Here is a 576,716-nt window from a genome sequence, read left to right as displayed (position 1 = left end):
TGATCACATTAAAAAAATCCATCTTCCTTCTATCTTTCATTTCTCTTTCAAATGGTCCACTTTCTGTTACACGGCATCATCTTACTTTGTTCAATTGAGAAGTGCAGGAGGGAGCTAAACCCTTCTACCATTCAAGGCCATGAACCATATAAAATTGTGAGGAAAGAAAGCTTAGACTGACCTGCATCAAGAGCAGGTTTGAGAGTTAGAGCTCAGTTATGTGTTACAGCCTGGAAGAGGAGGCCAACCTACGGTCTCCACGTGTCAGCTGTCATTGGTCCAGTTCTCCCTGGAGGCTGAGAGCGGACACAGTAATCTTGCACTGGGAAACTACATTACCTGCTACTGTCTATCTAAATGGAACCGCGGAAGAGCAGAAGTATGCCCAGGAAGACTAGCCAACAGTACTGTTGGCTCCATCCAATCATTATTATGCAGTTCAGAGATATGTGTATAATAAGTGTGTTTAATGTGCCACTCCAAAAGTAGCCAAATAGGCTGGGTATCTTTCACTGGAGTGCAGGAGGCTGAGGGGTGATCTTCTCAAAGTTCATAAAGTACCAGGGACATAGATAAGGTGGATGATCACAGGCTTTTAATCAGTGTAGGGGAGTCTTAAACTAAAAGAACATAGGTTTAGCAAGAAGGTAAAGATTTAAAAGGGGCCTGAAGGGAAACTTATGCACACAGAGGGTGGAGAGTATATGGAACGAGCTGCCAGAGCAAGTTGTAGAGGTTAAGTACAATTACAATGATTAAAAGACATTTAAACAAGTACAAAGATAGGAAAGGTTTAGATGGTTATGGGCCAAGCATGTGAAAATGGGACTAGACATCTTGGTCAGCAGACACATTGGACTGGACGGTCTGTTTCCCTGCAGTATGACTCAATATTCTGGAATGGGAGAATGGGAAATTCATCTCTGTCAGATACCAGACTCTGGGGAAAGTTGGAGTTTCACCAAATCATTTACTTTCAGTTTCAATTTAATTTCAGTGAATAACCTGGAAATTAAAAATACCAGGTCATTCATTTGTGAGGAAGTTAAAAAAAACTACTGTACCATTTTGTTGTAAAATCTTAATAAGTGGCTCATTGATGCAGTTCAAGAGAAGAAATCTGCCATCCTTCCCTTGTCTAGCTTATGTGTGACTCTTGCTCACCAATATAGTTGAAACGACGGAGCAAACCTCTTAGTTCAAATATGGTTAGAGATGAGTAAAACATGCTGGCCTTGCAGGGAGGTACAGATCCTTAATAAGTCAGTTAATTAAAAGGGATCAAGCTGTAAGGATACAGTTATATATTTCAATAAAATCCTTTAAACCCTGCCTGGTACAAACTTCAGCTGCCTGCTGTCATCCAAACTCAATAAAGAACAGGCAATATATTAGGTGACAGTAAAGGTGCAGAAAAAATGCATATGCCAAATATCAAGGAATCAAAGTACATTTATTATCAAAGAGTGTATCAATTATACACCTTGAGATTTGTTTGCTTACAGGCAGCCACAAAACAAGAAACCAGAAGAACCCATCTAAAAGATCATAACCACTGTGCTGAGAAAGAGGAACAGAACACACACACACACACACACACACACACACACACACACACACACACACACACACACACACACACACACACACACACACACACACACACACACACACACACACACACACACACACACACACACACACAAAATAGTAACAGCAAACAACAGCATTCCAAACCAGATTGAGTACTTAGAACCACTTCCTGGAGCAGCCGGAGTAGGCCCAAGCCTCAATCTCAGTTCATCATTTTAGTGGAGCAAAAATGCTGTGAAACTTGCGGAGACAACAGCTGCCAGAGAGAGGAATGAACCCTGCGGGAGAGCAAACAAAATTAGCCCAACCCTCTCCTCCAGTAATGCCACTCGGGCTTTTCAATCTATCTGGACCACCGTTTAAGTTGTCCAAATGCCTCACTCTTGGACCCGGATCCAGACACAATGACACATCTGGGCTGCACAGCCCAAAGCCGTTCTCGATCTCACCAAATCGGCTCGGCACTTGGAACCATCCAACCTTGCACCCGGGTTAGTTGGAAGGGAGTCGGAACTCCTCTCTAAATCGCTCCCTCCATTGTCACAATAAGTTTATAACACTGCAAAATTTCTGGACTAGGTAACTTGAAGATGCAATTTCTACTGAGGAACTTGCCTTACATTTACTGCTGGTTCATAATAGGCATCCCTGTGGTCTTATAGTTCATTTGCCGCCAGAAAGAGCCACCGCTGTTCAGTGAAAGTAATTGCATCACAACAAGTCTGGATATTGCAGTGTACGTGTAGTACATTCACTTTGCTTTCTAGTTCTAGCCAGTTCTATGAGTCATGTGAGCACGCCTGCCTCATCACCGTTTTACAATAACTCCATGAAAACAGTGTCAACACATATAATTATTTAGAGTTGTATCGCATCTTTTGGTCAATAACCTCGCGCAGAAATTTTCATACATAAGGGATCAAGACATCATGAGTGTTGAGGATCATGATGTTTCAGTGTGAATCATGCTGTTCGGTTCACAATGGTAAAGGAGGTTCCACTTAGCGAGCTGCCTGCCACACTGCTTCTCAAAAGCACAAACGTTGGTTGGGGGGGAGTTATGGGAAAATAAATCAAATGGAATGGCCCTTTGGAAGTTTATTTTGCTTGCTTCCTTCATTTTCTTTATTTGCAGCTACATTAAACTACAAAGGCTGTTCTGCATTCTGCACACAGCTCAGCACCTAGTCTAACTTGCACTGTCTTGTTTCAAACAGGGGAAGCTAACAAAGTGAGCCCAGGACTAGAGTGACATAGCAACATGCAGGAAGACCCAAGAAATCATGAGTCAAAACTAATATCAAATAAGGCTGGAAATATTCAGCAGATCATTCTGCATCCATAAGGAAATGTTTCCGATCCATACTTTTCATATTTCTTAATGAAAATTCAGCACTTTGTATGTACATTGACTCTCAGATCATTCCCATCAATCTCTTTCCTCTACTGATTTCCCTGTAAAGGGTTCTCTTTCACTTGCCTATTAACTCCCCACTGATTCCCCCATCGCTCACCAACACACAGGGTAACTGGGTAATTTACAGCAGCCAATAAACCATGCTGTTGGGATGTGAGGAAAAAACCAGAACATCCAGGGATAATGGAGACAGTCACAGGGAGAACACAGAGATCAGGACAAGGCTCCAGCACTGGAGCCGTGAGATTTTTACACTACCTACAGCAGAGGTGTATGCCATGGACCCATTTAGCAGTCAGGTGAAGCCTATGGACCCCTTCTCAGAGTGACCTATTGTAACAACTGTAATGTGATATGAAAATATCTGTGATTTTTATTGGCAAGGAAGTCACAGGAACTGCTAATACTACTACTGTGGTGTGGTACCTACATTCATACTTGAAGGCAGTACTCAATTTCAGTTCAAGGATGGTGAAAATAAAGATGTATATTTTTTTTCCTGTCCAAGTTCACAGACCCCCTGGGATCTATTCATTGACCCCTGAGGGGCCCCGGACTCCAGGTTACGAACTGCGAGCTACAGCATCACCTCTAACTATTCTGATGAAAGGTTATTAACCCAAAGCATTAACTCTGTTTCTGTTGCTACTGTTGCTGCCTATCCTAAAGCATATTTACAGCATTTTCTGTTTTATTTCAGACTTACACAGAACATAAAAGAGTACAGCACAGGAACCTGTCCTTTGGCTCACAAGGTTAAACCAAACTAATTACTGGATTTATTTGTTGAATGAACCTGCCCACACACTCTCTCAAAGCAGGCCGGAATGAACAGAATCAGCCTCATAATGCTACATATATTTCCCAAACAGGATCGTGAGTTGCTGAACACTTCTAGTTACCCTCAGTAATATCCCCAGAAGAGGACAATACACAGCTTTAGTCCCTAATCCATTTTTCTAAAGTTGGCTCTTATAAACGCCATGTGTATTTTGTTAAGGAGAAGTTCTATAGATCTGGAAGGGCTTGCTAGATGGGTGATACAATGCTTTTTGATCATTGTTGTCCACTATAAGCCTCAGGTGTATCCAAGGAACAATCAGGATGAGTTTGGATCAGTTAGTGATCACGGGTGCTGGAGACAGGGTGAGGTATGAGTGGGTGGGATGAATAGTATGGGGGGACACACTGGCAGGTGTTCTGAGTGACGTGGAACCATGACACCAGGACACCCAGTGGATCATCACGGGCTGAGTACCAGCACGCTGACACACTAATGGATGATCACAGGGAATCTGGATGTGACCAGACATAAATGGGTGGAACGGAAAGGGCCAAGGAGACAAGGTCATGACTCGGAGGGTGGGGATCCATGAGGTTGAGGGATGGGCAGATGATGGAGTGACATGTGGACTCTGGAACTAAGTGGATTGCAGAGTCAAGGAGGCAGCAATGAAGGTCATAAGGGCTGATGGAAGGGTAAGGATAAAGGAGTGAAAGGTCACTAATCTGTCCACTGTCCAAGATCAAGTCCATCTTGTCCTAAAATTGCCCAACGTTGACTGATCTCAGGACAACATGGTCCAAGTTCCCTCTCGACACTTGAAAAGTAGCATCACTGTATGTGCCCCAAGGTTTAAATTCCTAGAGTACTCTGAAGCACTCCTTGAAATAGACAATATTGCGTTTCACTATGGAAAATAAAAGTCAAATGTCAACTTTATAATGCAAGGGTATTATTATATTACTGAAATTTGAGGCACTTTATTTATTTAATCTTGAATTACAGCAGCTGGGTGAAGGGATGTGTAATCAGCTTATCAACAGAAAGGCAAAAGGATTAATTAATGGAAAATCTGTATGTTGATCCAATTACTACTATCCCCTCCCCAATCCGTCTCAGACTCTGCATCCTGGAGGTTAGACATCTTCACATTGGATGAGATTGACAAGTGAGTACATTCATTTCCTTTCATAAGACATAGGAGCTGAAGTAGGCCATTCAGCCCATCGAGTTTGCTCCGCCATTCAGACATAGGCTGATCCAATTCTTCCAGTCATCTCCACTCCCCTGCTTTCACCCCATACCCTTTGATGCCCTAGCTAATCAAGATCCTATCTATCTCTGCCTTAAATACACCCAATGACTTGGCCTCCACAGCCGCTCGTGGCAACAAATTCCGTAGATTTACCACCCTCTGCCTGAAGTAATTTCTCCCCACCTCAGTTCTAAAAGGACATCCTTCAATCCTGAAGTCATGCCGTCTTGTCCTAGACTCTCTACTTTGGGAAATAACTTTGCCATATCTAATCTGTTCAGGCCCTTTAACATTCGGAATGTTTCAATGAGATCCCCCCTCATTCTCCTGAACTCCAGGAAATACAACCCAACAGCTGCCAAACATTCCTCATACAGTAACCCTTTCATTCCTGGAATCATTCTCGTGAATCTTCTCTGAACCCTCTCCAATGTCAGTATAACCTTTCTAAAATAAGGAGCCCCAAACTGCACACAATACTCCAAGTGTGGTCTCACGAGTGCCTTATAGAGACTCAACATCACATCCCTGCTCTTACATTCTATACCTCTAGAAATGAATGCCAACATTGCTTTCGCCTTCTTCACAACCGACTCAACCTGGAGGTTAACCTTGAGGGCATTTTGCAGAAGGAGTCCCAAGTCCTTTTACATCGCTGCATTTTGAATTCTCTCCCCATCTAAATAATAGTCTGCCTGTTTATTTTTTCTACCAAAGTGCATGCCCATACACTTTCCAACATTGTTTCATTTGCCACTTCTTTGCCCATTCCCCTAAACTATCTCAGTCTCTCTGCAGGCTCTCTGTTTCCTCAACACTACCCGCTCCTCCACCTATCTTTGTATCATCGGCAAATTTAGCCACAAATCCATTAATACCGTAGACCAAATCATTGACATACATCATAAAAAGCAGCGGTCCCAACACCGACCCCTGTGGAACTCCACTGGTAACCAGTAGCCAGCCAGAATAGGATCTCTTTATTCCTACCCTGTTTTCTGCCAACCAGCCAATGCTCCACCCATGCTAGTAACTACCCTGTAATTCCATGGGCTCTGTATCTTGCTAAGCAGCCTCATGTGCGGCACCTTGTCAAAGGCCTTTTGAAAATCCAAGTTCACCACATCTACTATATCTCCTTTGTCTACCCTACTTGTAATTTCCTCAAAGAATTGCAGTAGGTTTGTCAGGATTTGTCAGGCAGGATTTTCCTTTCAGGAAACCATGCTGGCTTTGGCCTATCTTGTCATGTGCCTCCAGGTATTCTGTAATTTCATCCCTAACAATCGATTCCAATAACTTCCCAACCACTGATGTCAGGCTAACAAGTCTATAGTTTCCTTTCTGCTGCCTCCCACCCTTCTTAAATAGCAGAGTATCATTTGCAATTTTCCATTCATCCGGTACAATGCCAGAATCTATCCATTCTTCAAAGATCATCATTAATGCCTCCACAATCTCTTCAGCTACTTCCTTCAGAAGCCAAGGGTGCATTCCATCAGGTCCAGGAGATTTATCCACCCTCAGATAATTAAGCTTCCTGAGCACCTTCTCAGTTGTAATTTTCACTGCACAAACCTCACTTCCCTGACACTCTTGAATATCTGGTATACTGCAAATGTCTTCCATGTGAAGACTGATGCAAAATACACACCCAGTTCCTCTGCCACCTCTGCGTCTCTCATTACAATATCTCCAGCGGCATGTTCTATTGGTCCTATATCTACCCTCAACTCTCTTTTACCCTTTATATACTTAAAAAAGCTTTTAGTATCTTCTTTGATATTAGTCGCCAGCTTCCTCTCATAATTCATCTTTTCCTTCTGAATGACCTTCTGCAAGTTTTTAAAAGCTTCCCAATCCTCTATCTTCCCACTAGGTCTGGCTTCCTTGTATGCCCTCTCTTTTGCTTTTACTTTGGCTCTGACTTCACTTGTCAGCCACAGTAGTATCCTTCCATTCGAAAATTTCTTCTTATTTGGAATATATCTGTCTTGCACTTCTCTCATTTTTCGTAGAAACTCCAGCCAGTGGTGCTCTGCTGTCTTTCCTGCAAATGTCCCTTTCCAGTGAACTACAGCCAGTTCCCCTCTCATGCCATTGTAATTTACTTTATTCCACAGAAATAACAACACATTAGATTTTATTTTTTTCCCTCTCAAATTTCAAAGTGAACTCGATCATATTGTGATCACTGTTCCCTAAGGGTTCCTTAACCTTAAGCTCTCTTATCGCCTCCAGATCATTGCACAACACCCAATCCAGCACACCCCATCCCCTAGTGGGCTCAACAACAAGCTGTTCTAAAAAGCCATCCTTTAGACATTCTACAAATTCTTTCCTTTGAGGTCCAGTATTGACCTGGTTTTCCCAATCCACTTTTGTGATAAAATTCCTAACGATCATCATGACATTGCCTTTCTGACACGCCTTTTTCATCTCCTGCTGTAATTTGTAATCCACATCTTGGCTGCTGTTTGGAGGCCTGTATACAACTGCCATTAGGGTCCTTTTACGCTTGCCATTTCTTAACTCAACCCATACAGACTCTATACCTTTCAATCCTATGTCATCTCTTTCCAATGATTTAATATCATTTCTTATACACAGGGCCACACCACCCCCTCTGTCTACTAACCTATCCTTCTGATACACAGTATATCCTCGGACATTCAGTTCCCAATGACAGCCATCCTTTAGCCAAGTTTCAGAGACGGCCATAATGTCATTTTTGCCAATCTGTAGCTGAATTTCAAGATTGTCCATTTTATTCCTTATGCTGTGTACATTCAAACATAATACTTTCAGTGCAGTATTTGTTGCTTTCTGTTTTAACTGCACCATGCCTCTATTGCCCTGTAACTCATGCCATTGGCTTTGATTAAGCCTTAGCTCCTGCCTGTTCTTTCTATAATCTCTGTTGCACGCTATCTTTGATTTATTTCTGTTCCCCCCCCCCCCCCCCCCAGCCCTATCACTCTGGCTCCCATCCCCCTGCCAAATTAGTTTAAACTGTTACGAATGTGCCACAGCTCTGAGGGGCCGAAGGGTGCGGGGTAGCCCCCTCCTTTGTGAGAATCGCAAGATCACTATTAAGTCAGTTCAGGAGACCCAGGAAATGAGAGAAAGACATGCAGAATCCACAAAGCGTTGGAATGTGTCCTGGCCTCCGAAAGGCGGACCGATTGACACCGGCTATTGTCTCTTGGAGACGGACTTGTGTATTGCATCCTGGACAATGCAATCAGAGCCCCAGGCAATGAACCAAGGAGGAGGTTGGTGGAGGGATTGCATCATCCCAACCTGATTGACATCTGAGACCCTGTGAGTCAGGATAAAAAGAGGGTCTGTGGGAACAGCCCCTCAGACGCACCAGAAGAAATGCTAACGATCCCGTAATAGCAAAAACCAGTGGAAGGCCACGTGCGTCCTTTTCCATTTGCCCCGGAATCGGTGGCCCCTTTACCACGGCAGAACGGTTTTTAGCTAACAACGGGGAAATCAACTCCCAACGACTCTCGAAGGATTGACATCATAAAAGGAATGGGCAAGTTTTAACCCGTCTTTCTCTCCAACCCAAAAGCTGCAGCCTGAATGAACTTGAGTGACTTTTATATTTCCATCGGACAATACATTATCCCCTAGACAACGATAGAGCTATTTCTTATTGATTATTATTAGACCCGCGCTTTTAGATTTACTATTGACGACGTATATTATCTGTATGTTTGCATTGATATTATTTTGTGTATTTTTATCAATAAATACTGTTAAAAATAGTACCATCAGACTTCAACGGACCTCTCTATCTTTGCTGGTAAGTGACCCAGTTACGGGGTACGTAACAAAACCCTCCCTAACAGCTTTATTAAACCTGCCTGCTAGGATATTGGACCCCCTTGGGTTCAGGTGTAACCCGTCCTTTTTGCACAGGTCGTACCTCTGCCAGAAGAGGCGCCAATGATCCAGGAATTTGAATCCCTGCCCCCTACACCAGTCTCTCAGCCACACATTAATACGGCTGATCATGCTATTCTTGCACTCGCTAGCATGTGGCACAGGCAGCAATCCTGAGAATACTATCCTAGAGGTCCTGCCTTTCAGCTTCCTACCCAACTTCCTGAATTCTCTCTTCAGGACCTCCTCCCTTTTCTACCTATATCATTGGTACCAACGTGTACCAAGACTTCTGGCTGTTCACCCTCTCCCTTCAGAATACTCTGCACCCGATCCAAGACATCCCGTACCCTGGCACCTGGGAGGTAACACACCATGTGGGTATCTCTATGAGGCTGACAGAACCTCCTGTCTGTTCCCCTCACTATGGAATCCCCTATGACTAATGCATTCCTCATCTTCCTCTTTCCCTTCTGCACCACGGAACCAGGCTCAGTGCCAGAGACCCGATCCCCGTGGTTGTTCTCTGTCAGGTCATTCCCCTCAACCCCATCCAAAACAAGATAACGATTACTGAAGGGGATGGCCACAGGGTGCTCTCTACTATCTGAGCTCTTCCCATCCCTTCCCTGACTTACCTAACCCCTGCAGTCTCGGTGTGACTCTCTATCTCCTGTTCACTCTGCCTAATAATCTGTAGGTCATCGAGCCGCAGCTCCAGATCCCTAACATGGTCTCTGAGGAACTGCATCCCGGTGCACCTGGCGCAGATGTGGCCATCTGGGAGACTGGAAGATTCCCAGGATTCCCACATCTGACACCCAGAGCAAAATACTAACCCTACCAACATGCTCTCTATTCCTTAAAAAAATGCAAAGAAAAACCAAAAACGAAGTCCACTTTCCCACTTACCTCGCCAAAGCCCACTTTTGCCGAAGCCTGAATGAGCCGAAGCCCACTTTTGCCGAAGCCTGTCGCTTCTACTCTCGCCACTGGCCCACTCCCAACAATGGCCGCTCCGCTTATCCCTCCGGCACTTTCATTTGGTTCATCACGCTGTTGCGGCAGCTAATAGGCCCCGCACAATGGACTAATGCCCGCGAAGCTCTCGTTTTAAATCACCCACTCTGACCTGCGAGAAGCACTCCTTCGTCAAGCTCAGTTGCCCCGCACAATGGCCACTTATGTGAAATATTTCCATCCGTATACACTTTCTGAATCATGTCACTTCATACAGACCTGCTACTGAAGCATGTAAAACAGCAACCATCAACTCTGTTCCTTCGCCAACCCCCTAAAACCTATTTTAATTATACCAGTGCAGACACTATTGTCTCCTACCTGTCACTTCCCTTCATTAGTTCACTACTGTTGAAGTCCATCTCCCTTCTCCTAAGATTGCACTGCAGTATTAACCTGTGCTCTGAGAGCAAATTGATATGAAGTTAATTAATCTCTCAGTACCTACACATTCTACAGCAAGACAAGCAAGCTTTGTGACATCCTTACTGCTTAACAATTCTTTAGTTGATTGACTAATGACAGGGTACCCAGCAAAAAATCAGATTCAATAAAAGACTGCAACCTGTAATAATTGCAGGAAACCTACAGCAGGAGAAGGGCAGATTCTTCACAAGAAACAGCAAAATAACATTTGTGTCACCAGGGTTATTGCTTTTGTCATTATTTCAATGGGGAATAAGGCAAAAAAAAAGCCTTGTATAATATAACAATGGTTACATTACTGGGCAAGAAATCCAGAGAAATGAGCTTGTAATCAAGTGTTTAAGTCCCACAATAATAAACCACAAAATATCCAAATTATTGTTTAATTAGTAGAAAAATCAACACACATAAAATGCTGGAGGGACTCAGCAGGCCAGGCAGCATCTGTGGAAAAGAGTAAACAGTCAACCTTTCAGGCCGAGACCCTTCCTCTGGAACCGGAATGGGGAAGATTCCAGAATAAAAAGGTGGGAGGAGGAGGAGAAGGTTAACTGGAAGGTGAAGGTGATGGGTAAAGCCAGGTGGGTGGGAAAGGTAAAGGGCTGGAGAGGAAGGACTCTGATGGGAGGGGAGAGTGGACTATAGGAGAAAGAGAAGGAGGAGGGACTCCAGAGGAAGGGATAAACTGGTGAGAAGTGGTAAGAGGCCAGACTGGGGATTCAAAAAAAGTGGAGGGGGAACGGAATATTTTTTAATTGGAAGGAGGAATCGATATTCATGATATCATGGGCGGGGGGAGGTAAAGAATTGTTCAGTGATAGGATCCCTCACAGATGTCAGAATTTGAGGAGAATGTGTTGGATGCAGAGGCTCATGGGATGGTAGGTAAGGAAAAGAGGAACTCTATCGCTGTTAAGGTGGGGGGGGAATGGGGTGAACACAGATGTTTGGACAATGGAGGGGATGCAGGTGGGAACAGCATGAATGGTGGAGGAAGGAGGATGTCGTTAATGTCCTGGAAAGCAAAGCCTCATCCTGGGAACAGATGACGTGGAGGCAAAGGAACTGAGAAAAGGGAATAACATTTTTACAGGAGACAGGGAGGGAAGAGGCAAAGACAAGATAGCCATGGAAATTTGTAGGTTTATGAAAGATGCTGATCCACAGTTTGTCTCCAGAGATGGAGAGCGAGATTGAGAAAGAAGGGGGGAGTGTCAGAAATGGACCCAGTGAAATTTAGGGCAGGGTGGAAAATAACTTTAACCACCTCAATAATATCCATTAGGGAAGAAAACTGTGCCATCCTTACCTTGTTTCACCTGAATGTGATGGCAGTTCAGCACCAAGTAGTTGACCATCAACAGAGCTGGACTGGTCCAGCCAGCCACTCAGACGTATTACCACTGAGGCAAAGTAAATGACGTTAGGCAAAAACTTGATCAGCCCAGATTTCAAGAATGGAATTACAAAAATAATTAGGGCCAACATTATTAATATTTATATTACATATAGATATTGATTAAAAACAGTAGCACACTTTATAGTAAGGAATGGAAAGGTAAAGAGAGTTAGCTCCAATCTGACACCTAGTGGCAAACTGCAAGTTGCAAATAAAAATCTCATCTTTTAAGGGGGTTGAAGGAAGAAAATTCAATGTCACATCCAAAAAGGTCCTTTAAGTACAGAGGCATCACTACTCAGTTTTTCATACTCATAACAGTCCTCTTAATTCTGCACCAGGAGAGAAGATTGCAACATGGTGATAATCTGCGCTGTAGATCGACAAGGCTGTGACACAGAGCTCACAGCTGTGTTTCAGGGGCTGCAGCTGCAGCAGATGTGAATGATACTCGATTAGAACCAACACATGGCCAGTAGCAGCAGCACCGGGCTAGCACAGGGTCATCATTTGGAATGCACAGCTAACATCTGCAGAACGGGGTTAATATCTGCGTAATGGAGCTAATAGATCCTCTTCACTGCTTGCTGAACAGGGCTGGTTCTACTATTTAAATAAGGCTGGAGTTGTGATCCTGTTCTTCCTCTGTTCCCACCAATGAGACACTCACAGCTGTCAGAATCAGAGTCCATGTCAACCAAGATGCCCATCTGTCTGCATTTAGCCCATATTCCTCTACATTTCCCATCTATGAACCTGTCCAAGAGTATTTTAAATGTTGTTAATGTGCAGTACAACCACTTCCTCTGGCAACTCACTTCTGTATACACACCACCATTTGGGTGAAAAAGTTGCCCCTCATTTTCCTATAAAACCTATCCCCTGTCACCTGATACCTACGTCCTCTAATTTTTGATTCCCCAATCCTGGAGAAAAGACTGTGTGCCTTTATGTTATTCATATCCCTCATGAATTTATACACTATTGTAAGCTCACCCTTCATTCTCCTGTGCTCCTCATATAATCAACCTCTCTCCGTAGCTCAGTTCCTTAAGTCCTGGCATGCCCATTTTTTCTGCCCTCTTTCCAGTTTAATGGCACCTTTCCTTCAGCAGAGTGAGCAAAACTGGACACTATGCTCCAAATGCAGCCTCACCAATGTCTTGTAGAATTACAATATCCCAACTTATATGCTCAACACCATGGTTAAGACCAGTGTGCCAGAAGTTTTTTTTCACCAACCTGTCTACCTGTGACACAGTATGCCAAGGTCCCTCCATTCTACAACACTCACCAGGGCCCTGCCATTCACTGTGAAACTACCACCCCGCTCGTCTTCCCATGACTTGAATGAAGGGACCAGGTTTATCCAGTCAAATTTGTTGACAGTACTCTGCGAAGGAAACTGAGGAACTATGAGGAGTGGGCAAAAGTGGAACATGATGTGGGAAACTGTTAGATTGTCCTCTTTGGTGAGATGAATCTGGATATCATTGTACATGAGGCAGAGAAAATTGTCTCACAGGTTCAGCAAGTAATCATGACAACAAATGGAATGTTGATCTTCATTGGAAAAGGCAACAGAGCAAAGAAACAGGGAAATGTTTGCCTCAGAGAGGTTGGGATAAGTACATGGATGAGAAGAATATGGGGCCATGGTCCAGGTGCAGGTTGATGGGATTAAGCAAATAGTTATTCAGCATGGTCTAGATGGGCCAAAGAGCCTGCTTCTGCCCTGTAGTGCTACAGACTCTATGACTTCATTAGTCTATGGTGCAATAGTGAGAACCTTGCAGTTTTAGTCACCTTTTATGTTGAGATACATTTTGAGAAGGTTCACTAAGTTGATTCTTGAGATGAAGTGGCAGTCATGACGAAAATCTGGGTACCTTGTGTCTGTGCAGAATGCAGAATTTGAGCCGATCTTATTGAAATATTTAACATTCTGAGAGGCATGATAGGTGAGGCTCAGAGGAAATATTCCCATTGAAGTAGGGAGTGTGGTTTCAAAGTAAGAGATTATCCATTTAACATTGGAGATGAGGAAGTGCTTCTTGTCTCAGAGGATCATGGATCCAGAGGGTTGTGGAGGCTCTTGGATAGTAAGGGAAACAAGTTACTAAATGGGGTTAATACAGGAAGAATAGCACGGAGGTACAGTAAAAGAACAGCCATGCTATTACTGAAAGGTATAGCAGGTGTGAGGGGCTGAATGGCCTACTGTGTTTCTATTTCTTATGCTGAATCATTGGTAGATGCAAGGCTGAAATAAACAGCTGCTTCAGGGATTTAAAAGTTATCAGGAACAGGAGAAAAAGGAGAGCTGAGACCAAGGAACAGATAGTTGGAGCAGACTGAAGGCATCCTGTTACTCCTTCTAATGGCTGATGAGTAGTGGAAAATGAATCACAAAGATCACCCTTAATATGGTGCTTTATTGCAGGTTTCCTTGTCTTGCACGACAACCTTAAAGACCTTGGGGCTCCTCCTTATGATACAGAGAATGAGATGCATGGTCCAACATTTCACCAGTGGCTAAGATATGCCGGCCCCAGTCAACCCCACTGACACCTGTGATTGGTCACATGAAGCAACACTGATATATTTACACTCGCAACGTATTTCCTCCAGCAAATTCGCTCATCACAATTCCTGCAAACATCCTATCCCACTGACATGACAACCAACCACCCAGTAAGATAAGAAGGCTAGTGGAAGTAGTTCTGGGTCTACGGAACATTGACTCTGGACCCCATTTGACCTCCTATCATTGGTTTAAATACAGGCAAGGAAACCTTAAGTGCTCAACATAAAAAGTAGACCCAACATTGACTGAGGTAGCCAACTTTTGATTTTAATATTTACAGCATTGTGCAGAAGTCTTAGGCACAAATACGTATATAGATAGGGTGCCTGACACTTTTGTACAGTACTGCATTTGTCAACATGGAGAGGAGAGCGAGTTTATAAATCTGGCAAGAGCAAAGATTGTTGGGAATGGTGAGGGTGGAGTGCTGCGGGAGGGGTGCAGGACAGGTGGCAGTGAAAGAGTGCCAGGCGTGGGGGTGGCACTGCAGACACCAGTCAAGGTCATTTGATTCCAAACAATTGGTTTATTGATCATTTCAGAATGTCTCTCTGGTGCTTCCTGCTCCCTCTCCCTCTTAATTCCCCTTTTCCTAACCATGATTCCCCTCTCCCTGCTCTCAGTCCACAATAGAGATCCAGATCAGAATCAGGTTTATCATCACTCACCTATGTCATGAAATTTGATTTTTTTGCAGCAGCATTACAGAGCGATACATAAAATTACTACAGTACTGTGCAAAAGTCTCAGCACCCTAGCCTTATATATGTGTATAGTGTGTGTGTATGTGTGTGTACGTGTGTGCGCACCTAAGACTGTTGCTCAGTACAATATTATACCACAATGGGTTATATGTTTTTAGAACTCTTCCTCAAAGGGCAGCTGAAATAGAGTCTTTGAATATCTTAAGGTAGGTATACACAGACTTAATAAACAAAGGGTTAATGGTTCAGTGACTGACCTGCTCCATGCTGAGAACCAAAAGATTTTGATGCAGCATTCACTATGTTCTTCTGAAAACCTTGCAGATGAAGTCTTCCATCTTCATGAGTTTCCACTAATATCGTCGCAACTCACAATGCTGCTTTAAAATGAAAAATGAGCTTGTGGAGAAAATTCAAGGTTATATTGTCCAAAACTGGAAGTACAATAGCTCAGAATCCAAATTAGCCTCTGTACAGCTAATGCATAACTGTCTCAGTTTTGAATTCCAAAATCCCTGTGCTGTTGGATTACATTCCACTCAGATTTTTAATTACTTTTTTTAACTGTACACGGGATTTCAGTGGTACGTGTAAATACACAACCAAATCCTTTTTCCCTTTTGCAGTCCTCAGTTCCTCTTCTCATCAAAATATTCCAGCTTGTCTTTCTTAGATTCAGTGTGTGGGTGACCCCACATCACCTCTCATGCAAGGAACTTTGACTTAGAAATATACCTTCAACCACTTGCATATAACATACAGTACCTGTTATCTCAACTATCTATTATCCTCCACTTTTGAAACTCAGTTTCATTTTGGGAAAAGATGACTAAAACATGCATTAATACTGGGATTAGTATTCCATAGAGAGGATCAAAGGTGGAGAGGGTCAGCAACTTTAAATTCCTCGACCCAGCATAGAAGTGCAATTATGAAGAAAGCACGGCAACGCTCCTACTTTCTCGGGAGTTTGCAAAGGTTCCGCATGACATATGAAGCTTTGACGAACTTTGAGAGATGAGTAGAATTCAAATCTCATGGCTCATCATCACCTCAAGAGCAACCAGGAAAGGAAGATACGCATCCCGTCAACTAGGAAACTGAAAATGGTATTCCTATTTCTGTTACCTCTCCACATTCTGCTATTGTTTCCCTACTGTACCTAATAATGGCAGTATTATTGTGTTCTGCACCTATTGATACTCTTAGTGTTATTTCTACTGTTGATGTTAATGTAAATATTAGCATTAGTCCAATTGCTTTCTATATATATATATATATATATATATATATATATATATATAATTCTATTGTTCTTATTTATTCCAGCATTGTGCATTAACATTTCTATTTATGCTTACTGTCAAGTGCTTCAGTTACTATTTATGCTGGGATCATTATTAATCTTCTTGATCTTCTTAATACAAGTATCATAATTAGCCCAACTGTGCCTATTGATGTTATTGGTACATACATTTGCTGGCTTATTATTAATCTTACTTGCCCTTTCCTGCTGCTTGTGTTTTTGATCCTGTTGTTTTTATTGATGCTGGCATTATTTTAATTAATTGTACTAATAATGATGCTCTCAACTCTTATAACTCTTTTGCTATTATTCCTGTTTCTCCCATTAGTTACCATTATTAGTCAAACTACTCTAATGCTAGTGCTACCACTATTATGAAGGTTCTCCTCTATCAATACTAATGTTACTATTAACCCTAGAATGACTATGTATTACCATAGCTGCCTTGTACTGCTATTACAATGAGTACAAGTTTTTTTTAATCTAAGGTAAGCCAAATATAAATAAAATTAAAATGAATAAAAATTAAGAAGCTTACAAGTCTTGATGATTAACACAATACTATCATTGATATCACTTATTAATGCTCCTACTCTGATTAATTTTGCTTTCTTGGATAATGCTGCTCTTGCTATTAACCTTGTTCTGTCTGTTAGTGTGAACACCACCACCTCTTCTATTAGATTTGTTTTGTCAGGAGTAACAAACCTGGTTATGGAGGTGATTTGAGGCATTTTAGGTTGTCCATCTACCCCACCCTACAGAAAGGTGTATAGTCACCTAGCTGTCCCCATTCAAACTGGATTCAGGTTGTGGCAGGTGGTCACAAACGCTCACACTCTCTGGTGTTACGAGAAGCTCCTGTTCAGCTGCTGTGATGTGATAAAGCTAGTGCCTGCTTTCCTCTGCATGTCTCATCTTCACAGAACAGCTGGCACGGTTCTTCGTTTGTCTAGTGGCACTGTTCCAGTAGGGAGTGTCAAGGTGTCAATGTTATTTGGTTTGAGACAGCCTATAATACCTCAGTACATGCTGTTTAGTACCAAGTATCATCTTCAATATGACTGGGACACCATGGAGGGATTGTCTACAGAGTCTTTGTGGGTGGAGGTTAGGAACAGGAAGGGGTCAATAACTTTACTGGGTGTTTTTTATAGGCCACCAAATAGTAACAGGGATATCGAGCAGCAGAGAGGGAAACAGATCCTGGAAAGGTGTAATAATAACAGAGTTGTTGTGATGGGAGATTTTAATTTCCCAAGTATAAATTGGCATCTCCCTAGAGCAAGGGATTTAGATGGGGTGGAGTTTGTTAGGTGTGTTCAGGAAGGTTTCTTGACACAATATGTAGATAATCCTACAAGACAAGAGGCTGTACTTGAGCAACACACACAAAATGCTGGTGGAACACAGCAGGCCAGGCAGCATCGACAGGAAGAAGCACTGTCTACGTTTCGGGCCGAGACCCTTCAGCTGTACTTGATTTGGTATTGGGAAATGAACCTGGTCAGGTGTCAGATCTCTCAGTGGGAGAGCATTTTGGAGATAATGATCACAATTCTATCTCCTTTACCATAGCATTGGAGAGAGATAGGAACAGACAAGTTAGAAAAGCGTTTAATTGGAGTGAGGGGAATTATGAGGCCATCAGGCAGGAAACTGGAAGCATAAATTGGAAACAGATGTTCTCAGGGAAAAGTACAGAAGAAATGTGGCAAATGTTCAGGGGGTATTTGTGTGGATTTCTGCATAGGTACGTTCCAATGAGACAGGGAAGCTATGGTAGGGTACAGGAACTGTGGTTTACAAAGGCTGTAATAAATCTAGTCAAGAAGAAAAGATAAACTTACAAAAGGTTCAGAGAGCTAGGCAATGTTATAAATCTAGAAGATTATAAGGCTAATAGGAAGGAGCTTAAGAAGGAAATTAGGAGAGCCAGAAGGGGCCATGACAAAGCCTTGGTGGACAGGATTAAGGAAAACCCCAAGGCATTCTACAAGTATGTGAAGAGCAAGAGGATAAGACATAAAAGAATAGGACCAATCAAATGTATCAGTGGGAAAGTATGTATGGAACCAGAGGAAATAGCAGAGGTACTTAATGAATACTTTACTTCAGTATTCACTATGAAAAGGATCTTGGTGATTGTAGTGATGACTTGCAGCAGACTGAAAAACTTGAGCATGTAGATATTAAGAAAGAGGATGTGCTGGAGCTTTTGGAAAGCATCAAGTTCGATAAGTTGCCGGGACTGGATGAGATGTACCTCAGGCTACTGTGGAAGGTGAGGGAGGAGATTGCTGAGCCTATGACAATGATCTTTGAATCATCAATGGGGATGGGAGAGGTTCTGGAGGATTGGAGGGTTGCAGATGTTGTTCCTTTATTCAAGAAAGGGAGTAGAGATAGCCCAGGAAATTATAGACCAATGAGTCTTACCTCAGTGGTTGGTAAGTTGATGGAGAAGATCTTGAGAGGCAGGATTTATGAACATTTTGAGAGGTATAACATGATTAGGAATAGTCAGCAAGGCTTTGTCAAGGGCAGGTCATACCCTATGAGCCTGACTGAATTTTTTGAGGATGTGACTCTACACATTGATGAAGGAAGAGCAGTAGATGTAGTGTATATGGACTTCAGCAAGGCATTTGATAAGGTACCCCATGCAAGGCTTACTGAGAAAGTAAGGAGGCATGGGATCCAAGGGAACAATGCTTTGTGGATCCAGAACTGGCTTGCCCACAGAAGGCAAAGAGTGGTTGTAGATGGGTCATATTCTGCATGGAGGTCGGTGACCAGTGGTGTGCCTCAGTGATCTGTTCTGGGACTCCAGCTCTTCGTGATTTTTATAAATGACCTGAGTGAGGAACTGCAGGAATGGGTCAGTAAATTTGCTGATTGCACAAAGGTTGGGGGTGTTGTGGATAGTGTGGAGGGCTGTCAGAGGTTACAGCGGGACATTGATAGAATGCAAAACTGGGCTGAGAAGTGGCAGAAGGAGTTCAACCCAGATAAGTGTGAAGTGGTTCATTTTGGTAGGTCAAATATGATGGCAGGATATAATATTAATGGTAAGACTCTTGACAGTGTGGAGGATCAGAGGGATCTTGGGGTCCGAGTCCATAGGACGCTCAAAGCAGCTGTGCAAGTTGACTCTGGGGTTAAGGCATCGTACGGCGTATTGGCCTTCATCAATTGTGGAACTGAATTTAAGAGCCAAGAGGTAACATTGCAGCTATATAAGACCCTGGTCAGACCCCACTTGGAGTACTGTGCTCAGTTCTGGTTGCCTCACTACAGGAAGAATGTGGAAGCCATAGAAAGGGTGCAGAAGAGATTTACAAGGATGTTGCCTGGATTGGAGAGCATGGCTTATGAGGATAGATTGAATGAACTAGGCCTTTTCTCCTTGGAGCAATGGAGGATGAGAGGTGACCTGATAGAGGTGTATAAGAAGATGAGAGGCATTGATCGTGCAGATAGTCAGAGGCTTTTTCCCAGGGCTGAAATAGTTGCCACAAGTGGACACAGGTTTAAGGTGCTGGGGAGTAGGTACAGAGGAGATGTCAGGGGTAAGTTTTTTACTCAGAGAGTGGTGAGTGCGAAGAATGGGCTGCCGGCAATGGTGGAGGAGGCAGATACGACAGGGTTTTTTAAGAGACTTTTGGATAGGTACATGGAGCTTAGAAAAATAGAGAGCTATGGGTAAACATAGATACATAGAAAATAGGTGCAGGAGTAGGCCATTCGGCCCTTTGAGCCTGCACCGCCATTCAGTATGATCATGGCTGATCATCCAACTCAGAACCCTGTACCTGCTTTCTCTCCATACCCCCGATCCCTTTAGCCACAAGGGCCATATCTAACTTCCTCTTAAATATAGCCAATGAACCGGCCTCAACTGTTTCCTGTGGCAGAGAATTCCACTGATTCACCATTCTCTGTGCGAAGAAGTTTTTCCTCATCTCGGTCCTAAAAGGCTTCCCCTTTATCTTTAAACTGTGACCCCTCGTTCCAACATCGGAAACAATCTTCCTGCATCTAGCTTGTCCAATCCCTTTAGAATTTGATTTGTTTCAATAAGATCCCCCCTCAATCTTCTAAATTCCAGTGAGTATAAGCCTAGTCGATCCAGTCTTTCTTCATATGAAAGTCCTGCCATCCCAGGAATCAATCTGGTGAACCTTCTCTGTACTCCCTCTATGGCAAGAATGTCTTTCCTCAGATTAGGGGACCAAAACTACACACAATATTCTAGGTGCAGTCTCACCAAGGCCTTGTACAACTGCAGTAGAACCTCCCTGCTCCTGTACTCAAATCCTTTTGCTATGAATGCCAACATACCATTTGCCTTTTTCACCGCCTACTGTACCTGCATGCCCACCTTCAATGACTGGTGTACAATGACACCCAGGTCTCGTTGCACCTCCCCTTTTCGTAATCGACCACCGTTCAGATAATAATCTGTTTTCCTGTTCTTGCCACCAAAGTGGATAACCTCACATTTATCCATATTAAATTGCATCTGCCATGAATTTGCCCACTCACCTAACCTATCCAAGTCACCCTGCATCCTCTTAGCATCCTCCTCACAGCTAACACTGCCGTCCAGCTTCATGTCATCCGCAAACTTGGAGATGCTGCATTTAATTCCCTCGTCTAAATCATTAATATATATTGTAAACAACTGGGGTCCCAGCACTGAGCCTTGTGGTACCCCACTAGTCACTGCCTGCCATTCTGAAAAGGTCCCGTTTACTCCCACTCTTTGCTTCCTGTCTGCCAACCAATTCTCTATCCACATCAATAACATACCCCCATACCATGTGCTTTAAGTTTGCACACTAATCTCCTGTGTGGGACCTTGTCAAAAGCCTTTTGAAAATCTAAATATACCACATCCACTGGCTCTCCCCTATCCACTATACTAGTTACATCTTCAAAAAATTCTATAAGATTTGTCAGACATGATTTTCCTTTCACAAATCCATGCTGACTTTGTCTGATGATTTCACCTCTTTCCAAATGTGCTGTTATCACATCTTTGATAACCAACTCTAGCATTTTCCCCACCACCGATGTCAGACTAACCGGTCTATAATTCACCGGTTTCTCTCTCCTTCCTTTTTTAAAAAGTGGGGTTACATTAGCCACCCTCCAATCCTCAGGAACTAATCCAGAATCTAAGGAGTTTTGAAAAATTATCACTAATGCATCCACTATTTCTTGGGCTACTTCCTTAAGCACTCTGGGATGCAGACCATCTGGCCCTGGGGATTTATCTGTCTTTAATCCCTTCAATTTACCTAACACCACTTCCCTACTAACATGTATTTCCCTCAGTTCCTCCATCTCACTAGACCCTCGGTCCCTTACTATTTCCGGAAGATTATTTATGTTCTCCTTAGTGAAGACAGAACCAAAGTAGTTATTCAATTGGTTTGCCATGTCTTTGTTCCCTATGATCAATTCACCCGTTTCTGACTGTAAAGGATCTACATTTGTCTTGACCAATCTTTTTCTTTTCACGTATCTATAAAAGCTTTTACAGTCAGTTTTTATGTTCCCTGCCAGCTTTCTCTCATGGGTAAGCCTAGTAATTTCTAAGGTAGGGACATGTTTGGCACAACTTTGTGGGCCAATGGGCCTGTATTGTGCTGTAGGTTTTCTATGGTTCTATATGCAAGGCCAAGTATCAAAGAGTTCTGATGTGCAGGGGAATCAAGTGAAGTAGCAGCCAAATGGAGCTGGGGCCAAGTTCAGATTTGCCATGTTATTCTAAGGCAAAACCTGTTTGGCCTACTCCTGCACATATTTCTTATATTGTTGTGAAATCACATTCAGTTCTGGAGAGGCAAAGGAGCATTTCTGAGGTCCTGAAGTTCAGTGATTGCATCCTCCATTTTGAACTAGTAAAATGATGCTGTTTCATGTGTTGGATCTCCCTCTGGTCACACTGGATTTTCACAGTAGATGCCATTCTAGTCCATTTTTAGCTTAATGCTTGCTTTTCAGTTGCACAAATGCCAGAAAATGACTTGAATTTGGATTGGATTTTGCCAGAGCTGACAGATGGCCTGGTGGGTACAGATGCCAGTGTGTGCTTGAGCTGGGCTAGTATTATATTGTCAGGGCATAGGCACAAATAAAGCTGCATGTATTCAGGTGGACTGGTTGGTCTTTTGTGAGGGCATTAAAAAGGATAGGTGTCAATTCACTTCCCCCTAATATACCACCCACAGCATTTGTTCCATCGTTCCCATTTTTATTGGCATCCCTATCCATCCGGCTGATCCCAAAAAATATGCTGGTAACACTGTTAGTATTGTTGTTCTAATTAGACCATAAAACATAGGGACAGAATTAGGCCATCTGCCCCACTGTTTCATCATACCTGATCCACTTCCCTCTTAACCCCATTCTTTTGCCTTCTCCCCATAACCCTTCAAGCCCTGACTAATCAAGAATCTATCAACCTCCGCCTTAAATACACCCAACGACCTGGCTCCACACATGCCTGTGGCAATGAATTACACAGATTCACCACCCTCTGGCTAGAAGAAATTCCTCCTCATCTGCATTCTAAAGTGATGCCTCTGTATTCCGAGGCTGTATCCTCTGGGTCCTAGACTCCCTCAACATAGGAAACATCCACTCTATTGAGGCCTTTCAACCATTTATAGAATTCATTGAGGTACCCCTAGTTCTTCTGAATTCCAGCAAGTAAAGGCCCAGGGCAATCATTCGCTCCTCACACCTGGAATCATTCTCATGAACTTCCTCCGAATCCTTTCCAGTGTCAGCACATCCTTTCTTAAATAAGGAGCCGAGAACTGCTCACAATACCCCAAGACAGGCCTCTCCAATGCCTTCTAAAACCTCAGCATTACATCCTTGCTTTTATATTCTAGTCCTCTCCAAATGAATGCTAGTATTGCATTTGCCTTTCTCACCGACTCAACCTGCAAGTTAACCTTTAGGAAATCCTGCAGGAGGATTCCCAAGTCCCTTTCCATCTCGAATTTTTGAATTTTCTCCCCATTTAGAAAATAGTCTATGCTTTTATTCTTTCTACCAAAGTGCATGACCACACACTTCCCAACACAGCATTCCATTTGCCACTTCTTTGCATATTCTCCCAATCTGTTCAAATCCTTCTACAGCTTTCCAGCTTCCTCATCACTACCTGTGCCTCTCCCTATCTTCATATCACCCACAAACTTGGCCACAAATCCATTATACCATCATCCAAATCATAAAAAGAAGTAGTCCCAACACCATTAGTCACAGGCAGCCAATCAGAAAAGACTCCCTTTCTTCTCTCTCTTTGCTTCCTTCCCTCAGCCAATGCTCTGTCCACACTAGTATCTTTCCACAATTATCTTGTTAAGCAGCTTCATGAGTGGCACCTTGTCAAAGGCCTTCTGAGAATCCAAGTACACAACATCAATCGATTGTCCTTTGCCTATCCTGCTTGTTATTTCCCCAATGAATTACAATATATTTGTCAGTCAAGATTTTCCCTTAAGGAAACCATGCTAACTTTGGCTTATTTTACCATGAGCCTCCAAGTACCCTGAAGACTCATCCTTAACAATTGACTCCAACATCTTCCCAACCACTGAATTCAGGCTAACTGGCCTATAGTTTCCTTTCTTCTGCCTTTCTCCCTTCCTGAACAGTAGAATGACATTTGCAATTTTCTAGTCTTCCGGAACCATTCCCGAATCAAGTGATTCTTGAGAGATTATTATTAAAGCCTTCACAGTCTCTTCAGTTACCTCTTTCAGAACCCTAGGGTGCAGTCCATATCATCCAGGTGACTTATCTACCTTCAGACCTTTCAGCTTCCCAAGCACTTTCATTCTAATAGCAACTGCAGTCATTCCTACCCCCTGACCCTCTCAAACTTCTGGCATACTGCTAGTGTCTTCCACAGTAAAGAATGATGCAATGTATATACTCAGTTCATCCGCCATTTCCTTGTCCCCCATTACTATCTCTCCAGCATCATTTTCCAATGGTCCAATATTTACTCTTGCCTCACTTTTACTCTTTATTTATCTGAAAAAACTTTGATATTGTTGGCTAGTTTTCCTTCATATTTTATCTTTCCTCCCATTATGGCTTTTTAGCTGCCTTCTGTTGGTTTTTAAAAGTTTCCCGATCCTCTCACTTCCCACTAATTTTTGATCTGTTATATGCTATCTCTTTTGCTATTATATTGGCTTTCATTTCTTTTGTCAGGCATGGTTGCATCATCCTGCCTTTTGAATATTACTTCTTTGGGATGTATCTCTCCTGCACCTTCCGAATTGCTCCCAGAAACTCCAGCCATTGCTGCTCTGCTGTCAACCATGGTCTCCCCTTCCAGTCAACTTTGACCAGCTCCTCTCTCCTGCCTCTATAATTCCCTTTACTCCACTCGGGGACTGATACATCTGACTTCTTCTTCTCAAATTGCAGGGTGAATTCTATCAGATTCTGATCACTGCCTCCAAGTGGTTCTGTCACCGTAGCTCTCTAATCAAATCGGTTCATTACACAACACAAAAAGCAATCCTGTAGGCATTCTACAAATTCTCTCTCTTGGGATCCAACACCAACCTGATTATCCCAATCTACCTGCATATTCAAATCCACCATGACTATCATAACATTGCTCAGTTGATGAGCCTTTTCTATCTCCCGTTGTAATTTGTAGCCTACATCCTGGCTACTGTTCGGAGGCCCATCAGGATCTTTTTACATTTGCAGTTTCTTAAAACTACGTCATCTCTTTCTAAGGATTTGATTTCATTTTTTCCCCCACCACCTCTGCCTACCTGCCTGTCCTTTCAATACCATATGTATCCTTGGATGTTAAGCTCCCGACTACGATCTTATTTCATCTGTGACTCAGTGATGCTCACAATGCCACACCGGCCAGGCTCTAACTTCACTACAAAATCATCTAATGTAGACTGTATACTGCATACATTCAAATATAAAACCTTTAATCTTGTATCCTACAGCCTTTTCGAGTCGTCCCCCCCATACCACTGCAGTCCATCTCACTGACTGCAATTTTGCCCTATCATCTGCCTATCCTTCCTGAAAGTTTCACTACACACTGCCTCTGCTTGTAAATCAACAGCCCTTACTTCAGCCATATCACTCCGGTTCCCGTCCCTCTGCCAAACTAGTTTAAATACTCCCCAACAGCTCTAGCGAACCTGCCCTCAAGGATTCCATTCCCCCTCAGGTGCAGGTGTAATCCATCCCTTTCATACAGGTCACACTTTCCTCAGAAGAGGACTGAATGATCCAGCAGTTTAAAACTCCACCCCCTGCACCAGTTTCTCAGCCAAACATTAACCTGCCAAACCATCCTGTTCTTACCCGCTCTGGTGCGTGGCATAGAGTGCTACCCTGGAAGTCCTGCTTTTCAGCTTTCTTCCAAGCTCTGTAAAATCTCTCTTCAGGACCTCCTCAGTTTTCCTACCTACGTCATTGGTGCCAATATGTACCAAGACTTCTGGCTGCTCACCCTCCACTTTAGAATGTTACGGACCCGATCCGAGACATCCCTGACCCTGGCACCTGGGAGGAGGCAACATACCATCTGGGTGATTCTATTGCGTCCACAGAATCTCATGTCTATTCTTCGAACTATAGAACCTCCTATCATTATTACAGTCCTCTCCTGCCCACCCCGAGCCGCAGTGCCAGACTCAGTGCCAGAGATGCAGTTACTGGAGCACCTCTCCCCACCCCGGTAGATCGGCCCCCTCAACAGTGTCCAAAGTGGTATACATATCATGGAGGGAAATGTCCACAAGGGTCCTCTGCACTGGCCACCCATTTCCCTTCCCTCTCCTGTTTACCTGCCTCCTGCAACCTAGGGGTGACTAACTCCCTGTAGCTCTTACCTATCATATCCTCAGTTTTCTGAATAAGCCGAAGGTCATCGAGCTGCAGCTCCAGTTCCTTAACGCATTCTGTGAGGAGCAGCAGGCTCAGTGAACCCAGATGTGGATATCAGAGAGGTTAGCGGTCTCCCAGAATTCCAATATCTCACACAAAGAACAGAGCACAGCCCCTGGAGCCATTCTTGCTGCTCTAGTTATGCATTAACAGACAAAGACCGAAGAATGCAGAAGAAGAAACTTATCAGATACGTACCTTGCCCAAGTCTTCACTTGCCTAAGCCTGATGAGGCAAAACCTCCCCACTCTATTATTAGCCCATTCACACAATGGCCGCTCCCCTTGTCCCTGCCTTATTTTTATTTGCCTTTGCTAATGTGCGAGGCCTCTAGTGCTGATTCAACTGTATCACCGAATTATAATTGATAATTATAGAATGATAAGTGATATAGTAATTTTTCCTAAAAATGTTAATGTTAAGAGACACGTGCACTGTTTCTCATCATTGCTGCTGCTATTATTCCACCAGTTGCTGTTACTATGAGACAATCAATACCAATCAATTTCAGTAATAGTATTAATCCAATTGGTTCTATTTGTGTTGATAGCACAAACACAGCAGTACCTTTAAAATCTAATGTTGCTGTTAATGCTGCCTTGACTATGACTCATGTCAATGCCATAAACACCAATTTTAGTCCAACTAATCCATCTAATGCTGTTCAAAGAACCTTTTCCATTCCTGTTAATGGGGATTGCGAGGGATGCTTATTCCCTTAATATTGGTTATCTCAATATATTGAAGATGTTACAAAGAAGACACAGCAGTGGCTAAATTTCATTAGGAATTTGAGAAGATTTGGTATGCCACCAAAGACACATGCAAACCTCTAGATATACGCCTTGGAGAGCATTCTAACTGCATCAGGGAATTGAGTTCAAAAGTCAGGAAGTTATGTTGCAGCTTTATGAAACTCCAGTTTTAAGCTGCATCTGGAATATTGTATACAGTTCTGGTTGCCCCATTATAGGAAGGATGTCGAGGCTTTGGAGAGAGTGCAGAAGAGGTTTACCAGGTTTGCCTGAATGAGAGAGTGTGTGAGAGATTGGGCAAACCAGTGTTGTTTTCGCTAGAGTGGTAGAGGCTGAGGGAAGCTCTTAGAGAAGTTTATAAGATAATGAGGGGTATAGATAGAGTAGACAGACAGTAATTTTTCCCCAGAGTTCAAATATCTAATACCAGAGGGCATGCATTTAAGTTGCGAGTACATAGTTTCAAAGGTTATGAAAGGAGCTCATTTTTTTTTACAGAGAATACTGGGTGCCTGGAATGTACTGCCTGGGGCAGAAACATTTTAAGAGACAACTAGATAGCACATGAACGTGATGAAAATGGAAGGATATGGACACAAAAGACGTCAGTTTAGTTAGCCATCCGATTATTAATTTAATTGGTTGGCACAATGTTTTGGGACAAAAGGCCTGTTCCTATGTTGTACTGTTCTATGTTCTAAAATACGATATTAATCCTCCCATAACAATTTGTAGAGTTATTATAGATAATATTGAAATTGATAGCAGTATGCTGGAAGTACCAATTGTTGTGTTCCATTCAAAACTGCCATGACTCTTCTGCAACACCTACTACTGCTAGTAGTGAGATGCTGAAGATGTTCTATAGGTCAGTTGTGGAGAGCGCCCTCTTCTTTGTGGTGGCGTGTTGGGGAGGAAGCATTAAGAAGAGGGACGCCTCACGTCTTAATAAGCTGGTAAGGAAGGCGGGCTCTGTCGTGGGCAAAGTACTCGAGAGTTTAACATCGGTAGCTGAGCGAAGGGCGCTGAGTAGGCTACGGTCAATTATGGAAAACTCTGAACATCCTCTACATAGCACCATCCAGAGACAGAGAAGCAGTTTCAGCGGCAGGTTACTATCGATGCAATGCTCCTCAGACAGGATGAAGAGGTCAATACTCCCCAATGCCATTAGGCTTTACAATTCTACCACCAGGACTTAAGAACTTTTTAAAAGCTATTATTAATGCTTTTTGAGATAGTGATTTAGATGCATATCATATTTTTTACTGAGTTAAGTATTGTATGTAATTAGTTTTGCTACAACAAGTGTATGGGACATTGGAAAAAAGTTGAATTTCCCCACGGGGATGAATAAAGTATCTATCTATCTATCTATCTATCTAAAACTACATTTGCCCAACAGTTCCTAGTAATGTCCTACAACTGTTAGTTCTGTTCCTTTGAATGATACTACAATATTGGTCCTATTAATGTTGTAACTACCATGAGTAATGGTTTTCTTGTTAATGACATTTTCGCTAATCATTGATTGGGAGACCACTTCTCCGAGCACCTACGCTCTGTCACCAGAAAAAGCAGTATCTCCCAGTGGCCACCCATTTTAATTTCACTTCCCATTCCCAATCCAATATGTCTATCCATGGCCTCCTCCACTGTCATGATGAGGCCACACTTAGGTTGGAACAGCACCTTATATTCCATCTGGGTAGCCTCCAACCTGATGGCATGAACATTGATTTCCGGTAATACCGCCCTCCCCACCACTCCCCATCTCCTTTTCCCTCTCTCACCTTAACTCTTGGCTACCCATTGCCTCCCTCTGTGCTCTTCCCCACTTTTCTTTCTTCCCTGCCCTTCTGTCCTCCTCTACCAGACTCTCCCTTCTCCAGCCCTGTATCTCTTTCACCAATCTACTGCCCAGCTCTTTACTTCATCCCTCCCCCTTCAGGTTTCACCTATCACCTTGTGTTTCTCTCTTCCCTTCTCCCCCACTTTTTCATCAACTCCTCAGCTCTATTTTCCTCCAGTCCTGCTGAAGAGTCTTGGCCCGAAACATCGATAGTACTCTTTTCCTTCGATGCTGCCTGGCCTGCTGAGTTCCTCCAGCATTTTGTGTGCATGTGTGTTGCTAATCATCCTGTTCCTTTAATTTCCCCACTACTACCAAAAGGGCTGTTTCCATTAATATTGTAAATTATTATTATTTGTATTAATTCCATTATTGCTGACATTAGAACTGATGGTATCATTAATATTACTAGTGTTACTATTAGCCAAGCCAATTTTGTGAAAGCTGTCTTTACATTCTGCTTGACTACTATTAGCCCACAGTGCTTTTAGTATTACAATTGCTGTTGATTCTGTTTCTAATCATGTTGATATTGCTTCTAGCCCTCTGTTCTTCCAAAGGCAATTTATAATAGTTCTTTTGCACGTTATTTTGTTATTGATATTTGTTTTATAATTCATACAATACTGATATTACTGTTTTGCCACTTCTATTAATTCTCGTGTTACTATTAGACATATAACTCCTTTATTGCCACTTTTCTATCCAGCTGACTCTATTTGTTAATAACATTTTATTTCTGCTGATATTCTTATTGGTTTTGTTGTTAACCCTGCCATTGTTATCAATTGTGCTGTCCTTCTTAATGCTTCTGTTACAAATACACGTGTTGTTCCTGTTAAAGCTGATAATACTTGATCTAACTGAAACTGATAGCATTTTTTCCTGCAGCTAATTATGCTACAACTATTAGATATGCTGAATTTGTTCATGTCGGTTTTATCATTAGTCATTTTTTCCTGTTCTTGGTGTTAATTATCCTATTAATACTATTATTATTCTTTATTCCTCTCTTTGTATTAACAATGTTTTACAATTAATCTTGCTGACCAACACATTTATATAAGGTACCATCATAAGGTGAGCAAGAGTGTTGAATGAACATAGTCTTCCAATTCCAGGACTCCTACTCTCAAATGTCTTCTTCTATCTTTTCCCAGTTCCAATTACAAATCATCCACCTGAAATGTCTTTCTCTTTTCCACAGACGTTGCTTAACTAGCCAAGTATTCCAGGCTTGTTCTGTTTTTCTCCCCCCAGATTCCCAGTCTCTGCAGAATTTTATTTTAATTTTACTTATAATCCTCTTATTTGTATTAATGCTATTTAACTCTAAATCCAGTTAACCTCATTAATGATGACATTAGTATCAGTGGTTTAATTAATTATTGCCGATACTATTATAAGATCATAAACAGGATTAGTCCATTCAGCCCATCGAGTCTGCTCCTCCACTCTATCATGACTGATTTATTATTCCTCTCAACCGCATTCTCTTGTCTTCTCCCAGAATCCTTTGGCACACTTACTAATGAACCCATCAACTTCTGCTTTAAAAATACCCAATGACTTGGCCGCCACAGCCACCTGTGACTATCAATTCCACTGATTCATCAGCCTCTGGCTAAAGAAATTCCACCTCACTTCTGTTCTAAAGTAATGTCCCTCTATTCTGAGGCTCTACCCTCTGGTCCTAGACTCCCCGCTATAGGAAAAATCATCTCTAAATCCACTCCATCTACACCTTTCAATATTTAATAGGTTTCAATGAGGTCAGACACAGAGCCATCAAACACTCCTCTTACAGAAACCCTTTCATTCCTGGAGTAATTCTCATGAACTTCCTTTCAACCCTCTTCAATGGCAGCACATCTTTTCTTAGGTAAGGGGCCAAAACTGCTCAGTATATTCCAAGTGTACTCTGACCAATGTCTCATAAAGCCTCAGCATTGTATCCTTGCTTTTATATTCTAGTCCTCTTCAAATGAATGCTAATGATTATGACTAATCATTAGTAATGATCATGATTAGTCCAGCAGCTTCATTAGTACCGACTTCAGCACCAATGGAAAAAGGTAGGATCATGGAGGAACAGTAATTTCAGAGAAACAAAGGTAGCCTCGGTAGTAGCCAAACTGGTCAAGGTTTTACTTTGATTCGTTCATCTACAGAAGAATTGCCGGGTTTACTTATATATTTGTTCCTATAAGCATTGCAACTAAAGTTAGTCCTGTAAGTCTGATATGATTAACTCTGCTACTTCTATTAATGTTAACAGTCTGTTCATACTACTTTATGGTAGTGAACTCGGCATTTTTGTCATTAATTATGCTCTGTTTTCATCTTACTACTCTAATTAATGTTTTTTTTATTACCGCTTGGTGATAACCTTTGCATTCAAGGATGTTCCTGGGGGTTCAGTCATCTGAACCTGTACACCAAACATCAAAAAATACTCCTATTAATTCTACTGTTATTTACTTATCCTATATTAACCACAGTATTGCTTTATAGATTGCTTCAATGCTCCTACAAACAACATCATTAATTTTACTCCAGCTGCTCCCAGTAATGGTTATATTGTATTACCAATTCTACAGTTACTGTTACTACTGGTCATGGTCTAGCAGCTACTATTCATGCTGCTACAGTCATTAATAATGCTATTCCAGTGTTATTATTGTGCTATTAATGTTTCTATTTCTAGTACCATGGTATTATTATTTTACTACTAACATTGCTATGGAGCAGAAACTTGGGACCACCTGCAGATTCTCCTCCAAATCACACATCATCTTGACTTGGGAATAAATCACAGTCCTTTCATCACCACTGGGTCCAATTGCTGGAACTCCTTGCCCAATTGCTTTTCCTACAAGGACTGTAATTCATGAAGGAGGTCTGCACCAGCTTGTCAGGATTGATTGGGGATGAACGATGAATGTGGATCTGGCTGGTCATGTTCAGATCCTACAAAATTTTTTAAAAATTATTATTCCCATGTTTGATGTTATAATTTTACTACTGCACAATTAATACTATTTACTACGATTCCCATCAATATTACTTCTTTAAATGATACGAGTGCACAATTAATGCTATTTACTATTCCCATATCACTTCTTTAATGACACTTTGAACAATTAATATTGCTATTTAATGTTGCACTATTAAAGCTGAAATTCCAGTCCTGACAGTACAGTATTATTGCTGCTATTCCTGTGCTTCCATTTCACTATTAACACTGTCAATAATAACAAAATCCATGACTAAGGCTGCTTTTCTATTGTTACAACTGCACTATTGACCTTAGTAGTAAATGGTGTTTCTAGTCTCATGCCGTTATGTTATTACACTTCTATTTATCCTGCCATACTTTCAATATTGCTACTCTGTTGCTACTATTGTACAACTAACACTGATGTTTAGTACTAGACAGTAATTGCAATCGTAACTAGAAATGCTGCTATTGTATTAATGTTGCTATTTGTTACTAGTGTTACCATTAACACAGCTATTTTACTGTTGCTATTTATCCATTATACTGCTTTTCACTATTATTATATTACTATTTTTAGTGGACTTTTAATTTTGTTCTTTAAATGCTGTTGCCCTATTAATGTTGCTACTTGTGCTGCAATTGCACGATCTCTGCAGATACTTGCAATTATTGCCTCCACTCACTAATGCTCCCTTTTGGTGTCGCTACTAAAGTTGGTTTGCTAGTGCTATTGCACTGTTACCGCGGCTACTCACTACTATTGCCACTATGACACTTCAGTGCTATATTGCACTATTAACACTGCTATTCACTATTACTGATCCTGCTATCGCTCTTGATATTGCTATTTACCCCTATTACTACAGTACTAGCTCGGTTTTAACTACTATTTCCACTATTAGCATCCTATCCCCGTGCTATTATTGCAATGCTAACGTTATTTACCACTACTGTCTCCATTGTGCTAGTGATGCTATTGCACTATTACCTGCTATTTACTATTACTGTCACCATTAATACTGACGCTATTACACTATCACGCTGCTGTTTACTATCAAAGCTGTTATTCCAGTGCTACTATTGCAAGATCAGCACTGGCATCGAATTAATCGTGCTGCTCCACGCCCTGGTTGTGTCAGCATTAGTGCTGCGCTGCGCTCGACCGCCTCAGGTGCACCGGCTTCTTGACATCCGGGTGTGTGCGCGCGCACGGCGGCGGCGGCGGCGGCGCGGACTGTGCGCAAGTGCGGAGCTGCGGTCCGGTTTGTGGCTGCGTTTCCGCGTCCAGCGGCAGGGCGAGCGGGCGAGCGAGGCGGGTGGACAGACAGGACAGGACAGGCCAGGCCAGGTCAGGTCAGGTCGAAGAACCAGCGGGCCAGGGGCCTCGGCAGAAGGCGAGCAGCCGGAGCCCGGGGGGGGCTAAGACCCAGAGCAGCGCGCCGCAGCGCCCCGCCCCGCCCCTCAGCCCCGCGGCCTGAGCGCTGCTGCCGGCCGCCCTGACATGTGACGCGGGGCAGCGGCATCATGAAGAAGTTCAACATCAGGAAGGTGCTGGATGGCCTGACGGCGGCGGCGGTCGCCTCGTCCTCCTCGTCATCGCAACCCGGCCAGCGGGCCGCGGACAGTGACATCGTCGAGAGCCTCTGCTCGGAGCACTTCCAGCTCTGCAAAGTGAGTGCGGCTCTGCCTCTCCCATCGTAACCCGCCTTCCCCTCCCTCCCTCCTCCGCTCCCGGTCTCAGGGTCAACACAGCAGGGACGATGAGGGGGGTGGGTTAGGAAGGCATAGTCAGGTCCCTGGTAATGCGGCATTCAGTGTGGCCCGAGGCAGGACAGTGATAATCTGCCTCCCCGTTTCCGATTGTCACACCGTATCTCTTGGCCGTCATCTCCTCCACGGTTAATCCCCATCTGTCAGTCCGTATTTTACTCGAGGTAGATCCGCCCCTTCAACCTTTTCAATCCTAGTCTCTTCATTCCCTCCCATCCACAAAACCTCTTTCTTGATCTTGGTAATTTCCAGTCTTGTCTCTTTGCCTCGCATTGTAAGTCGCCCCCTCCCCAAACTTCTGCCATTTCCAATCACCATTCCCTCCCCCAACTTCTGCTATTCCCAGCTTCTTTCCTCTGCTCCAATCTTCACTCGCCCCTCCCACATCACATCTTTTGCTTTCACCCAGCTGTCATCTGTGCTTGGCTGGGTCCTCGATCCTACTTCCCATTTCCTGTCAATGCCTAAACTTACCTCCTTTCATTCCCTCTCTCCGTCTCATCAATCTTTGTATTTTAGCCCTTACCTGTATATCTGTGACTCACGACAGTCATATCCATTGCCAAATTATCACTTGCATTATCCCATTCCTTCCCTTCCCACTTTACATCCTAAATTGTAATGTTTCTGTAGCTGGTCCATCCTTTTACACCTGGTCTTTCTGTTGCTACTTGTGTTAGACTGTTCGTCATGGATTTCCATATCAGCCTTCAGCCATGGCTTTCGATCCGGTGCAAAAAATCCTGGCAATTGGAACCCAATCCGGATCATTAAGACTGTATCCTTTGACTGTGATTGGCAAGAAAGTAATAAATTCCATTCTCTTGTGGAGCCTTTGGCACTTTGTTCTATGCAATTGGAGAGGCTTGTCAGTCATTACCTTTTCAAAACTGTAGTGCATGGACTGATAGTATACTGCATTTCTCCTGCTACAGCAATGAAGATGTGCAGGAGAAATCCTCTTTTATGATCATCAGTCAGTGAAGGTAATACTTTAGTGTTTGGCCTATTCTTGTATCTGTCAATACCATGCTAAGATTGAATGTAAATTGTGCAGTAATTAGTCTGCAGTCTATTGATGTTGCATGTATTATGAATTCTAATTATCAGACTTTAATCAGTGGGTTCCTGTGTCTTTTGCTTGTTACTTATTGTGTATGTACAAGCCATGGTAGTTCATTTCTGGCTTGTCACATGTTTTGTGGTTCATTATCTATCTATCCATCTGACTCAGTACAGCTGCTCCCCTCTGTGAACATGTGAACTGTAGTTTTTTAGATTTTATAACTGTTTTCATTGCAGCATACTTTGCCCTGTTTTTTTACAGAAAAAATAATATTGTACTTTTTCCTTTGTTATTTATTATTTTCCTCCTTTGATATTAGTTTTGGAGACTAATTTGAATGCTTTCCCTCTCAATGTATTTGTGTTTCAGCATGGAGATGGCCTCTTGGTGGCTTGTAATGATGCATACAGTAGATGCTTTTATGAATGTGTTAGGTGATTTGCAATATTGGAGCTATATTATGGCCAGGCCCTTTGTAGTTTGACAACCTAACTGATGTCTGAGTATACTGACTGTGCATTTCCTTTTATTAAAATAAGAGCTTATCAGTTCCTAGTGTTGCTCGAGAAGTTAAATGGGAGTTAGGGGTCTAACAGTACATGAGGTGAAAAGCATAATGAGCACCAAACAGATTTGGAAGCACTTTTACTAAGGCCTCTAATTTGACTTGGTAAACAATGCTTTCAATTTTTAACATTTCCATCATATTCAAATTCCTCCCTTAACTCTCAACCATACAAACCTTAAATCCTCCGTGGTATTCAAATTCTGTCTTCTTGTAACTCCTGCACTGCTCAGTTATCAGGCCTCAATTTTTTGATGTTCGTCTTCTTTTAAAATGTTCTTTAAAACTACTTTTAGTCTAAGCTTTTAGCCTTCCTTATTTCTCCTGTTTAAATCTGTCAGCCTTTGAAGTTCCTGTGATGTGCATTGACATGTTTTTATTAAATTAATACTTATTGGCTTATAATTATATCACAGTGTTGGTCTCCACCTTTAAAACTGATGACACCATCTGTTTCGTTCCTAACACAAGCTGCTAAATTAATAGCAGTTGTTATTCAAGGGGCTATGTGAATTCAAGATGTTTTTTTGCCCATTATTGAATTATTCAGGTATCCTGATGGGAGAAAGTTACACTTCTAAACAGTTTAAGCCTGTCTTAAATCCAGTATGTGACCTGTTAAGGTTTATCTGAAATTCATCCCTAATTTGGAAACTCCATATCGCCATCTCCCAATTCATGCTATTTGACTCCTAACAAGAAATAGTCGCAAGTAATTTTGTTCTGATGTCCTCCTCCCCAGAGCCATCATCCTTAAAATGTCATTTTGTGCTTAGGAAATTATCACTGTTAGTATATTAACCATCCTTACTTGTCTAAAACAACAGTTCTTCAGTTTCTTTTGTTTGCCTTGTATTCCAATGCTTAGCTCCAACGTAATTAGTACATCTGTAATATTTAATACAGCCTTTCTCTATTTAATTTTGGGGTGCGAAGTTACACATTCAGTGTATGTCTGAAGTTTTGTCCATGCTCCTACACAACTGTTTGACTCCAAATATTTGCTTCTGCAGTTCTAGTTCCTTACCATGAAATGTTCACCAAAAGTGAACCACTTCATATTAGCTCTGATCTAGGTTGCCAGTCTTTGAGTTGAATTCTTACATTGACCTAATTCAGGTTAAATTCATTGACCTGAATTACTCGGCTAGTCCATTTTTAAAAAAACTGCTCCCTGTCTATCCTTCCCTTCTCTCCGGCAGGTGTGCCATTTCTCACTTAGGTTTAGCAACATCTGGCATTCTGTACTCAATCAGTGCTTGCACTTACCTCTGGTCTAATGTGGGGACAGCCTTTGTGAGCATGAATTACGGATGTCAACAAGACAATATCTAGAAGCATTTGGATTTGGGATGTTTTTAGAATGCAGACCAATTGAAATCTCTTTTTTCCAACAAATCCCAAATTCATTCTAAATTTGATTCAAGGAGTCACTTGTCCAGCTTATGTCCATTGTTCACATTTTGTCTATTTCAATCTTCTGGCTTGAATCTAACTTTAAATTAAACTATTCTAATATTGATTCAAAATGGGAAAATTCTCTTTAATATTGAGATAGGCTATTAATTTCTGATAGATCTGAAAGATGATGACTTTTTGGGACAAATGAATGCAAAGTTATACCACTGCAGATTTGGTCTGTGTAGAGTTAGATATTTCAGGTGCTAATTCAAAGGTTGTAGTTGAAGAAATAATAATAATTCTAAATATTAAGAGCTGTCTAACTTTGTATATAAATGTAGCCAGAATGCATATTTTACATTTATAAATTTACTACTTTTTATTCTAATTTTCATTATCTCCTTCCTCCAGTCTGCTTCCACTGTTTCCTCACACCTACCCCTTCTAGTTGCAGATGGCAGAGTGTGTTTCTGTTTTTGATGGTTTAATGCTGGCCCAAGAGTTACATGAGCATCATAGTGATGACTTTGAATCTCATGATCCACTGTCGTTTATCTTTCTTTTCCTCTCCTGCTCTTTCTCCCTGTCTTACACATACTGTCTCCCTCTCGTCTGCCTCCATAAATTGAGACACAGCAAACTTTGAAATAGTGGATGACATAAAACTGAGAGTGGAGGAGGAGCTGAAAGAATGTAGAATTAATTTAGAGAGAAATATTGGAGGAAGTAATTGGATTGAAAGCCAATAAATGCTCAGGACCTGATGAGTTGCTGTGGAGATGTTTGATGCACTAGTTGCCATCTTTTAAGATTCTGTAAATTTCAGAATGGTTGCCACTGATTAGAAGTTAGAACACAGAACCCTATTATTTATATTAAAAAAAAAGAGCGACAGAGAAATCAAGGCACTATAGACCAGTTAGCCTGATAGCAGTAGTAGGAAAAATGTTGGAGTCTATTAAAGTGCTAACAGGGTAATTATATATAAAAAAAATCTCAGCAGAATCCCTTTGCGTTTATGAAAGGGAAATCTGTTGGAAATTGTTTTAGGTTGTAACTGAGGCAAAAGAATTAAAATTGTACTCAAACAGCACTGAAGCAAGCCATTCAGCCCACCAGGTCTGTGTTGACCATCAAGCACCTGATTACATTTATCCCAAATTTTTTTTCTCCACATTCCCATCATCTCCTTCCAGATTTTACAACTGACACTATTACACGAGGCAATTTACAGTGACCTGCTAACTTAGCAACCTGCCCGCCTTTGGGATATGAGAAAAAACTTGTGCCTCCTGGAGTGTGCAAGAGGAAAAAAGTACAATCTTGTCAGTGGCCAGAACACAAGCTGTGAGGTAGCTTTACGGCCCAGTTGATGCAGTGTATTTAGATTTTCTGAAGACCTTCAAAATAATTTGATAAAATTAGAGTGCATGCTAATATTGTAAAGTGCAGTTGAGCACTGATATCTGAATTATGTAAATAAAACAATGTTTTTCATTGCGAGGTCATGACTATTGAACTGCTACAGTGATTGGTGGTGGATTTCTAGCTCTTCATTATCTAGATCAGTCATCTGGCTAAAAGTACTGAGCATAAAATCAAATCTTCTATTGGTATAAAACTTGCTGGCTCTGTGGGCTGAAGGACATTGCCGAGGGAGGCTTTGGGGAATATAGACAGATGTATTGAACGGGCAAGACATGGCAGATGGAAAAATACAAGTTCATCTGTATTTGTTGCAAGAGAATATGAATCAGGAATCTTTCTGCATTTATATTGGGCATGATGAGACACAACTGCATTACAGTGGACTTGTCTCCAAATCTAATGAAGATTGGACGTTTGACAAAGGAGAGTAGTGATGGTTCATCAGATTAATTCCTCAGATGAGTGTTTGTTCTTTGAGGAAAGTTTAAGCAGAGCAAGCCTATACTTCAAAGTTTTGAAGAATAAGAAATAATTTCTTGTGGGGTTTGAGAGGCTTCATATTTTCCTCGGCCATGATGTCTAGAACCAGGAGTCAGGCACAAAATGTGGTGCACAATTTGAAACTAAGGTTTGAGAAAACCTCTTTGCTCAGAGGGTAGTGAATCTTTGCAATTCTCTACATAAGAGACCTGTTGAGGGTTATTCACAGTATTGTCAAGCCAAGCATTTATAGATATTTTAGATATTCAGGGAATCAATGCATAAATGCAAGAAAGTAGTGCTGAGGTAAAAGAGCAACCATGTTAATGCCAATGAGCAAGAAGGGCTGAATGGTCTACTTATTTCTGTTTGTTTTCTTGTATTCTCATGCAGTCTTTTCTTCTCAGTAATCTCTGTAGTGAGGATTGTATTTAATTCTACTGTTTTGCAAAAAATAAGATAATGTGTCAGTGAGAGGGATATAAGTAGGCATCTAGAAAACTACGTGAACCAGATGAATTTAGACTTCAAAAACAAGTCTGCATGAAGGATATTTTGAAATTCTCAGAATTAATAAATGCTTGTATTACATGGGAAATTATGACATTAAGTACATTGTCTGCATACCTATATAAAATAACTACATGCACTTGCAATCTTTGCCACTCTTCAGAAATTATCCTTTGATCGCAGTCTCGCTCACTGTGGAAATTATTCTTTGTTCTTATGGAAATAAATTTCTTTTAATTTCTCTTTGTGACAAATTAGTGGTTACCCACCAAATCAAATGGTGCTTGTAAGTATATTTTTATTTGAAGTGAGTCAAACAATTGAAAATGACTTGAATAGCATAGATTAGAAAGAACATGTGGAAAATAGAAATTAAAGATTGTATAAATCAGAAGAAGACTTCTGTAATTTCTGATGCAGCAAATATTTCTGGATGGGTGATTTATAATGGGTCAGTGGCTCTTCTCATCAGTAATTTGTCCTGTAGAAGCTGATACATTGAGAGTTAGAAATGATCTGGGGTTGAAGATGAGGAGGAATATAACCATTTTTATGCCTGTCCCCAAATTTATTCCTGCTTTATTTAAAACAAAACCTTCAAGTTCCAACAGCAGTTAATGCCGTGCTGGGTCATTTTGGCACAAAAAATTTGCATGCAACTATATAGCAGCACTCTTAACCTTAGCATATTCATAAAACTTTGCAACTGAGTGCTTTTTGGGGTGCGAGTTGGGGCATCAAAGGGTATGGAGTGAAAGCAGGGAAGTGAATCAGCCCATGATATGATGGCAGAGCAGACTGGATGGGCCAAATGGCCTACTTCTGCTCCTAAATCTAATGGTCTTATGGTTTTAAGTTACTTTCATCATGCCAGACACTGGAAAATGCCTGACATAAAAAGCAACAATTAGATTAGATTCTCTTGTTTTTTTTAATTGCTTGCATTATAATTGGCATTAAAGAGAATGCTTCAAAATTGAGAAATTGGATCTTTTGAAACTGCCTGTTTGCCATTGCAGCAGGTAGTATTTCCAACAGTGCAGCATTGAATGTAATATATTGCACAACATGAGGTGCAGAATATATCAGCAGTTGTCAATGCTGCCCAAATTGCAAATTTTTTGGAAAATGTTAATACCAGATATATTTGGAACTGTTTGCTTGATTTAGAACTATTATGATGTAGTATTGCAGAAAAATGTAGTAAATTCACTTCCCAGAGTCAGAATCAAAATTATTATCACCGGCATGTGATGTGAAATTTGTAACTTAGCAGCAGCAGTTCAATGTAATACATAATATAGAGAAAAAATAAATATAATTTAAAAAATAATAATAAGTAAATCAATTACAGTACACATATATTGAATAGATTAAAAACTGCGCAAAAATCAGAAATACTGTATATTAAAAAAGTGATGTAGTGTCCAAGGATTCAATGTCCATTTAGGAATTCGGATGGAAGAGCGGAAGAAGTTGTTCCTGAATCACTGAGTGTGTGTCTTCAGGCTTCTGTACCTCCTACCTGATGGTAACAGTGAGAAAAGGGTTTCCTGGGTGCTGGAGGTCCTTAATGATGGACGCTACCTTTCTTAGACACCATTCCCTGAAGATGTCCTGGGTACTTTGTAGGAGATGGAGCTGACTAGATTTACAATCTTCTGCAGCTTCTTTTGGTCCTGTGCAGTAGCATCCCCCTCCCCCCCATACCAGACAGTGATGCAGCCTGTCAGAATGCTCTCCACGGTATATCTATAGAAGTTTTTGAGCGTATTTGTTGACATGCCAAATCTCTTCAAACTCCTCATGAAGTATTGCCGCTGTCTTGCCTTCTTTATAACTACATCGATATGTTGGGACCAGGTTAGATCCTCAGAGATCTTGACAGTAGAATTTGATATACAAGTGGGAAGACCTTCAAAAAGAATTCAAGAAAGAGAAGACCAGGTTTGTGTGTGATACTTTGAAAATTAATGAACCCAAATTAATATTGGAAGGGAATCTATGAAGTAAGGTCTAGCTTGCATCAAAAAATTGCAGGCAGAATTAATTCTTTGAGATTATGTATAAGCATCAGATTAATCATGCAAGTGTAGTTGTGTTGTCAGCATGACTAAATCTGAAAGTGCTTTCAACTCTTAAAACTTCTCCAGCTGAAGAGCTGTATTTTTATGTGATTGCTCTAGTAACCATAATACACAGTGGTGAGTGTTCTGGGAGCTAGTGATCAAATTAAGCTATGTTTGTAAATCTGACCATTGAGAACAGTGTTTAATATATTTAAGAAAAAAAACTGAGATGGATTTTAAGGTCTAATCTTGCAATGACAGAATTGCACTAGGCTCAAGTTAATTGCTTTGGGTGGGAAAAATGGTAGAGCAAACAACAGGCAATATTGAAGTATACTTGTAGAATAATATTGTGGAAAATGGGAATTATAGAAGGGAAAAGAAATGAGGTGGATGAGATGAAGGATGAAAGATAGTCAACAGAAAGTGAATGGGATTTTAGCTGAATAGGATGATCTCTGGTGTGAAAGTTTGTGTACATATAAACAAATGGAAATCTGTGTTCACTGCACGACATACACTCAGTAGCCACTATATTAGGTACAGGAGTGGAACCCAGTGCGGTCTTCTGCTGCAGTAGTCCATCCACTTCAAGATTAGTTGGGTTATACATTCACAGATGCTCTTTTGCACACCATTGTTGTAATTGCGTGATTATTTGAATTCCTGTCACCTTTCTGCCAGCTCGAATCAGTTTGGCCAATCTCCTTTGACCTCTCATTAACAGGGCATTTTTGCCTGTAGAACTGCTCACAATGGTTCTTTGAATTTTGTTGCACCATTCTCTGTAAACTCTAGAGACCGTTGTGTATGAAAATGCTAGAAGATCAATTTCTGAGATGCTCAAACTACTCCATCTGACACCAACGATCATTTCACGGTCAAAGTTACTGACATTGTGTTTCTTCTCCATTCTAATGTTTGGTATGAATAACAACTGAACCTCATGACAGTTTATTGACAAGGTTAAGGAATAAGTAGTCATATGATTTCAAAATAATTGAAGTTACTGAGAAGATAAGTAGTGAAAGACTGTTTCCATGAGAAACTGGTAGCACTAAGTCATACATCAATGATTATTATAAGGACGACAGGGGAAGCAAGAATATTTTAGTTATTGGCACATGAAGTATATTTATTGAAAGTTGTCTTGAGATTGTGATTGACAATCTCAAACACAACTTAATTTATGAGGATTGGTTGAAAATTTAAAAAGTTTCTATTAATAATGTTCTGCTATAATCTCTGATTTCTGTCTAGTGGCTAGCTCTCCTCCAGATGAAAGGTCTCAACCCAAAATATCAACTGTTTCCTTCTATAGATGCTCCCTGACCTGCTGTTCTCCCAGTACCTTGCATGTTGCTCCAGGTTGCAACATCTGCAGTCTCTTGTGTCTCCTGTCTGCACTCTGCATCTGCTGTGTCATTCCTTATCAATAATGCAGCTCCAGCTTTTGATCATTCACCATCCTATGATATCATTCAAGTTGCTGGATTCCAGGGATGTCTGTATTCTTCAATGATTCTTTTACTTCCAAATAGAAATGTATTTAGGTTTATTCAAACCACCAAAATACTTTTAGATTTGATTATTTAATTCTGAACATGTGTGGTTACTTCCTATTTCTGGTGTAATTTGGGAGTGCGATTACATGGATTCGTATAATTAAACTATTAATCCAAAGAATAAAGCTCAAATTCCCACATTATCTTGTGGAAATTACTATTGACAAAATTTTTTGAACTTTTAAAATTAATTAAGTAAAAGTGAATCCATCTATTAAGCAGTGTTCCTGAGTGAAGGAAACTTGCTGAGCTGCTTGATCTAGGTTTACAGTATATCATTTTTAATATAGTATCCAGTGAATCTGAACACATTATATGATTGGGTTGTTTTGCACTCAATTTTCCTGAACTCCAGTGAGCACCACCCCAATCTCTTCAACTTTTCCTTATAAAGCAATCCCTTTGTATCTATCAGTGAACATTCTCAGAATTATCTCAAATGTTAATTTATTTTCTTACATTACTGTACTGATCACTCTACATGGGCTCCCCTTAATGCATTTGTACAGTTGTAGTAAGACATGCCTGCTCTTAACCATTAAACCTCTTGAAATGAACACCACTATCTATTTGTCATTGTGCACCTGTAGGCCAGTATCTGTAGGTCACGTACAAGAATCCCCAAATCCCTTTTTGCTGCAGTTTTCTGCTCTTTTTCCTTTAAAACAATCTGTTTATTGTTTTTCATCCAAAAGCGAACAACTTTGCAATTTCCCACATCGCACTTTATCTGCCAGCTTTTAGTCCACTCTCTCAACTATCAGTAGCTTTCTGTAAACTACTTTCATCTTCCTCATAGGTAGTCTTCCTTTCACATACCATTGTTCCCATTCCTGCTTTCTCTTCAATGCCCCTGCAATTTTGCTTTTCTAGAGCCACCAGATCTTCCACCCAGCATTAAGGCTATTCAGTCCTTCCTATTTCAGACATGCCTTAGCCATCCTCCCAAATCCCCTCTGTATTTCTTGGTTTTAAGTTTTTTTTAAGGAAAATTAGAAAAGTAAAGGCCCACTGGGGAAAATGTTAAAATGTTTGTGTCCATAAATCACAATTAATGGTAATCATAGAGAATTCACATTTTGCTTTCATGTTATTGTATATAATTCCCAAATGTGAGTGGAATATTGTCAGTGGGATAGTGTATCAATACAGGGAAAAATGAAAGAGTAAAACTGTGGGCATTAATGGGACTGAAACCAGGAGGTGTACATGGCTATGTGTAGGATTCAGTTTAAAGATTTTCATTCCAAAGCTTGCGTAGCCCAGTAAACTTTTGTGAGTGGTTTTCAATATTCAGACAGGCATTGTGTGGTTTTGGTAAAATAAAACTCCTTAAGCATCTGGATTGATGGAATCATTTTGGATGCACTGTTTACTTTTTTGGCAAATTGCTAAGTAGCTTCACATCAAGTCTGTAAACATACAAATTAAGCATTCATATGGTGAGATTCTCTGTCCCTTTAAACAAGGCAGAGCTGAGGCTTAGTTGATGCATCTTATTCAACAAATGTTTACTATCTGAAATAGATTTAGTCAACATTAGTAATAAGATTGAAAGCAACCTCAAATGTAAAAGGAATTAAAAGTTCAAGCCTGACACACAGGGCTTTGCTTTTTAATTTTTTTCTTGAAGTGATGCTCAGTAAACCATCACTGAGCACCTATGTAATGTGTTGGCTTTTTATTCTTTTCAGACTTCTGTGACAACGTATTTCGATAAAATCAGCCATGCATTATTGTTTCAAGAATGATACCCATATTACTGGCACATGTGTTTATAGCCTGGATGTGAATGGGCAGTAGTGGAGATTAGAGGTGGGGACATGGGTGACATGAATGATTTTTGAAAAGGACAAAAAAAATTACAGAAAATGAACCAAAATAAACAAAGAAAAAATTTAAACTTCAATTGCTCAATGTACAGTTTCCATATGGATTGTTGGTATGCTGTAAGTTACATGATATAAGACCTCAAACAGTGGTACTAAACTATTTTGCAGAGAAGTAGATGAACAATCTGGGACACTTCTGTGGGTAACTGACATGAATGTTGAAGTCCCAGACTTGTGTCCTCCCTTCTGTAGTTAAGATTAAGCTTCAATATTGAACACTCTGCAGAGTCCAGTGGCAGAATGACAACTTCCTACAGATAATGTAGCAAATATATTGGAAATTTTCTCTGGATATCAATTCCATTTTGACTTGGCAAAAGTTCAGTAATTCCTTTCAATGGAGAGGAATGGCTTGGAAAGGACATGCGTAAATTTATTTTCCTTTATTTTAAAAATGCAGTTGCAATTTTTAATGTTAGATGTATGTGAATATGTTGGTTTTAAAGTGCTTTCTATGTTTAAAATTAAATAGTAAATGTTTAATTTTTCTTTTTAATGTTTTTTAAGAAATTTATGCCAAATATTCACAATCACTCAGTCACAAAATATTCAAAGTCTTAACAGCCAGTAATCCTGAAGCATGCCTCAGCCAACTGTCAAATTGTTACTGAGAGTAGGGGTGCTTTTTCCATTTCGGAGGTCCATGTGTGGCATGGAGCTTTGGTGATCGACCCAGCTTCGGGGACAAAGTTATTACTTCAGTTAAGTGTGGCTATGAAATTGAATTTGGACTTGCTTCCTCTCTGCATTGGGCCATGCAATCCCACTGGGCCAGATGATTCCAGGAGGCATTGTATTGTTCACCGTGAGTCATTTATGTGCAGTAGTTCATCTAAGTACATTATAGCATTGTAGATATATACATTTATTTTGTACATCTATAATGCTTCTGGATTAAATTTTTAATACATGGTTACTTGTACATCACAAAAGTAACTCCTGTGAAGTGCTTTAATGTATTTCCTGTTAAATGTGCTATGTAATTGGAAGATGTCATTACTGATGTTAATAAGGATATCCTTTTATGTTAGAGTTCAGATAAGAAGCATTCTCCTCTTAAATTAGAATAGGCTTCCAGAGAAAATTATTTATTTGGTATCTCCAGATAGTTGTGAAGGCAAGTTTAATCACTGTCAGACGTCCTAATAGTTTAAAGTTGTAGCAATGATAACAGAAAATTCCTTGTCATGGAAAGAATATATATCTTGAAAAATGAGTGATGATGTTGGCATGAATTAATGTGTGTTTGGTTTGTTGTATAAATTTAAATTCCCAACTGGGCAGTACAAAGAGGTGCCAGGTTTTGGATGACAGCACATACTGGATTGTCCAAAACATTTCCCAACAGTTTCCACTTTGCCAGTGAAACCAGTCACTTGTTGCACAGCTTGGCCAATATATCAGTGTGTGACATCACCCCCCCCCCCCCCCCCCAACCTTTCAACAATCCAGCTCAAAAGTATTTTTCAGTGTCTTTGGCCTATGGTTGTGTGAGAAATATGAAAGGCTGTCTCTGGTTCAACCTGCAATTTGAGAGTTGTGTGTATATAATTATTTACTTAAAAAACTTAGAAGATACTTTTTAAACATATTTTGAGAAAGCTGGGAGTATGTGTGAAGCCACTCGCCACTTTAAAAATGTATGCAGAAGGTTGCATACTTTGGTTGGTAATTACCTGTGGGGGGAAAGAAAGGAAGTTGCATGATGCCATCACTCCCCTCCCCCAACACACACACCTACAGGATCAGCCTGGAAGATCTTGACTAGGCTATGCACATTGAGGCTGCTTCCAAGAGGTGAATGGTGGGTGGGCAGATGGTTGGAGGAAAATGAAGCCCCTTTTTTTTCCTGTGAAATCTCTGTTATTTTACAGTGCAGTGGAGGTTATCCCTGGTATTCTTCCCAGAATTTATCCCTCAACTATAAAAAAAAATCTGATTATCTGTTCATTATCACACTGATATTTATAGAAGTTTTGCCAATTGGCTGCCATGTTTTCATCTTGTGATGGCTGCTGCACTTTAAAAGAAAGTAGTTAATTGACTCCAAAACACTTAATAGGAGGGAGAGCTTGTGAAAGGACTGCTACATCCACTGAAACAGGCAGACAATGCCTCTGTTTATTTCTCATCCAAAAGCTGTCATCTCTAACAATGCAGTGCACCCTCAATGCAACATTGAAATGCTAGCATGAGGCTGTTTGCTCAAGGACTGCAGTGAAGCTTAAATTTATGACTAGTGCATGTACACTACCTATTGAGCTAAGCTAACCTTATGTAAGAGATCACTTGTAGAATTTTTGGGGATAAACAATTACTAGCAGCTTAGGCAGACTTTTTATTTTAGCTTTGGCAATTTTACCAATTAATTCTGCCAGATACCCTTAAAGATAAAACCTTGTATCAAGTACGGGATTCTGAATACTCATTAAAAATGTACACCCAAAGGTAAACCATTCAATGCACAGTGGTAAGTCTGTGACAAATGTCAAAAATTGAACTCTAGATTCAAGGCTCACTATCAAAAACATGTTTTTTAACAAAAAAGAAATCTATTAACTTAAGCTGCTTCCAGCTGCGGTATTCTGGACCACTTCATTAGAGTGTGAAATCTTGAGATATTTTTCAAAAGAAGAAAATACTTAGTGCTCAACAGGATATAAAAGAAAGAAAATAAAAGTCCAAATTTGAATGAAACAACAGAACTTCAGGGTATATGGACATTTAAAAGATTTTTAAAAAGCTCAAATAAAATTTTGGTAATGCTCACTTTCATCCAATTCACATCAGAATTAATACTTATGAAGTTGGTTCTTGAATGTAGAACATTAAAGCACAGTACAAACCCTTCGGCCAATGATGTGCCAACCTTTTAACCTTAAATCAATCTATCCCTTTCCCCCTACATAGCCCTCCATTTTTCTATCATCCATGTGCTTATCTAAGAGTTTCTTAAATGTGCCTTATGGAGCCATGCAATGCTTGTAAGCTTAATTGTATGTACTTATGTAGCTGTTCCTAAATTTGGATGATTAGTGAGAAAAGTGCTTCTGTTTTATCCAGTGACTTGATAAATATATCTGGTGTTAGCATTATTACAAAGCACAAATTTGTCTTAACAATATGAATCTACAGCTTTGGAAGACCAGGGGTAGAGTGTTACTGCCAGCATGACAGTTCTGCAGGAGTGATCCAACTGCAGTTCTTGATTAATGAGGTTAGTTTTTTTTTCTTACCTTCATTGTAGTTGAACTGGCATGCAAAATGCGTGTTTCACTTAAATGTGCATATTTTTTGAGATGCATTGCACAGGATTAAATTTTAATTTGAATTTATTTTGCAACCTTGAAAAAGGATATTGAATTTGAATATCTCAGATAAAAGAACAGTAAACCTAACCAAAAAGAACCAAATTGTTTTTTGCCAATTAATGTTAATATATCAAACAGTAATTGAAGGTATGAATGAAAGTAATTATTTTTACAATGTGCTAGCTGTTTTTCTGATGGTTTGAGGGTTGTATGTTCGTAGATCCACATTGTATACACTACAACAGTGTATTTTAGATGTTACGTTTTTGATCCCCAATTTCTCTACCAATTTCTTTTCTCTCTTCTATCCCTAGTCTGTCCTTAATTTATATTCCTCCTGTCTGTGACTTGTCTCTTGGATGATTACTGTCCTCCTTGTTAATCGCTCTGAGTACAAACGTTATCTCCTTAAAAATTGCAATAATCACTCCTCAAAGAGCTCACAGGCTCCTTGGCATGATCATCCCATTATGTAACCAGCCTTTATTGCAGTGAAATTGCAATGATTAACTGAGCAAGGCTCAAAGAACATTTGTAGATGCCATCTGAAATATTTTGCTTTAGGAAGATTTCTGGTCATCTCACAATTCCTAGTGTTTAAAATCCAGAGACAGTGTCCTGCTATGGGTATTTTAGGAATAAAAAGCCAGGCTTGCTATGGTATATTGTTCATTGAATTTCCTACATAACTACAGTGACTAAATTTCAAATTACTGTGGGCTGTAACTTGTATTCTGTCACCTTCGAAAGTTTGGACCCAGGTGCATAAATGACTTGAATCTGTTGGGTGACAACCTCCTCACTACAGGATTTTGGAACAAATTAACTGTTTGTTGGTTGAGGAATAAAAATATTGAAGAGTCTGTCTCTTCTAAGTAATTTTGTGAGCATTTTTGCATTCATCTGCAAGGGTAGATTATTCCTCAATTTAATCTTCTGAGGGTAGTGCTTCCACTCAATTCAACACGATAGTGTTCCAGTATATTTTATGCTGTGCCCAGAATAAGTCTTAAACCTGCGTTCCTTTGACTCAGAGCCAAGAATGGCAGCATCGAGTCTAAGATGATACCTTAAATATGCCAGAGCAGTAAAGCAACGCAGTTTTCCTATATTTTTAGTTGACATCCTAAGAATTTTGCTGGGACAGTTGCAAAGGTGTTTCTGCAGACACATGATAAGCTCTTGATCAATATTAATTGATACTTATTCTCGGTTGACCTGAACTAAAGAGACAGATCAACCTTTTCAAGTAAGGAAATGTATGTATTTAACAAGCTGATTATTCAAATATAAGATACCAAGCTGAAAGTATAAGGGTCCTAATGTCAAATGCATCTCATTGAATTGTCTCAAAATAATTTTTGAGAGTGCATAGAGCAGAGTTAACAGCTTCAATATTGGATACTTCCTGAGTGCTTGCCAAAAACCAAATCAGCTTAATCATTACACAGTCTGCCTTCTTGGGAGCTGAAGTTCACTTTCCATATTTTATCAGCTCATTTTCTGCAAAATGTTGGTAGAGAATTCACTGAAATTAGTGGCCTTATTTTAGCATCAACGGAAGAGGAACTGAATTTACCTTAAAGCTTCAATCCAATTCACAGTTAATAACATTTTTGAAAGAAGTATAATACTACTTGTGATGTCAGATATATGGCAGCAATATAGCATGATCCCCAAAACACCTCTTGATGCAGGAACAAATATTAGACTAACTCTATGGAGAATTCCCCTGCTTTGTCTCAGAATAATGCCAAGGGATCTTTTGCATCCAGCTGACAGAGGAGATGATGCCTTGATTTTATGTAGATGTGAAAGATGGCATCTCTGATAGTGCAGCATTCTCTTGTTATGACAGAATATGTGCATGGATTTACAAAGTGGGTTATCAATACAAAGTATCCTGATTCTACAATTGGAGCCACAGCTGATACCTAAAATTGTTTTGTTCATTTAGATGGTCAGATATGTATCCTGCAAACTGAATCACAAAAAAATGCAAGTTCCTAACATTTTGCTCCTGTGAGGTACTCTCATTCAACATGTCAGAATGGTGACAAGAAAACATCAAATTTGCCTGGTTATTTTCCTTTTCAAGCTGATTCCACTGTCTGCTTCAGATATCAGTTGTGAATGTTAAAAATTTTTTCCTTAGGTAGAATGCCAGCAGCCTTCTGGGACATACAATCAAGGCTTGTAAAAGTAGTGTTACTACAACTGTTTTTTTAAAATTAAGATTATTATCTTCACTCAAACATGGACATTCCCAGTTCTAGGACCAAATTTCTGATTTGTGAACAAGGAAGTCTAGGTAATTGGACTTTGATTCAAATACTTTGCAAGTGGATTTTCCTCTGGCATTCTTTAAATAGGCCAACATTTTTCATGGGTTATTATGCTTTTTCCTGAAAGGTTTATGTCAATCAAGAAAGACCAATGTTGATAGGCTTGAAGCTTTTTTTTTATATTGCATTTGTTGGAAGATGTAATGTGTTTTTACTGTCCTGCAGGGAGCCCTTGTGAGTGCCTTGGCAGATGATACTTTACATCTCTGGAATCTGCGTCAGAAAAGGCCTGCTATACTCCATTCTCTTAAATTTAACAAAGAAAGGTAGAGTAATAAAATCTTCAGTGGTCTCACTGAGTATATTGTATAGATATTGAAAGACAATGTAAGCGTTTACTACAATGTTTAGAAATTGGCATTTTGTAATGTATTCCATGATGAACCTGTTTCTACTGGTCAAAGGGCCAGTGATAGAGGACAAAGTTCAGAAAAATAATAAAGGTAACATTAGAACAGTAACAATACTATTACAGTACTATAAAGCTATGTATTAGTTCCTAATGGTTATCAGTGGAGGAATTCATCCAGTGTATGCTGCTGAGTTCTTTTGATTGACTGTAAATGAATGAAATTGGCACAGACCGCTGGTGTAGATAATGAACTGCATTCATACAATGCTGTTGTTGCATCCTCCAAATCTTCATATTCATTATAACACTCAAGATGATTACCGATGCCTGCAAATTATTCATAGTTCCTAACTTATTGAAGTAGTGAAATCATTTCATTTTTACTTCCAGTCATTTCTCCAAGCCTGAATATGAATTTTCTTTTTGATTATTTCTCACTATCAGCAACAAATAATTGCTTTTTGAACACAAACACACCTACAACTGACACTATCTTAAAAACTATTTGCTATAAGCGTGGTGGAGTGTCTAATGTCCACATGTGTACATGATTGATGGTTTGGTAACAGTTTCCTGCCCCAATTAAGTGGCATAGTGTCCCAAAAAAAACGAAGGGATTCATGATAATTTTCTCAATTAGTTTTTGTTTAAGAGCTGTTGTTTGAGACAACATGCCATGTTGTGGCATGTAAGTGGCTGTCTCAATTAACCAATGGTCCAATTAACCAGGATCCACTGTTACATGCATGTTTGTGTTTCTTGCTTGATGTAACAGGAGCCATGCAGATTTATCTCAAAGGGAGCAGAGGCACAAATGGGATGGAAAGACAAACCAGACTGCATTTGCGTGCTGTGGGGGTTGCAGTAAGTGGCTCCCTTGGCTGCAGGTGATGTCTATTCTCAATGGGGCTGAGGGGCAAAGAATAACAATGCAAAGCTCTCCATCTCTCCTGGGGGACGACAGCAGGCGTATTCTGAAAGATTGGTTATCTGTAACTCAATTACATTGAATTATTAAGCATGTGGACTTGAGGTTGTGGTTGAATCAGATGGGTTTCAGTACTTTTAAATGACTATATTCAACAAAAAGTGTACACTCAGATAAGCAATTGGCTGCACATTATTTTGATTCTCTGTATCTGGAACAGAAATGCCTCCTACATTCAGTCCATGACTCCAAGGCTCTTTCATCTATGTATGTTTCCAAATGCCCCTTTGCAATTGTACATGGCTTGACTACTTCCTCTGGCAGCTCTTTCCAAGCACTCAGTACCCTGTGTAAAGTAGTTACTTCTTGGGTGTCTTTTACATCTCTCCTGTCTTGTGTCTGTGACCTCTCTCTTATTTAGGCTTCTAAACCTGGTGGAAAGATTATGACTCTCCACTTTATCCTTACACCTCATGACTCTATAAACTGCTGTGAGGCTGCACTCTAGGGCTTAAAGATCCAGTTATGACCAACCTTTCCCAATAACTCGGCTCTCAGGTCCAGGCAGTATTCTTGTGAATCTCTTCTGCACCCTCTCAGCTCCCTTTTGAACGAGTTTGGAGGCGACATTGGATGTACGACAACTCTGGCAGAGTTTGCAAGACATTACTTCCTACAAAGTGAAACCCAGTAACATGAATGGCAGCGATGCTTCACTACCAGATGAACTCAGTGCCTTCTATGCTTCCTTTGAAAGGGGGAATATAACTACAGCTGTGAAGACCCTTGCAGCACCAGGTGATCCTGTGGTCTCTGTCTCATTGGTGGATGTTAGGCTGTCTTTTAATAGGGTGAACCCTCGCAAGGCAGGAGGTCCCGATGGAGTACCTGGTAAGGCTCTGAAAACTTGTGCCAACCAACTGGTGGGAGTGTTCAAGGACTTTTTCAACCCCTCACTGCTACGGGCAGAAGTTCCCACTTGCTTCAAAAAGGCAACAATTACACCAGTGCCTAAGAAGAATGATGTGAGCTGTCTTAATGACTTTATAGCCCAGTAGCACTCATGTCTACAGTGATGAAATGCTTTGAGAGGTTGATCATGACTAGATTGAACTCCTGCCTCAGCAAGGACCTGGACCCATTGCAATTTGCTTATGGCCACAATATATCAACAGCAGATGCACTTTCAATGGCACTTCACATGGCTTTAGACCACCTGGACAATACAAGCACCTATGTCAGGATGCTGTTCATCGACTAAGGCTCAGCATTTAACACCATCATTCCCACAATCCTGATTGAGAAGTTACAGAACCTGGGCCTCTGTACTTCCTTCTGCAATTGGATCCTCAACTTCCTAACTGGAAGATCACAATCTGTGCAGATTGGTGATAATATCTCCCCCTCACTGATGATCAGCACTGATGCACCTCGGTGGTGTGTGCTTAGCCCACTGGTCTACTCTCTCTACACCTATGACTGTGTGGCTATGCATAGCTCAAATACCATCTATAAACTTGCTGATGATAGAACCATTGTTGGTAGAATCTCAGATGGAGACAAGATGGTGTACAGAAGCAATATATGCCAACTAGTGGAGTGCTGACGCAGCAACAACCTTGCACTCAACTTCAGTAAGATGAAAGAGCTGTTTGTGGACATCAGGAAGGGTAAGACAAGGGAGCACATGCCAATCCTCATAGAGGGATCAGAAGTGGAGAGAGTGAGTAGTATCAAGTTCCTGGGTGTCAAGATTTCTGAGGACTAACCTGGTCCCAACATGTCGATGCAGTTATAGAGAAGGCAAGACAGCGTCTGTATTTCATTAAGAGTTTGAGGAGATTTGGTATGTCAACAAATACACTCAAAAGCTTCTATAGATGTACTGTGGAGAGCATTCTGACAGTCTGCATCACTGTCTCGTATGAGGGAGTACTGCACAGGACCGAAGTAGGCTGCAGAGGGTCGTAAATTTAGTCGGCTCCATCTTGGGTACTAGCTTACAAATTACCCTGGACATCTTCAAGGAACGGTGTCACAGAAAGGCAGAGTTCATTATTAAGGACCCTCCAGCACCCAAGGCATGCCCGTTTCTCACTGTTACCATCAGTAGGAGGTACAGAAGCCTGAAAGCACCCATTCAGCAATTCAGGAACAACTTCTTCCCCTCTGCCATCCGATTCCTAAATGGACATCGAACCTGTGAACACTACCTCTTCTGCTTTTTGCACGCTTTTTAATCCATTCAATATTTGTATGCTCTAATTGATTTACTTGTTTATTATTTTTTTTTCTTTTATATTATGTATTGCATTTGTTATGTACCCCTAGGGTTCATATTTTCTGTGGACTGTCACTTTAAAATGCCGAGAGAATGAGACTGACTTTTGGACACTTGGAATTCTACTGATTACAAAGTTGCTTGGTTACTATGGTGAGAGAGGTGGAGTTATTTGATGGACAATCGGTGTTATGGTTTCTCTGCAGCTTGTTTACTTTTTACAAGGACAGTCACAGACATACAGCTCTGAGTCTAGATGGATTCGGTCAATGGAAGACACCAGTGAGTCGGTTGCTGGTTTAAACTTCCAGTAGCCCAAAAGGGGTGAATTGAGATTGATCCTGAGTATTGATAAATGACTCTCACAAGTTTCTGCAACTAGAAAAAGTTTGCAGAGAAGAGAGGAGAGGAAGGTTTGAAACAGAAGAAACCTAGTGACAAAGAGATCACTATTTGGACTCTCTCCCTAAGTAGCCCGTGAGGGTGAGTTTGTTTCCATTCGGCTACGAAAGTGTGATTGTCACTTAGTTAATCCACAGGAGTGGATTCTCTGGTGAGGGGAAACCTTTGTTAGTACCATGTGTTTGTTTACCCTTGTCTGGGTGTGATAATTCACTGAGAAAGGCACCCCTGTGGCAAATCCCTGTTGGAGTTATTTTGTATGTCGTGGAACTGGATAAGTGGCTATCACGTTGTGTGATTGGGGTAATGTTGTAGAATCTACCAGTGTGTCGACCCTTGCCTGGGTGGTGGTCCCCTTTGTGATGAGCTACTGTTGGTGATAATCCATACGTGGATTCTGTTTGAGTATCTTGTGGCCACCACTTTGAGTTGTCCCGTAGCTGAATTCAGGTGTGGTACCACTTGTGTTGAAAGAATATTTGTTGAAGATCACTGTCAGTGATACTTCGGGTGTGTGGAGTGGAACAACTTCAGAAATAAAACCTACTGCTATTGTTATTCTGTATTGCTGTCGAGTAATCTGTGGAATATTGACGTAGTTGCCTTATCACAACATTCGCCTTTGGATTACAAACATCTCACGTTAATTAACCTGTGCATTTGAACTGAACTTAGATGCCATTGTAAGACTATCACTTACCACCTGAGCTTGAATAAGTTTGGGAACTTTATTTACACCTATATATGCATAACACCGTTAACTCTTGATTTACCTGGTTTAGGTTACTTTATGACATAGTTACTAATAACGTAGTGTTTTGTTAACAGCAAAACCAGACTCCAGGTGTGTTCTATTGTTGCTGATACTTTTACAGGGTTGCGTGTATGTAACACATTGAACTGCTGCTGCTAAGTTAACAAATTTCACAACATATGCCGGTGATAATGAACCTGATTCTGATTGTGAGCTTGGCAGTGACTTTTATAACAGCTGCCAAATTTCTCCACTTGTGTGGCTGCTTTTAGTGAATTGTGCACTTGTCCTGCAGGTCTCTCTGTTCCACAAAGCTCATCAGTTATTCAATTTTGCTATTTCTTTGGTTTTACATAAGAGGAATTTGCCATTTTAGCACCCAAAATTAATCTCTTCTGTTTCAAAGAATGGTGTTCATATGTAAAAGTAGTATCTGGAATTAGTTCAAATTACTGTATATATCTCCCACCCATCATTTTCGTACTCACCACTCATGAAGTTGTGGTTAAAGTGGTTGAACTCATGGATGTGTCAAGAAGCCCTAAGGCATATTTTTCCTTAACAAGAATAATTTTAAAAATTATCGGTAGTGGCGGAGGAAAGCAGAATATGGCATCTAACAAGACTGCAGTTACGTTAGATAAGACCATCCTATAATTGAATGTTTTGACTTAAGGAGTTAGACGAGGACTTTCCCTTGTCTAACTACATCTTTGCTGTTACTTGACCCTGCTTTCGAGGTCTATTATTGACATTGACCAACCAGGATAGTTTTCCCCAAAGCACATTAAAGGTTATTCAGTCCCAATGTAAGCTCCTGTTACACTTAGCTACTTGTTCTGCAAGTGTCAAGTCTTCCTTCAAAAAAAACATTTTGGCCATGGTTTTGCAGTTGTGAAGTTACAGCGTATGCACACAAGGCTGTAACTTCAAAATTCAAATTTATTTATCACATGTACATCAAAACAACATAGTTTGAAATGCATTGTTTGTGTTAACAATGAGCACACCTAATGATGTGCTAGGAGCAGCCTGCAAGTGTCACCACACATCCGGCACCAACATAGTATGCCCACCATGTTCAGCAAAACAGCACAGAACACAGTTCTGTGTACACATGAAGTTTGAGGATTTGGGGCGTAGAGCAAATTCCTTTCGTCACTAGGTGCCTTGAGTACCATTTGTTGCCTGATACAGGTTGACCACCACAAATCCAGAATGATTAGGACATGTGCAGTGCTGGATTAGTGATTTTTGCTAAATCACAAGTGGTTAACCATATAACCATATAACAATCACAGCACGGAAACAGGCCATTCCGGCCCTCCTAGTCCGTGCCGAACTCTTAATCTCACCTAGTCCCACCTACCCGCACTCAGCCCATAACCCTCCACTCCTTTCCTATCCATATACCTATCCAATTTTACCTTAAATGACACAACTGAACTGGCCTCTACTACTTCTACAGGAAGCTCATTCCACACAGCTATCACTCTCTGAGTAAAGAAATACCCCCTCGTGTTTCCCTTAAACTTTTGCCCCCTAACTCTCAAATCATGTCCTCTCGTTTGAATCTCCCCTACTCTCAATGGAAACAGCCTATTCACGTTAACTCTATCTATCCCTCTCAACATTTTAAATACCTCGATCAAATCCCCCCTCAACCTTCTATGCTCCAATGAATAGAGACCTAACTTGTTCAACCTTTCTCTGTAACTTAAGTGCTGAAACCCAGGTAACATCCTAGTAAATCGTCTCTGCACTCTCTCTAATTTATTGATATCTTTCCTATAATTCGGTGACCAGAACTGTACACAATATTCCAAATTTGGCCTTACCAATGCCTTGTACAATTTTAACATTACATCCCAACTTCTGTACTCAATGCTCTGATTTATAAAGGCCAGTGTTCCAAAAGCCTTCTTCACCACCCTATCTACATGAGACTCCACCTTCAGGGAACTATGCACTGTTATTCCTAGATCTCTCTGTTCCACTGCATTCCTCAATGCCCTACCATTTACCCTGTATGTTCTATTTGGATTATTCCTGCCAAAATGTAGAACCTCACACTTCTCAGCATTAAACTCCATCTGCCAATGTTCAGCCCATTCTTCTAACCGGCATAAATCTCCCTGCAAGCTTTGAAAACCCACCTCATTATCCACAACACCTCCTACCTTAGTATCATCAGCATACTTACTAATCCAATTTACCACCCCATCATCCAGATCATTTATGTATATTACAAACAACATTGGGCCCAAAACAGATCCCTGAGGCACCCCGCTAGTCACCGGCCTCCATCCCGATAAACAATTATCCACCACTACTCTCTGGCATCTCCCATCTAGCCACTGTTGAATCCATTTTATTACTCCAGCATTAATACCTAATGACTGAACCTTCTTAACTAACCTTCCATGTGGAACTTTGTCAAAGGCCTTGCTGAAGTCCATATAGACTACATCCACTGCCTTACCCTCGTCAACATTCCTCGTAACTACTTCAAAAAATTCAATAAGGTTTGTCAAACATGACCTTCCACGCACAAATCCATGCTGGCTACTCCTAATCAGATCCTGTCTATCCAGATAATTATAAATACTATCTCTAAGAATACTTTCCATTAATTTACCCACCACTGATGTCAAACTGACAGGTCTATAATTGCCAGGCTTACTTCTAGAACCCTTTTTAAACAATGGAACCACATGAGCAATACGCCAATCCTCCGGCACAATCCCTGTTTCTAATGACATCTGAAAGATCTCCGTCAGAGCTCCTGCTATCTCTACACAAACTTCCCTCAAGGTCCTGGGGAATATCCAGTCAGGACCCGGAGATTTATCCACTTTTAAATTTCTTAAAAGCGCCAGTACTTCCACCTCTTTAATTGTCATAGGTTCCATAACTTCCTTACTTGTTTCCCACACCTTACACCATTCAATATCCTTCTCCTTAGTGAATACCGAAGAGAAGAAATCGTTCAAAATCTCTCCCATCTCCCTCGGCTCCACACATAGCTGACCACCCTGATTCTCTAAGGGACCAATTTTATCCCTCACTATCCTCTTGCTTTTAATATAACTGTAGAAGCCTTTCGGATTTACTTCCACCTTATTTGCCAAACCAAACTCGTAACTTCTTTTAGCTTTTCTAATCTCTTTCTTAAGTTTCCTTTTACATTCTTTATATTCCTCGAGCAATTCCTTTACTCCATGCTGCCTATATCTATTGTAGACATCCCTCTTTTTTCGAACCAAGTTTCTAATATCCCTTGAAAACCATGGCGCTTTCAAACCTTTAACCTTTCCTTTCAACCGAACAGGAACATAAAGATTCTGTACCCTCATAATTTCACCCTTAAATGACCTCCATTTCTCTATTACATCCTTCCCATAAAACAACTTGACCCATTCCACTCTCTCTAAATCCCTGCGCATCTCCTCAAAGTTAGCCTTTCTCCAATCAAAAATCTCAACTCTAGGTCCAGTCCTGTCCTTCTCCATAATTATATTGAAGCTAATGCTATTGTGATCACTGGACCCGAAGTGCTCCCCAACACATACATCTGTCAGCTGACCTATCGCATTCCCTAACAGGAGATCCAACACTGCCCCATCTCTAGTCGGTACTTCTATGTATTGTTGCAAAAAGCTATCCTGCACACATTTCACAAACTCTAAACCATCCAGCCCTTTTACAGAATGAGCTTCCCAATCTATGTGTGGAAAATTAAAATCTCCCACAATCACCACCTTGTGTTTACTACAAATATCTGCTATCTCCTTACACATTTGCTCTTCCAACTCACGCTCCCCATTAGGTGGCCTATAATACACTCCTATCAGTGTTACTACACCTTTCCCATTCCTCAATTCCACCCAAATAGCCTCCCTAGAGGAGCTCTGTAATCTATCCTTCCAAAGCACCGCCATAAGATTTTCTCGGACAAGCAATGCAACACCTCCTCCTCTGGCCCCTCCTACTCTATCACACCTGAAGCAACTAAATCCAGGAATATTTAGTTGCCAATCACACCCTTCCTGCAACCATGTTTCACTAATAGCTACAACATCATAATTCCAGGTATCAATCCACACTTTAAGCTCATCCACCTTTCTTACAATGCTCCTAGCATTAAAATAGATACATTTAAGATACTCTCCACCTCCTCCTCTCTTTTCATCCCTAGCAATGCATTCAAATTTATTATCCTTTTCTTTCTTCTCCCCTACAACTTCGGGCTGAGCGCATCCCTCCTCCATCACCTGCCTGTCCTCCCTCACACACGGTCTACTTACTTGCTCTACTGGTGAACTAACCTCCTCTCCCATAGTTTCCTCAAATTGATTTCCGCCCCCCCATCTTACTAGTTTAAAGTCTGCCCCGTAGCCCTAGCAAACCTCCCCGCTTGGATATTGGTCCCCCCAGGATTCAAGTGTAACCCGTCCTTCTTGAACAGGTCACGCCTGCCCCAGAAGAGGTCCCAATGATCCAGAAACTTGAATCCCTGCCCCCTGCTCCAATCCCTCAACCACGCATTCATCCTCCACCTAATTCCATTCCTACTCTCACTGTCGCGTGGCACAGGCAGTAATCCCGAGATTACTACCTTTGCGGTCCTTCTTCTAACTGCCTTCCTAACTCCCTATACTCTCGTTTCAGGACCTCTTCCCCTTTCCTACCTATGTCATTGGTACCTACATGTACCACGACCTCTGGCTCCTCACCCTCCCACTTCAGGATATCTTGGACGCGATCAGAAACGTCCCGGACCCTGGCACCAGGGAGGCAAACTACCATCCGGGACTCCCGATCACCTCCACAGAACCGCCTGTCTGAACCCCTGACTATCGAGTCCCCTATTACTATGGTCCTCTTTCTTCTATCCCTACCCTTCTGAGCTACAGGGCCGTCCTCTGTGCCGGAGGCCCGGCCACTGTCACTTCCTCCAGGTAGGCTGTCCCCCCCAACAGTACTCAAACATGAGTACTTATTGTCAAGGGGTACAGCCACTGGGGTACTCTCTAGTACCTGCCCCTTCCCCTTCCTGACCGTGACCCACCTATCTGCCTCCCGTGGCCCCGGAGTGACCACCTGCCTGTAACTCCTCTCTATCACCTCCTCACTCTCCCTGACCAGGCGAAAGGTCATCGAGCTGCAGCTCCAGTTCCCTAATTCGGTCCCTCAGGAGCTGCAGTTCGGCGCACCTGGCGCAGATGTGGACGTCCGGGAGGCTCGGAGACTCCAGAATCTCCCACATCCGACACCGAGAACAACAAGCTGCCCTCACACTCATACTTCCCGAATAACTGAAAATAACAAGAACTAAAAGATAAGCCTACTGTGCCCTCTTCCGCCTAAGCCCTCTGAGCCCAAGCCCTACACTCTGCTCCCGACTCACTCCGCTGCCCGCTGCTTAAGGCTGCGTTCTTTTTATATCTTCCCTCCTTCCCAGGCCTCCTTCACGCGCCTGCGCAGTCCCGCCTCTCAGAACTCCGATCTGAGAAGCAATTTGAAAATGGCCGCCGCCGCACTTCTTCTCAAAGCCTCGCTGTCCTCTTCCAAAAGAGGAAGAGGTTAGGTTAAGATGAAATAAGTAAACACCTCTTAACCCACTTAATGATAACCCTTGGATAATAAAGAAAAAAGAAATGACAAATAAAACGCAAGTAAAATATATTGAAGCACAGTACAGCCACTTCATAAACAGTGAGTGATATTTAGCCTTCAAAGAGCAGAATATGCCATTGTCCAGGGGTTGAATTAATGATGTACAATTAGGTCTCAAGTGGATACCATAAACATTCTTTAATAACAGTTCTGCTTTTGGATGCATGGTGCAGTTATAATACATCCTTTTTCGTTGACAGGGTAAATTGCTAGAGACTGCTTCATACCTTTTGAAAGCTCTGGGATGTAAACTTTTGCCAATGACTAACAACTTACACCTATGGGTTCCTGCTGTGTTGGAGTAGGCCAACACAGTGACACAATCTTATGATGCTCTATGAACTGTTGGTGATTCTGCACCCTCCATAGTTAGTGTTTACCTTGGAGTACAATGCCAAAATAAGGCAGTTTCGTGAACTTTGTGTCTCTGCTCAGGACTTAAATTTTCATCAGAAACTAACTTTGTGAACTCGTCTACAAACTCAGCAGTTGCTTTCTTGTCTGCGGATGATTTTTCACCACACACTGCACAAATTGTTATGCCCTGTGGCTGCTTGAAATGTTGAAACCACCCTTTACTGTAATCACACTCATAATCCAGTCCTAATTCTTCATGAAATAATTTCACTTGTTCCTTCACCATCTCTCCTGACAGTTCTACACCTTCTCTGATGTGGCGTTTAAACCACTTTATGAGAACTTTATCTTAGCATCTTCCATCTTTCATTGTTTTCCTTATGCACACTTGTTTTTTTTGATTCACTGTCAGCAAAGAACTGGAGCAACTTTTCTTTTTGTTTCTTTATATCATAAACTGTGGAAGTGCCAATATTATACAAGTTGTATATGCTTTTCACAGACACACGACTTTCAGAGCTTCCACCTTATCTTGTATAGATCACATATGGTGTTTGCGCTTCACGCCACAAGAAGCACTTCCTGTATTCAATGAGGATATGACTTCATTGATAAGCACAGGTTATAAAAATAAATGCAGAATAACCCAGAGGAATGACTTCTTTTAAAAACCGTTCTAACTACTAATTCTGCTAATGATGGTGGCAATGGGTTGGCATGGCGACATGGGACATTTGAAATTAGGCAGGCAAATATTATGTCCAAACCAGCAAAGGAACTGGATTACTAATTGCTGGATCCGAGGTGGTCCACCTGTACTGTTCCTTGTGAATTTCCCTGTACTTCGCCAATATTCTGCTGCCATTTCCTTTGCCACTGGTTTTCTTCCATTGAAGGAATTTTAAGAGCTCTTGGGAAAAGTGGATTAAACTTGAACTAAAATAGGAAACTGATGGAAGGAATAAGGAAGATTTAAATTTGCTTCTGAAAAGTGATTAATGTTTTACTGTTGTAGTTCTGTTTGAGAAAGCTAGCCACTCTAAAAAGGGGAATCTGTCAAGTCTTATTATTTATTTATTCGGGACAATTCTTAAAGAACAAAAATTAATTGAAAAAATTTCAATTAATAAGATACACTTAGTTTATTTGGGACACTATGCCATTTAATTGGGGCAGGAGATTGTTACTGAACAGGTTCTAACTAGCATCAGTCACGTGCACTTGTGTGGCTGTTAGATGCTACACTGTGCTTGAATTGAACAGTTTTTAAATAGCTTCAGTTGCGTGTATTTATGTTCAAAAAGCTTTGCTTCTGGATGAGCTCAATGCTCTCTTTGACTGTGAAAGCAAGGAGGAACCTTCACAAACTTCCATAGTCCCCGATGACCCTGTGATTTCAGTCTCAAGAGCATCTTTCAGGAGGGTTAACCCACAGAAAGCATCGGCCTCTGCGGGGTACTTGGCCGAGTAATAAAAACCTGTGCTGATCAACTGGCTGGAGTGTTCACTCAGATCTTTAACCACCGGCTTCAGCAGTCTGTGGTGCCCACATGCTTCAAATAGGCTTCAATTATACTGATGCCCAAGAAGAATGTGGCAAGCTGCCTCAATGACTATCGTCCAATAGCACTTATATCCACTGTGAGGAAGTGCTTTGAGAGGTTGGTGATGAAACATACCAACTCCTGCCTGAGAATTGACTTAGATCCACTCCATTTTGTCTACTGGAAAAACAGGTCCACAGCATACGTCATTTTATTGGCTTTTCATTCAATGCTGGAACATCTGGACAGCCAAGATGCATAAAACAGGATGTGTTTTTTTTTTATATCGGCATTCAATGCTATTATCCCCTCAAAACTAATCAATAAGCTTCAAGACTGTGGCCTTAATACCCCCTTGTGCAATTGGATCCTGGATTTCCTCACTTGCAAACCTCAGTCAGTTCAGACTGGCAACCACATCTCCTCCACAATCTCTATCAGCACTGGTGCACCATAAGGCTGTGTGCTTAGCCCCCTACTCTACACTTATGACTGTGTGGCTAAGTACAGCTCCAATGGCATTTTCAAGTTTGCTGATGACAGCACTGTTGTTGGCCACATCAAATGTGATGAATCAGCATTGAAAATTGAAAATCTGGCACATGTTCAGGGAGGCTGCAACCGATGGAGACTCTACCAGCTTAGAGGAGTACACAGCATCAGTGACCAGCTACATCAGAAAGTGCATTGATGATGTTACTCTGTCCAAGACCATCACTATACGTGCCAACCAGAAGCCATGGATGACCGCAGAGGTGTGTGCACTGCTGAGGTCCCGCGACTCCGCCTTCAGAGCAGACGACAAGGCAGTTCTAACAACAGCAAGAGCCAACCTGTCTGGAGCCATCAGGGGGCAAAGCATGCACATGCCCAGCTAATCCACAGTCACTTCCAGGACAGCGGCGACACGCGGCGCATGTGGAAGGGCATCCAGGACTTCACCAGTTACAAGACAACATCACCTGACTGTGCAAGTAATGCCTCCCTCCCAAGTGCACTGAATAGCTTCTACATCCGGTTTGAGGCGGAAAATGATGTGGCGGAGAGGAAGTCCACCCCTCCTACAAATGACAAGGTGCTGTGTCTCTCCGTGGCCGATGTGAGAAAAACCCTGTGCAGGGTCAACCCACGGAAGGCTGCTGGACCAGACAACAACCCTGGTAGAGTGCTCAGAGGATGTGCAGACCAGCTAGCAAATGTTCTCACTGACATCTTCAACACCTCCCTGAGCAGCGCCACCAATCCAACGTGCTTCAAGGCCGCCACCATCATCCCTGTGCCGAAGACGTCTTCAGTGTCCTGCCAAAATGACTACCGTCCCGTTGCACTTACATCCATCATCATGAAGTGTTTCAAGAGGCTCGGAATGAGGCATATCAAGACCCTGCTGTCCCCCTCACTGGACCCCCTGCAGTTTACGTACTGTCCCAACCGCTCAACAGATGACACCATTGCCACCACCCTCCACCTGGCCCTAACGCACCTGGACAAAAAAGACATGTGTTTGGATGCTGTTCATAGACTTCAGTTCAGCATTCAACACAATCATCCCTCAGAAACTGATTGGAAAGCTGAGCCTACTGGGCCTGAACACCTCCCTCTGCAACTGGATCCTAGACTTCCTGACTGAGAGACCTCAGTCAGTCTGGATCGGGAGCAGCATCTCCAACACCATCACACTGAGCACAGGGGCTCCCCAGGGTTGCGTGCTCAGTCCACTGCTGTTCACTCTGCTGACCCACAACTGTGATGCAACACACAGCTCGAACCATATCATCAAGTTCGCCGATGACACGACTGTGGTGGGCCTCATCAGCAAGAACGACGAGTCAGCTTACAGAGAGGAGGTGCAGCGGCTAACAGACTGGTGCAGAGCCAACAACCTGTCTCTTAATGTGAACAAAACAAAAGAGATGGTTGTTGACTTCAGGAGGGCACAGAGCGACCACTCCCCGCTAAACATTGATGGCTCCTCGGTAGAGATCGTAAACAGCACCAGATTTCTTGGTGTTCACCTGATGGAGAATCTCACCAGGACCCTCAACACCAGCTCCATAGCAAAGGAAGCCCAGCAGCGTCTCTACTTTTTGCGAAGGCTGAGGAAAGTCCACCTCCCACCCCCCATCCTCATCACATTCTACAGGGGTTGTATTGAGAGCATCCTGAGCAACTGCATCACTGCCTGGTTCGGAAATTGCACCATCTCGGATCGCAAGACCCTGCAGCGGATAATGAGGTCAGCTGAGAAGATAATTGGGGTCTCTCTTCCTGCCATCACGGACATTTACACTACATGCATCCGCAAAGGAAACAGCATTATGAAGGACCCCATGCACCCCTCATACAATCTCTTCTCCCTCCTGCCGTCTGGGAAAAGGCTCCAAAGCATTAGGGCTCTCACAACCAGACTATGTAACAGTTTCTTCCTCCAAGCTATCAGACTCCTCAATACCCGAAGCCTGGACTGATACCATGCCCTACTGTCCTGTTTATTATTTATTGTAATGCCTGCACTGTTTTTGTGCACTTTATGCAGTCCAGTGTAGGTTTGTAGTTTAGTGTAGCTTTCTCTGTTTTTATTACGTAGTTCAGTCTAGTTTTTTGTACTGTGTCATGTAACACCATGGTCCTGAAAAAGTCTCATTTTTACTATGCACTGTACCAGCAGTTATGGTCGAAATGACAATAAAAGTTGACTTGACTTGACTAGACTAAATGGTGCCACAACAACCACCTCTCATTTGATGTCAGCAAAATCAAAGCTGATTGTTGACTTCAGGAGGAAGAAACTGGAGATGAATGAGCCAGTTCTCTTTGGGGGATCAGATGTGGAGAAGATTCAGCAACTTTAAATTCTTCAGGTTATCATTTCAGAGAATCTGTCCTGGGCCCAGCACATAAATGCAATTATGAAGAAAGCACGGCAGTGTCTCTTCTTCCTTAGAAGTTGGCAAAGACTTAGCATGACATCTAAAACTTTGACTAACTTCTATAGGTGTGTTGTGGAGAGTATATTGACTGGTTGCATAATTGCCTCGTATGGAAACACCAATGCCCTTGAATAGAAAATCCTCCTAAAAGTAGTGGATACTCTCCAGTCCATCATGGGTAAGTAAAGCCCTCCGTCTGATTGAGCACATCAACAAGGAGTTTTGACACAGGAAAGCAGCATCCATCATCAAGGACTCCAAACCCCATCCCAAGCCATGCTCTCTTCTCACTGCTGCCATTAGGAAGGATGTATAGGAGCCAGAGGATTCACACCACCAGCTTCAAGAACTGTTACTGCCTCTCAGCCATTAGGCTCTTGAGCCAGAGGGAATATTTTCAAGTTAGGAATCACGAAGAATTTGAAGGAATCAACAATCATATTGAATATTACAATTAAAATGAAGATTTGGAGGATGCAATCCTTGTTATCATTGTATGTAGGCAGTCTATTTTCTACATCAGGTGTTTGTGCTGATTTTGTTCATGCATACACTGGATGAAATTTTCTATCGATAACTGTTAGAAACTAAAACACGATTGTATAATACTGTAGCACCATTGTTAATATTCTAACTTGTTTTGTATTTCATTTGAATCCATAACTTGTCCACCAATGCTTCTGTCTGTACCCCTAACTTACTTTGTCACTGCTCTGTTCTTTTTGCCCTTCCCTCTGAGCCACAGTGCCATAATCAGTGCCAGAGACCTGGTAGGTTGTCTTCCTCAAAAATATTCAAAGCAGTGTGCTTGTTATTGAGGGGAATAACCACAGGGTACTCCGCACTGTCTGTCTATTACCTTTCACTCTCCTGATGGTCATCTCAGTACCTGCCTCCTTGGATGCAACTGCCTCCCTAGCTATAATTTCATCATTCTCCCAAATGATTTTTAGATCATCCAGCTCCATAATGCTGTCTCTAAGGGGCTACACCTAGATACACACAGATGTAGCAATCAGGGAGGCGGGAGGTCTCCCAAAATCTCCCACATCTTTCAAGAGGAGCACACGATGTCCCTAGGATCCATTCTCACTGCAGCTAGTTACTAATAAAGAAAGAAACTGAAACTTAATAGAAATCTCAACTTAGCCTACCTCTCACACTGAAACCTCAGTTCCCCACTCTATGTTCCACTCCCAAAATGACCACTCTGTTAAAACCTAACATCTTTTTATTTGCTCATTGCCAAACACCTAATAGCCCAAGCAATCTCAAGCTCTGTAGAAAGTAATGATGGGCCCTACTCATATTTTAAATCTGGTACTTCCTCACCACGATAAACTTTGAGTATGCAACACTCCTGCTCCTGCTAGGATAATTGCAAAGGTGTGGTGGTTTCTTCCCTTCCCTCAGTCCCAGGGGCATGTGGTGGGGTGGTTGCTGCAGCTCTCTCTCAATGGGTGCATGGTGAAGTCAATACAACCCCAATACCTCCCCATTCCCCCCCCCCAGAGTATTGAGACTACTTCCTCCTGCTTTTCTCAGAAAAAGGGTTGCTCCTACTTATGTTTATTTGATAATCAGTTACTCACCCTGAAATTTCTTTATTACCTGAACTACTGAAACTGCATAACCTGCTTTTCCACTTGAATCATTTAGTTTTCTTGGGTAAATTAAGTTTAGAGGAATAGATACAAAAGCATTTCACAACATCCCATGTCCCAGAGCCTTTGCTGTGCCAGCTTTGAAGTGTATTATGTATCTATTAGGGAAGCATGGTAGAACGATTGGATCCTGTAATAACAAATGACTACTTAATTTGTCCAGGTGTTTTAAATTGAAAGACTTGTTATGGAGTGAGCACAATGCCTGTCTTTTTTAAATAAAAACTGGCTCATGGCTCTTAGGTTCACCAAAACACAGGTTTAAATTGATATTTTACCAGAAGATTAAATCTCCACTAGTGTTGTATTCCTTCTGTATTACACCGATTGCCCAGCCAGGTTCCAAAAGCCACAATTTTTTAAACGTGCTTTCTAGCCTGATAAATAACAAAATTAAGTGGCAAAATTTGGTTGTATTGCTTCCAATCATTGCTGATCTCATGTTAGAAGTTGAAGTGAATTGTTGAATGTTTGCAAGACTCTTTATTGTTTTAGAATTTGATGATTCCTTATTAATGGCGATACTAAGCGACAGAACTATCAATAATTTATCTTTTAATGGTACAATTCTGAGCTCTGGAGGGCTGCAGTGCTTGTATCACCTTTGATGTTAAATTGAGCCACTGTGAAGTGACTTCAAACAAAAAACTGATGACATTTCAAAGAACAGTACTGATACACAGTATTTATTCTGACCAGTATGTACTTAAGATATCATTACTAAAACTTATTCTAGATCTTACCAGTTTACTAGCTTTGGGAATTCACACCATGCAGATTGCTTCCTCGTTTGCAATAGTATCAGTGTACCAAAATGTATTACAGGCTGTAAAGTACTTAGAGATCTCATGAAAGGGCTAAAATATGGCAACTGTAGAGTGATGTTTGAAGATTTGAAATCATCCACTTCGGCAGGATAAGTGGGGAAAAAAAAGCATATTTTCTAAATAGTAAGAGAATGCAGAAATGTGAGAAATGGAGATATCTAGGTCTGAGTGCTTGATTTAGAAAAAGCTAATGTATGAATTTTGCCGCTTGGGGGAGAATCTGGAACTAGAGATCACTTTAAAAATAAGTGGCCACCCATTTAACACAGATGAGACATTTCAGTCCCTCTGAAGATTGTGCCTTTGGAACTTTTTTCCTCAAAGAGTAGTTGAAGCAGAGTCTTTAAACACTCTTGAGAAATGTATTGATAAATATTCGTGAAGGAGAGACCTTGTACAGTCCACGTTGGCAACGAGTCCCCAGGGTTACATGCTCAGCCCACTGCTAACACCTCATTAAGTTTTCTGATTACACAAGTGATTGGTCTCATCAGCCACAATAGGTCAGCATACAGAGAGGAGGTAGAATGGCTTGTGGACTAGTGCAAACACAGTAACTTGTCTCAATATAGATGAGATTAAAGAGATGATTGTGGACTTAAGGAAGCTGGAGGCTGACCACTCCGTACTGCACATCCATGCTTTCTCCATGGAGGGACAATAGACAATAGGTGCAGGAGTAGGCCATTCAGCCCTTCAAGCCAGCACCGCCATTCACTGTGATCATGGCTGATCATCCACATTAAGTAACCCGTTCCTGCCTTCTCCCCATATCCCTTGACTCCACTATCTTTAACAGCTCTATCTCTTTCTTGAAAGCATCCAGAGAGTTGGCCTCCACTGCCTTCTGAGTCAGAGCATTCCATAGATCCACAACTCTAGGTGAAAAAGTTTTTCCTGAACTCCATTCTAAATGGCCTACCCCTTATTCTTAAACTGTGGCCTCTGGATCTGGACTCCCCCAACATTGGGAACATGTTTCCTGCCTCTACTGTGTCCAATCCCATAATAATCTTATATGTTTCAATCAGATCCCCTCTCATCCTTCTAAATTTCAGTGTATACAAGCCCAATCGTTCCAATATTTCAATGTATGACAGTCCCGCCATCCCGGGAATTAACCTCGTGAACCTATGCTGCACTCCCTCAATAGCAAGAATGTCCTTCCTCAAATTTGGAGACCAAAACTGAACACAATACTCCAAGTGTGGTCTCACCAGGGCCCTGTTCAATTGCAGAAGGACCTCTTTGCTCCTATACTGTACTCAACTCCCCTTGTTATGAAGGCCAACATGCCATTAGCTTTCTTCACTGCTTGCTGTACCTGCATGCTTACTTTCAGTGACTGATGAACAAGGACACCTAGATCTCGTTGTACTTCCCCTTTTCCTAACTTGACACCATTCAGATAGTAATCTGTTTTCCTGTTCTTGCCACCAAAGTGGATAACCTCACATTTATCCACAATAAACTGCATCTGCCCACTCACCCAACCTGTCCAAGTCACCCTTCTTTCTCCTAACATCCTCCTCATACTTCACACTACCACCCAGCTTTGTGTCATCTGTAAATTTGCTGAGGTTCATCTAAATCATTAATGTATATTGTAAATAGCTGCTGTCCCAGCACCGAGCCTTGTGGTACCCCACTAGTCACTGCCTGCCATTCTGAAAAGGACCCATTAATCCCTACTCTTTGTTTCCTGACTGCCAACCAATTTTCTATCGCATGTCAGTCCCCAACCCCCCCAACCCCCAATACCATGTGTTCTAATTTTGCCCACTAATCTCCTATGTGGGACCTTATCAAAGGCTTTCTGAAAGTCCAGGTACACTGGCTCTCCCTTGTCCATTTTCATAGTTACATCCTCAAAAAATTCTAGAAGATTAGCCAAGCATGATTTCCCCTTCATAAATCCATGCTGATTTGGACCGATCCTGTTACTGCTATCCAAATGTGCTGCTATTTCATCTTTTATAATTGAGTCCAGCATCTTCCCCACCACTGATGTCAGGCTAACTGATCTATAATTCCCTGTTTTCTCTCTCCCTCCTTTCTTAAAAAGTGGGATAAGAGAGGATCAGAAGCACCAAGCTTCTTGGAGTGCACATCACAGACAATCTCACCTGGTCCCTCAACACAACCTCTTTAGTCAAGAAAGCGCAGCAGTACTTCTACTTCCTGAGTAGATTAAGATGAGCAAGGCTCCATGCCTCTATTCTAACCACATTCTACCAGAGCACGAGGAAGGGTCTTACTATTCATGAAAAGAAAACCATGTTGAAGATCCTACTTTCCATCTGCTGGTGAAGTATCATGTGCAACTCATGCAACCATTTATTAGGAATAAGTGAGGTAAACAATGATGATAAACCATAGTTGCTCTCTCAGCAATTTGTCCATAGAAATGAACGTACATTTCTCTTGGAAAGCTAAGAAAGCAGGCTTCTCAGATTGCCTGGCAGAACTGAATTTCACTAAGTCCCAAACCAAACATTGTAAGTTTCCAATCCGTTACAGCTAAATATTGAGTTTTGCATTTTGATTTTTATGTGTGCATGTTTTTCAACTGAATTTAATAAAAGCACAAATAAACAAGTTAAACAAGAATCCAATTTGTTTATACAGCAGTCAAACATTGCAGTTGAATCTTATTTTGGAACAAGTAAAACTTTTGGGAAGCATACATCAGATGAATCACATGTTGAGTAATATGAAGAAAATGATGAAAGAAAAAGTTGGCAAAGACAAAAGAAAGATTGGTCTTGAATCTGCAATGTTTATCCTAAGTAGGGAAGAGGAATGACTCAAGCTTGAGTGTGTGATTCTCAGATGCAATGCTATCTTGAAACCAATCACCAAAAGTTAAAATCATTTCACTATATGTTTTCAATGGAAGTGATGTGAGATAACATCTCACCAGCAAATGAGTGCCTGTTGTATTGTCACATGCAAATCAACATTTTCAATCAGCAAAAGTAATGCCTTCAATAATAGATGCCTGTCATTCAGTCAAAGGTGTAATAGCTGCCAAGAAAATTAGTGTCATTCCTTTGTAAAATGATGTGGCATAGAATTACTAGTGTTGTACAAGGCACTGAATACAAATGGAAAGAGTGAAGCATGCTGGTTTGCAATAAACACTGTTTGACATTTGTGAATCTAAAGACATTAAACAGCGAGGGTTGGAATTCCTATGCTTTTTGTACCAACCTGTGGAACATCCTGCTCAAATTTAACTGTCCATAGAAATTCATCTCTAACTGTTTCATAATGTGCACCTGCATTCCAGAAACAAGATTATCCCAACCTTTGTTATTGGCTGCAGCAATAGACCCACACATTGAGGCCAAGCTCCAAGTGAAAGTACTATATGATCCATGTTCATTGAAATACCTTAGCTTAACATCTGCAAAACAGAGATCCTTTATCAATTAGCTGCTGCTGTACACTACCCTCTGACACAGAAGGTTTACAACAATTCTGGAAAACCCAGATACTATCTTGTGTCTGGGAAATGACTTACTACTAAAAGGCAGATATTGATGAAGAAATTCACCATCAATATCATGTCTGGCCACTGGAGAAAGAACATTTCAAGATCAGGATGTTACAACTGGCATGGTCTGTTGAGGTGCAGTGATCTCTGCCCAAATGTATATCTAAACAAGGGACTACCAACACCTAGGTAGTTCAAAAGTTTGGAGAGAAACCCCTAATTCTACAGAATTAAATAAATTAATCGTCAAAATCAACAAACGTTGTCAGCTTCCTCCCTGGACTCATCTCCCCAGCATTAACACCCTAAATACATTAAGTTTGCTTGAATGCAGAGGCCATTTTGTTTGTATGCTAAATACCAGACTTCTCAAATAGGCACTCATTTCACAGCAAGAGATTGCTAAGTGCACAGAGGGAAAGATTCAAGGATATTCTCAATGTGTGCTTGGGAAAAGTGTACTACCTCAATTGACTTTTGAGGGAATCCTTGGCCATTACTTTTCAGAATGGAGAAGGATCAATAAGGGATCTGCCCATTTTCTGGGAGCAGAGTATAATTGATAGGAGTGCACGATTTCTCAAACTACCCATGTACCCGGCATTCCTGTGAAATCCCGGTGATAGAACCTACAGTTCCACATTGACCTTATCAGCCACTTCTTAACGATCAGAGTTGAACTACCGATGAACTGCCCAAAGAGAAATAAAGCAGTTCTTTCTCTCCTCTTCACCAAGTGTGTTTTATATGGGACACTTTAGTATTTGGAAGAATGTGATAGTCCAGAAAGGATTTGGAGGAAATTTTAAATTGTTATTCAAGGAAGGACATTTTTAATTCTATGGAAAGACTGGGTTTTTTGAGGTTTGTAAAATTAAGAAACCAGGATAGAATGAATAAGAAATTCCTATTTTTTAAAGTTCAAATTTTGAAGTAAATTTATTATCAAATTACATATTTCTCACCATTTTCAAATCTGAGATTCGTTTTCTTGTGGGCATAAAGACTGCACCCAAAGGGCAGACAAACAACCAGTGTCCAAAAGACAATAAGTAGTGCAAATTTAAATAGAAATAAATAATAATCATAAGTAAGCAATAAATATCGAGAACATGAGACGAAGAGTCCTTGAAAGAAAGTCCATAAGTTGTGGGAACAGTTTAGTGATGGGGTAAGTGAAGTTGAGTGAAGTTCAAGAGCCTGATGGTTGAGGAGTAATAATTGTTCCTGAACCTAGTGATGATTCAATGGCTCTGAGACATAGGACTGAAGAATTCAGGTCTGAGGAATTTTAAGTAGTGGTAGCCTGTTGTTTATTGCTTAATAGTTGAAGCAGAAATCCTGCACATTTTTAAGATACTGTGAGCAGTTAATATACTAGGCCCGGACTGAGAGCCAGGAACTGGATTTATCTAAATTAGAACTTTCCTGCTGGGCTTGAGCCAGACAGGACCCAATTATGGATTTGATTCAGTCTTAAAAACAATAGTCTGAAGACTCATTATAGGTCTAGATTGATTATGATTGGTGGGCTGTTTTCAGGTCAGTTTTAATTTTAGACCTTAATAGACCTCCAATCAAAGTGTCTCCAAATCAGTTGCCAGTGGGTGGTGAATGCCCAGAATGAGCTGCGATCGGATTTGTGGGAGACAGGTACAATTGCAACATTTAAGTGGCTTTTTGGGAGGTAGTTGGCTAAGAGGGCTATAGAAGGATATGGGCCTTGTGTAGGGAAATGAGATCAGTGTTGGTAGACGTCGTAGGTGACTTGGATGAGGTAGGTTGAAAGGGCCTGGTACTATGCTTCTGTACTCTGTAGCTTTCAGATTATATTCAAGCTGCTTCCTATTTGAAGGCCTCGTTATCAAGGCTAATCACTATTACCTACTTTCTGAAATTGAGCTCTGTATTCTATTAGTGGACAGAGTTTTGATGTGGTTTGCAGTGGTGTGTTCCTGAGCATTAATGAGCAGGATATTGGGAAATAAGTTCTGCCTGATAGCACTACCTTCCATCAATTTGCTAATTAATGGATAATGTTTTGCCAACACCAATCTGTCCTTTTTTTGGTATCAGGATCTAGCTGGGCAATTTTACACATTGGAAGTTTTAACTTTACACATGCTTGATTAAGGCACAACTAGTTGTGGAATGTCAGCCTTTGGCACAAGAGTCAGAATTTTTTTTGGTCCTCCAGCTGGGTGGGCTCTCTGCCAAATAAATTTTAATCATTAACTCTACCACTTCAGTTTCATTATTCCTCTGTGCTCTAGTAGGTTATTTGGTTAAGTTTAGAAACCATCCATTTTCTTTCCTGTAAGCAGGAATATTGTTACCAGAGCTTGCCTCATTTCAGACAAGTCTTTTCCTTCACCACTTTATCAAAAGTTCTATGTTTGACTTCTGTCTGTGGCTCTCAAGCTTAAAATAATACACATGTTTATACACATACAGTCCAAGCCCATTTTTAGACCGCTTTGTTTTTATCCCTTGTTTCCAAGCATTTTGGTTCCCACAAAATGAAACCAGCATTGTGCTTATTATGTTCACTGTGTAGATTTTAGCCGCAGCTCTGTTAAAAGACCAAAGGAGTTACATTTATTTGCAGAAATATAAGATATAGATTTTATGTTTTTAGGAATGTATGGCCTCAAGTGCTCTACACTTTCTCTGTGTATGGCGGTAAACAATGTCTCTTTAATCTGCTACCTTAAGTGATTTTTACTCCTACACAAAAATTTTTACACATTTTTCTGTTGCCTGAGCAATGAGAACAATGTTAATCCCACTCCCACTTTTCTCTTAACACCACAATTTTTTTTCTTGTTTCCTTCTGTCTTTCTTTTTGTTCCTTTTTTGAAAATTAATAAACTTATCAACCCTTTCAGGCAGCCACTTACAATCAAAACTTGTATTTGAAACAAAATCTCACTGCATATTCTGCCATTTGTTTTAAATCTACATTCACTAGCCATTGATCACCACTCTCCCCTCTGCCTACACCCCAAAACACTGGAGTACCATTTACATCTTGTCCAATATCTTGTGTATTTTAAATACATTTTGTCACATGAAGAGCAATACCAACTACTGGAGTCTATTCAAATAAAAAAATCCTTTATACACGATTGTCATGTCCTGTCTGAATTGCTACGTAGAATTCAATCTGATACTCATTAGTATCACTGCCACTTTTCTCTCTTAAAATTTTAATCTACACTCCTTTCCTATTATTAGTATTCACAAAGCATTCTTTTATTGAAAACACCAGCAAAATACCTGTGAACTTAGAAGTTAATTGCAAAGTAATCTTAAGGAAAAAATGTTGAAAGTAAATCCAGTTCATTGCAATACCCAACAGCATTGCATTTTCTCAGCATGGAGGTAATATTGTTCTTTTAAAATTTTATTTTTTTCCACGAGATTGTGTAATTGTTGTATGGTGTCACTAGATACAGTTATGTCCTACCTACTTTTTGTTCCTGTATTTGCTGAACAGTTGTGAAAGGAGTCACTGAAAACTATGTGTGAAGTAACAACAATTGGGGAGTAAAATTCTAAGACTGGCTTGCCTAAAATCTAATAACCTCGAAAGTTTTATGCTGTTCAAAAAAATGAAGGAAATAGCTTTTAAATAAATTATTTATATAACTTAGAAACTGCTTCAATCTTTCACTTACTTTGAAATTAACTTTCAGTGAATATGTACTTGGTAGCTTTGCATGCTTACTTTTCCTTGGCACCTACCATGCCAGCATTGATCTTTGTATCCCAGGGCTATATTGGAGGCTCACGAATCTTTTCACATTTTGCACCTCATCCTTCCAGTGATAGTATCCAGAGGTGAGGGTCAGCATTTCCACTGTTGGTTTCAAGTTTATTGCTCTCAGCTGTCTGAACAACTGTAGCTTCCAATGCAGCTTTTCTAAGCCTGTCAGTGACTCCGTTCATTGTGGCTTACTGCTTGCCTTTCTTGTCCATCTCAAGTCAAGTCAAGTCACTTTTTATTGTCATTTCGACCATAACTGCTGGTACATTACACAGTAAAAACGAGAACAGTTTTCAGGACCATGGTGCTACATGAAACAGTACAAAAACTACACTGAACTATGTAAAAACAACACTGAAAAAAACTGTACTAGACTACAGACCTACCCAGGACTGCATAAAGTGCACAGAACAGCACAGGCATTACAATAAATAATAAACAAGACAATAGGCACAGGAGAGGGCAGTAAGTTGGTGTCAGTCCAGGCTCTGGGTATTGAGGAGTCTGATAGCTTGGAGGAAAAGCTGTTACATAGTCTGGTTGTGAGAACCTGAATGCTTCGGTGCCTTTTCCCAGATGGCAGAAGGGAGAAGAGTTTATATGAGGGGTGCGTGGGGTCCTTCATAGTGTTTGCTTTGCGGATGTAGTGTGTAGTGTAAATGTCTGTAATGGCAGGAAGAGAGACCCCGTTGATCTTCTCAGCTGACCTCACTATCCGCTACAAGGTCTTGCAATCCAAGATGGTGCAATTTCCAAACCAGACAGTGATGCAGCTGCTCAGGATACTCTCAATACAACCCCTGTAGAATGTGATGAGGCTGGGGGGGTGGGAGATGGACTTTCCTCAGCCTTTGCAGAAAGTAGAGATGCTGCTGGGCTTTCTTTGCTATGGAGCTGGTGTTGAGGGAAAGGTGAGATTCTCCGCCAGGTGAACACCAAGAAATTTGGTGCCCTTAACGATCTCTACTGAGGAGCCGTCGATGTTCAGCGGGGAGTGGTCGCTCCATGACCTGAAGTCAACAACCATCTCTTTTGTTTTGTTCACATTCAGAGACAGGTTGTTGGCTCTGCAACAGTCCGTTAGCTGCTGTACCTCCTCTCTGTAAACTGACTCGTTCTTGCTGATGAGACCCACCACGGTCGTGTCGTCGGCGAACTTGATGATGTGGTTCGAGCTGTGTGTTGCAGTACAGTCATGGGTCAGCAGAGTGAACTTGAGCACGCAACCCTGGGGGGCCCCCGTGTTCAGTGTGATGGTGTTGGAGATGCTGCCTCCGACCTGGACTGACTGAGGTCTCCCAGTCAGGAAGCCTAGGATCCAGTTACAGAGGGAGGTGTTCAGGCCCAGTAGGCTCAGCTTTCCAATCAGTTTCTGAGGGATGAACTGAAGTCTATGAACAGCATTCAAACGTACATGTCTTTTTTGGCCAGATGGGTTAGGGCCAGGTGGAGGGTGATGGCAATGGCATCGTCTGTTGAACAGTTGGGACGGTATGCAAACTGCAGGGGTCCAGTGAGGGGGGCAGCAGGGTCTTGATGTGCCTCATGACGATCCTCTCAAAACACTTAATGATGATGGATGTGAGTGCAACAAGACGGTAATCATTGAGGCAGGACGTTGAAGACTTCTTTGGCACGGGGATGATGATGGCAGCCTTGAAGCACGTTGGAATGGTGGCACTGCTCAGGGCGATGTTGAAGATGTCAGTGAGGATATAGCTGGATAGCTGGTCTGCACATCCTCGAAGCACTCTACCAGGAATATTGTCTGGTCCAGCAGCCTTCCATGGGTTGACCCTGAACAGGGTCCTTCTCACATCAGCCACGGTGAGACAGCACCTGGTCATTTGGAGGAGGGGTGGACTTCCTCGCCGCCACATAATTTTCCACCTCAAAACAAGTGTAGAAGTTATTCAGCGCATCTGGGAGGCAGGCATCACCTGTGCAGTCAGGTGATGTTGTCCTGTAGTTGGTGATGTCCTGAATGTCCTTCCACATGCACCGCATCATGCATCTCTCGCCTGCAGAAATGTTAAAGGCATAAATAAAAGAGTGCAGATTAAAGAAAGTAGTTAAGAAAGATAAACAGAATATAACCTTTTTGCTGGAAGAATTGAATGTGAAAGTGGGGACATCAGGCTTCATTATGTTACATTATGGACATACAGTCAATCTCCATATACTATCTTATGTTTTTTTTTAATTATTATTATGTTCCTTAGCTTTTGTTTTCTTTGTGATGCATCAGATCCAGAGAAACAACTACAGTGGCATGCAGAAGTTTCGGTACCCCGGTCAAAATTTCTGTTACTGTGAATAGCTAAGCAAATAAAAAATGACCTGATTTCCAAAAAGTTAAAGATGACACATTTCTTTAATATTTTAAGCAAGATTACTTTTTTATTTCCATCTTCTACAGTTTCAAAATAACAAAAAAGGAAAAGGGCCCGAAGCAAAAGTTTGGGCACCCTGCATGGTCAGTACTTAGTAACACACCCTTTGGCAAGTATCACAGCTTGTAAACACTTTCTGTAGTCTTTCAATTCTTGTTTGGGGGATTTTCGCCCATTCTTCCTTGCAGAAGGTTTCTAGTTCTGTGAGATTCTTGGGCCTTCTTGCATGCACTGCTCTTTTGAGGTCTATCCACAGATTTTCGATTATGTTTAGGTCGGGGGACTGTGAGGGCCATGGCAAAACCTTCAGCTTGCACCTCTTGAGGAAGTCCATTGTAGATTTTGAGGTGTGTTTAGGATCATTATCCTATTGTAGAAGCCATCCTCTTTTCATCTTCAGCTTTTTTACAGATGGTGTGATGTTTGCTTCCACAATTTGCTGGTATTTAATTGAATTCATTCTTCCCTCTACCAGTGAAATGTTCCCTGTGCCATTGGCTGCAACACAAGCCTAAAGCATGATCGATCCACCCCCGTGCTTAACAGTTGGAGAGGTGGTCTTTTCATTAAATTCTGCACCCTTCTTTCTCCAAACATACCTTTGCTTATTGCAGCCGAAAAGTTCTATTTTAACTTCCATCAGTCCACAGGACTTGTTTCCAAAATGCATCAGGCTTGTTTAAATGTTCCTTTGCAAACTTCTGACACTGAATTTTGTGGTGAGGACACAGGAAAGGTTTTCTTCTGATGACTCTTCCATGAAGGTCATATTTGTGCAGGTGTCGCTGCACAGTAGAACAGTGCAGCACCACTCCAGCGTCTGCTAAACCTTCTTGAAGGTCTTTTGCAGTCAAACGGGAGTTTTGATTTGCCTTTCTAACAATCCTATGAGCAGTTCACTCAGAAAGTTTTCTTGATCTTTTAGACCTCAACTTGATCTCCACTGTTCCTGTTAACTGCCATTTCTTAATTACATTACGAACTGAGGAAACAGCTACCTGAAAACGTTTTGCTATCTTCTTTTAGCCTTCTCCTGCTTTGTGGGCATCATTTATTTTAATTTTCAGAGTGCTAGACAGCTGTTTACAGGAGCCCATGGCTGCTGATTGTTGGGACAAGGTTTAAGAAGTCAGGGTATTTATAAAGCTTTGAAATTTGCATCACCTAGCCTTTCCTAACGATGACTGTGAACAAGCCATAGCCCTAACAAGCTAATTAAGGTCTGAAATCTTGGTAAAAGTTATCTGAGAGCTCAAATCTCTTGGGGTGCCCAAACTTTTGCGTGGTGCTCCTTTCCTTTTTTTCACTCTAAAATTGTACAAAGCAAAAATAATACACTGCCAGTTGAAGTGGTGAATGCAGGCTCACTTTTAACATTTAAGAAAAACTTGGACAGGTACATGAATGAGAGGGGTATGGAGGGATATGGCCCAGGTGCATGTCAGTGGGACTAGGCAGAAAAATTGGTTCAGCACAGCCAAGAAGGGCTAAAAGGCCTGTTTCTGTGCTGTAATGTTCTGTGGTTCTATGGTTCTAATCTTGCTTAAAATGTTGAAAAGAATGTTTCATCTTTAACTTTATGACTTTTGGAGATCAGTTCATCTTCTACTCACTTAACTATCCACAGTAACAACTTTTGACCAGGGGTGCCCAAACTTTTGCATGCCACTGTATTTTGTTCTCCTTTACATTTGTGTACTTTTCATGAAATTAAACAATCTTGAATATAGGGCAATGGTGACACATCATCAAGAGTAATGGTGTTTGTTATTGGTTTTATTTTGGGAAGGAAGTTAATGAATTGCAAGCAGTTCAGAGATCATTTACTCCTGGAATAGGTGGATTATCTTATGAGAAAAAGTTAGCCTTTCTAGGCTTGTTCTAGGTGATGTTTAGGTGATTGAAATATGATTGTGAGGGTTCTTAACAGGGTGGATGTTTTCTTCTGTGGAAGAATTTAAAATTGACAATGTACTATAGACAATAGGTGCAGGAGTAGGCCATTCAGCCCTTTGAGCCAGCACCGCCATTCAATGTGATCATGGCTGATCATCCACAATCAGTACCCTGTTCCTGCCTTCTCCCCATATCCCTTGACTCTGCCATCTTTAACAGCTCTAGCTAACTCTTTCTTGAAAGCATCCAGAGAATTGGCCTCCACTGCCTTCTGAGGCAGAGCATTCCATAGATCCACAACTCTCTGGGTGAAAAAGTTTTTCCTGAACTCTGTTCCAAATGGCCTACCCCTTATTCTTAAACTGCGACCTCTGGTTCTGGACACCCCCAACATCGGGAACATGTTTCCTGCCTCTAGTGTGTCGAATCCCTTAACAATCTTATATGTTTCAATCAGATCCCCTCTCACCCTTCTAAATTCCAGTGTATACAAGTCCAGTCACTCCAATCTTTCAACATTTGACAGTTCTGCCATCCCAGAATTAACCTTGTGAACCTAATTGGAGCCACTGTTCAAAAATAAGTAGTCATCTATTTAAGAGAAAGATAGGACAATATTTTTTGTAGGTTATATGACATTGAGGCTCTTGTTTCTACCATTCTATGAGAAGAATATAAATTTTAAATATCTTCTAAAAAGTGGGAAAAAAGTTTTGATAAACAATGGCATGAAGGCTTACTGAAGATGGATGGGAGTGTGAAGTTGACCTCATTAAATGGCAGAGCATGCTCAAGAAGCCAAGTGGCCTACTCCTTATCTGTATATTTGTATGAATGAATTATCATTCACTGGTTAACACTCTTGAAAGTTTCATTTCAGTTTCTTTATATTGCACTGCAGCTAGAGTATTCCAGCAAAACAGATAAAAAGGATATGAAGATTATGAGAGCCAGAGGTATCATTTGTCATGTTTGAAATAATTGGAGTTCAGTGCTTCACCATTAATATAAACGGAGGCATCAGTCCTTTCTGACCAGTGCAAATGACTTTTTTTGTAGCAGCTTAAAATTGCCCCAAAACCTGTGTCCCCCTTAATGCACTCAACATTCTTATGAAAGTTTCTATGATATGGCCCACAGCTTGAAACAGGTGCAATCACTCAGTAATACTGTGTCTGATATTTCTGCTGTGTGATTTTATGTTTATTTGAATAGCAGATTTCTTCAAAAAGAACTCAACTTTCACTGCATTTCACTAACTAGAGGATAGAAAAGTTTTTTTTTTAAACGAGCCAAGATTATTACTATGAATCCACCCATTCACCTCATGGGAAATGCAACTCAAATATATCAAATGAGTGTCAAGTTGTATAGCCTTCTGAGTATTAGACTTCCCTCATGCTGAATTAGACTGTACTAAAAAGGCAGGATTAATGTTTGTGTTATTAATATATATATATGTGTGTACTTGGATATCTCAATGTGAAACATTACCAATGAATTTCCTATGTAGAATTATAGCGAGGAGACTTGATTTAATGCAAGCATTATTTTTCCATTGAGGTTGGGCGAGACAAAATCTAGAGGGTTAAGGGTGAAAGGTGAAATATTTAAGAGGAATCTGAAGGCAAACTTTATTCAAAGAGTGGTGCGAGTGTGGAATGAGCTGCTAGCAGAAGTGGTGGATATGGGTTCGATTAAGAGAAGTTTAGGGAAGTACATGGACAGGAGTAGTGTGGAAGCCTGTGGTCCAGGTCTAGGTCGCTAGGACTAGGCAGACCAGCAGTTCGGCACAGAGTAGATGAGCTGAAAGATCTGTTTCTCTGCTGAAGTGTTCTATGACTGACTGCAGAAGGCCTGAAATATAGGGAGAGGTTGGCCAGGGTTGGTCAACCTCTTGGAACGTAGGAGATTGAGGGGCAACCTAACAGAAGTTTTAAAGAGGACTAGAGGCATGGATGTGAACAAGGCAAAACTAGAGGAGGGAAGGGCATAGATGGAGGGTGAGAGGTGAAAGATTTAGAAGGGACTCAAGCAACTTTTTTCATGCACAGCGTGATTATGTGAAATGAGCTACTAGAGGAAGTGGTTAAGTTGGTTACAGTAGTATCATTTAAGAAGCACTTGGGTAGTCATATGGAGAGATGGGTCTTGGAGAAATACAGGCCAGACAGAAATTGGGACAAGCTAGGTGAGCACCATTGTCAGCATGGACAATTTGGGTTGAAAGACCTGTATCTGTGCTGTACAAGTAGTCCCTGAGTTACGAACGTCCGACTTACGGACAACTCATACTTATGAACCGAGGAAGGAGAACGGCGTCCACCATTTAAAGTTAGATCGTGACGCCGTCCGCCATTTTAAGTCTTTGCCTTGACTTTGTGTTGAGTGTTTAACTTTGTATTTGGCTTAAGTTTTTCTTAGTAAGATTTGCCTTGACCCCCTTCCCCCCGTTCCAGTCAGCTGGTGGCGCAGTGAGATCAGTGCCAAGCTCAAGAACGGAGGTTCGATCCAGTGACAGACTGCTCCTGTGCTGGGTTGATGTCGATCCAGTATCTCCCGTACCATCTGTGCCAGGTTGATGTCGAGCTCGCAACTCGACCTTGTTAAAAAAAAAACACTGCCACCTCCAGTTTAAATTCCCACGCGGAATATTGTGGAGGATCAAATACCCAAACCCAGCACAGCCCCCACTTGTCCCATTTAGCCTGTCTCAGTGCGGTGGTCCTTAGGACCCAGCGGACCTTGGGAGCCGGCGGAGCTCGGGACCCACCGCCTGCAGAGTTTCTGTTCCATTGACGGGAAGCGATTGCGATTGAAAATAAAGTGGAAATAATAAAGCGTGTGGAAAGAGATGAAACACCATCAGTCATTGGAAAAGCGTTAGGCTACAGTCGGTCAATGATCAGAACAATGTTGAAGGATAACAGATAAAATGAGAATAATGGAGCATGTGAAACGCCCTGCCCCGATAAAAGCTACAATTATTACTAAGCAATGCAGTGGTTTAATTGTTGGAATACATACGTTTCTTAAGTGTTTTATATGCATAGAGAGGTAAAATATATACTATGTACTAAGACAAATGTTTGACTAACGCTAAATAATTACTGGATGTATTTGTTCCGACTTCCGTACAAATACGACTTAAAGACGGACTCAGGAACGGAACTGGTATGTAACCCGGGGACTGCCTGTATTGTTCTGTGATTCCATGACCTTTATGCTGTTCTAACATGGCAAATATGCCTGCCATTTTTTTAGATGTTTTAGGAAGAATAATTGGCTTATGTATAACAGCTGATTGGCTAGCCAAGTATCAAAGATGCCTCAATAAACTGTTGCTCTGGATTCAGTTTGCTTCTGACTACTGAAATCTATGATGATTTCTCTATCTGAAGACTATTTTCTTAATATTATTCTCCAAAATTATTATGATGGTGTTGTATTTTGAGACATGTACACTGAATGCTTGCAGTGACACAAGGTCATGGTTGTGATAAAGACCATAAAGAAACTGAAATTTGCTGATGGTTATGCCCTATGCCGCAAAGACTCTTCTTATGGTACTGAGTAAAATGATCAGAAAATATACTGTACACTCTTAATGGCTGGGATTTTGGCCCTACATAATTTTACTCTACAGAGGATTTAATCAAAGTGTAATACACCACTAACTATATAAAATATGCAGTTTATGGCTATTGACTTTACTCTTAATGTCTTATGGAAATAATCTCTATAGTTATTTTGAGTTATTAATACCAGCTGTTTGGCTTGCAGGTTAGCTTCTTAAAGCAGTACTTTTAAAGATCACTCAACATGTTATTTAAATGTTCATGATTATTCATGTAATTTACACTTTCAAATTGTGGAGCATTATTCCTCCACTGCAACTACCAGAATAACAACCCTAAAAAAAGTTGTGTTTCTATTTAGAATGTTTTCAGGCATTGGTGTATATCTATTGCTATGTGTATAAATATTACACAATATTTCAATGAGATTTTCATTCAATGTTCCTCTTCTCTACAGGATAACATTTTGCCATCTGCCCTTCCAGAGTAAATGGTTATACGTCGGCACAGAAAGAGGGAATGTACATATCGTTAATGTGGAGTCCTTCACACTCTCAGGCTATGTCATTATGTGGAATAAAGCCATTGAATTGTAAGTGCTTCATTCTTAACATATTTCCAAGCAGGAAATGTTATATATCTTGAGCAAGGCATGTGTGTCTTTATCTTTGTCTACAACTTGAAGTTCCATTTATGCTCACAGCCCCAGTTCAGATAATTTAGCTTGCTGTATCAATCATGAAATATTTTGTCAGTTAGTTTTCCTTATCATATTTGAAATTTTAAAGCCTATTTTAGTTCAAGCAATAGTGGATTTCTTTCATATGCAAGCCTCTGAGTATAAGAGAAAAGATGCCTCATCCAAAATATTTGAAGCAAGGCAGTCTACTGTAGGGGGGGGATGGGTAGAGCCCCCTGTCATGTGAAATTATTGTTTCATTTAGCTGTCATGTTTCGATTTCTTTCTTCTAGTTAGCTGCACTTCAAAAAATCTTCAGGAGGTTATTTCAGGAAGGCCAAGGCAGTCTTTACACACCCTAATTAAGCTATGGAGGGAGGCAAAAGTGTGTAGTGAATTAGCACGTACATGAATAGTCAGGGACTGTATTTCCAGCTATGTTTTATTTTACCACTACAAGTGGATTTGTTAATTTAATATCTTCAAGAAGAAGTAGTGATACTTATCACAGGAAAGTGTTCTGTTTGTGAGGCTGTTCACATAACTGCTTAAGTCATAGGATCAAAAATGGACAATTCCAACCCTTCCATTCCTGTTCAGTTGTTTAATTCATCTGATCAGCATTTCAACTATCTTTAACTTTTCATCTCTATTTCCCTTCCCTCAAAGCAACTTTGAGAAGTTAGGGTTCTGGCTGCAAGATGGAAATAAATTTAAAACCAGCTTCGCTGGATATTATACAGCTTGTTTAGTCATGTTAACTGTGAATTGATTCAATAAATGTATATTACAGGTAATTCAGACTTTCCTGTGTTCACTTTTGAGCACACTTAGGCTGCTTCTTTGTCATTGACTTAAATTTTTCTTTATCCTCATTAATTTTCTAACTTTCATGTCCTTATTTTCCTCTTTTTCTTAATCTATTGCTTTTGTTGCCCATTCCTCTATAGACAGGAGTCTCTTCTACTCTTAAGTCCAGGCTCTCACTATGCCTGTATATAGTTTCCCAATCAATAGGCCAAAACATTGTGAGCTTTCACAATTAAATTGCTGTCTCATCGTTGGATATTTTTTGCTTTTCCTGCCAAAAAAGAATAATTTTAGATTTCCCACATAACTTTTTCTGCATTCCTGTGCAAATAAATTTCATCAGAGGTCTTTTCCTAATTACAGAAGTCTGTGTTACCTTGTTACAGTGTCTTTTATTTACTCCATTGCCCTCAGCATAAAATGTAACGCCTCTTGTTGAATCTGCCATTAACCTTCCTTCAGATGAGAGTTGCCTCACCTTTTCTAATCATTACATTTTACCATGATTCCATTCTAATAACTCTGAACCCTCCGCAGCTGTAACATTTGCACTGATATGGTGCACAGACATTGATTCAATACATCCGGTGAGATTTAATTGATATCTTAGTAAGGTTTAGTATATCTTGTTATATTTTACTTTGTGCAGTTGGTATCATTGGTTGTTTACTGCAACATATGGAAATAAGAGGCTCAAGTTTGAACCTTGCACAGATGATGCACTTCCGTATCTATCGATTTAGATTTATTTTGATAAAGGTTATGGTAACTGACACAGGGCTAGAGGTCTGAATGGCCAGCTCCTATATGCAGGTAATGTGAAAAATTGGTGTTGTAGATAGCAAGAAACATAAGTTATCAATTAGATGGAAAGTTTAACAGAGCAGTGGCAAATGGGATTTAGTCCCAATGCTTTTTGGGAAGGCAAACACATAGTCCTTTCCTGAGGAGGGTACTATAAACAAGAGGGTATAAGTTTAAAATTGCAGGCAAGAGATTTAAAAGAGACATTCGGAGCAGCTTCACATTTTTTTTAAAAAGGTGGTGCATATTTGGAATGAGCTTCCAGAAGTAGTGGTTGAAACAAGCGCATCAGCATTTTTAAAGATCATCTAGATAGGTACATGGATAGGAGAGGTATAAGAGAGTTCTGGCCAGATCAGGCAGATGTGACTTGTTCACTGGACATCACAGGCATGAATGAATTGGGCCGAGAGGCCTGTTTCAATGTTAGATGACTATAACTCCATGACTCTAAAAATTCTTCAGAATGGCCACTTACTATTGCCCTAACCCCCCACCCTGTTTTCTCCTCAGTCTGCCACACATACTAACTGCCAACTTCTATTTGCTTTCAGTTCTGGCTCTTGAATTCTAACAATAGGCTGGCTGTCATTTCTGGTGCCCTCCTTTGCTCTGTGACATATATTTCCTCTTCATACACTGAAATATTGGATTTTTATAAGATTGGCTTTTTTGGAACAAGATTGAGAGTGGAGTAATCTGGGGTAATATGCTAATAGATAAAACTACAATAAGAGGTGTTCTGATACCTAAAAGAAATGGCATATAGATGAAAAATATTGCCATCAGGAAGAGATGACAAAGCACGAGAAGGAAACAAAACGTGAAAGGAATTTCAGGATAAACATTGTTTGCATTTGTATTAGGAAAACTTTGATGGACAATGACAACCTGCCCAAAAAGAGGATAGTGATAACAGTATAAATGAAAATAACAAATCATGCAAATATTGACCAGTTTTATTTCAATGAAATGAATTGATATCCTGAACATCATGAGAAATTACTTATGTAGGGATTGGGACTTGCCGGAATTAATCTCAGGAATATATCAAGGGTAATTGAATTGGTATGAATCCTCATTATTTCCATTATAGTATTCTGAGGGAAGTTGGTGAAAATATGTACTGAACTATTTTTTTCTAAATTCTCTTGCATAGCATCACAGGCGTATAAATTCCAAGTTTTTTCCATTGAACCTGTATCACACCATATTTGTAAATAGGACAGTATCTCAACTTGAATTGGAAACTACTCTTTCAGTTGGAAACTTGTATGCCATTCTGTTGTCTAGGGATGATGGAGGAAAACCAGTATAATCCATTTAGCATAAAATCTTTAGGAAAATAGTTCATAATTAAGGGTAAAGTGCTTGAACACTTTGACAAGCATTTGTTTGTAAAAGATGGGTTATGTCTAACAAAACTGATTTAATTTTTTTGGTAGACTGATGTAGCAGACAGAACTATCCATAGGTGGTATTTTCGTGGACCAAGAAAGCACTTGATAAAGGCCCTGAATGCTGTCAAGTAAAATTAAACTTTTGGAATTTGAAAGCAAATTATTGACTTGTCTACAGAATTAACTAGGCAGTGGAGACAAATAATAGGGTAAATGGGAAGTAATCAAATTGGCAAGCCATAACCAAGGTCCTGCGAGAATCTGTGTTGAGTCATCCAATATTCACTGCTTATTAATGATAGTATAGAAACACAGATGGCCAAGGTTGCTGATGGTGCTAAGATGAACAGTGTTTTAAGCAATGTAGATAGAAGTACTAAATTATGAAGAAATGGTTCAAGCTATGGCAATTAAATGTCTGTTGACCTAAAGGATAGAAGCATGTATTCCCAATTGTGGGAATTGCTAAAAGCAGTGGGAGATCTGAAGAGCATAAAATGTCATTGGCGGGCTCAGAAAATAATCAGAAAAACCAATATAATCCCTGCCATAATATCTAGAGGACTGGATTATACAAGATTGGAGCATTATTGTGAGGATGGGTAACAATTCCCCTCAACAATATAATTTTAAAATATAGCAGGCTCTGCACCAGCTGATGACACGCTGTTTCACTTCATCATTTCTCTGACTTCAGATTTGTCACACTTTTCCTTTACACTTGTGTACTGATAATGCCATTAAACAATTTTGGATGAAAAAAAATTGTAAGTATGGGAAGCATTTACTTTACAAGAAATTGTTTGAAGCCAAGTGGAACCTCAATTTTGTCTTTGACCACATCTGCTTCACCAATTTCAAGTTTACTTGTCATTCAACAATACATGAGTACTCATTAATACAAAACAGCATTACTCCGGAGCTGTGTAAAGCACAGTACCTACAGTCATATACAGCACAAGGCACATAACACATATAAAATAGCAAGCATATGCAACATAGCAGTAATATACACACAAAAAAAAAGTCTAAGTTCCTGAGTCATGAATGTTGCAGCAGTCTGCAGTTGAACACAATGAAGCTAGCCTCCTGCCAAGTAAACACTGGGGTTCAGCACAGACTCCAGTATGACGCCGTTCCATGGTGCCTCCTGCACTACAGTGGAGCACCCAACTCTGACACCACCCCTGGGACACTGCAAACAGGTGATACAGTGGTTTGAGGCCTAGGTCTAGTCCTATTCCTTGCTGCAACCAAAGCCACGCTGCTCCCCTATCGCCAGTTAACTAATTAATTGGACTTGCAATATTCCACGCCACCAACATCCAATGTGGTCTTGCAATCACAAGAAAAGTGATTAAGACAATTATTTGTTGTTAGGTTGACTATTCCCATCTCTATAACATTATAAAAATTTGCCTTGGCTCAGTCCTGATGAATGCATCTCCATCTTGTTTTTTCCATTGCAGAAATATGCTCCATTCTTACCTTATTCCAGCTGTGGGTAAACCTCTCAGTTCTGCTGTTAGCACTACAAGCTTGCTTGGACTTCTAACTGGCAGCTCATTTGCTACTTTCCATTAACTCCAATTTGTCCAAAAACATTTGGTTTTCATGCATTCATTCAAGTCTTGCAGATTTGTTACCACTACCTTTCTGTATTACCTTAACTCCAGTCCTTCTGATATCACACATTTATAAAATTCTCATTCTTCCTGAAATTTCTTCAAAGACCTGTTCCACCTTAGTTCCAGAATGACCTCCAGTTCTAAAACTCTTGTATGGTTTTATACTCTGGCTTGATTCTTGAATGTTCCAACAATCCAGACTTAATGCTTTGGAATTGGAATTCTCTCTTTAAATATGTGTCTCCCATCCCTTTAATAGCATCTTTAAAGCCTAGAGAAATGAGACAACAGATGCTGGAGTGGGGGGGCGGGGGGAGGGAGACAATATGCGGAAGAACTCAGCAATAGGGCAGGGTCTGTGGAGGGAAATGGACAGTTAGTTGCTTGGGTTTAGACATCTTAGTTCAGATGAGGAGTCTTGATCCAAAATGACGATGGCCCATTTCCCTCTATTGATGCTGCCTGACTTGCTGAGTTTCTCCAGCAGTTAGTTTCTTTGATCTTTTTGTAGCCCAATTTTTCATCTGAATTATGTCTATATTGCCATACTACCTTGCAATGGTTTGCCATATTAAAGATGTTGTATTAATCCAGTTCTCTGAAATTAGAAGTTTTTTGTTTGATGAAGATCTTTACAGGCAGTTGATATAAAATCTGTATGGGTAGCCTACTGCTATCTTGTGTTGATCAGCTGATTGATTCCTGAAATAATTGTTCAGCTGGTTTCTTGGTCTCATGTCCAGCAACTGCTTTTTGACCTGTATTCAGGTTTTATAATTTATTTAGAGATTATGGCATGGAGTAGGCCCTTTGACCAGCGTCACCCGGCAACCCCCGACAACCCCGATTTAACCTTAACCTCATCACGTTACAATTTACAATGACCAATAACTACCTACTATATCTTTGGACTGTGCGAAGCAAATGAAGCACCCAGAGAAAACCCACACATTCCGCAGGAAGGACATAGAGAGACTCCTTACAGAGGATGCTGGGACTGAACTCTGAACTGCAAACCACACCCAAGTTGTAATAACGTCACACTAGCCTTTGGCCCAGACTCCAGCATTGCTTTGAATATTTTTGAATAACTTAACAAAATATTTAACTGTAAATGTAATTGTGAAATATAAGTTTGCATATTGGGCCAAATATATGGTCCATAGCTATGGTGATATTCATATCAAAAATACTATGGGATGAGTAGGGCAGGGATGATTAATAAGTGCACCAAAGTCATTTTGTTCAGGAGGACAGTACTGGAAGCTGAATAATTTAATAGCTTTGTTCCTTTTAACCTTCAGAAGCTGTGTGCAGTTGTTGCTGTAAATAGTGTTTAACTATGTTATTATCTAATAATCATTTTCCTGTACTGTTTGAAAGCATTATGCAACTATATTTTACCCTTTTCACAAAAAGCGTTTTAATTGCAGATCATCAAAAACCCACCCGGGACTCATTGTTCACATCAGTGACAACCCAATGGATGAAGGCAAGGTATATGATTTGCTCAAAGGGTAACTGGTTAATTATTGCCTCAGTGGCAAAGAAATGTGCAATACTTTTGTTGGGGTTGGATTTTGAATCTGTTATACCATTCATGTGTTTACCTAGTTTCCTACATTCATTCCTGCCAGCTTTCTCCTGTTCTTGGCTATGTTCCATCTAAAACTGTATCTTTTTATGCGTGTTAATTACTTTAGTTCCAAACAATTTCATTAACTTTTTTTGTCATTGTCAAAGTCAAAAGATCCAGTCACCTTTGTTCACTGCAAGGTTTAGTTTTGGATATTTATAGCTTTTAGTGAAATATTAAAAGTTTACTTTCAGAAAAATGTATAAAATGAGAAAAAATATATATAAGCATGCTATTGCCACACAAGCTTACTGCAACATTTAGTATGATAATTGCTGATCTGGTGATTAGCCTCACCACTTCCTTGCCTGGTGCTCATTGTTGATTCCCTTATGTTTAAATATCACAACTAGTGCTCTCTGGGGATCGATAAACACTTCTCCCACACCCCAAGAAAAATTAGATGTGCAACGTCAAGACCTCTAAAATTTAAATATTTCATTAAAATTACCTCTCTTCTAAATTCTAAATCTACTCAGTTTTTAAAACATCTCCTTCATTCAGCACTAAAACTAGTGAAACCTCTCTGTAATGTTATACTTTCATTTGTTTTATATCTCTGTCTGTGCTTATTTTTACTTTTATATGGATTCTGTTGCTGTATAAAATTGCATTGACGAATAGAATTCTCTGGCCCAGTTTTGTTTCTATCTGATTCAGTATTAAGAGTTTGCTATGCACGATTTTAGCGATAGTATTGCGAAAGCATCAGTTTATGTTAACGAACTGGTTATCAGCTTTAAGTATTTTCTGGAATATCAGCTTTTCAGAATCTCTTCAATCGTCCTGAAACAAGAAAACAGTAAAAGAACAGTTAAACTAGAGGCAATAAAGCCTTCTGTGCTTTTTCCTAATTCTAAATATATAAGAGTATAAAAGACCTAAGGATACCTTCGTCTGAAACAGGCACGTATTAGGTTTTCGAAATAGTTTTTTAAACATTTTTCAAGGTGTTTCATAGGAATATTAATCACATTTCATATTGTGCTGTGTATATCAAAGGCAAAAATAATTTAAGGAAAGATTTCCAGAAATTAGACCTGTTCAGCTGAAATCATGGATGCTGGTGGTGAGCTGTATAAAATTGTGATGTACAAAAGACAATTAGTGAAATGTAGAGCACAATGCTAGGGAAAAAAATAGTAAGTACCAATTAAGAAGAGATTCCTATGGAGCATCAATTTCAGGTCCTTTCCAGCAATGAAAAGTATTAATACAATGCCTAAACTGAACTAAACCTTTAGATCAAGAAATTTGATGTGCCAGTGTGCTTGTGGCATATGGGAGACAGGTGCCTTTTATTTGCAATGTTAGATATCGATATCACTTGCCTCTTCACTGCGTGTTTTTCCAGCTGTGTTTCCATACCTGTGCTGCTTTCAGAAATGCTAAGGCTACCAGGTTCTCAGATCGTGCAGATGTTTATGTAACTGGTAAGTCTAGACCTTGAACTACAGTGAAACATTTGCAAAATTTTGGGCAGTTTCTCAGAGATGCTTTTAAGCATCTAAAGCCATCTGTAGCCAGTAGACTTGTGAGGAAGCTGTGTTGGAAGCATCTAATGCACCAGTTCTTGTCTTTGAAGTTAGTGATGCAGGAGCCATAGTTCCTGCAAGTGTTTTTGTGCCACCTGTAAAATGGGCTGAATATAACTCTCCAATTGAATGTATAAATGATTGATTGTGAGCTTATAAATCTTATGGACGTGTGGAAGGAGTAAATTCGTATCGAAATTAGTTGGCAAAAGCTTCAAATGGCATATTAAAATGAATAAAACCCACCTCAGCACTCGATTGTGGAGGCCCCACTGTTTGAATGTAATTGTCCAATCTATTTTTTCACATGGCCCTACTGGAAGAAAAGCAAGGAACTATCCTGATTTTTCTGGCCACATTTTGTACTTGCATCAGCATCGAAAATTGATTTCTTGGTCCTTAGTATCAATGCTACATGTTGGGACTATGCTGCATGCATATTGGCTGTTGTTTGCCTTTGTTATTGCAGGGACTACTCAACATAGTTAATTTGTGGTGAAGCATTGTGAAATATCCATAGGATGTAACTACACAATATGACAGAAGTTCTGTTGTTATTTCCCTTAGATTAATCTTGCACAATGTTGATCCTCTCCATTTGTAGGATGTGAATGCTTGCCATCTTCCTGTCTGTAGAATAAATGTCAGCAATTTTATATGACTCATTCTATGACTATTTAACCTCCCAAGCTATTTCATTGTGGAGTTTGCAATGAAATAATCGAATACCACCTTGTCCTTTAATACAACAGATTCATATTGCCATGTGATTTCAAAAATTATAAAGTCATCATATTCCCTGGAAGTAACCTACTTGAGCTGACAAAAATCTAATCTTATTCTGACTTTTCTGTGGTTGAAATTGTCTTGAATCAAATTATTGTTGTCAAACTAAAACTATCTTAATGTGATCTTGATCCTTCTGAAAACATCTTCATGGAACTTACTTTGTTTCATTGATCGCATTGTTAACCCTTGCATGCAGTGAGTTGTTCTCGGTCATTCATCATTCAGTGTGTACTTGAGATTTGCTCCTCATTCCGTAAAAATTGTGTGATGCCATTTGGTAACTGACATAAATCATAGATCCAGTCAATCAAAGTTTATCAGTCAAGGCTCTGTATCCTTTTACCACATTGTCTGGCAAAATGAAAGTTAGTTGAAGTAATAGACACCATTTTTGTGGAGAGGGTATACTGGGGTTCTTCAACCATATACAAGGGAAAAAGTGTTACCTATTTTCAAAGTTGCACAATTCCAATAGGAAAACATATTCATGGTTTAAAATCAGTTGATGGTAGTTTTTTACCCCACTGTCACAATATGTAATTCTGCCACTGAAAAACAGAAGACTCTTTGTGACATCTTCAAATCAATTGAGTACTGATTGACTAATAAACAACTTATTGTTGCAGCATCAAACAGCTATTTTCTTTTACTCTGGAGACCTCAGATTGAAAATAGGCTTCTTTTATTTGCACAGAGAGGAGTGGGATAGATGCAAGCTTTCTGTGTTTGTGATTTTTAACTTGTAGGTGGACAGCATGTTTCACGTCCTTGGCATAAGTGGGGAGAAATAGATTGGGGGTTTTAAAATATTAGAAGATAAAGTTGCAGGGCAAGTATGTGTTTTTTTTTATAAAAAACACCTCGATTTTGCTGCACGAAGGACATCCTAGCGTTTGGCTTTGGACTGCTCCAGATATCCAGCTTTTGATTTATTTTCTTTTGCTCACCCAATAGATGAGTGATATTCTTTTAAAATTCTAAAATATATCAATTGGGCACACCAAGTTATTATCCTTTTACCTGTAGAATATTTAACAGAAAAATTTTGAGTCACATTAAATTTTCCTTTTTTGGATGAGAAAGCATAGTATCATCTTGAAGTAAAATTAAATATTTTTTTAAGTAATATGTTCTGTTTAATGGCCATTTTCAGATTCCATCTATGTGAAATAGCTTTTATTCTGATACTCAGACTTCACCTGGTTTTTTTTTCCCAGTAGGTTGTTTTAAGAAATAAAAAAAAATCAAAAGATCAGAAATCCTGTTGCACTATGGATTAACATTTGACTAGCAGTCAGAATTCTGCTGTGGGTTGTGTGGATTCCCTTCATCTGCCTATTTCAATTAATAGAGCTATTACCAATAGTGCTAGCAAATAAAACTTACCATTGACATGCTGACTGAAATACAGTTTGATTTCTACCTAAGTCACTGTACTGTTTTCCTCTTTTCGGTCGTGGTCCTTTCACAGAAATAGGAGCAGGTCAGCATGTTTTGCAATCAGTGATTCACCAAGCTCTCTTGAAGTCTTTTGATTATATCTGCTAGGCACAAATCAGAAATATAACAGAATATCAAGCAAATTGCTAGAGGAGCTCAGTGGGTCATGCAGCATTGGTGAAGGGAAATGCACAGTTAACTGATGCCCATACGAAGAGTTTCAACCTGAAACAATGTCCATTTCCCTTGAGAGATGCTGCCTGACCTGCTGAGTTCCTCCTGCATTTTGTTTGTTGCTCCAGATTCTTCATCTGCAGACATTTGTGTCTCCATGTAATAGAGTATCCACCATTTGCCCAGTCAAGTACAGCTCTGATTATCTGAAAAACACCATCATGGACAAGGTAACTTGCTTGATTATTATCCCAACCACCACCACCACATTAAATATTTACTACGTACATAATAGTTATGTTTTCCCTACATAGCATCCATTGGATGCATGTAGCAATTCACCAGTACCAATTTAAAAACAATGCACTGACTTGAGACTTTGACCAAGGCAGCTGACATATGGGGCCACCATAGGTCCAGGTTTTCCTCCAAGTTCACAAATCCTGATATGGAACAGTGCTGCAGTTCTTCAAATATTGCTAGTCTAAATTGTAATATTCCCTCCAAACAGCACATCTTCCATGAAGGCAACTCATAACCTCAAGGTCAATTGCTAATGAGCAATACTAGTTAAAGCATTTCCTCTTCACCAGTAGTTTCCATTTTCATGAACATCCTCTGGACTCTCTCTAATGCCAGAATATCTGTTAGATAATGGGCCCAAAACTGCACACAATATTTCAAGTGTGGTTAGACGAAAACCTCAGCCATCACATATACTGTAGTCCTCTCAAAATGAATACTACAGTGCCTACAAAAATTACTCACACCCCTTGGAAATTTTCATGTTTTATTGTTTTACAATATTGAATCACATCGGATTTAATTCAGTTTCTTTGACATTCATCAACAGAAAAGAATTTTTTTGTGTCAAAGTGAAAACAGATCTCTACAATGTGATCTAAGTTCATTACATACATAAAACATAAAATAATTGATTACTTAAATATTCACTTCTTCAAGTCAGTATTTAGTAGATGCATCTCTGGCAGCAGTTACAGCCTTGAGTCTGTGGATAGGTCTCTATCAGCTTTGCAAGTTTTCCCCATTCTTTGCAAAACTGCTCAAGCTTTGTCAGATTGCTTGGGGATCATGAGTGAACAGTTCTTTTCAAGTCCAGCCACAAATTCTCTGTTGGATTGAGGTCTGGACTCTGACTTGGCCACTCCAGAGTTGTTAAAAACAAACTTGGTTGTTTTTAAGCCATTCCTGTATAGCTTTGGCTTTATGCTTGGGGTCATTATCTTGCTGGGAAAACAAATCTGCCAAATCGTAGTTTTCTTGCAGGCTGCATCAGGTTTTCCTCCAGGATTTCCCTGTATTTGGCTGCATTCATTTTACCCTCCACCTTCACAGGCCTTCCAGGGCCTGCTGCACTGAAACATCACCACAGCATGATGCAGCTTGCACCAAACATAGCATTTAGTCTGATGGCCAAAAGCTCAATTTTGGCTTCATCAGACCATAGAACCTTCTTCCAGCTGACTTCAGACTCTCCCATGTGCCTTCTGGCAAACTCTAGCTGAGATTTCATGTGAGTTTTTTTTTACAACAGTAGCAGTGACTTTCACTTTGCCACTTTTCCATAAAACTGCGACTGGTGAAGCACCCGGGCAACAGTTGTATGCACAGCCTCTCCCATCTCGGCCATTGAAGCTTGTAGCTCCTCCAGAGTTGTCATAGTCTCTTGGTGGCCTCCCTCACTGGTCCCCTCACAAGATCACTCAGTTTTTGAGATGGCCTGCTCTTGGCAGATTTATAGCTGTGCCATATTCTTTCCATTTCTTGATGATAGACTTAACTGTACTCCAAGGCATACTCAGTGTCTTGGAAATTTTCTCATATCCATTTCCTGACTTGTGCTTTTAAATAACCTTTTTGCAAAGTTGCTTGAAGTGTTCGTTTGTCTTCATGGTGTAGTTTTTGCCAGAATACTGACTCACTAGCACTTTGACCTTCCAGATACAGGTGTAGATTTTACTACAATCAATTGAAACACCTTGACTGGACACAGGTCTCTAAAATCAGATTGCCATTTAACTAATTTTGTACTTCTAAAACCTATTGGCTGAACAAGAGATTATTTGGTATGTTACATTAAAGGGGGGTCAATACTTATGCAATCAAGTATTTTTTGTTTTGGGACAATATGAGTGAGGTTGATGTTCCGGAGCATGTTGATATTAAGGGGGAGGAGGTGTTGGAGTTGTTACGAAACATTAGGACAGATAAGTCCCCGGAGCCTGACGGAATATTCCCCAGGCTGCTTCACAAGGCGAAGGAAGAGATTGCTGAGACTCTGGCTAGGATCTTTATGCCCTCGTTGTCCATGGGAATGGTACCAGAGGACTAGAGGGAGGCGAATGTTGTCCCCTTATTCTAAAAAGGTAGTAGAGATAGTCCGGGTAATTATAGACCAGTGAGCCTTGCGTCTGTGGTGGGAAAGCTGTTGGAAAAGATTCTTAGAGATAGGATCTAGGGGCATTTAGAGAATCATGGTCTAATCAGGGACAGTCAGCATGGCTTTGTGAAGGGCAGATAGTGTCTAACAAGCCTGATAGAGTTCTTTGAGGAGGTGACCAGGCATATAGATGAGGGTAGTGCAGTGGATGTGATCTACATGGATTTTAGTAAGGCATGTGACAGGTTCCACATGGTAGGCTTATTCAGAAGGTCAGAAGGCATGGGATCCAGGGAAGTTTGGCCAGGTGGATTCAGAATTGGCTTGCTTGCAGAAGGCAGAGGGTCATGGTGGAGGGAGTACATTCAGATTGGAGGGTTGTGACTAGTGGTGTCCCACAAGGATCTGTTCTGGGACCTCTACTTTTCGTGATCTTTATTAACGACCTGGATGTGGGGGTAGAAGGGTGGGTTGGCAAGTTTGCAGACGACACAAAGGTTGGTGGTGTTGTAGATAGTGTAGAGGATTGTGAAAGATTGCAGAGAGACATTGTTAGAATGCAGGAATGAGCTGAGAAATTGCAGATGGAGTTCAACCTGGAGAAGTATGAAGTGGTACACTTTGGAAGGACAAATTCCAAGGCAGAGTACAAAGTAAATGGCAGGATACTTGGTAGTGTGGCGGAGCAGAGGGATCTGGGGGTACATGTCCACAGATCCCTGAAAGTTGCCTCACAGGTAGATAGGGTAGTTAAGAAAGTTTATGGGGTGTTCACTTTCATAAGTCGAGGGATTGAGTTTAAGAGTCACGAGGTAATGATGCAGCTCTATAAAACTCTGGTTAGGCCACACTTGGAATACTGTGTCCAGTTCTGGTTGCCTCACTATAGGAAGGATGTGGAAGCATTGGAAAGGGTACAGAGGAGATTTACCAGGATGCTGCCTGGTTTAGAGAGTATGCATTATGATCAGAGATTAAGGGAGCTAGGGCTTTACTCTTTGGAGAGAAGGAGGATGAGAGGAGACATGATAGAGGTGTACAAGATATTAAGAGGCATAGATAGAGTGGACAGCCAGCGCCTCTTCCCCAGGGCACCACTGCTCAATACAAGAGGACATGGCTTTAAGGTAAGAGGTGGGAAGTTCAAGGGGGATATTAGAAGAAGGTTTTTTACTCTTGAGAGTGCTGCACTGCCTGAGTCAGTGGTGGAGGCAGATACACTAGTGAAATTTAAGAGACTACTAGACAGGTATATGCAGGAATTTAAGGTGGGGGGGGGTTATATGAAAGTCAGGGTTTAAGGTTCAGCACAACATTGTGGGCCAAGGGCCTGTACTGTGCTGTACTATTCTGTTCTACATTTGTAAATTAACATCACTTTGTATGCACAGCCTCTCGCATCTCTTTTCTCTTTGACACGAAAGAATCTTCTTCTATTGATCAGTATCAAAAAAAAAAGTCAAATTAAATCCACTGTTGATTCAATGTTGTAAAACAATAAAACATGAAGACTTCGGGGGGGGGGGGGGGTGTGAATACTTTTTATAGGCACTGTAACATTGCATTTGACTTCCTTACCACTGACTCAACCTACAAGTGAACCTCCAAGTAAATTCCTTTGTATCGCTGATATTTGAATCTTCTCCCCATTTAGGCTATGTCTTTATTCCTTCTACTAAAGTGCATGAACGCACACTTCCCTACACTATATTCCATTTGCCACTTCTTTGGCCATTCTCCCAATCTGTCTAAATCCTTCTGCAGACTCCATGCTTCCTCAATACTATCTGCCCCTCCATCTATTGTTGTATCATCTGCAAACTTGGTTTCAAAGCCATCAATTCCGTCATCCAAGTTGTTGACATATAAATTGAAAAGAAGAGATTCCAATACTGACCCCAGTGAAACGCCAGTAAATGACAGCCAACTAGAATAGGCTTTATTCCAACTCTTTGCCTCCTGTTCGTAAGCCAATCTTCTATTCATGCTAATATCTTTCCTGTAATACCATGGGCTCTTGTTAAGCAACCTCATGTATAGCACATTGTCAAAGGTCTTCTGAAAGTCCAAGTAAACAACATCCACTGACTCCTTTGTCCATTCTGTCTGTTATATCCTCACTGTGGTAAGCAAAATGTGCCAACAGCCCCGTTCACTTCTTTATAAACTCTCTCCTTCTACGCAATCCACTGTTTCCTTGGAAGTTGTAACACACAAAATGTATTCAATTGTGAAGATGTTGTTAAGTCTACATTTAAAAAGTCAGGAGTCAAAAGGTTGAGCATAGTGGAACTAATGATCTGAGTATTGACATTGTAGCCATTAGTAAGATTTGGTTGCAGTAGGGGTAGGACTGTCAGCTCAATGTAGCAGGGCTTTATTGTTTTAGATGTGATAGAGCAGGAGAGATTAAAGGCGGGGGGGGGTAGCACTACTAATTCAGGGAAAATGTCACAGCAGTGCTCAGACATGACAGACTGGAAAACTCATCTACTGAGGTTTTATGGGTAGAGCTGAGGAATAAGAAGGGTATGACCATGTAATCAGGTTATATTACAGAGTACCCAAAAATCCATGGGAGCAAATTTGTAGAGAGATCGCAAACTGTTGCACAAAACGCAAGGTTGTTATAGTAGGTGACTTTAACTGTCCACATATTGACTGAGACTCCCATACTGTAAAAGAGCTGGATGGGAAAGAGTTTGTCAAGTGTGTTCAGTAAGTCCCAACTAGACAGAGTGCAATACGAGATCTCCTATTAGGGAATGAGGCAGGGCACGTGACAGAAGTTTGAATAGGGGGGACACAGTGCATCTGGTGATCATAATGCCACTAGTTTCAAGATAATTATGGAAAAAGATAGATACGGTCCTCGGGTGGAGATTTAAAATTAGAGAAAAGCCAATTTTGATGTTAACAGAAAGGATCTGGCAAGTGTGGATTGGAACAGGTTGTTTTCTGGTAAAGATATACTTGGTAAGTGGGAAGCCTTCAAAAGTGAAATTTTGAAAGTATGGAGTTTGTATGTTCCTATCAGAGTAAAAGGCAATAACAACAGGTTTAGGGAACATCGATTTTCAAGAGTTGTTGAGGCCCTGGTTAAGAAAAAGTTGCATAGCAGGTATAAGCAGTTAGGAACAAATGAAGTACTTGAGTATAAGAAATGCAAGTGAACACTTAAATAAATCAAGAGGGTTAAAAGAAGGCCTGAGCAGACAAAGTTAAGTAGAATCGTAAGAGTGTCTACAGATATATTAAGAGCCAACAGAGAGCAAGGGGCAAAATTCCTCCTCTGGAAGATCAGTGTGGTAATCTATGCATGGAGCCAAAAGAGATGGGGGAGATTTTAAATAGATTTTTTGCATCTGTATTTACTCAGAAGACAAATACAGAGTCTATAGAAGTGAGGCAATGCAGCAATGAGGTTATGGACCCTATACAGATGAAGGAGGAAGAGGTGTTTGCCGTCTTGAGGCAAATTAGGGTGGATAAATCTCAATGCCTGACAATGTGTGTCCTCAGACCCTCTGGGAGGCTAGTGCAGAAAAAGCAGGAGCACTAGTGGAGATATTTAAAACATCCTTGGCCATGGGTGAGGAGCAGGAGAATTGGAAGATAGCTGATGCTGTTCTGTTTTTTAAGAAAGGTTAAGGGGGGAGGGTTAAGGGGAGGGGGGAGGGTTAATATCACTTTTCTTACTATTTTATTATTACATTTATTCTTGTAATTTCTAAAATTCAATAAATAAATAATATTTATAAAAAAAAGAAAGGCTCGGTAAGAATAAGCCAGGGATTTATAGGCCGGTGAGCCTAACATCCGTATTGGAAGTTATTAGAAGGTATTCTAAAGAACGGAATATATAAGTATTTGGATAAACAGGGACTAACTTGGAATAGTCAACATGGCTTTTTGTGTGATACATTGTGTCTTAACAATCTTAGAGTTTTTCAAGGAAGTTACCAGGAAAGTTGATGATGACAAAGCAGTGGATTTTGTCTACGTGGACTTAGCAAGGCCTTTGACAAAGGACATGGGAGGTTGTAAATTGGATTTGACATTAGCTTCACTGGAGAAGCCACAGTGGTAGCGATGTTTGGAGGGCTATGGCTAGTGGTGTGTGCAGAGTTCGGAGCTGTTGATATTTATCATCTGTATCAATGGTCTAGATGCTAATGTGGTAAACTGGATCAGCAAATTTTCAAATGACACCAAGATTGGGGGTGTAGGGATCGGGACTAGCTGGAAATATGGTCTGGAAAATGGCAAATAGAATTTAATGCAGGCAAGTGTGAGGTATTACATTTTGGAGGACCAACCAGGGTAGGTATTATTTGGAAGAGCAACACACACAAATGCTGGAAGAACTCAGCAGACCAGGCAGCATCTATGGAAAAAGTACAGTTGTCGTTTCGAGTCAAAACCCATGGTGAATGATAAAACAATGAAGGTAGAACAGAGGGATCTGAGAATACAGATCCATAATTCCTTGAAAGTGGTGTCACGGGTAGGATAGTCGTAAAGTTGAGTACAGCAGTTGGGATGTTTTGTTGAAATTGTGTAAGACATTGGTGAGGCCTAATTTTGGAGTATTGTGTGCAGTTTTAGACACCTACCTACAGGAAAAATGTAAATAAACTTGAAAAAGCACAGCAAGATTTTACAAGGATGTTGCAGGGACTTGGGGACCAGAATTATAGGGAAAGGTTGAATAAGTTAGGATTTTATTCCCCGAGAACATAGAAGATTGAAGGAGGATTTGATAGAGCTATACAAAATTGTGAAGGGTGTAGATGGAGTAAATGCAAGCAGTGTTTTTCCACTAAGATTGGGTGAGCCTGCAACTAAAGGTCATGAATTAAGGGTGACAAGTGAAATGTTTTAAGGGGAACGTGAGGGGGATCTTCACTTAGTTGGGTGGTGAGTGTGGAACAAGCTGCTATCGCTGGTGGTGGATACAGGCTAGATTTCAACATTTAAGAGAAATTTGGATTGGTATTTGGATGGGAGGGGTATGGGTGGCTATGGTCCAGATACAGATAAATGGGACTAGACAGATTAATGGTTCAGCAGACTAGGTAGGCCAGTGGGTCTGTTTCTGTGCTACAGTGTGACTCTGAAGTTTAGTTTTTCTTCCAGCTGGGTAGACTTCTGAGAAAAGTACTGTACATGACCTTAACAATTGCTGTGCTAGTTATTCTTTGTTTATATATTGAATTCCAAACTATATTTTTGTTTCAGGGCAACTTGATGCATGAAATGTATTGCCTTGCTATTTTACAGAGAGGAAGGCAAAATCATTTTGATACACGAGGTAGAGTTTGAAGTAAAGCTATTCTTTCATAAAATGACTCAAGTGATAGATTACTCAAATATAAATATTGGGCAACTGTGCTGTTAATATTTGCATATTGCATTATATTTCTCTGTTGACTCTTTGATAAAACATTTTCTTTCAAAGTAAATGTGTAGATACTGAATACAAGAGAATCTATGGATACTGGAAATTCAGAGCAACACCTTCAGAATGCTGGAGGAACTCGGCAGGTCAGGCAGCATCTATGGAAAGAAATAAAAAGTTGACGTTTCAAGCTAAGACCCTTCATCAGGACTGAAAAGGAAGGGAGAAAAATAAGGTGGTGGAGGAGGGGAAGGAGTACAATCTGGAATGTGATAGATGAAGCCAGATGGATGGAAGAGGGGGTATAAAATGAGGAGCTGAGAGGTATAGGTGGAAAAAGTAAAGGGCTGAAGAAGAAGGAGTCTGATAGGAGAGGAGAGTGGAACATAGGAGAAAGGGAAAACAGGAGGGGCATCAGGGGACAGTGATAGGCAATTGAGAAGATAAAGGGTAAGAGGGGAGCCAGAGTGGGGAATGAATGGAAGAGGGTGGGGGGGTAAATATTATCAGAAGTTAATGGAATCGATGTTCATGCCATCAGATTGGAGGCTACCCAGACAGAATGAGGTTTTGCTCCCCTATCCTGAGAGTGGCAGTAGAAGAGGTCATGAACCAGTATGTCAGAATTGGAGTGGGGATTGGAATTAAAAAGGTTGGCCATCAGGAATTGTTTCCTAGGGTTGGTCTTGGATAATTTTCTCCAGGCAGTAAGACTTGTGGACAGATTTTCTTTCTTTGATCTAACCTAACCCTAGTTGCATTGAATCCAGTATTAGTTCCTCAAATGCTGACCAATCTAAGCTACAGAAGATATAAAACATGTAGTATCTAATGAAGGAACAAAATGGCTGACTAATTAAAAATGATCCCATGTTACGGCCATTTGGTTAACAGAAATTTGCCTTTAAAAATTCACAATCACTATTCAAAATTTTGAGATATGGAATAAAGTTTGCTCCAATTAAACCAAGTGGAAGGAAGATGGTAAATAAATACATGAGTTTGATGAAGCTTCTTCGCATTGGGGAAATCACAATTTGGATCATTTTCTAGGAGTACAATTCCTCCTCATAATGAGGGGTTGATTGTACTAGCTGTACCTACACTGGAAAATCATTTTACTACCTCCACAAAAATTTGTGAATGTGCTTAGGTTGGCATTCCCAGTCATAAGTGAATCTGGGCTACAGAGAGCATTTTTATCATGTTATGTAACTTAATAGATTGTTCATCTCATGGAACCCATTTCCATTTCCTTCACAGTAAAATATAGCACACATTAATTACACATTGGCAGTAATCTGCATTACCACAGAAGAGCAGAAACAAATGTTGTTTGTTTCTGCTTTTCCAACATCCTTAACTATAGTCATTACAATGCAACAGCCCACTTGATCTGTCATGTTTGTAATAGCTGTGGAGTAATAGAATGTAAATTTCACTTTTTATGGCCTTTCTTTTTTCAACTGTTGCGTTCTCTTCTAGTATACAGTGCCAACTCATCCGTGTTCCAACAGCAATTTTTTTAAAAGCAGTCTTTATTGAATACCAGCCAATGATTTAGAGGTAGGGCGGCACATATGCAGTTTGTTAAAATGAAACAACAAACAGTACTTCACCCAAAAATAACAGGGTAACTTCTGCTGAAAACTGCAATAAATAGTGAATAACTTGCATGCAAATTATGTGCATAAAATCAAACTGTAATCTATAGAAGTCTTGTTGCTGACTTTGATTTACAGGGTAACTTCCCATCTGTACACTTTAGCCTAAGTATTGTTATGAAAAGCATTTTTGAAAAGTAATTTTTCCTAATTTCTCTTCAATCTTTGATCTAAACTTTTCTTTGTGTACATGTTCATAAGTATGTTTTGAATTTGGTTTTTCAGATTTATATTTAATACATGCCCTAATTTCTAGCCCCAAGTTGCATCATCTTACATACAGGTCAGGAAACCAATTTCTTCCTTTGATCTTTCCTATCTTTTGAAACTGGAAAAGTTACATTGAATAACATTAGCAAGATGCAATATACAGGAGAAGTCCAATTAAATCCCTTCATCATTCCCACTAATATTTGTTTTCTCTAATTATATATAATGGTCATTATTAAACAGCAGCTTGGCAAGTGCTTTGAAATTATTTTCAGTTGTTATTATCAACTATAACTGTCAATATGAAATACCTTGCACCTTTGGCAGTCATCACTGCTTGGCCTTAGCACTTGTCACTCTGCCAGCATTTTTTTTAGTAGGACTGCCCTAATAGATGGAGCAGTTAGTTATTGCACTACCTTCCCAGCATAACAATCCTGTAGGATTTTTCATTTAATAACAAAATTGCACACAACAGTTTCATCAGTTCTAGCCTTGAGAAGTATAATTCATGTCATGTTCAAATGAGATGTTAAACTGAGAGGGAAGATGGCAACTCAGATTAATAACAAAAATAAGTAAAATATAATGTACTGGAAGAAACAGTGACTGTGTAATGCAAATCTGAATAGGATGCAAAAGCAGTCAGATGCTCAGTTACAGATTGACATATGTTTGAACATAGCAGGTCAAGTTTTCAGGGCAGATAAGAAACTATCAGATCGTTGGTGAATAGGGGCATAATACCTCATTGTTATTAAAGGCATGGGGTATAGATGTATCTGTGGGGCAAAACCTAGCTGATGTTCAGACTAGGCAGATCTTGCTTGTCCTATAAATCTAATTTCTCTTGTATGGTATCTCTTATTCAGTGATGCATATATGGTTAATGAATGAGAAAATGCTATTGCTTGGATCCCTTTTTGGGCATCATAATTTGTAGGTTACATTAACAGTAGATAACTGGGTAAAAGAATCTGATATAGCAGAATGCTGGAGTAATCAGTGTCCAAGTCAGATTCTCTAATCTTATTTTCCTTTTGCAAAATTAATTTTCAAGATTAAATATTTCTGTAAAGTAATGGAAAACAATTTCAGATTATACAGCACGCTTAGAGTAAAGCTGATTCTTGCTTCTTGATTCTGTTCACATTTAAAAGAACACAGAGTTTCTAATTTTTGAACAGCAATTGTTTTTTTCAGAATGAAAAGGGCAAAATGTTTAACTGTGGTAAATAATAGATTGATGACGGTCAATGTCTGCACTACAGAGAGTACTCCCACATGTGATGGCAAAATTGAGAGGTTGGAAACAAAGTGGTTGTAAAAGCTAAGCTCTGATTGGTTCTTTGAAAACAAGTATTCCCTGGTGATCTGTACCAGTGCCTCAGCATTTCTTCAGATGACTTAGTTAAAGGATTGGTGATTCATACATCTACATTTGCAGATGGCACTAAATTAAGGAAGAGAGTAAATTATGTTGATTGTATTGATGAAACAACAAGCTGTATAGACAGGAGCAAATTAAACAAGTGATGGATTGCATTCAATGTAAGAAAAAGTCCTACTCTCCTGACTTTCATGACTCAGTGTTCCAAAGCACTTGACAACAAATGAAGTACTGTTTTTATTTATTTTGTTTTCAGGATTTGAGGGTCATCTTTTATTACCTATCTCTAATCTCTAATTAGTGAACTGAATTATAGTCAAGCAAAATGAGTAAAACACGTTCTCTCACACAAAAGACTAAATTCGTCACCATTAAGTACATTTATATGGAATGCTGCTCATGAAAGCAGTAGCCATCATCAAAGACTCCCCACATCAGCCCATGCCCACTTCTCATTACTACTATCAGGCAGGAAGTGCAGAAACCTAAGGTCCCATACCATCGGGTTCAGGAATAGTTAATACCCTTCAACCATCAGGCTTCTGAACCGGTATGGATGACTTGATCCACTACTCAACTGATTCTACAATCTACAAATTCACTTTCAAGGATTCTTTACAACTTGTTTTCAGTATTTTTATCTGCAGTTTGTTTTCTTCTGCACTTTTACAACCAGCTCTCACAAATTTGTGAAAGCTGGACAAATAGAACTTTCAGTCTGGAGCAAATAGCTTGTAAATAAGGAAGTGTCTTGAGACAAAGTAACTACTGATTGTGTTCAGAATAATAAAAATTAAGCTGGCCCACATTGGGCCAGCAGACCTTCCCACCAAAAGCGTCTCCATATGACACCTGCTCTACCTTGTTTTGTCGAATAAAGAAGCTGCTTTGTATCTACTAGTAACTCTCTCCAGCAGTTTCATTCACGCAACAACATTTGGTGTCAGGAGTGGGATGCCTTCGTGACCCATCGTGTGGCCAGCGATCTGAGCAGTCCAAGTGGGTGAGTTTTTTTTTTAAAAATAGCACTCACACTTGGATCTTTTCAGGTTGGTGGTACACGAGAACACAGGGTATCTCAAACACGGAGAGCTGAACTGGTAGATATAAAAGTGATGTGTGTGTGTTAATGTAAGACAGGAAACTTTGTGTGTTAATATGACGAGATGGAGCCACCAGTTGCAAAGGGTGGTTACTGACGGTTCGGGACGCCATAGTGAGAGCGTGTATACTCATTCGGAGAGCTGTATTTCAAGCGTATATGTTTTGCGAGTGTGATGCAAAGGAACACAGCAGGCATCATGAGTTCAGATGCTCAAAAGTGGCAGATTGCAGAGTACATACTCTGCAGTTTTAAGTATGTGCTGTGTGTGCTGTATATGTATGTGCTGTTTTGTGTAGTGTGGGAATTAGTGTGGAGATATTTCAGAGAGATGTTTTACCCAGATGTATCTGCCAGAATGGCACCTATTGAGATAAAGCAACGTCAGGTTGAGAACCCTGATGATCCAAGCCAGCTCTTGACCTTGATTATGACCATTCATATGCCCTTCAGCCCCGGGGAGAAACAGAGCATTTTGTCTGAGTTGCCCTCACTTAAAGTCGCATGTGGGAATTCGGAATTCTGGCATAATCTTGAGGAAATGGTTGAAATTCACCAGCTGCACCCTAAAGATATACACGTGTTGGTAAAAGCGAAGTGCCCAAAGAGTATGTAGGAAAGTATGGGCCAGGGGGTGCAGGATGGTACATGGGCAACTACCGGGAGTGCCAACAGTGAAGAAAGATATAACTCTTTAAAGGAAAAATGAGGCAACGACTGGGGGGGAGGCGAGAGTAACTGGGGAGTGATAATGGTAGTGGCTCAGAGAGCTGATGAGACAGCCACGGATTATGCAGAACGTAAATATCGAGCATATGAGGAGTATTGCCGGTTGGATAATCCAGGGAGGGACGACCAAGTCTTCCTGAAAGTGATGAAGGAAGGCCTGAGCTCAGTCCACCAGGAAGTTTTAGATTTAGGCATAACGGTGGGGTCGACCTACTTTGCGATAGTTTTATGTGGCCAGTGAGAGAAACTGAAGAAAGTGCAAGAGAAATCGTAAAATGGTGATAGTGGATGCAGCTGCTGTGATGTGCTAGAAAGTTTGTTTTGTTTGCCAGTGACCAGGGCATGAAGCAAGGAACTGCTCGAATAGACGTGGGAGGGTAAAGGAGTTGATATGCTACAGGTGCGGCCTATTGGGACATGGTTGGAAGCAGTGTCCAAAAACAGAGGAAAGAAAAACAGGTGAACATTACAGCAGACACACAATCTCTCACCCCACCGGTGCTCAGACTGACCAATCTGACTGCCAATCAAATCATAGAACAAGTAAAGACTGCTCCTACGTCAGAAGAAGATGTGGCGGCAGGCCCCACTACCAGTGCTGGTAGCCCGCAGATGTACATAACAGCATTGTAAGGGGGACGGCAATGCAATATGTTAGTGGACACAGTGGCATCAGTATCAATAACAGACTTACCGTTGCCAACAACCGGACAGGCTATTTATATTAGGGGTGTAGGAGGGAAAACAGTGAAGGCAGAAAGAAGCAAGTCGCAAATACAGGTCCACAATCCCTTACCCAAAATTCTGAAATCCAAAAAGCTCCTAAAACCGAAGTTTGGTTTGCCAACAGCTGACATCACTCAGGTGTGACGTGGCAGCGCTAGCAGAGGCCACCAGATGTCAGTTGTGGCTCAGTGCTCATAATGGTTACACGTGCATTTGCTGTTCACTGATATTTTGTGTTCACTGTTGACTTTGTGTTTAATTTCACTGTGAAAATGTCAAAAAGAGCTGCAGATACCCCTATGGGTAACAATGAGAACAAGCGAAGGAAGCATCTATCATTATCAACGCAGGAAGTGGAGTTATTGCAGAAGTGGTGTCTGTGCGGTGTCTTACTGAAGAATATGGTGTCGGAACTACCACTGTATATGATTTAGAGAAACAGAAAGACAAGTTACTGAAGTTTTATAGTGACAGTGATGCTCTACATTTATTCCAATAAGTCATTTACCATGTGTTTGATTCAGTTCGTTTGAAGCTATATATTTTTATGTTTTATTGAATGTTTTTGTTGGAAGGAAAATATTTTTCTTGTCATTGTTCCCTAAACAATACAGTATAACAACTATTTACATAGCATTTACATTGTATTAGGTATTATAAATAATCTGGAGATGATTTAAAGTATACAAGAGGATGTGCATAGGTCTGGAGTTCCGCCGGGTCCTAAAGTCCACCACGCACTGAGATAGGTTAAATAAGGGACTTAAGCATACGTGTTTTTTGGTATCCGCGGGGGTTCCCGGAGCCAATAAGGAGGGATTCTGAAATCCGAAAAATTCTGAATTCTGAAATGCAACTGGCCCCAAGGACTTCGGATAAGGGATTGTTTGCCTGTACTGGAAATTGGGGTGGGGGGTGGAGGTGGTTTCAGCTTCCAGTGTATTTCTGGAAAGGGTACATTCAGGAAAGGGAGAAATAATATGGATAACCACAACCAAAGGAGTTGAATGACTTCAGACCTGTTGCCTTGACGTCGCACGTTATGAAGACCATGGAGCGGCTGATAATACAGAGTCTGAGGCCACAAACCAGGCACGCCCAGGATCCTCTTCAGTTTGCGTATAAGGAGAAGGTGGGAGTGGAGGATGCTATTACGTATTTGCTGCACAAATCACTCTCTCACCTAGAGGGGGTCAGTTGTGCTGTGAGGATTACATTCCTTGACTTCTCTAGTGCCTTTAACACCATCCAGCCCAAGATCTTAAGGCACAAACTAACGGAGATGGGAGTAGACTCTCACATGGTGGATTGGATAGTGGACTACTTGACAGATAGACCTCAGTATGTGCGGTTGGGAGACTGTAGGTCTGACACGGTGGTCAGCAGCACAGGGGCGCCGCAGGGAACCGTACTCTCTCCGGTCCTGTTCACCCTGTACACATCAGACTTCCAATATAACTCGGAGTCCTGCCATGTGCAGAAGTTCGCTGATGACACGGCCATAGTGGGATGTGTCAGGAATGGACAGGAGGAGGAGTATAGGAAACTGATACAGGACTTTGTGATATGGTGCAACTCAAACTACCTGCGTCTCAATATCACCAAGACCAAGGAGATGGTGGTGGACTTTAGGAGATCTAGGCCTCATATGGAGCCAGTGATCATTAATGGAGAATGTGTGGAGCAGGTTAAGACCTACAAGTATCTGGGAGTACAGTTAGACGAGAAGCTAGACTGGACTGCCAACACAGATGCCTTGTGCAGGAAGGCACAGAGTCGACTGTACTTCCTAAGAAGGTTGGCGTCATTCAATGTCTGTAGTGAGATGCTGAAGATGTTCTATAGGTCAGTTGTGGAGAGCGCCCTCTTCTTTGTGGTGGCGTGTTGGGGAGGAAGCATTAAGAAGAGGGATGCCTCACGTCTTAATAAGCTGGTAAGGAAGGCGGGCTCTGTCGTGGGCAAAGTACTGGAGAGTTTAACATCGGTAGCTGAGCGAAGGGCGCTGAGTAGGCTACGGTCAATTATGGATAACTCTGAACATCCTCTACATAGCACCATCCAGAGACAGAGAAGCAGTTTCAGCGACAGGTTACTATCGATGCAATGCTCCTCAGACAGGATGAAGAGGTCAATACTCCCCAATGCCATTAGGCTTTACAATTCTACCGCCAGGACTTAAGAACTTTTTAAAAGCTATTATTAATGCTTTTTGAGATAGTGATTTAGATGCATATCATATTTTTTACTGAGTTAAGTATTGTATGTAATTAGTTTTGCTACAACAAGTGTATGGGACATTGGAAAAAAAGTTGAATTTCCCCATGGGGATGAATAAAGTATCTATCTATCTATCTATCTATCTAAGTCAGGGGCAACAAACATGCATAATATAACTTCATCAGTATCTGCCTAATACCTGGTGGTGCCACAACTCTTTCCTCCCGATGTGTCCAGCTCTCATCTGGTGCCTCCTTTCTTCACCATTTCTCCTTCTCTTCTGCCTCCACTTCTAAATATAATTTTACTGAACTGGCTTCCGTCGTTTCTTCCTGCACACTCGCAATTTCAATTGCCTTTTGTTCCTCTACTGCCTTATTCGCAGTAATGCCCTCAAAGGGACTGGTGGTGGCCAGGGATGTTGAGAAATTCTGCCGCTGTTGCATCATTTGTGCCCAGCATAATCCTGGTAAGGGCAGAAAGTTACAGCTGACAGATCAGCAACAGCCAAGGGGACTCTGAGAAAATATCCAGATGGACTTTACGGGGCCCCTACCCCAAAGCAGGGGGAAAGCTGCTGTCAAATAACTATGGATCACTTCACTGGGTGGGTAGAGGCTTTCCCAGCAAGGGACTGCACTCCCAGCACCGTTGGAACAGATTCTAGTTCAGGAAATCCTCCCAAGGTGGGGAATCACAGTTCAGGCGGATTCAGCTCAGGGAGCACATTTCACAGGGAAAGTGATGAAGGAAAAGTGCCAACTGTTAGGGATTTGGCAACAGTTCCACGTACCCTACCACCCCCAGAGTTCAGGAGTGGTAGAAAGGATCAACCGAACAATCAAGAACACCTTGGGCAAAACTATAGCTGAGACGGGAAAGACATGGGTTGATGTATTAACAGGAATCCTGATGAGATTTTGCGCAACCCTGAACTGCACGTTGGGTCTCAGCCCCTACAAATTATTGATGGGGCGTGCAATGCGATTCCCCTATTACGGTTTGTGGGGAGCCTGGGGCTTACAGGGATAGAATGACACAATATGTGAAAGATCTTTGTAACCAACTTAAAGTGTTAAAGGACTAAGTGAAACAACAGCAGTGAATCGCTGATCAGAGAGAGCTAGAGGGAAAGGAGATAGTCCTTCCACAGCCCGGCAACCAGGTCATGGTGAGGGTGCTGCCAGAAAGGCCAGGGTTTGCCCTTAGGTGGATAGGACCACAGATAGTACTCTTAATGAATAATACTTGTGTCTGTGTGCAGAGTAGGTGAGGCAGCCAGTGGAAACACTGGACTCAGGTTAAAGCTTACAACTCACCCTCTTGTTGCTCTCACAGACAGAGCAGGGGTTCAAGTGTACCCAGTAACCATGTAACTACAGAGAACCTAAGAGAGAGGAACACCAGCCAGCCATGCCATAGCTGATGAAAACATACCTGAAGGAAATGCAAAGGCAGAAGACCCCAAGAGCGTGGCAGAGGACACAGAGTGTGACAGAAAGCAGTGAATAGCAAGCTGAAGTGTGATGATGATGGTACTCTGTTATATAGGCTGGTTTCTGAAGGTAGATGATTAGTTTAATAGCATAGAATAGAAAAGATATTGGAAGATAGATGGGGAGAGATTTTTAAGTTAAAGCAGAGATAGCAAGTTCCACAACTTTGATGGCATTTCAGACTGCACACGGCATCTCAAGGTAGTCACCCCCAGTCTGAATGAGGAGCTGGGCCCTTTCAGCAGTCAGGCCAGTGATCAACTGGACAGTTCGGAAGGGGGTGCCACCAGGGAGAGGTCCTTGCAGACATTGACATAGATACCACCCCAACCCCTTCCTGTACATCGATAAGAGGGCCTTAGGTGCTCCTGTAAAGAAAGTTTCAGCGACCAGAGAATGAGGGAGTGAAGACAAGGAATGTGATTAAGCTGCAATCGGCCTGCAGGGAAAGAGCTGACAGGCACAGGAAATAAGCCGCATTTCTGAAGACTTGTTCAAATTTCTGGAGCAACCCCTCAGCTTAACATTTGGTAGGTAGTGATTAGAGAATACTAAGGTAGATATCGGCAAACAAAATGGGGGAGGGGGTGGATTTCGAGGCAGAGCTTTTTTTTGCTGTCCTATTTGAGTAGATCCTCCTAGGTTGACCTTTCCTGGTATAAATTTATTTTTTTGTCCAGGAGGGCTAAGAGGAGGGACTGTTAGAGTGATTTTGGGGTTTAGGTCATTCACATTTAGCAAATGGCTTTGGCTACCAGTCTTCAGTTCCTTGATAATGTATTGTGGATTCAGTTTGGAACAATACATTCCTAAAAGCTGTGGATCCCAGTCCAGATGCTGCTGGCATTTGTGGGATGAATGTGAATCAGAAGGTGTGAAGTTTGTATATAGCTTCAAAAGAAAGCATTGTCTGTACTTTGTAAATATGGAATTGTCCTGTGTTTAGCAAATAAATATTGAGCCCTATGTTCAGCCAGCAGACCTTTCCACCGAAAGCGTCTCCATATGATACCTGCTGTACCTTGTTTTGTTGAAAAAAGAAGCTGCTTTGTACCTACTAGGAACTCTCTCCGGTGATTTAATTCACACAACAACACCAGGCATGTTGAAAGGACTGCAATATGTTTAGTAGGATTATTTTGACTTGCTCGAGAACCTGTGGCTGGTGGAGTACTCTGTACCGCTGCTAGCCTTATTCCTTTTGCTGGTAGAGGTAATAGGTTTAGGAAGTTCTGTCAGAATAGGCATGTCGAGTAACTGCTGTTTTTTAATGATACATGTTGCAGGCATGATATGTTTTTTGTGCTGGAAGGAGTAAACATTTAAGATGTGGAATGAGATGCCAATAATGGTGATTGCATTAACTTGAGTGGTATGTGCCTTTAGAGTTGCTGTGGCTATAAGCATCCCAGGAAATGGAATGCATTCAATCCCTCTTGTGCTGATGGTGATATGGCTTGGGCAAGGTGTCAAGTCGCTACCAGCTGGGCTCCTGATTTGTCCTGCAGCAGCAGTGTTTATGTAGTTGATCCAGCTGTCTCTGTCTCGTCACTGGTAACACCCACAGTATTGATGTGGGAGACCACATAATCACAGTGCTATCAAATGTCAAGGGTAGGTGGGGTAGAGATGAAGATACTCAGTGGCTGTCATTTCTATGACTACTTGTCAGCTATGCCTTAATGCTATCAAGGTTTCATTACTTCCATTTATTCAGTAAACCTCCTCACTTCTGATCTTGTATGTACAAAATATCAACAATGAGAAAGCTGCAGATAGTTGGGGCTTGGGTGCTGACATAAAGAACTCCTTTGTGATACTTTGTGGTGGAGATTGACTCATAATAACCAAAACTATCTTCCTTTCTGTTAATTATGACTCAAATCATTGGAGACTTTTGACTTGAATTCCCATTAACTTGTTGATACCACGCTCAGTCAAGTCACTTGATGTCACTCTCACCTTACAGCTGAGATTCTTTTCTTTGGTACATTTATTAACTTCAATAAGTTTGGAACCAACGGTCCTTTTGGAATACAACTGACCATTAATGATAGTATTGTCAGGGGCATCTTCCATTTCTTTGATTGAAAAAAGACTAATTGAATGATAGTTAGCCCATTCGTATTTATCCTGCATTTTATAAAGAGGGGATACTTGAGCAATTTTCCTCATTCGGGTAATTGCCAGTGCTGTAACTGTCCTGGTACAGGTGCAGCAGTTTTGAGCACATCTTTGGCACTTCAGTCAGGATGTTATCTGTCAATTGGCCTTGTGTGTGAAGAAGACTCTCAGCTGTTTCTTGATGCCATGTAAGAATTGAAGTTCGCTGAAGACTAGTGTCTGTGAGAGTTGCAGAGAGGATCCTTTTATTCGGCATGAAGTCTTGAGATAACTTGTAAATGCCTCGGCCATAATTAATTAGACTGTGTTTGACCATTTTTGAGAGTAAGGATTTTCTTATATTTAGTTGTATATGCCTATCCACCCATTTTCTGGTTTTTCTCTCCAGGAATAGCATCATTGGAGGCTTTCTTGCTGTGCTTAGTTTCCTCAGCATTTCTGATTTACTAGTTCAAAAGCCCACCTGCCTACCCTCTGCCTTCCTTGCTCCCTCATAGCTAAATCTGGAGGTCTTTTCCTCAGTCCTGTTCACTAACTTCTGTTTCTATGTAAGTTGCACCACAGCCTAGTATAGAAGCTCTAATGAACTAAATTACAAGAGGCAGTGCCTCAAGAAGGTGGCATCATTCCTTAAGGACCGTCACCATCTGGGATATGCCTTCTCGTTACTGCCATTAGCAGGGAGGTACAGGAGCCTGAACAACCATACTCAATGATTCAAGAACAGCCTGTTCACCTTCATCATTAGATTACTGAATGGTGCATAAACACTACCTCATTAATCCTTTTTAGCATTGTTTATTTATTTTGTAATTTGTAATAATTTTCTCTCTGTACTGCCACAAAACAACAAATTTCATACCATTTAAAAAGTAATAATAACCATAATTCTGATTGCTTCTTGCAGTTATTTACAACTGAGTGAATTGTTTTCAGTATTATTTATATGTGGTCCCCATCTGATTTTATTTTTTCCCTCGAGGTATAATAATCCAACATACTGAATTTTAAGTCTTTTTTTTATTAGTTTTTCAAAACATTTTACAAATTAAAAACCCCAAATCCCAATGAGGAACATTAATACAGTGCAAAATTAAGCATACAATGACAATATGCTACAAAGGAAGAGAATTTAACAAAAAAGCACCTAAATTAAAGACAAGTAAGCTTAGTATCCTCCCCAAGCCCCACAACACAAGAAAAAACAACAACAACTCCAGACCAACCACAACACAATATAGAGAGTATAGATCAGGACAGTCAAACTCCCAGACTGTGAATACACTTAACAACAGAGGATAATAATGCCTACTACCAGAAAAAAAAGGGAGCTGAAAGCAAGGGACTGAAAAGAAAGAAAAAAAAACCCTAGTGAAGAGGAAGGTTATGAAAGTACTCGATAAAAGGCCCCCAGACCTTATGGAACTTTAAATCCGAATTGAGAACTGAATAATGAATTTTTTCGAGGTCCAAGCAGGCCATAATGTCATTAAGCCATTGCACATGAGTGGGCGGAGCAACATCTCTCCATCTAAGGAGGATCAGGCGTCTAGCCAGGAGAGAGGCAAAGGATAATATTCGGCATTTGGTCGGACCCAGACATAAATCTGTCTCGCCCCAAAAACCGAACAGAGCAATTAAGGGGTTAGGTTCTAGGTGCTGATTCAGAATACACGATAACGTAGTGAAGACATCTTTCCAGAATTTCTCCAAGCTAGGACAGAACCAGTACATATGGATGAGAGAGGCCACGCCCCTCTTGCATTTATCACAGAGCAGACTAATGCTAGGGTAGAATCGAGATAGCTTAGATTTAGACATATGGGCTCTATGAACAATCTTAAACTGTAAAAGGCAATGGCGAGCACAAAGAGAGGTTGAGTTAACCGATTTGAGAACTGAGTCCCAGCTCTCATCGGATAAGGAGATATTTAAATCCTGCTCCCAGGCCATTTTAATTTTATCCACAAGGGCCCGTCGTAAGGCTGCTAGTTTATCTCGGATAATTGATATTAAACCTTTACCTAGCGGATTAATGGAAAGAAATAGGTCCATAGCATTTTTCGCAGGCATTTCAGGGAAGTTAGGAATTAAAGGAGCAATAAAGTGTCTGATTTGGAGATATCTGAAAAAATGAACATTGGGCAGATTGAACTTAACAGAGAGCTGCTGAAAAGAAGCGAAGCGATTATCAATGAAAAGATCTTCAAAATGTCTAATGCCCTTCCTATACCAAACATGGAATGCTGAATCGTATGTAGTAGGTAAAAAAAGGTGATTATGTGTGACAGGGCTGGAAACGGAAAACCCCTGGAAACCATAGCATTTCCTGAACTGAGCCCATATACGCAAAGTGTGTCTAACAAGAGGATTAGCTATTGATCTGGGCAGACTACTAGGGAGTGCAGAGATAGATAATTCTTTAGTGGAGCTCAACTCCATTGCCACCCAATTAGGGCACATGGGTTGGCCGTGGAAGAAAGACCAAAAGGTAGCACAGCGTATATTAGCTGCCCAATAATATAAACGAAAGTTAGGTAAAGCCATGCCACCCTCTTTTTTAGATTTTTGGAGATGGATTTTATTAATTCTAGAGGGCTTATTCTTCCACAGATATGACAAAATAATAGAGTCTAAGGAATCAAAAAAAGATTTAGGAATAAAAATTGGGATAGATTGAAATAAGTATAAAAATTTGGGGAGAACATACGTTTTAACAACATTAATACAACCTACCAAAGACATAGATAGAGGTGACCATTGTACCAGACTCTGTTTTATAGTATATGAAAGATTGGCAAAGTTTTCACGAAAGAGTTCTTTAAACTTCCTTGTGACTGTAATTCCAAGTTAAGTAAATTGATTATGGACTACTTTAAAAGGGAGATCATGAAATGTTAGTTCTTGTGCTTCTTTATTAATTGGGAAAAGTTCACTCTTATGTAAATTAAGTTTATAGCCAGAGACCTGGCTAAACTGGTCAAGAAGTGAAAACATTAGAGGTAAGGATGTAGACGGATTTGAGAGAAAGAGTAATAAGTCATCAGCATAAAGAGAAACTTTATGCTCAACACCCCCTCTCCAAATCCCAGTCAATTCAGGACAGTTTCGAAATGCTATCGCCAGAGGTTCTATAGCCAAATCAAAGAGAAAGGGACTTAAGGGGCATCCCTGATGGGTGCCACGTTTGAGATTAAATACTTGGGATTTCTGAAAATTAGTTAAAACAGAAGCAGTAGGACACAGGTACAGTAATTGGATCCAAGAGATGAAACTTTGACCGAGGTCAAATTTTTCTAAGACTGCAAAAAGGTAGTTCCACTCTATACGATCAAATGCTTTCTCCGCATCGAGGGAAATAACACATTCAGGAATCCCAGTTGGAGGTGAGTATAAGATATTAAATAAACGTTGAATGTTAAAAAAAGGGAGACGGTTTTTAATAAAGCCTGTTTGGTCATCAGAGATAATGGAGGGAATAACGGTTTCTAATCTATGAGCCAACACTTTAGCTAAGATCTTGACATCAACATTGAGCAGAGAAATCGGCCTATACGAGGAACACTCTGTTGGGTCTTTGCCCTTTTTTAATAGAAGAATAATAGATGCCTCATTGAAAGAGGGTGGCAATTTGCCGTAATTAAATGAGTCAGATAACACTGAAAGTAACTGAGGAGAAAGAAGTGAAGAGAATGATTTATAAAATTCTACAGGGAACCCGTCAGGTCCAGGAGATTTCCCTGAGGACAGTGCAGAAATTGCAAAAGATATTTCTTCTGATGATATAGGCGCATTGAGTTTGGCTTTAAAATCAGATGAAAGTGAAGGGATATTCAGATTCTGTAAAAATTGATCAACAGAGATATTGTCATTCAGAGATTCAGAGGAATAAAGCCGAGAATAAAAATTTTTAAATGCATCATTAATTTCTAAATGATCCAATGTAAAGTCTCCGTTCTCCTTCCGGATCTGTGTAATATGTTGTTTGGCTTTGGAACGCCTCAGCTGATTGGCTAGGAATTTACCAGACTTATCCCCATGAATGTAAAAGCGACTCTTGCTTTCGAGAAGTTGGCGTTCGACAGGTTGAGTGGACAGAAGGTTAAATTTAGTTTGGAGTTCAACGCGCTTCTTGTATAATTCAGGGTTCTTAGTTTGAACATATATTTGATCCAATTCTTTATTCTGGTTAATGAGGTCTAATCGATCTGCACAGGATCTTCTGTTGAGATTTGCTGTGTAAGAGATTATTTGACCCCTCAGATATGCTTTCATGGCATCCCAGACAATCTGGGATGGCATTTCAGGTGATGTATTAGTGTTAAAATAAAAGGTTATCTGATCCTTAATAAATTTTTAAAAATCATCATCCGATAATAAAGTTGAATCAAACCGCCAGTGTTTATTCTTCTGAGGGAGACCAGGAAAGTTCAGAGAGAGAGTAATTGGGGCATGGTCAGAAATCAGTATACTCTGATAGTCACAAGAGTGGGCAAATGGAATAAGTTGGTTATCGAGTAAGAAATAGTCAATTCTAGTGAGGGTATGGTGAACATATGAGAAAAAAGAATAATCTCTCTCAGTAAGATGAAGGAAACGCCATATATCAGAGATACCAAAATTAGAGAGAAACGATTGGATAGCTAAGGCAGATTTAGTAGGTGATCTGGTAACAGAGGACGATCGATCCAGATTAGGATCCAACCAACAGTTGAAGTCACCACCCAGTATAAGACCGAGTATGAGTTTAAGTCTGGTAGTGAGGAAAAAAAACGTTCAAAAAAGTTAACATCATCAAAGTTGGGGGCATACAGGTTTGCTAGTGCAACTTTAGTGTTATATAGTTTACCAGAAACAATAATAAAATGGCCATTTGTGTCAGATATTTTATTATGGAGTTCAAAAGGAATATTTGAGTTAATAAGAATGGAGACTCCCCTAGCTTTAGCGGCAAAGGATGAATGAAAATGCTGACCCGCCCACTTTGACAGAAGCCGGGAGTTATCAAAACAACGAATATGAGTTTCTTGAAGGAAAGCAATGTCAGCTTTGAGTTGTTTGATATGTGAGAATACCTTCCTCCTTTTAACAGGGTGATTCAATCCCTTTACATTCCAGCTCACGAATTTAAGTGCACTAGCCATTATCAATTACTAATGCATAAAAGGCAGCAGGCATATAAAAAGTCAAGCAGTACAATAGCAGTCTGGGAGCAGAGATGTAAACATAGATTCATAAAATCAAAACATATACATGTCCTGAGCAATAAAGAAAAACAATAAATACAGTGAGTGATGTTGGAACTGGAAAACCCACCCCACCCACACAACCCAAAACTAGATGGCTACCAAAACAAGTAGCTAGCTCTACCAAAAAAATTAACCCAAATACAACTTCCAGATCTGTGTCATTAACAGCAGTTCCATATAAATACTATAGCAAATAGTAACTAGTTTATGCACTAGAAAACATAACTACAGATTAGAACATCTTCTGCAGAAATATAAACCTTAATACAGAGAAAATCGGAAGAAAACCAAAACTAACCTACCCACGAAAAATTATAGAATAAAGTAAGAGAAAGGGGAAAAAAAGGGGGAGGAAGGGGAAAATTATAAATTCAAGAAGAGTATTTATCAACCATTTACAGAGAGGAGAGAAAAAAATTCAGAGATTAGAAAAAAGGGTAAAGAAAAGAAAAATAAATAAATATTTAAAAAAGGAAAAATAAATCAGCAATTAAACTGTGAACCAACAAACAGGGAGGCCTTCACTAAAGACTTCAAACCTCCAAAACAAGTTAGAGTCAGTTGAAAACTCTGTAGATAAAGTTATACAAGAATAAAATAGATTACACAAGTACTATTTAAACGTCCATAGGGAAACATTAAGCACAGAATGTCTATTTAAAAAAGACACACCAAATCCAGGGAGAGATTGTCAACAGCCCTTAGAGTTTCAATGAATAATGTCTGAGTGATTCAAGTAAAGTCTGAGTCCAGAAAAAGTAATTTTACTACGAGAAGTACTTATCCACCATTTTAGGAGGTCCGATTGGGTTCCGAAGATGACTGGATAGCCGGAAGACTTGCCACAAATGCTTCAGCTTCCTTCACTGACTTAAACCACTTGTATTTTCCAGTATTAAGCTTGATTCGTAGATCGGCAGGAGTACGAAGAGAGGGTTTAAAACCACGATCAAAAAGCACTTTCATTGCGCCTTTAAACTCAGCGCGCATCTTTAAGGTCTGGGGTGCAAAATCTTCCACAAAGCGAATGATTGTATCCTGGAAAGTAAAAGAACCTCTGCGACGTGCCTCCATAATCAGACTGTGTTTTACCTGGTATTGATGGAAGCACAAGATTACTGGTCGCGGGCGGGAGCCCAGAATTCCGGGGGGAACGTAGACCCTGTGTGCCCGTTCGAGCTCAGGCGGGTTTGGAAGCAAATCTTTCCTGAATATCTCACAGAGAATCTCGGCAAAAAACTTCACAGTTGATCCCTGTTCGGTGGCCTCTGGTAATCCAAGAATTCGGAGATTGCAGCGTCTGCTGCGATTTTCGAGATCCACCATTTTGGAAAGGAGTTTGTTACATTTTTCCTCTAAGCTGGAACAGAGAGTCTCCAAGTATCAAACACAACTTTCTAAATCTTCAGAAGTCGAATCGATGCGAGATAAGTGTTCAGCATGTTTGTCCACTCTATCGTTGATCAGATCCAGTTTGGCTTCCAACTGTTTGAAAGCGGTTTTGAATTCCTTTAAAATTTTGTCCCGGAGTTGTTCGAGCGCAGCCAGGGTCTCAGCCGAGAGAGCCGTAGCTTCCTTTCTCCCGGATTTAGAACTCTTGCTAGACATTGTAAGTTAGATGTGTTCACAGGCAAGTAAGAGATACCGAAAAAGTTCCTAACTAAGGTTTAAAAAATGGAGACATTTAGTGCAAAGATAGCGACAATAACGGAACAAAAGTTCAGAGCAGCTAAGCAATCGCCATCTTACCGGAAGTCCTGAATTTTAAGTCCAATGTTGGCTGTTTTGTTTTGCTTATTATCACCATCCTTTTAAATTGCGGCTACTAGTCACCCAGGGTTTGTTTAACTGCTGAATTATGAACACTGTCCAAACTGACAAGTTACTCTTGGCTCATCTATAATCAGCTTAGTGCTTCTTGTTTTCACTTCTCTTTTGCATTAAGAGTTTATGTTAACTTGATCCCTTATCTGTTCCAGATCATGCTTGCTTTTTCTTGTCATACTGCTGAATGTAATTTTATAGATTTCTTTCGGTTTTATTAACTATGTTCAACATGCTTATCATTAAAGCCATGAGGTTACATTTATTTCATTGTTTAAGGTACAAGAGTTCAGTTTTCCTCATTTCCAAATTATTTATGCGCTTACAATCCACAATTTAAATGAAAAGGCTAGTATTCGCAAATTTAATACAACAATTTTGTCCCGACAGCTCCATTCCACCATCCAAGAGCTTATTCATTAATTTCAAGCCTGGCTAAAAAAGCTGAACCTGTCTTCACCTGATACATAGCCACCTGTAATTTTGCAATTTGCTGTTGCAGCAAAGTAAGAGATGACAATTTAGATACATGCACTTTAGCTTAACCTAGGAGAACCAAGAACAAATGTAACATTCTACCCACTTTTGTTTCTGGGGATCACTCTTCAAATTTTGTATCTGTGATTATGGATTTGCCGATGGTGGACTGGAGGTAAGCTTTAGTTGTTCTTGAGTTGTCTTATGACTATTTTTTTTTCCTGCAGCTTTTAATTGGTTTTGAATCTGGAACGTTGGTATTATGGGACCTCAAATCAAAAAAAGGAGAGTACAGATACAGCTATGATGAGGTAAACATATACTTGTAGCTGGATTTGAAGAACTGATGAACAGCATTGTAATGTTCCTTACAGTCTTGTTCAGTACTTTAACGAGTTTGTATTACCTTCACGAGTAAGTCAAGAAGTTATACTTGTCATTGAATATAGAACAGTACAGCACAATACAGGCCCTTTGGCCCAAGATGTTGTGCCGATCCTTTGACCAACTCAAAGATCAATCTAACCCTTCCCTCACACATAGCTGTCCATTTTTCTTTCATCCACATGACACTTAAAGAGTCTCCTAAATGTACATAATGTGTTTGCTTCTACCACCACACCCACAATGCATTGCATGCTCTTACCTCTCTTTGTTTTAAATAAAAGCTACCCTTAACATACCCCATATACCTTAAAAGTATATTGTCTCCTATTAGCCATTACTACCCTGGGGAAAGGCCCTAGCTATCTATTCTATTTATGCCTCTCATCATCTTGTACACCTCTATCAAGTTACCACTCATCCTTCTTCACTCCAAAGATAAAAACCTGAACTTACTCAACCTTTCGTTTCCTCCAAAGACATGCTCTCTAATCCAGGCAGCATCCTGGTAAATTCCACTGCATCCTCTGAAACTTCCATATCCTTTCAAAAATGAAGCGACCAGAACTGAACATAATACTCTAGTTGTGGTCCAGTCAGAGTTTTATAGAACTGCAACATTACCTAGCAGCTCCTGAACTCAATCCCTTGATGAATGAAGACACACTATATTAATTACTTAATTATCAGCCTCCAGGGCAACTTTGAGAGAACTATGGATGTGGTTTCCAAGATCCTTCTGTTCCTACATACTGCTATGAATTCGCCCATTAATTTATACCCTGTCTTGAAGTTTGACCTTCCAAAGTGTATTGCGTTTCCTGATTGAACTCCATCTGCCACTTCTCAGCCCAGTTCTATATACTATTAATGTCCCATTGTAACCAAGACACATTCTACACACTGTGCACAGTACCACCAAACTTTGAAAGTTATCTGCAAAGTTACTAATCTACCCTTCTACTTTTTTATCTTAAGTAAGTTATGAAAATCACTAAGAGCAGAATACGTTCCATCTGCTACAACCCTCTGCCTTCTGTGAACAAGCCAATTCCGAATTCATCCATCCAATTTCCCTGGTTCCCATGCCTCTCTGACTGAGGAACCTTGTCAAATGCCTTAATAAAATTCATATATGTTGCATCCACCACTCTACCTTCATCAGTTTGTTTTGTCACTTCCACAAAAAAAAGTTAATCAGGCTTAAGAAACAATCTTTCCTTATTTGATGACTTGTCCAACTGGTCTATCCAATTTACCATTTCTGCAATACTGACAGTAGATCACAAGCATTTTCCATTCAAGCAAGTGCACAGTTATCTTGTTGCTACACTTTCTTGGGCCTGAAAGCACAAGTCTTACTGTGACTGCAAGAAACTTTGAATCTGTGTTCTTAAAATTCAAACTGATTGAACACAAGACATCCATAATTGCAAGCTTATCTTCAGATTTCACATTGGCTTTGTTTTAGCATTGTTGAAAATTTCAAAGAAAGTTGAAAGAAGATGGAAAATGTCATAACCATGTAGGATTCCTAAAATCAAGTCCCTTAATGAGTTATGTTAATTAAAATATTTTAATCGGTAATGAAATAGATCTGATCCAAGTTTGGCACTTGCTGGAGTGTTCATGGACTTGCAGATAGTCATGTCCATATACAGTGATCAAATGGATTTTGGATATAAATTGCCAGAGCCCAGTGTTTACATTAAAAATCAGTGGGTCCTCATACCTAACTACTGCCTATAAGCTTTTTCAGTGTTATTTGTGCAACATCTTTTAAGTTTTCCTTTTGGCTATTGGTGCTGTAAAAGGGTTTTCCCATTGCAGCTCTTGGCAATTTTGTAACATTTCACCATGGCAAAAATCCCATATAATATCCCTATTAAAAAGTTGTTTGCTTTGAGTCACTCTTCCTCCCAAGTGCAGGCTGTTGGGTAAAATGACCCATTTGGATATAAAATTAAGGCAGAGAGATCCACTGTAAATGTTGCTGCAGTTCAAATGTAGATCAAATCCTGCACTCTGCTTTTAAGAAATTCCCTGAGTGAACACATGAAGGCCAGAGACAAAGAGCCAAAACAACATACCCCCATTTTGGCCAGTATGAATGTAGTGGGTGGATCTGAGGCATATATTTCTATGGTTCTATATTCTATCACTTTGTGCATAATATTTTGCCTTTTATATTACAGTTTAGCATATCAAAACATCAGAAGTTAACAGTGTAAACAGACAAAAATTGGCACTTTGCCATGGAAGACGATGTTGGGGCAGCAATCTAAGCATTCTGTTATTATCACAAACAAGAGAAAATCTGCAGATGTTGGAAATCCAAGCAGCGCATGCAAAGTGCTGGAGGAGCTCAGCAGGCCAGACAGCATCTATGAAAAAGAGTATAATCAATGTTTCAGGCGAGACTCATCAGCAGTCCTGCTCCTTACCATAGATGCTGCCAGGCCTGCTGAGTTCCTCCAGCATTTTATGTGTGTTGCTTACATTCTATTATTATTATTATTATTATTATTATTATGCATATAAATTATTTTATATGAATATAATTCAAGTTATATTATTGATATTCAGAATTATTTGTTACTTAACTACTGTTAAATTTTGAGTTACTTGTGGTTCTCAGATTTCTTCTTCGTTAATCCTATTGTAGTAAATAGTACTAATGCAAAATTTCTTTTGTGCAGGCTATCCATTCCGTGGCTTGGCATCATGAAGGAAAACAATTTGTTTGTAGCCATTCAGATGGCAGCCTTACTGTTTGGAATGTTAAATCCCCCATTAAACCTGCACAAATTATTACACCACACGGTAAGTGCACCCTTAATGCCATGTTGTGCATTAGTTTAATTCGTTTGGAGAATTCTTTCTTAAGTTTGGTTAAAGAAAATTTTCCTTATGGCCTCCAGTCCTCATTGCCAATGAATAGGTGTTACAACTTCAATAATCTTAGCTGGTACAATATTAATTGATTGTTACTTTTTCATGCTTAGTCTTCTAATAATTTCCAACTTATTGTTTCTGTAATTGCATTGCTTGCACATTTATTGTTATCTTCATTGGATGTACTCTGTTACATCGCCTCTGCACACTCTAAACTTTAGTTTCCATATCCTTCCTGTATGAGGTGATCTGAACTGAACAAATGTAATCAAAGCAGAGTTTTACAGATCTGCAAAATTACCTTGTAGTTCTTGTACTCAATCCCCCAACTATAAAAGGCAAAGATGCCGGACACCTTCTTAACCACCCTATCAACTTGGACAGCAACTTTGTGGAATCGATGAGTGTGGGCTCCAAGCTCCATGGCCCATCCAGTCCATGGCAAGCTATTATTCTTCCTCATCCCACCAACCCAAACAGGAACAGCTTCTTCCCTTCCTCATCAAATTTCGGAACAGACAATGAAGCAACCCTTGAACACTACCTCAATATTTTTGTTTCCTTTTTGTTCTACTGAATTTAAAATATATATGTAGATATATTTTAATATTTATATATTATTTGTAAATTATAATTTTTTATGTATTGCACAACTCAAGAATAAATTTCATGGCGTATGTCAGTAATATTAAATCTGATTTTGATTCTGGCCTGCACCCGGACCAAAATCCCCCAATACCCTTCCCATCCATGTAGAGTCAACATGGGGAAGAGAATACCTGTTCAACAAATATGATTTTAGCGTGGGGTGGAGAAGTGGCATCCACACCAGACTTCAAGGCAAGTGGTCCCGGGTTTGAATCTGGCCGGCACCTTGCAATTTTCCATCCATGCAGGGTTGAACATTGAGTAATAACTCAGCCTCAGAAAAAAACAGACAAATGCTAAAGAAGAGGCAAGGTTGTGCCTCAAGGCATGGAGAGGAACAACAAGAAATATTTACCAAGTAATTCTTTTGTATTAACTGTATTGTTATATGGCATTTTATTTTGCTTTTATTGTGTTTTCATTGTGCATATTAATTTTAGGGAGCAAACTGAACTAATCAACTCTCCATTATATCACAACTTTGCTTTCAGCAAAGCAGCCAAAAGATGGAAAGAAGCCAGAACCCTGCAAACCCATCCTGAAAGTGGAATATAAAACTTGTAAATCTGGGTATGTGATAATATTGCTCTGTGAGTGCTTTGTGTGCTGAGTTGTCCTTGATGACAAGAAAGTTTAATTATTTCTTTGCCCTGCCAATTTTTGAGCCTTGTCAGCCTCCTCTTTAATAATAGCAAAGTCTCCAAATCCTCCTCCTTCCAGTCCTTGGAAATACTCCATTGAAGAGTGATGAAAAAAATTAATAGAGTTCAACACAAAATATTATAAAAAGGATTTGTGCAAGTAAGTACACTAATGAATCATAACTGAAAATCAAAAAATCTGCAATGAAAATAAAGTGGTAAAAGCAAAATGGGCAGTAGGTTGAGCAGCATCTATGGAAGGAGGAGCAATTAAAGTTTCAGGTTCTCTCTTTTCATCAGAACTGGGTTAAAAGAACATTGACTACTTATTACCCATTTTCCTTGCCATCCTTTAATAACCACAAGAAACAAGTATGCATGTAAGGCCTGAATGTTTCCTTGCTATAAAGCCACATCAACCAGAGACTAATTAGAGGGTAGGGTAAGTGAACTTTTTGCTAGATTAGTGTACAATCAAATGCCACAGCTGCAACATTACCACTCAGCTCCTAAACTCAATCCCACAATTAATGAAGGCCAATGCACCATATGCTTTCTTAACTACAGAGTCAACTTGCGCAGCAGCTTTGAGTGTCCGATGGACTCGGACCCCAAGATCCCTCTGATCCTCCACACCGCCAAGAGTCTTACCATTAATACTATATTCTGTCATCATATTTGGCCTACCAAAATGAACCACCTCTCACTTATCTGGGTTGAACTCCATCTGCCACTTCTCAGCCCAGTTTTGCATCCTATTGATGTCCCGCTGTAACCTCTGACAGCCCTCCACATGATCCACAATACCCCCAACCTTTGTGTCATTGGCAAATTTACTAACCCATCCCTCCACTTCCTCATCCAAGTCATTTATAAAAATCACAAAGGGTAAGGGTCCCAGAACAGATCCCTGAGGCACGCCACTGCTCACCGGCCTCCATGCAGAATATGACCCGTCTACAACCACTCTTTACCTTCTGTGGGCAAGCCAGTTCAGGATCCACAAAGCAATGTCCCCTTGGATCCCATGTCTCCTTACTTTCTCAATAAGCCTTGCATGGGTACTTTTTCAAATACCTTGCTGAAATCCATATATACTCGTACTACATCTACTGCTCTACAACACATCCTCAAAAAATTCAGTCAGGCTCGTAAAGCACGACCTGCCTTTGACGAAGCCAAGCTGACTATTCCTAATCATGTTATGCCTCTCCAAATGTTCATAAATCCTGCCTGTCAGGATCTTCTCCATCAACGTACCAACCACTGAAGTAAGACTCACCGGCCTATCATTTCCTGGGCTATCTCTGCTCCCTTTCTTGAATAATAGAACCACATCCGCAACCCTCCAAGCCTCTAGAACCTCTCTAGTCCCCATTGATGATTCAAAGATCATCGTCAGAGGCTCAACAATCTCATGCCTCGCCTCCCACTGTAGCCTGGGGTACATCTTGTCCGGTCCCAGTGACTTATCCAACTTGATGCTTTCCAAAAGCTCCAGCACATCCTCTTTCTTAATATCTACATGCTCACGCTTTTCAATCCGGTGTAAGTCATCCCTACAATCGCCAAGATCCTTTTCCATAAGTACCTGTGCTATCTCGTCCAGTTCCATATACACTTTTCCACTGTCACACTTGATTGGTCCTATTTTCTCATGTCTTATCCTCTTGCTCTTCACATACTTATAGAATGCCTTGAGGTTTTCCTTAATCCTGTCCGCCAAGGCCTTCTCATGGCCCCTTCTGGCTCTCCTAATTTCTTTCTTAAGCTCCTTTCTGCTAGCCTTATAATCTTCTAGATTTCTATCATTACCTAGTTTTTGAACCTTTCATAAGCTCTTCTTTTCTTCTTGACTAGATTTACAACAGCCTTTGTACACCACGGTTCCTGTACCCTACCGTCCTTTCCCTGTCTCATTGGAATATACCTATGCAGAACTCCGCGCAAGTATCCCCTGAACATTTGTCACATCTCTTCCGTACATTTCCCTGAGAACATCTGTTCCCAATTTATGCTTCCAAGTTTCTGCCTGATAGCCTCATATTTTCTCTTACTCACTATCTCCAAAATGCTCTCCCACTGAGAGATCTGACACCTGACCAGGTTCATTTCCCAATACCAGATCAAGTACAGTCTCTCCTCTTGTAGGCTTTTTAGATATTGTGTGAAGAAACCTTGAACACACCTAACAAACTCCACCCCGTCTAAACCCCTCGCTCCAGGGACATGTCAATCAATATTTGGGAAATTAAAGTCTCCTGCCACGACAACCCTGTTATTATTACTCCTTTCCACAATCTGTCTCTCTATCTGCTCCCCTATGTCCCTGTTTCTATTGGGTGTTTTTTTTTAAAAAAAACACCTAGTAGAATTATTGACCCCTTCCTGTTCCTAACTTTCACCCACAAAGACTTCGATGTCAATCCCTCCATGTCTTCCTCCTTTTCTGCAGCTGTGACAGTACCTCTGATCAACAGTGCCATGCCCCCACCTCTTTTGCCTCCATCCCTGGCACTCAAGGTGACCATTCCTGCCCCTGAGCCATCCAAATCTCTATAATGGCCACAACATCATAGCTTCAAGTATTGATCCACACTCTAAGCTCATCCACTTTGTTCGTAATACTCCTTGCATTAAAATAGACGTATTTCAAACCGTTGGTCTGACTGCATCCCTTCTCTACTCCTACATATCCTCCCTCTTTCACTGTCTCCAAGCTTTCTTCATTTGTGAGCCAGCCTCCTCTTCCTCTATCTCTTTAGTTTGGTTCCCAACCCCCAGCAATCCTAGTTTAAACTCTCCCCAATAGCCTTAGCAAACCTCCCCACTAGCCTTAGCAAGCCACCCCACCAGGATATTGGTATCCCTGGGGTTCAAGTGCAACCCGTTCTTTTTGTACAAGTCACTCCTGCCCCAAAAGTCGTTCCAGTGATCCAGAAATCTGAATCCCTGCCCCCGCTCCAATCCATCAGCCACGCATTTATCCTCCACCTCACTCAATTCCTATACTCACTGTCATGTGGCACAGGCAGTAATCCCAAGATAACTACCTTTGTGGTTCTGCTTCTCAACTTCCTTCCTAACTCCCTGTAGTCTGCTTTCAGGACCTCCTCCCTATTCCTGCCTATGTCTTTGGTACCAGTATGTACCACAACCTCAGGCTGTTCTCCTTCCCACTTCAGGATATCGTGGACGCGATCAGAAACATCCCGGACCTTGGCACCTGGGAGGCAAACTACCATCCGTGCTTTTTTCCTGCATCCAAAAAATCTCCTGTCTTACCCCCTAACTATAGAGTCCCCTATCACTGCTGCCATCCTCTTCCTTTCCCTACCTTTCTGAGCCATATGGCCAGGCACTGTGCCAGAGGCACGGCCACTGTTGCTTCCCCAGGTAGGCCATCCCCCTTCAACAATACTCAAACAGAAGTGCTTATTGTTAAGGCGGACAGCCACAGGGGTGCTCTCTAGTATCTTACCCTTCCCTCTCCTGACTGTTACCCACTTAACTGTCTCTCGAGGCCCGGGTGTGACTGTCTGCCTGTAGCTCCTATTTATCACCTCCTCACCTCCTCACTCTCCCTTACCAGACGAAGGTCATCGAGCTGCATCTCCAGTTTCCTAACACGGTCCCAAAGGAGTTGCAGCTTGATGCACCTGGCGCAGATGTGGCCATCCGAGAGACTGGGAGTCTCCTGGACTTCCCACATCTGACACCGAACAAAGAACACTGGCCTCACACACATACTTCCTTTCTGTATTCTACACAGATAACCTATCTTGCCTCAACCCATTATCTCTGAAGCCCCATTGAGCCAAAGCCTTCCTATCTGTCTCCCTCTACTCCTTCGCCCACTCCTCTGGCGCCTGCTCTATAAAGCTGTCTCCATTTATCAGTAACCATTCATCAGCCAAAGATCGAGTTATAAATGGTGACAAATGGGGGTGGGGATGAGAACAAATGGTTGTGAGAAACTTAATGAAAGCTAGAAATATTCATCAGGCAGGCACAAACTGTAAGAGAGTGAAAGATTGGCAATTTTGCAAATTATCCTTTAATCAGAACAATGAAGATTATTGACCTGAAATATGTACCGGTAATCTGCATGAAGTTTTTAAAAGGTACTCCATTAACTTTGACTGTATCACCATGGTTTGGTTTTAGTTTTGGTTTCAGATTTCCAGGATCTGTTAACACTTTGATTTTATATTAGTGTACCATAAGTTATGTTGTTAATCTGTTACAAGTATTCATTTCATATTACTTAGTGATACATTTTCAGAATCAAGAGAATTCTCTTAAATTGGGGTCAGGTTCATTCCCAAAGAAACGGAACTGTAGTTTTACAAATCCATGTTGTTACACATTCTGTAGGAAAACATACTTAAATATTTTAAGGAACGTAGGCATGTTTTAAAAAAGATATGGTTTGACAGAAAACTGTCAAAACTGTGGTGTTGAAAATAGTGCCTTAGAATGCATCAAACATGGGATGGAAACTCTACCATCTGACATGGGGAAAACGATCAACTTCTCAGCCAGATGGATAATGGAAATTTATAAGATTTACAAGCAATAATGTACCAGAACTGATCATTTCAGGTTTACATATATTCGTTATCAAAATTGTGATATATGATCCAAGACCCTGCTAATTTCAATTGTGATTGTCGAGATTTCTGGAAAGAAACAAGGGTAGGTGTTTAGAATCAGAATCAGGTTTATTATCACTGATGTATGTCATGAAATTTGCTGCTTCATGGCAGCAGTATGGTGCAAGACAAAAAATTGCTGTAAGTTACAAAAATAAATATAAAAAAATAAGTAATAGTGCAAAAGGGAGAGCTAAAAGTGATGTATTGTTCGTGGTTCCATGGTCTATTCAGAAATCTGATGACAGAAGGGAAGAAGCTATTCCTAAAGCATTGAGATGTGTTTTCAAGCTCCTGTGTCACTTTTCTGATGGTAGTAATAAGAAGAGAGCATGTTCTGAATGATGAGGGTCAATAATGATTGATGCCACCTTCTTGAGGCATTACCTATTGAAGATGCCCTCGATGTTCGGAATGCTAGTGTCCTAATGGAGCTGGCTAAGTTTATCACCCTCTGTGGCTTTTGCAGATCCTGTGTATCGGCGCCACCATACCAAATGGAAATGCAACCTGTCAGATACGCTCCATGATACATCTGCAGAAATTTCCTAGAGTCTTTCATGACATTACCAAACCTTCTCAAACTCCCAATGAAATAAAGTAGCTGGCATGCTGCCTTCGTGATTTCATCAATATTTTGTGCCCAAGATAGATCTTCAGAGATGTTGACACCAGAAACTTGAAGCTGCTCACCCTTTCTACTGCTAATCCCTCAAATGAGGACTGGTGTATGTTCTCCCAATTTTCCCCTTTCTGAAGTCCACAATCAATTCCTTGGTCTTACTGACGTTGAATTGTTGCGATGCGACACCACTCAACCAACTCACTCCAGGACACACCTCTGAGATTCTGCCAATGAAGTTGTGTTATTGGCGAATTTATAAATTGTATTTGAGGCTGTGCCTAACTGCACAATCATGGGTATATTGAGAGTAGAGCAATGGTTCTTCAAAAGCATTTAAAACCTAAAACTCCTACATAACCTTTACATCTGAGATTAGGGTTTTACTAGCTCTTAAAGATTTCTGGGCTAGATTGAATCTATTTGGGTAAGGTAAGCATAGGCAGCCTGGTTTTATACTCTCCATCTACAGTCATCTGCCGCACAGCATGTATTCAGTCAGTTCCCCCTACAGTATATTGGTATGTCTCAATGGGAGCTTCCCTTTCTTCCAAATTCCAATAAGTACAGTCCAACCTAGTTGATCTCTTGTCATCCCAAGTATTAATTAGTCTGCTGAATTGTACTGAACTGACCCATAGCCAAGTACATCCACCTGCTGGAATGGTTCGTTGCCCAAGGTCAGAAGTTTGCTGTCTTGAGGCAAATCAGAGTAGATAAATCCCCAGGACCTGACGGTATTCCTTCGGACCTTGAAGGAGACTAGTGATGAAGTTGTAGGAGCCCTAGCAGAGATATTTAAAATGTCGATATCAACGGGTCAGGTGCCAGAGGATTGGAGGATAGCTCATGTAGTTCCGTTGTTTAAAAAAGGCTCAATAAGTAGCTGGGAAATTATAGGCCGGTAAGTTTGACATCGGTAGTAGGTAAATTATTGGAAGGAATACAAGAGATAGGAGCTACAAGTATTTGGATAGACAGGGACTTGTTAGAAAAAGTCAGCGTGGCTTTCTGCGTGGTAGGTCATGTTTAACCAATCTATTGGAGTTTTTTGAGGAAGTTACCAGGAAAGTGGATGAAGGGAAGGCAGTGGATGTTGTCTACGTGGACTTCAGTAAGGCCTTTGACAAGGTCCTAAATGGGAGGTTAGTTAGGAAGATTCAGTCGCTAGGTATACATGGAGAGGTAGTAAATTGGATTAGACATTGGCTCAATGGAAGAAGCCAGAGAGTGGTAGTACAGGATTGCTACTCTGAGTGGAGGCCTGTGACTAGTGGTGTGCCACAAGGATCATTGCTGGGTCCATTGTTATTTGTCATCTATATCAATGATCTGGATGATAATGTGGCAAATTAGATCAGCAAATTTGCTGATGATTATTGGAGGTGTAGTGGACAGTGAGGAAGGTTTTCAAAGCTTGCAGAGGGATTTGGACCAGTTGGAGAAATGGGCTGAAAAATGGCAGATGGAGTTTAATGTGGACAAGTGTGAGAGCACTTCGGAAGGTCAAACCAAGGTAGAACATACAAGGTAAATGGTAGGACACTGAGGAGTGCAGTAGAACAGAAGGATCTGGGAGTTACAGATACATAATTCCCTAAAAGTGGCATCACAGGTAGATAGGGTCGTAAAGAGAGCTTTTGGTACATTGGCCTTTATAAATCAAAGTATTGAGTATAAGAGTTGGAATGTAATGGTGAGGGGGTATAAGACATTGGTGAGACCGAATTTGCAGTATTGTGTGCAGTTTTGGTCACCTAATTACAGGAAGGATATTAATAAGGTTGAAAGAGTGCAGAGAAGGTTTACAAGGATGTTACCGAGACTTGAGAAACTGAGTTACAGAGAAAGGTTGAATAGGTTAGGACTTTATTCCCTGGAGCGTAGGAGAATGAGGGGAGATTTGATAGAGGTGTATAAAATTATGATGGGTACAGATAGAATGAATGCAAGCAGGCTTTTTCCACTGAGGCCAGGGGAGAAAAAAACCAGAGGTCATGGGTTAAGGGTGAAGGGGGAAAAGTTTAAAGGGAACATTGGGGGGGCTTCTTCACACAGAGAGTGGTGGGAGTGTGGAATGAGCTGCCAGATGAAGTGGTGAATGCAGGCTCACCTTTGACATTTAAGAAAAACTTGGACAGCTACATGGATGAGAGGGGTTTGGAGGGATATGCTCCAGGTGCAGGTCAGTGGGACTAGGCAGAAAATGGTTCGGCACAGCCAAGAAGGGCCAAAAGGCCTGTTTCTGTGCTGTAATGTTCTATGGTTCTAAGTCTTAATGAGTTTGGCTTTAAGCTATCCATGATCACTCTGACCCTGACAAAAATTCAGAATCAGCAGCAAATCAGAATGATTATTAGTGTGTGTCAAACCCATTGTCAGATGCTGAATTATAAGAAATTGTGTCATTACTTCAAGAGCATTTTGAGACAACTTTGCCCATCTTGAATAGACGTGTGAAATTCCAAATTCTGAGCTAAATTCCATAGACTGTAGATATGGAAGAGACAAACTTGTGACTATGAGCAGTGTAGGGGAAATTATTGTAGCGAATAGGAAACAAAAAATGGAGGAACTCAGTGTGTCAAGCAGCATTTGTTCATGGATAGTCGACACTTTGGGTTGAAACCCTTCACCTGGATTGAGAGTAGAGGGGAGATGGGCAGTGTAAAGTGGTGAGCAGGAGGAGTGGGGCAAGGACTGGTATGTGATAGGTGAGGAGAAATTGGTTCACCGATGGAGTTGGGTGGTGGGTTGGGACAGATGGGTGGAATTAGCATCAGAGGCTGGGAGGTAATAAGTGAAAGTGACAAAAGGCCTGATAGAAGGTGAAGAGCAATCAAATGAGGGCAGTACAATGGGAAGATGTCAGTGGGTTGAATAATTAGGTGATGGGCAGATGGAGGGAAAAGAAACAGATAGGGGTGGGGTGGGATTTTTGAATCCAAAGCCTAAGTGTGCTCACTTTCCAAAAAGCATAACTAAAGAATTTAGAAATAAAATTTTTTCCAGCTATAATTAGGAAAAAAGTATTGAAATGTGAATTTAGGTAACTTTCAGGGAAGTGAGTTAAGTGGATAAAATGAATAAAAGAATACTTCAGAGTAGATGAAAAAGACAAACCAATCTTAGTCTCTAATACTTTTTTTAAAAAAAGAGTATTCCTTGAAAGATGCCTTTTCAGCAAAGTTACAGGGGTTCTACAATATCTCAGGTTGTTAACCTACCTGAGCTAGTCCTATCTGCCTGCCTTTGGCCCAGACCTTTCCTATCTATGTGCCTGCCAGTCATATGTCGTAATTGTACCACTTCCTCTGGCAGCCCCTTCCATATCCATCCACATTTGTGTGAAAAAAAATTCCCCCTCAGGCTGTATTTAAGTACTTCCCCTCTCAGCTTAAACTGATGCATTCTAGTTTTAGACTCCCCTAACCTGGGGAAAAGATCATCACCATTCAGTTGATCTATGTCCCTCATGATTGTATAAGGTCACCTCTAAACTCCTACACTCCAGGAAGGGATAAAACTATATTTTCTCTCCATATAATTAATGCCCTGCAGACCAGTAACATCCTTTTCTTCACCCTTTCTAACTTAATGACATCCTATGGCTAGGTGGCCAAAAGACATTTTAAATTAAAGATGATATACAAATGTGTTTTTCTTTTGATTGGTTATAGTTATTTTTTAAACTGCCTGGGTAACTGCCTGAATGCAAACAATTACATGGCAATATTCTGTCCACCTTACCACAAATACTGCCTTGGGTAAACTCCCAATCAAGGGGTGTAGTCATGCTGACCAATACCAGCTAAGGGAAATCTAAGCTGTTTCAGCAGAACCTTTTCCAAAGCAGAGCTTGGAAGCTAAGCTGCATGGTTCCAATTAACAGACCAGACCAATTTTTAGTGTCATGTTAGGAACTTGGCATCTGCTGACAGCACTTCCAGTTATTTTTGTATTAGTTTTTGTATAGGCATGTGTTGACTAATCTCATGTTAACACTGAATGCACTGAGCTGCAACATGTTATCACTATGAGTTCTTTGAATTCTAGGGTGTTGGAGCTGTGTGTACTGCGCAATCATTAGTGCTGTTATTTACTATTTTATACGAGACATGGAAGAGTTAAAACAGTGTAAAAGCCTGGATATCTATTCCCTTTACTATAAAGCTAGCAATTCGGCCTTGGAAAAAACAGACAAATGCTAAAGAAACGGCAGGGTTGCTGCCCAATACGCCACAAAACATGGAGAGGAACCCAAAAAAACTAGTTAATAGAAACATAGAAAATAGGTGCAGGAGTAGGCCATTCGGCCCTTCGAGCCTGCACTGCCATTCAGTATGATCATGGCTGATCATCCAACTCAAAACCCTGTACCTGCTTTCTCTCCATACCCCCGATCCCTTTAGCCACAAGGGCCATATCTAACTCCCTCTTAAATATAGCCAATGAACCGGCCTCAACTGTTTCCTGTGGCAGGGAATTCCACAGATTCACCACTCTCTGTGTGAAGAAGTTTTTCCTCATCTCAGTCCTAAAAGGCTTCCCCTTTATCCTTAAACTGTGACCCCTCGTTCTGGACTTCCCCAACATCGGAAACAATCTTCCTGCATCTAGCCTGTCCAATCCCTTTAGAATTTTATACGTTTCAATAAGATCCCCCCTCAATCTTCTAAATTCCAGTGAGTATAAGCCTAGTCAATCCAGTCTTTCTTCATATGAAAGTCCTGCCATCCCAGGAATCAATCTGGTGAACCTTCTTTGTACTCCCTCTATGGCAAGAATGTCTTTCCTCAGATTAGGGGACCAAAACTGCACACAATACTCTAGGTGCGGTCTCACCAAGGCCTTGTACGATTGCAGTAGAACCTCCCTGCTCCTGTACTCAAATCCTTTTGTTATGAATGCCAACATACCATTTGCCTTTTTCACCGCCTGCTGTACCTGCATGCCCACCTTCAATGAGTGGTGTACAATGACACCCAGGTCTCATTGCACCTCCCCTTTTCCTAATCTGCCACCATTCAGATAATAATCTGTTTTCCTGTTCTTGCCACCAAAGTGGATAACCTCACATTTATCCTCATTAAATTGTATCTGCGCCATGAATTTGCCCACTCACCTAACCTATCCAAGTCACCCTGCATCCTCTTAGCATCCTCCTCACAGCTAACACTGCCGCCCAGCTTTGTGTCATCCGCAAACTTGGAGATGCTGCATTTAATTCCTTCATCTAAATCATTAATATATATTGTAAACAACTGGGGTCCCAGCACTGAGCCTTGCGGTACCCCACTAGTCACTGCCTGCCATTCTGAAAAGGTCCCGTTTACTCTCAGTCTTTGCTTCCTGTCTGCCAACCAATTCTCTATCCACATCAATACCATACCCCCTGTACCGTGTGCTTTAAGTTTGCACACTAACTCCTGTGTGGGACCTTGTCAAAAGCCTTTTGAAAATCTAAATATACCACATCCACTGGATCCCTCCTATCCACTCTACTAGTTACATCTTCAAAAAAATTCTATAAAATTCGTCAGACATGATTTTCCTTTCACAAATCCATGCTGACTTTGTCCGATGATTTCACCTCTTTCCAAATGTGCTGTTATCACATCTTTGATAACCGACTCTAGCATTTTCCCCACCACCGATGTCAGACTCACTGGTCTATAATTCCCCGGTTTTTCTCTCCCTCCTTTTTTAAAAAGTGGGGTTACATTAGCCACCCTCCAATCCTCAGGAACTAATCCAGAATCTAAGGAGTTTTGAAAAATTATCACTAATGCATCCACTATTTCTTGGGCTACTTCCTTAAGCACTCTGGGATGCAGACCATCTGGCCCTGGGGATTTATCTGCCTTTAATCCCTTCAATTTACCTAACACCACTTCCCTACTAACATGTATTTCCCTCAGTTCCTCCATCTCACTAGACCCTTGGTCCCTTACTATTTCCGGAAGATTATTTATGTCCTCCTTAGTGAAGACAGAACCAAAGTAGTTATTCAATTGGTCTGCTATGTCTTTGTTTCCTATGATCAATTCACCTGTTTCTGACTGTAAGGGACCTACATTTGTCTTGACCAATCTTTTTCTTTTCACATATCTATAAAAGCTTTTACAGACAGTTTTTATGTTCCCTGCCAGCTTTCTCTCATAATCTTTTTTCCCTTTCCTAATTAAGCCCTTTGTCCTCCTCTGCTGGTCTCTGAATTTCTCCCAGTCCTCAGGTGTGCCGCTTTTTTTTGCTAATTTATATGTTTCTTCTTTGGACTTGATAATATCCCTAATTTCCCTTGTCAGCCACGGGTGCACTACCTTCCCTGGTTTAATCTTTTGCCAAACTGGGATGAACAATTGTTGTAGTTCATCCATGCGATCTTTAAATGCTTGCCATTGCATATCCACCGTCAACCCTTTAAGTATCATTTGCCAGTCTATCTTAGCTAATTCACGTCTCATACCTTCAAAGTTACCCTTCTTTAAGTTCAGAACCTTTGTTTCTGAATTAACTATGTCACTCTCCATCTTAATGAAGAATTCCACCATATTATGGTCACTCTTACCCAAGGGGCCTCGCACAACAAGATTGCTAACTAACCCTTCCTCATTGCTCATAAGAAGTGAGCAATGAGGAATAAGAAGCATATCAATAGCATTAGAAGTGAGTATGCTCCCTTTAATTCAAAAAAGATATAGCACATTCCCACTTTTTCTTATCCACACTATTCTTGCCACTTCCTCTCGATTCCTCTTTCTTCCATTCTTGCACAATTTTTTCCCGCTGCCTTCTACTTCCTCAAGCTGACCACCTGCACCACTTCCATCCCCACCTCAGTTTCTTGAAATTTAGATATCCCTTGTCTCTGAAGAAAAAGTTGTAATGTATTCATTAGTGTACAAAACAGATCAATATTATTTCACAAAGTACACTGCAGATACTGTAGTCAAATCAACACGTACAAACAGCTGGATGAACTCAGCAGGTCGGGCTGAGTTCATCCAGCTCATTTGTACGTGTCAATATTATTTCAGTTGGCCCATGTATACTTGAGACTGGACCAAACTAATTAAGCAATTTGAGTTCAAAATAAGAGTATTAAACAGAATAAGTGCCTCTCTCAATTATATTTAAATATTCCCCTTTTCTGAGATATCTTGTAATTGAAAAAGTTGATTGCTGAAATATCTTCCATTATCAGTACTCTGTCATCCAGTTATCAGATCTTCTGGTGTTGGCAAGTGATGCTAGGTGGGTGCACTGGAGCAGTAAATTTGACTGACTTCTGATCTGTCTGAGCAGGCTCACAACAGTACATAATGTGTTGCACATTGAATGTTTATTTTAAGAATCCACTATTTGTTCTCTGAAGATAGATTATTTTGTGTACATATGAGTAATAGCTAAACTACACTACCTAAAAAATGGCAAGCATGCATTTTCTTCCAACCACTCATTAAAGGCAGTGAGTATATTCCAAAACATACTTTAGTGAAATAATTTTTCATTTTTGCCAATTAAAATTTAAAAAAATATCTCTTTAGGATAATACATTGTTGTATTCCAATAATGATTTAGGAGTTGCTTTGTATAAAAGATGGTCTTCCAGCATGGTGTTTGTAGAAATGAAATATTAATTTGGGATTTAATTGTGTATCCCTGCTTGGACATAATCATAATCAAACATTTACATGATTCCAACTAACATTTATGATTTTTTTTGTTTCCAGAGACCCTTTCATCATTTTTTCTGGAGGACTGTCCTATGACACTGTAGGTAGAAGACCATGTTTGACAGTAATGCACGGGAAAAGTACTGCTGTACTTGAAATGGACTACCCAATCGTTGACTTTCTCACCCTTTGTGAAACACCATATCCGAGTGGTACGTTTTGTCTTGTAACCTGATTTGCATCAAATATGACAGTTGTGTTCTGCACTCACTGAAGTTCACATAAATATTATTCACAAGTACATTTGCTCTTCATTGGAAAAATTGCATTAGATGTTTACAAGTGGCAACTGACTTTCATTTGAGGCAAATTCTGGATGTAAGCTGTTCATGAAGAAAAGTAAAAAATATGTAGTTCTCTTATTTCTTTCATAACATCAGGATAACCCAGAGTTCTCTACAGCAGCAAGTACTGTCAAAGTATAGTCACTACATCTTGGGTTAATGTCTTTGAAGTTTAGCCCATGGCAGCTGCAATGGCACAGAGAAACATAAATCGATGATTTTGATACATCATAGTTGAGAGATAAAATATTGGCCAGATCAGAATAGAGAATCTCTTAATAGTGCAGTTTTGCATTAATAGAGTCATGCAGCACAGCAGGAAGCCTAGTAGTCCATTATTTCCATATTGAACATCAAGTACTGATCTGTAATACTGTTTTACAGTACATGGTCTTCTATGCTTTGGCAATTTAATAGCTTATCTACATTCTTCTTAAATATTGTGAATACTTGTTCGTTGCCTTGTGATGAAGACAAGGCAATGTGTTCTAGTATCCAATTCTTTCTCAGACCTCTTTCTATAAAGTTCTTTTCCAAATCTGTTGTAAACATCCTACCCTTAGTCTACGCTTTCTGGTCTCTGTTTTGGGGGCAGTCTACTTACATCAAAAGTCCCTCTTAAATTTTATATAGCTCTGTAAGAATCCCACCCCCACTTGTCTCTGCTCAAAGGAAAATAATTGCTTCTCATAACTGAAGCAATGTGTCTTGGTGAATCAACTCTACAGTGCAATCATGCAGTGAGGTGAGCAGAGACAACAGACAAAGTCTGTGTTTTTACATTTTATCTGAAAAATGGCACCTTAATCATGATCATTTTCTTCAATCCTCTGGAATGTGATTTGAACCCCTGACTCTGACTCAGTCATAAGAGATCTACATTCAAGCCATGACTAATATCTCTATTAAACCAGGTAGGTTTGCCTGACATTACTCATCCCAAAAGTAAACTTGTTTACTTCAGCTGGGTATGCATTTCATTTCAATCTCCATTTATGTTTTAATCTAAGTAAAAGAGAACATGAAAAAGTATTATTAAATTACCTGTAGCCATATAGTCACTGAATTAAGTTGGAAATATTGACCAGTGATGAATTTGAGAAGCCATTTGGTGTAAATTGACACTGGTGAAATTAGTTGGCTATTTTTGCTCAAACCAGTTTTCCTTTTGATAGCTGGATAGATTTTGTACCATATTGTGGATGTTACCATGACCAATGAGGACCTTAAGAGAATGGTAATCTCGCCATGGCCTCTCACCTTGACAATATGGGCCATCACCCCATTATATTACATGCACTGTTTCAATTTTCATCTGATATGAAAATTGCATTTGCCAGCAGTACCCTTGTTCAGAACTGTTATATATTTTTAAAAAGCATGTAGAATTTTAAATTGTCTTCAGCTTCAGCAGTCAATTATGTAATGTTTGTGTTTTAATGAAGCCCTTAAATAGGACTACTGAGCGTGAATCATTCACAAAGTTTGATCAGAAGTTGCTCTGGGGTCAAATGCAACATTAAATTTGAGAACAGTCCAATTCAGCCTCACAGTTGCTTGCCAAGGGGTTTCATTGGCTACTGAATTTCAGGTGGGCAGTCATGATTTTTAGAGAGAAGAGTGGGTGGTGGTGAGATTGAGCTGCCAATCATCATTTCAAGTCCAGAGTCCAACTGTTTACAAATAGTGTCAACTAGGGGGAGCAAAAGTAAGAGAAATAGGAGTAATCTGAGGATGTATCTTTGTGGGGACAACAGAGGTAACTGCAAAAATAGAAAAAAAAAGCCATGGCAATTATTTGACTCAGTGGAGAAACATCCCAGGATCGCGGCACCATATCAGAGGCTGCAGGCAAGTCAACAAAGGCAGAGAGGGATTGGTTACCAGTGTCACAGACCCTTCCAGTATCGCTTGATTTTGATAAGATCCTTTTGTTGTTTAGTACTGTAGCAGGAAAAACAGATTCAAGGATATAGTCAGAGTTTTATGAAAAATGAGTTTGAAGTATGAATGTCAAGAAGTTAAAAGACAAGATTACAGATGGGCCTTCAGTTTGCAATGAATGGAAGGATGATCCAAGAAGTTCCTGCTTGAAGAGAAAAGCACCAAAGGCAGATTTGAAGCTGCAGTGTATAGAACTGATACACCTGATCTGTGCTTGTCTGCAGCTGACTCTGCATGAGATGAGGAACTGCTGGGTGCTTGTTCTTGCAGAAACGTGGCTCCAGGAGAACATCCCTTACACCATTAATCTTTAGGCCATGGCACTCAGGGACTCGTGCTAATATTATTTTGTGACTATGCACTGTGTGTGACTATATGTACTGTGTTTTGCACCTTTGTCCTAGAGGAACGATGCTTCGTTTAGCTGTGTACATGTGTATGGTTGAATGACAATTAAGCTTGGAATTTCAACCTGAACTGGCTGGGGATGCTATTAACATCACCAGCTGGCATGATTGCAGGGAAAGGAAGTTGGTCATTAAAAATGGACAGACTTGCATTTACATTATGTAATTTCATAACTGTTTGAGGTCCCAAAATGCATTTTGCCAGAGCAGTAATTTTGCAATGAAGTCAATATTGTAATATGGGAAAGCAGCTAATTTATGTACAGCTTGGTTACATGAGCCGTAGTTTAATAACACTCAGATAATTCTGTGGTGGTACTGACTCAAGGATAAAAATTGGCCAGGGTGCCACTTAATCTCCTGTGAAAGTGCTTTATGATCTTCTTGTTGACTTGAGAGAGCAGCTAGTCTATCAGTTTAACATCTTATTAGAAAAATTGCACTTCTGACTGCTGCACTCCTTCGGTATTGTGATGTAAGCACTGAAGGAATATAGGATGTGTCTCATGACTGCAGTGTGCTTAGTGAGGACTTACAGGATGATGGAAGAGAAACTAAAGAAAGATGTGATAGAAGAGATTTGTAAGACAAGGTGAAATGTTCAGAGGAAGGGATGATGTTCGATAAGCAAAAGGACGGCCTGTGGCATTGAGAGCCACCCTGCCACCATGGTGGTCTTGGTGCAACGAAGTGTCAAAAGATACAACCAGGTAGGGAAGTTTCATCTTGAACTTGCAAAAAGTTGCACTAATCAGTCATCATTTATATAGTATTTTACTTAATACGGCCGGAGTTGTGTAAGAATTGGAAATTCCTTTCTTTATGAAATGAGTAGTGATTTTACAGGTGTAAAGAAAGGAAGCTGTTAAATAACTGCAGCACCATATCAGCGAATCAGGATTGTAGTTATATGTTCATTTTGTTAGAGTAAAAGTCAAATGGCTGCTGTCCATGAAATCTAACCAAAAGCAGGATTGACAGTTATTAAAGGATTCTGCCACTGCTAAAATAAAACTACATGAATCACGTTGTTGCTTTGAGCCAAGGAAAACACATGGATGATCTTAGAATTAGAAATGGAAGAGGTACAATCCTTGCTGGGAACCTCATTCCTACCTCTGGGTTATGCCTTACTTCAGGGAGCTGCATTAATTCTTGGACCCCTTTACATGCTTACCTAATGGTAAACTTAATTCTGCAGAAGCTGGAATTCCAGAGGATTACACACAAAATGCTGGAAAAACTTGGCAAGTCGGGCAGCATCTGTAGAGAGGAATAAATGATGTTTCGATCTGAGAACCTTCATCAGGACTGGCTAATCTAATCATCTAATGTTACAAGGACATTTACCTGCTGCTAATGTCGGGATTCTATTTTGCCTGTTTAATAATAATTAAAGGGATTCACACATTGATTAAAGCCCAAATTCTGGAAACTGTTTCAATCAAATTGTAAGTTTCTGATTAATTTGATGTGTTTTTCAATTTTACTGCAGATTTTCAGGATCCATATGCAGTTGTTGTCCTTCTGGAAAAAGACTTGGTAGTTGTAGATTTAGGACAAAATGGGTAAGATTCAACTTGGTGATGCTTTTCATTGTAATATCTCTGGTCCAAAGTATTGCAATTCAACTGTTTATATGGCAGTTTAATTTAAATAACAATATTTTTATAACTTGGGGCTGCATAAATTGATGAAATACAGCTAGTGATGTCGCATGTACAGCTGTTTTTTGAGCTGTGATTATTCTCCTGACACAGATGATAGGATAGAAAGGCACTTTTAGAAAGAGATGGGAGTAAAATGGGTTACAAATTATGGATATCGTTAGACAATGGCCAGGTTTAATCATACTTTTCACAAATTATAGAGACTGTACTGAAGATATTGTAAGTTTTATTTCAATAGTAACAATGGTAAATTACAGAAAAATTGATATACAAACTAAGGTTTTAAGGAACTTATAGTTAATGCCAGGTGGTGGGGTAGAGATGTGTTCCTACCAAAGGAGGTGTAAGGTGCTCCTTCCCTCCATTAGGCTGCAGGTCACCCTTGGGCAAAGTGTAGCACCTGCTTAGCCCCCCCTCCACCGATCAGAGTCACGTGAAGCCATAGGAGCAGGTGGCGGGTGGTCATCTGATCAGCTGGTACATATCTCAAGTCCTAGTTGTGCGATCACTGACGCCAGGCAGACAAGCTCTGAAGAATATTGATAATGGCTGGGGTCACCTGCCTTGTAAAGACACTTTCCAGAAGAAGGCAATGCCAAACCACTTCCCTAGAAAAAATTGCCAAGGACAATCATGGTGAACGAACGGTTAATGGGAATTTGATTGAAATTTCAAGATAGCGCGCTGAAATGATAGAAGTTATTTTCTCTGGGGTGCCTAGAACCGGGGAAGGCTAAATTTAGAAAACACTTTTATGTGCAGATAATGAAAATAAAATTTTTGCCTTGGCATAATTTGTTTCATATCATATTTCATTCAACAGTATGGATTAACTTTTCTGCCTTTTCTTCAGTTTAGATCTGCATAGTTTGAACTGATGACCAGTCTATTTAATAAGTGTTGATGCTCCTTGTAGGCCTCATTAAAAGTGTTACACATTGTTGGAGAAAGTATGTTGTTAAACTATTAATTAGTGGAAGGAAATGGAAAAACTCAGTCTGTGGACAAATCTCACGCAGTAGCACCCTTCTATCATAACTAGGTGTCGGCAGTGATCACGTTTTGCACAGTTCATTATTTGAAATGAACTTATCTGAAAAGTTTTATTAAAATTGATGGAGCTACGTTATGGGAGCAAAGTAATTTTAGCATTTCTTTTTACTGAAACACTTGCCACTGTTTCTTTTAAAATTGGTTAAGTGCCTGTTGATATTTTTGTCTTCCAGTTATCCTATATTTGAGAACCCTTACCCTTTGGATATACATGAATCGCCTGTCACCTGCTGCGAATATTTTGCTGACTGCCCTGTTGACTTAATTCCTGCACTTTATTCTGTAGGGGCAAAGCAGAAGCGGCAAGGATATAGTAAAAAGGTTTTAATTTTTTTTACAATTCAAAAAGTTTGTTCAGCCAAGGACTTGTGTTTTCAATCACTTTCACAGAAGTTTACATAACGTAACATATCATATTCTTGCTATTTAGAGTATGCTATATGTCACACCATTGCAAGAGTAATGTCATTTATTCTGTGCTCCTGCCAGTTTTGTAAAGAAACAACCTCTGAATTTCTAGTATTGCTTCAGCCTAATTCAGAGTTTATTTTTATTCAGACCTCTTCATATTTCAGTATGAAAGTATGGATTTACTGGTCTTTATTTTAGTGCTTTTGCATAGTATTTAAATTGTTACCGATACACACCAAGAAACTTTAAAGAAGAATCAATATCTTATTTTAATGCATTAATATAGTGACAGGCTCTATCACAGGCATGTTTTCTTTCTGCTTTCAACACCATACATTTCTGAATAAATGTACCATGTACCACATTACCAAATAACTGAATGACTTAGAACTGCAGTTGTCCACTGTTCTGTTCTAGTCTAAGCTACATTCAATATGATTAAGAGCTTGAGGACTATGTTCTTCCTCCCATGCTTTCTGCAGTGCTCTGTGCTTCCTACTTCAAGATAAAAGTGAAGTAGAAATATGAACCTTGAAGATTCTGCTTAGAATTATAGCTTTCTTATCCAATAGATCAGGGCTAGATGACTGCATAAGTTTTTGGTTAGTATACTATGTGAGAAGAGACTTTTTCAACATGAAATTATTGTGCTGCCTATGTTTATTTTCATTATATCTTCTAGGAATGGCCGATCAATGGAGGTAATTGGGGTTTGGGCACTCAGAGCTACCCAGAGATAATTATTACAGGGTAAGTAAACAAAATTCGGTCTCTTATCAGTCTTTACTTGGTTTGAAGCTTAAGTTTTGTTTCATATGATGTTTATTTATGTTTTTCAAAAAAAAACTTGCACTTGTGGGTGGTCTTTATAGATTTAAGAAATAGAAGTTGATGCAAATCTATTCAAGGAATTGTTTATATGCCTCTTCTAGCACCAGTAATCTTGTAGAGACATATAGTACAAAGGTAGCCTTGTTACTAATGGGTGAAAGAAAGCATGCTAGCTCAATGGTAGTGAGTTTATTGTGTAGTCAAGAACATTTACTGTTAATAATACAGGTTGAAGTATTTTAGTACTTTTTTGGTACATCTTTGGGACCTGACAGAGTGCTGGACCACAAAGTTGCCTGAGCATCCTCAACATAAATGTCTGCCCACCCTCTAGACTTGCCAGTTCACTCTGCCTTTCCTTTAATCGGCCTCCCACCACAAGCCTCCAGTCTGTGGATGATTGTCCTTCACAAACTAGTTCTCTGCATATTTTGTGTTTGGTTATTACCCCCAGATAAATTCTCTAAAAACTTTTTTTTAATTCTGTAACTAATTTTGCTGACACATAATGCTAATAAGACTGTCCTGGTGTCTTCTTTGCAAACTAATGGTTTCCAGTTACAAAATGTGTCAGATCACTGGAGTTGCTGGTTCAGAGCGTTTCAACTTGTATTTCCCAGAAATTACAAAGAAGCAGACCATTGTTAGACTGTATAATGAAAAATGAGCAAGATAAATCTAACAGTCCATTGGTGCATGAATTTTTATCTGACAGCAAACTTTGTAAGTTCAAAATAAGGGTAGATCTTCCAGATTTTGTTCAGAACTGATGGCATTTATACTCCTAATCACAGGTAAAATGTCAGTCTCAGTGTTTGAATGCATGTCTCAAAATAACAACTAAAGTTTGAGAAGTGATAAGGCAAGCAGTATCATTAATAATCATGGACAAATTTATTGACCAGTAAATCAAGAAGTTTTAAAAGAACATAGTATGGTGCAGATCCATTTTATACACCTGAGCGGTAACAGTTGAGAAAAAGCTGCTCAGATTCAGAAAGACAAATGCCATAGATGCAGTGAGATTTAAGAGACGGGCCTTGTTTTGTCGCTGTTGTCTTGTCGTTCTGTAAACATTATAGGCATCTTATGTTGACGCCAGAATCCATGGCGATGCTTGCAGCCTTCCCCCAGCACATCCTCAGGTATTAGTTGATAAACGCAAGTGACACATTTCACTGTATGTTTTGATATTCGTGATAAATAAGTTAATCTGAATTCCAAGCCTCGTAAGAACTGAAAAACACATAGACAAACAAGCAGAAATAGTGAATATGTATTATGGGGTGCAGGCCAAAGTTCACATGATAATCATTGAATTACAGCAGAAAGAAGTTGGATTAAAACCTGAAATAATCAACAATACCTGTGTGGGGGGGGGGGGGTGAGTTAGCTATAAATGGTTGAATTTATTATTGAGACCCAAAGCTTGCATCGTGCCCTGAAAGAAGATGGCATCATTGGAATAATACAGGAGGCAGAGTCAGAAATTATGGTATTAGTGAGATAGAGAATTAAAATGAAGATGATTGAAAGCTCAAGGCCGCCATTATTGACTGAATAGACATATTCTGCAAAAAGGTCACCCAACCTACATTTGATTTCCTTAATGTAAACAAGACCACATCATAAACACCAAATGTAGTGCATTAAATTGGAAGTACAAGTGAATCACTGCTTCACCTGGAAGGACAGTTTGGATTCATGGATGGCAGGAAGGGGACAGGTTAAGGGACATCATTGATACAACTAATATCAACATCAACTTGTATAATGGCACTCAAGTATGCCATCTCCAGGCCCGGATTATTTAAATCACAGGACTTAAAGGAACTCAGTGAAAATATTCTCGATGGCATTACAATTTTCAAAGTTCTCTTCAATAATAACTTCCTTAGTTAAACAAAATGTACATATCACTCAAAGAACTTGAGAGAGTGAGAGAAACTGGGTGAACCAGTTTACCTAACACTATTTCAAGAAATGCTATATAATTAAAGATAATGACTGAACAGTTGGACATTTCAACTGATCAATAGGAGCCAGAATTTCAAGTTGGTGCTTGAGTATTACATTGTTGATGGTGACATTGCTTGATATCACACCTATCAATTTTTTAAACTGTTGACTTGGTTTGCTAACCAGCCTGTTTTGTTGTTTCATGAAAAAAAGAATTTTTGGTGATCTGTTTCCCCTAAGTTTGGGTTATTTAAACAAGGTCCTTGTATTAAGCTTAAAAATAAAGGAAGGAAATTGTTGGAGTGCTAAGAAATGAAAGTGGTGCCATATCTGTACAGCATCTGAAGTGATCAAAGGTGGTATGTATGCCTGTATTAGGCCAATTAGCCTAACCTTAAAACAAAAGCAAATGACTGAATATGCGAGAAATTTGAATAATAACTGAAAAGAGTGGGAAAAGGATGTGATGGAGAGAAAAGAACAAAAATGGTTTGTGGTGGATTGGAAAACAGGAGAATTTAAATAACAAAACGAGGTTTCTGGAACAGGGTGTAAAAAGTGATATTTGCCACAATTTCTACTCCTAATCTTTTGTTTCTTTACTTGTACTGGAGGAAAGATTTAACAAGTTCATGGCATTTTTCCAGTTCTGAAGGGATATCATTCTGTAACCTGTTCTCCCTTTTCTTTTTCCCCCTTTCTGCATCTTAGACTTTGGGAATCTCATTTTTTGCCAAGTTTATGGATTGATAGTATGGTGACTGATGGAAGTGGGATTAAAAATTCAAAGGAAGTGTATGGCAGATTTTTTTGATAAATTCGGTGCTAACTTGACAAGCAAAGTACCTGATGATGGTTGAATTTGTGATAATTGAATGTATTTGATGCAGAGGGAGAAGCATAACCTTATCTCGAATAAGGGACAAGGTCTGTCATAGCTTCCTCCTTGTCCCAAAATTATTTCCAACCAATTATGATAACCCTTAGATTAGGGCAATAATTTTTGAGCAAATTAACAAATACAAGCCTTTGTCTATACCATTGAAGAGTTGAGTCTTCGATTATTATTCCTCTTTTGGCTCTTTTCATACTCCCAGCAATCTCTAGCATTGATTCCCTGACATGTTCAGTTTTGGTTTAGTCTCCTCCATTTGTACAGTAATATATATGTACATACCATATATTCATTTCCATAGATGCTGCCTAACCTGCTGAGTTCCTCCAGCATTTTGTCTTTGTTGCTATGTACATAATATTTTATAACGAATATTGATGACAACAACCTAAAATCCTTGACATTGAGTATTGTGGAAGCACTGTCAGACCTTGCCATGGACGTACTGTCTTGTGAGAGTAACTGAAAAAGAGCAACACATGTCAGTCACTTTCACATTTTAAGAACAAATTAAAACAAGAAAACACCCGAACAGAACAGATAGCATGAAAGGTGCCCAGGGAGGCTGTGGATAGGAGCTTTTCAGAAGTGATAAGGTATGGGAACAGTGGCTTGATGCCAGTGGCAAAAGGCCAAAAGGAGGTATCCTAAGAAGAGGAGGAGTGTTTGAAGTGTGAGACAGGGTCAGCGGTGAGGGATTCAAAAACAGTAGGTACAGAGGTGATGGAAAAGGGGCTTAGCGTCATGGCAGGCAGAGAACTCATTGAGCTGCACATACAAGTACAAAGATGAGGCCTCTACTAAGGATAGACTGTTCTGCCTCAGGGAAGCCAGAGGGTATGGTTAAAATTTGGCAGACATTAAAGCTGGGGTCAGTCTTAGAGGAGGGCATTGGGTTTTCAACTATCCACTACTCTCCACGGGTGCTGTCTGACCTGAGTTTCTCCAGTTCTCTGTGCATTGTAACAGATAACATGACCAGTTTGATATTAAATTCTACTTCTTGAAGACTCGTTTTGAATGAGGTTATTTTGTTTTGGATTCAAAGCTATAATTTTTTACATTTGTACAGAAACCTAGAGAGGTAGGTGTCTACAATAAAAAAAAATTGACAGGATTTTACTGTGAATTTTAATATGCAAGGGAAGTATACCTTTCTGCCTTCTGTTTGGTTGAAAATCTTGAAAGTGCAAATGATACTAAATCTTACATCTCTTCCCACTGCCCCTTTGTCATTTAGGCATGCAGATGGATCACTGAAGTTCTGGGATGCTTCAGCCAGTAAGTTGAGGAATTTTCATTATCATGCATCTAATGCTGCTCGGACTGCAACTTTTGTCCGATTATAAACATCATGGTTTGAAGATGATGTTGCTTTCCAAAGTTAATGGCATTGTATTGTTTCATTTGGGCAAGTTAGTGTTACCTTCTGCTGAATCAAATTGTGCCAATTACCGATAGGTTAGAAATTTTCCAGCAAGCAGTTGAATTATACAAGAAGCTCTTGGGTTGCAATAAAATTTATTTTAATAGTTTTCATGGTAATTGAGATTTCTAATGTTCTCAAGGCTTAAAATAAGCAAGTTATTAATGAGGCAAAGTAGTGCAGCAGGTTCAATCCTGACCTCTGGTGCCGTCTGTGAATTTGAGCATTCTGCCTGTGGCTCGCTAGGTCTCTGCTCAGTGTTTCAGTTTTGTATCACATCCCAAAGAAAAGCAGGTTAACTGGTGACTGTAAATTAGAACTGGTATCAATGAGATAGGAGAATCAGAATGGAGTTGATGGGTATGTAAGAGAATAGGTTATAGGGAAGTAATCATAAACATAGAGATTCTGCATCAACTGGAAATCCAGAGCAACACCCACAAAATGCAGGAAGACTCCTGGAGGAATAGGTGACAATGGGGCAATGACAAATGTAGAGCTGGTCTGAGAAGTGGCAGATGGAGTACAGCCCAGAAAAACATGCAGTGATTCACTTTGAAGGATTGGATTTGAAGGCAGAATACAGGATTAATTGTAGGATTCTTAACAGTGTGGAGGAACAGAGGAATCTTTGGGTCCACGTCCACAGATCCCTTAAAGTTGCCATGCAAGTCACTAGGGATGTTAAGACATGGTGTGTTACCCTTAGTCAGGGAATTAAGTTCAAGAGCAGAATTCTGATAGCAGAGGACCCTTTTCTTCTCATCTGTCGATCACCTTTTTAAGGTGCACGCCCCATTTCCCTTTCTTTCCCTAGTCCACTGTCCTCTCCTGTCAGATTCCTTCTTGTTCAGCCTTTTACCTCCATTTATCACCTCTCAGCTTTTGACTACTTCTACCCCTCCCACCCACCTTCCCTCACCTGGTTTCATATATCACCAACCAGCTTGTACTCCTTCCCTTCCTGCCACTTTATTATGGCCTCTTCTCCCTTTCCAGTCCTGATGAAGGTTCTCGCCCAAAGCATCACCTGTTTATTCATTTCCTTATATGCTGCCTGGCCTTCTGGAACTCCTGCAGTATTTTGTGTGCCTTGTTAGAGAACATAGACCACAGCTTACTGAATTCCTCCAACATAGGGTGCCATGGCAGCATAGCAGTTAGTGCAACACTACTGTAGCTCAGGACATCAGACTTCAGAGTTCAATCCCAGCGTTCTCTGTAAGGAATGCACACAAAATGCTGGAGGAACTCAGCGGGCCAGGCAGCATCCATGGAAAAAAAGTACAGTTGGTGTTTTGGGCTGAGACCTTTCCTTCCATTCCATTGAGGTCTGTGTGTTCTCTGTAAGGTGTTTATACGTCCTCCCCATGAAATGTGTGGGTTTCTTTTGAGTGCTCCCGTTTCCTCCCATAGTCTAAAGTTGTACTGGTAGTATGTTAATTCGTCATTATAAATTGTCCCGTGATTCATTTAGGGTTAAATCAGGGGTTGCTGATGGTGCAGCTCAAAGGGCCGGAAGAACTGTATCCTCTAAATTAAATTAAAAGCTAAACAGAGAGGAGTACAGCTCAGGAACAGGCCTTTCAGCACACACTATTGTACTGAACCAAATAAATTAGTAATCAAATGACCAACTAAACTAATCCCTTATGCCTATACAAAGTCCCTATCCCTCCATTTTCCCCTCACATTAATGTGCCTATCTAAACATCTCTGAAAAGTCCCTAATATATCTGCCTCTACCCACATTCCAGGCACCCACCACCCTGTATATTTAAAAAAACTTGTCCCTACTTCTCCTTTAAAGTTGCCCCCTCAGCTTAAGTGCATGCCCTTTCGTATTAGACATTTCAATCCTGGAAAACGTGGTCTGTCTACTCTATCTATGCCTCTCATAATCTTATCAACCTCAATCAGGGCTGAAATGGGTAACACAAGAGGACACAGTTTTAAGGTGCTTGGAAGTAGGTAGAGAGGAAATGTCAGTAGTAAGTTTTTTTTTAATGCAGAGAGTGGTGAGTGCGTGGAGTGCATATCCCATGCATCCTAATCTTCTGGATGAGCCTCCCATGCGGAATCTTGTCAGATGTCTTATTGAAATCCATGTAGACAGTATCCACAGCTCTACCTTTATCAATTACCTTCATCACCTCATCATAAAAATTCAAATTAGTAAGATACGACTTGACCCGCACAAAGTCATGTTGGATCTCCTTATTAGTCCAAGGGTCTCCAAATGCTCATAAATCTTATCCCTAAAAATTCTGTCTAGTAACTTCCCTGAGAAACACTGGTCTATAGTTTCCAGGATTATCCCTGGTTCCCGTCTTGAATAATAAAACAACATTAGCTACTCGCCTCTCCTCTGGGATCTTGCCTGTGGGTAGAGAGGACTTAAAGACATTAGTCAAGGTCCCAGCAATCTCTTCTCTTGCCTCTCTCAGTAACCTGGGGTACAGTCCATCAAGCCCTGGGAACTTATCCACCTGAATGTCTTTAAGGGGCCCAACACAACCTCCTCCTTTACTTCGAAATGCCCCAGCATATTAATACTCTTGGCACTGACCTCTATCCTCCACGTCCTTCTGAATAAATGCTGGTTGAAAGTACTCATCAAGGACCTCACCCACATCCTTCACATTCAACACTGTGCCAGAGTGGTCCCACCCTCTCTCTCATTATCCTCTTGCTTCAGATGAATGTAAAGATTGCCTTGGGATTCTCTTTAATCCTATTTGCCAAGGACTTTTCATGGTTCCCCCTCCAATTACCTTTTGAGTTCTTTTCTGGCTTCTTTCTAATCCTCGAGAGCTCTGTTTGAATGTCATTTCCTAAGCTTTACATACTTTTCCTTTTGCTTCCTGCTAAATTCATCACCTCCCTCAAGATCTGTGGTTCCCTTACCTTGCTATCATTGTCCTTCTTTCTGACTGGATCATACCTGTCCTGTATTCTATCCAGTTGGTCTTTAAACACCCTCCACATGTTGGATGTGCACCTTACTAAAAACAGCTGTTCCCAATTTTACTCTCCCTACTTCACACCTAATGCTCTCATAATTTCCTCTACTTTAGTTTAACACTCTCCCACAAATTCTATACTTATCTATAACAATCTTAAAACTTAATGAGTTAAGTTTTAACTCATTCACTAATTTGTCACCCACTGAAAGGTCGGACACCTGGCTAGGCTCATTACCTAACAGCAGATTCAGTACAGCACCTCTTGTTAGACTATCTACATATTGATTTAAGAAATCCTCCAGGATGCACTTAACATATTCTGCCCCATCAAAATCTAAGATGGTCCCAGTTTACAGTGCCTATTAAAAGTATTCACCCCTCTTTCCCCCCCCCCCCATCCAGAAGTTTTCATGTTTTATTTCTTTACAACATTGAATCACAGTGGATTTAATTTGGCTTTTTTGACACTGATCAACAGAAAAAGACACTTTCATGTCAAAGTGAAAACTGATCTCTACAAAGTGATCTAAATTTAGCACAAAATAATTGCATTAATATTCACCCCCCACCTTTAATATGACACACAAGATCATCACTGGTGCAGCCAATTCATTTTAGAAGTCGTATCATTAGTTAAATAGTGATCACCTGTGTGAAGTCAAGGTGTTTCAATTGATTGTAGTAAAAATAGACCAGTTATCTGGAAGGTCCAACTGCTGGTGAGTCAGTATCCTGGCAAAAAAACTACACCATGATGACAAAAGAACACACCAAGCAACACCACATAAAGGTTATTGAAAAGCACAAGTCAGAAAATGGATACAAGAAAATTTCCAAGTCACTGAATATCCCTAGGGAAACGGTTAAGTCAGTCATGAGGAAATTAAAAGAAAATGGCACAGCTATAAATTTGCCTAGAGCAGGTCATCTTCAAAAAACTGAGTGACTGTGCAAGAAGGGGGACTAGTGAGGGAGGCCACCAAGAGATCTATGACAATTCTGGAGGAATTACAAACTTCAGTGGCTGAAATGGGAGACTGTGCATACAACTGTTGCCCAGGTGCTTCACCAGTCTCAGCTTTATGGGAAAGTGGCAAACAGAAAGCCAATGTTGGGGGGAAAAAAAGCTCACATTAAATCTCAGCTAGAGTTTGCCAGCAGGCATGTGGGAGACTGAAGTCAGCTAGAAGAAGGTTCTATGGTCTGATGAAGCCATAATTGAGCTTTTTTGGCCATCAGACTAAATGCTATGTTTGTTGCTAAGCCAAACGCCACACGTCATCAAAAACACACTATCACTACTGTGAAGCATGGTGGTGGCTTCTCTGCAGCAGGCCCTGGAAGGCTTGTGAATGTAGATGGTAAAATGAATGTAGCAAAATACAGGGAAATCCTGGAGGAGAACTTGATGCAGTCTGCAAGAGAACTGGATAAGATTTGATTTCCAGCAAGACAATAATGCCAAAGCTACACTGGAATGGTTTAAAAACAACAAAGTTAATGTCCTGGAGTGGCCAAGTCAAAGGCCAGATCTCAATCCAAGAGAATTTGTGGCTGGACTTGAAAAGGGCTGTTCACTCACGATCCCCATGCAATCTGACAGAGCTTGAGCAGTTTTGTAAAGAAGAATGGGGAAAAATTGCAGTGTCCAGATGTGCAAAGCTGATAGAGACCTATCCATACAGACTCAAGGCTGTAATTGTTGCCAAAGGTGCATGTACTAAATACTGACTTGAAGAGGGTGAGAAAATTATGCAATTAATTATCTTGTGTTTAATAATTGTAACAAATTTAGATCAATTTGTAGAAATCTGTTTTCACTTTGCCACAAGAGCCTTTCCTGGTGACCAAGGCCAAAAAAGCCATATTAAACACACTATGTTCTGTATTACAATTCCATCAGAGTGACTGTACTCTTCCTGTTTTTGAGTTCTATCCTTATGTCCCCTCTGAGTACAGCTGTAGTAGCAGCTATGGGGGAGTAAATGGGGAGGGGTAGGGTCAATGGTATGCTGAAAGAGCCAGCACAACTTCTTAGGCCAACTGGCCATATATCTTGTAAGAAATATCAAATTCAATAATAGTGGGTGATTATAGTTCATCATTGAATTGTTTATTGTGTTTCTCAATATCTTCATTAAAACTTTAACTCGGAGGTATTAGTCCACCTCCAAAGCTTGAACTTTGACAGGTTAATTGGACCTCGATAACTGCCCAACACTTTAAATGACATACTTATAATGTGTCAAGTGCATACAGGCAACAGATTGTCTCAATGTTGTGAAATTCTGTTTTGGCCAGCACAGACATGGCAAGCTGAAGGGCTGCTTCCTGTGCTGTATCATGCTTCACTTATGCATCCTATCCAATTTAAAACTCAAGGAAAAGAACAATTAAATCTACTTCATTGCCGGAGGAACTCTGTAAGCTAGGCAGCATCGATGCTGCCTGGCCTGCTGAGTATTTCCAGCATTTTGTGTGTGTTGCTTGGGTTTCCAGCATCTGCAGATTTTCTCTTGTTTGTAAAGGAGCATGAGACTGTTAGTTAAGGTTCCCTTGGACTTATAGGCTTTGGTTTAAATATTCTTGGTTTTTAAGCTTCAAATTTTTTAACTTTCAACCAACTTTAGACAAAGGTGTAGTTTTGAGCTCTTTGGCAAATGATGTAAGATATTGGATGATCACATGATATACAACAGGGTAGTGGCTATCGGATGTTTGTTTCTGAAAGAATAATTTCTTTTTTATATAACTAGTTTATGGAAAGGAATTTAATTTGATTACTTAGGTTTTCCCTTTGTTTTCTGGCAGTGTGCATGAATTGGTTCAATTTATGTAAGTTATTGGTTAATTTGTCACTTTATCATCTTTTGCTTCAGTTAGTTTCTGCTATGGAGGAAGCTTATCTCACAGGATATTACAAAACTTTTTGGATTAGAAGGCATCAAACATTATCATACCCAAGAGTGGGGCATGGCAAATGTATTTGACCTCCTTTGGGCTGCTGTTTGGTTCTTTGGTATAATGCAACTAGAAATTAGTGATATTACCTGCTTATATTACAGTCTGTCAAAGATAAAATGGTCAATATTTACCGTAGATGTCGGATTATAAGCCGCTACTTTTTTCCCATGCTTTGAACAGCATTGAACATAGCGGCTTATAATAAGGTGCGGCTAATAGAAAGTTTTTTCCCATGCCGCCAAAACATTTTGCCTCGTAACAGTAGACCAATAAAATTGATGAGTAGTTCACAGAGGTCCAATGAAATTGTACGATAAATCAAGCGCACTTCACAAATTATTGTAAATCAGCCATTTGTACTCACCCTCATCAACATGGAAAACACTCGAAGAAAAGCATATGATGCAGCTTTTAAGTTAAAGGCAATCAATCTGGCGGTTGAACAAGGAAATCGAGCTGCTGCGCGTAATCTTGGCATACATGAATCGATGGTGAGACGGTGGAGATTTAATTTGGGACTGCCGCTTCAGGTCAGGAATGGCTCACGTGATATTAGACAGCAGTACAAGGGAGGGAGGGAGCGAAACTGAGGATTCCGCTGCACAAAAACAGTAAAACTCGTGTGTGAATGGTATCGGGCCAATAAGGACACAAGTGTCCGATGTTACCAAATACCGGTAGGTATAACAAAGTTTAGCCTTACCAAATATGTGTAGCGAGGGTTTGGTTTGGGGGAAAAAGGAGTATAAATAAGAGCAGAATGTAAGGGGAAGGCAAAACGCGTTCTGCAATAAAGCCACGCTGCACTGTAATCCGGTGTTGGTTGTCTCTCTTCCAAAACGAACACAGGGCAGAATTTGAAGCCCAACACGTGTAATATCTTTCTGTGTAAATATCTCATATTACAAGCGGCCGAAAATTCGGTGCGCCGAAAATCCGGTCCGCCGGAAATCCAGTGCACCGAAAATCCGGTCCGCCGGAAATCCAGTGCGCCGAAAATCCGTTCCGCCTGAAATTCGGTGCGGCCTAAAATCCGAAGCGGCCTGTATAATAAAAAAAATGATTTTATTTCTAAAATTAGAGCCAGCGGCTTTTAATCAGGTGCGCTCTGTAGTCCGGAATCTACGGTAATCAGTTTATTTTTAATTTGGGACAAACTTATCTAGCTTTGATTCAATTTCCATATTCTCCACGTTTTTCTTATTTGCTAGTAACGTTACAAGTTTTGTACAAGATGAAGACATCCAAAGTATTTGAAAAATCTCGAAATAAGGAGGACAAACCATACACAGATATAGTGGATGAAGATCCGTATGCCATTCAGATAATCTCATGGTGTCCTGAAAGCAGAATGCTGTGTGTGGCGGGAGTATCAGCACATGTCATTGTTTACAAGTTCAGCAAACAAGAAGTGACAACAGATATTATCCAGGTGTGTCATTAGTTATTATACTTGCACATATGCAATGATATTAGTTAATATTTATAATGAGCATGTGAATATAATTTGCCATACTCTTAATAGTGAAGTTTTGAAATGTATCATTAAGTTATATACCACAGCCTTTTTGATCAGCTTTTTGAAGGAGCTCTCCAATTAGTCCCACACTCTCCCCATCTATACTATTTCCCTGGCAAATACTTAACCAACTAATCTTTGAGAATTCATATTGTATATACAATACTACCCTTGCCCATTGAGACAGTACATTCTAGATCATGTCTGCCTAATGAAAGATCTCCTCATATCTTCCCTGTTTTGTTGCCTGTTATCATGCCAATGTGTCCTCTAGTTACTGACCTTCCTGTCAAGAAATATGTCTGCTTATTTACTCCATCAAAACTCTAATTTTGGAAATTTCCAAAGAACATTGAAAATTATACCAAGTAATAACAGGCTATCAAAAAGAGTAGAGAACATTGAAATATAGTTACCTCAAAGATTTTATGGGACTGGAAACTGATAATTTTCTATCAGTCTTTGATCAGCTCTTACAAATTTAAGATTTTAGACATTCAAGTTTGTTGAATTTAGGCTCTGAAATTGTGACCACCAGGGTTGATGCTGTGGCATTGTCCTTCATGAACCCATTTAAAAGCTCATATTTCACCCTCTTTATTCTAGTCTGATAATGTCAACAAACATTCACTTACTGAAATTTGCTTAAACCAAAGTCAGATGCCAAAATCTTAATTGAATAGATTACTGCTGAGACAAGGCCCTTACCTCCTTTTCCTGTGTTTTCTACTGTAGATGCTTGAAATCCGATTACATTATGAAATTAATGATCTTGAGTCACCGGAGACTGATCAAACACCATCAGTGGGAATTTCATGTCAGGGGTCAAATTCCCAGACTACAAACTCTCAGTCTCACCCTTCCACAAGCAGCACCTCATCAGATGGCCTCCGCGATAATGTGCCCTGTCTAAAGTGAGTATTGACCAAACATTAGTCAACTTTATTCTTTAGTATCATTTTTATAAAAGGAGTGCTGAATATATATTGACCTGCAAAACTTCATTAATATCAGTTAATACCGTCTGGGAAGTACTATCGAAGTGGTCTCTGTCTCTCTACTTATCACTGCCTTAGTAAAGCAACCAGTTTATTCAAAGACCCCCCTCCCACCCCAGACGTTCTCTCATCTCCCCTCTTCATTTGAGCAGAAGGTAGATAAATCTGGCATGCACATATCATCAGGCTCAAGAATGGCTTCTACCCTGCGGTTATAAAACTGTTAAATAGTTCCCTGATACAATAAATTGGACTTTTTACCCACAATCTACCTCATTATTGTCTTGTACCTTATTGTTTATCTGCACTGCCCTTTCTCTATAGCTGTTACACTTTATTCTGCCTTTCTTTGGTTTTTGCACTGTGTAATGGTCTAATCTGTATAAACAGTATGCAAGGCAAACTTTTCACTATATCCTGATATATGTGACAATAATAATGAACTAATTCTTTGGTGTAGTAGAGTGATAGTAAAAAAAAAAAGAGGAATGAGACTATGAGAGTGGCCCTGACAAAGTACTGAAATCTTGTGTAGACCAACTGGCACAAGAGTTCAAGGACATCTTCAATCTCTTTCTCCTCCAGTCGGAAGTTCCCACCTGCTTCAAAAGGTCATCAATCATACTAGTGTCCAAGAAGAGCAAGGTGAGCGGTCTCAGCGAATATCACCAGTAGCACTAGATCTACTGTGATAAATTGCTTTGAGAGTTCAGTCATTGCTAGAATACCTCCTGCCTGAGACAGTACTTGAACCAGCTGCAATTTTCCCAGTACCACAAGAAGTCTATATTGGATGCAATTTCCCCAGCTCTCCATGGGCTGTGGACTATCTGGACAGCAGCAAGCCTATGTTGGGTCACTTTTTACCAATTGCAGCTCAGTATTCAACATTATCAGTACTAATCAACAAGCTTCAAAACCTGGGCCTCTTACCTCCCTATTTAATCAAGAGAAAACAACCAGTGTGGATTGGTGGCAACATTTCTTCCTCATTAGCAATCAACACAGGTGTGCCTCAAGAATGTATGCTTAACCACTACTCTACTCCCTTGATAGTCATTACTATGTGGTTAGGCACAGCTCAAGTGCCTTCTATGAACTTGCCAAAGCCAGCAATGTTGTGGGCAGAATCTCAGGTGACGACAAGGAGGCATACAAGAATTAAATAGATCAGTTAGTCAAATGGTGTTGCAATGACAACCTTGCATTAAATGTCAACAAAGATTTGATTATAGACCAGGAAGGGAAAGTCAGGAGAAAACTCAACAATCTTTATTGATGACTTAGTCAGAGAGCAATTTCAAGTTCCTGGGCATCATCATCTCAGAGGATTGATCTTGAGCCCAACATTTTGATGCAATCACAACTAAGTCACGCCAGTGGCAATACTTCAATAGGACTTTGAGGAGATTTGGCATGTCACTTAAGATTCTAGCCAATTTCTACAAATGTACCATGGAGGGCATTCTGACTGGTTACATCACTATGTACAGAGGCTCCAATGCACAGGTTCGTAAATGGCTTCAGAGGCTTGTACATTCAGCCAGTTCCATCACAGGCACAAGCCTCTCCACCATCAAGGACATGTTCAAAAGGCGAAGCTTCAAGAAGGCAGCATCAATCATGAAAGTCGTTCACCATCCGCGACATACCCTCTTCTCATAAGTACAGAAACTGAAAACACACTCAGTGGTTTGGGAACAGTTTCTTACCTTCTGCCATCAGATTTCTGATGTTCTATGAACCCATGAACATTACCTCTCTATTCCTCTTTCGTAATACTTTTTTTTGCAACTTATAATTTGTTACTACTGCACAAAACTACAAATTTCACAACTTATATCAATGATATTAAATCTGATTCTGGAGTTGGAGGGAGAAGACTCTTGGAATCATAGAACGCAACAGCACAGAAGCAAGCCCTTCGGCCCATTCAGGCTGTGCCAAACTATTATCTGCTTTCTCTCACTGACTTGCACCTGACCCATAGCCTCCATACCCCTAATATCCATATACCTATCCAAATTTCTCTTAAATGTTGAAATCAAACACACATCCACCACTGGTGCTGGCAGCTCGTTCCACACTCTCACCAGCCTCTGAGTGAAGAAGTTCCCCCTCATGTTCTCCTTAAACATTTCATCTTTCACCCTTAACCCATGATCTCCAGTTCTCGGTCTCACCCAACATCAGTGGAAAAAGCCTGCTAGCATTTACCCTATCTGTATCCCTCATAGTTTTGTGTATCAAGTCTCTCCTGGTTTTCCTATGCTCTAGGGAATGAAATCCTAACCTATTCAACTTTTACCTATAACATAGTTCCTGAAGTCCTAGCATCATCCTTGTAAATTTTCTTTGCACTCTTTCAATCTTATTTATATCTTTCCTGTAAGTAGGTGACCAGAATTGCACATAATTCTCAAAGATACATTTATTCTCAAAGCATACAACTCTGAAATCATCTTCTCTGGGTAGCCATGAAACCAAGAAAGAAAAGAAAGGCAGCACAATCATCAACCTGCAAATACCTCCCCCCCCCCCCCCCGCACAAAAGTGAACAAAAATGGAGCAGGCACATCAACCCCACAAATCCCCCTCAAAAAAAAACAAGTACGATTGGGGAGGAGGAGAGACACAGAATATTTTTTTAAAAACTAAGACTGAGGGGAAAAAAAGTTTATAGTCAAAAGTCCACATCCAAAACACAGAAAACCTAGGTAACACACTCCGGGTACAGTGGCAGGCTTTCCCCTCTCTAGTAACGTAGCAGAGCAATCCTCAGCGAACAAAAGACAGGCAACTGGCGCCCACTTTTCACACCCGCCTCAATGCTTCACTCTCCCCCGTCACTTTAATCGGTGAAATGGAGCCAAACATCTGCTTGCACCCTCTCCTCTCAGAGACTGCATAGCACTGAAGCACCCAAAAGATCTCCAAACTTCTGCATTTGCCTCGATGTTTCAATCTCCCTCATCACTTTAATCAGCAAACAATGGAAGCTTTGCTGGAATACCCAAACAATCTCCAAACAGCAAATCACAGGCTCCAACAGTTTCAGAATCACATCCAAGATGAAAGACGTAAGAGAAGTGAAATATGTGGTTTCATGATCTATCTAGAGGATGTTGACCGAAGGAGCATTGCATGCAGGCGCCATCTTGACTGGAATGCAAATTATGCATCACCAACATCTTGTACATCTTCAAGATAACATCCCAATTCCTGCACTTAATAGTTTGATTTATGAAGGCCAATGTGCCAAAATCACAAAAGCACAGAGTTGATCAGAATGCAAGGAAGAGTAGCTTACCAGGAAATAATTAGGAGCATGTTTGCTCCCTAAGTTGGCATAGACTCAATGAGTTTAGAAATATAAATTAAATGTCTCTGTGTTAGGTTAAATGTAAAATATCTCACATTCGTCTTGTTTGAAAATAATGTTATAGATATTTGTCATATCATTGATTTCTACAATCTTCCACCAGTATGTAGATAATTGAGCATTTTCTGCTCATTTTTGTGGTTCAAAATTCTATCTTGACCAGTGGAGACTACAGCCAACAGCAGTCAGGTTGTAGCATTGGTAAATCTGGTCCTGCAGTTCCATCAGATTTCTATCATTTTGACTGCCTTACTGCTGTTTACTTAGAGTTAGAGATGAAAAGAAAATAGTATTTGTTATAAGGAAGCGGATAAGATTTTTCCAGTCTTGGCAGTAAATCAAGGATGTTGCCTTCCTGGTGCCAGGATCAAGGTAACACTGAGACGGTAGAGTATTTGGAGAGGAATCCCAGCTATAGGCCCTTGTCTTATCAGTACAAATGTCACAGGCATAATGACAGTAGAAGATTTGCAGGTTGATTTTAAGTAGATGAAAAAGAGATTAAGTAGACAGTAATCTCCAGGTCACTTATGGTGCCATATACCATAAAATACAGAATGTAGGTGGATAACATCTGGCTGGAGTGATGGCACAGGGTAGAGGGCGTCATATTCTTGGAGTGTCAGTACAGTTTCTGGTGAGTGTATAGGCCAAATGAGTGGTATCTTCAACAGGGCTTGGATCTCATGTTCTCATGGATAGATTTGGTGGTGCTTTTGTGCAGGGTGTAGCTGATTTTGGCAGTTGGGTAGAAAGCTAAGCATACATTTATAAGGGAGGAAAACAGAGCTGCAATACCATTAAACTAATGATAGATTTTGGAAAACAGCAGAGGTTAGAAAGAAGCAGTAAAGGAGTCTAGCTGTATTTAATTGTACATACAAAATTGCAAAAACTATAGTGAGGAAGGCAGTTGAGTAAGGGCAAAGAGACACTTGGAAGAATGATATTTTATCTTCTTAAATGTTGCTAAACCAGTGCCAGAAAAAAATGTCTTAACAATTCTTAGTACAAGAATAAGGTGTGACAGCATTGGTTAAAGAAGCAATCTCCTGTGTGAAGGAAATCCTCAAAAGAGTCCAGGTTGAAGCAAACAACAAAAGCAGAGCAGTACATTTGAAAGTATGCTATGGATGACCAAACTGTCTTAGGAAGAAAGATCAAAAATATTTGAGGGCAAATCTTCGGCACGTGTGAAAGCATTGGGACAGTAATACAGGTTTCCCCCGCTATCCAAAAGTAGAGTGTTCCTGTGAAACTTTTCGTAAGCCAAAATGGCATAAAGTAAAGAAGCAATTATCATTAATTTATGTGGGAAAAATTTTTGAGCATTCCCAGACCCAAAAAATAACCTACCAAATCATACCAAATAGCACATAAAACCTAAAATAACACTAACATATAGTAAAAGCAGGAATGATATGGTAAATGCACAGCCTATATAAGGGAAAAATAATATATGTACAGTGTAGTTTCACTTACCAGAATCGGGAAGATTTAACCAAAACCAATTTGTAGGAAAAAAATTGGCACGTACATGCATGCACACACACCTGCCCACGCAAGGCTTTGTGGTCATGGTAGTCTTTCTCGGGGTAAACGCAAGTTTAAAGCAAGCACGTTTTTTTCATAAATGCGAAAATCCTCTTCGGATTTCTTTTGGTTAGCGAAAACAGGTACCAATGTAAGTCTTTCGTAAAAGCGAAGTGGTGTAAAGCAAACTTTTGTAAAGTGGGAGACACCTGTAGTTGGAAGTTCAGTTCCTCACTTAGAATACAGTCAACATAAAAGGCATAGAGGGAACAGAATTCCTCAGTTTGTATGCAGATTCCACGGGTAGTAAGTCCATCAAAAGGGATGCAATCTGGATGTAGTTTCAGAACATTAAGCTGGATCAATGGAAGAAACAATGGTAGATAGTGATCAGAAGTCATTTAGACTTCACTGAGTTATGGAAAAGACAATGGTAAAGAATTGTAGATTCTAACTTAGTGGAAGACCAGTTTTACTAAGTGAAAAAGTAGTCTTGAAATAGATATTTGATAAATCTGTCTGAGCAGTGGGAGCTTTTAAGGAGAATCAAGAGGTTCAGCATTAAAGGTTTTCCCCAAAATTGTGTGGACTACCCCCGGATGACATAAACTCAGTGGCCACTTTAGTAGCTACCTTCTGTTCGTGGTCTTCTGTAGCCCATCCACTTCAAGGTTTGACATGTTGTGCATTCAGAAGTGCTCTTCTGCATCCGCTGTTGTAACTCATAGTTACAACTACTTGAGCCAGTTTGGCCATTCTTTCAGACTTCTCTCATTAACAAGGCATTTTCTACTGCTCGCTGAGTATTTTTTGCTTTTGGCACCATTCTCTGTATCTCCAGAAACTGTGTGCATGAAAACCCGAGAGATAGAAAGAAAGCTTTTGTCCGGCTACCCAGAGCTTAATACTGCTGAGAGCCTGAAATAGTGTAGGAGTGAAATTAAATAGAAAATCGGGAAAACATACTAGCAAGTCAACTCAAACAAAAATCTGTAAAGGAAATGTAAGGGACCAGAAAATGTATTTGGGGGGGCATTATAGGATGTATGTAATGCCCTTAATACCTTGTGGATTGCCTTAAAAAAGATGTGGGAAAAGCTAACATAACAGAACAGTGTAAAATATTAGATGGGTAAATGCAGTAAAAAAGAAAGCATTGAAGCATTCAGCATATTTGAAAGCAGTAAGTCATCAGACCAGGATGAAACCAGCTTATTAATGTAATTCTAGAGAGGAATTTGCAAAGCCGTTAACAATCATTTTCTAATCTTTGCTGGTGAAAGGAGAACTGCCTGAGGATTGGAAACCTGCTACCATTGTGGGTTGTTTAAAAAGGGAGGAAGGCATAAACCAAGTAATTTCATGCTATTGTAGCAAATTATAGGCTAGTTAGTTTAAATTTGGAATCATTTTAGTGGGTGGGGGCGCTATAAACTTTTATTTAGAAAGGCATAGTTAATTTAGTACAGTCAAATTTAAGTGAAGTTCATGTTGGAATTTTTAAAAGTTGGTCACAAGAGGACTCACTGAGGAGAGTGCATTTGTTGCTGTCTCTACAGATTGTAGCAAAGCATCTGACAGTGTCCTGTATGGCAATACGGTCAATAAAGTAAGAGCTCCCAGGAGAGTGGCAAACTAGGATCCAAGATAGTCCTGATGGCTTGAAACCATAGATAAAGGTTAATTATGTTTTTGTGAATGGAAAGCTGTTTCCAATGGGGGTGCTCATAGGGCTTAGGTCTCAGTTCCTTGCTTTCATAATACATATATTGAATGATTCAGACTGAAGTAAAGAGGGCTTGATGAAGACGTATACAGGAAATACTTTTGGCTTTGTAGTTAATGTTGAGGAAAGTGCTAGACTACAGAAAAGTATGAGTCATTTGGGGTGAAAAGTGACAAATGAAATTAATTGCAGAGAAGTGAGGTAATGCACTTTGGGAGGTACAGTGAGGAAAGAGAAAGTGCAATAAATGAGAGAGTGCAAAGAAGTGCAGAGGAAAGGATTGAATTGTTTCTACAAATTATTAAAGTAAGACAGGTCAATAAAGTGTTTAAAGAAGATGATGAGGAACTTAACTCAAGATGTATAAAATTATGTTGGACCTAGAAAGAGAAAAATAGGAAATACCTGTTTTCCTTTGCTGAAAGTCAAAATATAGAGGTATAAGTAATTGATAAGATAAAGGAGAAATGAAAAGATTTTTCACCCAATTGGATTTAAGAATTTGTTGTTCATCCTAAAAAGTACTTGGATATGTGCGCGTAGCTGTGACCTTTAAGTTAGTGGTATTTGTTAAAATGGCGCTCCGTCGATCATGGCTTCCTGCATCACAAGTTTTCTTAGATTTGGAATGGAGGCTCACGTGATCAAATCAGATTTTTCACACTAGTTCGTTTGCAGATACCAGAAACTCCTTTTGCAAAATAACAGAGGCTGATCTATGCGTATAAAATCTTAGGCAAAAGAGGAATATCACCTCTAGTAAAGGAAAACAAGAATAATTGAATCAAGTGAAGTCTGCACATTTTAGTTGTATTTGAAGATAGCGCCTTTCCATATATAAACAAAATTACAAATTACTGGAAAATACTGAATATTGGAAGTATTAATAAATCTTTGCTTCTCATTCAGTCTTGAAAGGCTTTGTTTAAATCGAGTGCACGTTTCCTTCTCCAGAATTAGAAGTACTCCATTAAAACAAGGGGCAGGCTACCAGGCTGAAGTAGTCATTCAGTTGGTTTGGGTAAACGGCGAGCCTCCACAGCAGATAACCAGCCTAGCAGTCAATTCATCATATGGACTGTGAGTACCAGCGTCTATTGTGAGTAAAGCTCTGATATCCTACACCATATTGCCCCAAGTTCAAGGTATTAAAATGTGACACATTACAATGATGATTAAATTCTCTGCTCATCTAAATCACATGTCAGCCTTTCATTTCACATATTCAGTTTCGTGCAGGTGATAGGTGAGAAAACAATTTGTTCCAAATCAAGTTAATTCCATGTTCATCGTGCCTGGTCCTCAGCTATCACCACGAAATATCACTTGCTCTTTCAGACAATAGAATTAATTTCATTGCCCTTTCTAGCCTACTGTATGGTATATAAATACATATTCATATAACACACTGCTCAGTTTTCAGAGTGAGATGCAGATTTCAGTATTGAGTATTTATTAGCAGATGAAATATATTGTTTAATAATGCCATTTATTTTCCTTTTAGTATGGTGTTTGGGAACTGTAATGGTATTGCAATGGTTGATTACATTCAGAAGACTGTACTTTTAAACCTGGGCACAATTGAACTCTATGGTTCGAATGATCCTTATCAGAGGCAACCAAAGTCCCCCCGCAAAACCCGGCAGGCCTCAGGAGGTAGGCACTGATGTTTTCACTTCCTTGATTCCTGCAAGAGATAAAATAAACTTGATGTGCTCTGTGGATATAGGCATAGTATGCAGAACATGCAGTCTGTCGTGTGAAATCATTAGATGGGTGGCAGTGCAGTTCGTGGCCATCTATTGCATGGCAGCATGAAGTGTTGTACTTGCTGCTGCTGTGGGAGAAAAGTATTCTTCTGAAAGGAACATAATCATCCATAAGCATTCTGTGAATCACTCCTTTATTATCAATCCTTAGAAATGGGATCAAGCAAGCTGGCCTGTACACATCACATGGAAAGACTCTTAAATTAAAATCAATGGGCAAGGAATTTAACTGCAAGAGAGCAAGGACTGGGTGTTTATAATTATGCAAGTGTGCCAGAACTAAATAAAATGCCCAACCTTTAGTGTGGCATTTTCTAAGGTTCTGATACAGTATCCGCAGTCAATAAACTATATGGGCTGAATGACCCCTGGAGCTGTAAATAAATGCCTAATATAACTCAATAAATAAATGAATTTAATCTTTTTTTAAGTTAAGCACAGGGAATTATAGATAAGTGGTGGAATTGGCCTAATAAAAAAGGCAGAGAAAATGTAATAGCTAAATGAGTGGCAAGTAAAATTCAATATAGATAGAAAGAATTTGCAAGCTAAAAGGAAAAAAAAGATTAGGTGTAAAGATAGATCTGCAAGAAATGGATCCTATTGAAGATGCTAAATTGTTGGCAGCAACTTAAAAGTTTTGTGCATTAAACTACATATATGGGAAAATCCCAGTGCTACTGTCTGTTTCACAGAGTAATGGCACCAATTGTTGTTCGACCATTACTTATCATAAGCTCAAGGCCAGATATAACTGAAGCTGCAATAGAAAGTGAAATGAAACTCACTATAGATGAATACTTCACTGTAGAGGAACAACTAGCATAATGAAAAGCTTCACTTGAGTAGTGAATATCCATTTGGGCGAGTGTGAAGCCAAAACTCTGCAATATATTGTATGTGATTAGAACTTAAATACCCAGATTCAATTTGAGTCATCCAGATACACATTACAAAGAAGGTCTAAGAAACTAATTTTAGCCTTTGGTATTTGAAAGATTGGAGGAGCCTGACATAAGAAATAAGATGGAAAATCTGGTAAATGAAGTATAAAGTATACTTGTTTGTAAGTGAGGATGTTGGAGTAAGGGTCCACAGAAAACTTGGAATGGTTTAAGAAAATGATGGATTCATTCTGAGATGGATGGAAGTGTTTTCCCATTTGAAATAATGTGGTTGTTATAGTTGCACCTAATTATTTCTATCTGTTTCCTGTTACAATAGCAGTAGACTGATTAAAGAAAAGGAAATCCATATTTAAGCACACATTTCTTAACACTTAATGTAATACTAAGCTCAGTTGTTCTGTTCGTAATCCACTAACTGTTCAATATGGAAGGATTAGTTTAATTCTGTAGTTATTTTTAAAAGTCAGAATTAAATGAGGCAGTAACTTGTAATGTAGAAATCCCATATTCAGAACTGGCTATTTCAGAATTTTACAGTTCTTTATCACTGCCTTGTTAGATTGTAGAAGTAGAATAAATATTGTTGAAGTCCATATAGCAGCGGTAAATTTCTGGGGATAACATTGCATGAAATGTTAAAATAGCTTGAACTTTTATTGGAATCTCAATTATAATTCCCTTTTACTTTGGTCTTTAGGGGACAAAAGGAACAAAAATAAACCAATCAGGCAGTTTGCTTCTGCTTCACCTATCAGACAAGCTTTTATTATGATCTGTGCTAATCTATGTGATTTTGTTCTATCCTTTGAATCTTTCATTATAAATATAGTAACCCATATAGGTTTGTGTAGTTACCTGACTATCATTATGCATTTGTCTAGTGCTATTAATAAAAGTATCTGTGTGCCACCTGTTCAGAAAAGAACAACTAATTGCTAATACTGTTCCTCTGAAAGCATTTTTGACTCTGGTCTTTGCATGCAATTAGTCCATTAAGAGCCTTGTAGGTAAGTGCTTCGTACATGTACCAGCTATCATTCCCATTAAGAGCTACATGCTGTTACTGAGGTATTGCTGCATGTTATGATAACACCATCTATAAATTTTAGATGAGCAGTGATGTGAGCATTGTCACCATGTGCAGAAAGCTTCATAATCCTTTGCCTCACTTCACTTCAAGAAGAAAGCTATTAAAATCCTTGCAGGGGAAGTCTGGTGTGGGAAAGGAGAGTTGATGCACTCTGGGCATTTGCTTTTCTAATAACATGAAGTACCAGAGCAATGGGTTCTGTAGCCTCTTATCTGGCATAAGACCCTTCTGTATACTTAACATCTTTTAAGATGTATTGGTTTCTGACTTCCAAACCCAATTTCCTTCTCCCTTTAAAGAATTCCTGGTCACTGCTAACATGGAAGACTTTCGAAGCAGCCATTAAATGATCAAATCATAACATTACAAAATTTGCAGCATGTTGTTCTTAATTTCATTTTATAGTTGCTTTCACCTTCTGTGATATCACATTTAAATTATGCTGCAACTTTGAGCATCTGACAATTGGATGGCTAAAAAATTAACCTGTTAATATAGCTAGAAAGCTTTTTTAATCTTAATTGCTTTGCAATCCTCCAAATGTCAGCATGTTAGTGTATTTCTGACATTTGCTCTTTTTCAGTAACATATAATTTGCTTACACATCATGAATATAGTGTTGAGGTCACAAAAAGGTCATGAAAAACAGCTCCTAGTGATGTCTGATTTTATTTTCCCATCTTTGTAAAGATTGCATTATCTTTTGCTATGTTTTAAGTTTTGTTCTGCAGGTTATTACAGCCAAAAGACTATTTTGGTGTTGTGCTCTTTCTTTTTCCATTGCATCCTAAGGCATGCTGACGGTGACTTCTTGCATGTGTGGTCTTTCTAGTTTATATTCTGAGTCTGTGAAAAGACTTCGTTCTTCATATCTAAGTAAGTTATGATGATACAAATTTATCTCACTTTTGTTTCTGATGTTACTATAGATATCATAAGCCATTGAAATCAGTGCAACCATTTTTTATAACAACACACAGAATGTGTTGTTAAGACTGTATAATCATATCATTGGTTATAAGATGCCTGGAGGAACTCAGAAGTCTTTTTTTTCCAATCCCCATTGCATATGAGGGCATTTGTAGTGAGCAGTTTTGTGAGATGAGAGCTGAAGTTCTGCTTGAGTAAATTTCACTTGAGAGGAAAAACATGGTTAACAGATGGACTGCATTGCACCTGGTCTCTTCCTCATGGTTGATCCCCAGTCCCATCCCATAGCAACCAAGTGTGCACTGCAGGTAGCCAGTTAGCTCTCTATGGGTCTGTGAGCTAGCAATCAGTATGTTCCCTCCAAATGTTTTGTTTGTGGTTGTTGATCATTATCATTTACCAAATGGGGGTATCACTTCATTAATCTGTAATAACTCACAGTTAGAATAATAATCAAATGAGTTATAATCAGTAAAATGTCATTACTGTGTCCAGCACAGCAGAGTATCAAAATCATTAGACTGTTGCTGAAATTAGCATCTTAAAATACTATTAGGATGCATTGTGGCAACTGTGCATTGCAGAAAATCTTACATCTGACAATGAAGGGAAAGGCCTTTTAGCTTGTGACATTGCTTTGATTCTATGGAGGTTGAACCAGAGCAGATCGCCAGAGTGGAAATGGAGAAAATTAAATATCATGCTTTTTTCATGATCAGAAGTATAGTTATTTGATCAGTTTTTGAGTCATCCATTCAGAAAGACACAACAGTTCCCCTTTCCATTAATAAGTTCCTTAAATGATTTGAGAATTTTCACCTTTATGATCTGCCTGAACTGATCTTCTTTTATGAAGAGTTGTATGTCCAATTTTTTTTGACTGGTTTAATATTGTCCCCTGTTCATAATGTAAAGAAAAAGTTATATTCCAGAGGAAGTGCATCCCATAACTAGCCAATAATGAATAAAGCTATGAGTAACTGGAATTATTACTGTCCATTTTTGGGATGCAGTGGGTGTCCTTAAAGCTCCAGAAAAGGCATCCATGCATATTAGTTGTGTAATTTGCACCCAGTGTCACTGGTGAGATTGGTGTGCAAATACAGTGAATGTCTGACAGAAATATCCAGATCAGATGTCATGAAATCAATCAACATGCAATGCTGTTATACCACTAGCACACCTTTTATTTTGGTAGTCATCACCATACCTCAAACCATGTTATGTGCATATTGCAACTGAAAGACCCACCCCAGTGATGTTATTTAAAAGGACTTTTGTAGTTTAGTTCTGGTTGATTTCTTCTGCCTCTTGTTTTGATTCTACATGTATTTGGTTAACTTTTAGAGCTTGTTTCAAATTGCAAATGGTGGTAGTTGTTGAAGGTTGTTGGTATGTAGCAAAGGTACACCAGTAGGCACCTGACTTGAATGCAACATGAACAGTATGCCCACAGAATCTTAAGGAGGTTTCTCAAATAGAGACTATATTTACCCGATTTGTTAAATGAGCATGTGTCATAGAACTTCATGAAGAATGTGTAGCCTGTGCTTCACTGATCTCCTCATGGAAACCTACAGCAGCTTGCATGTTAAAGACCTTGTGAGAGGCTGACAGATTAATGAAGTAATAAAGGTTGATCTGACTGCTTCCAACCTTAAATATTTGTGTCAATTCTGAGTTTCCCACTCACCACTCTACCACCCCACCCCTATAACCTTCATCACAAAGACAGATCATTAATGCTTGTACCTCAGATAACTGACGGCATTGCATTCTTCTACACGTCATTGATCTTCTCCCCATCCACATGGCCACAGTGCAAAATGAAAGCTTGCCACAAACAGATATCCTGGACAAATTTACAAATTAGATCATTCAATTTTGCATATGAAGGTTAACTAATCACTCTAGTGCACCCACAGTGCCTTTTCTTCCTGTGTTTTAACTCATTCTACTGTACTATCATAATGGCTGCACTGTGCCTGGTGGAAGGTTGTTGATGACTTTTGTAGGAGGTTTAAGACAAGTTTTGAAGCTGGCCTCTAAGCTCTGGGCATACATGACCGCTATTTGCTGCACTACCTTGGGATGGCTGATGGCCGTCTGGACTAGGTGTCTATGACAGGTGATAGGAAGGACACCACCTATGTGATGGGTGTGGGAGGGCATGTAAATTCTTAAGAGAGGTCAATGTGTTTATGTTCTACAGAGCCACTAGCAGCTACATTCCAGCAATATATATTTTTGGAATTTCAGACAGACAGACATACTTTATTGATCCCGAGGGAAATTGGCACCAACCAAGAATAGTGAAGAAATATAGTAATACAAAACCATAAATAATTAAATAATAATAAGTTAATCATGCCAAGTGGAAATAAGTCCAGGACCAGCCTATTGACTCAGGGTGTCTGACACTCCTAGGGAGGAGTTGTAAAGTTTGATGGCCACAGGTAGGAATGACTTCCTATGACGCTCAGTGTTACATCTCGGTGGAATGAGTCTCTGGCTGAATGTACTCCTGTGCCTAACCAGTACATTATGGAGTGGATGGGAGTCATTGTTCAAGATGGCATGCAACTTGGACAGCATCCTCTTTTCAGACACCACCGTCAGAGAGTCCAGTTCCACCCCAACAACATCACTGGCCTTACGAATGAGTTTGTTGATTCGGTTGGTGTCTGCTACCCTCAGCCTGCTGTCCCAGCACACAACAGCAAACATGATAGCACTGGCCACCACAGACTCGTAGAACATCCTCAGCATCGTCCGGCAGATGTTAAAGGACCTCAGTCTCCTCAGGAAATAGATACGGCTCTGACCCTTCTTGTAGACAGCCTCAGTGTTCTTTGACCAGTCCAGTTTATTGTCCATTCGTATCCCCAGGTATTTGTAATCCTCCACAATGTCCACACTGACCCCTTGGATGGGAACCGGGGTCACCGGTGCCTTAGCCCTCCTCAGGTCCACCACCAGCTCCTTAGTCTTTTTCACATTAAGCTGCAGATGATTCTGCTCGCACCATGTGACAAAGTTTCCCACCGTCGCCCTGTACTCAGCCTCATCTCCCCTGCTGATGCATCCAACTATGGCAGAATCATCAGAAAACTTCTGAAGATGGCAAGACTCTGCGTTGTAGTTGAAGTCCGAGGTGTAGATGGTGAAGAGAAAGGGAGACAGGACAGTCCCCTGAGGAGCCCCAGTGCTGCTGACCACTCTGTCTGACACACAGTGTTGCAAGCGCACGTACTGTGGTCTGCCAGTCAAGTAATTAATAATCCATGACACCAGGGAAGCATCCACCTGCATCACTGTCAGCTTCTCACCCAGCAGAGCAGGGCGGATGGTGTTGAACGCACTGGAGAAGTCAAAAAACATGACCTTCACAGTGCTCGCCGGCTTGTCCAGGTGGGCGTAGACACGGTTCAGCAGGTAGACAATGGCATCCTCAACTCCTAGTCGGGGCTGGTAGGCGAACTGGAGGGGGTCTAAGTGTGGCCTAACCATAGGCCGGAGCTGCTCTAGAATAAGTCTGTCCAGGGTCTTCATTATGTGGGAGGTCAATGCCACCGGTCTGTAGTCATTGGAGCCACTGGGGCGCGGCGTCTTCAGGACAGGAACGAGGCAGCACGTCTTCCACAGCACAGGAACCCTCTGGAGACTCAGGCTCAGGTTGAAGACATGGTGAAGTACTCCATATAGCTGGAGGGCACAGGCTTTGAGCACCCTGGGGCTGACACTATCCGGGCCTGCAGCCTTGCCTGGGTGGAGACGTTTCAGCTGTGAAGCCCACCGTGGTGGTTCCAGGTGTGGGAGGGGTTCTGTACTGCTAACACTGTTAATTCCCTTTACATATTAAAAACCCACTCCACTGATAGCAGAAGGTTGAATTTCCATAACAGCAAGTTGATATTGCTTGTCAGTACTCTGAACTTCAACTATGTCTTATGGTTTTACTGTGATACTTGGGCATTGAATGGCTGCTACAATTATGACTTTGGCTTCTAAACTGCATTGTTTGGGTTTGTGATTGAATTGGCCATCACTTTCACATTGCAAAGAATGAGCTCTAACTTATTGAAGCTCATTTTTTGCCAGATTGTTCCGTTTTCCTGACAATGAACTAAGAATATTTAGCAGGATTTGCAGTGTACCAAGTAATTCATTGTGCCTTTCTTCTATAGCATGCCCTTTGGAGGTTCTCACTCAAGCCCCATGCCTTTGCTATCCCTGTCCCTGATCTTGCTGCAGACCAAGTGTTTGGTGACTTAGCAGGTGCACATCTAGCCTGGATACTTTACTCCAAATTCCCTGCAGCTTTTGTATACAAGCTAATGACTGCATCTAAAATTTGGTGCACTCCTTCCTTGTGAATTTCTTTTTGTTCATCCTCTGCCAAGCCAAATAGCACTGCTCAGGATTCTCTCAGAATAAATGCACAAGATGTGAAGATAGTAGAGAGATCAATGGGTATGAGTGTGATGAAAGAAGTGAGTGCTAACATTTATTGGAGCTAGTAAAGCAGCTGAGATTGTTGAGAAAGGTTAGGTGTGAGGAAATCATTGTCTTTAATTGATTCGGCCCCTTCCTGGCAATAACTTGCACATATTTTTTTCATGGATTTTAGAACATCCCATGAGGCCAATCCTTTTCCAATTAATTCTTGACAATTCCAGTTTTAGTGCCATGTGGTCTTGCAGGAGAAAGAGAAATGTGACATTGAAAGTTGTATGACAGTCATGGTTGATTAGCTAACAGTGAAAGCAACCTGCTAGATTTATTGTAGTTGTGTGAGTGTCAGTGAACGTGATAGAGGTTGTTGGTTGATGAGTGACATAAGTTTTGTGAATTGAGCACTGGTTGAAATTAATGTACAATTCATATAGGTTATGCGCTTACAGGACTACTTTGAATCGGCAGTCTAGACCGATTCATCTTCGAACCTGGATGAGTATGCTGCAGTTGTTACCGACTAATTAAAGCCTGTGTGGATGAGTGTGTGCCTGCAAAGACTTGCTATGCATTCCCAAACCAAAAGCTGTGGATGAACCAGGAGGTATGTCGTCTGCTGAAGGCTAAATCTGTGGCATTCAAGTCTGGCGACCCAGGTCAGTACCAGAAAAAAGGTATGACTTGCAGAGGGCTATTTCAAGAGCGAAGGGACAATTTTGAATGAGGTTGGAGGCGACATCAGATTTACAGCAACTCTGGCAGGGTTGGCAAGTTGTTACTACCTACAGAGTGAAACCAAATGGCATGAATGGACTGATGCTTCACTAACAGATGAACTCAACACCTTCTACACCCACTTTGAAAGGGAGAATATAACTACAGCTGCGAAGATCCCTGCTGCACCTGATGACCCTGTGATCTTTGTCTCAGAGAAAGGCTGCCTTTAAAGAGGGTGAACCCTCGCAAGGTGGAAGGCCCTGACGGAGTACCTGGTAAGGCTCTGAAAACTTATGCCAACTAACTGGCGAGAGTATTCAAGGACATTTTCAGCCTCTCACTGCTACGGACGGAAGTTCCCACTTGCTTCAAGAAGGCAGCAATTATACCAGTGCCTCAGAAGAATAATGTGAGCTGCCTTAATGACTATCACCCAGTAGCACTCACATCTACAGTGATGAAATGAGGTTGGTCATGACTAGACTGAACTCCTGCCTCAGCAAGCACCTGGACCCACTGCAATTTACCTATTACCACAATAGGTCAACAGCAGACATAATCTCAATAGCTCTTTACAGGGCCTTAGACTACTTTGGACAATACAAACACCTACGTCAGGATGCTGTTCATCGAATATAGCTAAGCATTTAACACCATCGTTCCCACAATCCTAATTGTTAAGTTACAGAACCTGGGCCTGTGTGCAGATTGGTGATAATATCTCCTCCTCACTGATGATCAACACTAGTGCACCTCAGGGGTGTGTGCTTAGCCCACTGCTCTACTCTCTCTATGTCCATGATTGTGTGGCTAGGCATAGCACAAATGCCATCTATAAATTTGTTGATGTTGGTAGGATCTCAGATGGAAATGAGGGGGCATACAGGAGCGAGGTATACCAACTAGTGGAGTGGTGTCTCTGCAACAACCTGGCACTCAGTGTCAGTAAGACGAAAGAGCTGATTGTGGACTTCAGGAAGAGTAAGATGAAGGAACACATACCAATCCTCATAGAGGAATCAGAAGTGGAGAGAGTGAGCAGTTTCAAGTTCCTGGGATCTCTGAGGACCTAACCTAGTTCCAACATATCAATGCAGCTATAAAGAAAGCAATACAGCAACTGTACTTCATTAGGAGTTTGAAGAGATTTGGTATGTCAACAAAAACACTCAAAAACTTCTATAGATGTACCTTGGAGAGCATTCTGACTGGCTGCATCACTGTCCGGTATGGGTAGCCTATCACACAGGACCATGAGAAGCTGCAGAGGGTCGTAAATTTAGTCAGCTGCATTTTGGGTACTAGCCTACAAAGTACCCAGGAAATATTCAAGGAGTGGTGTCTCAGAAAGGCGGCCTCCATTATTAAGGACCCCCAGCACCCAGGGCATGCCCTTTTCTCACTGTTACCATCAGGTAGGAGGTACAGCAGCCTGAAGGCACACACTCAGTGATTCAGAAACAGCTTCTTCCCCTCTACCATCTGATTTCTAAATGGACGTTGAACCCAGTAACACTACCTCACTTTTTTTTACTATATATTGTTCCTGTTTTTGCATGATTTTTAATCTAGATAGATAGATAGATACTTTATTCATCCCCATGGGGAAATTCAACTTTTTTTCCAATGTCCCATACACTTGTTGTAGCAAAACTAATTACATACAATACTTAACTCAGTAAAAAATATGATATGCATCTAAATCACTATCTCAAAAAGCATTAATAATAGCTTTTAAAAAGTTCTTAAGTCCTGGCGGTTGAATTGTAAAGCCTAATGGCATTGGGGAGTATTGACCTCTTCATCCTGTCTGAGGAGCACTGCATCGATAGTAACCTGCCGCTGAAACTGCTTCTCTGTCTCTGGATGGTGCTATGTAGAGGATGTTCAGAGTTTTCCATAATTGACCGTAGCCTACTCAGCGCCCTTCGCTCAGCTACCGATGTTAAACTCTCCAGTACTTTGCCCACGACAGAGCCCGCCTTCCTTACCAGCTTATTAAGACGTGAGGCGTCCCTCTTCTTAATGCTTCCTCCCCAACACGCCACCACAAAGAAGAGGGCGCTCTCCACAACTGACCTATAGAACATCTTCAGCATCTCACTACAGACATTGAATGACGCCAACCTTCTAAGGAAGTACAGTCGACTCTGTGCCTTCCTGCACAAGGCATCTGTGTTGGCATCTATTCAGTATATGTATACTATAATTGACTTACTATTTTTTTCTTCTCCTATATTATGTATTGCATTGAACTTCTACTAAGTTAAATTTCATGACACATGCCAGTGATGATAAACCTGATTCTGAATTTGAAAATGCATTCGCTTATCACTATCTTGTCATGACAATCTACTAAAACCATGGATGCTTCCATTTTGAACACAATGCCATTACCTTGTTCAATGAGGTATTATCAGGGTCAGCAGCCAGAAAGATCCCAGATATGGATGTTCCTGTGGGCCCTTTTATCTTAGAGTGATCATTCATTAGCTAGTTGAACATCTTGAATTGCTAAGTGTGAACGGTTGGGGTAGGAGCAGGAGTGAGCCATGGTCCCTTGACCCATTTATTAAAATCACATCTGATCTAATTGTAACCTTGACTCTATATTCCAGTTTACCCACACTAATTGCTCACTGTCAATGATCTATCTACCTGTGCTTTAAAAATATTCAAAGGCTGCACCTAATCTTTGGATTTTGGCTAGCTTCGTGGCTATCTTATCTCATTTAGATTTGAGTATAAATTAACAGGGTATTCTGAACCTGTGTGAATGAATTCAGTGCATCTTCCCTACATTGCAACTCCTTCACCTCGAGGCCTTCAGTACAGCATCTGAAAAACTTGGATCCCACGCCTTCTCACGTTGTGAGACTTTTCGCCATTTCTCTGGTCAGATTTATTTCCTGCATGACTGCCAGCATTTCCAGATGCAATCCATATTTTAGCAGCTAGGTTTAGTTGGTACGAAGGACAGGCAGACGGTAGGGAAAAAATTTGCAGTCAGTGGGATGAGTTAAAATATAACATGATGGCAAAATTGAAAATGGTGATGAATACAGGACTAAAATTGTTATATTCAAAAGCATGCAGTATACAGCATAAGGTAGATCATCTTGTAGCATAGTTACACATTGGCAGGTATGACGTGGACGTCATTGAGTCGTGACTGAAAAGTCATAGTTACTAGCTTAACATCCAATAATACACCTTGTATTGAAAGGATAGGCAGGTAGGCAAAAGGTATGGGGCAGCTCTGTTGGTTAAAAAAATCAAATCAAATCAAATTCTTAGAAAGAGCCATGTGGACAGCAATAAGAAACTGCAGGGTAAGAAGATCTCGATTGGGGGAGTTGGGTTTTTTTTGTGTGCTATACTCTGCCAGAGCCTCGGCGACCACTTTTTTTCTCAAGTGGTTGTCTTGGAGGAAAGATTCTGGGAGTGGTCCCCCACGTCCTCACAGCGCAGTTATTGTTGTTTTTTTATGAGGCTGAGTTGCGAACTCAACACTGAACTCGGCACAGGTGGAAAGCGTGCCCGGGAGCAGCCTGACTGAGTTCAAACTCAGGAACCTTCGCTCTGGAGTCCGGTGCTGAGGTAAGAAGGTCTTGATTGGAGTTGTATACAGCCTCCGAATTACAGCGGGAGATAGAAGAGGCATGTAAAAAGGGTACTGTTATGATAGAGATGGGGGATTTCAATATGCAGGTTAGATTGAGAAAATCAGGTTGGTGCTGAATCCCAAGAGAGCAAATTTGTAGAATGCCTACAAGATGTCTTTTTAGAGCAGTTTGTGGTTGAGCCCACTAGGAGATCAGCTATTCTGGATTGGGTGTTGTGTAATGAACTGGATTTGATGAAGGAGTTTAAAGTAAAGGAACCCTTAGGAAACAGTGATCATAATATAGAATTGACTCTATTTTGAGGGGGAGAAGCTGAAGTCAGATGTATCACTGTACCAGTGGAGTAAAGGGAATACCAGAGGTATAAGAAAGGAGCTGACCAACGTTGGTTGAATAGGGGTACTAGCTAGGATGACAGCTGAACACCAGTGGCTGGAGTTCCTGCTGGGCAATTCGGAAGGTGCCAGATAGATAAATCCCAAAAATGAAGTATTGTAAAGGAATGATGAGGCAACCATGGCAGACGAGGGAAGTCAAAGACAGAATAAAAGGAATAGAGAACATATAGCAAAAATAGTGGGTAGTTGGAGGATTGGGAAGCTTTTAAAAACCAACAGGAAGGGAACTAAAGATAGTCATAAGGAGGGAAAAGATGAAATATGAAGGTAAGCTAGCCAGTAATATCAGAGGATACCAGAAGTTTTTTTTTCAGATAAAGAGTAAAAGAGAGGTAAGAGTGGATTTCAGACCACTGGAAAATGATGCTGAAGAGGTAGTAATGGGGGACAAAGAAACAGCGTAGAGACTGAAGAAGTATTTTGCATCAGTGTTTACTGTGGAAGGCAGAAGATGTATGTCAGAAATTCAGAATTGAGTGTAGCTGCTATTACTAAGGAGGGGGTGCTTGGGGTAGCTGAAAGGTCTAAACTAGATTTATCACCTGGACCAGATGGACTTGCACCCCAGGGTTCTGAAAGATATAGCTGAATAGATTGTGGAGGCATTAGTAATGATCATTCCGGAATCATTAGATTCTGGAATGGTTTCTGAGGAATACAACATTGTAAATTCACTCCACTCTTAAAGAAAGGAGGGGTGTAGAGGAAGGAAATTGTGTTTGAATTCTTAAAGGAAATAACATGCAGAATAGACGACGAAGAGTCAGTGGATATTGTTTACTTGGATTTTCAAAAGGCCTTTGACGAGGTGCTGGACATATGGCTGTAACAAGATGAGAGCCCATGGTATTACAGGAAATAAACAAGCATGGATAGAAGATTGGCTGACTGGCAGGCAGCAAAGAGTGGGAATAAATGGGTCGTTTTCTGGTTGCCTGCTTGTGATAAGCACTGGAGTTTGAGGCAGGTAGTCCTGAGTTCAAATCCAGCCGGATCCCAACCTGGGCAGCAGCAGAAAGGCCTAGAGAACTGCTTCCCGTACACTATCCATGAGTGGACAATGACTCAACATCAAGGTTACAATGCTGAGGCATAAATCTAACAACTCTAAAACATGAAACTAATTGTTTTATACTCTAAAACATACAATAAGAACGTGTCTTACTTCTGTTTTTACTTTAGCGAGACACATACTTATATTTACACCTACTTATGTGGTGGCGTAATGACATACCCCATTCACATATTTTTACATATAACCCATAATGAATTATGTAAACAAAAATGCTTAATCAAACAATATATTTACAATATTATTCAAATATTGCCAAAATATTAAATACACAACACTCCTTCCTACCTAGTCTCCTACTCAATATTGATTTCATCTCAACTATATACAGTGCCTTGTAAAGATAGTCATTCCACAAACTTTTGTTCACATAAATTGCTGTTACAATCAGGGATTTTGATCAGTTTAGCTGAGAATTTTCATTTGTGAATTGCGTGCTCCTTACAATGGAGCCCAAAAAAACAAGGAGTATTGTATGCATGAAAACCTAAAACTTTAAAAACTGAAATGTCAACAGTTCCAAAGTATTCATCTTCCTTTACTCAGTACCTAGTTGAGCCACCTCTTGCAGCTATTTCAGCCAGTAGTTTTTTTGGATAAGTCTCTGTTTGCTTTGCACAATGTGATGGAGCAGGATTTACCCATTCCTCTTTGCAAAATTGCTCGAGCAGAGCCAGGGTAGTTGGGGAGCGGCAGTGGACAGTAATCTTGAGGTCTTGCCAGAGATGCTCGATTGGGTTAAAGTCAAGACTCTGTCTGGGCCACTCAAGGGCATCAACTTTCGTCATTTGAAGCCACTCTATGGTTGCTCTCGCACTGTGTTTTAGGTCATTGTCCTGCTGAAAGACGAACTTCCTCCCCAGTTTAAGCTTTCTGGCAGAGGCTAGCAGGATCTTATCCAGAATCTTTCTGTATTTAGCAGCATTCATCTTCCCATCTATCCTGACCAGATTTACAATCCCTGCTACTGAAAAGCATCCCTATAGCATGATGCTACCTCCACCATACTTTACAATAGACATGGTGTTTCCTGACTGCTGCGCAGTATTAGATTTAGTATGCTACACATACTGCTTACTGCCAAAAAGTTCCACTTTAGTCTCACCAGACCACAAGACGTTCTACATCTTTTCAGTGTCTTCTAAATGACACTTTGCAAAGTCTTTACATGCAAGGATATGCCTCTTAGCCACTGTTTTTTCTTGCCACTCTCCCATAAATGCCTTTTTTGTACAAGGCCCTAGAGATTGTGGAGCCATGAACTTCATCTCCAGTTGCAGGCACCGACTTATGTAGTGCACGCAGAGTGATTGTTGGCATCACTGTAGACTGTCTTCTCCAAAGAATTACCATTCTTCCCTGGCAATTAAGTTAGAGGGGCAGCCTAACCTACACAGTGGTTTCATATTTTTTCCAATCTTTCACAATGGACTGTAGTGAGCTCTGAGATTTATTTAGTGACTTTGAGATGGTCTTATACCCTTCCCCTGATTTGTGCATTTGTATTACCATTTCCCTGACTTGTCTTGAATGCTCTTTTCTTCATTTAGCTTTAGCCTGATGAAAATCTACTATACTTTTTGACCTTACAGAGAGAGGGTGTATTTATTCTTATTGAATTCATTGAAATACAGGTGATCCTCCAATTTTTTACATCAACAAACTGGGTGAGTTAATAAGGTAATATACAGTATTGCACCTGAGGAAAGTTAGTGGAGTAAATACAAAGGGGATGAATACTTTTTCAGCCTCACAATTTTGGTTTCTAATTTTTAATAATTTGTTGACATGATTTGGAATTTTTCTTTGACACGATGCACAACGTTTTATAGATTAGCTCAAAAAATGTACTCAATAAATTTTAAATTTAGAAAATGAGTCCCTAAAACATGAAAATAGTTGTTTGGGCTGAATTCATTTTCAAGGCACTGTGCATAGTATACTATTTAATACAACTACTATACGGACATCCACAGCATAGTAAATTTTAAATTGTCCCATTCAGGCCTATAGATTTAATCGCTGTGGAGGATTTCTTACTCTTGTGGGATAATGTCTTTCCTGACAAGGGGGTCACTCTGCATGCAGGTGAGACTTGTGGCTGTGAAACAATCTCACGTTCTGGCGCCTCCTCTGTGGTGGTTGTAGGAGTTCTGAGTGTTTTCTGTTTACCTTTTATTGTTAGCACGATCTGTTCTTTTTTTTTTGCACATTTAGTTTTTGACAGTTTTTTTAAATGGTTTCTAATGGGTTTCTTTGTTTTGTGGCTACCTAGAAGACAACAAATCTCAAGGTATATAATATAGATAGTTTGATAATGTATGTGCAGTGCTGTGCAAAAGTAGGCACATATATCTAGGTTGCCTAAGTCATTTGCACAATACTATATATTGGTTAAGATAGGAAGGTGGTTGGGAAACAGAATTAAGAGTACACTCAGACCCCACATAGTGCTGATTCATTATAATGTGGTTATTCAATCCTTTATTGAAATTTTTTTAAATGACAAAAGCTCATTCTAAACAACACTCAAAACTTCCCAAAAGAGGTCGCCATTACAGTATACATTCAATCAGCTTTACATACTCTCTGAGCCACTCACAACCAATCATAAGTTAGTTCACACTTTGCCTCCCCTGCGTGTGTAAATGTTCTTGCTTCCTTGCCAATTTATTCCATTTTATTTCACACATTATGTCTGGAAAATGGCCTGCAACTTCCAGTGAGGGCAATACATCTAAGATGTCTAAGAAAAGCATTAGCATGGATGTGAAACTGCAAATGATACGGCATGATGAGAATGGCAATGTTGAAAAGTTACTGCATTCTCATGGTGGGTGCCTTAGTAATGAAGAGCTTTGAGAAACGGCAGAGCATTGCATCCTGGGTGAATCTGATACACAGATGGAGAAGAAGAAACACCAGCAAAAAACCTCACCACAAATTTCCTCAGCACTAGCATCACCATGATCACACAAATCAGGAACCAGTTCATCGATAGTGACCCTGACTGGGAGTGAAGCAGTAAGGCAAAGGGAGGTGTTCTCAACGTGATACCCTGCTACCAAGAACTGCTTCATGAGAGGAAACTTGAAAAGCAGTCAAATCTCAACACCTATTTGAAGAGGTCAAAGTTAAGAGGAGGACCCACAGCCTGTTCCCTCCTCTAAGACGTAACCACCACCTGCTTCCCTCTGCTGCTGTATTGTGTTGCTGCTCCACTGATATACAGGCACACGTGTCCATTTATGTAATGTTATAATGACCTTGCATAGCGCTCCACCTCCAAGGAATGCATCCTCAGCCTTAAGTGGGGTCTGAGTGTACTTAGCTTTATATTAGCTGAGTAGAAGTAAATGTTATTTGGTAACTGAAAGACATAATATACAGGACTATGCAAAAGTCTTAGATTTCTGATGTCTCTGGGTCTGTACTCACTAGATATAGAAGAATTGAGGCAGATCTCATTGAAACTTGTCAAATATTGAACAAAGACAAGAAAATCTGCAGATTTTGGAAATCCAAGCAACACACACACAATGCTGGAGGAACTTAGCAGGCCCGCCAGCATCTAGGGAAGAGAATAAACAGTCTACATTTTGGGCCAAGACCCTTTATCAGGACTAGAAAAAGTTGAGAAGTTAGAGCAAGAAGTTGGGGGTGGGGAAGAAGAAGTACAAGGTGATGGGTGAAACTAGGAGGGGGAGGGGTGAAATGAAGAGCTAAGAAGTTGATAGGTGAAAGAGATAAAGGGGAATCTGAAGGGACAGGGTTGAAGACCATAGAAGAAAGGGAAGAGGAAGGAGCACCAGAGGGAGGTGATGAGCAAGTAAGGAGATCAGGTGAGAGGGGGAAATGGGAATGGTGAAGGGGTAGGGGTAAGGGCAATTACTGGAAGTTCAAGAAATCGATGTTCATACCATTGGGTTGGAGTCTCTCCAGATGGAATACAAGGTGTTTCTCCTCTAACCTGAATATGACCTCATTGCGGCGGTAGAGGCGGCCATGGACTGACATGTCATATAGTGGACCTTAATTTGGCCACTTCTTCTGGAAGCTGTTGAATGTTTAATTCTGTTGTTAATGGAAATAAATATCAAAGGATTTATCCGTGATACTTGTTTTACACCTGGACCGAGCAATTTTCAAGAAACTCTTTGAGGTACTAAACCTCCTATTGCTACCATCTCAGTTGTAAGATACCAGCAATATCTGCCATACACTTGAATCTAAGTATCCTATTTTTGAGCCAAGTGTAGGAATTGAAAATGTTGGAAAATAACTTAAGTTAAATATAATCTCCATGTTTGGTGCTATCACAATATTATTAGAATGTACAAAACAAGAGTAGTCAGTTGGCTACTCAAAATGTGCTTTTCCATTTAGTAAGATCATGGCTGATCCAAACTTGGGCATAACACTAGTTTCCCATTCTCTCCTCATACCCTTTGTCTCCCTTGCAATTTAAATGTCTGTCAGTGATAGCAATGAATCTGCCTCTACAGCTCTTTGGGATAGAAAATTACAAAGATTCACAATTCAGTGAGACAAAAAAATATCCCTCATCTCTGTCTGAAATGGATGTATACCTTAATCAAAAACTATACCCCTCTGCTTCAAGATAGCCCTTCTAGGGAAGCATCCACTCCACATCCATTCTGTAGAGTTTTGTGTTTCAATAAGATCACCTCTCACTCTTCTTTACCTAGTTGAGTGTAGGCTCAACATTTCATCTGTCAAATCTTTATCCCAGCAATCAACCCAGTGACCCTCCTTATAAAAGCACATTCCTCCTCCAGTTGTGGGCTTATCTATGGCCTTTAAAATTGCGACAAAACTTACCTGTTTTGTTGCATAGCTGTTGCAGTTAAACCAGTGTTTTGTTACCTGCCTTAATTATTTGCTAAGCTTCTTGTTTTTTTATTCTTTCTATACGAGGACCCCAAAATCGCTTTGTACTGCTACATTTTGTGGTCTCACTCTGTTTAATTAATAACATACAATTAAGTTGAACAGTAAGATGAGTATTTGACTTTTAAAAAACAAAATATCCATTCAATAATAATTTAGGTTTCAGAGTTTCACAGGTCATATAGCCCAGACTGTCATCCCAATAATCCCATAATGTGCCTTCATGAATGATGTGCATGCACACTATAAAATTTTATATGTCACCTGTGTAAATTTCAGAAGAATTAACATTCTGGAGAAAGTGTTTGCAGCGGAAAACTTAACCACACAGAGAGAATGAAGGAAATATTACAGAAATGGACTTGTTTGAGTCAGTGCTTTGGAAGATTAGGATTGAATGGGGGAGCTGATGTCTAAGAGACTTTCCTTTGGGCCATCTCAGAAAATAAATTAACTTAACAATACTTGTGCTTCAGATAGAAATGAGAACCAGGGACATGGAAAACTAAAATGTTTTACTTCAGCATTCACAAGTCATTTGCTGCAATAGGCTTGGGTGACATATTTAAGAGATCTAATGGGCATGCTTCAATATTCTCTGCACTTCTTCCCCCTCAAATCAATGTGTTTAATATGTGTTAGTGTGTGGATCCACAGATGCCCCATTCTCATTGTACTAAAGTAGAGTTCTTTAAGCCTGTCATCAGATTTCTGAATGGTCCACAAACCCATAAACATTACCTCATTATTCCTTTCTTTTGTACTATTTATTTATTTTGTAGTTTATAGTTATTTTGTCTTTGCGTTGCACTGCTGCAGAACAAATTTTCCGTCTTATAATAAACCTGTCAGGTTCTGACATACATAGGCTTCTGTTGTGTGGATATATATCTCTCTCTTAAACAATTTGGGATGTTTTCTGCACATTAAAGGCACTGATATTAATTATTTATATATTTATAGCTATAAGCTGTCTGTTATTACCATCACCAAACAGTAATAAGCTGATTGTCTTTACTAGGTCTCTGTGATATCAATGAAAGTTCCACAGCTATGGATGACCGCTGCAAATCTCCCACATCAGGTAAGTCTGTCTCATGATTTTGTTGTGGGAGGGGTTGGTGGGGGTGAATTGTTGATTAATTTGAGATGGCTACTTATTATATGTTGTGCATGTGAGGAGCATGATATAACAATCTAACATATCTGTTATAAAGTCCAGTGAAAGAATGAGCTATAGAGCTCATCACTTAACATTTTCAAGTGTGAAAATATGCATAATTAATATGTGGTGGTAAATCAGTTTTCTAATTCATATCAAGTTATTGAATTTATGGTAGTTTGCCATTAAAGGAAAGGAAAGTGAAAGCTGCCTGATCATTTTATAGCAGTGCATTTCTGAAATACTGAATTCTGTATTTCACAAATGCACTGCTATAAAATGGTTAGACAGCTTTCGCTTTCCTTTCCTTTAATGGCAAACTACCATAAATTCAATTTGTGCCCTCTGTGATCAAGACACCAGTGATAGTTTAAACATCCTTACAAAAGCTGACCCAAGTACTGGTGAGGTGCTGCAACAGCCCATTAAGCTGCATTTGAGCTGCATTATCATATCACCATTGTGAATACTGTAGGCCAGTGTCATCAAATAGTGCTGAAAGTTGATGACAAAATGATTTGAAATGTGAACATTTCTGTGTGTGATTAAAATAAACATTTACAGAGCATATTGTATTGCAGGTGTTTTTGCTTATTAACAATACTAATAACAAATTTGTGCAAGTGGGGGATTTGAGGCAGTGCATCACTCAGATGGAATAAATTTGGCATATGCACTTTCTGCTTCACAAATTCATTAATATGCCATTATCATGCAAAAAAGTTTTGCAACAAAATTGTTTAAATGCTGCTTCAGATTCAAGCTATTTTATCATTTTTGTTTGATCTACACTTGATAAAGCTTTTGGCTAAATTGAATAGTGCTAGAAATTGAGAAGGGATCAAAACAGGCAGAGAATGTGTGCTGCAGCCTAACTGATCCGATTTCAGAGATGTGCTATTAACAATTGTAATATTACTGACCTTGAACATGTTAATGGAATTTTTTTGTGTGTGGCTAGCACCAACTTAAGACAGTTCACCCTGATTAAAGTTTAGTTTTCTTGGCTATAACCACTATCAGAACAGTAATACAGGTTGGAGGAGCTTGCTTAAAGATTTAGCTATTCGCAGGGTGAGTGGCTTCCCCGGTTTTTCCATTGTGGTTCTGGAGGTCTTGTCCAGTGTGTTAGTCAAGCAGCTTTCTTTGGTATGGTTGATGTCGAACTGCTTGAGAATTGTTAGAATTGTGCTTATCAGGTAAATGGAAGGTAAGCCATCATACTCCTAAAGTAAACACGAGGAAATCTGCAGATGCTGGAAATTCAAACAACAACACACATAAAATGCTGGTGGAACACAGTAGACCAGGCAGCATCTATAGGGAGAAGCACTGTCGATGTTTCGGGCCGAGACCCTTCATCAGGACTGACTCCTAAAGTACCTTGTAGGGAGTGTCAAGACTGGCAATACCAGTCAACTCATTTATCACAGACTATTCAACATCGAACTTGCTTTTTCAATGCTGGTAATTTTCTGGCTTTGGTCATATCGAAGTTCCATTATAAATACTAAGATCTTGAAAATAATCGAGTTGTGGTCATCTGAATATTTAGCAGGATATCAATATAGTGTCCTCTTCTGAGGTGTCTCCTTATGTCATTGGGAGCTATATAGAACTCAGATTCCCATACTTTGTTCTACCTATTGATCTGTAGCATTGGAGAAAGTCCATCTTGTTGTGATCCTTGATTACTTCCCTAAGGCTTCAGTGTGTTCCAAGTCTAAAAATGCTGATGTCTGTAGACCAGCTTAGAAAGAATGAGTGGCATGAATATAGTAACTGTTGCTGACTTTGCAGGTGGCACAATAGTTTTGAGCTTGTTCTGTGGTGCATCACTATGAAGACCTTGGAGAAGGAAGAGACCCTTCAAGCAATGTTCTTCCTTGCATTGATGGAGGATAATAGCTTCTAGAAAATCCAGTTTTGTTAAAGCATTGATTGACAAGTCCTTGCATCACTCCTATTTCTAGCTGCAACTTGCAACTTCAACTTCAGCCACACCAGTCTTTTCAATTCCTATGTCATCCAGCAATCAGAGACAAGTTAATCTACACCAAGTCTTGTTCTTCTTGTTACAAATAAGCTGCAAGTATTTGAGGATCCCTATCTTTAATACAGATAGTGTAAGAGAATAGACACATTTCTCTGCTGCTAAAAGCCAGACCTTTGTGCATGGTTGATAAATGGAGCTAGCTAAATCATTTCTGCCATCAAATTGGCATCTTACAAACGACTGGCATCACAATCTGCTTTCTATGAATACTTGTACTGTTTCTTTACCAATCAGATAGAGAGCATAGGTTGTGCTAGAAATATGCAAGAAAAGTCCTTACAGGTGCACGTCCATAACATTCCAAGCAACTCATGTCTCGGCTTAATTTTGTGGCCTGACAATTTTGAAAATCAGAAAAGCGTAGATAATGATGATAAATTTATTGACACTACCGCTGCTGTAAAGTGGGTGAGTCTTGCTACAGGATTTAATCTTGCCCAAAAGAGTAAAACAAACAAAGTTTATTTTGTCAACAAATAACAAAGTTAGAATTTGTTTAAAAAGAATATGTGGACTGCAGGTGCAAACAGAACCTAATTACTGCAGAAATATCTCCCAGTAAAGGTACAATGATTCTTATTCCCAGGAAAATCCAGTGAGTGGAGGATAGTTGCAATTTATGCATAAAAATCAATCCCCCTTTTTTTTGCTGCAGTGCTGATGGAATTAATAAACCTTTCTGGCTGGAATAGTGGTGTGACTCTCTTCAGCAGTTATGATATTGTTCTGGATGACTCAGCAGTTTTGACTAATGCTTTCATGTGTCCCATCACTGCCTTATTAAGGCTTATTGAAAGAACTGTAAAATAGAAACTTTGCTGTGACAATTTTCCTTTTATTGTCTTTTTCTGCTTTTTAATCAGCAGTTATTTGGATTTGTGGTGAGAGAGTTCGGGTCTGCTTGAATAAAACTCTGAGCTGAAATTGAACTCGCATCCAGCGTTTCTGTTGGCAGTTCATTGTACATTCCCTGGATACATTTGCAAGTTGAGAATATTAGATGACCTTAGAGATGTGCAACTCAAGTAGGCAACACTGGATTTGAATAGCTTCAGTAGCCTTCATTCTTTGGGTCTGAAGCATTTTATGGAAGAAAAAAAAAGCAGATGTATTGGGAGATTTATGTTAACAAAAATATTTGGTGGTGTTTGACAAATCAATAAGGGTTACATTCCATTCACAGGTAAGCAGATTCATATGACAGGTGTCTTGTGTCTTGATTGGTTATAACAGTTCTTAACAGAATACCCAGCTTATGCTGTATCACTGGACCTCTGCCATTGTCATTGAATCAAGTCTATTCTAAGAACTATGTGCTGATACTGGGTGATGACATGATGACCCATCTTTTAATATTCATTGAATCTTCACTGTTGGGGATGGTCACTGTTAAGCCCAAGCTTTTATCTGGTGTCCGCAGGTGCTTAGGTCACCGTGAAGATTTAAAGCTTCCTTGTGCACTGCTGTAATCTTTGTGCTTTGAACACTGTCTTTATTTTAGGTTTCCAAGTGTTTTTAATGTGCAATGTCCTGTGTATGCCTGCACTGTATTAACATAAAGGAAAATCTTTCTAATGGGGGAAAAATTCTTGCATTTCCATTTAACAGAAATCAGTTTGTGGAATAATTGGCAATATGTTGATGTCAGGTGACTGTTTTGAACAAAGCTAGCACTAATAATTGAAATTCTAAATATATGCATTGGTTGGCAATCATTGTGCACAACGCAAGGAGAGAATGGGGAGAGAACCATTTCTGAATTACTCAAGTATATTTCTGTGGACATGAATTTGTATTTCTCTGGAATGCCTTGGACTCAGCTGCATGAATTAAGTTAATTGTTCCACATACATATTCAAACCTAGACTGTTTAAAGAAGATAAAATGTTCATGCCATTTTATTTTTAATCCTATGTAAATGTATTCCTGTGTAGGTTCTCCCTCTTCATGCAATTCTGAAGATGAACAGAAATTATCTAACTTTATAGAAAGGGGTACAGTATTATGGTACAATATAATTCAGTTTTTTTCCAAAATTGAATGCTCTTTATTTTATTTACATATAAATTATTATACCTTTCTAGTGAAAAACAAAAGCAGAAAATTGTCCAAGATCGTAGTATCTGACATAGGTATGATGTAACAATTCCATCTATAACTAACGACTTTCTGAAATACTAACCAAATGCAAATAAGTAATCAAAACATCTTACTTGCTGACTTACAAATTCACACTTTATGCTTTTGGGCTGTTTCTCTTCTGTTAGTGCAATGCATGATTGTTAATCAATTAACAATTAATTGATTACTGTTGTATTATATCAGAATTGTATTGAGTGGAAATGAAACACTTGACCAAAAGAGAACCCGCTTGTACCGGTAATTACTTTACCTCTCCCTGAATTTGCTTGTGTAATTCATTGTATCAAAATCATTCTGTTAGTAGCAATGATAATGCTTTTTTCAAGGATGTATATAAAATGATTGTACTGTTTCATTGAAAGACTTGTGGGAACAACATTAGCAAACAAAGACGCAATCAAATTAGTGTATATTCAGCTTTCTTATTTAATCATGACTTTTTTTGTTGATTCAGTTTGAAATTGGTCATTTCAACGATGTGATTTCAACACTTTGATACATTCCACCTGATGGCTAGACCTAACATACTTGCATTATGAAAAGGTCTCTGGCAGGAATCAGAAAATGTATTGCTTCAAGTTTGTAGGACTTGTGTTAGTAAATTTTGTTATATTTTGCAAGACTTCCCACTAGCTATATGTTTAGTCAAAAGCTGCACTGGGGTATGTGGTAAGAGTGCTCAGACTTGTGATTGTGATATATTCTCGTTGACTTCTTTGACTTTGCATGCAGAAGGATGAGGCCAGGTATAATCTTTTACTGGTACTGTTGCAAGCACAGAATTATTGTAAAACTAGAAACAGCAGTGCCCATTTGGCACCCAGTGACTTCTCTACCATTCAGTAACGAAATGGCTGACCTTGTATCTCAGTATCATGTTCCTGCACTAACTCTATAACCCTTAAGTAACAGGATTCCAGAAGTTCAGTACTTTCAATGAAGAAATTTTATTGCTGTCATTGTCTTTAATGTCTGGTCTCTTATTTTAAAACTATGACCCCTGGCTATAGACACCCTAGCCAGGGAAAATATCAGCTCTGCACCTAGCCTGTAAGAATTATGTATTTTTCAATGAGATCACCTCTCATTCTTCACTATCTAAACTCAAATCTGCTTAATTGTCCTTCATATGACAAACCATGTTGAGCAAGGAATCAATTTGGTGAATTGTTGCAGCATTCTTCACGCTATAAGTACATCCATCCTTCGGCATGTAAACCAGACCTATCCAAAGTTTTCCAGGAACTTTAAGTAATTACTGCAAGAAGCCTTCTCTCATCAACTTGGTTCTTCTATCAATTTAGTTAAATATTTTGATTATACAGCTGTATCTCCATGTTAATATTCAGTAATTTGTATGCAGAGGAACCAAGAACCATGCTTCTCCAAAAGGAGTTTTTGGCCCTTTTGATGGGAGATGCCAGTAATCGGTATTCTGCAATTGCTTGGGAAAGTGCTACAAAGATGGGAAAGGATGTTAGTAAAGATGAAAGAGTGCAGTGGAGAGTTTTGAGAGGAACAGTTTCTTTAGAAAGAGGAGGGAAAGATGTGTCAGAGGAGGATATTGCACGAAAGTGGTAGAAGTTAGGCATTCAGTGAGGGGATTGGCAAGAGGTTGCAGTAGTGGTTGAAAAAGTAGTGTGGAAACAGGGAAAGGTATATTGAGAGCCATGTCTGAAATGGAGGGGATGACATACTTGAGGAAAAGGGAAGATATTTTGGAGGTATATATGTGGAAAATGTTATTGTGAGAAAAGATGAGATGGAGACTGAGAAACTGGGGAAATAGAATGCTTACAGAAAGCAATGTTGTCAAGGTAGCTCTGTTATCTTTTAATGGTTATTGGTCACTAACCTATCCTCTAAGATAGAGAAAGAAAAGTCAAGAAGAGGAAGGGAAAAATGAAATTAGCAGGAAAGGCAATGAAATCTTTGACTTCTCGATAGGAGTTGGAAGCAGCATTGATATAGTCAGTAATGATTTGGAACAACTGGTGAGGTTAGGGGACTTCAAAGCAAGGACATGCAATTATTCCATAAAGAAGCAGGTATAGCTTGAGCTCAGTAGCTGGATCTTTAATTGAGAAATGAGTTCGATCATAAGAGGAGGACTGTTCAGTTCTTTAAGGAGGAAGTGAGAGACACTCAGGGCATGGAAGTATAGATTCATCTTCATTTATCATGTACATCAAAGCATACAGTGAAATGTGTCATTTGTATTAACAACCAACACAACCTACGGAAGTGCAGAGGGCAGCCTGCAAGTATCAACACACATTCTGGTGCCAACACAGCATGCCCACAATGTTCAGCAGAACAACAAAATCACAGCAACAATAACAGCAAAGTAGACACACACAAATACAGACAGTCCTTTAACCCCAGGACAGGTTGCCTCCTGGCCCCCAGCCTACAATGGAGTCACAGTTGCAAAAATTGGGCCTTTGATCTCCCCAGTGCACTCACACCCGCACAGGCCCAGGGGCTTCGGCTGTCATGCCTTAACTACCGTACTTGCCAACTTTGGTCTTCAATCTTTAGGCTTCTCTCTTCAGTATTGACCCAAGGACCTGCCAATGACAGGACCCCGAACTCTGAGCCTCGTGCCTCTTCCCCGCATGGATCTGTTATCCCAGGACATGCTGACCTGGAATGGCCACCATCCTTTGTCCTTCATTACACGTCCACGTGGCTGACCTTCAAGCATGGAGCAGAAGCCTAGACTCCAGCCTTACCTCTAACTCCATCACATCCTTATTTCTAAACCTTAACCTCTCCCCTAACTCCCCTCTCTGCCCCCAAAACCATCCCTACGAACCTAATAAAACAACTAAATCTAAGTCATGATTTCAGCACCACCTTGTCCAGAAGGGATTGGGCATGGTGAAAATCTGCTGTTGAGGCCATGAAACTGGAATCTCTCAAAATAGTGGACTGCAACAGATCTCTCAGATATTGTGTCAAGAGACTGAATGAGATTAAGAAGAGAGACAAGAAGAAATGGGTTCTGTTTACCTGGAGCAAGTCAAAACAATGAGATCACAAGACTGTCCTGCTTGTGGAGGAGGGAGAAGTAAGCTGAGGCTGGAGGCTGTGGAAGGAAAATCTCTGGAGAAGTTAGATTAATGAAATCATTTGGTGGTGGATTCGTGGTCCAATGTGAAAATATGCAGGGGTCTCAGAGAGCTAGACATCAGCCTCTTCAAGGTAGAGAACTGTTCTCTCATTACAACCTCGAGTTCTAATGGATTTATTAAATATAGTTTCCTTTCATGCAGTCTATCCATGTTGACTACCCAATTTTAATGCTATTTTCCAAGGAACCTTTCACCACCTTGTTAATACTGAATTCTGTGACTGATCAGCAGGTCTATAGTTTCCCCTATTTTTCTTTTTCTCTCTCTGGTTTACATTTTGAATCTTCCAAACTGTGGGTGATTTGATCTCTGCATCTTTTTAAAGATGATTTTCAAGTGTATCCACCATCTCTATACCCACTTATTTCAGAGCTTTTTTGAGCTCCCCATTTAATTTTCACTAATTATAGAAGGATTTCTGTATCTTGAAGACACACAATAATTGTAATTTCACTTGTCTCAGTCTGTAAAGGACCCATATAACTTGTAGCTAATCTTTTCCTTTTTACTCATCTTTGGAACTTTTTATTCTGGTGTTCCTTCATTAGCCTTCTCTTTTTCTTTACCTTTTCTGTTCAGTACCTTAATCTTATATGCAGAATTCTGATTTTATTCCCCTCAATCCTGGGCTTTGTTTCTGTGTTGGCAAAATTTGTAAGCATTTTTCTTGATCTAATGACAGTCATAAGTAATAAAATTGGTTAAGTTTGCAGAATAAGAATGGTGTGGACTAAAAGATCCTGAGAGGTGACTTCAAGTTCCATCACAGCAGCTCGAGTATTTGAATTCAGCTAATTGAATTGTAAAGTCTGGAAGTTAACAGCTACACTTTAAAACAACTAAATGTCTTAAAAACTTTATCTCTTTCACAAATGCCTTGTAGAAGGAGTTGTGTGCTGCCCCTGCCCAAAACTGCCAAAATATATACATCCTAGATCAAACAGTGTGATTAGGTCTTAACTGCCATGTGAAGTGACCCTTTAAGCTGCCACATCAAAACAAATAGGAACAAAACAGAATAAACCACATGACATTAACCTTCGAGGCCTCCATTGATCAAGGTCAATATGAATGTTGCGTTCTAGCTGTCTATGATCAGTCGATATGCAAACCATGCCAGTACAATCTGGAGCCTGCGTGCAGCAGGCTTTAAGACCGTAAGGCATAGGAGCAGAATTAGGCCATTCATCTCATCAAGCCTGCTCACCATTCCAACATGGCTGATCCTGGATCCCACTCAACATTCTCGCCATTTCCTTTGATATCCTGACCGATCAGGAAACAATCAACTTCCACCTTAAATATACTCACAGCCTTGGCCTCCACTGCAGTCTGTGGCAGAGCATTCCACAGATTTACTACTCTCTGGCTTTAAAAAAAACTCCTCCTTACCTCTGTTCTAAAGGGTCACCTCTCAATTTTGAGGCTGTGCCTTCTGGTTCTAGATACCCCCACCATAGGAAACGTCCTCTCCACATCCACCCTATCTAGTCCTTTCAACATTCGGTAGGTTTCAATGAGATTTCCCCTGCATTCTTTTAAATTCCAGTCAATACAGGCCCAATGCTGCCAAACACTTTTCATATGTTAACCCCTTCATTCCTGGAATCATCCTCGTGAACCTCCTTTGGACTCTCTCCAATGGCAAAGCATCCTTTCTGAGATATGGGGCCCAAAACTGTTGACAATACTCCAAGTAAAACAGGCTTCCCCTCCCACACAGCTGATGGATCCAAAGAAGCAGCAGAGACCAATACAGTTCGGCACCAGCGACGTCGTAGTGGTCAGTGTTGAACTGAATGTTGAACTCAAAGCCGTGGGGACTCCCAAATTTTTCCTTGGGGTGAATCCTTCCCCCATGAGTGGATATAGCTGCATGCAGTGGAATTTGAGATCAGAGCTAGATGAGCTGTCAAACCCCGTTTGCCCAAAGTGACAAGTTTTAAGGCACTAGTAATCCACCTTTACCCCTTCTCCTGTCAGTAGAGGTGGTTCCACTGAGCTTAGTAACTAAGCCACATGTGAAGGTCAGATGTTGGACTTGGTTATCAGAGGCTATTTGAGATGCATTCTAGTGGGGGCTTTTAATAGGTAGTGGGAGCTTATCCCCTTTTATCCCCTCTCCCCCCCCCCCCCCCAGCTGTGACAACCTTAAGGAATCATTTACCATCAAACAAGTTACTGGCATTGGATGTGAACTCTAACTCAATCAACCTAAGTCTTCTACAGACTTTTGCATCAGTTTGGAGAGTTGTCTCACAAGCTACACAATCACCAGTCATACTTATAAAATTATACCTTTTGGATAACATCCCAGATTCTTGTTCATGTTGCTGGGTTTTGACTCATCAAAGAGAGCAATGCAGGCTTTACTTTAGTAGGTTAACTTCATTGATTATCACCAAGAGTGGGAATTTAGTGGATCAAACAGTATTTTTAATTCTTTTAACGTTTTGAGTCATACCACTGCATCAGGGCGTAGAGTGGTAAAGTGGCCAGTATGAAGTGGAGAAGGCGAGTGATGAAACAGAAGTTGGAGGTGATTTGTGGATGAGGGAATGCTACATGACCACTGCAGGTTGTGCCAGTTAAGGAAGGGGCAAGGAGTGGAGTTGAGCAATGGTGGAAATGGAGACAGGTAAGCAAAAAAAAAAGTAGATGGAGAGAGTTCTTTCTCCCCTCCAGATTGTTCATCCAGATTCCAACATCTGCAGTCTCTTGTATCTCCAAGAGTAGCTTAGTGGTGTCAACATTTGACTGAACCTGTGAAGCCTTGAAGAATCTACCTGCTTAATTTTAGCAGGTGATGAAAGAATTGAGCAGTTGTGCATATAAATAGATAAATGATGGGAAATCCCCTGACCCTAACAACCGGATTCTTTTCCCTCTTCAACCCATTTCCCTTTATCACCCGCACACACCCCACTGTCTATCCACTGCATCTCCCTTATTTGGTTCCATGCCAGTCCTTTCATATAAATTTTGACCATCTGCAGCCCTTTGATACCTGCACCTATCATCTCCTAGTTATTATCACCCTCCTCTCCCTTCCCCCCCCCACCAATCACCCATCACCTGGATCCATCGGTTGCTTGCCAGTTCTTACCTTACCTCTTGCCCGTCATCTTTTTATTCTGGTTGCCAACCTTATGGTCCAGATGAAGAGTTTTGACCTGAAACATCACCTATTCATTTTCCTCCATAGATGCTGATCTGTTGAGTTCCTCCAGTACTTTGCTTTTTTTTGACGTTGATGATCAGTTTTGTTAGGGCTGTTTATCCAGATCTCTTTACACTCTTTATGTAGATATGGACAAGGTAGCTGAATACCAGAGGAGGGATGATGTGACTCAAGGGAGCATTTGACTGTATTTTTAAGAAACTTTTGCAAATTTGAAGTCAATGCAATTCAAGGAGAATCTTGTCTATCAGTCATTCTTAACTTCAGAACATTATTTTAAAGCAGGGGTGTCAAACTCATTTTAGGTCACGGGCCGGATTGAGCAAAATGCAGCTTCATGCAGGCTGGATCAGTCGGACACGTGCGAATGCAGCTTTCGTTGCCTCCATTTTTTCAGCCTGCTCTCATGTGTCTCAGTCTCTGCTATAACTACAAAGTGTTTCACTTTACAAATTCCGTTTCTTATGAAGAAGATTGCCGAATAAACACTAAAAACCCTGAAAACCTGGTACCTGAATAAACTCAGCACTAGCCATATCATACGCCATAGGCGCTTCGATTACTGGGGCCAGCTTTAATAGTAATTAGATATTATCTCGCGGGCCAAAGATAATTCCACCGCGGGCCGGATTTGGCCCGCGGGCCTTGAGTTTGACGTATATGCTTTAAAGGTATCCAGGGTAGCAGCTCAATGTTAACCATGTTCAACTTCTTTATCAACAACTTTTCTTCCAATATAAACATAGAAGCTGGGTAATCAGTGAATGTCTTTTTGTTCAGTTCCATTTGCAACTGCAGATAATGAAGTTCCTTGCTGCAGAACAGTAAGTTGTGGATAACATTAAATCAGTGGCAAGTATGATTCAATCTGCACAAGTGGTGGCTATTTTGTTGTGATCAAACCTCCCATAATTAACATCCTAACATTTCAGCCACATACGAGCAAACACGAGGAAATCTGCAGATGCTGGAAATTCAAACAACACACACAAAATGCTGGTGGAACACAGCAGGCCAGGCAGCATCTATAAGGAGAAGAACTGTCGACGTTTCGGGCCGAGACCCTGACGAAACATTGACAGTGCTTCTCCTTATAGATGCTGCCTGGCCTGCTGTGTTCCACCAGCATTTTGTGTGTGTTATTTCAGCCACATAAATACTTCTGTGCAAGAATGGTAAGAAACAATATTCTGCAGGGGTACTTGGAAACCCCTTTGCATTATCAATATTGCAAATGTCAAAAATGTGATAGCATATCATCAATTTCCTGGATGAGTACAGCAAAGAAATGTCAAGAAACTGCAATCCTGATCAAAGTAGCCACTTATTTGATGCACAGCCCTCAATCCAAGTCAAGTCAAGTCATTTTTATTGTCATTTCAGCCATAAATGCTGGTACAAGTACACAGTAAAAACGAAACAACGTTCCTCCAGGACCATGGTGCTACATGAAACACAAAACTACACTAGACTATGTGAAACAACATAAAACTACATTAGTCTTCAGACCTACGTGGGACTACATAAAGTGCACAAGACAGTACAATAATTAATAAACAAGACAATAGGCACAGTAAAGCATCCACTCCCTTTGCCATTGCTGATCCATGACATTAGTCTGGGTCATCTGTGGAATGTAGCACAGCAACTCACCAAGGCTACAGAAAGATGTGTCTGCTTACAATGTCTGCAGCAGAAAAGTGTATGAACGTCAGGAACATGGGAATGTCAGCAGCTGCAAGTACTCTTCCAGGTAACAAACCATCCTGACTAAAAAATATGTTCAAAGTTATTAACATCTCTCCATATGATGGATAAGGACATCATGTGGAATAGAGCAGGCCTTACACGTTGCATCTGGGCAAGGGCTGCTTCTTCACAGGGTCATGGAGAGTTTTTCCCCCTGGAGGAAGTAAATTGAGAAAGCAGGCAAATTGCAAGTTAAGGAGAAAAGGAAGGGGAAAGAAACATAAAATAACAGGCTCAGGGAGGAGAGCTGGCAGAAGCATGAGGGAGGTAGGTTTGCCAAGATCCTACAGCATACCAGAAGGCTGATTATATGAAAAACTAATCCAATTTCTCCATCCACGGAGGCTTAATAAGTTGTACATCTCACTTGGTTTCCAGGAAACTCTTTTGGACATGCAAGCAAATTTCATGGAAAACAATACAATACTTTGAAGTAAATATGGGATGAAACCATTGTCTCTAATAAATAAGTGCCTTATTTAAAGTCCGACAGTATACGATAGGTGATCGATAAGTTTGTGGCCTAAGGTAGAAGTCAATTTTAGAAAACCTAGCACATTTATTTTTCGACATAGTCCCCTCCTACATTTACACACTTAGTCCAGCGGTCATGGAGCATACGAATCCCTTCTTTGTAGAAGTCAGCGTCTTGGACCTCCAGAAAGTGGTCCACACCAGGGGTGATTGATAAGTTTGTGGCCTAAGGTAGAAGGAGATGAGTTATTAACTTCAAACATTCTACATAATTGCTCAAAGAGTTGAACTGCATGTGCATGTAACGAGAGCTGTATAACTCATCTCCTTCTACCTTAGGCCATAAACTTAACAATCACCCCTGCTGTGGACCACTTTCTGGAGGTCCAAGATGCCAATTTCTACAAAGAATGGATCTGTATGCTCTACAACCACTGGACTAAGTGTGTAAATGTAGGAGGAGACTATGTTGAAAAATAAATGTGCTAGGTTTTCTAAAATTGACTCCTACCTCACCCCTTTAGCTACGTGGTTTTTCTCTACTGCAAAAAACCTTGAAAAGTTCCTAATTTGACAAGAATCACACACTGTGGCTTCTTAAAGTACAAATGACACTGTTGACCCTGATCAAACTGTGATTCACATAGCAGTACCCTGTAACACACATTGACTAAAGTGCAGACCATGAACACATTAGGAGTTTAACAGTATAACCATAGGGTTCATGCATTTTAGGATTTAACTGAAATTAACTGTGGAATTACGAATACCATAAGTACTTAACAACCAGTTGTTTTAAACAATTTCATTCTCGTAAGAAAGATGAGCAATCAGTTCGTACTTCCACAAAAAGCAATAAGTAAATGATCAGGTTCTTTGATATTTTGCTTCATAGCAAGCACATTTCTCAATGGAGCACATCCTCTATAGACCATTGGAAATGTCAGGTTTAGTTACACGTAAAGGTCTTTAGAGAATGGGTCTTGCATTTGGGTTACAGAAGTGTAAGCAAGCAGTAGCACAGAGCTAAAGAAATTGTTCTCAAATTTCTACAAGTCACTACAGCTATTTAGATATGAACCTTCCTTGAAAACTAATGGCCCCTTGCCAACTTTTCTTCCCTTTTCACAGTTCTTAAATGTTGAGCTTTTCAATCTGTGTATCTTGCCTTGAACTGTTTGCTTCCCATCAGTTTAATGACTCCACTTTGGCACCTAACCCACTCCAATCAAAATCAATAGTATCCTAGATTGCAACAAGTAATCTTTCCCTGCTTGTCTTCCTTAACCTGCCTGCAACCTTTGGCATAGCTGACCAAGCCACCCAACTTGCAACTACTTGACTGGCCAGCTGGATGGTTTAATACTTGATAGCTTTCAATCTTGTTCACCTAGTCATTAGCACTAGCATTGTTCTCTCCACCATGCCCTCATGCTTACCTTTGACGGCCTCAAATCTAGCCTTGTCCAAGCCTTCATTTTACCTAAATGCTGTTTCTTGGCTACTTTATCTGAAAATTGAGCATTGGTTTTCATACATATGGTGATTATATCTAGCTTTACTTACTTTTGTGTCATTTGACTCCTTCATTACTTCTTGATTGATAGACCTCAGTGGTCAAATACTTCTTTCATCTGAACACTTGGGCAGACCAAAGCCAGCGTTGAGGTTCCAGCCCACTGCCTATATATATGGGGCCCACCTTCCCACGCTGATATGCTGCTGATATGGAGAGCCTCCTGTTAAAGGATTTTGAACCATTTGTTGCTCTTAATCTTTTTCATCCCCATGGGGATGAATAAAGTATCTATCTATCTATCTATCTATCTAGACATCTTAGTTATGAATCATTAAAATTCACAACAGACTGAAGGATAACTGGTTTTCAAATAAAACACAATGTTACTGACTGCTTACTGCAAAATTAAGTTTTCAAATGCATGAATTTGTACTTTTCAATTCACGTATTGACTGTTGCTTTATATAGTATCAACTTGTGAACTGTCACCATTGTTAGTAAAAAGAATTTAGTCATTGAATTGTGATTGTAAAACAAATTTGAATGAACTAGAAAATGTCACAGGAGCTGCAAAATATTTCATTTGTAATGCTTTTGATAGCTTTGTAAGTTATCATTTTCTCTCCACTTTATTGCTAATCTGTAATGAGCCACAAGTGCCTGGGTTGCATGAACTACTTTGAGTCATCTTGAAGGCAAATTATTGGTAGCATGCTCAGAATTGCACATTGTATTTAATCAACATGAAATCTGAGTAACATTCTTGAATACAAAAGTAAGTCTAATTGGAAAGCTTCAATGTGATTCGGAATTTTGGGAGAATGGTGGAGTTTAAATCATTTATTGCACATTGGCATGAATTTCTCTTTTACTTAGTAATTAAATTGATATGTGTTAACATCCACCTGCTCTCAACTCCATTGGTCCAAACTAATGAATATATAGCTATCCTTCAGTTTATGAAAGCAAAGTATTCCCAGAAGCAACAAGTGAAATTTCAGAAATTGAAAGACTGTGCAAAATACATTATCTTGATGCAGTGTATATTTATGTGTATGCTCTTCATTAGAGTGAAAAATAGATTCATAAATTGAACACTTTTACCCCCAGTCAGTGGTGCTATGGGGAAAATTTGTAAATTAACCATTTGTAATTCAGGAATACACATAGAAATCAGAAGATTTCTACAGGTATTGGGTAGAGATCAACAGATCTAGACTTCAGAAGAGGTTTGAAGCATTGATAATTGTTAGTATCTGATAGGGAAGGTCCTGAGAGACTCCTGTGATTGAAGAGCTGGGAAATGAATCAAAATTTCAGGATCAGGACTCCTGTATAGGGTGGAGGAGAAGTTTTATACACTGATTTTTGTAAATTGTTGTAATTTTCTATATCAGAAAACTTTGTTTGCACAGTCAGTAAGTCAAAGTAAAATTAATTTATCAGAGTACATACATAAGACCACATACAACCCTGAGATTCTTTTTCCTGTTGGAATACTCAGCAAATCTATAGAATAGTGACCGTAAACAAGATCAATGAAAGTAAGAGTATAGAAGACAGGCAAGTGTGCAAATGCAAATAGCAATAAGTAACAAGAGCATGAAATAACAAGATAGAGTCCTTAAAGTGAGAGCATTGGTTGTGGGAACATCTAATAGATGAGTATAGTTAAAGAGTTTTTCGTTCAAGAGTTTATGATTGAGGGGTGGATGGTGGTGCAAGTTGTAAAGCACTTGTACCTTCTACCTGATGGCAGGAGTGAGAAAAGAGCACGGCTGGGTAGTAAGGATCTTTGACGATGGATGCTGCTTTCCTAAGACAGCATTTCATACAGATGTGCTCAATCATTGGGAGGGCTTTACCTGTAATTTACTAGGCCAAATCTACTACCTTTTGTAAGATTTTCCATTCAAAGGCATTGGTGTTCTCATCCCAGGCCATAATGCAGCCTGTAAATACACTTTCCACAACACATTTATAAAAGTTTGTCAAGGTTTTTGATGATATGCCAAATCCCTGCAGACTCCTAAGGAAGTAGAGGCACTGTCTTTCTTTTTTCTTTTTCAATCTTTTTATTAATATCACAATAGTGGATATACATAGTATTGTTACACAATTGTTCGGATTACATTGTTAATAGATAACATATTTAGTTATATATTCAGAGGCACTGTCATGCTTTCTTTGCAATTGCATTTATATGATGTGTCCAGGACAGGCCTTCTGAGATAGTGACACCCAGGAATTTAAAGTTACTCACCCTCTCCGCCTCTGATCCTTCGACGAGCACGGCTTATGGACCTCTGGTTTCCCTCTTCTGGCAGACAGAAGTTAGTTAAGTCCAAGTGTAACAGAAGCATGGATAAGAGCATTAGCAAAGGACCTGAAACATTTAATTGTTAAGTGCTTGTGATACTGAAGTTATGAAAGATTCTCTCTTAACCAATCACCAAATTATACAATATGCAATAAATATATTCAAGAGAGAAATTGTTTTTGGTTGCTTAAGAAAATCAAGAGATGGGGGGAAAATACAGTGCAAATATATGTTCAGTCATAATTATAGTCCAATCTTGTAGGATCACATGGCTGGCAGATTATTTGCCCTACATTTTTTGTATGTCACTTTGAATCATAATTTGTCAACAGGAGTTATTGCTTTGCAATATTATTTCAGTAGTGTTTAATTAAGTGACAGGAAAGCTTGTGATTTTATTTTTCTGTTTGATATGTATATACAGTGGCATGCAAAAGTTTGGGCACCCCTGGTCAAAATTTCTGTTACTGTGAATAGCTAGGCAAGTAAAAGATGACCTGATTTCCAAAAGGCATAAAGTTAAAGATGACATTTCTTTATTATTTTAAGCAAGATTACTTTTTATTTCCATCTTTTAGTTTCAAAATAACATAAAAAAGGAAAAGGGCCTGAAGCAAAAGTTTGGGACTCTGCATGGTCAGGACTTAGTAACACCCCCTTTGGCAAGTATCACAGTTTGTAAACACTTTCTGTAGCCAGCTAAGAGTCTTTCAATTCTTGTTTGGGGGATTTTCACCCATTCTTCCTTGCAAAAAGGGTTCTAGTTCTGTGAGATTCTTGGGCCATCTTGCATACACTGCTCTTTTGAGGTCTATCCACAGATTTTCAATTATGTTTAGATCGGGGGACTGTGAGGCCCATGGCAAAACCTTCAGCTTGCGCCTCCTGAGGTAGTCTTTTGTGGATTTTGAGGTGTTTAGGATCATTACCCTGTTGTAGAAGCAATCCTCTTTTCATCTTCAGCTTTTTTTTCCAGATGATGTGATGTTTTCTTCCAGAATTTGCTGGTATTTAATTGAATTCTTTCTTCCCTCTATCAGCGAAATGCTCCCCGTGCCACTGGCTGCAACACAAGCCCAAAGCATGATCGATCCACCCCCGTGTTTAACAGTTGGAGATGTGTTCTTTTCATGAAATTCTGCACCCATTTCTTTCAACCATACCTTGGCTCAATGCAGCCAAAAAGTTCTATTTTAACTTCATCAGTCCACAGGACTTGCTTCCAAAATGCATCAGGCTTGTTTAACTATATAACAATTACAGCACGGAAACAGGCCATCTCGGCCCTTCTAGTCCGTGCCGAACGCTTACTCTCACCTAGTCCCACCGACCTGCACTCAGCCCATAACCCTCCATTCCTTTCCTGTCCATACACCTATCTAATTTTTTTTTTTTAATGACAAAAATCGAACCTGCCTCCACCACTTCTACTGGAAGCTCGTTCCACACAGCTACCACTCTGAGTAAAGAAGTTCCCCCTCATGTTACCCCTAAACTTTTGCCCCTTAACTCTCAACTCATGTCCTCTTGTTTGAATCTCCCCTACTCTCAATGGAAAAAGCCTATCCACATCAACTCTATCAATGCCCCTCATAATTTTAAATACCTCTATCAAGTCCCCTCTCAACCTTCTACACTCCAAAGAATAAAGACCTAACTTGTTGAACCTTTCTCTGTAACTTAGGTGCTGAAACCCAGGTAACATTCTAGTAAGTCTTCTCTGTACTCTCTTTATTTTGTTGACATCTTTCCTATAATTTGGTGACCAGAACTGTACACAATACTCCAAATTTGGCCTCACCAATGCCTTGTACAATTTTAACATTACATCCCAACTCCTGTACTCAATGCTCTGATTTATAAAGGCCAGCATACCAAAAGTTTTCTTCCCCACCCTATCCACATGAGATTCCACCTTCAGGGAACTATGCACCATTATTCCTAGATCACTCTGTTCTACTGTATTCCTCAATGCCCTACCATTTACCATGCATGTCCTATTTTGATTATTCCTACCAAACTGTAGCACCTCACACTTATCAGCATTAAACTCCATCTGCCATCTTTCAGCCCACTCTTCTAACTGGCCTAAATCTCTCTGCAAGCTTTGAAAACCTACTTCATTAACCACAACACCACCTATCTTAGTATCATCTGCATACTTACTAATCCAATTTACCACCCCATCATCCAGATCATTAATGTATATGACAAACAACATTGGACCCAGTACAGATCCCTGAGGCACAACACTAGTCATCGGCCTCCAACCTGACAAACAGTTATCCACCACTACTCTCTGGCATCTCCCATCCAGCCACTGTGGAATCTATTTTACTACTTCAATATTAATACCTAACGATTGAACCTTCCTAACTAACCTTCTGTGTGGAACTTTGTCAGAGGCCTTACTGAAGTCCATATAGACAACAACCACTGCTTTACCCTCGTCAACTTTCCTAGTAACCACTTCAAAAAATTCAATAAGATTTGTCAAGCATGACCCTCCACCCACAAATCCATGTTGACTATTCCTAATCAGACCCTGTCTATCCAGATAGTTATATATACCATCTCTAAGAATACTTTTCATTAATTTACCCACCACTGACGTCAAACTTACAGGCCAATAATTGCTAGGTTTACTCTTAGAACCCTTTTTAAATAATGGAACTACATGAGCAATACGCCAATCCTCCGGCATCATCCCGTTTCCAATGACATTTGAAATATTTCTGTCAGAGCCCCTGCTATTTCTACGTTAACTTCCCTCGAGCACCTCATTTACTCCATGCTGCCTATATTTATTGTAGATCTCTCTTTTTCTGAACCAAGTTTCCAATATCCCTTGAAAACCATGGCTTCTCAAACTTTTAACCTTTCCTTTCAACCTAACAGGAACATAAAGTTTCTGTACCCTCAAAATTTCACCTTTAAATTAACCTCCATTTCTCTATTACATCCTTCCCATAAAACAAATTGTCCCAATCCACTCCCTTTTAAGTCCTTTCACATCTCCTCAAAGTTAGCCTTTCTCCAATCAAAAATCTCAACCCTGGGTCCAGACCTATCCTTCTCCATAATTATATTGAAACTAATGACATTGTGATCATTGGACCTGAAGTGCTCCCCAACACATACCACCGTCGCCTGACCTATCTCATTCCCTAACAGGAGATCCAATACTGCCCCTTCTCTAGTTGGTACCTCTATGTATTGCTGCAAAAAACTATCCTACACACATTTTACACACTCCAAACTATCCATCCCTTTTACAGTATAGGCTTCCCAGTCTATGTGTGGAAAATTAAAATCTCTCACAGTCACAACCTTCTGCTTTCTACAAATATCTGCTATCTCCTTACAAATTTGCTTCTCCAATTCTCGCTGCTCATTAGGTGGTCTATAATACACCCTATAAGTGTTGCTACACCTTTCCCATTCCTCAATTCCAGCCAAATAGCCTCCCTAGATGAACCCTCTAATCTATCCTGCCAAAGCACCGCAGTAATATTTTCTCTGACAAGCATTGCAACACCTCCCCCTCTTGCCCCTCCGATTCTATCACACCTGAAGCAACGAAATCCAGGAATATTTAGTTGCCAATCACACCCCTCCTGCAACCATGTTTCACCGATAGTTACAACATCATATTTCCAGGTATCAATCCATGCTCTAAGCTCATCCACCTTTCTTACATGCTCCTAGCATTAAAATAGATGCATTTAAGAAATTCTCCACCTCTTACTCTCTGTTTATCCCTAACGGTGCAAACAACTTTATCTTCTTTTTGTTCCTTCTCCCCTACATCTTCGGTCTGAGCGCTCCCCTTCTCTATCACCTGCCTATCCTCCCTCACATATTGTCTACAAGCTTTCTCTATTTGTGAACTAACCTTCTCTCTCCTTGTCTCTTCAATTTGATTCCCACCCCCCAACCATTCTAAAGTCACCCCAGTAGACTTAGCAAATCTCCCCACCGGGATATTGGTTCCCCTAGGATTCAAGTGCAACCCGTTTTTTTTGTACAGGTTACACCTGCCCCAAAAGAGGTCCCAATGATCCAGAAACTTGAATCCCTGCCCCTTGCTCCAATCCCTCAGCCACACATTTATCCTCCACCTCATTCCATTCCTACTCCCACTGTCGCGTGGCACAGGCAGTAGTCCCGAGATTACTACCTTCGCAGTCCTTCTCAACTCCCTTCCTAACTCCCTATATTCTCCTTTCAGGACCTCTTCCCTTTTCCTACCTATGTCATTGGTACCTATATGTACCACACCTCTGGCTCTTCACCCTCCTACTTCAGGATATCTTGGATGCGATCAGAAACATTCTGGACCCTTGCACTAGGGAGGCAAACTACCATCCGGGTCTCTTGACCACGTCCACAGAATTGCCTAACTGACCCCTAACTATCGAGTCCCCTATTACTACTGTCTTCCTCTTCCTTTCCCTACCCTTCTGAGCTACAGGGTCTGACTCTGTTCCGGAGGCACGGCCACTGTTGCTTCCCCCAGGTAGGCTATCCCCCCCACCAACAGTACTCGAACAGGAGCACTTATTGTCAAGGGGTACAGCTGCTGGGGTACTCTCTAGTACCTGACTCTCCCCCTTCCCTCTCCTAACCGTGACCCACTTGTCTGCCTCCCGTGGCCCCGGTGTGACCACCTGCCTGTAACTCCTCTCTATCAACTCCTCACTCTCCCTGACCAGACAAAGGTCATCGAACTGCAGCTCCAGTTCCCTAACGCAGTCCTCTAGGAGCTACAGCTCGGCGCACCTGGCACAGATATGGACGTCCGGGAGGCTTTGAGACTCCGGGACCTCCCACATCCGACACCAAGAACAACAAGTGTGAGGGCAACACTCATAATTCCCCCTTTCCTCAAATAACAGGAAAAACTGAAAACTAAATCTACCTTGCATCACCCATTTCCACCTAAGTCCGTTGAGCCAAAGCCCTTAAACCTTCACTCTGCACCTGGCTCACTCCACTGCTCGCAAACAACGCTGCCCACAGTATAAGGCTGTGTTCCTTTTAGATGTTTAGATGATCCTTTGCAAACTTCTGACACTGAATTTTGTGGTGAGGATACAGGAAAGGTTTTCTTCTGATGACTCTTCCATGAAGGTCATATTTGTGCAGGTGTCGCTGCACAGTAGAACAGTGTACCACCACTCCAGAGTCTGCTAAATCTTCCTGAAGGTCTTTTGTAGTCAAAGAGGGATTTTGATTTGCCTTTCCAGCAATCCTATGAGCAGTTCTCTTGGAAAGTTTTCTTGGTCTTCTAGACCTCAACTATTCCTGTTAACTGCCTTAATTACATTACAAACTGAGGAAACAGCTACCTGAAAACACTTTGCTACCTTCTTATAGCCTTCTCTTGCTTTGTGGGCGTCATTTATTTTAATTTTCAGAGTGCTAGGCAGCTGCTTAGAGGAGCCTATGGCTGCTGGTTGTTGGGACAAGGTTTGAGGAGTCAGGGTATTTATAAAGCTTTGAAATTTGCATCACCTGGCTTTTCCTAACGATGACTGTGAACAAGCCATAGCCCTAACAAGCTGATTAAGGTCTGAGACCTTGATAAAAGTTATATGAGAGCTCAAATCTCTTGGGGTGCCCAAACTTTTGCATGGTGCTCTTTTCCTTTTTTTCCACTCATATTGTACAAAACAAAAATAATATACTAATCTTGCTTAAAATGTTGAAAAGAATGTTTCATCTTTATGACTTTTGGAGATCAGTTCATTTTCTACTCAGAACTATTCACAGTAACAGAAATTTTGACCGGGGTGCCCAAACTTTTGCATGCCACTGTAAGCTTGTATTCTATTCAATTCATTAACTTGCTAAGCCTGTGAAGATTTAGAAATATACTTTTAAGCATTGTCTGTGTCAGACTTGATGGTTCTGTTAATATTAACCAAGTAATGAATTTCATCTCTTCTGTAGTCTATTATCTCTGAAGTAAGAGCTTCTTTCATAAGGTGCTACTTCATTAGAAACAATTTGGTGATTAGCTAAGAGAAAATCTTTAATGACTTCAATATCACAAGCACTTAAGACAATTAAATGTTTCAGCTCCTTCACTAATGCTCTTATCCATGCTCTATATCCAAACTTACAGATGCATCCCTGGTCAACTTCTCACTTTTGTCAAGTTCCCTTCACATGTAGTCCTTGTACTGACTGATCTGCATTTGTTCCAGATCTGTGAAAGTCTTAATTCTAATGTTCTACTCTTCATCTAAGTGCTGACCTTTGTCAACATTACTTGCATTTCAAGACAAATTTACAAATTTTTCATAAAGGCCTGGTATCTATTATTATTCCTGAGTTTGTATTTGTGGGCTTGAAGGAGGGAATCAATAGTACTGGTTCCCACTTCAGTGATAGTTTGCATCGAGTGGTCTAAATCTAATTTTTCTGTGGATTTTCTTTCAGCGAAGGTGTCAAGAAAACTAAGCTTGCCAACTGACCTGAAGCCTGATTTAGGTGAGTGTGAAGACTTGCACCACCTGGTGAGGAAATGTTTTTCATATAAATTGTTTTGTTTTGCGGAAAAAAACAAAGAGTAAGAAGACAGTGTATCTGCCAACTCCCCCCACCCCCCCCCCCCCACCCCATTATCACAGTTATAGCAGGGTGTTCAAATTCTGGTCCATAAGCACCAAACTCTGCTTAAGACTGACCTTTTAAAAGCAGAAAACAAAACCCAATATGATTAAGTTAGTTTTGTTCAGTGACTAGATAATTTGCTTCTGAGGTGTATCCAATGAGTGGCTACTGTATACAGGCAACAAGGTATAGAGCTCAAGTTTACCATCTTCAAAATGCGTTGCAGCAAGTAGTCAAGATTTCAACAACCTCACATCCACAGAGCTTCGATCACTGAGAAGAATGAGAACTCTCATTCCTGGCGACACCGTTGTGGAAGCATCTTCATCACAGTAGACTGTAGTAGGTCAGGATGGAGCCCGTTACCACAAGACCAACTAGGATGAGAAATAAATGTTCAGACTCCTCAGTGACATTCTTAGCTTTCATGGCTATTCATTTGATTAGTTTCTCAATGCATGAAGAACGAAAATCCCTGCAATAATGGCCGCAAGCGAGATATTAGAGGAGCTTCAAATCTTCCACTACATCAGCTTGGTAGTTTACGCTCATAATATCTGCTGTGCTTACGATGCAACTTTTATATTATTTTCCATTAAATTGCAGATGGTTTTGTCCTGCAGGCTTGAATCTAGTAGGAAATCCAATTAGGCTACTGCATTTAATTCCCTTATGGAACCTGGCCTTTGGGTTTTATTTCCACTAGCCACAATTGGATTGAAACCTGAACATCACTGGTGATACTCTTACTTTTTACCTGTTAATCATCTTATCCTGATTAGAGCCCCTACAGCTCATGGTCATAAATAGAATGGATGGAAAGTCAGAGCATTCCATTTAATCCATGGCATCAGAACAGGATCATTTCCTTGCATGTTAAGACTTGGGCTGTATAGTTTTGAATCTTCAGCTATTAAGGAGCTAAAATTTCATCTGCATTTAAACAGCCACTTTGCCAATTTAAACAACAAATAAATTTCTTGGCTCTTCCTGTCCAAGAATTAGAGCCAAGTGGCTTCATGAGCAAAATACTGCAATTGAATTAAATGCTTTGAGGTCACATTTTTTTTGTGACCTTAGAAAGTGGAAATTCTTTTCCTATTGTTTCTCTCTCTCCCCCCCCCCCCCCGCCCCCATAAGGGTTGCTGCTCTTCTTGAACTTTGTTGGCATCTGTCGCTCAACTGCCAGTTATGTCACTTGATTGCATCACTTCCAATTTAATTAACAGAAAAATGCTTCTATTCACAATATAACACTGTGAATCCTTCTTTCTCCAAAAGAGGCTTGTGTTATTACTGTTGCTAGAGGTCTGTTGTCAGCGCCACCTCAATGATTTCCTGCTTCATAATGCCAGCTTCCGATTGCTATAAATAGTTTCTAATGTTTGTGAGTGTACAGCATCTGCTGCACCAATCTTTTTGTTGGCTTCCATTAATCTTTTTATTGTTTATCAGCAAACTGCAGATATCTGAGAACTTATGGGTGATGAAGAACTAACATTTTTAGAGCTTTGGGAGTTCCATGAATCTTATGGTCTGATCAATTCTGTAAGCAAAGTGGCTCGAGGTTATCCTGCACCTATCATTGCACATTTTTTTGCTGAGTGATGAAGTGGTATCAGTGTGGTTTCTAATAAAACTAGTGAAATTACAAAGAGGAACACATCAGGGAAGAGAGAATGCATAGAGTTGCATTGTGGTTGATTTGCTGGCCTGTTTCTGCTCGGATGTAAATAATGAAGTGCTCGGAATGGAATTTTGCATATCATCAAGGAGACAGCACTCTACATTTCTTTGATCCAAGCGATCACATGGGAACTGTAGAAGGATGTAGTATTGTCCATCAAGAGAGAAAATAGATCTTTTGTTGGTGACTTGTGCCCATCTTGCTGCTTTGTTAGTCGAGCTCTTAATTAGTTTCCACATCTTTTAAAATAACATTGTCAGTGCAGCAAAAATTATGAGATAATTTTGAAACCCTATTACTGTTATATGGTAACAGAATATCTATTTTGCACACAGGAGAGATCTAAAGTGGCAATGATATCACCTGTGCCATAAAAAACAGTTGAGGGATAAATAATGGAGGAAGTGCTGTTCTTTATCTATTTTGCCTATCTGAAAGGGGAAGATGGGGCTTAATGTTTCATCAGAGGGGTATCACCTCACAACTGCAGTGGAGTCAAAATAATGCTGAGTCATGAAGTGAGGAGTTCATCTTCTGCAATGCTGTCCAATCACTGGAAAGGCTTCCACCACAATTTGCAGCCAAAAGCTATCTCACTTTTAAAAGATGGAAACCTGGACTTAGTTATTATTGCTATGCCCAAATGGTGCTGGCCAATTATGAAATGACTGGTTGCTTCAACATGATGAATTCATCACATGAGTTTTGCACATGCGCCCACTCCCTTGGAGTGAGTTCTATACACACTTTCTACTGCCATCCAATTTCAGCATGCCGTGATTTTGAGAAAGCTACAATTCATTAGGGTTTCTCTTGGTCATGCTACACGCCTCAAGGTTGTATCTGAAATTGTATTTCAGGTCTTGGATTCACTAGTTGCAATTTAATCTGAAAGTTACTAATGTTAAAAATTCAGATTTTTTGCTGCTGTTAGTATGTAATTCATTAGTGCTGTCTTAAAGCTGCTTCTTGATGCACACAATCCAGAAACAGTCATTTCTTGTCAAATTCAAGAATATAGTTGAGGCCAGGATTCCCCATACAATATTACTAATTAAAGCAATGGCTACTATCTGCTACTATCTCCTGTCAGTTACATTCACTATTCCAATATTGTAAGTAATAAGCCATCTTTGTAATAGGTCTTTACCAAACTGGTGTTCACTTGGTCCGTTGTATGTTAAAAACAATGAACTTGGAGAATTCCACAATGTCTTTAATTTTACTGCAGTATTCCATTTTGCTTTAACAATGACACACCCTTCAACTTCTTTAGAATAATTTTAAATGCCTGTTGTGTTAACATTTAGAATTACCCATGTATATGTTTTGACTTAATTCGCTTTAAAGTGAAAGTGCAGCTTTTTTTAATCACTGTGAATATTAAAAACTTACAAATATGTATTTGGAAAATGAGCTTTGCCTTTCCTTCTGTGCCACCTCGGTATCCCCATTATTTGGAGAGACGTCATTCATGTGTAATGGACAGATTTCCACTTTGAGCATAAGTAATCAATGGACAATAATTCAAAAGGTCAAATATAGAGCAAGCAGGAAACTGAGATAACAGAAAGGCATGGTTCAAAAGCATGAAGCCAATCTGCTGTAAAATATTGTTGATCTTCAAATTTTGGATCGTGTTTAATTTTTAAAGTTCCAAAGGCTTTGATTAAAAGCTTTGACAACTTCAATAAGAAAAAGATCAACTTATCAAAAGTTATAGCAACAAGCAAACTACTGGAGGAACAGCGGGTTGAGCAGCATCTGTGGAGGGAAAGGAACTGTCGATATTTTGGATTCAGCCCTGCATCAAGTTACAAATCAAAACATCGACAATTCCTTTCCTCACACAGATGCTGCTCAACCCACTGTTCCTCTAGCAGATTGATTATTGCTGGAGATTCCAACATCTGCAGTCCCTTGTGTTTCTCATCAAATGTTAGTTATATTTCCAGCTATTGCATGCATATTTGGGGAGATCATATGCTGAAAATAGTCATGTTATTTATTGTATATTTGTGGTCTCTGGTGAGAGCTATGTGTGATATTTATGCTTAAAACAGAGCATCTTTCAATAAATCATACAGCAAAAAAACTGGAATTCTAGTACTTGGGGCAAGCAGCATCGTACTGTTGCCTTTCAGGAGGTCTGTTTTTGAGTATGTCTGCCACTATTTTTGTTTCTTTCATCTTAGTCTGCTCCATGTTGTGATTTATCTGTTGATCATTGTTTAAAACTCCCCATGGGCTGAAGCATTGGATTTAAGGAAATTTCTCAAGATAAACATGTAAACAAGCTTAATGCAAGCCTCATCACTACATTAGTGGTTTATCTGCATGATGCTAATGGAAATCAATTTTACAACTTTATCAGCTTTAATGTCATAAGATTTCACAATGCACTTTAGGTGTGCAAAATTTGATACTGAGCCTCGTAAGGTGATATTGTTGACGATGACCAAAGCTTAATCATTGAACAAGATTTTAAGCAACACCTAAAGCAGGAAAGAGTAGTAGAAAAGTGCATAGATTTAGGGAGGGGATTGGACTTGTAGAGTTGTACAGCGCAGAAACACGCCCTGTGGCCCACTATATCAACACCAACCATTATACTTGACTATACTAATCTCACCTATTCACGCTTAGTCTATAGCTTTGAGCCATAGAATTCAAGAGCTTATGGCTCAGCTAGCAAAATTGGAGCGATTTAAAAATAACAATATTTAAAGCATCGTCATCAATGGAGTATAATGGAGATTGTATGGAGGCTATTACAAATATGCAGGGAATTGAAACCGAGGATGAGAATTTTAAAACTGACACTATCCTCAACCAGCAACCCAAGGTGATTGGTAAATAGCAATTATATGAATTGCATAACAAATGTAGAGTTTTGGATGAATTTGAATATTTAAAATGTCGAGCATAAGAGAAATAATTGGGATGGTAAGTGTAGGGTAAGAGAAAACAGCAATTCATGCAGGAATTCAGTGATGTTACAGAAGTAAAAGTAACACTGTCTAAGCATAGGTGGCTTTGTATTCAATTTAGATATTTTGAGACCAACGTTGCACAGTCTGTTTCAGCCGGAGAGAGGAAAAGGGTTGGTCATTTGCCATGGTTTGGGGATTAATGAAAATGTCTTTGATTTTCCCAATGCTAGGGGTTTTAAAAGGATGTAGTGCTTTCCTTGCGTATCTGACGAATAAACTCTTCTTGGGCTTCCAGCCTGGTACAGGTATCAATTATAACCAATGTTTCAATGACAAACTCTTACATCTTCTTCAGGGATTTCACCCCTGAAGATGGCAGAGCTTGGTATCAAAACGTCAGTTATAATCAATACCTGTACCCAGCTGGAAGCCCGAGAAGAGATTATTCGACTAGAGGAGTTCTTTACACAAATAGCACCAGGTATTAGTCAGGGACTCTGATGCTTTGTTTTCAAGTAATGTTCCAAAGAGATGATTTGTATTTAGGAGGATGGATTCTTGGGGGAAGGATGTTGGAACAAAAGTGGTTACAAGCAATTCCTTGAGGTGACAATGATATTAAGCCAATTGCAGTTCTGTCCAGTTTATGGGAATGGTGTGGGTGGCAATATTCAAAGATGCAGCCAGATTGAGAAAGCTGAGGAAGGATTGATTATCTTTGACATAGTTATATAAAACCACTTTAACAATAGCCATTTGACATGATGTGGCTCTACCACCACCCCAGCAAGTGTGGTCACAAACCCATCACTCTCTGTTTTAAAAAAAACCGTATTTCCCCCCCCCCCCCCCCATATGTACCTCCAATCACCTTAAAATTATGCCCTCTCACATTAGCAATTTCCGCTTTGGGGGTAAAAATAGCCAGCTATCCACTCAATGCCTCTTATCATCCTATACACCTCTTATCAAGTCACCTCTTATCCTCCACTCCAAAGAGAAAAGCCTTAACTTACTAATCTATCCTCATAAGACATGCTCTTTAATTCAGGAAGCATCCTTATGAATCTCCTCTGCATCCTCTCTGAAGTTTCCACATCCTTCCTATAATGAGGTGAGGATTATAGGAAGAACTCAGCACAATATTCCCATAGTGGTCCCACCAGAGTTTTATAAAGCTGCAACATGACTTCGCTGCTCTCGAACAAAATCCCTCGACTGATGAACAGTAACACATCATACGCCTTGTTAGTCACCTAATCAACTTGTGCAACAACTTTGGGGGATTTAAAGATGTGGACCCCAAGATCCCTCTGTTCCACAACACTGCTACAACTTCTGCCATTAACCTTGTATTCTGCCTTTAAGTTAAACCATCCAAAGTGCATCACTTCACACTTTTCTGGATTGATCTCCATATTTCACTTCTAAGTCCAGCTCTGCATCCTATCAGTGTTGTGTTATAACCTAGGACAACCTTCTACACTATTCACAACACTACCTACCTTCATTTGCAAACTTACGAACCCACCCTTCCACTTCCTCTTCCAAGTCATTTATAAAAATCACTAAGAGCAGGGGTCCCAGAACACATCCCTGCAAAACACCACTGGTCACCGACTTCCAGGTAGAACATACTCCATCTACCATCACCCTCTGCATTGGTATACCAATTCTGAATCCATGCAGTCAAGTTTTCCTGGATCCCATGCCTCCTGATATTCTGAATGAGCCTACCATGAGGATCATTACACCTTACTAAAATCCCTGTACACCACATCCACTGGTCTACTTTCATTAATCTGTTTTTTTTACTTCCATGCTCGTGAGGCATGACCTGCCTCAGACAAATCCATGCTGTCTATCCCTAATCAGACTCTGCTTCTCCAAATGCTCATAAATCTTGTCTCCATTAGTTTTTCCACCACTGTAAGGCTCACTAGTCTATAATTCCCAGGATTATCACGATTACATTTTTTGAACAAAATAATAATGTTTACCTGCCTCCAATCTTCTGATACCACTGCTGTGGTTAGTGAGGATGCTAGATCATCCCCAAAGGCACAGCAGTCTTTTTCCTCTCATTTCATAGTAACCTGTGGTGTATTCCATCCGAAGCTGGAGACTTAACTATCTTAGTGTATTTTTCAAAAGTTCCAGCACCTCCTCTTTCTTAACGTCAACATGCTGCAGCATAAAAAAGGATCTGGTGCTTTCTTGGTGTATATGATGTATAAACTATACCCAGCTGGAAGCCTGAGAAGAGTTTATATGTTCCAGCATATTAGCCTGTTCTGACTGACCTCACATTCATCAAGGTCTCCCTCGCTGGTGAATATTCATTAAGGATCTCCCCGCCACCTCCAACTTCAGGCACATGCTTCCTCTTTTATCCCTGATTGGTATTGCCCTTGTTCTAGCCATTGTCCTGTAGGAAGCCTTGGGATTTCCTTAATCCTACTCGCCAAGACCAGCTCATGTCCCCTTCTAGCTCTCCGAAATCCCTTCTTGAGCTTCTTCCTGGCTACCTTTTAACTCTCAAGAGCTTTGCTTCCTAAGTCTTAAGTTTCTTTCTTCTTCTTGACTAGATGTTCCACCCTAGTTCAATCACCCTACCATCCTTTCCCTGCCTCACTGGTATAAACCTATCCAGAATCCCATGCAGTTTCTCTCTAAACAACCTCCATATTTTCAATGTGCATTTCCCTGAGTACCTCTATTCCTAATGTACACCTCCAGGTACCTGCATAACAGAATCATAAGTTGCCCTCCCCCAATTAAATACTTCTCTATGCCATCTGATCTTATCTTTGTCCTAGGCAATGGTAAAGGTCGGAGTTGTGGTCACTGTGTCTGAGATCCTTATCCACCAAGGTTTGTCACCTGACCAGATCCAGTGTGGTCTTGTCTCTAGTTGGTCTGTCTGCATATTGTATCAGGACACCTTCCTGGACAGACCTAACAAATTCTGCCCATCTAAGCCTTTTGCACTAAAGGGGTACCAATCAATACTAAGGAAGTTGAAGACCCCATGACAACAACCCTGTTATTTTTTGCACATTTCCAAACTTGATTTGCTCCTTGGTGTCTCTGTTGTTAATTGAGAGTCTATAGAATGCTTCTAATAGAGTGATTGCTCCCTTTTATTTTCTGACTTTTACTCACACTGACTCAGTAGACGGTCCATCCACCATTTTCTCCCTTTCAGCAGTTGTGATACTATCCCTGATCAGCAATTCCTCTCCCCACCTCTTTTACTTCTCTCCCTGTTCTTTTTAAAACATCTAAACCCCAGAACAATCTGCAGCCATTCCTGCCATTGTGAGAGCCAAGTCACAATATCATAATATAATTCCCTATACTGATTCATGCTCTTAAGTTAATCACCTTTGTTCCTAATACTTCTTGCATTAAGGTAGACATATTTCAACCCATCCAACTGATGGTAATTATGCCCTATGCACTGTCAATCCTTCCTCATCGTTTCTCTCACAATCTCCCTACATATTGCATCTACCTTTACTCCAATTGCTCCATCCTCTGACCTATCATCCTGGTTTCCACCTCCCTATCAACCTGGATTAAGCCTTCCCAACATCTCCAGCAAACTTGCCTGTAAGGATATTGGTCTTCCTTGAGTTCAGGTGTAACCCATCCCTTGTAACTTGATGATAGTGACTTAATCATGAGGGGAAAAGACTAGTCCCAACAGTAGCTTTTTTTATTCTTTTGTCTATAGGACTTTTATCAATAAAAACTATCATATGTATTCTTAAATATGATTTTTCTTACTGTTTTTGAGGGAGAGGAGCTTATTTTTTGTTTAAAGTCGTAGGAGTTACAGTGGCATGCAAAAGTTTGGGCACCCCTGGTCAAAATTTCTGTTACTGTGAATAGGTAAGTGAATAGAAGATGAACTGATCTCCAAAAGTCATAAAGTTAAAGATAAAACATTCTTTTCAACATTTTAAGCAAGATTAGTGTATTATTTTTGTTTAGTACAAATTTAAAGTGGAAAAAAAGGAAAGGAACACCATGCAAAAGTTTGGGCCCCCAAAAGATTTGAGCTCTCAGATAACTTTTACCAAGGTCTCAGACCTTAAGTAGCCTGTTAGGGCTGTGGAGTGTTCACAGTCATCATTACGAAAGGCCAGGTGATGCAAATTTCAAAACTTTATAAATACCCTGACTCCTCAAACCTTGTCCCAACATTCAGCAGCCATGGGCTCCTCTAAGCAGCTGCCTAGCACTCTGAAAATTAAAATAAATGATGCCCACAAAGCAGGAGAGGCTATAAGAAGGTAGCAAAGTGTTTTCAGGTAGCCATTTCCTCAGTTCATAATGTAATTAAGAAATGGCAATTAACAGGAACAGTGGAGGTCTAGAAGACCAAGAAAACTTTCCGAGAGAACTGCTCATAGGATTGCTAGAAAGGCAAATCAATAGAAACATAGAAAATAGGTGCAGGAGTAGGCCATTCGGCCCTTCAAGCCTGCACCACCATTCAGTATGATCATGGCTGATCATCCAACTCAAAACCCTGTACCTGCTTTCTCTCCATACCCCCGATCCCTTTAGCCACAAGGGCCATATCTAACTTCCTCTTAAATATAGCCAATGAACCGGCCTCAACCGTTTACTGTGGCAGAGAATTCCACAGATTCACCACTCTCTGTGTGAAGAAGTTTTTCCTCATCTCGGTCCTAAAAGGCTTCCCCTTTATCCTTAAACTGTGACCCCCTCGTTCTGGACTTCCCCAACATCGGAAACAATCTTCCTGCATCTAGCTTGTCCAATCCCTTTAGAATTTTATACGTTTCAATAAGATCCCCCTTCAATCTTCTAAATTCCAGTGAGTATAAGTCTAGTCGATCCAGTCTTTCTTCATATGAAAGTCCTGCCATCCCAGGAATCAATCTGGTGAACCTTCTCTGTACTCCCTCTTGACTGCAAAAAACCCCATTTGACTGCAAAAGACCTTCAGGAAGATTTAGCAGACTCTGGAGTGGTGGTGCACTGTTCTACTGTGCAGTGACACCTGCACAAATATGACCTTCATGGAAGAGTCATCAGAAGAAAACCTTTCCTGCGTCCTCACCACAAAATTCAGCATCAAAAGTTTGCAAAGGAACTTCTAAACAAGCCCTGTGCATTTTGGAAGCAAGTCCTGTGGACTGATGAAATTAAAATAGAACTTTTTGGCTGCAATGAGCAAAGGTATGTTTGGAGGAAAAGGGTGCAGAATTTCATGAAAAGAACACCTGTCCTACTGTTAAGCACGGGGGTGGATCGATCATATTTTGAGCTTGTGTTGCAGCCAGTGCATGCAAGACGGCCCAAGAATCTCACAGGACTAGAAGCCTTTTGCAAGAAAGAATGGGTGAAAATCCCCCAAACAAGAATTGAAAGACTCTTAGCTGGCTACAAAAGGCATTTACAACCTGTGATACTTGCCAAAAGGGGTGTTACTAAGTACTGACCATGCAGGGTGCCCAAACTTTTGATTCATGCCCTTTTTTTGTTGTTTTGAAACTGTAAAAGATGGAAATAAAAAAAGTAATCTTGCTTAAAATATTAAAGAAATGTGTCATCTTTAACTTTATGCCTTTTGGAAATCAGTTCATCTTTTACTCGCTTAGATATTCACAGCAACAGAAATTTTTGACCGGGGTGCCCAAACTTTTGCATGCCACTGTATCTACATTCCTCACTCTTTGCCAATGACAGAGTTTGGATTTGGGTCAAAGAACAGAGACCAAGGACTTAATCAGCATTTGGAAAATATGAACCCATTCAAAACAGTACTTGGGAGTATGACTTCTTTGTATGTACATTCCACACTCTATATCCTGTAGCTTCAGAAAGAGGCTTTTTGTAAATGTTTAATTAAAGCAACATCTTTATTTTACTCCTTTTCCACCTATTTATATCAGCTTATCCTTACTTAAAATACTTTAAATCTGGGTTGCTTTCTAGTTGAGCATAATAGTTAATTGACTAGATTAATGGGCTATTGATCCAAAGACCTGAGTTTGAATTGTACACTTACTTAAAATTGAGGTAATTGAATAAAATCTGAAACAAGTTTTAGAAATGGATTGTAAGAATAACCCATTGGTTTCACTGATGTCAGATTTTCTTAGCTGAGGGACATCAGTACCTGGTCTGTCGTATATCATGGAATCTTACATGTCTCTTCTGTTTGGAGACATTAAGATAGACAATAAACACTAGCCTTGATCATTGTTAACTGGCATTAAGTGCTTGTGGAATATATCCCAATCAAGTTATTTAATACATCTACTTTACAACTAGAGAAATACTCCACATTGACACAAACTCTAACCCCTTTCTACAGAATCACAGGCAGATGCCACTTCAGGCACCAGAATGACTTTGTTTAACCCTGAAAACTAGATTCCCAAGGAAGATGATGACTAATTTTTTGTCCCTCCAACCAAAGGTTGCTGAAGTGCGTATTTATAAAATAACTGTAGTGTCTCAAAATTCACCAAGAAAAGACTAGTGGCATCAAATGCAGAATTGGATCTACGGAATAGAGGAAATATTCGACATTTCAGGCTGAGACCCTTCATTGACTGCTCCCTCTTTTCCACAGATGCTGCCTGGCTTGCTGAGTTCCTCCAGCATTTCATGTATATTGCTTTGGATTTCCAGCATCTGCAGATTTTCTTGGGTTTGTCAAATGCAGAAATGCTGTGGTCATGAAAGATGAACAGAATTTCTGCTTAAGTAATCTTCTCAAACATAAAGGCCACATTTATGGTCAATTGGTGTGTATTTACTACCATCCTATTTTCTCAGATTACTAGGATAAATAGATCTGACTGTTAAAACTTTTATGTCAGCAAATCAACCGAATGAAAGTGGGTTGAAATGTAAGATTGCATTATGAAAGTACAGGTATGGACAGATAATTTAAGCATAATATCCTGATGATTCTTCTTCTGTATCAATAATGGCTTTGCATTTCTCCTGTTTCAAAATTAGATGTGAGAGACAACTCTTTCAGCCGTTCCCGTAGTTCCAGTGTTACCAGCATTGACAAGGAGTCCCGAGAGGCCATCACTGCTCTTCATTTCTCTGAGACTTATACCCGAAAGGCAGACACGTGCACCTCACCATGTTTGTGGGTTGGGACGACACTTGGCACAGTACTGGTCATAGTGCTGAATCTCCCACCTGGAGGTGAACAAAGGCTTACACAGCCAGTCATCATGTCTCCAAGTGGTAAGGGCACTGGGACAATCATATTCCCAAGTATATGTGTAATATAGAGAAGAGAATAAAAATGCTATTATGCTGTTATGAAAAACCTTGTAATGTTCTAGAAATGCAAGTATTTAATTGAATGATATAAATGAAGATGGGAAGAATAGCGTTAAGAGCTAAATGACCTAAAAATGCCATGTAAATAGAGCTTGAGTTTGGGGTGTGGCCCCTAAATCCAACAGTTTATGGGAGGTATTACCTTCACCATTTTAATATAGGAAGTAATGATATAGTTGTAAATTGGCTGTCTTTACAGAGTACAGTATTCATGGTGATAAATTCTTTAGGTTTTTCTGAATCAGATATGTGACAGTCTCATTCATTGTGGGTCATTCTCCAGACCTGAACAGTTGATTCACTCTTTATGCTAGTCATGACAAAACTTGATTCAGTCTTCCTTGCTGGATCTGCAATTGGCCACAACATTGTACTACACTCCCTTCCCAATCATTCAAAGAGTCCAAGTATTAGCTTCCCATGCACCCCAAAATCTGCAGTTTTCAATCATGCTATGCTCTTTAAAAGGTTCACTATACATCAATCTGTCAGGATCCTTTGACCAGCCATTCACTGGGCATAACAAAGCCACATAAGTCAATTTTTTCTAATAAAATCTTTCCAATAAATGACATAAAAGCAACACTTTAATGCTTATATATTTATCTTTCCATGTTAATACAGAGTACTGTATCTATTGTAAAAGAATTTGCCCTCTAGTATGTGAATATAGTCAATAAATCAGCAAATCAACCACTAAAACTTTTCATTGATAAGTAACATGATGAAAGAGGTATTTTACTAACTTAATTGTTTTCACTGAATTTAATTCAACTATCCATTTTACCCTTTCATAACAAAATATATTATTTACAGATTTAATGCCTCTTTTGATAACTAAGTAATCACTTTAAGCCAACTTTCCAACACTTGTGGAATGTTTAGTATTTACCAATGATATAATTAATCCCCAGCCCAATTGACCACCTTGCAATATGAGCAAAAACCAAATAATTGCAGATTAACTTTGGCAGAATTTGAGGAATTACGGGTTCTCTTCATTCTGAGAAGTTGCAAAACCGTGTCCTCTTAAATGATAATGAGTTTACCAAGAGTTGTCACCAACAAGTATGTAATATCATCTTTTCTAATTGACATTTTTAAAGGAGTTTTGACTTTAGCTTTTCTGTGTGGTAGGGAGGGGGTGGAGGATGCCATTTAAGTTCAGTGACCATGTGTCAGACAAGTTAATGCCATTTTGAAATGTTAACCTTCCCTTCCTCCATGTCTTCCTGTCTATCTCCAGTATTTTAATATTTCTAGCATCTGCATTATTTTGCTAGATCTGATGGTGTCTTGTAACTTGCTAAGTATCTTCAATGGAAGAGAGGTAACTAGTCACTAGTTATTCATCACAGTTCTATTATGTATTTTGTAGACCTTGTGACCTTAACACAATTTGATAGTGCATTTTATCTTATACAGGGACTATCTTAAGACTAAAAGGAGCAATTTTGCGAATGGCATTCTTGGACACCACAGGAAGCCTCATTCATCCAGCACATGAACCTTGGAAAGAACCAAATGTTCAGGAAGAGAAAGATGAGAGAGATAAATGTAGGAAACTGAGACCTGTATCTGTCTCCCCCTCATCCTCTCAGGAGATATGTGAAACCCAATATGCAGTGATATGTTCAGAAAAGCAGGCAAAGGTTATCTCACTGCCATCCCAAAACTGTGTTTATAAACACAACATAACTGAAACATCGTTTGTTCTTCAAGGTGATATTGTGGGACTGAATGGGAGCATCTGCCTTGCATGCTTCTGTGCCAATGGGCATATCATGACATTCAGGTAATTGAAGCTGTGCTCATGGGCTAATAAACTGATTGTATCTGGGTGCTTCGTGATATCCACAATGCATAAACTAAGATGTTTTAATGACGTGGTAATGTAGGCTGTTGAAAGCTTTGTTCAAAGGCTTTTACAATATTCAACTTCAAGAATGCTTCATGTAATTTCCAGTGCACAAGTGTAAAGAAGAAAGTAATTGTTACTCTGGGTCTGATGCAGCATTAAAAAAAAAACACAAGATAAAGATAAGATAAAAACAATAAATAAATATAAATACATAAGATAGCTTTATACATTGATTGTATATCCATAAAGTGATGCTAGGCACAGCAGAGTCTGTACATAAGGTGATTGAAAGGAAATGGTGGAAGGGTGGGTTTAGTGGGTGGAGTAGCCTTACTGCTTGAGGAAAATAACTGTTTTTGAGTCTGGTGGTCCTGGCATGGATGCTGTGTAGCCTTCTCCCTGATTGGAGTGAGGCAAACAATCCACGAGTAGATCCATCGTAATGTTACTAGCCCTCTTCCGACACCTTTCTGTATATATGTCATTGATGGTGGGTAGGCTGGTGCTAGTGATGTGTTGCACAGTTTTGACTATCGGCTGTAGTGCCTCTTATCTACCACAGTGCAGTTTCCATTCCATGCAGATTCGCAGCATGTTAGGATGCTCTGTACTGCACATCTGAAGAATGACGTGAGTGTAGATGTGCATAGGCCAACTCTTTTCAGCCTCATCAAAGTAGAAACTTTGATGAATTGTCCTGATTGTGTAGGATGTGTTCTGGAACTATGAGAGGATGTGCGCTCCTTGGAGCTTGAGACTGTTTGCCGTTTCCATTGCTGTACTGCTGAAGTAAAGAGGGGTGTGAGTTCTACTGAAGTCAACAATCATCTCCTTTGTCTTGTTGACATTGAGGAAGAGATTATTTGCCTGGCACCAGGTCTTGAGCTCTTCCACATCCTCTTTATAGGCCATCTCATTGTTGTTGGTAATAAGCTCTACCACCGTTGTGTCATTGAACTTGACAATGTGATTTGGATGTGCAGTCATGCCTGAGCAGAGTGTGCAGCAATGGGCTCAGCGCACAGCCCTGGGGGCACCCATGTTGAGGATGATGGGGAGGGAGGAGTAGTTCTGCATCCTGACTATTCTGATACCTATATATATCTGATATAGTCAGATATCTGATTATCTGTTGATTAGGAAGTCCAACACCCAGGTGCATGGTGGTGTATTTGGACCGAGGAGCAGAAGCTCGTTCAAGGTCTGTGTGACGACATTGTTGAATGCCAAGCTGAAATCCAGAAACAGCATTCTGACATAAGTGTCCTTGTTTTCTAAGTGTGTCAGGGCCAGGTGCATGACAGATGCTATGGCATCTGTTGTAGAGCAGTTCTTTCAATAAACATATTGGTGAGTGGCCAATGTGGCAGGAATGGAGTTTTTGATGTGTGCCATTACCAGCCATTCAAAGCACTTCATGGTGATCGGCGTCACTGCCACCGGGTGGTAGTCATGTAGTTCTGAAGGTGTAGAGTTCTTTGGTACAGGGATGTTGGTGGCTAATTTGAAGCATGCCTGGATGAATGAAGTGCTGAAGATGTCAGTGAGCTGGTGTGTTGGTGCGTGGCCAAGTGGTTAAGGCGTTCGTCTAGTGATCTGAAGTTCGCTGGTTCGCTGGCTGCGTGAACCACACATTGCTCTGCGATGACACCGGTGCCAAGTTGTATGGGTCCTAATACCCTTCCCTTGGACATCGGTGGTGTGGAGAGGGGAGACTTGCAGCTTGGGCAATTGCTGGTCTTCCATAACAAAAACCTTGACGCAAGGCGCAAATCCATGGTCTGTTGAGACTAACGGAGGCTTACACTCTGAGTACCCAGCCTCAGATATTGTCTAGCCCTGCCACCTTATAGAGGTTGACTCTCTGCAGAGTCTTTCTCATGTCTGTTGCTGTCATCTGGGAGGGAAGTAGCTTTTTGTGGCCGGCATTGTGTTGTGAGAACGTGAGGGAGGAAGGCGTCACTAGTACAGTCAACACTGTTGTTCCTTGTGTAGTCAGTAATGTGCTTGATGCCTAGCCACGAATGCTGGGGTTCGTTAACAGGCAGGTGTTGCTGAATTTTTTTTTGTGTGTAGGTGGCCTTTGCTGATGCCAAAGATGAGGTTTCATCTGGTTACTTTGAAAGTTGTTCTGTCTCCAGACTTGAAGTCAGTGTCCCATGCTTTTAGTAGGGAGTGCGCCTCTGCGTTCAGCCAGGATTCCTGATTGGGTCATGAGATGACCGTTCTTGAGGTACCAACGCCATCTACACACTTACTGACGTAGCCAGATGAGGCATACTCCTCAAGGTCTGTATCTTTTCTGTTTGTGGCAGCCTCCTTGAACATCTGCCTGTTAGTCCATTCAAAACAGTCCTGTAGCATAGACATTGCCTCATTAGCCCTTTCAGTGATGGTCCTCTTGACTGGTTTCTGCATTTTCAGCAATTGTCGATATGCTGGGATTATCATTATGGAGATGTGGTCGGAGAGGCCAAGATGAGAGCATGGAATGGCTTATTACGCACCTCATCTGTTTGTATAAACATGGTTCAGTCTGTTTGTTCCCCTAGCAGCCATAGTGGCATGTTGGTAGGACTTGGGTAAAATGTTCTGCAGATAAATGTAAATTGAAGTCTCCTACAACTATGCATCGACCATTTGAATGCTTGTTGTGTTGAGAGCTGATGATTAATGCTCTGCCAGTGTGGTCTTGGTGCCCACACACGGGGAATGCAGACAACAGTAAACTTCCTGAGCAGGTAATGTGGCCGGTATTGTAAGATGTTCATTTGCCATGCTAACTATAGATGGGTTTGTGCACCAACCTTTTTTAATGTACACACAGATTCCACCTCCTTTGAATTTCCCCAGCAAGGAGTTTTGTTCTGCACAGAACAGAGTCATCCCATCAAGTTGAAACGATAAGTCGGGCACGGTATTGTTTAACCACGTTACAGTGAAAACCAGGATACAGCAATTTCTTATCTCTATCTGTGCATTCATTCTCAGTTTTAGAGTGAAATAATTCTTTTGTTGGGAAGAATTGGTAGCTATTACTAATTTGAGATGAGAGGTTTTAAAGAAAGTGTAAATTTGAGCACGATTCAGCTCTGTTCATTTGCAGTACTCTTGTTCCTCAGCAGGCTGACTTCAAGCTCTGCTCCATTTCCTCAAGTCACAATCACATGCAGGAGTCCTGCTTTGTGAGAGGTGACATTCTTTAAATGGTAGTGTGTGTTCCTGTTAATCTAAAAAGATTGCTGAAGTAACAATCTTTAAAAAAAAAGGTTATATTTGTAGGAGTAGGCTATAAATCGGTCGGTCACCTTAATTAGTGAAAAGTGCTTGCAAACAAATTTTAAAATTACTAACTGCACTTTATAAATGTGGCTATTTTTCATCAGAGCACAAACGAATGGTCCCAGTGTCTCTGGAGACATAAATTATTCTCAAACTCTCGCTGCTTCCAGTTTTTACAAGAGAGTAAATTCTTAGAAATTACAGCATGGATGGGTGTCTTTTGTTCCATTGTGCAGTGATGATTCACAGTTTCAGCTGCTGCTGTTGGCTCAACACTATAAATTCTCAATGTTTTAGTGTTTTATAGTTTTCCTTTTTACTCTTAAACTACTTTTCCAGAAACTTCTCAGTGTTTATATTGAAGCAATAGTAAAAGAATATTTTTTTTAAGTTTATTTTTTTTAAACTACAGACTTCTGCTTTACATGCACTGGATACCCTACTGTGTATGGTCAAAACCCTCCCTTTTGCATTTACAGTACATTCTCCCTTATATGTATGGTGGTAACATACTTGAGTAATTTACTTAATGGATTTCCCATCAGCATCCTCTCTTCCAAACACTTCTCATTTCCAGCAGAGTATAGATCAATACCAATGGGGGCCCTCTTCTTCTCAGCCTTTCTTCTGTAGGGTTTTTCTCCTGGTAGTGTGGTAGCTTCACTGCCATCTGCCTATCTTCAGAGCCTGGTGTTGCCCTGCAGATCATGCAGTGACCTATGTGGTCGCCATGTGACCATGCTGCTTGTTTGATTGAGATGCTTAAAGGTTACCTTCATATCCAACAGTTTAACATGGTTAAGATAGATCTTTGTTCATTTGTCTTTATTTCACATCTTTGAATTATATTAGTTTCAAATTTTGAGAAACAAACAGTAATTGTACTGAATTGATAAACTAATGAACAGGTTATCACTAAAAACCAAGTGCTCTTCATGTAAAAGCGTGGTAAATAATCAGTATAATTTAATTTTTTTAAAAACAAGAGTGCAAAGCACTGTTTGTCCAAGTACATATTATTCAATTTTCATGGCAGTGCTGCCAGAATTCTATTATTAGGGAAGTGTAATGATTCTGTTTCTTTTATGGCAAGATTGGTTCTTTCAATTTTTAATCTTCTTTCCCCCTGAATGGGCACCAAAGTACTCGATAGGATCTATCAAAATCAGCTTTATCATCATTGACTTCAATATTGTGTAATTTGTTGTTTTGTGACATCAGTACAGTGCAAAGACATTACATTACTCTACGTTACAAAAGTAAATTGTGCAAAGAAAAGGAATAACAAGGTTGTGTTCATGGACCAGTGTTCATGAAAATCTGATTGTGGATGGGGGAAAAAGTTGTTTCTAAAACATTGAGTGTGGGTCTTCCAGTTTCTGTGCCTCCTCCCTGACAATGGTAACCAAAGGAGGGCATGTCCCGGGTGATGAGGGTCCACAGTGATAGCACTTGAAAATGTAGTGAGAATTTAAAGTTTAAAGTACACTTATTATCAATGTTTACATTATACAACCTTGAGATTCATCTCAAAACAGGCAGCCACAAAGCAGAGAAACCTAAAAGAACCCATATAAAACAAAAGACCATCAAAACACCCAATGTGCAGAGAGAGGAAAAAAACACATCATGCCCACAAAAAAAATTTTTTTAAGACCAACGAACACACAATATGCAGAGAAAAAAATTCATGCAGACAACAGCATAACAAAATTGCATTCTGAACTGAAGTCAGCAAAGAGAATCCCATAGTTCAGCACAGAGCTGAGTCGTGAAGCATTGATCTGAACTGGCCCATCCCTCACCTAGGGCCCCGACACCCTGACCTTTTCAAAATGGCCCAGCGCCTAAACTGATGTCCAAACACCGGGTGCAATTGCTTCAATATACTCTAATCCCAATGCCTCAATTCAGCCTGTAGCCGATCTTTCAAATTCAGCACAGTGCTTAAGTCTCCATCCAAGCATCGAGTTCCATCAAATCAGTACATTCTGTTGCCCCGACCTTGCTATCTCAATTCAGCCTTCAGCATGGCGTTTAATATGATTGAACCTTTTGGCTTCCTTGCTCTCGGTGATGGGCCTGCCACTTCACCTTGCCTCAGTTCTGCCACATCAAATGGCCTTCAAGTCCAAAGCAAACCTACTGACTATTACTTGTGATGATCACTTGCCAGAAAAAGTGTGATTAACAAAATATTTATTTCCTGTCCTTGTTTCGTTAGCCAACCGGCCAGAAGTCGCTGAGGTTCAACAGCACCTTCTTAAACCAGATCCCGTGATGGAACTGGCTGTGTCAGCAACTGTCAACAACCTCCTCAAATCGTGCACATTGCAGCCTCCATACCAGGCTGTGATGCAACCAGTCCAAATCTCTTCACTGTACATCTATAGAAATTTGTAAAGGTCTTTGTGGCACACCAAATCTCCTCCGGAGAAAGTAGTCTGCAACATGTTACTTTGAGAAAGGGCAACGTAGAATTTAATAATATCTATAAATGGAATATTGGACAATTTGCTTATGCTTGAATCTGGGTTCACTATTGTGCTGGAAAGGCCTGAGAGTGATCTGATCTGAACTTCAGAAGATGCAACACTGGTGGGGTATGGAGAACCACAGGAGTCCTAGGGTGTGTCAGAACTAAGGGACCTTGGAATACATTGATGATAAGAAAGATACTGAATAAATCCATGTTCATTACCACCCTTCACTTTGTATCCTATTTTGTAAATTATGAAGTTAATCTCCAAATATTTTCAAGAACTTTTTCAAAACAGATACGCAATGCAAAAAAAAAAGAGATGAAACCCACAAAATATCGAATGAATAGATAAGTGAAATAGCTTCTTCATTGCAATTACAAAAAAAAGAATTGTGTTATTGATTGTTCTGATATGGTGATAAAACATTAGTTGAGTAGCAAAAAACAATGCTTGAAGAACTCAGTGGGTCAAGCAGTACCTGTCAAGGGAACCCTTCCTCAAAATGTCAATTATTCATTTCTCTCTACACATAATGCTGGACCTGCTGAGTTACTCAAGCATTTCATTGTCTGCTTTTGGTTCCCACAACTACAGACTCTCGTGTCTCTATTTTAAATGAGTAGCAGCTCTGTTAAAAGGGAGCTCTACATAGAGCCCACAATTTTCTTTCCTAATCAAAATTGCTCTACTGCTTTCTTTATTCAAGGCTGTGAGCATCCCACTTTAAAGATCATGTCTTTTGAAAGAAGTAACAATTGAGGTCACATGACAAAGTCTAGTTAACAGCAAAGAAAGGCCCTTTTAAAAACTGTATACCAAGTATGTCCAACTGATTTTCTGGTCAGGATTTTCCATCAAGACCTGATGCATGTTATGGACATGCCATCTATTACAAGTTATGTGCATCTGGTGTAGGTTAGAGTACTAATATGCATAGTAAGGTGCAGTATAGTGCACCGTGGTAAAGTGAATAATACTGTATATTGCAGTGCATCTGGTAAAAATTTCCATCCTGGAAATTCTATCTGCTGCTAGTTACATGCTGTTTGTTGTACTGGTACTAATAATGAATACTTTATAGTGAATCTCGTCCAGGCAATCTTTATAAAGTACATTGAACCTAATAAATATATTTATGGTTTAACAAATCTAATTCATGAAATATGTAAACATTATAGTGGGTCTAGTGTTGGTCCCGTGGGTCTAGTACAAGTAATGCATGTTTGTAGAGTAAAATCTGGTTCAGATAATGTACACATATAGCTCAAATAATGTATACAATACTGTAGATCAAATTGCAAGCAATATCCATAGGTTAGTGTATCTGTTCCACATGATATGTCTAAAGTATTGTGGCTGTGGCCCAGAGAAGTTATATTGACATGAAATGTGTTTATAGTAGATTGAAAATTATCTATTTATTTTGGAAGCGTTGTGGACACTTCAGTTGAGATCTTCCATAACAATAGAGCAGAAAATTGCATAACTAGCCTCACTGTTCAAAAATGGAGGGAGACCAAAAGCATAAAACTGTAGGCTAGTTAGTTTGGCCTCTGTCATTGGGAAATGCTGGAGTAGGAAATTTTGAAAATTGTGATACAAGGGGAATCAATGTGATTTTGTGAAGGAGGAAAACTTATTAGTTATATAAAGACATGGGTACAGTGGTACCATTTAATGCTTCAGCCTAATAATTCCAGGCAACTGGGTTCATCCTGACCTTTCATAGTGTCTTTTCTCCCTGTGGTATCTGGTTACCATCAGATGGTCAAGTTTCCTCTCATGTCCAAAAGGTGTGGTAGGTTAGACTGCCACTGAACTTCAATGAAGTTAAGTGTCAAAAGAACCAAAGAGGGGTTATTGGGCATGTGCGATAGAATAACTTGCAGAGCTGCAGGAGAGAAGAGAGGTATATGAAACTGATGATAATTGACATGGACCAAATGAGCTAAATAGCCTCCTTCTGTACCTTAATAGTTAATCAATAATTTTTGGTAATATATCAGAGTGGCTTACTAACAAAAATCCTGGGTCAGGATAGCGGAATATTTTCAAAAAGACAACCTGTAACAAGTAGTGGGGCAGATCAGTGCTGAAGTCTCAACCATTTGACATCAATATCAATGATTTGGATGAGGAACCAAATTTTATGGTAATATAAAACAGGTGAGAAAGAAAGTGGTGAAGTGGGGTCGGGCTCAGCAAAGTGATAAAGTTAAGGTGGGTGAAAATTTGGTAGATAGTGTAATAACCTGGCAAAATATAATGAGAGATAAACACAAAATAACCTGCAGATGATGGAAATCCAGAGCAGCACACAAAATGCTGGAGATACTTGGAGGTCAGACAGCATCTAAATATGAAGTGACCACTTTGTAAAGAATAGCAAAACTGCATAATGTTTAAAGGGAGTGAGAATACATGATATTCCAGTACAGAGAGATCTGGGTGTCCTCACATATGAAACACAAATTTAGCAACCCAATACAGCAAGTAATTAAGAAGGAAAATGAAACATTAACTCTTACTGCAGAGCAATGATGAGACATCTGGTTTACTCCTTATTTAAGGGAAGGTATATGTGTACTGAAAACAATACATAGAAAGTAAGGTTGAATCCCAATAAGAAGGTGTTGTTTTCTGAAAAAAAAATAAGCAGCTTGGGCCTATAGTTATTGGTGTTAAGAAGAATGAATAGTAGTTTAATTGAAATGCATTTGATTCTCATGGAATTTGAAAAGGAAGAAGCTGATACTTCACCTTGTAGGAGTATCTTTGAACTGGAGGCATAATTTCTTTGGTAGTCTCTTTGACTTGAAGAGAAGGGATATCTTTATCTTGTATATGTTCAGAATTACCTATCCAAGAAACCTGTGGAGGCTGAGGTGTTAAAGAAATTCAGAGCTTAGATGGGTGATTTATGAGCAACCTAAGAGTTTAAATGGTTATGGGCAGTCAGCAACAATGTGGACCTGAGCCCAAGATGTTAGCAAATGGTTCAAAAGGCTCAATGGGCTGTATGACTTACACCTACTTTTATTTCTATGTCTTGCATCTGCTTCGGATACTGAGAATGTTCTTCATATGTCATCAGGTAAAGTGAATATAGCAGAAGGCAGGTCATGTCTAAATAGTATATTGTATATAAAGGTAATCATTTGTGTATCTATATATTATCTCTGGTAATTTATACTAAGGTAGTGGGCCTGGTATACCGTATGTCATAATAGGTAGAAGACAGTGCAAATATAAAACAGGTTGGATCTACTACAAAGTGCAAACCCCTTGGTCTGAGTCATGCTTGTGTATGTAATGTACAATGTGAACAACATAGACCATAAGTATTCTAGTCCTCTTGAAGTAAATGCTAGCATTGCATTTTCCCTTCTCACCACCCACTCAACCTGCAAATTGACCTTTAGGGAATTCTGCATGAGAACTCCCAAGTCCCTTTGCAGCTCAGGTTTTTGAATTTTATTTCTTCTACTTCCAAGGTGCATGACCATACTCTTCCAGACACTCTATTCCATCTGCCACTTATTTGCCCATTCTCTTAATCTGTCTAAGTCTTTCAGTAGCCTCTCTGTTTCTTCAACATTACTTGCCCTTCCACCTACCTTTGAATCCCCTGCAAACTTGGTCACAAAGCCATCAATTCCATCATTCAAATCATTGACATGTAATGTAAAAAGGAACAGACCTCTGTGGTGGAACACTACTTGTAACCGGCAGCCGACCAGAAAAGACTCCCTTTATTCCCGCTCTTTGCCTCCTACCAATGTTCTATCCATACTAATATCTTTCCTGTAATACCATAAGCTCTTGTTAAGCAGAATCATGTCAAAGGCCTTCTAAAAAATCCAAATGCACAACATCAGCCAATTCTCCTTTGTCTATCCTACTTGTTAATTCCTCAAAGAATTCCAACAGATTTGTCAGGCAAGATTTTCCTTTAAGGAAACTATGGTGACTACAGCCTATTTTATCATTTGTTTCCAAGTACCCTGAAACCACATCCTTAACAATCGACTCCCAACACCTTCCCAACCACTGAGGTCAGAATAACTGGCCTATAAATAACCTTTTTTCTACCTCTCTCCCCTTTTGAAGAATGGAATAACATTTGCAATTTTCCAGTCCAGAATCTAGTAATTCTTGAAAAATCATTAATAATGCCTCCACAACCTCTTCAACTACTTATTTCCAAACCCTGGGATGTAGACCATCTGGTCCAATTGATTTATCTGCCTTCAGACCTTTCAGTTTCCCAAGCACCTTCTCTCTAGTAATGGCAACTTCACTCACTTCTGCCCCTGACACACTCGAACTTTCAGCGTACTGCTACTGTTTTCCACAGTGAAGACAGTTGCAAAATACTTACTCATTTTGTCTGCCTTATTCCCAATTGCTACCACTCCAGCATTATTTTCCAGTAGTCTGATATCTACTCTTGCTTCTCTTTTACTCTTTATGTATCTGAAGAAACTTTTGGTATCCTCTTTAATATTACCTTCATATTCCATTTTTTTCCTCTTTATGAATTTTTGTTACTTATGTTAGTTTTTAAAAGCTTCTCAATCCTCTAACTTCCCTCTAATTTTAGCTCTGTTATATTGTGTTGGCTTTGGCTTCCCATCAGCCACGGTTGCATAATATTGCCTTTAGAATACTACTTCTTTGTGATGTATTTATCTTGCACCTTCTGAATTGCTCCCAGAAACTCCAACCATTGCTGCTCTGCCATTATTCCTGCTGGTGTCCCCTTCCAATCAACTTTAGCCAACTCCTCTCTCATGCCTCTGTAATTCTCTTTACTCCACTGTAGTACTGATATATTTGATTTTCGTTTCTCCCTCTCAAATTCCAGGGTAAATTACAGTCGGCCCTCCTTATCCGTGGATTCCGTATGCGCGGATTCAACCAACCGCGTATCAGGAAAACCCGGAAGTTCTCTCTCCAGCACTCATTGCTTGAGCATATACAGACTATTTTTTCTTGTCATTATTCCCTAAACAATACAGTATTACAACTATTTACATAGCATTTACATTGTATTAGGTATTATAAGTAATCTAGAAATGACTTAAAAGTACAGGCAGTCCCCGAGTTATGAATGAGTTCCATTCCTGAGTCCGTCTTTAAGTCAGATTTGAGGTTAGAACGGGTACATCCAGTACTATTTAGCATCAATTAGTCAAATGTTTTTCTTAGTATATAGTACATATTTTACCTTTCTATGCATATAAAACACTTATGAAACATACGTATTTCAATAATTAAACCTCTGCGTTGCTTAGTAATAATTGTAGCTTTCATCGGGGCAGGGCCTTTCAAATGCTCCGTTAAAATTGATCCAGTCGTTGACCGACTGTAGCCTAACGCTTTTCCAGTGATTGATGGCATTTCACCTCTTTCCGATCACTTTATTACTTCCACCTTATTTTCAATTGCGATTGTAATTATTTTCGTGAACAGAAACACTGCGGATTCAGAGCTGCGCCGCCAGGTCCTAATGTCCACTGCACAGAGACATGTTAAATAAAGTCCGGGGTTCCGCTGGGTCCTGAAGACCACCACACTGAGACAGGTTAAATAAGGGACTTGAGCATCCGTGGGGGGTCCTGGAACCAATCCCCCGCGGATAAGGAGGGCCGACTGTATATCATATTATGCTCACTTGCCCATAAGGGGCTCCTTTACCTTAAGCTCTCTAATCAATTCCAGTTCATCACCCAGTCCAGAAAAGCTGATCCTCGAGTGGGCTCAACGACAAGCTCTTCTAAAAATCCTTATATTAGGCATTCTATAAATTCCGCTGCTTGAGATCCAGCACCAACCTGATTTTCCCAATCTACCTGCATGAAATCTCACATGACTATCATAACGTTGCCCTTTTGACATATTTTTCTATCTTTCATTCTAATTTGTAGCCCACATCTTTGCTACTGTTTGGTGTTCTGTATATAACTCCCATCAGAGTCTTTTTACTCTTGCAGTTTCTTAACTCCACCCTCAACAATTCCACCCCTTCTGATCCTATATCATCTCTAAGGATTTGATTTCAGTTTTTACCAACAGAGTCACCCCACTCCTCTGCCTGCCTGTCATTTTGATACAATGTATGGAAATGACAGGATGTTAACCTCACAGCTATAATCTTTCAACCACAGTTCAGTGATGCTCACATCATTCATGTCAATCTCTAACTGTGCTACAAGTTCAACCCTCGTAGTCCGTATACAAGTGTCCCCCCCCCCCCCTTTACAAAGGTAGAGTGTTACTATGAAACCTTTCTTAAGCCGAAATGGCGTAAAGCGAAGAACCATTAATTTATATGGGGGAAATTTGCATAAAAGCAAAAGTCCTCTTTGTAATGCGAGAACAGGTTACTAATGTGGGTCTTTTGTAAAAGCGAACTGGCGTAAAGTGAACATCGTAAAGCGGGGGACACCTGTATTGTGTGCATTCAAATATAATGACTTCAATCCTGTATTCCTCACCCTTTTCGATTTTTGTTCCCCTTTCACATAACAACTCATTCTGCTGACTGCAATTTTGCCTTATGATCAGCCTGTCCTTTCCAGCAGTCTCACTACACACTGCCTTTATTTGTAAACCAGCTACTCCATCCTCAGCCCTATCTCTCCAGTTCCCATGTTTTTGCCAATTTAGTCTAAAACCTAGTTAAAATAGATGAAATGTGTAAATACTTGTTCAGAAAATTGAGCATTTTCATAGAAATGCATATTACAGCGAAGGATGTGATTTGGCAAATTGTGTCATGCCAGCCAATTAAATTAATTACTTGTGTTAATGTAACCACTCCCCACTTGCTGTTTATTGCCTGATAGATTAAAATTCTTCAAGTAATCATCAGGGTTCATTTTTAAATGCAATGAACTTTGGTGTTTGCTTTTTATTTTTGGAGTGTGCCACTTTTAATGCACTATCATTTTCACTTTCTCTTGTATCCCATGAGCATTTCCTTTCCAGATCTATTCAAACATCTTGTTGAAATCAATAGAACTCCAGCATTGGTCTTCTTTGGTAAAAATGTTTTTGTTAATCAGAAATGACATTCCCTTAACAAATTCTTGCTGATTTCCTGGTGTCGTGATATTTTTGTTTCCATTAATTTTCCCAGCACCTATGCTGGGATAACTGACTTTTGATTCATCTTTTTTCAACATTTGCAATCTTCCATTCCTTTGACATGACTCCAGTAGTCAGTGTTAGCCACACAATTGTAGCCAAGAGTAATGGCAGCACCTGTTAACCTATGTGTAATATACTATACGTACTGCTGCAACATAGAGCCAGGTTTTGTGGCATTTATTCCCTTGGTATGTATCATTGTGACAATTAAACCTGATTTTGAGCTCAAACTTGAACACACTATTCTCATTCTTACTTTCTTTAAGATCCTGGAAAAGGTTTTTATCTGGGACTTATTTTCTGTTATGATTATTGATCTATTAATGTGTCCTTTCTATATGTTTATCATGTGTAATACCTGTCATTCTTCCTCAATATTTGTGTCATACAATTTTTTTCCATAAAGTTGTACAGAATAGTAATTTGTAACTTGACACACCAAGTTTCCTTTGCCTGTAGGTCTCATTACAATGTTATAATACTCCTTTGCTTTGTTATCTTATTTCATATATTTTATAGAATATCAATTTTATGCAGTATTTTTGCCTTTCTAGTTTCCTTTCTATTTTTACTTCTACTTTATGCTTTCTGCAATGCTGAACTCTTGGTATTTGTTGTAATCTCTTTTTTCCACCGTCTGTGCCATGGTATCCATTTTGACCAGAGAGATTGAATTTTCTAAAGTGATCTTAATGGGGACACTCACCATCTTTTCCTTAGATGCTTCCCACTGCTCAAACTGGTTTACATCCACAGTCTACTTTTTATGAGTAACCCTATATAATTGTCAATACCAAAATTTATAATTACACTTGTAACACAGAAGGTCGCATTTGGCCCTTAAGCAGAACAATCCCATCAGTCCCATTTGTCTCTTCCCTTTGATAATGTCAGCAACTTGCATGTGCATACACCACTTGATTTGTTCCTGCAACTTATCCACATATAGAGTTATTTACATAGTCAATTAACATGCCTGCATATCTTTGCTATGTGGGTTGAAACTGGAGTCCCTAACAAAAACGTGTGGTCACAGGGAGAATGTGCAGACTTCGCATAGACAGCACTCAAGATCATGACAAAATCTGGACCCAGGAGCTGTGAGGCAGCAATGCTAACTCCTATACCACTTGGTTACTTTTGTTCTGTCTTTTAATAATGCTAGATCAAACCAAATTGTGATGTCTGCCTCTAACATGCTTTCCCATTGCCATCTTCATTTGTAGGCTTGTTCTCAAAAGTCCCATTTCAAGAATTTTGCATTTTCTAATCCTTTTAACACTGTTATTGTCACAGCTATTGTTAGGATAGCTGAAATATCTCGTTATATTATGCCTTAGTGTGAAGTACAAAAATAACTGGCCAAAATATTAGCTCTCTTTTCTCCCTCTGACTACTTGTGGGCTTGTAACACTCCAAACACTAATACCCCTTGTTCCTCATTTCAACCCATACTATTCCTTTGGTTGATCTTTTCAACAAAACATTTCCTTTCAGAAGCAGTTGTTTCCATTATCCATGATGCTGCAACCATTCCCACTTTGCCCCTCTATCTTCTGTGAAAACTTTACAGAGAAGAATGTTGAACTGCCAGTCTTCATCTTTAAGCAACAGTCAGTCTGCTGGGGAGCTCAGCAGATTGAGTGGCATCTGTGGGGGTTGGGAGGGGGGGAAAGTAGTGTTGTTATTGAAACCCTGCTGGACTAAAAGTGAAGAGGGAAGTTGGCCAGTATAAAAGGGGGAAAGCATTGAGATGAGGGCCAGTCAATGATTGATGGACTAAGGAGGGAGGTCAATAATCCCTTTTGCCGCACAGATGCTGCTTAACCCACTGAATTGCTCCAACAGATTATTTATTGCTACAGATTCGAGCATCTGCAGCCTCTTGGGCCTTTTGGTCAACTTTGTCATATTTCAACAAAAGGTCTCAACAATATTTTAGTAGGTTAATGTATATCCTTGGTTCACCATCTTTAATTCCCGCACTCAGGAAGCACAACCAGCTTCTGACGTATTGCAATTTTTCAGCATTATTTTATTTCAGATTTCCAGCTACCACTGTGTTCTGTATCTCAATTCCAGCACTTTTTAAAATCTTCCTCCTCTTTTTCTTTCCCCCTTTGTTTTCACCTCTTCCAGATAAATGCTGTTAAAGAAAGCCTCGCAGTGAACACCAGTCAACTCTTTTCCTGGGATCTCCAGGCTATCACAAACATTTCCTCTGTTTTGCACCATTCCCTTTTCTGCAACTTAGAAAAATATCTGGTTTCTAACTTGTTCTAATTATAAGAAAAGCCATTAAAACAGCATATTAATGTTTCATTCCCCACAAATGTACCCAATCTACGTGTTTTCAGCAGTTTGCTTTTATTTTAAACTTTGTTTCCCTTACTCAATCTTTGTTTCCCTTGCCTTCCAAATTTATTAGATCCATATCTTCTGCATCCACTTTTGCCCCTTTCCTTTCAGAAGCTGCTTTCTGGTTTTCATCTCCACTCTGCAACAACACTACCAGGATATTGGCCAACTCCTGTGGACTTGCAACCCAGTCTTTTGTACAGATCCATCAGTCTCACAGCCAGACTTGGTGCTCAGCACTCAAAACCTTCCCACTTGCTCTACACAGCCAATTTTAGTCTAATGCCACATTGTATCAGTCATCATGGTCAGTGAGGTCCTTTTGTTTTTTAATCTCAGTACTGGTTTCCTGTAGTCAACATGCAAGGCCTGACTCTCAATTGTAGCTTTGACCTTTCAGTCAGTTTTCTCCTTGACCCTGCCACAATGGAGGCAGCATCTGAAATGGTATCTTCAGCTATTGAATCTCCAAACCATCAGTTTGTTCTACCACCATCCTGTAAATTAGATTTCACATGGTGCCACAGATGTAACTCCAGCTGGAATCCCTTGGTGAACCAAAACTTTGTCCCAAAGTCATAAGTGAATATTGTTAACGATCCTGATTTAGACTGGCTGACCATTTTCTAGCTTCCCTTGTCCCAGTGAAAGACTGACGCAAAACATTAACTTTGCTTCTCTCTCCACAGGTATTGTCTGGCTTACTGACTATTTCAGTGATGTTTTTATTTCAGATTTGCATCATCGTTTCTTTTGCATTACAGTTACTTTCACCTGGTAATTAACCTCACAGTTGCACTTCAGTGAATTAGGGTCCAGAATCAAATATTGTACTCCTCCAGTTGACAACACTTCCTGCAAATGTATTTGTCCTTGTCAAGGAAGATGTATTTTATTTCCCAGTGCATTGATTTTGCATCGAGTAGACAGGAGAATGCTACTGTCTTCCTTTTGTATTTAAGAAAAAAACAGCTCACTAACAATACTTTAGTTCATTAATATAAAACTTCAGCAGTTCTATCCAGGTATGTGTGTATTGTATAATGTAACTGCTTATTGTGGGGTGTCTTGTCCTGGTAAATGTTTATTGCATTGTGTATCTTATGCAGGAAATAGCATTCTTATGTTCTGAAACAATATATTTTGATTTTCTTTTGAAGCTTGCCGAGTCTTAGGCCACTGCTGGATGTCAATTATTTGCCACTGACTGATATGCGAATAGCTCGTACTTTCTGTTTCACCAATAATGGGCAAGCTCTATATTTGGTTTCCCCCACTGAGATCCAACGTATCACCTACAGTCAAGGAACATGTGAGAATCTACAGGTAAGAATCATTAAAGTTTGTTACAATGCTTAAGCACTGAAAGTGATCTTTACATTAGAAAAAGATAACACTTTTGTACTTGGGGATCCTCTAGGAAAGAGTGATCTTAGTGTCATTGAATTTCTCATACAAGTGGGGGTGTAACAGTTCAACCAGTGCTTTATGCCTAAATAAGGAAGTCTACAATGGGATGAGGGAGAAGCTGGCTTGCATAGATTCGGGGCGTAGGCTGCGTGGTGGGACAGTTAACAAACAGTGGAAGACTTTCAAAGCAATTTCAAAGTACATTTATTATCAAAGTATGTATAGAGTATACAACCTTGAGATCCATCTTGCAGGCAGCCTCAAAACAGAAACACAATAGAACCCATTTGAGTAAAAACTCATAAAAGAGCATCAAACACCCAATCGGTGTGGGGTGGGGGGAGAAGTGAACAAATTGTGCAAACAATAAAAAGTGAATAAATAATGTTAACCACAGAGTCCCTGAAAGTAAGTCCACAGCCACAGAGCTACTGAGGCCATTGCAGCCTGCCCAGGAGTCCAGTGGCTGTAGGCCACAGCTGTGGATTCTGTTTAACATTGTGCTGCTGGTTGCAGGCTACAGCTGCAAAGTCAATTCAGTACTGAAGCACGTTGATCAAATCACGCAAATAGTAAAAAAAAGTAAACAAAACACAAGGAACATGATCTGCAGAGTCGCCAGAAGTGAGCCTATAGATGTGGAGTGTGTTCAGCATTGAGGTAATTGAAGCCCAAGACTCCCATACCTTCCACCCACTGGCAACAGTGAGAAGAGTTCGGTCAAATGCAGGAATGCAGTGCTGGATACCTCTCGTCCTTGTTGATTTTAATCTTGCTCAACACTTTAATCAGCACAGAGTAACAGAGCTGGCCATGAGTTTGTGTTCCGCCATTAGGAATCAACATCGCCTACACCCCCAGCAATGGCCATAGCTGCATTCTCTGCCGACATACATGCTAAATCCCCCAAGAGATCAAAGAGCTGTCTGCAGGATGTCTCTGTTGCTCACTGGTGCCATCTTTTCGGATTTTTCACAGTGCTCAACTGAAGTTAAAAGTAAAGGCAGTAAGAGTGGAGAGAGACAGCCCTGGATAACTACGAAAATTAAAGAATGCATCAAAGTAAAAGCTCATGCATACAAAGTAGTCAAGGGTAGTAGGAAACTGGAAGGTTGGGAAAACCTTAAAAAGCAATAAAGAATCAATAATCAAGCAATAAGGAAAGGGATGATAGATTATGAAAGTAAGCTAGCACAAAATATAAAGACTAAAAGTTTTCATAATTACATAAAGTAGAAAAGAGTGGCTAAAGTGAATGCAGGTCCCTTGAGAGATGGGAAAGGGGGGATTAATATTGAATAATGTGGAAATGGCCAAAGCCTTGAACAACTATGTGGTGCAGGTTTTCAGAATGAAGGAGATATCTAACATGCCAAAGGGAGATGTTATGCATACGATTTGTGGTAAGGACTTCAATGCAATTGCTGCCATTAAAGACATAGTGATGAGCAAACTAGTGGGTCTAAAGGTAGACAAGCCTCCTGGTCCTGATGGGATGTATCCCAAGGTATTGAAAAATGGTGCAAGTTATTATCACAGAATTCTCTGAATTTTCAAAGATAGCAAATGTCATGCCACTGTTTAATAAATGATGTAGGCAAAAGGCAGGTTACTCTAGGCCGGTTAGCTTAATGTCTGTAGTCAGGAAAATACTTGAAGCTGTTATTAAGGGAAAAATAGAAAGACATCTGTTAAGTGGTTAAAGTAGACCCCACATGGATTCATGAAGGGCAGATCCTGTTTGACAAACTTATTAGATTTCTTAAAGAATATAATGAGTGCAGTGGATAGAATGGAAAAGGTGGGTATAATATACTTGGATTTCCAGAAGGCGTTCACTTGGAACAGAGTTACGCCATTCATTCTGCTCTGCCATTCCATCATGGCTGATTTATTATCCCTCTCAAGCCTATTCTCTTACTTTCTCCCTGTAATCTTTGGTGCCCTTACTAATCAAGAACCTATCAACTTCTGCTTTAAATATATTCAATGACGTGGCTTCCGAAGATGACTGTGGCAATGAATTTTGCATTGGGGTGGCACATTAAAGACTTATCTATAAGATAAAAGGATGCATGGAGTTAGGGTGATGTATTAGAATGAATAAAGGATTGGTTAACCAATAGAAGGAAGTGAGTTGGGATGAGTGCATGTTTCTCTGGTTGACAGTCAGTGGTGAGTGGAGAGATTAGTGCCGGGCCTGCAAATGCTCACTACGTACATTAACGATTTGGAAGAGAGGCTGAGTGTAGTAAGTTTGCTAATGACACTAAATTGAGTGGAAAAGCAAATTACACAGTATGCGGAGAGATATAGATAGATTAAGTGTGTAGGCAAGGGTTTGCATGAAGAAGTTCAACATGGGTAAATGTGAGGTCATCCATTTTGGAAGGAAAAATAGAGGATCAGATTATTATTTAAAAGGTGAAAGATTGCAGCATGCTGTTTGCAGAGAGCTAGTGCGTGAATTGCAAAAGTTTGGCTTGCAGGTGCAGCAGGTTATCAAGGAGGCAAATTGAATGTTGGCCATCATTGCTAGAGGGATTGAAGTTGAGAGCAGGGAAGTTATGCTGCACCTATACAGGGTACTGTTGAAGCCACACCAGGAATACTGCATGCAGTTGAGATTCACAAGGTTGATTTGTGGGATGATGGGGTTAACCTAGGAGGTGAGATTAAGTCACCTGGGACTATACTCACTGGAATTCAGATGAATGAAAGGAGATCTTATAGAAACATATAAAATTATGAAAAGGATAAATAAGATATAGGCAGAAAAGTTGTTTCAACTGGTAAGTGTGACAAAAAATAGGCATCAAGATTTGGGAGAGAAGATTTAGGATGGTGATGATGAGAAACTGCTTTTCACAGTGTATCTGTGAAATTCTGTAACTACTGAAGCAGTAGGGGCTACCTCATTAAATGTATTGAAGACACAGTTAATTTTGCATAGCAGAGGAATTGAAGGCAATGGGGAAGAGTAGGTAGGTGGAGCTGAGTCCATGCCAGATCAGCCATGACCTTATTGAATGGTGGAGCCAAATGGCCGACTCTTCCAATTTCTTATGTCCTGATGCTCATTTCACACTTATCTCTTAATGTGCGTGCCATTATATCACATGGATCAGAGACATATTAAACAGTCTGTTTTTCTATGATATTATAACACACACACAGAGCAACATTCACAAATCAATTAATTTTCTTGAGGATTTCCATCATTTGTCCACGCAGCACCATGCTTTCTCAAGAATACAAAGCAAAAGAATGCACTTCTGCATTGTAGTGTGAGCAAAGATAATTCAGAAATCAGCCTTTTCTAAAAACACTCTCTTCTCCTATCAGATTATTTCTTCTCCAACCCTTGACCATTCCCACCCACCTCCCTTCACTTATCACCTCCCAGCTAGCCTCTTTCCCATCCCCTCAGCATTTTATTCTGGCATCTTCCCTCTTTCTTTAGTCATGCAGAATGGTCTCAGCCCAAAATGTCAACTGTTTTCCATAGATACTGCCTGGCCTGAGGTCTTCCCGCATTATGTGTGTATTATTTTGGATTTCCAGCATCTGCAGTCTTTGTCTTGGATGTAAGTGAGCAGTTCATAGATCTCCCATTTTCTGTTATGTGGAAAAATGGACCTGCATGAGCAAGCAGTGGAGGTGCCCACTCATGATTTTTGATGATGCAGTGTTCCCAGAACTTTACCTTCCTTTAGCTCTGCCTTAGTGTGTGGCGCGTGACCAAGTGGTTAGGGCGTTGGACTAGTGATCTGAAGGTCAAGAGTTCGAGCCTCAGCCGAGGCAGTGTGTTGTGTCCTTGCTTAACCAAGGCACTTAACCACACATTGCTCCAGTCCACCCAGCTGAAAATGGGTACCGGCAAAATGCGATAGACTGTGTCCTGTCCAGGGAGGGGGAGTCACAGTCTCAGTCGCTTCACACCACAGAAACTGGCATAAGCACTGGCCTGATGGGACAGCACTGGGACTGAGCCTTTTTTAACTTTTTTGTCTTGTCTGTGCAGACTAGAAATTCTGAAATAAACCTATTGAACGATTAAGCTTTAGAATGCTCCTCAAAACTGACACCCTGACCAAACATCAGCTCAATATTTTCTTGTGTTTGGCTGAGCTATCGACAAGAATGTGCAATTTCCATTAGTGAACATCTCAAGGGCTTATTCAGAATATTTCTGAACAAGCAAAGCACATACCAAAAGCTTTATCAGAGAGCTGGCTTTTAAGGTGTGTGTTGCATGAGCATTAAGGTGCAATCCCAGAGTTCAGCAGCTGAAGATATTGAGTGATTAAATATCTGGAATCCAAAAAAAAACAAATTTAGAGAAGTGCCAATATCTCACTAGTTTTTGGAGGTAGACGATGATGGGGAGATGAGAACGAGTGAAAGAATTCAACAAAACCAAATATTAAAAAGCTAGATGTGTCAATTAATCTCTTCATTTACCAGATATTTACATGGAAGTTTTTACCACTATTTATATGTTCTTAAATTGTGCTTTCAATCCTAGAACTGTTTTTGTTAATAGTGGGTGATTCCAGCAACATGCCAGAAACTTGAAAGAGTATAGGGGGCAGAAGTGAGTGTAGTCACTCTTGGTAAAAAGGTGCTTGGAAAGCTGAAAGATCTGAAAGTAGTCACCTGGACCAGATGAATTACACCCCTTTGGTCTGGAAAAGGTAGTTGAGAAGATTATCTATACATTAGTAATGATCTTTCAAGAATCACTAGATTCTGGAATGTTCCCAGAGGAATGGAAAATTGCAAGTGTCACTCCACTCTTTAGAGAGGCAAAAGACAGAAGTTACAAGTCGGTTAGGCTGATGTCAGATGTTGGAGTCATAAGGATAGGGTTTTGGGGTACTTGGAAATACATGATAAAATGGGCCGAAGGCAGCTTGTTTTCCATAAGGAGAAATCTTGTCTGCCAAATCTGTTGGAATTCTTTGAGGACTTAATAGGCAGGGGTAGACAAAATAGATTCAATTGATCTTATTTACTTGGTTTTTCAAAAGGCCTTTGACAAGGTGTGGCACATGGTGCTGCTAAACAAGATAAGAGCCTCTGATATTACAGGAAAGATACTATCATGGATAGAAGATTGGCCGATCAGCAGAAGACAAATAGTGGCAATAAACTGGGCCTTTACTGGTTGGCTGCCAGTGATGTGCTATTCCACATGGGATGGTGTTGGGCCTCTTCTTTTCACATTATGGATGGATTTGGGGCCAAATTTGTAGATGATACAAAGATAGGAGGAGGGGAGGTATTGTTGAGGAAGCAGAGAGTGTGCAGAAGGACTTGGACAGATTAGGAGAATGGGCAAAGAGGTGATAGATGGAATGCAGCATAGAGATGTATATTGTCCTGCACTTTGGTACAAGGAATAAAGGTGGACTTTTCTAAATGGGTGTACGTTCAGAAAAGAGAGCTACAAAAAACTTTTGGACTCCCAGTGCAGGAGTTTATAAAGGTTAACCTGCTGGCAGAGTCGATAGTAAAGAAAACATGCAATGTCAAGCAACGCACACAAAATCCTGAAGGAACTCAACAGGCCAGGCAGCATCTATGGAAAAAAGTACAGTCTATGTTTTGGGCTGAGGCCCCTCATCAGGCCTGGGGAGAAAAAAAGAAGGATGTAATGCTGAGGCTTTAAAAGCAATTGGTCAGATTATATTTGGAGTATTGTGAGCAGTTTTGGACCTCCATATCCAAGTAAGGAGTTGGAGAGGGTTCAGAGGAGGTTTATAAGAATTTTAATCCCAGGAATTAAAGACTTAATGTATGAGGAATGTTTGAAATCTCTGGGTCTATACTCACTGGAGCTTAGAAAAATGAGAGAAGATCTCATTGTTGAATATTGAAAGGCCTGGATAAAGTAGACAAAGGAATGATGTTTCCAAAAGTAGGAAGGTCTAGAACCAGAAGGCACAGTTTCAGAATAGAAGAGCATCCCTTTTGAACAGAAATGAGGAAGAATTCCTCATTATGAAAGGTCTGGATTTGCTAGACTCATTTCACCAACAAAGGAACAAGAGAAATATAACATGTTATCTGTACTGCTGGTTCTTGTTTTTTTTAAAATAACATTTCCAAATATATATTGTGTTTTATTTTCTTCCAGGAAATGCTGGGAGAGCTTTTTACTCCTGTGGAAACGCCTGAGGCTCCCAACAGGGGGTTCTTTAAAGGGTTGTTTGGTGGTGGTGCCCAGTCACTGGACAGGGAAGAACTTTGTAAGTACAATGGCATGATGACAAAATAAATAATGCACAAAAATGTTCGTCCTTGAATGTGTACTGTCAGTTGAATTGTCTAAAGTCTCTGGTGATTTCCTTTGTTTCAAGCAGGGAAAGATAGTAAGTCAATTGTCTGTACCCAGGTTGATTAATATACCGGTATAAGTTTTAAAGCAGAGATACAGAAAGAAACAAAAGTGGAAAAAGATCAGTGCCCTTAGCATTGTGTTTAAAATGAGCTGCCTTTGTGATTTCTGTCAGTTGAGTATATGGCTTCAGTTTTTGTAAATGCAGGCACTGCTATTGAGATTAAGTGGAGGAAAGAAAATGCAGACTTTGTGAGAACAGGAAAACTCATTCAGGTACAGGATCTCTGGAAAGCCATCTCACAGACAAAGTGTCAATTCTGAGCTAAACTTGAACTTGACAGGATGCTCGACAGTTGTGGCAGGGCTTGAATGTTATCACATCTTATAAAGTAAAATCAAGTGACATAGACAACAACAGGGCTTTGCTTCCAGAAGAGCTGTAACCATCAAAATATGGAGGAACTATCACGAACTCCCACAGCCCCCAGTGATCCTGTGATGATTTCACTTTCTGAGACCAGCATGTGAGCAACCTTCAGAAGGGTGAACCCACAAAAAGCATCTGGCCCAGATGGGGTACCAGGCCAAGTACTAAAGATTTGTGCTGGTCAACTGGCTGGAGTATTCACTAAGATCTTTAACCTTTCACTTCAGCAGTCTGAGCTTCCCACCTACTTCAAGCAGACTTCACATACTGCTGCCTCAGAAGAACACGTTAATTGCATCAAATACTATCGTCCAGCAACATTTACATCGGCAGTGATGAAATACTTAGAGAGGTTCATGATGCAACATGTCAACTCCTGAGAAGCGACTTGGATCTGCTCCAATTTGCCTACCAGAGCAACAGTCTACAGCAGATGCCATTTATTGGCTCTTCACTTAACCCTGGAACATTTGGACAGCAAAGGTGCACACGTCAGGGTGTTCTTTATCGACTGCAGTTCGGCATTCAATACCATCATCCCCTCAAAACTAATCAATAAGCTTGAAGACCTTGGTCTCAATACCTCCTTGTGCAAGTGGATCCTCTATTTCCTCACTTGCAAACTCCAGTCAGTTCAGATTGGCAACAACATTGCCCCCACAATCTCCATCAGCACAGATAAACCACAAAGCTGTTAGGCTCCTGCTCTACTTGCTTTGCCCTTGTACTTTCATGGCTAAGCACAACTGCAATGCCATATTCAAGTTTGATGACGACACCACTGTCATAGGCCGAATCAAAGGTGACAAATCAACATATATGAGGGAGATTGCAAATCTGGCTGAGTGGTGCCTCAACAGCAGCCTCTCACTCAATGTCAGCACCAACAAGGTGACTCCAGGAGGAGAAAACCAGAGATCCGTAAGCCAGTCCTCATCAGAGGATCAGAGGTGGAGAAGATCAGCAGCTTTAAATTCCTCAGTGTTATCATTACAGCGGACCTATCCTAGGCTCAGCATGTAAGCACAATTACGAAGAAAGCATTACAGCACCTCTACTTAGGAGTTTGCAAAGATTCAGCGTGATATCTAAAACTTTGACAGACTTCTATAGATGTGTGATAGATGTATATTAACTGGCTGCATTATAGCCTGGTATGGAAACACTAATGCCCTTGAAAAGAAAATCCTACAAAAAGAAGTGGATATAGCCCAGTCCATCATGGGTAAAGCCATTCCCACCATTAAGCAAGTGTACATGAAGCATTGTCACAGGAAAGCAGCAACCATCATCAGGGACCTCCACCACCCAGGACATGCTCTCTTCATGCTGCTGCCATCAGGAAGAAGGTACAGAAGCCTCAAACTCACTCCACCAGGTTCAGGAACAGTTATTACCCCTCAACCATCAGGCTTCTGAACCAAAGGGGATAACTTCACTCAACTTTATTTGCCCTATTATTGAAATGTTCCCACAACCTTTGTGCTCATTTTCAAAAACTCCTCATCTCACATTCTTGATATTTAATGCTATTTATTTGTTGTTATTTCTTTCTTTTTGTATTTGCAGTTGGTTGTCTTTTGCACACTAGTTGAATGTCCCAAGTTGGTGGGGTCTTTCATTGATTCTATTACGGATTTACTGAGCATGCTGCAAGAAATTATGTACTTTGAAAATAAATTTACTTTTAAATTTAAACATACAGTATGTCTGAATGCATGTAGGATTGCAGTAACAGGAAAGGAGGAGAGTTGGTCCAATGTGAGGCTATATGAAAGCAGGAATATATCTACTTAAGCCAGCTCTGGTGTTTAATAATGGCTGATTAGATTGGGCTCTGTTCCACCTTCCTCCCTGATTCCCATAATTTTTGACTTCTCTGTAGTCCCAAAGACTTGAATATACCTAACAGCTTGATCTACAACTTGACCTAGCTTAGAGAGTTCCAACAGTTCATGACCTAGAGAAGTTCATGACCTTAAATGGATATCATATCCTAAATTGTCATGAATCTAGAATCCCTCCACTAAGGGAGTTATCTTCACATCACCTATTTTGCAAACATTTATAGAATTTTGCATCCTTCAATACTATCACTTGTGTTTCTCAGCTCCAGTGGCTAGCCTCCTTAATTCATTCCCATAAGATGCTTTTCATTTCTTGCAGCCATTCTTGGTACTGTCTCCACTGCATATGTATAACTCACTACCTGCAGTTCTCCAAAGGCCCATTTAGTCATAACAAGGCTTTCTTACTATTATACACCATCCCTGTTTGACTCTACATCCCTTTCTGGGTGTTAGCCCTGTCAATAAAACTGACCACAGGGAACCAGGTTGTTTAATCTTGGTCATTAATAAAAATAGTAAATAATTGAGGACTCAACACTGATCTGTGGGACACCCATTTATTTGGGCTTCCCAAACTGAAATTGATCCATTTATCTCAACAGTGTTTTCAGTTGGTTAATTTTATAGCTGTGTCAATCCCATGAGCTCCTGCTTTATGCAGTAATATGGTACTTCAAGAAATTATTTTTGGAAATATAAATACATTGCTGTATATCTACTAGTTTACCCTTAAATCCACTTAGTTTTTTGACCTCTAGTAGAGGAATCAATGGTTAGCATGGAGGTATAAGGAAATAAATGAGAGATAAGGCAAAAGTATGAAGAGAATTAGGATGGGATAAAATATGTATGAGTCCTTCTGATTTGGCAGCTTTTTCCTTTTGACCACATTTGATGTAATACATTGATAAAAATACTGCTTAAAGGAACTATGGGCTAGGGTTAAATTTGTGGGTTGCTAGATGGCACGGGTTGGTGGGCCAGAAGGCTTTGCACTGCATTTCTAAAATAATAAATAAAAATATTGCCTCAGCCAGTATATCCCTTAGGATGGCTGGTCTGTCCACTGAAAATTTTGCCCTTGTTGAGTGATTGATTTTCTAAGTTCTGAATTTAGACCAGAATAGCATTCACATGATATAGATCACGTGTTGAATTGGAGCCTCAAGATATTAGTAGTAAACATTGGAAATGGAAACCATTTCATTCCCCAACACTCACAGCCACAACATAGTTGGTTTAAAAAAAGCTCTCTATGCTAAATTGCTATACTAGATATATGTTTTGTATTATTTTAAAATATAATTTCTGAACATGACGTTGCCATTTTCAAAACCAATTTACTTAATTGGACCTCAGGATTACATCTAATTTATCTTTTAAATTTTTTTTTTCTCCCCATCCTGCACCAGTTGGTGAATCTGCAGCAGGGAAAGCCTCAAGGAGCCTAGCTCAGCACATTCCAGGGACTGGTGGAATTGAAGGAGTCAAAGGAGCAGCATCTGGTGTAGCAGGAGAGTTGGCTCGGGCCAGAATAGCACTTGATGAAAGAGGCCAGAAACTGAGTGAGCTAGAAGAGCGAACGGCAGCTTTGTTATACAGTGCCGACACCTTCTCTAAACATGCTCACGAGGTAAGGTCTGTTTATTAATGACAAGAGTCTTCTCTTGTTATCTCTTAACTCATAGTTTTTCAAAGTTTGCAAAGGGAACTTGCAAATACTACTCTTTAGTACTTCATTGTCTTCATGCTGTAGGCATTCTGAGCTCATGATCAGTACAATCTAAATGCAAATACTTCCTTTTTATTTTTAACTGGGAAATACTGGCTTTTATTTCTCCCCCATCCTCTCAGTGAATTGATTGAATATTAAATACTCGGTGACATAAGACCTATTTCATCACTTAAGGAAAATACTAATTTTATTTTCCTATTGCATCTTGCATGATGTGAGTTGTTTTGTGAAAGTCCATCACTTGTCAAAATAGGTTTCTTTCTTGTCAGGGTGAACTTTACCATATACTTAAATCTCCATGTAAAACCTCTTTTAATCATAAATTCATTAATAAAAACAACTGACCTTGATCTTGCTATGCTGTGCTGTCCCTGAATTCATCCATTTAAAAAATGGGCTTAATTACACAGCACCTTTCAAGATCCAGGGCATTTTAATCACTTAACAGTCAATAAAGTTCTGCTTGTAATCACAGATATTTTCTGGCAGTCTTGCAATCCCATCTCAATGTATTGAACTCTAGTCATCCCAAAGGCAGTTTCAAACCCCAAATCTTTTCCTTCCTGTTTCTACTACTGAGTTTTACTCTTTTGGTTCACCTCTTTCATGAGAAGAGGTCAAATAAATTCCTACTATTCACTGCCTCTATCAGTAATCATGTTTTGCTTTTGTTGAGTTTTATTTTGGAACATTCCCAGAACAATTTAGTTTCAACTTATTAAGAGACCAAAGAATGAGCTATCATGAGACATTAAACAGTGTTATTGTGTTTCATCTGGGATCATAAAAAAAATTACTTATGAGAAAAGGAATCAATTTTTGTCGTAAATTTTATATTCTGCCTTCCGCCCACTGTTGTCCTTGAGAATTGCAACGAATAATTCGAAAGGAGCTGACAAAGGACACAGGGGAAGCTGTTAATTATATGGTTCTACAGCTGGTTTAAAATCATGTTCAGAAGAAAACATGTTTGCCTCGCCTTTAACCTTAGATGATTGAGAGTCTCAAAAGTCTGTTCCTGAAGTTGTGTTTTTATGTTTTCTTTTCAGATGATGTTAAAGTGCAAAGATAAGAAGTGGTACCAGTTTTGAACACCTTGATCCAACATTACTTAAATACTTCAGCTGGAAGGAGGTTATCCATAGATGATTCTCCCTCTTCATTTATTTCTGCAGGACAGGAGGTTCATCTTTGAGTATTGCTGTTTCCTAGCACAACTCATAAACTTTTTCCCTCGGTCACATTGCTTTAAACTGAGGAGGAAACTGAAAACTTGCAACATGAAGATGTTTTCTACTGTAGCTGTGGGTTGGTGCACAGTGTGGGACCTGAGCAGGGAACAAGGGGCAGTGCTGGGTTTTATGTGTTATTTCACATGCCAAATGTTTTGTGCTATTGTCTCTGGCAGTGTTTCACCCATAAAACTATAAATGTAATACTGCATTCAATCCAGATGCCAGTAAATGCAAAACAAGAGGATAAATACGTGTAGCAAAGTATTGCATTGAAAATCCAAACAATGATTTATTTCTGGTTCAAGAAATTAATTTGCACATTATTAGTTTGGTGTATTGAGCTTGGTGGTAACAGTTTGCAGTTTGTGTCCAACTCTGATCAGATAATATTCATTTGTGTCTGATACTAATTAGATAATGGTGTGTGTCCACTGGCTGGATGCAGTGAGCTTTGGTGATGTTGTTTCGTAGTTAGTGCTGATTGATTGATACTGGTTTGTCTCTGGCAATAATGAATGATTTAATTTTCTGTCTAATACTGGTTGAATGAATAACGTTTTGAGGTCTGGTTTGTTTCAGTTGACTATAGATGCAGTTCTTTTTTTTGAATAATTAACCTGCCTGTGCAGTTACTCATTCAAAAAGCATTTTGTAATTAGATTTTATTATGTAACCCCCACCTACTATTGATAATTTTCAATAATGCAAATTCTTTGAGCTGTAGTAACAACTTTTTAAAATAAATTGACCATCATTGGTTTGGAGTCACGAAATAATTATAGAAAATAAATTAAATCTCAATTATAGTATTATGGTGCCAGATTAAATATACATTATTTATTGTGCTAAATCCCAGCCTAGTTAACCAGATCTTGCTGTATGAATTGTTACTGTTTGGTAGTCAACCATCTGTAGGATAGTTTGGAGTGCCATGGAAGTATTTTTTTACCCTTGTTCTTCAGGGAATAAATTCCAGACAACAACAAATTATTTTCCTGACAAACTATATTTGAAACCAAAGGGAAGGAGAGGGCATGTTGACATTGTTTATGGAATGGGAGAAAGCTGGATTGGTCTGATTGTGTGTTGCTGGAAAATTAGGCTGCAGTGGAATTTTACGTTTGCTTTTGAAAAATACCTAGTGCCACTGTAGACATGGAATATCCAACAGAATTGGAACTTACTTTTATTAAGTAAGGACTAGTTCTGATTCCTGTTCATTCACTGTACATTATTGGTGTATTGTCACATTCCATGTTGCAGTACATAAGTTGTAATACTTTGGGATTAACCATATTTGAAGATTAGTGGAATGCACTTGCAGAAATTGGTTATAACTGTTCCCATTTCTGTTTTTGTACGTTTTTACAAGTTCACCACCTTCAGTCACTTTGCTATAGATGCAGTGTGTGTGTGTGTGTATGTGTGAGAGAGAGATGTTTGCAGCCTTTCCTCTTCATGATCATTGCACATATTCAACTTGGGTCTTGTGAGAGAAGTTGAAGGCTGAGAAAGAAAGATGCTGGCTTCCACAGAAACAGCTGTTCATTTAATAATGAAACGTAGACTCGATATAGTTGGAGTCCCACTGTCATAAGTGCCCACACAGTAGAACTATTCCTCACAAACCTCAGCAGCCACAGAGTCCAGATCAATGCAGCAAATCACTATGCTTTTACAATGTAGGCTATTAGAAATTCACAGGAGTTTGTTTCATGATGAAATTCTAATCTGCAATCAATATAAAATGTTGATTGCCAAGAGCATGGTTGTCTTCAAGACAGAAATGTTTACTTGTGTTATCATTGTAGCCATGCTTTTCATGTTCAGATCTTCGGGGTTTATTTTGTATGTCATTTACATTCCCTTTTGTTTACAGTGTAGATTTTTTCTTTATTTTTAGTATCTCATTGAAATCTGGAGCACCTCTTTTAAAGTGGCTGCTGCCTGGATTGTCCTCTCTCCCCTGATTATGATGGCACAATGCTCCTAACAAGGGGAGTTGTGCATGTGCAAGGGTCTTTATCCTCTTGATTAGCATTTCAGGATTTCTTTAATGAAACAAATTTCTTTTCAGCATATTTGAAAATATATAAATATGAAGTATATGTGTTGAGAAATATATTTCCTTAAATATGTTTTCATTGTAGGGTCTGTACTTCATTTCCTTGATCTTTTGATGGAAATGCACGAAATTTACTGCTGTTTGTGTGTTACCCGTGATGTGCATCAAGTCTCTCTGAGTGTTCTGTTAAATTAAAAGCTAATGAAGTTGAATTTGCTGAGTACTTCTGCCAAATTGTAATGTTTTTTCCTGAAAACTGTTTTTCTAAAAAAAATTAAAATATCCAATCTAGCTGACAAATTTGAAAGTGTTTGTTTCCAAGGCACTTGCTTCATAGTGTATTATACAGCCACAAACACACATGTGGCTTTGTAGTTTCATTTCCTTTAAACCACCCTGTCCTTCCACCAGTCTTTACCATCCAGGTGGATCAGACCTTGAACTTGTCTGTCTTTGTTCTTGAGATGCAGGTGGCACTGACACAGCCCATTCCTTGGGTTTTGAGATTCTGCACCAACTGGGATCATTTTTATCCTTCTGATGGCATTATTTTTTGTTAGCAGAAGTTTGTTTTATGAGTAAGAGGCTTTCAAGATCACTAAAAGGACACCACTGTGTATGCTGGCTTGGTGTCATGTGTAGACCAGACCAAATGAGATTTAGAGCTCCTTCCTTGAAGAACTTGGGTTTTACAATTCATTGTTTATGACAGCCTGCCATAAACAGAAAAAAAAGGAGCAGAATAAACCACTTAGCTCTACTTGCCTGCTTATCATCAGTACAATCATGGTCCATGGTATATCCAAAACAAATTTTCACTCTTTCCCTCTAATCATGGATGTCTGTTATGTCCAGAAATATAGCCATCTCCAGTGACCTGTCCTCAACAATGCTCTACAGTAAAGGATTCAACAGATTCAGCAGCCTCTGAATGAAGTAACTGCTTCTCTTAACCATAAAGACACAACAGAAAATAATTCAGATGTTGACTATCTGGCTCCTCAAGCCAGAGCTGCCATTTAGTATGATCATGGCTGATCTCCCCCACACCTCAAAATAAACAGTCTGTTTCTGTGAATTCTAAAAAATCAAATCTGTCAAACTCAATTACTTTTCCTGAAATCCACATCAGCTTTGTTGAATCCCGTTGATAGTTTCCAAGTGCACTATTACCTTGTCCTTTATAACAGTGTGGTAAAAAGATAAAAGCTAGTGTTCAGCAAACTAATTTGTAGCTTGTTTTTGTTTTAATAGTGGGGTTACATTTATCACTGGCCAGTCCACTCCGTAATCTGACGTTCTGGAAAGTGGCAACCAATGCAGTCACTATTTCCGTGGCTGTCCCCTTGAGTATTCTGCAAAACAAAGTATCAAACCCCAGGATTATTAATTCCTCCAACTCAATTTTATGACTAATACTAATTTCCTCAGGTTTCCTCACCCTAATATTTCTGGAGCATTAATATTTAATGAAGACAATGTCAAAGTACCGGTATTTGATTTACTGCTTTGCATTTTCCCTGTCCTCCATTTCTAACTGTAGTAAGTTGGGGAGGGGGGAGGAGGGGAGTACAAAAGATTTCACTAATCCATTTATATTATTTAAATGGACAACTTCAACACCTTGGTCCTGAAAAATATGACCCCTTCTTTTCACCTTTGTCACCCCTACAAAATTTTCTTGTACCCAGTCCCATGACTGGTAAATTACTAACCAAGAACAGTAAACGCAAGACCATTCTATATAATATTCAATAGTCCCATTTAATATCAGAGAATGTACGCAATATACAACCTGAAATTCTTACTCTCCACAGATATCTTTGAAACAGAAACCCCTTGTGGTGAACTACATATATCTGTCTGGACACCCCCCCCCCCCCCCCGCTGACTGCTCCTGTGGCTCCTCCCACAGACCCCGGTATAAAGGCGATTGGAGGCAGAGCCCCTTCCTCAGTCTCCAGGATGTTGTGTGGTGGTCGCTTGCTGCTTGTGCTTTCTTCCAGCCAATAAAAGCCTACCTTAACTCACGTCTCCGAGAGTTATTGATGGTGCATCACCCCTCAAAAAATGAATGACAGAAAAAACATAAGAACCCCAAAGCCCCCGTCCCCTCCAATGCAAGAACGCTCCTCCTCCCTCTTCCCCACTTCTAGCAGAAAGCAACAGCATTCCCCCAAGCATGATCAAAAGCTAACTGCTCACTCCAACATTTTTGACATCCCACAGGCACTCTCTCTCACTAACTTGTAGTGGGATTGTTACTAGCAGCTTTATCAAAAACTTTAAATATTTAAAACAAAATTGTACGGCTCAAATCTTGGTGAATTAATCCAAATTTATTCAGTTTTCTTCTACAGTAATCAGAAAATTGCCTATTAAGCACATATTTAAACAATAGTTCTGTACATGAATGTGAAATTCACCAGTACAGGCACAGCTGCTGAGTCATAAGCCTTTCAATCTATGACAACCATGTGACCTTTTTGTCCATCTATATCTACACTAATCCCATTTGTCGGTCATAACCTTTAATACTTTTTTTTGTGTCTGACCAAATGTCTCATCTGGTATTGAGTTCTGATTATCAGCCACTCTGCATGTAAACAGAAACGTTCTCCTCAAATCCCTTTAGAACTCTTCCCTCTCACATTAAACCTCTGCCCTATTGTTTTTGGTACCCCTACCTTGGAGAGAAAGATTTGGACTATTTACCTTATCGATGTCTATTATATATTTTATACACCTCTATCAAGCCTTTGATATAGGGGAAACAAAACAGCCTATCCAATCTGTCCCCATAACTAAAATTCTCCAATCCAGATCATGTCCTAGCGAGTGCCCTCTGCACTCTGTCCAGTGCATCTGCATCCTACTGACGGTGTGGTGAAAAGAACTGCACAGATACTCCAATTATGGTTTAAACAGCAATTTATAAAGTTGCAACATAACATCCAATTTTTATATTCTATGCCCTGACCTGTGAAGGCAAACATGCTCTATGCTTTTTCACCACCTTATCTACCTGTGTTAACACTTCAAGGGAACTGTGTACTGGAACCTAAGGTTCATCTGTTCAGTAGTGCTCCTTAGTGTCCTACCATTTACTGTATATGTCTTACCCCCATTTTTATCTCTCACTTTTCAGAATTAAATAACATCTGTTAACTCTGACAATTTTCCTTCTGTTCTTCAGTATGTTATAGCCTTAGACAACCTTCCTTACTATCCACAACAAAACACCAACTTTGGTCATCTGTAGGCTTGCCTATGATAACTATTGTATTCACATCCAGGTACCTGGATACCTCTAACAACAAGGGTCACAGGACTGATGTTGTGATATATTAGTCACAACATTTCCAATTGGGAAAGCATCCTATTACCACTACACTCTTCTTCCTATGACCAATCAACTTTGGATCCCATTAACCAGTTTGCCTTGGATCCCTCGTGCCTTAACCTTTAGGACTAGCCTATCATTCAGAACTTTGTAAAACTGCCATATTAAATTCCATATAGACCATATCTATATCCCTACTTTCTTCAATCTTGGTTACTTCCTCAAAATCTCAAACAAATTAGTGAGGCATGGTTTCCCTGCACAAAAGCATGCAGACTATCCCTGATAAGTCTCTGCCTTTTCAAATGCACATAAATCCTATCCTTTTGGATTTTGTCCAATCATTTCCCTACTACTGACGTAAAGTTAATCAACCTCGCTAATCAATAAGCCTCAATAAGTAAGAACCAGTCACTGCAGGGCTACAGTTACGTTCCCAGATTAGTCTACAGGAAAATTCCAAGGATGCCATATTTACAATGATAGTTTTCAACTGACTGCTGTTGGAATTCTTGTGGCCTCTGTGACAAAAGAAATGAAGGGCTTTCAGGTAGATAAGGGAAAAATGAAATTTTCATGTTGTTTTGATCCTAGGATTGAGTGTTCCTGGGATGTCTGGACTGTCTTACGCAGAGAGGTTAGAGCGACTGGGCTTGTACACGCTGGAATTAAGGAGATTGAGAGGGGATCTGATTGAAACATATAAGATTATTAAGGGATTGGACAAGATAGAGGCAGGAAATATGTTCCAGATGCTGGGAGAGTCCAGTACTAGAGGGCATGGTTTGAGAATAAGGGGTAGGTCATTTAGGACAGAATTAAGGAAAAACTTCTCCCAGAGAGTTGTGGGGGTCTGGAATGCACTGCCTCGGAAGGTAGTGGAGGCCAATTCTCTGGATGCTTTCAAGAAGGAGCTAGATAGGTATCTTATGGATAGGGGAATCAAGGGATATGGGGACAAGGCAGGAACCGGGTATTGATGGTAATTGATCAGCCATGATCTCAGAATGGCGGTGCAGGCTCGAAGGGCCGAATGGTCTACTTCTGCACCTATTGTCTATTTACCATAAACCTATCCAGTTGCTTTAAAGTGTATCGATCTCATGTGGAAGCTGAATGTTTCCCAACACAATAGATAAAACTCTTCCCCTTTCAGAGTCCTCCACTCGCACTAGGTTTAGCAAGATAACAGTTGCATATAATGGTCGTTCATATAGCATTTTCAATCAAGTAAGTAATCTCAAAGAGCATCTGGAGTTACCTATTTTGTAAACTCATGTTTCAGCATATTGTTGAAAGATGTAACCTGTAATATTTAATTGGTTCTGTCCAACTAACTAGTAAAGTATGAAAATGTCTTATGTACCCTAGGGATTAATTGAAAACATAAGCTGTTGATCACTTTACTTCATATTGTATCATATCTTTTACACTGGTGCACAAGTTTTACCAACTATAGAGTTATAGTACAGAAAGGTATTGAAATGATCGCAAAAGTCTTGCACTTTGGTGTTTTAAATTGATATCTGGCTAAAAAAAAGGCAGTGCCTGAATGTAGGTAGTATGGTTAAGATTTCAGTTTCGCTATCAATATTATCAAACACGTGCTGAAAAAATACATAAATTCACCACCTTTTGATGTAAATAACTTGATTAACTGGTTTATTTCTATGGAGATGAAACTGAAGTTGTGCTAAACTTAACTTTGTATGCTCATCTGCTGATCCTCAACTAAACAGTTTATTTACTAGTAACAGCCAGCCTTGAACTCACATTACACATTGCTATTGTTTGAAACTTTATGTGCAAAAATTTAATTGAACTGGGTTAGCTAATAGAAACTGTAGGTTCTACTGAGGGATCTTTCCCATAAGGTAGTTCTGTTTGTATATGAGTCATGAGATTAAATCCTGCAGTTTCCTTTCTACTTATTTGGTGTGTCATCTACTTAATGTCTCTGCTGACAAGCTATCACCTTGAATTGAAGAAACAAACTGAAAAGGAATCTCAAGCAGATTCACCATGTATACAGCCACATGTACTGCTACCTGTAGTTTCAGCTACTTGTGTTATGTCCAGAATTCTAAACAAAAAAATTCCTGTTTTAACCATGCACTGCAGGGGCTAAAAAATTATTTTTTTGAGAATCAAAACTAATGGCAAAATGGTGCAAGGTTGTTTTTGTAATGGTGAAATGATTTCCAAAGAGATTCTGTGCTGTTAAGTCAAAACCGTACACTAAAACAAAACGTTAAACAGGTTTGATCCTAAAGGTATTGTCATAATTCACTTCTTTTTTTGTTACATATAAGGCTTTTTAGCTTTTACCTGGGGTGGGAGAGGTTGAAGACGCTGAATTGTGGCATTTTAGATGACAACACTTACTAAAATTATGAATTACAGAGTAATAAGTTTGGGCTTTTATAGTGGCTTTGGACATGGCTGGTTTCTGCTAAATATTACTGGAGTTAGCAACAATTTGAAGCTATTTGTCATCTTTTTCAGGTTTAGACCATTGTGGAAAATGTATATTACTAATCTGTGATATATGGATTGTGAAAGAAAGGAAAGTTGCTTTATGAGTGGATTAACAACAAGCCTGAAAAGCTATGCACCAAAGACAAAGCCAAGTATTATAGATGTAGGCATTGTACACAAAAGGCACAGACAATGTGTCTGACCTAGGGTTTTAATTGTATCATGAAGCTTTCAGAGCTGATCCAGCATAACTGTACCAGCATCAAAACAAATTCTGTTGGGTCAATGTGTCAGCACCCAGATCCACTGAAGGACTAAATACCATGCATAATGTAATTGTTTATTCACTAATTACAGGAAAGCCTTGGAGTCTAATGTTCAAATTTGTCACTGAATCACAAGAAGCCACCCACAATCATTGGTTGTTCAGAGTTCCTTAATGTGTTCTTAACAAAGAAGCATACTTACCCAAAGAACTCAGATCAAGCCCCACTAAACCATCACAGATGGTAATTTGAGCTTTACATAACACTGGGCTTAGGCTGTATAGCCTGAATAACTTTCGTGTTCATCAGAGCTGAATTTCATTTGGCCAGTTTCCATCACATCCCTCTACCCTATTATCCAAAAGACTTCATTTATACATAAAATAAAGTTAAAGAAAGCATTGTTGAAATGGCTCCATATGAACCAGTGCCTTCCAAACTTGGCTGACAGGACATAGAACAAAATGCAAATATTGTCATTATGTAAATAGACAAGGTTTCTCTGAAGAATCGTAGAACTCTTGCATTTGAAATCACAATCATCAAGATGCTATATTTTTGAGTTTTTAAATTTCTGTGCATCCTTGTGTAGAGGTGTGCTGTTCTGGCTATTGTAAGGCGAATGGAAGTGAGAACAGAATCACTGACGTGTGGTGTAATTTGTGGCAACAGTGCAAGGCATAAAAATCATTATGTTACAAAAATAAATGGTGCAAAAGGTGAATAATGTGGTAGGGTTCATGGACCATTCCAAATTCTGATTGCAGAGGGGAAGAAGCTGTTTGTAAAACTTTGAGTGTGGGTCTTCAAGTTCCTGTACCACCTCCCTGATGGTAGTAATGAGAAGGTAGCATGTCATATTTCGTGAGGGTTCTTGGTAATGGATGCCACCTTCTTGAGGTATTGCCTCTTGACGATATCCTCAGTGGTGGAGAGACTTGTGTCCATGATGCAGCTGTATGAGTCCACCACCAGCTGCAGACTCTTGCAGTCCTGCACATTGGAGCCTCTATTTCAGGTAGTAATGCAACCAGAAAGAATGCAAGGGTCATTGGTGACATACCAAATGTATTCAAACTCCTAATGAAGTGGAACTTCTTTATGATTGCATAGCTTGTTAGGCCCAAGACACATCTTCTGAGATGTTGACACTCAAGAGGTTGAGGCTGCTCACTCTTTCCACCTCTGACCCCTCAATGAAGGCTGTTGTATGTTCTCCTTCCAGAAGCCAACAATCAATACCTTTGGCTTGCTAATGTTAAGTGTAAGGTTGTTACTGTGGCACCACTCAACCAGCCAATCTATCTCACGCCTGTATGCCACTTCATCGCCATCTAAGATTCTGCCAACAGCAGTGGTGTCATCAGCAAATTTGTAGATGGTGTTAACCTAGCCACAGCATTATGAGTGTAGACAGAGTAGAGCAATGAGCTAATTTCATTAATGTCAATGCTCATAAAGAATATTCTTACCTACATAAGGACAGGATCTAACTTATCAGCACAGAGGAAAGGCAGAATCAGAATCAGGTTTATTATCACCGGCATGTGTCATGAAATTTGTTAACTTAGCAGCAGCAGTTCAATGCAGTACATACAGTACATGATAATATAGAAGAAAAATAAATAAATCAATTACAGTATTTGTAATCATATACAGTATATGCAGTCAGACACTAATAAATGAGAGACAATAGATGGGAACAGGGAGAATTTGAAGTGCAGATTCCACTTCTCTGATCTTATGCCCCCTTATCTGCCTTTTGAACCTGCCATACTTCACTTCTGGACATGAGATTTTGCAGATGCTCGAAAGTCTTGAGCAGCAGACGTAAAATGTCCTGGTTATTTCCCTCCATAGATGCTGTTTGACCTGCTGAGGTCCTCCTGCATTTTGTGTGTGATACTTCACTTCTAAGTAGTATTGTGCAGATCAGTGATATGGTCATGCTAGGTCAAGAATAGCTGCTATACGTTTGAGGGTTCAAACATGATGGCATCCAGATTCTGTTTGATCAAGATGTGCAAGAACTCTATTGCTATAACCGTTGTTCTTGGAGCTGACAAATTGATCAGTGGAAAGAGATATTTTACCAACAATCTAACTTCAAACCAATTAGCCTTGAATTGAGCTCCAACAGTCTGTATGCAGACCTGTCGGTGAATGTTTTCTGCTACTTTTCCATGATAGTTTTATCAATGGCTTTTTGAGTGTAGCATCTATGTTCTCTGCTGGTGTTTACTGCTGCTATCATTTCACTCCACCTTCCTTTAGGTCTTGAGTTTCCAGATCAAGACTTAACTCTGGATAAAACTATGTCTTTTAAGGTACAAATATATTTGCATGGTAAGTATGAATCCTGCAATAGTGCACTTTTGGAGTAATCAGCTGCTCAAGGTTTTCTAATCAAGACATCTGTCAGGTTCTGTTGTGTATGAAAGAAAGAAATGATTAAAACTGGCAAGGTAGGAATTTGTCACATAGTATTACAATTGTACCCCTATTTAAGTTGCCATCGAGGTAAAGTTACCATGATTAGGCACAGATTGATAGGTTGATGATATTTAACTCTGTCAAAGGTAATTGGGAAGACTCCAGTTCCCCATCAATGATAATCAGCAACTTAAACTTCAATAGCCTCCAGCATTCATCTGGACAATTTTTGGATGGATATCTGTGATCTGCCTCTTTCGCATACCTGTCCCTTCAGTAGTAGATATCACAAGCTGGAAATGCCTTTCACAAAATGTATTCCCTCATTGACACATTTGGGGTACATGAATATCAAGAGAGGCATCAAATTGCATAACGATCAGAGTGAGTAAATGGGTAAATAGTGATGTGGGGATGCACATAATGAAGCAGCAAAATTCAAAATAAAATTTATTATCTGAATACATATTGTACATATCACCACATACAACCCTCAGATACCTTTTCCTGCAAGCATACTCAGCAAATCTATAGAACAGTAACTGTAAATAGGATCAATGAACAATAAACTGCAAATGCAAATATAAATAAATTGCAATAAATAATGAGAGCATGAAAATAACAAGAGTTTTTAATGTGAAATCATTGGTTGTGGGAACACCAGATATAGAATGACTGCAGTTATCCTCTTTTGTTCAAGATCCTGATGATTGAGGTCTGGTAACTGTTCTTGAACCTGGTGGTGCGAGTCCTGAGGCTCCTGTACCTTCTACTTGATGGCAGCAGTGAGAAAAGAGCATGGCCTGGGTGGTGTGGATCTTTGATGCTGCTTTCCTATGACAATGTCTCATGTAGATGTGCTCAATGGTTGGGAGGGCTTTACCAGTGATGCATTAGGCCAAATCACTACTTTTTGTAGGATTTTCTGCTGTAATGCGGATGTACTTTAAATTTGATTGACAAGACAAAGTAGTAGGAATGCATAAATGTACTTCCTGATTCAGCCACATGTGTCTGAATGAAAATGTGTCTTTTCAACCCATGACCTTATTGTCTCATTAAGCTGTTCCTTCAGTCCTCTGCCCCTACTGCTGACCACCACAGGCAGTCCTCCTTTGTGATAACAACAGGTTTCTAATTCTGTTTTGAGTAAGGGTATCTCCCACTTCTCAAAGTGGTGCATTATTAAATCAAGATGCAGCTCTGACACATTCTTAATGTTTAGTAAAACCTAAGAATTTGATTTTGGTCTTCATGAGGTTAATCCTGAAAGTTACATAGATATTCCGTATATTAATTGAAGGTGACAGACTCTGACCAGCAGGTTGGGGGTGGGGGGGGGAGTGGTTGAGAGAGAATGATAATGAACTTGCCCATGAGAAAATGAGCCAGCCAATAAAATCATTATTCATTGTTATTTGGGAATCATTATTATCTCCAACTGCAGAGGATAGACAGACATGGGACAGTGTAAGAAATTGTGCTGGTGTTTGTAGCGTGCAGTGCCTGCTCAGAATTCATGCTTTAGAGGTCTGTAATATAATCAGCAGCTCAGCTTCGTCAACAACAGTTTTATTGTGCAGGAAGGCCACAAAAAAAAGCATGAAAGAACAAAGACCCATATGTTTAAAGGCTATTGGTAAAATGTGAGAGAGACTGTTTTGGCCAAGCAAGATGGTTTGTCAGTTTATTTACAAGGAGAGACCAATTTAAAATGAGGAGTGATTGAAATTAATTGAGACTTGGTTTATGTTCACAAACTAACTCAATAAAGCTACTTTATGATTCCGATTTGGCTTCATTTCCCTGCCATGTCAATTAATCTGTTTTCCAAATATATGACATTGTGATCAGCATGAGTTGTAGGTGAATAAACAGTGTTGGAGGAAGAACATAAAACAGGAACACTGAGTGAACTTCCAAGTTAAAAAGGTGTGTGGGTAATTGATGTGTATGGTGAGGGGCACATAACAAAATATTAGGATACTCTACACATAGAAAAGGGAATTTTAGTGGAACTTCCCCTCCCACACATCAGGGATACATGGTTTGTCTTTGGTAATAGACAACAAAGTTAGATGTCTTGCCATGAGGGTTACAGAGAGACCAGCAAAGTTAAACCGAGAGAAATAACCAGAATGTGTCTTAGATGTGTAACAATTAGTGGCAACTGTCTGCAATGGTCAATGTCAGTGATAAATGAGAATGAAAGGAAAACCACCAAGGAACGATGCAGTGGCATCCCACATCAAGATAGGAAATGGACAGCTGACATTGAGAGTCGAAACCCTTCATCTGGACTGCTGGTCACCAGTTAGAGTTGTGGAGAGTATATTGACTGGCTGCATCACAGCCTGGTATGGAAACACCAATGCCCTTGAATGGAAAATCTTACGGAGAGTAGTGGATTCAGCCCAGTACATCATGGGTAAAGCTCTCCCAACAACTGAGCACACCTATGTGAAACGCTGTCGTAGGAAAGTTTCATCCATCATCAGGGATCCTCACCACCCAGGCCATGCTCTCTCCTGGCTGCTACCATCAAGTAGAAGGTACAAGAGCCTCAGGACTCACACCACCAGGTTCAAGAGCAGTTCAATAACCACGCAACTTCACTTGCCCCAAGATTGAAATGTTCCCACAACCAATGGACTCACTTTCAAGGATGCTTCATTTCGTGTTGTCATTATTTATTGCTATTTATTTATATTTGCATTTGCACAGTTTGTTGTCTTCTGCACACCAGTTGAACATCCTAGTCGAGTGGTGTTTCATTGATCCTGTTATAGTTACAGTTCTATAGATTTGTTGAATATGCTCACAAGAAAATGAATCTCAGGGTTATATATGTTGACATGTACTTTGAACATTGAGTTTGTGAAATTGTACCATAGACATAAGGGGTGAATTGTGAATGGGGCTTAATGTCAATAGGACTTAGAGTCATGGGATGGGTTTGTCCTGCTCACTGGGATGAACTCTCTTTGCTTGTGACAATCCACGGGGAGAATTAATCCAAGATAAAGTTTCATTTCTGGGCAGCATAGTGGGGCAACTAGCAGAGCCATTAACTCAGTAATGTAGAGATCCAGGTTCTATCCTGAGTTCAGGTGTGGTCGGTGTGAAACCTGACCCTTCTCCCTGTGAACATGTGGGTTTACTCCAACCTCACAAAGGCTTGCAGTTTGGTACTGCTCTTATGTATAGGTGAGTAGCAGAGCTGATGAGAAGGTAGGAAGAAGAATGAAATGGTTAATGTGAGATTAGTGCAAATGGGTGGTTCGTGGTCATTTGTTGACCCAGTGGTCCAAAGGGTCTGTTTCTATGTTATATCTTTCTGTCATTTGTCATGTGGCCTCCTCTACATTGGGGAAACTAAGTGTCATTTAGATGACCATTTTGATCTGTTAGCAACAAGCATCTGGTTGCATATTATTTTTCTATGTCTGTCCCGCTCCCACATTGACGTGTCTATCTTTGGCCTTCTTCATTGCGACAGAGAGGCCAGACACAAAACTGAAAGAATATCTCATATTCTGCTTCAGTAAATTGCAACCCAATAGCATGTATATTGAATTCTCCAATTTTAGACAACCCTGCACAGCTCTCCCTATGTTCTCCCTCACACATTCAACTGTCCATGTCTTTTTAACCCCACATCTGCCCATTATCCTCTCCCCATCTGGTTCCACCTATCATCATCCAGCCTTTATCCCACCCGCTACATGCTGCTATACACTGGTACTCAATCCTGATGCAGAGTCTTGACCCAAATGGCTGACTTACAGCTTTTGCCTCCACAGGTGCTTCTTGACCCACTGGCTATTTCCAACATTTGTTTTTTGTTCAATCTCTTGCCCTACTTATTTGATATGCCGGGTCACAGCCAGAATCAAGTGAACCTGATCAAACAAGCAGTTTCCTTTCTCCCCAACACTAGGTTAGTACTCTTTGAATCAAAACCCTGTTTTCCTCGCACCACTCATAGTGCCATTGATTCAACTCCAATCTGTTTGACCATATAACAATTGAACTTGTGGTTTAGATTGCAATCCACACACTTTTACCTTTGTTGTACTTGCTGATTTAGACCGATACTCCAAGCCCTCCTCAGCAGGACTCATTTGTTTTACCAGTGTGGTTGGTTCCTACACGTATATAGACTTGCCCTTTTCCACTTCCTGCAGGAAAGCAAGAACAGTATCTCCCCTTCACTGTACTGCCCCTACCACTACCACAGTTCTATTTACATGCTTTTTCACCACGATCACTCTAAACAGTTTGTTTACCCTCCCTGCAGTCCTAGCTGTCATCCACACAGACTGTAACGAGTCAATTCTTCCATCATTACACCCTTGTTTCCCCTTTGCTGTCAAATTTGTAAACACAACCTACTGACTCTGACCATCAGCTAAATCTAATATATTGCTTAACATGTGGGGTATGACTACCTCCTGTACCAAAGTCTCTTTTAGCTGACCTAGTTTCTATCTCTCAAAATCCAGCTCATCAATGTGGAGCTGAATCTCAACAAGTTGCGCATAAAGTCTGTCTGTGTGGTTTCTAGGGATTGCACAGATCTCCCACAACCTCCCCATATAAAGCTTATATTGATTTTTTTTGTGATTTTCGCTATTATTAGGGGAAAATAAGTTTAAGATGAAGACTTATCTCTGTAGAAAGCATCCTAAACAAAGTAAATGGATTGGTAATGCAGATGAGAGATTATCTTTAGAGTAACCAAAATTAAAGAAATTATTTCACAAAACCTGACTTTTGTAAAAGTTACTTGAAATTGGAATTGGCCTCATTTGTAAAACATATATATTCAAGATAAAAATAGCAGTGAGTGGAGAAAAAAACACAACTTGGCTCAGAAAAGATGCAGAATTAATTTGGCTGTAGCTAAGAAATAACATTTAAAAACCTTTAGATGTGGTTTATGACAACTTCTTCCTCTTCATCCCCCCAAGAATGAAAAACCAGAGTACAAATCAAGACATATGAGTTCAAAGATAATTTATTATCAAAGTACACGTATGTCACCATATACTGTCCAAACCTGTGATTCATCTTCTTGCAAGCATACTCAATGAATCCAATAACCATAATATAATCAATAAAAGACTGCATCCAACAGGGTGAACAACCGGTATGTGAAAAAACAACAAACTGTGGAAATACAAAAAAGAAAGAAAGAACCATAATAAATATTTAAAGAGAAGGGCCCTTGAAAATGAGTCCATAGATTGTGGGAACAGTTCAGTGATGGAGCAAGTAAAGTTGAGTGAAATTATCCCTTTTGGTTCAAGAGCCTGATGGTTGAGGGGTAATAGCTGTTCCTGAGCCTGGTGGTGTGACCCAATGGTGTAGATATGCTCATTGGTTGGGAGGGCTTTACTCATGATGGACTGGGCCATATCCACTACTATTTATAAGATGTTCCATTCAAGGTCATTTGTGTTTCCATATCAGACGTAATAAAGGTAATCATGTCTTCAGATTGATTTGAAAAGCCAAATTGCATTGGTAGCATTTAGGATGAGCTTCTGGAATGCATTCTTGATGGATTTCAAGAGCAACACACAAAATTCAAGTTCCTGTTTATTATCCTTCAATCATACACATGTATACCTCCAAATGAAACAATGTACCTCCAGACCAACACACACATGCATAACATATAAAGTAATATTACCACAAATAAATTAACAAATAATTGGTTCATTTATGACACAAGTAAAAAGGGGAATAGTACAATGCTACTGGCTCTTCAAGCATGATGAGGCCTAGGTGTTGTTCAGTAGTCTTATGGCCTGGGGGAAGAAGCTGTTTCCCATCCTAAAACTCTTGTCCTAATGCTATGGTACCTCCTGCCTGATGGTAGAGGGTCAAGGAGATGAATTGTTGGAGGGATTATTAACAATTATAAGGGCCCTGTGTATGCAATACTTCTGATAAATATCTCAGATGGCTGGAAGAGAGACCCTGATGTTCCTCTCAAATCTTTGTAGGGACTTGTAGTCAGATGCCTTCAGATTCCCATACCAGATGGTGATGCAGCCAGTCAAGACACTCTCAATGGTGCTCCTGTAAAAATTGATTCGAATGGGGATGGAGCCTCCTCACATCCATCACCTCAGGAATTGGAAACACTGCTGTGCTTTCTTGACCAAAGAAGTTGTGTTGAGGAAACAGGTGAAATCGTCCGTACTTGTGCACTTCCAGAAACTTACTGCTCCAAATTCTCTCCACGGAGGAACATGGAGTCATGTTCAGCCTGCACCTCCCTAAAGTCCACAATCATCTCTTTGGTCTTGTCCACATTGAGACTCAAGTTGCTGTGTTCACACCATTCTGGCAGCAACTCTACCTGCTTTCTGTATGCTGAAGGAACCCGGCAGGTCAGGCAGCATCTATGGAAGGAAAGAGTCAACATTTTGTGCCAAGACCCTCCAAGTACTTTGCCCCAGACAGTCCTTCCAGGTGAGGCGACACTTCACCTGTGAGTCGGCTGGTGTGGTATACTGCGTCCGGTGCTCCCGGTGTGACCTTTTATATATTGGTGAGACCCGACGCAGACTGGGAGACCGTTTCACTGAACACCTACGCTCGGTCCGCCAGAGAAAGCAGGACCTCCCAGTGGCCACACATTTTAATTCCACGTCCCATTCCCATATGGCCTCCTCTACTGTCAAAATGAGTCCAAACTCAGGTCGAAGGAACAACACCTTATATACCAGCTGGGTAGCCTCCAACCTGATGGCATGAACATTGACTTCTCTAACTTCCGTTAATGCCCCTCCTCCCCTTCTTACCCCATCCCTGACATATTTAATTATTTGCCTGTTCTCCATCTCCCTCTGGTGCTTCCCCCCCCCCCCCTTTCTTTCTCCCGAGGCCTCCCGTCCCATGATCCTTTCCCTTCTCCAGCTCTGTATCACTTTCGCCAATCACCTTTCCAGCTCTTAGCTTCATCCCACCCCCTCCGGTCTTCTCCTATCATTTCGCATTTTCCCCCTCCCCCCACCACTTTCAAATCTCCTAGTATCTTTCCTTTCAGTTAGTCCTGGCGAAGAGTCTCGGCCCGAAACGTCGACAGTGCTTCTCCTTATAGATGCTGCTTGGCCTGCTGTGTTCCACCAGCATATTGTGTGTGTTGTTTGAATTTCCAGCATCTGCAGATTTCCTCGTCTTTGCATTTATGCTGTTCAAGATTACCAGAATCTGCTGAATTTCTTGTGGCAGAGTTTTTATAGAATACTGTGTTGAAGAACCAACAAGGGAAAAGATGATTTTGGATTCAGCATAATGCAATGGGTCTCATTTTATTAGTGGAAAAAGAGAAAGCAAGATAAGCAGGACTCAATGGATGCAGAATATTTGAACTTGCAATGAGCATTACTCAATACTGCGGCATTCAATATGGTTTGTAGAAGAGAAGGGGATATTTCACCATGGATTGAGGACTGATTTTCCCAGGTTCCTCCTCATAGTGAAACAGGCTCTGGGAAAGAATGACTCTAATATTGAATTTTATACTGAGTGTGACTTAGTTCAGTCTGAAAATGGGATCTTAAATCTGCACATAGTAAACAATGCAGCTGTTGGCACCAAATTGACAAATATAGATTGAATGCATTGATTGAACTACATGTTGCTGAACAATGGCTTTCAATAAGTATTCATCCATTGAGTGATAGAAGTTTAACTGGAAAACTGCAGACATTGCATAGTATAGAAGCGCTAGATTAATGTTAGATGAGAACAGCACTGCCAAAATTTGTAATGTTTGTCTGAGGATGGGAAAAGTCTTTTAAAAATCAATAATTACCAGAAAACTGACAGAGACAATGGAATATGTAAGCTGAGTAGCAAAGTAAGTTTTAAAAATATATTAAAAATAGCAGAATTATAAATGTATAAGGAAACCCAATTGTGAGGTATCTTAAAAGGAGCAATGGGACAAATTATAATGGAGATTAAGAAAGAGCAAAGACATTTTCACCTGCCTTAATGGATTAGGCATTCAAAAACTCCAAAAAGAGTGGAAAAGCAGACAACTGTTGAAAATAAGGAATTTAGAGAAACTGGCATTGGTAAATAGATAGTACTTTAAGCAAATAAGAATGCAAGTCACAGCTCTTTTTCTGGCGGCCTGCTGCTCGCAAGTTTCAAAGAGTTGGCTGAAGAAGTTGTAGTTGCAGTTGTTTTCAACTTCCAGAGTTTCCTGGATTTTACAATGGTGCTCACAGATAGGAGAGTTACTAATACACCCTTGCTATTCAAGAAAACTCTGAAAGAACCTTTGGCAAGTTAGCTTCATATTAGTGCTATGGGAATGACTGGGATCAGTTGTTATGGTATTCAGGCTTAGAAAATCACAGTGTGATGAAGTAGAATCAACAAATTTGTCACTCTGCCAAAATATTGTTGAGGCTGGAGCAAACAGGTAGATGAGAGGAAACAAGTGGATACTTGGACTTCCAAAAGCATTTGATAAGTTTCCATACAATTTACTGCACAAGATTAGGGATCATTGTTTTAGTGTCTTCAGGATTGCTGGTCCTCTTCCGTTTCTGCTGGCTCTTCTGTTTGAATGGCGTTGTCTGTTCCACCAAGCCAGGTGGCATCAGTCTCTTATTGATTTGACCCTGAGCTGGTTCCTGTAGCTGATGTTACTGTTTGGATTTGCTGTACTACACTTATGTTAGACTAATTGTACTGATGGAGCTAAACTGAAAGAACCCCAGGTGAGTAGCTAGCCATCTGTGTGGAGAGTATCCACTGGAGTCCGGACTGGGCTAAGCTCCACGTGCACTACTTGTGAACTTCAATCAAGCTTTTGCTTGGCTGGGATGTGGCTGCCAAGATCCTTTGGCGTGTTGGCAAGTACTGCTCAGCAAGCAGTTTCAGATTCATCATCAATTCAATCAGGTGTTGCGGTCAACTGAATTCAGCCTGATGAATTTGTGACTGTGCTGCTGAGAAGGTAGAGAGGATCTCAGCTCAGATTCATAGAGGACAGTTGGAGTTTTCCATCATACCCATTCCAAAGAAAAGTCCTCAACCTGAAATGTTTAATAGACTTCTCTTTCCACAGGCACTGCCTGACCTGAGGAGTATTTCTTATTTCTTCTGTTTTTATTTCAGATCTGGAATTCTTTCGATTTGCATTTCTCAACTTGCTTTTGCTTAAATTTCTGCTGTTGAAAGGATCAATACTAGTCTGAATTCACATTACCTTGGAGATGTCTAATCTTTTATAACCCTAAATACCAGTTTACATGGCTTGACAGTCATTCTTCAATTCTTCGTCTCAGAATTATTCCAGGATGCTGTTGATCCCTACCATATCTCACGGTTAATATTCATTGATAAATTTGAGAAACCTCCCAAACTCCATATTCCAGGACAGAAGACTAGGTCTATGTAGTATATATGAAAGGGAAGTTTTAGAGTTATGTACAAGTGAGAATATAGTAAAATCTCACAAGAATATAGCGAAAACCTTGAAGAAACATTTTAATCCTGTATGACTGGAGTTTTATGAGACCTGCAGTTTTGGAAATGTGCAGTCAGACATCAAAGGGAATATATGGCCAGGCTGAAAAGATAAGGGGGAAAAAACATGCAATTTCCAGAACTTTCGGGTCAGGCAGTATGAAATTTCCTGTTCGTTCGACTCACTGATGAGAGAATTTGGGTGAAGCTATTTAATGTAACAAATCCCCTTTAGAGGGAGCAGTGGGATGGTCACCAGTACAGAAATGGTTTCAGGAGGTGAGTTTGTTTCACTCAGCATCCCATTCTGAGGTGTGAGCATTGAACAAACAAAGGAATCTGGTAATGGACGAAGCACCTCTCGTGGTAAATCCGTAGGTCACAATGGCCTGAAAGGCAGAAGCAATCAGAATGCTCAGCAGGGGAAGTGGCCACAGAGGGATTCTCCACTGCCGGAACATCAGACAGCACCAAGAATTAACAGTATACACATTGACAGGGGCACAAGCTCACAGCACTGGTGATTCCAAGACCATGGTGGTGGTAGATGGTTGTCCAGTGAAGGGGTAATTGATCACTCCATATTGGGTGGTGACAATCAGTAGCAGAGCATTATAGACAGCCGGCTCCATCACCGCACAACCCTCCTCACCATTGAGGACATCTCCAAGAGGCAGTGCCTCAAGAGGGTAGCATCCATCACCAAGGACCCTCGACATCGAGGGCATGCCCTCATCTCATTACTACCATAGGGAGCCTGAAGACCCACACTTCGTGATTCAGAAACAGCTTATTTCCTCTCCGCCATCAGATATTGAATAGTCCATGAGTGACACCTCATAATTCCTTTTTTTGTCAATATTTATTTTTGTAACTTATAGTTACATCTTTGCACTGTACTGCTGCTACAAAACAACAAATTTCACATCATCTGTGATAATAAACCTGATTCTGAAGGCAAGTCTGTGGAGATCTGCAGTACCGCCCTGTGAGTGCTCAGCAGAAAACCCTTGCTGTCTCAGGGAAATATTATCCACGGTCCAGTGTAAGTCCATAACAATAAAACTACCAAGGCAAAGGATGGCTGACATCAACGGGAGAAAGATTGTCCATTGGCTCTGCTCTTTGCCTGGGTTTTGTGATCCATGGCGTTGGCACGGCACAGGAGAGCCCATAGGAGCTTCCAGGGCAATGCAAGGATTTTCTTCCCATTTCAGAAATGCCCTGCTTTTCTCCTTATTTCCACCAATGCAGTTGGCTCCACATTTTTCTGTATTATATTCTAACTCCAATACCCCTGGTCACTCACTGAATCTCTGCATCCACCCCAATACTCTCACTATGCAGCCTTAGCAGGAAACTTCAATACATTGCATATGTTTTTTGTTTGTGACACTGTCATGATCTCCTCATCATAATAAAGGTGAGAGCCCCCTTGATACTGGAGTAATTATTGAATGCTGCTGGCTTGCACCTGGTGATTTTTGAGCTGCAGTTGGAAAGTCATCGAGAAGTACAGCACAGAAACAGGTCCTTCAGTCCGTCTAGTCCATGCCGAAACTAAACTGTCTATTCCCATCGACCCGCACCTCCTTACCTCACGATATATAGCCCTCCATATCCCTACTATCCATATATAGCCCTCCATATCCCTACTATCCATGTACCTATCGAAATTCCTCTTAAATGTTGAAATCAAACTCGTGTAGACCACTTGTGCTGGTACCTCATTCCACACTCTCATGACCCTCTGAGTGAAGAAGTTTCCCCTCATGTTCCCCTTAAACTATTCACATTTCACCCTTACGCCGTGACCTCTGGTTGTAGACTCAGTGGGAAAAGGCTGCTTGCATTTACCTTATCTCTATCTCTCAAAGTCTGGCCTTGTTCAGGGAATGTGGGAAAGAACAGCGGATGAAACTGTTGTGAGGTTCTCAGTGAATAAAAACTACTTTTATCATGTCCCATCATCTGGACTTGCAGATTTTATTCAAAGATAGTGGCTGAATAAAACTGGTTCAGGTATTTTTAAAACTGTGAAATGTAAGTGAAGGACTGTGGAACATTGAAAGCTGTAAGAAATGAATGACATTGGTTTTAAAAGTCCTTCTTCGAAAAAAAAAGTTGAAGAAAAAGCTCCGGAGGTGTGGAGCTACACATCCCGAAGTCCTGGGAAAACAAATGTTACAGGAACAGGCAGTACAGTCAATCTTACTGAACAAAATGTGATTGCTCTGGGGAAGATGCTGAGGAGATTTACCACAATGTTGCCTGGGATGAACTACCTTCCTTGAGGAGATACTGGATAGCTTGTCTTTGCTTTCCTTCAACTGGAGATGAAAGAAGATGATGGAGAAATAAAAGATTATGATGGGCCTAGATAAGTGGAGAGTGAGCATTTTTCCCCTTAGGGGATGTCTGAAAACTGTGGGGAAAGGATTAAGGTGAGGGTTAGAAGGAATCAGAAGATCTTTCTCCCCCCACCAGAACTGTAATCTGGAACACACTGCTTGAGGGGACTAAGTAGAGGCAGAGATTCTCAGAACACTTAGAAAAGTATTTGAGCAAACATTTGTATTTCCAAGGTATAGAAGGCTATAGAGCAAATGATGGTAAATGGTGTTAGCATGCAACAGGTAATTGCTGGGTTGGCATGGACATGGCTGGCCAAAGGGTCTATTACTCTGAGCAACCAGCAGAGTATAACATAGGGAAAAAAAGGGGGAATTCATGGGGATTTTATCTGAAGCAGGATCAGAGTAGTACCGATCCTACACAGCACTCCTAACAGCGACAAGCAAATGTATTGTGTTTTTGATCTGAATCTTGAACATGTATGTAAACTATAACCAAGAACTATAGAAATATGCTTTTAAAACCCCATGTTGAGCAGAAGGGTCCAAAATAGTTGGGAGTTTAATAGCATTCTAGGGGTTCTGATGCTTGATGTAAACTGGTTCGGTTTTTGGTTGATAGTTAAAGGTAGAGTCTCAAGCATCTTTATTTTATATATATTGTTACGCCTGTGCCCCAACTCTGAGGGGCCGAAGGGTACAAAGTAGCCCCCTCCTTTTTGAGAATCACAAGATCGCTATTAATTCAGGTCAGGAGACCCAGGAAATGAGAGAAAGACACGCAGAATCCACAAGGGGTTTGGAATGTCCTGGCCCCTCAGCGATACAAAGCCAGGGGAAACGGCCATTGTCTCTTGGAGACGGAATTGTGTATTGAGCACTGTGCTATTCATCGAAGCCCTCAAGGAATGAGCAACGTGGGCTGGTTGGGGGAGGGCATCATCCCAACCTGATTGACATCTGACACCCCGTGAGTGAGGATAAAAGAAGGTCTGGGGAACAACCCCTTTAGACGCACCTGGAGAAACACTAGAAATCCCGTGACAGCGTTTAATAGCGACAGCCGGTGGAAGGCCCACGTGTGTCCTTTCCCGTTGCCCCGGGATTGAGGCCCTACCACGGAAGACGGCTTAGCTAAAGAAGAGATCACCACCGACGACATTTCGAAGGATCGACATCATAAAAAGGAAAACGGGCAAGTTCTAAAAACATCGTCTCTCTCTCCAACCAAAAGCTGCAGCCTGAATGAACGAGTGACTTTTATATTTCCATCGGACAATACATTATCCCCTAGACAACGATAGAGCTATTTCTCATTGATTATTATTATACCCACGCTTTTAGATTTAGTATTGACGACATATATTATCTGTATGTTTGCATTGATATTATTTTTGTGTATTTTTATCAATAAATACTGTTAAAAATAGTACCATCAGACTTCAACGGATCTCTCTAGCTTTGCTGGTAAGTGACCCAGTTACGGGGTACGTAACAATATATTATTAAAAATCTTGTTGACTGGGTTACAGAATCCCATCAGAAACTTTCACGCCAGGTTCTGATGATCCCACAAGAAAACTGTGAGCATTTACCATAATATCAGTAACTCTGCAGATAACAGTCCACAGCGTGTCTGGAATTGCCCATATGCAGTCATTCAATCTGAAGTCCTGAATTTGCAACCTTGTGCTTTGAGTTGATCACCTGTTGACCGTTGTAAGGGTTGGTGGGGAATGTAGAGCTGAATCTTGTTGAAGGTAGAGATTCCTTCTTCTCCAGCCCTTTATCTTTCCTACCCACCCGGCTTCACCTATCACCTTCTCGCTATCCTCCTTCCCCTCCTTCCACCATTTTGTTCCCCCTTCCTTTCCAGTCCTGAAGAAGGGTTTTACCCTGAAATGTCAACTGTTTATTCATCTCAGTAGCTGCTGCTTGACCTGCTGAGTTCGTCCAGCATTTTGTGTGTGTTTCTTTGGGTCTCCAGCATCTGCAGACTTTCTTATGTTTATGGAGTTGAATCTGTCTCTGGACTCCATATGAAGTCCAATGATAGGAATACATCTTGCTGGGATTCCAGGACATTGCCATTTAGATTACAACGGAGTTTCAAGGCTGGAGATTAGGAGGCAAATATTAAGCTAGAATCTTAATTACTTTGCTTACGTCTAATGATTTTAATTCTAACTGCTTGTGTTTCATCTGGTTCTAGAAACATTCATTGATTTCAGCTTTTGTAATCACTTACTTCAATTCTATTAATTTTATATGTCTCTGAAAACCCAATATTAAAAACTGTTTGAGGTCCTTGACTCAAAATGTCAACTGTCCATTTTGGATTGGCTGAACACCTCCGGTGCTTTGTGTGTTGCCCCAGATTTCCAGTATCTGCGGTCTCGCTTGCCTCCAAATACTGAAGGAATGCAGCAGGTCAGTCAGGAAATATGGAGGGAATTGGATAATCCATGTTTCAAGTATTTAGAACCGAAAGATTGAGGGGTGGGGATAGAGAGGTGGGAACAGCACCAGAAACTGGGAGGAGATAGAGATGACGAAGGCTGAAGATGGTGAATCTGAGAGGAAAGGAAGATGGTGTCTGGAATACAGGAAGGGAGTTTGGGAGGTTAGATGGGATTAGTGGAGGAGGGGAACTATTGGAAGAAGCTGCTGGGTAATGGTCAGTTGGAGAAGGAGAAGGAAGGAATAGAAAACACAAACACGAGGAATTCTGCAGATGCTGGAAATTCAAGAAACGCACACAAAATGCTGGTGGAAAGCAGCAAGCCAGGCAGCATCTATAAAGGAGAAGTACAGTCAACATTTTGGGCCGAGACCCTTCGTCAGGACTAACTGAAAGAAAAGACAGTAAGAGATTTGAAAGTGGGGGGGGGGACCCGAAATGATAGGAGAAAACAAGAAGGGGTGAGGTGAAGTTAAGAGCTGGAAAGGTGATTGGCGAAAGTGATACAGAGCTGGAGAAGGGAAAGGATCATGGGATGGGAAGCCTAGGGAGAAAGAAAGGGGGGGGAGCACCAGAGAGAGATAGAGAACAGGCAAAGAGTGATGGGCAGAAAGAGGAAAAAAAGGAAGGGGGAAATAAATAAATCAGGGATGGAGTAAGAAGGGGAGGAGGGGCATTAACGGTAGTTAGAGAAATCAGTGTTCATGCCATCAGGTTGGAGGCTACCCAGACAGAATATAAGGTGTTGTTCCTCCAACCTGAGTGTGGCTTCATCTTGACAGTAGAGGAGGCCATGGATAGACATATCAGAATGGGAATGGGACATGGAATTAAAATGTGTGGCCACTGGGAGATCCTGCTTTCTCTGGCGGACAGAGTGTAGGTGTTCAGCGAGACAGTCTCCCAGGAAGGAATAGAGACAGCTATGTGGGCCAGATAGGTTGGGAGCAATTTACCAGAAATTAGGAAATATACTGGGATTTCTTGTTCTGTTTTTAAGCCTGTGTTCAATTGCAGCATCAAGCTGAAGGTCATGTAAATTTAACTGTATTCTTCAAAGAAAATGTGCTAGAGACTTGTACGATAACAGGTAAAGAGAAAAGTATTCTTTTTCTAGACTTACAGTAGATTCCCGTTGTGAAGCTTGCTTTCACCTGCACCTCTAATCAGTAATTCATGATGCCCCAAATCTCTGCATCTGTTCACCTTCCAGCCAGTGCAGCACTGTGAAGCCAGCTGCACTGGGACTTAATTACAGGCACATGCACTGATCCAATTATCTCATGCCCTCAACCCTGCCTCATCAGGAACCTCACATGGGTCTTATCTCCCTGTGTGCCAAGCTGCAATAATCTGATAACTTCTAAAATCATTATTCGAGACATTTTTAAAGGCTAAGTATGCACCCTTCTGATACTCCCCAGATTTATTCTTGGAATGATGGATGTTTTTGAAGAGCTATTAGGCATGCCCGACCGAATTTTGAAAAAGGCAAAGCAATCACACTGAAATATACAAAGTTCTTACAGTGCTTGAAGTGGTTGATGTAGGGTTTGCAATGGGTGTGTCTGAAACCAGTTCCAAAATAATGGGTAGGCTGTCTAGGATTGAGTTGAGAAATGAATTTCTCTACCCAGAAAGTGGCAAATCATTAGGATCCTCTACTCGAGGGTCATGGAGACTGAGTATGTTGAACAGATGTGGGCGTGACGGGAATCGAGGGATGTCGGGGGAGTAATGTTGCATTAAAGATAAACCATGATCCATGCAGAGTAAGCAAGAGGGGGAACAGTAGTCTGCTGCTGCTCAGTGTAAGCTCAGGTCAACCACATTATTACATCAGGCAGAGACGGAAGGTTTATCAGAGGGGTAGGGAGGAATAGGTTTGGACTGGACCAGAGGCTGCTATGACAAGGTTATCACCAACTGGGGGTGGCCTTGAAGAGGATGATCGGTGCTGGGTGAAGACTGGGGGGTCAGGGCAGCCTCGTTTCAGGAGAGAGTGAGCGGTTGGTCGGTGGAGAGCAGGGAAGTCCAAGCATTGGGTTTGGTGGAGGAGTGGAAAAGAAGGTAGAAGAGCAGGAAGTGAAGGAGGTGTATCACTGGAGAAGGGCAGGAGGAGTGGGGTGAACTGAAAGGGGGAGGGGAGGGTTGCATTGACTAAGAGGAGAGAACTGGAAGGGATCCGCTGGAGGGAGATGAGGGACAAGGCTAACTAAGAAAGTGTGGGCAGTAATGTGTCTTTGCACCTGTTTCATGTAGTCAGACTGCATCTGTATAATGTGCCTGTTTGTGTCTGCCTTTCTCTCTGAGTCCATGGTTTAATTAACTGTGCTGTAGAGTCTGATCTCCAGTGGTCTTGGAGCTCTCTGCTGTACCAAGACCGCAATCTGTTAAGTCCATGTGGTGATTTGCGTGGAATGCCCACTGATCCTGGCTTCATCCACTTGTCAGAAATGAAGTGAAAATAAGTCTTTCTCAGTGTTACAGAAGAAAGGGGGAGGGGTGGTATGGTGATGAGAAGAATTTTTTTCTGATGATTTAAATTTTGTTAAGGCAACTTTTAATTTTGTTTAGCCGTTGTTGTTATTGTGGTGGAATCAAACCACTCCCAGCCCACAGGAGACTGAGTGGTGCCCCGAGTCCATTGCCCCCCTCGTTTAGACCTGACCTCCAATCCTGTCTTTGGGGGTGTTTACACGTTCTTCCACCCCACAAGACATTTAGGTTGATAGGCTAATAGTCCGCTGTAAGTTGCCCCTAGTCTGCGTAGTGAGGAGAATGCGGTGATCGAAGTTTCTGGTCTCTTGCGACCGCCATGATTTTGATGCTGAGGTTGTTGATCTTGGTGCAGTCATCTGTAAACATCCACACTCCTGATTTTAAGTTGGGAAAACGGCCATTAATGAATGATGGAGCCGAAGATGTTTCGCCTAGAGCAGTGCCCTGAGGAATTCCTGCAACCATACCCTGGCGTTTTCATGGTTGACCTTCAGCAATCCCAACCAACATCTGACGAACTCTTTGGTGCCAGTTGACCTTGGTTTGACCAGGACTCTCATACGTGACACATCGGACAGGCACTCCTGCTTCACATCTGGAGCTCCGCTCATTGGACCGGTGCCGTGACCAAGCCTGCTGTCGACTGGTCCTGGCGAAGCCCAAGCCCAAGCCCGGCCGCTGGTGCAGGTTGAAACACCTCGCTCTGCCCGGGATGCCACCTTCCTTGGCGGAGCGGGTGAGTTGCGCGGCCGCCTGCCCGCTGCCCGCTGGAGGTCGCTGTCGGCGCGGCGTCGCCAGCCGGCTGCCTGCGCGCCGGTCGGAGCCTGGGAGCCGGCGCGGCCACGGGAGGAGGCGAGCTGGTGGGCTGGCCCCGGGGGCACCGACCGTCGGGGAGGGCTGGGCAGCGCCGCAACCCTCGGCTCCCGCCCAGGACGCGGAGACTGCGTCCGGTTGCTTGTCACTTGGAAGGAGCGGTTGTGTCTGTGGGCGCTGGACCATCCGCCGGTTGTTGTCGGAGGGGAGAGGGGCGGGGCGGGGGGTGTGAGCAATGGACCTCGAGAAAATCTGCGGGAGCCGCTGGGAGGGAGGGAGCGAACGAGTGAGTAAGTGAGTGTGGGAGGGAGGAAGCGAGGGGTCGGACTCAATCCGCCTGTGGCCACCACCCCGCAGTCCACTTCAGCTGTAGCTCCCCGATATTAACCCCGACCCAAACTGGATCTTCATTTCACATCTCTGTCCCATTCCAGCCTTGATCCCTCCCGCCTACAACGATGCCGAGCCTATGCCCAGAATCATTCCTCATCTCAATCCCAGTCTAATTCTTCTTCTCAGCCCTCTCCCCATTTTATCCCTCGTGTTTTACAAGCGTAAAGCCGTCTCGTCCCTGATCCTGATAACAGTGTTCCGCACCTTTAATCTCTGTTCCAGTCCTTAACCCATCCCAGGTCACTTGTTACTGAATCCCTTTTGCTTCAATGGGTACTAATATCGTACTGGAGTGGTTAAAGAGCCTGAAATTATCCCAGTATGGTGAATCCTTCTTGGACAACGGCTACGATGACCTGGAGGTTTGTAAACAGATTGGGGAGCCGGATCTGGACGCTATTGGGGTTGAGAGCCCCGGGCACCGGCATCTCATCAAAGCCGCTGTAGCACGGCTCCGCGAGGAAGAAGAAACTGGTGCGGTGGTCTATTTCACTTTGGAACCGTGGGCTGGAGCCCTTTGCCAGCCCAGCGTTTATGCCAAACTGAAGGAATGCCAGCCTAGGTTTCGGACCCTGCTGTGGAAGAGAACACGGGGCGCCAGTAGGGAATTGCAGAACACCATGGGGTCAAAAAGGAGAGGAAGCCATAAGAAGAGGGTAATTTATTCCAAACTCATGCTGAAGATCAAAGAGAAGCGGCGGCGGAGCGGCAGTTATTTGCGGAAACTTCCGCACTACAAGGTGGGTGATGAGGTGGGAAAGGAGTCTTAATACAAGGTTTGGTGAGGGAATCGGCAGCTGCCTCACAGCAAACGCATGGCTGGTTACTCCAAAAGGTGTGCTGATTACGGAAGGTTGTAGGAGATTGTGATCCCGTTACGTGTGATGAGCATTTAGAGAGGGGCGTGACCCCATGGATAGATGGCTGTCATATGTAGAGCAGACTCGTAGGGGATACTCACAATAAGCATCTGAGTTACAGTTCTGTCCGAATTTGACCATTTTTCAAAAGATAGCGCAATCTGTAAATCACTGCATAACAATGTACAGATTCGTCTCGCCTTGAAGTTGATTGGGCATTTGTGGGAAGTATGTGAGATTGTCCAGTAATTGACTTTGATGCAATACTGAAGGAATTTATGGGTGGGTTCAAACCAGACAGAAATACAAAATGCTGGTCAGCAGTTAGATGTCCTCAATATAAGAAATCCAGTGCATTCTCAGAACAAGATATGAGGTGAGAGCAGGGCTTGGCCCTTTGGCCGTTCAAATTTGCTCTACTAGTTGTTAAGATTGTATGAAATGGTTCTGTTGCCCCGAATTTCCCCATGTCCTGTGTCTGTTGATTCTCGTAATGTTCTGAAATCTGTCTGTGTCTTCTATGAGCACAATTGCTGAGCCTCCACAGCCTTCCAACACTCCAAGTTCACCACGCTCTGGGAGCGGAGATCTCGCTCCTAAATGGCCAGCGCCTCAATTCTCAAACAGTACCCTTCGGTCTTAGACCACCTGCATTAACTTGCCTGTAAAACCTTTAAGAGTTTTGTATGTTTGAACTGATAAATGGAAACATCCAAGTATTTAAGTATTATGGGCATATAAAGGAATCAGCTATATATATTTACAGCCTACATGATGGCAGAATATAGTATTAATGGTAAAACTCTTGGCAGTTTGGAGGATCAGAGGGATCTTAGGGTCCGAGTCCATAGGACACTCAAAGCAGCTGCGCAGGTTGACTCTGTGGTTAAGAAGGCATATGGTGTATTGGCCTTCATCAATCGTGGAATTGAATTTAGGAGCCGAGAGGTAATGTTGCAGCTATATAGGACCCTGGTCAGACCCCACTTGGAGTACTGTGCTCAGTTCTGGTCACCTCACTACAGGAAGGATGTGGAAACAATAGAAAGGGGTGCAGAGGAGATTTACAAGGATGTTCCCTGGATTGGGGAGCATGCCTTATGAGAATACGTTGAGTGAACTCGGCCTTTTCTCCTTGGAGCGATAAGAGGTTGAGTGAACTTGGCCTTTTCTCCTTGGAGGATGAGAGGTGACCTGATAGAGGTGTATAAGATGATGAGAGGCATTGATTGTGTGGATAGTCGAGAAGCTTTTTCCCAGCGCTGAAATGGCTGCCAAAAGAGGACACAGGTTTAAGGTGCTTGGGAGTAGGTACAGAGGAGATGTCAGGGATAAGTTTTTTTTACTCAGAGAGTGGTGAGTGTGTGGAATGGGCTGCTAGCAACGGTGGTGGAGGCGGATACGATGGGCTCTTTTAAGAGACTTTTGAATAGGTACATGGAGCTAAGAAAAATAGAGGGCTATGGGTAAGCCTAGTAATTTCTAAGGTAGGGACATGTTCGGCACAACTTTGTGGGCCGAAGGACCTGTATTGTGCTGTACGTTTTCTATGTTTCTACATGGGTACATAACAAATGTTCCAATGTGAGCTCTATGTGCTGTTTTGATAGAGTGTTCAGTGTATGTACTGATGATGCCAGTGCAGGCTCGATACAGGAGATTTTTTTCAATTGAAATTGAGAACACTTCGAGGAACTTTAATGGAAGCTTTATTTTAAAGGGTGTGGGCTGAGGTGATCTTGAATTGAGATTTATCACAGGGGGAGCAAATAGACAAATACACTCTGATTTTGCTACCAGGCAGGGGTTGTTTGCCTGAATTAATATTTGAAGCCAGAGGCAAGATGCACTGACTGAGAGAGCATGGAATTATTTTGCAGCTGCTCCAGCAAAGAACTGGAATGGACACTATGAAATGAATGGCTTTCCATTCTACAGATCTCTGTAATTCCACCACGATATAGCATCAGCCACTTGTTTCTTAAACATGTGCTTCCTATAGGAATATATGGCCAACACACTTTTCCCACTGCAGAGTTGACATGTTTTGGGCTATGTATCAAACATGTAAATGAACATGTATATGTAAATGAACTCAAACGACACAGATTCCAAAATCTTTTATTCAATTCGACTGAGGTTTGGTTGGGTTTGCTCATTCCTATAACAATGAAGGGAAAAGCATAATGATGTTCTTGATTGATGTATTCTTGATAAAATTTAGACAGACATCACAAGGAACTAGGAACCCCTGAGCATCCGTATGTAAGTGTAAATTAATTCTGAGCTGTTTCAATCATATTTTGAGGGGCAAAAGTGCTGACAAGTCGTGGGGTGTTAAATATACTCGAAGTGAGAGAAAACCAATTATTGACACTATTCCAGGCTTGGTGCATTCTTCACACAGCTTGTCCCAAAGAGCCCGACTCTTTTCATTCAGGAACGTTTTATCAGAGTGTTTCCCTCGTTTTGCCTGACAAATGATGTGGTTGTTGGTTTATAGTTATGGTATTCCGCCCTGGCCACTTTGGGAACGGTGCAGAATGCGGAGGTACTTTGCAGTGAATTGTGCAGGAGCAGTAGCTGAAGGTTGCAAGGGCTGGCGATTTTAAAAATGGAATGGTCAAGCTGTGTACTGCCCTGTAACACAGCACCTGATAGGCATGAGATTTTTTTCCTGCAAATACTTCATCTTTCAAACACACTCAATATTCTGGAGATCACAATCCTCTGTCAATCGTGGAAATTGGCAATTTTTGCTCAGCTGGCCCTGTTACCTAGGTAACCTTTCCCGAGCAGCATATTATGTGGCCCTGACAACCAGTTTGACACTGAATTGGAGATTGAAAATGACCTCTTGTTACACCGAAACCAGGGAAAGTTGGCAGAGTGTTAAAATGATTGACATTTGAAGGAACACTGTGCATTGTGTTAAAGATAGTACTTTCAATTTCTTTTTATCGTGGGCCAGTATAATTGTTTTAATTCCATTTGCAAATAATTTTTTTTAAACATAATTTGACTGAACATAGCAGGCATTTCAAAGACACTCACCACCGAATCTCTGAAGCTAAAAGTTCAAGGGAGCACAGTAGATTCTGAAAGCATGATTAAATTATATTACATCACAGCATAATCTTAGGAAAATAATGAGACTGTGTGAAGATATCTTCTGACAGTATTTTGTCTAAATTTAAAACAGACCCCTGGGGGTAATGCTCAGGTTTCAAGGAATTTTCAGAGATAGAATTTGGAAAGCATGCAGTGTCAGCTGAAAAAAGTATAACATCAGCACAAAAGCAAAATGCTCCAGATGTTGCAAATCTGAAAGAAGACCTGGAAGTGCATGAAATACCCAGCAGGTTAAGCAGCCTCTGTAGAGAAGGAAACAATCAGAGTCAGGCTTAATATCACTGACATATATTGTGAAATGTGTTGTTCTGTGGCAGCAGTACAGTGCAATACATTAAAAAGTATAAATTACAATAAGCAATATTAAAGAAATTGCACAAAAGGGAACAAAAGGTAGTCAAGTGGTGTTCATGAGTTGGTTCATTGTCCATTCAGAAATCTGGCAGGGGGGAAGAAGTTGTTCCTAAAATGTTGGGCGTGTGTCTTCAGGATCCTGTACCACCTCCTTGATGGTAGAGGACATGTCCTGGGTGATGTGGATCCTTAATGAGGGATGCCTCCTTTTTGAGGCATCACCTTGTGAAGATGTCCTCAATGCTGTTAATGCTTCAGGTCTCCAATCATTCATCAGGATTGAAACTGTGCATATGTGACCCGATCTCCTCAGACTGTTGATACGGAGGTGCTGTAGTATCTTCAGAAAGTGATTAATGGAGTCATTTGGGCACTTCTCAGAGAAAATAACGTGGAAATCTTGCAGTTCCTCCTGAGAGATCTGGTGGAAATCTCCCACAATTCTCTGGGAGATGAAGAATTCCTTGAGAGAGGTTATGTGGTAATAAAATGGGAAAATGTTGCTGTATTTTCTGAGAGGAAGGTTGTGCAATTAGTAGAGAATATATAGCAATATTAGACCGCTCTGACTGCCGTGATGAAATAATACAATATCTCCTGCAAAAGTGACATGTTCAGTGAAGGATCAAATGGAAATAATACACTGACTCTGGAGAGCTAACCTTGAAATATTACAGTATTCACTTTGTTAAAGTGAAAGTTATGGATTAGCTCCTGCGAGAGAGAAAAATGGAAGTAATAGTTTCTCTTGAGGGATATGACATGAAAATATGAAAGAGATCATATGTAAATGTGATAAATCTGCCTGTCATATTGTCTGGAGATATTGCAATATTTCCTGCAAGGTAATGAGGGAGTGCGATTGTATCTCCTGACAGATCTAATGTTGTAAAGGATACAGTAACTGCCAAGAGAAAATGTAGAAATGTTACAGTATCTCCTGAGAAGTTCAAAACTGCCCACAACACATCGCCGTGTTTCGCCAGCGTCATCTTGCAAGTAATTTGGAAATGTCATCGTACCATTGAAAAAGATAATACAGGATTGTGACGCTACGTCCTGGGAATCGGTGTGGAAAGATTGTGATATCATACAAGAGAGGGAGAGTAAAGCTGTTACAGTATCTCCTGAGAGATAGTGTTATACAACTTCTTTCTGAAAGAGATTGATAGTATCCCTGAGAGATAAGTTGGAAATAATACAGTATCCCCTGAGAATATTCACATGCAAATGTGACAATATGTGAGAAAGTGATATGGTGTCTCTTGGGAAATTATGTTGAAATATTAAAGTATTAGGATTTACATGGAAATATCACAGCAAGTATCGCAGCATTCTTCTGGTGTAATGTGAAAATGATACTATCTCTTAAGAAAGATGTGGCAATGTTAACCCATTACAGAGAGATCATACAATAATCAGATGCTCTTCTGAGAGCCGCAGGGTCAAAGTTTGCCAAGGAAGGTTCCTCACTAGGATTCTGTGTTGAAATCCACCGAACTTCACCACCTTCGGCATCGCATCAATAACTATTTCTTAAAAGAGCAAAGCTCACTTGAGAATTCAGTAGTACGGGGGGGGGGGGGGGGGTAGGCTTGCTGCCTTATTTAGGTGAGCAAAATCTTTCTTCCTGATTATGCCAGGCCAGATGCCTCAAGCCACTCCTGTTATATTTAGAGAGCCAAAGTTCTCGAGTGAGCTCAAATGTAAGGTATGTAGAAACAAAACAGGACGATTCAGTAAAATCTTCTGTGGTTTCTACAGGCCTTGCTCTAACCCAAACTCTTCATCTTTCTTGCTGACATGATTCTTTTTTCCAAAAAGTGACTATTCATTGTCCGCACAGTTGAGATGTGTCATCATCTACATTCATTATAAAAGCAATGCAAACATTCCCTTACAATGTATCAATACCACCAATGAGTCCTGCTTAAGCAAAGCATCGGTGAAACATTTGATACAAAACACAAAATGCTGGCAGAACTCAGCAGGCCAGACAGCATCTATGGGAGGAGGTGGTGACGACGTTTCAGGCCGAAACACTTCCTGATGAAGGATTTCGGCCCGAAACATCGTCACTACCTCCTCCCATAGATGCTGTCTGGCCTGCTGAGTTCCACCAGCATCTTGTGTTTTGTATTTATTTCCAGCATCTGCAGATTCACTTGTGTTGCCGGTGAAACATTTGAGAGGCTTTTTGATGGTCTCAGCCCCTTAGTACCCAGTGATAGCAGTTCCTGAGAGTGGGGTAGCTGTTCATGTAAAATGCTTCAGACAATACACTTTCATGATATTTTGATTTCATTTAATAGGATGTTGCCTTTCAGACTATAAGACCATAAGACATAGGGACAAGGGTAGGCCAATCGGCCCATTGAGTCTGCAGCACCATTCCATCATGGCTGATTTATTACCCCTCTCAACCCCTTACATCTGCCTTCTCCCCATAACCTTTGACATCCCTGCTAATCAAGAACCTATAAGCCTCCACTTTAAGTATACCAAATGATAAGGCCTGCACAGCTGTCTGTGGCAATGAAGTTCACAGATTCACCACCCTCTGGCTAAAGAAATTTCTCCTCATCTGTGTTCTAAATGAACATTGCTGCATATTCTGAGGCCCTCTGGTCTTAAATTATTCCACTACTGGAAACACCCTCCATGTCCACTCTATCTAGGCCTTTCAATATTTGATAGGCTTCAATGATATTCCCTCCTCATTCTTCTAAACTCCAGTAAGTACAGACTCAGAACTATCAAGCATCAGACCCCCCCCCCCCACCAATTCCTCCCTTCTCTAGTGACAGGATTAGCAAGTCCATTTCAGTGGTTACAGAATGCTTTGCACAACTTCCCAACCTCCCCATCGCTGTCAAGGGCCAGGCAATGGTTACTCCTTTGCCTTGCAATCATGATGTCCTTAAACTGGTTCAGCAGCGAATCAAACCAGGGATTTCTCTCAAGCAATTAACCAGGAAGCAATCAACTTGGTAAATATTATACAGATAAGTATTATAGCATACTTGCATTAGATTAGATTCAACTTTATTGTCATTGTGTCGAGTACAGATACAAAGCCAATGAAATACAGTTAGCATCTGACCAGAAATGCAAAGAATAGTGTTATTTACAAAATAACTGCGAATAAAAAGTAAGTGCTACAGCACACAATATTGAGACAGTCCAATATGAGTGCAATACTGCATAGCACTGTGATGTGAGGTTCAGCAGGGTCACAGCCTCAGGGAAGAAGCTCTTCCTGTACCTGCTGGTGCGGGAGCGGAGGCTCCTGTAGCGCCTACCGGATGGGAGGAGAGTAAAAAGTCCATGGTTAGGGTGAGATGCATCCTTGATAATGCTTTTCACCCTGCCCAGGCAGCATTTATGGTAGATGTTCTCAATGGTGGGCAATTGGGTGCCGATAATCCACTGGGCAGTTTTCACCACCCGCTGGAGTGCTTTGCGGTCCGATACGGGACAATTGCCATACCACACTGAGATGCAGTTGGTGAGTATGCTCTCAATGTACAGCGGTAAAAGTCCATCAGTATCCCGGGAGAGAGGTGAGCTTTCTTGATGCTCTGCAAGAAATAAAGGCAATCAAAGCAGAAGCTCAGTTCTTTGAAGTTATCACTTATTTATAGTACGTTAATAACCCTTGTACTTTGGAACTTCCACGGATGAAAATATTTTATAGTAACACACAGAAAATGCTGAAGGAACTCAGCATGTCAGGCGGCATTTACAAAGAAGAATAAACAGTCAACGTTTCAAACTCAAACCCGTAGGATTGCAGGTGGTGCAGCCGTTTCGGTGGCTGCCTAGTCACTGCAGGTACCCATCTTCAATTCTGATCTGGGCGCTGTCTGTGTGGAGTTTGTATGTTTGCCCTGTGACTGCCTGGATTTCCCCCAGGTGCTCTGGTTTGCTCCCAAGTCCCAACGATGTGCTGGCAGATCAAAGAGCAATTGGAAATAGCCCATGCGATAGATAGGTGGGTAGAATTGGGGAGTAGAGGGGTTTTTTGGGCAAGTGAGAGAATAATTACTGAGAAATAGAACATTGTGGTACAAGAACAGGCCATTCGGCCCACCATGTGATACTGAACTAATTAAGCTAATGACTCCTAATCCCTTCTGCCTGCACGTGATCCAAATCTCTCTGTTCTCCACATATTCCCGTGCCTTTCTAAGAGAATGCCTCTGTTGTATGTGCTTCCACTTTCACCCCTGGCAAAACATATCAGGCACCCACCACTCAGTGTGTAAAACAAAACCAGCCCTGCATATCTCCTTTGAATCTTCGCCTTTCACTTTAAATGCATGCCCTCCACTATTAATCATTTCACCCTGGCAAAAAGGACACCAGTTGCCTGTGGTATTGTTGCCTTTCATAATTTTATAAGCTTCTGTCAAGTCTGCATGCAATCGACGCTGTCGGAAGTAAGAAGAGAGCGTGGAGAAGCAGATTGGTGAGATATCTCAGAGAGTTGTTATCAAGTCAGTGGAATGAATGGCTTGTTATATCCTTAGAAACCTCGAGGAGATTATACAAAAACAATCTTCTTTTGGCTAAATGCTCAGCATACATTGTGGGAAATGCAAGTCATGAAGTTTTTAGGGTTGCTTGCTGCAAATCTGTTTCCTGAACATTGCAGTTAATTTTCTTAAATTCTTGTTAGTTTGAGTGTTTTGAGCTGAACTGCAGTGGGGAAGGATCCAAAGCGGGAATGGGAATGGATCCAGGGAGTACAGCCTGTGAGATTGCTCTGGTTGACTGGGGTTTCAGCATTACAACACACATGAGTGGGAATCTGGAAGCTGATCATCTTCATGGAGTAATGGTGATGAACACTGGCTGATTTACTAAACATGCTGTAGAAACTGGGCCAAGATGGAAACATGACCATGTTGCTTGGGAAGAATGATGCATAAACTCTGGCTCTATTTCCTGTGAGGGAGATTGTAGAATCTCCTGCCAGAGAGAACTTAGTCGGGGGCAGCACATTCAAATAGCCCAAGCCTTGAGCATTACTCACATCGGGTGCCTGTAGCTCCAGGGCTTCCTAAATCCTTGTCCAGTTTTACTCCTCCTGAATGTTTCTGATGAAACAATCAAAATGCATTGAAATAACTTTGAAAAATTAAGCGAATATTCATTTCAAAATGCCTGCAACTTCTGCACAATCACTGAAAAGTTTTGATAAAAGTTTTGAAAGAAAACAAGCCAGTCGGCTTCACTTATCTTCTCAACCCTGGTTGACAGCTTTGTTCCTGGACTCACCGTTGAGCTGGAGTAGAGTGGGAAGGCCGGATGCGTCCACACCTGCCTTCCGTGTGGCCGTGTAAAGATGCAGAAGCAGGGAAAGGTGCTGACCTGTGCCCTGGATCAGCTGTCAATGTGGTTGATCCTCATAGGAGGGTAGTTCCTCGGAAATATGGTGCAGTTACCAATCAGAGAAAGAACGTAGAACTGTGCCAACTCTCTGAGAAAGGAGGATATTGAAACATGAGTGAGGCGTTATTTGGTTGTAAGTCTGACAGAATTACCTGATAACAGTCCAAGTGCAAATGTGATGTTGCACAAACGATAAAGGAGAATTAGTGCCCTGTCTTCTGGGAGATGATTTACAAATATTGCTGCATTGAAAGCTGCCTGATGTTACCTGAAGCTATTATAACAATTACAATATTTCCTGGGAGTCCATTTGCAAATTATTAGAAGTTATAAACAGAAATGCCACAGTAGCTTCAGTGAGACATAACCCACAAAGTTATTCTTGAGAGAGATAATAAGTCCTGGGATTATTGTGCAGGAAAGCAGTTCAATGAATTAATATGCTTCACCTTCCCTCAAACAACTTGGCAATTTTGCAGTTCTCACAGCCCCAGGGGATAGCTTATGTGCTTTAGCAGATGTTCAGATATGGTGACTGTATCACCCAGGTCAGTCAGCGACACAGTTCCACAAAGCTGTTGGAAAGAAGCAGAGGGAGACTAGCACTGCACTACACTTTAACCCATTGTGGAGGAGATGGTGTTGGCTGTCTTGGGAAGGGCATGAACAAGCACATGCATTGGGTGGCACAGTAGTGTAGTGGTTAGCACAACGCTTTACAGAACCAGTGACCTGGGTTCAATTCCTGCCACTGCCTGTAAGTAGTTTGTGTGTTCTCCCCGTGACCCATGTGGGTTTCCTCCGGGTGCTCCGGTTTCCTCCCACATTGCAAAGGTGTACAGATTAGTAGGTTAATTGCTCTCACAGGTATAATTGGGCGATGCGGGTTCATTGGCTAGGAGGGCCTGTTACTGTGCCAGACCTCAAAATAAATAAATGGGAGAAAGGAGGAGAGTTTAAAGGAGATGCAGGGCAGAGTTGTTATACAAAGAGTGTATGAAATGCAATGGTAATTGATTTATTGACTCACACGTATCCAGCACATCTCCAGCCCCACCCTTGACCTTCAAGGATCCATCCACCACCAGACTGTGTTCCTCCCCCCTGCAGACAGAAAGGCACCAAATGTGAGCATCCAGACCTGTCAGGGGTGGTGGTGGTGGAAACAGTGCGAAGGTTTTTATACAGATACATGAACATACAGGAAATGAAGAGGTGTATGGAGGAATTTAAGGTGGAGGGTTATATGCCGGACAGGGTTTAAGGGTCGGCACAACATTGTGGGCCAAATGGCCTGTACTGTGCTGTATTGTCCTTTGTTCTTTGAATCATGTGCAGGCAGAAGAGAATTTCTTTAATTCAGCACAGCCCTTGCAGGCCAAAGGCCCGTTTCTGTCTTGTGCTGCTCGATGTTCTCAGATTATAGCCCCGACTGGAATCAGTGGTGAGGACGTTGGTATGCCAAATACCCTTCTCGTTACAGTTCTTACTTAACCACCATCTTTTCTGACTACCAAACCATTCTCCACAAGCCCAAGTAAGTCCTGACCTACTGCATCACACATACTCAGTAGTCAGAGCCTTCCTGACCTCCGTAGAAAGGGGCACAGCTAGGAGAGAGTAACTGGCTCGCTGTCCCAGTGACTTACGTTCAATCCTGACCACCCATGGGGTTCGCACGTTTTCCCTGTCACCAATAGAGTTTCCTCTGGTGCTCCAGAGTCCTCCCACGTCCCAAAGGCGTATGGGTCAGGGTCTCCGCTGTAGATTTGAACGTGCCAAACTTGAGAAGAAGAAACTGATGCACTGAAAACTCTGCCAGTGATCTTGGACTCAGTATCGAGGAGCTTGGAGGAGGCCAGCGCCAACCCGACACGGGGCGTGCAGTTGTCTGGGGCCGATCTCTCCCCATGAGTTTTGTTTGGTAGAAGTTCCACAGGAAGCTCAGGCTGCTGCCATCACCACTGTGTGCTCGATCGATATTGAATTGTTGTAATCCATCAGGAAGGGTGTGCACGGGGAGGGTGTGAGAAGTTCCATGGAGCATGAATGTGACGAATTGAAGGTAACACCGTTCCAGCTGATCTTCTGCCATTCCACCTCAGCTCTGTTAGCCGGTCCCTGGCTGAAAGGGTGCCTTTGGTAGTTCCTCCGGGCTCAGAACAGCTGGAATCAAGCTCAGATGCTGGTAACTTTCCAGCCACCCACAGTGCATTTATGACGCAGTACCTTCTCAGACCGTTGAGGGGAGGACATACTCAGGAACAACGCGCGGGCATGTATTTCATATAAAATGTTGAGTGAACTCTGCAGGTCAGGCAGCATCATCGGGATCTTGGCCCAAAACGTTGACTGTTTATGTTCCTTTCTGTAGATGCTGCCTGACCTGCTAAGTTCCCACAGCATTTTGTGTGTGTGTGTTAATCTGGATTTCCAGCATCTGCAGAATCTCTTGTGTTTATGACAGGTATTTGCTTTAATGTGCTTTGATTGACAATTAGCAGGTAGGAACAGTTAAGTTTTTTTTAACATAGTAATTAACTAAAAAGACACCAATTTACACCTAATTAAATAAAGTAGGGATGCAGGAGCAAGAGACGGTGGTGCTGGTGGACCCCTTTGCGGTTCCTGGTGACCACATCTGCATCAAGTGCTGTTTGCTTGTAGATCTCACAGCTGATGACCTGGAACCTGAGTTTAAAATACTGCGATGCATCAGAGGGACAGAATTACCTGGACACTGTTTCAGGAGACAGACACACATCAGGTAACCTGCTTCAAGTTCAGTCTGTGGCCAGTGACAAGAGGGCGTGACTGCAGGTGAGGCAGGTAAGGGGTCCATGAGGTAGAGCTGGAGGAGTGCCAGCCCCTGAGCTTTCGGAACAAGTCCGAGATTGATGATCCCTGTGAGGATGAGAGTTGGGGGCTATGGGAAGGATGACCAATTGAACCGTGGTTCAGGGAGCCAATCATGGTGGAGGTTGTGGGGGGTGGGGGTAGAAAAGAGAGATATAATTGTAATTGGTAGTAATATAGTCAGGGAATAGACACAATTCTGTGTTGCAAGGATCGAGAATCCAGAAGGCTGTGTTGTCTGTCTGGTGTGTGGGTTTGGGACAACATGTCTGACCTGCAGAGGAATTTAAGTGGAAGGGGAAAGGTCCAATTATCATGGTCTTTGTGGACGTCAGCAATGTGGGAAGAGCAAGCAAAGAGGTTCTGCAGAGTAATTTGAGCAGTTAGGGACTAAATTAAAAAGTAGAACCAAAAATGCCATACACTCTTGATTATTCCCTGAGTCACATTAAAATTGGTACTAGGTTAAACCGATCAGAGAGTTAAATGCATGGCTCAGAGATTGATGTGAGAAAATGGGTCTGAGTTCATTGGTCATAGGCACCTGCTTTGGGAAGGAAGGAAGGAGCTGTTCCAGTGAATAAAGCTGTGACCAGGCTCCTGGCAAATCGGATGACTAGAGCTGTGGATAGGACATTAAACTGTAATGGGAGACTGAGTTCAACAGCTTGGAAAAATATAGATGAAGTAAAGGTGAAGGAGAGAGCAGGAGGTCTGCAGAATAAAGATGTAGTGCACCGTTTGGGGGTAATAATTTAACTTGGGCAAAATGGAGACAACATTGAAAAGAAGGGTGGTGAATACAGGACTGAAGGTGTTCTTTTTGAATTCCCACAGCATATGAAATAAGGTAGATGATCTTGTAGAGAGGATGAGCAATATCACAAAATTTAGTTGGAAGTGAGAGAATTGGGATGCTTTAAAAGAGCAATAGAAGGAAACTAAAAAGGCAATAAGATAAAAGATGAAATATGAAAGTATGCTGGCCAAAAATATAAAAGAACATCAAAGCCTTTTCAGTTACTGTATATAAAGAGTGGCTGCTGATAATGAGGCTACTAAACAAGATGATGAGCCCATGGTATTACAGGAAAATCTACCGTGAATAGAATATTCGTTGACTGGAAGAGACGGTATAAAGGGGGCCTTTTCTGGTTGGCTGCTAGTGACTAGTGATGTTCTGCAGGGGTCAGTGTTGGGTCCGTTATGTTATATTCACGTTACATGTTAATGATCTGGATGATGGAATTGATGGCTTTTCTCTTTTTTTGTCAAGTTTGCAGATGATATAAAGGTAGGTGGTGGGGCAGTTTGTGTTGCAGAACCAGGCAGTCTACAGAAGAACATGGACAGATTGGCAGAATGGGCAAAGAAGTGGCAGATAGAATATGGTGTAAGGGAGTGTACAATCATGCACTTTGGTAAAAGAAATAAAGACGTGGACTTTATTAAGTTGGGAGGAAATACTGAAATCAGAGATGCCTAGGGACTTGGGAGTCCTTGTGCAGGATTCCCTAAAGGGTCGGTGGTAAGGAAGACAAATGCAATGTTAGCATTTATTTCAAGAAGACTAAAATATAAAAGCAAGGATGTAATGTTAAGGTTTTATAAGGCATTGGTCAGACCACATTTGCAATATTGAGGAAGTTTTGGGTCCTATACATAGGAAAAGATGTGCTGGCATCGGAGAGGGTCCAGAAGAGGTTCACAGGGTTGATCCTGGGAAGGAAAGGGTCAATATGTGAAGAGTGTTTGATGGCTCTTGGCCTCTTTTTGCTGGAGTTTAGAAGAATGAAGGGGATTGCACTGAAATATATTAATTATTGAAAGACCTGGATAGAGTGGACATTGGGAGGGCCAAGTCTAAGACCAGAGGACATGGCCTCAGAATAAAAGTATGTTTTTTTCAAACAGAGGTGAGGAGGGGTTTCTTTAGTCAGAGGGTGGTGAATCTGTGGAATTCATTGCCACAGACAATGGAGGAGGCTGAGTCATTGGGTACTTTTAAAGCGGAGGTTCGTTAGTAAGGGCATCGAAGTAACGAGGAGAAAGCAGTTGAATGGGAATGAGACGGATAAAAAGTCAGCAGACTCGATGGGCCAAATGGTCTAATTTTTGCTCCTATGTCTTATGGAGTGTAATTGATTCTTTAAAAGCTGGTTCACATGAGCCACTTGTGTTTTATGTTGTTGGAATATGGTGAATAGGTAGGTGCAGTTGTATTAACTGGGATCACCAATGTTCAATTGATTGAGCAGATTATAGTTTTCTCAGATATATAAAGGTGAGAGTGCATAGCGTGCCACTGGAAAATCACTAGTAATAGAGGACAAAGAAATGGCAAATGAGCTTAAGTATTTTGCATTACTCCTCATCAGCAGTATGCCAGGTATTTGAGAGTGTCAGGGGGCAGAAGTGAGTGTAGTTGCTATTACAATACTTAGGAGAAGATGTTTCTGAAGTTATGGACATCTGAAGTAGATAAGCCACCATATGGACTACACCCCAGGGTTCTGAAAGAGAAAGCTGAAGAGATTGTGGAGGCATTAGTAATGATCTTTCATGAATCACTAGATTCTGGAATGGTTCCAGAGGACCAGAAAATTACCCATTTCATTGTACTGTTTAAGAAGGGAGGGAGGCAAAACACAGGAAATTACGGGACAGTTAGCCTGACTTCAGTGGTTGGACACTTCTCATGCTTTGAATTTTTTCAATGATTTTAAGTTCCCTGGCCCCCACAGTCTTATTTTCACCATGGACGTCCAGTCCCTATATACCTCCATCCCCCACCAAGATGGTCTCGAAGCTCTTCGCTTTTTTTTGGATTCCAGACCTTACCTACCACCCCACCAGCCACCAGGTCCAACGTATAATTCTCCGTAACTTCCGCCACCTCCAACAGGATCCCACTACCAAACACATTTTTCCCTCCCACCCCCTTCCTGCTTTTTGCAGGGATCACTCCCTACACGACTCCCTTGTCCACTCATCCCCCCCCATCCCTTCCCACCGATCTCCCTCCTGGCACTTATCCTTGTAAACGGAACAAGTGCTACACCTGCCCTTACACTTCCTCCCTCAGCACCATTCAGGGCCCCAGACAGTCCTTCCAGGTGAGGCGACACTTCACCTGTGAGTCGGCTGGTGTGGTATACTGCGTCTGGTGCTCCCGGTGTGGCCTTTTATATATTGGTGAGACCCGACGCAGACTGGGAGACCGTTTCACTGAACACCTACGCTCTGTCCGCCAGAGAAAGCAGGATCTCCCAGTGGCCACACATTTTAATTCCACGTCCCATTCCCATTCTGATATGCCTATCCATGGCCTCCTCTACTGTCAAAATGAATCCAAACTCAGGTTGGAGGAACAACACCTTATATACCGGCTGGGTAGCGTCCAACCTGATGACATGAACATTGACTTCTCCCACTTCCGTTAATGCCCCTCCTCCCCTTCTTACCCCATCCCTGACATATTTAGTTGTTTGCCTGTTCTCCATCTCCCTCTGGTGCTTCCCCCCCACCCCCTTTCTTTCTCCTGAGGCCTCCCGTCCCATGATCCTTTCCCTTCTCCAGCTCTGTATCACTTTCGCCAATCACCTTTCCAGCTCTTAGCTTCATCCCACCCCCTCCGGTCTACTCCTATCATTTCGCATTTCCCCCTCCCCCCTCTACTTTCAAATCTCTTACTATCTTTCCTTTCGGTTAGTCCTGACGAAGGGTCTCGGCCCAAAACGTCAACAGTGCTTCTCCCTATGGATGCTGCCTGACCTGCTGTGTTCCACCAGCATTTTGTGTGTGTTGTTGTTTGAATTTCCAGCATCTGCAGATTTCCTCGTGTTTGTTCAGTGGTTGGTAAGATGTTGGAGTCCATTATTCCAGATGAGGTTTCAAGGTACTTGGAGGCACATGACTAAATAGGCAGAAGACAGCATAGTTTCCCTGAGAGGAAATCTTGCCAGAACAAATCTGTTGGAATTCTTTGAGGAAATAATAGTCAGGATAGACAAAGGAGAGTCACTGGATGTTGTTGTTTGCTTGGAATTTCAGAAGGCCTTTGAAAAGGTTCCATGTACGATGCGATTCAACAATATGGTGTTCAGTATTTCAGGAAAAATGCTAGCACAGATAGAAGAGTGGCTGACTGGCGGGAGGCAAAGCGTGAAAATCTGGCTGGCTGCTGGTGACTGGTGGTGTGCCACAGGGCTCTGTGTTGAGACTGCTTCTTAACTCATATGTCAATGATTTGGATGATGGTTTAATGGCTTTGTGGCCAAATTTGCAGATGATACGAAGATGGGTGGAGGAGCTGGTAGTGTTGAGGAAACAGCGAGTCTGCAGAAAGCTTTAGACAGATTAGGAGAATGGGCAAAGAAGTGGCAGGTGGAATAAATCAACCATGATGGAATGGTGGAGCAGACTCAATGGGCCAAGTGGCCTAATTCTGCTTCTATGCCTTATGGTCTTACAGAACAGGAGTGTGTTGCCATTTTTGACCACCTTTCCTCCTCTCTTTTCTACACTTACTCCTCCTGAACCCCAATATCTCATCTTAATCCCCAATCTAAGAGGTTGTCTCCAGCAAGAAGGGATGTTCTGCATGTGTGGGGGAAGCCTCAGTGCCGTCTGTGATGCAGCACTGTTACTGCAGGGTGATGGTAGCAGGCTGAAAGGTGCTGGATGCAAGGAATGAGCTGGCAGTCACAGTCAGTGCTCCTGTGTGGTCATTTGTAGGTTTCAGGCATATCCCCATCAGCACAGGGGCAACATGTCAAGTACCGGTCCTTACTGAAGCTCTTCCTGGTGTGTGCATGGCCTTACTGCCTGCGCCATTTCCAGAGAAAGGCACTGCCTAGAAATGACTTGCATGCAATCTTCAATTCAAAACATTATATTAGCATCAGCTGGGCCATTTCCCATAGATCATTCAACTTCAAACCAGCCATAGAAACCTGCAGCAATGGCACGAACACCCAGAAGCCAAAAGAACCTTCCTGCACTGCTGGTAGAGCCAGCAGCCCAGGTTCAGGGCAAGAAAGAAGGGTGACCTTATTCAAGCATACGAGGTACTGAGGGTGTGACAGAGTAGATGTGTTAGCACCAGTGGGAGAGTCATCAACAAGGGGTCAGAGTTACAAAATGAGGAGATGATCATTTAAAACTCTGGAATCCTGAGCCTCTGGCGATGGAGGCCAGATCATTAGATATTCAAAGTTCAAAATAACTGTATTATCGAAGTACATATGTCACCGTATATCACCTTGAACTTTGGCTCCTTGTAGGCATTAACAGGAATATAAAGAAATACAGTAGAATCTATGAAAAATTATAAATAGCAAAGACTGACAAACAAACAATGTACAAAAGACAAACCGTACAAATTAAAAAAGTAAATAAGTAAAACTGAGTTGTAGGTCCTCGTAAGTTGTGGAATCAATTCAGTGTTGAGGTGAGTGAAGTTATCCACACTGGTTGAGGGGTCTGATAGTTGTAGGTACACAATCATCATGATATGATATCTACTTTTAAGATATGGATCGATATATCGGATTGAAATCAATATGATATTTGTATTTAAGGTGAAAGAGAAATATTTGAAAAACCGAGGAACTGAGAACCATCTGTAGCTTGCACAAAAGGGGAGTACAGGTCAGTGTAGAACAGCCATGATCATATTGAATTGAGTGGCTTGCTCCTATTTTCTCATGTTCTGCTGTGGCAGAATCAGGGGAGCTGGTAAGAATGTGGGGAGATTAGTCTGCGGGGGAGATTGTTGGAGAATGGGATTACTCCGAGCCACCACAGATGCATTGAGCTGAATGTTGTGTTACAAACATGGGGGTGATTAGTTTTGTTCAGGGTGTTGAACTGTCCAGGGTTAGGGCAGTGTGCTGCGTGGATTATCAATAGCGCCAAATCAGTGGAGACACGAGAAATCTGGAGCAACAACCAATCTGCTGGAAGAATTTATGGGTTGAATGGCATCTGGGGGTGGTTGGTGGGGGTAGGAAGCATTGACATTTTAAGTTTAAAACTCTGCATCAGGACAGTCAGATGAGTGCGGGAGACTGATTGATGTTACGGTGCGGTTGTTTGGCATGTCTCTGTGGTCACCAGGTGTGAAAACGCTAATGCCTTGAACAAGGTGTCTATTGACACACTTCCCATCAGAGACATAATCACACATCTGAGTCTGCCTTCACAAATCAGGAAACCAAGTATATCTGACAATCATGTGAGAAATGACTAGCCCCATCCTCTCCTATTTCCAACTCCCCCATGATGTAAATCATCCCTGGAAGACAGAATGCCATTTGGAACCAAGTTAGTGAGCAATATCTTCACTTGGAGGGTGACAAACCTGTGGAGATCTGTTCTGAGGGATGAGGTGGGGATAAAGGATATGAGAAGACAACAAGGTTGTAAAGAGGATGGTGTGCTATGATGATATTGAAAGGAAGTTAAGGTCCAAGCACATGAATGGATTACTTTGCTCCTGTTTTTCTGAGTTTTACTGTGATGTGCCATCTGTCCTAAACTCATAATGTGGGATTGATGCCAACCAAAGTATTTGGAAATGCAACTTTGTGTCCAAATGTTATTGAACCCTGTCAGAAACAAAATGTGGAAATCTTACCTTGAGATCTTATGAAAATGCTGCAGTACCTCCAGACACAATATATGAAGAGTGCCACTGATTCAGGTATCACAGAATGTGACTACTTTGCCAGGGAAATTCTATGCATAACTGCGACCAAGTCTCCAAGAGGAGATACGGTGCAAATGTGGCATACAATTTAAGACAGAAAGAGGGGGATTGCAAATGTGACATTACCTCTGAATTGAGGTAACATACAATTGTGAAGATAGATGGCCTGTGTGACAGTAACTCTAATTGATAATATGCCTATGTGACAGTCCCTCCTGAGAGAGGGCTCACAAAGGGACAGTAGTTACAGGGAGGGGGTGGGGTGGGAAGAATGCTGAAATCTGACATCGTCTCCTTGGAGAGGTACTACATGAATGTGAGCATCTATCCCAGGAGAAAGTATGCAAATCAGCAAGTATCCTGTGTGAGAGATAACATGCAAATGTGACATTAAATCCAAGGGGCAATGTGACAAGATTTCTGTAAAAATGTATCATTATCCAATGGGGGGGAAAGAAGATTAAATGTGGCTATTTCTTCTGGAAACAGTGATATAGACGTGATACTATGCTGTGGAGGAGACAATGTATACAATGTGTAAATGTGATGGTCTGTTGGAGGAGAGAATGTGCAAATCTGACAGGGCCTCCAGGAAAGAGAAGGTGTGAACGTGACAGTGCTTAATGGGCCAGAGATCGTGTGAATGACTTTCTGCCAAGGAAGCAAATGTGACAGTGTCATGGGAGAGTGAATGTTTAAATGTGACAGTGTGTTATAGGAGGTAGAGGTTTACATACAGCTAAGGATTCGTATAGCACAAAAGCAGACCCTTTCATTCCACATGTCAATGTCTATCATCAACAGTGACGATTAATGAACGTGGACATCAACCCCATTTACCAGCTCTATACAAATAAGACCGTAAGACATAGGAGCAGAATTAGGCCATTCAGCCCATCGAGTCTTTTCCACCATTCCATCATGGCAGATACATCATGTTCATCTGCCATTTCTTTGCCCCCATTACTACCTCACCAGCATCATTTCCCCGTGGCCCAATATCAACTCTCGCCTCCCTTTACTCTTTATATAACTGAAAAAGCTTGTGATATCCTGCCTTATATTATTGGCTAGTTATGCTTCTCCCTCTCAAATTGCAGTATGAATTCAATCATATTATGATCACTGCCTCCTAAGGGTTCCTCTATGTTTAGCTCCCTAAGAAGGTCTGGGTTATTACACAACACCCAATTTAAGATAACCTTTCCCTGAGTAGGCTCAAGCACAAACTGCTCTAAAAGAGCCATCTCAAAGGCATTCAACAATTCCCTCACTTGCCATCCAACACCAATCTGATTTTCCCAATCCCCATGCATATTGAAGTCCCCCGTTACAATTGTGCCGTTACCCTTATTACATGCCTTTTCCAGCTCCCTTTGCCATCTTAAACCCACATCTTGACTACCAGTTGTTTATTTTTACCCTTGCAATTTTTTAACTCCACCAACAAGGATTCAACTTTCTCTGACCCTGTGTCACCTCTTTCTAAAGATGTAATTCCATCTCTTACCAACAGAACCACATCACTGCCTATGGCTTCCTGCCTGTCCTTTCAATACAAAGTATATCCTTTGATGTTAAGCTCCCAGTTATGGTCTTCTTTCAGCCATGACTCAGTGATGCCGACAATGTCATACCAATCGATCTCTAATTGTGCCACGAGTTTGTCCACCTTATTCCGATTGCCACGTGCATTGAAATATAGCACCTTCAGTCTTGCATTCTTCGCCCCTTTTGAATTTTACCTCTGTGGTACAATTTAACTCTTTGCTCTGTCTGCATTTGTACTTAATCACTGGTTTGTCCTTCCTTACATTCATATTGCACCCATCATCTACTTTTAAACCTGCTGGCCCATCCTCAGCTCCATCATCCTGCTTCCCATCCCCTGCCGTATTAGCTTAAACCACTCCCAACAACTCTAGTAAATCTGCCTGCAAGAATATTGGTCCCCCTTGGGTTGAAGTGCAACCAGTCCCTTTTGTACAGGTCCCAACTGCTCCAAAAGAAATCCCAATTATCCAGAAATCTGAATGTAATAAGGGTAATTACACAATTGTAATGTGGGAGTTCAATTTGCAAAGGGATTGAGAAAATCAGGTTAGTATTGGATCACAAGAGAGGGAGTTTGGTGAATGCCAATGAGATGGCTTTTTAGAGCAGCTTGTGCCTGAGCCTACTCAGGGAAATGCTACCTTAGACTGGGTGTTGTGTAATAACCCAGATCTTATTAGGGAGCTTAATGTAAGGAACCCCTTAGGAGGGAGTAATCATAATATGATTGAATTCATACTGCAATTTGAAAGGGAGAAGCACAACTCATGTATCAGTGTCACAATTACAGAGGCATGAGAGAGGAGTTTGCCCTGGTGGATTGGAGGAGGATACTGGCAGGGGTGACAGCAGAGCAGAGATAGCTCTGGGAATCATTCACAAGGTGCAGGATAGATGTGTCCCACAGAAGAAGTTGGCAGGGGTAAGCAAGCAACTGTGGCTAACAAGTTAAGGACTGCATAAGAGCCAAGGAAAAGGCATGTAAGGCAGCTGTCATACAGGGACGTGAGACTGGACCCAAATGCAGGATGCAGGCACTGAAGTACCAGGGGCGGAATGGGAACAGCTAAACGGTAGAACAAGCTGTGGGGACCGTGGCATTCAAGGTGATCCTGGAGTTCAGAGAGGATCCTGGAGTTCAGAGATGGTCTTAAGGCTAGACTTGAGGATGGGTTCTTGGAACTAGGAATGCTGGGAGGATAGCCCCCTGAGTGGGCCGCAGAACTCCCAGGCAGGTCACGGGGCACAACCTGTCAGCGGCAAGGGATAGGAAGGGTCAGAGTCCTCTGGGCAGGCCACAGAACTCCTGGGCAGGGCCTGGACCTCCCAGGCAGGACACAGGGCACAACCCATAGGAGGCAAGGGATCAGTAGGGGCAGAGTCCCCCACCAGGCAATGGCAGTCTGGCCTGACTTACCCAACAGAGGCAAGGAATAGGAAGGGAGCTCAGTCCAGGATGACTTCCAGAACTCATCTGTAACAGTGGCTACTCCAAGCCAGGATGAACAGGACAACCCCCCAACTATACTCAGTCCCAGAGTCCCTTATATACACCACCAACCGATAGTCATCAGGTGCGCCTCCTTGAGCCCAAACAAGCCAAGATGATTCTCAGGTGTGACTGTTTGAGCTCAAGGCGAAGCGAGGGATGGTCAAAGGACCCAGAGTCCGTGGACCAGATCAAGAACTGGAATGCGGGCTCCGGACTGGACCATAACAGTAGCAAAAGTGAGTAGGAAGTTGGATGATTGGGAAGCTTTTAAAATCGGACAAAAAGCAGCTGAAAAGATATGAGGGCAAACTATTAAATAATATAAAGCAGGATACCAGAAGTTTTTTCAGTTATATAAAGAGTAAAAGGGAGGTGAGAGTTGTTATTAGACCACTGGAAAATGGTGCTGGTGAGGTAGTAATGGGAGACAAAGAAATGGCAGATGAACTTAAACAGTCTTCACTGTAGAAGATTCTAACAGTGTGCCAGAGGTTTGTGAGTGTCAGGGACCAGGAGTGAGTGCCATTGCTACTATAAAGGAGAAAGTGCTAGGCAAACTCAAAGGTCTAAAGTGAATAAATCATTTGGACCAGATGGACTACATCCCAGAGTCCTGAGAGAGGTTGCTGAAGAGATAATGGATGCATTGGTCATGATCTTTCAAGAATGACTTGATTCTGGCATGGTCCCAGGGGACTGGGAATGTCACTCCACTCTTTAAGAAGGGAGCAAGGTATAAGAAAGGAAATTATAGGCCAGTTAGCCTAACCTCAGTGGTTGGGAAAGTGTTGGAATCTATTATTACAGATGAGGTTTCGAGATACTTGGAGACTAATGATAAAATAAGTCGAAGTCAGCATGGTTTCTGTGAAGGAAAATCCTGCCTGACAAATTTGTTAGGTTCTTTGAGGAAGTAACCAGCAGGGTGGACAAAGGAGAGGCAGTGGGTGTCATTTACTTGGATTTTCAGAAGGTGTTCGATAAGGTGCCTCATATAGCTGCTTAACAAGATAAAATCCAGAAAAGATACTGGCATGGAAAAGCAGAATGGCTGACAGCCAGGAGGCAGTGAGTGGGAATAAAGGGGGCTTTTTCGGTTTGGCTGCCAGTGACTAGTGGTATTCCTCAGGGGTCAATATTGGGACCACTACTTTTCACATCGTTTGGATAATGGAATTGATGGCTTTGTGGCAAAGCTTGCAGATGATACGAAGATAGGTGGAGGGGTAGGTAGTGCTGAGGAAGCAATGTGATTGCAACAGGCCTTAGACAAATTGAAAGAATGAGCAAAACAGTGGCAGATGGGAATTGTACAATAATGTGTTTTGGTAAAAGGAACAATAGTGCGGACTATTACCTAAATGGGGAGAGGGTCCAAACATCAGAGGGGCAGAGGGACTTGGGAGTCCCTGTGCAAGACTCCCAGAAGGTTAATTTACAGGTTGAGCCTGTGGTAAAGAAGAGGAGTGCAATGTTGGCATTTATTTCAAGGGGAATAGAATATGAAAGCAAGGAGATAATGCTGAGCCTTTATAAGACACTACTCAGACCGCACTTGAGTATTGTCAAAAGTTTTGGGCCCCATGTCTCAGAAAGCAGGTGTTGTCATTGGAGAGAGTACAGAGGCTGTTCATGATAATTCCAGGAATGAAGGGGTTAATATATTGGAGTGTCTGGCAGCTTTGGGCCTGTACTCACTGGAATTTAGAAGAATGCGGGGGGGGGGGGGGAAGGGTATGTCATTGAAACCTACCAAGGGTTCAAAGGGCTAGGGTGGATGTGCAGGGGATGTTTCCTATGGTGGGAGTGTCCAAAACTAGAGGGCACAGCCTCAAAATTGAGGGCCGACCCTTTAAAACCGAGATAAGGAGGAATTTTTTTAACCAGAGAGTAGTTGATTAGTAGTTTAACTGATTGGTCAGTGCATCAAAGGATATGGTGAGAAGGCAGCTGTATGGGGTTGAGTGGGAGCCACGATCAGCCATGTTGGAATGGCCAACAGACTCGATGGGCTGAATGGCCTAATTCTGCCCCTATGTCTTATGGTCTTATGATCTTGTGCCTTTTCCAACTCCCTATGCAATCTTAACCCCTCATCTTGGCTACTATTTGGAGGCCTATATATGACTCCCATAATGTTTTTTTTAACCCTTGCAGTTTCTTAACTCCACCCAGAAAGACTCAACATTCTCTGACCCTGTGTCACCTCTTTCTAAAGATGTCATTTCATCTCTCACCAACAGAGCCACACCACCGCCTATGCCTTCCTGTCTGTCCTTTCGATACAAAGTATATCCTTCGATGTGAAGCTCCCAACCACGGCCTTCTTTGAGCTCTAGGTTGAAGTCTTCTATGCCTTGGCAACTCAAATATTCATCTGGATTGATTTTATATGTTGTTACATTATTCATATCATGACCTTCTCAGGCAACATGCTCGAGACTGCAACCACCCTCTGGATGAAAAGAAATCTTCCTCTAAACCTGTTCACCTTTCCCTCAAACAATGTCCACTTGTTCTTGATACTTTGATATGGGGAAAATGCTTCCTACTATTAACCCTGCCTCTGTAGTCCTCATAATTTTATCCTCAGTTCAGTTTCCCATTAACCTCCACTGCTCCAAAAAAATAACACAGTCTCCCTAGTCTCTCCCAATAACTGATCCTCCTCAACCCAGGTGACATCCTGAATCTCATCTTCTCCAGAGCAGTCACATTCTTTCTATAAGGTGATGACCCAAAGCAGCCCCAGTTCACTAAGCCAATACTTTATAAAGTTGCGTAACAGCACCAGGCAGGAGCAGAGTCAGGCTACTCACCCTGTCAAGTCTACTCTGCCATTCCATCATGGCTGATTTATTATCCCTCTCAACCCTATTCACCTGCCTCCTCTCATCATAACATCTCTCTGCTTACAATGTCCTAGCTTCTATACCATCTTGTCTATTCCCAAGGTCCCTTGGGTTCTCTAGAGTCCAACCATTTGTAATATATGGGATATTCTTATTAGTTCTCCCAACAACTGGCACATATTAGGATTAAATTTCCTCTGCTGTTATTTTGTTGATTTTACCAACTGATCAGTATCTGGCAAGATTATTTTCCTCACAATCAACAATACCACATATTTTGTGCTTTCTGCAAATTTCATAGTCATAGCTCCAATGTTCATACTGAAATCAGTAATGTAAGTGTCTCTACACCCATCCATGTGGCAAGTTTCCACCATCACCCTTTGTCTTCTATCAGCATAGACAGGCAGATGGAATCTTTTTTAACCCAGGGTTGAAATGACTAATAGCAAAGGAACGCAAAACAAAATGCTGAAGGAACTCAGCAGAATAGGCAGTAACTATGGAAATGATTAAACACTTGATGTTTCAGACCGAGAGCCTTCATCAGGACTGGAAAGGAAAGGGGCAAGTGCCAGAATAAGAAGGTGGGGAGGGGGGAAAGAGAACAAGCTAGAAGGAGTGAGTCTGGGTGAGTGGAGGGGTAAGTTTACAACTGATCGGTGGGGCAAGGTAGGCCGTTGGTTAGAATGGAATGCTAGGGAAGCAGATACAATGGTAACATTTAAGAGGCAGTGAGATTGGCATCTGATTTTGCAGGAATGGAGAGATAATTTTCATGTACAGGCAGAACAGAGAGAGAGAGTTTAATTTGGGATTGTGTTTAGTGCAGACATCATGGGCCAGAGGATTTGTTCCTGTGCTGTACTGTTCTATGTTCCAATGTAGACCACCTCCCTCTAGCTATTTACCCTCCCCTACATCTGCCCTGTTCCATCATTGACTCTGGCACAAGGGAGATACGTAACACCCTTTCTGCTGCCCCTCCAAGTGAATCCTATGGCCAGCACTCCCCTCTTCCCCCCGCCCACCCCCACATGCAGTAGAATCACATGTGCAGCCACTCGCTTTCCACTGAGAGGCCAACGGCTCAACAGGGTACATCTCTTTAAAAGGAGCGGGGCCACCAGGGCCTCCTTAACGACCTGCTGGACCCCCTGCTCCTCTTGCTGGCCAGCTTAATATCTACAGTGTCCTCATTGTGAGTAGTTCCATCTGCAGCTGCTCAGTGTGGTCAGTCAGGAGCTGTGGCTAGACACTCGTGCTTGCCAGGGATGCAAAATGTGTACCTGGTTTCCCACGTAGAACAGGTGGATCACACCACAGAGTCAGGTTCCCCTGCCATGGTTATAACTGAGTTATCTTAGTACTCTAAATGAAAGTGAATAACTAATTATCCTAGAGGAACTCAGCAGGTCAGGCAGCATCTATGGAGGGAAATAAACAGTCCACATTTTGGGCTGATTCCTTTGCTGAGTTCCTCCAGTATTTTGTGTGTGTTGCTCTGGATTTCCAGCATCAGCAAAATTCCTTGTGTTTGTAACTAATTGTCTTGAGGGCTTTATCCCACTCTCAGCATAACTGTCAACAATCTGAAGTTCCTACCTTTGAGGATTAAAGAAAGATTGAAATACCCACAATTTCAACTCACCAATCACCTTACATGCCAAAAAATCCTCACTCAACAAAAATTGCAATTTGAGTTTGTTGGCGTGAGACAAGCTGTTTTTTTTAATATGTTTATAAAGCAGGATGTATGTTCTTTGGCTAGCTTCTCATTCCATCCCACAGCAAAAGACCTAGCAGTCGAAATTGATGAATATTATTTGACAAGATTATAATGTGTAACTGTAATAGTGTCTCATGGGGGAGAGAATGTGTAAATGTAACATTGTCTTCAGGAAGTGTGAATGTGTAAAAGTGCCTGTGCCTCTTGGAGACATGAGTGTGGAAATGTGACCATCTCTCCTGGGAACATGAGTGTGGAAATGTGACCATCTCTCCTGGGAACATGAGTGTGGAAATGGGTCAGTGTCTTATGGAAATGTAAGTGTGTAAATGTGACCATGCCTTATGGAAATGTAACTGTGTTTGGCTGCGTCTTGTGCAAGCATGAGTATATAAAAATGACAGTATCTCCTGGGAAAGTAAGTGTGCAAGTGTGACAGTATCTTATGGGAAGTGTGGGTGTGTGAAAATGACAGTGTCTCCAGGAAGTATGAATGTGTAGTTTTGTCAGTATTTCCTGGGATATGCCACGTGGGATTAGCTTCTTCAAAGGAACTGTGTGATTGAGACTTTTTATGGGAGAAAGAATTGTATGTTTGGTAATATCTCCTGGGAGTGATATCACTGGATATAGGACTATCTCCTGGGAGTGATAGCACCGGGATATAGGACTATCTCCTGGGAGTGATATCACTGGATATAGGACTATCTCCTGGGAGTGATAGCACCGGGATATAGGACTATCTCCTGGGAGTGATATCACTGGATATAGGACTATCTCCTGGGAGTGATATCACTGGATATAGGACTATCTCCTGGGAGTGATATCACCGGGATATAGGACTATCTCCTGGGAGTGATATAACTGGATATAGGACTATCTCCTGGGAGTGATATCACTGGATATAGGACTATCTCCTGGGAGTGATATCACTGGATATAGGACTATCTCCTGGGAGTGATATAACTGGATATAGGACTATCTCCTGGGTGTGATATCACCGGGATATAGGACTATCTCCTGGGAGTGATATCACTGGATATAGGACTATCTCCTGGGAGTGATATCACTGGATATAGGACTATCTCCTGGGAGTGATATCACCGGGATATAGGACTATCTCCTGGGAGTGATATCACCGGGATATAGGACTATCTCCTGGGAGTGATATCACTGGATATAGGACTATCTCCTGGGAGTGATATCACTGGATATAGGACTATCTCCTGGGAGTGATATCACTGGATATAGGACTATCTCCTGGGTGTGATATCACCGGGATATAGGACTATCTCCTGGGAGTGATAGCACCGGGATATGGGACTATCTCCTGGGAGTGATATCACTGGATATAGGACTATCTCCTGGGAGTGATATCACTGGATATAGGACTATCTCCTGGGAGTGATATCACCGGGATATAGGACTATCTCCTGGGAGTGATATCACCGGGATATAGGACTATCTCCTGGGAGTGATATCACTGGATATAGGACTATCTCCTGGGAGTGATATCACCGGGATATAAGACTATCTCCTGGGAGTGATATCACTGGAATATAGGACTATCTCCTGGGAGTGATATCACGGGATATAGGACTATCTCCTGGGAGTGATATCACCGGGATATAGGACTATCTCCTGGGAGTGATATCACCGGGATATAGGACTATCTCCTGGGAGTGATATCACCGGGATATAGAACTATCTCCTGGGAGTGATATAACTGGATATAGGACTATCTCCTGGGAGTGATATAACTGGATATAGGACTATCTCCTGGGAGTGATATCACTGGATATAGGACTATCTCCTGGGTGTGATATCACCGGGATATAGGACTATCTCCTGGGAGTGATAGCACCGGGATATAGGACTATCTCCTGGGAGTGATAGCACCGGGATATAGGACTATCTCCTGGGAGTGATATCACCGGGATATAGGACTATCTCCTGGGAGTGATAGCACCGGGATATAGGACTATCTCCTGGGAGTGATATCACTGGAAATAGGACTATCTCCTGGGAGTGATATCACTGGATATAGGACTATTTCCTGGGAGTGATATCACTGGATATAGGACTATCTCCTGGGAGTGATAGCACCGGGATATAGGACTATCTCCTGGGGGTGATATCACTGGATATAGGACTATCTCCTGGGAGTGATATCACCGGGATATAAGACTATCTCCTGGGAGTGATATCACCGGAATATAGGACTATCTCCTGGGAGTGATATCACTGGATATAGGACTATCTCCTGGGAGTGATATCACCGGGATATAGGACTATCTCCTGGGAGTGATATCACCGGGATATAGGACTATCTCCTGGGAGTGATATCACCGGGATATAGGACTATCTCCTGGGAGTGATATCACCGGGATATAGGACTATCTCCTGGGAGTGATATCACCGGGATATAGAACTATCTCCTGGGAGTGATATAACTGGATATAGGACTATCTCCTGGGAGTGATATAACTGGATATAGGACTATCTCCTGGGAGTGATATCACTGGATATAGGACTATCTCCTGGGTGTGATATCACCGGGATATAGGACTATCTCCTGGGAGTGATAGCACTGGGATATAGGACTATCTCCTGGGAGTGATATCACCGGGATATAGGACTATCTCCTGGGAGTGATATCACCGGGATATAGGACTATCTCCTGGGAGTGATATCACTGGAAATAGGACTATCTCCTGGGAGTGATATCACTGGATATAGGACTATTTCCTGGGAGTGATATCACTGGAATAAGGACTATCTCCTGGGGAAGTTATACACAAATATAAGAGCATCTCTTGATTGAGTTAATGCAGAAATTTCATGTTGTTCTTCAGTTGTCTATGAGACTATCTATCTCAGAGAAGAAATCAACAGCCAGTATCTCCCAAGCCCACAAGTTCCCATGGATATCTATGGGTACACTTCCTCTCACCCTGGCCCAGAAAGGCCCTCGCTTCATTCTCCTGGTTTCCTCAGCTCTGTCACATTATTTCCGATGTTAACCCTTCCAACTACTATTCTTCAACCTCGTTCAGTAACCTCCCTCCACCATAATTAACAGGATTGTGTACCACCCCCACGTTATTTGTGCTCTCCCAAGGTACCGTATCATCTACTAGGTGATACTGTCACATTGCTTCTAGCACACGGACGTGTGGGATGTTTTGCAGCATTGCCTGTGTAAGAGGCAGAAAGCTGCCACAGAGGAAGCTACTGAGGATCTCCTCTCATTAAAGTTCAAACAGTTCCAAGTTCAAAAGTGCCAAGTAAATTTATTATCAAAGTACGTATATGTCACCACATTCTACCTTGAGATACGTTTTCCTGCATTCACAATAGAACAAAAGAATACAATAGAATCCATGAAAAACTACACACAAAGACTACCAAACAACCAACGTGCAAAACAAGACAAGCTGTGCAAATACAAAAGAAAGGGGGGAAAAATAATACTGAGGATAAGTTGTAGAGCCTGCGAAAGTGAGTCCATAGGTTCTCAAATCAGTTCAGAGTTGAGGTGAGTGAAGATACCCACGACAGTTCAGGAGGCTGATGGTTAAAAGGGAATAACTGTTCTTGAACCTGGCAGCGTGGGACCGCAGGCTTGTGTCCGATGGTGGCAGGAAGAACGGAGCATGGCCTGGATGGCGGAGGTCCTTGACGACGGATGCTGCTTTCTTGTGACGCCTTTTTAGATGTGCTCAGTGGAAGGGAAGACTTTCCCTGTGATGGACTGGGCTGTACCACCACACTTTGGACCATTCTCGGGCATTGGTGTTTCCCTACCAGGCCACGATGCAACCAGACAGGATACTCGCCACTGTGGGCCTGTAGAAGTTTGTCAGAGTTTAGGTGACATGCCGAATCTGCACAAACTTGTAAGAGAGTAGAGGTGCCACCATGCCTCCTTTGTAATGGCACTTCCATGCTGGTCCCGGAACTGATCCTCGGAAATGATGATGCCAGGTTACTGACCCTCTCTGCCATTGATCCTCCAATGAGGACTGGCTCATGGACCTTCAGATTCTTCCTCCTGCAGTCAATAATCATCTCTGGTTTTGCTGACTTTGTGTGAGAGGTCTTTGTTGTGGGCACAATTCATCCAGATTGTCAATCTCCCTCCAATATACTGATTTGTCTCCATCTTTGATGTGAATGATATTTAATAGAATTTAAAGTAGGAACCACGAATGTCGCCTGAAAAGAATCAAAAGCTTCACGTTGATTCAACAGGCTTGAAACTGCTTAATCTTTTGTGTGCTATTTGAAGTTATAATTTTGTAATTATTTTTAAATGTTTGAAATTTTATATTTAAGTTGAAAGCTTTTGTTATTTAAATTGTTCTTACACTAAAATAAAGGATCAATTATGCTGGAAATTTGAACAGAATCTCACAATTCAACCGGCAGTATTCATCGTTGTCTGATAAAATGGCTTGTTAATTTGAAGAACTTGGTGTCTGAGTTTTCAGGATGCACCCCTCCCTCTCCAGGAACAGAAGAGGCTCTCAGTAGTGGAATCCTGTAACACAAGCCATGCACCAACAGCCTGCCCTCTTGAATCAATGCCTCCTTGTCTTCAGTCTTGCATGTCACAGGCTCTTATTACTGTTGAATGATAATAATTAGCCAGAACTATTGGGAGAATGTCCTGATCTTCTTTAAGTTATGTCATGGAATCTTTTTATATCCATCCAGAGGGCAGATGGATCTTCAGTTTAACCTCTGATCCAAAGGACAATTCTACCAATGGTGCAGTACTCTGGAATTCACTCCGTGTCATCCAGGAATATCTGTGGACAGTGACTCAAACCTTCCTATCTTCAGTGTCTCGGGCCCTCTTCCAAATGCAGCTACCCCCCTCCCCGTCCGGTTTGACCCTGACCAGTGTGACAGAGGTCTATGCTGGGTGCCTGAAATGAGCCTCATCTGTAAAGGTTGAGGGATGTAGTCAATATCCTTGTCACTTTGGAGACACAGACTGTACATGCTTTAATCTAGAGCAAAATTTACCAGGGTGCTCAAACAGGCATCAAGACAGCTAAGAGCAAGGCAGATAATGACCTTCTCAGTGAAGCACAGAAGAGATGATCATTCTTTTGCAATGTTGGTTGATATCTGCAGGCTACCTGGACCAGGCACCTAATACATTTGGCACTCTGTTCTCCCAAACTTAGCTTCCTTCCTTCCTCTTCAGCCTCCTGTGGTGGAGCTGTGAAGTGAATAGTTATGTGAAGAAATTCTGGTTTAATGTCATCCATGGCAACAGAAGTTGCTCCTGAAAAAAATTAGATAAAATATTGAAGAATGCACACCTTATCTAACACACACACACACATGCATACTTTTCAACAAGTACCTGAACCACTAAGGCGTAGAAGACAATTGAAAAAATGCAGATAGATGGGGTCAGTATAGATAAATACAATAGTTTGGTATAAGACTCTTCGACTGACACTTGCACATCAGATATGAGTTATTCTTAACCTCAGATGGAAGGTTTAGCACTGGATATAAAAGTTGGAAACAGTGCTGCATAACATGCTTATGCCAGATATCCTATCAGTGATTTCAATTAATCTGTGCTCAGATTAAGTGCGAAGTTCGAGACTTGTGCTTTTGCATGTTACACTACTGCCACACAAGATCTACATTGGAGTTGAAACAACCCGTTTCCGTGTCACCCGTCTCCTGTGATCAATTTTCCTGAAGCCTGTGGGGGACGGGTACGATTACTGTCAGCCAGGGCAGCTGAAACGATCGGAATCTGCAGACCGTGATGGGCAGACATTCATTCTCAGGATATGGGTGTTGCCAGCAAAGCTAACATTTATCACTCACTCTTCCATGCATGGTACGCTTTCTGGTGCTAAGCTGTTGCCTTGTGCCAGTGCAGTCTGTACAGTAAGGACCCTCCCACATGGTGACCGGGTCCTAATTGGTCTGGTGAGTATCCGAGTCCTGCAGTGTGCCGAAGAGCCACGTGCCGAATTTTCTCTGCTGAACCTCTGGGAGGAATTCTAACAACCTCGGTTAATGAAGAGTCGGGAAACTTATTAGGTGATTCTTGGTGGGCAGTAGGGGCTGAAGCAGATGTGGAGGAGGAGAAATAGAGCTTGCAATGATATACACTTTGTGGCTATTTTATTAGGTACACCTGCTCATGAATGCAAATCTAATCAGACAATGCATAAAAGCATGCAGACATGGTCAAGAGATTCAATTGTTGTTCAGACCAAACATCAGAATGGGGAAGAAATGTGACTAAGTGACTTTGACCATGGAATGATTATTGGTGCCAGACAGGGTGGTTTGCATATCTCAGAAACTGCTGATTGCCTGGAATTTTCACGCACAATAGTCTCTAGAGTTTACAGAGAATGGTGCAAAAAACAAAAAAAAAAGTCCGATGTGTGGCATTATTATGGGCAAAAATGCCCAGTTAATGAGAGAGGTCAGAAGAGACAAAAAGGTGACTCAAATGACCCCGCATTGTAACAGTGGTGTGCAGAAGAGCATGTCTGAATGCACAACACTTTGATGGGCTACAGCAACACGGGTTCCACTCCTGCACCTAATAAAGTGGATACTGCGTATAGTATCATGACCTCAGGGTGCCCAGGAACAGTGGCAACCAATAAATTAATGTAGTCAGTGCTGCCTTGTGCAGCTGGATCCTGGGCTTCCTGTCAGATTGCCAGCAGGTTGTAAGAGCAGACTCACTCACCTCCAACCCTCTGACTCTCAACACAGGAGCCCCTCAGGGCTGCGTACTGAGTCCCCTCCTTTACTCCCTGTACACACGTGACTGTATCGCCACCCACAGCTCCAATCTATCTGATAAATAAATTTGCCGATGACTCTACATTGATTGGCCTAATCTCAAACAATAACGAGGTGACCTGGAGGGAAGACGTCATCTCTCTGACACAGTGGTGTCAAGAAAACAACTTCTCCCTCAATGTCGCAAAAACAAAGGAGCTGGTTGTGGATGACAGGAGGAATGGAGACAGGCTAATCCCTATTGACATCAATGGATTTGGGGTTGAGAGGGTGAACAGCTTCCATTTCCTCAGTATCCACATCACCGAGGATCTCAGCTGGTCTGTACACACCAGGTGTGTGGTGAAAAAGGCACAACAGCACCTCTTTCACCTCAGACGTTGAAGAAGTTTGGTATGGGCCCCCGAATCTGAAGAACTTTCTACAGGGGCACAATTGAGAGCATCCTGACTGGCTGCATCACTGCCTGGTACGGGAACTGTACGTCCGTTAATCACAGGATTCTGCAGAGAGTGGTGTGGACTGCCCAGCGCATCTGTAGTTGTGAACTTCCCATGATTCAGGACATTTACAAGGACAGGTGTGTGAAAAAGGATCATTGGTTACCCAAGTCACCCCAACCACAATCTGTTCCAGCTGCTACCATCCAGGAAACGGTACCGCAGCATAAAAGCCAGGACCAACAGGTTCTGGGACAGCTTCTTCCACCAGGCCATCAGACTGATTAACTCATGCTGACTTGTGTGTATTTCTATGTTACATTGATTGTCCTATTTATTATAAATTACTATAATTACACATTACACATTTAGATGGAGGCGTAACATAAAGATTTATGCATATTCATGCATGCGAAGGATATAAGTAAAAAAAGTCGATTCAATTCAATAATGTAGGAAGCAGCAGACAATTGTATGCTGCTATAAGCAACTGTGCGTTTGGTTTGTGGGAGAAATATGAGATAAGTCGCCATTTTGTTCAAGGTTATGCTGAGGCATTGTTTACAACAATCTGGGAGGACAAGCAGAGCTCAGATTTAATATCTCATCGGATAGGACGTCATATCAAGCGGTGCAACATTGACTGAGAACTCCACAAGGGTGATCATGACTGTTCAAGTCCTCGCAGCTGATCTTGAGCATGCAACCCTGAACTCAGATGCAAGAAAGTTGCCACTGAGCCACAGCTGACTCCTTAGTAAGTTTTCAGTGGCAGCTGAACATACAGAGCAAGGCACATGGTATGGAAATAAATTTAAAGGAGCACTTGATTGATGGTTGGGTGAATGGCAGTTTGAGGGTTAAAGCCTTCACTTTTGCTCCTCTGCTTTATACCCACTGCAATGCAGATCAGGTGCGCAATATAGAACACCAAAATTTTAATCTCAAGCACCGACCAATAACGTTACTTTCAGTACGTCTTACAGGACCAAGTTGGTAGACAAAAAGTGAAATATGCTGATACATGAAGTGGTTAATCCGATTGGGAGAGATGTATTGGGAAAGTGGTTAAGTATAAGAGGGAGGCGAATTACTATTTTTGGTCTCTTCATTGTCCCTGATTTTAATCATTCCTCCATTGACAGCTGTATCCTCAGCTGCCAAGGTCCTGAGGTGTGGAATTTCCTTCCAAACCATTCTGCCTCTCTAACTCTTTTGTGAGGTTGCTTCATTAACCATAAGACATAGGAGCAGAATTACGCCACTCGGCCCATCAAGTCTACTCTGCCTGTCCTCGTCCCCGATCTATTATCCCTCTCAGCCCCGTTCTCTGCCTTCTCCCCGTAAACTTTGATGCCCTTACTAATCAAGAACCTATCAACCTCTGCTTTAAATATACCCACTGCCCTAATATGTCTGTATGTGCCTCTATTCAATACGTTTGTTACCTCTCCAGGGAGGTGTCTTGAGGTGCTTTGCTGCATAAATAGAAAACTCGCAATGTATTCTACTCATATGCACACTTGTAAGTTATATAACTACTTCTAGTGGGTTTAAGATGCTGCATAAGTAGTTGTAGATGATAGAATTTGATCAAGAAGGGAAGGCGAGGGGTCTTGGGTTGCACGCATACTACGGGGCTGAACAGTGCATTTCAGAGCTGTGAGTGTTACATAATCATACAGGATCAAATAATGGAGCTGTTATAAGTTTGTGGTGACTTTGAGTGGTATTGTAAGGACAGAGAGAGAGAGAGACTGAAAGGAGCTGTGGGCTTGAATAGAATTTCTTTTGTATGGTAGGTGTGGAGCCGCCTTTTGCTGCAGGGTTGGGAGGTGAGCCTTCTGCCATCGCAGTGTCAGCTTTCAGAGGCGGGTTGTTGATAGCGACGGCTCCCACTGGCGTTGCGAGAGGCCGGGGTGGAAGTGACATTTGGCCCCAGACAAGGAAGGGTGTTCTGGCAAGGGAAACGAGAGACAGCATCCAGAAGCACACCTTGTCGGGCGGAAGAAAAACACACATTCAGGAAACTAGGAAGAAGAGCAGGAGTAATATTAGGAGTGTTTCGATTGTGCACCGTTCTGGACTTGTTTCTAATGCTGGCCTATCTGGAATCGCATGAAATGGGCCTCTAACCCAGGCCTGAAGGGATTGCAGGCGCACGCACTATATTTTACCGCACAGCGGAGAGCTGACACCACATTCTACCCGTGTCAAATGCTTCATATGGTAAGTCTGCCTGCAGTGAGCCGAAAACCTGTCCCGGTTCGACTGACTATAAATCTTCAAAGCACTGTTTGGTAAACTCCATCAGTGTACTTTTCGTGTTCTACTTTATACTTGTCATATGTTCTTCAAACATACTTTGGATTTGTTTTTAGTTTCTTGTTGGGTTGATTTCAGGTGTTGTTGGAGTTTAACCTTGAAGTGGCCCTGCCTGTTTTATTCACTTTGAGAGTGAAACAATTGAGGGTGAGCGTTACTGTGCCGACAGGTGCACCATTATGTGGGCATGTCTTTTCAAGAAGCTGCCTTTTGATATTTCAAGTGTGCTGAGTTTTTTTGGGAAAAAAAAGCACATACTTGTATAAAAAATGTCATACCCTGTTCTTGTTTGATGCCTATTCCTTTAAATCCAGTCATAGTACAGAAGGATTTTAATGATCTTTGTTCAGGTTTTTCTACCACTTTAATTTGGTATCAAGTAGGAGGTTTACGGGTGTGTAAACATACAAGTTACATTCAGACAAAAAGGTGAGATTGGTACAGTCCCTTTGCAATAATGAAGATTCTGACTAAGTTATAGGGAATAAATTGAAAACTGCAGTGTATAAGGAAATATAGGGGCATTTGGGGGGAAACAGTGTCGCTTTCCACTTTTGATTATTTAAGTTGTGATAGTGGCGGGATATTTAACAAAATTGAAGATAATGCATGTTGAAAGATTATTTAGTGAGTGATTAACTTCCACAGGAGCGAATTGATTCAGGAACAGTTATTGTTCAGAACCATCAGGCTTCTGAACCAGTGGGGTAACTTCACTCATCACGACTCTGAACGGATTCCACAACCCTCACAGTACTAAAACTCATGTTGTCCGTACTATTTATTTGTTTGTATATATACAGTCTGTTGTCTTCTGCACATTAGTTGTCAGTCTTTGTAGTTCTTCATTGATTCTATTTTATTTGCCGATTCTACTGTGAATGCCCTCAAGAAAACGAATCTCGGGGTAGTGTATAGTGACAAATACATAAGTTAATATTAAATATTCTCTGAACTTTGATTACTTCACTATATTACTCATTCGTCTGCATCAGTTTTAAGGATAGAGTAAAATGTGAGAGAACGACTCTTCCGAGGACGCCGATCATGCCGGTGCAAAAGTTTCTTTGTACCACGGCATTGCGTTTTTCGACCGCAGGTGCTGGAATCTGGAGCAACGCACAAAGGATAGGAGGAGCTCAGCAGGTCAGGCAGTAACCGTGGAGATAATGGACAATCCAGATGAAGTGTCCCGACCCGAAGCGTCGACTGTCCACTCCCCCCGACCCCACGCTGCCTGACCCTCCAACGCTTTGTGTGTTGTTTGCATTTTTGTTTACTTCTCAATACTGTTCGATTTCGCTTTTGAAAGTCAACATGGAAACTCCACCACCCTTTCGGCACATTCCGGATCACAAATGGGGAATCTCCTCACTTTCCTCCTGGTTTCTTTGTGCCAGTTATATCTCAAATCTGCCAAAGGAAGCAGGTTCTCCTTATAACTTTGTGGATTCCTTCGCCTTCCCCGGATCGTCATTTCCAAAATCTGCAGAGGAGATGAGTTGCGCCCGTGATTCTCCCGCTGTGTGTCCGAGTCTCCCCGGTCGGGATCTGAGTAGCAACAATTTTATTGGGGATGTTGTTGCCGCGAGTAAATGCGCCCCATTAATAGCCGGCCAAACAGATGCAGCGCTTCCAACACACTCCGATTGTTCTTCATCTGCGTCTGACATCAGAGGGGCTTTTGTAGGCGTGCGCTGATGCCCGAGGGGAGGCGGAAGAGTTCATTCCGACTTGCAGCCGGGGTTGTCTATGGATCTGGACGCACGGCCGGCCGCCTCTCCGAACCCGCGCTTCAGCCAAACTCCGCTCTTGGTAGTAAAGTTGTCGGTGGATCCACCCAGCCAAGCGGAACCCTACCGGGACTGAGCTCACCTCCGGTCACAGGTTGGCGAAAATTTGTCCGTCCCACCCCTCTGCTTTTGTTTTCGACTGAGTTGGACTCTGCCAGACATCTGGCCAAGTGCTGAACAAACTTTGGGAGAAGGCTTGCGGGAGAAGTGACAGGCGTTCGGCGCCCCGCAGCAACAGAGAGGCTGGGCGAAGGGCGGCTTGATCTCTGAAGCCGCGGAGTACGGCCTACCCACCCTTGGTCCCCTCCAGCATCTCCACACTCCCACCACCCTTGGGGGGCGGGGGGAACCAGCCGGCACTGAGCGAGGAATGGCAAGCAGCTTCGGAGGGGCGTGATCTGGTCAAACTGCGCCCCACGGGAACCTCGGCCGCAAGCTGCTGGCGATCGGCGGGCCATGGAGGAAGACACGGCCGCTGTCTGCGAGCCCCGGTCCCCCTCGGCCGGCTTGCCCGAAGCCTTCTGCACGCTGTGGAGCGACGTAATGGGGATGTTGGTGAGTTGTGCTGGGGGAGGGGTGGGGGGCGACTTGCCATCTAGGAAGCTTCAGTTGTGCAAAGACTTCTGTAGGAGGATAAACAAATCAAAGGAAATTGAGTCAGGAAACTAGGAATTCTCCAAGGTAATCTCCAGAATCCACCTCCACGCCGTTTCCTATCTCACTTGTCATTTCCCTTCGTTAATTACTCGAGTTTTTTTTTGAGAAAGGGTGAAATTCTGTCTCTTTCCAGAGGTCAGTTTTGAGCTCATTCTAATCTGTGGCTCCCGTCAGTTCAAGTGGTGATGAGATAACTAGTGAACTGTTAACACGGTTCAGTTAAGCATCGTCAATAATCTCTAGGCGCTGACACGCCAGTGCAAAGTTTGAGCACGCTCGGCACCTGATACATCCTGCATTCTGAACGCTAGGATCAGAATCAAGTTTGTTATCGCTGTCTAATATGCTGCACCCTGTTTTCTTTTCGCTACCTCGATGTAGATGTGTATGATGGCGTGATCTGCCTGCACGGCAGACGAAACAAAAGTCTTTCAATGTACATGTGACAGTAATATGCCAATGCCATTGTTCCAGTGTGTTCAGGTATTCATGGCGCTAATGCAGCCGGCCGCAGTGTGTTTCGTTATCGAATGCATGGTTATTAATAGATTCAGTGCGTTCGTGCACCTGTCATACTGCTGTCACGATCCGAACGTGTTCAGGTTGATCTGAGGGGTAAATATTGGCGGGAATGCAGGGTTGTGTTATGGAAACTTTAACATTCACCTGAGAGAACACACTTGTGTACAGCCAATATGCTTCTCTGGAAGTGGAGATAAAGTAGTGGCCATTTAGTGTATTCTGATATCCAATGGCCTTGTTTGGTTGGGATATCTCTTTCTTGTCCTGCTGATCTCTAACACATCCTTCAGGGTCTCTGTTACTGTTGGCATATCCCACTTTCACCAGAATTTATAGCATTGGAAGAGGCCGCTCAAGTTGTCCTATCCGTGGTGAGCAAAAGTGGATTGGTTTAATAACTGTATCCCTGTCCTTGAAATTCTCGAAATTATGACCTTTGAAGTAGTCATCAAAGTGCTTTTTAAATGTGGTCAGTGCTGGGCACCTTTTCAGGCAAAGAGTTCTTGTCAGCTGGTCAGTTTGCAGAGGCTCAAAGTGTTGGATGCATCATTTTTGATTGCCACTCTGGCTCATCCTTGTATCTCTTGTGTGGTCACTTTTGGTCAGTTTGGATGTGTGTCAGTATCTAGTGGTCAGGTCACTTTGTGAGTGATTTGTCTTTGTTGCAGTTTGAGAGCACCAGCAGCTTGATACAGTTACCAGTTTGGTTCAGGTGTTTATCAGTTCCTGTACATTCAGGTATTTGACACACTGTTGTCCGAGATTAGTTCACATGTTCGAGTATTTCTCACTGTTACCCCTGCTTTAGACATTTCTCGTGCTGTTATCTGTGATCAGTTTGCGTGTATTCAGTTGGACAATATTAACTGCAATAGAGTTTGATCAGTAACTAACAATAAGTTTGGGAATATTTAAGTTGGCTTAAATGTTGGTTTATGTGTTACCAGGCATCAGCCACATTTTTAATAATGGTTAGTTAGGGATGGAGGAACAGTTTTCAGGTATCTGTTCACTCTTGCCTGTCTCTCTCTCTTGCCAGTTTTTGGTTATCTGATGTAATTTTACAAGCAGACAGTTTACCCATATCTGATGCTCTCACCACCTGTTAGTAGGAGCACCTTGAGATGTTGGACACTTATCTCCGCCATCGTTTCAGCAATGTGCTGGTATTTGATGATGCTCAGTTTGGGCATGTTTCAGTACCTGATGAATGTTTTTGTCTAGTTTCTGAATGTCTGGTATCTGATGCACTGTTGATGTTCATTTTGAGCTTGGAGGCTTGTGAATGTTCAAGTATCTGAGGATTTAGCATGTGTTCTCCTGGTGGTTAGCGTCAAATTAGGTCTTTATCATAATTTTACCAGCAATCATTTCCGTTACTTTCCATTGCTGTTTTCTTAATGGAAGGTAATCATTACCAGATCGAGCTTTTTCAGCTGTCAGAATCTGGTTTAATATCAGTGTCATATGTTGTGAAATTTGATGGCAACATTACAGCCTAAGACATAAAGCTCGCTTTAGGTTACAATAAAAAGAGGAATAGTGAATTAGTGTTCATGGACCATTCAGAAATCTTATGGCAGAGGGGAAGAAGTTGTTCCTAGAACTTTGAGTGTAGGTCTTCAGGTTTCTGTACTCCTAGCCGATGGCAGTAGTGACAAGAAGGAATGTCCTAGACAGTGAGGGCCCCACTTTCAGTCACGGTCGGGATGGAAATGCCCAGTAAGTTGCTGAACAGTTGGCAGCACGTACGGGGAGAAAATTCAGGTGTCTGAAGGACTGATTTTAACATCCACAGGTGTTTGAATAACTTTGTAGTGATCACTGTTGTTGAGTCTGGGCTTATTTGGGTGTATTCACACCTAGGGGGAGTGTGTCACATACCTCGACACCTGACTGACCTCGGTAACAACACGGCAAATACCAGAACATGAGGTGCCTCCAGGGCAGTTTGCCATCACACATTCTGCTTATTGGCTCAGTAAGTCAAGAGCTTTAAGGTGAAAGGGGGAGGAATGAAAGGAGATGTGCAAGGTAAGTTGTTTTACACGGAGAGAGGTGGGTGGGTGTGTGGAACATGGTAGAAGCAGGTACGAAAGCACTGTTCAAGGGGCAATTGGACGGACCAGTGAACAGAGGGATGTGGACCATGTGTCGGCAGATGGGCTAGTTTAAATTGGCAGTGTAGATATGGTGGGTAGAAGGGGGCTGCCCTTGTGCTGTATCTTCCTATGTTCTTGAGCTTCTACCAGTGGTTAGCGTGCAGTTGTTCAGAATTCAGATGGAGATATCTATCCTATTAGTCACTTTGGGTGGCTTCTGATTTCTGACGTACTGTTGTCAATGGAGTCACTGACAGAATGGAGGTAAAAGAAACTGCCAAGGGAGAGATCTGGAGCAAAAACGGCACTGCTGGAGGAGCCCAGTGGGATAAGAACTCCTGTGGAGGGGCTGAAAGAAGATGAAAGTCTCAACCTGTAATATCGGCTGTCCATTTCCCTTCCCAGATGCTGTCTGACCCGCTGAGTTCCTCCAGCAGTGTGACTTTTGCTGTCACTTAGGCACTGCTACAAATGCCTGGTTAATGTATGTCCAAGTGTCTGATAGGTTGTCAATAATGGTCAGCGTAAATGTATTTAGCAATCTGAATGTTTGGTTTTCAGTGTCTTTTCTTTTGATTAGTTTGAACACACATCTGTTATCTCTGGTCAGTTTGAATGTGAGGCATTCTGAGAATCTCACTGATTTGTTACAGTACTGTATTTGTCAACATGGAGTGGAGAGTGAGTTTGTCAATCAGACAGGAGCAATGGATGTCAGAAATGCCAATGCTGGATCGCCACAGGAGGGGTGTGGGACAGGTGGCAGAGAAAGAGTGCCACGGGTGGGGGAAGATTCAGGTGCAACACACACCCCATCCCTGAGGCATCAGGTAATGTCACTTGATTCCAAACAATTGGTTTATTGATCTTCACAGAATTACCGGTAGTCTCTGTGGTGTCTCCTGCTCTTCTCTCTCTTCCCCTTTTCCAAATCAAAATTCCCCTCTCCCTGCCTGCTTTCCGCTCTTAGTCCACAAGTGACCCATATCAGAATCAGGTTTATCATCACTCACATATGTCCTGAAGTTAGTTTCTTTTTTCAGCAACACTACAGTGCAAAACATAAAATTACTACAGTACTCTGCAAAAGTCTTAGGCACCCGAGCTATATGTATATAATGTGCTGAAAACTTTTCACAGTACTGTAAGTATTTGTCACAGTGGTTAGTCTGAGCATGTCAGACATACTTTATTGATCCTGAGGGAAATTGTCCAGGTATCTGATGCAGCCTTACCAGTCATCAGCCAGGGAATGTTCTGGTTTCTGATGGAGTTTCACGCGCAGTCAGTTCATGTGGACTCTGCTCGGCCCCATTTGCCTTAGAATCACTGGTTTGCAAAAATCCACCATCTGAGGTTAAAAATGAGCATCAAACATCACAGAAGAACATTCAATCTTTTGCCATCCTCCTGATATAAAGTGTCATAATCACTCCTGAAAGGCCTAGTTCCAGTTGTTAGGCTTGGCCCTCGGATTTGATTCCACAACCAAAAGGAATTGTTTCTCTCTATTTATTCTGTCAGATTCCCCTTAATATCAGAAAATGGTTACAGCAAGAAAAGGAGGCCATTCAGCCTGTTGGGTACATAAAGGGTCAGTAAAAAATATACCTCGCCTACCCATATGTCCAACCTTTTTTCTGTTGTCCTTACTTTCCATGTATGGTGCCTGTCTTCTTTTCAATGCCACAGTGGAATCTGTCTCTCTATTCCAGACTCTAACTAATCACTGCGTTGAAATATTTAACCCCACGGTATGTTTGTTTTGGTATTTGCAATGTCCCCTTGTTACTGAACCCTTCAATGAGATTCTGCACCTTTTCTAGCTTTACATAATCCTGTCCAATCTCCTTGGAGCCTCGTCTGTTCTAAGGATATAAATCTCAACCTCTCCATGCTATCCACATAACTGAAGTCCCTCAGCCGTGGAATCATTTCTTAAATCTCTTCCATACATCTTCTGAAGCCTTTACATCTTTCCTTAAAACACAACAGCCAGAATTGGATGCAACACTCGAGGTTCATATGACTCTTTGCACTCTACAGTTCTAGTTAAGAAGTCCAGGATTCTATACTTTTTCTGTGTGTCCTGCTACGTTCAGTGAACTATGCAGATATCACCCCCCCCCCCATCTCTCTGTTCCTGCAACACTTTAAACATTGTGCTAGTTTATTTTGCCCCTTCTAGTTCTTCCTATCAAAACATAAGTCTTTGCATTCCTCCATTTTACAAACGTTCGTAAGTTTCATCTGTCCATTCATTCCACCAGCCTCTGTCCATCTGCTTGGAACCTATTGTCATCCCACCCCGGGGAACTTCCCTGCAGCCATTCACTACCCCAGCTCTTCCTGATATTTGTCAATTTTCTATCTACGAGTTCCTTTTATTCCATGTCTTTTGTTGTCTCTGATAAGTCTATCATGAAGCATATTATCAAGGGTTTTTCTGGAAGTTGATATATACAACCCAATGTAATTTCACTTGTCCATCCTCTCTGTTACTTCATCAAATAATACTTTGAAAGCACAATTGCATTACCCCTTAACCTTCTAAATTTCAGGAAATGCAGTCCCTGTGTGTTTTTTTTTAAAAACCACTGCCTATAATTGAATCTGGAGTGCAAGGACCTGGTAGGTCTTTTGTTGAACTCATTCAAAGGACAGTAGATTTTTTCCCCAAGAGGTGTACAGAGCTGCTCATGGTTCTGGTGTGATTGACCCAGGCTGTGCCATAACTCACTTCTTCCACCTTACCTTGTCCTCCTTCCTCCAGATATGAAGGTCAGTATTCCATTAACCATTTTGGTTATTATGGACATTTGACATTTTAACCATTTTGCTAATGCTGTAGCATATTTATCCCTAGTCTCTTGGAAACTCCATTTCTAACTTTACAGAATTTATTAGTAGTTATTTTTGGTACAGTGGATGTCCTGAACACTCACCTAAAGTGAAATGTACATGGTGTGAGTTGAGCATTATCTCAGACAATGAGAGCCCCTTGCCTTTTTAATGATGTCCGTCTCTCACTGGTATACTTGCATATGTGGCTTTTCCTCCACTCTCAAAGTCATTTATAAATTCAGTGAATCATTCTGACCCGAATACAGATCTTTGAAGGGCACTAGTGGTCACATCCTGTTAGTTTCCTGCTTCTTCTGTGCTAATTTCCGTACCAAGTCAATAATTTTCCTGTACCTCTCTGAACTTTTAACTTGGGCAATAAGAGGGCTTTTAATCACATTCCTTCTGGAAGTCCCCGAGCATAGTCCTGCACTAAGAAACCTCCTCCCTGCTAGAAAGGGGCTTTCTGAGCAAAACTCACATATGAGCCACAGAAATGTTGCAGCAGCTGGCCAAACTCTTGTTTTCAGGCTCAGCAACTTCATAAAGCAGAGAAAAAGGGTCTTGACCCCACCAGTTGCACAGGAAAAGGTTAATCACACCCATTCTTCCCAGACATCAGAAAAAGTATTCCTGTAGAGCCACGGAAACTGTAGGGATGATTCGTTTGAAGGACCGTAAAAATCTCTGAGGTGGTTGCATTGTAACGTGCTTTACATTTCCCCAACTTGTCTCCCAACTTTTATATACACTGCTGAACACTCCATTTGAAGCACAGAATTGGTCACATCGTTAAATAAAAGCTGATGTACAAATATCAACCATGGAGCCACAGAGCAGTGAAATGTGTCTTTCACTCCACCATGTCCTCTTGAGTACTGGAGTAAAGATGTCCTACTGGAACTAACGGAGCCATGGTGAGAACATTGCACATAGCTGAGAGCTTCCTATCATAGGGAGGATATACTTGGGATAAAGGTGGCCCAACAGGATTCCCTGGATTGACTCTCATACGAGGAGAGGTTAAGCAGTCTGGACCCGCGCTGCTTTGTCAGAATGAGAAGAGTAAATTTATTATCAAAGCAAGTAGATGTCACCATACAATACCTTGAGATGTTCTTGCGCACATTCACAGCAGAACAGAGAAATGCAGTGAAAAACTACACCCAAATAAAGACAGACAACCACCAACAAAATCTGACCAGAGGTGATGTGACTGAAGAATGCGAATTCTCACCGGGCTTGACAGGTTAGATGTTGGTATAATATTTCCCCTTTGGAAGTCTTCCTTCCCAATTCTGCAAAAGGGTTACGGAGACTCCTAAACTGTGCATATTTGAGCCAGAGATTTTTCATTATTAAAGGTACTGGTGTTGTGAGACAAGTGCAGGACTGTGGTACTGAGTGAAACAGGCTCCAGACTCTGAAAGGCCTAATCCTTCTGGACTTTGTGGGCAGTGTAATGGCTGTACACATTGGTTCCTACAGCACATGTGAGCAGACTTGGGCTTGGAGTCTGGACTTTACACAGTGAAGTGAGGAAAAGCTGGTAGTTCCATGTGGAGTAGCTGTCTCTTAGCTGGAAAGTTGGAGCTGTAGGAGGGCTCATCGCCAGAGGCCGTGCCTTGCTATCGGAGAGCCCAGCCTGTGGGCTGCATTTAGCAGCACTATAGCCCAATCCATAAAAACTATGCATTTAAAAAATAAATTAAATTAAATAAACAGTACAAAAAGAGAGTAAAATTAGCATGGTAGAGTTCTTGTGCTAATTCATTGTCCATTCAGAAATCTGATAGCAGAGGGGAAGAATCTGTTCCTAAAATGTAAAGTGTGTGTCTTCAGGCTCCTGTACCTCTTCCTTGATGATAGTAATGAGGAGAGAACAAAACCTGGGTGGGGGGTGGTCCTTAATGATGCAGGAAGACCAAGGAATTGATTGTGAACTTCAGCAAGAGAATGTTGAGGGAACTCAACTAGCCAATCTATTTCACCCCTGTACTGTTCTTCACTCTTAAACATTTGAATAGCAGCTTTCAACCAAGGCTGCAAACTTTATCAAGTAATTAATTTAATTGAAATTATGTTAAGCAGTATTACAAATAAAGATCATTTATATATGTGGAAGTACAAATCAAAACCAAGAATAATGTAAAGCCAGGTTCAGTTCCAGCTTTTGCTACCTCCTGTACATTGTCCCTATGACCATATACATTTCCTCTGTTGTTCTGGTTTCTACCCACGTCCTAACGATGTGCTGGTTGTTCAGTTAATTGGCCCTGCCTGTAGGTGAGTGGTAGTCTTGGAGGAGGGGAGAATAAAAAATGGGATTTGTGTCGGTTTGTACAATTGCAGAAGTTCCAAACCTGGGGTCCACCCACCTTTTGGTTAATGGCAGGGGTCTATGGTACTGAAGAAAGGTGGGGAACCCCTGTGTATGTGATTCACTGGACATAAGTGTTTGCTTCTATGTTGCTCTGTGATTACTTTATTCTCAATGTATTCTTTCGACTGCTTCTGTTGTAACCTTTATGATCTGTATAAAATTGTTATTTTAAACATTGTTCTATTGATTAAAAACAGCTTGCCAATGCTTCTCACTTTCCAAAGTTCAGCTAAACAGTTGTGGTATCTTCAACTCCGTCTAATCTTCCTTAACAGCACATTAAAACCCTTGCACAACTCTCTCTTGTCCAATCTGAGCAAGTAATAATTTAAATTAATTTTGCTTTTAGATTTCTGTCAAGTTTAAGTTTTACTATCCTTGTGACCACATTCTATCCAATTGTCCATTATTTTTAACTCTTTCTTTTCCTTAAACTGGTTTTTTATAAAGAACTTCGGTTCCCCCTTCAATGAATGTGAGGGATTAGCTGGTTTGCCTCCCATTTGATCCGTTTTGAATCTGAAATGATTAAGAGTTGTAATTACAAGAAGTTTAAGTCATTGTACCATATACACAAAAGCTTTTGTGAATCCAAATGAAAAGATGGTGTTACCAGTAAACACATTCTATAATGCTAAAGGGCATGATTCTTGAGTAAACCAGTAAATTTCTTGTGGCTACTTGTGACAAAAACTCACTTGCCAGCCAGGAACAAGCCTGTTCAATTCAGGCTTGAGTACAGTTAAACAATGACGTTTAATCTGCATTGCCTAATAACACCATTCATTTTGTACAACCGGCCTTTTGGATGGGCAAGTAGAAAGGGAGGAGAATTTGCGTTATTCTAGTACCAATCACATCACGGTCAGGTTGTCCAGAAGCTTTTAAAGTCCATGAATTATTTTGGAAGTCTTCTCACAGTTCTAATGTTAGAAAGCAGCTGCTAATTTGTGCATGATCTGCCGGAGATGCGCATCTGATAAACACCAGATAATTACTTTTTTAGTGATCTTGGTTGAAGAATAAACATCAGAACATCAGGAATAATTCCCGTGCTGTCCTTTGCAATAATATCTTGGCTTACCTAAAAGGTCAAATCCACATGTAGCACTCTTTGAATGCTGATAAAAAATTTTCTTTGCTAGTCTCCTTCAACTACAGTCTCTTGATTTGGAAAGGAGAGACCTTGAAGTCCTGAGAAAGCTCATGGGGCATAAATTGTGGGTAATTGGCAGCGCTCTGAAATGAAATGTGGCTACTTGAAATAACAAATTACCGGTAGATGAGCGCCTGTCAGCTGAGGAGTTTATCCGATTTACAATCTTTTTGTTCTAGGAGCTCTGTTTACTGTGAAGATCATGTAGTCTTTGAAGCCATCTGCAATTCTGGCTGCCTTGTGAGAGCTTGCTGGTTCTTTGGTGATGCTTTTCCAAATGTCCTCTCACCTCGGTGTCATACTTAGAAAGTTTTGTTATTAGATAGATAGATAGATAGATAGATACTTTATTCATCCCCATGGGGAAATTCAACATTTTTTTCCAATGTCCCATACACTTATTGTAGCAAAACTAATTACATACAATACTTAACTCAGTAAAAATATGATATGCATCTAAAATCACCCTCTCAAAAAGCATTAATAAATAGCTTTTAAAAAGTTCTTAAGTAGTTTACTTAAATACATTGAGTCCTAACCCCGGCACTTTAACATATCTTACTCCTGGCGGTTGAATTGTAAAGCCGAATGGCATTGGGGAGTATTGATCTCTTCATCCTGTCTGAGGAGCATTGCATCGATAGCAACCTGTCGCTGAAACTGCTTCTCTGTCTCTGGATGGTGCTATGTAGAGGATGTTCAGGGTTTTCCATAATTGACCGTAGCCTACTCAGCGACCTTCGCTCTGCTACCGATGTTATACTCTCCAGTACTTTGCCCACGACAGAGCCCGCCTTCCTTACCAGCTTATTAAGACGTGAGGCGTCCCTCTTCTTAATGCTGCCTCCCCAACACGCCACCACAAAGAAGAGGGCGCTCTCCACAACTGACCTATAGAACATCTTCAGCATCTCACTACAAACATTGAATGCTGCCAACCTTCTAAGGAAGTACAGTCGACTCTGTGCCTTCCTGCACAAGGCATCTGTGTTGGCAGTCCAGTCTAGCTTCTTGTCTAACTGTACTCCCAGATACTTGTAGGTCTTAACCTGCTCCACACATTCTCCATTAATGATCACTGGCTCCATATGAGGCCTAGATCTCCTAAAGTCCACCACCATCTCCTTGGCCCCAGGCTTTCCAAGTGGCTGGTTGTGGGCTCCAGCTAGCTGCATGCCATCTCCACACTGTCATTGGGCACGCTTGCCTCTGGGAGCCAGCGATCATTAGATGACCACTGAGGTTTCTGGAACTTCACTTACTTACGTAAATTGGTAAAGTATTGGGTCTAATCTGAATGGTAGGGTGTTCCCTGTTTTCCAAACAGCCTTTCTTCACATCTTTCCCCTGGCCCTCATCTTTAGCTAAAACAAAAAGCAAAAACATGCTGAAATTATTGAAGGCATTAAACTTTTCTCACAGATACTGCTCGATATTGCAAACTGTATCCCACCATTCAGGATTCATAACTAGTTTATTGCCTTTTCAACACATTCTCTCTCTTGATTTTTTTTGTAGTAGGACTCTAAACTACAGCAATAATCAGAAAAAAATATTTTCCCCATCCCGTTTAATTTTTCAATAGTGTCTGTTCCTTTTCTTTGGAATTGTGGAATTTTTATCAGGGATCCATACTTCATCTCATTAATTTCACCCACTTGTCTTGTTTACTCTTCTAATCTACATTTCATTTGTTTAGTAATACACCTTATCATTTTCGTATTAGTGAATTGTCCTATAGAATAGTGTGGGACTCTTCGTTTAAAAGCTTGGCTATTGTTAGAATATTTTCTTGCTCTTTTGATCTCGTCGACATAACAAGCGCATCTGAGACGCGTTCCTCAGCATTTGTTGACGGCGTCTTCTGTATACTCGCAATCTGGCACACAACAGTACACATCTCACAAACAGCTGATGGGATCAAAGATGATCATCTTTGCTCTCTAATCTGATCTGTTTTGGGCCGCCTGCCTAAAGGATCAGGGGTTGTCTGCAGGTCTGCGCTTATCTCTCTTTTGCCTGATAATGGTCAGACTAAAGCCTATAACATTTTGCATTGCTCCATACAGGCTCGGGAGCAGCTGTTTTTGTCTGACTTTCTCCCGGTTATGCATTGCTTCTCAATAACTTACTCCCATGTTAAATTTGAGTGTCCGAGGTGCCCCTTCCTTTCATTTCTAGTTATCGCAGATTTACCGTTGTCACTTGGGATCGTGTGGCAAATGAGCTTTGACCTCATTTAATGGCGTAATGTCATAATGTCAAGACATTTTGTTTCATCTAATTAGTTTACATAATTCATCTTATTGCAGGTCAGAGCTCTGGGAGAACCTTGCTGTGCAATAAACTAATTATTACTCCTCTTAAAATTTTATTTAAAAGCTTCCTCTCTGAGCCAATATGTGAATACAGTTGTTTAGTTTCTGAGAAACCTATTTTGAAATTATTTTGCTTGGTGTGAAACTCCTCCCCCCCACTTCAAAGTCTTAACACTGATCAAGACCAATGAGCCTCTGAGAGGACAATCATTATTACCCTTTTACTTGGAAATGTACCTTCTGCACACCATAAAAACGAGAGATTTTGCAGATGCTAGAAATCCAGTGTAACACATACAAAATGCTGGAAGAACTCAGCAGGTCAGGCAGCATCTGGGGAAATTATTAAACAGTCTATATTTAATAATACAATCTATGTTTAACAAGTCCTCATAAAGGGTCTTGACCCAAAACATTTCTATAGATGCTGCCTGATATGCTGAGTTCCTCCAGCATTTTGTATCTGGTGCTTGCATGCACACGCTTACAATGTGCATGATAACTATTGAAGTATCAGAGCTCCCGTTGGCAACCTCCCAACCTCCAGTATGCCTGGCTGATCTGGCAAATGCTACTCCGCTATTTAAGAAGGGTGGGAGGCAGCAGAAAGGAAACTATAGACCTGTTAGCCTGACATCAGCAGTTGGGAAGTTGTTGGATTCGATTGTTAGGGATGAGATTACGGAGTACCTGGAGGCATAGGCCAAAGCCAGCATGATTTCCTGAAAGGAAAATCCTGCCTGACTAGCCTACTGCGATTTTTTGAGGAAATTACAAGCAGGGTAGACAAAGGAGATGCAGTAGATGTGGTGAACTTGGATTTTCAGAAGGCCTTTGACAAGGTGCTGCACATGAGGCTGCTTAGCAAGACAAGAGCCATGGAATTACAGGGGAGTTACTAGCGTGGGTGGAGCATTGGCTGATCGGCAGAAAACAGAGAGTGGGAATAAAGGGATCCTATTCTGGCTGGCTGCCGGTTACCAGTGGAGTTCCACAGGGGTCGGTGTTGGGACCGCTGCTTTTTATGATGTATGTCAATGATTTGGACTATGGGATTAATGGATTTGTGGCTAAATTTGCTGATGATACAAAGATAGTTGGAGTGGGTAGTGTTGAGGAAACAGAGAGCCCGCAGGGAGACTTAGATAGTTTCGGAGAATGGGCAAAGAAGTGGCAAATGAAATACAATGTTGGAAAGTGTATGGTCATGTACTTTGGTAGAAGAAATAAATGGGCAGACTATTATTTAGATGGGGAGAGGATTCAAAATGCAGAGATGCAAAGGGACTTGGGAGTCCTTGTGCAGGATACCCTCAAGGTTAACCTCCAGGTTGAGTCAGTGGTGAAGAAGGCGAATGCAGTGTTGGCATTCATTTCTAGAGGTATAGAATATAAGAGCAGGGATGTGATGTTGAGGCTCTATAAGGCACTCGTGAGACCACACTTGGAGTACTGTGTGCAATTCTAGGCTCCTTATTTTAGAAAGGATATGCTGACATTGGAGAGGGTTCAGAGAAGATTCATGAGAATGTTTCTAGGAATGAAAGGAACGTCATATAGACGTTACCATGTGAGGAACGTCTGGCAGCTCTGGGGCTGTATTCCCTGGAGTTCAGGAGAATGAGGGGGGATCTCAGAAACTTTCTGAATGTTAAAAGGCATGAACTGATTAGATATGGCAAAGTTATTTCCCATGGTAGTGAAATTTAGGACAAGAGGGCATGACTTCAGGATTGAAGGACGTCCATTTAGAACAGAGATGCAGAGAAATTACTTTAGTCAGAGGTGGTAAATCTGTGGAATTTGTTACCGTGAGAGGCTGTGGAGGCCAAGTCGTTCTGTGCATTTAAGGCAGAGATAGATAGGTGCTTGGTTAGCCAGGGTATCAAAGGGTATGGAGAGAAGGCAGGGGAGTGGGGATGACTAGAAGAATTGGATCAGCCCATGATTGAATGGCAGAGCAGACTCGATGGGCCAATGGCCTACTTCTGCTTCTATATAAAAAGACAGGACTGCAAAGGCATAGACTTTATGCCTTTACTTTATGCTATACTGTTCCCTGACAAAAAGTGTTATGACTACTGAAAAAAGAATAAGCCTGCTACTTTGACTAGCGTGTGTGTCTGAGAGAGTTATGCTTTCATCATCATCAGTCTATTCATAGGATGTATTTTGTCCATGACAGTATTGGAATGACCACTGCACAGTGTTTCTGGATTTTTAAATCCCATCTTTGTACCAAGAGCAACCTCAGCCACGTTCTGCGGGACTGTGATCTTTCTACATGGCCTCATTGAGATCTGAGATTCACACGCCGATGTCGGCCATCGTTGTTGGGAATTGCTTTCCACCTTAATTGTGGCCAAGCGTGACCTTCTGACCACCAGTCCCTTTGTGCCGGAGACCAACACTGGCTCAGTGGAGAGTGCAGGAGGGCACCCTTGGGTACTGCATCAAGCGAATGTGGCACAAAGCTGGTGGGGCCACATCCCAAAGCCATGAGCGGCTTGCCACCGTTAAACCTGGAGCAAGTAAACAATCAACACAGCAGGTTGAAGCTCTGCTGGCACTGGCATCTCCGGCTGTAAACACCGATGGGCATTTTAACAACCGACAGCAGGCCAGCGCAAAATAAAAACGAGGTTAAAACATGCTGCAGTCTTCAGGCACAACCACTGAAGTGAATAACCAGTGTCTGCCTTCTCCTGAAGTCCTCCCCGTGACTGATATCTGGAAAGGGCTGAGTGTACTGGGTCCGGTAAAGCACAACAAAATACTGACTGTGAGGTGAGGGGTGGGATCCTCATTGAAACTAGATAGAGTGGACAGGGAGAGGATGTTTCCTATAGTGCGGGAGTCCAGCGGGGGGCACGGCATCAGAATAGACAGATGTCCCTTTGGAATTCCTTTAGCTAGAGGGCGGTGAATCTGGAATTCGTTACCACAGACGGCTGTGGAGGCCAAATCATTGGGTGTAATTAGGGCGGGGGTTGATAGGTTCTTGATTAGTCAGGACATCAAAGGCTTTGGGGAGAAGGCAGTAGAATGGGGTTGAGAGGGATAATAAATCAGCCATGATTGAATGGGGGAGCAGACTCAATGGGCCGAATGGCTTAATTCTGTTCCTCTGTCTTGCGCCGTGGAACCAGCCACATCTCCAGAGAACCTGCACGCGACAGCTACAACACCAGGATTGGCCGCAGCATGGAAAATCGGTCTCATGTTCTGCACTGTAGATCCAGTATGGCAGACTACCATCCCGCTAATTCAGTCTCAGTCATTAGCAAGGTCTAACCACGCTCGTGGGCAGACTGTAAATGTCCGGTGTGTAGCTGAGGTTTTGCCAGAACAACAGCTGGAAGTGCCTGGTAGCGGAGATGCACACAGCACAGAAACAGACCTTCAGCCCAACTGTCCTCAACAACCAAGGTGCCCATCCAAGCTAGTTCCCTCTGCTGGTGTTTGGCCCACATCCTTCTGAACCATTCCTATCCAGCTGCCTTTTAAAAGTCAAAGGATCCATTATGGATAAAGAGCTGAATTCTGCAGATGAGCTGAATGACTGTACTCCCAGTTCTCGCTTCATCCCCTCACCTTATCACCGGCCGGCTTGTACTCCTTCCCCTTCCCCTTGCCTTCTTCCCCCTTCCTTTTCCTTGCCCGATAAAGGGATTTGGCCTGAAACATTGACTGTTTATTCCCCTCCATAGATGCTTCCTGACCTGCAGAGTTCTTCCAGAACTTTGTGTGTGTGTTGTTTAAGATATCCGAATAATAATGATGTGCAAAACTTTCCTTTGGCTAAAGAGGTATTTAGCATAAAAGCCGGTGGTTGTGATTGTTGGAAGTCATTTAGCTTGGCATTGATATATTGCTATGGTAGCTCCTCAAAGCAGTGTGCATAACTAAATGATAGTGATTGTCCTTCCATTAAAAAAGTCAGAATTGGGTCTGTTTCCTGCAGATTTCACAAGGTTCAATTAATTTTGCACCTGTACAGAAAACTCTAGACACTAGGATACTACTAGAAAGCTCTGTAGTCCTAAATCACACACAAGACCTACAGAACATCTCAGCACAGGCTGATAAGAGCAATGGTTTTGTACATGTTGAGATGGGTGGAGGGGTGGAGATGCGTCTCTACCAAAGGAGGTGTAAGGCGCTCCTTTCCTCTGCTACCCTGCAGGTCACCCTTGGGCAAAGTACAGCACCTGCTTAGCTCCCCCCCCTCCAGGGAGCAGGTGGCGGATGGTCATATGAGCAGCTGATGCCCATCATAAGTCCTGGTTATGCAACCACAGACGCCAGGCAGACCATCTCTGAAGAGTATTGATAATGGCTATGGTCACCCAACTTATAAAGACACTATTCAGAAGAAGACAGTGGCAAAGCACTTCTGTAAAAGAAAAAATTGCTAAAAACAATTGTGGAACTCACGGCTTTGTTGCAAAGTTTGCAGATGATACAAAGATAGGTGGAAGGGCAGGTAGTTTTGAGGAAATAGAGAGGCTACAGGAGGATTTGGACAGATTAGAAGAAATGGCAGATGGAATACAGTGTCGGGAAGTGTACGGTCATGCACTTTGGTAGAAGAAATGAACAGTAAACTATTTTCTAAATGGACAGAAAATACAAAAATCAGAGGTGCAAAGGGACTTGGGTATCCTTGTGTAGGATTCCCTAAAGTTTAATTTACAGGTTGAGTCTGTGGTGAGGAAGACAAATTCGATGTTAGCATTCATTTCAAGGGGACTAGAATATAAAAGCAAGGATGAAATGCTGAGACTTTATAAAACACTGGTGAGGCCTCACTTGGAGTATTGTGAGTGGTTTTGGGCCTCTTAGAAAGGATGTGCTGAAACAGGAGAGGGTTCAAAGGAGTTGCACAAAAATTATTCCAAGATTGAACGGCTTGTCATATAAAGAGTGTTTGGTGGCTCTGGGCCTGTATTCACTAGAATTCAAAAGAATGAGCGGTGACCTCATTGAAACCTGTCAAATGGTGAAAGGCCTTGATAGAGTGGACATGGAGAGGATGTTTGCTATGATGGGGGAGTCTAAGACCAGAGGACACAGCCTCAGAATAGAGGGGCAACCTTTTAGAACAGAGATGAGAAGAAATTTCTCTAGCCAGAGAGTGGTGAATCTGTGGAATTCTTTGCCACAGGCAGCTGTGGAGGCCGAGTCTTTATGTACAGTGCCTATAAAAAGTATTCACCCCCTTGAAAGTTTTCATGTTTTATTGTTTTACAACATTGAATCACAGTGGATTTAATTTGGTTTTTGACACTGATCAACAGAAAAAAACTTTAATGTCAAAGTGAAAACAGATCTCTACAAAGTGATCTAAATTAATTACAAATACAAAACAATAAATTATTGATTCACCCTCTTCAAGTCAGTATTTAGTGGATGCACCTTTGGCAACAATTATAGCTTTGACCATCTGTGGATAGGTCTCTATCAGCTTTGCACATCTGGACATTGCAATTTTTCCCCTTTCTTCTTTACAAAACTGCTCAAGCTCTGTCAGATTGCATGGGGATTGTGAGTGAACAGCCTTTTTCAAGTCCGGCCACAAATTCTCAATTGTGGTCTGGACTCTGACTTGGCCACTTAAAGACATTAACTTTGTTGTTTTTAAGCCATTCCTGTGTAGCTTTGGCTTTGTGTTTGGGGTCGTTGTCTTGCTGGAAAACAAATCTTCTCCCGAATCTCAGTTCTCTTGCAGACTGCATCAGGTTTTCCTCCAGGATTTCCCTGTATTTTGCTGCATTCATTTTGCCCTCTACCTTCAACAGCCTTCCAGATTCTGCTGCAGTGAAGCATCCCCATAGCATGATACAGCCACCACCATGCTTCACAGTAGGAATGGTGTGTTTGTGATAATGTGTGGTGGTTGGCTTACACTAAACGTAGCGTTTAGTCTAATGGCCAAAAAGCTCAATTTTGGTTTCAGCTGACTACAGAGTCTCCCACCTGCCTTCTGGCAAACTAGCTGACACTTCATTTGAGGTTTTTTTTCCAACAGCGGCTCTTTCTGTGCCATTCTCCCATAAAACTGCAACAGGAGAAGCACCCAGACAACAGTTGTTGTATGTGCAGTCTCTCCCATCTCAGCCAATGAAACTTGTAACTCCTACAGAGCTGTTGTAGGCCTCTTGGTGGCCTCCCTCACTAGTCCCCTTCTTGTACAGTCACTCAGTTTTTGAGGATGGCCTGCTCTTGGCAAATTTACAACTGTGCCATATTCTTCCCATTTTTTGATTGATTTAACTGTACTCCAAGAGATATTCAGCGACTTGGTAATTTTCTTATATCCATCTCCTGACTTGTGCTTTTTGATAACCATTTCACGGGCTTGCTTGGAGTGTTCTCTTGTCTTCATGTGGAACTTTCTCCAGGACACTGTCACCAGCAGTTGGACCTTCCAGATACAGGTGTATTTTTACTCCAATCAATTTAAACACCTTGACTGCACATTTAACTAACTTAACCTCTATTTAACTAATTATGCGACTTCTAAAACCAATTGGCTGTACCAGTGATGATTTGGAGTGTCATATTAAAGGGGGGGGGGTGATTACTTACGCAACCAGTTATTTTGTGTTTTATATTTGTAATTAAATCAATTTGTAGAAATCTGTTTTCACACTGACAGAAAAAAAGTCTTTTTCTGTTGATCGGTGTCAAAAAAAAGCCAAATTAAATCCACTGTGATTCACTGTTGTAAAACAATAAAACATGAAACCTTCCAAGGGGTGGGGGGGGGGGGTTGAATACATTTTATAGGCACTGTTCATTTAAGGCAGAGGTTGATAGATTCATGATTGGTCAGGACATGAAGGAATATGGGGAGAAGGCAGGAGATTGGGGCTGAGAGGAAAATTGGATCAGCCATGATGAAATGGCAGAGCCAACGATGGGCCAAATGGCCTAATTCTTCTCCTATATCTTATGGTCTTATAGTCATGAAAAGGCTATGATCACCCACGTTATGCGACAGGGCACATAACAAATGGACGAACATGATGAAAACCCCTGCTATTTCAGTGTAGCATGTTGCACAGGCTGAGAGAAAGCTCCAAGTTCAAAGTACATTTATCATTAGATTATGTATACTATGTATGACCTTGAGATTCAACTTCTTACAGGCAGTCACAAAACAAAGAAGCACAATCGAATTCATGAAAAAACGCCACACCACAAAGACAGTCATACATCCAATGTGTGAAAAGGAAAGAAGAAATCATAAAAATAAACGAACAGTCCACAGAACATGAACTGACGAGTTCCCGAAAGTAAATCCACAGACACGTGGCCAGTTCAGGGCTGCAGGTGGTCCAGGAGCCCAGTGAGAGAAGGACTAAACACTGTACGTAGCTTATAGACTGGCGAGCATTAACAGTGCGTCTTCCCCATTTACCTGTATTAATGATTTAAACAAAGGCTGTGATGTACCAAAGTTTGCAGATGATTTTAAAATGGGCATGAAAGTTACTTTTGATAAGGGCACCGAATTTGTGAAGGGACAAAATTAGGTTGTGCGTTGGCAAAACCGTGACAGCTACAATACTGTGCAGAGAAATGTGCAATTATTCACTTTGCAAGGAGGAATAGAAAAGCTGGTTATTCAGATAGCCTTTAGTTTAAGATGGTGCTGCTGAAGGTGAGCGACTACTTGCTGGTGGTTACCAAAACAAGGAATTCAACTAAATACTTTATTAGTAACACTTTTTCTGTTTTAAAAAAAACCTGTGGTAAATGATCACTGCAAACAATGGAGAGGCAAGAGAAGGTGGAGCTGAGACAAGGGTTGAAGTGTCGGGGTGCAGGGTGAAGTCGGGGCGAGTGGAGCTGAGACAAGGGTTGAAGTGTCGGGGTGCAGGGTGAAGTCGGGGCGAGTGGAGCTGAGACAAGGGTTGAAGTGTCGGGGTGCAGGGTGAAGTCGGGGCGAGTGGAGCTGAGACAAGGGTTGAAGTGGAGGAGAGGCTGATTCGAGGCCCATCCACCTAAAACAAGTGTGAGGTTTGATTAATCTAGGCACTGGGCTGATTTGGAAAGATCAGGAGCAGAACGAAACGTGGCGGCAGGATCCAGGCCTAGAGCATATTGATGCAACAGGGCCTGTGTCCTAGAGCGAGGAACGGCCCTATGTTTGGATGATTTAAACGCCAGGCCAGATGGATTGAAAATGCAGGCTGTCAGGACCAGAGGCAAGGGTTGGGCCAGTTCTGCCCACTGCTTTGTGATGTTTTCTCCACTCTTTGCTGTGCTGTGGCTGTGGGCCTGCTCCAGGCTCCATGACGTTTACTCCACCATGTTCTAAACCGAAGCTGAGGCAAACACGAGGAATCTGCAGATGCTGGAAGGTCAAGCAACACAGAGAAAACACACACATAGCTGAGGCTATGGCCTGCTCTGGCTCTCCAGGCTTTGTGTTTGAGGATTTGTTCATTCAAAATGCTATTTGCTTACTTTCATTACTTGTATGATTTGTTTATATTCTCTCTCTCTCTCTCTCTCTCTCTCTCTCTCTCCCCTCTCTCCCCCTCTCTCTCCCCCTCTCTCTCCCCCCTCTCTCTCCCCCTCTCTCTCCCCCTCTCTCTCCCCCTCTCTCTCCCCCCCTCCCCCCCTCCCCCCTCTCCCCCCTCTCTCCCACCCTCTCTCCCCCCTCTCTCCCCCTCTCTCTCCCCCTCTCTCTCCCCCCCTCTCTACCCCCTCTCTCCTCCCTCTTCCCCCTCTCTCCCCCCCTCCCCCCCTCCCTCTCCCTCTCCCCCCTCTCTCCCCCCCCTCTCTCCCCCCCCCCTCTCTCCCCCCCCTCTCTCCCCCCCCTCTCTCCCCCCCCTCTCTCTCCCCCCCTCTCTCCCCCCCTCTCTCCCCCCCTCTCTCCCCCCCTCTCTCCCCCCCTCTCTCTCCCCCCCTCTCTCTCCCCCCCTCTCTCCCCCCCCTCTCTCTCCCCCCCCCTCTCTCCCCCCCCTCTCTCCCCCCCCTCTCTCCCCCCCCTCTCTCTCCCCCCCTCTCTCCCCCCCCTCTCTCCCCCCCTCTCTCTCTCCCCCCTCCCCCCCCCTCTCTCCCCCCCCCTCTCTCCCCCCCTCTCTCTCCCCCCTCTCTCTCTCTCCCCCCCTCTCTCTCTCCCCCCCCCGCTCTCTCTCTCCCCCCTCTCTCTCTCTCCCCCCCTCTCTCTCTCCCTCTCCCTCCCTCCATATTAGGTGCTTGTTGATTTTTTTATGGGTTCTTTTGGGTTTCTTTGTTTTGTGGCTGCCTGTAAGACCAACCTCAGGGTTGTATAACGTATACATACCTTGATGATAAATGTACTTTGAACAACAGAACTCCTCCAGAAAGACAATTCTTGCTGTTTTAGTAGGTGAAACACAAAGTTAGCATGCAGGTGGAGCATATAAGTGGGGTGTTCATAGATGGACGACAAGGATAAGGGAGACTCACTGCGACAATACAGAGTTTGAAGCCACACCTGGAGTACAGCATACAGTTTTGTTTGCTTTATCTAAGGAAAGATTTATTTGCTGCAGAAGCAAAGCAGAGAAGGTTCACAGGATTGATTCCTGGTATGGTGTTGTGAGGGAAAAATATATGGTTTGAACCTATACTTTCTGGAATTCAGAAGAAAATGATCTTATTGAAACATATATGATCTAGAGGGGTCTCAGTAGGGTAGATTTTATGAAGACTATTCCCTCTGAGAGAATCTGCATAGTCTTGAGATAAAGGGCTGCCCATTTAAACTGAGTGAAAGGAAATCCTGGGATTGTGAATCTTTGCAATTGTGCATTGCATAGAACTTTGGAAACTGAGTAGATTCAAGAGATAAATCTGTAGTCTTTAGGACAGTGAAGGTTATGAGAACCAGGGAAGCCAGGATTATGTCAGCAGTGGTGCAGAAAGCTTAAAGGACTGTACAGTCCCCATCAGCAGTTATTACCCTGGAGGCAACAGAGGATCAAGAGAACGGGTGCCCATCTGGACAACATCCACATCCTGAGATGGAACAGAAAAGAATATTGTACTGTATCTGCTGAACTGGAGTCCTGACACATAAAAACAAACACAACGCTGATGAATTCATTCCTACCTTTGCAACTTAGCTCACAGTCATAAGCAATGGGTTCCTTCATTGCTCATCAGGCTTTGAAAGACCTTGGAGCAGAGCTGGTTGGAAATGGATTCGAATACCAGCAAAGCAGTTTCCGGCGTAAATTTGTAAACAAAACGTGACTTGACAACTAGACCATCATCGCAAGACTGTAACTTTTGTAACTTTTAAAAAAATATTTGTACGTTTAGCCGTGTTAAAAGACATTGTGTGGATTTGCAAAGTTTGCAACATAGACTGAACTACAATCTGTCCAAATCGATGCCACTGCATTTGTTTGGAAAGTATTTCAGCCCAGTTGAGGCACTGGTGGAGAGGGGGATGGGTTATAGATACTGACAATGAGGAGATGGAGGGTGATGTAAGTCACGATTGACTTTGAAGAGAGTTTCAGTGCAAGGAATGAGAACCTTATATTGCATCTCGAACCGCCTGGCCGATGGAGCTAAAGGGATTTGTTCCTTTCAAATTTGAGATCATGTGGTTTGTCAATGATGCAGTGGAAGGCTGTGGTGAGAATGTGGCATGAACGAAGCCAGTAAAATTAGAGGCTCTGTTTAAGTTATTGCCGGAAATGGCTTGATATGGAAATGAAGAGGTAAATTGGGGTTTAGGAAGGGAACCAGGGTTAGTTCTTCTGGGTTTAAATTGGTGTTGCACATGGTGTAGGGACTGTTTGGCAGTGACCTTTTTAGTGAAGGTGAGTTTGAGGAAGGTACGGTGTTAGGTGGTGACATGGTATTGGGCACAAAAGGAAAATGGGAAGAGCTTGTGAATTCACTGAACTGACTGGGGATAATAGGAAGGTTTAGTTGAGTAAGCAACAAGCAAGGCAAACAAAATTTTCGACTTCATTGGAAGAAGACTTTGAGAATAAGATTAAAGACAGCTTGTCTCTGTTTTATAGAGTCTGTATTAAGGTATTGTGTCAAGACCAGTGAGAGAGTGTGAAGGTTCACTAGACTGATTCCAAGGTAACAGCTCTCCATCTCACAGAAATGAACAACTTTTAAAAGGGCTTGACAATGCTGAATTGGTATTTCCCCTGGCTGCAGTACTTTGAAATTAAGGTCACACTCTCAGAATTAGGGGTTGGTTAATCATGGGTGAGAAGAAATTTATGCCCCCAGAGGATAATGTATCTTTGGAATTCCATTTGCAAGAGAGATGTGGTACCTCAAGCATTCAAGGAAGAGATTGATAGCTCATTATTTTTTACGAGTTTACATTGTGTTTTGCTATACATCTTAAGGCTGCCTTCCTGGATCTACCTTGTATGACTATAAATAGAGTTTGGTATGAGTAGAGTGGGCTTGAGTATTAAAAAGTTCAGATTAGTCCGCAGTTTGGCACTTTCAGCTGAATCCATGATTTGGGGATTATTTTTGAAGTTGAGACTTTATCAGGATGCTGGAGCAGGGATCCAGTCGCAGACCCAGTACTGTGCACACAGAGGAATCCAAAAACCAGAATCCAGAAACAGGTGAGGTCGATATTCAGGCGGACAGAGTTCAGATACAAATGCTGGAAAGGCTCAGGAAAATTCACTGGCACAGTCTGGCAACAAACAGGTGAAAAGACGGGACTGAAATACACGGAGCAATAAACAGAGAGGCAGATGATAGGTGGAGCACAATGAGACACGGGTGGCAGCAATACAGGTAATAATGAGAAACAGATGAGAGACGGAGTACTCAGTGATACAGGGGCCGGAGTAGAGCAGGAGTGGGGACAGGAGCACACGGTAACACAAAACCACAGACTGACAGCTAGGGGGAATTACACAGAAAGACAGAGTTCAGCTGGGGGTACTGACAGTCTTTGGTGATATTTGGGTTGCTCTGCTGAATGGAATAATTTTGTTTCTTCTAACTGGGATCATTATGGATCATTTTGTGTTTCTCCTTCATTTTCATCACTTTGGGTTTACCCTGGATCTTGATAATTCTGTTTTGTTTTATTGAGTATTTTGTTTACTTCATATTGTTGCTAACCTTCAATTATGTCATGTTGCTCTTGTTATCCTGCCTGTGTTTGGAGTAATGTAGGAGTTTTCCTTTGGATTGAGTTCTTCCTGCAGCTCCTCAATGCCGACTTTGTGTGGATCTTGTGTTGTCTTAAACATAGTGCACCCATTAGCTAAAGATAGACCACAACAAGAGATTTTGAATACTATTGAACAAATTCTAAATTAATTGAGTCTCTTTCATGTTTTTGAACATTGAAAACTATCGGATGTTTTGGTGTTTTACTTTCTTTGCAATTTTACAAATTTTGAAAATGTTACAGTGCTCATGTTGATCTTTTTAAAAGCCTGTGATATTCATACGCATTCCAAAACCATTATGTGGTCAGTATTTCCTCACAACATCAGACATAAATTCCGTGCATTGAGAGTTTGTCAGCTCACAGAATGGCCCAGTTCACAACCCTGTTTTCACCACATTCCCTTCAGCTCCTGTCAGGTTCTGCTACCCACTGAACTGGAAGCTATATTTAGGATCTTACAATCAACCCGCACATTAATGGGATGTGGGTCAAAACTGAAGTACGTGGAGAAAATGCATAAGCTCACAGGAAGAACATTGCAATTTCCACACAGATGGCACTGGAGGTCAAGATGGAAGCCCAGTCACTGGAGCTGTCAGGCAGCAGTTCTATAGGCTGTGCTGTCATGCTGTCTGTGACTTTCGGCTGAGCTCGGGTCATGGCTTAACCAGCTGTTAAGATTCCTCTGCCACCTCAGGTTCTGGCACACCCACTTGACAGAATTATTGACTCGTTAGGCCCCACCCCTTGACACAAGGCTTTTGACAAGCAGCACGATGAAGCCAGAGGCTGTGGGAAATTCAGGTTTCCTCTTACAACACAGATCAGAAGAGACTGTGCGCAGCTCCACACTAGATGTAAGGTTCACATCAATCCTTCAGATAATTGATTTTGCACCAGGAAAGCAGGGGGTTGAGAGTATATCAAGTTAAGCAAAAATCCCTTTGCAAAGGGGAGCAGAAATTTGGAAGAGGATCAGCAATGAAATATTAGTAAATAATACAGAAGCAAAGGGTGTTTTAAAATTAGGGTTCTGGTCTGAATAGAACGCACACAGGAAATACACCTGGAAAATTCTGGAAACTCCCTTCACCCCACTCCCCTCCATCCCCCCTCGCTTCCTTCCCTACCCCTCGCTCCCACTTCCCTCCCCTCCATCCCACCTCCCTTTCCACCCTCCCTCACTGTCTCTTCACTCTCACACTCTTCTCTCTCTCCACTCTCAACCCTCTCTCTCTCTCTCCCCTCTCAACCGCACTCTCTCTCCACCCTCACCCTCAACACCTCTCCACCCTCAACCCTCTCTCTCTCTCTCCACCCTCAGTCTCTCTCTCTCCACCCTCAGTCTCTCTCTCTCCACCCTCAGCCCCCCTCTCTCTCCACCCTCAGCTCCCCTCTCTCCACCCTCAGCCTCTCTCTCTCTCCACCCTCAGCCCCCCCTCTCTCTCCACCCTCAATCCTCTCTCTCTCTCCACCCTCAATCCTCTCTCTCACCACCTTCATCCCCCACTCCATCTCCCTACTCTCCCTCCCGCCTTCCTTTCTCCCTGGGTGCGGCCAGGATAGCCATGGAGACAAGTTGTGGAGGTCATCAGCAGGTGAATGTACACAGTTTGAAAGGGAGAGTACTAGCAAAGGCTGAGCAGTCTGGGCTGAAGTACGATCCCAGCAGGTCAGACTGTGCTAATGAGGAGAAAGGAAAGCTGTGGAATTTCACAGATTGCTGACGTACAGGAGCTCTGGCATATCGGAAATGATTTACCTGAAGTTGAGGAATTCTGTATAGTGTCCAGAGATGTACCGAAATGGCAGATGACATGTGCCTTGAGTTTGCCTCATGGAGCCTCATTACAAAATGCAGGAAGCCACGGATGGGTGAATATGAATTACATTTTTAGAAAACAGGGAGCCCAGAGTTACCCCTGCCATCTGAACAGAGGTCTTCCACACATTCCAGGTTTGGCTTCTCCAATGTAGAGGAGGCCCCATTCTAAACACTGAATGCAGTACCCATGACTTGGACGATGTGCCATGTTTGCTCTGCTTCAAAGGACTGATTGGATTTTTGAGTGATGGGAAGGGAAAAGATGAAAGGGGAGGCAATGCATCTCCTACAGCTCAATGAAGAGATGCTGAAGAAGGGAGGTGGTTGGTGGAGATGGAAGAGCAGACCAAGATGTTGTGAAGTCCCTCTGAAATGCTGAAAGAGGAGGGACGGGAGGATTTGACTGGTGCCAGACTTTTGTTGAAGTGGGCAGAAAGTTGATTACAGAGTCCAATGATGTTGAAGGTGAGGACCATGGTAACTCCATCCTTCCTCAGCCCTGGAGAAGATGGGATGAGAGCAGAAGTGTAGGAAATAGATAAGACGTGGTCAAAGGCTCTTGTCAGCTGTAACAGCTGGGAAAACATGGTTCAGAAAGAAGATATCTCACAAGCAGTGGAGAGGAACAGCTGATCAGTGCAAAAATGATGGAAGCAGATGAATCTAGAGCAGGATGGTTTCAGGGGCAAGGTGAGAGGAAGTTGAGGTATCCTTGGAGCTTGGGCTCAGGGTAATGAATATTTATCGTTGCATGTCCTCTGAGCTGAAGACAGGTCTGGGAGGGGAAGGGTCAGAGAAGGGCCATATAAAGTAAGAGCAGGGAAGAACAGGGTAGTTCTCTGTGCAGACATTGATGTTCCAGAAAAGGGGCTGTATGATGAGCAACACACACAAAATGGTGGAGGAACTCAGTAGAGTCAGCATTTTCAGGCAGAAACCCTTCGTCCTGAGTCCTGCCAAAGTGTTTCAGCCCAAAACATCAACTCTGCTCTTTTCCATTGTTTCTTACTGGCCCGCTGAGTTCCTCCAGCATTTTGTGTATGTTGCTCGGATTTCCAGCATCTTGTTATATGATGGGGGCCAAGTATGACTGAAACAAAGACGGTTTTACATAGCCAGTAAAGGATCAGTCGCCCCACCTTTGATCTGGAGGAAGTGAATGGGATTCAAGATGTTCAACGTGAAAATGAGATCAGCCAGATGTATGAATACGTTGGTAAACTGCATTCAGCTTCAGATAATCTCTGTTTGAGTGAGAAAAGGACAAGAGTTCCCTTAGTTTTGCTGCCTGCACTGTCACCGACTGACCCAAGCACATTCCCCAGTCCTACATTGTGCAAGTTTTGTGGGGCTTTTTATTTTCACCTTTGATCTGCCCTCGTTTCATAGCTTTTGTTCATTGTCACTCTCTCCAAACGCCTTCATTAATGCTTCAACCCATTGACCGTTGTAATTTATCTCCACGGCAACTCTAAGTTCATCCAGTCCTCTTCCCTCACCATTCCTTCTACACCTTCCCTGCAAGTTAATACAAACTGGTTTTCTAATACAGAGTCTTGGACCTGAATAGTTCTCCCCTTCACAGCTGTTTCCAGTTTTCAGTGTTTTCTGTCCCATACTCAATAGGTTGACTATGACCCTGCTGATAGAAGTTGTTAACTTTTTGAAGCAGCGATGTGAAATGCTTTCACTGTAGGGAGCATGGCAGAGTTCTCCATTGGTTACAAGACTATGAACCGTGTTCATTGCCCATAGCACAAGTCAAGAATGTGGTGATATATACTCAATGGTTACTGTATTGGGTACAGCTGTACATTAATGTCAATATCTAATCAGCCAATCATGTGGCAGCAACTCAGTGCACGAAAGCATGCAGACGTGGACAAGATGTTCAGTTGCTCTTCAGACCAAACATCACAATGAGGAAGAAATGTGACTTTAACGGTGGAATGGTTGTTGGTGCCATAGAGGGGGATTTGAGTATCTCAGAAACTGGAGATCTCCTGGGGTTTTCATGTGCAAAAGTCTCCAGAGTTTACAGAGTGCAGAAGAAACACATCTAGCGATCAGCAGTTCTGTGGCTGAAAATGCCTTGTTAGTGAGACAGGTCAGAGGAGAACGGCCAGACTGGTTCAAGCTGACAGGAAGGCAACAAAAACTTAAATAACCACGGGTTACAACAGGGGGATGCAGAAGAGCATCTCTGAATGCACAACATGTCAAACCTTGAAGTGAACAAACTTCAGCGGCAGAAGACTATGAACATATAATCAGTGGCCGTTGGATTAGTTACAGGAGATAATTTCACTGAGTGCGTATTCCACTTCCCACAGAATCCCTCTGAAAGAAAAAAAAATCACAAAGGACCACTTGATAGACATTGGCTTCATCTTTTCTTCTCTGAGGCCCCATGGCTGTGGTGTGCACAGTCCATGAGGTGTACCATAGCAACTTTCCAAGGTGGCAACACAGCGACTCAAAGCGCAACTCCTGCCACCTAGAAGTACAAGGTCGGCAGGCGTAATGGGAGTACGACCACCTTCGGTGTTCATCCATGTGGGAAAATATCGTCCTTATCCCCACTGGGTCACAATACGGGACACTCATTCAGCAGTAACTCAAGGCAATGGTTCACCTTATGCCACGCAATTTGGGATCAGTGTCCTCAGAGACACATCCATCCCGTGAATGATGATTGTATTCAGGTGTTTATTGACAAGACATTGGGGGGGGGGAGGAAGCAACAGAAAAGGTAATGTCATATTGACTTCTAATTGAGGAAGTTTAAGTTCAGTTTAGAGGGTTTTGATTACATAGTACTGTGGCTGGTTTCACTCCCTTGCTCAAGGATGCATCGAGTTGACTGAGAACTTTAAAAAGTTTATCAGATTTATTCTGAGGGCTTTCAAGATTTGAATTGGCTGAGGCTAAATTCTGTGAATTTCAGCAGCGCGAGAGACTATCTTATTGAAATGCTCAAAATTACTGGAGGGCTTGACAGCAAGAGTACTGGGGAAAAGAATTAAAAATGGGAAATCCTCAGCTCTGCTTTCACCCTGAGGGAGGCTGAATATTGCAGCAGGATAAAGGGTTGTCTTCATTTTCTGATGGTCTTATCTCGAGTTTCTGGTCCTCATGCCACTAAGTGATTGATCCAGTTACTTTTTTCAAAGAAAGCATTTAACAATCAAGTGCCTTTGAAGTCAGGACAGTTCTGCCTCCATAATGTGTTCATCTTGGACATGGCAACTGAAATCATATCCTCCTGACATGGAGGTGAAGATAAATGCCAGCAGAGACCTTATTTGAAAACAAGAAATTATCACTAATAAAAAACACAAAATGCTGACAGAACTCAGCAGGTCAGACAGCATCTATGGGAGGAGGCAGTGACGACGTTTCGGGCCGAAATGATCACTAAGTGTATTTTGCTGTAACTACAATAAACTTCAAAAAGCCATTACCCAAATATTCCCGAGTCCTAGTGGTTTGGCATCTGACTCGGCCAAGTAATGTTCTTGTCCTAACTCACCAGGACACAGAGCTTCCCAGAGCCTTGCTTGTTCCTGTGCTCTCTTGAAACTTGCCAGCTTTTCTGGGAAATGTATTGTAATACTGTGTAACATTTTGGGGGCAAATAAATAAAAGTGTGTTGAGGCATTAATTTTTGACTAACACTCAAAAGTCTCTAAAATATGCCAGATGTGCAGTATCAAATTTCTGAATGTGCCACGTTATTGCAGTTGTACAGATTGATTGAAGCATCCTGGGACTTGGCAAGTTACTTTGTGTTTTCCTCCTGGGCCATTGGATACTGGGTTCTCATGACTTTCTCCCTTTCTCCCCCGCCAATAAAGGATGGATCACTGGGACACATTGACGACCTGGCTCAGCAGTACACAGAATATTACAACACTTGCCTCAGCAACAGCACTGATTGCATGGAAGAGCTTTACACGCGTAGTGTTTCAGAGGATCTGGAGCTGGTAAGAACTTCTGTCTGCCTTGAGGACAACCTGTGTGTTTTCTTGAAAAGTAAGGCTTGGGCTCCCACGATAACTTTATGACTTCAAGTAATTTCAAAGTAATCTTGAGCTAATGAAGTGTTACGGAGATCTAGTCACTTTTGTAAAGGAGGGAGTACGGTGTAATGCTTTTTAAAAAAAAACTTTCCATAAATAGTAATTAAATAAATTGCCAGATTATCTATCTATAATGGTGTTCGAGAGATATGCTAGCCAGTATACCAAGACAATGAAGGTAATAGAACAAATTAGCTCTCTGAAATTAAACATTCTTACAGGCTCAAATATTTCATCTACCAAGTTTCCTGTTAGAAATATGACTCATCTGTGCTACACATTGTATTTTGATTTGGAAAGGAAGCCTGAAATGATTTGTACAGATCCTTTTGGTGTCCTTGAACAGATGAGGTTTTTTTTTTAACCAAAAAATAAACATTATTCATAAAGATATAAACAAGAAATACAAAAGAGTGCGTTGCTTTCTTGATATTTGTTCGTGTTGTACAGTCTATTGAATTATAGCATTGTCAAGTCTGTACAAGTGTAGAGACATCAAGGTAGTACATCCTGTGTACTAAGTATCAATACCACTCACGTGGCCTTTTTGAACAATACACCCTTCAGTTATTTGTAGTGTTGTTACAGAGGGTCAAGTGGCAGCAGGACTCTAGATCACTCTTGGATTGCAAGACCTGGTGGCATCAAGCTTCCATATGTATCTTGTAGGAGATGAGTTCCATTCTAAAGGATGGGTAGACCATTGGTATTGCCGGGTATCGGAAAGAGCAGTGAGATGTTTAATCTGTTGACCATTTTTGATTGATGTCAGGATACCGCTTTGTATAGTTCCACGGGGACTTTTATATTCACCAGTTATATCACTTCTTAATGCCTCTGCCAAAAACAAAAGCAACAGAAACATTTACTCTTTAGCCGAAGGTGAAAGTTGCCTGGTTTAGTATACTGGTAAAGGCAAGTCATTTTCAAGTTTATTGTTATAGGCATACATTCACAAGGTATACATGCCTTGAAAATTAGCTAACATACATATTTTGACATAATTTTAGATTAACCTAATATGTGCAGAAATAAACAACAAAATAAACACAACAGCAACGAGAGCGAGTGAGGAGATTTGTGCCGCCAGAGTTTTGAGAGGCTCCGTGGAGAGCATTCTGATTGGTTGCATTGGCATCTGGTATGGAGGCTCCATGCTGGGTCAGCATTTGGCATGGCGGCGCCTTACAGCTCGCGGCCGCATGCACAACAAGTGATTACGATGCAAGTCACTGCACAGAGCCAAGCTTATGCCAGCTTTCAGTTTCTCAGAGCCACTTGCCAAACCTTTCTTCACCTGACGAGGCTGAACATGGATTGAAAGAGCCCCATCCCCTCTCCTCACCATCAGCACCGGAATCCAGTGGGTTGGAGTACGAAGAGGAAGGGAGGGTACAGTGTAAACAACAATTCTGTCCAGTTTCTACAGGATCTAATAACTAATGAGTCATAGCGTTAGCCGCTCTTCTTTTAACCTTCCTCCGTCAAGTAAAAGCACAAGCTTTCTCTGTCACAATGTGGATAGATCTGTATTCAGCATTATAAATTATGTCTTATCTAAAGGCAGCATCCCCATCCTTCTGTTTTCAACCTGTTGGCAGCTTTGAAATGATGGGCCAGCGGTCTCTTCAGCTGCCTCGGATTGTCCTCTCTAATTCCATTTCCAGACATCCAATTATACCCTGCTCTGGTTTCTCATGGACAAGCCAACCATTGGCAGAGTCATCCAAAGCCAGTTTCCCTGATGACCCCCAGCTCTATCTCACTGCCTCTCCTCTGGACCTCTCCACGTTCTTCAGCTTGCTTTTTTTTTGGCACTTCAAAATGAGCAGAATTTTTCCCAATGGGGAAAACGTAAGCCGCTGTCTTCAGTGCTGGTCACAACCTCCGTTCCTTAGACTCTGGTTCCATTCCCCTTGCGGGAAACTGAAGCAGTGATTGGAATTTTGATTAGGTGTTGAGCTTCCTGTCCTCCACCTCCAGTATTACTGGTTCTGCCTTGTCTCAGCCTCTGTGCCACTCATCCATCCCTTTGTCACATCTAGGCCTTTTCCAATCTTCTCTCCCTTGTTCATCCAGTTTTATATATTCATTATTATTATTATTACTTTTATTTGCACATTGGTTGCTTGTCAGTCTTTGAACGCTAACAACCCTGACTGGCGAAAAAAATACTTGTTACAGGAACAGCAGTGAAGAAACCTTCTGTATGTGTGTGCGATGATACAGAGGTGGAGAGCCTTCATTGCTGCTCTGAGCAGCAGCGTTAACGGTTATGGGTTGTAAATAAAGTACGTCAGACAATGGGGAGCAATAGGTTAGATTTCACACGTCTGCCCCACACCGCTAACACCTTGCATTTTGAAGTGCCGATTGCATTGCCCTGTGCAAATGTGCTGTAGGGCCGGCCCTTCCTGGTCCATGAAGCAGAATAACAGCGTAATGGAACAAATGAAAGAACTGCCGCCTCACAGTTCCAGTGGCTGTGTTCAGTCATGATCTCCGGTGCTGCCTCCGTGGAGTTTGCACGTCTTTCTGACAGTGTGAGTTTCATTCAAGTTCCTCCATCCAGGCTGGTTGGTTACCTGGCCCCCGTACACAGCCACCGAGTGTGTCGGAGAGTGGTGAAGTCTGGAAGGTGGTGAGAATGTGTAGTGGATAACAGTATAGAGTTGGTGTGAGTGGGCAATGATCAATACGGAAGCAGCAGGAGTTGTTGGTCATGGGGACAGATCTCCTTTGGTGCTGCATTATCTGTTGAGACTTTGCGATCAAGTTTCTGAAGCGTGATTTGAACCAGCAAGCTGCTGACCCAGAGGTGAAAGTGAGACGGTCCAAAAATATTTGCCATCTGGTCCAACGTGGACAAAGTCGATTCAGAATCCAAACACTGCAGAAGCTGTGATTAGTTGTGCAGGAATCACGCCCCCATCCCTTTCCTGTTCCATCTTCCCCTGTGGAGTTTTGATGGCTGCACAGGTTTCCTGTTTCCTGTAACTTTGTTTATGGTATTGAATCCCAGCTGCCACTTTCTTCATATAACATCATCATTACCGATATCCTGCAGTCACCTGGTGCCTTACGGTTCACAACAGAATGGAGTATGCTGATCCACACAGATGCAGAGAGAGTCAAGATGTATTTCAGACCAGTTTGTTGAGTCACAATGACTAAATTCCACTTTGATAGGGTGTCGGTTTTCTGATGGTGCTAATCCAGAGTCTCGTAAAATCCCTGGGACTAGTTCAGACGACTAGGGAGGCTTTAACTTGTGTATTAGCTAATATTTACCTTAATTAGCGCCACTAAAATTGATTATCTGGTCATTGTTGTTTATGGGAATTTGTTTTGCATAAATGAGATGCAATGATTCCTGATTGAAACGTCCATGCTCTTTAAAAGTAATTAATTGGCTTTGGGAAATCATTGTTCAAAAAAATGCATATATACTTTGTAAGTGTCCGAGGGCTTAAATTATGAAACATTTTGGCTACAGAAGGAATGTTTCCACTCGTGGGAAGTGCGTAACCAGGCTCTATCACAGTTACTCAGAAATCCAGTGGAGAACTTGGAAGCTACTGCTTTACCTAAACAATTACGAAAATATGGTGGAAGCGACTGTTGTGGGAGCACTAGAGGGGAGGTATGAAAAGCACGCGATGAACAGGGAAAAGAAGGAACAGCTGACAGATCTTGAAGAGGAAAGTTGGAGAGAGGCTGAATTGAACCATAAATTGCTTAGGGCCCAAGTGGCTCAACTGAGTTTCATGCTGGATATTGTTGATTTAGATTGTGGGTGGCATTGGTAGAGTCTGGTTTGGAGCCAGTGATTTTAAATACCATTGCTATAGTCATGGCCTTGAGGAATCAGATTTAGGGTTCAAATCCGCACTGAAATTCTACTCCTCTCAAAACCAGTCATGGAATATCTTTGCTCTCTTATTTTGAGAAATTCCATCTCTATAATTAAGTCTTTCAGGCTTGTTTTGTTTCTCTTGATAAACAGGATGTAGTAGCTCCACTGATTCTACCCTAGTTTTTTCACTTCATTTTGGCTTTGATATTTTTGGATTGAAAACTGCCACGTTCAATGAGTTACAAAGACCGCATGTGTTCTGGTTTTAGGAAAGTTCGGCTGCCAATCCACTCTCCCCACAGCTGCCGTCTGAGACTAGAGTGAGTACGACTTCCCTACAGATCCTCCTGGATTCTCTCCAGGAATTTGTTAAATTCATCCTCTGACTTCAGAGCAGTTCTTTTTTTCCCTGAAGTGGTCACTGACTTTAATTTTGTTTCCCAGGAGTCACGTGTGTTGGGGAGTGCAGTGTCAACACCAGAGAGTGAAAGGAAGTAAGTGGTGCTTGTATGGTGAAACACTTTTCATTGGTAGCTTTCCGATAAACACTCCAGGATCTGTGCGCATTTACAATGCTGTGTAATTTCCTTAACATGGGTGTGTTTGTGAAACAATCTCCACCCTTAAGCCTGTGTGATGGTTGTCAAGCCATTCTGATTAGGCAGGCAATGTTAAATAATCCAAATCTATCTCATTATCAAACCCATTGTAAAACTCACTCTGATTTATAATGGACTCTATTTATTACCAATGCACAAACACTGGGCTCTTCAAATTGGGTACACTTGACTATTTTTTCCCTTAAAGTGTGATATTCTGAATAACAACCTGATTTATAAGGGCAGTATTATTGTTTGTGGTTTATTCCCCAAGATTTATCCTCTGATTTATGCATTTCAGCCTCCCCCCCCCCCCCCCCACCAAATTAACTCTTTCTTCATGTTTTCCCAGCCCATAGCCACAAGACTGGTCCTAGAATTCTTGGAATCAGAAGCCTAAACCACAATTGCTGCAGTGTTATTCCGATGACACAACATGATTTGCTTCTCCCACACATGGGATTAGGAATTTCTCAAAGGTTTCTCTTTGTCAAGGGCTTGTGTGTCAATCTGAGTTTGAAAGTATCTGTCCATAATCTTGTATGTAAATGTAAGCTACCATGCTTGATGCCTTTCCTTGCGTCCCTCATCCTAACACCTGATGAGCAGAAACTGTTCCGATAGGCTGATCATTCATATATATAGCTAGGGAGCCAAAGATTTTTGCACAGTACTTCAGCAATTTTATGTACTGCATTGTATTGCTACCACACAAAAAAAATCACATATATGATAAACCTGATTCTGATATGGGTCTCTATTGTGGACTGAGTGGGAAAGGGGCAGGGAGAGGGGAATCATGGTTGTGGAAAGAGGAAGGGAATGTGGAGGGAGCAGGAAGCAATGGAGAGACATTCTGCGATAACCAATAAACTGTTTGGAATCAAATGACCGTGGGCCAGTGTCTCAGGGCTGGCTGTGTCTGTACCGTACCACCCCCTGCCCCAGCACTCCTTCTCTGCCACCTGTCCCACACCCCTCCTACAGTGCTCCACTCTCACCATTCCCAGCACCCTTAGCTCCCGCCAGATTTACAAACTCTCTCTCTGCCACACATTGACAAAAACGGTATGGTGTGAAAGTCTTAGGCAACTTGTATATATGACTTTTGCACTGTACTGTAAATTAATCACTTTAGATTGGACCACTAAATCCACGTAAAATATGTAATCACATGATCTGAATCTCAGCCCCTTCCTTTCTGCCTTCAATCAATGGCTTCCTGTTTCTCAGGGTCTTCGATTCAAAGAGTTGTTCAGCAGAGAATGTTGAACTGGGGGCTTTTATTATTTCTGAAGTTACTTGCACATTTTCCTCACACCCATTACTGTGCTGATAAATTGTCTGGTTTGCATCTCCAACCCTGCGAATGTTCTCATCTCTGACACTTCCTTCACTTTTAAACAGGCATTTGATTTGTAAGTCGACTTTGGAGGATGGATCAGTTGGTGAGTGCGATTTTTTTTTGGGTGATTAATATTAAACTGTTATGGTGAAATATCCTAGACATGCCAACTTTATCCATCCATTTATTTATCTTATCTAATGGGTCTGTCTGTATGGCTGTGTATCTATTGTCGATCATTTTCAGTATCTCTTTTCTCTGGCTATCTATTGCTATTCTCCTTCCAGCCATGTAAATGATATCTTTTCATGTGGGGTGATTGTAAGTGGGAGTTTAATGATCGGTGTGGAGTCTCTGAGCCAAAGGCTTATTTCCATGCTGTATGGGTCGATGATTCTTCATTGAAACTGTGCAGCAATGTGTTGGTATAAACAATGATAGTTCGATTATGGGTGAGTAAATTGATAAATTTCTATTTATGTGCCAGCATCAACTTTTGTATCTTGATGCTTGTGCCTGTTATCCAGCTGCTTCTGCCTGAATGCGTCAGTTTAACTGTCCAAGGCTCTCTGTTGGTCAGGGTCGACCATGGGCATTGCACCCAGCTGTCTACATGATACGTAAGCCAGAGCAGTACGATACGGAGAGCAAGCTGTTGCCCTTGCTCCCCTCTCCACGCAGCTGATGAATCCAAAGGAATGGCAGAGGCCGATCCTGTTATGATTTGTAACTTCAAAACATTAAACCAATTCAAAGAAACGAATCTGTCAAATCGAAGGCGAGAATACCCACCTGTTAAAACTCTCTGCAGTACTTCAAGTGTAGTCTTACCAAAGGCCGATATAAGATCCCTGTTTTTGTACCTATCCCACTTGAACTAATGCAAACATTTAATTTCCCTTTTTAATGTGGTACCTACTTCATGGTATTCGCACACAGTCAGCCAGATATCCGTGAAACCTATTATTTTACATCACTTGCCATGTAAATATATTCAGTCTTGTTATCCTTCCTACTAAAAGGGGTGATTTCACTTTTGATTCATTTTAACCCACCTGTCACCCTTTTTTACATTCACTAAACCTATCCATATCCCTTTGTTCACTCCCCACAGTTGACTTCCCCACCTGTTTTCATTGCTTTCCTTCATGGTCCCAGCCATTTTTGAAGTTCATGAATCTGAGCATCGGGTACTAAGGTCTGGACGACATTGATGAAGACTGATTATGCTGAGACCTGCACAACAACAAAACGCTCACAGATCAGTGACTGACATGGGACAACATACTCAGGGTACAGGACTAGGGTTAACTATGCAGCGGCAATTAATTACCCCATTTTACTCTCTGAAGAGTCATTAAAGCAACTCGGGCAATGCAGTTGAAGTAAGCTGTCATCATTCCTCATTGAAATGGAGAAGGGAGTTGTTGCTGTTTCATATTTTATGTTCCTCTTACAGGAAGTGTTGACTGGAAAAAGAAAAATAAATCCTTCTGGCAGAGTTTTCGGAAACTGCAGAAAGGGAACACAGTACGGGAATTATGTAAAGGTAAACATATAATAGGAGGAGTTTTCATTTCAGCTTTTGATGAAGGGTTTCAGCCCGAAACATCGACAGTGCTTCTTTCTATAGATGCTGCCTGGCCTGCTGTGTTCCACCAGCATTTTGTGTGTGTTGCTTGTGCTAACTGTGTGTTGGGCAAGACCATCAGCTGAATAAAGGTTGGGAGAGATGGCTGCTCTCCAGGTTTGTCCTGGACTTCACAGTATCTAAAGACAACATGCATAGATGTAAGGTATTATATGGATGAACAGAATAAGTCATAGTAGTTTAAACTTTATTTGGAAGGGTTCTTTGAACAGTGATAGGCTAGAGATGGGGAACGTAGGCTGTACGATTGATGTGATGGGAAGTGGGAGGTCATAGCCTCCAGGGAAATGTTGACTTGCCAATTATTGAAAAGCTTTACAGCAAAATCAATGTGGTGTCCACACCATTTCATTAAGTACACAGACAGGGGTCACTTCACCCTCCTGCATTTCTTACAGAAGCTTCTTTCTGTGTTTTGGGTTCACTCTCAGTCCTATCATTGGCTCCCTCATTTTCTCCATACATTTCTATAACTCCATCAATATAGCCAAACGTCACAAGGTGCCTTACAAGAGCATTGTTAGTCAAGTTTGACTGACCTTTGTTAGGGCTGGGGTGAACTTAAATGAGAGAAGAAGGGTGAGGAATGGCATTCCAGAGCTCAGCCACCACAGGCAGAGCAAAGAAAGTTGGCAAGTGCCAGTATCACGTGGAGTTACAGCACTGTGCAAAAAAAATGTAAGGCAAAGATGCTTTCAAAAATAATGAAATGAGAAGGTTCTAAATATTTAAAAATACAGATTGGAAGAGCTGCAAGAGAAAGGTTGATGTTCTGTTCTATCAATAGCAAACAGGCAGTCTGATAGGAACATGGGAACAGGAGCAGATAAGTCATCTTCATTTGGTCTACAATTAATACCTTATTTATCCACCTTGAATCTGCAATCCTTAATATCTATATTCAGCAAAACCTGGATTTGTAGCTTTATTTCCAACAAAAACTTATGATGGGAACAATCTGACTGACCTTGCACATTCTCACATTGACCTCCGTCTGCCATGCCTTAGACATAAGGCCATTCGGCCCATCGAGCCTGCTTCACCGTTCAGTCATGGGCTTATCCAATCTTCCAGTCATCCCCACTCCCCTGCCTTCTCCCCATACCCTTTAATGCCCTGGAAAATCAAGAACTTATCTATCTCTGCCTTAAATGTACCCAATAACTTGGCCTCCACAGCCACTCGTGGCACAAATTCCACAGATTTACCACGCTCTAACTAAAGTAATTTCTCCGCCTCTCTGTTTTAAGTGGATGTCCTTCAATCCTGAAATCGTGCCCTCTTGTCCTAGACTCCCCTACCATGGGAAATAACTTTGCAATATCTAATCAGTTCAGGCCTTGTCAGGAGCAAACAGTGAATAGACACTACCCAGCACAACAAGTGACAAATATGAATATGGACTAATCAGTTTCACTGGGCTGGACTCCAACAACAACAAGTAATAACATTTGGTGTACTTTTGTGTGCTCCCCAACAGCACAGCAATGCAACTTTCATTGTGGTTAATTCTTTAACTTTGACAATAGATACTCAACCAGGAACTCACCAACAAGGCCCAGAAAATTGGCAAGGTTCTAGGTGTTAGATGATAAGCAGGGAGCAGTGTTACCATAACTTGTGACCAGATAGGAGTATACAGCTTTAATTCTTCTTGTTTTGTTTTTTTGTTTGTTTGTGACCTTATTCATTTATGAAGACGGGGTTTCAGATTTCTAGATCATTGGGACCTCTTCTGGGGCAGGTGGGACCTATACAAGAGAGACGGGTTACACCTGAACTACAAGGGGACCAATATACTTGCAGGGAGGTTTGCTAGTGTTATTGGGGAGAGTCTAAACTAGATTTGCAGGGGGATGGGAACCAGAGTGCCAGAGTTGATAGTGGAATGGGGGTAAAAATAAATGATGTTAGTAGTTCATGCAAAGTCACAAATAGTAAGGTTATGTGTGGTGGTAACAATCTTCTGAGGTGTGTCTATTTCAATGTGAGGAGTATTGTGGGAAAGGCAGATGAGCTTGAGGGCCTGGATTGACACATGGAATTATGACATCATAGCCATTACTGAAACTTGGCTACAGGAGGGGCAGGACTGGCAGCTTAATGTTACAGGGTTCCGATGTTTCAGATGTGATAGAGGCAGAGGGATGAAGGGTGGGGGGGGGGGGTGGCTTTGCTAGTCAGGGAAAATAATACAGTAGTGCTTCGGCAGGAAAGATTAGAGGGCTTGTCTACTGGGGCCATATGGGTGGAGCTGAGAAACAGGAAAGGTATGACCACATTAATAGGGTTGTATTATAGACCACCCAATAGTCAGCGAGAATCGGAGGAGCAAATCTGCAGTGAGATAACAGACAACTGCAGGAGACAGAAAGTTGTGATTGTAGGGGATTTTAATTTTCCACACATTGATTGGGACTCCCATACTGTTAAAGGTCTAGATGGGTTAGAGTTTGTGAAATGTGTTCAGGAAAGTTTTCTAAATCAATATATAGATGTACCAACTAGGGAGGATGCAATATTAGATCTCCTATTAGGAAATGAGTTAGGGCAGGTGACGGAAGTGTGTGTAGGGGAACACTTTGGTTCCAGTGATCATAACATCATTAGTTTCAACTTGATCATGGATAAAGATAGATCTGGTCCTCGAGTTGAAGTTCTAAACTGGAAAAAGGCCAAATTTGAAGAAATGAGAAGGGATCTAAAAAGCATAGATTGGGACACGTTGTTCTCTGGCAAGGATGTGATTGGTAAGTGGGAGGCCTTCAAAGGAGAAATTTTGAGAGTGCAGAGTTTGTATGTTCCTGTCAGGGTTAAAGGCAAAACGAATAAGAATAAGGAACCTTGGTTCTTGAGGGATATTGGAACTCTGATAAAGAAGAAGAGAGAGATGTATAACATGTATAGGCAACAGGGATGAAATAAGATGCTTGAGGAGTATAAAAAGAGTAAGAAAATACTTAAGAAAGAAATCAGGAGGGCTAAAAGAAGACATGAGGTAGCTTTGGCAGTCAGGGTGAAGGATAATCCTAAGAGCTTCTACAGGTATGTTAAGAGCAAAAGGGATAAAATTGGTCCTCTTGATGATCAGAGTGGTCGGCTATGTATGGAACCAAAAGAAATGGGAGAGATATTAAATGGGTTTTTTGCATCTGTATTTACTGAGGAAACTGGAATGGAGTCTATGGAAACAAGGCAAACAAGTAGGGAGATCATGGAACGTATACAGATTAAAGAGGAGGAGGTGCTTGCTGTCTTGAGGCAAATCAGAGTAGATAAATCCCCAGGACCTGACAGGGTGTTCCCTTGGACCTTAAGGGAGACTAGTGTTGAAATTGCAGGGGCCCTGGCAGAAATATTTAAAATGTCGATATCCACGGGTCAGGTGCCGGAGGATTGGAGGATAGCTCATGTAGTTCCGTTGTTTAAAAAAGGTTCAAAAAGTAAGCCGGGAAATTATAGGCCGGTAAGTTTGACATCGGTAGTAGGTAAATTATTGGAAGGAATACTAAGAGATAGGATCTACAAGTATTTGGATAGACAGGGACTTATTAGAAAAAGTCAGCATGGCTTTGTGCATGGTAGGTCATGTTTAACCAATCTATTAGAGTTTTTCGAGGACGTTACCAGAAAAGTGGATGAAGGGAAGGCAGTGGATGTGTATATATGGACTTCAGTAAGGCCTTTGACAAGGTCCCGCATGGGAGGTTAGTTAGGAAGATTCAGTCACTAGGTATACATGGAGAGGTAGTAAATTGGATTAGACATTGGCTCAATGGAAGAAGCCAGAGAGTGGTAGTGGAGGATTGCTTCTCTGAGTGGAGGCCTGTGACTAGTGGTGTGCCACAAGGATCATTGCTGGGTCCATTGTTATTTGTCATCTATATCAATGATCTGGATGATAATGTGGCAAATTAGATCAGCAAATTTGCTGATGATTATTGGAGGTGTAGTGGACAGTGAGGAAGGTTTTCAAAGCTTGCAGAGGGATTTGGACCAGTTGGAGGAATGGGCAGAAAAATGGCAGATGGAGTTTAATGCAGACAAGTGTGAGGTATTGCACTTCAGAAGGTCAAACCAAAGTAGAACATACAAGGTAAATGGTAGGACACTGAGGAGTGCAGTAGAACAGAGGGATCTGGGAGTACAGATACATAATTTCCTAAAAGTGGAGTCACAAGTAGATAGGGTTATAAAAAGAGCTTTTGGTACATTGGCCTTTATAAATCAAAGTATTGAGTATAAGAGTTGGAATGTAATGGTGAGGTTGTATAAGACATTGGTGAGACCGAATTTGGAGTATTGTGTGCAGTTTTGGTCATCTAATTACAGGAAGGATATTAATAAGGTTGAAAGAGTGCAGAGAAGGTTTACAAGGATGTTGCCGGGACTTGAGAAACTGAGTTACAGAGAAAGGTTGAATAGATTAGGACTTTATTCCCTGGAGCGTAGGAGAATGAGGGGTGATTTGATAGAGGTGTATAAAATTATGATGGGTATAGATAGAGTGAATGCAAGCAGGCTTTTTCCACTGAGGCCGGGGGAGAAAAAAAACAGAGGTCATGGGTAAAGGGGGAAAAGTTTAAGGGGGGGGGCTTCTTCATGAAGAGAATGGTGGGAGTGTGGAATGAGCTGCCAGATGAAGTGGTGAATACGGGCTCACTTCTGGCATTTAAGAAAAACTTGGACAGGTACATGGATGAGAGGTGTATGGAGGGATATGGTCCAGGTGCAGGTCAGCGGGACTGGGCAGAAAAATGGTTCGGCACAGCCAAGAAGGGCCAAAAGGCCTGTTTCTGTGCTGCAATGTTCTCTGGTTTCTATGGAATAGATGATTAGTGATGCATGATGTAGAGCACAAAAATGGGCCTTTTTGGCCCACTTCAACCATACTGATCAAAGTACTAATCCTGTTGTTTGCATTAGGTCTGTATTTCTTTGTACATTTCATACCAAAGTACGTGACCAGTGCCCTTTCAGCTTTGTAATTGTATCACCTCCTCTGGTAGGGTGTTCCAGATATTCACCTCCTCTGGTAGGGTGTTCCAGATATTCACCTCCTCTGGTAGGGTGTTCCAGATATTCACCTCCTCTGGTAGAGTGTTCCAGATATTCACCTCCTCTGGTAGGGTGTTCCAGATATTCACCTCCTCTGGTAGGGTGTTCCAGATATTCACCTCCTCTGGTAGAGTGTTCCAGATATTCACCTCCTCTGGTAGAGTGTTCCAGATATTCACCTCCTCTGGTAGAGTGTTCCAGATATTCACCTCCTCTGGTAGAGTGTTCCGGATATTCACCTCCTCTGGTAGGGTGTTCCGGATATTCACCTCCTCTGGTAGGGTGTTCCGGATATTCACCTCCTCTGGTAGGGTGTTCCGGATATTCACCTCCTCTGGTAGGGTGTTCCGGATATTCACCTCCTCTGGTAGAGTGTTCCGGATATTCACCTCCTCTGGTAGAGTGTTCCGGATATTCACCTCCTCTGGTAGAGTGTTCCGGATATTCACCTCCTCTGGTAGGGTGTTCCGGATATTCACCTCCTCTGGTAGGGTGTTCCAGATATTCACCTCCTCTGGTAGGGTGTTCCAGATATTCACCTCCTCTGGTAGAGTGTTCCAGATATTCACCTCCTCTGGTAGGGTGTTCCAGATATTCACCTCCTCTGGTAGGGTGTTCCAGATATTCACCTTCTCTGGTAGGGTGTTCCAGATATTCACCTCCTCTGGTAGGGTGTTCCAGATATTCACCTCCTCTGGTAGGGTGTTCCAAATATTCACCTCCTCTTTGGAAAAGTCATCTCCTTCAAATCCCTTCCCTCTCACCTTAAACCTGTGTCTCTAGTTTTGGACTCCCCTGCCCCAGCAGAAAGATTCTGATAATCCTCCCTACCCCCTTGTAATGTGAAAAGCACCTATAAGGCCAGTGCATGGTAGTGAATGTGACTGAGGGCCCATGAGAATTGTCGATGATACAACTTTCTGCCACTATTCTTGGGTACCAGTTGGTATATATTACAGAAGGTAAATATTTATGTGTTTTCCATATCTGCATAGCAAATTAGTGTTGAGTTACTGAAGTAGTAACACAATTTCAAAGAACTGGCCTTCAAACTTCATCTTGGTAGTTTGAGAAATAGAAATTATGTTTGAACTAAAATGAGCAACCTTGAAACTGGAATATTGTCATTAAAAATCGAATTGGTTTGTGGTTGTCCTTCAGGGGGAAAAAAAACTTGTTATCCCTATCTAGTGTGTCAGCAATGTGGTTACAATCCAAAAGCAAAATGTTTGACAGCCAGCAAATCAATCAGTCGTATCAAATCTGCTGCAGAGGACATTGCAAGCATCGCTGTCTTTTGAGTGTGTAGATGCCACCTTTCCATAAGACATGAGAGCAGAATTAGGCCATTTGGCCTATTAAGTGTGCTCCACCATTTCAGTGGCATTTGTATCTCAAGAATGATTTTTTTTAAACAATGTAAAAACTTCTTAACTTTCTGACATGAGCACCAATGGCCTTCCTCTCCACTGCAGGGTGATAGATTCATTTTCCAGTTCCAAAGTTAAACTCGGTAGATTTAGCTCCACAAATTTCAAGTTGTAAGGAGATGACTTGAGAGCAAAACCTCTCCTGTGGGGACACTTTGAATAACAGAAGGACTTTGTGTGTTTTGTTTCTCTCTTCTCATATTTCACCGTCTGTCTTCGGCCTGTAAAGGAGATGATGTTGGATTCGTGGCAAGTGAGATCACTATGAGTGACGAAGACCGCATTGAGCTGATGATGATGGTCAAAGATAAGATGATAACAATAGAGGAGGCACTTGCCAAGGTAGACATGTCTGTGGAAATTGAACTAACTCTTGCTTATGTTTGCACTTTATTTTACTGGCATTCCCTTCCTGTCACAGCTCCTGAGCAAGGTTTCGGTTCAAGCTGGCTACTCTTGAGGCTTTCCTCAGCCTTGATTGTAGTCGTTCAGTGTTTTTAAGCCCATTTTTTTAAAGATCAGATTTATCTGTCACATGTACAGAACATCAAAACTTCAAAACGCACGGTGAAATTCAGCATTTGCCTAAAACCATCAGTGAGTATTTTGCTGGGCAGCCTACGAGTGTCACCACCCTTCCGATTCCAGCATAGCGTGCCCACGAGTCTAGCCACACACTTTGGAATGTTGGAGGAAACCAGGTCACCCAGAGGGAACCCTTTCGATTATGTACCAACCCCTTACAGGCAGTGGCAGGAATTGAACCCCATTCAGTGGACCCTGGCGCTGTAAAGCGATGCGCTAAATGCCATGCCACTGCCTTGTACCCTATCAATGACTGTGAATGGTATTTCTACACTATTAATGTAGGTTCACTATTAGCAGAATGGAGGCAAGTAGTTTGGTGTTCCCCCACAGAAAATGCCCATACTTTATTGCCAATTGTCACTGCTGACTGCGACGCAACTCACAGATTTTGGCATATTCTAATTGTCCACTTGTGTTTTATTTCCCTCTGTTGCTATCTCTGATGTTATTTAGATTTTTGCTCTCAGAAATTAACTTTCATGGCAGCAGTGTCTGAAAGCTTTCTGCTAACAATCATTACTGTACTGATTATTAAAGTAGGAAAGTTAGCAGAAAGTTTGCACTTATTATTGTCCCACCAACACCATCCCAGACCTTGCCTCTCTCCCTCGGTGCATAAACCTGAGATTTGTGCCCAGGTTTCTCGAGTGGAGCCCTAAGGCCCATTCCTATTCCTAAGGGCCCATGAATATTGTCGATGATACAACTTTCTGCCGCTATTCTTAGGTACCAGTTGATATACATTACAGAAGGTAAATATTTATGTGTTTTCTATATCTGCATAGCAAATTAGTGTTGAGTTACTGAAGTAGTAACACAATTTCAAAGAACTGGCCGTCAGACTTCATCTTGGTAGTTTGAGAAGTAGAAATTCTGTTTGAATTATGTTTCTCGAGTGGAGCTTGAATCCACAACCTCAGTCACTGGCACGAGTGAGATCAAATCCGGCAGTAATTACTCTGTGTTTCCAGCAAGCCTTAAAGTTTTGATTCATTCTCAACTGCCCCTTCTGTTTCATTCCCTAACGAGAAAAAAAAATCTGAATTATCTTCCAGCTGAAAGAATACGAGTGTCACAGCAGGGTGTGTGCGAGTTCAGATTCTGCCCACTTGGCGCAAGGAAGCCAGGAGCATTTTGACGAATCCTCAGATGGTGGTGTGAGTAGTGATTTTAATGTTTCCAGACTTCTGGCTGCTAGGAAGAAGCACGGAGGGGAGAGCTGGGGCAAGGGATGTCGGTGCAGCTCAGATAGAGGTCTTGCTTTCAGCCTCCAATAAAAGTCTAAGTATTGGATCTACTGGTGAAGGAGAGAAAAATACCAGCAGGTTTGTGGTTTCTGTGTTTGGATAGACAAATGCCAGAATCCTGAAATAGCTAAGAGTGGTTTTCCACACTGCCTTGTTGCTGAGGGAGTCTAGCAGCTCAGGACAAAGTTGACAGGAATCCACTTAAACAGCCTGCACCAACGTAGACGTGCCAAAGGCATTTCACCACCACTGATATCAATGGTGGTGCTCCAAAGAATTGAGCAAGTTTGTTTATTCAGTTCATTTTAGTGTTTTCTAAGAACCTTCATTTGCTAGTTATTCTCTGGAATTTCAAGAGTTAACTTTTTTTCATAGTTGTGGATCTTTACTTTGAATGTTTCTGGATTTCAGAGAAGTTGAAAATTCTTCAGTTTTTGCAATCAGCTAAGCCACAGAGTTGATTCCTTCCAGCTACTCTGGGGGCGGGAGATGTTTGCATATCCCTTCACCAAGCGAGAGGAAAGTTCTATCACTGTGCGTGGCCTCCCTGCTAAAGGTGCATGGCTTTCTCCAGCACAGTGCAGGACTTTGAGAATGTATTTTAAAATAGAATTGAGAAAAGTTTGTTTCCAGTGACAAACACGGAAAGAAGTAGGTTGAAAAAAAGCAAAAGCTTGTGTTTATACTGTATGTCATCTTTAACGTTCTCTTCAGGATGCCCAAAAGAGGAGATTTACCAGAATGCTGCCTGGATTAGAGAGCATGACTTATGGGGATAAGTTGAGTGAGCTAAAGAGCCAAGGAGGATGAGAGCTACTTGATAGAGATGTACAAAATAGATCCTAGGCAGCCAGAGACTCTGCCAGGGTGGGAATGGCTAATACAAGGAGCAGAATGTTGTGTTGATTGGAGGAAGTCTGGGGGGGGGGGGGGGATGTCAGAGGTAGATTTTTTTTTAGAATTATAGGTGTGTGGAAAGCCCTCTCAGGGGTGCTAGTGAAGACGAATATATTAGGGGCATTTAGGTGGGCAGTTGGGTGTTATAAAAATGGAGTGTTATGTGGGAGGGAACAGTTAGGTTGATCTGAGAGTAAGTTGGAAGGTCAGCACGACATCGTGGGCTGAAGGGAAGTGCTTGGGATTCTTGTCACTGTGGCATTTCCAATTTGCCAGCAGCAAGGTCTCTCAAACAACGTTATGATACGAAAGGAGATACGCTTCAGTGGTGTTGATCAGAATAGGCTTGGCCAAATTGGAGGGGGTGCTCTTGCAATGGAGTCCAGGGCTGCAGTTTAAACTTCCGTCCTTTGGTGGTGCAGTGAAGTGTGAGCCCGGGTTTAGCCTACGGTAAAAACCTAGATACTTTGTTCAGGGGCAACTATGTACCATGCACACTTTAACACAAGGGGTAGTTCTGAAGGAGAGAGGAAGGAAAATGACCTTGATGTCTGGGCCCACCTTCCCTCTCCATTCTGCTCCATATACTCAAGGATGTTAGGCGCCAGGATGGAATCCATCACTCTGCCAGAGAGGGATGTGGACTTCCTTCACTGAATCACGTATAACTGAACAAGCTCAAGTCAAGTCAAGTCACTTTTATTGTCATTTCGACCATAACTGCTGGTACAGTACATAGTAAAAATGAGACAACGTTTTTCAGGACCATGGTGTTACATGACACAGTACAAATACTAGACTGAACTACTTTTAAAAAAACCAACACAGAGAAAGCTACACTAGACTACAGACCTACACAGGACTACATAAAGTGCACAAAAACAGTGCAGGCATTACAATAAATAATAAACAGGACAATAGGGCAAGGTGTCAGTCCAGGCTTAGGGTATTGAGGAGTCTGATAGCTTGGGGGAAGAAACTGTTACATAGTCTGGCCGTGAGAGCTCATCGCTTAATGCAAATTATCCTTTTATATGTGCCTTCTTAGGTATGGGAACAGTTGGATGATGATCTCCAAGAGGTGAAGTTCAAAAGGCTCCACAAATTGGTTTCTTCCAAACGCAGATCAAAGAAGAAACTTGTCAAGGTGGAAGAAATGAAGAGTGCACCTATGGCAGGTAAGCTGGAATTGCTCTCGTATAGTCCGATGCAGTGTAGCTCATTAGTGAGGGCGCCAAAGGCCAACAAGACACGTAAAATTCGCTGTCACAATGTTACGATACGTGAGTTTTGTCCAAAGGGAAAAAGACGGCTGGAGTCACTTCGCTCTTTCGTGCAAGGGTGTTTATTCAGCACTTCAAAAAAAAATCGATCTTACAAAACCTAGCAAAAATAGCGAAAAGAAAACTGGCAATATTACAAAAAGATATCTACAAGAAAACACAATATCAGCTCCATACTTTGTCCAGTGGGAACTCTTGGCAGTCCCAATTTCTATCTCTCCCTGCTACTGAGAGCGATCAACCCCATCGGCACCAGGACACGCCATCTTTAATTACCCACAGTGTTAACTGTGGACTACACATAAATCAGAATATGATGCATCCCACAATGTAGTTACAATTATATTACAAAATAAACAAAAGTATCTACCTTAAATACACTATACGAGCAATATATACACAATGATTCCAGGATTGAATGGCTTGTTATATGAAGAGAATTTGATGGCTCTGGGCCTGTAGTTGCTGGAATTCAGAAGAATGAGGGCTGACCTCATTGAAACCTATTGAATGGTGAAAGGCCTTGACAGAGTGGACGTGGAGAGGATGTTTCCTATGGTGGGGGAGTCTAAGATCAGAGGACACAGCCTCAGAATAGAGGGGTGTCCTTTTACAACAGAGATGAGGAGGAAAATCTTTATCCAGAGAGCAGAAAATCTGTGGAATTCTTTGTCACAGGCAGCTGTGCAGGCCAAATCTTTAAGTATATTTAAGGCAGAGGTTGATAGATTTTTGATTGGTTGAGGCAGGAAGGGATACGGGGAGAAGGCAGGAGATTGGGGCTGAGATGATAATTGGATCAGCCATGATGAAATGGTAGAGCTGACTCAATGGACCAAATGGCCTAATTCTGTTCCTATATTCTATGGTCTTACTTTACACATATGCACATACTTATTACTAAAGAAATGGAATATTCCTCCGTGTAGGCGGGAAAGGCGCCAGAAAGCCCAAAATTTTTAGGACCCATTATTAGAGTATATCGGGGGGGGGGGGAGAGATATTGAAGTGAGCACACTCAGTGCATCGACAGCAGATTGAAAAGTTTGTGTGTGTGGTGTGTGTGTATAAATGAACACGTGTACAGAGTGTGGTTACATTACGACCCTCCTCTCCTGCGGCGAAGATGCTCAGCAGCTGGAACAGGTAGTCTGCTGACACAGTTCCTTCCCCTACTCTATGATGGACGTGAAATTTGAAGGGTTGGAGCTCCAGACACCACTGAGTCACTGGCATCATGGTCCTTCATTGTCTGAACCCACGTCAGTGCTCTGTGGTCTGCGTAAAAGTCAAACTCCCTACGAGGAGGTAGTTCCGGAGGCTGTCGAGGACCCACTTAATGGCCAGACACTGCTTTTTAGTGGTGGAATACCTGGTTTCCCTTGGGAGGAGTTTTCAGGTCAGGTAAAGGGCAGTCTGCTCTCCTCCAGGTTCTCCTTGGGCCAACACTGCTCCAATGCCACCTGGAGAAGGAACCGTTTGTCAAAGTCCAGGCTGTGAAGAACATGTGAGCTTTTAGAGTTTGAAAAGCATTCTCCCACTCACTTGTCCACAGCATGGAGTTGCTTACAAACCTCCGGGTCAGATTGGTCAGCGGTACGGCCGAGGTGGCGATTTGGGGAAGGAAGCTGCCATACTGCCCTACCAGACCCAGAGAGGAATTCACTTCCTTCCTGGTGCAAGGTTGAGGATCTCTTCCGCCTTGTCCCCCTGTACTCGAACCTCTCCGTGCCCCAACAGGTAGCCGAGGTATCTGGTTTCCCTCTTTGCCCACTCACGTTCTTGTAGATTGAGGGTGAGATGAGCAGCGTGAATATTCACCAAGACCCAGCACGGATGCTCTGACCACGGCTGGCTGTAAACAACCACATCATCACTGCAGTCCTCACAGCCTTGTCCCACCTGGTCCGTCTGCCCCTGGTGCAGCGTGAAGACCAAAGGGCCTCGCAGAGAACTGAAATAGACCCGGGGGTCTGCGGAAGGCAGTGAGGCCTTTTGATTGGTCATCCAGGGGAACCTGCCAGTAGCCTTTACTGAGGTCCAGTGTGGTAATGTGGTTTGCCCGTCCAATCTTTTCTAGTAGGTCATCAGTCTGGGTCATCGGTAAGCATCAAAAAAAGAAATGGTATTCGACTACCGGAAATCAATGCACACCCTCGGGTGCCAGCCTTCTTGGGGACGATGCTCCACTCACTGTTTGAAGCTCCCAGCTCCAGCGTGGTCCGAATCTTATCCTTCAGGGGCCCCCACTCTGTAACAGTGTCAGTGCACTCTACACTCTGGTCAGGTCTGATCCTAAGGGTATGTTTTGGGACCTTTGTCAGCTCTGGTCTGTGCAGAAACATCTGTGGAAAGTCAGCAGAAAAAACCCTCTCCAGCTTCACTGGTTGACGGCCATGGAGGTGGAAGAGGTAAACCTTCTCAGGCCCCTTCCGGGCCTGTATGAGCCCTTCCAAGTCATCGTCAAAGGGTACTTCATCTGTACAAACATCACAAAGGCAGGAGAGCCACCATGTTTCCCATTACCTTCTCTGGGTCCTCCCTCGCACGGACTGTCAAGTCAGACAGAGATCGTAACCCGACCATTGCTTCGATTATAACATGAGTGATGCCAAAATACAAAACAGCAGTATCTACTCCTGGAGTAAGAGATGGACGTGACTGACTGTTTCCCCTCCTCAGTAACTCGTGTCACGCAGGCAAATCTCTCCCCAGAACCACGTCAACTCGTCGTTTTTCTAGCACCCCCACTTTCATCGCGTGCTTGTGGTCATCCAGCTCAATGGTGAGGTTCTGCCAGAGGCTCAGACTTCCCGTCACTATCGACACATTGGAGAAGTGTTTAGTGACTCTAGTCAACACCAAAAGTAGGAGCATAATCTTAATTAATGATAGTGAGCTACCAGAATCTGAAAGAGCTTTAACAGGTTTCCTATTAACTTTAACTATTATAAACTTGGGCTCTTTCCCCTCAAATTCTGCTTGTTTTCCATTACCATACTCTTAATCATTACAGTCATTATGATCATCACTACATTCTCCCTCTCTTGGGACACAGCACATACCTGGCAATTTGGGCTTGGACACACAAAGAATTTGAGACCTAGCAAATAAAAGTCTTCAAGCAACCTACCAAAGGTTCTTTGCCCTCGTCTCTCCCACCCTCCCCAATTCCGCAGTTACCTGTGAAAAGCGTTAGTTGCTTCGGAATGATGGCTGTGGTGGTGCCCCCTTCTGGGCATCGAGGTACTGCAGGGCAAGTCAGGCAGCAGTGAGTCCATCATGCCCTCTGATCCATGTTCTGGTGTCTGGAGGACGAACCCGCAGCAGCTGCTCTAGATCAATGGCCATGCCAATCTCCTCCTTGGACTTACGTTCTGGTCTAATTCAGGTGATATGTCTCCGTGGGTGACTTCCCTGGTGGTAGAATACTGGATCGGAATTGTTGACAATAGCTTTCTGCTGATATATCAGATTTATCCAGCAGCGCCTCCTTCAGGCTAGGATGGTAATTCATCCATTGCTGTGTAGGCTTTGAAAACTTTACCAATTAATTGTGGCACTAGCTGACAGGCCCACTCCTCCTTTTGCCATTCCCAAATTCAGGCCATCCTCTCGAACCTGAGGAGAAAGTTTGCAATATCGTCACTTGGTTGATAAGGAGGCATATTGGGACCCCTCCACAGGCTTTGGAGTTCTTTCCTAAAAGCGTTATCTGAACTCCGTTGGGCAAACAAAAAGCCTCAGAGCAGTTTTTCCAGTGAGAGTTCGGAGAGTTTGGCTCTAGACTGAAGTTCTTCCTCCTCCAAGGTGTCCACTGATTCATAGGCACCTGTTTCATTTATCACCCTAGGGGTTTTCCTGACCTGGGACCACAATCTCACTCTTCTGTGTCAAACACCCTTTGTGATTGTCCATCCCACCTCTGCCACCATGTGTGACGATGCGTGGGTTTTGACCGAAGAAAACAAAATGGCTGGAGTCACTTAGCACTCTTGTGCCAGGGTGTATATTTGATGTGTCAAAAAAAAAATCAAATGTACAAAAATTGCAAAAAGAAAACTGGCAACATTACAAAAAGATATCACAATATCAGCTCCATACTTTGTCCAGTGGGAACTCTTGGCAGTCCCAATTTCCACCTCTCCCTGTAACTGAGAGCGAACGACCCCTTCGGCACCAGGACACACCATCTTTAATTACCAACAATGTTAACTTAAGACTACACATAAATCAGAATATGATGCACCCCACAATATAGTTACAATTATATTACAAAATAAACAAAAATATCTTAAATACAGTATACAAATAATTACACATCGTCATCACCAAAGAAATGGAATATTCCACGGGTCGGGTGGGAAAGGCACGAGGAAGCCCAATCCCTTTAGGACCCATTATTGAAATATATCGGGGTTGGGGGGGGGGGGGGAGGATATTGAAGTGAACACACACAGCACAACGGCAGCAGAATTTCAAAGCCGCGTTCGTGTGTGTGTGTGTAAATTGCATGTGTACAGAGTGTGTTTACTGAACGCACTCACTCATGACAAAGAGTAAATAGCTTAATTAGTCAGCTAAGCAATATACTGAGATCAGAAGTGACCTTGGGATTCTCCATGTTTAACCCTTCTCTGATCTGAAGAATGCTTACTGTAGTTGTGTCCATGAAAAAGGCTTATTAAACTGATGGAAGTTCTCAGCAGCCCAGGCAGCATCTGTGGAGAAAGAAAGGGTTTGATTCCTGGTCCCAATGAAAGATTATTGACCTGAAGCTGTAGTATTGTTTCACTCTCCACAAATGCTGCAGTTTATTTCCAGCATTTTCTTTTGTGTTAGCTGGTATTTCCAACATCGGTGATGTTTTTCTGTTCGGTTTCTCTCTGCTCTAACCTTGCTTGTAATCATATTTCTATCGATGGAACGGAGTTCCTTTTAGACCGCGTGCCTAAATCCTTCTAGCAATTCTGTTGAGCCCAGCTTTAAACAAAACCTTTGAAAAATCAACATGTATCTTGTGCTTTGCCAATCCAATTGGTCATTTCTGATAAAAGGAATATTAAGCATGCTAAACAAAACTCTCTCTGACTGCCTTTTTCCGGACAAGAGTTTAGATCCATAGAGTCGTCATAAGAACCCATCACATCTGCACTGATCATGTGCTCATTCCATTTTCCCTCTCAATCACCACCTTCCCCCAATTCACCTGCCACTCACCAATCTGAAGGGAAATTTCCAGTAGGCGATCAACCCACCCCGTAAATGTGGAGGTAGAGGCAGATACATTAGGGGCATTGAAGAAGCTCTTGGATAAGCATATGGATGATAGAAACCTGAGGGGCTTTGAGGGAAGGAAGGTTGTAGATTGTTCTTTCAGTCGGCTAAAAGGTTGGCACAACATTGTGGGCTGATGGGCCTGGACTGTGCAGTAGTGTCCGATGTTCTACCTGCTGGGGTGTTGGAGAGAACTGGAGCCCCCTGATTTTGGGAAGGCCTCCAAAAACATTTATATCTTAAGCTGGACGTACTGAAGTAACTTTAAGCATTTATGTTTCTAACCCTCATCCCATCTGATTTTTGCCTGTCATCAACAGAGCGATTTCTCTACCCAGTTATGCCTCAGCCGTTGTATAAACATGCAGTTTGGCCAGAGAACTGTGATACTTTAGTTCTGTTTTAGCAACTCAACTTTCCTTGTTAGTTGTTTCAGACGCAGAGCAGTTCAGAGTCCAAAGCTGGACCATTTCCCATCGGTGCCTGCCTTTCACATGTCCAGTGGATCAACTGGTGTCGTGCTCGGCCTCTCTGCTCTGTCGGTTTGAATTTTGTTTCTTCGTTGTCACCGTCGTGGAAGGAGCATAAGCCAACCAGATGGATCTCAGTGGGAGGCCAATTGGAAGTTTCCTGCACTGATGCCATCAGGAATACCTTCTGTAAAATGTCACCCGTGTAGCCTTCATTCAGCCAAGCAGATGGCACTGTGTGGCATGGTTCTTAATATTCATGCGTGGAGAACTTCTCTTGGCTGCGTACTTCCCTGTCAGTTAGGGTCCTTCACCACGCTAAACAAGATCTCTTTAATTCCCTGAATGTCACTGCCTCCTCCTGTGGGGATTTTCAGCCCCCAGCTCAGGGTTTATTCTTTAAAGAGCCACCTGGCCATGTGCAGCATTTGACACTTGCAGGCTTGCTGGATATACCAGAAGTCACCGAGTAAGCGTCCGCCAGGTGGCCTGGTGCTGGAAGCAGGCTGCCAGCGTTCCACTCACACGAAGGGGCGGAGCAAGATCTAGGAGGGGGCTGGGAATTAAGTGAGTCACTTTCGGTGCCTTACAGACATTAAGTGGGTATAAAACCTACTGTGCAGCATTCCAGTGCGGGGAAAAAGCCAGTAGTGCAGGTTTTGACTCTGGCAAGCTCAGGCAACTTCCAGATAGCAATATAGAGTAAAAACTGTCGAACACTTCACAAAAATTACCTTGGTTATTTTTTTTTGAATAATTAGCAGTTTTGTTTGCGTCACATTTTCTGCTGACAAGTACCTATCCTTCATTTTACACATTTATATGGCACAGCCGATCTGTAAAACTTCCATGTCACTATCTAGATAATTAAAGGGCTTGGTTCAGTTTGTCAACTGATCATTTGAATCTGTTTTTTTCTTTTGTCCTCTCCTCGCCCATATAGAAAACTCCTGCGATGGGACCTGCAGCAAACAGGTGGAGTCTCTACAGGATGAAAGATCGCTGAATTTTTTCCGGCCAAAGAGCAGCAAAACTCAGACGTGCTGCAGTGAATCGATGCAGAGACAGGCTGTGGATGACCCAGCAACCTTAACAACGCCTGGTGTATCCCCGTCTCCCGGTGGTCCGGAAGGTCAGACGGGCAAGAAGCTTGTCAAGTCTCCTCATGCGTCATCTGAGATCAGCACTGTAATGCCTCCAAAGAGATCGGGGAAGAAGTTGTCTGACTCAGAAATTAGTGAAGGCAAGTCACACAGGATTCCTCACTCTCCGACTGACAACCTTGCAGCTCAGATTCAAGGGGTAAGTGGAAAATCTGAGGTATAATTAATGAATAGCATTGCATCAGAATGGTGGTACAGGAAGTCCTTGGGTCCATTGTACCTGTAGCAGCTCCTTGAAAAGCTGTCCAAATTAGCCCACTTCCTTGCTCACCCTAACATCAGTATTTCTGCACACTCTAACAGTCACCTAGAATATTATTCAGCCAACTCAGTTCATCTATTGGCCCCGGAGCATCCTTAAAGTACTTCAACTAGTGCTTTTTCATTCATATTTCTATTCGTGCATGTGTCTACACCATATATATCAAACTCAAGGCCCGCGGGCCAAATCCGGCCCGCGGTGGAATTATCTTTGGCCCGCGAGATAATATCTAATTACTATTAAAGCTGGCCCCAGTAATCGAAGCGCCTATGGCGTATGATATGGCTAATGCTGAGTTTATTCAGGTACCAGGTTTTCAGGGTTTTTAGTGTTTATTCGGCAGTCTTGCTTGGCAGTCTTCTTCATAAGAAACGGAATTTATAAAGTGAAACACTTTGTAGTTATAGCAGAGACTGAGACACATGAGAGCAGGCTGAAAAAACGGAGGCAACGAAAGCTGCATTCGCACGCGTCTGACTGATCCGGCCCGCATGAAGCTGCATTTTGCTCAATCCGGCCCGTGACCTAAAATGAGTTTGACACCCCTGGCCTACACACACAAACACGTGTGCGCGCGCACATACATGCACACGCAGGCACGTACACAAGCACACGCACACACAAGCATGCATACATACACGAACACACTCACACAAAACACACACATCTTGAATGGGATGAACCTGCAGGTTTTTGACGTGACATTATGACATCTGTCAGTAGCAATGTTCAACACTGGAGACGGGTAAGGGGGAATCGGGTATCTCTGGATTTTCAGGGGAAATTCAGTGAACTGATATCTGATTGGTAATTACCGAAAATAACCCCATGGGTCTGGGGCAGTATGTTAGCAGGTTTAGAGGGCTGGTTAAAGGGTTGAAAACAGAGAGAAACCGATCATTTTCAGGTTTGCTTGCAGTTGTCAGTGGTCAGTGCAATGGTCTGTGCTAAGCGTTAGGTTACTTAGGGTTATGACATGTGAATCCATGTTAGGAATCTTCAGTTATGATGGCACAGAGCCAGTTGTAAAGCTCAGGTTAAGGAATATGCACTGGGTGGGCAAGGAGCTAACAGATTGATTATCATTTGGGAAGTATAAGGTTATTCGGTTTCGTATAAGCAATACAAAAACAATGTGATGATATTCAGAGGGGTTTTGCTGTGCTGTGCATGAAACTCGAGAAGAAAATGCACTTGTGATGTGCTAGCTTTTATTGTGAGAGGTTCTACTATGTAAACAAAAGTTTTCAAGGACTTTAAAGGGACTACACTTGGAGTATAATGTGCAGTTTCAGACGCCACACTCGAGGAAGGATGTACTTGAACAGTAATCTGTGCAATATAGGTTATGCGTTAATGGGGTTGTTCTCTGAGGACGTATTTAGGCCAGAAGGTGTAGGAGCAGAGTTAGGCCATTCAGCCCATCAAGTCTGCTCCGCCATTCCATCATGACTGATCCTGGATTCCACTCAGCCCCATGTACCTACCTTCTTGCCATAACCTTTGAAGCCCTGACCAATTAGGAAACAATCAATTTTCGCTTTAAATATACCCACGATCTTGGCCTCCACAGCTGTCTGTGGCAGAGCATTCCACAGATTCACCACTCTGGTGAAAAAGAAATCCTCCTTGCCACTGTTCTAGAGGGTCGCCCCTCAGTTTTGAGGCTGTGCCCTCTAGTTCTGGATACCTCTGTCAGAGGGAACATCCTCTCCACATCCGCCCTTTCTAGTCCTTTCAACAATCGGTAGGTTTCAATGAGATCCCCCCCACATTCTTCTAAATTCCAGTGAGTACAGGCCCAAAGCTGCCAAACGCTCCTCATTTGTTAACTGCTTCATTCCCGGAATTATCCTCGTGAACCTCCTCTGGACTCTCTCCAATGACAACACATCCTTTCGGAGATATGGGACCCAAAACCGTTGACAATACTCCAAGTGCGGCCTGACTAGTGTCTTATAAAGCCTCAGCATTATCTCCTTGCTTTTATATATATATTCTATCCACTTTGAAACAAATGCAAACATTGCATTTGACTTCTTTACCACTTTTTTGCCCATTCTTCCAATTTATCTAAGTCCTTCTGCAATCGCATTGCTTTCTCAGCACCACCTACCCTTCCGCCTATCTTCTTATTATCCGCAAACTTTGCTACAAAGCCGTCAATTCCACTATCTAAATCATTGACAAACAATGTGAAGAGTAGTGGGCCCAATACTGACCCCTGAGCAACACCACTAGTCATTGGCAGCCAACCAGAAAAGGCCCATTTTATTCCCACTCACTACCTCCTGACTGTCAGCCATTCCTCTATCCATGCCAGTAGCTTTCCTGTAATGTTCTGTGATTTTATTTGTTAAGCAGCCTCATGTGTGGCTCCTTATCAAATGCCTTTTGAAAATCCAAGTAAATGACATCCACTGCCTCTCCTTTGTCCACCCTGCTTGTTACTTCCTCAAAGAACTCTAACAGATTTGTCAGGCAAGGTTTCTCTTCACAGAAACCATGCTGACTTTGACTTATTTTATCATTAGTCTCCAAGTACCCCGAAACCTCATCTTTAATAATAGACATCAACACTTTCCCAACCACTGAAGTTAGGCTAACTGGCCTATAGTTTCCTTTCTTTTGCCTTCCTCCCTTCTTAAAGAGTAGCGTGACATTTGCAATCTTCCAGTCCTCTGGGTTCACGCCAGAATCAAGTGATTTTTGAAAGATCGTGACCGATGCATCCATTGTCTCTTCAGCAACCTCTTTCAGAACTCTGGAATGTAGTCCATCTGGTCCAGGTGACTTATTCACCTGAAGACTGAGTTTACCTAGCACCTTCTCCTTTGTAGTAGCAATGGCACTCACTCCTGCTCCCTGACACTCACAGACCTCTGGCACACTGCCAGTGTCTTTCACAGTGAAGACTGTTGCAAAGTACTTACTAAGTTCATCTGCCATTTCTTTGTCCCCCATTACTACTTCACCAGCATCAATTTCCAGTGGTCCAATATCAACTCTCACCTCCCTTTTATTCTTTATATAACTGAAAAAACTTTTGGTATCCTGTTTCATATTATTAGCTAGTCTGCCCTCATCTTTTATCTTTTCCCTTCTTGTAGATTTTTAGTTGCCTTTTGTTCGATTTTAAAAGGTTCCTAATCATCCAATTACCTACTCACTTTTGCTTGGCTTTTGTGCAGTCCTTAACTTCCTTTGACAGCCACGATTACCTACCCCTGCCATTTGAGAACTACTACTTCTGTGGGACATATCTATCCTGAGCCTTGTGAACAATTCCCAGAACTTCAGCCACCTCTGCTCTGTCATCATCCTTGCCATTAACCCCTTCCAATCCACCAGGGCAAGCTCTTCTCTCATGCCTCTGTAATTCCCTTTACTCCTTTGGGATAGATACATGTGAGTTATGCTTCTCCCTCTCAAATTGCAGTATGAATTCAATCATATTATGATCACTGCCTCCTAAGGGTTCCTTTACCTTAAGCTCCCTAATAAAATCTGGATTAATTCATAACATCCAATCTAAGATGGCCTTTCTCCAATTTGGCTCAAGTGCCAAGTTGCTCTAAAAAGCTATCTCATAGCCATTCAACAAATTCCCTTTCTTGCGAAACAACAGTAACCTGATTTTCCCAATCCTTTGCATATTGAACTTCCCCCATTACAATTGTGACATGACCCTTATGACATGCCTTTTCCAGCTCCCTTTGCAATCTCAACCCCACATCTTGGCAAATATTTGGAGGTCTATACTGCATATGATTCGAATAATGGCTTTTTTACCCTTGCAGTTTCTTAACTCCACCCACGATTTGACATTCTTTGACCCTATGTCACCTCTTTCTAAAGATGTAATTTCATCTCTTATCAACAGAGCCACATCACCGCCTATGGCTTCCTGCCTGTCCTATCGATACAGAGTATATCCTTTGATATTAAGCTCCCAGCTATGACCTCCTTTCAGCCATGACTCATTGATGCCCACAACGTCATACCGACCAATCTTTAATTATACCTCGTGTTCGTCCACCTTATTCTGAATGCTACTCGCATTTAAATACAGCACCTTCAGTCCTGCATTCATTGCCCTGTATGGTACAATTTAACTCTTAGCACTCTCTGCATTTGTACCCAATCATTGGCTTGTCCTTCTCTACATTCATTTTACACCCATCGTCTACTTGTAAACCTGTTGGCTCATCCTCAGCTCTATCAGACTGGTTCCCATTCCCATGCCATATTAGTTTAAACCACTCCAAACAGCTCTAGCAAAGATATTGGTCCCCCTCAGATTCAAGTGCAGGCCCGTCCATTTTGTACAGGTCATACCTGCCCCAGAAGAGGTCCCAATGATCCAGAAATCTGAATCCCTGCCCCTGCTCCAATCCCTCAGCCACCTCATTCTATTCCTATCATCACTGTCGTGTGGCATGGGCAGCAGTCCCGAGATTACTATCTTTGAGGTCCTGTTTCTCAGCTTCCTTCCTAACTCCCTGTCGTCTACTTTCAGGACCTCTTCCCTTGTTCTACCTATATTGCTGATGGGATGGCTGACTGTTCATTGGAGATTAGAGGGGGTGTGAGTTGATCACAGTGAGACACTGATTCAGAAAATCCTGATAGGTTAAACGGCTGAATCTCTTCTTTCACTGGAGAGTCCAGCCTCTGTGTCAGGTGTCGGCCACTGAGGGCCAAGAATCAGTCGCTCAGAAGTGATAAGAAGATAAGTTTATTCATTCTGACCTTCACCTCTGAGTCTCTTGAGGTTTGTTTTCATTTCAAGTAGAAAATCATTTGGTACAAGAATTTTCATGGACTTTTTTAAAATTACTATGGCCATTTTTGTGTTTCCAGATCATTTTAAACTTAAGTTCAAATCTTTAAACTGACAGAGCAGGAACTGAACTCGCTTTTCTTTTGCCTTCTTCATACAAACTTCTGGAGTAGTGGGTCCAGCAATGCAAATTTAACATCAAAGAGAACTACAGATGGTAAAAATCTGAAATAAAAACAGTAAACGCCCAGCAGCACCTGTGGAAAGAAAAACCGTTTACATTTAAAGGCTGCACCATATCTGGCTCTCATCAACATAATAAACAGATTTTATTCTTAGTAAATGAAGCTGTTTCAAGGATAAGTACTGGCTTTGAGATAAGGGAACAAGCCATTTGTAAATTGCAATGTGATTTCTTAGTTCCCATTTGCAATGCATTTTTTTGACTCCTCTGGTAAGTATATATTATAGCCCATCCCTTGGTCGATATTCACCAGAGAGGTAAATATTACAGGAACGAAGGACGTGAGGTGTACAGTGACTGTGTTAACCTTGTTCCTGCAGTGTGATTGCAGTGAGAAGGGAGGCACGGCAAAGTCCCCTACAAGTTCACGGAAATCGCTGAGCAGAAAGGTCAAGTCAGTAAAAGAGACGGTCAGAAGGAAGATTACAAAGACGTACAGTGGTAGCACCACCCCTCAGGCAAGTAAACTTGACTGCATCTCCACTCTCTCTTCAAAGTCCGTCTTGTCAACCAAGTTCAGTCCCCCCCCTCGCTTGGCCTGCACATGGATTGTCTTCCACTTTATCCCCACATCAAACAAGCTGTATACATTCAGGTGGTATTAAGTTCTTAATCTCTTACTCGTAGTTCAAAGTAAGTTTATTATCAAAGTACTCGTATGTATACATTCGGACAACTGTGCTGTGTGAGGAAACGCTCGTGGCCAGTGGTGTTGTCATTTGTAAAACAAGATCTCTGATTTGTCATTGGTGAGTTTTTGCCTCACTTCAGGTTTTGCCTCATGTCTTAAGTATAAACCTTGAAACAGGACCAGGTTCTGATTCAATCCGAGAGAGTCTGATATCTCAAGAGTAGCCCTGTTGTAAAAGCTAGGAGGGAAAGTATAGGAACATTTCATTTTACAGAAACAAATCCTCCATCTCTTTTCTTTGTGGTTGGACAAAAGGCAACACAAAGTCACGGCAGTGGAGCTGCCGCCTCACAACTTGAGTGACCTAGGTTCAGTCCTGGCTTTGGGTGCCGTCCTTGACTGACAACGCTCCAGTTTCCTCTCGGTGTTCTGAGGGAATGTTGCTTGTTGGGTGTAAGCGGTCCCTGATGTGTCACTGAGTGTTTGAATCTGGCAAGGGCAGGAGCGTTAGAAAGTTTTTGACAAGAGCAGGCCATTCAGCCCAACAGAGCTTGCCAAATTCCTATTCACATGGTGTGCTGAAATAACTACTGAGTTTAGATTTGAAAGTCTCTAAGGTACTACTCTCAGCTGCACAACTAGGTAATTTGTTCTATGTGTCCACACTCGCTATGTAAAAAAAAATGCTTCCTGATGTTAGTCAGAAATCTCATTTTAATCAGTCTCCACCTATGGCCCTGCGTCCTCATTGATGGATTAATTTTGAAGTAGCAGCTGGCATCCACGTTACTTATATCTCATGATATTGAACACTTCTGTCATATCTCCTCTCATTCTACGTCTACTTAGGCTAGAAAGATTTAATTCTTTCAATCTTTCTTCATAGTTCATACCCTGCAGGCCTGGAATGAGTCTAGTCACCCTTCTCTGAGCTCTCTCCAGTGCCTTCATATCTCTCACAAAATATGGAGACTAAAATTGTACACAGTTCTCAAGGTGTGGCCTCACAAGCGTATTATACAGCTTAAGGAGAATGTCTCTAGACTTGAACTCCACTGAGCGCATTACAGTATATAGCCCAACATTCTATTAGGGGGAACAGCCCTCCTAATCATTTCTGTGCTTTGTCTAAATGTTGATAGTGATGGGTCTACCAGGACGCCCAAATCCTTCTCATACAGTGCACCTTCTAACTCAAGACCCCCCCCCCCATTGTATATTTATATCTAATATTTCCACTTCCTATATGTAGTACTTTACAATTACTTACTTTAAATTTCATCTGCCATTTATCAGCCCACATCTGGATTTGCTTTGGATCTAACTGTTGATTCTGCTGCCTGAATGTTATCAGCCCATCCCCCTGATTTTGTGTCATCTGTAAATTTTACTAATTTATTTCTTATGTGCTTATCCAAATTATTAATGTAAATTTAAAAACAGCAGCAGCCCCAAAACTGATCCCTATGGAAACCACTTTTAACATCTTTTAGGTGTGTGGAAATGATCCTCTCACCATAACACGTTATGTTCTGTTTTTGAGCCAATTCTGCACCAATTCACACACCTTATCCTGAATCCCTATCTCCTGTAATTTGATTATTAACCTCTTGTGGGGTCCCTTGTCAAAAGCCTTCTGAAAGTCCGAAGCTCTACTGTTACCATAAATTTTAGTTACCCTCTTCGTAGAGCTCCAGCTTATTAGTAAATCATGTTGATAGCTATGTGGAATTTGTACTGGAATGATGTCTGGGTGCTTGGCTGCGGGGACTCAGTGAGCAGAAGGACCTGTTTCTGTGCTGAATGACTCCATGGCTGTAGTGTGCTCGTAGCGACAATCACCACTGGGACAGATAGACTCCAAATTCCCTGCAAAGTTGTTGCTGGTGACCTGTATCATTCGCCATCTTTTGTAGATTGCCCAGTCAAATTGCTCTTCTGTGTCAGATGTGACCACAACCTGCCCAGTGTCTCACCCACATGAATACCGCCCCCCCCCCCCCCCAAGCCACAGGCACCACACCCTCTCAAGTTTGTGTATGGTGCCCGTGGCTGAATTTACAGCCATGTGTGAAGTTAAATCCCGGTGTCTCTTCATCCTCACTACTTACTGGTTCTTTCATCTTCTCTGCTCGACCAGTTTGTTGGTAAATGCCCTGAAGGAGAGAGCTCCAAGGGAAGGATGCTATGGAAGAGAAAGTGAGATTGGAAGGATGTGGAAGGTGAAGAGAGGGAGGATTGGGATATAGGGGACCCTATTGTAATAGCTGTCTGGGTGATAAAAATTTGCCCTGAGAGAATCCACAGATCACTACCCAAAAATTTGCGATGCAGTATAAAAAGTAAATAAATATATTTTTATTCACTTTGCATTTCTTGATGCATTTCGGGTTATGGAAAATTGCATTGCAGACTGCTCCCTCGAGGCATAAACCCCATAACACAGGGGTCGCCTGCACAGTCTTCATTGGCTTAAACCTCATTGCTTGACGTGACTTTGGTGCTGACGGCGGTTCCAATTCCCCCGCAGCCACAGGTAGAGGTTGTCTGTAGCAGCACGTCCTGCAGAAGAGGGGGAAGTGTACTAGTGTTGTGTAGTCTCTTTGGCTGATGTGGTTGCTGTGCTTTTATAGCGGACGCCTGAGGGTGGGATGAAGCGACAGAATTTGTGGAGTGCTGAGTGATGGCGGACTGCTTCGTCCAGCGGTTGCTGTCGCTGCAATGCAGTTGGGAGTTGTAGTCACTGACCTGCCTCTGCATGTGAGATGGTGAACGACTTGCCCCCCCGAGAGCAGCTTCTGGGCTATTAGCTCCTTCCATTGGCCACTGTGATAATCTGACCCCACTGCCCTCCTGTGGACAGAGCGCATCTTGGCACCTACTCCACCGAGGCCTCTCGAGCACTGTCACAGAATCCTTGGGGCCCACTGTCGCAACTTGTTTTATCCCAGCCTCCACCACCCATTCCAGCCACTCTGCGAAGGGCAGGAATACATTAAGTAACGTGGGTTACTCTTAAATCATCCAGACTATCTTTGGGTGGGTCAGCCTTTCATGATTGTGGCCTTTTGAGGCACTGCCTGCATTGTACTTGTTGGCAAGGTAGTGTAACGCTGTTTCAGTGCCAGCGACCTGGGTTCAGTTCCCAATGCTGTCCGTGAGGAGTTTGCACGTTCTCTCCGTGGCTGCGTGGGTTTCCTCCGGGTGCCCTGGTCTCCTCTCGTAGTTGATCATATGGGTGCAATTGGACCGCGCGGGCTTGTGGGTCGGAAGGGCCTGTTACTGTGATGTATCTCAGAATAAATCTAAAATAAGGCATGAAGCTGAGAGTTGGTGTGTGACCCGCAGCAGAGGCAGTGATTTCGAGCTCCTCTGCTGGGTGGTAGTGAGTGTGGATATTATCCATGCTGTTGCCAGCTGCGTGAGAAAGGTGGGTGTCAGCGGTTTGCTGCAGTGATTCTCTCTACCCTATCTTGTATGTCAACAAGCTCTGTAAGATCAGCAGAAAGAGTTACCTGCAGACGATCCAACCCATCATGAAAACCAGCCTCCTCACCCCCCTCCCCCCCTTCCTTGGATTCTACCCTCAGAAAGTAGTGAACACAGTCAAGGATCCCTCCCACCCTGGTCTTTCTCTCTTCCCCCTCCCACTGCCGCAAAGCAGAAGACAGAAAAGCTTGAACCCGTCCCACTAGGTCAAAAACAGCTTTTATACCACCGTTATAACTCTGCAATGGACCTCTTGATGAATTCTAAACTTCTGCCTTAGAATATAGTGTGTCACTATATTCTGCTATTGTTTCTGTGCGGAATGATCTGTCCAGATAGCCTGTGGACAAAAGCTTTTCACTGTGTGATAGTAATCAACTAGTTACCGGTTATCCTGGAGAGGCAGAAGAAACAAGAAGTGAAGGAGACGAAGTCTGTTTATTCCCTCTGTTTCTGTCCACAGCTGACCAGTGATGCAGTGTCACCTCCTGCCCAGCTTACTGAGACAGCCGACAGATCGAGGCTCAAACTGCCAGGAGGTGGTTCGGTGGAGAGTCTGCGCAGCTCCTTGAGTGGCCAGAGCTCGATGAGTACGAAGATTTCCATCTTTCCAAAGCTGCAGGATTGCCCTTGAGTTACTTTCTAAACAAAAATATTTTCTGGAGGGTTAAATTATGGGAGTGGGCTGCTCTGATTCATTAAATACCCCTTGAATGAATGATCTGCAAATGGTTAGAGTGGGAAGTGGGGTTGGTGGAGAATGTATAGCCATCCAGATTTGACAATACTTTCAGAGCCTCCCATTCATAAATGGGAGGAGTACATTGTTCAGTGTGGTTGATTTAAGAGCAATGGAATTGGGTGTTTCATGTCTAAACTCTGTCAGACAAAGAGTGCCACCGAGGTGTAGAAGTTATTGCGACACTATTACGGCTTGGTGGCGTTGGAGTTTGGAGTTCAGTTCCAGTTCGTACGTTCCTTCCCAAGTGCGCTCGGTTTCCTCCCACAGTCCAAAGACCGACCGGCTGGTAGGTTAATTGGTCATTGCAAATTGTCCCGTGACTGGGCGAGGGTTAAATTGGTGGGTTGCTGGGCGGTACAGCCTGACGAGCCGGAAAGGCCTGTTCCGTGCTGTATCTCTAAACAAAAAATAAATAAAATACTTAGAGCATTCATCTCTGAACATTTACACAGCCTGCTTCCTCTCCCTGTACTCCCCATTCCTCAGCCATCCCACTTCCCCTTCTAACACTACTCCCACCCCATTCTCAATGCGCATTCCCAACCCCACGTGGCTTTTCCTGTAATTTTGTTCAGCACCTTAATTAATCCAGGTCCCTTTCAAAATTCTACTCCTTTCCTCACTACTTGCTTCCTTACTTTGCATCATCAGTAAATCTTGCTGCAAGACACTTGGTGATTAGAAATAGTTGAATCTCCAGTACTGAAGGTTACAAGTATGAAACCAGCCCATTCACCCCAACCTTCTATTACCTGTCGGTTACCAATCCCCTCTCCTTGCCAGTAATATTATCTCCAGCCCCATTTTTGTCCTAGGCAGCAACCTTCTATGTAGCATCTTCTCTAGTGCCTCTTAAACCAGCTCTACTGGCACCTCTTTGTTTATCCAGTATGTCACATCCTGAAAAAACTCTAGAAAATTTGTCAGATACAATGCCCCTTTCATAAAGTCGTGTGGACTCTGATTGACATATGATGTTCCAAATATGGCAGTATTAACTCTGAAATTCCAGCGTTGTCACGGTGACAGATATTCGGCAAACTGGCCCATACTTGTACGCTTTGTGTCATTATCCTACACATCTACTGTCTCTGTAGCCAGTTTTAATTATGGGCTATCGAATCCAGGAGAATTGTTGTCCATTAGCCCTAATTTTTTTGTAGTGATAGAGATCGTCTTCAGTGTCATCTCTCCATGAAGCCCAATCTAACAAAATTACTTAGAATTGTGTCCTTTTCCTCTTTCCCATTGTTAATTCCCCAGGTATTATCCATTAAGGGACCAGGGTTTACTATTTCCTTTCGATACACCTGCAGAAAGTTTCCTATTTCTTTTGCTTTTTTTTTTCATGCACTATCTTCTCAGTTTTAATTCTTTCATGAAATTGGACCAGGAGGAATATCAGATCGCTGGGGTGGGAGAAAAGTTCAGGTTATTGGGGGGAGGGGGGGGGTTAGAAAACATACAAAGTAAGGAATTGGACTACTACAACGGGGAGGTGAGTGAGAATCAGGTCATACTGTGGTGGGGGGGGAGTGTAGAATTAGTCCACAATGGGGATGTACAGGTGAGGGGAGGTGAAGAATTGGACTGCAACGGAGAGTTGAGGAGTGGGAATGAGGTCACACTGTAGTGGTAGGGGGGGAAGAATTGGTTCACAGTGGGGATGTACAGATGGGGGGGGGAGAATTGATCCACAATGGGAATGCATAGGTGAGGGGAGGGGAAGAATTGGATTGCAACGGGGAGGTAGGGGAAGGTGGAAGATGGGCCACAATGGGAAGGTGGACCATTTGGACCACAAGTGGACAGTGGAGGGTAGAGGTGATCAATATGAGGACAGGTGGAGATCTGGGCCAAGGGTGGGAATTACTTTAGAGGAGCAAAAAGGCATGGGGGTGGGTAAGAGGGGCTACGAGAGCTAACGAAAAGGGAGTGATCAAGGAGAAGAGAATCAAACGGGGGATTAGTGGTCAAAGTCTAGCTAGTGGGGTTTGAAGAGGAGTGTTGGGGGGGGGGGTGGGGGGAGAATCTGACCACAATAGGGTGGGTGTGGATAGGGGAGTATCCAGATGATATGCAGATGACAGAGGGGAAGAGCTACCCCCAGGATCCAGGGGTAGAATTTAGACCAAGTACAGCCACACTTTTCAGGGTTCCAGGCAAGTACAAGTGTTCTGGGAAGGGAAGCTGAGCTGCTGTGACAAGTGCACTTCGTCACCTCTTATTGTCCTCTTTTTCAGGTGGTCAAACAGTGAGCACCACAGACTCGTCAGCCAGCAACAGGGAGAGTGTGAAATCAGAAGATGGGGAGGAGGAAGAATCTGCCTACCAGGGCCCTTTCTGTGGCCGTGCCAGAGTCCACACTGATTTTATCCCAAGCCCGTATGACACTGATTCACTGAAACTCAAGGTACCACTAAGTCTATCTTCACATCGTCTGTGTATTTTGATTAGGGAGCTTAAGGTAAAGGGCCCTTTGGGAGGCAGTGATTATAATATGATAGAATTTACCCTACAGTTTGAGAGGAAGAGCTGAAGTCAGATGTTTCAGTATTACAGTTGTTATGAACCCCATAACTGGGTCACTTACCAGCAAAGATAGAGAGGTCCGCTGAAGTCTGATGGTACCATTTTTAAACGTTTTTATTTATAAAGGGGCACAAAAGTAAGGTTAATACAAACATTCAGATAATATACTCAATACTCAATCTAAAGCACGGGTATAGTAATAATCAACAATTCGAAGTAGCTCTATCGTTTGTCTAGGGGTAAAACTATTGTCCGATGGAAATATAAAAAGTCTCGCCAGTTCATGAAGGCTTTTAGCCGTTTGAGGGACCGCTGGGTGTTCACGGGTTGGAGAGAGAAAATAAACTTGCCAGCCTGTTGGACTCAAATCGTGGAATCGGGAACGTGAGTTCCCCGTTGTCAGTTCGGAATCCTTTTCGGGGTTATCAGCCACTCGATTCCCTAGCTAGGGGAACCAAATCACACTTGGCTCCCGAACAGCTTCCCGTCCTTACGGGAGCGATGAGCGATGGTGTCTCCGTCTGGTGCGTCGCTGGAGTACCGCCTCCCGCAGTCTCCGTTTTATCATGGCTGGCAGATTTGTAAATGTCAATCAAGGTAGGGTGATACAATCTCCACCCCACATTGCCCGAGGGTGTCCATGTCCCTGATAGCTGGCACGTACTATAGAGTTGCAATTCACACAGGTGCCTCTAAGAACAATGGTCAAATCCGTTGCATTGTCTCTCATTTCCTGGGTCCAAGACCCGAATTAATAGCGATCTTGCGATTCTCCGGAAGGAGGGGGCTGGTCCCGCACCCTTCGGCCCCTCAGAGCTGTGGTACATTCATAACACAGAGGACTAAAGGGAATTACAGAGGCAGGAGAGAGGAGCTGGCCAAAGTTGATTGGAAAGGGACACTAACAGGGATGACGGCAGAAGAGCAATAGCTGGAGTTTCTGGAAGCAATTTGGAAGGTGCAGGATTGATGCATCCCAAAGAAGAAGCAGCGTTCTAAAGCAGGATAACACAACTGTGGCTGACGAGGGAAGGCAGCGATAACATAAAAGCAAAGGGGTGGGCATATAATATAGCAAAAATGAATGGAAAGTGAGAACTTTTCAATGGAAACCAAATTGAGAAGCTTTTAAAAACCATTTAAAAAAAAGCCAAAAGGAGGGAAAAGATGAAATATGAACATAAGCTAGCCAGTATTATCAACAAGGATAACTGAAGTTTTGTCAGATACATAAAGAGTAAAAGAGATTAGATATTGGATCACTAGAAGATGACGCTGGTGGGGGAGCAAGGAAGAACTGACTAAGTATTTTGTATTAGTCTTCACTGTGGAAAACACTTGCAGTATGCTGAAGTTTGAGAATGTCAGCCAGAACTGAGTGCAGTTGCCATTACTAGGAAAAAGATGCTTGGGAGGCTGAAAGATCTGAAGGTAGATAAGTCACCTGGATCGGATGGACTATATTCCAGTGTTCTGAAAGAGGTGGCTGAAAAGATTGTTGAGGCATTAGTGGTGATCTTTCAACAATCATTGGATTTTAGAATGGTTCTGTAGGGCTAGAAAATTGCAAATGTCACTCCACTCTTCAAGAAGGGAAGGAGGTAGAAGAGAGGAAATTGTAGACCAGGTAGCCTGACCTCACTGGTTGGGGAAATGTTGGAGTTGATTGTTAAGGATGAGGTCTTAGGTTACTTGGAGGCGCATGGTAAAATCGGCCGAAGTCAGCATGGTTTCCTCAAGGGAAAATCTTGCCTGACAAATCTGTTGGAATTCTTTGAGGAAATAATAAACAGGATAGATGAAGGAGAAGCAGTGGATGTTGTGTGCTTGGATTTTCAGAAGGCCTTTGAGAAGACAACACCACATATGAGACTGCTCAACAAGCTAAGAGTCCGTGATATTTCAGGAAAGATATTAGCATGGATAGTGGATTGGCTGATTGGCAGGAGGCTACGAGTGGGAATAAAGGGAGCCTTTTCTGCTTAGCTCCCAGTGACTAGTGGTATTCTGCAGAGGCTGGTTTTGGGACCACTTTTTTATGTTATATGATTTAGATGATGGAATTGATGCTTTGTGGCCAATTTGCAGATGTTACAAAGATGGGTGGAGAGACGAGCAGTGTTGAGGAAGCAGGGAGTCTGCAGAAGGATGTGGACAGATGAAGAGAACGGGAAACCAAGTGGCTGATGGAATACAGTCTGGTGCAGTGTATGGTCATGAATGTTGGTAGAAGGAATAAAAGCACAGATTATCTTCTAAGTGGAGAGAAAATTCAAAAATCTGGTGCAAAGGGACTTGATAGTCCTTGTGCAGGATTCCCTGAAGGTTAACTTGCAGGTTGAGTCCGTGGTGAGGAAGCCAAATGCAATGTTAGCATTTATTTCTAGAGGACTTGAATATATAAGCAAGGATGTTATGCTGAAGCTTTATAAGGCACTGGTGAGGCCTCACTTGGAGTATTCTGAGCAATTTTGTGTCTCTTATCTAAGAAAGGATGTACTGACATTGGAAGGGTTTAGAAGAAGATTCACAGGAATTATTCTGCAAATGAAAGGGTTAATGTATTAGGAGTGTTTGATGGCTCTGGGCCTGTACTTACTGGGATTCAGAAGAATGGGGAGGGGCCAGGCTCTCAGTGAAACCCATCGAATCTTGAAAGGCCTAGATAGTGTAGACGTGGAGAGGATCTTTCCTTTGGTGGGGAAATCAAGGACCCGAGGGCACAGCCTCAGAACAGAGGGACGACAATTTAGAATGGAGATGAGGAGGAATTTCTTTAGCCAGAGGGTGGTGAATCTGTGGACCACAGGTGGCTGTGGAGGTGAGATCACTAGGTGTATTTAAGGCAGAGGTTGATCAGTTCTTGATTAGTCAGGGTGTGAAAGGTTACTGGGTGAAGGCATTAGAATGGGGTTGAGCAGGAAAATGGATCAGCCATGATGAAATGGTGAAGCAAACTTGTTGTACCAAATGGTCTAATTCTGCTCCGATGTCTTTTGGGACGGGAGGAAGCTGGTAGGGAATATGAATACTAGCATGGACAAGTTGAATTGAATAACTGATTCTTCAATAATTTGTTAATGTGTAAGTAGCGTATTCAGCATTTCTGTTAACATGTTGCCCTGGTGTAGTAAAATTAGTGATGCAGCTGGTAGAGACTCTGCTACTGACTTGGTGATCCTAGTCCACTCCTTGCTTCCAGGGCTGTCCGTCTGGTGTTTGTACGTTCTTCCTGTGACCGAGTGGATTTCCTTTGGCTGATCTGGTTTCCTCCCACATCCCAAAGAATGCGGATTGGTTGCTTAATTAGCCGCTGTAAATCGTTTCCCCCCCCCCCCCCCCGTATATATCTGAGTGATAGACTCTTGGGGAAGTGTGTGGGGAGAACAAAGTATAAATGGGTACTTGATGGTCATGGCAGACGTGGTGGGCCAGAGGAACTGTTTCCATGTCGTGTGGCTACAGGATGCTTAAAATAAAACATCTCAATGTCAGTCAGTGAAGAATTACTGTAACTCCAAATACCTAAACTTTTACCACAAACTAGTGATAATCTTGTCTCATGAGGAAGGGGGACCAATCACAGAATCTGACACAATTTCAACTCTGCGGCTTAAAACTACGGGTTTCCCCCGCAATCCGAAGGTAGAGCGTTCCTATGAAACGGTTTGTAATCCAAAATGTCGTAAATTGAAAAAGCAATCACCATTAATTTATATGGGAAAAAGTTTTGAGTAGAAATATATAAAGTATATAAAGTAAAATATATAAAGTATATAGAAGTATATACTTATAGTAAAAGTATATAAAGTTTTATATAGTATATAAAACTATATAAAGTAGAAATATTGTAGGTACGGTGTAGTTTCACTTATCAAACTTGGGAAATCAGCGAGCCAAAATCAATTTGCAAAAAAAATCGGCACGTACACGCATGCGCAAACAAGGCTTCACAGTCATTATAGTCTTTCTCGGGGTAAACACATATAAAGGGTGTCTTTTTTTCATAAAAGTGAAAATCCTGTTTGGTTAGCGAAAACAGCTACTAATGTAAGTCTTTCATAACAGCGAGTTGTCGTAAAGCGAACGTTCGAAAAGCGGGGGCCACCTGTATCTTGCTTTCCCTCCTTCCCACTCCCAACGACAGATCTATGACTTGTAACGTTAACTGTGTTCTCCTTCCACAGCTGCTTCTCCAACCTTGTCCATTGTTTCCCCCCAAAGACTTGCTTGTAAGAGCTAGGATGGTTTCTGTTTCAGTGCTGCGGATTCTTGTAGCACTTATTAGGGAAATAGACTTTCCCTCCCAGTGTGTTCAGAAAGTCCTTGTAATTTGGAGCACATTTGTCACATCTCCGATGCCGTAACAAAGCAACAACAGGTGCTTGGATTTCTCCATCTCCAATGCCGACACATGAAATCTTCCCTTTAACTTCTCATTCCCCTTTATGTTGCTGACGAGGTAAAGAATCCAAAACTCTACACAGTGATCCAACTGCAGCCTAATTAATGATCTGTGTACGATTTGCATTATTTCACTCTCGATTAGAATGCCACGTATTTCTTGTGCTGCACTTTTAGATAATCTGTGGCCTTGCACATAAACTAGTACCTTTATAGAAAACGACAGCACAAAAGCAGGCCCTTCGTCATTTGATGGCCTCCTCATTATATATCTGAAAGCTATTCACGCACATTTCCCTGCACTAAGTTTCATCTTGTGTGATTATGTTCTGCTGACTGATCTGTGTTCTGAGGTAGGTGACATGGTGGAGCCATTTCCCCTCAGGCCCATCAATCTGTCCTGACCTCTGGTGTCGTTGCTATGGACTGTTCACTTTCTCCTTGTGACCACATGGGCTTCCCCCGCTGCTCAGGTTTCCTCCACTATCCCAGTTACGTGGAGGCTGGTAGTTTGCTTGACTGCTGTAAATTGCCCCCCGGTGTACCAGTGGGTTTTAGAATCTGGGGAGAGCACGTTAAAGCTTCAAATGGTAGAGGAATTATATTGTTCTGAAAGCTGATACAGGCTCTGGGGGCTGAAATGGTTTCCTCTGTGGAGGTAAGGTTATCGTTATCATTAACAATATTCCCTCCTGTATCCACGTTTTCACTTGTTTTATGTCAAGGAGAAGTGATCCAGCACTACCCCCTGTAGGTGGAGCAGAGTAAAAGCTTCTGTTCAGCAATGAACAGCTCTGGATCGAATACCGAGGAAGAGAGGGTGTTGACCCTTGAAATTTTTCATCACTCCTCTTATGTGCACATTCTAGTTCCAAATCCTTTGATTCTATTTGTGTTTGAAAATCTCATCTGGAGTGTGCTAAGTGATAGGTTATGCACGATGTTCCAGATAGAGAGCCCCAAATGTTCATAACTCACTTGGAAATAAATTTCTCATCTTCCTTCAAGTCCTTGAGGACTTTCCTCAAGGTAGCGTCCCATAATTATAGACTCTCCAACCAGAAGAAGCAGGTTCCTAACAACTACCCAAACAATCTAGTTCAGAATCTTTTAGTTAGATCATTCCTGTTTTCCCGAACAGATTCGGCCACGCCCTGCAGTGCATGTGTAAGGTGGGTAACTCGAGTGGCAGATCCTGACATCATTCAGTGGGTGAAGGTTCTCCTCTTTCACAAGGGTGACAGTGTCAACAGATTTCATGTGCTGTGGGATGGCTCGCACCATGTTAAACCTTCCGATATCTCACCATCACAGATGACCTTGTCCCTCTTGAAAACCTGGTCCTGTAGTTAGGCAGTACGTTGCCCCTGTTGGAGTCGGCATCACTGAAGCTGGTGCTCGCATCCCGACCGTGTCACGTGGTCATGGGTTCAGCGTGAATCGTGAATGCAACATCATTTCCAGTGCTGAACGATTGAGCAGCCGCTGCCCAGTTCAGTTTCCCATCAACTTTGCTTTGTAAGCAAACTTGAATAGATTTTGCTGTCTTTTCCTCTCGGACCTCAGTATAGAATGAAAGTAGCTGATCCCCTTGTCCTAATCCCTTTGGCACCTCACTAGCAACAGCCTGTCAAACTCTTTGTTTTACGCTTTATTCCCGCTCTTTTATTTCTCTTAGCTAATCCACTTTCCATTTTAATTAGGACCGTTAATTATCACACATTAATGTATGCAATTAAAACCATTCCAAATTAATGTGTTAGTTTTTTTTTAACTCCTTCACAAGGGAAAGAAATTTCATACCTTTCCAAACTAAATTTTGCACAGTGCTGACTAGGTCCAGTAATCTAGGAGGCATAGAGCAGAGACCCAATGCTGTATGAAAATCCAAAAACAACTCCAGATGCTGCAAATCTGAAATAAAAATAGAAAATGGTGGAAATTCTTAGCAAGTCAGGCAGCATCTGTGGGAAGAGGAACGAAGTTAACATTTCAGGTCGAGCAGCATTCATCCGGATTGAGAAAGGGAGAGATTACATTCTGAGGCATTCTCTTGGTTCCGACAGTAGAAAGCTCAAATCTATTAGATTTTCTTTTAGCTCAATTAGGACAAGATTGTGAGACGTACTTATTTCAATAAAGCAACACACAAAATGCTGAAGAAACTCAGCGGGTCAGGCAGCAGCTATGGAAATGAATAAACAGTCAACATTTCAGGCCAAGACCCTTTTGCAGGACTGAGAAGGAAGAGGGAGATTCCTTTACTAAAGCACCAGTTCTGTTACTGAGATTCAAAAGTCCAAAAAGGCCACTAATTGTTAGTACAGAGTCATTTAATTTTGCCTGGATTGACTTGTTGCCTCTAGGCCATTAAAAAGTCAATTTTAACACTTTTATTTGAGGTAAATTATCTGTAACACTGAATGATGAGCTGTCATTTGTTTGAAGTTGAAATAATACCATATTTTTGGATTGGTTCTGCTTGTTCCAAGGAAATGGTGATGGTCTTACAGATGGCAGGCACTACCCACTACCCACTACCCACTGGTCTTACAGATGGCAGGCACTACCCACTACCCACTGGTCTTACAGATGGCAGGCACTACCCACTACCCACTGGTCTTACAGATGGCAGGCACTACCCACTACCCACTGGTCTTACAGATGGCAGGCACTACCCACTACCCACTGGTCTTACAGATGGCAGGCACTACCCACTACCCACTGGTCTTACAGATGGCAAGCACTACCCACTACCCACTGGTCTTACAGATGGCAGGCACTACCCACTACCCACTGGTCTTACAGATGGCAGGCACTACCCACTACCCACTGGTCTTACAGATGGCAAGCACTACCCACTACCCACTGGTCTTACAGATGGCAAGCACTACCCACTACCCACTGGTCTTACAGATGGCAAGCACTACCCACTACCTACTGGTCTTACAGATGGCAGGCACTACCCACTACCCACTGGTCTTACAGATGGCAAGCACTACCCACTACCCACTGGTCTTACAGATGGCAGGCACTACCCACTACCCACTGGTCTTACAGATGGCAAGCACTACCCACTACCCACTGGTCTTACAGATGGCAGGCACTACCCACTACCCACTACCCACTGGTCTTACAGATGGCAGGCACTACCCACTACCCACTGGTCTTACAGATGGCAGGCACTACCCATTACCCACTGGTCTTACAGATGGCAAGCACTACCCACTGGTCTTACAGATGGCAGGCACTACCCACTACCCACTGGTCTTACAGATGGCAGGCACTACCCACTACCCACTGGTCTTACAGATGGCAAGCACTACCCACTACCCACTGGTCTTACAGATGGCAGGCACTACCCACTACCCACTGGTCTTACAGATGGCAAGCACTACCCACTGGTCTTACAGATGGCAGGCACTACCCACTACCCACTACCCACTGGTCTTACAGATGGCAGGCACTACCCACTACCCACTACCCACTGGTCTTACAGATGGCAGGCACTACCCACTACCCACTGGTCTTACAGATGGCAGGCACTACCCACTACCCACTACCCACTGGTCTTACAGATGGCAAGCACTACCCACTACCCACTGGTCTTACAGATGGCAGGCACTACCCACTACCCACTGGTCTTACAGATGGCAGGCACTACCCACTACCCACTACCCACTGGTCTTACAGATGGCAAGCACTACCCACTACCCACTGGTCTTACAGATGGCAGGCACTACCCACTACCCACTACCCACTGGTCTTACAGATGGCAGGCACTACCCACTACCCACTGGTCTTACAGATGGCAGGCACTACCCACTACCCACTGGTCTTACAGATGGCAAGCACTACCCACTACCCACTGGTCTTACAGATGGCAGGCACTACCCACTACCCACTGGTCTTACAGATGGCAAGCACTACCCACTGGTCTTACAGATGGCAGGCACTACCCACTACCCACTGGTCTTACAGATGGCAGGCACTACCCACTACCCACTGGTCTTACAGATGGCAAGCACTACCCACTACCCACTGGTCTTACAGATGGCAGGCACTACCCACTACCCACTGGTCTTACAGATGGCAAGCACTACCCACTGGTCTTACAGATGGCAGGCACTACCCACTACCTACTACCCACTGGTCTTACAGATGGTAGGCACTACCCACTACCCACTACCCACTGGTCTTACAGATGGCAGGCACTACCCACCAGTACCACACTTGCCTTTCAAGTCAGAGGCTCATGTCACATCTCTTCATTTTGTTTTGTAGATCTGTTTGACAAGTTGTTCCTCCATTAGGTGATCCCTCCGTTATAACCCAGCAACGGTGCAAGGTAGTGCGTAACTTTGGAGGTGTTCCCTGTGGCTGCTGCTGTTGAGCACAGTGGCAGGGATCACAAAAATGTGAGGCTCTGCTGAAGTGACTTTGCTGAAGATCACTGAAGAACCTTACAGGTGAAGGGACCCACTCAACCTGATAAGCTTCTGCCCGTTCTTTATCCCACACTTCATCTTTGCCCATAACCCCACAGATCAGGCCTCCTCATCTGTATGTCCAATTCCCTTTCCTGTGGAATCTAACTCCACAGCACTTCCAGGTAATAAACTCCTTCTCGCTAGATACTTTGCCAAACACTTTTTATCCATGTTCCCCTGGTTACCGATCCACAAAAGGCTGCATCCATAATTAAGGAACCCCATCACTTAGGACAATGGTCCCCAACCACCGGGCCACAAAGCATGTGCGAGGAAATGATATGATTTGGCGGTATGAAACGATATGAGTCAGCTGCAGTGCAAAGCACACGCTTTGCGGCCCGGTACCGGTCCACAGCCCAGTGGTTGGGGACCGCTGACCTAGGACATGCCCCCTTTTCGTTATGACCATCAAGGAGGAGGTACAGGAGCCTGAAGGTACACACTCAGTGTTGTAGGATCAGCTTCCTCCCCTCCACCATTAGATTTCTGAAAGGATGATGAATCCATGTACACTACCTCACCGTGTTTTTTTCACTCTCTTTTTGTGGAAATTTTGAAAAATATATTTTCTTAGTGTAATTTATAGTTTTTATCATTATGTATTGCAATGTACTGCTGCCACGAAACAACAAATTTCATGAGGTGCTCCAGTGATTCTGATTCGCTTGGCTGCGAAACCTACTTGCTTTAGCAAAACCTCTCACATTTTTCAATACATTTATTAGCCATCTCTCTCAAAGGAAAACTCACCCTCCAGTCTCTCCAGATAACTGAGCCTCACTAATATTGGTGCCATCTAGGTCATAGAGTTGTACAGCCTCGCCGCAGGCCCTTTGGCCCATCATGTCTATGCTGGCCATGGTCCCTATCTATACTAATCCCACTTACACACTGGAGGCGACTTACAGTGGCTGACTTACCGACCCACCTGCACATCTTTGAGATGTGGGAGTAAACTGAAGCACCAAGCAGTCACGGGGAAAACTTGCGAACTCAACGCTGACTGCAGCAGAGGTTAGGATTGAACCTGTTGAATTTGTACCAGCTCTGTCACTGCATCATCCACAGACAATGGTTGGGACAGGAATGGTTCAGCATATGGCTGTATCATGAATGGTACTGAGCCCAACATTTGAATCCTAGAAGCTCGGGAGTTGGGTATTCTAGATGGTGGAAAGGTGGAAGGGAATTGGGCTCTGAAAGAGGTTGTGGAGGCATTAGTAAAGAATCACTAGGTTCTGGGACGGGTGGAAAATTGTGATATTCCACTTTTCAAGAAAGAAGGGAGGCAGAATAAAAGAAGTTATAGGCCAGTTGGCCTGACTTTAGTGGTTGGGAAAATGTTGGAGTTGATTGTTAAGGATGAGGTTTCTGAGCAGTTGGAGGCACAGGTCAGAGGCTGCGGTTTCCTTGAGGGGAAACCCTACCTAACAAATCTGTTGGAATTCTTTGAGGAAATATCAAGCAGGATGGACAAAGGAGAATCAGTGTATGCTGTGTACTTAGATTTTCAGAAGACTTTTGACAAGGTGCCACACGTGAGGCTGCTTAACAAGAAAAGTGCCTATGGTATTACAGGAAAGCTACTAACATGGATGGAGCATTGGCTGAGCAGTAGAGGGCAGAGTGGGAATAAAGAAAGCCTTTCCTGATTGGCTGTTAGTGATTAGTGGTGTCCCACAGGGACCACTTCTTTTTACATTGTATGTCAATGATTTGGATGGCTTTGTGCCAAAGTTTGCCAACAATACAAAGACAGGTGGAGGGGCAGGTAGTGTTGAGGAAGGAGAGAGGCGACAGAAAGACTCGGACAGATTAAGAGAATGGGCAAAGAAGTGGCAGATGGAATACAGTGTCTGGGAGTGTATGGTCATGCACTCTGGTAGGAATAAAAGTGTAGACTACTTTGTAAATGGAGAGAAAATTCAAAAATCTGAGATGCAAAGGGACTTGGGAGCCCTTGTACAGGATTCCCTAAGGGTTAGTTTGCAGGTTGAGTCCGTGGTGAGGAAGACAAATGCAATGTTAGCATTTGTTTCAAGAGGACTGGAATTTAAAAAGCAAAGATGTATTGCTGAGGCTCTACAAGGCACTAGTGAGGCCTCACTTGGAATATTGTGAGCAGTTTCTGGCCCCTTATGTACTGACATTGCAGAGGGTTCAAGGGAAGTTCATGAAAATTATTCCTGGAACAAAAGGCTTATCATATGAAGAATGCTTGAGGTCTCGCTGGAATTTAGAAGAATGAGTGGGATCTCATTGATACCTATCGTATGCTGAATGGCCTAGATAGAGGGGAAATATGTTTCTTATAGCGGGGGAGTCCATGGTCCAGAGAACGCCATCTCAGAATAGAGGGACGTCCATTTAGAATGGAGGTGAGGAGGTATTTCTTTAGCCAGAGGGTAGTGACTCTGTGGAATTTGTTACCACAGGGGGCTGTGGAGGCCAGGTCATTGGGGGTATTTAAGATGCGGGGGGTTAATGGATTCCTGGTAAGTCAGGGCGTGAAAGGTTACAGGGCGAAGGCAGGAAAATGGGGTGGAGAAAGTGGTTGATCAGCCATGATGAAATGGTGGAGCAGAATCGATGGGCCGAATGGCCTTAATTCTGCTCCTATGTCTTGTATGTGCTTTGTAAAGTATCTGGATATTGGGTTGCAGTATTCACTTACATTTCTGCATTATCTGTGTGACCTTGCTCAATGGAAACTGACTGCTGGCTTCCAACAGGATTAACCTTCAGGAGGCTGTACTTGATTGTCTTGATGTAATGAAAGAAGCTGCATAAAGTGAGATCTTTCTTTCTGCAAGGTGCACATTTCAACTGCAATCACTGCATTTAATTAAGTTACTTTTGCACTCAACAGAAGATAATAATGCTCCCAACCTGTTTTCCAGAAAGGTGACGTGATAGATATAATCAGCAAGCCCCCCGGGGGGACGTGGATGGGCCTGCTAAACAATAAGGTTGGAACGTTCAAGTTCATTTACATGGATGTTGTGAACGATGAAGTGGAAAAGCCGAAAAGGCCGAGGAGGAGGAGACGAGGAGGCAAACACCCCAAGCCACACACTGTTCAGGAGCTGCTCCGGCGATATGACCTGGAGGTTGGTTTTGTAACTTGCAGGTTTATTGAATGACTTCCGAATTTTGCAGTGAAGAAAGTTTAATCCACGTAAGGGCAGTCAGAATTTGAGAAAGTCTCTAATCACCATGGGAAAACAGATACGACAGCCTTTCACTAGGATGTCTGCAGTATCATTCACACATTGAGTTCACCTATAATCATTAGGGTCCTATTGATATCTCAATAGCACAACAGCAAGACAAATTGCATCAACAGAAAAACGCCCGACTCAGTTACACTCAGAAGGATGGTTGGTGCTCCTACTCAAGTAGGCAGGAGGTTCATGAGATCACCTGGTATATATTGCTCAGCCGTATTCAGTTGGATCTATGCCCTGCTCATTCTCAAACTTCTAAAAGTGTCTCCCCTTAAATTAGTTTTTCAACATCCTTTTGCAAGTTGTTGAATTTGTTTCGGTCAGTAGACCCCAGGTGTGAAAGAACTTGCTCTGACAAAAGTAATCTTCGCATCCTCTCCGTTTGTTTTGCCTTAAATCTAACCTGGGAGTTTTCTGCTTTGGAAATAGTTCCTGCTAAATCGAAAAAAAAACCTTGTCTGGATATTCACTAAGATTTGACATATTTCCTTAACCGTGGTTCTTGAAATAGCAAATTGTTCCTGAGCTGGCTAAGGTGTGTTTTATGAAGGTTTAACACATCTTACTTTTTGTATTCTATTTGCTATTTCAAGAACCCCAGTTAAGGAAATATAATCAAGTGAATCTTGCCATTTTTAATAGATTTTGCATCTTGGCACCTTCAAAGACTCTTAATTTGTAACCCCACCATTATGGGTCCTATGGATGACTTTGTGCCTGACATTAAATTCACCCGCTGTGTGCCCACAACATGAATTCCATTTCAATCTGTATAGATCAGGGGTTCCCAACCTTTTTTATGCCATGGGCCCCTACCATTAACCGAGGGATCCGTGGACCCCACGTTGGGAACCCCTGCTGTAGATGCTGCCTGACCTGCTGAGTATTTGCTGTTTTCTTTCATTTCCTAAACACTAGAGTGAGCCTCTCCTCCATTAACTGCACTTCTGAGTTTCACGTTTTCTGTAAACTTCAAAATTACTTGTTGATTGAGATACAGCGTGGAATAGGCCTCTCCTGCCCTTTGAGCCACACCACCCAGCAATTCCTTATTTAAGCCTAATCATGGGACAATTAACCTACCAACCTGTAGGTCTTTGGACTGTGGGAGGAAACCAGAGCACCAGGAGAAGACCCACACATTTACGGGGAGAACGTACAGGCAGCAGTGGGAACTGAACCCATGCCATTGGTACTGCAAAGTGTTGTGCTAACCGCTGTGCAGCCATGCCTAGTTATCTAAACGTGTAACCAGAGGTCAGTGGACCAAACATTGATCCAGTTGGAGCGTGAGTTTACAAGTTCATTATCTGAATGCTCAGCACTGCTGACTGTCCTCTGGTCCTTGACCTGTGTTTTAATACTGCAGCTGTCATTCTCTTGTAATTTGTCAAACAGCCTTTAAATCTAGTTACTCGCTACTAATTGTGTGGAACAGTAGTTAACTTACTAATAGTAACGCAGTGCCAGGACTAATAGAGGCACGAGTTCAAACCCCGATGCAGTGCGATGGAATTTAAATTCTGTTAATTAAATAGACCCATGAGAAGAGACTTGGGCCTGTTATCCCACTTGACCGTTTCCTAGTCTCCATCACTCTGTTGTGTTTGTTCTGTTTCCAGCAACACATGCCAACTCTGCTGTTGAATGGCTACGAGGACTTGGACACGTTCAAGCTGCTGCAGGAGGAGGACTTGGACGAGCTGAACATCCTGGAGCCAGAGCAGAGGTCTCGGCTGTTGCTGGCCGTTGAACTCCTGCACGACTATGACAGTAAGACCAGCACCTTAATTTGCAGTAATGTATTTGAGGCGATACAAAGGGTCATTTGTTGGGATTTTTGTAATATCTGCACAGGAGATGTAGTTAAAGCAAAGGCATTTTTGGTACTGTTGAAAACTCGGCTTCTTTCAAGGACTGTTCTCAGAATGTGATAGCACTCGTCAGTAAGGTGCACTTCTCCCACCTGTGTATCCCAAAATTTATTGCTTTGTTGTCTATTATTATTAGTTAGTTTTTCTTTCTGTATTTGCACGATTTGTTGTCTTTGTGTGTAGTTTTTCACTGATTCTATTGTTTCTTTGTATTTACAATGAATGCCCACAACGAAGTCAATCTTGGTAGTAGATGGTGACATCTACAGTATGTACTGTGATAATAAATTTAATTTGAAACTTTCTCCCTCTTGGCCCATTGTCCATCATTATCCGTCCTCAAATAAGGTATCCAGTTATAGATTTTTTTTTGGATGCCCCATCTGTAAAATAAAAATCGCTTCCCACTCGGCCGTTGCTTTTGATTTTGACAACGTTTATCCTCCGGGTGTGCAGGGTGCTTTCATGGTTGGATTATTACTCAGATTTGCACAGAGGTTGCTGCACAGAACCTGGCCATTTTGTCTTGTGCGTTCTTTCAAGGGACGTGGGCTTCACAGGCTGAGGCAGCATTTAGCTGCCCGCTCCCTAATTGCCCTTGGGAAGCTGGTGATCTATCTATTGCAGTCTTTAAGGTGTGGGGATACCTGTCAGCAACAGTGAAGGGATTTTGATATGTTTCCAAGTCAGGATGGTGTGTGCTTGGAGGGAAACTTCCAGATGACAGTGGTCACTCAGTGCTTGCACCCATGTATTGTCTTCCCAATCCCATGCGACAGTCCATCTTCCATATCCCCTGAGGCTTCATCTTCTCTCTCACCACTTCTAAATGCCATCTTGGTCCCTCTTTCCTTTTCTCTCCCAAGGAATTGCTGCCTAATTCTTTTCCCTTGTTATTCCTGAGCCACCAGCTGGAAGGTACACTTTAGCTCATGCAAAAGTGTGACGAGAAGTCCTGAGATGAGCCCAGGCAATCGAAGATACTGCTGCATGTATAGTCACTGTTGAGGTATGAAGTATCTAGGCTTTCCCACAAGGGATTGAACTGCCCATTAACAGGCTCCAGCTCAACGCACACAAAATGCTGGAGGGATTCAGATCGGGCAGCATCTATAGAAACTAATCAACAGTCAATATTTTAGGCTGAAATCCTTCGTCAGGACTGAAAAGTTAGGGGGAAGTAGCCAAAGTAATGTGGTAGGTGGGGGGGGGGGGGGGGGGCGGAAGGACTACAAGCTAGAAGGTGATAGGTGAAGCCAGGTGAATGGGGGAAGGGGGTGAAGTAAGAAGCTAGGAGGTGATAGGTGGAAGAGATGGAGGACTGGAGATGAAGGAATCTGATTGGAGAAGAGTGGACCTTAGGAGAAAGGGAAGAGGGAGGAGCACGGGGTAGATCATTGGCAGGTGAGGAGAAGAGAAGAGGTAAGAGGAGAGGCAAAGTGGGGAATTGAAGAAGGGAAGGGGGGAAATTAGTGTTAACTTGGAGAAATTTATGTTCATGCCATCATGTTGAAGGCAATCCAGATAGAATGAGGTGTTGTTCCTCCAACCTGAGAGTGGCGTCATTAAGGAGGCCTTGGAACGACATAGTGGAATGGGGATTGCAATTAAAATGGTTGGCCACTGGGAAATGCTGCTTTTTTTGTGGATAGAGCAACGAGGCTCGACAAAGCGGTCTCCCAATCTACATTGGATCTCACCAATGTTGAGGAGGCTGCATCAGGAGCACCGGATATGGTAGACCACCCCAACAGATTTGCAGGTCAAGTGTTGCCTCACTTGGAAGGACTGTTTGGGGCCCTCAGTGGAAGTGAGGGCTGAGGTGAATGGATTTTTTCCGCTTGCAAGGATAGTGACAGGTGGGAGCTTAGTGGGGAGAGACTAACGGACAAGGGAATCATGGAGGGAGCTGATCCTTGTGGAATTTGGGGGGAGGTAAAGATGTGTTTGATGCAAGGGTCCCATTGAAGATGATGGAAGTTGGGGAGAATGATGTGCTGGGTGCAGAGGCTCATGGAGTGGTAGGTGAGGACAAATGGAACTCTATCCCTGTTGAGCTATTGGACTCGTTCTCCTCACGTTCAGGACTCAGAACGTGAATAATTGACCACGTTTGGACAGAAGGGATTAGTTTGAGTGGGTTCATTGGTCCAGTGCTGTACAGTACTGTGGCACAACTAACGAGATGGAGGTGAAACTCAATGCATAATGAAGAAAAGCTTCAGGACTACTGTGGAGCAAAGAGCACCAGGAAGTTTTGGAGCTGTAGACAAATTACGCAGGAGTTACTCGACAGGACAGGCTGCATCTTTGAAGAGAGAAGCCATGTTCACATTAACTCAATGACCTTCCAACAGAATATGCAGTTCCGATGGAAGGCCGTCAGCCTGTAACATTAATTCTCTCTCCAGAGATGATGTTTGATGCGCTGAGCATCTTCAGCATATTTTGCTTGCTGCTCCATTTAATCCTGATTTAAATTGAAGTTCTGCCAATGGTTGTTTGATTTGATTTGCATTAATCTCTTCTCACCATTGTTTCCCAAATTGGTATTTTATGATATGTACAATATAGATTGTCCTTCTCTCAACTCAATACATAATTAGTTTGATGTGTCCTCTCACAACGCATCAGCGCCTTCCCGTTTAACGGTGCCTGCTGATGGGTTTGAAAGGCTGCTGGCCTGGAGCCAGCCCCTCTGTGTTCAGCTGTTGTGGGTCATTAGTGATTGATCCTTGCAGAGTCGTTGTGGTGGCTATCCCTTCTGTGTTAATTGTCCTTTGATGTTTCCTCCCTGCACAGGTAACAGTGACAAGGATCTGCCCGGCGAATGTGCTTCCAAGGAGACCTTACCCCGCTATTCGAATAAGACCACTGGCTCAGACCCGCAGAGGCAATCTCCTTGGGACTCAGGCTGCTTTGAGGAGAGTGGATTTCCTGAGAATGGTAAGGAGAAGACCAAGCAATCACTTCCCAGTGCATCGTGTTCTCTCACGTCTTGTGAACGCATGATTTCAAGGGGAGTGTGAGTGTCAGTGGGACCGTGCTTCAGGGTGAGACGTTAAACCAGCCTTATGCAAGCCCTCAGATTCTGGTACTTAGAAAAGGAACAGATAAATTCTCCCAGAAAACATATGGGAATCTGTGAGATCCCCAGATTAAAGAATGGGGTTAAAGAATCTGATTCCTGTTCCAGAAAAGGAATGGGATTCGTTAACTCGACTGAAGCACAAATGCCTTGAATCTGGCTGATCTGTTATGCATTAGCTAGTGTTACTGAAACAGATTATTCTGCCGTTATGACATTAGAAGGGTGCTACCTGCAAACGGACTGCTGCTTTCTCTGTATTGCAATAATGACCAGCCAGTGAAAATCAAAAAGAACTGCAGATGTTCGGCATCTGAAATAAAAGCAGAAAATGCTGGACGTACTCAGCACGCTAGGCAGCATCTGTCGAGACAGAAACAGTTAACGTTTCAGGTCCTTGACCTTGCATCTCAACTGGTGACACAAGAGAGTTCAGATGCCGGAAGTGTGCAATGCAAAATCTGCTGGAAGATCTCAGGGGATTGAGCAGCAACTGTGGAAGAAAAGGAATTGTTGATATTACAGGTTGAAACGCTGTATGTCAACATTCCTTTCCTTCCAAAGATGCTCACTGAGTTGGGTGTTGTTTCTTCAGAGCTACTTTTTCATTCTACAGACACTGTATGATGTTAATATTTTTTATTTCACACTTCGCAAATACTTTGGCTGTTAAGTGCTTTGGGACTTCCTGGGGTTGTGAAAGATGCTGCAGAAATGAAATTACTTTCTTCCTTCAGAATCTGTTCTGCCTCCATCTGCCCTTTCATTTATTCTTATTTGAGTTATTTTAGCTGCACTGGGAATGCACAGCTTCGTCTAAGTATCCAATTAGTTGAGGACCTACCACAAACTTGAGCAAAGTGACTTTGCTATCCATGGTGACCTTGATGCTGAGAATAATTCAAACAAACTGGAACTGCTAATTATTTTATAATGCGCACACAATACTGTGTCAAATATTTATACCCAATTTGTCAGCCTTGTAATTAACAGGTCAGGAATACATAAGGTATAGGAGCGAGGTATTGAGATGTTACAACATGGAGCTCTGCTTCAGCTGCGCCTCCCATTTGACAGTATTGAGCAACGTAATGCCCAGGTGTCCCTTCACTTTGTGATTCATAATCACAATGCCAATCCTTGTTGCAACACTGATTTGTGTAAAATGAATGGACAGAGTGCTACCAGAGTTTACTGCTCTGTGGATCAGTGTTATGGCATAGGTCTATGTTCAAGTATTTCATCAGATCCAAAATTGATCCCAGTTCTCGAGGTTAGTTGAGAATGATTGCCTTTTGACATCGAGGTAGCCGGGCGTGGCTTTGAGGCAAAGGGCTTCAGGAGAAAATTCTTCTGGAGGTAAGGTGCTACTTTCAACAAAGGAAGATGGTTGTATTTATTGGAGGCCATCCATCCCAGCCCCAGGATATCACTGCCAAATGCATTCCTCTTACAGCCAGTGTCAATTCCCATTACATAATTGGTCATTTTCACATGGCAATTCCCATTACATAATTGGCCATATTCACATTGTAGGTCCATTACATAATTGGCCATATTCACATTGTAGGTCCATTACATAATTGGCCATATTCGCATTGCAGGTCCATTACACAGCATTCATCTACATTACAGTATAAGCCTACATCACCGCATTGCTCATCATTACAGTACATTTCCAAATCTCATCAATGGGGCATTTTACGGTATTAGTCCACACTACAATAGAAATCTGGATTTAGAATACAGTATTACTCCAGATTACATGACTAGTTGAGCAATGTAATGCCCTGTCCATTACATGTCATGTGTCCACATTACAACACTGTGTGATTGCAGCACTGATTTTTATAACAGCAAGGCATGAACATTCAGTAGCCACTTTATTGGGCATCTCCCATACCTAATGAATCAGCCACTGAGTGTATGTTCGTGGTTCTGCTGCTGTAGCCCATCCACTTCAAGGTTCCACATGTGTGTTCAGAGCTGCTCTTACACACGTCACTGTTAACACATGGTTATTTGAGTTACTGTCACCTTCCCGTCAGCTCGAAGCAGTCCATCCACTCTCCTCTGACCTCACTCACTAACAAGGCATTTTCACCTTCAGTACTGCCTCACCGGATGGTGCATGATAATCCCAGGAAATTAGCAGTTTCTGAGATACTCAAACCACCCCATCTGACACCAACAATTATTCCATGGTCAAAGTCACTTAGATCGCATTTCTTTCTCAATTTGATGCTTGGTCTGAACAACACCGTAACTTATTGACATTGAGTGCATGTTTTTATGCATTACGTTCCTGCCTCACGATTGGTCAATCAGATATTTGCATTAACGAGCGTGTGTACAGGTGCGTCCAATGAAGTTTCGACGTTTTGGGCTGAGATCCTTCTTCAGGACCGTGCTGGAAGGTGGGGGGATGGTATGAGGCCAGAATTAAAAAGTGGGTGGGTGGGGGGGGGGGGAGGATTTCCAGCATTTGCAGACTTTCTCGGGATTATTATTACCTAATCAAATGGCCACTGAGTGTGTATCGTGCTACAGGTCTGTAGTACAAGCGTTGATTTTGAAACACTCCTATCCATCTCAGCTACGATTGTAATTAGATGGGAAGGCAGAAGTGAGCTCGATTAACTATACAAAGCTGCGTTTGGCAGTGGGGGCGGGGCGGGTGGGTTGAGAGAAATCTTCTGCTACAAACACAGAGAGAGCCTGTGTAGGATTTTGGACAGCTGATAGGTCCAATATTGGTTCACCTGTTCAAAGCCAAACAGCTGAGGGAGTGATGGTATTTGTACCTCGGGAAGGATTGATTGCTTAATATGGCCAGATGGTGAGTTACTCCTTCCAATTCCTTCTGTGGCATATTCCCATAAGCAAGGGGTACAAACAGACAACTGTGTTATGAACCTTGTTGCAAGAGGATTGATTAAAAAGAGTCCCTGGTACACCTATTGAAATAGGAATTCCCTTGGTCCAGGGAGCTTGATGAAAGCCTCTGATCCAAGAAGGACACAGCACCAGTGAGCCAGACTCGCGTTTCACTCTGTTATGCACTGATTTTCACCAACTTGTTTATTTTCGATACAGGGTTGGACCTAAGGAAGGACAACCGGCCAAACACAGAAGGTCAGTTGCAGTTGAGATCTGGTTGCCAGACTGCGCCAAAACACAGACTAAAGCTGTTCAAGAGTTGCTGACAGCCTATCAAAGGCGAAGGGCAAGGATTTACACTTATATAAATGAACTAATGATGAAAATGGCAGGAAGCCATGTGAGAACAGTGTAGGTAATTCAGCTTCTTGGCTCTCTCTGACTCTGAGTCAGATCCTGGTCAAACTCTGGTCAGCTTCAAAATGCAACAGTGTTCCACCAACAGCAGTGATGCTGGGGACCAGATGTTGGCCTTTCAACTGGCAGAGTTCAGCAACCTTACAGGGAGAAAGGCCCCTTCTCTTCCTCATTTAAGGAGTCTTTCACATACACTTCAGAAGCCAGAGAAGGTCTCAGTTGAATGCCTCATCTGAAAAATGGTGCTTGCACCAGTGAAGCACACACTTTGTACTTAAGTGACAGTGCACAATTCAGCCATGTTTTGTAATAGGCTGACTTGTTAGTACTATTAAAGTTAATTGCCCGAGCCTTATAGGCTCATCAGGCCAGTGCCGGTTTCCGTGGTGTGAAGCGACTGAGAGTACAAGACTCCCCCACCCCACCCCACCCCCCCCCCCCCCGATAGGAAGCCAGTCTATCGTGAGGTTAACCCCCAGCATTTTGCCAGTACCCATTTTCAGCTGGGTGGACTACTGGAGCAGTGTGTGGTTAAGTGTAAGTGTCTTGCTCAAGGACACAACCCACAACCTCGGCTGGGGCTCGAACTCACGACCTTCAGGTCACTAGTCCAACACCTTAACCACTTGGCCACATGCCACACATTTGTTAGTACTATAACAACACAGAAATAGGCCATTGGATTTTCTGGCCGCACCTTCTACTGTGCGGGTTGCGGGTGCATTTCCAATTTGTGGACTCTCTGAACTAGGAGCCTTCCACAGGAGTAGAACCTGCATTCCTGTTGGTAAATTTACTTCCAAAGTATTTGCATCATGCTGACAAACTTTTCCTTATCTTTAGGCAAAAGCAGGAAGTCATGGCCGTTAGTGACAGCAGGATCGCTGGCAAAACTGGGGTTACCATTCCAGTGCCCACCGTCAGAACACCTGCCAGTCCACCCCACAGACGCTTTTGGGAACGTAGACTTTGGGAGAGACGAGGAAAAGCCAGCAACCCTGTGCGCCTCCCCCTGTGTTCGGTTGGGTTACACCGGGCTTCCAGTTCCTCCCCAGGGCTGTCAGAGGTTGCCGGCCAGGACGAATTCGGAGGACCTGGTGCACTGCCATGCTGCCCGGAAGCCGTGGCAACGGTCTCGCTCCTTGGATGAGCTGCGCCGAGGTGCCCACTCTCCCTCGGGTGCAAGCCCGGGTACCGGAGCTCACCCTGCGCCGCCTCAGCAGCTGGGACTCGGCACGCGTAGGTCTGATCCGACCCGGGGCAGGGCTGCAGGAGCCCAGGGAGAGCAGTCAGCAGCCGACAACCTTCCCCCTGCCCTGCCGACAGCTCGAGTGTCCGACCCGTGTCCGTCATCTGAAGGGGGGAATGTGCTCTCCCCGACTCCAACGTGTGACCTGCCCGGTCAAACGCCACTTGAGCAAGCGGCCAGTTGCAGAGACCAGGTGGGGACGCGCACTTCGACAAAAGACCCAGAGACAGTGACCGAAAGCAAACCACGTAGCCATCACCCTTCTCAGCCACCACCCGTGCCTGCCAAGAAATGCAGAGACTATATGAGAAATGGAATACTCCCCACATCTCGCGTGTTAAACAGCTCTAACCCTTCTACTGGTAGCAAGTACAGACTGGCGCCCGTTTTGCACGCGCACTGTCCCACTGCCGAACCAGCCAGCTTGCCGCAGGTCAGTGAGATACCCTGCCTTCCGGAGTCTGCCCCGGCCGAGGCCTTCTGCACGCCACAGCTGAGGGTGAAGCTGTGTCCCGCCTCCGGACGGAAGCCCCCCCGGATGCGAGAGGTGGAACTAGAAACGTTAATAGAGAACAAGTTAGAGTCGGAAGCAATTGATCTGACAGAGAAACCCTACTCCGATAAGGTACAGATGAATGTTTGTTGGGGAAACAAATGGGCTGTAGTCAATACTAAGGTTGTGATCCTTATTTAAGGGCTCTGTAGAACTGCAGGGATATTGTTAGAAACGTTGCATAGATCAAAATGTTAAAAGGTTCATTTATTATCAAAGCACGTGTCCGTATTCAACTCTGAAATCTGTCTTCTCCAGATAGTCACGAGACAAAGAAAGGATGTGGAAGTCAGTCAGAGAGAAACATCACACCCCCCCCCCACCACACACACACACAAAAACGAACAGTATCCTGATCATTAACCCCTCTCTCCCCACAGAAAACGGAACAGGAACATTGACCCCCCCCCCCAAAAATCAACCCCCTCCCCCGCCCAAAGAAACTAAAAGAACGTCAACCCACAAGCCCCCTCCCTTCGCATGAAACGGAACAGGAACACCGGCCCCCAAAATACAACCTTTTCCCCGCACAAAATAACCTAGCCGGTCACAACAGAACATTTACCCCCCTCACACAACAAGACCAAAAAGGAATAGACGATTATTTTTAAAAAACTCAAAAGTACAAAAGCCACAAGTCTGAGAAAGTCGACAGTCCAATCCGTACACGCAGAACCACAATCCCATCCCACGATATCACCGACATTCATCGAAAGTGAGGGACACCACTTGAGGCAGAGAGACTGCCTAGATTAACTCATTTTGGCTGAGTGGTTAGTGCAGGGCTATACGTCCTCCCTGTGACTGCATGGGTTTCCTCTGGCTGCCTCGCTTCCACCCACGTTCCAAACCCTGCGCTTTCGTAGGTGAATTGGCCACGTGGCTGTAATTGGGTGGCAGGGCCTCGTTGGACCAGTAGGGTCTGATACCCTGACGTAACCATGGTTGGACGCTCCTCCTTCCTGCTGCTCCCCATGATTGATGCCCACCCTTCCCGCTCATGGGATCTGCTGACAAGGAATGGGTAATGTAAGGCTGGTTGACCGCTGCCCTTTGGAAATCAGGAGGTGAAGCCTTGAGGCTGTTGGGCAGCTCGCAGATGCATGGTGTGTTGGGTCTGTAGGTACGCAGTCAGAGAACAAACACAAGACGCTACCGCGCAGTACAGACCCTTGGCCCATGATCCTTCTCTGAGATCAATCTAACCCCTCCCTCCTACACAGCTCTCCAATTCTCTTTCATCCATGTGCCTATCTAAGAGTCTTTTAAATGTCCCTAATGTATCTGCCCCTAACACCACCCCGGCAGGGTGATCCACGCATCCACCACTCCCCGTGTAAAGAACTTACCCCTGATATCCCCCTATACTTTCCTTCAGTTATGCCCCTTTTGGTTTAGTCATTACCACCCTGGGAAAAAAGTCTCTGGTTATTCACTCGATCGATGACTCCTTTCATCCCGTATACCTCTATCAAATCACCTCTCATCCTCCTTCACTCCAAAGCGAAAAGCCCCAGCTCACTCAACCTACCCTCACCACGTGTTGGCGCATCACCGTGAGTTCTGATCTTGGCCACGGCGCTGCTCCAACAACCCTGCTTCTGCCGTGCGGCACCCAAAGATGCCCAACCAGGAACCCAATGGCAGAGTTTACCATGCGGTGGAGGAGGAGGCTGTGAGTGAGCAGGAAGTCGTTCTTACGAGATCCTAGAGCATCACAAGAATGGATACTGAGATTGTAGAATTATTGCACCCTCCCTTAATACTCTCAACAAAGGTGTCACCCCATTAAACATCAGTTGCACCTCCCTCACCATAAAAACCTGGGCCAGAGGTTGCTGATTGGTTGAATCAATCACATGCACCTGAATGTGAGCCATTATCTGGTTTGATCTTCAAATAACCTGTTAGGAACAAAGCTGACAAGAACAAATTAAGTCACCAGCTGCTTAAATTTTTGTGTAAAACTCGCTCGGGTCTTTAACTGATGAGGCCCGGCCTTTTCTCGTGTTTCAGCATGGTCGCTGTGGGATTCCGATGGCACTAATAGAGAGGTATTCGGAGAGCCTGCAGCATTCGCTGGAGCAGGTGGCTGCTGCCATGGACCTTGTCAGAGTCAGACAGCTTCGCAAGCAGCATCGAATGGCAGTGAGTGTCGTGAGCAGTAATCACAGCGAGTGTCGTCACTCCAAGCGTTCTGGTGCGAGCATCATCTCTCCTTCCCACCACAATCACTCGCGTCCTCACACCTTGTCCTTTTCCTAGCCGTCGGTCCTCTGCCTCAAAACCAATTTCCAGTTTTGAAACTCCCCCCACCACCATCTCTGGCAGTCCTTCGCTGCCACCTGTCCCACACCCCTCACTTTTCCCAACATCCTTGGCTCCTGCCAGACTTACAAATTCACTGTCCGCTCCACGTTGACAAATACATGAAGATGAATGTAAGTAAGTAAATCTTGTTGGTTATAAATGACGGCTTAAGTGCCCACTCGAGATTTTTTTTCTACGATCCGATGGAATATCTGAAGAAACTCAGTCTGACAGGTTGAGAGGACTCATTCTGCTGTCCTGCGCTGAGATGTTGCCTTACACTTGCATGGCGGCAAATTTTGATTAGAACATACTGAATACTCAAGGTCAGCCCATGGGGGTAAAGGTATCATTGAAACAGGAAGAGGCCGTCAGAAGAAGTAAAAGACAACTGGATTGATGCCACCACAGTGAATAGTCTGCCCTTGTCACACTTGTGTGAAATGTCGGTGTTGGATGAATTCAAGCTATGCACACAAAATGCTGGAGGAACTCAGCAGGACAGGCAGTATCTATGGAGATGGGCAGGTAGTTCACATTTCTGGCCGAGACCCTTCTTCAGGACTCTACCCAAAATGTTGACTATCTGCTCATTTCCATAGATGCTGCCTGACCTGCTGAGATCCTTCAGAAGTTTATGTGTGTTGCTGTGGATTTCCAGCATCTGCAGACTTTCTTGTGTTTATGAATTCAAGCCCTACTTTAGAACCCATTGCACACAATGACACTCCAGTAAAATCTGGGGTACTGTTGTTTGAGCTCTTAAGGAGCAGTTGTCCTTCTAAGGTGCATGCAAAAGATCCCCTGAGACTAAAGCACTGTTGGACCATGCTGGACAATGTTTACCTGTAATTAATTTATGCATCTGGCAATTACCTTACTGCTGGGCATGAACTGACAGCTACATTTTTGTCCTTTATAACAATGACTGTTCTTCAGAAATACTCTTGTGTACAGCAAATTAATCCAAGCTCCTGTTGTGAAATTGGCAATTTAAAAAAAATCATTTTGTTTAAAACTTTGGGCATTATAAATTCCAGTTGCTGAAGTAAAAAGATGTAGTTGACCGAAAAGCAGGAAGTCACAATTGTTTCAATGGGAGAAATTTCGCAAGGTATGATGAGGAAAATTTCCAGTGGTGGAAAGATGTGTGCTGGCAGAGTCCATGAAGTATGTTAATTATTTGCTTTTTCCAATTGTATATAAAAATAAAGAAATATATTACAATGCTAAAAAATTACAGTGACCATGCTCTGCCCGACATTCTGATTCAGGTTGTTTAGTGTTGGGTTGTAATAAAGTTCCTTGCTCGCACGAAGCCCACAGTGCAATGATACGTACAAGGACAAGTGTACAACAGCAGAATGGTGCAAAGATAGAAATGCAAAATCTCTTCCCTCATTTGACACAACAAAGGAAGTTAATTTGTCTTTGAATAAACTGTGAAAAGTTCCGGTTAATTGGACTGAACCAGTCAAACGTCCAGAATCACAACTTTTCTGTTTGTATGACATTTAGATTCCGAGTTCCTTCGATAAGATGAGCAAAAATTCGACAGCCCTAGAACTGCCCAAGTCTTCGCGGAGCTGATCTTCGGAGGATTGGCATGGATCTCATCTCATCATCAGCATCTGATGCAGCACTCACTCCGAGGCGTTAGTTAGAAACCTGATGGAAGCAAGGCCAGCAGGTCCCCGTGGTAAAACCAGGTGTGAACACGGAGAGGCACAGGTTGCCGTGCGTTCCTTCAATTACCCCCCCCCCCCCACCCCCACCAGGGGTCCGATCGAACAAAGTGAGGGGCGATGGAAGAAGCAGCGTGGAGCGGAGGTGCCCACCGTGAGGTTGTGGGGTGACGGTGGGGAGCTCTCCTGATGAGGCGGTGTTGCCTCCTTGGTAGAGAGGACTTCCGCACGCATCGCTGCTGGCGTTTCTCCACTGCCAGCATTCATGTGCATATCACAAAGTCAACCACTGCTGTGTCAAATAATCACTGAAGATTTTAGTGTAAAGCACACCCACTAAAAGCAGCTCTCTCATTTTCTAACCTAGGCTCGTGCTCAGTGTGGCTCTGGCTCAGAGCACGAACGCTCTTCCGCTGTCTGTGTTGGGCCATCGCTCTGTATGAAGGCCATTCTAACTCTCCACTTTAAACCCATAATCACTAGCTTAAATCTACTAATTATCCAGTACTACTTGCTTTGCTTCACTAGGCAAATTAGTCATACTTGTGACCTGAGGTGGAAATGTGCCATAACTCTTAACGCTTGTAACCTACTCCTTCATCATTGTGCTAGCAAGTTGTTGGCTTTGGGTCTGTTTGAATCATGTCACCTCTTAATGCCATGTGCTGTCCGTATTTGTGAAGCTCAAATCCTAATAAAGAGGAACTGAATTTTTGAGATAAGGGAATAATTCATAAATGTTTTACAAACAAGATCGAGGAGGTGGTCAGTATTTCACTGAATCAACACTGCTGTCATTTGGTCTCTCGTGTCCATGTGAGCTATTCAGTTAAACTCCACCTTGCCGTTCCTGGCCTTTTCCCTCTGTTTTCCTCCGAGATTCCAGGAACCTTGAACGGCTGTTCCTCCTGGGCCCGGAGGAAGGATTTTATTTTTTGCCTTCAGCTCCAGAATACTGGCAAGTTCCATTAGCCTTGTGACGGCCCAAGGAACCATAATTCCCACAAGGTTATGCAAGGAGTTCCCGAAATCCTGTTACTTGCTCAGGACTTGATGAAGAGCATTAGGTGCTCCACTGATTGAAGTCTGCCCCTAGGCTCTGTAAACATATTCTGCCCAGATTCCACAAATTCCTTTCTCCCTGTTCCCCTCCCAAACCCACTTTGTTTTTCCCATTCCACCCGGAATCCTGGGCCCGGCACATTTACCTAAAGTAGTGATGTAATCCTAATGCCAACTTCAGGACTTCCACATAACTAATTCTGGTTCTGTAATCAAAATTAATAAAAAAGAATAATCTTCAGACGCTGAAAATCTGATTTTAAAACAGAAAATGTTGGTAACGCTCTGAAAGTCAGGCAGCATCTGTGGAGGGAGAAACTCAATTAATCTGTCAGGTTGAGGGAGGGTCTCTGAGTGAAACACCAACTTGTTTCTGACAGACGGTCTTTAACCTCAAATGTATACTCATTTCTGATGAAGGCTGTTCAATCTGAAACGTCAATTGTGTCTCTCCCCACTGTTTCTGCCTGAGTGTTTCTGTTGTTTTCTGATTTTAATCTCCAGTTACTCAATACTTCCCACTAGTTTCCTTCGCTTGGCTTTAAATATTACAAGCTCTTTTGTGACATTTGCAATTTAAAGAAAAAATGTAAGCTTCTAATTCTCCATCTGAGTTTGACACTATTTAGAACAGGATCAATTTCTCGAGATGTATACCAGTCAGTGTCCAAGTGTCATGTTAAATGTTGCCAGCAAAATTAAATACTGAAAAGCAGCACAAAATTAAACTGATGCACTTTTTGTATTTGAGAATATTTAAATAACTTATTGTATGTTTCTTTCCTTAACAATGTAACTATAACATACCAGTAGCAAAATCTTATAAAATGTAGTCTATCAGAGTTGTACCTTGTGTAACTTGAGGAATGTATTGTATGTGTAAATATTCTTAACTTGTTTCATTTAGCAGAATAAAGTAACAGTTGGACAAAGTTGTAGATTTTCCTGAAAAGTCACTTGTTTGAAGTCAAATCTAACAAGATTATAAATATTTTAGTTTACAAAGTTCAGTTACCATGACTACAGACACCCGATGGAGCTTCATGAGTGTGGATTACTAAAAAGAAATTGAGTGGCCTGAAGAGGAATGATGGGAGAAATCCTGATCAAAGAGGTCGGTTTTAATACAGCATCTTGAAAGGAGGGAGAAAAGAGCTAGATTCTGCCTCGTGTCTGCTTCCCCCATCCAATAAGATCATGTCAGACACCACTTTGCTGCACTAAGCACACATCACTTGATTGTCTTGATACCCGGAGTTGGGTCACCCTCCGTCTCCGGTACTGAGGGGAGAGTTTTCCAAGGATTCGCTATCCACAAAAACTTGCTCCTCGCCTCTGCACTGAATCACTGAGCCTTCATTTTTGAGACTGTGATTTAACAGGAGTAGGCCACCAGGCCCCTCGAGCCTGCTCCACCACGTGGCCAATCTACACAGGCCTCAACTCCCCATCTTTGCCTGTACCCCACAGCCCTCAATTCCTCAATCTTCCAAATATTTATCTGTCATAAACAAATCTAATGGTCCAAACTCCACCACTCAAGGGGCAGGGAAATCCAGTACCCTCTGAGAGAAGTCCCTTGCTGCAGAGATACTGTGAGAACTTTTGAGACCACTTCTCAAACTTGTAAACTGCACGTGTCGAGCCTGTCTGCTTGATCTCTCCTCATTAAACAGAGAAAGGTGAAAGTCTGCCTAGAGGCATTTGGGTCAGAAACAGCAAGGTAGATCCATCCAATGAACGGAGGTGTGTCAACAGCGCCACCTGGTGATGCTCAGTCACCACTGACCTGCTCACCAATTCCCGGTTTGGGTTTTGCCAGGACTACTGTCTTCCAAGCCCTATCGTAGCTTCATTCCAGAGGTGAAGTGGGAGTCACTGCCCTTGTCATTTGACCAAGTGCAACATCAGAGAACCCTGGCAAAACTGAAGGTTGATGAAGGAAGGAATTGAACCCTGGCAGATGGGCGCCATGAGATGGTAAATGGTTTCAAAATGAGAATTTGTTAAATACCTCAACTAGAGAATTAAGGGTCCATGAGGGAGGGAGAGAGAAAGAGAATGCAGTTCATGGAGTGATTTGGAAACAAGGGTTGGGAGGTGGAAGAAATGGATTTGGGACAATGAGGGCAGAGGAGCTGCGAAGGAGAGAATGAGGGAGGGAATGCAGAGAGGTATGAAAGGGTGAGCTGAGGTGGGGCAGCCATTCCACAGAGGTGGAAGCAGCAGGTCTTGGTGATAACGTGCATCTTTGCTGCCAAATGTAGCCCAAGGACAAATGTGACACCAAGACTTCAACCATCTGCCAAGGAGAGGGATAGAGAGAACAGAGTCCATGGGTGGGATCCAAAAGGAATCTGGTCTTCCCGAGGTATAGAACGGGTGAAGAGTGAAGGTATGGGCCCCTCAGCCCATGATGTCTCTGCCAAACGTGATGCCAAATTGAACTCAATGTCTTCTGCTGTTACGTGTTCGATACCTCTCTATTGCAGGGGTTCTTGACCTTTTTAAGCAAGGAACCCTCTACCAGTAACCAAGGGGTCAGTGGACACCAGGATAGGAACTCCCGTTCTATTGCCTGCGTAGTTTTGTGTCTCTGCAAAGCTGCTGTTTAATGGAAGGAATGCTCTCCTTGGTCAGTTTTTGGATGTACTTGTCAAGTGGGATTAAATGTGATTCACATCATTTTCCATAGGAACTTGACGTTTTTGCCGGGAGATGAGAACTAGCTGAGCGGTGGTGCGCAGGCAGGGATGGACCATTGAGGTCATAAAGGATGGCGGAGTGATAAACAAGGTCACTTGTTAGAATTTGTCAGCTATAACGTATTCAAGCACCTTGAGGAGACCAAAAGTCAGTGCACATTTATGTTTGAGGAGAGTTGAAGGTCCAGAGTTTGAGGAAAGGGGCACGGGCAGAATATCAATGAACATAGGAGCACAAAGGCAACACGAGGCTGTGGATGGTGTGGTCTGGATTCAAAACAAAATGCTGGAGGAAGGCAGCTTCTGTGGAGGCAGAGGGTTATTCAACATTTTGGTTCAGGATCCTGCATTGGTATTTTGAGGAGCAGAGTTACCTGAGGCTTTGAGGCAATTGTAGAGATGGGAGGAGGAGACCCAGAAGGACATTTAGGGGTGGTGCGTACCGGAACAGTGTAGGTTAAAACGTATGGCAGAGCCCACGTCTATACACTCAGTATCTCTTAATGTATGTTTGTGTCTTCCGCTGCTGTAGCCCATCCACTTCGAGGTTTGACCTGTTGTAAGTCCAGAGACTCCCTTCTGTGCAGCGCTGTTGTAATGTGTGGGTCTTTGGGTTATCATGACCTTCCTGACGGCTTGAACCAGTCTGACCGCTCTCATTCACAAGATGTTTTCACTCACAGAACTGCCACTCGCTGGATGTCTATGCTTTGTTTCTCACGCCGTTCTCTGCAAGCATGAAAATGCCAGGGAGATCAGCACGTTCTGAGATACTCAAACCACTCCGCCTGACACCAACAATCAGAGTCACTCACAGCACATTGCTGACATTTGGTGTGAACAACAATTGAACCTCTTGACCATGACTGCATGCTCTTATGCATTGACTTGCTGTCACGTGATTGTCTGATGAGATATTTGCATTAATGAGTGGGTGTAAACTTTGTGTCTTTCCTTCTCCTATTTCTAATGTCAATCTAGCAACTGCTCACCAGCGTTTCAACTTTTAACTACTTGGGAAACAATGTCCTGCTTTGTGATGCCCTCAAACTGAATACTAACAAGGGAAGGTGATGAAGAACAAATACTCCAGCTAGAGTATTTTTTAAATTTCAAAATGTATTCATTAAAAAAAATCTAAAACAAATGAGTATGTTGATGAATATTCTGTACAAGTAATGTTATTCCATTACTTAATATTAACAGATTATTACAATCATCCATATGTAAACTTAAATAATTCATAAAGTTGTAGCACACGTTCTTAGCTGATTTGTACGCAGTGGCAGGATTCTCCTTTGGACCTTCCCCATCCGAGCTTCTGCAGACATAATAAAACAATTACTTTAATATTTCTAATGTACAACTGTACTTGATTAACATGGCCCGAGCTGTGTTTCAGCTCCTGTGGAGCCCACTGGCTCCAGCCAGCCAATGGACACTGCATGCTCCCTCTCCAATAGGTTCAGGATGTACACTGAACACCCACAGTATCTGTGGAAGAGGGACAGGCAGTCAGTTCCAATGGAGTTGTGTTTTATTTCAGGTGTCACAGTGAAAAGCTTAGTCAGGAATTGCCACTTCCAGACTGAACTTGAATCCTGGAGGGATGATCAACAGCTACAATGCCATCAGCTCCTACAAAGCCAAGCCAAGCCAAGCCAAGCCAAGCCAAGCATCATAAATAACAACAAGGTTTTGCTCCCAGGTGGGCTTGATGCCTCTTATGCTCACTTTGGCCAGCAGAACATGGAGGGACCTTCACGAACCCCTCGCTGACACGAGAGGGTGAATCATCTGGCCCAGCACGTCTTCAGTACCTGGCTGAGTACTGAAGACCTGGGCTACTTGTCTGGCTGGAGTGTTTATGGTTATCTTCAGCCTCTTGCTTTGGCAGCCTGAGGTGCCCACGTGCTTCGAGCAGGTTTCAATCGTGCTGGTGCCCGGGGAGGACCTGCCTGAATGACCATCGTCCAGTCACACTTCTATCCAGCAAGATGAAGTGCTTTGAGGGGTTGGTGATGAAGCACGTCAGTTCCTGACTGACGAGTAACTTGGACCCACTCCAATTTGCCTCCTGTCACAACAGGTGAAAAGCAAATGCCGCCCGATTGGCTCTTCACTCAGCTCTTCACAGTGAAGATGCACACATCAGGGTGCTCATCATTGACCACAGCTCAACGTTCAGCGCCATCATCCCCAAGAAACTCATCACTAAGCTCCGAGTGCTGAACCTCGTTACCTCCCTGGACAGCCGGAGCCTCAATTCCTTCTCTCGCAGACTCCAGTCAGTATGGATTGGCAACAACATCTCCTCCATGCTCGCCATCTGCAGTGGAGAAATGCAGAGCTGTGTGTTTAGCCCTCTGCTCTACTCCCTTTATACTTATCACTGTCTGCCCAGTACAGCTTCAAGGGCCTATTTAAGTTTGCTGATAACACCACCGCTGCTGGTTGTATCAAAGGTGATGGAAAAATCGACCTATATGAGGGAGATTGAAAATTTGGTTGAATGGAGGCGGAGAGGGTAACTTTAAATTCAATAGGCATTAAAATATCAGAGGGTCCTTTGTGCGATCAGCACGCCAACATGAAGAGACAACGACGTCTCTACTTGCTTTGAAGTTTCCATAGTCTCAGTATGTCACCGTGAACTTCGACAGACTTCTGTAGATGGACAGCGGAGAGCATCCTAACTGGATGCATCACGGCTTGTTAGGAAACACCAATGCCCCGGAATGGACGAGTTTACATAAAGCGACAGACACAGTCCAGCCCATCACAGACAAATCCCACCACCGCTGATACATTTACATGCAGCGCTGCCACGAGAAAGCAGCATCACCCCTCCCCCACCATTAAAGCCACGCCTCTTCTCGATGCTTTTTATCAGGTAGGAGGGATACAAACAGTTATTACCCTACAACCATCACGCTCCTGAGCCAGCGTGGGTAACTTCAGTCACCCCTACAACTGAGCTGATTTTATGACCTACAGACAAACTTTCACAGACTCTTTACAATATTAGTTTTATTTGAACAATGTGTCTTCATTTGTACATTGGTTGTCAGTCTTTGTTTATATATAGTTTTTTTGTAAAATGCTATTGTATTTCTTTTTTTCATGTGTTCCTGCAAGATAACGAATCTCTCAATGCGGTGTATGGCAACGTACCTTGATAATAAATTTACTTAGAACTTTGAAAAGCTTGTCTTTCATACTGTTCATACAGATCAAGTCATTACAATGTGGGTTGATAATAAGGTGCAAGATCATAATGAAGTAGATTGTGAGGTCAAAGCCCATTTTATCACAATAGTGTTACTTACAACAGCAGGGACAGCTGCTCTTGAGCCTGGGGAAAGTATTTTAAGACTTTTGTATCTTCTGCCTGATAGTGAAGAGAGACTGTCCACCAGTGAATGACAATTCAGACCCGTCCAAGAGCAGATTACGCTCAGATGGCCCCACAACAAACCCACCACCCCAGGTGCCCATAGTGGATTAAAGCACAAACAGAACATAAGCAGAAACTCCTTCCGAATAGGTGCTGCAGCCTCTCAGTTCCAGACAAAAAAAAAATGCGTGGGGTTGCTGCCTACTACAGCTTCGTCAACTGGGGACCTCTCCCGGTGCCGCTGCAAATGAATTGAAACTCCAGCGGTAGAGGGCGCCATTGTGCAGCAGCGGCGGCGGTGGTGGTGGGAGAGGTTAGCGAGCCCAGGCGTGGTGAAGGACCCGGAGCAACAGAGGGCGCTCTCCGTGGAAGGCTGCACGAAATAACTGTGAGCCGGAGCTGCAGAGGGCGCTGCGGGCGGAGGGTGTGGCGTGGGGGCCGGAGCTGCTGAAGGCGCTGTGGGTGGAGGTCCTGATAGAGGATGCCTCGCAGGAGCTGGAGCTGCAGAGGGCGCTGCGGGCGGAAGGTGTGCTGCGGCAGCCAGAGCTGCAGAGGGCGCTGCGGGCGGAGGGCCCAGCGCAGGGTGTGGGGCGGGAGCATCCTGCGTGCCGCCTTTCAGTCTGAGCTTTGGTTGCAGTGGCCGCCGATGAGCAGCGAGCGGGCAGTCGGTGACGGAGCGGGAGCCCGATGGGAGGAGGCTCGGTGCGGGTGAGGCGACTGATGATGGTGCTGAGGAAACTGCTCAAGTGTTCCCTGCGGGACTACGGTCTCTGCCTAGCCCTGGTGCTGCTGCTGAGCCTGGCCTCGCTCTGCTTCCAGCTCAACGGCGGCGCCCCGGCCCTGCTCCTGGAGCTCCGCAAATACCTGGGTAGGTAACGGCGCGCCGCGGGGCCCCGGGCGGGGAAGAGAGAGAAGGAGCGAGCTTCGCCCGCCCGCCGGCGGTGGGGGTTTCGGGTGGGAGCGTGCTAACTCAAATTGGATTTGGCTCCACTTCGCGCACTCTACAGAAAGGTGGGGGTGAAAGCCAGCGCAAATTTGGTCGCAGGTGATGGGGAGAAAGCCGGCTGGCAAGCTAGGGATCCGATGAGCCAAGGTGGAACAAATGGGAAGAGATGGTAAAGGAATGGCTACGTAATAAAGACGGAAACGCAGCGGCGAAAGTCGGTGGAAACGTTCAGGGTTGTGTACGGTGACCAGCAGAAACCTGGTCCCTCTGGCAACCTTGATTCCAGGACTCTGGAGAAGTTGGCTTGGGATGTCCTCCTCCCACACCACCTCGCTGGGGTTTTCCAGAGTTGTCTGGGTTCTTTCCGCTTCCTAGAAGGTTAATGAAGTTGAGCGTTAAAGGTTCTGGGGCAAATTGCTGGGCATTATAAGTGCAACAAATACCCGATCATTTTTGAGAGATTGTAAGAAATGATTGGGTCGGGTAGCATTTTAGGATATGCAGTTGATCGTTGAAAAAGATGTTGCTCAGTATAAATATTTGCTCAGTATAAAGATGTTGCTCAGTATAAATTTAAGTAGTTCTACACTAATTATTTAGCCTGTAGTCTGCGCCGTTTTCTCAAAAAGAGCTTTTTTTTCTTGCTCGGTTTTAAAATTTCCCCTTTTGAACACTTATTCATGTAGCTTTAGGAATAAAATACCAATTCAATGCTGCCCCGATTTCTTGTTGAGAATTTCTTTCGCTAATAACCTTCGATTTAAAGAGCAGTTTGAACTCCCAACTTAAATTAACACCCTCTATTTTCCAATGTATTAACTGAATTGGTACTTTAGCAGTTAAAATGCCTGCTGAATATTGATGTAATTGAATCATCTTGAAATATGCTAACACTGTTAAATGGAGGGTTGGACCAAATGATTGAGCAATGTTTATGAGAGCAAGTGAATAGTTCCAAAATGAATTGCAGTATTTGTGAGTTAATACATTTTGATTAGGACAACAAGGTCACATAATTTGGAAAGTTACTTAAAAGGATTAGAAGAGCAAAGTGATACGCAAGTATCAGTAAAAGCTAGTGACAACTAGAATTTCTATAATTAAATAAAAGTCATAAGCATGCTTCAAATGTTGGTTAGACCACATTCAGAATGTTATGTGCAATCTTGATTGCTGTGTTTAAAAAGGTAAATGAGCATCATGAAATGTTCCAAAAATAATCATGATTACAGCAGCTGGTAATGGATCTTATAAAATCCCGTTTTCCAGCCACATTGGACCCTATGTAGTTCACCTACCACTCAAACCGGTCCACTACTGTTGCCATAACTTCAGCTCTCAACTCTGTCCTGTCCCACTGAGAAAACGATGCGTCATTTGTTCATCAACTCAGCCAGCATTTTAATACTGTCCTCCCTCAGAGGCTGGTGGGTAAGCTGTCGTCATTGGGGCTCAACACCCCTCTCTGTAACTGATCTTGGACTTCTTGACAGAAAGCCTCCAGTCAGTCGGACATCTCAAGCTTCATCACACTGAGCACTGGTGCCCCCAGGGTTGTGTGCTCAGTCCATTGCTGACCCTTGACTTCACTGCTAGATCCAGGTCAAGCCTCGCCATCAGGTTCACTGATGATAATACAGCGTTGGCTTCAACAACGATGAGTTGGCCTACAGAGAGGAGGTAGAGAGGCTTGTCATTTGGTGCGAGAGCAACAGCCTGAGTCTAAATGTGGACAAGGCAAGTGAGATGATTGTGGACACAGGTTGACCACTCTCCATTGCACATCAATGGCTCTGCTGTGGAGGGAGTGAAGAGCACCAAGTTCCTTGGTGTGCACATAACAGATGAACTAACATGGACCCACTACACCACCTCATTAGTCAAGAAGACACAGCAGGGTCTACTGAGGAGATTGAGATATGCAAAGCTCCCCGCCCCCATTCTAACCACCTTCTACAGGAGCACCATCGAAAGTGTCCTGTCTGGCTGCATCATTGCATAGTACAGAAGCTGCAAGGCATTGGACCTACAGAGGAGAGAGCTTGATCAATAATTATTAAGGAACATCTAGTGTAAGAGGGATGGAAAGACAGGGATTTACATAGGGAATTCCAGAGATTCACTGAAGTCAGGTCCCAAAGTAGAGGATGAATTTTTAGAAAAACTTGGGACTTGGATAGATTTCTGAGATAAGGTGGGGTGATACGTGGTATTTTGAAAACAAGACTGCAGTGTGTAATAGGGAGCAAATGTTTGTCATTGAACAGAGGTGATGGGCAAACTGCATTTGATGCAATCACTTGGTGTAGTTAAGAGGAAGGTGAATGTGTTTACGAGGAAAGGGAATGAAGAGTTAGATAGTGAAGAATGTGTGCTATTGCTTGGAAAGAAAGGTTTGAACTTGTATATATTCTGTGTATGTGCTATATTCAAGTGAAAGCAGGCCTGGTTTTTTTCTCCCAACTAAACTTCCTTCGCCAGGAAAAATAATGGTCATCTTTCACACTTGCTTCATTGGTACTTTTGAAAAAGGTGCCAAAAGTAGAAGGAGCTGTACAACTCTGCAGAAACAGATCTTTTCTACACAGTTACTTTCTTATACTCTGATTTAAAATGTTGTGACTGTTTCCTCTAATCCAGGGGTTCCCGACCTTTTTTATGCCGTGGACCAATACCATAAAGAAAGGTGTCCATGGACCCTAGGTTGGGAACCCTTGCCCTACTGCAATTTACCCCTTCTTTGTAGTGACCACTTTAATCTGGGCAACATTGCTCAGCCACACTCACCTCTCACTGAGCTGCCTGAACTAGCTGCGGGGCTGATGTTGTGTGGACTTGTTTCTGCCTCCATCCTGTTGTGGAAAGCACAACTCAGTGCTGAGCACTGCAGCCAGCAAGTTGTCATGTTTCATCAGCTGAATAAAACGTCAGAAAGAATGAGGCAGGTGGCTAACAGGCTAATGAAAACTATTCTCTCCAATGTCTGTAGGTTCATTAAGTTGGTCTCATCTTCAGCTGGTATTACAAGGCAATAGAGCAGCAATGTTACCCATCATCAATACATTAAAAGATGGAGGCGTGCTTGGCCGCAGTGGCCTCTTAGATGTCCCCAGAATTTGTAATCTTTTGTTCTTTGTTGGGACTGACTCTCTTATTTCCTTTATTCACATCCCAGTTGTTTCAAAGAGTGTTTGAGGCTTTCCCTGATTATTGAGGCAGGTTAAATGATTGCTTTTGGGAATTCCCTTTTCCCAACTAAAGAGCTATTCTAGGGAAAAATAAATCATCCAGTTGGATAACTGCTAATAGATGGGGTTTGATGGTAGATGTGGAGCTTGTTTGATGGTGGGTATGACGGGATTTGATGGTAGATGTGGAGCCTGTTTTCATGTTACATAACTCAGTTCCTTACATAACTAAGGACTGGTTCAGCACTGAGGAGATTGGATTGTTGCTAGTATTAAAAAGCTAACCCTTGTAAGATGTTGACTAAGGAAATTGGTTGCTTTTACTTCAACTGGTAAAGCTTGAGCTGTATATGTGGATTATTTCTTTACTGCTTTTGAAAGCAAAAGAGTTGTAATTGATTGCATGGAACTTGTTTAACTTGTATACTAATCTGTATCCCGTGGCAATGCTCCTGTTTTATTAAGAGCAGCCAAACAGCTTCTAGCTCTTTCTATTGAACAGAAGCAATTCGTGTCAGAACATGCTGTCTGTTGGTCTGTTCAGCATTTGACTAAATGGCTATGTGAGCAATTACCAACCGACATGGGTTTATTTCAGCTTTCGCCAAGGTCATCAATTCTTTTCCCTTCAGTTTCTTCCTAAATACATCTACACGTGGCAAACAGGATTCATTCTCGCCGAACTCTATTCTTAGTAAAGGATGATTACATCTTCAAAGGTCTAAGTATTTAAACAAACAAAAATAGGTTCCAAGTTAAATCAAAACCAAAATTTTTTTAAAAAGCTGAAGATTGTAATTTGATTCCTCCATTCACCTTCATCTGCCCAGTCTCCCATCTATTGTGGAAACTTCATCTGACTGTTGAACAAAGGAGACTATGGAGCCATGAGAGAGGAGCTGGCCAAAGTTAACTGGACGGATATCCTAGCAGAAAAGACAGTGGAACAGCAATGGCAGGTATTCTTGGGAATAATACACAAGGTGCAAAATCAGTTCATCCCGCGGAGAAGGAAGGATTCAAAGGGGGGAAAGGGGCCACAGTAGTTGACAAAGGAAGTCAGAGATCGCATAGCATTAAAACAAAAGGAAGTATGATAGAGCTAAAGTGAGTGGGAGGACAGATGATTGGGAAATTTTTAAGGAACAACAGAACTTAACTAAAAAGGCAATACGGGGAGAAAAAATGAGGTACGAATGCAAGCTAGCCAGGAATATAAAGGAGGATAGCAAAAGCCTTTTTAGGTATGTGAAGAGAAAGAAGATAGTTAAGAACAATGTTGGGCCCTTGAAGAATGAATTGGGTGAAATTATTATGGGAAACAGAGAAATGGCAGAGGAATTTAATAAGTACTTTAGATCTGTCTTCACTAGGGAAGACACAAGCAATCTCCCAGATGTATGGATAGGCCAAGGGCATAGGGTAACAGAGGAAATGAAACAGATTGACATTAGGAAGGAAACGGTGATGAGTAGACTGATGGGACTGAAGGCGGACAAATCCCCAGGTCCAGATGGTCTGCATCCTAGGGTACTAAAGGAGGTGGCTCTGGAAATTACGGATGCATTGGTAATCATTTTCCAATGTTCCTTAGATTCAGGATCAGTTCCTGAGGATTGGAGAATGGCTAATGTTATCCCACTTTTTAAGAAAGGAGGGAGGGAGAAAACAGAGAACTATCATCCTGTCAGCCTAACATCAATAGTGGGGAAGATGCTAGAGTCCATTATTAAAGATGAAATAGTGGCATATCTAGATAGCAGTGATAGGATTGGGCCGAGCCAGCATGGATTTACCAAGGGCAAATCATGCTTGACTAATCTGTTAGAGTTTTTCGAGGATGTAACCAGGAAGTTAGACAAGGGAGATCCAGTGGATGTAGTGTACCTCGATTTTCAGAAGGCATTTGATAAGGTCCCACATAGGAGATTGGTGGGTAAAATTAGAGCTCATGGCATTGGGGGGAAGGTATTGACATGGATAGAAAACTGGTTGGCAGATAGAAAGCAAAGGGTAACAGTGAATGGGTGTTTCTCGGAATGGCAGGTGGTGACTAGTGGGGTGCCACAGGACTCGGTATTGGGACCACAGCTGTTTACGATTTACATCAACGATTTAGACGAAGGCATTGAGAATAACATCAGCAAGTTTGCTGATGATACTAAGCTGGGTGTGATATGATGAGAATGTTAGGAGAATTCAGGGTGACTTGGATAGGCTGGGTGAGTGGGCAGATACTTGGCAGATGACATTTAATGTGAATAAGTGTGAGGTTATCCACTTTGGGAGTAAGAACAGGAAGGCAGATTATTATCTGAACGGTATAGAGTTAGGTAAGGGAGAAATACAAAGAGATCTAGGAGTCCTTGTTCATCAGTCACTGAAGGTGAATGAGCAAGTGCAGCAGGCAGTGAAGGAGGCTAATGGAATGGTTGGCCTTTATTACAAAGGGAATTGAGTACAAAGGCAAGGAAATCCTTTTGCGTTTGTACAGGACCCTGGTGAGACCACACCTGGAGTATTGTGTACAGTTTTGGTCTCCAGGGTTAAGGAAGGACATCCTGGCTGTAGAGGAAGTGCAGCATAGATTCACGAGGTTAATTCCTGGGATGTCTGGACTGTCTTACGCAGAGAGGTTAGAGAGACTGGGCTTGTACACACTGGAATTAAGGAGATTGAGAGGAGATCTGATTGAAACATATAAGATTATTAAGGGATTGGACAAGATAGAGGCAGGAAATATGTTTCAGATGCTGGGAGAGTCCAGTACCAGAGGGCATGGTTTGAGAATAAGGGGTAGGTCATTTAGGACAGAGTTAAGGAAAAACTTCTTCTCCCAGAGAGTTATGGGGGTCTGGAATGCACTGCCTCGGAAGGCAGTGGAAGCCAATTCTCTGGATGCTTTCAAGAAGGAGCTAGATAGGTATCTTATGGATAGGGGAATCAAGGGATATGGGGACAAGGCAGGGACCGGGTATTGATAGTAGATAATCAGCCATGATCTCAGAATGGCGGTGCAGGCTCGAAGGGCTGAATGGTCTACTTCTGCACCTATTGTCAATTGACTTGATGCAAAGACTTTGTTTCAGAGTTCGTCTTGAACAAGTTAGGAGGTGTGTTGAAGCTGTCAAAATAGTTTTAAAATCTAGCTTGAGATAGTTTGAGGAACTCAGCAGGCCAGGCAGCTTCCATGGGAAAGAGGAAACATTTGACGTTTTGGCTGAGACCCTTCATCAGGACTGGTAAAAAATCTTGGATTTCCAGCATCTGCAAACTTCTCTCGTGTTGGCAGTCATTGCCCTGGTCTTCCTGGCTTGTTACAAATAGCCTGCAATTTCTTCATTAGACAGTCAGTAAAGAGAAGGCATTTTGCATTGGTCCATTTAAATGAAAGCATGCTTTTCATTGAGGAATTAATTGTAATTGGCACCGTTCAGTACAAAGGCAGGTCCCTCAGCCTGTCTGAGGCTGTGCTGCCCATCAGGCATCCTTTTACACTAATCCTATTTTGTTCTCCTCAACCTCCCCCAATTGACACTTCCTGCCCACCCAGTGTACAGTGGCCAGTTAACCGTCCAACCCACACACCATTGTGATGTGGAAGGAAGCTGGAGCGCCCAGAGGAAGCCCATGTGGTGACAGGACGAAGATAAACAGACCACACTGCAGGATGTTGGAGCTGGACCACTAGAACTGTGAAGCGGCAGCTCTACCAGCTGCTCCACTGTGTTGTCCACAGTATGATTTTTCAGACTGCTAATTATTGCACAAGTGCTTTTTAATACGTTTTGATGGCCTCAGTAAATAGACTGAGAGAAGCTTTTTGCGCTGGCATGAAGGTCAGCAACCACAAGAAACAGATTTAAGATAATTGCAAAAAGAGGAGGAAGGGCTGCAGATTTTTTTTGCGCAGTGAACTGTTATGATTACTGTTTCTATGGACTTTGATATAATAGAAGCTTTCATTGTGCAGTTGAAAAGGAAGGCTTTATATGGCTGAGTGGTGTAAAAGGGATGTGGAATTAAGTGGCTTTCACTGTGCTGCTACAGCCCCGATGATCAGACTGCTCTTCCTGTGCTGCGTTACCATCTGCTTTTATGCTGTAGGAGCTTGGATCGATGCCATGACTGTAAAAGGAACCAAAATCAAGGTGGTAAACCTCCACGTGACAAAATCAATGTGATCACCAGTGTCATAGTCAGTATCGACCTGATATCTATCCTCTGTACGTTTTAGGTTGAACCAACATGGTGACTGGTTAGAGAACCAGAATTATTGTGACAACTGAAGTCATTAGAAAGTAGATTCCACAGATGCTGCCTCACCTACTGCATTTCTGCCACATTGAATTTTGTTGCATATTTCCAGCACCTGCGTTTTCTGTTTTCAGACTCTATAGTGCACCATTTATAGGTGTACCCGTTTCTAAACCCTGAGATCATTATTTAGAGAGCACAGCAGTGGTGAAGAGACGGGTTCAAAGTAAATTTTATTATCAAAGTACGTATATGTCTCTATATACTATCAAGAAATTCATTTTCCTGTGGACATACTCATCAAACCTTTAGAATAATAACTATAACAGAATCAATGAAAGATCAACCAGAGTGCAGAGTACAATAAACTACAGGTGCAAATATAAATAAATAGCAATAAATAATGAGAACATGAGATAGAGTCCTTAAAGTGAGCTCATTGGTTGTGGGAACGTTTCAATGGATGAACAACTGAGTGTAGCTGCATTACGGGCAGTGGAATGCCCCAGCCAACAGTTTAACTGGATAAACAGCTGGAATGTTTTGTTGGTAGTGGTGTAGATGGTGAGAGGAGCAGGGAAGCCTCTTCGGAACCTTGCCTTGTGCCTGTCTTGGCCTTGAGGGGAAGAAAGGAGGGATAAAGGGTTGTGTGTGTGTGTATAGTAAAATGTGCAAGAGAAAGCTAGTATGCTCTTATTTGCTTACTGCCTGTTACACTGCTGGCATTTAGGGCAGCAATAAAGGCCCTTCATCTCTGTTTGTCTATACTGTCACGCACAGATAAAGAAGGATTCTTCATTGCTGTTTCCATAACACTTTTTTTTGACCAGTCAGGGTTGTTAGTCCTGAGCTGAACTCAGAAGATCGGTAGAGCACTCTTAGTCTGTCCTCTACCTTTTGACCTGTTTGGCACGGGTGACCCACCAAGAGCCAAAGCATAAAGCCCTGAGCATAGCTGTCTGGGTTATTGAGCCTCGCAAGCCTCCAAACCCTACCACAAGGTTGTAGTCCTCTTGGAGGAGGCTAGTTTGTTCACAGTATGAATAGGAGCAATTCTGTAGATGCTGGAAATCCAGATTAACACACAGAAAATGCTGAAGGAACTCAGCAAGTCAGGCAGCCTCTATGGAAAGAAAAAAAGAGTTAATGTTTTGTATTGAGATCCTTCATCATTTATTCCTCTCCACAAATGCTGCCTAACCTGAGGTTCCTCCAGTTTTTTTGTGTGTGGTCTTCACAAAATGGTATCTTGTCCATCCAGGTGTGAATGCAAATACTTCCTGCTACTGCAGGTGGCTTTATGGCCTGCCACCATGCTTTCTGAGGTTCTCCTCTGCCATGGCTTTAGTAAAGGGAGTATCAAAAATAAATATTTATTCAGTACACCTGAGGCTGTAATTCCTATCCCAGTCTGTAATACCAGTCATTTTCTGCGTTGGGAGTTGAACCATTCAATGCCCAGTACTCAGAGTGGAATTACCAACACCCATGAAAGCTTGGCAGTGTGTAAGTCGTTGAGTTTAAATTCAGCCGTTTAACACGCCCATATTTTGGGAAGATTCCAAGTAAATGTGTTTTTTTGAACTGGATTCTAATGGTTGCCAACAGCAGCAGTGAAATCTTAAAATTTCTCAACATTTCCAAGATCAATAAACTTTTTTTTCAAACAGCTGTATGCTGCTGAAGGGCAGAATGTTACAGTTCACCTTCTGCACTGTTGCATGTTTCTTTATAATCAAGCCTCCACATTCTGCTCTTAAGTGCTTGTGTTTCGAAACTAAGGTAGCAGTATTTCAAACAGAAGCTATTCTACAGCAAAGTGTCTGCACGGTGTCAGTAGCATTAATTTATTCATCACTGGTCTCATTAATTCCAAAATGCTTGCAAAGGCACTTAAATACCCTCTCTGTTGCCAACAGAGAAACTTCAATTGTGCTTATAAATAAAATGCACAAGGAATTCTGCTTTCACACAGATTGGTCATAACTCGAGTATGCTTGATCGATGAGGAAGCATTCTTTGTATCATGTGGCCATTGGGACCTAGAAATTGACAAACAGAAAAAATGCTCTTGGAAAAAGTACCTATTTCCATGAAAACGTTCTTGCAGCAATCAGACACCATTATGTCTTAACACCAGCTGCTAGTTTCACTTCAGGAAGATATTTAAAGGTTACTTTAGAAATTAATAGGCAGTCATACATTATAGCATGCAGCTTTTTCTATTTTCAGTTTGCGGTAACAAAATAAGAAAGTGCTTTTAGTATCTAAGTTTTAGAAAATCCTGTGGTGAAAATAAATTTCATATTCCATGTCTGAAACCCTATAGCCCCTTGCCCTCATTTTCCTATTAGTTTATAAACATAATTTTCTACAATGAGGTTTCTTAGGAACACAACTTTGTGTTTGGAGGAGGACTACCTATACATAGCTAAACTGAAGCAAGGGAACTTAATTACTGCTGATGTACACCTGAGCACCTGTGTTGGTGCGTGGCCTAGTGGGCAAGGCATCAGACTAGTAACCTGAAGGTCACTGGTTCGAGCCTCAGCTGAGGCAGCGTGTTTGTGTCCTTGAGCAAGGCACTTAACAACCCATTGCTCTGCAATATCACCAGTGCCAAGCTGCATGGGTCCTAGTGCTCTTCCCTTGGACAACATCGGTGGCGTGGAGGAGAGGGGAAGGCCTGCAGCTTGGGCAAATGCCGGTCTCCCATACAACCCTGCCCAGGCCTGCGCCCTGGAAACTCCAGGCACAGATCCATGGTCTCTCGAGACCGACGGATGCCACCACACCTGAGCAGAAACAGGCGTAAGCAGATGATTTTTCTAGCAACTTCTGCCAGTTCATTGGTGACTCTCTCTCTTTTATTTGCCCAGCCTATCGCTATATCCTTTGGTTGCCATAGTGTCCGGTAATCAATTTGCCTTGGTTTTGAATATACTTAACAGCTGGTTGGTCATGGTCAGCAGAAAATCAGAATTCTGCAGGTGATGAAAATTTGACATAAAAGTAGAAACACCCAGCTGGTCATCTGTGGAGACAGAAAGAGACGGTGCTTGAGGTTGATGAGCTTTCATCAGTCTGGAAATACTTTGCGCTTCTTACCAGAGTTTAAAAATGTTGTAATCTCTACGTCTTGTCCACTTAGCTTCTCCTTATCATCTTAGCTCTTTGCAACATCCTGAAAGCTCTTCCAAATTGCTTTGCGTTGTAGGTAAATTTGAGTGCATTGTACTTCATGCCCTCATCTAATTACTGGTGTAGATTGAGCCTGTGGCATTCTATAATCAATAAGCTACCAATGTGAAAACTTCTTCATTCTCTTTTCTGCTGTGACCAAGCCTATGTCCACCCTTGTGTATTTCACCAGCAATTTGTATTGCATGGCTGATAGACGTCTGAGATTCTTGAAGAAGGCAAATCAACAGAAGGCATCCAGTCCGGATGACTTGCCTTGCTGTGTGTTGAATATCTGTGCAGACCAACAGGCTGGCATATTCATGGACACCTTCATCCTCTTGTATCTTCATTCTGCAGTTGCCACTTGTTATGAAAGAGTATCTATCGCACCAGTGCCCAAGAAGAGCATAGTAAATTGCCTCAGTCACTACTAACTTGGACTTGCACCCACTGTAATGATGTGATCAGAAAGGTTAGTTTTGGCATCAGCCTCTGTCTCAGAAATGAGCTGGATCCACTTCAGTTTGCCTGTCACCCCAACAGATCAATAACATGTATTATTGCACTGGTTCACCAGTCTGTTCTGGACCACTTGGATAACAAAAATACACTAAGCTCTGAGGCCTAAGCCCCTGGACCTTTTTTGCAACTAGCTCCTTAACTTGCACATTGGCAGATCTTAATCAGTGTCAGCGGGTAACAACATCTCATTGACAATCGACAGTGCACCTTACAATTGTGTCCTTAGCCCTCAGCTGTACTCTCTTTAAACGATTAAACAGAGTTCCAAAACCCTCTATAAATTTGCCAAAGACACTACCATTGTAGGCTGAATCAAATGTGCTATTGAGTTAGCGTACAGGAGTGAAATAAGACGCCTGGTTGTGCTGTGTCACAATTACAATCTCACGCTCAGCATTAACAAAACCAAGGATTTCTGAAAGGGGAAGTTGGGAGACGAGTGCCAGCTTTCATTCTGGGTGTAAACATCTCAGATAACCTGTCCTAGGCTTACCACAAAATCAACAAAGAAACCACACCAACACCTCTACTTTCTTTGAAGTTTATCAAGACTTAGCATGTCACCAAATACCCTAACAAGCATCTGCAAATTTGCTGTTGAAAGTATCCTAACAGGCTGTATCATGGCATAATGTGGCATCTTCGATGCACAGGAATACAAAAGGTTGCAGAGACTAATGGACACCGCCTGAACCATCAAAGGTACAGCCCTTCGTCATTGAGAACATCTACATGAAGTGTTGCCTCAAAAACGTTTATCATCAAGGAGCCCCACCATCTGGGCCATGCCCTCTTCTCACTGCTGCCTTCAGGCAAAAGAAACCCGAGGCCCCACGCCACCAAGTTCAGGAGCTGCTACTTTCCTACTTCCATCAGGTCCTCGAACCCTAATCCTACCTACACAGTCAAACACTATGCACTGCATTGGACTTGCCCTTTTTTGCAGTTTTTTTCCTTCACCTTGTACACTTCAGTGTGCATGTGATGTTGTCATAAGTAACTTTTTCATTTTATTTGTACCTTGTTATATTTGCACAAATGACTGAACTCAACCTGACTTGGGAGGAAATTATACAGAAGGACCTTTGTAATTAAGGTTGGCAATTTAAATTGGAAAAATTGCTTAAGTGGGTGCCGGAGAATGTTACTGAACATGAGAGGCTTGATTTATCATTCATTTGGAGTTCCTGAAGGTATCAAAGGATATGGCTAGTTTGGGTATCCAGGAGTGTGTTACAGTAATCTGGAGGCAACAGCAATGTACCATTTGCAAATTTGGAAATTACTTTTACATTAATGTAAATTGTTAATTTGCTTTAGTCCCATCCTTCGTGACTCTCCATGTAACTCTTCAAGCAGTTAGCATTTACTTTAATTTTTTTTTGCTTTTGGCTTGAAATCAGTTTGGTTATTCATTCTAAGTATCACAAGGCTGTGTGCTTAGTTCCCTGCTCTAGTTGCTTTATAGCTGCACTGTGATGCAGATGTCACCACTGTTGTCTGCATCGAAGGTGATGATGAGTTGGCATTTAAGAGGTAGACTGAAAATCTGGTTGAGTGGTGCCACAACAACAACCTTTCAATCAACGTCAGCAAAACCAAAGAGTTGATTATTGACGACAGAAGGTAGAAACCAGAGGCCCGTGAACCAGAACTTGTTAGAACAGTTTCCAACCTGGTGTCCGTGGGCACCTTGCATAATGGTATTGCTTCATGGCATAAAAAATGTTGAGAACACCTGCATTAGAGGATCAGAAATGGAGAGGGTCATTAACTTTAAATTCCTTGGCATTGTCATATCAGGATCTGTCCTGGGACCAGCACATAACCTGCCATCACAAAGAATGCACATAGTGCTTCTACTTTTTTAGAAGTTTGTGTAGATTTGGCATGTCATCTAAACATTTTACAGACTTCTGTAGATGCACAGTAGGGAATATCTTGTCTGGTTGGATCATGGCCTTGTATGGAAGCACTGACGCTCAAGAACGGAAATGTCTATCAAAGTGGTGGGGGAAGTAAGCAAAATGCAACTTGCTTATCACCACAGTAGGTCTATAGCAGATGTAATCTCACTGGCATTCCACTCAGCTTTGAACCACTTGGACAATAGCAACACTTAAATCAGACAGCAGCAGTTTATTGATTACAGCTTATCATTCAATGCCATCATCCTCTCAGTACTAATCAAAAGCTCCAAAATCTGGACCGCTGAAACTCTTCTGCAACTGGATCCTTGACTTCATTGGGAGACCACAGTCAATGCAAATCAGAAATAACATCTCCTTGCTGACAGTTAACACCGGCGCACCTCAAGGATGCATGCTTAGCTCACTGCTCTAATCTATCAATACTTGTGACAGTGTGGCTAGGTACAGCTCAAACACCATCTACAAATTAGCCAGTGGCACAACTATTGTTAGTAGAATTTCAGATGATGATGAGGAGCTGTACCTTGCATTCAATGTCAGTAAGAGACAAGAATTGATGGTGGACTTCAGGAAGGAGAAGTCAAGGGAACACTCACAAGTCTTTATCAAGGGATCAGCAGTGGAAAGGGTGAACAATTTCAAGTTCCTGGATGTTGACATTTCAGAGTATCTATGTGTTGAACCCAACATATTGATGCATTACAGAGAAAGTACAGCAACAGTTATATTTCATTAGAAGCTTGAGGAGAATTGGTATGTTACCAAAGACGCTAGGAAATTTCTGGATGTGCCGTGGAGAGCATTTTAATTGGTTTCATCGCCATCTGGAATGGAGGGGCCAATGCAGAGGATCAGAAAATGCTGCAGGAAGCTGCAAACAAGGCCAGCTTCATCATGGGCACTAGCCTCCCCAGCAAAAAGGATATCTTCAAAAGGCGATGCCTCTAAAAGGAGGAACTTATTCAGGGTGCCTGTCATCTAGGACATGTCCTCTTCTCATTGCTACCATGGGGGAAAGGAAGTACAGGAGCCTGAAAGTGCACACTCAACTTTTCAGGAACACCTGTGTTGCCTCCACCATCAAATTTCTGAATGGACAATGAATCCATGAACATGACTTCAGTGTCTTCTATTCTCTTTTGTGCACTATATATTCTTTTCTTCATTTATAGTTTTTTATTATGTTATTGCACTTTGCTGCTGCGAAACTACACATTTCACGACATGCCAGGCATATCAAACCTGATTGTAATTTTGGATGTGGCCCAGTCCATCACAGGTAAAGCCCTCCCTATCTACAAAGAGTGCTGTCAGGAGAAAGCATCGTGAAGGACCTTCATCATTTAGGCTGTGCCCTCTTCTCACTACTAAGGAGATAGAGGAGCCTTGGGCCCCACACCTCCAGAGTTCAGGAACAGTTATTACCCTACCACCATCAGGCTTCTAAACCAGCATAGATACCTACACTCGTTTCAACTCTGAACAAATTCCACAACCTATGGGCTCACTTTCAAAGACTCTACAACTCAGTATTATTTATTTGCAATGTTTGTCTTTTGGACATTGGTTGTTTGACAGTCTGGTTATGATTAGCTTTCATTGGTTCTATTATATTTCTTTGTTTTCCTGTGAATGCCTGCAAGAAAGAGTCTCAAGGTATTATATGGTGACATGCGTACTTTGATAACAAATTTACTTGGAACTTTGACGTTGAACTTTCTAGTGTTTTTCTTCTGACACATCATGCGCTTACAAGTGTTGATAATTCACATCAAAAGCATTATCCTGTCTTCTCTCAGTTACCTCTGATGACTAAAGTGAAGTTGATCAAGTAGAACTTTCTTGAAGTCCATGCTGACTATTCATCATTATTAGTTTCTGAGTGTATTTCTATTATTTTACCTTTTTCCTAGCTGATAAACAAACTGGTCCAATGCCTGCATGTATACTGTACTTGACATGCCAGGTCTCTATTACTGAACATGGTTAATTATTATATGTGTGATAGCACCCTTTTTTCTAAATTGCTTTAAAATGACCCAGGTCTGTATAAGAAAACCAGGTATGACTTGCAGAGGATTATTTCAAGAGCTGGGAAGCAATTCTAGGAGAGGTTAGAGGTGACATCAGATGCACATCAACTCTGGTAAGGTTTGTAGGCCATTACTTCCTACAAAGCAAAACCCAACATCATGAATGGCAGCAATGCTTCACCACCAGATGAGCTCAACGCTTCTTGTGTTTGCTTTGAAAGGGATAATAAAACCACAGCTTTGACGATTCCTGTGCACAGCTACGATGACCCTGTAATCTCTGTCTCAGAGGCCAATGTCAGGCTGTCTTTCATGATGGTGAATCCTTGCAAGGCGGTAGGAACTGATGGAATACGTAGAAAGGCTCTGAAAACCTGTGCCAACCAACTGGTGGGGGTATTCAAAGACATTTTAATCTCTCACCACTACAGTTGAAAGTTCCCACCTGCTTCAAAAGGGCAACAATGATACCAGTGCCCAAGAAGAGCAGCGTGAGCTGCCTCAACGACTATCATCCAGTAGAACTCACATCTACAGTGATGAAATGCTTTGAGAAGCTAGAATCAACTGTCTCAGCGAGGATGTGGACCCACTGCAATTTGCCTATTGCCACAATAGGTCTACACCAGATGCAATCTCAATGACTCTCCACGCAACCTTGGATCACCTGGTCAATGCAAGTTCCTATGTCAAGATGTTGCTTATTGACTGTCTCAGCATTTAGTACCATAATTCCTACAGTCCCGATCAATAAACTACAGACCCTGGGCCTCTCTGTCTCCCTCTGCAACTGGACCGTCAGCTTCCTAACTTCAGATTGGAAATAACATCTCCACCTTGCTGACAATTAACTCTGGCGCACCACAGGGATGTGTGCTTAGCCCACTGCTCTGCTTTCTCTACTGTGTGGCTAGACATAGCTCAAATGCCGTCTATAAATTTGCTGATGATTCAACCATTGTTGGCAGAATTTCAGATGGTGATGAAAGGGTGTACAGGAGAGAAATATATCAGATAGTTGAGTGGTGTCACAACAACAACCTTGCACTCAATGTCAGTATGACCAAAAAGCTGACTGGACTTCAGAAAGGGTAAGATGAGGGAACACAAACCAGCCCTCATAGAGGGATCAGAAGTGGAGGGAGTGAGCAATTTTAAGTTCCTGGGTGTCAGTATGTCTGAGGATCTAATCTGGACGGAACATACTGATGCATCTACAAAGAAAGCAAGACTGAGGCTATATTTCATTAGGAGTTGAGGAGATTTGGTTTGTCAACTAAAACACTTGAAAACTTCTACATTTGTACATTTGTTTCCACAGTACAGTGGAAAGCATTCTGACTGGCTGCATCACTGCCTGGTATTGGTGGGGGGGCAATGCAGAAGATCGAAGTACATTGCAGAAACTTGTAAAATTAGCTCAATCATGGGTACTAGCCTCTGTAGTATCCAAGACATTTTCAAGGAGAGGTGCCTTAGGAGCGTGGCACCCATCGTGATCTCCACCACCCAGTACGTGTCTTCGCACTGTTACCATCAGGAAGAAGGTACAGAACCTTGAAAGCGTACACTCAGCAATTCAGAAACAGTTTCTTTCCCTCTGCCGCCTGATTTCTAGATGGGCATTGAACCCTCTGACTTAATCTTACTTATCGTCTTTTTACTTCAGTCCTGATGAAGAGTCTCGACCTGAAACGTTGACTGTTTACTCTTTTTCACAGATACTGCCTGGCCTGCTGAGTTCCTGCAGCATTTTGTGTGTGTTGTACTCTTACTTATCATCTTTTTACTTCAGTCCTGATGAAGGGTCTCGGCCTGAAATGTCGACTGTTTACTCTTTTTCACAGATACTGCCTGGCCTGCTGAGTTCCTCCAGCATTCTGTGTGGGTTACTTGGATATCCAGCTTCTGCAGATTTTCTCTTGTTTTTGATTAGATTGCCTCGTACTTCTACTGTTGCAGCAGAGTTCGATAAGTTCTTGATTAGTAATAAAGTTAAGAGTTACAGGCCAAAGGCAGGGGCTTGAAAGAGAAAATACAACTATGATTGAATGGTAGAGCAGATTGAATGGGCTGAATGGCCTAATTCTGCTGTATTTTAAAGTCTAATGGTGTATATCTTACTGTTTTGTTTTATGATCCACAGTAAACTAGATTAATGGTCTCCTTTTGCCCTTAAAAAAATTCTTTCTTTCATTTTCTTTCTTGGGTCAGCCTCTGTTTTTGTACTTAATGTCGGCCTTTCCTTGCCCTCAGTTTTTTTTCTTTGCCTTTATTCATCCAATGTGCCTCATTGGTATTTAGTTTGATCTTGTTTTTTAGACAGAATATATTTTTCCTGGACTCAATTCAACATTTCAAATCCTTGCCATTGCTACCTTCTGATAGCGTCCACTTTATTTTCACAAATTCTGTTCTGCGTCATTCAAAACTCAGTTGCCCCATTTTGGTCATATTTCTGGATTGTTGTCATATTGCAGTTTCTATATTATCACTATGTTTTCCCTACTTTGTTCTCTTTTACTGGATCCAATAATGAACTGTCTTGTTGGAATTATTTTGCATAAGTTTGGATAGAAGTCCTTTGTGTATTTAAGAATTCCATTCCTTAATTTTGTTTCTTCTAGGCAACTAATTTTCAGATAACTAAATGTCTCATGATTTTTTTATGTCTTTTCCTTAAACCATGAGCTAATTTCCCTTAATTATTTTCTCTTCTGGATCCCCTCTAAACCCACCATCAGTGTACCTAATCTTTTGGCATCCACATGGAATCTCTTCTTATCGTGTTGTTACCTGCAAAACTTTTTTTTTAAAATTGCCATTATATCTTTTCTCTGCAGTACAGTTACTTCACATTCCTTTTTCTAATCATCTAATTCATGCACTGGAGCATTGAACTCTGGTTATTTTATATACTTGGATGAAAATCAATGAACACTAATGCTGTTACCCTTGTTAAACTTGAAATGTACACCATTTGGTTCAAGGGTTTTGTCAACATTGAGTCTCAGTTATCTTTCCAGTTCACATTATTTATAATCGCTTGTATTATTAGTTCCTTTGGCTCTTTTCCACACGCCCCATCCTAACCGTTTCCTGTTGTTTTGAAATTCAGGAGTGGGAGCATCTAACCAAAATGGGGATTGATCATAAGTTATATTTAGAACATTAGTAGTAACGTTTAAGCTCTAAAATCAATGCAAAACAGATGGGGGTTCCTATAGTGATATGTGTTTGAACAAATATTTATAGTGTATTCTGTGTTCCACTATCTTTTTCCTCTCTGGCTGTTTGTCCCTGAAGTGCAGGGTCGTGGGTTCGAGTCCCAATCCAGAGACCTAACTGCAGAATTTAAAATGTCATTACAATGGATTGCCAAGTTGCTATTTTTCAGATGCCAGGTTATATATTTCATCTCAGATGGATGTGAAAGTTGAAATTCTGAAATAACTGCAAAATAATTTTTTGTGTGCGTTTTGCTTAACAAATCTAACTCAGGTGTGACTAAAATTGGATAAAATGACTGGTGTTATTCAAAGAATTTGTTACAGTGAGGCCCCACACCTGTTCATGCAAGTGAAAATATTACAGGTTTAAAAATATTGTCTTGCAGAAATTGGCTTATTACCACAATGCTGAATAACAGTTAGCTATTTTGAATTCGTTTCTGTTTTTCTGTGTCGTGATGAGGTTTTACTTTGGACTTGGAAGATCTTATGGAAAAACTATTCATGTTATGCTGCAAAATTTGACAACAGCTTTGGGATCTCAAGTGCATAAGCGATTAGCTTTATGTAATGCACTACTAAAATCTGAAAGTTGCTGTCTCTGCCACAGCTGAGGTAAATCACTTTGATTGTCCTGTGTTTAAATAGTTTACAAACTTGTCCCACAGTAAGTCGCCATGAAAATCTGGCAAAATGACACCAAGCCAAGATTACTGTACAGAAGCTACTTTGTCTGGAAACAATTAGTATTATGTATGTGTCTAATTCTGCAACACCATTCAAATATAAAGGGTTTTTAAATTTTTAATTAATTTTCATCTTAATCACTAATGTTATGTTTATCATTATTGAGTACTCCTAATAATATATAAATTATTTTTGTTTTGCTCACTGCAGAAGGTCTTCGATGCGATTAACTGGTCATGAAAATTTTATAACAAGACTGTATATGCTGGAATATCTTGAATTAAAAAATAGATAACATGGAATCACACTGCAGGTTCAGCAGCAACCATGGACAGAGGAGCAGTTAATTTTTCAGTTGAAGATGAGCAGTCTTTGACTCCTCTTTCCCGGTTGTATCTGGACCTGCTGAGTTTTGCAGCATTTTCCGTTGTGATTAGCAGGTCAGCTCATCAGGTTGATGGCATCACAGCTACGAGTGCCAGGGAATTCTGATCTAGTTAACTCATCACTAAATGGGATATTTTTGCCACAGAGGTGGCCAGGGCTTTGTGAAAGCTTTTGTTGGGATCAGTGGCAAGTGTTATTTGTTTCTCACTGACCACAAATTCGGTGCTTCTAAATGAATAAAGCCAAGAAACCCCACAAGACTGAAGTAAATTATCATGTTATTCATTATTTGGAACAAAAAATGGTCTGGAGTAGTCTAATCCAGCTTTCAGTATTGTAGCTTAGCAGCAAACATAACAGCGCCAGTGATCTGGGTTCAATTCCACAGTATCTGTAACGAGTTTACTCCAGGTGTTCTGCTTTCTTCCCACACTCCAAAGACGTATGGGTTAATTGGGTAATTGGTCACATGGGTGCATGCATGCTTGTTGGCCAGAAGAGCCTGTTCCTGTGTTGTTTCTTAAAACAAAATAAATATTTACCAAAAAAAAATTGTTGGACATCAGTGTATTATTCCCCACAGTGAGGAAGAAAAGCATCAAAATTCTCTTTGTACAAGGGTTCAGTTAATAGATCAAAGCTCACATCTGCTTTTAAAGCTTACAAATTTCTCAAAGAAAGTAATGCTTGATTTAACACCATTTTAAATTGTGACGTTTATGGCCACTGTGTTTCCATGACAGTTGATTTTAGTTGTAGGATGTGGATTTTAGTTTTCACCAAAGGGTCAAACTAAATTCTGCAAATTTGTTCCCAGAACAAATTTTTTTTTTTTTTTTTTTAAATCCTACGTTTGAAAGTAATTTTAAAAGGAACTTGGTTTATCTGTTTAATAAAGTAGCAATGGCCTTTAACAGCAAGGCATAAAGATAACAAAAGCATATGTAAAGCTCAGCTACATGTTATTGGAGAAATTGTCATTTGAAATGGAATGAGTTAATTAATTGGAGTATTTAAGACACTGCCATTACTTATTTCAGTGGTGGGCAAACTTTTTGACTTGAGGTCCACAAAGGGTTCTAAAATTTGACGGGGGCCGGACCAGGAGCAGATGGACGGAGTGTTTTGGTAATACACCTCATAAGAGAAAATAAAATATCATGGGATATGTAGAAAACATGTGCTTTAATTTCAATTGAAAATGAACAAATGCATTACAACAAAATATCTGTCTTTGAAGTCCCATGGTATTTAGCTATTTATTGAAATGACTTTTAAAACACTGAAAATTAAATGAATAAAATACAGCTTTTTTTAATAGTAACAGTTATTATTTTAAAGCACTGAAAATTCTGTTATCCTTCAAGATATTATCATCATCACCCTCCTCCTGACTGTCTTTATTTCAAAAACGGTAGGAGATGCAGGTCTACTTGTCCTGCTCCTTCTTATTCAATTGTCCCCTGTGCCAAAACTCAACAACGACCAGCACAAGGACAGAACAGTGACAGCGCGCCAGTATGCGGATCGCGTTATTTGATCTGGAGCGCATTTTTTATTTTGAGAACGTACGTGCACCTGCGCACTACTCATGTCCATCACTTAACAGAAATGACATGTAACATGTAAGGCTTATTGAAAAAAATATTTTCAAATGCTTTTTTTACATGACATAACGAAGAAACTTATTTTTAATTTCAGTGGGAACAGTGTTGTTGGTCTCCCTTTTTAGCCAGCGCATCAAAGTCTGGATTTAGTTTTGTTGTGGCGATTCTCAGGATGGATCTGAGGTGTTGGTCAGTTAACTTGGATCTGTGGCTGGCTTTGTTGATGTTCATGACGCTGAACGCCTGTTCACACAAATAGGTCAAGCCGAACAACGCCAGCATCTTCTGTGCCGTCCTCCGGAGGTTTGGAAACACCTCTTTACCAAGTGAAGTATAAAAGTCATTCAGTTTAAGAGAGTTGGACTTCTCTTTTAAGACGGGGTCAGACTGAAGGTCGTTCAGTTCCAGCTGTAGCTCCTCTGGTGCTGTTTCAGGATCTTGTGACAGGGGACAGGCCACCAACTGAAGTGACTTGTCAATTTTTTCAAAATCAGAAAAGCAACGGCAGAATTCTCTGTGCAGCGCATCCAGTGACTCACTGTACTTTTTCACATTTGCGCCGGCCTCTTCCAGCGTGGCTAGTGTAGGAAAATGAGTGAATAACTTATTCAAAATTTGCCTGGAGAAAAAAGCCAGCTTGGATTTAAAGGCTTTCACGTTTGTGTACATGTCATGCACAAACTGATCCTTCCCCTGTAGCTTCACGTTCAGTTCATTCATGTGTGAAAATATATCCACAGCAAACGCAAAGTCACAAAGCCAGCTCTTGTTGCTCAGCTCAGGAAATTCGCCGGCCTTCCTCAGTAACTCCAAAAATGCACCAATCTCCTCTTTGAACTCCCATACGCGTTGAAACACTTTGCCCAAACTTAACCAGCGGACACGGGAGTGATAAAGTAGGTCCTGGTGATCCGCATCAGTTTCCTCCAGGAACATGATGAACTGACGGTGCTGAAGTCCCCTTGCACGTATAAAGTTGACAAGTTTTACGACAGGATTCACAACATGATTCAGCTGTAATACCGATTTACATAGAGATTCCTGGTGGTTGATGCAGTGAAGGAAAGTAACATCCTGGTCAGGATTTTCATCTTTCACTTTATTCTGTATTCTCCTCAGCAGGCCGACATTTTTCCCTGTCAAATTAGGAGATCCATCTGTGGTGACGTTGATAAGTTTACTCCAAGGGAGCTTCATATTTTCGATGACAGCAGACACCCGGTCATACAAGTCCTCTCCCCGTGTTTTTCCTTTCAGAGACTCCATTGTCAAAAACTCCTCCGTTATTTCAAAAGTATTGTTAATTCCTCGGATAAAAATGAGGAGCTGAGCAGTGTCTTTTACATCGTTGCTTTCATCCAGTGCTAATGAATATAACGTGAATGACTCTGCCTTTTTATTTAAGTCACTGGTTATATCTTCATCTATCAGTTCCACACGGCGAGTCACTGTCCTGCGTGATAAACTGATTTTTTCAAATTTGTCTTTGCTCTCCGGACACAATACACCTGCTGTCTCCACCATACATTCTTTTAAAAACTCGCCTTCAGACAGAGGCTTGCTGGCCTTTGCTAATTTGAATGACAGCATAAAACTCGCCTTGGTACTTGACTCATGAATGGCAGTTTGACGGTGAAAAAAATTTTGTTGAGCCTGTAAATTAGCTGCCAACCTCTGAGCATTAGCTTCCCGTTCTTTCGTTGACTGGTTGCTAGCATAGTTGGCATGTTTTGTGGCAAAGTGACGGCTGATATTATATTCTTTAAAAACCGCCACAGTCTCTTGGCATATCAGGCATACAGCAGTTGATCAATGTTCAGTAAAAAGATATTTAGTTGTCCACTCCTTATTAAACACCCGACATTCTCTATCCACTTTTCTTTTCTTAGCTCCACTCATCTTTACAGAAGGGGTGAGAGGTCAAAGAGTAAAGCGCAAATGTGGAATAATACGCTGCACCTCAACAAAGGTCAATGTATATAGAGTGCGTCATCTATTGGGAAAACGCCAGAATTGCGGGGAAAAAACGTTAACAAGGTTTATTAATATAATTTCATCAAGTTCTGCGGGCCGGATTAAAAAGCTTAACGGGCCGCAGTTTGCCCATGCCTGACTTAGCTCAATATGTCTATAATTGCATGATCCTGCAACTGCCTTTGGCTTTCAACAAAATCTTCATTCTTATTAAATTGCGACAACTTCTTTTCAGAATTCTCACAATATTTTCTGATAGTCATTTCATTGTTGACTATGTTGAAATATTCGTGTTTCTATCATATTAATTATATATTTTTTTCTTTTTACAGGCAGTTCTTCTTTTCTGGATGGGTATCATCATCAACCCCTCAAGGTAAATTCAGATTATGAGAGAGGTTTTGTTATTGCATGTTGGGGAAAAGGGTGATCTTGCCCCAAATAATTCAGAAATATTTATTTATGACACTGCTTAAACCTTCAGTGGCTCCTTCCCTTTCGTACTTCCTATGCAACTTTGAACTTGTCTCATTTCTAACTTTACCCAGTACTGGTCATCGACCTGAAATTTTCTTTCTCTGTAATTGCTACCTAACCTGAATATTTCCAGCAGTTTCTGTTCTAATTCCTCAAGAAATGATAGACAGATTTTATTTTTTTTCTGGAGCTCAAATGTTTTTTTTAAATCAAACCAATTCATTACATAAAATGGAAAAACATTAATTAGACGTTAAATATCTTCAATTAAATTTTTCTTTTTTCACTTATGTAACATGAACCCTAATCTAATCATATTGAGTTGATAGGTATTCGGAGTTAATCAATGATACTGGTATTGACTGTGAATTGCAGAAGAGAGACCCACCATTGGTCAGGGTCAACAAAGGGTACAACGTCCTAGCTGTTTACATGTCCATATGCAAGCCAGGGAAGCGCAATTATGGAGAGCACGCTGTTGCCCATGCGGTGGGTTCCCCCTCTCTACGCAGCTGATGAATCCAAAGGAACCGCAGAGACGGATACAGTTTGGCACCAGAGGTACTGCAGGGGCTGTCAGTCAACATTGAACTTAATGTAGGACTTCCTTAACTCCAGCTCCACATTTTTCCCCTGGGTTCACTCTTGAAGCCTTCCCCATGAGTGGGTATAGCTGCAAGACAGCAATTTGAGATCAGTGTTTTCCTTCTGGGTGAGTTGCCAAATGTGGCTGAGGTGCTCCATCTGCCAGAGCTACTGGTTTTAAGGTGCCAGTAACCTACCTTTGCCCCACCTCCTGTCAGTAGAAACAGTTCCATCGGGCTTAGTGGCTAAGCCGTACATGAAAGCCAGGAGCTGGACTTGGTTATCATCAGAGGCTACTTGAGACACACACCACTGGGAACATTAAGTAGGTAGTAGGAGCTCATTCTCACTAACCCTGCCCACCACACTCATCTGCTATGACAACCTAAAGGAACCATTGAGAAAAAGATTTTGCGTTAATGTAGTCTTCCATGTTCTTAGTCTAACAGTAGATATGGGAAAGTCAACATGCTTCTAAATATGTTTACAACAATGTTGTCTTGTAAGCGAATACTGTAGTCAGTTTACACATGGATTGAACTGATGAATAACGATTAAAGTTATGCCCCATTTGAAGTATAATGTTCAATTCTAGGTATGCACTATCCTAATCAGAGCTTTGCATTATTCTTTATTATTCATGTTATTTTAGCTTGATGACTGTCCAAATGTTGCTGCATTGTTCAGAGGGCACCCTTGATTTAAGAAGCTGAAAAATGTCCATATAGACTGGTAATAGCTCATATTTGTATTGCCTACTTGAGGGGCTACAAGTTTCCACCACAGTAGGAAATGATTTGGAATTTAGAGAAGTCATCTGGCATCAGGACATGCAGTGAGAGTCTTCAGGAGATTTTTCCAAGCCCAGCCACCTTTAGCTGTTTAATCAATGATCTTCAAAATGTGAGAAGTGGAGATGCTCACTAATGAAAACATATTCTTCATTTCCTCAGCCCACACTCATATGCAGCCAGACTTGAACATTTAAGTTTGCACAACCAAATGTCAAGTACAATTTGTATGCACAAACAATCAGCATTACTAATGAGAGTGTTTAACCACCACTATAAGGGTCGGATTACACCTGAACTTGAGAGGGACCCATGTCCTTGCAGCAGATTTGCGAGAGCTGTTAGGAAGGGTTTAAACTAGGTTAGCAGGGGATAGAAACCAGATGTAGAGGCAGTTGGTGTAAAGACAGGTGCAAAGCATAGTAAGACTTTAAGGAAGGATGGGCAGTGGATAGGGTATAAATGCAGTCAGTTGGCTCAGTTGAAATGTGTTTAATATGAGAAGTATCAGCAATAAGGGTGATGAACTAAGTATGGATCAGGACATGGAATTGTGGTGCTTTGGTTATTACAGAGCCTTGGCTGTCACAAAGGCAGGGATGGCTGTTGGCTGTTCTGGGATTTTGATGTTTTAAAAGGACAGGGGGGGAGGTAAGAGGTGAGAGAGTGGTATTGCTAATCAAGAATAGTACAACAGCTGCAGAAAGGATATCATTGAGGCATCATCTAAGTCATGTGGGTGAAAGACAAATGGGAAGGAAGCAATCACTCTTGGAAATATTCTATAGGCCTGATAGCAACAGAGACACTGAGGAGAAAACTAATGGAGAGGATCTGTGAGCATCTGGGGGTACATAGTCTGATTAAGCATGGTGGCAGGGTGTGTTGTGTCACATGAGTCTTATTGACTTTATCAAGGAAGTGACAAAACCAATTAATGAAGGTAGATATGTAGATGGATTTTAGTAAAGCGTTCAACAAGGTTCCCCATTGTAGGCTGATTCAGAAAATCAGGGGGTGTGGGATCCAGAGAAACTTAGCTACATGGATTCGGAATTATCTTGCCCGCAGAAGGTAGAGGGTGATAGTAGATTAAACTTATTCTACCTGGAGGTTCATGGGGTTAGTAAGTTTGCAGATTGGTGATCTATGGATAGTGTAGAAGTTTGTCGAAGGTTACTCTGCGTTGGCTTCCTGTATCCTTTTAAATTGATTTTAAAGCTCTTAATGGTATGGGAATCGTATCACAGAATCGTTTTTGTTTTAGAATCCTGCTCAAGCTCTTTGGTCTTTCTCCACCAGTGTCTTAAATTTAAACAATCACGCTCAAAAGATAATTGGCAGGTTGGCTTTTTTGAACTACACTCCTAAACTGTGGAATTCAATAGCTAAAACTATGCAAGCTCAGTTGACGCATGAATGCCAGCTCAAAACCTATTTACTTAACCTTGCTTTTAACTAACATCTTTTTATCTTATGTTTTCATGTTTATTTTTAATTGTAATTTATATTTTCATTTTTTTTATTTTCACGTTTGCACTTTATGCCATTGTAAAGCACTTTGAACTAAATTGTCGGTCTGAAAGGTGCTGTATAAATTGTTATTATTAAAGGGATGTTGATGGGATACAGAGCTAGGCTGAGAAGTGGCAGAAGGAGTTTAAACCTAAAAAATGTGAGTGATACACTGGAGAGACAAGTTTGAAGGCAGAGTACAAGGATAATGATAGGATTCTTTGCAGTTTGGAAGAACAAAAGGATCTTGGGCCCATGTCCATAGATTCCATCAAAGTTGATAGGGTGGTTAAGGCCTTCATTAGTAGGGAATTGAGTTCAAGAGCCATAAGATAATGTTACAGATTTATAGAATACTAGTTAGACCACTTTTGGAATATTGTGTTCAGTTTAGGTCACCTCATTATAGGAAGAATATGGAAGCTTCACAGAGGGTGCAGAGGAGATTTACCAGGATGCTGCCTGGATTAGAGAACATGTCTTAAGAGGAAAGGCTCGGCAAGCTGTGGGCTTTTTGTCTGTGGAAAAGAGGAGAATGAGAGGCTACTTGATAGAGTGTGATAGGAGGCATAGAGTGGACAGGCAGCGTCTTTTCCCCAAGGAAGTATTGGCTAATACAAGAGGACGTACTTTTAAGGTGATTGGTGGAATATTTATGGGAGTTGTTCAAGGTAGGTTTTTTTTTACACAGAGTTGTAAGTGCCAGAGGTGATGATAGGGGCAGATACATTAGGGGCATTTAAGAAGATATAATGGAGCGTAATGTGTGAGGGAAGGGTTAGATTGATTTTGGAGTAGATTAAAAGGACAGCACAACGTCATGAGCCAAAGGGCCTATACTGTGCTGTACTGTTCTACATTCTGTATGTGTTCCACCACATTACCATTACCTCTTTCTCAACTATCCAGAAGCTGTCTTTGACACTTAACAGTACAAGCCACTTAAACACTATCTACAAGAGCAATTCAGAAATGCGGTTTCCTTCCTGACTTCCTAAAGTCTTTTCTGTATCTACGGGAGTTTGAATGAATACTGTTCAACATGGATTTGTGCGTGGAAGGTCATGTTTGACAAATCTTATTGAATTTTTTGAAGAGGTTACTAGGAGAGTTGACGAGGGTAAAGCAGTGGATGTTGTCTATATGGACTTCAGTAAGGCCTTTGACAGGGTTCCACACGGAAGGTTAGTTAGGAAGGTTCAATCGTTAGGTATTAATATTGAAATAGTAAAATGGATTCAACAGTGGCTGGATGGGAGATGCCAGAGAGCAGTGGTGGATAACTTTGTCAGGTTGGAGGCTGGTGACTAGTGGTGTGCCTCAGGGATTTGTACTGGGTCCAGTGTTGTTTATCATATACATTAATGATCTAGATGATGGGCTGGTAAATTGGATTAGTAAGTATGCAGTTGATACTGAGATAGGTGGCGTTGTGGATAATGAATTAGGTTTTCAAAGCTTGCAGAGAGATTTAGGCCAGTTAGAAGAGTGGGCTGAAAGATGGCAGATGGAGTTCAATGCTGATAAGTGTGAGGTGCTACATTTTAGTAGGAATAATCAAAATAGGACATGCATGGTAAATGGTAGGGCATTGAGGAATGCAGTAGGACAGTGATCTAATGGCGCATAGTTCCCTGAAGGTGGAATCTCATGTGGATAGGGTGGTGAAGAAAGCTTTTGGTATGCTGGCCTTTATAAATCAGAGCATTGAGTATAGGAGTTGGGATGTAATGTTAAAATTGTTCAAGGCATTGGTAAGGCCGAATTTGGAGTATTGTGTACAGTTCTGGTCACTAAGTTATAGGAAAGATGTCAACAAAATAGAGTACAGAGAAGATTTATTAGAATGTTACCTGGGTTTTAGCACCTAAGTTACAGAGAAAGGTTGAACAAATTAGGTCTTTATTCTTTGGAGCGTAGAAGGTTGAGAGGGGACTTGATAGAGGTATTTAAAATTATGAAGGGCATAGATAGAGTTGATGTGTATAGGCTTTTTCCATTGAGAGTAGGGGAGATACAAATAAGAGGACATGAGTTGAGAGTTAAGGGGCAAAAGTTTAGGGGTACACGAGGGGGAACTTCTTTACTCAGAGAGTGGTAGTGTGTGGAACAAGTTTCCAGTAGAGGCAGGTTTGATGTTGTCGTTTTTAAAAAAAATTGGATAGGTATATGGACAGGAAAGGAATGGAGGGTTATGGGCTGAGTGCAGGTCGGTGGGACTAGGTGAGAGTAAGCGTTCGGCACGGACTAGAAGGGCCGAGATAGCCTGTTTCCGTGCTGTAATTGTTATATGGTTATAGTAAAGAGTGGAGCTCTAATACAATTTAGGCACAACACTATTCAGGAAAATGTAGTCCATTAGTTTGGCATCCATGTACCATTCTAGGCATTCATTCTCCCCACTGTGGTTGCATCTGCAAGACTCTATACCGCAACATGACAAGGCTTCTTCAGCACCATTCACCAGTGCACTGCCACCCTGAGGAGTGTATTCAATGCTGGCCTTGCCATTGAAGCCCACTTCCTGCAGCCCATGTTTAATCTGGCAGGGTTAGAGAAAACACAACTCCCACTGGAGTTGGTGGGTGATACCACTTAGAGATTTGCCTTGCTGTAGACTGTCATTGGTTTATGCTCACTTTAGCAATAGTGGTTTGAATGATGAGGGACCACATTAAGCCATTGCTTTTTCACTTTCCCCAGTAGGAGTGCTTTCCCCAAACCCTGTCAGTGCCAGGTAATGCTTTTACATTTGACGAACTTGCACTAATTAAACAAAACTCTCATATTAATGAGTCTTTAAAAATACTTAAGACTAAGTCAAGAATGGAACATTTATCACTATTAACTTGAAAATAGTAATTTCAGATACCATCTTTTCTGGGTGGGTGCTGGGTGTTGCAACTTTTCCCAATCTCCTTGAGGTGATGGTACCAAACTTTCAAATCAGATAAGGAGTTCAGATCTGACCAAGGGATGTTTTAAATTAGCTTGTGGCTGGCACCCCACAGCAGCTGTGAAAGGTCCCAGATCATTATAAGCTGCTTTATCTTTGCACTTCTTAGAAGGAACCCTGCTGATTTGTACTGCATGTGACTGCATTTCTGTGGCAAGTATTGAATCTATTGCTCATCAAATACTTAAATTTCCTAGAATTCTCCATTATCTAACACACCTATTCCTACTCTGGCTTATTATTATCCCAGAGGTAGGTGATACCATTTTCCAGAGAGTGAGGAGCAACCAGAGACCATCTGTGGAGGGACATTTATATTAAAATATAGCAAATGAAAGTTTAAACTTTGATTGTATCAATCAACGTTACTGAGTCTGTAGTAAAGTTATCCCTGTGGATAACCCAACAGGCCCAGCCTTTGGCCTTTCAGAATTTTTTTTCATAATTATCAATGAGGTATGGTAACTGTGTAGCAATAACTTTGATTGTTGGTTTAAGTTACAGTCCTGAGCTGCTGTAAACTGGCAGTGGTGTGTTGAGCAGTATGCTTTAGTTTATATTTCAAAACAGTACATGCCACTCCTTGGGCTACTTTACAGTCTATCCAGATTGCTCTGTTTTTGGTTAGCTGACTAATGAGTTTGGCGTAAGTTCCACACTGAAGATAACATCATCAAATTTTCAAGACATGCGCATTCATTATAAATACTGTCGCAGAGGTGAAATCTTTGATTTAATTCACTTGGTATGCAGTAACACTATGATCATAAGCAAAATGTATTTTAGTGTTGAACTTGGCCAGAAGGAAAAGGAGATGCTGCTTTTTGTTTCCAAACATACTAGTTGTGTAAGCTTAAGTTAGCAAAAGATTTAAAAGTCTTGTTTGGTTATTGAAAATTTTGAGTGATCTATTGAATCTTTCACTTTTAGAAATGTATGGAATAAGCTATTGTAGATCAGGCTGTTTAATCCAGCCTGTAATAAAAGAGAACTTATGGGTGGTGAGGGTTTCATGAGCTCAGTATGGGAGCTAGGGTGCACTTTGGTGACGCTGACCGTGGGAAGAATGAGAATGTTTAAACAATTCATGATCAGGTCAGAGAAATGTCTCACACTGCTGCAGTTCTTCTAGCAATGGTACTCCCTCAGTGTTGGATAGAAGTACAAGGTTTCTGAAGTTCAGGATGGGGCGTGACTTGAACAGAACACAAAAATACAACTGCAGATGATGTGGATCAAAGAATATGTACACAACGCTGGAAGAACTCAGCAGGTCAGGCAGCATCCGTGAGAAAAGAGTAGCCAATGTTCCTGATGACGTGACTTGAACAGAACCTGCAAGTGCTTATATTCCCAATGTTTGCTGATCTTGTCCTTATTGATGATGGAGGTCAGGGTTAGTAAGCTGCTGTCATAGTAGCCAAGACAAGTAACTGTACTAAATTTTGAAGGGAGTGTACTCTGGAGCCATGGTGTAAGTTTGATAGATGAGATTGCAATTAAGCAAGCTCTTTTGTCCAAGATACTGTTGACCTTCTCAGGTTGATGAATCCAGGTAGATGAATTAAGAATGAAATCACTGATGATAAAGGACACCAAAAGAGGCAGCAGAAACTTTATGGATAGAATTAATACTTCACAAAGGAACCATGATCTCACTGAGAACTATATGGGAATGGAATCGCAAAATTAATTAACGGAGAGTTTAGGTAAGCACTGTAAAGTAGTTGATATAAGAAATAAAGTGGAGTTCTTGAATGCTTTCAGGATACTGACTACTATTTCATGGCTTCAGTCTTCTGGATGCATGAAAATCCTAGTTCGTGTTTAACCTGTGTTTGTCACAAATCTTGCTGATGTTTTTTACAGATCCAAACTATCATTTCCATTAGTTGTGTTACATTAAAAATGAGAGCCAGGCTTTGAGTAGTGGAGTTAGGAAGCACAAGTGCAAACGGTGATGAATAATTGTTGGTCTTTTCTGCAAGCAGCACTTAAAGTTAGTGCAATTGCTGAATTTAAATTACGAAATTGATATCTATCGAGAGCAATATGGGATAAAGATAGGTTTGTGGTGATGCGTCACAAATCAACTGTGTTGGGAAGCTGTGTGAAAAGGGCTTCTGGGACTAAATAGGCTTGTACTTTTTCTTGTGTGATATTTTGTTTGCAGAACTTCATCACACTTAAAAGCACTTTTTATTACATATCAACAGCCTTGTTGTCAAATCTCCTTTACAGAAGTGTATCTGAAACTTTTCTGAACTTGGTTAACCATCATTCCGTGATTCTAGGTATTTTCCAGTTTAGGATATGTACTGGATTCTGGTGAATTGGGCCCTCTGTTAACGGGGGCAGCTGCTTATTTGGGACAACTCTTAAAGAACAAAACTAATTGAGAAAATAGCCAGGATTCCCTTTGTTAATTTGGGACACTATGCTGCCTAATTGGGGCAGGAGACTATTACTGAACAGTTTTGAACTAGCTTCAATCGTATATGCTTGTGTGGTTATTAAACACTGTACCATTGCTCAGAGCAAACTGTTTTTAAATAGCTTCAATTGCCTGTGTTTCTATTCAAAAAGCAGCAATTATTATCACTGACAGTTGGCAAGAAATAAGCAGTATGACAACTCAGAACTGTTTTGCTCACTATGGTTAAACATTCAGGTTTCAAAATGCAGAAACAGCGAAGAGTGAAAATGAAATGACTTCACTGCTTCAACAAGCTAGGAACTGCAAAGAATATGAAGGTAGTGACACTCATCTTGAAAGTTACCTTTGGTCCCCACTGGACACTCAGCTCTCATCTGTGGCCCCAAGTAGCTGTTTACATGCGGCAGTGGCTATACCCCGGTACACCACTTCGACTTTGGGCTAAACCAGGTGAGGGTAGCTGGTGGCTCTCGTACCCCAGTGAGATAGAGACGTGCCTAACCCAGCATGTGAAGTCCGCTTCAGCAGATGAGATCTACAGTGAGATCCAATGACCAGGAAGGCGGTCCTGCAATGGAGAGCAAAGGGCATGACAAGGCACTGAAGCAGTCATGGTCATCCACTGCAACCAGGGAAGACCCCAGTTGTGACATCTACTCATACCACTGGGCTCTAGACTTCAGAGGTTGTGAGAGTGGAACTGCCCCAGTGCAAAGGCTTTTCCACTTTAAAAACTCTCCCATGCGTGTTTCCGGCCATTGTGAGATATGACAGGCAACCACCAGTAGTATTGGTGGTCTTCTAATTTGTATGTAAGGCGTTTCTTCTTTATGTTACTGCGTATGTTAATCAAAATGGCTTCTTTGTTATGTTAATCTTTTATGCTACTGCATATGTTAATCAAAATGGCTTCTTGGTTATGTTAAATGCTGAGAAGGCTCTCTCGCTGTCGTTTGTTTGGGTTATCCTATTGATAAGAGAGTGAATGAACCAATGAGTATCCATGTTGTTCTTCTTTTGGGGTGATATGCTGTCTCATATGGCTGGGAAACGGGTTTTGGCAGGAGGTCAGAGGGGAGATCGAGAGAAAGACAGACGTGCTGGGAGTGCTCTGGTCGATCACTTTGGGTGGTCCCGAGCTACGAGTCATGGGGTCGGAGCGGATCACAGGGGAAGAAGGAAGGTTCTGAGCTCCAACTGTGTGTGCACGAAGAAACTGAACTTTGATAAGTCTGGCGCCTTTTTTGTTTCCATTCATTCCTTTTTGTATTGTATCTTTATTAATCTCACAGACCAAGTAAGATTTATGAAGTGTAATTTGTAAAATGTACATTGTGTGCTGGCTGATGATTGATGTTTGAGGCCGTATCAGGTGGCATTGCTCAGCAACCGACACAACCATGAGACAAGGTTGGGCGGGGGAACAGGGTCTCCCCAAGATACGTATGAGCCAATATAGCTGAGCATTACATTTGTGGGGGCTGACATCCGGGATTGAATTTTTGATAAGCTGTGTAAATCGCCACGTTAAGTAGTGCGGAGATGGGTCGAGATAAGATTGTAAATTGCTGTGAGTTAGAGGACGTACCGGTGAATTATGCGTGCGTGTTAAGCGGGGTGGCTTTCTGCATTTCGGGAGATGCGTTAATGCGGGGGTTGAGTTTGGTCAAAGGAATGGGGCAAGTAGAACGGTAGCTAGAAGGTGCAGTAAAGAAGTGAAGTCTAGTTGGGTGTTGGTTCGTATGAGTGCTGACGTCATGACGTTGGAACTGCCAGCGACAGTCATTGTCCCACGGGAGGCGGGGCCGTGGGGCCTCCACACCCTCCTGGAGGAAGAAAGTGAGGAGACACCGTAGGAGGAGCTAGATGAGACCCCAGGGGGGGTGCCTGTAACCAGTAGGGGGTGGTCAGAGTGGGTAGGCTCGGCCAGGCCCTCCCCCCCCCCCCCCCCAGCTAGAGGTGAGACCTCTGAGCTAGCAACCATCATTACTTCCCTGGTGAGAAGGGCCGAGGGGCCACGGCCAAAGCTGAGAATTTTCTCAGGAGCCAAGCCTACCCTGGGAGAGGAGCATGACTACGAGACCTGGATCGAAAACACGTCCCTGCTGTTCAAGGCATGGCCAGGCTCGGATGAGGAAAAGAGACAGCGATTGGTGGAAAGTTTGAGGGGCGGGGTGGCCGGAGTCGTCCAGAGCTGAAAGCTTAACAGCCCTTGGCTTCACTGGCACAGTATTTAGAAGCTTTGGAGGGAGCGTTTGGAATGTCAGGAGATCCCTGGGAGCCTTTAGCAGAGTTTCACCACATGGGGCAGGGTAGAGGGGAAAAGCTCTCAGAATATGTATTTCGGCTGGAGAGAATGCTTACTGGGTTGCGGCGCCGGTGGGTAGTGAAGGCGGACGAAGTGGCAAGGTTGAGGATGAGTCAGATATCTAGTGGTTCCCTGGAGGAGGACGAGGTGGTGTGGAGTCTCCAACAGTCCTATAAAAAGAGCCCCCCTCCATCATTCGGGCAGCTGATTAGAGAAGTGTGGGAGGAAGAGGGACCCCGAAAAGGGGGTCGGGCCACCAGGGGCAATCTTCAGCAGTACAGGAAGTGGTGGCCGGGTTGAGGACCGAGAAACCCAAGGGGTCCCAGGGGAGTAGGGACCCCCCATCTGAGGGGATGGACAGGGAGAGTACCCCCTTCGAGGGATGAACCGCGCAGTGGGCTGGGAGTGATGGGTGTCCCGGGAGAAGAGGGGTGGCGGGTAGCATGTGCTATAACTGTGGGAAAGAGGGGCATTTCCAGCAAGAATGTGAGTGGCCAGGGGTGTGCTACAGTTGTGGGGAAGAAGGACACTTTTGGAGGGGTTGTGAGAGACAAGGCACCCCGCAGAGGGCAAGCCCCCGGGCGACCAGGAAGGGAGAGGTGTCGGGAAACTTAGGAGAGGCTCAGTGTCGGAATGGACTGGAGTCTCTGGAGGAACACGTTCAGCCAGGGGACCACCGAAAGCCCAAGCCTTTATTCCGGCTGGGCTGGTGGGACTCCGTTCCAGCGTGTGCCTACGGATAGAGGGAGTTTACGCAAAAGCCATCCTCGACACAGGAGCGCAGGTTACCTTATTGTACCGGTCGTTCTACAACAAATATCTAAAGCACTTGCCAGTAACCCCATTTAATGCACTGGAGATTTGGGGTATAAGTGATGGTGATTACCCGTATGATGGGTACCTGTCAGTGAGATTGGAATTCTCGGAGGGCGATGTGAGAGTGTCTGAAGCTGTTGAGACATTGGTGTTGGTGTGTCCGGACCCGGTGGAAACAGGTGGCACTGCCCTTCTGGTGGGGACTAACTCCCCCCTTGTGCGACTGCTCCTGGGAGCCTGTAAAGAGAAGGCGGGGGAGAACTTTCTGGAGACCCTTTTGGTACACCCAGTGTTTCGAGCGGTGTTCGAAGAAGTGGGTGACCCCCAAGGGCTGGATCCTGAGTGCAAACGAGGGACAGTGTGGTGTACTCGGGCGAAGCCTAAAGTGATACGGCCAGGGAAGGTGGCACTAGTGATGCAGACCCCCAGATTCCCCGGAGTGCTGGCGGGCAAGGCCCTATTAGTAGATGCCCCAGTTCCTGGCTGGGGTACTGGTGAGACCTGAATTGCAGAGGCCCTCAGTTCTACAGGCACGCCGGATGGGGGTGATTGTAAGGAACGCAACGGAGAGAGAGATCACCTTTAAGTGCGGGATGCCTCTTGCACACTTGTTCCTGGTGACGGTGTTGTCTAGCGCTCCCATGAGGCCCACTGGAGGAAAACTATTGGAGAACTGGGGGCGGCTGACCGAGGAGGCCTTTAATTTTGAGGGCTCCCCTGTACCGGCGGAGTATAAGAGCAGGCTGGTGGAGAAGATGCTGAAGCTAGGGGATGTCTTTTCTCAGGGCGAGTTTGATGTGGGCTGTTCCAAGAGCACTCGTCACACTATCCGGCTGACACATGACACCCCGTTTAGAGAAAGGTCCTGGCGGTTGGCCCCAGCAGATGTGGAAGATGTGCGGCAGCAGTTGAAGGATGCAGGGATTATCGAGGAGTCCCAGAGCCCCTAAGCGTCCCCCATAATCGTGGCTAGGAAGAAAAACGGGAAGGTACGCATGTGCGTGGACTATAGGACTCTGAACCGGCGCACTGTCCTCGATCAGTATACGGTCCCGAGGGTTGAAGACGCATTGGCCTGTCTGAGCGGTGTGCGGTGGTTTACTGTTTTGGATTTGCGGGGTGGGTATTACCAGATTCCGATGAGTGAGGCCGATAAAGAGAAGGCGGCCTTTATCTTTCAGTTCAAACGAATGCCCCAAGGCATATCGGGAGCCCCGGCCACCTTCCAGAGGCTCATGGAGAGAACTGTGGGGGATATGAATCTGCTCGAGGTGCTGGTGTATCTGGATGATCTGATTGTGTTTGGATCTACTTTGGAGGAATATGAGGAGTGGTTGCTGAAGGTGTTAAGCCAGCTGAAACTTTCCCTGGACAAATGCCAGTTCTGTAAGCTGTCGGTCAGCTATGTTGGCCGCATAATTTCGCGAGAAAGAGTGGCTACTGATCTGGCTAAGATAGACGCAGTGACCACCTGGCGGAGACCCCAGAAGGTGAGCGCCTACATTCGTTTTTGGGGTTCTGTGGGTATTACCAGTGATTTGTGAAAGGATACGCTAAAATGAGTCACCCATTGAACCAACTATTGTGTGACTATCCACCTGTGGGGAAGAAAAGGAAGGGGGACCGAGGGCAGGAAGCAGGAGGACACTTGAACCCGGCGGAGCCTTTTGGATCGAGATGGGATGCTTAATGTGAGGAGGTGTTCCAATCTCTGAAAAGGGTGCTGACACAGGCCCCGGTGTTAGCTTTTGCCGATCCCCGGAAGCCGTATGTGCCGCACACTGATGCCAGCCGAGAGGGTCTAGGGGCTGTCCTGTACCAGGAACAGAGCAACGAATTGAGGATGGTGGTGTTTGTCAGCCGAAGTTTGTCGCTGTCTAACCCACTCACAAGTTGGAGTTCCTGGCGCTGAAATGGGCGGTGGTGGACAAGTTGAGCGACTATCTATATGGGGCCAAGTTTGAGGTGAGAACGGATGACAATCCTCTCACTTATATTCTGACCTCGGCAAAACTGGTCGCTACTGGGCATTGGTAGTTGGCGGCCTTGACTGTCTATGAATTCAGCCTGAAGTACCAGCCGGGAAGTCGGAACATCGATGCAGATGCTCTATCTCGTTGGACGCATGAGGGGTCGGGCATGGATGAGGAGTGGGGGAGTGTCCCTGCCCTGGGAGTGAAGACCATGTGTCACTTTGCAAGCGACGCTGAAGCAGGAGTCCCGATGGGGCCGGATTGGGCAGTGGATCAATTGGGGGCTGATGAGGACGCACTACCCACTGTGTACTGTAATTTGACTGCTTTGAGGAACAGGCAGCTGCCGGAGGTGAGCCTCCAGGAAGTGGGGGTGGCTCAGCGTGACGACCCGAGCATTGGCACTATCTGGTACGTGGTCAGAAAGGGGGATATGGCCCAGGTGGAGAAGGCAAAGCACGCCTCCGTGCCCTTACTACTGAAGGAGTGGCCTCGGTTAAAGTTGAAGAACCAAGTCTTGTACCAGATCACTCCCGGCATTAGCAGCTGGTCATGCCTGAGAAATATCGGAAGACTGTGTTCCAGGCACTGCATGATGATTCTGCGCACTTGGGGGTGGAAAAGACCTATGGATTACTCAAAAACCGGTTCTACTGGCCCCAGATGAGGGGGGAGATTGAAGAATATTATAAGAAGTGCTGTCGTTGCATCCGGAGGAAGACCCAGCCGGCATCGGCGGCTCCTTTGTCGCACTTGCAGAGTGCGGGACCCCTGGACCTGGTATGTATGGATTTCCTGCCTGTTGAGCCTGACACCAGCAACACCGTGAATGTCTTAGTCATGATGGATCACTACACTCGATATGCTCAGGCATTTCCCCACTAAGGACCAGAAAGCGACTACAGTGGCAAAGGTGTTATGGGAGAAGTAATTTGTTCATTATGGCCTCCCCAGGCGGATCCATAGTGATCAGGGGCGGGACTTTGAGAGCCAGCTTATCCATGAATTACTGGGTATGCTTGGGGTTGAGAAATCCAGGACCACCCCCTATCACCCGCAGGGTGATCCTCAGCCCAAGAGATTTAACCGGACACTGTTGGATATGCTCGAGACTCTGGAGATTGGTCAGAAAAGTAAGTGGAGTCAGCACATCGGGCATTTGGTTCACTGTTACAATTGTACTCGCAATGACGCTACCGGGTACTCACCTTATTATCTGACGTTCGGGTGGGAAGCGAGGTTGCTCATTGACGTGTTTTGGGACTGAAGCGGGTGAATTACCTTCGAAGCTATATCTGAAGTATGTGTCCGATATGAGGAGAGAGTTGAAAAGGATGTACGAGTTGGCCGAGGTAGCGGCCACCAAGCAGAATCAGAGGAATAAGAGGAGATATGATCAGAAAGTGAAGTTCACTCAATTATTGCCGGGTGACCGGGTCCTTATACGGAATTTAGGACTACCTGGTAAGCACAAGTTGGCGGATCGATGGGCGGCCACCCCCTATGTGGTAGATAGCCAGGTGCCGAATCTACCTGTTTACCGGGTGAGACCCGAGGATAGGAAGGGGCCTGTCAAGGTACTCCATTGGAACCACCTGTTGCCCCAGGTCAAGAACTGCAGGTGGATCAAGAGTCCGAGTGGGAGGTTACGCCTAGTACAAGGACTCAGCTAGGGCACAGGGCAAGGGAAGAGCCCGCTGCGAAAGAGACGGGACCGGTCCTCACCTTGGAAAGGGATACTGCTTCGGAAGACAACGATTCAGATGTGTGCCACCTGTTTCCGTTGGCTAATACCCCAGTAGCGGAAGAAGAGGCTCCTGGCCCTTCCCCCACTGAGTTAGGTGAGAGGATGGAGGGTGTTGATGGGCAGACTGAGGTGCAGCCAGCATTGTGGGGAGAGAGGGTGGAACCCGAACGCGAGACAGAGGGCTCTCAGGTGACGAGGGATCCCAGTGAGGGAGAGGGTGAGGGTCCGACAGGTAGACCCGGGGTGTCCCCAGTAGTGTCTGCACCAGAAGGGTCGGCAGAGGAGGTACGGAGGTCTCAGAGAAGTAGGCACCCCCCCCCCCCCCCCCCAGAGTGGTTGACCTATGCAGCGCCGGGAGAACCGAGTGTGATCTCTACCGCCTTGGGAAGTTGTGTCACTGCTTTCTGCACCTGGGTTGGGTTTTGTGTCTTGCAAGGAGCATTGGGGAACTCTGTTAACAGAATTAACCAACCATTTTTGTTGGTGGAGGGAGAGTGTAAGGGGCTTCTTCTTTATGTTACTGCATATGTTAATCAAAATGTCTTCTTTGTTATGTTAATCTTTTATGTCACTGCGTATGTTAATTAAAATGGCTTCTTGGTTATGTTAAATGCAGAGAAGGCTCTCTCGCTGCAGTTTGGGTTATCCTTTTGATAAGAGAGCGAGTGAACCAATAAGTATCCATGTTATTCTTCTTTTGGGGTGATATGCTGTCTCATATGGCTGGGAAACGGGTTTTGGCAGGGAGTCGGAGGGGAGATCGAGAGGAGGACAGACGTGCTGGGAGTGCTCTGGTCGATCACTTCAGGTGGTCCCGAGCTACGAGTCGTGGGGTCGGAGCGGATCACAGGGGAAGAAGGAAGGTCCTGAGCTCCAACTGTGTGTGCACGAAGAAACTGAACTTTGATAAGTCTGGCGCCTTTTTTGTTTCCATTCATTCCTTTTTGTATTGTATCTTTATTAATCTCATAGTCCAAGTAAGATTTTATGAAGTGTAATTTGTAAAATGTACATTGTGTGCTGGCTGATGATTGATGTTTGAGGCCGTATCAGGTGGCATTGCTCAGCAACCGACACAACCATGAGACAAGATTGAGGGGGGGAACGGGGTCTCCCCAAGATATGTACGACCCAATATAGCTGAGCGTTACATGTATTTTGCTTAAATATATAATTTGTTACCCCGTTAAATGGTAGTTTGCCCTTTTTTAATACCCTTTTAGCTATTTCCATGAAACTTCCATTAATTGGGCAAAAAAAGTACTGGTCCATTGTATCCCAATTAACCAGAATCCACTGGACTTCATTCACCATTATTTTTGTCCTTGCAGCTTGATGTGTCTGTTAATTTGGTGCCATTAATTAATGTCATTCCTGCTCTGGAGTTAAAATAAATCAACTAATTTAAATGGGAAACAGATTTTCCAGCATATGTCTGAATGGCATACCACAACACCTTCAGCTAATTTAAACAGGGAGACATTTTCCTTCGTGACTTGATTTCTATCCCTAAGGATTCTTTAGGTGAAATATGCCAGTCCCTTAACTGATTAACCAGCCACTTTTCCATATTAAGCTCCAATTCAAAGAAGCAAGTGTTACAGAATCTGGTTGGAGAGGGAAATTTTTATATGCATCACTGAGAATAGCTGAATTATGGCTGTGGAGGCTCAGTGAATGTCTCTAATTCTCAATAATGACAGAGTCCTACACACTTGAAACCACAGTCTTGCGTCTTCAGCCAGAAATATTGAATGGATAATCTATTTTGACTTACTCCTGTCATCCGCCATCCAAGATATCAGTTGTCAGCCAATTTGATTAGTTTCACATATGATAAAGGACAAATGTTCCTGATAAAGCCCATAAACTAAGAATCAAACACGAGGAAATCTGCAGATGCTGGTAATTCAAGCAACACACACAAAATGCTGATGGAACACAACAGGCCAGGCAGCATCTAAAGGAAGAATGTTTTGTGATAACTGTTAGCTAGGATATCATGAACTCTTAGCTTCTCATCAGTATAAGGCCATGGATCTTTTATAACCACAAAAGAGTACATTTACTTTTAGTTGAGTAACTCATTTGAAATATTGCACTTTCACAAGTGCAGCAGTCCCTCAGTATTACATCTATTTGGCTGCCCTATGAAAGTCTAGAGCCGTGGACCGGTACCATTTAACCAAGGGGTCTATGGACCCCAGATTGGGAACCCCTGGTCTAGAGAAACTGAGGAAAGTTAATGTTGGGGAGTAGGCTCGTGGAAAATTTTACTGAAGTTTTCTGCATTTTTAGAGCAGATGTATATAGAAGAGTATGGTGATGAACACATTTTAGAGGATTGGGTGAATATTTGACTGAAGAAGCAGATGTGTGCAAGAGGTAGAGCAGTATAGAACACTAATTATGGATCAGCTTGGATTCTGGTACAGTGTCTTAACAGATTTTTTTTTTAAATAAGAGAAGCACATTTAAACAAGCATATATAAAATGTCAGTAAAAGAGTGAATGGCAGTGGACAGCAAGGCTAACAGAAAAGAGCAGACTTTATGTTCATCCCCTGTGTGTTTTCCAGTGAGACATGAAACTGTATACTTAAAAGCAATTTTTTCTGCATGGGGGTTGATGAAAATTATGTTTTATGAAAGAGTCGGTAGGAATTTTTAAATGTTTATCACGACAAGCAAACAAATTCAGATTGGTAGAAACCTACAACCAAAGAAAAATCATAGTTTTGTTTCTTTCATCCTCAGGTGAGTAATATCTGGTTGTGCACATAGTACTGCCTTAGTGAGCTGCTAAGTTTTCAATAGACACTAGTTTCATTTTTTTTTTACATAGTTAAAACTTTCCGTATGTGCACTGGTTCTCAGCTCAAATAAAGAAGTTCTTTAAGTCCCTGACGTGAATGCAGCCCAGTGGTTCTGGAAACAGCAGGTATGTAAACTCCATGCCTGCATTGAAACAGAGACACAGTGTTTGGTAAGCAGGCTGGCTTGACATACACTTTGGGTTAGTCATGGAACCATGGCTCTCTTGTGTCAACATCAAAAATTCAATCCACAAAAAGTGACACAGTGATCTTCTGTGGTATTAATAGCGTCAGTTTTAGTAATCTTGCTTGTGTAAACTTCAAACACTGTCTGACTTTTGAAAGCAGTCTCGTGAACATGTTAGTGATTAGGGAAATTGGGAAATGAAATTTCTCATCCTCATTCAGAAAAAAAAAACTAGGGAAGAGATTCTACAATCATTGTTGCCCTCTTCAAAACTTATAAAGCAATACAGCACAGATACAGGCCCTTCAAACCAACCAGTCCTTGCCAATCACATTGCCCACCCAGCTCATCCCAATTTCCTTTATTTGGCCCATATCTCCCTAAGCCCTGCACCTTCAAGTACCTGATCTAGTGCTTATTAGATTATACTATCATGCCTGCCTCAACCATTTCCTCTGGCACTGCATTCCGTGTACAGTGGATTCCGGTTAATTGGGTCATTGGTTAATCAGGGCAGCCACTTTTTACCAATGATTCATAAAGAACAAAATCTAATAGAGAAAATAGCTGTGATTCCATTAATTTATTTGGAACACAATGCTGCTTAATTGGGACAGGAGGTGTTACCAAACATTTTCTAACAAGCATCAGTCGTGTGAACTTGCTGTTAGACACTACTCCGTGCTTAGAGTAAGCAGTTTTTAAAAGCATCAGTATCATGTATTTGAGTTCAAAAATCAATGTTTTTTGTCACTGACAGTTGGCAAGAAATAAGCAGTAAGACAATTCAAAACTGTTTTGCTCTCTGTGATTTCAAGCATTCGGGTTTGGAGATGTCAGAAATGGCCGGGTGTGAACATGAAACTATTTCACTACTTAAAGTTAGGAGCTATGAAGAATTTGAAGGTATTGACAATTATTATGAATGTTACAATGAAAATGAAGATTTGGAGGATGCATCATTGAAAACATTGTATGAAGGCAATCCAGTATCTGCACTAGGTGTCTGCACTGATTTTGTTCATGTACAATCAATCAAAAGAACAGGGCAATGAACTCCAGATGAATTTCCCCAAAATAACTATTGGGAATTAATACAGTTTTATAGTACTGTGTTGGTAGTGTTCTAATTTGTTATCTACTCCATTTAAATACAAAATTTGTTGTCTTTTTTTATACCTTTTTAACTATTTCCATGAAACTTTGGGCAGCCGAAGTTGGAGCAGCCACTCTACTGGGTGAAAATATACTGTTCCAATGTGTCCCAATAACTGGAATTCACTGTACTTGCCAATCTTAAATATTTCTATAAAGTTGCCCCTCATTCTTCTATGTTACAAAGATTAAAGACCTAATCTGGGCAACCACTCCCTCGTTCAATCAGTCTAGTTTTCGGAACATCCTTGTAAATCTTTTCTGCACGCTTTCCAGTTTAACTGCATCTTTCCTATAACAGGGTGAACCAAACTGGAGTTAAACCCAGAAAAGTGTGAGGTGGTTCATTTTGGTGGGTCAAATATGATGGTAGGATATAGTATTGGCAGTGTGGAGGATCAGAGGGATCTTGGGGTCCGAGTCCTTAGGACACTCAAAGCTGCTGCACAGGTTGACTCTAGTTAAGAAGACATAAGGTATATCGGCCTTCATCAATCGTGGGATTGAATTTAAGAGCTCAGAGGTAATGTTGAAGCTATATAGGACCCTGGTCAGGCCCCACTTGGAGTACTGTGCTCAGTTCTAGTTGCCTCACTACAGGAAGGATATGGAAACCATAGAAAGGGTGCAGAGGAGATTTACGAGGATGCTGCCTGGATTGGGGAGCATGCCTTATGGGAATAAGTTGAGTGAACTCTGCTTTTTCTCCCTGGAACGACGGAGGATGAGAGGTGACCTGATAGAGGTGTATGAGATGATGAGAGGCATTGATCGTGTGGATCGTCAGAGGCTTTTTCCCCAGGGCTGAAATGGCTAACATGAGAGGACATAGTTTTAAGGTGCTGGGGAGTAGGTACAGAGGAGATGTCAGGGGTAAGTTTTTTATGCAGAGTGGTGAGTACTTGGAATGGGCTGCCAGCAGCAGTGGTGGAGGCAGATATGATAGGGTCTTTTAAGAGACTCCTGGATAGGTACATGGAGCTTAGAAAAATTGATGGCTGTGGGTAACCCTAGGTAATTTCTAAGGTAAGGACGTGTTTGGCACAGCTTTGTGGGCCAAAGGGCCTGTATTGAGCTGTAGCTTTTCTATGTTTCTAATCTGTATACAGTACTCCAAATGCAGCCTAACCATTGACTTACACAGTTGCAACACAGTGTCCCAACTCAAAGTTGAAAGTAAATTTATTATTTAAGTACAGCATATACTATGCTGAGATTCATTATCTTGCAAGCATACTCAATATATCCAATAACCATAATGAAAGACCGCACCAACAAGGCGGACAACCAGTTTATAAAAGACAAACTGTACAAATACCAAAGGAGAGAAGAAAAAAATAAGTAACAAATATTGAGAACATGAGGTGAAGCGTCTTTGAAAATGAGTCCATAGGTTGTGTGAACAGTTCAATGATGGGGCAAATGAAGTTACCCCTCTGGTTCAAGAGCCTGCTGTTTGAGGGATAATAACTGTTCCTGAACCTGTTGGTGTGGGTCCTGAGACCGCTGTACCACTTTCCTGATGGTGACAGCAAGAAGAGAGTATGACCTGGGTGGTGGGGGTTTCTACCATTCCGGTACTTAGTGCCCTGACTGATAAAGACCAGCATGATAAATGCCTATTTTCACCACCCTGTTAACCTGTGGTGCCACTTCAGATAAACTATACGAGTGTACTCTGTTCCATTGCATTCATAACGATCTGCAATTCTACACCTGCCAATAGGAGTGAGATCTGTGTGGAAAGGTGTTGGTGAGGCTGTGTATTGTCAGTAATTATGGAAGAGAGATTGTCAGAAGTCTTAAGGCGTCACTTCTCTTAGAGACCAAGTAGTAATTGCACTGATTGTTCAGGTCCAAGTGCAGAGGTATTAATGTCATAGAGTATGTGGTACGGAGATCAGATTCTGTAATTGTCACTTATTTTTTCCTCTTTCTGTATTATCATAAGGCCATAAGACATAGGAGCAGGATTAGGTCATCTGGCTCATCAAATCTGCTCCATCATGGCTGATCACCCTTAAACTTTCCATCACCTTAAATCTATGTTTTCTAGTAAAATACATTTCTACATTGAGGAAAAAGATTCTGGCTGTTTACCTTGTCTATGGCTCCATAATTTTATAAACATCAGGTCTTCCCTCAGCCTCTGACACTCCAAAGAAAACAATCCAAATTTGTCCAACCTTGTAGCTAATGTCCTCTGATCTAAACTTTATCCCCCGAAACCTCCTGAACCCTCTCCAAGCCGCCACATTCTTTCTGTGATAGGCGACCACGAATGCACACAATCAATGCAGTCTAACCAAAGTTTTCTACAACTGCAACAGGACTTCCTAACTCATACTCTGTGCCCCTTATGATGAAGACAAGTGTGCCATGTGCTGCCTTTTGCCACTCTTATCTACCTGCCATCCCCTCCACACATGCAGCATCTTACACTTGCCCGATTAAACTCTGCCATTTTTCTGCCCATAATTAACTCGTCAATGTGCTACTATATCCTTTGCCAACATTCTTCAGTGTCTGCAAATCCACCAATTTTCACCAACTCTGGAAGTGCCTTACTTCACAAGATCAAGTAGTCTCTCTACCCTACTCCAAAACATTTGTCTTTTTAAAAAGATCTCATGAAGCAGCATTTTCTCATGAGAAAAGAAATTGGTCTTTTAGACATGTACCTTTACATCTCCTGATATATCCTGTGCTCTTGCCATTGCCTCCCTATACTTTTTATAACATAGCAAACAGAGCTATGTGATTATGGTCTAATGAACGTTTAGTACAGGTTTAGCATTATTTTTCAGTTTGATCCCTTTGGAAGTAAATCCTCGTGCTTGCTTTGCTTGCAAAGTTTTGTATGTAGAATATTTTAATTTGTGATTCCTTTGTTCATCAACTTCATCTTGACACAGCTTCCAAATAGTAGTGAATCAGAATCAGCTTTATTATCACCAGCATGTGAAGTGAAATTTAAGAGCTGCATTTCAATGCAATACATAATCTACCAGAGAAAAGAAAATAAACAAGTAAACCAATTACATATATTGAAAATACTGTATTTTTTTTTAAGTGAGGTAGTGACCAAAGCTTCAAAGTCCATTTAGGAATCAGATGGCAGAGGGGAAGAAGCTGTTGCTCTTCCTGTACCTCCTACCTGATGGTAGCAGTGAGAAAAGGGCATGCCCTGGGTGCTGGAGGTCCTTAATGATGGACACCGCTCCCTGAAGATGTCCTGGGTACTTTGTAGGCTAGTACCCAAGATGGAGCTGACTAGATTTACAACCTTCTGCAGCTTCTTTCGATCCTGTGCAGTAGCCCCTCCGTACCAGACAGTGATGCAGCCTGTCAGAATGCTCTCCACGGTATATCTATAGAAGTTTTTGAGTGTATTTGTTGACTTGCCAAATCTCTTCAGACTCCTAATAAAGTATAGCCTCTGTCTTGCCTTCTTTATGACTACATCGATATGTTGGGACCAGGTTGGATCCTCAGAGATCTTGACACCCAGGAACTTGAAGCTGCTCACTTTCTCCACTTCTGATCCCTCTATGAGGATTGGTATGTGTTCCGTCGTCTTACCTTTCCTGAAATCCACAATCAGCTCTTTCGTCTTACTGACATTGAGTGCCAGGTTGTTGCTGCGGCACCATTCCACTAGTTGGCATATCTCACTCCTGTATGCCCTCTTGTCACCACCTGAGATTCTACCAACAGTGCTTGTATCGTCAGCAAATTTACAGATAGTATTTTGTTATTTGGTTTCCCTTAGAAGCTAATATTAGAGAATGTCATCGGGGACATGTCAGAATTATTTTTTTTGTAAATGGTAGGTGCGTGGGATGCATTACCAGGGTTGGTGGTAAGAGGCAGATACATTAGGGACATTTAAGAAATTGTTTGATAGGACACATGAATGGAAAAATGAAGGGTGATGGAAGAGTGAAGGGTTACATTGATCTTGTAGGCTAAAATGTCACACAACATAATGTACTGTGCTGTAGTGTCCTGTGTCATAGTTTTTCATGCCTATAACAACAGACTGATGAGTAGATTTTAAGGGACTGATAATAGAAATTAGAAAGGTAAAAAAAAAAGCAATTAGGAAGATAAAATATTGGAAGCAATTTACAGCAAGAATGGGTACATTTATAGCAATGTTCAATTTAATTCATTTTTTTTCTTACCATGTACCCCTCAGCTGTCTATGTACTCAATATATGCCTCTTTTGGTAACCTTAATTGTTCTTGTGTCCTTATGTCTATGGGGTGTTTAGTTCTTTATTCCTTTGCAAACATCTGATGCTGAATTTTGTGGTGAGGATGCAGGAAAGGTTTTCTTCTGATGACTCTTCCATGAAGGTCATATTTGTGCAGGTGTTGCTGTACAATAGAACAGTGCACCACCCCTCCAGAGTCTGCTAAATCTTCCTGAAGATCTTTTGCAGTCAAACAAGGGTTTTGATTTGCCTTTATAGTTTGCTTGGAAAGTTTTCTTGGTCTTCTAGACCTCAACTTGACCTCCACCGTTCCTGTTAACTGCCATTTCTTAATTACATTACGAACTGAGGAAACGGCTACCTGAAAACGTTTTGCTACCTTTTTATAGCCTTCTGCTTTGTGGGCATCATTTATTTTAATTTTCAGAGTGCTAGACAGCTGTTTAGAGGAGCCAATGGCTGCTGATTGTTGGGACAAGGTTTGAGGAGTCAGGGTATTTATAAAGCTTTGAAATCTGCATCACCTGGCCTTTCCTAATGATGACTGTGAACAAGCCATAGCCCTAACAAGCTGATTAAGGTCTGAAATCTTGGTAAAAGTTATCTAAGAGCTCAAATCTCTTGGGGTGCCCAAACTTTTGCATGGTGTTCCTTTCCTTTTTTTCTCACTTTAAAATTGTACTAAACAAAAATAATACACTAATCTTGCTTAAAATGTTGAAAAGAATGTTTCATCTTTAACTTTGACTTTTGGAGATCAGTTCATCTTCTACTCACTTAACTATTCACAGTAACAGAAATTTTGACCAGGGGTGCCCAGACTTTTGCATGCCACTGTATGCAGCCCTCGCCACAAGTCATGTGTGCTATGTGTTGTGAATCTTGACTCAATCTTGTCCTTGTATTGCTATTTCGCAGCCTTGATAGCTTTGCATAAATGATAACTGCTTTTCTTGAGCTCTAGTTGATCGCCAGTGATGTAAGCTTGATGTCGCACTGTAAGTGCTGCTTGCCCAGAACTATTGATCCAGGGTTTCTGGTTCAGGAAGACCCTGACCGACTTCTGGGGGACAACAACGCCGATGCACTTCCGGATGAAGCATGTGACTCCATCAGTGAACTTGGAGACACCCTCATCATGGAAGACATTCCAGTCGACATCATCAAAGCTGTCCTGCAGCTTGGAGGCCAATTGGTCGGACAAGTCCTGTGGGCTGATGCTTAAAATAGAACTTTTTGGCTGCAATGAGCAAAAGTATGTTTGGAGAAAAAAGGGTGCAGAATTTCATGAAAAAAGCATGTCTCCAACTGTTAAGCACAGGGGTGGATCAATCATACTTTGGGCTTGTGTTGCAGCCAGTGGTACAGGGAACATTTCACTGGTAGAGGGAAGAATGAATTCAATTAAATACCAGCAAATTCTGGAAGCAAACATCACACTGTCTGTTTTAAAAAAAAGCTGAAAATGAAAAGAGGATGGCTTCTACAACAGGATAATGATCCTAAACACACCTCAAATCCACAATGGACTACCTCGAGGCGCAAGCTGAAGGTTTTGCCATGGCCTTCACAGTCCCCTGACCTAAACATCATTGAAAATCTGTGGATGGACCTCAAAAGATCTCACAGAACTAGAAGTCTTTTGCAAGGAAGAATGGGCAAAAATTCCCCCAAACAAGAATTGAATGACTCTTAGCTGGCTACAGAAGGCGTTTACAAGCTGTGATACTTGCCAAAGGGTGTGTTACTAAGTACTGACTATCCAGGGTGCCCAAACTTTTGCTTCGGGCCCTTTTCCTTTTTTCTTATTTTGAAACTGTAGAAGATGGAAATAAAAAAAAGTAACCTTGCTTAAAATATTAAAGAAATGTGTCATCTTTAACTTTATGCCTTTTGGAAATCAGGTCATCTTTTACTCACTTAGCTATTCACAGTAACAGAAATTTTAACCAGGGGTGCCCAAACTTTTGCATGCCACTGTACCATCACAGACTTCAAAGCCAAACATTGTGGTTCCGCCAACATCGCGGCCTCTGTCCTAGATGAGCTCAGTCGCTTTTATGCTCGGTTTGATGTCGCTAACTTTGAGCCTCTGAGGAAAACCATCGCTATAACCTGCAACCTGGTCATCTCTGAGGCTGTGGTACGCAGATATTTCCAACGAGTAGACAGTCGCAAGGCTGCAGGATCAGACGGTGTCCAAGGTTGAGTACTCAGGATGTATGCAGCACAACTGGCAAGTGTGTTTACTGACATTTTTAATCTCTCCCTCTCTCAGTCTAGAGTGCCTTCCTGCTTCAAATTATCCACCATTGTCCCTGTACCAAAAAGATCACGGTAACGTGCCTGAACGACTGGCGTCCTGTCACACTCACCTCAATAATAAGCAAATGCTTTGAGGGGCTGGTCAAGGATTACATCTGCAGCTTGCTACCACCCAAACTGGCCCCCTACAATTCGCCTACCGACCCAACCGATCGACAGATGATGCAGTAGCCACTGCTCGATGTACTGTCCTCACACATCTGGAGAAGAAAGATGCTTGTGCGAGAATGCTGTTCTTGACTACAGTTCAGCATTCAACAGCGTAGTTTCATCCGGGCGACAAGAAGCTCAGAGACCTCAGCCTTGACCCTGCCTTGTGCAGCTGAATCTTGGACTTACTGTCAGATTGCCAGCAGGTTGTAAGAGTGGGTTCCCTCTCCTCCAACTCTCAATACAGGAACCCCTCAGGGCTGCGTACTGAGTCCCCTCCTTTACTCCCTGTACACACGTGACTGTATCGCCACCCACAGCTCCAATCTGCTAATTAAATTTGCCAAGGACGCCACTTTGATTGGTCTTATCTCAAACAATAACGAGGTGGCCTATAGGAAAGAAGTCATCTCTCTCACACAGTTGTGTCAAGAAAGCAACTTCGCTGTGAATGTTGCAAAAACAAAGGAGCTGGTTGTGGACTACAGGAGGAATGGAGATGGGCTAACCCCTATTGGCACCAATGGATCTGCGGTTGAGAGGGTGAACAGCTTCAAGTTCCTCAGCATTCACATCACCAAGGACCTCACGTGGTCTGTACACACCAACTGTGTGGTGAAAAAGGCACAGCAGCGCTTCTTTTACCTCAGACAGTTGAAGAAGTTTGGTATGGGTCCCCCAAATCCTAAGAATTTTCTACAGGGGCACAACTGAGAGCATCCTGACTGGCTGCATCACTGCCTGGCAGGACTTTGCAGAGAGTGGTGTGGACAGCCCAGCGCGTCTGTAGTTATGAACTTCTCATGATTCCAGATGTTTACAAGGACAGGTGTGTAAAAAGGTTCCATAGGATCATTGGGGACCCAAGTCACCCCAACCACAATCTATTCCAGCTGCTACCATCCAGGAAGCGGTACTGCAGCATAAAAGCCAGGACCAACAGGATCCGGGACAGCTTGTTCCACCAGGCCATCAAACTGATGAACTCACATTGATTTGAGTATACTCTATATTAGATTGACTGTTGTATTTATTATAAATCACTGATTGCACATTTAAGTGGAGAAGTAACGTAAAGATTTTTACTCCTTGTGTATGTGAAGGATGTAAGAAGTAAAGTCAATTCAATTCAATATTTTGTCTGCATATTTCTTCCACTTTTAGGTAGTCTGTGAACCAGAGTTGCAAGAAAAAGTTTGTGAACCCTTTGCAATTGCCTGGTTTTCTGTATTAATTACTCGTAAAATGTGTCTGATCTTCATCTAAGTCACAATTATGGACAAACGCAATCTGCCTAAACTAGTAACACACAAACAATTGTACTACTTCTCATCAATACTGAGAACACCATTTAAATAATCAGTCTAGGTTCAAACAAGTACGTGAACCTCAGGAATAATGCTTTTACAAAAGCTATTTGGAGTCATGTGTTCCAATCAATGAGATAATATTGGAGATGTGAATTGTAGAGGTTTTTAAAAAAAAAAGGCACACAAAGTCGGATTACTGACAGAGCCTGCTCTTAAGAAAGATTTGTTTATGTGCATCATGTGTCGATCAAAACAACTTTCAGAGCACCTTGTGAGAAGAATTGTAGAGATGCATGAAGCTGGAAAAGGATACAAAAGCATTTTGCAAGACCTGAGTCCACAGTAAGAGAAATTGTTAACAAATGGAGGAAATTCAGTAACGTTGCTACTTTTTCTTGGAGTGGACATCCTTCAAAGTTTGCACCAAGAGCACAATGTGCAGTACTAAAGGAGGTGAAAAAGAACCCTAGGGGAACAGCGGAACACCTGCAGAAATCTCTAGAACTTTTGAAAAACTAATAAAAAAATGTTTATATAAAAAAAAAGAAATCTCTAGAACTTGCTAAGGTCTCTGTCCACTATAAGAAAAACACTGAGCAAGAATTGTGTTCATGGAAGGACATCACAGAGGAAACAACTGCTCTCCAAAAAAACACACTGCTGCATATCTCAAGTTTGCAAAAGACCACCTGGATGTTCTACAACACTTCCGGGACATTGTTCTGTGGACAGTTGAGATAAAAGTTGAACTTTTTGGCGGAAATGCACACTGCTATATTTGGAGGAAAAAGGGCACTGCACCAACACCAAAACCTCATCCCAACTGTGAAGCTTGGTGGAAGGAGATCATAAATTGGGGTTGCTTTGCTGCCTCAGGGCCTGGACAGCTTGCAATCATTGAGGAAACAATGAATTCAAAATTGTATCAAGACATTTTACAGGAGAACGTCAGGGTAGCAGTACGTCACCTGAAGCTTAATAGAAGTTGGATAATGTAACAAGACAATGATCTGAAACACAAGAGTAAATCAATAAAAGAATGGTTTAAAAAGAAGAAAACTTGTGTTTTGGAATGGCCGAGTGAGAGTCCAGACCTTAACCCAATTGAGATGCTGTGGCATGACCTGAAGAGGGTTGTCCATGCAAGGTATCCCAGAAATATTGATGAACTGAAACAGTTTTGTATGGAGGAATGGTCTAAGATTCGTCATCACTGTTGATCGGTTACAGGAAGTGTTTGGTAGAGTCTGTTGCTGCTGAAGTAGGTTCTACCTGTTAGTAAATTCATGGGTTCACATGCTTTTTCCAGCCTGGACTGTGAGCGATTAAACAATGTGCTCAATAAAGACATGAAAAGTACAAATGTTTGTGTGTTACTAGTTTAGGCAGATTGTGTTTGTTATTGTGACTGAGATGAAGGTCAGACACATTTTATGAGTAATTAATGCAGAAAAGCAAGTAATTGCAAAGGGTTCACAAACTTCTTGTAACTGTACAACTGATTTTATTTTATCTTCCTTATAGCAGTATGACTTTTTTTTTCTTACAATCAGGAACAATGCCGTTATTTTTCCTGATGAATACACCACAGCACACTTTTTTTTCTAATTCCCTAAGTATTTTACAGCCTGCAGAGTTTACAGCCCTGAGTTTTGTAGTAAACCTCTAATTTTTATGATGTCTGAGTCCTTCAAAAGCATGATGTTCTCCAGGTCCTCTGTTTTATTACCAACACTATATTGCTGAACAAAACAGTTTAATTCATTTTAATGGTAGAGTGAAAGAAAATCTTGTTCATCTTTTTAGACTATTGCTGTCATCAGTGCCTTTCCTCACCTTATACTTTCTTATAGTCTCTTCTAGTTCTGTTTTTCAACACTCTGTTTGTTTCTTATGGATGGCTTTGTCTTTATTCAGTGTTTATTTATTATGTTAAATAATCTAATTAACTTAAATAATCTAATTGTAGCTTAATCACATTTAAGTCCTACATATACTTTCCATGCTCTAGTTTAACCTCATCACCTTATTTAGGTAGAAAATTGCTTTATATCCACTGGTCACCTCTATGTATGTTAACTGTAGGTATGTTACATACCTCTAGGTATGTTAACTGCAAACATACCTTATTCTTCCATTTAACTAAATTTTCCATTCACCACAATGCTGATTTTCTATTCCAGATGTGCTTTTTGAAGTTGGGGTCTGTTCTATTTACATTGTACAATCAAAGTCCTCTCTATACTGACCAAATTGGCTTCTATAACCCTTGCATTCCCTCCCCTTTGGTTCTTCCTTGTAAACACTAGCCAGCATAGACCAGTTCGGTACAGATCAAATATTGATGTAGGCTTCTCATAAATTAATTTGTCACCTATTTGAGCCTGAAGAAAAAACTTGGGAAGAGTTTTGATTTATGAATTGATTATAAAGAGGTCTTAATATTTTTTCTATGGTCTTGTTTTATTTTGGTCTTCTCCTTTAACCATAGTACTAAATGAAGAATTCCTGATTTATCTATACCAGAACTACTTTGCATCTAATCCTAATTGCAACTTGTTTCCTTTCATTCAGACAGTAAATTTATGTAGGTGTTGCTGGTGCAATCAGTGCCATACAATCTTATGTAGGAACTAGCATTGCCGAATAGTGTGGGATATTACGTACCTTTCCCTTTGAAGAAGAGTCTGCCCGGCCACAATGTGAACATTATCCCTGCTGACAGTGTTTGTACCGGAAGGTAATCTGTATGATGAACTATGGCCCAATGTATATATTGCACATGATGGTGGGGATTTCTGAGACAGAGCTCAAATCTTTCAAGCTGATGGGTAGAACTAGAGCAGAAGGGTTTTTTGGTGAAGGGTCTGGAGAAAAGAGTGTTTCCTCCCACAAATTGTTCTCTCAACCTCTAGCACTGCAAGTGCAGAGAAGGCAGACAACTGTGCAGCATCCCTTACAGCATGTGATTGCAGTGAATGGTCAGGAAATTTTAGGCTCCCTCAGTGCAGTAGACAAACGTGGATATATCTGAAAATTATATGAATCACCCAGAATTACTACCACTGTTCTTTTCCCTTAGTCTGTTCCATATTGTGCACTTGTTCTTGAATGGTGTTTGCATGCATTGTTTTTGTTTTTATATCTCTATGATAGATGAAAACTGACCTGTTCACAGAACTGCAAATCATTATGCAACATCACCTCAACTGAGTAAACCCTGCAACAGCCACTTGATTACCCATACTTTCTTGTTTCTTCAGGTTATACCTTTCCCCAGCCAGCTGGTATACAACAGAGTTGGAAAATGCGGAAGTCGGACAGTGGTGCAGCTGTTGAGGGTTCTAGCAGAGAGAAACCATTTCAGCCTCATAAATTCAGACGTACACAACAAAACCAGGCTAAATAAAAATGAACAGGTAAGCTACATGTTTCGCAAGTTCCCATGTTCTGAAGAAAAATTCCCTTGACCGTGATAATCCACAATAATTATCAGCTTACAGCTCCTACAACCTCAATTAAGTAGGTGAGTAACAAGATGTTGAGAACTGAAAACTGGTAACCAGTAAGAGCTCTATCTTTCAGATAATGTCGGAATTTGTTGTAAAATTTTCCAGCATAGCTTGTTAGCTCTCTCTCCTAAACAATATGATGCATATTGTTTGTTTAAAACTGGCAATCCTTTTGTTTGATTTAAAACCTGATAAATCAGCTGATGTCTGGATCTGCTGACTCCTGCTTACAGAGAATATCTGAAAATATTTGCAGCTTGCTGACTCTGAGATCCTTGAGACTGCAGGCTCCAACTACGGCAGTTTATCTATATTCTGAAGCTTTAATGATGATCAGATCTGGTGCGTTTCCAGGAATGCATTGTGAGCAGTTTCCAAAGGCTCGAGAACGTTGTACAAAATTTTATGTTTATAAAAAGAAGCTATGATTTCAACCTTTCCCACAAAAATTACTGATTGCTGCATTTCCTCAAATCCAGATGCAATATGTTGAAATCTTTACAGCCAAGGGAGTGGGAAATGGAGAACCTTGTATCTGGTCACCAAACCAAAATGTGCAAGAATATTGGCTATTGGTTACTCACCACAGTGCATTTGATTCGTTGAGGTAGAAAATGATTGTAAATTGTAAGATTTGAGCCAAAGATAAAGCTTGTGATTAAATAATTGTTCATGATTAAGCACAGCTAAAACCTGGAGGGAAATGTATGAACTATTAAATAAAACAACATTTAAGAGCATCTCCAGATTCCCAGCATTTTCTATCTCTCTTGTATCCACATTTAAGAACATGCCTGAACATACTGGGAAATACCAGCAGTTTCACACAAAATGCCACTACTTTTTTTCTGTCAGAGGCACCAAATTCAAGATTTCCTGAAAGTGGAAGTCCTTATCCTTATTCTACCTGGCACTTCACTTCACCAGATTCTACCATTGCCAGTATCCAGTGTTGCATTCTTTGTGTCATATAGCAGCACAGTGCAGTTCCTTGGGCATTACATAAGGGAACGTATTTGCTTAGTTTAAACCAGATTAGAGTGAGCAAGTTCATTGATCTGAACAAAAGGATTCAGCTGAAAGGGACTGAGGTAATTTTTGGAATTACTCGTGTTTGCTTTAATGGTTTAAGTTTGTTTAAAATGATTTTGTTTTATAAAAGTGTAGTGCTTAAAATTTTTTACAGCTATTCATTAGTTCTGAATAGCTTCAAAATGTAGTCAAATGCTTCTGAGCATTGGGGAAATATTTAAACTCTTTAACAAACCTTTTTGGTTTGCTTGCCTGGGTCAGTTAGCTGTCAGTTTTTTTTTCCAGAGTTTTGACTGGATCCATCTCCCACTTTCCCTTGACCCTGCATGGGTCCTCTGTTTAGATTTAGGACAATTTTAGACAAGAAGTTGGCACCAACAGATCTGGTTCTACTATTAGCCTAACACTGAATGCAAGTTCTAGCTTACTATTCTTTGGGTGCATCCTTAATATTGGAGAAAAGTACAAAAGGTCTTGTGTTTTCCATGTGCTTGGGAGTAACAATAATTAATTGGTGGATTGTCAGCTTCCAAGCAAAGAGCTTTTAAACAGGCTACCTAACTGCTTGTTTTCTGCCTTTGAGAAAAGAATCAGATATAAGATGAGCTTTGGAACCAGAATTCACACAGGTGGCCTTGGAGTAATTTTTGTAAATATAGCTGAGATCTGTTGATTTCTGAAGTATGATTGATAGAAAAAAATTAGAAATCACCAAATGTGAATTTTAAAAGTTGTTTTTGGAAACCAGTGACTTAACTTGTGTTTATCCATTGCTGACCCTTCCATGTAGAGGAGAGTTTGGTTCTGTATTGAAGACCAAACTACTTGTAGTGTCAGAGTGAGTCAGATCTGGAACAGGGTGTAATTGGCCAGGTAACCTGTAGCAGCAAAACACCCAAAGGCACTTGACAGGGTTGCTACACCACATGAAGTTCTGGAGATAACTGAAAGTTTACTCAAAAACTTGGGTTTAAGGAGTGGTTTAATGGAGGAAAGCAGTGGAATTTGGGGAAATTGTAGAACTTGAGGCATTGGTCTCAAAGCATAGCAACAAGTGGTAGAACAATTAATTGTAGAGGAGAGGTAGCCCAAAATTAGCATAGTTAGCTAAATTATGAGCTGGAAAAGAGTGCAAAGATTAAGGAGGCAAGATGATAGATTTGTAAATGCATGTGTTTTTGTTCATAAAATCAAGGTATTGCTTATCCGGAAGCCAGTGTAGATCTGCTTGCATGAGGTGATGAGTGGGTAGCATGTATGTTAGAACATGCAAGGCAGAGTTTTGACCCATCAAAATCCAAACTAGGCTTTGTTAAACAGGAAATGTTGCTCATTAGGTCTGTCAACAGTGCCTTTTGTGCCTTCTGTCACTTTGATTTTTGAGTAGATTATTTTGATAGCAGTTTCTATATTTGAATCTTCTTGATTTTCGGGGACATTACCTACCCTGGGCAGCTTCCAAAATTGTTAAGACAGAGGGGGGAAGAGTTAGCAGTAACCACTGAAGTGGACGCTAGAAAAGCTAAGCTGTGCGGTGAGCATGTTATCAAGGAGTGCAAATGAGCAAAGGGCTGGGTCTCATTCGGAGTAGTTTGGAGTAGTCTTTAGGAATTCAGGAAATAAAACAAAGTTGTAAGTTCAGGGCTAGGAAATTATTAGATATCTACCGGTAGGTCAGTAGGCCAGGAAAAGCAAGGGAAGTACCACCAAAGGATAAGCTCCTCCTACTTGTAGCTGTATTCCCAATTGTTTCTGACAATCTGACAGTGATTGCTACCCTTGGACAAGTTACCATAGCACTTGGCGAGGAGCTGGATGTTGTCTGTTTGTCAGATTCATAATTTTCTTTTTAATTTTGCAGATGGAATTAATAAATAACATCAGCATTGGAGAACAACCTTATTTGTATACACGACATGTCCATTTCCTCAACTTTACAAGGTAAAAAAAAAAGCCAACTGATGTTTTAAAAATGTTTGGCAGTTATGTAGTCTTCCCTTAATAATACTGCATCTTTTCTCAACTAAATTCCACAAATGATTTGGAACAGTTGGTATCATGAAAGTGTCAGCTTTGGCAAGCTAGTAGTTTCCTCTGAGTTTGAAACTCATGCATTCAAGATTTGTTTCAGGAATTGGCAACATAATCTAGAGACACCCTTAAGTGCATTCGTGCTATTCGCTACGGCCATTTTATGTTACAGGCTATCACACTCGAGCTGTTCTGTGTGAACTTTCTCTCAAATACACTATTGCATTTACTACTTTCCACCACCTTTTCCTCTTGTATAAAATTAGCTTCAGTCTGTTTGATCTTGGAAGTGCTAATTGTTTTTGATGCTGTAAAACTTGTATTTTTTTCTGTATTTTTTTAAATACATTTCAGGGATTGTGAGCAATCTCCACAGTATTCCAGGCTCTGTACAGAAAATTGTATGCTCAGCTTGCCTTGGTTTTGCACAGTTTTCTGGACAAGTGGGTTATAAAGCTGTGGAATATCTGGTTTCTAATGCAACAAAGTGCTTAGAGGAGGAGAATTGAGGGATACAGGGTGTACAAAGCAGTCTCAAAGAGACAGACAGCAAATGTTCATTTGTGCCATTGGATTGGAGCTGGCATCTTCATTGGTTGAGAAAAGGAAGAAGAGTGGGAAGATGGACAACAAAGTGGAAATGGGATGGAATGGGAGGGAGAAAGGTGTTAGGATGTTACTTTTTAAGACGTTCATTTTCCATGTTTCATTATATCTTTGTTTCTCTTCTTACTATAAGGTGTATAAAGCCTATGGAATAGTTGTAGAGTTTTTATTGATAATGCCAGTAATGAAAATGTTAGTTTTATGGGGATATTTTTCTTGTTTTTTTTATATATAGAAAGACCCTTTCATTATACTGTGATAGTAAACCACATCAGGAGAAAATCTATTACAGCCCATTAATTAGAAACAAAGGTCCAACTTCTAAAGATTATTAAGCATGATGAATCCTTGGAGTAAAATTTAATTTGATAATGACCTATTGCATCTCTCCCTCCAACCCAAGTGAAAGGCTGAACCAAAGGCACCATTTCTTTCCGGGGGTCTCAATTTCACCACTGAAAGTGTGCTGTGCTGAAAATCTCAGCAGAACCTGAGTGATTGAAAGAGGCCACCTGCTGAGGCAAATGCCAGAAGAATCCAGCTGCCGGTTCAGCAAATGGCAATAAATTCTGTTGATCAGCACTTTTTGGCCTGAGGTGAAATTAATTAGCAGCACTTCTGTTGGCTTAGTCAGCTGGTTGAATAGCCTGACTTGTTTTATAATTGTATAAATTACAATGAGTTTAGAAGGACAATATAACTCTCTGTTCATCTTTAAATAATCTCTTTAAGAAGGCAGAAAACTTCTCACCGGAGTGCTAATGTGGCCTCTGAGCACACAGGATTTTGGGTTGCTGTTGTGGAGTGGAGCTCACATCTATGACCCACTGACTCAGAGATGAGCATGCTACCACTGAGCCAAAAGAATGAAGCCGTTTCAGTTCCATAATTCTCTGTAACGTTTATGGAATTGTGGCTGGAAATATTACTGCAACTTCAAACTCTGTCCTTAATAATTGTTCATTTTAAAAATTATGTGTTAAATATTTAGAGCTGAGCAAGTATTTATTATCACTTTGTTCTTAAGTGGTATTTCAAAATATAATGTATGTCATGCCTTAAAAGCCCATGGAGAGAGACTGTTTTCTGCAGCTGTGTCACCTTGGAATTCTTTCAACAAGGAGGACTTCTCATCAGACCACCATTTGTTGTACAGAGATATAAATCTCAAACACAAGTTAAAATTTCTTGCCAAAAATATGAAAGATTTGGATTACATTGCCAGAGATCGCAGGAAAAAGTTTAATTATCGTCTTCAAAAGGAAGTTGGATAATTATTTTGGCAATGAAAAATGTGCCATGCCATGGCAACAGGATGGCACAATGAGCAAACAACATTCTTCTGTACTCTAATTCCAAAAAATATGGACATTTGCACCCTATTAGTATTTTTCTTGCTGAGCTGATAATTGGTATACATTTGCAGCATGTGAGAAACTCCACTGCAATTGAAAATAAATTCATTATCAATTACGTACAGTATATGTCACCATATACCTTGAGATTCATTTCCTTGCAGGTTTTCACAGTGGAATAGAAAAATACAATGGAATCAGTGGAAAAACTGCACATAAAGGCTGACGGACAATCAATGTGCAAAAGGCAAACTGCAAATACAAAAAAAATCAATAAATAAGTAATGCTGAGAACATAAGTTATAGAGTCCTTGAAAGTGAGTCCCTTTTATCCCCATGGTCCACTCTGACCATCAGATTTCTTTTTTAGCCCTTTTCCTCTGGAACCTATCATCTCCCAGCTTCTTACTTTATTTCCCTCCTCCCCACCCACTTTCCCCTTCACCTGATTTCACTTATCATCTACCAGCTTATAGTCCTTCCCCTCCCCCATCCTCCTCCTTCCCCTTTCATTTCTAGTCCTTATGTGGGGTATTGGCCCAAAATGTTGACTGATTATTTCTCTGTTTATGCTACCTGAGTTCCTCCAGCATTTTGTGCGTGTTGCTTTAGATTTCCAGCATCTGTAGAACTTGTGTTTACAGTGGATATTTTGTCATGCAATTGAATGCACATTTTGAATTTTGCTGCCACTTAAGACTTGTACCATAAGGCATTGTAAATTTTAAGTTGGTGCTATTGATTATGATGCACTTATTTCTGATTTTAGGTTTGGTTTAGAGCAGCCTGTACATATCAACATAATCAGGGATCCAATTAATCGGTTCGTGTCGAACTATTTCTTCCGACGTTTTGGAGATTGGCGATCTGAACAAAATCATCAAATCCGAACACCGGGGATGAAAGATGAAGAGCGATACATGGTAAATTTCATCCTGAAACAGAATTTTCTTACCTGCTTTGGTTCTGTAGCATCTAACCATGTGGATAGATTCATAGTTTGAGTGGAATTATTTGCAATAGCAAAAATTATAACTTGATTTTTGAAGGCAGTGAAAGATGAAAGCATGCAGCTTATGGAGCTACAGCTCTTTTCACAGCCCTGGGAGCTCCCAAAGGGCTTTGGTACTTCCAACAAAGTACTTTCAGTGTGCTGTCACTGAAGGACATGTGGCAGCCAAATGGCACTTAGTTTTGTCCATAAGCTGTGGTGATAAATAATCTGTTTTGGGAAATGGACTGTTGGATAAGTTATTAGGCTAGTCAGTTGGAGAAATCAGCTGATCATGTGTCATGGGATCTTTTACATAGGAGAAGTAGATGGGGCTTCTGTCTTATCTGAAAATTTGCACTGGTAGTCTGGCTTTCCTTTTGTCTATTGGAGTGTGAGTCTTGATGTATGGATTCACAATTTTCCTGTGGAATTTAAACTTGAATCGTGCCTCATTCCTTGCTACGTTTAAATTCTCCATATAGATGTAGACTTTAGCAGCAGTCCACCTAATTACCAGGTTTATCTGAATGGAAAGGTATTCAAATAACCAGGCTTTCCACTTTGGTTCTTCAGACCTTAAAAAATCTAGGGGGTTTTTTTTTTTTGCACCAATTCTGGGAGAACAGTCTGTGTCCTAACATAATACCATAGGAACAGAATTAGTCCATTCAACCCATCAAATCTGCTCCGCCATTGCATCATGGCTGATCCCAGATTCCACTCAACCCCACACACCTGCCTTCTCGCCATTTCATTTGATACCCTGACCGATCAGGAAACGATCAACTTCTGCCTTAAGTACAGTTGACCCTCCTTATCCGTGGGGGATTGGTTCCGGGACCCCCCCGTGGATACCAAAAAACGCAGATTCTCAAATCCCTTATATAAAATGGCGTAATATTTGCGTATAAACTACGCACATCCTGCCGTATACTTTAAATTATCTCTAGATTACTTATAATGCCTAATACAATGTCAATAGTTGTTGTACTGTATTGTTTAGGGAATAATGACAAAAAAAGGTCTATACCTGTTCAGTACAGACGATGCTGCCTCAGCATCAGCTGATCCCGATTCTCCTGTGATCTTTAAGTTCTTGAGGCTGTAGCGCTTTACATAGCTAGCCAACCATCCCTTACTAGCCTCTTAAACTCCTTCCTCTCGCTCACAACACAAGTAGCAAACAAAGGAGACATGAGGTAAACAATGCTCAACTTCCAGGTTTTCCCATCCGTGGTTGGTTGAATCCACGCATGCAGAACCCGCAGATAAGGAGGGCCGACTGTATACCCACAGACGTAACTTCCATCGCAGTCTATGGCAGAGCATTCCACAGATTCTCTACTCTCTGGCTAAAAAATTTCCTCGTTACCTCTGTTCTAAAAGTTCACCCCTAAATTTAAGACTGTGTCCTCTAGTTCTGGATATCCCCACCAGAGGAAACATCCTCTCCACATCCATCTTATCAACATTCAGTCAGTTTCAATGAGATCTCCATGCATTCTTCTAAGTTCCAGTGAGTACAGGCCCAAAGCTGCCAAACTCACGGAGTTGACAGTGCGTTAATAAGTGTGGAATCAGTTCAGAGTTGATGTGAATGAAGCTATCCACACTGGTTCAGAAGCCTAATGGTTGAAGTGTAATAAAAAGTGTAATAATAGCTGGCAGTGTGATACCCAAGGCTCCTGTACTCACTGCCCTATGGTAGTAGTAGAAACAGAGGATAGTCTGGATGATGATTGATTGATTCTTTCTTGTGGCGTACTCCTAGTAAATGTGTTCAATGGTGGGATGTACATTCACATTCCAGCATCAGTTTCATGGTTCCAAGTACATGCTCAAATTTTTCCCCATTTCTCCTCACAGTGTTAGTCTTTAATTTGTAGTACTATCGTCTGAAATTCCTTTTACTTTCTTGTTCTTGACAAAATTCCTAAATAGATATCTGTTCAAATTAAAACAGGGTCATTTAAGGTTATTGAGTCTCTCTAAAAGGCTGTGTACTCAGAAGGTCAAGTGATATTTTCAAAATTCCGTCTAAATTTGTTTAAGGGTATCAGCAAAAATGGATAAGTATCTGATAAAGTTTCAATGCAGAGAACTATGAGCTAATTTAATGGCAGAACTATCTCAAGACGTTGAATGGCCTGTAGCTGTTTATTTTCATCTCCGAATACAAAGCCCTTTAACTATTATAATTCTGGCCTTCCAGTGATTCACAGAGGTTCAGCAGTGCCTCTTCCTTTGTAATCATTGCAGATACAGGGTGTCAGTGTAGATTTCCTCTGGGCGCTCTGGTTTTCTCCCACCTTCCGAATGTGTATGGATCAGCTGGTCACGTGGGTGTAAATGGGCTGGAAGAGCCTGTTTCCGTGCTGTATCTCTGAGTGAAATAAAATGCTTCTCTTGTTAGAAGGATCAAATTCCTCCACAGAGATTTGAACTCGTTGTATAAGCTGACGCTTTGCTAATTCGTTAGCAAATTCGTTTGCTAATTCGTTAACAGGAGAAGAGAACTTCAGAGGGAAGATGGGAAACGAATTAAAGGAGGTAAAGGAGAATTGAAGAGCAGAAAATTGTGAAAATGTTAAGTAAATGCACTGTATCAGAATGTTGACAGCATTTTCAGCAAGGTACATTAATTCAAGATACAAACATAAGTGAATTGGTGTGGTTTCATTCTTATTGAATCTTGTTTGCAGGGTGACAAAAGATGGGAGCTAAATATTCTCAGGTTTTTACCATTTCAGGTTTAACATTTCAGGCCATAAGGAAAAGGAGGGTACTAGTACAGAATGTAGAGGTCAGTGCAGATATGAGAAATTATATTGGCTAAACGGATAATGATGTGCAATTAGAATCGTTTTGGGTCAAACTTAAAAACAGCAAATAGAGAACAGTGAAATTATTTATAGGTATCCAAGTAGTAGCTGTAATTGAGGGTGTAAAATAAATCAAAACTTAGAGATCCATATAATGTTTAATACTGTAATCATGGGAGACCTTTAACCTGCAAATATATTGAACAAAACTAATTTGTCCTAATGAAGAGGAAGATGATTTCTTGGAATATACACTGCATGCTTTTCTAGATCATTATATTGAGGAATCATTTGTAGAAAAGAATATTTTGGATTTTTGTTTTATGTGGTGAGGTTTATCTACCTAGAACATTGTAATGGTTGATTATATCATTCAATATAGGAAATGGAAAGATTTCTGGAAATTAGGGAATAGTGATTATGTGTGAATTTGGCGTTGAAGTCAATCAGCCCTTATTGTGATGAATGGCAGAGCAAGCTTGAAGGACTGGATGGCTTTCTGCTCTTATTTCTCCTGTTCAGAGGACAATACAGAGCGACGGTGCTATTCTGTGTCATCCCCTATCATTCAAGCTTAATGGCTGTATTACAGATTTATGCACATAATTATATTGCCTTTTTCTAGCAAAATTGCCTTGCTTTGATAGGGAAAAGCTTCTGTAGCTGCTGTCATAAGTTCCATTTCCTCTGCTCTATAAATAGACTTTACTGAGTAAATTAACTCAGTTTATGTACAATCAATTTGTTTCCTGTGAGTGAAGTTATATGCACCCCCAGGCCGCAACTCATTGGTTTACTATATAGTCAATAGGCACTCTGTTCAAGTATGGGCAATGTGATGCCCACATCCTTTGAACTAATAATTTTTTAAAAATTGTATATTTTACTTATCCTGATTTGAATGCTTTTCAAGACAGGAAGATAAGATCCCATTCCCATTTATAATCTGTTCATTTTAAATCAAAAATAATTATGAAAAAAGATTCACAAAATCTGTAATTCTCAAATCTTTAAATCTTTCAGACATTTAAGTCAATATCAATGTTTATTTAAACTGTTACATTTATATCATGCTAATGTAAAACCCGTTTCATTATTGCAAAGTAGTCACGGTTTTAATGAAAGTGTGGAGAAGCCTCAACTAGAATATTGCTTTCAGCATTATTGTATTAAGGACACCAAAGCTTTGAAGAAGCTGGAGCTGTGCAAGAAACATGGAGAAGCGCACTCCTCACATTAGAGAATTCAAAGGAGATATTTCATGGAGGAGTTCAAGATCAAGTGGGGGTGGGGTGCAGGGGATCATTGAAACCTACTGAATATTATGAGGTCTGGGTGGAGTGGACATGTTTTCAGCACAGTCTCATACTAGAAAGGACGTCCCTTTGGAACAGAGATTAGGAGGAATCTCTTTACCCAGAGAGTGGCAATTCGATGCAATTCATTGCCACAGTTGGCTGTGGAGGCCAAGTCATTGGGTATATATAAAGTGGAGAGCAGTAGATTCTTGATTAATAAGAGTGTCAAAAGTGATGGGGAGAAGGCCAGAGAATTGGATTGAGGAGGAAGGAGTCTGGGCCACTGAACCACACTGCAGAATATGTCGGCTTCTTTGCTGAAATTATTCACTGAATGATTCTAGGACTTAAAAACAGTTGTATTTGCTTGAATTTCAAAGACTAAAGAAGTTTAATTTGATAGGCATATTTAGATGACAGAGGAACCCAAAAGACTTGAAGCTGGTTACATATACAGTGTGGCATTTAAAATTTCTATCAAAGTTGAAACGGGTGTTAAATCTGTTCCTGTGGGTTTATGGGTCTTATGAATGATTTTGATCACTAGGAAGAAACAGTGTTGCACTATATATCACTTTGATTTAGAATGCAGGACCCTGAACCAGTTATTTAAAGCAGGTGGAAGGGAAAAGTTTACAGTCTGTGAGGAAAGAGCAAGAAAACAGGATCAGTTTGATTCTGCAGTTGTATGCAAGGGCTATCGTTGAGACAAAAAAAACATTATTGTCCTGCAGTGTGTAAGTTAAATGATTCTACATTGTTTTATCTTTAATCTTTTCTCCTTGTACTGCAGGATATCAATGACTGCATTTTAGAAAATTACCCTGAATGCAACAATCCCAGAGTATTCTACATTATCCCTTATTTTTGTGGGCAACATCCCAAATGCAGGTGAGATAAACTTAGTATTATTTTGAAGTGATTGAGGTAGTGGACATTTGAACGTCTGTAGGTGTCATTTGTTTTCAGATGAAAATGTATAAAGTGCCTTGTAAGTTATGGTTATCTGAAGTTCATGAAGTTAACAATTTTGACCTAGTAGAAAGTGTTTGAAGAGCAGAAAACTGAAATGGACAGGATGTTATTCCATTGGGATCTAAATTGATGATTTTGTGAATGACCAGGAGCCCAAAATGGACATTTCCTCATGATACTAAGATAAGCAATATTGTAAATCATGTAGATGGAAGCATAGAATTATGAAGCTAGAAAAAAAAAGATTGTGAAAGGCCCAAACCTGAAATAGAGACCACACATGTCTTCTAAAGGATAATCTTAAAACAAAGCAAATCTAATGAAACTTGGGTCCCAAAAAGTAGATTGTTAAAATGGCATCGAATACTAAGCTGCTGTCCTTAGCATCCACGTAGCCTTGAACAGGAATCCCACAGCCATAGAAAACCCTTGACCATTATGAGTAGTTTTGCGGACTAGATTATAGGAAATGTGGGTTAAAGTTTGAAGAGATGTTTCACAAACTGAGGTTATAATCTTTACCATTTTAGACACTCAGGAAGATTTAATTGAGGCTCAAGGTTTTGAAGGTCTTCGTAAGCATAGATAGATAGCCTGGTCAATAGGATATTTAGGACCTGGAAACATAGCCTAAAAATTTAAACCAATCCATAGCAGGGATAGGATTGGAAATAAAAACAGTATCCTATAAAAACTAAGTGAGTCAGATACTATCTGTGTAAAGTGAAACAGTTACTGTTTTGGGTTCAGGACCATTCATCAGAACTGAGAGCAAAACAAGTTAGTCATGGTAGCAGAGAGATGGGGGAGGGTGATAAGTCGAAGAGAAAGAATTTCTTTGATAGATGGAAATAATGGGGCAATCACAGTAAGTTAAGCTGCTTTGTCTATGTAATGCAGGGGTTCCCAGACTTTTTTTTAATGCCATGGACCTCTACCATTAACCGAGGAGTCCATAGACCCCAGGTTGGGAACTTCTGGTGTAATGTGATGCTGATGTTTTGTTATCTGTATACCATTTGGTTATTTTTTTTTTAAAAGGAGAAGGGGAAGGGAAGGATTGTAACCAAAAATAACTGGTTATACAAACGGTGTGTTACCTAAAGTTGGAGAATTTGTTTTTAAGTCCTGTAAACAACAGTGGAAATGTTAAGGTTCCTGAGCTTGTGCTGGGCCTTGTAAGAGTGCAGGAAGCCACAAACAAGTCAAAGTAGGACAGAGAATTTAAGTGGCAGAGAACAGGAAGCTCTGAGTCACCTCTGAGGTCTGAGCAGAAGTGTTCTACGGTTTGGTCACCCAATCTTTGGTCAATGTAGAGCAATGATGTCCCATTGTGGACACCCAGTTCAGTCCACTGGATTGGAAGAACAGTGTTAGGAAGGGAAGAGGTAATAGAACAGTGTTGCACTCTATGTAATTGCTTGGGAAAGTGCCAAACAGCAGGGAGCCGTGAGCAGTGGTGGAAGTGCAGACAAGGGAGTCATCCTTTCAAAATGCTGAAAAGGCAGGGAAATATGTTTCTAGTAATGGAATCTTATGGGGAAGCAGCAGGTGCTAGTTCAGGATTGACAAGAGAAACCACTTCATGACACTCGATGGACTCTGGTAGGAAAAAAGGAGAGTCAATTAAATCCTATTGTGGGACATGCAGTGTGAATGGGTGTTGATTATAACAATAGCTGAACCAAGAAGGCCAAAATTTGTTGACTGCAGAGTCAACATGTTCTCATTATGACTTGTTTTCTTCCAGTGCCTCTTTTGTCTCAAAGATGTATGGGTTTCTAGATTATTTGGCCATTGTAGATGACCTCTGGAGTAGTAGAATCTGGGAGTTGATGATCAACTTAATGGCATGAGTTTAGGTTTAATGTAAATGAGTGCTCATGGTCGTCACAGATGGTGGCTAAAAGGGCCTGTTTGCTTGCTATATGACTTTGATCTATTAAAGATCTATGACCTCCATCTGTACTAATTTTGTCATCTAAATTGGCATTCCTTTATAGAAAATGATTTCCAGGAAAATACAAAACATTTTACCTGGGGGGAAAAAAAATGAAGGGAACATGGATAGTATAGCTTTTTATACTTTTTGTTCTGTTTGTTAATTATAGTGACTCAATTTTCAAATATAGTACCTGGTTTACTAACTATTTGTGCTTTAATTCAATCTTGTAACTTACTTTTATAGAGATCCAGGGGAATGGGCTCTACAGAAAGCCAAAGAGAACATGAATGAGAATTACCTGCTTGTAGGAATTTTAGAAGAGCTGGAAGATGTACTGCTTTTACTGGAGAGAATGTTACCTCATTACTTCAAAGATGCTAGCACTCTTTATCACAGTGCAGGTAATTTTGTCACACTTTCTATCTGATACATCTTGTTAAATCACTTCATTTCCTCATAAGTTTTTAGTTGAGTTTCTGTGACCACATAAAACTCTCTGTACCATTTCTATAAGCTCCAAATGTTGCAAATGCAGAGACCAGCTTTTTAGTAATTGGATGTTTCACTTAATGACCAGAAAGTAAAGAATAAATTGTGGATTTGTTTACTCTTGGGAAGAATACATAGCATATTTAAACATATCAATTGAAACTCAACGGCAATGGATTTCAATAGTGAGAATTGGTGAAATACTGAGCCAAATAGTTGGTTTGATTGTAGTATTTAGTAAGCCGGACATGGACACCCAGAGCCCAAAAATGGAAATGAAAATAAAAATAAATGGCAAGTTAATTTATGTGACATTTCCCACCAAGGAAAATTGAAGCTAATTGTAGAATGTATTGTTTGAGCAGAGGACAACCGTTATTCTACTTCACCTTCAGGTTAAACCAAGTTGTTAAGAATAATCTGATTCTACATAGCACCTTCAGCACTGTAACCTGCAAGTTTTTGTAATATCACATTGCTGTTCACCGGAGCATAAATTAGACAAAAGCTGATACCTGATGTTGAAGCAAATACTAAGCAAGGTAACTAAATCTGTCTCAGTGGTGAGCAGAACGGGAGATGAAGAGGTTATAATTCTTGGAAAAACGATTCCAATATTTTAATGGGAAGCTCTGAGTTTGGTAGATTGTGAGAATTCCTCTCCCAACAACATTTACTTTTTCACAATTAGTTAATTTGTAAGTTTTGTAATGCAAGAATTGACTGGAATAGCTCCAACCTAATTTTAGTTTACAGCTTTCAGAACAACTTAATTAAAATTGCTGTGTCCACGGTGACAAGATTCTTTTATGAGCTTTCATCCCTTCACGGCTCCCTTTTATTTCAAATTGTAAAAGCTAAAGTTTGTATCTCATGTATTTTGATGCATAATCAGTGGGCAGTATATCTTGCATTTGACACTCATTTAAGTGAGTTAATGTATCAAATAAAGCATCCGTTTAGTCAGATTCCTCATGAATCATTGCACATTGACTCTCATGAGAGTTCTTGTACATGAAGCAGTTCTTGTTCTAAATGCTATGTAAAAGTTGCAAGATAGCATCTAGTAATTATAATGCCATTAGTTTCAAGATAATTATGGAAAAGGATAAGTCTGGTCTTCGATTTGAGATTCTAAATTGGAGAAAGGCCAATTTTGATGGTATCAGAAAGGATCTGGCACGTGTGGATTGGAACAGATTGTTTTCTACCAAAGGTGTACTTGGTAAGTGGCAGGCCTTCAAAAGTGAAATTTTGAGAGCAGAGAGTTTGTATGTTGCTGTCAGAATAAAAAGCAAGAATTACAGATTTAGAGAAGCTTGGTTTTTGAGAGATATTGAGGCCCTGGTTAAGAAAAAGGAGGTGCATAGCAAGAATAGGTGGGTAGGAACATATGAGGTACTTGAGTATGAAAAATGCAAGAGAACACTTAAGGAAATCAGGAGGGCTAAAAGAAGGCATAAGGTTGCTCTAACGGACAGGGTGAAGGAAAATCTTAAGGACTTCAACAGATATATTAAAAGCAAAAGAGCTAGGACAGATGGTAAAATGTGCGTGGAGTCAGAGGGATGGGGGAAGATCATAAATGGATATTTTGCATCTGTATTTACTCAAGACAGTTACAAACTCTATCGAAGTGAGGCAAAGCAGCAGTGAGATCATGGACCCTATACAGATGACAGGAGGATGAGATGTTTACTGTCTTGAGGCAATTTAGGATGGGTTAATCCCAATGGCCTGACCTGTTGCTCCTTCAGGCCTTGTAGGAGACTAATGCAGAAATTGCAGGTAACCTAGCAGAGATATTTAAAGCTTCCTTAGCCACGGATGAGGTACCAGAGGATAGTTATTGTTCCTTGTTTTAAAAAGGCTCTAAAAATAAACCAGGAAAATACAGGCTGGTGAGCCTATAAGTCAGTAGTGGAAAAGTTATTGGAAGGTATTCTAAGGGACCGGATATATAAATATTTGGATAAGACGGGGGCTGGTTAGGAATAGACAACATGGCTTTGTGCATGTTAACTCATGTCTTACCAAATTTAGAGTTTTTTGAGGAAGTTACCAGGAAAGTTGGTGAAGGCAAGGCAGTGGATGTTGCCTACATGGACTGTGATAAGGTCCCCTGTGGGTGATTTGCCAAGAAGGTTCAGTTGCTTGGCATTCAAGATGAGATAGTAAATTGGATTAAACATTGGCTTTGTGGAAAAAGCCATGGAGAGGTTGTTGATGGTTGTCTCTGACTGGGGTCCTGTGGATAGTGGAGTGCCACAGGGATCCATTGTTGTTTGTCATCTTTATCAATGATCTGGATGATAACATGGTAAACTGTATCAGCAAATTTGCAGATGACATCAAGACTGGGGGTGTAGTGGACAGCGAGGAAGGCTATCAAAGCTTGCCAGAAGGATATGGACCAGCTGGAAAAATGGCAGATGGGATTTGATGCAATAAGGTGTTGCACTTTGGGAGGACCACCAGGGTAGGTCTTACACAGTGAGTGGTAGGGTGCTGAGGAGTGTGGTAGAACAGAGGATTAGTTCCATAATCCCGTGTCAGTGGCATGAGGTAGGTAGAGTTGCAAAGAAAGCTATTGGCACATTGGCCATCATAAATTAACGTATTGAATATAGGAGTTGGGATGTTATGTAAAAGTTGTATAAGTCATTGGTGAGGTCTAATTTGTATTGTGTTTGTTTTGGTCACTCACCTATGGGAAAGGTGTAAATAAAATTGAAAGACTACAGAGAAAATTTACAAGGATGTTACTGGAACTTGAGGACCTGAGTTTTTGGGAAAGGTTGAAAAGGATAGGACTTTATTCCCTAAAACATAGAAGACTGAGGGGAGATTTGATTGAGATATAAAAACTTATGAGGGGTATAGATAGGGTAAATGTGACCAGACTTTTTCTACCGAGGTTGGGTGAGACTAGAACTAGAGGTCATGGGTTAAGGGTGAAAGGTGAAATGTTTAAGGAGAACATGTGGGGGATGGTCTTCACTTAAGAGCAGGGGTTCCCAACCTGGGGTCCAGGCAGATTCCTAGTTCGGCACAGACTAGATGGGCTAAATGGCCTGTTTCTCTATTGTAGTGCTCTATGATTTTGTAGACACAGTCCAGGTTGGTAGTTGTGCCTGAGGAGAACATGTGTTAATAGTGCTGGGAACAAGGCAAGTTTATATTGTCTCCTGCTAAAAAGTTAAATAGTACTTCTAATAACTTTCTATCAGGGCATGCCACAGATAGAATGTTTAATTTTCCACTTTTTTTTTAAGTCCAGGAGAGCTTGTAACATGCTTAACATGAGCCACAGTAATGTTTCTGTTTGACAGTATGGCATTGGTACAGTAACAACTAATGTATGTATAAAGTTGGTGTGCCCACTCCGAAGCAAATGCTTTCTTTCAAATGTTATATTTACAGTGGAGATAAAAATTCATCAGCAATGCCAAATGTAAAATGTATTTGAAATCACTCATTGAAAAGTGACAAGGCCTTGGGAGAACTAGATTACATTAAAAAAATTATGTTGGAAGGACTTGTAGCAGAGCTACAATAATCCTGCATTTTGAGGCCATTCCCATACTCAGATAATTTAAACACTTTTACTTCACACGTTTAACATTTTGCACATTTATAATGAATTTTTCAGTGAACGTGAAGAGTTTAAAGGGAGCACAGAAATTAGGAACCAGTGAATTTAAGCTTGTGTTATAGGGAGTGTTCCTAAAGTCTCTGGCTGGAGCTTGGGTCCAGATTTTGAGCTGGGATCCAAGGTGCTTGTATGTTCCAGCTTGTTTGGACGCACACCTAACCCATGCTCTGAATAATATATGGCTGACCTTGCGAACATTTAAAGAGTAAGTTTGTATTGATAATTGTAAGAGCCAAATGCCGAACCACTGGGATTTCTTTCATTGCACTGTACATTAGGATGTATTAAAAGTACAGATAAAGTTGATGCAGACTGTTAAAAAAAAAGTACCAACCCAAAGCCTACAGATCTCAAGTACAGTTAAAATCATAAATAGCTTTCTCCCACCCATGGCATAATGGAATAGTTTGAGCGAATATAGGTGGATTGAGATCAGTTGCAGCTTTAAGAGAGTGGATTAATGATATTGAAAGTTTTAAATTTCCATTGCTTTATTTTGCTGTCATGCTGTTATGTCCTCTAGTTCATGATTCCCATTACTGAAAACATCTCAACATCCATCCTGTCAGGCCCCTTTAGAGCACAGAATGGTACATCTTAGTATGGACTCTTTGACCTATAATGTAATGCTGACATACATAAACCTATTCCACAATTAATCTGTCTTTTCTCTCCTACACAGCCAATAACCCTCCATTTTTCTTAGATCCATATGCCTGTTGAAGGGTTACTTTAAATGATCCTGTTGTATTAGGCTCTGCCATCCTTCCCTGCAGAGCTTTCACCACCACGCTTTTTAAAAACAAAGACACTTGCCTCTGACATCGCCCTTAAACTTTCCTCCACTCACCTTAAGTCAGGGGTTCCCAGCCTTTTTTATGTCATGGACCCTACCAGTAACTGAGGGATTGATGGACCCCAGGTTGGGAACCCCTGCCTTAAATGGATGACCTTTAGCCATTGCCACCCTGGAAAAAAGGTTTTAACTGCCCATTCTCTCTTTCAATCTTTTTATTAATATTTAAAATATTATGAATGAGATACAATTCAAATAATGGTAAGGGATTACAAATATATAGACTCCCATTATACATAAAGAAATACATAAGCAATGAATACAGCATAAGTAAGTTTCCCAAAACATAAACCATATAGTATATATATGAACAAGGTAAGTTTAGATATTCCATAATATATAGTATAAAAAAGAGAAAAAAAAATAATAAATCTATCTAAGAAAGTTAGCTAATCTACTAATCTAGTATCAAGAAAAAGAAAAAAACAACAAAGAAGAAAAAAAAACTAAAAAAAACTTTTTAAAAAAGAGAAAAAAAAGGGCTGTTCATAGTATCTCACAAGCATACATAAACATCAATGACGTCAACTCCGATCCTCTCAACATACATACGATTAAAACTGAAAAAAACCGATAAGCCTGGCACAGGGCCATTACATCATATGAAAATATTGAATAAATGGTCTCCATATCTTTTCAAATTTAATAGAAGTATCAAATACAGCACTTCTAATTTTTTCTAAATTTAGACATAACATAGTTTGAGAAAGCCAATGAAATACCGTGGGAGGATTAATTTCCTTCCAATTCAACAAAATAGATCTTCTAGCCATCAAAGTGAGAAAAGCAATCATTCGACAGGCGGAAGGAGATAAGTGAAGTAAGTCCATCATCGGTAAACCAAAAATTGCAGTAATAGGATGGGGTTGTAAATCAATGTTCAGTACCGCCGAAATAATATCAAAAATATCTTTCCAATATTTTTTCAAAAGTGGACATGACCAAAACATATGAGTTAAAGAAGCGATTTCTAATTGACATCTGTCACAAATAGGGTTTATATGAGAATAAAAATGAGCTAATTTATCCTTGGACATATGGGCCCTATGTACAACCTTAAATTGTATTAATGAATGTTTGGCACATATAGATGATGTATTAACTAATTTAAGAATTCTATCCCAATTCTCAATAGGAATAATAAGATTAAGTTCTCTTTCCCAATCATTTTTGGTCTTATCAAAGGGCACTGAACGTATCTTCATAATTATATTATAAAGTTTTGATATAAGCCCTTTTTGAAAAGGGTTTAATTCAAACAAACTTTCCAAAGTATCTGAAGACAGAGAATTTGGGAACGAAGGAAGTACCGTACTTAACAAATGCCTAACCTGTAAGTATCTAAAAAAATGAAATCTAGGCAAATTATATTTATTAGCTAATTGCTCAAAGGACATAAAACAGTTGTCCAAAAATAAGTCGGAAAATCTTAATAATCCCTTAGTTTTCCAAGCCAAAAAAGCTTGATCTATAATTGAGGGGTGGAAAAAACAATTAGATACAATAGGACTATTTAACACGAATTGAGTCAACCCGAAAAATTTCCGAAATTGAAACCATATACGTAAGGTATATTTAACTATCGGGTTGTCGATTCACTTCGGCAATTTAGAAAGAGCAAAAGGGAGAGATGTCCCTAAGATAGAACCCAGAGCATAAGCAGAAACCGATTTGGTTTCCAAACTCACCCAATGAGGGCCAAAAGGACCATCCCATTCTTTCAACCAACATATCAAATATCTAATATTAACTGCCCAATAATAAAATCTGAAATTGGGTAATGCCAACCCACCATCCTTCTTTGTCTTCTGTAAGTATATTTTACCTAACCTGGGATTTTTATTCTGCCATATATATGAAGAAATTTTTGAATCAACATTAGTAAAAAAGGATTTCGGAATAAAAATTGGTACCGCTTGAAAAACATATAAAAATTTAGGTAAAATAACCATCTTAATAGCATTAATCCTACCTATCAGAGATAAAGATAATGGTGACCACTTAGTAAACAAACCTTTAATCTGATCAATTAAGGGTAAAAAATTAAACCGAAATAATTCTTTATGGTTTTTGGTAATTTTAATCCCTAAATAAGTAAAAGAATCATTAACTAATTTAAAAGGTAAAATACCATAATTTGGGACCTGTCTATTCAAAGGAAACAATTCACTCTTATTAAGATTTAACTTATACCCAGAAAACTCACTAAATTGAGCCAACAATGATAAGACTGCTGGAATAGATTTCTCAGGATTAGAGATGAATAATAATAAATCGTCTGCATATAAAGATACCTTATGAATATCTGTTCCACGATTAATACCCAAAATATCCTGTGATTCTCTGATGGCAATTGCCAAAGGTTCTAAAGCGATGTTAAATAGTAATGGACTAAGAGGACAACCTTGTCTAGTGCCCCGAAATAAACGAAAAAATGGAGATCTTTGATTATTAGTAAACACCGAGGCTACTGGAGTTTGATATATCAGTTTAATCCAAGAAATGAAGGTCGGACTGAAATTAAACTTCTCCAGCACATAAAATAAGTAAGGCCATTCAACTCTATCAAATGCTTTTTCTGCATCTAATGAAATAACACATTCTGAAGTATTATGTGAAGGAGTATAAACAATATTCAATAATCTAACATTGAAAAAAGAATAGCGATTTTTAATAAAACCGGTTTGGTCTTCCGAAATAATTTGGGGTAATACCTTCTCCAGCCTAGAAGCCAGCAACTTGGAAAAAATCTTAGAATCCACATTCAATAAAGATATTGGTCTGTAGGATGCACAATCAGTAGGGTCTTTATCTTTCTTCAGTATTAAAGAAATGGAAGCTCTATAAAAAGATTGTGGCAACTTCCCCAATCTAATTGCTTCTTCAAAAACCTTGCATAGCCAAGGAGATAGAGTATCAGAAAAACATTTAAAAAATTCTACTGTATACCCATCTGGACCTGGTGCTTTCCCAGAATTCATTGAGGAAATAACCCCTTTAATTTCCGTATCCGTAAACGGAGTATCTATTACTGAAAGATCATCAGATGATAGTTTTGGAAAATTCAATTTCCCGAGAAAATCACACATGGTATTATGATCCTGAGGGAATTCAGATTTATACAGGGAGGTATAAAAGTCTTGAAAAGACTTATTTATGTCATCATGGTTAACTGTCAAATCCCCATTCTGCTGTTGAACCTTAGTAATTTGGCGTTTAACTGAAACATTCTTCAGCTGATTAGCTAACAGTTTTCCCGATTTATCACTATGTATATAGAAATCAGATCTGGTTTTCATTAATTGATTTTCAATCGGAGATGTAAGTAATAAACTATGTTCCATTTGAAGTTCAACCCTTTGTTTATAAAGTTCCATGCTAGGAGTAGTCAAATATTTCTTGTCAATCTCTTTAATTTTATCAACCAGTAAAAGAGTTTCCTTCTTAATGCGTTTTCTCAGACCAGCAGAATACGAGATAATCTGTCCACGTATATACGCTTTAAAAGTGTCCCAAAGTGTTCCGCATGAGATATCCTCCGTGGAATTAGTTGAAAAGAAGAAATCCTTCATAAATTTAATAAAGTCCGGTTCTTGCAATAAGGTAGAGTCAAATCGCCATTGTCTAGCACTTAAAGCTGTATCCGTAAAATTAATAGAAAGTTTTAATGGAGCATGGTCAGAAATAGCTATAATATCATAATTACAACCAATTACCGATGGAATAAAACAAGAGTCAATAAAAAAATAATCAATTCTCGAATAGGAGTGATAAACATGTGAGAAAAAAGAAAACTCTTTGTCATTAGGATGACGAAATCTCCAAATATCAAAAACTCCATTATCAGTCAAAAAGGAGTTAATACAAGTGGCCGACTTATTGGGTAGAGTCTGAATAGGTGTAGATTTGTCCATCAAAGGAATTAAACAACAATTAAAGTCACCACCCATTATTAACTTATATTCATTTAAATTAGGTAAAGAAGTAAATAAGGACTTAAAAAAGTCAGGACAATCCACATTCGGGGCATAAACATTAACCATAGCAACCTTTTTATTACCGAGTAAACCCGTAATTAACAAAAATCTACCATTCGGATCCGAAAGGATATCATGTTGAACAAATGCAATAGAGGAGTCAATAAAAATTGAAACTCCCTTAACTTTGGCATTCGAATTCGAATGATACTGTTGACCCCGCCACGACCTAAAAAAGCGATATTTGTCCTCCTTCCTCACATGAGTTTCTTGTACAAAAATAATATGAGCATTAAGTCTTTGGAATACTTTGAAAATCTTCTTTCGTTTAATCGGATGGTTTAATCCATTAGTATTCCAAGACACAAAGTTAATGGTTTGAACCATGTTTCTAAAGTCATCCCTTTGGTATATAAAGGGTTAACCATGTTATAAACTCATGCATCCGGAAGAGGGACAAAAATAAAGAGCGGACCCGGAAGTGACGACATCGTAGACATATTTGTAGTTCAAGAACAGCCCAAGTAAAAAAACTAAAACAAATTGATAAGAGAAAAATTAAAAAAGAAAACAGACCAACCCCCACCCCCGTATGAAAAAGAAAAAAAGCCAAAATATGGCTCGAAAAAAGAAAAAGTGAAACTAACTCTACCCCCATATCAGCGGCAGACCACTCCGTGTTTAACGGATATATATATAAAAAAACCACCCGAACTTTTAAGAATTATGATCGCAGTACTAAGAACTGCGATTCTTAATATGCTGAGTTGTAAAGAAAAAGGGAATATAATCACTAAAAGTTTATAAATCGGGTTATAACCCAAACAAATCAAGAAGTATTTAAACTATGATAAGCGATGCATTATAGGAAGAAGACGAAAAAAGAAACAATAACGCCATCTTAAACTAAACCAATACTTTGCAAAAAACCATTATCTTGATATTAAACAAAAAATTCACTTCGAAAGGTTAAAAATATACCTTCAAGGGAACAACAATAATAGACAAAAATATAGTATAGTAGTTAAAGTGTATAAGACAGAGCGATTAATATAACGAAAACACACTTTAACTTAAATATGAAGTATAGGATAAACCTACACCAATAACCAGAGACTAACCCTGGTTTAAGAAATCGAAAACCATCTTTCACGATCAGAATCACTCATTTAATGGAGAGTAGTAACTGTATCAGTAGGGAAGTTCTCCTCCAAATACTTTTTCGCTTCAAAGGTAGACAAAAATACTTTATGCGGAGCATTCGGGGGGGAGATCCTGAGCTTCGCCGGGTATAAGAGCGCAGGTTTTAGATTTTTCTCATAACATTCAGACATCAGAGGTTTAAAAAGCAGCCTTTTTTTCATAACTTCTGGGCTGAAATCTTGCACCAAACGAAAACAATAATCACGAAATTTAATCATCCCAGCCCTTCGAGCTTCACGAATGAGTTGTTCTTTATCGTGTACGTAATGAAATCGGACGATTACCACCGGGGGCTTATCTGAAACCGTCGGTGATCGACTCCAAATTCTATGTGCTCGGTCAAGTAGTGGAGGGTTTACTGGAAAAACCGACGGAAACGCATCTTTTAGAAATTGAGCAAAGTATTTCGAAGGATCGCCTTGTTCTATGCCGTCTGGGAGACCAAGTATGCGTAGATTCTGTCTTCTGGACCGATTCTCCAAATCGACACTCTTGGCTTTAAGTGTCTCCACCAGTTTAATAGTCGAAATTAAATCCTGTTGCAATTTTTCAATTGTCAAATCTCGTTTCCGAGCTTCTTCTTGCAGCAATGTGATAAGCGCTTGCTGCTGGTTAATTACTGAATCCGTCTTAACCATATAATCTTGAAAAACCTTTATATCTCGTTGAAAAGCCTGATGTTGTTCCTCAAATTTTTTATCCAAAAGCTCCATAAGCAGTTCATAAGTTAACTCAGTGCGTTGCGGTTGAGCTGGCTTCTTTCCATTACCGTTCGGGTTTCGCCCCGGTTCTCGTCCTTTGGATCTAAGAGCCATTTCTGTTTGCATATCTTCCAAAATTCACAATAAAATCTTAACAATAAGCCCGAGAAAGTAGCAAAAGTCTTTTGGTGTAGGTAACAATAAGTTGAATAAGGGTGATCAAAGGTTAAAAAAAGTAAAGGTTATGGAGCGGATCTGAAACAGTACTCACTCCATGAGCGTCTCCCGCTGACCCCCTGCCCATTCTATCTATGCCACTCAGTGTATTATACACCTATCAAATTGCCTCTCATTCTCCTTTGCTCCAGAGAAATGCAAAGCTCACTTAGGAGTTCTTCATAAGACAGGCAGCGTCTGGTATGTTTCATCTGCACCCTCTCTAAAGCTTCCACACCTTTCCTATAATGAGGGGACCAGAAATGAACACAATGCTGTTAAGTGTGGTCCAACCAGAATTTTATAGAGCTACAACAGTCTTTGTGGCTCTTGAACTCAATCCCCCAACTAATAAAGGCTAGCGCACCATATGGTGTGAAAATAACCTACCTGAACCTTCTTTAGCTGTTACTCACTGAAACCTCCTGAACCAAAGCCAAAACACTGATAGCAACAAAACTTTACCTTTTCTGACCTATGCTATCTCCCCTGTTCAGCCATTGCAACTGTGGGCCAATATTCCAGTGGAGACCTGAGGTTTTTTGGCCCAAGAATTTGCAGAATTTCTTGTGTTTATGATCTCCTCCTCTGTGAAGCCATTTTTTCTTAATTACCTGCTCTCACTCCATATACTTAGGCCATTTACTACTCCGCTTCACTCCAAACCTCATCTCTCCACTCGGGTATTGGCCCACTGTCACAATGGCTGCTCTGCTTGACCCTAACATTTATTTTGTGCTATTGCCAATTAACTAATTGCCCAATCAATTACCAGCTGACAACTTGCTGACTGCTAGTTCTCTTAGGGTCCTGCTACATGAAATTGAACAGGAGATTCACCTCTTAAAATCTCCCATCTCCTGCTCTGAGTCTTGACTCTTGCAATGTGCAATTGAACAAAGTCTTGAGACTCACCTCTTTTGAAATCTTCCTCTTCTCCATCAAGTCTCGGCTCCTGCTACATGAAACTGAAGAGAAAGCCATGAAACTCACTTCTTTTAAAATCAAGGATCCTATAAGTTTCAATTAGGTTACCTGTCATTTTTCTAATCTTTAGCAAAATCAGACTGTAACTGTCCAGCCTCCTGAAAGGACAACCCTCTTGTCCCATGAATTTGACTGATAAATCGTCTTCAGACTGCCACTAATGGTACTATATCTGTTGTTTGGTCAGACTCCAACTAGTTTCCAGTAAAGGCCCAGATACCCTTTGTTTTCAAATATTTGTTGGATCTGTGTGCTTACTTTTTGTGATTCATGCACTGAACACATAGATCCCTCTGAACTTCACTCAATTGCAGTCTTATTTTAGATATTCTACCTTTTGATTTCTCTCACCGACATGTAGGAACATGCTTTCCATGTAAAATTCATTTACAGGTTTCCAACTAATCATTCACTATCATATTGTACAAACACAATGTCCTTGCACATATTTTTATATCACTGACAAACTTGGAAGCTGTACATTTTGTTTCTTCCTCCAGGGCATTAATGTAAATAAATAGCAATTGAAGGTGTTTCATCCCTCCAGCCCAATTTTTTCCAATTTTCTTATTTTCCATGTGACAGCCAGTTTTTAATCCACACACTAAAACACTTCTCGGTTCTTCAAGCACTTAACTTGTGCATCACCTTTCCAAACTCCTTTTAGAAGTCTAAATACATGACAGGTTTCCCTTTATCAACTTTCCTTATATTCTCAAACAACTTGAACAAACTTGTCAGACATGTTTTACCTTTTCATAAACTATATTGACTAGGTTTGATTACATTGAGCTTTCTAAATTGATTAACTTTTTCCTTTTTGATTATTGACTCCAGCATTTTACCAACAGAAGACTTTATACTATAATTCCTAACTTCTGTTTTTCTCCTTTTTAAAACAATGGGTACTTTACAATCTCTGGTTCCCTCCTGGAAATGAGTGCATTTTGAAAGGTTCCAACCAATGGGTGCATGAAAAAATTGAAATGACATATCTATGTGGCTAGGTATAGCTCAAGTGCCATCTATACATTTTCTGCTGATACAACCATTGTGGTAGAATCTCAGATGGAGATGAGAGGGCATGCAGGAGCGAGATACACCAGCTAGTTGAGTGGTGTTGCAGCAACAGCCTTGCACTCAACATCTTTTAGACCAAAGAGCTGATTATGGACTTCAGGAAAGATAAGATGAGGGAACACAAGGGAATCTAACCTGGTCCCAGCATATCGATGCATCTATAAAAAAGGCAAGCAGCAGCTATATTTCATTAGAAGTTTGAGGAGACTTGGTTTGTCACCTAAAACACTCAAGCTTCTACAAATGTACTATGGAGAACATTCTGACAGGCTGCATCACTGTTTGGGGGTGGAGCTACTGCACAGAATCAATAAAAGCTACAGCAAGTTATAAAATTAGTCAACTCCGTCTTGGGTACTAGCCTCTGTAGTATCCAAGACATCTTCAGGGAGCGGTGCCTCAGAAAGGCGGCATCCATTATTAAGGACACCCGTCACCCAGGGCATACCCTCTTCTTATTGTTACTGTCAGGAAGGAGTACAGAAGCCTGAAGAGGCACACTCAGCATTTCAGGAACAGGTTCTTCCCCTCTGCCATATGATTCCTAAATCGACATGGAACCCAGAAACACTACCTCACATTTTTATGTATTATTTCTGTTTTTGCACTATTTTTAATATAACTATTTAATATAAATATATATACTTACTGTAATTGAATTATTTAGTTTTCCTTATATTATCATGTACTGCATTGTTCTGCTGCCACTAAGTTAACAAATTTCATGACATATGCCAGTGATATTAAACTTAATTCTGATTCTGCTAATTAGTTGTTTCTTGTGACTAATTCACCAGCACGATTTTTCAAATGTCCCACACATACTTTAGCTTCCACCTTCCTATTTATGTGTCCACAGAAACTGACTGTTTTGATATTACATGTAATCTTTCTCTTAAAATCAGTGTTCTCCCTTGAGTGCTTCTTGGCCTTTTATTTTGGAATCTAAAATTTCCCCGTTCTCTGGCCTCCCATTAACCCTTACTATTTTGTATGTCCTACTTTTAAATTTAACACTTGCTTTGATCTTCTATGTAACTACAAATTGTGTCTCTTTTTCTTGGAATCCTTGTATCTAATTGGGATATTATGAACCAGCTACAGCTCTCCTTATTTTCCCTTCCTGAAGAACAACTTCATCTTCATATCATTATTTAAGTTGAAGGCAGTGGTTTTGGTTCTGTGGTGTTCACCCTCAAGCTGCATCTGCAATTCTATCATACTGTGGTCACCATTTCCTTGAACATCTTTAAGTTCAACATTTCTTTTTTGTTAATTCTTCCTTAATATCCGCACCCAAATCTGAATAGCCTCTTTCCTGGAGGTTCCGTGCCATATTGCTGTAAGAGGCAATTCCTAGTGCATTTTAAAAATTCTTCAATGGCTATTCCTATTCAGTTCGTCCAATCAATATTTAAATTAGAATTTTCCATGACAGTTGTAGTTCCCTTCAAGCATAAGACATAGAAGCAGAATTTGGCCATTCGACTGATTGAGATGCTCTGCCGTTTCATTGTGGCTGATTCATTTCCTTCTCAACTCCATTCTCCTGCTTTCTCCCCATAACCTTTTATCGCCTGACTTAAGAATCTATCAACCTCTGCTTTAAGTATGACAGATCACCTGGCCTCTATAGCCACCTGTGTCAACAGATTCACCATCTTCTGGTGAAAGAAATTCTTCCTCATCTCTGTTCTAAGTGGATGTCCCTCTTTTTGGAGTTTGTGTCCTCTGGTCCTAGACTCCCCCACTGTAAGAAACATCATCTCCACATCCACTCTATCTAGGCCTTTCAATATTCATTAAGTTTCAATGAGATCTCTACACCCCCGCCCACTATTCTTCCAAATTCCAGCAAGTACAGGCCCAGATCCATCAAACACTCCTCATATGATAACCTTTCATCCCTGAAATCATTTTCATGAACATGCACTAAGAATTTCCCAATTTATGCTTCACCTTGTTGAGAGAACACATTTTGGGGGCCCATAAGCTGCTCTCAATTGGGTCTTTCCTGATTTCAACCCAATTCACTGCCCATATCCTGACTTAATTAAATGCCACCCTACCTTCTTTCTCTTTCGGAACATTGTATAACCTACAATGATGAGCTCCCAGTCCTGGTCACCTTATCTCCCTATCTCTGTGGGTCATTGTGATGTTTTCTGATTGTCAACTCATCCATCTTATTGCAAATGCAACCTGCATTTAAATAATGCCAGTTAAGCGTTTATTTTTATTTAACGTTTTTTGAGTAACTTTGGGTTTGTTCTGTGCTGCACAATTTTGTTTTCATTTTTTTCTGCAGCCTGACACGCGCACACTTTGTTTTAATATCCAGAAATTTAGCCATCTCTGCCTCCTATATCCAGTACTTGGTGTGTCCAAAGTTCTCATGAGCACAGCATTCCAGAAATTCACTGTGCATGAGGCAATATTGCTTATTCCTGAATATTATTTTGAGATTAAGACACCCCAGCCAGGGGAAATAACATTCCTGCATCTACCATCACAAGCATTAGAATTTTCAATTTAGGTGAGATTAGCAGTCATTGTCTAAACTCCAGGGAGTGTATATCCATTCTTCTTTATGTCTCATCATAGGACAAGAACACCTTTCCTGTCAATTCCAGGAATCAAGCTGGTAATCTTTATTGCACTACCTGTATTCCAAATGGCCTTCTTGGGTCAGGAGGCCACATCTATATGCACAATAGATTAATTTGGCAGATGAATGTGTCTGATGAAGTGGTTCAGGGGGAAAGTTTTTAGATTTGTGGGTCATTTGGGATCACATCTGGGGAAGGTATGACCTGTACAAAAAAGACAAGTTACGCTTGAATATGAGGAGACCTATATCCTTGCAGGCAGGTTTGCAGCAGGGAGGATTTAACCTAGTTTGGCAGAGGGTTGGGAACCCAGGTCATGGGTCAGAGGATGAGGCAGTTACTGTACAGGTGAGGCGGCTTAACAAGAGCAATAGGTACTAGAGGAGATGTACTAGCATGGATAGAAGATGGACTGACTGGCAAGAGGCAAAGAGTGGAGGGGGAAGGGGGCCTTTTCTGGTTTGCTGTCGGTGACTAGTAGTGTTCTGCAGACGTCGGTGTTATTCTCTTCATGTTATTTGTGAATGATTTGGATGACGGAATGATGGCTTTCTGGCCAAGTTTGCAGATGATACGAAGACAGGTGGAGGGCAAGTGGTGTTGAGAACGAAGGGAGTCTTCTGAAGGATTTAGATTCGGAGAATGGGCAAGGAAGTGGCAGATAAAATATAATATAAGGAATTGCATGGTCATGCACTTTTGGTATGAGGAATAAAATTCCTGTATATTCTAAATAGGGAGAAAATTCAAAAATCAGAGGTGAAAGGGACACGGGAGCCCTTGTGTGGAATCTAAAGGTTAACTTGCAGGTTAAGTCAGTGGTGTGGAAGGCAAATGCCATGTTAGCATTAATTTTGAGAGGACTGCAGTATTAGAACAAAGATGTAATAGTGCCAAGACTTTATAAGGCACTGAGAGTATTGTGAGTGGTTTTGTGCCCCTTTTCTAAGAAACGATGTGTTGGCATTGAAGAGGGTCAGGAGAAGATACACAAGAATGATTCCAAGAATAATAAACCAACATATGAAGAGTGTTTGAGGTCTCTGGGGCTGTACTCACTGGAATTTAAAAGAATGAGGAGAGTTCTCATTGAAACCTATCGAATATTGAAAGGCCTGGATAGAGTGGATGTGGAGGAGATGTTTCCTGTTGTCTGGGACCAGAGGGCACAGCCTCAGAATACAGATATGTCTGTTTATTTATTGACATACATTGCAGAATAGGCCCTTCAAGCCACGCCACCCAGCAGTTCCCCTGATTTAATCCTAGCCTAGTCACAGCACACTATCAACAGGTACGTTTTTGGGCTGTGGGAGGAAACCCATGCAGTCATGGGGTGGGGGAAATACAAACTCTAGTGGTAATCGAACACTGGTCACCTCTACTGTAAAGTGTTGTGCTAACCACTAAGCCTCCATGCCACCTCCAACAGAGCTGAAGAAAAATTTTTCTCACCCGGTCATATATCAGATCTCACAGAGACCACAACTCCCTAGTCTTTACAATAGCCTTGAAGAGAGGTAGGAGGAGATAGTATCTGAAATGATATAATCGGGGAGGGGGAATTCTGGCGCTTTTAGGCCAGAACTAGGGAGCATAAATTGTGAACAGATGTACTCAGTGAAATGCACTACTGAAATTGGATTCTGGATAGGCTTGTCCATACAGGGAAAGGATGGTAGGATAAAGGAATCATGGTTGCCAGAAAACATCTAGTCAAGAGGAAGAAAGAAGCTTAAGGTTTAGGAAGGAAGAATCAGTCAGGGCTCCAGACAACTACAGGAATGGGTTTAACAATGGACTTAGGAGAGCTGGGGCATGAGGAGGTCTTGATGAGTAGGATTAAGGAAAACTCCAGGGCATTCTACATGTATGTGTAAAACAAGAGGATGAATAGAGCAAGGGTAGAACTGATCAGGATTGAAGAGGAAACATGTCAGGAGTTGGAGGAGGGAGGGTAGATCCTTAATGAATACTTTGCCTCAGTATTCACCAGTGAGAGAAATCTTGACATTTGTAAGGACAGTGTAAAGCAGGCTGGGCTGATATTCTAGAAAATGCTGACATTAAGAAATAGAATGCATTAAAATCTTTGAAAAGCACTAGGTTATATAAATGCAATGGTTGCAATAGAATATACTCTGGGAAGTGAGAGAAAAGATTGTTGTGCCTTTGGCAATCTTTGCATCCTGGCTCATCATGGAAGTAGTAACAGATTGTAGGGTAGTTATTCCTTTGTTCAAGAGAGTAGGGAATACCCTGGGAATTATAAACCAGTGAATCTTATTTCAGCGGTGGACAAATTATTGTAGAAGATTGTTAGAAATAGAACTTAGGAGGAATTGGAGAAGCATAGTCTAATTAGGGATAGTCAACATACCTTTTGAGAGTTAGATTGTGCATCACAAGCCTGATTGAATTCTTTGAGGATGTAATAAAACACATTGAAAGTAGAACAGTTCATGTCGTGTATACAGTATGTGTTTTTGTAAGGCGTTTGATAAGGTCCCCATGGTAGGCTTATTCGTAAAGGCAGGAGGCATGAGATCCAAAGAAACCTGGCTGTATTCAGAGTTGGCTTGTGCATAAAGACAGAGGATTGTTATAGGTGGAGCTTATTCTGCTTGGAGAACAGTACCCAGAGGTGTTCCATTGGGATCTGTTCTGGGACCCCTGCTCTTTTTAATTTTTATAAATTACTTGGATGAGGAAGTGGAAGGGTGGATTAGTATGTTTACAGATGACATTAAGATTGGAGGTGTGGAAGGTTGTTGTAGGTTACATTGGAACATTGACAAAATGCAGAGCTGGGCTGAGAAGTGTCAGATGGAGTTCATCCCAGGAAACTGAAGTGATTCTCTTTGGAAGATCAAATTTGAAGGCAGATGTAAGGTTTAATGGTAAGATTCTTAGTAGTGTAGAGGAACATGGGGATCTTGGGGACTGTGTCCACAGATCCATCAAAGTTGCCATATAAGTTGATTAGGTTATTAAGAAGCTGTATGGTGTGCTGAACTTCATTTGTTGGGAGATTGAGTTCAAGAGCTGCAGAATAATGTTGCAGATCTATAAAACCCTAATTATACCACTCTTGGAATAATGTGTTCAGTTCTGGTCGCCTCATTATAGGAAGTATGTGGAAACTTTGGAGAGGGTGCAGAGGAAGATTTACCAGGATGCTACTTAAATTAGGGAGCATGTTTTATGAGGAAAGACTGAGTGAGGTCAGGTATTTTTCTTTGGAGCAAAGGAGGATGAGAGGTGACTTTTTGAAGGTGTACAACATGATAAGAGGCATAGATCGAGGTGATAGCCAGAGCCATCTTCCCAGGATGGAAATGTCTAATTTGAGGGGGCATAATTTATAAGGTGAAAGTATGGGGGGTTGGTTTATTAGAAATGAGTTATTTTTGTGTAGAGTGGTGGATGATGATAGAGGCAGATACATTAAGGATATTTAAGACACTCTTAGATAAGCACATGGATCATAGAAAAAAGGAGGGCTATGGGCGAGGGAAGAGTTATAGTGATCTTAAAGTAGATTAAAATGCTGGTGTTACGCCTGTGCCCAACTCTGAGGGGTCGAAGGGTCCCAAAGCAGCCCCCTCCTTTTTGAGAATCACAAGATCGCTATTAATTCAGGTCAGGAGACCCAGGAAATGAGAGAGAGACATTTGGAATGTCTTGGCCCCTCGGCGATACAAAGCTACGGGAAACGGCCATTGTCTCTTGGAGACGGAATTGTGTATTGAGTACTGTGCTTCGTGGAAGCCCTCAGGCAACGTGGGCTGGTTGGGGGATGGCATCATTCCACCCTGATTGACATCTGAGACCCCGTGAGTGGGGATAAAAGAGGGTCTGTGGCAACAGCCCCTCAGACGCACCAGAAGAAACGCTAGAAATCCTGTAACAGCGTAATAGCGAAAGCCGGTGGAAAGCCACGTGCGTCCTTTTCCATTTGTCTCGGAATTGGTGGGCCTTGCCACAGAAGAACGGCTTTAGCTAACAACAAAGGAGAAATCAGCCCCAACGACTCTCGAAGGATTGACATCATAAAAGGAATGGGCAAGTTTCAATCCGTCTCTCTCTCCAACCAAAAGCTGCAGCTTGAATGAACTGAGTGGCTTTTATATTTCCATCGGACAATACATTATCCCCTAGACAACGATAGAGCTATTTCTTATTGATTATTATTATACCCGCGCTTTTAGATTTGGTATTGATGACGTATATTATCTGTATGGTTGCATTGATATTATTTTTGTGTATTTTTTTATCAATAAATACTGTTAAAAATAGTACCATCAGACTTCAACGGACCTCTCTATCTTTGCTGGTAAGCGACCCAGTTACAGGATACGCAACACTGGCATAACATCTTAGGCTGAATGGTCTATTGTGCTGTTACGTTCTGTCATTCAAGTTCCATGTGCATTTCCACAACAGCCTCATAGTCACTGCTTCTGAAGTCAGCTTTATTTTAATTTCAGTTTTTATAGGTTTGAAGTAATGTCGAATAATCATACTGCCCTTACCAAAATTTGGAATATTTGGATAATGGCTTAGCGATAATATCAATATATACTTTGGTTGTTCCTTGATTCTTGGAGTTAATTGTACAACTCTGCTTCTGTGGTATGTTAGAGCTTTTCCAAGTTTGCAGCAATCATTCCCAAAGATCTAGAGTCTGATAGTCACACCATCCAAGTTTTTGTTCTCCAGTTTTTATAACTTACATAGCAACAGCTGGCCAGCAGATGCACAACTTCAACTACATTTTCCATCACACTATTAATGCCCTCAAGAATTAATTGCTGAGGACAATGTGATTACATGGAACGTCCAGATACTTGGTCGATGTGGCCTTGATGTTGATGCTGGACAAAGGTTCTGCCCGCTCATATCCCTCATGTTAATCTAACTCAGTCGTTATCACCTTTGATTCTGATTGTGCACAACACACAGCCCAGACTGCCTGAATGGTCAATGAGGTGAACAAGCTCACTTACTTTACCATCCCTACCTCCATGGTAACCACAACTAGCTGCTGATCAAGTTCTGTGCAGTGCATTATTACCATAAATGCAAGGACTACCTTAGAAATACATTGACAGTCAACTGCACATGATCTGGAATGTTTCTGAATATCCTTGGCAATCACAAATCCTGGCAAAAAAAAGCCTGGCCTTACCAAGCATTAAAAATAACATGATAATTAAATGATGTATGTTTAATTATCTAAATCAGTTTATAAAGACTATATAAATTATCTAATGCCCATCTCTTTGTTAGTGCTCCTCACTGAAGTGAATGGAGTTTTTTATTCTCTGCCTTGTGTAAACTGGCGCTGGTTTGATGCTCAGATTTTTTTGGTGTTACTGCTGGAAGTTGAAACTTCACTGCTGGACACTGTGAGGAGACAAAGTGACACTGGCAGGGACTTTGGTTGTCTGACTGGCTTTCAGAAGTTTGTGATGTTGCCAGGTTGGTCTTCCCTGCTAAATAAGTACACTATTGATTTTGATCTCTGTCTTTATCATGTGTTTCCCTTAAAAGTGTAAACATTTTTACCTCAGCTGGTCCAGCATTGCTGAAACCTATGGGTATCCATTTCCATTCCGTTATGTTCATCCATGACCACCTCCTCTATCGTGATGAGACCACACTTAGGCTGGATGAACAACACCTCGTATTCCATTTGGGTAGCCTCCAACCTGATGACCTGAACATCAATTTCTCTAACTTCCGGTAATGTCCCCCACCCCACCTTCTCAGCATTTCCCATCCCTTTTTCCCTTTCTCTTTGCCCACCCATCGCCTCCCTCTGGCGCTGCTCCCCCGCGCCTTCGCCCTTTTTCTTTCTTCCATGGCCTTCTGTCTCTTTTACCAATCAACTTCCCAGCTCTTTACTTCATCCCTCCCCCTCCCGGTTTCACCTATCACCTTGTTTTTCTCTCCCCTCTCCCCACCTTTTAAATCTACTCCTCAGCTTTTTTTTCTCCATTCCTGCAGAAGGGTCTCGGCAGAAATGTCGCCTGTGCTTTTTTCCATAGATGCTGCTTGGCCTGCTGAGTTCCTCCAGCATTTGTGTGTGTTGCTTGGATTTCCAGCATCTGCAGATTTTCTCTTGTTTGGCATTAAACCCATCAAAGTTTACAATTTGCTCCCCTGCTCACTTCCTGTGCCTCTCCATTTCCCTTTTCTAAGGAATCAACACACTGCTTCCCTTTAAGGAATTTATGGACTCTGCTTTAACAGAGTTTTGGGGCAGAGGATTCCACATGCTAATCAGCCCTTTAATTCTTTTTGTGATTATCTTATTTCTGGTTTATCAAGGCACAAGGGAAACCTTCGAGCCAAGGAAGCGATGCAGAGAAGGGCCACGAGGCTGATCCCTGGTGTCAAAGGACTGGTTTTAGCAAAGGTTGGAAAAACTTTGGACCCTTCAGCCTTTGACAGTAGGCAAATTTTCGAGGTATAGAAGACACTAACTGACATGGAAAAGTTTAATCCTGAGCACTGTTACAAAGGTTAAACTACAAATACAAGGCAGAAGGGCACAGGTGCAACTGATAAAAGGCAATTTCAGGACTACTGTTGAAAAACACTTTGCGTATTTCCTGTAAAGGTCTCCATGTGGGTGAAGTTCAGGAATTATTGAAGCTGTGTTTAGATGCTGGCTTTCAGAGGTCTTGTAACTTTCTGTAAGGATGAAGTAAATGAGCTACATGGTCCCTTTCATGTACTTTTATGGAAAAAAATTAATTTGCATGAATATAGTCTTTTCCTCAGGAAATCCCAAAGAGCTATGCAATCCTTGAATATTAATGCAGATAATATTAAATATTTTCAAAATGGGGTTAATGACTAATTAATGAGAATGATGGTTTTATTTGAGGGATATTGACCACATCAGCTTTTTGCTGTATAGCAAATCACAGTGCTGAACTTCGCACTTCAGGACCAGGTCACGTTATTTGAGATGTGGAGTGGGATTTGAACCCACTGTCTTGTGAATTAAAGAATTGTGATAGAATCGGTTTCCATGTAGTAATGGGAACTTTCAAATAGCTATGGTATAATTATAATATACCTTCTGACTAGCAAACTTTTTTACAATAAAACTTCTATGTAGTCCTGATCTTTTTCTGGAAAAGATTTAGCAGAATAATCAGATTGAGATGTGAGCAAGAATTTGTGATCAGTACAGTTACTTGAGTGTTAATGATAGGTTTTGCCCAGCAGTTTCAAACTATAAAATCCCAACTGACTGCAATTGCAATGATCTGTACTATAGCACAAACACACAAAACTGGTATATTCTGCATGCAAAATACATTGTTGCTCTCTGAGGACAACAAAATTGTTGCTGCACACATAGAGCTTCCCTCACTGCATGGAATAACCTTCTCATCCAATAGCAGAAGATGTTGTCAGCTTGTTGAACAATCAAAGGAACTGCTTCACTCTCACTTGAGTAAAGATAAACAGAAGGGTTGTCATTGCAGTCACCTGACAGCAAAGGCAAGTATCTTCATTTGGTATCATTTTATCTATTACATCTGTAACAGCCTCACATAGCAACGCAATACTATTCCCAGATCTCCGGATGTGGCAGTGGGGCAGATACAACATAGTGCTATCTACTTGAAGAAGACTTGTGGAAAAATATGAATGACTGACTTTTCCATTGAATATGCCATTTATTTTACATGTCTTAGACATTCTGGATTAGAGCACATACATCTTAGATAAACATGCAAATTATTTTAATAATGTGCAGATCACTGGAAGTGAGCACACATAAGAAAATAGAACATAATAAAACATTAATAGCAGTGTTGGAATGGAATCTGCAAAACACTAGAGCACTGAAAACAGAACACGTGAAAGAGTTAATGTAGTAATTGATAGTTTCTCGGAATGGAGAAAGTATTTATTATAAATGGAAGATGTTTGTCATCGAATCAGTAACAGCAGGGTGAATTCAGAGTAAAATTTTATTTCATGCAGCAAACTTTGTATGTAGAAGTAGTAAACTATTTAACTATAATACTTGAAAGAAATATTAATAATTTCATATTTTGATAGGTTGAATAATAAAAGGATGTACAAAAAAGCAGAGGGATTGACAACTTTAATTGAAAAGTTAGCATCGTCATCAATGGGCCTAATGGCTTTGTGTTCTGTTATTCATTATATTATTAGATAGCTTTTGAATGACAACATTGTTTAGTGATTTAAAATAAATGTTTCTCAGCACACATCGGGCAAGCATTAACTGGTCAAAAAATCATAAAGACAGATGCTCAAAAGTTGGTTATAACTAAAAGCATCTTGATGGGAGAACTTGGTTTAGAAAGAAGGATGCATGGTTAGATGCTGTATCATCAAATGGTGTCTGGAGGGGAGATACAGTACTGTAGCAATTTTATGTATTGCACTGTACTGCTGCCACAAAAAAAAACAGATTTCATGACATATGCAAATGATGAACCTAATTCTGATATGGGTCTCTGTTGTGGTCTGGATTGGGAAAGGGGGCAGGGAGAGGGGAATTATGGTTGGGAAAAGAGAAGGGAAATTGATCACTAAACCAATTGTTTGGAATCAAATGACCTTGCCTGGTGTCTCAGGGCTGAGTGTGTCTGCTCCCACCCCTGGCACTTACTCTGCCACCTGTCCCACACTCCTCCCAAAGTGCTTCACCCTCACCATTTCCAACATTCTTTGCTCCTGACAGGTTTACAAACTAGCTTCCCACTCTGTTGACAAATACAGTACTGTGCAAAAGTCTTCAGCTCCCTAGCTATATACATGTGTCTAAGTACAGTAGATAGATAGATAGATACTTTATTCATCCCCATGGGGAAATTAAACATTTTTTCCAATGTCCCATACACTTGTTGTAGCAAAACTAATTACATACAATACTTAACTCAGTAAAAATATGATATGCATCTAAATCACTCTCTCAAAAAGCATTAATAATAGCTTTTAAAAAGTTCTTAAGTAGTTTACTTAAATACATTAATACAATCAACCCCGGCACTTTAACATATCTTACTCCTGGCGGTTGAATTGTAAAGCCTAATGGTATTGGGGAGTATTGACCTCTTCATCCTGTCTGAGGAGCATTGCATCGATAGCAACCTGTCGCTGAAACTGCTTCTCTGTCTCTGGATGGTGCTATGTAGAGGATGTTCAGGGTTTTCCATAATTGACCGTAGCCTACTCAGCGCCCTTCGCTCAGCTACCGATGTTAAACTCTCCAGTACTTTGCCCACGACAGAGCCCGCCTTCCTTACCAGCTTATTAAGACGTGAGGCGTCCCTCTTCTTAATGCTGCCTCCCCAACACGTACTGTAGGTATCTTTAATTGGCAAGTTCCTATTGCCCATATGTGCAACATATTTTCATGTCCACAAGTCGAAAAGATATTTAAGATCTTTAATTGGTTAGTGAACCTTTTAATAACATTTGAATTTTTTAAACTGGGTAATTTATAATATGAAGTTTGTCTCATTTATTTTACCATCCTTAATCGTGCAATCATACAGCTCAGAAAACCCTTCAAACCACTGTGCCTGTGTCAACCATCAAGCACCCATCTATACAAATTTATCAGCACTTGCTCCATAGTTTTCTGTCCCTTGGTGATTCAGGTATCATTTAGATACTTGATGTCAGGGTACCTGCTTCCACCATACACTCAGGCAATGTGTTCCAGATTCCAACTTCCCTCTACATGGGAAAAGCTCTTCAAATCCCCCTCTGAACCACACACTCCTTTCCCTGAACCCTCTAATTTTAGACTAACTCTACTATGGATGGAAAAATATTTACTGTCTGCCTTCTATGTTAGCCTCTCATTATTTTGTGTATTTTGGTCAGGTTCCCTCTTAAGCGCCTTCCATCTTAAGGAAAGCAAATCCAGCCTGTCCAGTGTTTCCTCATAGCTGATAAGCTCCATCTCAGGGAACATCATGAATGTCCTCTACACTTTGTCCCAATCATGTGTGGTAACCACAACTGTTCACCATATTGTAGGTTGGCTAGGCCAACAATTTATGAAGCACTTTAATCTCCCTTCTGTTATATTCTGTAACTGATTAGTGAGGGAAAGTATCCCGTATGTCTTCTTCACCATCTTAGCTACCTGTGCTACTATCTCCAGGAATCCTTGGACTTGTACACCAAGATTCTTCACTTGCTCAGTTCTACTTAGAACCCAACGATTCATTGTATATGTGCTCCCTTTATTCATCAACTTCCACTTATTGGGATTAAATTACATCTGCCATTGCTCTGCCCACATTATCACTTCATCAGTATCTTCATGATTCCACCGCATCTTAGAGGGCACCCCATTCTCTGCCCTTAGTCCAGACGTGTTCTCCTCCCACTCTCTACCTGCTCTTTCCATCCTTGCTGTAGCTGTTATATCATCACTTCCTCTTCTGGTACGTTACTTTATTCCTTTACTGCAATTTTAATATGAAGATATTGATCATGTGCAATACTGTAATCTGTATTGCAACATGGTCATCAAAGTGTAAGCAAATAAATGTAATTTTGATAACATTTCCCAATGTGCTGTGAAGTATATTGGCTTCCTTTGAAAAGAATTAAATTTAGTTGGCCATCAGTTGATCAGAATTTAACATTTTAAATTCATTATAAAAATACTGCATCAATTGCAACAGTTTTCATAAATGAATTACCGTACTTATTTCTTACCACACTTTTGCTTCCATGACAGAGTACAGAAAACTTGGAAATGGGACAATCACTGTGAAGAAACAGAAACCATCCCCAGAAGCACTGAAAGTGCTCTTCCAACGAATGCGGTATGAATATGACTTTTATAACTATGTCAAGAATCAGTTCCATTTATTGAAACGAAAATTCGGCCTGAAGACTCGAGGCAGAGCTCCATCTAGAGAGTACGTAACTCCATCCCAAGTTGAAGAGCCTGACCATATACATGATGATGACGATGACACATGGTTGAAAGACATTTATGGATGATTGCAATGAGTTGCTTGCTGGGGGTCTCAGAGTGTCCTTTATGTTGAAAATTCCACAAGGAACTGCAATTTGGTCAGGAGAAGCTGCAGTATTGGTCTGTTCTGGAGATTAGATTAAAACATTCACAATTGCAGTCAGTCTTTGCCAGGCAGATGTATGTATCTTACACTTTTCATGCTATTGCATGATTTTATTTTTTTTCTAAAGTTTCTTTACCAACTGCTGTACCAGCAGGTAAGACACTTTTTTAACTACTATATCTGCATTTAAAAATATATATTAAAGGATTTATTTAGTTACATTTTTAAAAAATGTAAAGAAGATGATGCATTTTAACACTGAGAAAGGTATTAATCCAGTTAGATACTAGCTCATTTTCCAAAACTTTTGGATCTTCAAACAGAAGATAGCATCTGAAGAAATAAAGTTGGACTGGGACATTTTGTAGTATTTTCAGGACTGTATTCACATTTGTGATTTGTCAGAAAATAAACAATTTAAAAGGATTGTATGGTTGTAACATTGACAAAATGTAATATTTGTTATATTTTATCTCAAACTTTGAACAGAAATATTTTTGTGATAAGTCTAATTAACGGTACATAGAATTTACAAAACAGAAGTGGACCATTTGATCCATGAAGTGTTGATGTTCTACCGAAGTCTCTTCCCAACATTTCAAGTCTAAATTATCAAAGTAACCTTCAATTTCCATTGCTTGGATGTTTAGCTCCATAAATACAAATGTAACCCCCTCACCCGCTTGTGTGCAAATTTGGTTCACTGGCCAGCTCCACTTTTCACAAACAATATACGTCTAGGGTCGGTATGATTTGGGGTTCCACCAAACAGGAACGTCATGATGTTCTGATTAAAGAAACATCGATTTGAGCGAATGCTGTGTAAATACTGCCCATACACAGTTGCCGATCAGAATATACCGCATAAAATTATAAAGAAAGTATATTTACAAATTTCATTTTTATCGGACAGTTACTAGGAAAGAGAAACAGAAAAAGGCCCGTTACAGTTGACCAGTCCAATGTACGCATTAAGTTAGAGCTCTCATCCTGGAGTTGTCTTTACTCCTGCACTGGACCCACGGTCTGCGTGAAAGCACACACGACATTCTGAACTTGGCTGAAAATCCATCGCAAACAAGTGGGCTCTCTCACAGGCTCATTCGTCGTGGAGCCATCCATCTGCATGAAGCACTCTGTGCAACGGAGACTTGCCTTCCTACAATATTCTATGGCATCTTTCCTTCTCTGCATTCCTGCCAAAAGCCCCAAACAAGACTGTGTCCGTCACAAATCTCTCTCCATCCAGCTCTCTCTAGAACTTTCTCCCGATTCTACTACCCTGATTGGCTGAAACAACATTCTTAAGTTGAACAGCAGGGCTTCTTTAGCTGAAACAAACATTTTACCCACAGGACACACTGCTTGCAGAGACTGCTAAAATAGCAGTAGAAATCTTAATCAGGGCATAACATATCTCTACCATTTGTTTTATTCATTTGTTGTGGAAGCAGATTTCATGTTTTTGCCACATTCTGGGTAAGGAGCTATAATTTAGGACAACTACGTGGAGTCTGAAATCTGGAGCAACACGGGATGCTAGAGGAAATCAACAGATCAGACCACTTCTATGGAGGGAAATGGATAGTCAACACTTTGGGTCAAGTCCCTTCATCTGGACTGAAAGATAGAATGGAGATGACCAGTACAAAACGATGGAGGGAATGGATGATCAAGGACTAGCAGATTATAGATTGTTCCAGATGAGGGGAGTGGGAGGGAATGTTGTCAGAAACTGGGAGGATGGGGGTGAATGACAGAAGAGCTGATTAAAATGGAATCTTATAGGTGGAGCATGGAATAAAGGGAGGGAGGTAGGGCTGGGGGCCAGTAGCAGTATATGTGTGGGATGGATCTATACACCTATCACACAAAAAAATTAACACGTGATATCACAGTGAATTGTCCCACTGAGCAAATCCAGGGAAGTTACACAACTTCTCAATGTAAAGTTGCATCCCATCAAGCACACCCAGAGGAGCTACAAGCCAACTTGGATGCAGAACACTGCTCATTTGACACTTGCATTGAATACTTCTTTGACAGATATTACAGTATTAGCTCCTTTTGACTCTGCATCAACATCAATTTTAACCCTGAATTTACAACAACACTATGAATCTTTTCTCCTGTTTGACCAACTGGATTTAGGCGGAATTCATAGGAAAGTTTGTAATTTTAGTCCTACATATTAGAATCAAACATTCAAAGTACATTTATTAATAAAGTATGCAGTATACAACTCTGAGATTCATAATCCTATAGACAGCCACGATACCAAAGAAAGCTATGGAACCCTTTAAAAGAAAACATATCAAACCCCCAACACACCAAAAAAAAGAACAAATCGTGCAAACAGCAAAAAAAAACACAAGCGGAAAACTCAATATAAAACATCAAACCACAAATCATCGAACCAGCCCAGGCATATTCAGTTCGGTTCAATCTAGCTCTGTGTCGATCGTTAACTTAGCTATAGGCCACAGACCTAGTCCTTCTGATCAAAATTTGCACAAAATACCAACAAAAAAGGAGGGACCAGAAAACAGAAATACATAATATGAACTAGCGTCCAATCCACAAACCGTGATTAAACTTTGCCCAAGACCCAGGACTCCAGCATCGAGCGCAAGGGAAAGAGAGACTATTCGAATGCAGGGACCTTCCACCAGTAGCGGTGAACGAGAGAGAGTGAGAGACCTTCAAATGTAGACACGTTCCTCCAGCAGCAATGAGCAAGAGGCTGGTAGATGGTGCTGAACACCTGTTCCATGATTTCAGTCTTCCTCGATGCTTTAGTTGGCAATAAATGGAGTCAATCATGGGCTTGAGCCCCTCCTCCAGGTCGCACACTTTGCTCAAAACCTCCTTCAGAGACGGCAAAGTACCAGATTGCTCAATTGGCCCAAAAACACACCACTAAGATGCAGATCACAGGCTCCAGAAGTAGTGGAACCACATTTGAAAGACAAAGAAGCAAAAGCAGTAGTTTTGTGGATCATCTGAAAAATGTTGCCCTTGGTCACATTGTTCACTGGCACTATCTTCCCCGGTTGACCCTATTCAAATTTGGATTGAAATGTTCAGCAAACAAAAAGCAGTTTCATTTCATTGCCTTTTAATGGATTTAATCCCAGAACTGAGAAGTGCTTGACTGAAATCTTCATGATCACTTTTTATTCATTTTATCAGCTCAGGCTCAGGTCATGCTGAGAGACGCAGTGGCTACCTCATGATTTTGTAACTGAAAGTTATTCCCATCTCTTAATCCAATATCTGCCAAGATAGTTTACATTTCTCATTATCTCTCTTGCCTAGCAATCTGCTCCTTCATATGGAAACTACACCTTCCCACATTTGAATCAGACAATGTTTGGATTTTTGTCTTATTTCTAAGAATGCCACAGTTGCTTTGTTATTTTAGTATTGATAACTATTTTTCAGCAACAATGTACAAATGTATTTACATTATTATAAATATTGCTTTGAAATGGTGTTGCTGAGCGATTCCCAATTCCTCAGCTCTCAAAACAATGAAAATTCTGACACCAGCCTATTGCTCCATTAATCATCAGGCATTCAGCTAATTCTAATGATGCCTGAAATCTAGCCCTCAACTCATACTAGATCCTCAGTAGTTCTTGGGATTGGTGCTATCTGGATTACAACAAGTGTTTGGAAATCCTGATGCTACTGGCATCTATTGCCCAAAATCTGTCCGAATACAGACAAGAAAGGTTATATCTCTACATGAGCTTAAGAATCCAGAAGTCTTCAAATTAAGTTTAAAATTAAGGATTGATTTGGTCTTAAAACATTTATTTTCAATGGTTGTCTGTGATGAAAGAGGTACAAGATAAAGGGTCACAATAGGGCATCTGTACTGGACTGTCCACTTGTTACTATGGAGAGAACAACATTAAAACATCTACTTATCAATGAGACAACAATTGTGTCTTTAATCTAATTCATTCAGGAGCTCATAATAGCTGTGCCATTTGTTTCAAGAAAACAGGGAACCAACCTGCAGCAAAGAGATCATGAAGCTATTGCTTATTACCAGCACGACTTCCCAGGTGAGCAAAGGCTACATGATGCATGGATCTGTGTATGAAATGAATGACTCTTGCAAGATAAAGATCAGGATCTGTACTGCTTGAACTGGACTGTGAAATTGGCCAGGACTGCTTTGAGTCAAAGCAGGTCAGAGCCATTGAGCAGGCAATTGAATTCAACACACCCCAACACACACACAGGGAGAAGTAGATGAAGGAAGAGTGTGTTTGAGGTGATGCAAATACTTGTCTTTAAAGATACAATGAACACAGGGAATATCGCCATAATGTTAACTGTAGCATCTGTGCTGGTGGAGAATAGGAACTTCTGTTGTGAATTATCAATTAGATGGTATTTTCATCCAGCAGAGTGTTTACTTCTGAGATTAAAGATATGGGAAGTCCTCAGGCTATGTTACAATTAACCTGAAAAGGGAACCAAAGTTGTGGTTTATGTTGGGACCTTTGGATCCTGCTGAGAACCTGAAAGTAGAGATCAGTTTTAGAAACGGTTCATACAGATAATCTGAGAATTAGAATCCAAACCATGTGAGGCAGAGGTTACATAGATGATTTCAACAAGCAGCTATTTAGTGCAGGAAGGCACAGAGTCGACTGTACTTCCTAAGAAGGTTGGCGTCATTCAATGTCTGTAGTGAGATGCTGAAGATGTTCTATAGGTCAGTTGTGGAGAGCGCCCTCTTCTTTGTGGTGGCGTGTTGGGGAGGAAGCATTAAGAAGAGGGACGCCTCACGTCTTAATAAGCTGGTAAGGAAGGCGGGCTCTGTCGTGGGCAAAGTACTGGAGGGTTTAACATCGGTAGCTGAGCGAAGGGCGCTGAGTAGGCTACGGTCAATTATGGATAACTCTGAACATCCTCTACATAGCACCATCCAGAGACAGAGAAGCAGTTTCAGCGACAGGTTACTATCGATGCAATGCTCCTCAGACAGGATGAAGAGGTCAATACTCCCCAATGCCATTAGGCTTTACAATTCTACCGCCAGGACCTAAGAACTTTTTAAAAGCTATTATTAATGCTTTTTGAGATAGTGATTTAGATGCATATCATATTTTTTTACTGAGTTAAGTATTGTATGTAATTAGTTTTGCTACAACAACTGTATGGGACATTGGAAAAAAAAGTTGAATTTCCCCATGGGGATGAATAAAGTATCTATCTATCTAACTATCTATCTAGTGGGGGTCCGATTATGTACATTAGCAAGTGGAAAACATGACTAAAAGACTGGTGTGTGTAAGCAAGAATGGTTTCATTTTGTATGTTCATTTTACTGTACCTTCAAAGTAAAACCAGTATCTGCACCATTTCTGACAGCCATCAATCAGTGATATGCATCAGCACATTGTATTACAGCACAGAAACCAGGCCCTTCAGACCATTTAGTCCATGACAAGCTATAATTCTTCATAATCCCATTGAGCCATGGCCCCCCACACCCCTCCCATCCAAACACTTATCCAAACTTAATGCTGAAATTGAACCCACATTCACCACTTCTGCTGGCAGCTTGTTGCAAACCCTCACCACCCCGAGTGAAGAAGTTCCCCCTCATTTCCCCCTTAATTATTTCATCTTTCACTGTGACCTCTAGTTCCAGCCTCCATGGAAAAAGCTGCTTACATATACCCTATCTATACCCCTCATAATTTAGTATACCTCTATTAAATCTCCCCTCATTCTCCTGTATTTCAGGGAGTAAAGTTCTAACCTATTCAGCCTTTCCCTATGACTCAGATCCTCAAGTCCCAGCAACATCTTTGTACTCTTTCAGACTTATTGATATCTTTCCTGTAGGTAGGTGACCGAAACTGCACACAGTACTCCAAATTAGGCCTCACCAAAGTCTTACACAACTTCGACATCCCAACTCGATTTAAGAAAGTCAATGTGCCAAAAGCATTGAATTAGAAATTATCTGTATTATCAGGACAGGCTCCTTGCGTACCAGAAAGATACAACACCTTCTGAATAAGATTTGTTGGTTGAAGGGTGCATGGAATGACAATGGTGAAGATCTAAATAAACTGAACCAGAAGTTAAAACAATTGGGAATAAGGCTAAAGGGGAGGTATGAGTTATATTTATGATATACATTCAGTGACCACTTTATTAGCTACACCTGTACTCTTTGATAATGCAAATAACAAATCAGTCAATCTTGTGGCAGCAACTCAGTGCTTAAAAATATGCAGACATGGTCAAGAGGTTCATTTGTTATTCAGATCAAACATCGGAATGGGGGAAAAAATAATGATTTAAGTGACTTTGGCCATGGAATGATTGTAGGCAAAAACACCTTGTTAATGAGACAGGTCAGAGGAGAATGGTACAAGCAGACTGGAAAATGACAGTAACTCAAGTAACCACGCATTACAACAATGGTGTGCGAAAAAGCATCTCTGCACAAAACTTTGAACCTTAAAGTGGATGGGCTACAGCAGCAGAAGACCACAAACAAACGGAAATCTACTCTGTTGTCACTATATTCTGAATCTCCTGTACCACCTCCATAATTATAAAATTACTTGGTGTATGAAAGAATTCATTAAAACATTAGATGTCATGCATATTGATTCCAAAACAGGAACTGGAAGCAATAAATCAAAGTGGGCAGCCAGATGTGAAAGGGATAACTGAAACATGGATGGATATGTAAAGAATTGGGCTGGCAGTTTAAAAACTGAAAGATCTAACACATTTTGAAAGGAAGGGGAAGTGGTTGGGGAATCTAATTAGAGACAGTATTATGGTGGCCAAAATACAAGGGGAAAATTAAAATAGAAGCTGAACTCATTGAATTGCCTTTATTGCTTACATCCTTCACATACATGAGTAAAAATATTTGTTATGTCTCCATCTAAATGTGCCACGTGCAATCATAGTAATTTATAATAAATAGAATAGTCAATGTAATATAGAGTACACTCAAATCATCATGAGTTCATCAGTCTGATGGCCTGGTGTAAGAAGCTGTCCCGGAGCCTGTGGTCCTGGCTTTTATGCTGCAGTACGGCTTTCCAGATGGTAGCAGCTGGAATAGATTGTAGTTCAGATGACTTGTGTCCCCATTGATCCTACGGACCCTTTTTACACACCTGTCCTTGTAAATGTCCTGAATCATGGGAAGTTCACAACTACAGATGCGCTGGGCTCTCCGCACCACTGCAAAGTCCTGTGATTAAGGGCAGTACAGTTCCCATACCAGGCAGTGATGCAGCCAGTCAGGATGCTCTCAATTGTGCCCCAGTAGAAAGTTCTTAGGATTTGGGGGACCCATACCAAACTTCTTCAACTGTCTGAGGTGAAAGAGGCGCTGTTGTGCCTTTTTCACCACACAGCTGGTGTGTACAGACCACATGAGATCCTCAGTGATGTGGATGCCGAGGAACATGAAGCTGTTCACCCTCTTAGCCCCGGATCCATTGATGTCAATAGGGGTCAGCCTGTCTCCATTCCTCCTGTAATCCACAACCAGCTTCTTTGTTTTTGCGACATTGAGGGAGAGGTTGTTTTCTTGACAACACTGTATCAGAGAGATGACTTCTTCCCTGTAGACATAATGGTCCATGATAAAGTGATGCACAGTGACAGAAAGCGAAGCAATGAACAAAATGTATTTTCTAAAGGGAATATACAAACAAGAAGCTAGGCAGATATATTTATACATTTATGAAAATTGCAGGTGGGTTGAATGCTTAATCAAGACACAGGACTTCGTAGGTTGGGGTACTGAATTCAAAAGTAGGGAGATTATGTAGAACTTGGTTAAAACACTAGTTAGGCCAAAATTGATATTGCATTTCTGGTCACCTCCTTTTAGGAAAATCAGAAGCCCCAGAGAAGAGCTGGAAGGATTGACTCAAACAATTCCAGGGACAAGAGAGTTCAGCTGCAAAGTTCAACTCAAGAAAGCCTGAGTTCTCATTAGATCAAAGGAGATTGAAAGAAAAGCTATTAATATACAAAGTCATGACCACTTTGGCTAGGATCGGAAAACCTTTACAATTAGAAGGAAGGTTTTCCTGTATGCAGATCATTTGAGGCCAGTGGATATTGATTTAAAGTTTTAGGAAAATATAAGAGTGGGTTGATTAAACACAGTTAAGATGTAGAACTGTAAGGGTGATGAAAAAAAATTGTTCAGAGATTTTTAAAAGAGGTTTCAATAGGCCAGTAGTGGATGAAGTGGATCCACTTGCCAGTCTCAGCCCATCCTGCATTGGAACATCTATAAAATTAAAGGGCCTAGTTTGATCTTCTGAACACGTCTAGATTCAAGTTCATATCCAGATGTAGATTCAGGTGTATTGTACTGGTGGACATTGATCTTTCATTATACAACACTGGGCCACATACTTGTGGACACTGGTCTGGTATTTTAACAGTACAATACTCATGGATGCATGTCTGCAACTCTGTAACAAATCCAGTGAAAGTCAGATATGTCAACTTTATTCCTTTTTGGAACATGGGCATCACTGGCATAACTTCATACCCTAGAGAAGGTGAGTTTGAGCCACCTTGATGTGATGTGGACCTTTTGGTGAATCTGTTAAGTGGAAAGTAGTGTTATGATTAGCAACACTTAATGAATTAAATTACATTTCCATACCAGGGTGGTGTATGACTTAGTGGGGAGCCTACACCTCTGCTTCCCCTGGGCACCTTGATGGTAAAATGTGTAGGTCTGGGAGAGCTGTAATTACTCTAGACAATAACCACTGTGCATTTTGTTGATGGTGCACACTGTAGCTGCTGTACTATGGTATATGATGTTCAGGATGGGAACAATAGATTGAGTTGCTATTTCCCAGATGGTGCCAACCAGCTTGATTGTTGTTGGATCGGCACATTCAACAAAGTGAAGTATTCCGTCATGTGTGTGCCTTGTAGATGGTTAGAAGGTTCTGGAATATCAAGGGTTGACTTCGCACAGCATATCTTATCTCAGACCTTCTCTTTGAACCACAATATTTGTGGCTAGACCTGTTGAGTTTCTGATCATTGATGACTCAATGATGGTGGAAGATTCAGCAATGCTGAATAGTAAGGATAGGTAGTTACACACATTCTTGTTGGAGATGATCCTTGGGCAGCAAGTAACATTTATGGTACTGATCAGTCCACCGCTGAATATCCTGCTGCAGTTTAGCACAGACTGTCTCATTTTCTGAGGAGTTATAAATAGGGGCCTTCTCTAAGAAACATTCTGGCCTACTAAGATGGACACTTGTAGGAAAATAATTTACCAGGCTGTGGGAAAGAGTGACAGAATGGGAATGCTCAAACAGGAGCCAGCAGAACCTGGACCTAACAGCCACCGATTGTGCCATTATTAATCTATAAACAGGATAAATCTTGTTTATATGAGTATTTCAGACTAAAATTTTAACATAAAGCATAGATTTCAAAAGAGGAAGTCATGCTTAACCAACCTTTTGTGATACTTGAAGGAAAGTTGTGTCAATAAGGCAAAAGATGTAACATAATGTAATGGAGGCTCGAAAGACGTTGGATAAGATACTGCATAATAGGCGCGCCAAAGATCACAGTGTTTGGAGTCGGATAACAAGTAGCAGATTAAATAATATCCTAAATATAGAACAGAAAACAAGAGAAGGGGTTAACAGCTGCTCCACTGTCTGGGAAAACATGAGGAGTGAAATTCTGCAAAGATCTGAGTTGAAACCACTGCTGTGCACAATTTGGACTTGGAAATACACTCCCAAAATGTGTGGCTCAGTTAACACTGAAGGACACTGCTCAAACAAGACTGCGTGAGCATGCTTGCAGAACGAGTGCACAATTGGCGAAAATGTGCATAAATGTGAGGTGCACATTTTGGGGTGGGAAGACTGTACCTACCATGTACTGGGGGGGGTGATATCTAAATGTTATAGAACTGGAAAATACCGAAGGATGCTCATTTACAAATAATTTCATGCACGTTAACAACCCCATAAAAATAATGTTGGGAGTTCGGTACCTGAGAGAGAGATTTTATCAAGCAGAGAAATAACATTAAAACTTACATTAAGCTACACAGTATGCCAGTACGGTTTTGAATTATTAAAAAGAATATGAGGGTCCCATCTCAATTTTGTTTCATCAATATGTATCTGAAGAGACTGGGGTCTACTTGTCTTTTCACCTGTGGATCGTGACACCTGGAACCTTCCTGACCAATATGCCATGACCCGCCTGTATTTCTCTCACCTGCACAAGAACTTACCCCAATAGATTTGTCAGTTATGTTGTTACCACGTTGTGTTGAAACTCATCTATCCACTGAAATAAAACTGGAAACTCTGCACCATAAAAAATAAGTACATCACTCACTCACAAAGAAGACATTGCCAAAGCTATTATAAATGAAGTGGTTGCAACAATATGGGAAAGACAAATAAAAAGGGATTTAAAAAATGGTTTCAGTAAGTCATCCTGTCCAGACGGGATGTATCCAAGGTCATAAGCGAATTGAGGATAGAAATTGCATCTTCTCCTTAGGTGCAGATGAGGTCCCAAAAGTCCAGAGAATTTTGAAGAAAGACATGGTCCAACAAGAACTTAAGCAGTAAGGCAATAAGACCTTTTAAGTCTGCTCAACTTTTTAATGTTATGGCTGCTGATGTGCCTGAAGCTCAGGTTCCCCGATTCACATGTCTCTAAATTCCTTAGTGTTTAATAACCTAATGCACAAAATTGCAAAGACTTATGCCCTTAATGTAAAAATATATCATCACAATTTTAAATGCCTGTTCTGCTATCCTGAAACCATGCTCCTCAGTTTGAGATTATCTGGTTTAAGGAACCAGCCTCAACAGCTAGTCAACCAATTCGTCTTAGAATTTTGCATGACTTGTTGAGAGCTTCTTTTGTTCTTCTGAGCTCCACTGAGAAAAAGCCAATCTTTATCACATTTTTCACAGACGTGTTCTCACCCTAGGAATTAATTTGGTGAATTTACTGCCTCCAAGGTAAGTCATCCTACTTCAAATGCAGGAAGTGAAAATGAATACAATACTCTGATACCTCACAAATCCTGTACAATCACAAGATTTTGGTAATTTTGCACTGCAACTCTCTAACAACAAAGATCAACTCACCATTGCTGTCCTATTTGCTTTCTCTGCCTACACACAGGAATACTAGTTTTTCAACATTTAAAAAGTACACTACCTATTCCTCTTACCAAAGTGCCTAACTTCAGATTTTCCTACATTAATGCTCCATCTTGCCCAATTGCTAAATAAGTCAGTCAGTATCCCTTTGCAAACTCTTTGCATCCTCTTTATAATTTGCTTTCCCACCAGCCTTTCTATCATCAGCAAACCTGGATGTATTCTATCCCTTTATCTTGGTCAGTAAAACAAATTTGGAAAGCTGAACACCTACTACTAAGTTCCGTGGTATGTGGTTCTGTGGAACATATGGATTGCTCTGCATTCTATCACACTGTGTTGGAAAAGGTAGAGGAGGTTAAACTGGACTAGTACAGTCCAGCCAGTTTAACATAAGTGATGGGAAAGTTTACAGAAATGATAGTCTGGGAGAAAATTAATAGCCATTTGTACAAGCATGTATAATCGAATTATCATGATCTTGTTGGGGGAAGGTATGTTTAACTTGGTTTCCTTTTCTGATGAGATAATGTGATGGATTCGTGCAGCACAATGGCGGATTTGCAAAAGGTTTATGATAAATCATGTCACGGGCCAAACAGCCCCAAATTGAAGTCCACAGGATATAAAAGGTAACTGAGTAGAAAAAAAACACAATTAGTTAAGTCATAGTAAATAGATTCTTAACAGGAGGGGATTTTATAGTGAAATTCAGTACTTGGATCACTGCTGCTCCCCCCCCCCCCCAATATATATTAGAGTCTTGGACTTTATGCCCCTTGACCCAATTTCAAGGTCTGCAAATAATACCCAATTCAGAAGTTTAGTAAATTCCAAGGGAGTCAGTAATAAGAGTTGGAAGACTGGAACCAACCCATACAATGAGCTGACACATGAGAGATGAAATTCAGTTCCAGGAAAGTACAGGGTAGGAAAGATGAAGAAAAACAAGTTAAAAATGAGTCACTTTTAAAGGGGCTTTAAGAAATGCGGCCTGGAGATGTCTGTGAATAAATAATTACTTATAGTAGAAAGGGTTAATAAAGCAGCAGTATGAGTAATCCCTGTGCTTTCTAGATAGCGGCTTCATCGGGGAAAGTTAGGAAGTTACCTAAATCTGTATTGTACTCTGTCCCATGAAAGGCTATGGTGTGATTTAATTAAAATGTTCTAAATTAAGAATATTTTGGAGTAAATAAAGATCACTTTTGCAATGTGAGAAGGGTTGATAATGAAAAGGTGCAGATGTAAAATGATTGGCAAATGAACCAGAGTTAGTAAAGAATTAGTTACATGCAGTAGGTGGCTAGAATGTCTAATCCACCGCCTGACAGAGAATACAGATACACTACTAGTCTTCTGAATGGAATTGGATAAATTCCAGAAGGAGAAAATCATGTCAGAATATGGGGGAAAATAATTAGGACCAACTGGATTGCTCTCCAAAACTGCCAGCAAAAGTTGAATGCCTTTCTTCTGAACTGGTTCTATACAACAAAAACAGTTAGAAACAACTAGTTCCGACCTTGAAGCCTGTAATGTCACTAGGAATTGTTAATGTATAAAGATAACCTGCATGGCCTTCAAGTAAGTCAACTGTCTGTGACACCAGAACACACTTCTATTTCTGGTATAATGCAGTGTCTTGTTAAGTACATTTCAAGTCAAGTCAAGTAAACTTTTATTGTCATTTCGACCATAACTGCTGGTACAGTGCATAGTAAAAATGAGACAACGTTTTTCAGGACCATGGTTTACATGACACAGTACAAAAAACTAGACTGAACTACGTAAGTTTAAAAAATCACAGAGAAAGCTATACTAGACTACAGACCTACACTTGACTGCATAAAGTGCACAAAACAGTACTGGCATTACAATAAATAATAAACAGGACAGTAGGGCAAGGTGTCAGTCCAGGCTTCGGGTATTGAGGAGTCTGATAGCTTGGGGGAAGAAACTGTTATATAGTCTGGTCGTAAGAGCCCGAATGCTTCGGAGCCTTTTCCCAGATGGCAGGAGGGAGAAGAGATTGTATGAGGGGTGCATGGGGTCCTTCATAATGCTGTTTCCTTTTCGAATGCAGCGTATAGTGTAAATGTCTGTGATGGCAGGAAGAGAGACCCCGATGATCTTCTCAGCTGAAATCACTATCCGCTGCAGGGTCTTGCGATCCGAGATGGTGCAATTTCCGAACCAGGCAGTTATACAGTTGCTCAGGACGCTCTCAATACAACCCCTGTAGAATGTGATGAGGATGGGGGGTGGGAGATGGACTTTCCTCAGCCTTCGCAAAAAGTAGAGACGCTGCTGGGCTTTCTTTGCTATGGAGCTGGTGTTGAGGGACCAGGTGAGATTCTCCGTCAGGTGAACACCAAGAAATTTGGTGCTCTTTACGATCTCTACCGAGAAGCCGTCGATGTTCAGCGGGGAGTGATCGCTCCGTGCCCTCCTGAAGTCAACAACCATCTCTTTTGTTTTGTTCACATTAAGAGACAGGTTGTTGGCTCTGCACCAGTCCATTAGCCACTGCACCTCCTCTCTGTAAGCTGACTCGTTCTTGCTGATGAGACCCACCATGGTGGTGTCATCGGCGAACTTGATGATATGGTTCGAGCTGTGTGTTGCAGCACAGTCGTGGGTCAGCAGAGTGAACAGCAGTGGACTGAGCACGCAGCCCTGGGGACCCCCCGTGCTCAGTGTGATGGTGTTGGAGGAGCTGCTCCCGATCCGGACTGACTGACTGACTAAGATCTCCCATACATATTTCCATATGTAGCTTTGTATTAGTAACTTTATTCCTGAAACGGTATGTATAAGATTCTAAGTTCATATCAACCACTATTGAATTGAAAGACAAAGCAAACCTGACTTAGCCAATGGCCTCCTCTTCATCTAATGTTAGCATTAGCCAGTGAAAGGCAGATTATTTAGTGCACCTCTTGCCTATACAACTTCCTGAGAACAGGCACAAAGCTGGTGAAATTAAGTTAACAGACATTTGGAGCAGGAGGAAGAAGAGTAGGACCAAAGTCTTGTGATTCATGAGGGCAACTAATGTTTGCAGAGTAACTTCAAGCCCCTAGAGGGAATGAAGAGGGCCAACTCCTTGGCTTCCAACTCTGGAAAAACATTATTGTTTATGTTCTTGAAATCTTTGCTAAATCTTTAGGTTTATCAACAGTAAAATCAATGAACCATGCAGTTTTATCCAACTTCCCTTGATAGCTTTATAACAATGTACAGCATCACACTAAAGGTATCACCTCGTTTTTTTGTAGAGCCCAGCAGATGGCGAGATACAATAACCTCAGATGGCCTCTCAATTCAGATCATTGCGTCACGTCATACCAACTCATTTACTATTTGCATGGTGTTGTCCTTCCTGAGAGTCATGGAGCTGTACAACATAGAAATGGGCCTTTTGGCCCAACTCATCTATGCCATCCATAATGTTTATTACACTGATCCTATTTGCCTATGTTAGGACCATATCCCTTATGTCTTTCCTACCAAGTGCTGTCCAAAACCCTTTTAAATATTGTAATTGTATCTGTCTTTAACACTTCCTCTGGTAACTCTTTCTATTTAACTGGAAAAAAAACTTGCTCCTTCAGTCTTTAAATGTCTCCCCTCTCACATTAAGTCTATACCCTAGGTTTTCCAGAGTTCCCCACCCTTAGAGAGTGCCCCTCATAATTCTTAAAATCTCTATAAAATAAATCCTCAGCTTCTAACATTGCAATTAGAATAAATTAGTTTATCCAATCTCTCCTTATATGTAAAATCCTACTTCCTGGGCAAAACTTGGAATTTCTTCTGCACTCTTTCTAATGCCACCACATCCCTCCTGTAGTGTGGCAACCAGAACTGTACACAATAATCCAAATGCAGTCTGTACAACTGCCGCCTCAGAATGAAAACATTAATTCAATTGCACAGTAGTTTGTATATTCTGAGTGTAAATATTAATACAATTTGAACCCAGTTGTTGCAAAATTCATTTTCCTTGTGGAGGGAAGTCAGTGGATTTCTATTTGTTTTTTCTTAACATGGATTTAAACAAGTCCAGTGGCTTATTTAGTACAAATGACTAAAGCAGGGGAGCAAGATTTGTTCAACTTGACAGCAAAGAAACCAAACCAGGAATTGGGGAGTGCTGAGTTACAAAATCCTAAAACCAAGCCAAGAAACACAGAGACTTCCAGGCCTGAAATGCGGGCAGAAACTGAACCAGTCGTACTGGAATTATACAGTACTGGAGAGCACTCAGCTCATGGTGCCTCCACTGGTGCTTAGTGGAACAGTCCACTTCTCACATTGCACTGTTCTTTGCTCTCCAGAGCTCTATGATTCTTTTCCGCTTATTTATTCAATTTTCTTTTGAACATTACTATGCTCTTTCAGTCTGTGGATTCTTACAACACTTAGTGTTTAAAAACTATTTTCTCATTTCCTTCTTCATTCTGTTGTAATCACCTTAAATATGTCTTCCTGTTATTGACCATAGTTTATCCTTACTTACCCATAAGTACGTATTAATTTTAGATATCATTGGCAATTTCTCCAGTAGAAGCAGAACAAGACCCTGATTATACTTTTACCCCTCCAGAAATAAAAGCCAAGGCTCTTGTATTCTTTAACACATGGAGCTATAGAGCGCGGGAACAGTCTATCTGGCCCATCAAGAGCTCACAAACCATCAAATCCCATTTACACTATTCCTACACCAATCCTGTTTTTATTCTCCCATCACCTCTTCCACTCAGCTACCCTGTACCTACTAGGGACAATTTACCTACTAGCTGTCATGGCTTTGAAGGGCAGCAAATCAACACTGCTGGAGAAAACCCACGCAGTCTTGGAGAACGTGCAAACTCCACACAGAGCATCAGAAGTCAGATTTGAACCTATGTGGCTGGAGCTGCAAGGCACCAGTACTATTTGATTCACCACTGAACAACCTTACAAAGATTGGTGTATGTGTGCAGTGCTTTAACCAGCACAATTTAATTCCTACTGGTTCTCCCACCAAAATTTAGCACTTCTATTGCTTACATAAAATTTCAATTCTGCATGTCTATGCCCACCAACAATCTATTACCATCCATCTCTTTAATAAAGCTGTGGCCCAGTTGTGGTACTTAAGTTTCAGGACACAATGCAACTGATACTTGAATGCAGTAACACTTACATTGCTTGAATGACTGTCTTCATGAAGGGGACATCATCTCTCACAATCATTTCAAGTTTAATGCATATGCTTTTCTTCGTAACAGTTGTGTTGGATCCTTTATCTGAATGGATCATAATGTGGTTGCCTCTTAACTGTGTAAAAGTTCAGGGCATTTTGGGGAATGACAACAGATGTTAGTGTTGGCAGTGACATTCTGCAAGTAAATAATATGAAGCCTTCTGAATGTATATAGGATTCAATAAGGAGGAATGGTTTCAGCCTGATCAATGAATTGCACATAAAGATATTTACATGTTCATTCATGCTTGCTCTTTAAAATGCAGTTGCATGCTAATTAGTCTCAATATGTTGTTCTTTCCCTATAGCCCTGCATTTTTTCCAGATAAGAATATTCATTTTTGTTACTTCTGAGTTTGCTTCCAACACTTTTCACTCTGTCTATTCAAGACCATCATAAATACCAGTGGAAACTTTTTAGTTATAAACTAAATAGCTGCTTGTCATTAATTACCTCCATTAAATACACAGAACATAAAAACACACTATTTGGTCCAATTAGTACACTCTTGTTGTTTATGCTCTTGTTAATCTTGCCTCATCTAATCCCATGTCAATTATAATTAATTAATAATTCCTCTCTCTTTCTTGCATTAGTCTGGCTTCACACTAAGTACACAAGATGCTGAATACGTCAAGGTATTTATCGTGGCTTGGAGTTCTGCCTTTTTGGCACTTTCTGAGTAAATTTTCCCCTGAATGTCATATTGAATTTATTAGAGACTGTCGCATGCTTGTCCCCACAACATAAAAACAGATGCTGGAAGCCTGAAATTAAGACAAAGAAAACACTGGTGTGGTTCAGCAAACACGCCGGTGGCACAGTGTCTGAGTTCCCCATTTCAGATAACTGGACTAAAGAGTTCAGATCTCACCACAGCCATTACAAAATTACATCCATACTTCACTCTGGTATTAACTGGAAAATCACAGTCTCAGTCATGGAGACCATGAAACAAAACAGATTTTCATAAAATCCATATGGTTCACTAATCGCAGTTGGCAGAGAAAATATTCAGATCCTGGGCCACAGCAATGTGATGGACTCTTCACCATCTCTGAATTGCCCAAGCAAATCAGGGAGTTTTGTAGTGATAACCACGTTCATTAGAATAGGATAACAGGTGGACTGTCCGGTATTAACTGTTTTGGGTAGGGCAATGTTACCAAGTGACCTTGCAAACTGCACTCACAATTGCCTAAATGTGCACAGCTGTCCCACAGACAGTGGAATCATACCTGACAGACAGCATGCTCTTTTCCACCAGTAAAACAAAGGGAATGGCTGTGGAAGGCCCAGCACTAACTGTAGTCCTCATAAAGTCTCATGACATCAGGCCAGCCATGGTCTCCACATTATCTTCCTTTCGGTGATCAATCATGTGAAGCGGCCTTTGGAAGAAGCACTGGGGATAGACTGCACCGCAAGTCAAGGATTGCAATGTCCATGACCAAGAGTGGCTCAGCAGTACCACTGACCAAGCCGACCCAATTGCAAAAGATGCATGTGATAGTTGTGGTTACAACACAAGGGATTAACCTTATTATCTCCTCCTCACTTATCTTTGTATCCTATAGTATTTTGCTGTTCACCTGGGTGGAGACAAATTTCTGACTTCATTTCATTTGATGCCCCAAGCTGTAATAGCGTGGCACTACCCTGCCATGGCATGCCAAGCCAATTACATCCGAAACATGCAAGATCAGCAGCTGAATCCACCAACGTTAACAAGCAGTTTCTAATATTTTCCACTTGTCTTTCAACTCCAACAATGATAAATGCCTCTTGATTAACAGCCCATCCACCAGCCTAAACATGTTGCTCCCTGAAATCAATGCTCAGTGCCATGCTAGTTCTCTTGGTAGACCCACCGTTTCCATCAGTCCTTGCCAAATGTAAATTGTTACATCCTGTCTTATTTCTCTGCTTTTCCTGTCTCTTACCATCTGTACCTTCACAGCAACTCTAAAGCCCTCTTGCATTTTAAGTGTTCCAGTTCTCATTTCCAGCAGGGACCTTCTATGCCTCTGCATCTTCATCCCTTGTATCGGGAATGATATATAGGTACTTCCAGATCACCTTTGAAATGGAAGCCCATCCTGTCCCTTACCTTCTTCGATCTGGTTGATTGCATTCTCACAATGAATGACTTCTATTTTGGCTTCATTGACCTCGTCCAAATTAAAAAGTGTTGCTTTGGCAACCCATATGTTTACCTATTCATTTTATTTAGATACAGCGCAGAACAGGCCACACTACCTGGCAATCCACCTATTAACCCTAGCCTAATCACAGGAAAATTCACAATGACCAATCAATGTATTATCTGGTATGTCTTTGGGAGGAAGCTCACATGCACACAGGAAGAACTGACAAACTCTTTACAGCAATAATAGTGTCACACTAACCACTACGCGACTATGTTTTTGAAATGCTTGTCCTTGTAGGATATGTGGAATATTCTTTGGTCTACTTGATCCCATCAGCAACTTTTCCAGTTACCCAATGAATGGAATGTCTCATATCAATGTTGCTGCCAATTTCTACCCTCCTCTGGGCTTAACATGGTTCACCCCAAACTTTTCCCATGTCAAACTTCATCAACTCCATTTCTGAAGATAACTTAGAGGCAAATAAGCCCACAGTAACCCTTACACCATCTCCCATCCATTCTCCCAGCTCTTTTTTTTAAGGAAATAAGGTAGCAAGTTAGTGTGCTGCCTCAAGAGACCCAGTTTTGATTGTAACCTTCTGTGCCTCGTGCATGGAGCTTGCATTCTTCCTATGGGTTTCTGCCCAATGCTCTAGTTACCTCACACATCTCCGACAGGCCTGTAGGCTCTTTGGCTACAGTAAATTAACCCTTTGAGTAGGAATTAAAGGGGAGTTGATGTCTATGTGAGAGGGTTAAGTAGCAAAGCTATAGGGGAAATAATAGCAGGAAACTAATGTGGGTGTTCTCCTGGGAGCCACCAATAGCCTAATAGTTTGAATTTCCTCCTGCCTTTGAAAGTGTTTCAACCACTTTTGCTTTTAATGTCTATTTCCAATTAAACTTCCCTTCCATTCTAACACCCCTCCAGCAGAGCTGAATGAAGTTTCAACTGCATCCTTTCCATTATAATTGGGTGTCGTGGGATTTGTGACGAGTGGAACTTATTCTACCTCATGAGGGACTTTTCCAGCCCTCACTGTAAATTCTTAATTGGAAGAGCTTCACTTAGTTGGTAAATCAGCCCTGGGCCGAATCTGGCCTCTGACACGTGATATCTAGTGCCAATTGGAATCATGGCTTGGGATTTTCCTAGGAATCAGTTATTGCAGGACAATGCCCATACTGGAGAATTATATCTTAAAAATTCCCATCGCACTCTGATATATTATGTGGGCTACTCAAACCCTCATTGGAGCGTGATAGAGCTTTGCTGCCTCCCAGCTCCATTCGAGCTGGGTTCGATCCTATCTCTCGGCTGCATTCTCCTCATCCTTTCTTCCAGCCTGCACTCTTTCCCTCCCCCAGCTGCCTTCCTCACGCCTCCCAAAGGCCAGCACCGAACCGCTGCCGCCGCCACAACATTGCAGTTGGCGGGGCATAGCCTGGGCGGAGCCTGACTTCTGCAGACTCCGATTTCCTGACTGTTCAAGCTGAGACAACGGCTGCAAGGTAGGTTTCCATTTGAGTCAGCAGCGACTGCAAATTGCGAGTTGTGGCCGGGGAAGTGCATTTTGTAGGGAAATCAGAGAGAAAATAGGGCACGCTTGCCTTCACACCCGGGATCCCCACTAGAAGTGGCAAAATAAAATACACGATAGCTGCTCCAATATCTCTCTGTTTTACTGAAGGCGCTCAACGCTGTTACGAATACAGACAGAAAATCGTTTGCATTAAGAATCACAGTCCAGCCAACGAATTAAAAACTTATTTGCACCCTTTAAGTATCTGTTAAATGATAAAAATAACATCGCCCTGGCACTTTGTCACCTTTGCAACATTATCACAGATTTACGAAGCGCATTAACGGGTATAAACCGAGCCGCAAAGGCGGCTCTATCCGTCCGCTCGCTCGAGCCCCTCCCGCCCTTCGGCCGGGACGCCGCGAGACCCAGGCGGTTCTCGCGAGGGTAAAGGCGGCTCTCGCGAGTTCCGCCGTCAGGCCCCCGCCATGTTGTGCTGGTATTTTGGTTTCGCTTGGCTGGGTGACGGCCGCCCCTGAGAGCGATCCGGCCGGGTGGGTGGAGCCGGGGCGCTTCCGTCTGGGGAGAGACAGAGGGAGAAGGGAGGAGCGGCGACGGTAAGCGGGGGTAGGGAGAATGAAGCGAAGGATCACTTGGCGTGGGCGTACATCGCACCCGGCTGATGGCGGGGCCCGGGACCAGCGGCCCGGTCCTCACCGGCTCCCCCCTTTCTCCCGGGCTCCCGTCATGCCAGCCCCGCCCCCCCCCCTGAGGCTGCGGGCTCACAGTGCTGACAACCCAAGCGGATTCCAGGACCAGTCGGTTCGGGGCAGACCGCTTCATTACCACGTCCAGGGGCCCCCCATTTACCCAGGATAGGTGCGATGTGGGTGTCAGAACCCTGGTTGTGCGGCCTGGGCTCCGGGTGCCAGATCCTTGGTAGAAAATAGGTCACCCTAACCGTGGCAGTGCAGCCTAAATGTCAGGATCCTAGCTGTGTGGCCTGATCGTCAAGTTTCAAGGGCCCTGGTAGTGTGGACCAGCTCCCAGGACCTTGTCCCTGGAGGTGCAGCTCGGATCCCCAGGCCCTGGCAACCTTACTAGCCCACTGCCTTTACTGGAGTAAGTTATTGTGGATAAAGTGACCCTTCCTGTCCATCTTCACAGTGCTTGAATCACTAGTCTTCTGTGAGATTTCTTACATGGGTTTATCTCTGAGTGTGGGTCAGGGTCTTGAGTGGCCTGCCCTTTATAATTATGGTGTTGTGTTTAAGTGTGATTCCATTTTATGGTCATGGTATCTGTAGTTTGACTGCTTGGTCCTAAGTAGCTTAATATGATCCAGACTGTTAAGAATCAGTGGTATGGCTGGGGTCCTTGCTAGTGGGTAGAATGTACCTGCAGTACTGATCTTGTATTGGGCTCTCCTTAATGTCTCTGAGTGACTCACGTGCTTAGTTTGTATGCTGTGTTGCTGTTTGTCCATTGAGATAATGAACATTGTCAGCTGCCAGGATGAGTTGTCAGATTATCCCCTCAGGATAGTCAGATGTGATCTGCACATAATTGGAGCCACATTAGATTAATGTCGTGACAAAGAATGTAAGGTTGCAAACTCTGTTCATGACAGTTTCAATAACTTGCTGCCTATGCAGGTCAGATCAGCTTGGCTGAGTATTGAAGCCATGAGAGGAAAATTTGGCACTGTATAATTGAGATTTGTTGGAGTTGATTTCAGTTAAATTCACAAATCCACGTCCCAATAATTTGATTCCATTTGTGTAAATAGCATGGTGGTCAACTTCACCAGTGCATCATGGGTGAACCCTAACCTTTGATTTCTTTTAGGTCCCACAGATTGAGCTCTGAAAGCTTGTTATTTGCCATTCTGATCAAAATCAAATAATAGAATTGTAAGGACCCAGCTTTGTTTTTTTTTATGTAGAGCTATTCAATAAACCAAACTCTTTTCCTTTGACCTGTAATCTGAATCGGAAAATTTTCCTTAAAGTTTCTCTGGAAGTCACAATTGAATTTGTTTCCAGTTTTCAGGCAGTGCAGGTCACTAACCAAATTCTCCTTTTCTTTCCCTCCCCCCCCCCCCCCACCCTCCATTTCCTTTGCTAGTTTTCTTAAAAGCAAAGTACTGCAAATGCTAAAGACCTGAAATTTTAAAAAAAGCAAAATCCTGTACGTACTTTGGTCAGGCAGCAACCGTGGAGCAAGAAATAATGTTTTGGGCTAATGAACTTCAGAATTGGAGTTGACAAGCTATCCTTTGAATTTGGTGATATTGTTTTAGATGCCTATCAACAGTACCAGCTTGCATATTGAGTATAACTTGTTCCAATGTATGTTAATTTTGTTACTTTTTCTCAGACATCTGGTAGTACTTACAGATAAAAGTTTATACCTCTTGCAGAAAATCTTAGTGGTTTGCAGTCAATCGAGTACTATTGCTCTGATATGGAGGATGGAGCAATAGAGTATGTTTAGTATAGATCACATTTTAAAATGTCAGAAATATAGTCCAATAATCTTTTTTTTTATCAGAGTTGGTTGAGGGTTAAATATTTTAGTATCTGTGCTGGCTCTGCTTTGACCATAGTTTGTAGCAGTGAGTTCAACATCCACATTTTTTTTCTTCAACCTTCCCCCCCCCCCCCCCCCAACAGCTAATTTTCCCTTTGACTCTGTTATTTCTTAACACAGTTGATTCAGACCAGTACTGACAAAGAATCTGCTGTAATCATGAGAAGTATCTCTATTCTTTAATTGTGAATGTCTGGTCAGGTAGAGGTGGATACATTACGGGCATTTAAGAAACTCTAAGATAGGCACATGGATGCAAATTTTCTTTTTAATGTTATCTTTGGAAGTTGCTATTGAATTTGCTTCCAGTTTTCAGGCAGTGCAGGTCACTAAGCAAATTCACCTCGCCCCCACAAATCCCCCTCCAGTTTCCTTTGCCAGTTTTCTTAAAATCAAAATACTGCAAATGCTGAAGACCTGTTTTTTTTTAAAACAGCAAAATACAATAGGTTCTTCAGTCAGCCCAAAGTACCTACATGGGAGGAGGGAATGGTTAAATTGATCTTGAACGTTGTGGGATGAAAGGCCTGTACTATGCTGTAATGTTCTATGTTCTATCCCTGCTCTACTTGGTTGAAGTGGCTAAGATTATTTTGATTTCCAAATCTTGTTTTGATAGATATGAGATGGAAAAATATACCTAGTTAGTTTGGTAACCAGAGGAGTACCATTGAGTTCTTAAGCTTCATTAAGTAAGCTTTCATATCCCAGCTTCTTGAGACAATTAAAAATGGGCAAACATGGTGGTCTCAAAAATAAACAAAATCCTTTCAGATCTATTAGTTTGTAAACTACTGGTAACATCCTGCTGAACCATTTCTTCAGAGTTTTTCTTTTAATAGTCATGCTCAAACTGTTCTGAACCAAATATGGAAGTTTCATGCACGCTTCTTCACATTTGGACACAATACCAAGAATCGTCTTTGCTGCTTCTGCATTGGTATCATTTAAGATCAGTTAATTTTTACACCAAGATCCCTCTGTTCCTCCATAACCCTGTTTAAAATCTTACTGATTCATTCATCCATTAATCATGATGATAATTACTCTCCTTGTTTTTTTAAAGAATGCATTTGTTGATATTTTTCTACTTGGAATTGCATTTGCCTCAGTCCTCCTTGGGTCTAGATTGATCTTCATTGCAATTTGTTATACAGCCCAATTTCTGTTCATTAGCTAATTTCCCTACTGCTTCCATTCTTAAATCGTATTTATTATAGTTAATTTCCAATACAGACTTCCATGGAGTACCACTCATTGTGTCTTCCTCTACCCATTTGTCCTTTGCCTGTTTTACTCACCTTTAATTTCAGTTACAAATATCTTTACTATTTCATCTGATCCTATCTATCCAAAAAAGCTTTTTTAAAAACACAAATACTTCACTTCTACTTTTGAAAATTGTGTACTATATTTCCTTAATGTATCCCTCTATTGATTCAGTTAATTTTAGAAGGTTGATCAGACAATCCTGTCTGTAAATTTGTGTTGATTGGCTATTTGTTTAGCAAATAATTTTATCCCATATGTTTCCAATAGTTTGGCAATAGATAAAGTAGAAGAAAAATCTCCCTCAGGATAGCTGGGTGGAAACCACTAGGTTACTGTATTGGTCCTACTGCTCTTTCGGTGAATAAAACCACTGTCCACAATCACATAATAATTCTGGATCTACTTGTGCAATCCCATCATCCATCAGTAACAATATACATTTAATATTTAAACCATTCTATCTTCAACAAAAGGATTTCCTCCTTCATTTATGGAAGTCTTACCCCAACTCAATAAATCTTTTTCTGCTAATGTGTTCCTCTGCATGTTTGTCAGTTTTTCTTAGAGCCTTTCTATGTAATGGTTTATATATGTTGTGTATTAGCTCTGTGTTTATCTGCTCTTTTGCCTACATCATTCTTGATAGAGTTGAGACACTGACTGGATCTACAGAGCTTGATTCTTATTGGTGGGATTTTCCTCTGACTTGACTTTATTTTTTTAAATCTTGTTTTAAGTATCCCTTAACTCTAGTTGCCTTTAAAAGTGAATGTTGTAGTTTAGGTGATGTAAAGGATTTTAAAAGCCATGTGTAGAAGAATGTAGAACAAGATATTCATTCTAAAGGTCTTGGTAAAGATTGTTGGAACAAGGATACACAGATATCATATTTAGGTGAGATGGGATATGTGATGCATACAAAACCCAGATATTAGATTATAGAATGGGAGAACTTTGGGCAAAGGGGAAGTGAAATGTTTGAAGTGATCCTGTTGCTGTGGTTAGAACCTGATTATCTATTTTGGTGAAAAGTCTACGATAGTACACAAAGCTTGTTTAGCAGGAGGGCACCTGTGTGGTGGTCTTGTACTCAGTCAAAGGCCTTTACTTTTAATTCTGATGTGGATTTAGTTCCCTTTTAACTAACATTTGTGTTTTGCTGCTTTTTTTTGGCACCATAACTGAATTTCTTATGATCTTGTTTTGAAATACTTTGGTTGAAGCACTGTCTTCTCTGGGAAGAGCCTGATAGTTAACAATTTTGGGCTATGTTTTTTTCCCAGTGTGAGTGGCTCATTGAAAATGTTAGGAGTGTTCTTCCTCAAAGGCTCAACAGAACAAGTAATTTTTTAACCATTTGGTGAAGAATATATTTTAGGATTAGTCAGAAAATAGTTTTGGAGCTTGTATAGTGATGTTAAGGGTGAGGGGCAAGTTGAATTAATTATTAATAATTTTTATATAAATATGTTCTTTCCAATTAATGTTATGTATTGGTCATCTGTGCAGACCATCTTCTGGATCTGGGCAATGCAGTTGGGAGGAGGAGGAGTCAGTTATAAGAGAAGAATGAACCAATCTGAGGTAAGTCAAGGAGAAAGACATTCTTTATGTTAAAATTTAGTTAAATACTTATTAAGTAGGAAATGCTGGCATACTCAAGAGACAAAGTGAGAAAGGTGTTCGAGCTGACGAATTAACTTGTTTTCCACCAGTGCTGCTTGACAGAGTATTTCCAGTCTCTACTGTTTAGTTTCAGATTTTCAGCATTTGCAGTATTTAAGATTTTTATTTTTAATTGAAGTGTTGGACTTTTGTAAAGCAGGGAAATGCAGCCATCAATTTATCCATACCAAGTTCCCACTAATAACCTTGTAGTGATTCGATCATCTGACTTGGGTGATGTTGTTTGACAGACTAGCACCATTCCAGAGAGAGCTCTTTGGTTATTGTTGAAATAGTACCATGGGGTCCTACATGAAAAAGGAGATGAGATACCAGTTTAATGCTTAATCCAAATGTCACATAGCTTTGGATACGTCACTGGATTATCAGGCTAGATTGTGTGCAAATTCCTGGCAGTTAAAAGGTCAGTAGATTATTAAGTGTGACTGCAAGTGTGGCAAAAAGTAGCATGAAACTGACAAGTTGCATTTAAGGTGTAAAATACCTAATGTTATTAATATAGCGTCTTTGCTTCAGTTCCCAAAAGGCAGCAATTATGTAAACTGTGCATAGGAAATATTGGGGGGAAAAAACAAAAACTCTTGGTGCATTTGTGGGATTGAGGTTGTGTGAACCTGGTTACCTCTTTCAAGGCGTCTGTGAAGAATATCCTGAAAGTACAAATGATCTGTTGGGAGGAAACAATGTCCTCCAAGATACCAGCTTTTGGCAGTTTGTAGTATTTTCAGTCCCACACCAGACACGGAGCCTCTGGCTTTGGGGATGGAGCAGTTACTGTATTAGAAGCAGGATGTAAATGAGAGGCCTGACATTAACCAAGGTACTGGAAAAATGATACAGGGTAGAGTTAATGGTAAACTGGCCTCTCACTGTTTTTGTTTGGGGGAGAAAATAAAAGGGGTTACTTCTCATTTGCTCAGAAATACTACTGACATCCAGAGCTAATCTCTACACTGGAAAGGTAACTACATAATTTAATTTAACATTTTAAATATCCAGTATGAGTTGGTCATCGTAAACACATTTTTAGTAGTCAACAAAGCCTTAATCTTAAAGCATTGATCATGGTTTTAAAGTAGATTCATCGTATAAAAATTCTTTCAGTTGACCAAGTGATTGTAATCTGTTCATGGTTAATTAACATGGGGAAAAAGTGAACTGTTTGAATTGGTGGGGGAAGTGCAAAATTGAATATTTCCTTTCAGCCTGCTGACCACAGGCTTGATATAAGTGATCTCAAATTAATTACAGATTTTTAAATAACAGAATTAAACACAGCTATGTTTTTGTGTAGTTTCAGTATTTCTAGCTCAAGACCAGACACTCAAAAGCCTGAGGCTGAGTTTTTTCTCCTAAGATGTTATCGTCAGTTGCGGATTTATAGAAGTGTACACAGCTTTTCATTCTGCCCAGCTGGGTCTTCTCTAAGAGCAAGTGGAAGACTCATTCAGGAATGTTCCTTTGTTTTATATCTGTATTTCTGTATGCTTTTATTCCCCAAATGATTTCAAAGCAACCTTTTTGAATTGAAAGTTGCTTTTTGAATTGAATTGACTTTATTTCTTACATCTTTCACATACATGAGGGGTAAAAATCCTATGTTACGTCTCCATCTAAATATGCCGTATGCAGTCATTAGTAATTTATAATAAATAGAACAGTCAATGTAATATAGAGTACACTTAAATCAGCGTGAATTCATCAGTCTGCTGGCCTGGTGGAAGAAGCTGTTCCAGAGCCTTTTTATTCTGGCTTTTATGCTGTGGTACCGCTTCCTGGATGGTAGCAGCTGGAATGGATTGTGATTCAGATGACTTGAGACCCCAGTGATCCTATGGGCCCTTTTTACACACCTGTCTATAAATGTCCTGAATCATGAGATGTTCACAACTACAGATGCGCTGGGCTGTCCGCACCATTCTCTGCAGAGTCCTGTGATTAAGGGAGATACAGTTCCCATACCAGGCAGTGATGCAGCTAGTTGAGAATACAGGGGCTCTCAATTGTGCCCCTGTAGAAAGTCCTTAGGATTTGGGGGCCCATACCAAACTTTAAATTTTTCATCAAATTTTCCCATGCTTAATCTGGTGGAAAGCACTTTTTTTTGGTCTAACCTGTGTCTACAATCAGTAAACTGGTTCTAATAAGATTATCTAGTCAAAATAATATTCCTGACCCGATGAAATGTGGCAAAATTGGCTGGCACATTTCCTGAATTATTGCAGTCACTGCATTTCAGAAAGTACTTTGGGGAATCCGTAAGTTGTGGGAGGCATTCATATAAAATATGAGAGTGAGAGGAACACAGATCATTTGGTTTTAGCTCTGTTTCAATTCGTACAAAATTACAAAATGGCTATTTGTAAAAGTATTTTTCTTTGTGAGATAGTTGAATGTGACTAAATTTAGTTTTTATAAAATCCTAGGTTGTTATGGCACAGGAGGTTTCCACTTACTTTGAGTTTATACCTGTTATGGCAGAACAATCCTGTCAATTATATTGGCAAGTTTTTTTTTTGACCACTTAGCCCTGCAAATTGCTTTTCACAAATACCTTTCCAGTTAACCTGGTGAAAGCACTAATTGATTCTGTTCCACTGCGGTAAATTCCAGCTTCTACTTGCACTCATTTCCGCTTGTGTCCCATGTTTTTTTTTGGTGAAAGTGTTAGGTCTGTGGTCCTTGATCAACTAACGACAAATGCTGTCACCTTTTTTTTCTCTAAGACAAGATATAGGAAAAGAAATAGCCCATTCAGCACATCAAGTCTGTTCTCCATTTGATCACATGCTGATTTATTTTCCTTCTCAACCCCGTTCTTCTCATAACCTTTAACACCCTTACTAATCAAGAACCTGTCAACCTCCTTTTTAAATATATCCAATGACTTGGCCTCCATAGCTGGCTGTGGCACAAAATTCCACAGATTCACCACCCTCTGGCTAAAGAAATTCTTCCTCATCTCCCTTCTAAAGGGATGCCCTTCTGGTGTGAGGCTGTCCCTTCTGACCCAGACTCTCTCACTATTGGAAATGTCCTGTTCGTTGTCCACTGTCAAAGTAATCATGGTATTGTATGATTCTTTCACATTGTCCCTTCAACTGTAGGGCCATTCTAAGCCTAGGCCAGGGGAATTTGAGCTACTAGTTTATGTTTGCTGACACTTTATTTCCTTTGTGGTTTTTCCTGATCAGTTGCTGTCCACAAGAATCAAAGGAATCTCTTTTCTGAATTGAATGAAGATTGACATTGTAATCTTTCATACTGCAAACCCTTGGGTATTGGAATAAAAAGGTTGAAGTTTTTCAACTGGAATGAAGCAGTTGGGGAGGGGGAGTAATAAACTGCTGTTAAGTAACTTTCAGAAGGGAATTGACTTCATGTTTGAAATGTTGGAAAATGTATTGAATATACTGGCAGATAGCTTATTCAAAGAGGATCAAGTGACCTTATTAGCAATTAATTCTATCAATTGTGTGGTGTTACTTAATGCTTCCTAAGTATAAATGTGCCAACTAAACTTGGCTATTATTATTTAGGATAAATGATCTTGCCTGAGATGGATTCCATAAATTTTTGAATGAGTTACAGAACTGAAAAATTGTCACTGAATCATTACCCATTGTGAGTAAAAGAAAAATCTGTGGCAAAAGCATTTTGACCTTCATTGATGGACCAGAAAATATACATAGACTTTATATCCTACTCTTAACTTTTCATTGATCACATTAGTGCTTGGGTTAAATGTAGAATGGAAATATGCAAACATTTATATTTTTATCGTAAGTAAAAATAACTATGACTTTAAACCTTCAGTGTATTTGTGCCTAATACTCTATTTAAGGAGTATGTGCATGCCACTCTTGCACTTTGTTCACAATTCAGAGAAAAAAAATCTGTTCCAAAAATTGTTAGCAATCTTCAAGGTAAAAGTATAATCCAAGGCCAGGCATTTGAAGAATCTAAGAATATATGTGTATTCTTGCTCATTGTGTCTATATGTCCTGAAGGATCATCTAGTTTTAAATTAAGTCTCGTACTTTTTAAGTCCCTGTTGCATAACACCTCATTGCTGTTGACTCATATTTCTTTGTTATTGCTTAAAGGTAAAGCAGATGTTAATCATGAATAGGTTGAGAAAATATTTGCAGAACAATTAATCCTGAAAAGTGAATCTGGAGAATTAGCTGATACTTTTATTTTTTTAAAAGGAGCAGATTCAGAAAGCCTTAAAGGGAAATATTGGAAATGAAATGCTGCTTTGGCACATCTCCACTGGTTGGAGTCCAATCCTAACCTTGGGTGCTATCATTGCTCAGTTTGTATGTTCTCTCTGTGACTGTATGGATCTCCTTTAGATGCTTCTGTTTCCTCCCATATCCCAAAGTTGAGCTGGGATGTTAAGTACCCCTCAGTGCAAGTAAATGCCAAACGAATCAAAGAGCTGATGAGAACATGTGTGAGAAATACTTGGAGAGAAAGTAGTGGAGTTATTAGAATTGGGAGTCATCATGAATTTGATGACATGAATGAGCTTGTTTATCATAAGGTATTTAATCATAGTGTTAGAGTTACACACCATGGAAGTAAAGCCCTTTAGCCAACTGGTCCATGTCGACCACAACATCCTCACTGCTAATCCCAGTTGTCCGCATTTGGACCATAACCCTGCAAGTCAGTCCCCTCCATGTACCTATCCAAATGCCTCTTAAGTGTTGCAGTTGCATCTGCCTCAACCACTTCCTCCAACAGCTCATTCCAGGTGCTCACTACCATCTAAAGAAGTTACCTCGCACGTCTCTTTTAGATCTCTTCCCTCTTGTAACTGTGCACATTTGTTTTGGACTCCCCAACCCTGGGAAAGACTATGACGGTCCTTCTCCATACCACTCATGATTTATAAATTTCTATGAGGGCACGTTTCATTCCCCTATACTCCAAAGAATAAAGATCCAGCGTGGCTAACCTCTACCTATAACTTGGGCAACATCCTTATAAATCTCTTATGCACCCTCTATAGTTTGATAATGTTTTTTCTATAACAGTGATCAATACTGTACAGAATACTCACCCATGACTTGTATACAGCAACATAATGTCCTCACTCCTATACGCAATGCCCTGACAAAGGCTAGCATGCTAAATGTCTTCTTCACCACTCTGTACTTGCGCAACTGTTTTCAGCAAGCTCTCTACTTGTACTCCCAGATCCCTCTGTTCCACAACCCTTGCCAATGCCTGCCATTCATTGTATAGGTCCTACCCTGGTTTGACTGTATAAAATGCCTCACCTCCTATGTATTTTAAGTTGAAGTCCCTTTGCCATTCCCTAACTGATCTCTTTGTAATTCTTTGTAACCTACTTTACTATCAACAAAACCCCATACTTTAGTATCATCAGCAGATATGCTAATCATGACAGGTACATTCACATCCAAATCATTTACATGGATCTCAACACTGATCACTGGGGTACACCTCCCTTTCCCCAGTCAGTGAATTGACCTTCAGCCATCACCTTTTGCTTCCTATCATTGAGTTGATTCTGAATCCATCTTGCTAACTCCCCCTGAAATGATATGCAACCAAACCTTCTAAACAGCCTGCCACGTGGGCCTTTGACAAAGGCTTTGCTGAAGTCGATGTCTATGGACAACATCCATTGCCCTGCTTTCATCTATCGCCTTAGTTACTTCTTCACATCATCTCCCATGCACAATACCATGCTGACTGTTCCTGATCATGCTTTAACTATCCAAGTGGCAATAGATCTTGTCCCTCAAAATTCCCTTAGTAACTTCCCTACAATTCCATAGGTACAATAGGTACGTTTAATGTCAGAGAAATGTATACAATATACGTACTGAAATTCTTTTTCTTTGCAAGCATCTACAAAAACAGAGGAATTCCCCAATGAATGACAGTTAAATGTTGAACCCCAAAGCCCCTCCCAGCTCACTCTCCCATGCACAAGCAGCAGCAAGGCCATGCCTCCCACCCCCAGCAAAATAGCATTAGCACCTTCCACTGAACACTCAAAGCACGCATCAAAGCATCATTAAAAACACAGGCTTGCGGTACCCCCGAAGATGCTCATTCACCCGATAATCTGATATACCACAGACTCTCTCTATCCCTAATAAAGGAAAAAGAGGTGTCCCCATTTCACAGTGAGAGGGGAGACATAACAAACAACTCACTGATTAATGATGTTATAAGTCTTTTATGTTACTTTTTCCAAGCCCTGCACCCAGAGAGTCGGCCCCAGGGTTCAGCTCTCTGGACACAGCCCACGGCAGCTAGCCTGTCATTCTCTCACAAAGCCTCAGTCAGGAGCACCGGCCTTGAATCGGCCTGTCTCTAGGGCCATGAAAATCTGGCACCCTGAAGGCGCGCTTGTCTTCCAGGCTGTGTCCTTGAGATATCAGAAAGCAGCCGGTTGGGAGGTCCTGTGAGCAGGTCCCATTCCGAAGTCAGCATGTAACTCAGAGTCAGATACTTCAAAAGAACCTTGAAAAGGGGGAAAAAAAGAGATATCAAAAATAGAAATAAAGCTGTTTCTGAAGATGCTAGCAAAGGAGTCGCTGCTTAACACCATCTTGACTTTCCTCTGCCTCTGAGTCAAGCTCACTGGTCTGAAGTTCCCTGGCCTGTCCTTGCTACCTTTCTTGAACAATGGAACAATATTAGCCACCATCCAGTCTTCTGGAACTTCTCCAGTGGCTAATGAAGCAAATATCTTCACAACAGTCTCCATAGTTTCTTCTCTTGCCTCCTATAAGGTCGGGCTGTGATCAGGACCTGGGGATTTGCACACGTAATGTACAGTGGTGCTAGAAAGTTTGTGAACCTTGTAGAATTTTGTCTATTTCAGCATAAATATGTCCTAAAATGTGATCAGATCTTCACTTACGTCCTAAAACCAGATAAAGAGAACTCAGTTAAATTAGTAACACAGAAAACATTACATTTGTTCATTTATTTATTGAGAAAAATGATCCAATATTACATGTATTTGTTGGGAAAAGTTTGTGAATCTCTGGGGTAATGCCTTCTACAAAAGCTATTTGGAGTCAGGTGTTCCAATCAATGAGATGAGATTGGAGGTGTGTGTAGTAGAGGTGCCCTGTCCTATTAATACGCACAGAGTCAGGTTACTAACAGAGGCTACTGTTCCCAAGAAGAATCTGTTTATGTGCACCATGCCTCGATCAAAACAACTTTCAGAGGGTCTTAGAAGATTGTAGAGATGCAAGAAGCTGGAAAAGGCTACAAAAGCATTTCTAAAGATCTGAGTGTTCATCAGTCCACAGTCTACAAATGGAGAAAATTCAGTACTGTTGCTACTCTCCCTAGGAGTGGGCATCTTGCAAAAATCACACTAAGAGCACAGCATGCAAAGCTGAAGGAGGTGAAAAAGAACTCGAGGGTAACAGCAAAAGGCCTGCAGAAATCTCTAGAACTTGCTAAAGTGTCTCTGCTCATGTGTCATAAGAAAAACACTGAGTGAAAATGATGTTCATGATAGGCCACCATGGTGAAAAGCACTGCTCTTCCAAAAAAAAAGCTAGTGCGTATCTCAAGTTTGCAAAAGACCACCTGGATGTTCTATAACACTTCTGGGACAATGTTCTGTGGACAGTTGAGACAAAAGTTGAAGTATTTGGCAGAAATGCACATTGCTGTGTTTGGAGGGTAAAGGGTGCTGCACACCAACACCAAAACCTCATCCCAACTGTGAAGTATGGTGGGAGGAGCATCATAGTTTGGGCAGCTTTGCTGCCTCGGGGCCTGGACAGCTTGCAATTGTTGTTGGGGGAACAATGAATTAAAAATTATATTAAGACATTTTACAGGAGAATGTCAGGGTAGCAATCTGTCACCTGAAGCTTAGTAGAAGTTGGATAATGCAACAAGACAATAATCTTAAAGGCAAGAGTAAATCAACAATAGAATGGTTTAAATAGAGGAAAATTTGTGTTTTGGAATGGCCGAGTCAAAGTCCTGACCTTAATCCTATAGAAATGTTATGGAAGGACCTGAAGCAAGCAGTTCATGCAAGGAAGTCCACCAACATCCCAGAGTTGAAGCACTTTTGTAAGGAGGAATGGCCTAAAATTCCTCCAAGCTGATGTGCAGGACTGATCAACAGTTATTGGAAACATTTGGTTGAAGTTAATGCTGTACAAGGGGCTACACCAGTTACTGAAAGCAAAGGTTCACATACTTTTTCCAACAAATACATGTAATATTGGATCATTTTTCTCCATAAATGAATGTTTGTTTGTGTTATTTATTTCATTGGGTTCTTTTAATCCAGTTTTAGGACTTTCGTGAAGATCTGATCACATTTTAGGTCATATTTATGCAGAAATGGAGAAAATTCTACAAGGATCATAAGCTTTCTAGCACCATTATACTTCAAGTTGCAAATACTTGAAGGTTACGAATATATATATATATATATATATATATATATATATATATATATATTCATTCCAAAACCTTGCTACTTATTGCTGCCTTTGGTATCCGTGATATTTTCTTTTGTAAATACAAATGAAAAATATTTCTGTTATCTCCTGTGGCTCCACACATAGGTGCCCCTGATGTTCTTAAGTGGAGCAGACTCGATTGGCCAAATGGCCTAATTCTGCTTCAATATCTTATGGTCTAATGGACCTAGTCACTCCCTGGTCATCCCTTTTAATATGCCTGAAGAATTTGACAATTAAAAAGCACTTTTGTGAGTAATAAATCGATATTTGTTTTAAAGTAACAAATATTGCAAGACGTCTGGCAACATCCTTGCAGAGAAGAAGACAGCTAACCTTTCAGGTCCAGTATCTGTCAATACTTCTATTGTTGAATTAGATTCTAATGGAGCACCTAGAATCTCAAAATAAAATTATTTTTGAACTATTTGATTTAGCACTTAATTTACTCAGAATATTACAAAATTTTATTTCCCCATGTTATTTATTAACCTTTTGGATGTTCTTATGTTGATTTCTGAAAATTCTCACCTTTGAAAAGCCAAGTCTTTAACTTTGTTAATCAATTGTATGCATGCAGGGAGAATTTTGGAGAGGGCTCTGTCAGCAGTTAGCTTAACATGTGGTACTGTATTTTTATAACTTGTATGTAGCTATTTTCAAAATTATTTTAAAAGTTGGAAAACTAATTTTGAAAATAGCCTGAAACAGTATCATTTTCAAGGTGATGGTGACAACTACAGCCCTGTGAGATCACACCTGAAATACAGTGACAGGGATACATCTCTACCAAAGGAGATGTAAGGCGCTCTTTCTCTCCATTGACCTGCAGGTCACCCTTGGGCAAGGTGTAGCACTTGCTTATCCTCCGATCAGGGTCACATGAAGCCATGGGAGCAGGGTAGATGTTTGTATGAGCAGCTGGTGCACATCATGTTATGCGAAAACTGATGCCAGGCAGACAATCTCAGAAGAATATTGATAATGGCTGGGGTCACCTGGTTTGTAAAGACACTGCCCAGAAGAAGACATTGGTAAATCATTTCTGTAGAAAATTTTCCCAAGAACAATCATGGTTATAGACCATGATCACGCACATCATTTGACACGGCACTTGACGATATATAAAGAAGGATACAGTATTGAAGATAGTCCAAAGAAGATTCAACAAGATTATGCATTGGCTCTGAGGATTGTCCTTCCTAAAGAAGTTAAACAGTTTGTCTCTGAATTCTTTGGAGCTTAGAAGAACAAAGGGTGACCTTACTGAAGCTCATAAAGGTGTTGAGGTTTGACAGGGTTAGATTTTGAAATATTTTCAGGAGTAAGTGAGTTTCAAGCAAGGGGGCATGATAATAAGATAAGGGACCAGTCATTTAAAATTGAGTGTGCAAAACATTTTTTTTCAGGGGATGGAGAAGCTCCAGAAATTCTTTACCCCCAGAGACTAGATCATTAGAAGTGTCTGAGATGGTGATAGATAATTCTCCAATCTTTCAAAAATTTGAAGGCTGTAGAGTACTGACACAGAAGAGAGGTTGAGGCCAACATAGACCAGCCATCATCATATCAAATGATGGATCAGGTTTGAGATATAAGATGGTCTATTCTAGTGAGTTTATGTATGTGTGCCTAATTTGTACATTTTTTATTTACAAAATGTACTCTGCTGAATAAAATGAAATGTTTCTTTAACTATATTTGGATTTTTATAAATAAATAGAGTTAAAACCAGATAACAAATTACAATAAGTTTTCAACTTTAGATAATTCTCTTCTTTCTTTTACTTCAGACAGTGAATCAAGCTGAGAGAGAGAACCACAGAGACAAGCTATCTTCATATTTACTCTTTGGAAGTAGTCATTTGTTTTCATAAAAGTTTCCAGTTACAGTGGGTGAGTGAAACAATGATTACTTGAAGACCTAAGTGCTTTAGATCAGTTGTTTTTGTTTCATGATCTGATATTGATCTGTGGGATATGTTTAAAAAAAATAGAATGCTGACAAGCAACAGTGAACTTTCTCAGCTTTTAATTTGTGTATGTATTTGTAATGTTTGTTACTGCTGTCAATTTGTCATGATGCAATTACACTATATCTCCTTAACAAAAAAAGGTGCTGATGTACCATATCAATAATAGATAATAATTACAGGTTGACAGATTTATATTTGAGACTTCCATTATAGGTGTTGACAGAGCAGTTTAGGATGGAAATATAAAGAACATAAGGTTTTAAAATTAGATGATTATTATGTTCCAATTATATATATGATGCTTGATGCTGAATCTCTATATACAATGTATATTATTGGGTTATCAGAATTTTATGTGAAGAAAACACTTCCATATTGTTTGATGGGGATGGAGTCAGCCATAGTTAATACTGGCTTACTCTACACCACTTCTCAAGCAATCAAAGCAGCCAAGTGTCCTTTTATTGTTGGGAAGCAAAGCCATAGACTGCCTGTATTTATTTATGCAGCAATGATCTTAGCTTATTGAAGGAAAAACAGCATTTATTTATTGTTGAGAAAGCAGTTGCAAGATGCATAAATAAGTATTGCAGCTACTTGGAAGCATCTCAACCTTCTGGCCTTCACAGCCACTTGTTCTGCTAAACCTATTCTCTCCTACGTTCTGCTTTATGGCAAACATCAAGAGAACCAATACAAATGAAGTCCATTACCACATTGTTCTTTCTTCACTATATTTTTAAATCACTATTATCTCTGTCCTACTCCTTATAGATACTGTCCGACAAAGCAGAAAGGAGTTGCAGTTTTTAAACTTACCAATCATAATTTTAGAAGAATTTTACTTTACTCCACATATTAATCTTGCCATTATCCAATATTGAATAGATGGAGAAAATAATATGAAATTGGGTAGCTGCTAAAAGAAAAAAGACAGAATGTGAGCCTCTGATGAGAACAGAGTAGATGAAGATATAAAAATTGTCCATGATAAAAGTCTGTGTCGGGGATCTGTTAATATTCATTCCTTACCTTGGCACCTAGGAAACAGCACCACAAACTGATGTCTTTTAACGGTCACCCCTCAAAATAATCGGTGCTCTCACACCACCACCTGCTTCCATCCTCATACCCGGGTGTTATCCATGCTTCTGCAATTCTTTATTTCCTTTCTAAAGTCATTTGTTTTGCCTATGTCACAGGGTATCCAACTTCTATCAGAGCCCATTATTCCCCTGTCCCTTGTATGTGACCATTCAGTTTCCTTTTTCTGTTTGATTGTCCTCTCTTACTACAGGGTGACCATCTCTTTATTTCAATGTGGGTTTTTTTCTGGAATTAGTCTTCCTCTCTGCTTTAGCTTTGTTTTATTTATTATTTTGCATCCTCAGCATTCCCAGCACTTATTGCCAATTCTAATTGTCCCTGTAAAATCTGATGAACATACTTCCACAGTGAAACTGTCTGGATTTCTAGAATTTAGACTCAGCAACAACCAAGGACTGCTTTATTTCCACATCAGGATGGTCAGAGTGTTCCAATGTGCCTGCTGCTCTTATCCTGCTTGGTGATAGAGGTTGTGAGTTTAGATGGTGCTTTTGGAGTAGCTTACGTGAGCAACTGCAGTGCATTTTGCAGGTGGCACACAGTGCTGAGTAGTAAATGTTTAGGTGGTTAATGGGGTTTCTTTCAAAAAAGCTGCTTTGTTTTGGGTGGTGTTGAGTTTTTTGAGAGTAATTGGTGTTGCACCAATCTAAGCATATGGAGGATATTCACTATTCTCGTCACTTGTACCTTGTAGGAAGAGGAAAGAGTTTGGGATGTGGAGAGGTGAGACTTTCACTGCAGGATGCCCAGCGTCTAATTTGCTCTTACACCACCATTACTATTACTGCAGAACTCCTCGTGTTTATGAGACTGTTTCAGTTGTGCTTCAGGTCATTGGTCACACCCAGGATGTTAATGGGGTGGGTGGAGAATCTCTGTGATGGGTGTGCCTTTAAGTATAACGAGAATGAGAAAGTAGTTGAACCAATTTTCACAAGCGAAAGTCGTTGTGCTGGACTTTTGTAGAATGAATGTTAATTGGTGATGGTGGTATTCTTTCCTGTGTCCCAAACACAGGGACTTGGAGCTCAATATGTCTCCGGTTCACATCTGTGATGTTTATGGACTTGAGAACTGAAAATTCCCATATCTTGCATTTTCTGCTGACTTGTACAAGCTGCCCATTAGGCCCCTTGAATCTGTGTTCCACAGAGTGAAATAATGTCTGATTTGAATCTTACCATGTTTCCATATTCAATGATGATCCTTATCTGTCAAAAATCTTACTAATTTAATTTTGAAATTTTCAACTGACCTCTAGTTTCTACAGCTTTTAGGGGAAGAAGTTCGAGACTTCTGCCTCCTTTCGTTTGAAGAATTGAGTGAAATTATACATAATGTGCAATTCAGTGACTCCAGCACTACCATACTGAGTGAAAGTCCATTAATTATAAATATTATGAAATCTGTAAAAGTACATATTTATTTATGTATGTGATTTTAAGTTGGCCTGTTTATTAAGAATTTTTTTAGATTCACAATTCAGAATTAGCAGAATAATTAATTCAGAAATTAATTATTTCAACCCATAACTTTTAGAAAATGCCTGATGGGAGACAAGAATTTTGCTGTGATTGAAACTTGCATCATTGTGAGGCAGAATACGAATGGCCCAGGGAAGCCAACAAATTGATGTTCAGGTTCTGCATGACCTGCGGCAAAAGTTCCCTGAAGTACCTGAATTTGTTGTCTCCCACTGTATGCTGCAGGTAGGTTCAGTAACATTGGAAGAAATTGATTCCACTGTCCTTGATTTTGACTATTGACGACTATTGACTATTGTGGAAACTGGTCCATTGATCTATTTGGAAATCTAAAACTCCCTTGTTCATCTTGGCTGTTTTCCCCCCCAAAAATCTTGAAAGTTATTCATGGTCTTTATTTCAAACTGTTTGTACTTTACATCATTTCTGTCCTTTGCTGATTCTCCACGGAGGTAACAGAAAAATTTTGAAGTTAAAGAACTGTTGCATGTTGATCTATGGTTTGATAGTCCAAATGCACCTTATGTAGCTTGTTACACTGAGGCATTTCCTGGCCTCCAAGCTAACCAATGCAACCACTATCTTCCATTTTTTTTCTTTCTCCACTTCCTTTGTTTCTTTCATCTTTACCTTTTCTTAATAAGATATTACTGTTTAACCCTGCTAACATTTTTCTAAATAGTAACATTTGAGGGATTAAATTTTTAGCATTTTGGGTGATTAGATCTGTATTTTTTTGTGATTTTTAAACAGAAATTCACCATCAGTGATGGAATATTAAAGTGAGTCAAAAACAAAATACAACAGATGTAGAAAAACAATATAAAATTGATCAATGCCAAAACACTCAATTAGTCAGGCAGCATCTGAGGAAAGATTATTGGTTTAAGTTTCAGGTCTGAAGTCACTGATTTGAAATGTTATCTCTTCTCTCTACAGACACTACCTGTGCTACTAAGTGTTTCCAGACATTTCTGGTTTGACTGTAGTATCAATGTGAGGTATATTCATTTTGTTTTCTAACTTACTGTTTTTTTTCCCTTAGAACGGTAACAATTTGGATGCTTGCTGTAAGTTTTTGTCTCAAGAGAGCACCAAATACCTTTACGGAGAAGGAGATCTGAACTTTTTGGATGAACCTAACATTTCTGGACTTCACAATCGCATGTCTGAACTCAATTTGGATGTCCAGTCTCAGAATGTCTATCAGCGCTGGAAAGAAGGAAGTCAATTAAATGGAAACAAAACTCTAACTCATAGCATTAATGACGGAGCACTCCAGACTGCTGTAACTAGCTATGAACCCACAGGAGAGGCACAAGTAACACCAGCTCAATTGGCCGGAGGCTTCAATATGTTTGGAACAATGGATATAAGTAACAGCTCTTCTTCACCCCAGCAACTTGGACTTCTTCAGCCTTTGTCCTCCAAGGGAATATCAGGCACAGCCCAACAAATACCCAGGTTCAACCCTATTACTGTCACTCTGGCACCTAACATTCAGACTGGCCATAATGTTCCTAAATCCCTGCACATACGTGGTGTCCCCCCACCTGTACTTAATAGCCCTCAAGGTAATTCTATCTACATTAGACCATACGTGACAGCACAAAGCAGTACAAGCCGTCAGATGTCACAGCAGCCTGGTTGGATGTCTGGGCAACATACAGGCGCTTCACAATTCGGCCACAGTCAACAGCAGCCAACCTTCCAGAGTCCACAGCACTCGCATCAGCATTCGGAGCAAGTGCCAGGCTTCTGCAGCCCAATTACTTCACAGTGTGGTTCATCATATACCTCATCTCAGCAGTCTGCTTATCCAGGCCAGCAAAGCCATCAGACGTCTCATATGTATATGCCTATCAGTTCCCCTACAAATTCTCAAGTGCCTCCATATCAATCATCTAACAACGTACAACCTTCAATTTACAGTCAGTACAACATTCAGAATATCTCAACGGGGCCACGGAAAAACCAAATTGAAATCAAACTTGAATCACCACAGAGAAACAACTCAACAATGCGTTCCTCCAGCTCTCGCACAGCACCTTTACCTTCCATCAGCACCCACCCTGTAGGCAGGGGTCAGCCCAAAGTCTACATTTCTGCCAGTCCTCCTTCCTGCGAGGAAATGGTCGGGCGCAACCAGCCGAAGCTCTATATTTCGGCAAATTCAGCTGCTGATGAAACAGGCCTGCGAAATCCGCCTACTGTGTACATATCGGCAAATCCAGGGTCGTCATCCTCCTCCCGAAGTGGTGCAGGACAAGTCAGTGTGGGCTCACAGCAGGCCTCTTTCATTCAGCCTGCCTACATCCGCCATCATCCACCCAAAAGTCGGAGTGCGGGCAATTGCAATGCTGCCACTTCTCCTCGAGTTGTGGTCACCCAACCCAATACCAAGTACACTTTTAAGATCACGGTTTCTCCTAACAAGCCTCCTGCTATTTCCCCTGGGGTTGCATCCCCAACATTTGAACCTTCCAACCTCTTAAGCCTCCCTGATCATCAGCCTGAACCTGTCCAGCATTTGCAGCTAGGAGCTGATCCTACTTCAACTCTCGATGATCGGATTAACGAAGCACGGAGAATGAGTGCGGGATCTGATGATGCTGCCTATACAGAAGGTACATAACATTCTGAACATCTATTTACCTCAGGATTTAAAGCTTTTATCTCTTTTAGACAACATGCTTCTCAAACAGGGTTGTTTATAATTTTAAACGATAGATTGAATAATGACATGATTACAAATACTAACAGTGGATTATTAAAAAATACTCAAATGGGCCGAAGATTGTTTTGTTCCTATATTGTTGATTAAAATATTCGCTTAAAAAGAGGAGTATGTGGCACTCACTTTGGCTGAAGTTAATTGAATTTTATTCTCCACCCCCACACCCCCCCCCCCCCCCAGCTTAAAGTGAAGTTTATGCAGTGGACCTCTGAGGAACGTCACTAACTGCTGAGCAGGGCACTGACTCCTCATTGAATCTAGAATAACACTGGTTACATGTGAATGATGTCACTAAGAATTATTTGAGCTTGATCTAGAAACTGTTCATGCAGTATTATATTCCCATGCAATATTGCAACATGCCCACTGTAAACTTGCCTGTGCCTTGATTGCAGGATAACTGAATTGTGGTATGTGTTTGTATTGCAGTATTACTGTTGTCCTTCCTGCTAATGAGGCAGTATGTCTTCTAGTTGTTGGCTGGTCTTTCTTACTGTTAATATCTCCGTAACAGGGCCTTGCCTGCTGCTTTTGTAGTATCATCACCAATCCCTGCACTCTCAGTCTCGTCATTACTATTGCTGTTTATTAAAGGTTTATAATTATATTTTGTGTTTGGGCAGAGTTGTATGCCATACATTTTTATAACGTTACACCTTTAATACTTACTACCCATTTCATGCAGTATTACATTACTACTTCGCTGATGTGCGCAACTGGTGTTTTTTTTCCCCGTTGAGGATATTTTAATTCGTATGAAATCTTTCACATGAGGAAAGCATCACAAGATGCTTCACCATCTGCATGAAATGGCATGTTCCAAAGAAGGAAGTATTAAGGGTGACCAAAAGTTTGATATATGGGGTGAGCTTAAAAGGGGATAGATAAGGGTGTCGGAGGAAATTCCAGGAATGTGGGATAGAAATAGTTAAACTGAGTTGATAACATTTGAGGCCAAAGCCAGAGGAGTGAAGAGGCCATTTAATGTAGTAGTAAAAAAAGTTTCATTTTAGTCCTATAACTTAAGTCTAGCAATTAAAGTGTTGATGGAATTGTACTCCTTTTCCTTATAATATTTCAGTATTTTTGAAAACAAGGGAACACCACACAATTTATTGAAACATTCTTTCTGTACCTCATTTTTCTACAACACTATCACTGCTGTACATTCTGATTTCTATCAGTATTTCGACAGTGGTATGCTGTTTCTTCACTCTCATGTTGTACTGTAGCTCTGTAATTTTATCTCCAGCTCCCATTTCATCTTGTAGCAATACTGCTTTTTACTCACTGCTCTCAAATGATACTCAGTGGGGGAGAATTTGAACTAATATGGCACAGAAATGAGTAGCAGTAAGGTTAGAGTCTAGAGAGAAAGAGCAATATCAACAAATCAGTTGGATTAGAAGCAGTAAGCATGGCTAATGTAAACAGTGGGAAGAAAGCAGCTTCAGAATGTTGAGCTGTATTAGAAAAACAGTCGGAGAATGGGAAAGTACTATAGGAATAATTTTAAATGAGAAAATCAGAAAAAAATAGTCCACATCCCAGCTAGAATTAAGAATGAGTGGTATGCATGCGAGGATTGAAATCAGAGTTGGAAATTCAGCAGCATTACCGTCTGAAGGATGCAACACAATTGCTATAACAGAGTCATGGCTTGAAATTGGGTCACAAAATAAGATTTTAATGTCAGCAATTTAAAAACAAGGCAAAAGATATCGAGACCTCCTTTTGAATTGTTTCATTGTTCAGTAGCACCAATGATTTAGTGCTATTGTAAACACTTAACTGACATGCAAAACATTTCAACATAAATTATTCCCTGCTCTTTCTATAACTGCTTTTATACATGCATTATTTTCAAATTGGCAAATTGTCAAATATACAATCAAGTAAGCCTCTAATAGCCAAGTAGTTAAAAGATGTGTCCAAGTCTAAAGGAGATTTTTTTTTGTAAGTTCAGTGCTCAATCATTATGACACGGGTCATTGCTTTGTGTAAACTGGCTTCTAAGTGAACTGGCCTCATTTGTTGATGTGCTTTCCAGCTTTATTAGTGCATCAGAAGGCCAGAATGGATCGATTGCATCGAGAACTTGAGCTGGAGAAGAAAAAGTTGGACAAACTGAAAAGTGAAGTTAATGAGATGGAAAGTGACCTTACTCAACGGCGGATGAAAAGATCAAATTCAGCTTCCCAGATCCCATCGGTATGATTCACTATTCAACATTGTTTAGTTGATTTTATTTTTATGACACTTCTGACTCAATAGGTCTCACTCAAAAAAAAATCTTGAGCACAAAAATGTACTGATAATCTCAATGTACCACTAAGTATGTGCCACACTGCTTAAGATATTAAATTCCAAATGCTTTCACAGATATGAATAAAAATTCTCATGGTATTATTTCAAAGAATAATAGGGAGGTAATTTGAATTTCAAATCAATGCAAAAATGTTGGAATTACTGAACAGGTCACAAAGCATCTGTGAAAAAGAGAATAGATTTAATATTTTAGGTTGATTTATACTTTACTGTCTGGACAGCAAAGATGCATACATCCGGATGCCCTTGATCGGTTACAGATCAGCATTTTAACACCATCGTCCCCTCAAAACTAATCTGTAAATGCCAAGACCTGGGCCTCAGTACCCTCTTGTGCAGTGGGATCCTAGACTTCCTCACTTGCAAACCCCAGTCAGTTCAGATTGGCAAACACATCTCCTCCACAGTCTCCATCAGCACAGGTGCACCACAGGGTTATGTGCTTGGCCCCTTGCTCTACTTGTTTTACACCTATGACTGCGTGGCTAAGTGCAGTCCAACAACATATACAAGTTTGCTGCTGACACCACAGTTTTGGGCCATATCAAAGGTAGTGATGAATCAACATATAGGAGAGAGATTGAAAATTTGGCTGAGTGGTGTCATAACAACCACCTCTCAAAGTTAGCAAGACCAAGGAGCTAATTGTAGACTTAGCTACAATTAGTAGCTAATTAGGAGCTCTGGATTAAAGGGAATCCAGAGCTTCATGAGGTTGAAAGCGTCAGTAACTTTAAATTATTGAGAAGCACATTATAACTAGTCAGTAAAGGCTTAGGTAGATTATACACAAACTTCAGTGAACAGCAATGTGAGAATAGCATGATATCAGAGTGTCACTATCTCAGAAGGCCTGTTCTGGACCGATCATATAAATATAGTTGCAAAGAAAGCATGAGAACGCCTCTACTTCCTTAAAAGGCTGCGCAGATTTAGCAAGACATCAAAAGATTGGCAAACTTCTATTGATATATCGTGAAAGGTGCATTGACTGGCTTCACTATGGCCTGGTATGGGAATACCAATGCCTTTGAATGGAAATTCAAACAAAAGTTAGTGGATTTGGCCCAGTACATAGCAGGTAAAGCCCTCCCACCAGTCGATCACATCTATATGAATTGTTGTCATAGGGAAGCAGCATCCATCATCAAAGATCCTCACCACCATGCTGGTTTCTTGCTGCTACCATCAGGCAGAAGATATAAGTGCCTCCGGACTCAGACCACCAGGTTCAAGAACAGTTACTACTCCTCAACCATCAGGCTCTTGAACGAAAGAGGATAATTGCGCTCATCCATTGAGATGTTTCCACAACCAATGATCTCAGTTTAAGGCCGCTTTATCTCATTATTTCATTTTCTCATTATTTATTGCTATTTATAGTTGCATTTCAACAGTTGTCTTCTATGCTTTTGCTCTTTCATCAATCCTGTTTACAATTAGATTTGATGAGTATACCCACAGGAAAAAGAACCTCAGGGTTGGTGACATGTATGTACTCAAATAATGAAGTTTACTTTGAACTTTGAATAGGAAGGTATTCCTAATGGTCTTGTTGAATATTTGCAATTCATCACAAAATGGATTTTCATGTTATTCCCACGTTGCTATTCAGTGGAGTTTGTGTACAATCTGTCTAAGCCTTTACTGACTACAGTTATAATGTATTACTCAGTGATGAGAGGCTTTTGAAGGATTTTGTGTTAAGAATTTCTTTAATGTGAATATCTACGATATGTTTAGTCTATGAAGGAACAACCACTAATTCAATCTAAGCGTTCAGTGCTGAAAATACATTATTGTTCTGTAAAGAGCATTGTCATTAGTGTTGAGTCAGAAATGTTAATGTTTGTTAAGAACCTTCAATCTTATGTAAATGTGAACACTCAAAGAAGTCAACTAATAATAATTCAAAGTTGTTTTCAAGTAGATAAAACTGGAAGCATCCTTGGAGTGAAAGAGGCTTGGGTGGCCTTACAAAGGTTTATAAAATCACAAAGGGCACAGATAAAAATAGATTGTCACAGCTTTTTCCCCCCAAAGTAAGGTAGTCTAAAACTAAAGGGCTAAGGTTTACGATTAGAAAGGGAAGATTTAAAGTGGAGCTGAGGGGAAACTTTTTCCACACACAGGATGGTGAGTATGTGGAATGAGCTGTCAGGGGAAGTGGTAGTGGTGGGTATGGTTAAAAGACTTGGACAAGTGCATAGGTAGGAAACATTTGGAGGGATGTGGGCCAAATTGCAGGTAAATGGGGCAAGTTCAGGAAGATTGCTCAGTTGACAGACAAATTAGGTGGATAGGCCTATTTCCACACTACATAACTCTATGACTGACTCATTCAATATCTTGAATTAAATTTGATTGTGCTGTTTCTTTGAAATTGCTACAAGTGACAGCAATATATATTTTGGTGTTTCAGTTAGAGGAAATGCAGCAGTTGCGTAGCAGCAACCGGCAGCTACAGATTGATATAGACTGCATAACCAAAGAGATTGACCTATTTCAAGCTAAAGGTATGATATTACCAATTTATTAGAAATCAAACAATGTGTTACACTAATAGTGCTTCTATAATCTGTTTTGTAGTGTCTTGACAGTTTTCTGACTTAAATAAATTGCAATGGATTTATGTTAAAGTAGTGAGTTTAGAAACGTAATTAGTTCACCATTGTAAAAGGATCGTCATCAGTGACTTAAAAGTACTTGTCACCTTGTGTGTAATTAGTAACTGAGAACAAATGCAATAGTGATCCTGCAGGAATAGGCCAGTCAGAACTTTAAATCTGTTTTGTCATTCAGTAAAATCCAATCTTGGCCTCCATCCAGCTATCCAACTTTGTAAGTACTTTTGATGAAAGAGTCATACAGCAGCACATGGCAGAAGTGAGCAATGCTGTGAGAAACCTTTGTAAAGAAAATATTAAATAGGAATCTTGGGATAAAGTCAAGTGGAATGTTGTTTTGAAAATGGGCAAGTTTCAGCCCAAGGCAACGGTTGCATTCAGATGTGGAATCATGGATTGGTGTGTGATTGAAACTACTCTTTTCTCTCCTGGTCTTTAGCAAAAGGCCATTGCGGTTTCTTCAAGACTAACAATCAGTCTGACAGCACGGAGGCAATGAAGTTGTTTAGATTGGTGGCACTGCATATCGTGAGTGGAGCTTCACCCCAGCTGTGCAGATTATTTTCTTTTAGGACAGATGGTAATTAACTGGAAGCTCAAAGTCCTTGAGAGGTTACAAGTATAGCAGTGTTAAAAGGGACATATCTGAGTTGTCCTGGCTATGATTGGTTAAGTGGCAAGAGTACCAAAAAAAGGCATCCTATTGATTGGGCTATGTTGTGAAAACCCTGTTGAAAGCTGCAGAGGAAAGTCACGTTGAAGAGCAATTTTTGTCTTTGATTAGCAATTATTTTTCACCGTTGGAAGAGCAGAAACTTGATAGAAAGATTCAGAAAATGAGTGTGAACAAGGAATGAGATGTTTGTTTGCAGGATGGAGATTTGGAGCTGTTGTGGTTAGGATAATGGTGATGTTTTCAATATAGGGACATTTTAAATTACTGGCTCAGCTTAGTATCAGGAATGGACATTTTGTGAGCAGGGAAGATAGTGTGCTGATTTACCGCTTTCAATTGTTAACTCTCCATCCTTCATAGTCTACACTACCTTCAATGTCGTATACTGCAAAGAAATATAAAGCACGTTCATATATTTTAGTCATTGAATGTTTTAATGGAAAATGACTTGTCCAATAAATGTTGCATTTCATTTTAAATCTATAAATTCTCTTTCTAGGACCACACTTTAACCCCAGTGCTATCCACAATTTTTATGACAATATGGGATTTCGAGGTCCTGTGCCACCAAAACCAAAAGGTAAGGTACAGATTTTGTATCACAATTGCGTGATGTTTGTGTAAGGACTAAATTCAATCAGCTGTAGTAATTTAGCTGTGATATATTTTACATATATGAATGTTAAATTCCTTAAGCCGATGATCATCCACTGTATTCAAAATGATGTGTATCATCAAAAATATTTAGTAAGAGTTGATTAGTTATTTAGTGAGAAAATCAGTTAAGGTGGTGCAACTGTTTCTTCATGGCCAAACGCCATCACTTAACTATCGGATCCCCAACAAACATCCTTTGCAATTCTGACTAGCAATACATAAATAATGTCATTCCACGGAAATTGACCATTTGAGGTTACTGTGTCATCCCCATAACAATTTCCTTTGCAACTTGTGTAAGGTTACTAAGGTTTCAAAGATATACTTAACATCAGAGAAATGTATACAATATGCATCCTGATATGCTTTTTCTTCACAACCATCCACGAAAACAGAGGAGTGCCCCAAAGAATGAACGACAGTTAAATGTTAGAACCCCAAATTCCACCCCCACCCCCACCCCCCCGGGCAAAAAAAAAGTATCGGCACCACCACCGAGCACTCAAGCGTGAGCAAAAGAAACAGTAAACGCACAGGCTTGCATTACTGCAAAGACCACATTCGACATACCGCAGGCGCTCTCTCTCTCTCCCTAAAGGGAGAAAGAGATGTCTCTGTTTCACAGTGAGAAGGGAGATATAACAAACAACTCGCTGGTTTACAATGTTAAAAGTCTGTTGCGTCGCTTTTCTTGAGCTTTGTGCCCAAAGAATTCAGGTCTCTGGGCACACAGCCAAAGATGTTCCTGCTCCCACGACACACCCGTCTGGGACGCCGACCTTTGATCTGCCCATCCAGAGCCCCAAGATCCTAGGCCTCCAAAGGCTAGCTGAACTCTTAGGCTGAGCCCTTGGCGTGCCGAACAATGGCCAATTGTGAAACCTCGAGCAGGTCCCATTCCCACAAAGGACCATTGTCAGCATGTAACTCCAGGTCAGGGTCTTCAAAAGAACCTTGAAAGGGAAAAATAGAGATATTAAAGATGGAAATAGAGCTGTTTCTGAAGATGCAAGCAAAGGAGTCGCTGTTTAGCACCATCATCACTTCGCTGCGCCTCCAGTTACTAATGAAAGGATCATGTGAAGGTTGGATGGCCTGATGGCAGTGGTAAATTAAACTTCGAGTAATATCTTAATTTAATGCACACAAAATGTTGGAGCAACTCAGCAAGTCAGGCAGCATCTGTGGAAGAGTAAACAGCCGAAATTTCAGGCCAAAACCCTTTATCAGAGATAATGAGTCCTGATGAAGGGTTTCAGCCAAAACGTCGACTGTTTACTCTTTTCCATAGATGCTGTCTGGCCTGCTGAGTTCCTCCAGCATTTTGTGTGTATTACTTTGATTTCCAGCATCTGCAGATTTTTTCTTGTTTGAAATTTGTTTGAGAAACAGAACAATGAGTTCACAGAAATTTGCTGTGGACTGACATTCTTTGGATAGCTAAAGTACAGTTGGTGTAATGGCTCAGCGATGCAAAGTCCACCCTTTAGGTCACCTGAAACCCTTTGTACATGTTTGTTAATAACTGCACCTCTTTTCTCCAATGCCATTCTTGACTGTTTTCTTTATATACTCTGACAGGGAATCTTGCAAGAGATACAATTTCGTTGTGATAAATATTGAAAAGACATAGTTGTCATCAGTGATCTGATGTAACTTTGAGAAACAATTCCAGTCCCTGCCTAGCTTTAGTTTGTAGAACAGTTTGTAGCAGTTTGTACTGCTACTGGAACTTTGACTCATGCTTGTATTTATCTTAAGACTCAATTACTTCAGAACTCTCACGTTTGCCTCCAACTTTAACACTTATAGGCTTCCACTCATTCATAGCTCTGCTGCCCAGAGAAAGTATTTGTTCTGTTCAGCTTATGCTGATTCTCATACTTTCCTAAATTTAAAACTATTCTCCTTCTGTTGTTGTCTCTATCAGTGCAATCAGTTAACTCAAAGTTGTCCTATTACCTGTACACTCCTGCTTAAGCTCTTTCTCTTTGCTCCACCTATTCCCCTCATCTTGTCTGACAATAGGTAACTTCACAGTCAGTCACCTGTTCAGTGAAGTTAACTTGTTTCATGCAGAACTCCTTTCCTGCTTGGTCTTAAGAACCATTCTATGTGCCATCCCATTTTAATATGATAACTGAAATCTACTTTCTTGACTGGGCATTTAGAGCATTTAGAAGGATTGTGAAACTTTAAGACCAAACAGTCAAGGGAAGTGCAGAAAGATAATATTGAAAGGCCTAGGTACAGTGGACATGGAGAGGGTGCTTCCTATAATGGAGGATTCTAGGACCAGAGGGCACAGCCTCAGAATAGAAGGACATCCTTTTAGAACAGAGTTAAGGAGGAATTTCTTTAGCCAGAGGGTGGTGAATCTGTGGAGTTCATTGCTACACATGGCTGTGGAGGCCAGGTCATTGGGTATATTTAAAGTGGAGGCTTAAGTGGAGGTTCTTGATTCGTAAAGGTGTTGAAGGTTATGGGGAAAAGGCAGGAGAATGGGGTTGAGTGGGATAATAAATCAGCATGAAAGAATGGTGGAGCAAACTAGATGGGCCAGATGGTCTTATTCTGGTCCTGTGTCTTATGATCTTCAGGAAAATAGGATAACTTTCACCACTAAAATCAGTGAAGATGGAGATAAGCTTGGGCAGGAAGTGAATACGGTTAATAGGAGAGGGTGGCTAACTTAAAATGATTCAAATTCTTAACTATTTTACTTCAGTTAATTTGCAAATATATTCAACAGTGTATTTGAGAAAATTGGCAGGATACATTTTCATTCCAGTCTGATATTTTGTTTCTAACAGAGCAGAAATCTGCAGTTAAACCGTCAAAGCCAGTGCCAGATCAAGAGGAGGATGAAGGTGCTCAATGGAACTGTAGCACATGTACCTTCCTCAATCATCCGGCCCTGATTCGCTGTGAACAGTGCGAGATGCCCAAGCATTTCTGAGCCATAACGCTCCCAGTGAAAGGAGGAATGCCCCAAGAAATAAGCAAATTGTTTACAAAGACTGCAGTGACTCAGCAGATGCTATGCTGGAAAGAATTTTGATCTGGACCAGGTGGTCTCAAATGGAAGTTGTTGTTTCAGCACAGTGTTTTTTGAGATTAAACACACAAGCTTTTAGAATCTGCAGGCAAATGCTGGAGCCTGAGCTGGTGTTGGATTTGTCTGTTCCAGAAGTATTGTTACCAGCTGAGAAGGATTTCGTGAAGCCACATTTACATGAACCTCTGTGGGTCTTACTGCCTTTTGCTCTCTTTCCCTCACTTTCCATCCCAAGATACATTTTAATGAGAAGTTATGCAAGTTTTTAGAACTGCAGGTGAGAATGAGGGGGGAGGGGGAAGGGCGAAGTATGACAAAAATGAAAGGAACGAAATCTTCTGAAGGAAGGGCAGAGGGTGATTGAATGCCAGCCCTGAAGAAGTGCCTGTAGATTGGGTTGATAGAATGTGTGCATCACTAATGAACCTCACCACTCAGTTCATCTTTCTGCTCTGCAAAATTTTTTAAGATTCAGCGTTGGAATGGAAAAAAACTAAAGAACCATGTTACATATACTGAACACTTTCCTACAATGCACACAATCTACTCTTCAAGCTTCCTGTACTGAGCCCTACAAATTGAAGATTCCCTTTGACTTCTTCCTGTGTGCTCAGTTAATTTAGGTCAGCAGAAACACAATAGGTACAAGAGATGGCCAGGAAAATGTCAGCAAGAATTGCTGCTAGTTCCTTTCTGTTGACTCCCAATCTTCTCCCTTGGCCATCAACACCCACGTTCTTTCCCTTTTTGCTGAAAAGAGATTATATTTTTTCATCTGGTGAGTGCAAATTTGAATTGGGTTATAATGTTACCATAGTTCAATGGCCTTCTTGCACTCTCCATCTTAAATTCACTCGTGAAGAATGGTAATTGTATGGGTGCCATTACTTTAGTGAAAAATAAGTAAAACTTGGGAAGTGTAACGTCTTTCTTCCTCTACTCCTGAGTTTCCTGTATTACCTGTATGTATCATGCTTTAGACTTTGGTAGCTAACTTTATTGAGCGTTTTTTTAGCAAAATCTTTCTCAATTGACATGATACCTATGGGAAGTGAAGCCTTAATTTAACTTAAAGCTATGTATAAATCAGCTCTCAGTGGCCTTTCTGTACAGCATTTCTATAAATTATGCTCTTGAACAGACCTGTGAATGCAGTTCATAAGACAGTGTGACAATCGTGTGAAAATGCACAATTTATTATTTGAGACTTGATTTTATTTTTAAAATATATTTGTAGGTTTCCTGATTCTGTAATTATACAGTGCTTCATCGCACCCATTGAAATGCTGAAGATGAATTTCAAATCAACAGCTGAGGTTTTTAAATAGACCAGTTACACTCAGCTGCTGTACTATGGTTCTGTGTAGTCTGTATGTAATTTGAATTTGCAGATTCAATTCATCTTCTAATTCAATTTTTTCAAACCATCTGTTATTTATATTGCTTAAATTGACCTTGTTGGATAATTGAACATTTTCAGTGGAAAAAAAGGACTGAATTAAGAGTAGTGTGTATATAAATACAATTATATTGTTACATAGTGATTCTGAGCTTCATCTGCAGGTCTAAATAAAATTTGACTGGTTTTACGTTTTATTAATAAAACATAATGGGATATCTTAAGCGTGATGCTTTACCCTTTTAATTAGATACATTGTCTTTCTGACAAAAGCTATTTATTAAAAGTGAAATTGAACTTCATAAATCCTTTGGGTTAGTGTACAGTAAACATGAGATAGGTTCCTCATTTATGATTCTGTAGTATTTGAGTTACTATTCCATGCATTGGAATCTTAAGTAATGAATATGGCAGAGAATTCACCTATTTCTGCTCTATAGTAGAGTACTTGTCTATGTTGCTCATATGCCGGATTGATATACATAAGGTGAAGATTTTCATGTCTGATGCTTCAGTATCTGAGTGATGGATAAGATACCCTTGTTGTTTTTTTAGTATTAATTACAGTATTTGGCTGAGAGATTTCTCTGTCTCCACTCTAGTTCTTCGGACAGCATTAAAGTAGCCCCTGCCTTGCTTTGTTATCTAAGGTGTAAATATTACATGGAGATCCCAATTATTCTTTTTAGTTAGAGGAAAAGATAATATACTTAATATTCTGAGGCTATCAGAATCAGATTTATTATCACCAACATGTGACATGAAATTTGTTGTTTTGCAGCAGCAGTACAGTGCAAAAAAATTATAAATTATCTGCCAGAGTCTTTGGTGGCATACCAAATCCCATGAAACTCCTAATGAAGTATAGCTGCCGATATGCCTTCTTCATGATTGCATCAATGTGTTGGGTACTGGATAGATCCTCTGGAAGCTGCTCATCCTTTACACTGCTGACGCTTAATGAGGACTCTTATTTCCCAACTTCCCCTTCCTGAAGTCAACAGTTAGTTCCTTGGTCTTGATGATATTGAGTGTAAGATTGTTGTGACACTGCTTGTTGCCATCTGAGGTTCTACAAACAACTGCATTGGTGAATTTATAGATGGTCTTTGAGCTGCTGCACTAAGCGACACAGTCATGATGTAGAGACATTAGAGCAGTGGGCTAAACATTCAGGTGTTTTTGTGTGGGCAGGAGATGTTTTTACCAATTACACCAATAATTCAAGGATTGGAAAAATGGCACAAATGCTAACCAAAATCTAGGACCTGATGTTTTCTACCTGATCATTAAAGAAAGTACACATGGTCTAGCTATTATCTTCCATTGTGTCCACAATTTAGAAATTGTTCCTTAAAAGTGAAAAATCTGAAAAGCATCTGCAGTATTTTTGGAAAGTGAAGGTACAAAACCAGAAAATTGTACATAATAGTTTAGTATTTGCAGCGTGAACATAAAAAAATAGTAGCAGGAGTAGGCCATCCGGCTTGCTAAGCCTGTTCTGCCATTCAGTCAGATCATGACTAATTTGAATCCATAAGGGCAAAGAACACTGGACACCTGGGGAAATCTGAACACATTAAGATGTGGATTTCTAAAGAGTTACTGGCGTTCAACAAACTTAAATAAAATTTTTGAGGAACTAAATAACCAAACTAGTTGAAGAATATGTGTGGATAAATTTATAAAAACTTCCAAGGTAAGTTTAATAAAATTTTGTTTGAGATTATTATCTACATATAAATCTAATACAATTGAATGCAAAGAATTGGCCTGGGTAGGTGGTAAAATGCTGAAGTGGAAGGAACATGGGTAAGTATTTGAACTGGAGAGAACTGTAGATGGTTGTCTACAAGGAGTCAGCAACCATGAATGCTATTAACAGAAGTTGTGGCAAAGTGAGTGATGTAGACAGGAACATAGAATTACGAAGGTACACTCAGCAGGCAAACCACAGCATGATTTTCAATGCAAGTTTGTGGTCACAGATCTTATTCAAAGAAGAATAGATCTATTTAGTTTCTTTACATTATAAAAAAAAGCCGGAAACAATGAAACACTGAAGGTTTGTGTGCCTTGTTTACCCAGAAATGTTAGATTGACAGAAACAAAGTAATTGCAAAGGCTATTGCAACATCAAAGGGTGAGAATTTTAAGGCAAATTCTGATAAAGCATTACTAAACTTAGTTGAATGTCGAGACTTGTACTTACTATTGGAAGGAAGCGTGTTCAGATTTTGATGATTACAAGGATGCATTATTAAGTTTTTCTTTAAAAGGTAATTTTTATTTACTAATGCATATATTTGATCCTTAAGTTTATATTGTCACTATTTTACTTTTTAAAGAATTTGAGAAGCATAGTTTGAACAAAACTTCAATACTGGGAAAGGTTAGGGTATAGAAAAATGTAACTACAAAATATAAGTGCCAATTTAGGAGAGTCACTTTGCAAAGAGGAATGGAATTCTGATACAGTATGGAATATCAATTCACTTAAACGATACAAAGACAAAGTTTGCTAAAATACATTGTGAGTAGGTAGATAGATGAGGATTATTCTAGAATCAGCATTGAATAGTGCCATCGGGAAATTAATATTCATATACTCTTAGTTCTTAAAGAAAATTCTATGTCATTATGCTGGTTTTTAAGAAATGATGGTTTTTAGAGATAGTGTCCATGAGAAGAAAATTGCATCATCTTCCAGGTTGGATGTAGTACCTTAGTTTGAGCAGTGGAAGTCTCTCCCCATCCACAGTACCATAGATTTTAGAACACTACGTTTGTGTTTACTGCTACTAATGATTTTTGTTGTGATAAAACTCTAGAATATTGCTCCTTATGGTTCTCAGTCTGTTACTCATCTTTGAAGCAGCTGACCACAGCACCCTCCAAATGACTGTGTACTCACCTAATTCCACTCTGGTGAAGCTGGAGCCAAAAGAGTCATGTGCATTGTATTTTCCCTGCTTCTGTATTGTTGTCTGTGTATATTGCACATGGTAATGTCAACATAAACCACACTCGTGCATTCTCTTAAGCACTAACATCACCCCAAAATATCTTTATATCACCGCATTTGACCCTTGATCCTCTGTAATTTGTCAGCTTACTTAGCCAATCCAGGACTGAACAGAAATTTTCCAACTAAATATTTGGAAGGCTGACATTCTTGACTTCAACCTCTGCCGCAAGTTACCCCCGCGCTGCCCACTAAGCCTTTTCCCTGACAACTGAGGTAGACTCTCTGAGAAATCATAACTTGACCAAGTTGAGCTGCTTACCCTCATCTTTATTAACACCACCTATTACCAGTTCCATAATATGATTTAATTCTGCCTCAGCTTGTTTACTGCTGAAACCTTCATCCCCACATCATTGATAGCCAGACTACTTAAGTATCAAACTGTCACAATAATTATCATGGGTTATCAATCAGGAAAAGAAAGGTTGCTAACTGAAGATATTTCATTCAGTCCAGTCTTTTTGTTTCTTGATATGCAGAGTTTTAAACTATTTTCCTCTTTTATCTGTCTGCTTAAGTTTTCTATATTTAACAGAAGTGGAATATGCAAATATCATAAACTTTCAAATCTCACATGGGATTTTTAAGGAAACTTGTTCATTTCAGGTTAAATCAAGAAACCCCTTGAGTCTTGCTCCTAGCATAAATCAGGGAATGTTTCAGGAAACTGCAAGCAATTAACTATTTGATGCACTTATTTTTTTCAAAGAAGTCTTTAATATTATCATCCATGACTTAGTTTGCTAGCCCTTTTGTTTCTTAAGTGAAGTAGTTGGGATTGTAAGGGTTCTGGTGTCCGGCCAGTATTTATCCCATCAGAAAACACAAGAATGAACTTGAGGTTCCAATCACCTGTCACCTTAAATAACGTTTCACTCTCTATCTGGTCTCACTCTTTATCTGCACCCCTCTATCCTAAGTTTGAACTAAGCTCAAGGAGCAACTCCTCATCTTTGTAGCCTAGACTCGTCAGAGTTTAAAACTTTTGCATGTTCATCATTTCTATCACTTTTATATCTAAAAATGATTCCAAATTTCACTAAAAACATGCAACTGTACTGCAGTTACACCACCTCTGGACAGCTTGTTTTCTAAAACCTTTAATTTTTAATAAAAATGCTTACTTTATTCTTTAACTAATATCAGTTCTGATGAAAAATTATCAACCTGAAATATTAACTATTGCTCTCCCCACAAATGTTACTTGACCCTCTAAGAGTTCTGCCATTTTTTGTTTCATTTTGCGTTTGTACCAGCAGTAAGCAGTTGATCTGAACATTAACTCATTGATATCTGCGAAAGTTTGCTGTGTGATCACTACTCTACCTTACCATAGTAACCTGAGAAAAGTTTGCAGCAGCAGGCTTGAGTAAGTTGCCGTTAAGTTCAAAGCTGGAATGGCCTACCAGAGGTGCTGACTTTGTATTTCAGGTTCAGTTGGTGAATAATACATTCTGAGGCTAAACAAATCTTTGGTCGAAGATGTTTGGTTGAATAATGTTGATTTGTTTCTGTATATATTACCTCTTGCTTCCTCCAGGTGGCAGTGCATGCTTAATTTTTAGCTGCTTCCTGCCATTTTCTCTCCCTTTGGAAGTTGCAGTAAGAAATACTGTAGTTGAATCTTGTGGCTAAGGTTTTTGCTCTTGAGTTAATATAGAAAGAAAAAAAAAGTCAATTACATTTATGTATGTTGGATAGATTAAAAGTAGTGCAAAAATAATATATATTTAAAAAGTGAGGTAGTGTTCATGGGTTCAATGCCTATTCAGTAATCATATGGCAGAGGGGAAGAAGCAGTACTTGAATTGCTGAGTGTCTACCTTCAGGCTTCTACCTGACGGTAGCAATAAAAAGAGGGCATGCCCTGGATGATGGGGGTCCTTTATGATGGACACCACCTTTCTGAGACACCACTCCTTGAAGATGTCTTGGGTACTATGGAGGCTAGTACCCAAGATGAAGCTGGCTAATTTTATGACTTTCTGTAGCTTCTTTCGGTCCCCTGCACTAGCACCCATCACCCATACCAGTCAGTGATGCAGCCTTTCAAAATGCTCTCCATGGTACATGTACAGAAGTTTTCTGGGGTTTTAGGTGACAAACCAAATCTTTTCAAACTCCTAATGAAATGTAGCTGCATTGATAAGTTGGGACCAGGTTAGATCCTCAGATCTTAACACCCAGAAACATGAAATTGCTCACTCTCTCCACTTCTGATCCCGCTATGAGGATTGGTTCGTGTTCCCTCATTTTATTATTCCTGAAGTCCACAGTCAGCTCTTTCACCTTACTACACTGCAAGGTTTTTGCTGTGACACCATTCAACTAGCTGGTATATCTCATTCCTGAGGTTCTACCAACAATGGTTGTATCAACAGCAAATTTATAGATATCATTTGAGCTATACCTAACCACACAGTCTTGGGTATAGAGCAAGTAGAGCAGTGGGCTGAGCAAACACCCCTGAGGTGTGCCAGTGTTGATCATCACCGAAAAGGACATATTATCACCAATCTGGACAGACTGTGGTCTTCTGGTCATGAAGTCGAGGTTTTAATTCCAGAGGAAGACACAGAGGCACAGGTTCTGTAATTTATCGATTGGGATTATGGGAATGATGGTGTTAAATGCTGAGCTATAGTCAACGAACAGCATTCTAACAGGTGTTTGTATGGTCCAGGTGATCTAAGGGCTTGTAAAGAACCATTGAGATTGCATCTACCATAGATCTATTGTGATTGTCAAATTGCAGTGGGTCCAGGTCCTGGCTGAAGCAGGAGTTCATTCTAGTCATGACCAACCTCTCAAAGCTTTTCATCACTGCAGATATGAGTGCTACAGGGCAATAGTCATTAAGGTAGCCCACACTACTCTTCTTAGGCATTGGTATGATTATTACCTTTTTGAAGCATGTGGGAACTTCCGACTGAAGCAGTGAGAAGTTGAAAATGTCCTTGAATACTGCTGCCAGTTGGCTAGCACAATTTTTCAAAGCCTTGCCAGGTATTCCAGCAGGGCCTACTGCATTATGAGGATTCACCCTCCTGAAAGACAGCCCGACATCGGCGTCCCTGACAGATCTCAATATCACTGGGTGCAGCAGGGATCTTCATGGCTGTAGTTATGTACTCGCTTTCAAAGCGGGCATAGAGGAGTTCAACTCATCTGACAGTGAAGCATTGCTACCATTCATTCATGCTGAGGGTTTGAGTAACAGCAGCAAACCTGGCATTTGTTATACAAACCTCGGCACTCAAAATGATGTGTGTCTCCTCTGGTGCTGAGGTCCACCATCCCACATGTTCCACTGTGCAGCTTAATAAAAAGATTAGCTTTATTTGTCACGTAAATTAAAACAGCCAAACCTACAGTGAAATGTGTCCTTTACATCGAGGATGTGCTGGGGCGCCTGCAAGTTTCACTATGCTTCGGATGCTAATATAGCATGCCCACAACCTACTAACTCTAACTTGTAAAATTTTGGAATGTGAGAGAAAGCCCATGCAGTCACAGGGAAAATGTACAAACTTCTTACAGACAGTGGTGGGAATTGAAACCCAGTCTTAAAGCTGGTGCTGTAAAGTGTTATGCTACACGACAGTGCTGCTAGGCCTTGTTTGGTAACAAGGTCCAGTGGTTATGAGGCTGTGATCATTCTGGTCTGCGAAGAATAATAAAGTCATACAATACATAAATAGGCCCTTTAACCCACCAGGTTCATGCTGACCCTCTACTGTCCATCTAAACTATTGCACACGGTCTTTTGCCTCCAGTGCCATGTCAACTCAAGTTCTCATCTAGATATTTGTTAAATGTTATGAGAGTACCTTCTTCTACACACTCAAATGTGAAATTCAAACCAGTCATCTTTGTGATTGCGCAGTTCATATCGGTATCCAATTAGTCTCATCCGCTAAGTTGCCCATCCTCTGTCCCTTGTCCATTTACAACATGGAGCGCCACACTAGCATAGTGGTGAGCACATTGCTCCTATAGCTCGGGCGTAGCGGTGAATTAACATGGAGATGTGGTCAGAGTGGCCAAGATGAGGGTATGAGATGTCTTTGTAAGTACTATGCCTGTTTGTATAAACATGGTCCAGTCTGTTTGTTTCCATAGTGACCTTGGTGACACGTTGGTGGAATTTGGGTAAAATGTCCTGCAGGTTAACATTATTGAAGTCTGCGGTTATGAAGAGACCAACCAGATGCTTGTTTTGAAGAGAGCTGGTGATACTGTAAAGCCCTCCCAGTGCAACTTTAGCATATGTGCTCAGGAGATGTAGGCAACAGTGATGAACACAACAGTAAACTCCCAGAGCAGGTAATGTTGTCGGCATTAAATTGTAATGTGCCAAATTTCCCCAGAACAGTGACCGCTAACTGCAATGAATTTGTGCACCTGTCTTTGTTAATATATATACTGATTTCTCCCTCTGAGAGAAACCAGTCGAGATCTTTTTTTATCTCCTCCCAGGTTGTTGCAGTAATCTTATCCAACCATCAGCAAAGGTCCGTCTGCTTTGTGAAGGACCATGACCATTTACATTCATCAATGTATAATTGCACTTTACCCATTAGCATAGAAACAGGGCGAAATAATTCCCTAGTCAAGTTTTTTTTCAGAAACGGACTTTGGGTGAATGTAAGACACAAGACTACAGGTGTTGTAATCTGGAGCAGAAGTTAAAGTGCTGGAAGATCTCAGTGGCTCAAGTAGCATTTGTGGAGGCCAAGACCAGCTGACATTTTGGGTTGAAACCCTACATCGGGATTGAGAGATTAGAGGAAGGTAGATGTTGTAAAGATGTGAGAGGGAAGGATGAGATGGGTGGTGAGGTGGTGGGGGGGGGAATGAGTAGATGGAAACTGGTAGGAAGAGGGTAGGTGATAAGTAGAACAGATAAGGCAGGGATGATGCGCAGATGAAACTAGATAGTGGAGTTCGCAATCGCCCATTCTGGTTGCATGTCATTTCAAGTTCCCTCCTCATTCCCACACCTATCCTGTTATGTCCAAGGTTTTTGTATTGCCACAGTGGGGCCAAATATAAACTAGAAAAATGATACCTCATCCCCAGTTGGCTAGCCTGCTGCTTAAGGGTATGTACATTGAGTATGTAACTCACACTCCCTAAGTTCCTTTCCCAGTCCTACCAGCCCATTTGTGGTCTCTCTCCCTTGGTTCACCTTTTCCATTACCCCCCCCCCCCACCTTTACTTGGATTTATCACCCCTCCCCACATGGTTCCGCTGCCCGTCACCAGCACACCTATTCACCGGGTTTCTTCCTTGGCCTGCCTTTCTCATCCTCCCCTCTGTCAATTCCACCTGCTCGACTTTTTCCACCTAACATGCAGTAGCATCTGCCTCCAAACCTCCTCCTCCCCCTCTTCCCTACCTGGCGCCATCTGTCCATCGTCTCCCACCTCAATAGTTTCCACCTGTCACCAACCAGCCCCTGCCTCACTGCCTCTCACTTCTTTCACTTTTGGAAAGCCAGGAACAATTTGTTGGAGGGAATTGAAAAATAATAGCTTTTATCACTATCCATCCTCAGTCCTGATGCAGGATTTCAACCCTTTGCCACCAGAGATGCTGATTGTCCTGTTGTGTTTCTTGGGCAATCTGTTACTGAATGGATTAATCTGATGACAGTGTTAAAATAATGTGGACTCTGATCTGCAGTTTATACTTCAATCCACTTGTATTTATTTTAATGCATATGCTCCTAATGATGATTTGCTACTTGGGGGCAGAAGGCTGTGATTGAAATTCTAAAATTGTGAGTATAAAATCCAGGGTAATACTCCCTTGCTCTATTGGAGGAGTGTGAAATGTCAGAGGTGCAATATTTTGGTGGAGGTGTTAACCAAGGACCTGTCTGCTCTATGAAGAACATTGAAGTTCTCGGCTACGTTGAGCTGTCAGTCTGAAAAACAAAACCAAATTATTGATGTCACATCTCTGTTGTGACATTTCTGTGAGTAAATTGGCTGCTGCATTTCCTATGTTACCACAGTGACCACACCACAGAAAGTGCTTAGGAAACATCCTAAGGTCTTAAAAAGCTCTCCACAAATGCAAATTCTTTAATTTACACTTATTACTCACTATCTCATTGGCGTTTATGGAACCTTGGTGTACACAAATTAATTACTGTGTTTCTGACACTATGAAAGTGGTAACCTTTCAAAAATGTTGCCATTGGTTTTTAACTGTTAATGAGAAAGTCCTTGCTAGAGTTCGATTCACTCTCCCAAAGGGGTTGCTCTTTGCCTCAGAGCCTCAAGTCTACCTAGTTTTTGACTGAATCTTTCCTCGGTTTGTGAAGATTCTGCAACCATCTCACTTTCTAAAACTGGCATTAGCCATATGGAGGGGGCAAAACTGAGCAATTTGGATGTGTGTTTGCTCACATTACTGGTCCCTGGGGGAATAATTTTAGAAGACAGGCTACCCAAGTCAATCTACTTGTGATTGACTTTCAAGTGGCAGACACAGTACTGATGAAGGGTCCAATGAGGTTTGCTCTCTCAGCGGAAAATTACAGGAAAGAGCTGGACCTGGAGCAGCAGGCTGTATGATTGACTAATGTACATGGTTATGTGTGACAGGGTGCATGGGTATTATAACTTACTTGAAAAATCTCACTGCCGTTGCTCATTACAGTCACAGAGTGAAACAGACCCTTCAATCCATTGACTTGAATACCCTCCAGCCTCCGCCCCCCAACCTCAATTACTTTTTATTTTCCCTGTGTTCCTATCAACCCCTCCAAGATTCGATTTATAGTGGCTGCCAACGGGCAGTAGATGTGGGAGGAAACTCACACAGACACCACCAGAGATCAGGATTGAATCTGGGTTAATGGAACAGCTGTACCCTGCTCTGCCCCTAAGCCATCCCAAATCGTCCATTTCAATAAGTGAATACAACAGGAATGAAGTATGTTCCAATTCCCAACAACAAATTATTCATGGCTTTTCAGTTAGTTCATTAAACAGCCATGATCTGTACCAATTATAAACAAAATAAACTTTGCTTAACATAATTAATACTCAAGTTGTTCCTGTGAACGGGGTTTCATATATTGTTGATGATATGGTTGAGTGAGGGTGTATCTTGTCTGGTGATTGTGGTTTATAGTGTGAAAGTCTTCATGGGTGAATTGATGATGTGACAAAGCTAAACTTTTATCTTTAAATACGAACATTGAATCATACAGAGAAATGCGCTGTTTTCGACAACGACCAACATATTCCAAATACGTGCTGGGGGCAGCCCACAAGTGTCACATTCTTCTGACATCAACATAACGTGCATATGATTTACTAATCCTAATCTTGTATGTCTTTTGGTCTGTGGGAGGAAAGCAGAGCACCCAGAGGAAACTCGTGCTGTCACAGGGAGAA

General features: G+C 41.4%; 4 protein-coding genes across 16 annotated transcripts; all 4 read left to right on the top strand.

Moving 5' to 3' along the window:
• Nucleotides 1-33,202: 33,202 nt before the first annotated feature.
• On the top strand, nucleotides 33,203-253,388 carry stxbp5a (syntaxin binding protein 5a (tomosyn)). 6 transcript variants are annotated; one of them, XM_073051461.1, is made up of 29 exons: nucleotides 33,203-33,633; nucleotides 34,413-34,510; nucleotides 47,844-47,925; nucleotides 50,530-50,630; nucleotides 83,675-83,809; nucleotides 89,972-90,035; nucleotides 121,350-121,433; nucleotides 124,206-124,329; nucleotides 125,541-125,619; nucleotides 138,704-138,858; nucleotides 142,837-142,909; nucleotides 144,238-144,385; nucleotides 145,158-145,225; nucleotides 149,401-149,441; nucleotides 156,728-156,948; nucleotides 157,771-157,949; nucleotides 165,629-165,754; nucleotides 166,179-166,330; nucleotides 169,234-169,317; nucleotides 185,572-185,634; nucleotides 189,703-189,762; nucleotides 189,853-189,900; nucleotides 208,738-208,788; nucleotides 220,543-220,782; nucleotides 222,307-222,676; nucleotides 239,181-239,346; nucleotides 245,573-245,684; nucleotides 249,466-249,686; nucleotides 250,838-253,388. In XM_073051461.1, exons 1-29 carry the CDS (start codon nucleotides 33,487-33,489, stop codon nucleotides 250,877-250,879), a joined length of 3,534 nt encoding a protein of 1,177 aa, XP_072907562.1. In that variant the 5' UTR covers nucleotides 33,203-33,486; the 3' UTR covers nucleotides 250,880-253,388. The 6 variants fall into 6 exon arrangements, with proteins under 6 accessions (XP_072907562.1, XP_072907565.1, XP_072907563.1 ...); XM_073051462.1 differs by lacking the exon at nucleotides 169,234-169,317 and having other exon boundaries at nucleotides 33,204-33,633; XM_073051463.1 differs by lacking the exons at nucleotides 189,703-189,762; nucleotides 189,853-189,900 and having other exon boundaries at nucleotides 33,204-33,633.
• Nucleotides 253,389-279,500: 26,112 nt separating this feature from the next.
• sash1a (SAM and SH3 domain containing 1a) lies at nucleotides 279,501-413,711 on the top strand. Of its 3 annotated transcripts, none has more exons than XM_073051456.1 (20): nucleotides 279,501-280,375; nucleotides 347,766-347,894; nucleotides 352,116-352,166; nucleotides 352,291-352,340; nucleotides 353,853-353,893; nucleotides 355,250-355,339; nucleotides 362,159-362,271; nucleotides 363,573-363,674; nucleotides 365,710-365,839; nucleotides 372,635-372,993; nucleotides 378,464-378,601; nucleotides 382,727-382,853; nucleotides 385,249-385,418; nucleotides 397,335-397,544; nucleotides 399,284-399,434; nucleotides 402,338-402,481; nucleotides 405,720-405,758; nucleotides 406,764-407,794; nucleotides 409,739-409,870; nucleotides 411,551-413,711. In XM_073051456.1, the coding sequence occupies exons 1-20, from the start codon at nucleotides 279,905-279,907 to the stop codon at nucleotides 411,620-411,622; spliced, it is 3,750 nt and encodes a 1,249-aa protein (XP_072907557.1). In that variant the 5' UTR covers nucleotides 279,501-279,904; the 3' UTR covers nucleotides 411,623-413,711. The 3 variants fall into 3 exon arrangements, with proteins under 3 accessions (XP_072907557.1, XP_072907558.1, XP_072907559.1); XM_073051457.1 differs by lacking the exon at nucleotides 279,501-280,375 and adding an exon at nucleotides 315,899-316,046; XM_073051458.1 differs by lacking the exon at nucleotides 279,501-280,375 and adding an exon at nucleotides 317,908-318,490.
• A 5,771-nt stretch (nucleotides 413,712-419,482) lies between these two features.
• On the top strand, nucleotides 419,483-514,473 carry usta (uronyl 2-sulfotransferase a). Of its 3 annotated transcripts, none has more exons than XR_012099653.1 (9): nucleotides 419,483-419,749; nucleotides 443,159-443,202; nucleotides 473,857-474,012; nucleotides 476,999-477,078; nucleotides 479,899-480,052; nucleotides 485,037-485,134; nucleotides 487,407-487,564; nucleotides 509,273-509,411; nucleotides 513,699-513,834. XR_012099653.1 is itself a non-coding variant. In XM_073051460.1 (9 exons), the coding sequence occupies exons 1-8, from the start codon at nucleotides 419,569-419,571 to the stop codon at nucleotides 509,326-509,328; spliced, it is 927 nt and encodes a 308-aa protein (XP_072907561.1). In that variant the 5' UTR covers nucleotides 419,483-419,568; the 3' UTR covers nucleotides 509,329-509,360; nucleotides 513,699-513,836. The 3 variants fall into 3 exon arrangements, 2 of the variants coding, with proteins under 2 accessions (XP_072907561.1, XP_072907560.1); XM_073051460.1 differs by having other exon boundaries at nucleotides 509,273-509,360; nucleotides 513,699-513,836; XM_073051459.1 differs by lacking the exon at nucleotides 509,273-509,411 and having other exon boundaries at nucleotides 419,486-419,749; nucleotides 513,699-514,473.
• Nucleotides 514,474-534,639: 20,166 nt separating this feature from the next.
• tab2 (TGF-beta activated kinase 1 (MAP3K7) binding protein 2) lies at nucleotides 534,640-566,496 on the top strand. Of its 4 annotated transcripts, XM_073051453.1 has the most exons (10): nucleotides 534,646-534,795; nucleotides 539,552-539,626; nucleotides 548,505-548,566; nucleotides 550,017-550,119; nucleotides 552,846-553,015; nucleotides 553,836-555,417; nucleotides 557,578-557,738; nucleotides 560,278-560,371; nucleotides 561,658-561,738; nucleotides 564,629-566,496. In XM_073051453.1, exons 5-10 carry the CDS (start codon nucleotides 552,914-552,916, stop codon nucleotides 564,772-564,774), a joined length of 2,166 nt encoding a protein of 721 aa, XP_072907554.1. In that variant the 5' UTR covers nucleotides 534,646-534,795; nucleotides 539,552-539,626; nucleotides 548,505-548,566; nucleotides 550,017-550,119; nucleotides 552,846-552,913; the 3' UTR covers nucleotides 564,775-566,496. The 4 variants fall into 4 exon arrangements, with proteins under 4 accessions (XP_072907555.1, XP_072907554.1, XP_072907553.1 ...); XM_073051454.1 differs by lacking the exon at nucleotides 548,505-548,566 and having other exon boundaries at nucleotides 534,640-534,732; XM_073051452.1 differs by lacking the exon at nucleotides 548,505-548,566.
• The last annotated feature ends 10,220 nt before the right edge of the window (nucleotides 566,497-576,716 follow it).

The sequence above is a fragment of the Hemitrygon akajei genome, chromosome 7 (genome assembly GCF_048418815.1).
Source record: "Hemitrygon akajei chromosome 7, sHemAka1.3, whole genome shotgun sequence".
NCBI classification, from domain to species: domain Eukaryota; kingdom Metazoa; phylum Chordata; class Chondrichthyes; order Myliobatiformes; family Dasyatidae; genus Hemitrygon; species Hemitrygon akajei.
This window is presented reverse-complemented; position numbering and strand designations above follow the sequence as displayed.

Bases quoted from the DNA above. Each gene is read 5' to 3' on its own strand.
- stxbp5a (XM_073051461.1), top strand. From the start codon at position 33,487: ATGAAGAAGTTCAACATCAGGAAGGTGCTGGATGGCCTGACGGCGGCG. The intron at 124,330-125,540 runs GTAAGTGCACCC...CTTTGCTTTCAG, and splicing joins ACAAATTATTACACCACACG to CAAAGCAGCCAAAAGATGGA. The intron at 222,677-239,180 runs GTAATTGAAGCT...TTTCTTTTGAAG, and splicing joins GGGCATATCATGACATTCAG to CTTGCCGAGTCTTAGGCCAC.
- sash1a (XM_073051456.1), top strand. From the start codon at position 279,905: ATGGGTACTAATATCGTACTGGAGTGGTTAAAGAGCCTGAAATTATCC. The intron at 352,341-353,852 runs GTAAGTGGTGCT...ACTTTTAAACAG, and splicing joins ACACCAGAGAGTGAAAGGAA to GCATTTGATTTGTAAGTCGA. The intron at 409,871-411,550 runs GTGAGTGTCGTG...TATGACATTTAG, and splicing joins GCAAGCAGCATCGAATGGCA to ATTCCGAGTTCCTTCGATAA.
- usta (XM_073051459.1), top strand. From the start codon at position 419,569: ATGGGAGGAGGCTCGGTGCGGGTGAGGCGACTGATGATGGTGCTGAGG. The intron at 480,053-485,036 runs GTAAATTTCATC...CTTGTACTGCAG, and splicing joins AAGATGAAGAGCGATACATG to GATATCAATGACTGCATTTT. The intron at 485,135-487,406 runs GTGAGATAAACT...TTACTTTTATAG, and splicing joins GGGCAACATCCCAAATGCAG to AGATCCAGGGGAATGGGCTC.
- tab2 (XM_073051454.1), top strand. From the start codon at position 552,914: ATGGCCCAGGGAAGCCAACAAATTGATGTTCAGGTTCTGCATGACCTG. The intron at 553,016-553,835 runs GTAGGTTCAGTA...TTTTTCCCTTAG, and splicing joins TCTCCCACTGTATGCTGCAG to AACGGTAACAATTTGGATGC. The intron at 561,739-564,628 runs GTAAGGTACAGA...TGTTTCTAACAG, and splicing joins TGTGCCACCAAAACCAAAAG to AGCAGAAATCTGCAGTTAAA.